The sequence below is a fragment of the Cydia amplana genome, chromosome 14 (assembly GCF_948474715.1).
Source record: "Cydia amplana chromosome 14, ilCydAmpl1.1, whole genome shotgun sequence".
Taxonomy (NCBI): domain Eukaryota; kingdom Metazoa; phylum Arthropoda; class Insecta; order Lepidoptera; family Tortricidae; genus Cydia; species Cydia amplana.
The window spans coordinates 11,066,732-11,556,735 of record NC_086082.1 but is presented as its reverse complement, the minus strand read 5'-3'; the positions used below and the strand labels follow the sequence as shown (position 1 = coordinate 11,556,735).

General features: G+C 36.5%; 3 protein-coding genes across 5 annotated transcripts; 2 read left to right on the top strand and 1 right to left on the bottom strand.

Moving 5' to 3' along the window:
- Window positions 1–24,038: 24,038 nt before the first annotated feature.
- On the top strand, window positions 24,039–405,302 carry LOC134654115 (serine-rich adhesin for platelets). 3 transcript variants are annotated; one of them, XM_063509544.1, is made up of 37 exons: window positions 24,039–24,359; window positions 328,577–328,617; window positions 358,736–358,852; window positions 359,487–359,617; window positions 367,222–367,311; window positions 368,070–368,234; window positions 373,838–373,942; window positions 375,917–375,982; window positions 377,029–377,158; window positions 377,693–377,870; window positions 378,344–378,456; window positions 378,537–378,673; window positions 378,749–379,378; window positions 379,461–379,655; window positions 379,902–380,045; window positions 380,351–380,515; window positions 380,594–380,677; window positions 380,770–380,920; window positions 381,004–381,532; window positions 381,620–381,921; window positions 382,004–382,216; window positions 382,323–382,413; window positions 382,509–383,063; window positions 383,146–383,272; window positions 383,401–383,624; window positions 383,933–384,144; window positions 385,476–385,655; window positions 386,068–386,191; window positions 387,010–387,147; window positions 387,344–387,487; window positions 392,687–392,839; window positions 394,633–394,709; window positions 395,015–395,191; window positions 396,719–396,904; window positions 397,470–397,656; window positions 404,540–404,675; window positions 405,184–405,302. In XM_063509544.1, the coding sequence occupies exons 1-37, from the start codon at window positions 24,338–24,340 to the stop codon at window positions 405,233–405,235; spliced, it is 6,471 nt and encodes a 2,156-aa protein (XP_063365614.1). In that variant the 5' UTR covers window positions 24,039–24,337; the 3' UTR covers window positions 405,236–405,302. The 3 variants fall into 3 exon arrangements, with proteins under 3 accessions (XP_063365614.1, XP_063365612.1, XP_063365613.1); XM_063509542.1 differs by lacking the exons at window positions 394,633–394,709; window positions 395,015–395,191; window positions 396,719–396,904; ... (1 more) ...; window positions 404,540–404,675; window positions 405,184–405,302 and having other exon boundaries at window positions 384,011–384,144; window positions 392,687–392,895; XM_063509543.1 differs by lacking the exons at window positions 379,902–380,045; window positions 394,633–394,709; window positions 395,015–395,191; ... (2 more) ...; window positions 404,540–404,675; window positions 405,184–405,302 and having other exon boundaries at window positions 392,687–392,895.
- LOC134653840 (uncharacterized) lies at window positions 145,918–148,385 on the bottom strand. Its single transcript, XM_063509203.1, has one exon. It carries the CDS (start codon window positions 148,381–148,383, stop codon window positions 147,064–147,066), a length of 1,320 nt encoding a protein of 439 aa, XP_063365273.1. The 5' UTR covers window positions 148,384–148,385; the 3' UTR covers window positions 145,918–147,063.
- Window positions 405,303–407,713: 2,411 nt separating the features above from the next.
- LOC134654107 (protein bowel) lies at window positions 407,714–440,265 on the top strand. Its single transcript, XM_063509534.1, has 3 exons — window positions 407,714–408,145; window positions 412,387–413,287; window positions 438,251–440,265. The coding sequence occupies exons 2-3, from the start codon at window positions 412,404–412,406 to the stop codon at window positions 439,539–439,541; spliced, it is 2,175 nt and encodes a 724-aa protein (XP_063365604.1). The 5' UTR covers window positions 407,714–408,145; window positions 412,387–412,403; the 3' UTR covers window positions 439,542–440,265.
- The last annotated feature ends 49,739 nt before the right edge of the window (window positions 440,266–490,004 follow it).

Sequence of the window (490,004 nt, the reverse complement as noted above, 5' to 3'; positions counted from 1 at the left end):
AAATCTTATTAATGGTTTTACTTTTTTCTGTGAAAATTAGAACGTTGCTTCTGTAAAATATTTCTATTTCTTGCACCATTTTTGAGAAAAGCACTATATATGACTCGGAAGGCTACTTCCTGGTTTCGGATTCAATTAAACGGACTCCCAAGGTCGTCCGTTTAAAACGAATCCTCAGCCTGCAAGTAGCTACTTCCGAAACTCGACAATAATGTACTATTATTTCGTTCATTTTAAATCCGCAAAAAAATTGAATCTAAAATAAATAGTTTGCACACGAGTGCAATGACTTGAATGACTATTACAAGTAGTATTTAATACAGGTTTATGTCAGTTTTTTACTGACAGCTATTTAAATTTAAGATGAGTTACGCTTACGAAATTGCCAAATTGGCAACATTGTGTGAAGAAGAAAAAAAATATGGATACATGCAGTAGTGTGTTGGTTGAAGGGTGAATTGTGGATGTGTGTGTATGCGCTTACGCATCTGTCGGGTCGAGAATCTAGAAGGGTGTTTGTAAAAAAACATCAATGATCTCGAATATTTGGGCCTTATTTCGGTAATATAATTATCCTTGCGACTAAAATTGAATACTTAACCAAAATGGTGAAAAATGTGACCGAAAAACTCAATTAAATATAAGTACCTAATTATTTCGTTACAAAATAACTAATGAGATAATGTGACCATTTTACTTACTATGAGTTTAGATCATCAATTCATGAGTCCACGAATATAAAAAACCTACTATTAAACATGATGTACAAAATCAATACCGGTACACATGTGAAACACACTTAACAAATACAATAAAAAACCCTATTTCTCATAAAACTACTTCTCAAACTAGGTTAGGTTTAATGAATAGGTACGAGCCTTACCTAAAGCTGTTAAAAAAATACATAAATACATTGTACTTAATTTAATAATATCGTTTCTTTTTGATCACCGTTGCGTTATGAAACTTATAAAGTTCAGATGGATTTGTATGTGGGCAAGTAAGAAGTTGACAAGCTTCGCTAAACAATTTCTACAACGACAATTGTACTTATTTAATCAGACCACCTAAACACGTAGGAACAGAAATGTTCACATAAGTACCTACCTAGCTATAGAAGGCTAGACACTTGCCAAGAGCAATCATTACCGGCACCTACCACATTGCACAAAATTCTTCCTACATCCCCACTCACATCAATCGAAAACCAACCGTACGTATCCGCGATACGGTTCATTTCACTTTCTTTGTTTTATAGGTAGGTTACTTATAGGTGTGGGGATGGTCTTTTATTTTCAAACAGGATATCCTGGCAGGCGTCCCTCGGTCGTTTCCGAGCATACGCTTCGTTAGGACGCGGTACTATAAAAAGCCCAGCACGTGTAACGGACAAGTGGGGTTGAAACGTAGGTAGACATATCTTAATGCCTAATCAGACCACGTAAAAGGGACGAATGTTTCAATTATTACGCTTTTCGCTTAGTTTATGTTGATTTTCATAATTATTTACCATTTTTTAATTGTTTCGAGTTCTGTTATCTGTAATTAATTAATTATCTACGTAAAAATCTACATGCATAGAGTTGGTGGTAAGGTAAGATTTTGATAGCACAGTCTGCGCAAGTGATATTTAAATGTCATAGCTTCATAGAAGTTCGACGTTTAAAATTACACTTGCATGGGCATTGTTGTATTGAGTAGGCGTTGTATAAATAAGGCGATACATTAGGCGTCTAACAGTGTTTGTCTATGCTTTTAAACGATCGTTAGAAGAAATTGAACATTCTCCAACGTGCTTCACCGACATATCGGACTAATGGAATCTGATATCAGTGGTCGAATAGTTGGCAACTAACAACCAAACTAGAACTAGGGCGAAATGACAAAAAAATCCGCTTTGTCCGTTTCAACTAGAATTCTTTGTTTGAATTTTATATTAAAGGAAAAAATGGAAAAAATTACGCTTCCGGCAGGAGGTTCTTTGTTTGAAGTTGACTAAAAATTTGAATGTCTAAAAAAGTAGACGAGCATGAAACAGCAATAAATACACTCATTCTAATATTACTTATACATACATACTGATTCAATACCTCTATTCCAGTTGCTCTGATATTTGGGTATATTGTTTTTTGAAGTGAAAACTGGCGTTGTGCACTTTTTGAGGTGGGGAAAAAAATGTTAAACTGGAGACAGCGTAAGACGATCACGTGACCGTAAGATTTAGATGGCCACTCATTTAGATGGCATTTAAATCAATAAAGAAAAACTCAATGACATTACATGAAAAACTGTTACATGTAATGACATTGATTTTTTCTTTATTGATTTAAATGCCATCTAGTGAGTTTCGCTCTAACTGGTATTATCATAACTCGAGTACTAACAGTGATGTGCTTAGGGGTTTCAAGTAATTAACGCTAACGCTAGATGGCGTCAACCTCAATTATACATAGTGCATTTTGCACTAGTCATTGAGTTTTCACTTCTGCCGGCACTCCCTGAGTGCAACCCGTTGTTTTTTTCACGTTACCAGCTTGATGAAATCAGTTGTCAATATAAGGCCGAAATTTAGTATACATTCTATCCCTGGTGATCAATTGATATCGCAATGTTGTGGTAGGTATATACCTTTTGGCTGATTTGATGATGGAGGTCGAAGGCTTTGAAGTATAAGTAAATGTAATGACGTTAAGCTCGTCAGAAACGATTAAGTAATGGTGATAGTAGTAGATGTCTGTCGTTATTCTACAGGTTGCACTTCGGGGAGTGTACTCAAGAGCTACACGAGCTTATTCCACCGTCCCCATTCTACCATCGGACTTTTAGACGCACGGCCGGTTTCCATCCATACTCGGTAAATATTCCACCAATTCGCACAAAGCGCTTTGCTTCCTCGTTTCTTATGCGCACTGCCAAGGAATGGAATTCCTTGTCGGCGTCTATATTTCCGAGCTCATATAACCCGGCAACCTTCAAATCAAGGGTGAAAAGGCACCTTCTGACTAAGTATTTAATAAAAATCGTAGATAAAAACTTGCCTACGAGTATATTATAGACTGGGATAACGCGAGGTAGAAGATTAACTCATTCCATTCTCTTATTAAGTTATTACCCTAAGGAACCAAAAAATCCTTTAGGACTAAAATTATAGGTATTTGAATTTTCAAAAATTTGCAATTTGCAACTTTTATCTTTTTGTGTTGATTTCATCGATTATTCAACTTTTGAACAGTTTTGACACATTTTGCATCAATTTTACCCATTTTTTCAACTTTTGAATCCATTCCCTATGGCAACACCAAATGTGCACTACGCACGCGCGACCGGCGTAAACGCATTTGAAGACGGCATCTTCAATTCTTTATTTAAAATCAACCAATGAGAGCAGTTTTGCGTTTCGGTTTTTTAAATAGCGGATTGTAAAAAACCGAAGTTGTGTTGTGTTGTGTTTTGTTTTAATTGCAAAATCTAGTGAACATGAGACTTCTATTATTATTATTCGTTATTTCAAAGGTGTGTAGCTGTAGCTATTAGTGACTTCGAGATTTCGTCTTTGTAAACAGTAGTTGGTCTGTGTCTGAAGGGAAGAGAAGAGACTGAAGTCCGTCTCTTCCCCTTTCCCTTTGACCTGGAACTCTTTGAAGATCAAGGAAACGCAACGATCAACAGAACGAAAGATCAACGAAATGCCTTGTCTTGTGGCAGTCAGTGCGAAATTTACGAGTATAAGTAAGTTTTGACCACGGAAGAAAGAATGAGCGGTTCTGACTTAACTCCCCACATGCCTCTGCTTCTTCTTCGGAGGCCGAATATTATCATATAGGTATGGAATTTGACACTTTTTGAGCCGTAGTTTCAAGACCGCTGCTGGTATCAGGAAGATCTGTACTATCCTACCAACGCCTATGAATAATTGCGGCGGCAGTGGTGGAACGGAAATACGAAATGGTGAATAAAGTCTCCGTGTGCCTGATGTGCCGTCCATAGATGGTAAATACTTATGTAAAATATAATTCAGTTTGTTTGATTGTGAATATTGTGATACGAGTAGGTAGGTAATTTATTTATTACAATTTATTATTTTTATTTAATAACTGGAACAGGTACAGGGATATTTAGCTGTGTCCACGGACCCGCTCGTGAGAGATTCTGCTGCTTTCTCCTCAATCTCCTCTCCTGAGTAGCGGATGGCGCCGATGGCGTGACAAAGATAGATGCCTAGGTAGGTATTAATATGTAACGTTTAACTATATAACGTTTTTCGATATCGCAGTACCTATAACACTTTCATCGAACACCTATTTACAGCGAAATCCCATCTAATCAAAGTTTCTACGGGTCTCGAGCCGAGAGTATACAAACAAAGAATTTGTACCCACTCAAGGCAAGGGTCTCCACAAAAAGGTAGCCCTAGGGAGGGACGCACTTGAGGCGCAATTATTAGCCCCGTAATGGGATTTCACTGCCACCTTATTCACAAATGCTTTTCCATTTTAATTTGGCCTCCGTATTCGTAAAAAAAATGTTGGATCGGGGATCCAATTTTAACTGAATGGTAACTTGGTAAGAGTTGGGAAACGGTCTTATTTGAGCTACCGAGTATTTTTTTAGGATCTTGAGAGCCCAGGTAAACAGTTAAACGATTTTTGGGTGCTGATAGGCAATGTGCCTTTTTATACTAGCATGTGGTAAATAAGTGCATGGCTCTCCTGTCAGCCGTCACCGTGTGTAGGTTATGGACGTTTGCGTCTGCAACACTATCACCAGTGAATTGCCGAGCTTTTATGCTGTTTTATAAGTATTAGGTACAGTCAGCTGCAGAGATAACTGACCCCCCTCACCTTGTATTTTGGGGGGGGGGGGTCAACTATCTCTGCAGCTAACTGTAGGTATCTACATTCATGTTTTTAAGTAATAATCATGGTATAATAATATACTCCGCCTGGTACTCTCTTCCGAGATTCGCGAATGACCTAACTGTCACTTGCCTACGTCATCATGCTGTTTACAGGTTCTCAAACTTTAAAATGTGGGAGAATTTTAACCAACGGTGAAAATTATTTTAACGCCATTCATTTTAAGTTATTCATGTAGAAACATAGTAAAATAAAACAAATCTATACTGCCCTTTTCACTCCTATTCTTACAGTTCCGAATAGAACAGCCAACCATTTTCGTATCAAAACATTAATTACCAAGCTTACGACGTGAAAAGTTTGGAAAACACTGCGACTGCTGACACTGAGCGAGAAGGAAATAACAATTAACACGCGTTCGACAAGGATGACGGTCAGGGACAAAATGGCGGATTGTCAAATGTGACAGCGCTATCCTGTGTTGCCAGTGGTGTAAACAGAATTAACCGAACGTCTGAAATTTCTTTCGTGAATCGGAAGATATTGCTAACGAATAATTAAAAATGACGTGTTATTGTAAAATTTAAGATAAAATACATATAAATGAAAATTATAAAATTATAAAGAAATATTTTAACTTATTAACCATAGATATAATGTACCCACGTAACATGTTATGTTGAAATAAAGTGGCAATGTTATTGTGACGTAGGCAAGTGACACTCTGGGAAGAGAAGACCATGTTTTATTAGACCATGGTAATAATAATATTTTTCTTAATGGTGCCTATATCTGTGCTTATATCCTCGCCATTTAATTTCTAACCATAATGCCGATAAATGCGGAAGGAAGAAATCGTAAAACGAATAACGACGGAAATTTGATTACTCCATTAAAGCGCTTTTTATTGATTGATTACTTAATATGCTTCTATAAATAAGCATTGTTACAAAGTAGTGATATGTCAATAAAAATTTTGATTAGCTAAAATAATCTAGTCGGACTTATATTTATTAGGGTTCCGTATTCTAGTTCTATGGAATAACCTCAGCGCGCGGCAGCAGATTGTCCACTGACCTGAAGGAACTTACATATATACACATGGATGCGTATATGGACTGCTCAATAGCATAGCATGTCCGGCCAGTGACAAAGTACACCGACAAAGTATACCTATAAGTATTAAATTAGTATTTTAACAGGATTGTATCGGTCGGTATTATACAATGTTATCTTCCTGTAAATTCTGACATAACCCTATAGTGGTTTGTTACTTAATGCAAACAGGGTGCCATTTCAGTCGTGATCAGTAATATGTTTTTCTAACTCCATAAACAACGAGCAATTTAATTCCCCTACTCTTACTAAAATCAGACAAGATTTTTTTCATTTTTTGTCATTTATTTTACTTTTATGAGTGGATTTAGGATATTACAACGGCTTATTGATATTTAAGTTAGTAAATTGAATCTCTTTGAATCGGAACTGTCATTGACATCAATTTTGTCATTTGTCCCAGTTAGAAATAAAATTTACTTAATTTTTTATTTGAAATATCTTACAAAGCTGTTTAAATACCACATTGCCACTTGTAAAAGTAAAATAAATGACAAAAAATAAACAAAAAAAAATCTTGTCTGATTTTAGTAAGAGTAGGGGCATTAAATTGTTCGTTGTTTATGGAATTAGAAAAACATATTACTGATCACGACTCAAATGGCACCCTGTATTTTTACAAACAAGAGTGCACCAAGCATCTCTGTCTCTAAATCCGTTTGAATACTTTGAATCCTCCGTGAGGCTCTGTGTTGAGAAAATCTGTAACCTTTTGCTTGTATGATGGAAGGCTTACTATAGTTCGTTTTTTTAGCATTAGAAATAAGGTAAACAATCTGATGTGTCTTTTAATTGAAAAACACATTTTAAAAATAAGTTACGGTAAATATGTAACAAATCTAATACGATCTTTTATAGTCTTCTGCTATCATAAGTAATAGTTATTGATTTTTAAAAAGTGTTTTTCAATTAAAAGACATGTCAAAATCGCTTACCTTCTTTCAAGTTCTTTCTAATGCTAAAAAAACGAACTAAAGCTTCTGCAATTTCTACATTATTCTTCCTATCCAAATCCAAGACAACATAGATTATTTACACGCAGCAGTTTACGGTATGCCATCCTTATTGTCACACGCTTATAGAGATATAATTTTCGTGCTGTCTTACATACTACGACCTGTGGGTTCTTGTCATTAGGTACTTACATGTTTAAAGTGTTATTCCGAGCTACAAGTATTTCCGCAAACGGCGAAAACATTATGTAATATGTTCCTCTAGAGTAAAAGTGGGATAGATGACTAAGGAGGATATATGCCTCAGTTTACAACTAGGAAAATTTTAAACAGAAATGTATTTTCAGAGTAAATATGTAATTGAGATCACAGGTCATAAGAACGCGCGTAAGTTTCGCGAGGCGCGCAATATTTCGCTTTAGGTACGCCCTCTAAGGCCAACTTGCACCATTCCACTAATTCGGGGTTAACCGGTTAAACCTGGAGTTACCATGGTTACCAGTACAATTTGACATTAGGTTAACGGTTTAACCGCTCAACCCCGGGTTAGTGCACCATGCAAGTTAAAAATGGGAATAACCTCGTACTTATTAACCGCGCCCGCGCTTACCCCCTGCCTTGTTGAAATTTGAAATTCTGTTGCATCTTACATTTAATTTTATGCAAGCTATTAACTTTGAAATTACTTTGCCCAGTTCAAAGCGTTTTAGATTATTCTAAGAAATTCTATTACAAAATATCAAGGGTTTATTGGAGCTTTCTTGTTAAAAGTGAGGTTTTTCACGCCGTCTACGTCTGTTTTCTCGATTATAACCATTTGAATAAAAAGCAATAGTAAGTGTTGAAAAGTTCCGGGAAAAGATATATCTATTTAGTTTATTTCAATGTTTTGCTCTCCTTTTTACGCACTCAACTTGGTATTGTTTAATTTATTCTTACCTTTAATCAAAGTTTAGTTTTACACAAAGCGTTTGACTTTGTCTGCCTCGCCGATTTCTTATAATTTTAAATTGAATTGAATTACATATTTTGTGCCTACCCAGCATCTTGCCAGACTTTTAACTATCGTCCTTTTAGTATAGTACGCAACAATATGTTTGCCATACGATTAAAAAAAAAAGTACGCAATTTGGGCCTCTCCTTGGAATTCCCGACCTTCGACAAAATTTGCTGAATAAAACACCAAATTCAAGATGGCCGGTCCAGGTAAAAACTCTTTGTAGTCCTATCATTGTATAGATCAGGCACTATTACACATTTTTATAGGTATCACGTCACATCGCCTTAAAATACCTATCGCATATTTTATCACTTATTTCTATGAATTAACATAACATAACACATTTAAAAAAACAGAGCTTGCTAAATATATGTAAACCTTTAAAAAATACGGGACACAAATATTGTCTCAAACAAAGCGAAGTCTCTATCATTACAATGTATGGATGGACCAGGGAACAATCTGATCAATACCTATTGAAAAATGTACCTATGTAATGTATGACATTCAAACTTCTACCATATATTATGTATATGTATACATATATCATCTACCTATGAAACATAAAATTTCAGACTTTAATGTGAATCTAGGACCACAAGCTTTGTAAGCAGCACTATAACCAAAATGGTGCCTGCAGCTTCTAGTCATTCATGTCACGAAATGACATAAAACATGTCAAATACGGTCCTAGAATTCCTAGATGTCATGTCGCAATCGTGATGTGGGATGTCGGATTCCAGGTGATCGCTTAAAGTGTCATTCAATAGAACTTGCTAACTATGTAAACAAACCGCCATACTAAAATAGACACTAAATGTCAATTTACTAGTAACTTTTGTTTACATAGTTAGCAAGTTCTATTGATTGACACTTTACATACCCACCGTGCGAAATATTCGCATTACGCGTTTGAATATAATTTGCATAGAACTGAAGCTGAGAATTTGGTATTGTGCAATCCATATGGAGTTTGGTATTTGGGATTCACGCGGGACAGTTTAAAAATAAATCCATCATCATCATCGTCCTCACGTTATTCTGACAAGTTTTCATGGCTCTATTTGGGGACACAGTAGTCCGCTTAGCAACCTTATTTCAAGAATTGGCACAGGCACTAGTATTTAGGACAGCGACCTGCAATATGACCTTTTAACTCAGAGGGGAAACTACACCTTATTGGTATTCGTCCGGTTTTCTCGCGGTGTCTTCCTTCACTGAAAAGCGAAAGCGATTGGTCATATCAGTGATATTCAGTACATAATTTATGTCCCAAGGATAAATAAATAAATTGCACGCTTTGGAAATTATTACCCCAGTGCACCTTTAAGTCATTGCTTTTTGTTCAGCTAACAAACATTTTATAGACGCATTTTAACTCACATTTATAGACGGGTCTAACGCGAAATTTATTCACATAGGTATACCTTTATTTACCGACGTTTCGACACAGGTTTCACTGGTCATGGTCGCGGCTAGTTTATAGACGCTTTTATTCCCACAGGAATCTTCTAGAGCGTAAAACTAGCGTTATTCATACATACGAGTACCTATATATGTACAATGTACATACAGGGTGCCCAGTAATTAATGGATAACCTTCTAACCACCGACAGGGCACCTTAGGCTGGTCCAGAAAATGCACTTCTAGGTCTAGTAAAAGTTTCGTGGTTTTCGAGATAATCGCACTTTTCTAAATTTGAAGTATAGAATAGAATAGAATAAAGATCATTTATTTCAGCAATAGGTTACAGATATACTGCTAGCTATTAAAAAAGACAGAAAAAATCGATTATCTCGAAAACCACGAAACTTGGTGGTTAGATCTGGTTATCCATTAATTATTGGGCACCCTGTATATGCCTAATTGGCATTAACATTAGTACAATTTTTATGACCTTGTGTAGTTCATTTACCTATTTAGTCGGACGACTCGGACGTTTGTTTCATTTTAATGAATAATGATACATATTATTTAATAGCGGTTTTAGAAAGAACTTAAGCGACGTTTAAATTCGGGCCTCATCCACTTTGCTTGGCCACTTTTTCTTTAGTAGGTTAGTAAATATATACACGAAACAAAAAATATATAATAATATTATTGCTCCAATAAGTAAAATGCATTAAAGGATTTTTTCTGAAATGTACAATTCTATGGTAGGTAACAATATGCGGTATTATCGCTAAAAAGTGATGTCATGGAGACAAGACATATTAGAACTTATAACTAGTTAAAGCCTGTGCGGAAAGAGAAGAGTCGTGGAATGTATGGGGCCCAATACATTCCACGACTCTTCTCTTTCCGCACAGGTTCTAGTAAAAAGTTTGATATTTTTAACAGCTATCACGATATCACGAGCTTTTTATAATTTTAAACGAATATTTGGCCTTGTTGGAAAAATCTTGGACTTACCTATTCTCATACCTTAACTACTCCAAAACGAAAATCGGGGACGGACTAAGCTAACTCTGCATGGTATATTTTCCAGTGACAAAGTGTGGCAATATCATCATTAATGTTTGTCCATGAAAATAATGACGTTTAAATATAAGGACACTTCCCTTTGTTCTGTTCAAGTCGGTGCAGAGATAGATTAGACGGGCTGTATCTTTAAAACTTAAAAAAGCGCTGGTGGCCTAGCGGTAAGAGCGTGCGTCTTTCAATCCGGAGGTCGCGGGTTCGAACCTCGGCTCGTACCAATGAGTTTTCCGGAACTTCTGTACGAAATCTCATTTGATATTTACTTTAGCTTTTCGGTGAAGGAAAACATCGTGAGGAAACCGGACTAATCCCAATAAGATCTAGTTTATGGCTCCTCTACACGATGGGCCAGCGCCGGCTACTCCAAGGGACGCATTTATGCGTTAGAGGGAGCAAGTGATATTGCTATCTCATTCTACCGCATGGCTGCGTCCCTTGGAGTAGCCGGCGCTGGCCCATCGTGTGGAGGAGCCATTACCCTCTGGGTTGGAAGGTCAGATGGCAGTCGCTTTCGTAAAAACTAGTGCCTACGCCAATTCTTGGGATTAGTTGCCAAGCGGACCCCAGGCTCCCATGAGTCGTGGCAAAAGCCGGGACAACGCGAGGAAGATGATGATGATGTATATTTAAAACTTAGAGAGCACTATTACGCTCAGAACAACACGACGAACAAAAGACAATCTGATTGGCGTACCAAATCTTTGTTGCAACTTTTTGCGGCGATACCCTTCAACAATAACACTATATTTATGGCGTTGCGTTGTCTCTGCTTGAGTTGTGTGGTCGGGTGGAAGAAGTATTTTCTTAGGTATAATATGTGTGCTTGTATGATAAAATCGTATCATGCAATAATTTTCTACGCTGAGTTCAAATGGAAGACGCGCTCGCGTTTATATAGGTACCTATAGATGGTCAACCAAATCTTGTCAGTAAAAAAAGGCGCGAAATTCAAATTTTCTATGGGACTATATCCCTTCGCGCCTACATTTTTTAAATTTGCCGCCTTTTTCTACTGACAAGATTTGGTTGACCCAGTATACATCCATAAGTTGTCCTAATCAATGCATAAATGCATGGTACATATGTAGTAGAAACGGCTTTTATATCAGTGTTAAGTATAACCACCATATCTGCCTTGTAAATCTCATTTAAATAAATACCTTATTCTTATACGAGTCTTCATCAGCAGGGTTCAGCAGATACTATTTTTTTTAAAGATTTGATAAATACACTATATTTTACGTAATTTATTGTGCGATTAAAATAATGAACTCAAAAAATACACAGTATATCACACAGTTTAAATAGTAACTCAAAAAGTGGTACTTTACGTTACGTTTACGTAAACGAACTTTCCGAACGCTAAGTGGCCACGTAAAGTAGCACTTTTTGAGCAACTTATTAGAATGTACTACATATATCTTTATTGTCGTAAACTCACCTATGTTATCTATCTATCTAATACCTTTAAACGAGCAATTCTTGTTTATTTATATATTTATTTATTTATATATATATATATATATATGTATTTCGGGGATCTCGGAAACGGCTCTAACGATTTCGATGAAATTTACTATATGGGGGTTTTCGGGGGCGAGAAATCGATCTAGCTAGGTCTTATCTCTGGGAAAACGTGCATTTTCGAGTTTTTATATGTTTTCCAAGCGAAGCTCGGTCACCCAGATATTTGAAATAATATGAAAACATGCGCTGCAAATATTTATGATACTCAAAGGGTCGTGAAAATTTTACAATGCATTATCTTCCGACCTATTTAAAACTTTAGCCAAGCAGCATCGTTAAGCACATCCTCTGCGTGTTCAAAGTTGAAAACTCGTTGAATTTAATAGCTTATGGTATTGAGAAGAAAGTATACAATTGAAGCTCTCTGTTGAATTAAAATCATAACACCTAATATACTTATAAACTTATTTGTAGGTGATGACAAGTTCTTTATAGAAAATCGAAATCAAATAAATGGGTCAAATATGGCAGGGGACGGCAAACTTTTGAAAGGAACGGAACCGAAGTAGAAATAGCCAGTTTTAGGAATCTCAGAGCCGCAAATGTTGTTTTTGGTTGCTTGAAGAGCCGCAATCGTAAGTACAGTCGGTGCCCCAACTTAAGTACCCAAGTTGCCATACAAGTTGATAGAAAAGTGGATACTTATGTTAGGGAACCGACTGTACCTGGAACAAGCCGTAAGGGGGATGCGGGCCGTGACCTCTGAAATATGGGAATTGGAAAATATTATTTTTATAATAATTATACGACCTTTCTTTCTTCCAACACATTGCTAAGTTGTACCACCTAATACATCATTGTGTCATTTTAGACATTTGGCTAAAGTGCTAATTGTACCTGTCTGTAGTTACTAATTAGTTTTCAAATTAAGGTCGAGAGTCTAGTCTAGACGACCAAGTAAAACCCATTTGCAAGAGCTTACTTTTAAATGTAGAGAAACTAACAAACTGCTAATTGAGACAAGTAGTTTCAATTACGTTTCGATGTTGTTCCAAGATAAATAGTTTTTCATTTAATTTATCGCTTAGTCAATGCGAGTCAATCACATATAAGGTAAACGTAGTAAGACATACTAATGCCCAATAGATGGTACCCTGGTGTCACCTCTATTGACAATGACTAATGTTTCAAGGTGACATGTACTGGGACCGTGTCGAGCACCAGTACATTTACCTTACTACAAAATAAAACCGAATCCCTGAAAATAACCTATATTCGAACTTCGTACTTGGTTAGTACTCTAAACTAGTAGCGCCTGCATAAAAACTGCATCAACGTTTTCGCTGTTCAATTGCAGCACAATGTTCTTAAGGCGCAAGTGAATTTCATACCTGTCAGGGGCGTTCGTTCACCACTGCCATAGAGAAAAAATACGTAGAGTGCTCACTCCATACATCAGCTTTGGTACCAAAAAGACTATTATTTTCATTAGTCGACATCTAGCATCGAGTAGCGGAATTATCAGTACTGCTACTTGACAATAGATGTTGTACCGACCCAAAAGTCTAATGCTCAACAATTTTCAGCTAATATTATAACCGGATTAGCCGGAACTCTATTTTCAACTTCTTCTGCTTTAATATTAGTTGTAACTTGTTGTTCAATACAATTTTCGCGACTCGCGACTAACTAACATCTAGTATCAAGTAGCGGTATTGACAATTCCGCTATTCGATGCTAGATGTCGACTACCAAAATAATAGTCTTTTTAGTACCAAAAAAGATGTATGGACTGAGCACTCTATTCTTACTATATTTGTCTATGCCACTGCGTAACATTATTAGATTCTCCCACCATGCCTCGTGGAGACAATTCCTCAAATTGGTATCACTTCGAGAAACCTAACGAGTGTGAGGTTTCTTTAGTGAGGCTTCGGCTTCATGTTTTGAATACAAACTAGCCAGCCAAAATCAATACGGTAGCTTCCCCACAAATCACGTAAGGTTTTCGGGTAAATGGAAACTGACTTAGGAGTGAATGGAAATGTGAAAGAGACGTTATTTGAACGACTTATATAGAGTTATTGCCAATCTGTTCATTTTGCTTAAAGATAATATGAACTATGGTACGTCTACGTAATAACATTGACATAATTACCTGTATAATATTCGTCCTCAAGTTTGAAATCGGTTCACTTATCATACCTAACTATAGTGCCACCTGCATAAAATAGAGATATAACGTCACGGGACTCATTAGCTTATACGAGGGGCGACTGAAAAGTTCGCGGCCTTAGAAAAAAATGAAAGAGAGTATTAAAGTAAACTATGTTAATTGTTAATCGTTAATAATCGTTAGTCATTACTAACGATTACTTAACTGCAATATTTAAACTGACAAAGAGGCGGGGAAAAAAGAGTAGTTTAAAAAAAGTAGTTTATTTCTTATTTCGTGTTATTCTGCTTTCGTCACTCGTTCTTTATTCGTCTTGTCCGTTTTTCCACATTATATATCTTCTTTGGTGAATGTACAATAAGCTATTAGTCACTTGTCTCTCTTTATGTAACATCTATTCTATGGTATGCAAATAAAGATCTCTAGCTCTATAAATGTCTTATACAATATATTTTTCGTCACGGTCTTCCTTGGTCTCATTCGTTTTTTGCCTTCCTAATTTTTTGTATGTTCGGTGTGTGTTGTTCGTTGTATATAATATAATAGTCTTTTTGGTACGAAAATTGATGTATGGAGTGAGCACTCTATTCTTACAATATTTTTCTATGGATATATGTATGTACTTAGGCCTTTTAGATTCCTACGTACAACAAGATGAACAGGAAAAATATCTCTAATGTACCTAGTTATCCATTTCGTATCCGGTACCTATTGTTACTTATTAAAATGAAATAAAATGTAGGTACCAAAGGTTTCCATTGTGAAGTACATTACAAATTTATACCCCATTCTACCCAGTATGTAGGTTTATTTAATTAAGCCAGAACATTATTAACTATGTAACGATATACGGGGAGGATAATAGGAAGACAAAGCACGCGTCTGCTCCAAGGGCCTTGTGCAGATTGGAGGGAATAATTGAAGCTGAATAATGGATATAATAGATTCCTGGGAAACTACTACACTGCCTTTGAGAACATTTTCAAAGATGCGTTTTCTTATTATGAACTATGTAGCCGAGATTAAGACACGGTTTATTATACTTATTTAAGGCTCACATATATACTTAGTAAATAAAAATAAATAAATAAATCGTTTATTCAGATGAAATAAACCCTAACATACATATTTTTTTTCTGCCAAACTGCAGGACAGTTTGTTGGCAGAGGAACTCCCTTAAAACATATATGGGTAAACTTAGCTAATTGCCTAATTAATTGTTAACAGTAGTAAGTTTTAGTTAATAATTTTTGAAACAAGTTTCATAGCATTGCTGTACTTTTCTTTAGACAGCCATCTGCTGTATGATGGTGCCTTATAAATTACAACGTTCCTAAGGCCAGCTTAAGTTCTCCTTCAATCTCAACCAGATTATCAATACGAAGTTTGAAGCATCTGAATGAGAAAAATTGTAGGAATGCGTTTTGTACTGTGTCATGGGGCATCAGCTCACATGCTCATATTGAATTATCGTGATGATTATTGACTTTGATATGAGTGGACAAAACGAGATAAATTATTTTAAAACGCTTTCTCACTTCAAAGTTATAAACAGTGATATTAGCTCAGCACAGCCTGAATAGTTAATGTTACTAACATGAATGCGACTTTGTAGCACAAAGTCGGAAAGTTACGTGGATGAACTTAAAAGACAGGACTACATGAGGCCGCCTGACTGGGGGCTTCTTGAGTTTAATCTAGTCTCAGCGTTTCAGCAAAGTCTTTAGGAAAATATTTAAGAGTATAAAGTTGGTCAAGATACTGGAGTAGTTATTTCTTAAAAGCAGCCATGGCTCTCGAGCAGTTTTTGTCGAGATTGAATGGACATCTTACAAATCCATAGAATGTGCTGACTATTTGTGTACAATTGTGTAGGTACATTAAATGTGTGAAAAATACCTTTTCATAAGATCCGCTCTCTCTCTGGGACATTTCACAGAATTTGGTGAACCTGATGTCATCATAATACATAGATGTGGCTGACAGCAGTTATACCACTATCATTTTATTTATATCGAAAACATTTTTCTGAAACTTAGGTCCACCGAGCTGCAAATGTATAAAGTTGTATAGTTTCAGGCGACACAAACACAATACTCTTTGTATTAGGTACTTTGTTGTGAAATAGTTGAAAACACGACTGTGCGAATGACATAAACTAACTTTAGCTAACGAGCGCTGTCGGTAATAGCAAAGTTATACGTTGTTCTTGCAAAACACGTATACTGCGTGAAATACGTATACCTAATATGAAACAATAGCGTAGGCAACTTGATAACTTATTGCAATGTGTTGTTAATACTTTTACTAATTACCTTGCTCAGTAAACTGTTATTTGTAGGCGTGTGTTTAAATGAGATTACCTCATTATTATGTTATAAAATAAATCGTGTACGTTTTATAAAATGGCAAAAAAAGGAGATTGTAACAAATAGCCATTCTAACCCCTCCATTTACCGCAGCCTTTTTTGCATTTTGCAAAGTCAGCAGTTTTAATTGAAGCAGACATCTTTTGAGCCAAACTATGAATATATCATGGCCGTGGGTAGACCAGCGTTGGGACGAGTCACGTTTTTTGCACTCGTACTCTCGAGTCAAGTTCGCGTCTTGTTTTGACTTGGAGCCAGCTGGTATCTTAGAGAACTTTGTAACAAAACTGACTTTAGGTTTAAAGAACTTTATTTCTCAAAGAAATTTACATTTCGCTTAATGAGAAAAATTACATAAAATACAAGTATTTATCTTAAATTACAAGAGCATCAAAAGAGCAGTTTACATTAGTAGGTACTCACTATTTTATCTATAAAATAAAAACTAATATTAAATACATATTATAACTATGTATTAACTATTAACTAATAGTAACTAAGGTAATCATTCCTATAATGATATTTAAGTGGGTATTTTGCAAAACGTAAAAGTTAACTTAAAATATTTAGATGACCACTGTTGCTAATCACGTTGGTGTAAATGTTATGGTGTGTTAATTTCAACCTTATAAACTAAGCGTTAAAATTTACAATCCTAAAAAAAATGCAGTTGACTGCATGAGCTTATCGCCCATTCCTTGTTGTCAAGTCGCAAACTCCCAGGGCCGGACTTAGATATTAGAAATTACGTGTTGATGCAATTTCCGTTTGTATAAACTAAAGCTTTTGCATTCTTTAATACATTTTGGCAGTTTGTTATAGAGTTGTGCCCCTTCGAAACTTATATTCTTTTTACCGCTTTTAGTTCGTGCTGATTTAATACAGAGATCGTTAGCATTACGTAACGGCCTGTTTCCTTGTTCAGATTTAGTTTTAAATGTTATTTCAGAGTGAATATTTTTATCTATTATTTTCCTTATTAGTATGCACGTATTATTATAGTAAAGCTGGTTTATATTCATTATCTTAGTTTCCGAATAGATTATGGAACTAGAAGTCAAACGATCATAGTTAAAGAGTGTTTTTATTAGTTTATTTTGTGTTATTTGCAATTGTTTAAGAGCCGTTTTGCTTGCACTTCCCCATATTTCTATCAGGTAGTTCAAATGAGATTTAACCAGCGAGTTATATATGTTAGGGCGAATTTGCTTAGAATGTTAACGGCTGAACAAAAGAAAATACGATGTGAGATTTCGAAGTCTAATCTTGACAAATATCAAACTGATCCCGAAACATTTTTGCGTCGGTTTGTAACCATGGACGAGTCTTGGATCCACCATTTCGATCCTGAGACCAAACAGCAATCCATGACCTGGAAGCGAGCGTCTTCCCCTACACCGAAGAAATTCAAGGTCGCAAGCTCCGCTGGTAAGGTCATGGCTTCAGTGTTTTGGGATGCTGAGGGAGTCATAATGATCGAATACCTGGAAAAGGGAACCACTATTACGGGCTCCTACTACGCTGACCAAATACACAGATTGAGAGAGGCAATCAAAGAAAAGCGGCGGGGTAAACTTCGAGCTGGGATCCTGTTTCACCAGGACAACGCACCGCCCCACAAGGCCGGCGTTGCGATGGCTGCCATCCGTGATTCAGGGTTCGAATTGCTGGAACACCCCCCATATTCGCCAGGCCTAGCCCCCAGCGACTTTTATCTCTTTCGACGGCTGAAGGAAGATCTTAGAGGCAGGAGGACTTTCGTAACCATATCTTTAACGTAACCACATGTTTTTATGCACTGGAAATTAAAATTGGTATTCGAAGAGAAATGTTAGAAGCGCTTTAGTACTAGCAGTCGAGAAATGTTGTCTATGAACTTATAATTACACCTACTATTCTGTATCTGTAAGTATGTATAAGTGTTAGACCAGCTACTCTTTTAGTTTTTAATGGACAAAGCTGTAATAATTGTTAAAGTCAGCTGTAGCAAGGTATTAAGTTACTTAAGGGAGAGGACGAAGTTCTTATTACACATTGCCAGAAGGATATTAACTATTTGTCTGTACAGATTTCACCTTATCCCGATCTTGAGCTTATCGTATCCCTGGATAAAATAGCGGGTCCTGATCCGCAATCCTCGGTGATATTGTGACATGCAAGTGACATTCTCCCAACGACCCAGCCCAACAAATTCGACGTGTACAGTTTTAAGATCCATTCACTAAAATATCTCCGTTTGTCCATGTCCATTTGTTATACTGACTTCCCGATGTTAAGGCCCATTCATAACCCCTTCCCATTAAAATATAAATATACAATGATCCCGATGTGAAAAGGAACCACGCTCAAGTTGAAACTAAAACTCAGATTTTCCGCCGCAGACGTTCGAGTAACATGCCAGCCGAGAGTCGGCTCTCGGGTCGTTCTTTGTTTAAAAGGGACAGAAAAGGGGTTCATCTCGCATTCCGGTCGCTTGTGATCCTTGATATAGGTATTTTGAAATTAAAACGTGACCGACGTACTTTATAATATATTATAAAGAGTCCCTGCCCTCGATGATTTTTCTACGTGGACGTCGTTAAACTGCGCTCCTTAGTACTGCTCTACAAACTTGCTAAGGACCTTAATTTTACCCCTTTTACGGAATAAAAAGTTATCCTATGTTATTCCAGATTATAAACTTCCTTCATTAAAATCTATATAGGTACATTAGGTAAGTACCTACTTGTAATTTACAGGTTAAAACTACTCCCGAGTGATTAGGGAACTAAAGTTTACCTATCCTTAGGTTGAATTTATTTTGTTTCAAGAAGATGGCTGGTATGCCTAGCCTACTACTTATACCTACTTTTGAAATGTAAATCTCACTTTTCGTTTTTCTCTTAGCAATTTTGTTCAGATTCCGACGTACTCGGATTTCTTAAAACAATTTTATAGCGCATAATTTGGTTTATTTGCCTATAAATATCGAATGAAGACGTGCCTTTCAAAATATTAAATGAGAGTCACTTTCAAAACACCTTGATTTAATAAACAGGTTACAGGGCGTACACTTAGTACTTACTTGTTTAATAAAATATCAACAAAAGTAGCATAATATACCTGAAATAGCTTACTTATCAAAATAAATGATTATGTAGGTTCCAATTTAGTGGCACCAATGGCCGACAGAAACCAATTACCGAGACTTTTATTTTTTATCTAAGAAAATAAGGGTAGGATACCGATTTCATAATATGACAATTACAGTATGCAGGCTGCACATCGGTCATTGGTGCCACTACGTTACGCATGTTGATTTTTTTTTGTTGGCTATATTTTTTTATGTCTATCCGGAAACTTCGTCAAAGCAATACAAAAGCTAGGAATAGAGTAGGTAAACAGTCGTACATTTCGTATATGTATGTATATTTAACAGAAAACTCTTAAACCGCATGAAAAAAGCATTAAAAAGGAATTTTTACCTAACTGCATGGTTTGTTTCATTGGGTCCTGTCCTGGCGGGATGACGTAGTCTCCGGTTCACGCGTAGTGTAAATTTGGAAAGGCACTGAAAAGGCAGTCATGTGAGAGCCGTGGGTGACAGCGGATGTGCTGACCCCTGCTGCAGCAGCTGGTGACGTAGAGAGCCTTATACTTGTATCCCTTGCCCAGGTCTCTCTAATTACACTAGGGGAAGGGTTATAATTTAGCAGTCCATATACAGGCGACTTCAAAGATACGTTTACTTTATGCGCCTTATTACAAAGGAGTAAGGTGCAAAATGTGTATATATTGTTGACGTTGGCTGTACATAAGTAAGTGTAAGGGTATATAGCGTCAAAACTAAAAAAGGTGAATGAGTCAAAAGATACAACTGGTCACAGCCACATTTAAAACAGACTTGAAAGAGCAGGATTTAAATAAACCCGGTTTAGAGTTTTTCAAACGTTTTGCTTGCTAAAATGTTATTTAAATACAAGGGAGAGGAACTTTATATCCAAACACAGCTCGGAAACCAGTCCTTTAAAATATGTGATGTAAGTAAACTAAAAGGCACGGCGCGGTAAATGTTTGCCTGCTTGTTTACTCGTTTAGAGTTCACAGAAACGCGCACTCAGTTCTTCATATACAGCTGCACTTTCAGACTTCAGAAAATGTTTCCTGCAAATTTTATGTATCAAAAATACTCTACAGCTGTATTTTTAGTATAACCGAAAAACTACTTAAGTTACACTTAAGACTATTCGCAACTTTTGGCCTCATTACTCGCTTTGAAGACGTAAAGCGGAAACCACGGGATCCTAATTAATATAATATTCAAGAGTTCCAAAGTAATTTTGAACTCGCTCAGTGACCGAGGGAAAAAGCCTCAAGAAGTTAGGGCCTTTATTTACTTCGTGAAGGTACATTTTATTCAGAGAAAAAAAAACAAAAGACTGTCAATCTCAATATTAGGATCCGTTATCTTTATTGTTAAACGAAATCTCAGCAGTGCTTTCTTTTTTTAGGTGGTTTTACCTCGGGTTATGCTGTATTCTCACAGCGTTATGCCTCTTCGATAAAACATTCTTGGAGAGAATTAGATTTGCTCGATGTTGAGATTGGTAGCGATGCGATTTATTGTAAATAATGTGGATGTAAATGAAATAGGTATTAAAACTCCATTATTTTTTGGTCCCTGATTCACAGCTTCAAAAATACGCTGCGTTCAAGGGTTCTTTCACAAGTCAATAAAAACATTTAAAGTGTTAATATATTAATATTAATAGCCTAGTTTGTAGTGACCCTGCCTACCAAGCTGGAGATCCCGGATTCGAATCCTGGTAAGGACATTTCCTTGTGTGTTTAGAATGGACATTTGTTCCTGCGTTCAGGATATTTCTATGTATTTAGTATTTATCTATATATAATATCATCGTTCAGTACCCACAACACAAGTCTTATTGAGCTTACGTTGGGACTACGTGCCATGATTGCCCCATAACATTTATTTATTTTGCCATATTAAAACAACACCATGGAACGCGACTTTGTAAGGAGGAACAGTCTTAACTAATCACTTGTCTCTGATTTCATTATAATGTTTATGCAGGGTGTTGAATGTGAGGCATCACAAGTCATTAATTAACGTTTTATCCCAATTTTATGTCGTAATTATGAAGGCTCTTGTTTGACCAATTAATTCTTATAAATACAATGTTAAATATTTATCATTTTCAGCCTCGGCTGGTTATCCCCTTGTTTGGGCTTAAAAATATACGACTAAATATTGTTTTTACAAATGGAACATTATTTTATAAAATTAATTTATGACGAACAGAACACGGAAGAGAACAATCTCACATCTGAGGATGCCGAAGACTGGGCAAAGTGAAGAAGACTGAGCAGGAAAGCGGACCCTGGCGCTAGGCCGGGAAACGCTAGGTTGAAGAAGAAGAATTTAAGGATTGGCCACTTTGACGCACAATTTTTTACTACGTATAGCTAATCTAATCTACACAGCTATACTTAGGTATATACGTTGCGACAAGTTTCGGTGTGTCTAATCTTTTAGTGGTCCTTTAGTTGCATATAGGAAGCAATGCCTATTTGTATGTGTGCAGCAGTAACACAGTCGCAGTTTCCATCAGAATGTCACCTTTATAAGTGCGAGCGATTTTCAGATTAAATTCTTTCTTAAGCTATTTTGTGCCTACCAGAATAATAATAATTTTCATTTCTTATTCGCAATATCACCAGCGGTAGCGATTCTTAACGGCGTGATTTAAAATTAATTAATTAAAGAAAGTTTGCTCGTTAAGGCCATAGTCTAATTGAAACAAATCTATATTTTAATTGTTTGCTTACTTTCGTTTCGTTTTTAAAGAGAAGAACAGAGTTTCGTATATATTAAACGTTTACAAAAGGGTCTGATCTACTCTGTGATCCAGCATAACAGAAATTTTAACAAATCAGCAAAGGGGGCGTTTTAGACAAACTTTGAACAACGGAATGCTAAATTATTCTTTCTTTAACTTGTAAAATGTTAACCACTCGCACACGTAGGTACGTTATTATATGAGTAAGAGCGCGACACAATGAGATTGAAATGAAATAAGTATAATAATTTACATTTCTGAAGCCCCCAGGGGCCCTTAGTGGATTGGTATTGAATTTTCATTTCTCAGCAAGATCCCAGGAGAGACTGATTTAAAGTAAAAATAGCAATAAAAGTGGAAGCCTTTACAGAATACTTCAGAATAAACGAGAAAAAGAGAAACCAGACGAGTTCGAATCTTTTGACGTGAATGCGAGATCTAAATAGATTGGATAGATTTCACAATGTGCAAAAATATAGGTTCAACTCTTTCCGAAAACTCATAAATACATAGTAATATATAAGAAATAATCATGATTAAATGACAGATATTTATCTGTCTGGTGTCAGATAAAGAAATTGATTCATGATTATTAAAATTGGTATCATTGTAACTCTCTGGATACTAGTCGATACCTACCTCAGGTTTTGGTATTGAATCATCTTTTCCCAACTCATCCCCAAGAGAATCAGACTAAGAGTAAAGAATCGTAACAAACGTGTTACACTTCATATAAATCTTCGTTTCATTGCCGATGAGAATAAAAACTAGGCCAAATGCGATTCGTCGCACGTCGCCGATTGAAACCAAAGTGAATAGGAAATTGTGTTGTGCAATTAGGCGCTGCATCCAACTGCAGTGAGCTCATCACACAGCAACCAATCACCACAATATCGGGGGACATTAAAATTTTCATGAAAATATTGCATTGATCGCGGTTATTTCAAATATGCTATTCCAGAAAATCTTGTATATTTTTACTACATGACGTAATCCCCCCCTCTACAGTGCGCTTGAGGGGAATAGTTTCCCTTCTTGGGACTAATTACAATAATTAGTTGCATAGCGGCTTCCAGATTCCCAACAGTTGTATTGTACTATCATAAGATCACTGCTAAGCAGTCGTCTTATGATCCTACGTATACTACACAACACAACACACACAGAGACTACTCAGACTTCAGCGCTATAACTCTATTGAAGTTTATGTTTATATCGTTAACTTATTTTACTGTTAATTAACGAATTAATTGACAGATTGACGTGCTGGAATAGAAAAATATAATAAAAGGGTTTCATAACCGTCTACTACTACCGTCTACACATCTACGGTGCGACTACCGTCAACTATTTAGATGTGGATGTAGGGACAATATGTAACCTAAGTACCTCAATATATAACTATATCAAAAGCCTCTGTGGTATAACAGTAAAGGTTATTATAGCCGTTGCTGTGGCAATTACGGCTTGACACTTGCAAGCTCGATTTATGTAACTATGACGGCTATTAGTAATTTTGCTAGGCTTGACAACAAACAAATGAATACTAAATTTTACCACACACTCTGCGGTCCCTGAAGCCCGCTTGGCCCGATTTTCTGAATCCACCGTTTAACCTACTTCGTGCTGCGAGTCCGTTGGTGACACATGCAAACAATCTCGTTACGTAATTCCAATTAGGTAACTAACTAAAAAATAACCTTTCATGCTATATACAGATGCGTTTGAAACTAAGCCTATCGTACCTGATCACGAAGTAATGTGGTGTGTCCCAAAAAAATTTGCACACGATTACGCAATTAATTTGCTATTTTTGTTTTCGTTCGAGAAAGAGACCGAGAGCAGATAGCCCGGGACCGTAACCATGGCGACCGGGAGCGCTGGCGGCGCGCGCCGCCTCCGACGGCAGACGTAAGTGACCCACGTCGCGGTCGCACGTTTCGCCGCGCCGTCCCGTTTCCCCGAAACGAAACCGTGATGGTGCAAAACAACTGACAACTAACCTCAATCAGTGATCGAAGTGCTGTGAGTGTTGTGCGTGCAATGCGGGTGTATGTGTGACAAGTTGAAGCTGCGAGATGCCGTACGAGCCGAGATCAGGTGAGCTTTTCAGCAAGTTCTGACGCTTTTCATTGCACAGATGTGACGCTTTTGTGTGATATGCAGGGGAGGCTTACTTATCTGAATTTTATGAAGTCTGCGCTTGTATTGCGGGGGTCATTACTTGACGCTCGTAAAACCTTACCCGCTCTTATTGTGAACCCTATCACTACGAGCATTAGGTGCATAATAGTCGTTTATAACCTCTCCTGATGTTATTTTGCAGCTGATCGTTGACGTCCGTACTATTTTTCCCGAGAATACTCGTTGTTTGTAACAGCCAATCCATCAGTTCTAGATAGGTATAGCAGAAAGTGGGTGCTTATTAGAACTTTCCGCCCACGTCTCTTTGGAGATTGTGTAACTTTCCTTTTTCGATATAATTACTTTGGCTCAATAGCGCTCCACAACTGAAGTTTTTTCTTTGTTATGAAAGTAATTTGTCGATTGTGTTTATTCATGGGAGCCACAGAAGAAGTTTTCAATCAGCGGTTCTTAATTAGCTATACAGTTGTATAATAAAAATATACATACATACATATTATTGCCGTAGGTCAGTGCGCCTGACAGCTGTCATCTATGACTAGGGTTAGGTACCAGATGAAAATTTGGAAGTTCCTGACAAAATTCCTGACTTGCGAAATTTTATCCTGCCGCTCATATCGGCGGGCGACAGGGGGGGTCTAGCCGTAAGCGATATCTGTGTATGCTTGATAAGTAAATTTGAATAATGTACCTGTCACACACTGTTAATTCACTAAAATTCCTGACATTTTCGTATTCCGGCCGCATTCCTGACAAACGGCCAAAATTCCTGACATGTCAGGAAAATTCCTGACGTCTGGTAACCCTATCTATGACCATAGTAGATGAAGATGTGCAGAGATAACTGACCCTTTGCATAGACTCTTGTTTGCATGAGGGGGGCAGTTAGGGAGGATTTTAGAGGTTAGGCTTTTAACATCTAGGTAGGTATGTATTAGGGCTCCTCTACACGATGGGCCAGCGCCGGCCACTCCAAGGGACGCAGCCATGCGGTAGAATGAGATAGCAATATCACTTGCTCCCTCTAACGCATAAATACGTCCCTTGGAGTGGCCGGCGCTGGCCCATCGTGTAGAGGAGCCATTATATTTATTGATATGAGGACCATTTGGTGCTTATATCAATATATACATATGCGTATATATTTATTTATACAGTACTTAAATCAATATTTCTCAGGGGCCGATGAAGCGACATCTCCCCATCAATTTATACATAAATAGGGTCACTGCAGAGTCAAAAGGTCGGTCAAATCGGGAATTCAAACTTATCAGAGGTCATCTTAAGGGGAAACGTGAGCGTTCGGACTATTGAAAAACTTTTGCTGTGCCGGATAGAAATGTTTTCCTCTTCGAAATTAACAGCTTTCTAGCCTAGTCAGTGTTCAGTAGTGACCCTGCCTATGAAGCTGGAGTTTCTGTGTTCGAATCCCGTTAAGGACATTTATTTGTGTGTTTATCACAAATATTTGCTATCTTCGTATATCGCCTAGTAGACACTTAATCGAAAATGGCTCCAAAGAAATAAGGCGTCCGAAACGCCCTTGATATACACCCTGGAATGCTCTATCCACGTAGATCTAGAATATCAGCCTAAAACAGCGCAATTCATCACCGCTGAATCGACACTCATACATTTTGTATGAGAAGGAATTGAATAGGAGGCCTTTCGTTCTTATTACCGCTTTCATTGTCTGCGTGTTGCTCTTGAGAAAGTAACGCCTTAGATATAGGTTCAAGTAAGTTAAGTGTAATATGTAAACTAGTTTTAGTTCTAATTACTCGGCTACCTATTATACTACTTTCTACTGGAAAATCATCACGCAATTTCCTTTCCAATCGCCTAAGATTAGTGGCAGAACTATATATACTTACATTCCGACCAAGTCATAGTTTGTGAAAACCACGAAAACGCCCCTCACTCTTTTTCCTCCTCGGTTATACGTGGGTCATACTGAAAGTTCCTGGATTCTGATATCTGAGAAAACTTATTTTTTCTAAGTGGCCAGTCCAGGAATTTTCAGTATGACCTAAGTAGTACCTACCTACAAATACTGTGCAAAATTTTAGTTGCGTAGTAATTCTGCCTGCACACATTAATTAGCGCACATAGCTAAACTGATCTAATTTGCGCAAAGGAGCATCATTTTGACATCACTTTCCGTTCCCGTTTAAAAAATCGAGTGTGACGCACTGTTACTGATGTTAAAATGGGATTACATTAATATCGATTTGTCATGCTTCAATCCTTATGACAGTCGCTTCTATTTTAAACACATTTTGATAAATAGAGTAGAGTTAAACTCCCACAAGTATCTTTATGTCGAAAATACGCACTTACGCAGTACGTATCCTTTTTCCACGAGTACAGGGAAACTGAATATAGCTATTAATCTTTTGTGTGTTTGAAATGCCTATAGTTGTGGACAAGGAAGGAAAACCAAGGAAAAGATAAATTGATCTTGTAAGATAAGATGATACGTAAACCGGAGTACGTTGTGAGTGGGTTCGCCATATATCCAATTTCGTTATGTCTCGATGATATTGTCGACGTATTGCGCCAATTTGTCAAATTTTGCTATTTGCAGTGAAATTGGGAAATAATAATATGTGATGATCGGAAATATAAGTACAGCCGAATTGTTTTGTGCAGCAAATACATAGAAATAATGTAGACTGGATGTCTGAACGCAACGACACTTTCTCATCAGTTCATCACTGTTGCTGATAGCGTCATAGGTAAGCTTTTCCATATTATTAAATTGTACAACGGGACTTAATCGCGTATCTAACTGCCGTATTCGAACTTCAAGATATTCACAAGAGATGACATGTACTAGATACGTTATAATTTAGATTTCAACTAGTTCTCTTTTGCAGCGCAATTCGGGCAACCAGTGTCACTTTTACGATAGATCGTATTAGATATCTATTAGATGTGAATTAGATCTCTAAGTAATATCTTGTGGAAATCATTCAAAAGTATCTGCAGAATCGCGGAAATGCCAAATTTGACAGGTTAGATCTTAAACATATCGTTATCGTATCTTGGCGATGTCTAAAAGATATCTAATAGATGTCTATTACAAAATCCGAATCGGGCCCTGAGTTAAAAATAGGTATCTAAGTTTAATAATATGTAAAAATCGTGAAAGTTTAAATCAGTGTTAAGCTTTTCCATTAAATTCGAATGTCGCTCCTTCGCCGTCGCAGTGTTGGTGTGTAGCTTGAAACTCTCGTAGCGCTACACCGTAGACCGTAGCCTGATATAATAGAACAGAAATTTAGTCGCATAATAGCCGTATAATTCTTTGCTAGCTTTTACTTTACAATTTTTAGCGAAAGACAACTATAGTCAGGCGTGTCTCACTCCGCGATTTCGTCGCTTTGCTACAGGTAGCTAAAAGTACGTCCGTTCGGCCCCAATTTTGGGGAAAGCCATAAGCGTAATAAGCGGCCATATCTGTGCTGATCGTAACAGACGCGTTTTGTTAGAGAGTGTCTTCTGTACTTAGTACTATTATTTATTCTGTGCTATAGTATAATACTGTAACTATTTTGTCCTCATTCAAATTCGCAAGTAAAAAAAAGCAATGTGCATATGACTTTGCTGAATTTGTATTTACTATTTAGTTGCTTATTGTAGTATTCAGGTATGATACGATGTTCTATCGCCATTAAACTAAATGCTTCTTTGCAATTTTTTTTACTAAAAATAAACAAAGCACGTCCGTAATAAATCGAATAAAAACAGCAGCCAGAGGAGAGCGAGCGCTTAATTTTTCTGACAGTTGGACAGTAATTTGTTTGTAGTTTTCACCTTTGTTGGCTAGTTGTAAAAATTTGAAAACTGACGGTTCGAACGAGCACAAATTAAATAGTCCGAGCACGAGCTCCATGCATTTTTAAAGCCAAGGAAATGGATCGATATGGGGGGCAACCGAAACTGCCCTGCAATTCTTTGGAAGATGCATGTCTAATAGTTACATACGAGGGATCGAGACCAGTGGAGACAAATTATGGCTCCTCTATACACGATGGGCCAGCGCCGGCCACTCCAAGGGACGCAGCCATGCGGTAGAATGAGATAGCAATATCACTTGTTCCCTCTAACGCATAAATGCGTCCCTTGGAGTGGCCGGCGCTGGCCCATCGTGTAGAGGAGCCATTACAGGAACTGCAAAACCAAATGGCCACGATCGTCAGTAAAGAGGGTACCAACAAAGAGGAAGAATGCTTACATGTAGTACCTAATTGATTAACTCTTACACTGACCTGCAGGCTGATCTATAATAATGGATGGTTTTTTAGTGTTACTTATGTACACCATACGATTTGAAGAGATAAACACGTTATTCTCACGCTCTTACGTAGACGACTACTGCCATCATATCCGTACTGGTGTTGTTATCAGCAATACAGATAGGTATCCATAGGAATTCCAATAGAAACGGGTGAAGATCCGAGAATTTATTTTTAATAAGCAAGTTTCTCAAACGAGGAGCGCACATTGTGCTCGCCTTAGCGACAATACAGACGAATGAGTTCCAGTCGATTCACAATAAAGGCTCAGTTCTTGAAGACTCTTTCCTTGGATATTACTAAACTTTAACGAACTCATCGCTTCCATTGAACCAATCCTTTAGCCGCCCAGAGACCTATAAAAAGGTCTCCTGTTCCATTCTAATTTGAACTTTGTGTTGACAAAATAAAATTTCATTTTGCTTGGCAAGGTTTGACGTATGGACGGCTAGAGGATGTACTTTACTTACAAACGTAATCTGAATTTTACAAGCTCAAGTAATTCAATTTTGAACGCTTTCTAGGCAATCAAATAAGAATTTAGATCTCAAACGAAAAGGTCTTAATTAGTTTAGTCAACATCAATAGTAGAGGATGAAACAGCGATTTAAAGGTATCTGCGATCCTGGAATTATTTTCCAAATAGAGCTGATGAGTAGAAGTACCGGTGAGACATATATAATATACAGGGTGATTTAGGAGACGTGAGCAGGACTAACACTGCGCATTTCGTAAACTATAAGCAACTGTTTCGTATCAGTATTAGTGAGATTAACGTTATAATTTTCCAGTTGTGTTGAAAATGAGACCCTACAGTTAGAATATTAAACTACCGATATTCTGTGTCAAATTGAATGTCATCACTGCCAATGACGGTCTGGTTACTTTTGAAAACTCGTATCTCACTCAAGTTTGACAGTTTATTTTGTTCTCTTAAAGAGGTTTTATGTTTATTAATTAGGTCTTGTAGGGTGTGCATGATTGTAGAGAATGAAATTTGCCCTCACCAAAAAGTTAAAAAATAGGAAAGTGTGGTTGTTTCACCTAAATACGACGGTGATCGATCAATTATCGGTTACTACTCAGTACACTCGTGCAGGATTAGTCCTGCTCACGTCTCATGAATCACCCTGTATATAAAGGAGAGAAAAAACAGTCGGCAACAATAGTGTATCATAAAAAATATTTTTCATTGTAACTTGTAAAAACTTTTGTTTAATTTCACCTGTACAGAAACAGCGTTTACAATTTGGTGTATCTTTCGAATTTAAACGGTATTGAGTATTTTTGGCGTAATATTGACATTAAATAACAATGGGAGTTAGTAAGCGTTGGGAATAACAGGCCTGGGATCATTTCAATAGGAAACTTTAAGGAAACTCTTACATTATCAACACGCCAATCCCACGAATTCGCCATTGTTGGCCTGAAACTTTTCTTCCTTACAAATATTTTCGGGCTATGGGCTATTTAAGCCAAGTTCACGTTCCACGTTCCTTTGTAGAGATCTGATTTTTAAATAGCAGACATGCCATGCTTGAATGAAAATGGAAAGTCACTATAAAATAAGACGTTCTAAAAGTCTATGGTCTTACCGGTGTGAAGTTATCGGCCAAAGTTATCGGCGAACGATAACCCGACCAAATTAAGAAGTCGTCATTTTCAACGTTTTTTTTCGTCGTGAAGAAGAGCTTAAGTACATTATTTTCAGGTAAATTGAATATCATCAATTATATTAGTAACATTTAATCATAAATTGTACTATCTAGGTGAAAAACATGCATCGTGACGGGTCGCAGAATTTTGTGCTTATCAAACAAAGAAAATTCTACGTTCTAGTCAATAAAACACTTCAAGTCTAATATTTGCAAAAACTATTGATAAAAGCTTCCATTTTTCTGTTAAAAAAACTTACTTTCTTTGATTATCAAAGTTTTAACGATGGATAATAATCAACGCCCTAAAGATTCTAGACATATTTACATTTATCAATTTGACCAACTTCCGAGCAGAAGACCACTATCTAACTGACATAATCAGATACTGAATATCAGAATCTTTCATAAAACGCCTTCAGAACTCACTTAGCGAGCTAACTGAAGCTGCAATAGCTGAAATAAAGTAAGCGGCGGCATGATTTTGTAAACTCATTTAAATACAAGAAAATTATATAACTTGCATAAACTGAAAATGAACATCGAGAGCATTTATATTAAGCTTTCAGAATCCTTGAATCTACGTGTTCCTCGTTTTTTTTTAACGATAATTGATGGCCGAGTCAGTGCCTGTAATATTGTAAATGCACATCACTAATTTTGACCCACTTCTAGATGAAAGACCACTTTAATTTTAACATCATCCGAAACTGTACACCAAGATCTTTCATTAAACGCCTTCCAAAGCCAGTTACTGAGCTAACTGTAGCTGCATCAGGTGAAATAAAGTTAGCGGCGGATCGATTTCCTTTGTAAATTCAGAAAAAGAAAAATAACTGAATCTTACAAGATTTGTGTAAATAAATCAAGAGCCTTTTCATAAAGCTTTCGAAATCTATTAACCCACGTGTTCTAAGATTTTTGTAAAAATAATTTTTGGGCAAGTCCGTGGCCAAAATATTCAAAATGCGCATCATTAATTTTGACCCACTTCGAGATGAAAGACCACTTTAATTTTGACATCAGCCGAAACTGTACACCAAGATCTTCTATAAAACGCTTTCCAAACCCACTTAGCGAGCTAACTGTAGCTGCATCAGCTGAAATAAAGTTATCGGCGGAAATATTTCCTTTAAAAATTCAGATGATTTGGGTACATAAATCAAGAGCTTTTTCATAAAGCTATCAAAATCTATTAACCTAGGTGTTCTCTGATTTATTTAAATTATTGATGACCGAATACGTGGCAAAAATATTCAAAATGCACATCACTAATTTTGACCCACTTCTAGATGAAAGACCAATTTCATTTTGACATCATCCGAAATTGTACACCAAGATCTTTCATTAAACGCCTTTCAAAGCCAGTTACTGAGCTAACTGTAGCTGCATCAGGTGAAATAAAGTTAGCGGCGGATCGATTTCCTTTGTAAATTCAGAAAAAGAAAAATAACTGAATCTTACATGATTTGTGTACATTAATCAAGAGCCTTAAGCTTTCAAAATCTATTAACCCAGGTGTTCTAAGATTTTTGTAAAAATAATTTTTGGGCAAGTCCGTGGCCAAAATACTCAAAATGCGCATCATTAAATTTGACCCACTTCTAGATGAAAGACCACTTTAATTTTGACGTCAGCCGAAACTGTACACCAAGAACTTCTATAAAACGCTTTCCAAACCCACTTAGCGAACTAACTGTAGCTGCATCAGCTGAAATAAAGTTATCGGCGGAAAGATTTCCTTTATAAATTCAGATGATTTGGGAACATAAATCAAGAGCTTTTTCATAAAGCTTTCAGAATCTGTTAACCTAGGTGTTCTCTGATTTATTTAAATTATTGATGACCGAATACGTGGCAAAAATATTCAAAATGCACATCATTAATTTTGACCCACTTCTAGATGAAAGACCACTTTAATTTTGACATCAGCCGAAACTGTACACCAAGATCTTCTATAAAACGCTTTCCAAACCCACTTAGCGAGCTAACTGTAGCTGCATCAGCTGAAATAAAGTTATCGGCGGAAAGATTTCCTTTATAAATTCAGATGATTTGGGAACATAAATCAAGAGCTTTTTCATAAAGCTTTCAAAATCTATTAACCTAGGTGTTCTCTGATTTATTTAAATTATTGATGACCGAATACGTGGAAAAAATATTCAAAATGCACATCACTAATTTTGACCCACTTCTAGATGAAAGACCAATTTCATTTTGACATCATCCGAAATTGTACACCAAGATCTTTCATTAAACGCCTTCCAAAGCCAGTTACTGAGCTAACTGTAGCTGCATCAGGTGAAATAATGTTAGCGGCGGATCGATTTCCTTTGTAAATTCAGAAAAAGAAAAATAACTGAATCTTACATGATTTGTGTACATTAATCAAGAGCCTTTTCATAAAGCTTTCAAAATCTATTAACCCAAGTGTTCTAAGATTTTTGTAAAAATAATTATTGGGCAAGTCCGTGGCCAAAATACTCAAAATGCGCATCATTAATTTTGACCCACTTCTAGATGAAAGACCACTTTAATTTTGACGTCAGCCGAAACTGTACACCAAGAACTTCTATAAAACGCTTTCCAAACCCACGTAGCGAGCTAACTGTAGCTGCATCAGCTGAAATAAAGTTATCGGCGGAAAGATTTCCTTTATAAATTCAGATGATTTGGGAACATAAATCAAGAGCTTTTTCATAAAGCTTTCAGAATCTGTTAACCTAGGTGTTCTTTGATTTATTTAAATTATTGATGACCGAATACGCGGCAAAAATATTCAAAATGCACATCACTAATTTTGACCCACTTCTAGATGAAAGACCAATTTCATTTTGACATCATCCGAAATTGTACACCAAGATCTTTCATTAAACGCCTTCCAAACCCAGTTACTGAGCTAACTGTAGCTGCATCAGGTGAAATAAAGTTAGCGGCGGATCGATTTCCTTTGTAAATTCAGAAATAGAAAAATAACTGAATCTTACATGATTTGTGTAAATAAATCAAGAGCCTTTTCATAAAGCTTTCAAAATCTATTAACCCAGGTGTTCTAAGATTTTTGTAAAAATAATTTTTGGGCAAGTCCGTGGCCAAAATATTCAAAATGCGCATTATTAATTTTGACCCACTTCGAGATGAAAGACCACATTAATTTTGACATCAGCCGAAACTGTACACCAAGATCTTCTATAAAACGCTTTCTAAACCCACTTAGCGAGCTAACTGTAGCTGCATCAGCTGAAATAAAGTTATCGGCGGAAATATTTCCTTTATAAATTCAGATGATTTGGGTACATAAATCAAGAGCTTTTTCATAAAGCTTTCAGAATCTGTTAACCTAGGAGTTCTCTGATTTATTTAAATTATTGATGACCGAATACGTGGCAAGAATATTCAAAATGCACATCATTAATTTTGACCCACTTCTAGATGAAAGACCACTTTAATTTTGACATCAGCTGAAACTGTACACCAAGATCTTCTATAAAACGCTTTCCAAACCCACTTAGCGAGCTAACTGTAGCTGCATCAGCTGATATTAAGTTATCGGCGGACAGATTTCCTTTATAAATTCAGATGATTTGGGAACATAAATCAAGAGCTTTTTCATAAAGCTTTCAAAATCTATTAACCTAGGTGTTCTCTGATTTATTTAAATTATTGATGACCGAATACGTGGCAAATATATTCAAAATGCACATCACTAATTTTGACCCACTTCTAGATGAAAGACCAATTTCATTTTGACATCATCCGAAATTGTACACCAAGATCTTTCATTAAACGCCTTCCAAACCCAGTTACTGAGCTAACTGTAGCTGCATCAGGTGAAATAAAGTTAGCGGCGGATCGATTTCCTTTGTAAATTCAGAAAAAGAAAAATAACTGAATCTTACATGATTTGTGTATATTAATCAAGAGCCTTTTCATAAAGCTTTCAAAATCTATTAACCCAGGTGTTCTAAGATTTTTGTAAAAATAATTTTTGGGCAAGTCCGTGGCCAAAATATTCAAAATGCGCATCATTAATTTTGACCTACTTCTAGATGAAAGACCACTTTAATTTTGACATCAGCCGAAACTGTACACCAAGAACTTCTATAAAACGCTTTCCAAACCCACTTAGCGAGCTAACTGTAGCTGCATCAGCTGAAATAAAGTTATCGGCGGAAATATTTCCTTTATAAATTCAGATGATTTGGGAACATAAATCAAGAGCTTTTTCATAAAGCTTTCAGAATCTGTTAACCTAGGTGTTCTCTGATTTATTTAAATTATTGATGACCGAATACGTGGCAAGAATATTCAAAATGCACATCATTAATTTTGACCCACTTCTAGATGAAAGACCACTTTAATTTTGACATCAGCTGAAACTGTACACCAAGATCTTCTATAAAACGCTTTCCAAACCCACTTAGCGAGCTAACTGTAGCTGCATCAGCTGATATTAAGTTATCGGCGGAAAGATTTCCTTTATAAATTCAGATGATTTGGGAACATAAATCAAGAGTTTTTTCATAAAGCTTTCAAAATCTATTAACCTAGGTGTTCTCTGATTTATTTAAATTATTGATGACCGAATACGTGGAAAAAATATTCAAAATGCACATCACTAATTTTGACTCACTTCTAGATGAAACACCAATTTCATTTTGACATCATCCGAAATTGTACACCAAGATCTTTCATTAAACGCCTTCCAAAGCCAGTTACTGAGCTAACTGTAGCTGCATCAGGTGAAATAATGTTAGCGGCGGATCGATTTCCTTTGTAAATTCAGAAAAAGAAAAATAACTGAATCTTACATGATTTGTGTACATTAATCAAGAGCCTTTTCATAAAGCTTTCAAAATCTATTAACCCAAGTGTTCTAAGATTTTTGTAAAAATAATTTTTGGGCAAGTCCGTGGCCAAAATACTCAAAATGCGCATCATTAATTTTGACCCACTTCTAGATGAAAGACCACTTTAATTTTGACGTCAGCCGAAACTGTACACCAAGAACTTCTATAAAACGCTTTCCAAACCCACGTAGCGAGCTAACTGTAGCTGCATCAGCTGAAATAAAGTTATCGGCGGAAAGATTTCCTTTATAAATTCAGATGATTTGGGAACATAAATCAAGAGCTTTTTCATAAAGCTTTCAGAATCTGTTAACCTAGGTGTTCTCTGATTTATTTAAATTATTGATGACCGAATACGTGGCAAAAATATTCAAAATGCACATCACTAATTTTGACCCACTTCTAGATGAAAGACCAATTTCATTTTGACATCATCCGAAATTGTACACTAAGATCTTTCATTAAACGCCTTCCAAACCCAGTTACTGAGCTAACTGTAGCTGCATCAGGTGAAATAAAGTTAGCGGCGGTTTTCCTTTGTAAATTCAGAAAAAGAAAAATAAATGAATCTTACAAGATTTGTGTAAATAAATCAAGAGCCTTTTCATAAAGCTTTCAAAATCTATTAACCCAGGTGTTCTAAGATTTTTGTAAAAATAATTTTTGGGCAAGTCCGTGGCCAAAATATTCAAAATGCGCATTATTAATTTTGACCCACTTCGAGATGAAAGACCACATTAATTTTGACATCAGCCGAAACTGTACACCAAGATCTTCTATAAAACGCTTTCTAAACCCACTTAGCGAGCTAACTGTAGCTGCATCAGCTGAAATAAAGTTATCGGCGGAAATATTTCTTTTATAAATTCAGATGATTTGGGTACATAAATCAAGAGCTTTTTCATAAAGCTTTCAGAATCTGTTAACCTAGGAGTTCTCTGATTTATTTAAATTATTGATGACCGAATACGTTGCAAAAATATTCAAAATGCACATCATTAATTTTGACCCACTTCTAGATGAAAGACCACTTTAATTTTGACATCAGCCGAAACTGTACAACAAGATCTTCTATAAAACGCTTTCCAAACCCACTTAGCGAGCTAACTGTAGCTGCATCAGCTGAAATAAAGTTAACGGCGGAAAGATTTCCTTTATAAATTCAGATGATTTGGGAACATAAATCAAGAGCTTTTTCATAAAGCTTTCAGAATCTGTTAACCTAGGTGTTCTCTGATTTATTTAAATTATTGATGACCGAATACGTGGCAAAAATATTCAAAACGCAGATCATCAATTTTGACCCACTTCTAGATGAAAGACCACTTTAATTTTGACATCAGCCGAAACTGTACACCAAGATCTTCTATAAAACGCTTTCCAAACCCACTTAGCGAGCTAACTGTAGCTGCATCAGCTGATATTAAGTTATCGGCGGACAGATTTCCTTTATAAATTCAGATGATTTGGGTACATAAATCAAAAGCTTTTCCATAAAGCTTTCAAAATCTATTAACCTAGGTGTTCTCTGATTTATTTAAATTATTGATGACCGAATACGTGGCAAAAATATTCAAAATGCACATCACTAATTTTCACCCACTTCTAGATGAAAGACCAATTTCATTTTGACATCATCCGAAACTGTACACCAAGATCTTTCATTAAACGCCTTCCAAAGCCAGTTACTGAGCTAACTGTAGCTGCATCAGGTGAAATAAAGTTAGCGGCGGATCGATTTCCTTTGTAAATTCAGAAAAAGAAAAATAACTGAATCATAGAAGATTTGTGTAAATAAATCAAGAGCCTTTTCATAAAGCTTTCAAAATCTATTAACCCAGGTGTTCTAAGATTTTTGTAAAAATAATATTTGGGCAAGTCCGTGGCCAAAATATTCAAGATGCGCATTATTAATTTTGACCCACTTGGAGATGAAAGACCACTTTAATTTTTACATCAGCCGAAACTGTACACCAAGAACTTCTATAAAACGCTTTCCAAACCCACTTAGCGAGCTAACTGTAGCTGCATCAGCTGAAATAAAGTTATCGGCGGAAAGATTTCCTTTATAAATTCAGATGATTTGGGAACATAAATCAAGAGCTTTTTCATAAAGCTTTCAGAATCCATTAACCTAGGTATTTTCTGATTTATTTAAATTATTGATGATCGAATACGTGGCAAAAATATTCAAAATGCACATCACTAATTTTGACCCACTTCTAGATGAAAGACCAATTTCATTTTGACATCATCCGAAACTGTACACCAAGATCTTTCATTAAACGCCTTCCAAAGCCAGTTACTGAGCTAACTGTAGCTGCATCAGGTGAAATAAAGTTAGCGGCGGATCGATTTCCTTTGTAAATTCAGAAAAAGAAAAATAACTGAATCATAGAAGATTTGTGTAAATAAATCAAGAGCCTTTTCATAAAGCTTTCGAAATCTATTAACCCACGTGTTCTAAGATTTTTGTAAAAATAATTTTTGGGCAAGTCCGTGGCCAAAATATTCAAAATGCGCATCATTAATTTTGACCCACTTCGAGATGAAAGACCACTTTAATTTTGACATCAGCCGAAACTGTACACCAAGATCTTCTATAAAACGCTTTCCAAACCCGCTTAGCGAGCTAACTGTAGCTGCATCAGCTGATATTAAGTTATCGGCGGACAGATTTCCTTTATAAATTCAGATGATTTGGGAACATAAATCAAGAGCTTTTTCATAAAGCTTTCAAAATCTATTAACCTAGGTGTTCTCTGATTTATTTAAATTATTGATGACCGAATACGTGGCAAAAATATTCAAAATGCACATCACTAATTTTGACCCACTTCTAGATGAAAGACCAATTTCATTTTGACATCATCCGAAATTGTACACCAAGATCTTTCATTAAACGCCTTCCAAACCCAGTTACTGAGCTAACTGTAGCTGCATCAGGTGAAATAAAGTTAGCGGCGGATCGATTTCCTTTGTAAATTCAGAAATAGAAAAATAACTGAATCTTACATGATTTGTGTACATTAATCAAGAGCATTTTCATAAAGCTTTCAAAATCTATTAACCCAGGTGTTCTAAGGTTTTTTGTAAAAATAATTTTTGGGCAAGTCCGTAGCCAAAATATTCAAAACGCGCATCATTAATTTTGACCCACTTCTAGATGAAAGACCAATTTCGTTTTGACATCATCCGAAATTGTACACCAAGATCTTTCATTAAACGCCTTCCAAACCCAGTTACTGAGCTAACTATAGCTGCATCAGGTGAAATAAAGTTAGCGGCGGATCGATTTCCTTTGTAAATTCAGAAATAGAAAAATAACTGAATCTTACATGATTTGTGTACATTAATCAAGAGCCTTTTCATAAAGCTTTCAAAATCTATTAACCCAGGTGTTCTAAGGTTTTTGTATAAATAATTTTTGGGCAAGTCCGTAGCCAAAATATTCAAAACGCGCATCATTAATTTTGACCCACTTCTAGATGAAGGTCTTTCATCTAGAAGTGGGTCAAAATTAGTGATGTGCATTTTGAATATATTTGCCACGTATTCGATCATCAATAATTTAAATAAATGAGAGAACACCTAGGTTAATAGATTTTGAAAGCTTTATGAAAAAGCTCTTGATTTATGTTCCCAAATCATCTGAATTTATAAAGGAAATCTTTCCGCCGATAGCATAATATCAGCTGATGCAGCTACAGTTAGCTCGCTAAGTGGGTTTGGAAAGCGTTTTATAGGAGATCTTGGTGTACAGTTTCGGCTGACGTCAAAATTAAAGTGGTCTTTCATCTAGAAGTGGGTCAAAATTAATGATGTGCATTTTGAATATTTTTGCCACATATTCGGTCATCAATAATTTAAATAAATCAGAGAACACCTAGGTTAATGGATTCTGAAAGCTTTATGAAAAAGCTCTTGATTTATGTTCCCAAATCATCTGAATTTATAAAGGAAATCTTTCCGCCGATAACTTTATTTCAGCGGATGCAGCTACAGTTAGCTCGCTAAGTGGGTTTGGAAAGCGTTTTATAGAAGTTCTTGGTGTACAGTTTCGGCTGATGTCAAAATTAAAGTGGTCTTTCATCTCGAAGTGGGTCAAAATTAATAATGCTCATTTTGAATATTTTGGCCACGGACTTGCCCAAAAATTATTTTTTCAAAAATCTTAGAACACCTGGGTTAATAGATTTTGAAAGCTTTATGAAAAGGCTCTTGATTTATTTACACAAATCTTGTAAGATTCAGTTATTTTTCTTTTTCTGAATTTACAAAGGAAAACCGCCGCTAACATTATTTCACCTGATGCAGCTACAGTTAGCTCAGTAACTGGGTTTGGAAGGCGTTTAATGAAAGATCTTGGGGTACAATTTCGGATGATGTCAAAATGAAATTGGTCTTACATCTAGAAGTGGGTCAAAATTAGTGATGTGCATTTTGAATATTTTTGACACGTATTCGGTCATCAATAATTTAAATAAATGAGAGAACACCTAGGTTAATAGATTTTAAAAGCTTTATGAAAAAGCTCTTGATTTATGTTCCCAAATCATCTGAATTTATAAAGGAAATCTTTCCGCCGATAACTTTATTTCAGCTGATGCAGCTACAGTTAGCTCGCTAAGTGGGTTTGGAAAGCGTTTTATAGAAGTTCTTGGTGTACAGTTTCGGATGATGTCAAAATTAAAGTGGTCTTTCATCTCGAAGTGGGTCAAAATTAATAATGCGCATTTTGAATATTGTGGCCACGGACTTGCCTAAAAATTATTTTTACAAAAATCTTAGAACACCTGGGTTAATAGATTTTGAAAGCTTTATGAAAAGGCTCTTGATTTATTTACACAAATCTTGTACGATTCAGTTATTTTTCTTTTTCTGAATTTACAAAGTAAATCGATCCGCCGATAACTTTATTTCACCTGATGCAGCTACAGTTAGCTCCGTAACTGGGTTTGGAAGGCGTTTAATGAAAGATCTTGGTGTACAATTTCGGATGATGTCAAAATGAAATTGGTCTTTCATCTAGAAGTGGGTCAAAATTAGTGATGTGCATTTTGAATATATTTGCCACGTATTCGGTCATCAATAATTTAAATAAATCAGAGAACACCTAGGTTAATAGATTTTGAAAGCTTTATGAAAAAGCTCTTGATTTATGTTCCCAAATCATCTGAATTTATAAAGGAAATCTGTCCGCCGATAACTTAATATCAGCTGATGCAGCTACAGTTAGCTCGCTAAGTGGGTTTGGAAAGCGTTTTATAGAAGATCTTGGTGTACAGTTTCGGCTGATGTCAAAATTAAAGTGGTCTTTCATCTAGAAGTGGGTCAAAATTGATGATCTGCGTTTTGAATATTTTTGCCACGTATTCGGTCATCAATAATTTAAATAAATCAGAGAACACCTAGGTTAACAGATTCTGAAAGCTTAATGAAAAAGCTCTTGATTTATGTTCCCAAATCATCTGAATTTATAAAGGAAATCTGTCCGCCGATAACTTAATATCAGCTGATGCAGCTACAGTTAGCTCGCTAAGTGGGTTTGGAAAGCGATTTGTGAAAGATTTTGGTGTACAGTTTCGGATGATGTCAAAATTAAAGTGGTCTTTCATCTAGAAGTGGGTCAAAATTAATGATGTGCATTTTGAATATTTTTGCCACATATTCGGTCATCAATGATGTAAATAAATCAGAGAACACCTAGGTTAATGGATTCTGAAAGCTTTATGAAAAAGCTCTTGATTTATGTTCCCAAAATTAATCATCTGAATTTATAAAGGAAATCTTTCCGCCGATAACTTTATTTCAGCTGATGCAGCTACAGTTAGCTCGCTAAGTGGGTTTGGAAAGCGTTTTATAGAAGTTCTTGGTGTACAGTTTCGGCTGATGTCAAAATTAAAGTGGTCTTTCATCTCGAAGTGGGTCAAAATTAATGATGCGCATTTTGAATATTTTGGCCACGGACTTGCCCAAAAATTATTTTTACAAAAATCTTAGAACACCTGGGTTAATAGATTTTGAAAGCTTTATGAAAAGGCTCTTGATTAATGTACACAAATCATGTAAGATTCAGTTATTTTTCTTTTTCTGAATTTACAAAGGAAATCGATCCGCCGCTAACTTTATTTCACCTGATGCAGCTACAGTTAGCTCAGTAACTGGGTTTGGAAGGCGTTTAATGAATGATCTTGGTGTACAATTTCGGATGATGTCAAAATGAAATTGGTCTTTCATCTAGAAGTGGGTCAAAATTAGTGATGTGCATTTTGAATATTTTTGCCACGTATTCGGTCATCAATAATTTAAATAAATCAGAGAACACCTAGGTTAATAGATTTTGAAAGCTTTATGAAAAAGCTCTTGGTTTATGTTCCCAAATCATCTGAATTTATAAAGGAAATATTTCCGCCGATAACTTTATTTCAGCTGATGCAGCTACAGTTAGCTCGCTAAGTGGGTTTGGAAAGCGTTTTATAGAAGTTCTTGGTGTACAGTTTCGGCTGATGTCAAAATTAAAGTGGTCTTTCATCTCGAAGTGGGTCAAAATTAATGATGCGCATTTTGAATATTTTGGCCACGGCCTTGCCCAAAAATTATTTTTACAAAAATCTTAGAACACCTGGGTTAATAGATTTTGAAAGCTTTATGAAAAGGCTCTTGATTAATGTACACAAATCATGTAAGATTCAGTTATTTTTCTTTTTCTGAATTTATAAAGGAAATCGATCCGCCGCTAACATTATTTCACCTGATGCAGCTACAGTTAGCTCAGTAACTGGGTTTGGAAGGCGTTTAATGAAAGATCTTGGTGTACAATTTCGGATGATGTCAAAATGAAATTGGTCTTTCATCTAGAAGTGGGTCAAAATTAGTGATGTGCATTTTGAATATTTTTGCCACGTATTCGGTCATTAATAATTTAAATAAATCAGAGAACACCTAGGTTAATAGATTTTGAAAGCTTTATGAAAAAGCTCTTGATTTATGTTCCCAAATCATCTGAATTTATAAAGGAAATATTTCCGCCGATAACTTTATTTCAGCTGATGCAGCTACAGTTAGCTCGCTAAGTGGGTTTGGAAAGCGTTTTATAGAAGATCTTGGTGTACAGTTTCGGCTGATGTCAAAATTAAAGTGGTCTTTCATCTCGAAGTGGGTCAAAATTAATGATGCGCATTTTGAATATTTTGGCCACGGACTTGCCCAAAAATTATTTTTACAAAAATCTTAGAACACGTGGGTTAATAGATTTCGAAAGCTTTATGAAAAGGCCCTTGATTTATTTACACAAATCTTGTAAGATTCAGTTATTTTTCTTTTTCTGAATTTACAAAGGAAATCGATCCGCCGCTAACTTTATTTCACCTGATGCAGCTACAGTTAGCTCAGTAACTGGCTTTGGAAGGCGTTTAATGAAAGATCTTGGTGTACAATTTCGGAAGATGTCAAAATTAAAGTGGTCTTTCATCTAGAAGTGGGTCAAAATTAATGATGTGCATTTTGAATATTTTTGCCACATATTCGGTCATCAATGATGTAAATAAATCAGAGAACACCTAGGTTAATGGATTCTGAAAGCTTTATGAAAAAGCTCTTGATTTATGTTCCCAAAATTAATCATCTGAATTTATAAAGGAAATCTTTCCGCCGATAACTTTATTTCAGCTGATGCAGCTACAGTTAGCTCGCTAAGTGGGTTTGGAAAGCGTTTTATAGAAGTTCTTGGTGTACAGTTTCGGCTGATGTCAAAATTAAAGTGGTCTTTCATCTCGAAGTGGGTCAAAATTAATGATGCGCATTTTGAATATTTTGGCCACGGACTTGCCCAAAAATTATTTTTACAAAAATCTTAGAACACCTGGGTTAATAGATTTTGAAAGCTTTATGAAAAGGCTCTTGATTAATGTACACAAATCATGTAAGATTCAGTTATTTTTCTTTTTCTGAATTTACAAAGGAAATCGATCCGCCGCTAACTTTATTTCACCTGATGCAGCTACAGTTAGCTCAGTAACTGGGTTTGGAAGGCGTTTAATGAATGATCTTGGTGTACAATTTCGGATGATGTCAAAATGAAATTGGTCTTTCATCTAGAAGTGGGTCAAAATTAGTGATGTGCATTTTGAATATTTTTGCCACGTATTCGGTCATCAATAATTTAAATAAATCAGAGAACACCTAGGTTAATAGATTTTGAAAGCTTTATGAAAAAGCTCTTGGTTTATGTTCCCAAATCATCTGAATTTATAAAGGAAATATTTCCGCCGATAACTTTATTTCAGCTGATGCAGCTACAGTTAGCTCGCTAAGTGGGTTTGGAAAGCGTTTTATAGAAGTTCTTGGTGTACAGTTTCGGCTGATGTCAAAATTAAAGTGGTCTTTCATCTCGAAGTGGGTCAAAATTAATGATGCGCATTTTGAATATTTTGGCCACGGCCTTGCCCAAAAATTATTTTTACAAAAATCTTAGAACACCTGGGTTAATAGATTTTGAAAGCTTTATGAAAAGGCTCTTGATTAATGTACACAAATCATGTAAGATTCAGTTATTTTTCTTTTTCTGAATTTATAAAGGAAATCGATCCGCCGCTAACATTATTTCACCTGATGCAGCTACAGTTAGCTCAGTAACTGGGTTTGGAAGGCGTTTAATGAAAGATCTTGGTGTACAATTTCGGATGATGTCAAAATGAAATTGGTCTTTCATCTAGAAGTGGGTCAAAATTAGTGATGTGCATTTTGAATATTTTTGCCACGTATTCGGTCATTAATAATTTAAATAAATCAGAGAACACCTAGGTTAATAGATTTTGAAAGCTTTATGAAAAAGCTCTTGATTTATGTTCCCAAATCATCTGAATTTATAAAGGAAATATTTCCGCCGATAACTTTATTTCAGCTGATGCAGCTACAGTTAGCTCGCTAAGTGGGTTTGGAAAGCGTTTTATAGAAGATCTTGGTGTACAGTTTCGGCTGATGTCAAAATTAAAGTGGTCTTTCATCTCGAAGTGGGTCAAAATTAATGATGCGCATTTTGAATATTTTGGCCACGGACTTGCCCAAAAATTATTTTTACAAAAATCTTAGAACACGTGGGTTAATAGATTTCGAAAGCTTTATGAAAAGGCCCTTGATTTATTTACACAAATCTTGTAAGATTCAGTTATTTTTCTTTTTCTGAATTTACAAAGGAAATCGATCCGCCGCTAACTTTATTTCACCTGATGCAGCTACAGTTAGCTCAGTTACTGGCTTTGGAAGGCGTTTAATGAAAGATCTTGGTGTACAATTTCGGAAGATGTCAAAATGAAATTGGTCTTTCATCTAGAAGTGGGTCAAAATTAGTGATGTGCATTTTGAATATTTTTGCCACGTATTCGGTCATCAATAATTTAAATAAATCAGAGAACACCTAGGTTAATAGATTTTGAAAGCTTTATGAAAAAGCTCTTGATTTATGTACCCAAATCATCTGAATTTATAAAGGAAATATTTCCGCCGATAACTTTATTTCAGCTGATGCAGCTACAGTTAGCTCGCTAAGTGGGTTTGGAAAGCGTTTTATAGAAGATATTGGTGTACAGTTTAGGCTGATGTCAAAATTAAAGTGGTCTTTCATCTAGAAGTGGGTCAAAATTAATGATGTGCATTATGAATATTTTTGCCACGTATTCGGTCATCAATAATTTAAATAAATCAGAGAACACCTAGGTTAACAGATTCTGAAAGCTTTATGAAAAAGCTCTTGATTTATGTTCCCAAATCATCTGAATTTATAAAGGAAATCTTTCCGCCGATAACTTTATTTCAGCTGATGCAGCTACAGTTAGCTCGCTAAGTGGGTTTGGAAAGCGTTTTATAGAAGATCTTGGTGTACAGTTTCGGCTGATGTCAAAATTAAAGTGGTCTTTCATCTAGAAGTGGGTCAAAATTAATGATCTGCGTTTTGAATATTTTTGCCACGTATTCGGTCATCAATAATTTAAATAAATCAGAGAACACCTAGGTTAACAGATTCTGAAAGCTTTATGAAAAAGCTCTTGATTTATGTTCCCAAATCATCTGAATTTATAAAGGAAATCTTTCCGCCGATAACTTTATTTCAGCTGATACAGCTACAGTTAGCTCGATAAGTGGGTTTGGAAAGCGTTTTATAGAAGTTCTTGGTGTACAGTTTCGGCTGATGTCAAAATTAAAGTGGTCTTTCATCTAGAAGTGGGTCAAAATTAATGATGCGCATTTTGAATATTATTGCCACGGACTTGCCCAAAAATTATTTTTACAAAAATCTTAGAACACCTGGGTTAATAGATTTTGAAAGCTTTATGAAAAGGCTCTTTATTAATGTACACAAATCATGTAAGATTCAGTTATTTTTCTTTTTCTGAATTAACAAAGGAAATCGATCCGCCGCTAACTTTATTTCACCTGATGCAGCTACAGTTAGCTCAGTAACTGGGTTTGGAAGGCGTTTAATGAAAGATCTTGGTGTACAATTTCGGATAATGTCAAAATGAAATTGGTCTTTCATCTAGAAGTGGGTCAAAATTAGTGATGTGCATTTTGAATATTTTTGCCACGTATTCGGTCATCAATAATTTAAATAAATCAGAGAACACCTAGATTAATAGATTTTGAAAGCATTATGAAAAAGCTCTTGATTTATGTTCTCAAATCATCTGAATTTATAAAGGAAATCTTTCCGCCGATAACTTTATTTCAGCTGATGCAGCTACAGTTAGCTAGCTAAGTGGGTTTGGAAAGCGTTTTATAGAAGATCTTGGTGTACAGTTTCGGCTGATGTCAAAATTAAAGTGGTCTTTCATCTAGAAGTGGGTCAAAATTAATGATCTGCGTTTTGAATATTTTTGCCACGTATTCGGTTATCAATAATTTAAATAAATCAGAGAACACCTAGGTTAACAGATTCTGAAAGCTTTATGAAAAAGCTCTTGATTTATGTTCCCAAATCATCTGAATTTATAAAGGAAATCTTTCCGCCGATAACTTTATTTCAGCTGATGCAGCTACAGTTAGCTCGCTAAATGGGTTTGGAAAGCGTTTTATAGAAGTTCTTGGTGTACAGTTTCGGCTGATGTCAAAATTAAAGTGGTCTTTCATCTCGAAGTGGGTCAAAATTAATGATGCGCATTTTAAATATTTTGGCCACGGACTTGCCCAAAAATTATTTTTACAAAAATCTTGGAACACCTGGGTTAATAGATTTTGAAAGCTTTATGAAAAGGCTCTTGATTAATGTACACAAATCATGTAAGATTCAGTTATTTTTCTTTTACTGAATTTACAAAGGAAATCGATCCGCCGCTAACTTTATTTCACCTGATGCAGCTACAGTTAGCTCAGTAACTGGCTTTGGAAGGCGTTTAATGAAAGATCTTGGTGTACAATTTCGGATGATGTCAAAATAAAATTGGTCTTTCATCTAGAAGTGGGTCAAAATTAGTGATGTGCATTTTGAATATTTTTGCCACGTATTCGGTCATCAATAATTTAAATAAATCAGAGAACACCTAGATTAATAGATTTTGAAAGCTTTATGAAAAAGCTCTTGATTTATGTTCTCAAATCATCTGAATTTATAAAGGAAATCTTTCCGCCGATAACTTTATTTCAGCTGATGCAGCTACAGTTAGCTCGCTAAGTGGGTTTGGAAAGCGTTTTATAGAAGATCTTTGTGTACAGTTTCGGCTGATGTCAAAATTAAAGTGGTCTTTCATCTAGAAGTGGGTCAAAATTAATTATCTGCGTTTTGAATATTTTTGCCACGTATTCGGTCATCAATAATTTAAATAAATCAGAGAACACCTAGGTTAACAGATTCTGAAAGCTTTATGAAAAAGCTCTTGATTTATGTTCCCAAATCATCTGAATTTATAAAGGAAATCTTTCCGCCGATAACTTTATTTCAGCTGATACAGCTACAGTTAGCTCGATAAGTGGGTTTGGAAAGCGTTTTATAGAAGTTCTTGGTGTACAGTTTCGGCTGATGTCAAAATTAAAGTGGTCTTTCATCTAGAAGTGGGTCAAAATTAATGATGCGCATTTTGAATATTTTGGCCACGGACTTGCCCAAAAACTATTTTTACAAAAATCTTAGAACACCTGGGTTAATAGATTTTGAAAGCTTTATGAAAAGGCTCTTGATTAATGTACACAAATCATGTAAGATTCAGTTATTTTTCTTTTTCTGAATTTACAAAGGAAATCGATCCGCCGCTAACTTTATTTCACCTGATGCAGCTACAGTTAGCTCAGTAACTGGGTTTGGAAGGCGTTTAATGAAAGATCTTGGTGTACAATTTCGGATGATGTCAAAATGAAATTGGTCTTTCATCTAGAAGTGGGTCAAAATTAGTGATGTGCATTTTGAATATTTTAGCCACGTATTCGGTCATCAATAATTTAAATAAATCAGAGAACACCTACGTTAATAGATTTTGAAAGCTTTATGAAAAAGCTCTTGATTTATGTACCCAAATCATCTGAATTTATAAAGGAAATCTTTCCGCCGATAACTTTATTTCAGCTGATGCAGCTACAGTTAGCTCGCTAAGTGGGTTTGGAAAGCGTTTTATAGAAGATCTTGGTGTACAGTTTCGGCTGATGTCAAAATTAAAGTGGTCTTTCATCTAGAAGTGGGTCTAAATTAATGATGTGCATTTTGAATATTTTTGCCACGTATTCGGTCATCAATAATTTAAATAAATGAGAGAACACCTAGGTTAATAGATTTTGAAAGCTTTATGAAAAAGCTCTTGATTTATGTTCCCAAATCATCTGAATTTATAAAGGAAATCTTTCCGCCGATAACTTTATTTCAGCTGATGCAGCTACAGTTAGCTCGCTAAGTGGGTTTGGACAGCGTTTTATAGAAGATCTTGGTGTACAGTTTCGGCTGATGTCAAAATTAAAGTGGTCTTCCATCTAGAAGTGGGTCAAAATTAATGATCTGCGTTTTGAATATTTTTGCCACGTATTCGGTCATCAATAATTTAAATAAATCAGAGAACACCTAGGTTAACAGATTCTGAAAGCTTTATGAAAAAGCTCTTGATTTATGTTCCCAAATCATCTGAATTTATAAAGGAAATCTTTCCGCCGATAACTTTATTTCAGCTGATGCAGCTACAGTTAGCTCGCTAAGTGGGTTTGGAAAGCGTTTTATAGAAGTTCTTGGTGTACAGTTTCGGCTGATGTCAAAATTAAAGTGGTCTTTCATCTCGAAGTGGGTCAAAATTAATGATGCGCATTTTGAATATTTTGGCCACGGACTTGCCCAAAAATTATTTTTACAAAAATCTTAGAACACCTGGGTTAATAGATTTTGAAAGCTTTATGAAAAGGCTCTTGATTAATGTACACAAATCATGTAAGATTCAGTTATTTTTCTTTTTCTGAATTTATAAAGGAAATCGATCCGCCGCTAACATTATTTCACCTGATGCAGCTACAGTTAGCTCAGTAACTGGGTTTGGAAGGCGTTTAATGAAAGATCTTGGTGTACAATTTCGGATGATGTCAAAATGAAATTGGTCTTTCATCTAGAAGTGGGTCAAAATTAGTGATGTGCATTTTGAATATTTTTGCCACGTATTCGGTCATCAATAATTTAAATAAATCAGAGAACACCTAGGTTAATAGATTTTGAAAGCTTTATGAAAAAGCTCTTGATTTATGTTCCCAAATCATCTGAATTTATAAAGGAAATATTTCCGCCGATAACTTTATTTCAGCTGATGCAGCTACAGTTAGCTCGCTAAGTGGGTTTGGAAAGCGTTTTATAGAAGATCTTGGTGTACAGTTTCGGCTGATGTCAAAATTAAAGTGGTCTTTCATCTCGAAGTGGGTCAAAATTAATGATGCGCATTTTGAATATTTTGGCCACGGACTTGCCCAAAAATTATTTTTACAAAAATCTTAGAACACGTGGGTTAATAGATTTCGAAAGCTTTATGAAAAGGCCCTTGATTTATTTACACAAATCTTGTAAGATTCAGTTATTTTTCTTTTTCTGAATTTACAAAGGAAATCGATCCGCCGCTAACTTTATTTCACCTGATGCAGCTACAGTTAGCTCAGTAACTGGCTTTGGAAGGCGTTTAATGAAAGATCTTGGTGTACAATTTCGGAAGATGTCAAAATGAAATTGGTCTTTCATCTAGAAGTGGGTCAAAATTAGTGATGTGCATTTTGAATATTTTTGCCACGTATTCGGTCATCAATAATTTAAATAAATCAGAGAACACCTAGGTTAATAGATTTTGAAAGCTTTATGAAAAAGCTCTTGATTTATGTACCCAAATCATCTGAATTTATAAAGGAAATATTTCCGCCGATAACTTTATTTCAGCTGATGCAGCTACAGTTAGCTCGCTAAGTGGGTTTGGAAAGCGTTTTATAGAAGATATTGGTGTACAGTTTCGGCTGATGTCAAAATTAAAGTGGTCTTTCATCTAGAAGTGGGTCAAAATTAATGATGTGCATTTTGAATATTTTTGCCACGTATTCGGTCATCAATAATTTAAATAAATCAGAGAACACCTAGGTTAACAGATTCTGAAAGCTTTATGAAAAAGCTCTTGATTTATGTTCCCAAATCATCTGAATTTATAAAGGAAATCTTTCCGCCGATAACTTTATTTCAGCTGATGCAGCTACAGTTAGCTCGCTACGTGGGTTTGGAAAGCATTTTATAGAAGTTCTTGGTGTACAGTTTCGGCTGACGTCAAAATTAAAGTGGTCTTTCATCTAGAAGTGGGTCAAAATTAATGATGCGCATTTTGAGTATTTTGGCCACGGACTTGCCCAAAAATTATTTTTACAAAAATCTTAGAACACTTGGGTTAATAGATTTTGAAAGCTTTATGAAAAGGCTCTTGATTAATGTACACAAATCATGTAAGATTCAGTTATTTTTCTTTTTCTGAATTTACAAAGGAAATCGATCCGCCGCTAACATTATTTCACCTGATGCAGCTACAGTTAGCTCAGTAACTGGCTTTGGAAGGCGTTTAATGAAAGATCTTGGTGTACAATTTCGGATAATGTCAAAATGAAATTGGTCTTTCATCTAGAAGTGGGTCAAAATTAGTGATGTGCATTTTGAATATTTTTTCCACGTATTCGGTCATCAATAATTTAAATAAATCAGAGAACACCTAGGTTAATAGATTTTGAAAGCTTTATGAAAAAGCTCTTGATTTATGTTCCCAAATCATCTGAATATATAAAGGAAATCTTTCCGCCGATAACTTTATTTCAGCTGATGCAGCTACAGTTAGCTCGCTAAGTGGGTTTGGAAAGCTTTTTATAGAAGATCTTGGTGTACAGTTTCGGCTGATGTCAAAATTAAAGTGGTCTTTCATCTAGAAGTGGGTCAAAATTAATGATGTGCATTTTGAATATTTTTGCAACGTATTCGGTCATCAATAATTTAAATAAATCAGAGAACACCTAGGTTAACAGATTCTGAAAGCTTTATGAAAAAGCTCTTGATTTATGTTCCCAAATCATCTGAATTTATAAAGGAAATCTTTCCGCCGTTAACTTTATTTCAGCTGATGCAGCTACAGTTAGCTCGCTAAGTGGGTTTGGAAAGCGTTTTATAGAAGATCTTGGTGTACAGTTTCGGCTGATGTCAAAATTAAAGTGGTCTTTCATCTAGAAGTGGGTCAAAATTAATGATGTGCATTTTGAATATTTTTGCAACGTATTCGGTCATCAATAATTTAAATAAATCAGAGAACTCCTAGGTTAACAGATTCTGAAAGCTTTATGAAAAAGCTCTTGATTTATGTACCCAAATCATCTGAATTTATAAAGGAAATATTTCCGCCGATAACTTTATTTCAGCTGATGCAGCTACAGTTAGCTCGCTAAGTGGGTTTAGAAAGCGTTTTATAGAAGATCTTGGTGTACAGTTTCGGCTGATGTCAAAATTAATGTGGTCTTTCATCTCGAAGTGGGTCAAAATTAATAATGCGCATTTTGAATATTTTGGCCACGGACTTGCCCAAAAATTATTTTTACAAAAATCTTAGAACACCTGGGTTAATAGATTTTGAAAGCTTTATGAAAAGGCTCTTGATTTATTTACACAAATCTTGTAAGATTCAGTTATTTTTCTTTTTCTGAATTTACAAAGGAAAACCGCCGCTAACTTTATTTCACCTGATGCAGCTACAGTTAGCTCAGTAACTGGGTTTGGAAGGCGTTTAATGAAAGATCTTGGTGTACAATTTCGGATGATGTCAAAATGAAATTGGTCTTTCATCTAGAAGTGGGTCAAAATTAGTGATGTGCATTTTGAATATATTTGCCACGTATTCGGTCATCAATAATTTAAATAAATCAGAGAACACCTAGGTTAATAGATTTTGAAAGCTTTATGAAAAAGCTCTTGATTTATGTTCCCAAATCATCTGAATTTATAAAGGAAATCTGTCCGCCGATAACTTAATATCAGCTGATGCAGCTACAGTTAGCTCGCTAAGTGGGTTTGGAAAGCGTTTTATAGAAGATCTTGGTGTACAGTTTCAGCTGATGTCAAAATTAAAGTGGTCTTTCATCTAGAAGTGGGTCAAAATTAATGATGTGCATTTTGAATATTCTTGCCACGTATTCGGTCATCAATAATTTAAATAAATCAGAGAACTCCTAGGTTAACAGATTCTGAAAGCTTTATGAAAAAGCTCTTGATTTATGTACCCAAATCATCTGAATTTATAAAGGAAATATTTCCGCCGATAACTTTATTTCAGCTGATGCAGCTACAGTTAGCTCGCTAAGTGGGTTTAGAAAGCGTTTTATAGAAGATCTTGGTGTACAGTTTCGGCTGATGTCAAAATTAATGTGGTCTTTCATCTCGAAGTGGGTCAAAATTAATAATGCGCATTTTGAATATTTTGGCCACGGACTTGCCCAAAAATTATTTTTACAAAAATCTTAGAACACCTGGGTTAATAGATTTTGAAAGCTTTATGAAAAGGCTCTTGATTTATTTACACAAATCATGTAAGATTCAGTTATTTTTCTATTTCTGAATTTACAAAGGAAATCGATCCGCCGCTAACTTTATTTCACCTGATGCAGCTACAGTTAGCTCAGTAACTGGGTTTGGAAGGCGTTTAATGAAAGATCTTGGTGTACAATTTCGGATGATGTCAAAATGAAATTGGTCTTTCATCTAGAAGTGGGTCAAAATTAGTGATGTGCATTTTGAATATTTTTGCCGCGTATTCGGTCATCAATAATTTAAATAAATCAGAGAACACCTAGGTTAACAGATTCTGAAAGCTTTATGAAAAAGCTCTTGATTTATGTTCCCAAATCATCTGAATTTATAAAGGAAATCTTTCCGCCGATAACTTTATTTCAGCTGATGCAGCTACAGTTAGCTCGCTACGTGGGTTTGGAAAGCGTTTTATAGAAGTTCTTGGTGTACAGTTTCGGCTGACGTCAAAATTAAAGTGGTCTTTCATCTAGAAGTGGGTCAAAATTAATGATGCGCATTTTGAGTATTTTGGCCACGGACTTGCCCAAAAATTATTTTTACAAAAATCTTAGAACACTTGGGTTAATAGATTTTGAAAGCTTTATGAAAAGGCTCTTGATTAATGTACACAAATCATGTAAGATTCAGTTATTTTTCTATTTCTGAATTTACAAAGGAAATCGATCCGCCGCTAACTTTATTTCACCTGATGCAGCTACAGTTAGCTCAGTAACTGGGTTTGGAAGGCGTTTAATGAAAGATCTTGGTGTACAATTTCGGATGATGTCAAAATGAAATTGGTCTTTCATCTAGAAGTGGGTCAAAATTAGTGATGTGCATTTTGAATATTTTTGCCACGTATTCGGTCATCAATAATTTAAATAAATCAGAGAACACCTAGGTTAATAGATTTTGAAAGCTTTATGAAAAAGCTCTTGATTTATGTTCCCAAAAATCTTAGAACACCTGGGTTAATAGATTTTGAAAGCTTTATGAAAAGGCTCTTGATTTATTTACACAAATCTTGTAAGATTCAGTTATTTTTCTTTTTCTGAATTTACAAAGGAAAACCGCCGCTAACTTTATTTCACCTGATGCAGCTACAGTTAGCTCAGTAACTGGGTTTGGAAGGCGTTTAATGAAAGATCTTGGTGTACAATTTCGGATGATGTCAAAATGAAATTGGTCTTTCATCTAGAAGTGGGTCAAAAATAGTGATGTGCATTTTGAATATTTTTGCCACGTATTCGGTCATCAATAATTTAAATAAATCAGAGAATACCTAGGTTATTAGATTTTAAAAGCTTTATGAAAAAGCTCTTGATTTATGTTCCCAAATCATCTGAATTTATAAAGGAAATATTTCCGCCGATAACTTTATTTCAGCTGATGCAGCTACAGTTAGCTCGCTAAGTGGGTTTGGAAAGCGTTTTATAGAAGATCTTGGTGTACAGTTTCGGCTGATGTCAAAATTAAAGTGGTCTTTCATCTAGAAGTGGGTCATTTTGAATATTTTGGCCACGGACTTGCCCAAAAATTATTTTTACAAAAATCTTAGAACACGTGGGTTAATAGATTTCGAAAGCTTTATGAAAAGGCTCTTGATTTATTTACACAAATATTGTAAGATTCAGTTATTTTTCTATTTCTGAATTTACAAAGGAAATCGATCCGCCGCTAACTTTATTTCACCTGATGCAGCTACAGTTAGCTCAGTAACTGGGTTTGGAAGGCGTTTAATGAAAGATCTTGGTGTACAATTTCGGATGATGTCAAAATGAAATTGGTCTTTCATCTAGAAGTGGGTCAAAATTAGTGATGTGCATTTTGAATATTTTTGCCACGTATTCGGTCATCAATAATTTAAATAAATCAGAGAACACCTAGGTTAATAGATTTTGAAAGCTTTATGAAAAAGCTCTTGATTTATGTTCCCAAATCATCTGAATTTATAAAGGAAATCTGTCCGCCGATAACTTAATATCAGCTGATGCAGCTACAGTTAGCTCGCTAAGCGGGTTTGGAAAGCGTTTTATAGAAGATCTTGGTGTACAGTTTCGGCTGATGTCAAAATTAAAGTGGTCTTTCATCTCGAAGTGGGTCAAAATTAATGATGCGCATTTTGAATATTTTGGCCACGGACTTGCCCAAAAATTATTTTTACAAAAATCTTAGAACACGTGGGTTAATAGATTTCGAAAGCTTTATGAAAAGGCTCTTGATTTATTTACACAAATCTTCTATGATTCAGTTATTTTTCTTTTTCTGAATTTACAAAGGAAATCGATCCGCCGCTAACTTTATTTCACCTGATGCAGCTACAGTTAGCTCAGTAACTGGCTTTGGAAGGCGTTTAATGAAAGATCTTGGTGTACAGTTTCGGATGATGTCAAAATGAAATTGGTCTTTCATCTAGAAGTGGGTCAAAATTAGTGATGTGCATTTTGAATATTTTTGCCACGTATTCGATCATCAATAATTTAAATAAATCAGAAAATACCTAGGTTAATGGATTCTGAAAGCTTTATGAAAAAGCTCTTGATTTATGTTCCCAAATCATCTGAATTTATAAAGGAAATCTTTCCGCCGATAACTTTATTTCAGCTGATGCAGCTACAGTTAGCTCGCTAAGTGGGTTTGGAAAGCGTTTTATAGAAGTTCTTGGTGTACAGTTTCGGCTGATGTAAAAATTAAAGTGGTCTTTCATCTCCAAGTGGGTCAAAATTAATAATGCGCATCTTGAATATTTTGGCCACGGACTTGCCCAAATATTATTTTTACAAAAATCTTAGAACACCTGGGTTAATAGATTTTGAAAGCTTTATGAAAAGGCTCTTGATTTATTTACACAAATCTTCTATGATTCAGTTATTTTTCTTTTTCTGAATTTACAAAGGAAATCGATCCGCCGCTAACTTTATTTCACCTGATGCAGCTACAGTTAGCTCAGTAACTGGCTTTGGAAGGCGTTTAATGAAAGATCTTGGTGTACAGTTTCGGATGATGTCAAAATGAAATTGGTCTTTCATCTAGAAGTGGGTGAAAATTAGTGATGTGCATTTTGAATATTTTTGCCACGTATTCGGTCATCAATAATTTAAATAAATCAGAGAACACCTAGGTTAATAGATTTTGAAAGCTTTATGGAAAAGCTTTTGATTTATGTACCCAAATCATCTGAATTTATAAAGGAAATATTTCCGCCGATAACATTATTTCAGCTGATGCAGCTACAGTTAGCTCGCTAAGTGGGTTTGGAAAGCGTTTTATAGAAGATCCTGGTGTACAGATTCGGCTGATGTCAAAATTAAAGTGGTATTTCATCTAGAAGTGGGTCAAAATTAATGATGTGCATTTTGAATATTCTTGCCACGTATTCGGTCATCAATAATTTAAATAAATCAGAGAACACCTAGGTTAACAGATTCTGAAAGCTTTATGAAAAAGCTCTTGATTTATGTTCCCAAATCATCTGAATTTATAAAGGAAATATTTCCGCCGATAACATTATTTCAGCTGATGCAGCTACAGTTAGCTCGGTAAGTGGGTTTGGAAAGCGTTTTATAGAAGTTCTTGGTGTACAGTTTCGGCTCATGTCAAAATTAAAGTGGTCTTTCATCTAGAAGTAGGTCAAAATTAATGATGCGCATTTTGAATATTTTGGCCACGGACTTGCCCAAAAATTATTTTTACAAAAATCTTAGAACACGTGGGTTAATAGATTTTGAAAGCTTTATGAAAAGGCTCTTGATTAATGTACACAAATTATGTAAGATTCAGTTATTTTTCTTTTTCTGAATTTACAAAGGAAATCGATCCGCCGCTAACTTTATTTCACCTGATGCAGCTACAGTTAGCTCAGTAACTGGGTTTGGAAGGCGTTTTGTGAAAGATTTTGGTGTACAGTTTCGGATGATGTCAAAATTAAAGTGGTCTTTCATCTAGAAGTGGGTCAAAATTAATGATGTGCATTTTGAATATTTTTGCCACATATTCGGTCATCAATAATTTAAATAAATCAGACATTACCTAGGTTAATAGATTCTGAAAGCTTTATGAAAAAGCTCTTGATTTATGTTCCCAAATCATCTGAATTTATAAAGGAAATATTTCCGCCGATAACTTTATTTCAGCTGATGCAGCTACAGTTAGCTCGCTAAGTGGGTTTGGAAAGCGTTTTATAGAAGATCTTGGTGTACAGTTTCGGCTGATGTGAAAATTAAAGTGGTCTTTCAACTAGAAGTGGGTCAAAATTAATGATCTGCCTTTTGAATATTTTTGCCACGTATTCGGTCATCAATAATTTAAATAAATCAGAGAACACCTAGGTTAACAGATTCTGAAAGCTTTATGAAAAAGCTCTTGATTTATGTTCCCAAATCATCTGAATTTATAAAGGAAATCTTTCCGCCGATAACTTTTTTTCAGCTGATACAGCTACAGTTAGCTCGATAAGTGGGTTTGGAAAGCGTTTTATATAAGTTCTTGGTGTACAGTTTCGGCTGATGTCAAAATTAAAGTGGTCTTTCATCTAGAAGTGGGTCAAAATTAATGATGCGCATTTTGAATATTTTGGCCACGGACTTGCCCAAAAATTATTTTTACAAAAATCTTAGAACACCTGGGTTAATAGATTTTGAAAGCTTTATGAAAAGGCTCTTGATTAATGCACACAAATCATGTAAGATTCAGTTATTTTTCTTTTTCTGAATTTACAAAGGAAATCGATCCGCCGCTAACTTTATTTCACCTGATGCAGCTACAGTTAGCTCAGTAACTGGGTTTGGAAGGCGTTTAATGAAAGATCTTTGTGTACAATTTTGGATGATGTCAAAATGAAATTGGTCTTTCATCTAGAAGTGGGTCAAAATTAGTGATGTGCATTTTAAATATTTTTGCCACGTATTCGGTCATCAATAATTTAAATAAATCAGAGAACACCTAGGTTAATAGATTTTGAAAGCTTTATGAAAAAGCTCTTGATTTATGTTCCCAAATCATCTGAATTTATAAAGGAAATCTTTCCGCCGATAACTTTATTTCAGCTGATGCAGCTACAGTTAGCTCGCTAAGTGGGTTTGGAAAGCGTTTTATAGAAGATCTTGGTGTACAGTTTCGGCTGATGTAAAAATTAAAGTGGTCTTTCATCTCGAAGTGGGTCAAAATTAATAATGCGCATTTTGAATATTTTGGCCACGGACTTGCCCAAATATTATTTTTACAAAAATCTTAGAACACCTGGGTTAATAGATTTTGAAAGCTTTATGAAAAGGCTCTTGATTTATTTACACAAATCTTCTAAGATTCAGTTATTTTTCTTTTTCTGAATTTACAAAGGAAAACCGCCGCTAACTTTATTTCACCTGATGCAGCTACAGTTAGCTCAGTAACTGGGTTTGGAAGGCGTTTAATGAAAGATCTTGGTGTACAATTTCGGATGATGTCAAAATGAAATTGGTCTTACATCTAGAAGTGGGTCAAAATTAGTGATGTGCATTTTGAATATTTTTGCCACGTATTCGGTCATCAATAATTTAAATAAATCAGAGAACACCTAGGTTAATAGATTTTGAAAGCTTTATGAAAAAGCTCTTGATTTATGTTCCCAAATCATCTGAATTTATAAAGGAAATCTTTCCGCCGATAACTTTATTTCAGCTGATGCAGCTACAGTTAGCTCGCTAAGTGGGTTTGGAAAGCGTTTTATAGAAGATCTTGGTGTACAGTTTCGGCTGATGTGAAAATTAAAGTGGTCTTTCAACTAGAAGTGGGTCAAAATTAATGATCTGCGTTTTGAATATTTTTGCCACGTATTCGGTCATCAATAATTTAAATAAATCAGAGAACACCTAGGTTAACAGATTCTGAAAGCTTTATGAAAAAGCTCTTGATTTATGTTCCCAAATCATCTGAATTTATAAAGGAAATCTTTCCGCCGATAACTTTTTTTCAGCTGATACAGCTACAGTTAGCTCGATAAGTGGGTTTGGAAAGCGTTTTATATAAGTTCTTGGTGTACAGTTTCGGCTGATGTCAAAATTAAAGTGGTCTTTCATCTAGAAGTGGGTCAAAATTAATGATGCGCATTTTGAATATTTTGGCCACGGACTTGCCCAAAAATTATTTTTACAAAAATCTTAGAACACCTGGGTTAATAGATTTTGAAAGCTTTATGAAAAGGCTCTTGATTAATGTACACAAATCATGTAAGATTCAGTTATTTTTCTTTTTCTGAATTTACAAAGGAAATCGATCCGCCGCTAACTTTATTTCACCTGATGCAGCTACAGTTAGTTCAGTAACTGGGTTTGGAAGGCGTTTCATGAAAGATCTTGGTGTACAATTTCGGATGATGTCAAAATGAAATTGGTCTTTCATCTAGAAGTGGGTCAAAATTAGTGATGTGCATTTTAAATATTTTTGCCACGTATTCGGTCATCAATAATTTAAATAAATCAGAGAACACCTAGGTTAATAGATTTTGAAAGCTTTATGAAAAAGCTCTTGATTTATGTTCCCAAATCATCTGAATTTATAAAGGAAATATTTCCGCCGATAACTTTATTTCAGCTGATGCAGCTACAGTTAGCTCGCTAAGTGGGTTTGGAAAGCGTTTTATAGAAGATCTTGGTGTACAGTTTCGGCTGATGTCAAAATTAAAGTGGTCTTTCATCTCGAAGTGGGTCAAAATTAATGATGCGCATTTTGAATATTTTGGCCACGGACTTGCCCAAAAGTTATTTTTACAAAAATCTTAGAACACGTGGGTTAATAGATTTCGAAAGCTTTATGAAAAGGCTCTTGATTTATTTACACAAATCTTGTAAGATTCAGTTATTTTTCTTTTTCTGAATTTACAAAGGAAATCGATCCGCCGCTAACTTTATTTCACCTGGTGCAGCTACAGTTAGCTCAGTAACTGGCTTTGGAAGGCGTTTAATGAAAGATCTTGGTGTACAGTTTCGGATGATGTCAAAATGAAATTGGTCTTACATCTAGAAGTGGGTCAAAATTAGTGATGTGCATTTTGAATATTTTTGCCACGTATTCGGTCATCAATAATTTAAATAAATCAGAGAACACCTAGGTTAATAGATTTTGAAAGCTTTATGGAAAAGCTTTTGATTTATGTACCCAAATCATCTGAATTTATAAAGGAAATATTTCCGCCGATAACATTATTTCAGCTGATGCAGCTACAGTTAGCTCGCTAAGTGGGTTTGGAAAGCGTTTTATAGAAGATCCTGGTGTACAGATTCGGCTGATGTCAAAATTAAAGTGGTCTTTCATCTAGAAGTGGGTCAAAATTAATGATGTGCATTTTGAATATTCTTGCCACGTATTCGGTCATCAATAATTTAAATAAATCAGAGAACACCTAGGTTAACAGATTCTGAAAGCTTTATGAATGTTAGGGTCCTACTGGGACGTAGAAATAAATCGCGGACTGTATCAAAATAGGCTGGTTTATTCCGCCTTAATTACAAGAAGAAATCCCGGCCAAACAATTATAAAATTAAATTCGGTATTCGTCCGTTGCCGGTGAAGTAGGTAAAGCCAAGTGAGTGTGCCGCGCGTCGCTCGCGGCTTGCCGCGATGACGTCGCGTGCTGCCCGCCGCCCGCGCGTCTCCTCCCGTGCGTATATCCAGTACTTAACATGCTGCCCGGGTTGAAGTATGTGGAGGAAGACTTCAAAAATCTGGAAGGGGACAGATGTTATTAAACGCTCTCCTAATGGTTCCTCTCCTCGTCCTTATTTCCGCAACCCTACTGATTCCGTCGTTGCCTGGGTACAACTGGATTACGCGCCCTAAGGACCACACTAAGGGTGGAAGTGCTCGATCTTTTATTAAGACCAGCGATCCGAGCTTGAGTTCTTTGTTTGAGGATTGCCACTTCAGCCTCTGTTGCAGCAGGCCGACGTACTCAACCGAGAATCGGGTCCAGAAGTGCTGCCGGATGTGCTGGATTCGTTTGAATCGTTCCAGACGATTGATGTTCACATCAGACACTTGTGGCTGAGGTATAGACATAAGTGAGCGGCCAATTAAAAAGTGAGAAGGAGTTAGAGCTGAAAAATCGGAGGGATCAGTGGAGAATGGTGTGAGGGGACGACTGTTTAACGCTGCTTCTATTTCAGTGAGGCAAGTCGCCATTTCCTCATAAGTGAAGTGAGTAGTTTGTAGCAGTCGCTTAAGATGATGCTTTGTGGAGCGAACGGCCGCTTCCGCCAGACCGTTGAAGTGAGGAGTATATGCCGGTACAAATTTAAATTCGATGCCCTCCTGCGCTACCTGACCTTCAAGATCTGACTCCATAAGGAGCTGTGCCAATTCATTACAAGCGCCAACGAAATTAGTCCCATTGTCACTTGTAATGGTCAATGGTAACCCACGACGAGAGACAAAACGCTTTAAAGCGGCAATGTACGCCTCACTAGAGAGAGCCGTGACGAGTTCGATGTGACAGGCTTTGGTCGAGTTGCAGATAAAGATTGCCAAGAAGGATTTTATAAGCTTGCATCCTCTACCTTTTCGATCTGCTATCAACACTGGCCCCGCGTAGTCGACACAACAATGTAGAAAAGGGAACTCTAAATCAGTTCGTGATGCAGGTAACTGGCCCATGATGGGTTGAACTGTGTCATGTTTGAAGCGTAAACAACGTACACATTTGTTTACGGTGTTTTTTGCAAGATTTGTGCCACCTAATGGCCAATAAGCTTGTTTGATAGTTCCTAGAAGGAGTCGAGGTGGCGCATGTAAATGTTTGATATGAAAATGTCTAAATAGGATTTTCGTTAAATGATGTTTGCTACATAGAAGAATTGGGTGCTTAGTGTTGTAGCAATAAGGAGAATTATCAAGCCTACCACCGACTCGCATGATATCATTTGTATCTAAGAAAGGCGTTAATGAAATTAAACGGTTTTTGTTAGGTAGTGCCTTACCGGCTTTCAAAACAGCATATTCCTCAGGGAACATTTTCAACTGTGCCTTTTGAGTTATTAAATTTAACGAATCTTGAAGTTCTTGGACTGAAAGATGACCAGTTAATTTGTTGTTCTGATTTTTACAATTATGAATAAATCTTAGTAAATACGCTGTTATGTTTTGTAGATTAGTTAACCTTGATTTGTTCTCGATTAATTTAGAAATGCAATCAGTACTACGATCATTGACAAGCGCCAAAGAACATGTAATCAACTCAGGTAGATCGTGCTTCACGTGAGTGTTAGGCATTTTTGGCCATTGAGATTCTGCTTCCAACAGAAATGTTGGACCTGACCACCACAAGGATGAACCGCTGATTTGGTCAGCCTTCACCCCACGAGAAACAAGATCCGCCGGATTGTCCTTCGACGGTACGTAGCTCCACGTGTGACCTTCAGTGCTTTCTTGGATTTCGTGAACCCTATTACGAACAAAGCTTTTAAGATTGGTTGGTGGTGTACTAAGCCACCCCAGAACAATGGTGGAGTCACACCAGAATCTACGTTCATTGAAATGGAGAGTCAATGAGCTTACCACTTTGTTACACAGCCTTGCAGCCATCAAAGCCCCACACAATTCAAGTCGAGGTATTGTGGTTGGCTTAATTGGGACTATTTTGCTCTTTGATGTCAAAAGATGCACTTGTACCTGACCTGACCTATCAATTGAACGAATATATAGACAGGCACCGTACGCACGCTCTGAAGCGTCTGAAAAGACATGAATTTCATGGCTCACTGAGTTATCAGCAATTACCCAGCGAGGTACCATCAAATAGTTAAGAAGAGGCAAAGTGTTAACAAACGATAACCACATTTCCTTGATTTCCTGCGAGACCTCTTGATCCCATGAGCTCTTTTCAATCCAAAGCCTCTGCATCACAATTTTTGCCTCGACAATGCAAGGGTTAACTAGGCCTAATGGGTCGAATATTTGGCTGATGACTGATAAAATATGACGTTTTGTGACTTCTTCATTAAGTTGAATGTTGATAGAATATGACATAATATCAGAGTCACAAATCCAGTTTAAACCTAAAGTTTTTGAAGAACTATTATTGTCAGTATTTGAAATGTCCAAAATATTATTCGCCTCTGAACTAGGCGAGATTTGTTCAAGTATGTACTTGTTATTTGACTGAAATTTTCTTAAATTGAATTGCGCTGATTTTAAAGTAGATATGACACCCTTGCACAGCCTAATTGTATCTTCAATGGTCGATGAGCCGCTTAAATAATCATCAACATAGAAATCCCGCTGAATCGATTCTTTAACATCGCTATCGATGGCACTAGATGCCAATGAAACCAAACACTTCGTTGCTAGGTACGGCGCCGAAGCTTGCCCAAAGCTGACGGTATTAAGAGTGTAGGTTTTTAAGGGCTGTGAGGAATCATATCTCCAAATTATTTGTTGAAGAGAGCGTTGAGAAGGGTTAAGATCAATCGCCCTATACATTTTCTCGACATCACCAGTTACGATATACTTGTGCTGTCGGAAACGAAGCAAAATGGAGTAAAGGTCCTCCTGGACAGTTGGTCCGACCATTTGAATCTGGTTAAGAGACACGCCGGTGCTTGAAGGTGCTGACGCGTCAAAAACTGTACGCAGCTTTGTGGTTTGGCTCGATTCGCGAAGCACACCATGATGAGGAAGGTAATAATTGACCTTGGATTGAAGACAGCCAGCTGAAGACTCTTTGTTCTCAGTCATATGACCTAAACGCTCGTATTCCCGCATGAAGTCGATATATCTTTCCCTAAAAATCGGCTCTCGAGTAAACTTACGCTCTAAGGACAGAAAGCGGCACTTTGCCCTTTGAAACGAGTCGCCTAAGACAGCAGGATCTTCCTTTAGCGGCATCGTGACGATAAACCGGCCATCCTCGCTGCGAGTAGTAGTGCGGTAGAAATTTTCCTCACAGGCGCGTTCCTCTGGTGACAAAGAGTGCTTGGCTGCAACCGTGTCTAACTCCCAAAAACGACTTAAGTCTGGGTTGGGCTCCGCATGCGCAAAATTACAGATTGGAGCAGAAGACGGTGACTTAAGATGGGCGAGATCCCTGACCACCAGCCAACCCAGCTTTGTTTCAAACAACTTCGGTAAGTTTTTACCTAATTCAATGGAATTGTGACCTAAGACGGACCAAAATACATCGGCCCCTACTAAAATGTCTATTGCTGACGGTACGTTAAATGAAGGGTCAGCCAAAAAGATTCCTTTTGGAAGAGAAATATGGTCTATATTAAAGTGAGCAGCCGGAACTGGTTCTGTAATTTCTTTTAAAACGTAAAAGTTCAAGGTAAAGCTGTAATCCTCATAACACGACATTACATTAAGGCTGCAAGACTGTGTAAGCTGTGATCTCTTTTTATCGACACCTGTCAACGTGGAGACCACACTACGCCGCGACAAACCCAGCTTACCGCAGAGTGATTCTGTTACGAAGTGGCAGGAACTTCCGTTGTCCAGAAGCAGCCGGGCCGTATGCACGTTGCCCGCGCCGTCGCGCACCTTCACGATCGCTGTGGACATCAAAGCATGCGGCGCAGTAGTACATTGCGGTACATCGTGGCTTGATTCCGCGAAGTGACAAACAGGGGAAGCCGTGGGCTCAGAATGAGCCACGGGCTCATGCAAGTGTAACAGCGTGTTATGCCTTTGTTTGCAATATTTACATGGCACAAGGTTGCAACTTTTTTCTAAGTGCCCAGGCCGTAAACAATTAAGACAGACCTTTGATTCTTTAGCCTTTTGAATACGACTTTCTATAGGAAGGGCTCTGAATGTTTCACAGTTAAAGAGAAAATGAGTTTGATTGCATACCGGACATGTAAATAGTTTTTTATGTTGTTTGTTGAATGTTTTGTTTGTGTTTTTTCTGTTAAATGAACTATTATTGTTATTAGTATCTATACATAGGTTGGTAGTATTTTTATTTTCAGTTTTGTAATTTTTACCTTTACTTTCTTGCAAAGTCTCCAGCAAGTCTGCTCTGTTGCTAAGGAAAGTAATAAATACTTCTAAAGATGGAGGATCAGTGAGTTTATTCCTATGCTCCTCCCAAGCCCTATGCGTCACACTATCCAATTTTTCCGACATCATATGAATAATTAACGTGTCCCAATGTTGAGTTGGTTCATCTAAAGTAGAAAGTGCACGCAGGTTTTTGTTAGTAACGTCTATAAGACGTCTAATTGACGCACAAGATTCGTTGCTCATTTGCTCAACGTTAAAAAGTTCCTTGACGTGATTATTCACAAGCAACCTTTTATTATCGTACCTACTGCACAATAATTTCCACGCAGACGTGTAATTCTCAGATCTAAAATCTAAGTTATCTATGACAAGTAAGGCACTACCTTTCAAAGACGCGCGAAGATAATGTAACTTATTAATATTATCCATATCTTGTCTGGAATGTATCAATGAGATAAATGTATCCCTAAACTCAAGCCAGTGCTGATAGTGACCTTGAAAAGTAGGCAAATCTATTTTTGGCAACCTAACATAATTAGATTTATGACCACCTGCCTGAGCATCCTCGAAACTCGCCACGGATCCCTCACGCGCAGTGTCCAAGGTCGCGGAGTGCAGCGGACGCGCGCCGAGCAGGTTGCGCGCCCCTGCCACCAGCTCGTGGTACTTCGTTTCAAATTCCTCGCGTTCTGAATCCGCGGTTTCCGAAAGCATCTCGATCTCGTCCTGTAATTTGTCGAAGGCGGCGTATAAGGCATCGAATTTATTAAATCTGCTTTCTAAATCTAAAAGTTGTACTATGCTAGGCTTTGTTATAGTGCCAAATTCGACTAAATAATTACTAAAAATTGTCATTTTGCCTTTTATACAACTACGTTTCCTAACAAGTTGTTTAAGGGTCTCTGCGGCCGTCATGGTAACAGAATAAGCGATAAACTGATGTTCTAATGACCCAGATTAAATAAATATTTATGCGTATGAAGTTAAGATATAGCGTAAGCAACGTTATTGCAATGCTAATTAAGGAAAAAAGAAATGCAAGCAACCGTACTGAGCTAGTTGCCACCCGGCGATAAGAAGCGAGCGAACTGCGTTGTAAGTAAATTCCTGTTAGTCGGGTGCTATGTGACTTGTAATTGCAATTTAGCAAATTAAAGATTATAAACACAAGAAATGACAGCAAAATAAGAATGCGGCTCAATTGCAAACTACACTTATGATGAAATACGAAAACACTCACTAAAACTGCTTGCAATTTAATATTTTAAATTTAATTTATATGGAAAAGGAAGGTTTTTATAAGGGAAAAATATGGAACGAACTCACGTATGTCTATAAACGTCCACCAGTGACTCGTGATAAAATATGTTAACTTCCTTTGTTCTCCAGATGACTCGCACTTTCGATGGGTCCAAAGTCCGTTGCAATGCAAATTTCCGAATAGCTTCTTTTTCTCTGGCGTGCGCGGTTGCTAGGCGGAGTACCCGTTAAGACGAAGATCATGAAGAGTCTTCACCAGGTATCTTCTACAGCTGAAGACCACGTCTGAAGCGCCCGGAGATTTTTGAAGTCGATTGACCGTTATCTTCGCGAATTAAGACGGTGAGAATCCTAAAGGACCAATGTTAGGGTCCTACTGGGACGTAGAAATAAATCGCGGACTGTATCAAAATAGGCTGGTTTATTCCGCCTTAATTACAAGAAGAAATCCCGGCCAAACAATTATAAAATTAAATTCGGTATTCGTCCGTTGCCGGTGAAGTAGGTAAAGCCAAGTGAGTGTGCCGCGCGTCGCTCGCGGCTTGCCGCGATGACGTCGCGTGCTGCCCGCCGCCCGCGCGTCTCCTCCCGTGCGTATATCCAGTACTTAACAATGAAAAAGCTCTTGATTTATGTTCCCAAATCATCTGAATTTATAAAGGAAATATTTCCGCCGATAACTTTATTTCAGCTGATGCAGCTACAGTTAGCTCGCTAAGTGGGTTTGGAAAGCGTTTTATAGAAGTTCTTGGTGTACAGTCACCAGCAAAAATATATGACTGTGGGCAGCCGTGCAAAAATATCTGATGCTCCATTGGAGGCATAAGTATATGACGACACTACCTCGGTCAAAATATGTGATGCTTTGTGGCCGGCAAAAACATCGTTACTCTGTATCCGCATAAATATCGGATCGGATCGCTTAAAAATATTTGATTACTCATAAAAATCAAAATTATGTGATTACTCTCATCTGGCATAAATATATCTCCAATGTGAATGCAAATACATCGGATGGCAGACGGACCGCCTATATATCTGACACGAAATTATGAAATATACAAAAACGAACCATACCTGGATAGCATAGAGCCTTACATTGTTTGAAGTGATTTGACAATTCACGAAAAGAGTGCAGACTTGTCATTGCATATGTCTGTCTCACATATTTCATTTGCAATTTTAAATTGTGACATAATTCAGGTAGACTTTTAATAGACAATGTGTAATAAACCTCCTTCTTACATAAAAAAGAATGATGAAGAGGTCAACCCGTGAGACTGACAAGGACAAACAATAATAGCGCTTTCGCTGCTACTCCTATTGAAAGATACATAAGACTATCCCGTTTTGTCATTTCCCCCACCCCTCATGCCAGATCCAGTTATATACTAGATTCATGATTGCAATACGTTACAATTCAAAATTATATCCAGTTTATTCCGTCAAATCGATGATAGAATATAATGTGAGACAGACATATACAATGACAAGTCGGCACTCTTTTCGTGAATTGTCAAATCACTTTATACAATTTACGGCTCTATACCAAACATGTATGGTTCGTTTTTAAAGGTCGATAACATATTTGTGATTTTCCAACGTGTCAGATAAATAGGCGGTCTGTCGTCCATCCGATGTATTTGCTTTTACAGTGGAGAGATATTTATTCCAGATGAGAGTAATCACATAATTTTGAATTTTCTGAGTAATCAAATATTTTTAAGCGACCCGATCCGATATTTATGCGGATATGGACTAACGATATTTTTGCTGGTCACAAAGGATCACATATTTTTACCGAGGTAGTGTCGTCATATACTTATGCCTCCAATGGAGCATCAGATATTTTTGCACGGCTGCCCATAGTCATTTATTTATGCTGGTGACTGTACAGTTTCGGCTGACGTCAAAATTAAAGTGGTCTTTCATCTAGAAGTGGGTCAAAATTAATGATGCGCATTTTGAGTATTTTGGCCACGGACTTGCCCAAAAATTATTTTTACAAAAATCCTAGAACACCTGGGTTAATAGATTTTGAAAGCTTTATGAAAAGGCTCTTGATTAATGTACACAAATCATGTAAGATTCAGTTATTTTTCTTTTTCTGAATTTACAAAGGAAATCGATCCGCCGCTAACTTTATTTCACCTGATGCAGCTACAGTTAGCTCAGTAACTGGCTTTGGAAGGCGTTTAATGAAAGATCTTGGTGTACAATTTCGGATGATGTCAAAATGAAATTGGTCTTTCATCTAGAAGTGGGTCAAAATTAGTGATGTGCATTTTGAATATATTTGCCACGTATTCGGTCATCAATAATTTAAATAAATCAGAGAACACCTAGGTTAATAGATTTTGAAAGCTTTATGAAAAAGCTCTTGATTTATGTTCCCAAATCATCTGAATTTATAAAGGAAATCTGTCCGCCGATAACTTAATATCAGCTGATGCAGCTACAGTTAGCTCGCTAAGTGGGTTTGGAAAGCGTTTTATAGAAGATCTTGGTGTACAGTTTCGGCTGATGTCAAAATTAAAGTGGTCTTTCATCTAGAATTGGGTCAAAATTAATGATGTGCATTTTGAATATTCTTGCCACGTATTCGGTCATCAATAATTTAAATAAATCAGAGAACACCTAGGTTAACAGATTCTGAAAGCTTTATGAAAAAGCTCTTGATTTATGTTCCCAAATCATCTGAATTTATAAAGGAAATATTTCCGCCGATAACTTTATTTCAGCTGATGCAGCTACAGTTAGCTCGCTAAGTGGGTTTGGAAAGCGTTTTATAGAAGTTCTTGGTGTACAGTTTCGGCTCATGTCAAAATTAAAGTGGTCTTTCATCTAGAAGTAGGTCAAAATTAATGATGCGCATTTTGAATATTTTGGCCACGGACTTGCCCAAAAATTATTTTTACAAAAATCTTAGAACACGTGGGTTAATAGATTTTGAAAGCTTTATGAAAAGGCTCTTGATTAATGTACACAAATCATGTAAGATTCAGTTATTTTTCTTTTTCTGAATTTACAAAGGAAATCGATCCGCCGCTAACTTTCTTTCACCTGATGCAGCTACAGTTAGCTCAGTAACTGGGTTTGGAAGGCGTTTTGTGAAAGATTTTGGTATACAGTTTCGGATGATGTCAAAATTAAAGTGGTCTTTCATCTAGAAGTGGGTCAAAATTAATGATGTGCATTTTGAATATTTTTGCCACATATTCGGTCATCAATAATTTAAATAAATCAGACATTACCTAGGTTAATGGATTCTGAAAGCTTTATGAAAAAGCTCTTGATTTATGTTCCCAAATCATCTGAATTTATAAAGGAAATATTTCCGCCGATAACTTTATTTCAGGTTATGCAGCTACAGTTAGCTCGCTAAGTGGGTTTGGAAAGCGTTTTATAGAAGTTCTTGGTGTACAGTTTCGGCTGATGTAAAAATTAAAGTGGTCTTTCATCTCGAAGTGGGTCAAAATTAATAATGCGCATTTTGAATATTTTGGCCACGGACTTGCCCAAAAATTATTTTTACAAAAATCTTAGAACACCTGGGTTAATAGATTTTGAAAGCTTTATGAAAAGGCTCTTGATTTATTTACACAAATCTTCTAAGATTCAGTTATTTTTCTTTTTCTGAATTTACAAAGGAAAACCGCCGCTAACTTTATTTCACATGATGCAGCTACAGTTAGCTCAGTAACTGGGTTTGGAAGGCGTTTAATGAAAGATCTTGGTGTACAATTTCGGATGATGTCAAAATGAAATTGGTCTTACATCTAGAAGTGGGTCAAAATTAGTGATGTGCATTTTGAATATTTTTGCCACGTATTCGGTCATCAATAATTTAAATAAATCAGAGAACACCTAGGTTAATAGATTTTGAAAGCTTTATGAAAAAGCTCTTGATTTATGTTCCCAAATCATCTGAATTTATAAAGGAAATCTTTCCGCCGATAACATTATTTCAGCTGATGCAGCTACAGTTAGCTCGCTAAGTGGGTTTGGAAAGCGTTTTATAGAAGATCTTGGTGTACAGTTTCGGCTGATGTCAAAATTAAAGTGGTCTTTCATCTAGAAGTGGGTCAAAATTAATGATGTGCATTTTGAATATTTTTGCCACGTATTCGGTCATCAATAATTTAAATAAATCAGAGAACACCTAAGTTAACAGATTCTGAAAGCTTTATGAAAAAGCTCTTGATTTATGTTCCCAAATCATCTGAATTTATAAAGGAAATCTTTCCGCCGATAACTTTATTTCAGCTGATGCAGCTACAGTTAGCACGCTAAGTGGGTTTGGAAAGCGTTTTATAGAAGTTCTTGGTGTACAGTTTCGGCTGACGTCAAAATTAAAGTGGTCTTTCATCTAGAAGTGGGTCAAAATTAATGATGCGCATTTTGAGTATTTTGGCCACGGACTTGCCCAAAAATTATTTTTACAAAAATCTTAGAACACCTGGGTTAATAGATTTTGAAAGCTTTATGAAAAGGATCTTGATTAATGTACACAAATCATGTAAGATTCAGTTATTTTTCTTTTTCTGAATTTACAAAGGAAATCGATCCGCCGCTAACTTTATTTCACCTGATGCAGCTACAGTTAGCTCAGTAACTGGCTTTGGAAGGCGTTTAATGAAAGATCTTGGTGTACAATTTCGGATGATGTCAAAATGAAATTGGTCTTTCATCTAGAAGTGGGTCAAAATTAGTGATGTGCATTTTGAATATATTTGCCACGTATTCGGTCATCAATAATTTAAATAAATCAGAGAACACCTAGGTTAATAGATTTTGAAAGCTTTATGAAAAAGCTCTTGATTTATGTTCCCAAATCATCTGAATTTATAAAGGAAATCTGTCCGTCGATAACTTAATATCAGCTGATGCAGCTACAGTTAGCTCGCTAAGTGGGTTTGGAAAGCGTTTTATAGAAGATCTTGGTGTACAGTTTCGGCTGATGTCAAAATTAAAGTGGTCTTTCTTCTAGAAGTGGGTCAAAATTAATGATGTGCATTTTGAATATTCTTGCCACGTATTCGGTCATCAATAATTTAAATAAATCAGAGAACACCTAGGTTAACAGATTCTGAAAGCTTTATGAAAAAGCTCTTGATTTATGTTCCCAAATCATCTGAATTTATAAAGGAAATATTTCCGCCGATAACTTTATTTCAGCTGATGCAGCTACAGTTAACTCGCTAAGTGGGTTTGGAAAGCGTTTTATAGAAGTTCTTGGTGTACAGTTTCGGCTGATGTCAAAATTAAAGTGGTCTTTCATCTAGAAGTGGGTCAAAATTAATGATGCGCATTTTGAATATTTTGGCCACGGACTTGCCCAAAAATTATTTTTACAAAAATCTTAGAACACGTGCGTTAATAGATTTTGAAAGCTTTATGAAAAGGCTCTTGATTAATGTACACAAATCATGTAAGATTCAGTTATTTTTCTTTTTCTGAATTTACAAAGGAAATCGATCCGCCGCTAACTTTATTTCACCTGATGCAGCTAGCTACAGTTAGCTCAGTAACCGGGTTTGGAAGGCGTTTTGTGAAAGATTTTGGTGTACAGTTTCGGATGATGTCAAAATTAAAGTGGTCTTTCATCTAGAATTGGGTCAAAATTAATGATGTGCATTTTGAATATTTTTGCCACATATTCGGTCATCAATAATTTAAATAAATCAGAGAACACCTAGGTTAATGGATTCTGAAAGCTTTATGAAAAAGCTCTTGATTTATGTTCCCAAATCATCTGAATTTATAAAGGAAATCTTTCCGCCGATAACTTTATTTCAGCTGATGCAGCTACAGTTAGCTCGCTAAGTGGGTTTGGAAAGCGTTTTATAGAAGATCTTGGTGTACAGTTTCGGCTGATGTCAAAATTAAAGTTATCTTTCATCTAGAAGTGGGTCAAAATTAATGATGTGCATTTTGAATATTTTTGCCACGTATTCGGTCATCAATAATTTAAATAAATCAGAGAACACCTAAGTTAACAGATTCTGAAAGCTTTATGAAAAAGCTCTTGATTTATGTTCCCAAATCATCTGAATTTATAAAGGAAATCTTTCCGCCGATAACTTTATTTCAGCTGATGCAGCTACAGTTAGCTCGCTAAGTGGGTTTGGAAAGCGTTTTATAGAAGTTCTTGGTGTACAGTTTCGGCTGACGTCAAAATTAAAGTGGTCTTTCATCTAGAAGTGGGTCAAAATTAATGATGCGCATTTTGAGTATTTTGGCCACGGACTTGCCCAAAAATTATTTTTACAAAAATCTTAGAACACCTGGGTTAATAGATTTTGAAAGCTTTATGAAAAGGATCTTGATTAATGTACACAAATCATGTAAGATTCAGTTATTTTTCTTTTTCTGAATTTACAAAGGAAATCGATCCGCCGCTAACTTTATTTCACCTGATGCAGCTACAGTTAGCTCAGTAACTGGCTTTGGAAGGCGTTTAATGAAAGATCTTGGTGTACAATTTCGGATGATGTCAAAATGAAATTGGTCTTTCATCTAGAAGTGGGTCAAAATTAGTGATGTGCATTTTGAATATATTTGCCACGTATTCGGTCATCAATAATTTAAATAAATCAGAGAACACCTAGGTTAATAGATTTTGAAAGCTTTATGAAAAAGCTCTTGATTTATGTTCCCAAATCATCTGAATTTATAAAGGAAATCTGTCCGCCGATAACTTAATATCAGCTGATGCAGCTACAGTTAGCTCGCTAAGTGGGTTTGGAAAGCGTTTTATAGAAGATCTTGGTGTACAGTTTCGGCTGATGTCAAAATTAAAGTGGTCTTTCATCTAGAAGTGGGTCAAAATTAATGATGTGCATTTTGAATATTCTTGCCACGTATTCGGTCATCAATAATTTAAATAAATCAGAGAACACCTAGGTTAACAGATTCTGAAAGCTTTATGAAAAAGCTCTTGATTTATGTTCCCAAATCATCTGAATTTATAAAGGAAATATTTCCGCCGATAACTTTATTTCAGCTGATGCAGCTACAGTTAGCTCGCTAAGTGGGTTTGGAAAGCGTTTTATAGAAGTTCTTGGTGTACAGTTTCGGCTGATGTCAATATTAAAGTGGTCTTTCATCTAGAAGTGGGTCAAAATTAATGATGCGCATTTTGAATATTTTGGCCACGGACTTGCCCAAAAATTATTTTTACAAAAATCTTAGAACACGTGCGTTAATAGATTTTGAAAGCTTTATGAAAAGGCTCTTGATTAATGTACACAAATCATGTAAGATTCAGTTATTTTTCTTTTTCTGAATTTACAAAGGAAATCGATCCGCCGCTAACTTTATTTCACCTGATGCAGCTAGCTACAGTTAGCTCAATAACCGGCTTTGGAAGGCGTTTTGTGAAAGATTTTGGTGTACAGTTTCGGATGATGTCAAAATTAAAGTGGTCTTTCATCTAGAATTGGGTCAAAATTAATGATGTGCATTTTGAATATTTTTGCCACATATTCGGTCATCAATAATTTAAATAAATCAGAGAACACCTAGGTTAATGGATTCTGAAAGCTTTATGAAAAAGCTCTTGATTTATGTTCCCAAATCATCTGAATTTATAAAGGAAATCTTTCCGCCGATAACTTTATTTCAGCTGATGCAGCTACAGTTAGCTCGCTAAGTGGGTTTGGAAAGCGTTTTATAGAAGTTCTTGGTGTACAGTTTCGGCTGATGTCAAAATTAAAGTGGTCTTTCATCTCGAAGTGGGTCAAAATTAATAATGCACATTTTGAATATTTTGGCCACGGACTTGCCCAAAAATTATTTTTACAAAAATCTTAGAACACCTGGGTTAATAGATTTTGAAAGCTTTATGAAAAGGCTCTTGATTTATTTACACAAATCTTGTACGATTCAGTTATTTTTCTTTTTCTGAATTTACAAAGGAAATCGATCCGCCGCTAACTTTATTTCACCTGATGCAGCTACAGTTAGCTCAGTAACTGGGTTTGGAAGGCGTTTAATGAAAGATCTTGGTGTACAATTTCGGATGATGTCAAAATGAAATTGGTCTTTCATCTAGAAGTGGGTCAAAATTAGTGATGTGCATTTTGAATATTTTTGCCACGTATTCGGTCATCAATAATTTAAATAAATCAGAGAACACCTAGATTAATAGATTTTGAAAGCTTTATGAAAAAGCTCTTGATTTATATTCCCAAATCATCTGAATTTATAAAGGAAATCTTTCCGCCGATAACTTTATTTCAGCTGATGCAGCTACAGTTAGCTCGCTAAGTGGGTTTGGAAAGCGTTTTATAGAAGATCTTGGTGTACAGTTTCGGCTGATGTCAAAATTAAAGTGGTCTTTCATCTAGAAGTGGGTCAAAATTAATGATCTGCGTTTTGAATATTTTTGCCACATATTCGGTCATCAATAATTTAAATAAATCAGAGAACACCTAGGTTAACAGATTCTGAAATCTTTTTGAAAAAGCTCTTGATTTATGTTCCCAAATCATCTGAATTTATAAAGGAAATCTTTCCGCCGATAACTTTATTTCAGCTGATACAGCTACAGTTAGCTCGCTAAGTGGGTTTGGAAAGCGTTTTATAGAATTTCTTGGTGTACAGTTTCGGCTGATGTCAAAATTAAAGTGGTCTTTCATCAAGAAGTGGGTCAAAATTAATGATGCGCATTTTGAATATTTTGGCCACGGACTTGCCCAAAAATTATTTTTACAAAAATCTTAGAACACCTGGGTTAATAGATTTTGAAAGCTTTATGAAAATGCTCTTGATTAATGTACACAAATCATGTAAGATTCAGTTATTTTTCTTTTCTGAATTTACAAAGGAAATCGATCCGCCGCTAAATTTATTTCACCTGATGCAGCTACAGTTAGCTCAGTAACTGGGTTTGGAAGGCCTTTAATGAAAGATCTTGGTGTACAATTTCGGTTGATGTCAAAATGAAATTGGTCTTTCATCTAGAAGTGGGTCAAAATTAGTGATGTGCATTTTGAATATTTTTGCCACGTATTCGGTCATCAATAATTTAAATAAATCAGAGAACACCTAGGTTAATAGATTTTGATAGCTTTATGAAAAAGCTCTTGATTTATGTACCCAAATCATCTGAATTTATAAAGGAAATATTTCCGCCGATAACTTTATTTCAGCTGATGCAGCTACAGTTAGCTCGCTAAGTGGGTTTGGAAAGCGTTTTATAGAAGATCTTGGTGTACAGTTTCGGCTGATGTCAAAATTAAAGTGGTCTTTCATCTCGAAGTGGGTCAAAATTAATGATGCGCATTTTGAATATTTTGGCCACGGACTTGCCCAAAAATTATTTTTACAAAAATCTTAGAACACGTGGGTTAATAGATTTCGAAAGCTTTATGAAAAGGCTCTTGATTTATTTACACAAATCTTGTAAGATTCAGTTATTTTTCTTTTTCTGAATTTACAAAGGAAATCGATCCGCCGCTAACTTTATTTCACCTGATGCAGCTACAGTTAGCTTAGTAACTGGGTTTGGAAGGAGTTTTGTGAAAGATTTTGGTGTACAGTTTCGGATGATGTCAAAATGAAATTGGGCTTTCATCTAGAAGTGGGTCAAAATTAGTGATGTGCATTTTGAATATTTTTGCCACGTATTCGGTCATCAATAATTTAAATAAATCAGAGAACACCTAGGTTAATAGATTTTGAAAGCTTTATGAAAAAGCTCTTGATTTATGTACCCAAATCATCTGAATTTATAAAGGAAATATTTCCGCCGATAACTTTATTTCAGCTGATGCAGCTACAGTTAGCTCGCTAAGTGGGTTTGGAAAGCGTTTTATAGAAGATCTTGGTGTGCAGTTTCGACTGATGTCAAAATTAAAGTGGTCTTTCATCTCGAAGTGGGTCAAAATTAATGATGCGCATTTTGAATATTTTGGCCACGGACTTGCCCAAAAATTATTTTTACAAAAATCTTAGAACACGTGGGTTAATAGATTTCGAAAGCTTTATGAAAAGGCTCTTGATTTATTTACACAAATCTTGTAAGATTCAGTTATTTTTCTTTTTCTGAATTTACAAAGGAAATCGATCCGCCGCTAACTTTATTTCACCTGATGCAGCTACAGTTAGCTCAGTAACTGGCTTTGGAAGGCGTTTAATGAAAGATCTTGGTGTACAATTTCGGATGATGTCAAAATGAAATTGGGCTTTCATCTAGAGGTGGGTCAAAATTAGTGATGTGCATTTTGAATATTTTTGCCACGTATTCGGTCATCAATAATTTAAATAAATCAGAGAACACCTAGGTTAATAGATTTTGAAAGCTTTATGAAAAAGCTCTTGATTTATGTACCCAAATCATCTGAATTTATAAAGTAAATATTTCCGCCGATAACTTTATTTCAGCTGATGCAGCTACAGTTAGCTCACTAAGTGGGTTTAGAAATCGTTTTATAGAAGATCTTGGTGTACAGTTTCGGCTGATGTCAAAATTAAAGTGGTCTTTCATCTAGAAGTGGGTCAAAATTAATGATGTGCATTTTGAATATTTTTGCCACGTATTCGGTCATCAATAATTTAAATAAATCAGAGAACACCTAGGTTAACAGATTCTGAAAGCTTTATGAAAAAGCTCTTGATTTATGTTCCCGCATCATCTGAATTTATAAAGGAAATCTTTCCGCCGATAACTTTATTTCAGCTGATGCAGCTACAGTTAGCTCGCTAAGTGGGTTTGGAAAGCGTTTTATAGAAGTTCTTGGTGTACAGTTTCGGCTGATGTCAAAATTAAAGTGGTCTTTCATCTAGAAGTGGGTCAAAATTAATGATGCGCATTTTGAATATTTTGGCCACGGACTTGCCCAAAAATTATTTTTACAAAAATCTTAGAACACGTGCGTTAATAGATTTTGAAAGCTTTATGAAAAGGCTCTTGATTAATGTACACAAATCATGTAAGATTCAGTTATTTTTCTTTTTCTGAATTTACAAAGGAAATCGATCCGCCGCTAACTTTATTTCACCTGATGCAGCTAGCTACAGTTAGCTCAATAACCGGCTTTGGAAGGCGTTTTGTGAAAGATTTTGGTGTACAGTTTCGGATGATGTCAAAATTAAAGTGGTCTTTCATCTAGAATTGGGTCAAAATTAATGATGTGCATTTTGAATATTTTTGCCACATATTCGGTCATCAATAATTTAAATAAATCAGAGAACACCTAGGTTAATGGATTCTGAAAGCTTTATGAAAAAGCTCTTGATTTATGTTCCCAAATCATCTGAATTTATAAAGGAAATCTTTCCGCCGATAACTGTATTTCAGCTGATGCAGCTACAGTTAGCTCGCTAAGTGGGTTTGGAAAGCGTTTTATAGAAGTTCTTGGTGTACAGTTTCGGCTGATGTCAAAATTAAAGTGGTCTTTCATCTCGAAGTGGGTCAAAATTAATAATGCACATTTTGAATATTTTGGCCACGGACTTGCCCAAAAATTATTTTTACAAAAATCTTAGAACACCTGGGTTAATAGATTTTGAAAGCTTTATGAAAAGGCTCTTGATTTATTTACACAAATCTTGTACGATTCAGTTATTTTTCTTTTTCTGAATTTACAAAGGAAATCGATCCGCCGCTAACTTTATTTCACCTGATGCAGCTACAGTTAGCTCAGTAACTGGGTTTGGAAGGCGTTTAATGAAAGATCTTGGTGTACAATTTCGGATGATGTCAAAATGAAATTGGTCTTTCATCTAGAAGTGGGTCAAAATTAGTGATGTGCATTTTGAATATTTTTGCCACGTATTCGGTCATCAATAATTTAAATAAATCAGAGAACACCTAGATTAATAGATTTTGAAAGCTTTATGAAAAAGCTCTTGATTTATATTCCCAAATCATCTGAATTTATAAAGGAAATCTTTCCGCCGATAACTTTATTTCAGCTGATGCAGCTACAGTTAGCTCGCTAAGTGGGTTTGGAAAGCGTTTTATAGAAGATCTTGGTGTACAGTTTCGGCTGATGTCAAAATTAAAGTGGTCTTTCATCTAGAAGTGGGTCAAAATTAATGATCTGCGTTTTGAATATTTTTGCCACATATTCGGTCATCAATAATTTAAATAAATCAGAGAACACCTAGGTTAACAGATTCTGAAATCTTTTTGAAAAAGCTCTTGATTTATGTTCCCAAATCATCTGAATTTATAAAGGAAATCTTTCCGCCGATAACTTTATTTCAGCTGATACAGCTACAGTTAGCTCGCTAAGTGGGTTTGGAAAGCGTTTTATAGAATTTCTTGGTGTACAGTTTCGGCTGATGTCAAAATTAAAGTGGTCTTTCATCAAGAAGTGGGTCAAAATTAATGATGCGCATTTTGAATATTTTGGCCACGGACTTGCCCAAAAATTATTTTTACAAAAATCTTAGAACACCTGGGTTAATAGATTTTGAAAGCTTTATGAAAATGCTCTTGATTAATGTACACAAATCATGTAAGATTCAGTTATTTTTCTTTTCTGAATTTACAAAGGAAATCGATCCGCCGCTAAATTTATTTCACCTGATGCAGCTACAGTTAGCTCAGTAACTGGGTTTGGAAGGCCTTTAATGAAAGATCTTGGTGTACAATTTCGGATGATGTCAAAATGAAATTGGTCTTTCATCTAGAAGTGGGTCAAAATTAGTGATGTGCATTTTGAATATTTTTGCCACGTATTCGGTCATCAATAATTTAAATAAATCAGAGAACACCTAGGTTAATAGATTTTGATAGCTTTATGAAAAAGCTCTTGATTTATGTACCCAAATCATCTGAATTTATAAAGGAAATATTTCCGCCGATAACTTTATTTCAGCTGATGCAGCTACAGTTAGCTCGCTAAGTGGGTTTGGAAAGCGTTTTATAGAAGATCTTGGTGTACAGTTTCGGCTGATGTCAAAATTAAAGTGGTCTTTCATCTCGAAGTGGGTCAAAATTAATGATGCGCATTTTGAATATTTTGGCCACGGACTTGCCCAAAAATTATTTTTACAAAAATCTTAGAACACGTGGGTTAATAGATTTCGAAAGCTTTATGAAAAGGCTCTTGATTTATTTACACAAATGTTGTAAGATTCAGTTATTTTTCTTTTTCTGAATTTACAAAGGAAATCGATCCGCCGCTAACTTTATTTCACCTGATGCAGCTACAGTTAGCTTAGTAACTGGGTTTGGAAGGAGTTTTGTGAAAGATTTTGGTGTACAGTTTCGGATGATGTCAAAATGAAATTGGGCTTTCATCTAGAAGTGGGTCAAAATTAGTGATGTGCATTTTGAATATTTTTGCCACGTATTCGGTCATCAATAATTTAAATAAATCAGAGAACACCTAGGTTAATAGATTTTGAAAGCTTTATGAAAAAGCTCTTGATTTATGTACCCAAATCATCTGAATTTATAAAGGAAATATTTCCGCCGATAACTTTATTTCAGCTGATGCAGCTACAGTTAGCTCGCTAAGTGGGTTTGGAAAGCGTTTTATAGAAGATCTTGGTGTGCAGTTTCGGCTGATGTCAAAATTAAAGTGGTCTTTCATCTCGAAGTGGGTCAAAATTAATGATGCGCATTTTGAATATTTTGGCCACGGACTTGCCCAAAAATTATTTTTACAAAAATCTTAGAACACGTGGGTTAATAGATTTCGAAAGCTTTATGAAAAGGCTCTTGATTTATTTACACAAATCTTGTAAGATTCAGTTATTTTTCTTTTTCTGAATTTACAAAGGAAATCGATCCGCCGCTAACTTTATTTCACCTGATGCAGCTACAGTTAGCTCAGTAACTGGCTTTGGAAGGCGTTTAATGAAAGATCTTGGTGTACAATTTCGGATGATGTCAAAATGAAATTGGGCTTTCATCTAGAGGTGGGTCAAAATTAGTGATGTGCATTTTGAATATTTTTGCCACGTATTCGGTCATCAATAATTTAAATAAATCAGAGAACACCTAGGTTAATAGATTTTGAAAGCTTTATGAAAAAGCTCTTGATTTATGTACCCAAATCATCTGAATTTATAAAGTAAATATTTCCGCCGATAACTTTATTTCAGCTGATGCAGCTACAGTTAGCTCACTAAGTGGGTTTAGAAATCGTTTTATAGAAGATCTTGGTGTACAGTTTCGGCTGATGTCAAAATTAAAGTGGTCTTTCATCTAGAAGTGGGTCAAAATTAATGATGTGCATTTTGAATATTTTTGCCACGTATTCGGTCATCAATAATTTAAATAAATCAGAGAACACCTAGGTTAACAGATTCTGAAAGCTTTATGAAAAAGCTCTTGATTTATGTTCCCGCATCATCTGAATTTATAAAGGAAATCTTTCCGCCGATAACTTTATTTCAGCTGATGCAGCTACAGTTAGCTCGCTAAGTGGGTTTGGAAAGCGTTTTATAGAAGATCCTGGTGTACAGTTTCGGCTGATGTCAAAATTAAAGTGGTCTTTCATCTAGAAGTGGGTCAAAATTAATGATGCGCATTTTGAATGTTTTGGCCACGGACTTGCCCAAAAATTATTTTTACAAAAATCTTAGAACACGTGGGTTAATAGATTTCGAAAGCTTTATGAAAAGGCTCTTGATTTATTTACACAAATCTTGTAAGATTCAGTTATTTTTCTTTTTCTGAATTTACAAAAGAAATCGATCCGCCGCTAACTTTATTTCAGCTGATGCAGCTACAGTTAGCTCAGTAACTGGGTTTGGAAGGCGTTTTATGAAAGATCTTGGTGTACAGTTTCGGATGATGTTAAAATTAAAGTGGTCTTTCATCTAGAAGTGGGTCAAAATTAGTGATGTGCATTTACAATATTACAGGCACCGACTCGGCCATCAATTATCGTTAAAAAAAAACTAAGAACACGTAGATTCAAGGATTCTGAAAGCTTAATATAAATGCTCTCGATGTCCATTTTCAGTTTATGCAAGTTATATAATTTTCTTGTATTTAAATGAGTTTACAAAATCATGCCGCCGCTTACTTTATTTCAGCTATTGCAGCTTCAGTTAGCTCGCTAAGTGAGTTCTAAAGGCGTTTTATGAAAGATTCTGATATTCAGTATCTGATTATGTCAGTTAGACAGTGGTCTTCTGCTCGGAAGTTGGTCAAATTGATAAATGTAAATATGTCTAGAATCTTTAGGGCGTTGATTATTATCCATCGTTAAAACTTTGATAATCAAAGAAAGTAAGTTTTTTTAACAGAAAAATGGAAGCTTTTATCAATAGTTTTTGCAAATATTAGACTTGAAGTGTTTTATTGACTAGAACGTAGAATTTTCTTTGTTTGATAAGCACAAAATTCTGCGACCCGTCACGATGCATGTTTTTCACCTAGATAGTACAATTTATGATTAAATGTTACTAATATAATTGATGATATTCAATTTACCTGAAAGTAATGTACTTAAGCTCTTCTTCACGACAAAAAAAAACGTTGAAAATGACGACTTCTTAATTTGGTCGGGTTATCGTTCGCCGATAACTTTGGCCGATAACTTCACACCGGTAATGATTGATCGTGAATTTGTGGTCCCTTTCAATATGTTTTCGTTAGTCATCCATTTTATTATACGTCCCCACATTACTTTGGCATGTTTTCTTAGTAAATGGCATGTCTATGTTTGTATGATAGATGTGGAAATCCAATAATTTTAGAACTTCTCTAAAAGACCGCTTGTCATAAACTCTGTTTGATATCTTGTATCTGTCGGCACGAGGCATCAATCTTTGTTTTACATTTGTATCTGGATAACGTTGCGATGATTTTCATAGAATTTCTACTTTAGCATCCCTCAATTAACAAAACTATTATTGCCTACTTGTTTAATTCACAAGAAGTACATAATTTTTCACGAAACTTCATTGAGATTAATGTAAACCTTACACCGTTAACGTTATGCGGCGGTTGCGGTGAACGTTAGACTCTGCTGCTAGGGCAGTAAATTTTAGAGGGACGGGGATGGGCCACTGCCACAGGCTACTCAAGATGTACCTACATAACATACCTATGTGTAAATGTAAGAGCCAGTTGCAGCAATCACAATTGACGGACTGATCAACGGCAATCAGCAGGTAACTATGAAATTATCCATACTTACCTACAATAAAAATTAGCAAACGTTTTAACGGTGACAGGCGCTTTTGTGCAACCGAACCTAATATGTATGTACATAAACATTTAGTCTTCTACAACAACAATAGTTTTTGTTCTTCTTTTTTTTTTTACTCTAAAACCATAAAAAAAAACAAAAAAAATAATTTATACGAGTATATTTGTCCACGTTACGCTATTAGTAATTAACAGGTTTTAGAAAATTTTTCCTCTTTTACTGCATTTTCGTTGCACTACCAAAGAAAATGAGACGACTTCTGCTCTTAGCATTATTTTAATATACTCGTACAGAATTCAATGAGCGATAAATTGTTTCCGATCAAGGCTTTATCGCGTAAAATGATAATTACTTTTTGCACCCCGTTTATTTCTTTTTACGCCCACAAAGCGGTCCAATTTATATTCCTGAATAAAAATTACAATAAACAAAGCAGCCACCCCGCCTACAAATAGCCTTACATTATTGTGGTATCTCCAAGTAAAATGCTTTTACCTTTTTGCAAAATTGTGTATATACCTTCTTTACTTTTCATTTTGGGAAGCTTATGCTTTGTATTTAAGAGCGCTTTTGGAATAGGTACCTAGCCATTATATCGACATTTAAAACCTGTTTGTACACGTATGGGCCCGATTCGGATTTTGAACTAGACATCTAATAGATATCTATTAGACATCACCAACATACGACAACGATATTTTTAAGATCTCGCCTGTCAAATTAGCCTGTACATTTCCGCGATTCTGGAGATATAATAGTCTTGAACGATTTTCACAATGTCTAAAACGTCTCGTTATGTATTTTTAGATCTCAAAACGATTTTGAAACGATCTTAATACGATAATTTAACATAAAAGTGACATTGGTTGCCCGAATTGAGCTGCAAAAGATATCTAGTCGAAATCTAAACTACCAGGTATCCGGTACATATCGTATCGTTCTCTTCTCTAGAACGGATCTTGTTTTTCGAATACCGCGGTGTATTAAGCGCGTGAATAAGCCGGTATAAGAGCGAATAATACCTGTCACCTGTTTGAGTAGACCAGAATAATCATGTGTAGGTACCTACAGGTACCTTATAATGTTGGGACCGCATAAGCGCATATGTATATCGAAACGCCTAAGCGCAGAAAACCGCATAAGCGCAGAAAATATTTGTACTTTGAAATTTCGTCACGGTTTTCGAACTACTGAGTTTGTGTTTTTGCAGCTAGATAACATTTTAAAGGTAACGTGAAACACAACTATCTAAACGGTCCGACAGCCAGGGCGACAGTTTTGGCCGCGTACGTGATATGTGTAGATAACTCCATGCCACCCTTGGGACCAATTCATACCCACCGACTAGGACTAATAATATTTGCTACTGACAGCGTTATTCAGCCGTTATTCACAGCTCATGGCTTTGCCACTAATAGTGAAATGTGGCTTATAGGCGAACTATACAATAAAATATAAACATAAATATATACCTACTATCAAGTTTTGTTGAACAGTAGCAAGGCTAGCAAGTCAGCCGATTTTGTAGTATTGGGGGCATGCGATTTGCGAAGCAAGTGTGATAATAAATATTTACTGAAGACGGCGCTACGCCAAGTTTTTGAAGTGAAAACTTCTTTAGCGGCGCTGGGCACTTTTTGAGGTGGGGAAAAAATGATAAACTCGAGACAGCGTAAGGCGATCACGTGACCGTAGGGTTTAGATGGTCACTCATTTAGATGGCATTTAAATCAATAAAGAAAAACTCAATGACATAATTCAATAAAGCTACATCTTGATGAAATCGCTAATAAAAGTGAACTCTAGTACTGGTGAATAAAACTCAAAATATCATGACCAAATATATTTAGATGCGAGGTCTGCAAGGTAACTTTACAATTTCTATTCGAATTTTAAACAATTACTTAAACAAGCTCACTGACCAGCAATTTCGGAACTAAAGTTTTTCAATAGAAAGGAGGATGGGTCAATTATACATAGTGCTGTAGACATTTTGGACTAGTCATTGAGTTTTAACTTCTGTCGGCACTCCCGGAGTGCAACCGTTGTTGCTTGTTTTAATAGAAAAAGAAGCGCAGGAAGCTTCGGCCCGGCCCCGGCCCGGTCTAGCGGGAGTCATCCTTAAATCATGCCACGAAACCGCTAATATTCTACATATATATATCTTCACCTTTAATATAAATATCGATTTGCAATTACTGGGTCCTGAGTGGTGCGACTAGCCTGTATTTTATGCCACGTCTATCAAAGGCAAATTGCTCTGAAGCGTAGCTTGGCTCGAAGGTTATCGAAACTTTCTGAAATGCATTTTCAGCCCGACGGCAACTGCAAGACGCCTAGGGACCAATTCTGATTATTAAAATTTGTTCTGGTTTTAATACGACCATCGACATGGTTGGCTACTTTAATTGAAATTTGCATGCACCAATCAGCGTGAGTAATCTTTAACTTTTATGTCGTAAAAAATCGTCTTTCGGAAAGATTGGGCTAATATTGCCATAGAACACGCGTGGAAGAAAGAGAGGGAGGCTGTTGCACTCAAACAAGTGGGACACAACACAACAGGCTAACAAATAAAATAAATAATCCATGCCTAATAACTGTTGATGACTGTAGTACAGTGCTCGTTCTAAATATTCTTTGTTTTCCAGTGTTAAGTATATCAATTCCGTTAAAAACGTAACCAAGTAAAAAATACGTTCAAATTTGAGAACCTCTCGAGCGCAAACTGAATTCGTCATTTCCTAAAGTGTCCCTATTTCTCATGCAAGTCCTCAGAGGAATGTCGAAGGGAAGCATAAAAGAATCGTTTTAAAGCTACCAGCACCAGGCATTGCATTATTTATTTCATTTTACTTTATTTTGTCTCCTCGAGCGTAGAGCGACATCTGGCGACGTTTAATTTAAAATGGCGCTAAGGATTTTATTTTTTCCTTTCAATTCTTCGGTTATGACGCTTTACCACAAAGAGTAATGGAATCTACGGATGAAAATCTATTGTTGAAGAACCGGTTGATCTTATACTGATAATGTTAAAAAAAAACAACGGGTTGCACTCAGGGAGTGCCGGCAGAAGTGAAACCTCAATGACATTGTAACAGTTTTTCGATCAGGTCACATGTCCGTCTTACGAATTTTCAATCTGTCGAATCTGTCGGTCACGTGACCTGTCGCGAGTTTGACATTTTTCCCCATCACAAAAAGTGCACAGCGGCGCTAAAGAAGTTTTCACTTCCACAAACCAAAGAAGCAGCCATGTACACTCGAACACAATTCTTCATCAGTTGAGCATTCAAGAACATTGTTGAAGTAATGAGCCAGCCAATACATTTTTTAAATTTCTTTTAGTTGGCAATGTCAGCCGAGGGTAAAGTAGGTAACCAAAAAAACAGCTCTTAACTGAAATGTTTAATTAACACGGACGTTGGCTGCAACGGTTTACAAATTTAATTCGGGTGCCCGTTTTACGTAATGAAGTTCTGAAAGTTTCGATCCTGACTTACAGAAAGTTACGAGAATGTCGAAATGAAAGGAGAAAATATTTTTGACGTCGACCTTACAAGATTGAAAACGAAATAATTACGTTTGTAACGTCCGGTTGTTAAACAAACGAAAAAGTTTTAGGACTTTGAAGACATTATTATCAATTAGGTACCTGTAGGAGGGTATTCTTAGGTGATTTGGTTCACTGGGAGAAACGGATAAAAGCAGCATCGGAGCATACCAGCTTTTAAGACTGCGGGTAGTTAGGGCTAGCCAAGTAGCGACCTGTATTCGTTATGTTTTCCCCACATGACCTGACAGTGACACAATGGCTAATTACTCGGGTATCAGGTTTGCCTCTGGTATAAAAAAGCCTTAATGATTGTGTGAATATTTGACCTTTCCGCACGCCCCCAGCCTTATCATTTTATAATAATATGACCGCAACGCAAATTCGAACACAAGCAAATGGTTCAAATGGACTCAAAGTCAAACTATATTAAATTTAAATGCTTAGGTATATAATCAAACACACTTCAAGGGCCTACAAACTCAAAACAAAGACTGAATCAAAATTAAACTATATTTCAATGGCAACCTAAATCCAAGCATAATTGTATTAGCAGAGTCTACTTGCTATGCCAGCCCGTTCCAGTAACTTAACCTACAAACACTTGCCAAGACGGTAACAAGTATTTGCTTTGGCCAAGGAAAAGTTCACTGTTAAGTCGTATTCAGAGGATGGTTGATCGCCAGGTGGCAACCAAGAATTTTTTTCCAGTTTCCAATGAGAGTGTCAACGCTGTTTACTCGTTAAACAATATATGAACAGTTCTGATGTAGATCTAACAGGGTTCAGCTGTGTTATTAGGTGTGGCAAAATGCATTTGACGAACAAATTAAATTATTTATACTGGATTATAAATAAGAAATTTTTCCCATTACGTTCAGTTTTATAACCATATATGATTTTACCTTTCCTTTCCTCCTCGGCGCTCAATAGTATATATGGTTCTGGTTAAGAAGAAATACAGAAAGAGCTGTATTGCTACATTAATATTCGTCGAAAACCGATTATACCAAGTCTGTTATGCGTAAAGCATTTCGAACAAATAAATTTATACCAATGCTGCAATGAGAGCTAGGGAACCCAATAGGGAAGTTACTGTAAGAGAATAATCTTGCAACAGAACAACCCTTAGCATGAACTAAATTAACGTTAGAACCCACGTTGGCTTGTGAGCACGGAGGGATCGCGTACTCGACCTTTCTGAAATCGTTCCTGCACGTTCAGCAGTCCAGCTTCAGTACAGTTTCAGTTTTAACCGACGAGCTTCGAAACAAGTAAGAATATCGAAGTGAAAATTTACGTTCGCTTTAACACATTGACAAAATTAGGGTGATTGATATACTGCCACTATTTGTTATAGCGCATTTTTAGGTAGGTACTTATGACGTTCGTCGTATTGAATTAACAAATGTATGCTTTTAGTTTGGTGTAATCGCACAAATCTAATAGCCCTCTTAAACATCTGCCTGTCTCAAGTTGCTGCGGTACCACTTAACGCATGGTAAGTATTAGGTTAATCTACGTCTCCGAAAACCAGGTCACTGAATTCAATGCAAGATTCCTAACTCGCCAAACTCCCATTATTGTAAAAGCCACACTCCACCTTCGCTAGGTGTGAAGCGTATTATGAAAGTTTTCTTAATTATCCGACTACGACGGAGGAAGTAATGTTTTCACCATTTCCCTGCGGCTGAGTTTGCCATAACAATGTTAGTTTGAGTATTATCCTGTACGGTTTTAAAAGGTCTTATGTCTTTTGAAGCCTGAACGTAGTTGAGTCGATTTTGCGCGGTATGGCATACTTGTACCTGGACTATTATTTCCATTGCCTACATAGCGTATCGCAGTTCTACCAGTATACGCGTGACGTGGAAACCCAATTACGCGGAGTTCTTGCGGTTCCTCAAAAGGAACAATCATGTATGGGAATTTTCTTTTCATTACCGTGTAGGTTCTACAGCACTTCAAAGAATGCTTCAAATTACACAACTATATAGGCTGCACACTTTTTTGGCGCTGTTACAGTAAATAGGATTCTGCTTAAACATAAATCCCACAGCAAAAAGTAAAACAGAATGACATTCTATTTCCTTGTAATCTATTTTCCAAAATACATTACACTTCTTATTACATTGGACTGGTTGAGATAACGTAACCATACCACGATCACCTAGGGAAGAAACGGTTAAGAATGAAACTATTTTTGAGTACATATTATAGTGTTTTCAGTCACGGCTGCAGTTTTCCTTATGGGTTCAGCTAACTTTAATATCAAAACAAATCAGGAAAATAGTGCAACGGGTCCAGCACCATAGCGCAATAGCAACACAACACAAACAATGTGACAGCTGACCATCAAATTCCGTTATGTGCGTTAGGATACTTAGGATACCAGGGGGGGGCAGTGGGTCTATACGAGTGTCATCTGTCTGAGCTAGGCCTCAAGGTCACATTTAGACTGGTACACTAAAGGCGAGTACTCTTTAAGTCATGGAAAGATAGTTCTGTATCGAGGTCGTAAAGGTTAAAGGAAGTCGTTTCGGACCTGATTGTGGCGGTTGCTACAAAGTTGTATCTCTGTGTTGTATTCGCCATGTGCTTCCAACTACTATTTAAACGAATAGCAACATTCTTCACTGACTATTTGGACCTTATGTATGTTATTGTTTGTTATGGATATAATAATAATAAATATAAATATAATATATCATTTATTGTCAGGCAACTAAGGCCCATAGATACATACCTTACAAACTAACATACATACAATAATAATAACCTTACAAGCTAAAAATTATTTCGGCGACACTGAGGTTTTCTGCTGTGTCGCATGTTCAGGTGTAGGATTTGGTAGATTCCCACGGAACCGCCGAAATACCACACCCTTCGGCCAGAAGTCCGCGCTCGAGATGGTTTCCAGCAGCGGCCGCGGCACGCGCACCACGAACGAGGTGAAGTGCACGTAATGGCGCGATCGCAGCTGGAACACTTTCAGCTCGTACCGGATCTTCTTGCGAACATATTCCACCACATCGTCAACCGTGGCGGAAACGTGCAGGCGCGATACATATAGCGCCGTATTCGGCGTGGCAACTCTTAGGCCAGAAGCAATATCTAGCTCCGCAGTGCCACACTGGCTCTTGCGAGGCGCCTTGCGCAGCTTCCTCTCCTTCGACGCCTGTGTGAATCCTTTTTCGGCGCGGGGTGGCTTCTCATCACGAGAAACACGTTCAGGCACCCTCGAAGGTGCTTTTCTTCGTTTTGCAGCAGCAGCGTAATCGAGACCAGGAGTCGCTGATACACCAACTGGAGCAGATGACGGCACGACGAGACGCGGCGTGCGGGGTGCGGGGGGCGGGCCGGCGGCGGGTACTGACGTCGTATCGCTCGTTGCTGACCCAGCATTGCACACATTTGTACGCGCATCACTACACGAGCCTAAGTCAGTGGCCTCGTGTGACCTACATACCGAAACAGTGTCACGGAGTGTCACCACCTTGGCACGAAGTTCACAAATGGTGTTATTTGCGACTTCTAACTTAGACTGCACCTCTTCCAGACTCGTCTTCAGGAATGTTATGTCCTTCAGCAGCCTGGTGACGTCGACATGATCGAAGGTAACCGGCGGTAACCGGTCTAGCCGCTTCGCAACGAAGGCAGGCACGTCGTCTGGATCGGTCTCCTTAAACACTTTAATAATGTCCTGGAGACTCTTCACACCCCCATCCCTCCGACGGGATGGCATCTGGTCAGTTTTGCCGAGCGTCTGGAAAAGCAGCGCCTTGCCACTGCAAATGTCGTCTTCACTGAAACTTGATTTGCAGATCTGCCTGATGCTGACTTCGTCCATGGTGACTATGGCATTCTGTACGAACGCCAGTAACTCATTCGCTATGAGTTGTTGCGAACCCATTACGAAAAAATCCGGGGCAGCGACCTAAGTCGCGCCGATCGCGAATACCTAAATTATATTATTCGATATTGTGCAGTAATGCGCGTCCGATTCCAAGCGCGCAAAACACTGCACTATATTAAAACACATTTTGTACACGGACTCGAGTCCGTGTAGATACGTTTGTCTATAGGTTTCTGTAACTAAGGTATACTCATAGCAACGTTAAGGTACCGTTCAGGTTCAGACTACACGAGCATTATTGCAACAGCATTGCCGTGCGACATTACCGCCGATTGCATCACTGCCGCAAATGTCAAAATCAATATTCCTGCCCGGATTTTGTTATATGCGGTAGTAATATCGTGCTGCATTGCTGCTGCAAAAATGCTCGTATCGTCTGAATCCGAACGGTACCTTTACCCATAAGATACTTACTTATTCTCATATAAGATACTTATCTATTCCATTCTGTATTCTCTGTTATATTTTTTGTTTATTTAAATGACAAAGGTCACATAATATTTACTAGAAATAAATTGATTATTTAAGAAGATTATGTACATTCAATATATTACTTGCGAGAAAGGCCAGACAGTAAATAAAACTGTTGTAACGAACAAAATATATCGGGTAAAAAATAAACCATAATATGTTCTTGTAATCTATCTCGCCTATGTAGTTTAGTGTTTAATATTTTGTTATTTATTTATCAAAGCTGACTCACGTATAGTTTAAGAATATTTTATACATGCTACAATTATAAATAGTAGGTGATTTCAGAGCAGCTAAAATGAAACTTTCAAACTTTCTCTGTATAAGTAAACGAGTTAATAATTTTCATAAAAAAAGTGGACTTAAACGCACGGGTTACTTTGGAACGAAAATAGGCTTACACAAGATGTACCTATATGATTTAATATAGCGATAAAATGTTAATTAAATTGTTTTAAATACACTTCAGAAATTAAAGCTTCCACCCACAAAAACAAATTTCTACAAACTGAGCTTGTCAATACCTAGCTTTATAATTAAATTGTAAATTTGTTCAGAGAATTATAAAGTTTAGTAATGTTTATAAACAGTTTGAATTTAAACTAGTACAAGAGTCTTTCAGGGTAAATTTAGATTTAACTTAATAATTTAGACTTCACACGCCAATTGTTATTTACGCTCTAAAAAACATTTGGCATTTATTTACTCGTATAAACTAACGTTTCATTCATTTTGTTTTCGTAGAAATGCTATATGAAAAGAAACGATTAGAAGTCGTTACGTTAGTGTTAGAAGTGTTAGAAGTCGTGTCGATTACGTTCATTTTATAAAAAAGGTCTATATTTATTTTTAAACCTTAAAATTCTAGGAAGAAAAAGAAATATTCTGCAAAACGTAAACTTAGAAATAATGCATGTCTAAAGCGAATCCTGCATTATATACAATACTTGTACATAATACCAGTAACACTGATATTAATGATCCCCAGGCTACGAGTTCTTAAATACTCGTGAAACAAAACAAAATGGAGATTATTCCAAAACGCTGCTATAAGACTAATAAGTCCAACAATTGTATAAATGCGCACAAAACGTGACGTACGAGATTATGCGAGTAGGCCAAATAAGACTGTATGTTGTATTGTTATTCCCAAATCTGAGCGCATCGCCTTCCACAAAGCCAGTATATGAGTAAAATGCCGAATTAACGCGTCACGAAACTGTAAGAAGTTTGTAACAAAACTGATAACGGGCACTTACATACTTTATTATAACGAAACTGCCGCCTTAAACTTCATGTGGTTTCTATTTTAGTGAGAAGTATTATCATCGGCATGTAAAGTACCTGTCACACATCTTTTTAAGAAAATACACAGTACACACTCCCTTTGCCTAAGTATATTCCGTCAAAATTTTGTAATAAGTTTACAAAAAGCGATATGTCCACAAATCTAAAACAATCAAGAATGTCGTAGGTGCTTTAGACCGCAAACTAGAGATATATCTGTGGTTGTTGCAGACTACAATATATGTCTGCGTGGAATATCATCATTAATGAGCAAGTTGCGTATTTTCCTAAGACTGTTACAATTAACATATTTAGTCACAAAAGTGGCTAAGCTCAATATAAAATGTATTTGAATAAGAAATATAAAATGGTATATAAAAATCAGATTAGTAAAAACATGCTGAATTGTATTCAATTTAATATTCACGGGGGTTTTCTTTACTTAAAAAGCCTTTTGATTAACTGAATGTCACGTTCATAAAATATTTATGTAACCTCCTATTCGAAATTACCAATCCCTCTTTCACATTTTATTATCTTTCGCTTTGAAACTCAAGTTATCGTCACAATGTTTGCGTGGGTACAGCAAAAATTATTCGGACGTTACAGAAAAATCTTTTCATTTCATATCATTTTTAGGAAAATAAACCTACGCAAGTTACGCAAAAATTTCAGCCACATACGGCGTAAACATTTTTTACGATTTTGCGGTTTTTTGCTTCTCAATGACGCGGGGGAAAGTTAGTCGATGCCATAATATAAGAAAAATAAGGTGGGTGATTCCATTATGAAGAATACGAAGGGTACAATCGGTTTAAATATCGGATATTAAATATCTTTACGAGGGTAGTAGGAGCTTATTTAGGAAGTAAACATCGTTCATAATAACAATTAAAGTTATATTAGTACTGAAATCTACTCCGAGATGAGGTTACCGATATGCGTATCGCTTTGAAAGGAAATAGAAGTTTGAAATGTATGGCCATTAGAACGAGGATTGGAGTAAAATTTACATATGAAAATGAAAAGCTACGATCAGTATGCTTACGGGATTAATTGTGGTAATGAATTTAATGTTTTAGTAGGGAAGTTTTTATGACCGGTTATCGACAAAAATAATCATAGCGATCCGTTTGTAAATAATTTGATATTGCTACTAACCGGTGGTTACATTTTCTTTACTGTATGACAGGGGTCACCAAATGGAGGACCGCGGTCCGAATCCGGACCGCCAACCTATATTATTTTTTACTTATTTAATAAAATGAAGTTAATTGGTGACCCCTGGTGTATGACATCTTTTTCAGTTTATAAAGGATACATTACTTTAGACGAATTTATGGAAGTCACCATGTTGTAAAATGGTCGAACTCCTGTAAAAATATCGTAATTAACATGGAAAATGAAATCGGTTTTACCTATAATTTGTAAATATAATAAATTATATCTTGGGTACAATGCCTATGACTTTACGCGTATATATGTACCTATAGTTAACTTATACGATAAACGGAAAAACTTTCTTATCAAATTACGGCTGTCATACATATTTCAGTTTAACCCCTCTAGAACCAGAAGCCACCATAGCCGTAAAATACACACACAATTCTAGCCCTAAGGGGTCGTATTTTTCATAGGGGGTTAATAAAAATGGAGTGCTTACGGTCGACATGGGATGTTGACTGTCTGTTTACTATTTCAGTCATATGAGACACACTTTTGTATGGAAATAAAATGTGTATTACACAGAAAACACATATGCGTAGGTAAAGTGAAATTTTAAGACGTAACGTAATGTCGGTGTAAGTTAGGAAGTAAATTTTGACAGTTATGAATTGACCCTTATATTAGACCTACCGTTTAACTGATAGCCTTATTAGTTTTATTGTCACATTTATAAGTGTAATTCATAACTGTCAACATTTACTTCTGAACTTATTGACAGTGATTTTTGCCTTTTTCCTTTTTGTGGATTTATTCATGGAAAAAGTTACGCTTCCGTTTGTTAAGTTGGAAAAATTGTAGTTACTTACATCCTTTAAGTAGATTTAGGTACCTATATTATTTAAAAAGCGTTAGAACCAATGCCATTACAATGTTAAAATAACCATATTATTTTTGTTTTTATTAAAATATAGGTAGGTACAGTAAGTATAAAATATTAAAAATCATAGTAAATTAAATAAGCCAAGTAATGTCAATTTTTTTATATTTTCTTCTGTACACTTCCGAAGACTCTGTTTAAATCACATCTTTGATATCATCGTGTTCTTGTAAGTATAAAAGATGATTCACGGTAGATCGGGCCGTGCCCAGGCAGAGGCGTGCGACATGTCATTTTCCATGACGGCTGATCAGTGATCACGTGGTGCTCTCCATGGAAAACGTAGCGCCGGAAGCTCCGGCCCGGCCCCGGCCCGGTTTAGCGTGAGTCGTCCTTAATTTATATTCAACGAAACTGATAACGGTAAATTTCAGCGGTGTAACCTGTTTCACAACTCACAATGATTCCCTAACACGACGCACACCGTTTTGTGCCTTATTTCGCGAATCAGGCACTATTACGTAATTGCTGGCTGGCTGTGTGTATAGGGATGTGACATGTCGCACGAGTACCGGTGAGGAACCGGTACGTTGAGGGGTGCAAGTGGCACTTGAGCGGGGTGCTTATTAATACTGTCTTCTCGAGCACACTATGTGGAGCGCAACGGGAGATAAAAATTGCGAATAAAAATGTAAACGCATATCATCATCGGGCGTTTTTAAATTTTAAATTTAAAGTTATGGGTTGTTGTAAGCCTTATGGGATATTACATGATTCACTACACGTCTACACGTCCCGGAATCCAATCTAGCCTGTTTATGGGATATTGTGTGTCGACGCCTATTAGTTGCCATTAGATTTAGATGCTTGCTTCACGCCCCATTTGTTGGTTTATTCCTCCGGACCCCCAAAAATCAACTGCAGAATTAAATTACACAATAACTTCTGCCACTAATTATGATATAGCTGCGGTATTATAGGTAAACCGGTATGGGTACGGTTCGGAATCCAATTTTATTTATGGAATATTGTGTCGTCTCTATAACGTTCGGTACAAAACCAACTACGGTGTCGAAATGTAAATTCTGGTACAGATTCACTAATATGGTACAAACAAGCCGGTACTCTGTGCAGCCGCGTCCCGGAATCCAATCTAGCCTGTTTATGGGATATTGTGTGTCGACGCCTCGATGCCATTAGATGCTCGCTTCACGACCCATTTGTTGGTTTATTCCTCCGGGCCCCCGGGTTTTGCCCCTACTTGTCAGTGTCGGAGCGTTTAGCTAATAGCTTCTATTTATAGGCTTATTTGCTTATATCTGCTGGGATTCATAAAACTGATGCTTGTGCGTGTGTGTGTGTGTGTGTGTGTGTGTGTGTGTGTGGGTGCGTGCGTGCGTGCGTGCGTGCGTGCTTCCGTGCGTGCGTGCGTTATGTTATTTACTACCTACCGTGTGATATAAATAACTGTTTGTAGTTACTAACTTATATATTATTATTTTACTTGTCGCAAAAACTATTTAGGCGATTAAAGCTTAGGATGAACAAATCAGAAATTGATGCAGCGTAAAAATTAGTGGAAAAGGGAATAAACCAGTCGTGGTCAACGCTTGGCCACTACTATCTTCGCGTTAAATAAATTGGAACCCACGTACACAACAAATAAAACGGCGGATTTCGTACGCAAACAGAATATTGTGTTCAATCAAGAGAATAATCGTAAATATATAGTTTTCCCCGGAATTTAGCTATAAAAGGCAGAGCATAAAATCAAAATTTGATCCTGGTGCCTCGTTTAGTGCAACATACTTACTACCTTGCTAGGTCAGCACACGGTTATTATTTACGCTTATACCATTATAATCGTTAGAGCATAGCATAGAGCAGCGGTCGGCAACCTGCGGCCCGTGAACCTGTCACTTGCGGCCCATGAGCCTCCCTGGCTATTTTGTATGTAATATTGACAAAGTCATAAAGTGCGGCCCGCGTCAACTTCGTTAACTATTTATGTGGCCCTTGGCTGCTAAAAGGTTGCCGACCGCTGGCATAGAGCATAACTGCATCGCAACATAAGGGCGAATAGTCTTAACTTAAGATCCCTTTTTACAGACATATTATAGTGAGACGCGGCTCGCGGCACCCACTTAAAACGCGCTACACAATGTAGGGTACGACACGACGTAACACTTTAATCCGAATTCCTCAAATACCTGTCTTTTATGTCACTTTACGTTACGTGACGTTAAATGATGTTAAATAAGATTTATCTTTTGACACTTTCCTTAATATAGTCAGTTTATTTTGTAAGTAGAACAGAATTTAATACCTATACCTCCATTATGATAAGTTTAATATATTCCGCGGGACATAAATTTTCCATGTGTCTAAATGACTATTCATTGACCGTACATTTTTAAGGCATTCATTAACTAATTATTTTATAAGTGTATGAATGAACTATTGATAACATGAAACAATATTTACATAAAACCTAAAAATAACAACTAAAACTAAATATAAAATATCTCTCCAAAGCTGCCCGCTTCTGGAATGGAACCTAGAATGCTGGCGGCGTTGCCCCTTTGAACCGCCAGACTTAAACTTTGAGCCAAGAAGGAGCCCGCCCTGTGGTCGCCCGAGACACCTATTAGTCTGACCGACACTTCCTTTATTAACTGTTTGGTGTCGGTCATTATTAAAATATGTACGGAAAACATATTGAGAGACTACAGCGATCCTCTTGGTTCGATGTGTAAGTGTAAGATGTGGATGATGAAATTTCTATTTTCGATGTTTGTGGTAAGCCTTCTGTGCTCACGAACATATGCGTTTTATAACATAGGTAAATACGAGGTTATTTTAAGCCTTGAGGGGCCCACTGATTACCAGTCCACCGGACGATATCGGCCTGTCAGTTGGTCGGAACTGTCACCTTTTGCGTTTAACTGACAGGCCGATATCGTCCGGCGGACTGGTAATCAGTGGGCCCCTTTAGTCAAATTTTCCGCGGTGTGTATATAGCTCGCAGTAACTTTTACTATAACTAAGACCAACCCCCGAAATCGCAAGAAAATGTTGACTCATCCATCTCATCATCTAAACCTATCAGCCAAAATTTATGAAACAGCCAATCCTTTGTCGCTATTTTAGAGTTGGTTCCATAGTAAAACTTGCTCAGTATGACCATAGAGAAATAAAGACAAGAGTGCTCACTCCATACATCAGTTCAGACTATTAATTTCAGTGTCTACATCTAGCATCGAGTAGCGGAACTATCAGTACTGCTACTTGACAATAGATGTAGCATCGACCGGAAAGTCTTATCTCAACAGCATAAGACTTTCCGGTTGGTGCTACATCTATTGTCAAGTAGCAGTACTGATAGTTCCGCTACTCGATGCTAGATGCTAATAGTCTTTTTGGTACTAAAACTGATGTATGGAGTGAGCACTCTATGTATTTTTTTCTCTATGGTATGACCTATATGTTCATTCACCTTGCAAAATATGCTCAAGGGTTAAAAAACTGCCTTTATTCTGTTCACATAAAGCGTTACAACGTATCATATATATACGTTGTTGTTTGATAAAATTTAATGTTCGCGTACAACACCGTTTTCGCTTCAACGAACATGGCACGCATATTTTCGGGTACCTTTTTGATTAGTGATTAACTTGGTGATTTATACCTGTGTACCTACACGTGATAATTTTTGGAACAAATAAAAAACCACCGGTATTGGTATTTTTAACGTAATGCATGCTATTAAGTACTAGTCTAGAAATCATAAGGATCAAAGAATATGGACCATATTTTTACACAACAACCTATGTATTAATTAAGATAACTGCCGTGGTTAAAAATGCTAATGGTTTCAATGGAACCTGAGAAAACACCTTAGTCAAAGTACCAATCCAGTATGTGTGTATTATACTCGTTTTAGCAAGAGCCTGAACGAAATCTCTAGAAGTCTAGATCTTTCTAGAGAGCTCTGAAGTTTCCCCGTAGCTTGAGAGCGCTCAAGTGCTCCTCTATTCGGGTTTACGGAGGCGACTTTCTAAGATACGATCGAACCATTGAACCGCGCCAAAATTATATTCATAACGGTATTTTACATTTTTCTGACACGTGAGGTAATCTTGTCGGGTCTTGGAAATTTGAATGAAATTACATTTGTATATGAGTAATCTAAACAGAATTCGGACCTTATTTACATAAATATTTATGGGATCCAAACGTTATATCGTTTTCGTCCCTAGTGCATGTGGGGTTCGCTTTTTTACTCCTTTATTAAAAATACCTTATGGACTAACATAGATAAGTAGGTATACATTTTACAAACTTTCGCGTTTTGAACACATATTAACTCACATTTATATAGACGGATCTTACCTAAGTACGCGATTTTTAGGGTTCCGTAGCCAAATGGCAAAAAACGGAACCCTTATAGATTCGTCATGTCTGTCTGTCCGTCTGTCTGTCCGTCTGTCTGTCCGTCCGTATGTCACAGCCACTTTTCTCCGAAACTATAAGAACTATACTGTTGAAACTTGGTAAGTAGATGTATTCTGTGAACCGCATTAAGATTTTCACACAAAAATAGAAAAAAAACAATAAATTTTTGGGGTTCCCCTGACTAGTTAAACTAGATAAACTGAATAGTTTGCGCGAGAGACACTTCCAAAGTGGTAAAATGTGTGTCCCCCCCCCCGTAACTTCTAAAATAAGAGAATGATAAAAGTAAAAAAAATATATGATGTACATTATCATGTAAACTTCCACAGAAAATTGGTTTGAACGAGATCTAGTAAGTAGTTTTTTTTTTATACGTCATAAATCGCCTAAATACGGAACCCTTCATGGGCGAGTCCGACTCGCACTTGGCCGCTTTTTTATTGATAATTCAAGTCCATCAAGTTCGCAACACCCGCAGTTAGAAAATACCGAGAAAATAATAATAGAACCATTGTTCTATTTTTATTTTCTCGGATTTAAGATTCATTAATCTTGTCGTTTTCGTCCCTTGTCTATCATCCAATCTAGGAAAAAGTTTCGTATACCTATAAACTTGTCTGGGGATTGAACTAGCACTTATTTACTAACAAAAGCCCCAAGCTCAGAAATGATGAATTTTGATTAATTAACCGTCTTGTTGTGTTCTATGGAGTTCTACCCGTTTTAGTAATAGTACAAACATGGGGCGTAAGTTAAATATTGCAAACGAGAGTAAGTTAAATCGCGACGGCTTGCCGGAGCGATTTATAGACTCGAGTTTGCAATATTATTACGCCCCGAGTTACACGCAATGTTTTTCAACACACTTGCGATACAAAAATGAAGTATAAAGACAAAAAACTGTTAATTATGGTACTAGAAACTTCATCACTCCCTTAGGGAAAACGCTTTTTCTATTACTCCCGCTAAGCCTGCGCGCAATTCCACATTTACTCAGCGAGTGTGATGAAAAAATAATAACGATATCACAGGCTAGACACAAAATGTTGCTCCACCATTCATGAGAGCCATTGACTAAAAATCATCAATTTTCAATGAATTTTGCGGCTGTTATGGGTGGGGCAGAATAGTGGGTACAGGGGTGGGCGGGTGATGTACAGGTGACGTTCGGATGGCAATTGCAGCAGCAATACTGTTGCGACATTACTGCAGCGGCCGGAACGCGAGCGCTTTGTCTGTCACTTTCCTAAAAAACGTGACGGATTGAATGTCATAATCGCGGAAATAAAATGCAGCGAAGGTCACCAATTTTATCAAGAAAATTGAAAAATATAGCGGCGTTTTCAAGATTGCAGCAGTAATGCAGCTGCAGTTGTCAGCTGAGTATTATATTGTTAATATTATGTGCGGTTTCATAACATTATTAATCAAATAATTATTCTATTAATAATAATACAATTGCGGCTGTGAAAACTTTCCCCCTCATATTACATTGCCTGTATTTTCCCCTCTAAGGCCTCTTTGATGTATTGTTGACTGCCAAATGTTTAATTACTTAATTACTGAAACGGGAAAACATTTGCGCCATCTATTTGCATGTTAATATAGACTGATTATAAACCTTGTATCACATTATGAGGATGCTACGTATGAAAAGTGAACTTTATGCTGTATGAAATAGGATTGCTACTATAATTGTTCTGCTGTGTAAATAACGAAGTTATTATGATCAGCCAGCCTATTATGGATAGCTTTATCCATCTTTAACCACGTGATAAAATAACTGTCACTGTTTAACACCGTGGGAAAGAAAGTGACGGACACCGTTTTATCACGCTGTCACGTAGACAAGAACGACCATCATATCCGTACAGGCGTGAGAGAGTTGAGCGTGTTAGATTTGTGGCTTATGTAGTGCAAGTGTGTGGTTTTCAGATATTCTGATAAGGAACAAATTATAGAGATTTTAAAATACGTGTAGTTGCCATTGCAATTAGAATACCTACTTACATAACTGACATTTTTTTTTTGTTTCGTTATAATAAATGGGGGGAAAAAGGCAAATGGAAGTTAAGATCACAACCGGCGTAAACGCGTCAGTTGAGGTAAATGCGTCTTTTAAAAATGTCTTCTAAACGGAACATGTTACAACTATTGCAAACCTCTATGTTCCAAGTATATGGTTACCGAACTTTTAATGTAGACTGCTATAATAGTTATAATATGTTGCGTTTCGAAGATATCTTCAATAGATGTATTTATCACAACGAACGCATTTAAACCGGTTGACCTTACTCGTACATATATCTCAGGCAAGTGAGTAAGTATTATTTTTTGTGAATCGAGAAAAGCAGGCAGCTGGTAATCTCTCTCTATCACTCTTCCATATTAGTACGATTGGCATGTTGGCTAGGCACCCTGTAATGAATATGGATCTGTGTAAGATTAGGACGCGGAAAATTGCCTGCCTACCTCCACCGATAAACAGCTGCCAGACGCCTGGATCCAGTCATAAGGGTAATATTAAACTGTCTAATTTCGATGTTCACGAAATAATGAACCATTTTCCGTAGCTAGCTTTCCGCCTATCAAATTAAAATAACCTGCCAACTTGAGTACAATAGTCCCGAATTCTCATATTATTATAACTCTTTTGTCCTTTTCCTAAAATATTTTGTCGGGTCTTTTGTTTTCTTACTCCAACTTACACAAGGAGCTACTGAAAAACATTGTTTGCCAGCTTTACAAGGTTTGCTGGGCTTAGTGTAAGCTTTAGGCGAATTATGTCCTGTACCAGTATATGATCTATAGAGAAAATACCGACATTTTATGACTAACGGTCGAATAAAATTACACGGATCACAATACTACAGAACATTGTAGTGAATAAAAATAAAATACAAATGTTCGTTAATACTTGTAGTATTTTAAGTGGTTAATAATAATAATGAATAATTACATCTTTTATTACTGTTTCCTACATTGTTCCGTCTAAGTGGCATGCTCTTTGGACTTGTTTCTTCGAAACTAGCCAGCCAGGAGGCGGGATATCTTGATCAACCTACAGCTGAGAAGGTATACTACAGTTTTACATAAGTGTCATACTCTGGTATATGTTATTTTGTCGGAAATGCGACACTCATTCTTTGCAGGTTGTGTAGTATGTTTTTAGTATGAGAAACCGTGTAGCATCGCTACAACATAGTCGTATAATAGGTAATCTGTAAATATTAGGATGACAGATTTTGTTAGGATGACAGGTTTTGTGTTACTTTACAAAAAATATTTTAAATACCTACCTAAATGTTTTGGAGAACGACACAGTAGACAGTTCTGTCTACATTTTAAGTTGAAACAACAGCTGAAGGGAAAATACTAATATATAAACGATTTTTGCTACATTACTTTTGGTTACAATATTTAGAATTATTGTATGGCGTTATAAATGTCAGCTCATTAATCGCTATAAAGGATAAAGGTCCCCTCGTAAATTACAGGCCACTCCAGCAATCGTACGGAAAATGCGCAGGCAGTACCAAGGAAAACGCATTTGCTCAACAATTATAACCTGTATTACATTGAAATAACGTCTACCAACAATTGGTGAAGGATTTTGTATGTAAGCTACATTGTATTGACCGCAAAACCTAATGTAACTTGAACAAGTAGGTATACAAGTGTCAAGGGTTTGAGCTCAAATTAATTTCCGTTCCATGTTTCCGTTTGTCGTTGTACGTGTTATGGGTATCCTCCACGAGTTAAAGTGATACGATTATGTTAATTTGCGGTCAGGTGTAAGCACAAGTCTGTTTGCTAGTGTTTCAAAGCCGCTGTTATCTGATCATCCAAGAAAGAAGGAATTTCTTACATCTTTGAAACGGGGTTCCGCTGCACGACTTTCGGTTTAGCCGCAACCTTAACAAACTTAGTACTCCTGCATAGTATGTAATTCTTTTGTTATCTGCACTCAAATTCAGGAGCTCTTTCAATCCTAAAGAGAGAAAAGTGTCTCAAAATTTCTATACGTTTTTCGTTTGTTACATTCCGTTACAGTTACAGTCTATGAAAAATCTTGGGGCATTTTTCTCTCTTGTTTGGTTTGAAAGAACTCGTGACCCTGAGTAAGTCGTATAAATAAAATAAAATATCTTAAATCATACAAAAGTTTTGTTTATTTCCATTATTTACCTTTCAAAACACGTTTCTTTGAAACAAAACACTCATTATTCCAATCTCAAGAGCGCAAACTCACTCTCTCTCAAACTTCTTATTTATTTTCATACAACACACACATGCCAAGAACGAGAAACGGTTGATTCAAACAAAATTACGCTCCTAATTGGAAACATGGGCCGAGTTTCCAAAACATTATTCGTGTGACTAATTTGTCGTCTGCGATAGCGGCGTGGGCAATTTGATTATTTCATAAAAGCAGGCGTCGGGGAAGGGTGTACAACTGTACATACTGTACATATAGATGTACGTTCTACACACCTAGTTATACAGAAAGGGCGCAAATAACCTAACCAACTCTAGATTGTAATTTTTCTCGTCTTTTTCCTAAAATTAAGAGCATCGAGGAAACACACACACATAACCACAATTTAGAATAGTTAGATCACTGCGATGGTCCTTTTATACCGGAATCCTGAAAAAACTAATTGGTGACGCCGGAGACGGATCTGTTAAAAATGTTAAAAATTAGGCTGTGTGGGTTCGATGGCTACATAAGAACGTAAAAGTAGAACTTAATGCATTTACAATGTGTAGAAGGGTGATATGCGGGAACTAATGCCCGGGGATCAGTGACATTCATTCCCATGCATTCTCGTAGCTGCATTCGCTGTGCGTATTGTCGCTTGGCTGAAATATAGAACTCTACATAGTCCGTAGCAGTAACGCTACACGGTAGTCGTAAACCGTAGAGCTTAAATAGCTTCGTAGCGAGTAACGTAGTTTAATCATGGGAGTTGAAATCATTCTGGGGACATCCAGAGCCCGATTCAGGTATTGTTTAAACAGTACTATCTGCTTGGCTTGATCCTTCTCACTAATGACAAAGTCAGCTACTACGGTGCATAAAAGAAACAAACGCCTGTTGTTCAACATATTAGGGTTTGAGCCGCAAAAAATAATTCGGAAAATAACAACTATATATATTTATATATATATATATACCTACTCAAGCTTTACTTCTCAAAACGATTTAATTCAATGTCTAATTTATACCTATAACCTTACTAAGTGGGTAGTTAATGTGGAGCAGCACCGCTCCGATCCCATGCATATTCATTAACAAAATGTATTATTAAGACGGAAAGTCGCTTCAGCAAACTTGCATTTAACGCCTAAAAGTGAACAGATTTGGTACTGGTGTAAAATTTCATTATAACTTTGGTAAGTCGAAATTAAAACATTTACCTATGCGTAAATAATGAAACTGAGACTTCGCCACCTGTTTTTTCGTTTGCACAATTAATTATAAAATCACGTTTGTGTCCAAGGAAAAACTGATAATATCAATTTACCTACTTAATAAATTATAATATGTTAACATTCTTATTCAGAGCAGGGATGTTGCGAATATCCGCATCCGCATCCGCAACCGCGGAAATTCCGCATTATTTTCAACATCCGCATAAAATCGATGCGGATTTAATGCGGATGCGGATGTGGAACAGGTCAGTACAGGAACGTCTTAGCATCGGCGTAAGTGCTAGACTGCTAGGTAATTTAGTCATTAACCAAAAACCTATTAGAAATGAGCAGTCAAGCGTGAGTGGAACTTAATGTACTTAACGCACTTGGCCGGTTTTTTGAAATAAAAATTAATAAAATATAATATTTGACGTTTTTTATGGTATTCTCTTGACATCCGCATCCGCGGATGTGAGCCTTTAAAAATCCGCATCCGCATCCGCATCCGCGGATGTCAAAAAATCGGCATCCGCAACATCACTGATTCAGAGTTCCGAAGAAAACTAATTCTTTGATTTCAACATATGATATTTTTCTACTAAATACCTAATGGCCTCAATCCTTTTCTTCTTCTTCTACCAAGCATTATCTCGGCCTTTGCCAGGGCCTGTCTTTCTCCACTTTGTGAGATCCTGCCCTAGTAGCACGGTCGCATTTTTATCGTTTATCACCATCCCTGTCACGTTCTAACAAGTATGTAAGTGCGAAAGTGACGGGCATAGTGATAGTCGATAAAAATGGAACCGTACTGAGCCCGCTGGGCGTCCTCTCGTGTGAGCCCTCAATCCTTTTATTGCACTTAAATAGCTTATTATTTTTTTCGTTACGTTAATATATTTTTGGCTTTATATGTAACTAGCTTCTGCCCGTTACTTCGTCGTGGGTGGAATGATGAAGACGATTGATAAAAACTATGCTATGTCCTTCCCGTGCCTGAATACCAAATTTCATCTAAATCAGTTCAGCGGTTTAAGCGTGAAGAGGTAATAGATAGAGTTACTTTCGCATTTATAATATTAACATATAGTATTTTGTCATCCGAGATTTCATCATCCGTTGACACTATCATAAGCATATTAAAATTAAGATTTTTTATGTTTTACGAATTATTGAATTCTAACCTTCGAACAAAGGTTAGGTGCACGTCCAATTTTCATTTTGGAATTGACCTCCAGGTGAATAATTATAGCGACGTCCAATTTACGCGTCACGAGGTGTTCATAATTTACCGTGCATTGTGGACCGTGACGCGCATTGTATGCGTGAATTGATGTGTTACATGGCAATTCATTTATGTCACTGTATTTGAATAACGTTTATGTTGCTATGCAGATGATTAAACACTTGTGGTATAGAAAAGGATATTGAGGAATGTTACGTAGTGGGAAAGGGTTTGGAAGCGAGCAGGCGCATGAAATTAATGCAAAAACTCTTTTTTTTTACCACAGCAACGCGTGGAAAATACTGTTAAACAATACGAATGAAATCGAAACGAACGTTATAAAATTGTTTCAATTAAAAGTCAATTCCACCACTCAGCATGAAGAAACAACTCAAAATTTGTATCAAATTGCTTTGCTACTTATAAAGAGAGCCTTTGGCGTGGTGAATAAGTATTTTAATGACCTACTTATAATATAAAAATATTGGTAATAAAACTGAATTCCCAGTTGGGTTGATTGTTGCAATCAAGTCAATATTAACATTCTCATCGTTACGATGAGCTTACTTACATATATAGTTAACATGTGATGACCAAAAACCATACGCTCCCAAACAGCCCAATCTTCCCATCTATCAATCTCCTCAAACAAAGATGCAACTAAAGATAACAAGATGAGGCAAAGAATTTCCGCTGCTATATCCATCAGTAAAACCAATATAAGTTAAACCTCAAGACCTGTAGTAACTGTGCTTAGTTGAAGACCAAGCTTAATACAGGTTGGCATGGTGAGCGATTATACGTAGATAACCTCACTGACCCGAGAATCATCGGGGTACTATTATTTATATCCATTGTATTGCTGATTTAGGCGTTTTTGGGTATTTACCTTTCTATAGTTTACGAAGACTATTATCCTTTAGCAATGATAATCCCTACTAATATTATAAATGCGAAACTCTTTTGTCTGTTATTTCTTCATGGTTAAACCGGTGAACTGATTTAGATGATAGGTACGGAGATGGTTTCAGTCCCAGGGAAGGACCTAGGGTAGTTTTTATCAGCTATTAGATATCTAAACGATATGGATCGGATATGTCAGTGTCAAACAAATGTCAAAGTGACGTTTTTTCAAACAAAAGCTCACTTTTGATACTTGTTTGACACTGACATATCCGATCCATATCGTTTAAATATCTAATATTTGACGTACTTATCTTAAAGTTCGAATACGGCTGTAAGTCGCAAGCAAAAGATATTGAAGGGGCCCACTGATTAACAGTCCGCCGGACGGTATCGGCCTGTCAGTTAGAACAAAAATTTGACAGTTCCGAACAACTGACAGGCCGATATCGTCCGTCGGACTGTTAATCAGTGGGCCCCTTAACAGGTATCCCAACATGTACCTACCGCCACCGCTTTTTTTGAACTCTATTTGTTTAGTAGGTATAAAACAAATTTGATTAACGTAATGCGAGTATATATGTACAGCGTTTTTTATGCGTAAAATACTCTCTGTGAACCCACTTTACGGTGTTGTTCTTAACGAATGACAAATGAATGCAATAAAAATACGCCCCCAAAGCCGACTAAGTGCAGTAGGGTTGCCCCTTTTATCTTTATTTACTCCGAGTTGAACAAAACAAACATTGTATCCGAGCACACGGCTTTTTCACGTTTTTTTTTTAAAACAATCGATGAACGGTCTATGTCCTGAATGTTTTTGTTACTGAATTTTGGACAGATTCTATTGTGTGTGGATTATTGAACTTCTTTAGCGGCGCCGTACACTTTTTGTGATGGGGAAAAAGTGTTAAACTCGCGAGAGCGTAAGACGTAATACGTAAGATAATAATAACTCTGTGTTGTAATAACTCTGTCGAGTTCTCTATAATGAGCGCCAAGAATTAAATGGTTATTAGCACCCTGTCACATTTCTTTAATTATCAGACTGCCGTTTGATGAAGTTTGTTTGCACACAAGATTATGTCTTAGCATTTAATTTTAGTTTACCACAAGAGATCCTTGGGGGCCCAGCAGTGGTTAACAAACTTTTTGATATCGAGTCCCTCTAGAAAATGTACCTAAGGGGGCTATTCATAAATTACGTCATTTCAGATTAGGGGGGGGGGGGGTCTGGACATCGGATGATGTTAGCATGACGTAGGAGGAAACGGGGTCATTCGAAGCATGATTTGTGGATGATTTTAGGGGGGGGGGGGGGGTCAAAAATCGTTAAAAATAGATGACGTAATTTATGGACAGCCCCAAGCGGGTACAAAAATGCGTTTTATGTCTTATTTGTTTAAAGCATAAGTTATTCTCAGAAAGATAATTAGGAATTTAGCCGATTTCGTACCTAAGTGTATCATCTTATGATCTTCTTAAATACATAGTTACGAAATAGGTACTACTTCACAAATTCCTTTCTCTTTTTTACACAACTAGCTCATTCCACCTTTTCATATAAAGCATAAGTACCTAAACAAATGTGGCAAAATATGATACAACATTTTTTACAATAAATATAGGAGGTCTCACAATTTCCCGGACAAATGACAGCCCTACCGCGGTATTCGGAAAACAAGATCCGTTCTAGAAAAGAGAACGATACGATATGTACTAGATACCTAGTTTAGATTTCAACTAAATATCTTTTGCTTCGGGCAACCAATGTCACTTTTACGTTAAATTATCGTATTAAGATCGTATCAAAATAGTTCTGATATCTAAAAATAGAATAGAATATAATTTATTCGTAAGCACAGACACAGAACACATAACGAAACGTTTTAGACATTGTGGAAATTGTACAAGAGTATCTCCAGGATCGCGAAAATGTAAAATTTGACCAGGCTAGATCTTAACAATATCGTTGTCGTATCTTGGTGATGTCTAACAGATATCAAATAGATGTCTAGTTCAAAATCCGAATCGGGCCCCTAGAAAAGGCTTACCCGGTAGTTTGTTCTAGGCGGGAGACATGATAAATTATAAGCCGTGACGACATCGTTTATACCAAGTAAGTTCTACCCTTTCGTAAAAAGGCTAATTTGATTTATTTATTTGTGGGAAACATTTCCTTTTGTTTTGGACGGGAAATATAAGGTAGTAAGGAAAAACAAAGTTAATTAAAAGGACTTCCTACTTGGATGTATTGTACCTAATAATGTATCTACATTATTACTGTGGAACTGTATTAGACAATGTGAACTCTGCCTACACCGTAATATTTCGCTCGACTTGATTTGACCTTTCTTCTTAGTAAACATATTACATACCTATAAAACTTGTGTTTTATGCGTGAAAGTTCCAAGAAATAACAATTACTTACAAAAGTAAAATATGTAGTTACACATCTATCTTGAATACCTATATGTAATTGTAGGTTTCTGAATTACTGCATTCTCTAGCCGCCTAGAGGCCTATAAATCGCCTACTATAGTTTTTTTTTTTTTTAGCATTAGAAAGAACTTGCAGAAGGTAAGCGATCTTGACATGTCTTTTAATTGAAAAACGCTTTTTATAAATCAAATACTATTACTTATGAAAGCAGAAGAATATAAATGATCGTATTAGATTCATAATTGTTACATACTCGTATTTGCCGTAACTTATTTTTAAAATGTGTTTTTCAATTAAAAGACACATCAAGATTGTTTACCTTATTTCTAATGCTAAAAAACCGGCCAAGTGCGAGTCGGACTCGCGCTCCAAGGGTTCCGTACATTACACAATTTTTAACAATGTATTTTTTCATGTGAAACGTGAGTGAAATGTATATAAAAAACCCGTAGGGGTAGCATCAAAAACTAAGTAATTAAGTCCGACTCACGCTTGACTGCACATTTCTAATAGGTTTTCCTGTCATCGATAGGTAAAGAACTATTTTGTGTTTTTTTCAATATTTTTAGCACAATAGTTTCGGAGATAAATTTTCCATGTGTCTAAATGACTTCATTGACCAGTCAAGTTACCATGTAGATTCAGGGTCAACAAGCAAAAAACGCGAGCGCAGCGAGCGCGAAATTTTTTGTTCCCTAGTGAGGCGAGCTTTCATGCGAGGTCGAAGCCGTGCTTCAGGATAAGCTCAGCTAGAGCATAGACGCCAACCAATGTCCATTGTATTAAAAAGCGAGACCGCAGGCCGAGTTTGGCGCAGCGAGGTCAAAGGCTAAGCTGAAGAAGAGGAGATTTCGAAGACAAACCAAAAATTTAGGTAAAAAGTGAGGCTGAAGGTCGAGTTCAGAAATCTCCACATTACTTAATAAGCCCGAAGCGTATTTATAACCAGCGCGGTGAGCTTTCGTGCGAGGCAAATGCCAAGCTTCTGAAACAAATGTTTATATTTGTTAAAAATTAAGCGACGCCGAAGGTCGAGCTGTAAGAAAGCAGCGCTCTAACACGAACCAATCGTCAAATGTACTCAACAATAATATGTGTCATATGTACAAGAGTTACTCGGAGGGCCGAAGTTCCATTGATGAGGTTTTAGGCCCACGGGAGCCTGAAATTCGAGCTCTACATTACAGACTTTAAAAGCTACAAAATAACATAATTTACATAACCATCTAATGATTGTGTGTCTGAGAAACTGATATTGGACATTAAATACATAGCTAAAAGTAGGTACCATAAAACATTTTTTTTTTAATTTGGCCATATGAAACGTAGAAATGTAGGTATATTATTATTTACCAAGTCCAGCCCCCTACTAAATCAGTAGCAGTATGATTTTTAAACCGGGACAATTTTCTTATCGGCCGGGACGCCGTGACACCATGCTTCAAACCGGGACATGTCCCGGCGTACCGGGACGTATGGCAACCCTAGGTTAGGTTCATCTTCATACCATACACTACATACTCGTATCTGGGGGCACGGCAGTGCCCCCGCCAAGACAAGCAAAGCGAAGCGCAAGGGCACTACCTACCTTTTCTCGAAACGCTTCGTCGTTTTTTTGTCCTAACTATTCATCCTAAAATTACCAAAAAAAAAATTGAGTTACTCACAATGAGCTCTTTCTTTGATATGTAAGAAGATATAGTTTGAAAAACTTTATTTTTTAAGTTTGCCATTTACCCCCCAAAAGTGGCTCCCATGTTTAAAATTCATTTGTTTGCGTTACATGTCCGTCTTTGAGTCACAAACTTGCATATGTGTACCAATTTTCACCTTAATTGGTAAAAAAAACCCGTAGGGGTAGGGTCAAAGACTAAGTAATTAAATTCGACTCACGCTTGACTGCACATTTCTAATAGGTTTTCCTGTCATCTATAGGTAAAGAACTATTTTGTGTATTTTTTTTTTAATTTTAGACCCAGTAGTTTCGGAGATAAGGGGGGGGGGGGGAATGGTCATTTTTTGCCTATTTTTTTGAATAACCGCTAAACTATTTATCCTAAAATTATAAAAAAATACATTTGAGATTCTTACAATGAGCTCTTTCATTTGATATGTAACACGATATAGTTAGAAAAACTTTATTTTTTAATTTTCTCATTTACCCCCCAAAAATCGCCTCCATATTTAAAATTCATTTAGTTACGTTACACGTCCATCTTTGGGTCACAAACTTACATATATGTACCAATTTTCAACTTAATTGGTCCAGTAGTTTCGGAGAAAATAGGCTGTGACAGACGGACGGACGGACAGACAGACAGACAGACGAGTGATCCTATTAGGGTTCCGTTTTTTCCTTTTGAGGTACGGAACCCTAAAAAACGAACTATAGGTGTAAGTACGGCCAATATTAAGATTAATTTTATTGTATTATTGACAAATAATATGGGCTTACTCGTATGTCTGAAAAAATGGTCTCCCTTTCCATTCTATTTTGTTTGCATGTTTATTTTGACACATGGAAATTGCATTTGTCCTGGCAAGTCTTGGTGTTTGGGCGATCAGGCGGTCTAGCATGAGTTGCCTTCTCGCGCGCGACTCCGTACTTGAAGTCGCGCAAGATGTACATGGACTCGCGCGCGAGAACGCAACTCATGTTAGACCGCCAGAGGCTATTTACAAAAGAATCAATACCTGACATGCCTAATTCTTTGTAAAATGAGCCCAAAATTTCTAGATTTCACTTGAGAATGCCCTTTAGACCAGTGGTTCCTAACCTTTTCAGTCCGGTCACCCCTATGACTAACTAAGGGAACCTGATTTTACCCCTCCTCCCAATGGTAATAAAAAACAAAACTTGTACGTTTGTTGTAATGTTATATTAGGTTAGCTTATTACCCCCGTAAATACCAGTTTTATCCCCATGGGGGTAATTACCCCCAGGTTAGGAACCACTGCTTTAGACACTTGAAATAATTTAAACATTTTATGTAAAATAAAATGCTATATTGACTTACTGATAACTTCATGAAGTTGTCCTTAGAGACCAAAATGCTCTTAACGTATTTATAATCAGAAAAAGTTAGTTTATAAAGTGTCATAGCCGTCAGTGAACTTAGTTATCAGCAATAATGAAGGCATTTCTATCCTGTCCAGTGTAATGGCATGCCAGGACTTGAAGTTTCTGACAGATGGACAAGCGAGGTGCGACGAGGGTCGGATTACTGAAAGTGGTTATCCTGGATATTATTCATAATCATCAGTTTTAGTTTAAAATATTCGCTATAGAGAAACTATAAACACAAAACAAACATCTTCCTCGCGTTGTCCCGACATTTCGCCACGGCTCATGGGAGCCTGGGGTCCGCTTGGCAAGTAATCCCAGGAACAAACAAAAGCAATAAATAAATGAATTATTATGAATTATGGAAATGGGATAAGGATGTGTTAGTTCACTAGTTTCTAAACATATTAACCTAACTATACAGTTGTATTATTCATTGAGCCCTTTGTTGCTTAAATTAACAACAAACGTCACAATGGCTGCGATTACATAGGTAATCCTACATGTAACTTTAGAAAAGTGTTAGGTACACTTATATATGTCGGAGGCAGATCGTAAAATTGGCCATATCGAGATATTCCTAGGCATACCATAAAACGCCGCCATTTCATGATCTGACTAGCGACTACCAGCCATATCGTTCAAACACCAACGTTTGACGATTTGCCTAGCGACGTTTAGGCATATCAAATAAGTAGGGTGTGATATTCCTAGGCATATCATGAAATGCCGGCATTTCATGATCTGGCTAGCGCGACCATCAGCCATATCGTGCAAACTCAAGGGGTGATATTCCTAGGCAGATCATGAAACGCCGGCATTTCATGATCTGCCTAGCGACCACCAGCCATATCGTGCAAACCTCAATGGGTGATATTCCTAGGCAGATCATGAAACGCCGGCATTTCATGATCTGCCTAGCGACGACCAGCCATATCGTGCAAACCTCAAGAAGTGATATTCCTAGGCAGATCATGATACGCCGGCATTTCATGATCTGCCTAGCGACGACCAGCCATATCGTGCAAACCTCAAGGGGTGATATTCCTAGGCAGATCATGAAACGCCGGCATTTCATGATCTGCCTAGCGATGACCAGCCATATCGTGCAAACCTCAAGGGGTGATATTCCTAGGCAGATCATGAAACGCCGGCATTTCATGATCTGCCTAGCGACCACCAGCCATGTCGTGCAAACCTCAAGGGGTGATATTCCTAGGCAGATCATGAAACGTCGGCATTTCATGATCTGCCTAGCGACCACCATATCCAGCCATATCGAGCAAACCTCAAGGCTCAAAAGGAACGTAATCTGGCAACACTGGACTCGGACGCAGCGCCATATAGAATGCAGCGCCACCAGTTGCAAAAAATGAAAATATTTTAGGATGCGATCGGTATGAATGAAGCTAGGAATTCGACCGATCGATCTGCCGAATCTTTTATAAGACAGATCGTGGTATGCCTGAGTTAATTTTAGTCAGATCATGAAATGGCGGCGTTTCATGATATGCCTAGGAATATCTCATCAATTATTTTACGATGCGCCCGGTATGAAGCTAGGAATATCAACGAATACAATGGTCTGACCGATCTGCCGCCTCTTTTATAAGGCAGATCGTGATACGCCTGGGTTAATCTTAGTCAGATCATGAAATGGCGGCGTTTCATGATATGCCTAGGAATATCTCGATATGGTCGATTTTACGATCTGCCGCCGACATATATATTAGAACCCGTAATCCCGTAAAACAACACATCCTCATAATATGAGTTTACGAAATAAGAACTTGATGGATTCAAGCTAAAAGTTCTAATGTTTGTCATTTTTAGGGTTCCGTACCCAAAGGGTAAAAACGGGACCCTATTACTAACACTCCGCTGTCCGTCCGTCCGTCCGTCCGTCCGTCCGTCCGTCCGTCCGTCCGTCCGTCCGTCCGTCCGTCCGTCCGTCCGTCCGTCCGTCCGTCCGTCTGTCACCAGGCTGTATCTCACGAACCGTGATAGCTAGACAGTTGAAATTTTCACAGATGATGTATTTCTGTTGCCGCTATAACAACAAATACTAAAAACAAAATAAAATAAAGATTTAAGTGGGGCTCCTATACAACAAACGTGATTTTTGACCAAAGTTAAGCAACATCGGGCGGGGTCAGTACTTGGATGGGTGACCGTTTTTAGGGTTCCGTACCCAAAGGGTAAAAACGGGACCCTATTACTAAGACTCCGCTGTCCGTCCGTCCGTCTGTCACCAGGCTGTATCTCACGAACCGTGATAGCTAGACAGTTGAAATTTTCACAAATGATGTATTTCTGTTGTCGCTATAACAACAAATACTAAAAACAGAATAAAATAAAGATTTAAGTGGGGCTCCCATACAACAAACGTGATTTTTGACCGAAGTTAAGCAACGTCGGGCGGGGTCAGTATTTGGATGGGTGACCGTTTTTTTGCTTGTTTTGCTCTATTTTTTGTTGATGGTGCGGAACCCTCCGTGCGCGAGTCCGACTCGCACTTGGCCGGTTTTTATTCTAACACCCTTATTGATCTGTATTAGATTGGAAGGTGTCAAGCCAAACAGTCAGAATAAACTGTGTCCCATCTGCTAAATGACGGCATTTTGATGCAAGAACCTGTGTTATGGCCAGAGATCGGCGGGGGTGAGCTATTGTCCTTATAATATGACGTGAGACATGTCAAATAAGGTAAATAGCTCACCCCCGCCGATCTCTGGTTATGGCTTTTAGGGATTCGATTACAAAGTAATCAGGTGAGCTTTCACCAAACAAGGTAAGGCCGAACAAAAGACGCCTACCGGCGCATCTATCACCACGTGATCGATTGGCAATTAGTGCCCGTCGCGTTGCCATGGCAACCGGTTCGCAGGTCGTTAGGCATTTAACAGGCATTTAGCGGAACACGTTACTACGTTCATCGTTCAATCGGGTAAAATAACTCGTCAGATCTGAAATCGCCCTTTTAGTCAATCCAGTTTGTAAAATGTATATTTAAAATAGTCACTAATTAGTAATAATTTAATTTAATTATTCGTATACCTATTGTAAAATGACATGTAAAATACTAAATTTTATGAATAAATATCTGAATCTGAATCTGAGTCGTATGGCAACACTGACCAATTAAGCATATACCTATCACCAGACCACCAAAGTGCACTAAACGTAGGTAATAAGTAATCGTTATTACGTTTGCTGAAATTGTAGGTGGCAACGTCATTGCGTAGGTACATTCGTCGAAACACGAGTGAGTGTCCTAATTTTACTCTTGATCTATGAAAAAAGTTGCTTTTATTATAATACAGCCAAGGTTTTAAACTGTCTGTTAATTTGTGGAGATTTGCATATTTAGACCCATTAAACACAATTCCATGTTATTGAAAAACGAAGTTTATGGAACTACTTTGGTATTTTTAGGGTTCCGTAGCCAAATGGCAAAAAACGGAACCCTTATAGATTCGTCATGTCTGTCCGTCTGTCCGTCTGTCCGTCTGTCTGTCCGTCCGTATGTCACAGCCACTTTTCTCCAAAACTATAAGAACTATACTGTTGAAACTTGGTAAGTAGATGTATTCTGTGAACCGCATTAAGATTTTTACACAAAAATAGAAAAAAAACAATAAATTTTTGGGGTTCCCCATACTTCGACCTGAAACTCAAAAAAATTTTTTTCATCAAACCCATACGTGTGGGGTACCTATGGATAGGTCTTCAAAAATGATATTGAGGTTTCTAATATCATTTTTTTCTAAACTGAATAGTTTGCGCGAGAGACACTTCCAAAGTGGTAAAATGTGTGTCCCCCCCCCCCCTGTAACTTCTAAAATAAGAGAATGATAAAACTAAAAAAAATATATGATGTACATTACCCTGTAAACTTCCACCGAAAATTGGTTTGAACGAGATCTAGTAAGTAGTTTTTTTTATACGTCATAAATCGCCTAAATACGGAACCCTTCATGGGCGAGTCCGACTCGCACTTGGCCGCTTTTTTAAAGAACACTTCAATGTGAAGACTGTGAGGTACTAATTATGGCGGCTTTATTGCTTCCAAAATTGCGATAGGTACCGTAATTTTGCAGTGCAATGTATCTTCGCTAGAAAGAGGCTGATAATAAAAATAATGATGGATCGAGACCGTAGCTCATCAGTAAACCAATAAGTCGTCAAACGCAGGCTGGTAAAGAGATGGATGGGTATAAATATTCAAGAAGGTATCTGCCATAATTCAGATCGACGGCTTTATATGATAGCTCATAAAATCCAAGTCTAAGGTAAAAGGGATTACCTAAGTCTCCTTGTTCTATAAAAGCGTTTAACCCCTACGTATTCAAAGGCATGCCGAGGCAACTAAGTAGCTTGCCAACTTTTTAAATCTGTGATGATGAAAACCGTTAGCTTGAGGCTCGTTAAACTTGGCCAATTTGCAGCGAACTGCATATTGAGGGGATTGTTCTAAAACGTGTTAAGTTTTGATGAGAGATATGTTATCAGTTTAATGTCGGAGCAGAACTAGCAGAAGAGCAGTCAAAAGCAATTTCATAGTAGGTCGATTAACCAGTAATGGCTTCATCTTGTGGTTGAACCAAAAAGTGATTATACCTATGTATTTTAAATCTAAAATAATAATGGCTAAATCTGAGAATAAACAAAAGCTTTTACTTAGGTACAACATATATTATGGAAGTAAGAATGTAGGCGAAAGCAATGTGACCTAAAACTAGGAACACAAAAATTGAAAATTTTCGTATAGAATTTCTTCCTCCAATATTTTGCTTTGACAAATTTTACGAGCAGCACAGGTCACCGCGCAAGTGCACGAGCAAAATAAAAATCACATTGTTTTTCAGAAAAATCCTTACAGCAAGGCCGGTGGAATTAATGACGTCATAATTTCCGTGTCGGCGATCACCCCAGCGGGCGGGGCGTGAATAATCGTCATCGTTACATGACGTCATCCACCTTTTTAAAAACCTGATCCATTGTCCTTAATGGGAAAAAAAAGGTTAATACGCGTATAATTATGTGGTTAAATATGTTTTAGATCTAAGTGGCGGAAGAGAGGTTGAAAGGGAGCGATAAGTCCATTGATGTATTTAAAAGCTTGGACCGAGGATTGTGCCCGTGGCGTAGCCCCATAGGAACGGGGATGTATTGTTTCATGCCCCTTTCTAATTGACTCGTGGTATCAAATGTGTGTCAAATTGTTAACGTATTTATAGATATATTTTAAATATTACACTTTATTGTTAACATACCGTTAAGTATCTAGCGGATAAACAACAATAAAATAAATAATGTTTTTTTAATTTGAAAATTTAGCAATACCATGTCAATCAAACCCCGAGAAAAGTTCCTAATTCTAAGTTAAATGCTGATATGAGTTTGCAAGTCCTGCAGTCGAGTCGATTCGTTCGTTTTTTTAGGGTTCCGTACCCAAAGGGTAAAAACGGGACCCTATTACTAAGACTCCGCTGTCCGTCCGTCCGTCCGTCCGTCCGTCTGTCACCAGGCTGTATCTCACGAACCGTGATAGCTAGACAGTTGAAATTTTCACAGATGATGTATTTCTGCTGCCGCTATAACAACAAATACTAAAAACAGAATAAAATAAAGATTTAAGTGGTGAAATGGATTATGTATTATGTGGTTGTGTATATTTATTTAAACACGTATTTATCTTGGTTTCTTATTTATTAATAACGAATACATGTTTTATGCAAAATCTAAAATAGAAAAGTCACATTCTTTTTAATGTCTAAACGGAGAAGGTTTTAATACCGAACATTCTCGGCCCTTTTAACACAAAATGAACTAAAATATCTAGCTATTCTAGCTAATTAATAGGTAACAAAATAATTTTGTTTATTGGCCTAATGAAAACACCTTTCTGGGTTGTAACTTGGACTGACCGTACTAAATTATCAGATGTGTTTTTATTAATAGATATTATTTTACCCAGCGGCCAACAAGCAGGTGGAGTAGCTTCGTCTTTCAATAAAACAATTTGTCCAATATCTAAATTGGTCCTTCTCTGCAGCCACTTGTTTCTTGGTTGCAGCTCACTTAAATAATTATTATAAAACTGTACCCAAAACTTTTGTTTTATTTGAGTAATTTTTTGAAACATATTTAATCTATTTTCTGCTTTATCAACAATACTAGGCTCAGGAATATCTGAAATTGGAGAACCAATCAAGAAGTGAGCCGGTGTTAGGCAAACAATATTGTCATTATCAGGAATGTCAAAAACTGAGCACAAAGGCCTTGAGTTCAGAATACCTTCAATCTGAACAAGAACTGTGTAAAAAAATTCATAAGTCAATCTGACATTACCTAAATATCTTTTTAATAAACTTTTAACAGACTTAATTCCAGCCTCGTAAATTCCACCCATGTGGCTGGCGAGAGGAATTGTGAATTTCCACTCTATGGAACTGACATTACAATAGTCTATAACTTGACTATATGAAGTATCATTTTTAAATAACTGATACAATTCATGAAGCTCGTTATTTGCTCCTTTAAAATTTGTAGCATTATCCGAGTACAAATGCGTACAGTAACCTCTTCGACTAATAAATCGTTTTAAGGCGCAAATAAAGGCTTGTGTAGACAATTCAGTAACTAGCTTCTAGACATTCTGACTTTTCAACGAGTCTTGAATTTATCGTCATGGAAAAAATAACCCTTCCACTACCGCATGTACACATAAACACAAGTACATGGAACATACCTGCAAAAATTAACAAATTGCTTGCAGACCCTACATTTTACGAACCTGACGAGATAGACCTTCTTATAGGAGCTGAATATTTCTATTCGTTGTTGCTGAATAATAAGATTAGCCTTGGACCCAACAAACCTTTACTGATCGAAACCGTCTTTGGATGGGTCGTTGGAGGTCCTCTCAAAGAATGTATATCGGGCACACATAAGACACATAGCGCTCATATCGCTTTACATATTGTTGACTCGCCTACGACTGATGATTTATTAGTTAGGTTTTGGCAGCAGGAAGAGGTAAGTCCTAAGGTCGTGTTTACACCAGAGCAAAAATATTGCGAACAGTTATTTCTTGACACAACAGTGCAAGCTGAGACTGGACATTTCGTAGTCGAAATGCCTATACAAAACGAAAAGGTTCAAGATTTAGGTAATTCGTTTCAAAAAGCCTATCGATGTTTATTAAGTCTTGAGTCTAAGTTTCAAAAAGACCCCACGCTCTACACATTATACAAAGCGTTCATTTATGAATATATTGAGCTAGGTCATGCTGAGTATATTGATGATTTTCAACACACACAACTGCCACAGTGCTTTTTGCCACATTTAGGTATTTTAAGGCCAGAAAGTCGCTCTACAAAATTAAGGACGGTTTTCAACGCGAGTAGCAAGACGTCATCGGGCTTGTCTCTCAATGACATAATGTTAGACGGACCGAACATATACAACGATGTACTTGACATAATACTCCGATTTCGAATGTACAAATATGCGTTCATTTGCGACATAGTCAAAATGTTTAGGACTATCTTGGTCAAAGAAGAGCAAAGGCCGCTACAAAGAATTTTATGGCGAGATTCGAAGTCAGACCCTTTAAAATGCATTCAGTTAAAGACTGTAACATACGGTACAAAATGCGCGCCTTATCTAGCATGCCGGACTCTGCGCATGTTGGCTGGACAACATAAAGAAGAATATCCAGAAGCCGCCGACATAATCGAGTCTGAATGTTACATGGACGACTTCCTATCTGGAGCGGACACTCTTGACCAGGCGCAACGAGTTTGTAGTCAACTCATAGAAGTTTTACAGAAGGGAAACTTCGTTCTACACAAATGGACTACAAACGACCCGCAAATACTTACAAATGCTATTCCTACAAATGATGACACTGACACATATGATTTTACCCCTAGCGCAGCTGTCAAGACGTTGGGAGTGAAGTGGTTACCACAAAGCGACGCGCTTACTACAGCTATTCCAGAGCTACAACAGTTCAAGCTTACTAAACGGAATATACTGTCTGCAATAGCAAAAATATATGATCCTATTGGCATACTAGCGCCAACGGTTTATTTATATTTATTTATCTATATTATGTTGCCCTTGGCAAAGAGTACATATGTCATTACAATCATCAGATGTAGATACGTGTACGAGCTTGGGGGTTGATTTGGATTGAGGTAACTTGTCAGATTTATTATCATTCATAAGCTCGAATGCTGTTGCACGCAGCTTAAGGAAATCTAAAAGCTCTTTTATTGTAGGAATAGATGTCTCTTTCCTTGTCAACTCCCATGCCGCCCTCAGAGAATTGTCTAACTTCTGAGTAATTATATAAACTAAAAGTACATCCCATTGCTGCACTGGCAGGTTTAAAGCACTTAGAGAATCTAGACTCTGTTGTAATACATTTAAGAACTCTTTTATGTTAGATCTGTTAAGTATAGGAAAACTCATAAAGCTTTTTAAGTGAAAGTTTACAATAATAGTTTGGTTTTCATACCTGTTTTCTAGTATACTCATAGCTTTACTGAAATTTCCGTCGAGAATAAGAAGGGAGTTAACCAAACCCGCAGCTTCGCCCTTCAAGCAGCTCTTCAGATACTGCATGCGTTGCAGCTCCGGCACGTTTCCTCCGTCCATGGCACACTGGAACAGGTTTTTAAACGCAGGCCACTCGCGTATGTCACCGCTGTATGTCGGAAGCTCTAATTTTGGGAGTTTGTACACAGGTTGACTTTTTGCCTTGACGTCCTCTTCTTTTTTCTCCAACAATTTGTTAATGAGCGCTCTAGTATGGTAATATCTGGACTCCATGATCGATCGTTCCTCGTCGGCTTTCTTCTCGTCTTGTTCTAAGAGCTCAATTGCCTGCTGAACTTGATCGAACTTCTCCATCTGTGTAGATAAGTCGGCACATCGCAACTTTATCTCCTCTATGTTCAAACTGTCTTTGTCGGATGAATCCAATCCAGTAACGTAGTTTACGATTCTGGTCACCTTACCTTTTATTATACTTCTTGTACTTTTTAACGTTTTATATTCTTCCGTGTCCGTCATTATGTGTGTAACTGTTGTTACGTATTTCGGCACGAAATATTCTTATGTATGCACTGTCGGCTCATGTAGGACCAAAAATGAAATGGATTATGTATTATGTGGTTGTGTATATTTATTTAAACACGTATTTATCTTGGTTTCTTATTTATTAATAACGAATACATGTTTTATGCAAAATATAAAATAGAAAAGTCACATTCTTTTTAATGTCTAAACGGAGAAGGTTTTAATACCGAACAAGTGGGGCTCCCCTACAACAAACGTGATTTTTGACCGAAGTTAAGCAACGTCGGGCGGGGTCAGTACTTGGATGGGTGACCGTTTTTTTGCTTGTTTTGTTCTATTTTTTGTTGATGGTGCGGAACCCTCCGTGCGCGAGTCCGACTCGCACTTGGCCGGTTTTTTTATTATTAATGAAATGGTTTAGTATAACATTCTGCAAATTCACTTTCCCATATTTCCCAAGTTAATTTACAATTTCACCGTGCGGGAACCAATCAGATAGCGTTAAATATGTTTTGCGTTTGAGTGCTCTTCCCACATCTGATTCAGTTCACCTTCAATGGTTAATTCCATTCCGTGTATGATTGCTCATTCGTGCTGAAATTGTATGGAATATATTATTTGCATTTCAGTGACTGTCTAGCTTCCAGTTCAGCCGCCCGTGTCTTCATTCAGTTGTTGTAAAAACTTTCAGAAAACATTTCTACGACACAACCAAAGCTTTGTAGGTACTGTAGTACTTATAAGCTTTGTAATATGGATTGATTCGCTTAAATTGAAATGCAATACTTATTTGATTGTTTCAAATAAACACAGCACATATTTGATTGTTTCAAATAAGTATTTGTATCTAGCAAGTAGCAATTTCTTTTCAGGCAAATTTTACGGTCGTGTTTAGGCCGCACTTTAATGTAGTACATGCAGAGATTAGCTTATAAGGCACTAAAACTAGGTTGTTTATTACCATTTTTACTACCCGATTTGTAAATACTTAAGGAGCGACCCGTCCCAGCTTCGTACGGGTAGTACCCCTAAACCTTCCTCAAGAATCACTTTATTGATAGGTGAAAACCGCATGAAAATACGGCCAGTAATCTTTGAGTTTATCTCGAGTATACAGACAGAGAGACGCAGCGGGGGATTTTGTTTTATAAGTTGGATTAAAAAAAGTAAAAACCTAAACCCAAATCTAATTACCTAATTTCAAGTTTTAACTTTTCTAAATATAGCTATTGTTAAGCTATATATTATATCAACGCGCGATGTTTATTAATATAAATAAAAAGAAATATTCACTTGCAATAATATCTTGCTTTTCATAGGAAAATATGTGATCTATAATTAAGCATGACCGACTTTGCAGAATTATAAGAGTATGCATATTAAATCTAGTATAACATTTAATATCTTAGCGTAGGTATTGATAAGAAAATTAGATTTGGATGTCAACTCCAGTTAAAATAACATAGTTACACCATTTATTCATTAAAATCAAAGCAATTTTGTTCTTCTTTAGTCTATTAATCTTTCTTTTTTTCTCGCCGTTGAGGATAAAAGAATTTCATTCGTTTAATTGGGGATTTGGTAAAGCGTTTGAATTGTGGAGTTAAATCAGTCAGTGAAATAAAAAGTTAATTCTTCATTATCCTAAAACGCTTTAGCGGCAATTTAAAGAAAACCTAGGTTGGTTATTCTAAATATATAAAAGAGGAACTTTTCCTTTCTTCTTTTTCTTCGTTTATTGCATTAATAACTATATTTATCAAATTTTTAAAACCTGTTTAGCGCATATTTTCAACAGGAAAGAAAAATAATTCATTTACATACAAAATATATATCATTTGTCATACAAAAAATGTCACTTTCCGTGTAAAACGACACTGATTCATGGAAAAGTCAATCATAAAAAGTCAAATAAAAGCGACATCTGTCCAATATCCAGCCAAAATAAATTTAAATATCCTTACCTGCCTTGACGCAGAGTCAATACGTTTGCTGGACCGAATATCAAGTTTAACTGTGACAATCTCGTATAATTCCCTAGTGTTAAGAGGCAATTTCATCCTTATTTCGTGTGGAGTAAAGTACTTTCTTGTTCAAGCCCATTTTACGATACGCGAGTGGTAAGTTGCTTGCCGGTTTAAGCTTTTGAAACCGGCAGTGTGCTTCGTTCGCGTCGCCTACGGATGCAGATTCCAATTGGATTTCTGGCCCGTGGATGCGGAAGTTTTAAAACTATGGGAAAAAATACTGCGGCAAAATAAAATTTATTCTTGAATTTGAAAATGAAACACATGCTAACAGCACGGCTAATACTAGGTACTTTTTTAATTGACTTCAGTTAAGTATAAACCGTGAATCATGACTTAGAAGTTAGATTATTATGTTTATTCTTGATTCTTAACAAAATTCCTGCCTATCTTAAGGTAGCTCTAAAACCCTTTAATAATATTTTATATGACAAGAAATGTTTTTGAAATGTTCTCAATAAAACAATAGCCGTTTAGGTATTGGAAAGTGCTAAAAGTTTATTGTTTGCGACGCCTTAGAAAAAACTAATCTTGTTAACGAAACTACGAAACACGTTTTTACGTCGTATCAAAATTCTCGTTTTATCTTTCTTCGCAGGCCTTTCCTGGTTTTACGAGTCCCTTGATTATATAGACCTGAATTTAATGAGAGTAGGTATGCTTACTTTAATTTAGGTTACCCGGGGAAATAAAATCTTTTGTGAAGGTCTGTAATTTAAAATTGCTGGCGTAGCGGATGCTACTGTTTTAATAGGATTAACGGAGTCCACAGTATAACTTGTAGACACAGTAAGTATAAGATGATATTATTTAAGTTTTATTTCAAAAGATTTTTAATTAAGTAGTATTAGAGATAATATCTCATATTACATTACATATTATGTGTGACTGGTAAATAATGCCTAAATGCATTAAGTCGGCTTTTGTTTTTACCGGCTTGTTACGAGCAATAACGTGTTAAAAAAATGGGTATGAATGATAGTTAACATTAGTTTTCCTATATGGATGGGTTAAATTACTATCTCAGTAACAACTTATTTTTCCAGACACTACAACTTTTCATAAAGGCATGGTAAATACTGCAATTGACAAATCATAAAATAAAACGATATTTTAGTGTCAGTATCAAAATACTTTCCAAAAACATATTCTACCTTGTTACACGCTTATACGTAAACAAACCGGAAATTTGAATAAACACTTACTGGTTTCGGTGAGCGAATTACAGGAATTCCGGGGATATCCGAATATTCAAATATCTGTATGACCTAGATTGAATTCTAGGCTATATTTGTACCGATATATACGGACGTAGCGTGTCACGTTTAGGATCTAAACTACTTTCTAGAAGAGAGAAATGAGTAATCTAGATTCGTGCAAAAGAAAATTTAATCAATCTAAAAAAAACTAAATGGCCAAGTGGGTCGTATAGGTTTGGTTTTATAAATCCACACAATATCCTCTCTACTCTGCGGTTAGGTACTCTCGCCTGGGTGTGCGCGGGCGCTGAAACTGTGGCCGACTGTACTCAGGGCCGCCCGGTGCTCGAGACGGGGTGGTCTTCCGACTGGCGAGAGTGGCGTTGGTGTAGGTGTGGCTGCGGCGGTGGATCCTCCACGCCAAGTTAACAGCCCGAACTTTGGACCCTGGAACGCGTCATCCACACGCATGAGAATACAGTCCGGCTACGTAATTTGTGAGCATCCCCGGCAAGCGGCAGGAAAATAAAGCACCTAAAATGTAGCAGTGATGCCGTGGATGTTCACAATCAGAGTCGGAGATTACAAATTGTAAATATGATGCAATATGTTATATTTTCAAAATGAGGGTGGAAATAATTTCTGATGCAATATCGTAACAGCAGCATGATCAAGCAAAATCATTATACCTAAAGTATTTAATTGTGAAATGGTTTGATGAAGCAAAGTAAAAGCCCTAAAATTATCTTAATATCTAATTAGCAAGTAAAATCTACATTTGCGTTAATAAGATTACCACTTACCCAATTTGGGGTTTACTTTCACTCGCGATACATATTTAACGTATTACGACGTTAGTGTAAAACACATTCGAGGAACGTAAGGGACGACAACGTAAAATATATCGGTTACATTTTTATAAATTGATGTACGTATCAGAGACCGATGATCTATGTGACGTGCGTTCTATCTTGAATGAAGATCGGGAATGGTCGACGGGCGATCCGCTAATGCAACTGACCATAAGACAAACAAAAGAACTTGTTTCCGTGAGCTCTAAAATGTTGCATTCAATCGATCGGGGCGCTAAGACGGCGTCGATGAATACTTGTTGCATTTTTTTATGTTTTAATATAGTTTTAATTGTAAATATTAGCTAATTGTATAACGTTACAAGCGTTAATATTAGGACAACGGACTGGCGTAACAACAGCTATTTGCTGGACTTGACGCTTGTAGTTCTACCCAATGGAACATTTCTGTTGCATCCAGCAAGCTGTACCCGCACCTTTTTCATTACTTATATAGTCAAATTGTTGCACAATGTTTAGATAAATACTTACCTACTTACTCTTTATACCTAAGTTGGACTTACCTACCTAATGTTATAACTAACAACAGCTGTAAAACAGTAATGAAATAAATGCATTTGTATTTTACATCTATTGGACTACAGTCACTTAAATGGAAACGTGCAGGCTGTATACAGATTTTCTAAGCACTTGACTACAAAAGTACAACAAACTTGAATAACACTATCACTTAAGACGATCGTTGGGTGGACGATATTCGGAAGATTGCGGGTCACTTCTGGATGAGATTGGATCAGGACCGGGATAAGTGGCGTACTCGAAGAGAGGCCTATGCCTGTGCCTATGCTCAGCAGTGGGCGATAAAAGCCTGACATGATGATGATGATGATGATCAGTGATCAGTGGTCACTTATGCCGAATCCCGCTGCCAAACAATATTGTTAATAAATAGCAGATACCTTACTTGGAGTGACACCATGTCATTGTAGTGATACTGTCTTGGAAGATGCTGCTTATTGAGATTTTTCATTACACAAACGTGTCTGATAACAGTGATAACAATCTCTAAAAAGTAACACTTATATTAAAACTCACAGTTATCGGCGTACCTATTTTTATGTCCAGTCGCCATCAGATATATTGGAGCGGCCAAAGTTTTTACAAATCTCTGAACATAATATATTCTACCGCCTTGACAATAGACGCGTGCTCAGATATTTGTGAGCACCTTGGCCGCTCCGATATATCTGATGGCGACTGTACCATGATGTGAACATGTTGAGATCTGAAAGTAACCGAATTAAATGGTTGCAATGACGTTAACTAATCACCTCACCACAAAGGTGCCTAGGTAAGATACTAACTTGAACATGCCTTAGAAACAACAACGTCTGCGTCGGCACTCCAGGACCCAATTGTTCAGCTCTAATTCAAGTACACAAGGTTTAAGCTCTAGTTGAAGTACACAAGGTTTAAGCTGAGCTATTTCTACAGAAATACCTCAACTGTGGCGCCGTCAGTTTCTAGTTAGACCATTTCCTCCACATTGTTTGATCTTCCATTGTTTGTATTTCATGTGTAGCAACATTTATCTTTGTAGCAATACATTAATCGCTTTATTTGTTGTTCACAGGTATGACTAATGCTGCTCTTCAGTTTCGTAAGAATGTGTTAAAGACCAGTGAACGCATATAAACCATGGAAGTATTCTGTCCGCTCAATTATGACCCAACGTAAAGTATTCGATTGTAGGCGGTGCTTACAGACTGTTCGATTGGCAACTTCAGTTCGGCCGAGATGACAGTCAGTGACGGATGGCTAAATTGGTTTATAAAAACTACGTTTTTTTGTAATTAAAAATATCTTCATGTGTCGTGAAGTGGTGCAGAAGTTGTTTTAGTTCATATCAAGGACAGTGGAATCACTTTTCACTTGTAGTAAACAGATAACTTCAGTAAAATTTGGAATAAACATTACGACATACGACTTTCATAACAACATACGACTTTTTAAATTGCGAGGATAATAGGGATGGTTTTATGCCAAATGAAGTAGACTATTTTATTAACTTATGTTTGGTTTAGGCATTTTCTATATACAGTAGAATCCGCTTATAATAACATACGTACTCAGTGGCGGATTTCCCATAAGGCACAGTAGGCTCGAGCCTAGGGCGGCGAGATATTAGGGGCGGCAAATTGTGACAAAAAATTCGCTGATTATAACAAGAAATAATTCAAAATTAGGCAACGAATTCTCAAAAAAAGGTACCCATAGAGGGAAATGCTTGGAAGTCTTGGAACACAATTTTGGACTTCGTAACTTTGTTTGAACTAGTTAGGAGGTGAACATATCAAAAGTCCCCGGCCGTAGCCTTTGCTGAGCCGGGGGAAAAGGGGGGTTTGAAGGTCCCATTTTTCGGTTTTTCGCTTATATCTCGGAAACTATGCGTTCTAACGACAAACATGATCATTATACAAAATGAAACCTGATTAAATTTGCTACAAGTTTTACTCATGCAGTCAAGTTTTTCTATATCTTGAGGGCCCTCTACACTTGTGCGCGAATCGCGTCGCGAAGCCCCGAACGCGAGTGTGGCGTCGATTTCGCAGTGGCTCTTGAAATATTGCATTAAATTTTCTTCAATAATATTGACGAGGAAAAAGGAACCCGAAAATTTTTAACAGTTTATTACTGATCATATTAAATGACTAAAATGTCCTTTCAACTTCTCTGGAATTCGCTGGAGGCCAAAATAAGCAAAAAAAATGTTATATGAGTGTTTATAGGTGAATTTTGGCAAAAAAAAAGATTTTCTTATGTTTCTTTTTAGATTTTTTGAATGTTTTTGTACATAAAAACTAGTGTTATTGGTAAAACTGTCACTTAAAATGAATAAGTATTTGCTTTTTTTTGTAAACCCTATGCAAAATTACAGAGAGCGGATTTCTCAAAAACTAAACAAAATACCTATCGAAAAACTCGACTGACTCGACTGTATAAAACTTGTAGCAAATTTAATTAGCTTTGATTTTGTATAATGAATTTGTCACAAGGACGCATAGTTACTGAGATATAATAAGCAAAAACCCAAAAAATGGGACCTTCAACCAAACCCTCCTCCCCCTCTCAAGGGGACATTTGATATGTTCACCTCCTAACGAGAAAGGGGCGGCTACAAGGCCTGGAGCCTAGGGCGGCAAAGACTGCAAATCCGCCACTGTACGTACTTCATCAATTTATCTGATGGTTGCACCCTGAACTGAACTACTGCTTTGGAAATACGAGTTTGCTTACTTATTACTTTTGCAGCGAGGCGGGAAACGTATAGTAGCGGCCTTAGTGCACGCTGCTCAAGTCACTTGTGAGCCCGACGCCACGCTGCACGCCCCGCCCAACGCTCCGCTTCGAGCGTCCACTCAGGCCTTACTGACGAAGAGACCACCTTCTTAATACAAAGTTTTGGTTCTACATTTTAGGCCGCACTTTTTCTATCCCCTCCAAAGAGAGCCGAGCAATTTTATTGTGCCATATCAACCCCATCATCCCATTTCCCGATTGCCGATATTGAGCGGATAAATGATCGTTTATGGGAGGCCTGAAGTACACTGCTGAAATGGAGAACACATTTAATCGTCGTAGCCATACCTATGCACATACACTACGGTATTTGTAAGTGCGTAAGCCGTAAGCTACACTGGAAGACGAATCGAATTTATACATTTATCTCATTTTGAATTGCTTTTTGCTCACGTGTGTTGATGAGAGCGGGATGCATTGCGAGTTACATACGTATTAAAGAGCAAACCGTTATTTCTCTTAATTGTTCAGATAAATATAATTAAGACAGCTAGTGCTCTATTCCATAGGCAGGTACTAAAACATAAATCAGGTAAGTTTAACTTGGTTTTAACGACGAGAATATGTCTAAAACATAAACTAGGTAAGTTAAACTTGGTTTTAACGACGAGAATATGTAAACACTTACGTACGTACTTACACCGGGTTGCTGATTTAAATGGTAATTTGTGCATAGGACGGGTTGATTTCAGACTGTAACATATTCCACTTTCAATGTTTAGGTTTCCGCGTTGTTGTATAGGTGTTTTGGATTTGTATCTATTTGTAAATTCAAATTCGTATCGGGATGTTTCAATGATTTTGATTTTAGTAACTATCGAAAAAGTGATCGTCATTATTGAATTTAAACGTATTTTTCTCTCTCTCCAGAATTTCACTTCAAAAAGCCAAAACATCAAATTCGATTAGATTGTTGAGCTTGCGAGTGTTTAAATTGTGTGGTTTTGCTTTATTTATATTTTGGGAGTAACCAAGTTATCGTAAATGATTTATTACATATCCTTACTGCTCAAAATCTTAAAAAAAAATTAAATTCCTTAACCTGCCTAAATATGTAGGTAATTATAAAATTTAAGTGCTTTATATTTTCAATTTAAGAATTAAAGAAGAACTGATAGTAAGTAGTAACTATACCGTGAACCACGAATTTACTGTATCGCTTGCGGTATCTCTTTGTCTTGGCTATATAGCTCATACACAATTACACACTGTTTACTCAATCTGGTGGCTACACTAACATTTACATTGGTTAGTGGCCACTGATTCTAGTAGATGCGTCCGTATAATGAGTCTTGATAGTCATTTGGCAACCAATACAGTGACGTTCAGATGGCAACTGCCTTAGTTAAACTGTCAGATAACGCTACGATTGTGTAGTAAATAATAAACCAGTCTGATGTTACTCAACAAAGCCCACGAAGTCTATCGGCATCCGTTAAACATTTACGCCCTATATTCCATCGTTACGTTAAGCATCAAATATTTTTTATCTGTGGCAAAGAAAAGCATTAAAACAGCCGCTCAGATATGAGAAGTCATTTCACGTGATATACAGCCGCCATAAAGAGAACATTCGCAATGAGAAGTCCAGTGATATACACATTATGCGGCATATTAGGCCTAGGGGATAAAAATCTTCTTGAGTGGGCCAATTTTCTTTAATGCTGCCGAAACGATATCAGACGTTTTTCGTGTTTTCAACTTTACATACTGATGGTTTCACAATTTCCATAAAAATAACACGTATATTTTTATATCTATCAATAAGGACTAATACTTACCTATTTAGTACTACATCTTACCGTCTAAACAATCTATCATACCGAGTACCTGTCTCCTCGATCCGAGTAGGTACAACTGCTAAACAGGTCGTTTTTCATGGTTTATTTCATCAGGTTTATCATTTGTAGTCAAAAAGATTGTTTTCTTGTCTAAATATTTGGACATGGCAAAGTGAGTATTATACCATGCAAGAACACTCGAGTTATAAAATCTTATGAGTCAATATAGTCAAAATATGATGTATCGGCTAAGTAAAAAGGTTTTCTCTGGAAAAGCCTCTAGCCTAGCCAGCCAAGCTTTTGTTCGGAAATAGTAAGATAACGGGGAAAAGGCGGTACACTCGGCTTGCCGTCACGGCTCGTTAGGGAGCATACATCGAAACATTACTTTGTCTTATTACATCGGCAACTTTTGTGTAATGACAGTCTTATATGGCGTTATTCATAAACGCCTGCCAAGTCTAACAAGCTAATGATAATCCTTTGTTCTAACATTTGTTTGTAAGATCGGGCCAAAATTTAACAAAAGTTTGCTAAGCTTTTTGAATAAAGGGGTTAGTCTTTTTACAAAGGAGCAGATATAATCCCGATGAAACGAGCACTGTGGCTTTTGCATACGACGGGTAAACTACTTATGATATTTATTTAGTTTATGCTTTGCAATTGCAACGTTTTAAGAAACACTTCTACAAATTTCTATTTCTGTAGTGTTTCATAATTTTATCCAGACTCGACAAAGTAATACAAAGTTTGTAAAGTTTTACTCTTATTACCGGCCGCAATAGTTTTACGAGCCACGTATCCCACAATAAAAGAGAAAGAAACAAAACACTACAATTTGTCTTGTTTACAAATTGAAAGGGATTAACACTTGGACTTTGTAGTAACTTTTATGCCCAAGTTTAGCTGAGTACAAGGGTTGTGTTTCCTAAGTTGGGAAGTCTTTAAGGATTTGATGAAATTCTCTTGGGTCGACCCACCTACTTAGCAGCGACAGAACAAGATGTGTTAAAATGAAGAAATTAAAAATATATTAGCGTGTGAACATTTTATTAGTTTATAATTTAAAGAAATAAATTTAAATTTATTATTTAACTAAGGCCCTTACAAACTACAAAACATACATACAATAATAAAAATCTTATAAGATAAAAAATATTTTTCTCAAAAATGGACGGCAAAGTCGACGTTGCCGGTTAAAAAATAGGACGCGAAGTGCGTAGTTTATGGTCATTCAAAAAATAAAAAAGTTAAAAACATTGCAGTCTCGATTTTGGGACTGCAATGTTGCATACAAATTCCGTTATTTAACGAGTTCCAAACTTTTTAAAAGTTGAAATGGCCATATCAAATGAAGGCATAGGTCCATTAAACAGCCAAACAGATGACCAGTACTTATTATTATAATGTTGGTACCGCGACTATTTAGGTGTGTCAAATAGGTTGGCGTATTTTCAGCAGACAAATACACTTCTATTTTTTAATGCAAAGCAAATTTTTTTAATGGTTTTACTTTTTTCTGTGAAATTAGAACGTTGCTTCTGTAAAACATTTCTATTTCTTGCACCATTTTTGACTCGGTTGGAAGGCTACTTGCGAACCTTGACAATAATGTACTATAGACACCTGTCCTGTAAATTAGTAAGAACTCACTTCAAAGATAAATTCATGTTTAGGTACCTATTTTTTTATTCATATTTCATCAAGAGATTAGGGAGTATAAAATATTGAATTACGGTAATAAATATCGAGGCGAAAATTGCAATATGCAAATTTAAGTATAGCACAATATATAAAGCGGTTACTTAGTAAGTATTGATTATCAAAGCGTGACAAAATAAGTGCTTCCGATCTCTTCCAATCTTTAGGGACGGCCCAAGACTTTAGGCCAGTTTTATTTCGTCCACTTTACGACTGAAGTTACTCAGTATACGTTCTTTGCAAACATTTTGTTTTTGTTTATAGTTTATTCGTGATACCCCTGGATGCTTGGAAGAATAAGTTTTGCTAAGTTGCAATTGCTTTTATCTCAATCTCCGTTACTGGTTTTTGTAAGTACCTGCTCTAGTTTTGGGACAAACTTGGCTATTATACGAGTACCTCCAGCTAGGAGCTTATACGTTAATTGCTGCGGGCTTACCAGTCCATGTTGTTCAAGTTGATTGTTTACTTTTGGTGTTACGCTCTATTGGATATGCGACAGCAAAACAAACACAGACGCAAATTAAAATACCTAATAATTAAGGTGAGGCAGTTAGTTATTTGAAGCGTGATTTTAGCACGTCGATCAAAATTATAATTCAACTATAGAGATTAGGCTACAATCCATCTAGCAATGTCGAGAAATTTTTGAGACTTCACTTCATTGTATCCAAACTAATCTTATAATGCCAGAACCAAATGCTTTCATACTTCGGACACCTCTCACGTCGCTCTCCGGATAGCCTGGAAAAAGTAATAATGACGGGCAAAGTTGAAGGCGCGAGACCTCGGGCCCCTCCGCCTACTAGATTTGGACTCAATGGAGCGCAGAGCCAGGAGGATGTTTGGTGACAAGAAGCTAACGGGTAAGCTTCAGTCTTTGGCCCATCGGCGGAAAGTCGCCAGTCTGTCGGTATTCTACAGGTTGCACTTCGGGGAGTGTGCTCAAGAGCTACACGAGCTTCCATCGTCCCCATTCTACCGTCGGACTTTTAGATGCACGGCCGGTTTCCATCTTTACTTGGTAGATATTCCACCAATTCGCACGAAGCGCTTTGCTTCCTCTTTTCTTATGTGCACTGCCAAGGAATGGAATTCCTTGCCGGCGTCTATATTTCCGAGCTCATATAACCCGGCAACCTTTAAATCAAGGGTGAACAGGCACTTTCTGGGCAGGCTCGCTCCATCGTAGGCCACGACTTCGCCTCGGCTAGTCTGTGGCCATGAGTAAGCCTATTTATAATTTTTAAAAAAGGTGGTGTTCTCCAAATCACGGCACCTATCCAATTAAAACTGCACGAGGCCATGCGCTTGGCGGGGAACAGAACCCCATGGAGGAACCTGGTCTTCAACAGAAGGACATGAATCATGTCCTCACATGATGTCACGATCCTCAGTATTGAGGGACCGACTGAAGAAGAATCTTGTAAATGCAAAAGTAACTGTCTGTCTGTTACCTCTTCACGCTTAAACCGCTGAACAGATTTAGGTGAAATTCGGTATGGAGATAGTTTAGGCCCGAGGAAGGACATAGGATAGTTTTTATCAATTACATCATCATCATCATTCCAAGCAAACGCAGTCACGGGCAGAAGCCAGTTTCTTTTATATTAATTAAGTACGTACACAAGTTCAGAATTATGTAAGGTCCCACAGACCTCACCAGTATTCAATTTGGTTTGTGTAAATCCTGTTTACGTGTTTTGCCGACTTGATTGAAATAAAACGATGCGGTAAACATCGAGGTTAATTCGGGACGTGAGCTGACTTTAAGTCTCGTAGTGTTGATTAGGCCGTATATTCTCATTTCTCATTGATTGCGCGAGCTCGGGCGAATCTAGGCCTATTAGAACTTTAAATAGTGAGTATATACCTAGGGCAGTAAAGAAAGAAATCTCTCAGCTTCGCCTCGGCAGAGAATAACATGTGATCTGAGGCTCTGAGGTCTGGTCGACGGAGCCGGAAAGCGGTAACTTGTTTAGCGCGAAAGTTTACGCTTTCAGGTCGGACCAATAATACGTGCGACCGAAACACAGAAGAGTTTTTTCAACTTGAAAAGCCTGTTTGTTTTTTATACGTAATTATGTCAAAATTAAATATTTATTTAATTATGAAAGAAAATGTTTTTACTGTTTCTTCTCGTAACCTAGACCTATAGTTTCCATTTTTGTTAAACATATTGAAGCACGAAAAAGTAAAGTAAGTAAAGTTGTATATTTACATCCATTTGTCAGTTCAACCTTCTGGCGCGTATTTTACCAACTTGGCAATTGACACATGACATGACAATTTCTTGTACATTTCTGGGTCGATAAGTACCCATAGTACATACATAGCGTCAAAGTTTACTTGTTGGATGGCAATGCACACCCAGTTGCAAACGTGCATGACTATATAGTTTTTAGTTGCCTATTGTTCTTATCTAGAACCTACAATTCCTCACAAAGTATCAAAAAGCGTGAAACTCGAAATTCCGTTTTAACAACCCGATCTTTTACCGTCGCAGCACTTTGAGGAAAAACAATATCCGCATTTTAACCGAAATTAAGAAATGAGAAAATAGGTTGTCTCTTATAATGGTTTTTTTCCTGCTGTTTTAATTAAAATATCCCTCATTCCTAGAGGGTTATGTGAACTATGTTTTGTTTTTTATAAATATCCTAAAAATACTGATTTGTTTATCATTGCCCATTATATCACTTCTCACACAATAAAATTGATCTTTTCTCTTTTCGTGTTCTGGATTCTTACATTCATTTTCATATAAGTTCATATCTCATGTGCCTGTGATTGTGATGCGAACGTCATCAATATGCACACGCCTTCCTACTTTATGCATTATCCTACTTGAAGACGAGTGCCAGAATGAGACCGACAGTGAGAGGACCAGACAAATGTCACTGTTAAGTTTCGGGCAAATATTTATAAAAATTAGAACCAGTTGAACCAACCTCAACTAGCGGACTGAGTAACGGTCAGCAGTGAACTATGATGTTTACCATAGAAATGTACTCGTGTACCTATTTAGTTTAGTAATCAATCAATATATTTAGTTTAGTAGTTTGGTTTAGTGTAATCGGCCCTTAGTCGCAATAGAGCAATAATGTATGTATGTATGTATATACTTTATTGCACATGGAAACAAAAACAAGAGAAATAGTTACAGAGTAAATTAAATACAACAAAGGCGAACTTATCCCTGTATGGGATTTCTTCCAGTAATAATAGTATGGTGTTTAGGGAATGCAAATCGGTTATTTTCGGTTATTTTTTGTATGGAAATAATCGGTTATTAACCGAAACCGCGGTTATTTCCATACAAAAAATAACCGATTTGCATTCCCTAATGGTGTTACTGTTTTTGCTATGACGTCTGTGCCTTTGGCCCTTTGTTAACGTGGCATTTGCATGCATTATTCTCGACTTGAATATTACTCACACATTTGGGCGCGTACCTAATTTATGTTTAATTAAAAATAAATTAATACCAGGTGTCTTTTTCTCGGCTTTTGAATTTTTACAAATATTATAGAATTTATAGAACTTCTTATATGTTGATTGGAACTACGGACTGGCTTACCGGTGAACTAAAATAGTCCCACTTAAATTGCAAATTCGGAAATCAGTATATCCTTGTGCCAGTTTAGTATCTACCTATGGTGTTATATTTATTCGCAAAATATATATTCCTGACGTTCTCAGGACATATCAGTTTGTGGTTTCGTCAATTTTGTATCATTTTGATATCTGTGTTACTTACACACATTACATAAGTAAATTAATATAGCATAAAGAAATATCATTATTGAATAGGTACCTAGTGTAGAAAAAGATTATTGATAGTAACAAAAATGTGCGGCTATTTAATTATAATCATACTTTAACTAGTTATAGAGTCCAATTGAGACGAAATGGCTTAGGTTAGTCTCTAAAAGAAGCACCTTAACAAAGTTTTCTTAATTAAGCAATCTTAATCTAGACTGAGATAGATCTGTAGTGCTGAGCTCCGCCTGAGATAAGTTAATGAACTTTGCCTTGACACTGTAGTGCATTTTACTTGTGTAGTACTTAAAAACCCGGTGAGAATATTGTGATATTTATTTTTATTACTGGCATACAGAAAAGTTCATTATTAAGGCACACAAATATTAGAAAATAAAACAATAGTGAGTACCTACTTATAGATTTTTTTACACTAATAATACGATTTCTATTTAGGTAATAACAAAAGGAAAATTTGGGATATGGGATCAACCAAAAAAATATGCGGGGCTTATAAATAAAGTTTTATAGTAAGTATTTCTGCTCACTCAAGAAATAAAATTACATTTGATATAAAATGTATATCAAATTGCAAAGAGCTCTTATCTTAAATATTTTGCCTCTACTTCATCCACATATTCTTTCAAGTAGTAAATCACTAACATCGCATTTTCCCAAATTCCTAGTATCAGCCGTATCTTCAGCCTCTGTTGACGACATGAGGGGCTTAGCAAAATCCCGGACAGGATTACTGGCTGTGCCCGGGCACAGGTGAGTTTCGATGGTGAACTAATAATAGAGTATAATTCTAATACTATGCTATATTATACTATACTATACTACTATAATAATACTATAATACTATAATACTATACTATACTATACTATACTATACTATACTATAGTATATTATACTTCGAAAAACTTTGACCCATAGGTACCTTTGACTACTTTGAGTCAGTAAATACCGCTATAGTCATTATATTCTTATGGTTTGTGTTGCTCTCGGAGTTTTAAGATAAAACTTGGTTTTGCAAGTCAACCTCAACTATATGCACGTAGGAGTTGATATAACTAACTTCATAATTCTCCAGCCCTAGTAGCACGGTCGCATTTTTATTTTTTGTCACCATGCCTGTCACGTTCTAACAAGTATGTAAGTGCGAAAGTGACGGGCATAGTGATAGTCCATAAAAATGGAACCGTGCTGAGCCGAGATGCGTAGACAAGATGCCAATCGTTCACGCTCCGTCCCGTAGCATAGTTATCTCTGTCCATCACTCTTTCATATTATATAGTACGACAGAGACAGGGTAGGTGTCGCCGTCGATAGATACGTCTGGGTGGACATCATCATCATTCATCATCATGGTTACACAAGCATTTAATAATTAAATATATTAAAAACGGGTCACTCACGTATTTTAAGTCGAAAAACGCTCGACATGTTTCACTTCGTACCGAGAAGTGTCATCAGGAGCTTGCGTTTACGGTGACGGAGCGGCGCAGACCCGTTTTTAATATATTTACTATGTCTTTGTCTCACGGAAGTTTTGTTATTAAAACATTTAATAATTTATAATATTATTGTGTAATTTATGTCTAAAGGCGAGCTAGTGAGCTAACACAGACAATCTAACCTCTAGACATAGCATAGTCGCGCTACCCCCTCTGCCACACATACGGTAGCGTTACTCCATCTTTGAGTCAATCCCGTGCCGTGATTGGTCCGTGTCTTTGAACGGACCAATCACGGCACGGGATTCGCTCACCTCGTCCCCCCGCACCCCCGTATTTTTGGCAGCATCAGTTTCATGAAATAATTGGCCTAAGCTCAGTCTAGAGGTTGGATTGTCAGTGGCTAAAACCTACCTACCATACCTGCTATTGTCTACCTGTCCTGGGTCAAAAGCATTCGGGAATACTAGTGACTTTCTGTGGACAGAAATTACAAAAGTTAACGATTTGGATACATATTTCTAAGCCATTATCATAAAAAAATTAACACGAAGAGAACTTTAATATGCCTGTATGGATAAAGTACGAAAGTCAGGCTTTAAATCCGTTTATTTTATGATGTCCACAGGAAAGACGCATAACCTAAATGCATACCTACTTAAAAAAGTTTTTGACCGACTTACTCGTATGCCTTAAACCTTTCTATGTATGTACTTTCACTTTCGTGCAAAATATTTTCTTAAAAGTTCAAGCGTACAACTTTTTCTATAAAAAGCACAATGGAAAAAGCTGTCAAAAGGCTACTCGTAGCGAACGTTGCGAACAACAATTCCATTCACAGCATTATATTAGGTAGCCAGCGTCCTTTGGCTGGACAGTTGACCCAATTCTACGCTCGCACCGCACCGGATACTCCATCCGTTCAGCTTACGCCCAAAACGACGTATGTGCACTTGTTTGTTGAATCAGAAACGTCCTTTTGAAATCACAAGAACTGAGTAGAAGAATCAATTAGCATTTTTGACCCTATCCTTCACAAAATAGAGTTTGAATTTGCTGTAAATATTTTTCAAAAATATGGGACACGATGTTTAAGAAAAATATGAACGCCAATCAAGTCTTAACCCAGTCCCGTTTGGGTTAAAGTCCAATTTACTTTATGGTTAGCCCATGGAAAATGATTTTCAGGATGAGTGGGTGGCTGATGTAGCCATGAATGCTTCGTAAATGGCAATAAAGGTTCTAATATGACAGACTCAACTATATTTAGAATAAGTTAAGTTCATTTTATGTAATTATGTGGGAAGGCATTAAGATAGGTAGGTAGGTATATGCGCATTAAGGTGTACGTACCCAACCCTTCATTGAAAAAAGCGGCCAAGTGCGAGTCGGACTCGCCCATGAAGGGTTCCGTATTTAGGCGATTTAAGACGTATAAAAAAAAAACTACTTACTAGATCTCGTTCAAACCAATTTTCGGTGGAAGTTTACATGGCAATGTACATCATATATTTTTTTTAGTTTTATCATTCTCTTATTTTAGAAGTTACAGGGGGGGGGGGGACACACATTTTACCACTTTGGAAGTGTCTCTCGCGCAAACTATTCAGTTTAGAAAAAAATGATATTAGAAACCTCAATATCATTTTTGAAGACCTATCCATAGGTACCCCACACGTATGGGTTTGATGAAAAAAATTTTTTTGAGTTTCAGGTCGAAGTATGGGGAACCCCAAAAATTTATTGTTTTTTTTCTATTTTTGTGTAAAAATCTTAATGCGGTTCACAGAATACATCTACTTACCAAGTTTCAACAGTATAGTTCTTATAGTTTCGGAGAAAAGTGGCTGTGACATACGGACGGACAGACAGACGGACAGACGGACAGACGGACAGACAGACAGACAGACAGACATGACGAATCTATAAGGGTTCCGTTTTTTGCCATTTGGCTACGGAACCCTAAAAACTAGTGCCAAAGGATACATAAGTATATGTTACTTTCACACTGAATTAATAAAAGCACAGACAAACCGCAACTTTCCTTTAGTTAACCCTCCAACGCTTAGTAATGATAGGCACTGTAAGCCTATTGAACTCGTGTACTGTTATCACGTTTTCTTTCTAGAGAACACAGTCCAATGGAGTTCCAAATTGCGTTCCAACAAAAATAAACTAACTTTAGCTTGGATAGACGTGTCCGTAACTGTGGTAATTCAGTTTGGATTTCGATTGGCGCATTTCGGTGGGTTTGACGGGGGAAGGGTTAATTTCTAGATTGTTGTACAGTATTAAAGCTTTTATGGAATTTATCAATATTATTATATTGATAAATCACACACACACACACACACACCAAATAAAAAAGAGTGCCACTTTTTGATATATCCTCAATTAAACTATACCTTCAGTTGAGAAACAACAAGATTGATATACATACAAACTTCACTTTCCTCATGGGTAATAAATAACTTATTAGTCTTATTAAGAATAATTTAATTTATTTTACTAACATAGTATTTAAGTTTTAGCGTAAGATTTATTTGTTTTGTAACTAACACGATATGGATGCTTTATCTGAAATAAAAAGAATAGAATTGAATTGAATTACCCATACCCAAGGAATAACAGTATGTAATATATTCCACTCAATCAAACTTATTTACTATAATATATGTAAGTTCCAGCTACGTTTCGTTGATAATATATGGTGTCGGCTCGTATAAATAGGCACCTTAGAGAAAATGCCTTTTATATTGCTAAATGAAGCACATGTATTGGCACATTTACTGCCAACGTTTTCTTAGCGTTTTCTACGAACAGGTTCCCGCACTTAATGTGTTAAGATCAATTTTTGTATGGAATAATATATAACTTGTTGAATAAAGGTACCTTGTACTATCAAAGTACGTAAGTTCAAGCAATCTACATTAAGATAGGCTTTGTTTGTTTGCAAATAACTAATTAATAATTAAAGTACGCTTGTTCCAAAAATGTACACATCTAGACACTGTCTGAATAAATTTAATCTCGCTTTTGATCGCTTTGACGTGACGTAACATGTCTAAAGATAAGATAAAACGTAAGATCAAGGCTTAGTGCTTAATGAGATTTCTGACAGTTGGTGCCGCAGTCGAAATTGGACTGATGCTTGTGTGAGCCACTAAAATCAGCCACTACTTAATCCTCATTTCCTGTTGTACTTCCACGCGATTGTCCTAACTATATTATGTTATTTGCTAAAAATTGAAAATCCCTAAACCTTTCCCCTGAATTTGTGTCATTTTGAATCTTAGAAGGCGCGCAGTCTTGTGCTTTTATTGTCGCAAAGCTCTTAGTAAATATAAAAGGCGTCAGAAGATAATGACACTTCGGCACTCATCGAATACCCAGTATCATAAAGTAGAATTCATTTGTAAGGATGAACTCCAGATCCTTGTAATGGGTGTCGAAATCCCCTGTAGTCAAATTTGAAGAGATCCTCCCAGTACTACCAGTGAAGGCTACGGCTAAGCTATGCTTAAGCTTGCTTAATGGTGCAGTTGAAGACGTAATGTTCTCTTGGAATTAACTTAACGGAGACAAGACTGTAAAAGTTTTGTTTTCCTTTAACTCGATACGCGTTTTAGAGTCTTTTGGTGTCTCGCGACTTTAATACCGGTCCAAGACAAACGTTTGGGCGTATAGGTTCGGTATTCTAAGCGGAGATGAAAACTACTCAAGAGGAAGCGAGAATGTCGTATTCGCACGAGACTTTTGTACCATAATACCGCAGATTGCATCCACCTTGGAGTTCTTAATAACCATGTAATATATAATGGTAAGTAAGATAATTAGTAAGCACTCCCCCAATATAATTTCAAAAATTGAGTTAGTTAGATTAAAATAATAGTTTATGGTGTGCTATCAGGATGTACATACTTTTTTGGTGAAAGCTGGATTCTAGGTAGGTTCGTCGATTTCATTTTCGAAACCTAAATAGATTCTGTGATTAAAATTAGTGGGAAGCTTAGAAACAGTCAAAATCCTTGAAACAAAACATTCAACGCAAATAATGAATTCCTTTGCGTTGTTTTTCTAAGCGTCCCTTGAGTTTATGAAAATCGTCCTTTGTGAGGCAATGTCTACTGTGAATTTTGAGATAAAAAGAAACGAAGTGAGGAAATTATTGTCGTCTGTTTATATTGAGGATTTTGAGTTCCTTTTAAGATGGTTTTTTATTCGTAAAGAAACGTTTTTTCGTATATTCGTTTATGTTAATCTTGTAATGTGTAGATGTAGACGATTCTTCGAAAAGTAAGAAGTTAAATTATTTGATTCAAAATTGTTTTCGTTGTATTTTTTTGAAATCGTTACAGGCTGAGCATAGTGTGAAGATTGTATGTACTTACTGCTTCTCTTGAAATGCTATTTATTTTATTGAAATACAATTTTTTTTACTTTTTTTTCTAAGTGTAGCAAAAGCAAAAAATAATGGAATACTTTAAAACCTCAAATCACGGTTGACTTTTAAATATGTAAATTATAAAGAAGTATAATTTATAGTACTTTATCACAGAAGGTTACACCTGCTTCCAGCCAAAAACACGAAATTCTTATTAATTTTGAAATAACGGAAGATTCCAATTTTACGCAATTAGGTATTTAATTGTACCTATTAAGGGTTGATATCTGACATTCAGGTACAAGCTACATAGAGAACTAGACATTTAATCAATATCAATAATAAAACAACAACGAAATTCAGAAGATTCTTTAGGTAGGTACTTAAATCAAATACTCGCTCAGAAATCTAGGTTACATTCGAGTTCTCGTTCATTTGTATCTGACATTTGCTAGATTGACAAGCCTTTCAGAAAATATCAAAGGCAACCGGTTTCGATTGATTCTATTCTAGTAGGTACTTCGGTGTTTAGAAAATGTTTTTTTTTTTCACGGCTTAAAAGGTATTTACAGCTTTTATTGACGGCAAAATATGTTTGATTTATTTTACGAAGTGCGCTTCATTATCATGACAAAATGTTGTTTTGGATTTTACTCATGTAAAATATTATCTACTGCTAAATAAATATATAAAATGGCACTCAACTTTTTTATTTATTTGATCCCAAATAAAAGCGTAACAACTCTGTCCCTGAGCCAAAAAAAGACAACGAGAATAATTTTGATTCAAATACTGCATCATCGCTTTTAATCACCAAAATTTCAGTATGACAAAAACGTACCTTATAAGATACGTCGTTGCGTATAAGCTGCATCAGGATTTGGTGAGATAATAGTAGAAACAAAGTTTAATTACGGTCTAGCTCTTGATGTATTTAATGCTCCCACGCAGTCTGTCGTGCTTTACGTGCATTAGGACAATGAAACGCCATTACTGCCGCACACGTGCCGGACTCGTAATGCATACATTAGTGGGATGCCTAACGACTCCATCACTTCCATGCGTGTGGCAATTGGCAATACACATGCTTGCACATTCAGCAGGTAATGTATTTTGTAATAGATAGAAGTAGATTGATATGAGACGTAAGGCAGCTGACATGATGTTTCTAGGTTAGGACCTAATATTTTATTTGTACTTTAATGCCGATTATTTGTCAACTGACACGACCACTTCTTTAAAACTATCCTGGAGGTGTGGATAGGACGCAAGTGGGGCAGAGGAAACCCCAGACGCAGCTTTTTAGACCAAGTGAAAGAATAATTAGGGGTCGTGTATCAAAAAGTCAAAGAGTTGGCGCAAGATAGGGATTGCTGGAAGATACTCCACCAACAAGAGAATAACTCTTAAGTTAATGATGATGATGATGACTTATCAACTCGGTAAGGTCTAGTCAAGGAACTTGATTTCTGTGCCACTTCGTACCTTGTCACAGTAACAATCAATGCGAAAGCAGCTTGGATATACTCAGATAGATTACCTTCTGGCTTACATACGTTGTGTACATATATCAAATATATATTTGTTACCCTAGTGTCCATCCTGGTTGTATGCTTCAGAGCCCACGGTCACACTTAACATTGTATTCAGAATCTTTTTTTGCAAGACAAATGGTACCCATGTCATTCCTTGCAAAGTCCATGTCACCTTTTTAGGATTTTCCACTTTTATCGGGCCCAGGCGAAGGTGGCAAACATATTATATAACAGTTATATAATATGTTTGCCACCTTCGCCTGGGCCCGATAAAACTCAAAATTTACCCTGAAATTAAGCATAAATAAACTTATGATAGTAATTTACTATCATAAGTTTATTTATGCTTAATTTCAGGATCAATTTTGAGCGGATTCCACTGTAGTAGATATGTAGATTTCGGCGTTACGAAAAGACAGCCAGACACGAATGAGATTTTCCTTCACAACGAATGAAGAAATCTTTTCTATTTCACACGCTAGACCGGATCTAAAACGTTTTCTTTCAAAACTCTGATAAAGGTATTAGGTAACCCTTGAAGTTTTGCTTCAACAAGTTCTCTTAACCCTCGATACGTATAATGCAGCCTTTTGAACAACCACTATCTTTTGCAAATAGATTTTTCCGACCTAGTAAACATTTAAACGAGTTGAAATGAAGTTAGGTTATTTATGCACGAACTTTGCTTTATAACCCTTTCAAACCAAACCTTTGCCTTTTTATCGCGAAGTTTGTAAGTTTGTAATGATTTGTTTAGTAGTCCAACTTTTACAATTTAAGTTATTAATGTCAATCAAATTTATCGAGCCTTTACGCAGAATAAGCTTTTTCTATTGTATTTACCTCTACTTCACTAGCTATTAGGTATTTCATAATATTTTCTCTACAATATTGAACGGAGCAATATCTTAACATTCTTAACAGCCACCCTGACTTCTTTGCACATTTACACTCAGAAGATAAATGCATTGTATCCATCTAGCTTTTCTTTTCATACCATAGGATTTTTTTAAACAATAAACGCAAAAGCAACGAAAATGTAAGTAAATTTGATTATCGTCGTGAGCCGTGGCACTGCAATTTGAATATTTCCATGATATTACTTGCTTCCGTTTTGATTTTTTGCGTAAAAAGCAGAATGGACAGTTTATCTGGCAGATATATTAATTAGGTTAGGTTGTAGAAGGAGTTGATAAAGTTAGCTACAGATTTCTCCGAAAATGTGTATATATTTTGGCCTTATTTCAATAGAATACAACATGTACCTACATAATGTTTGAACTGTCGTCCGATGAGTGCGCGGGTGGGTAGCCGTTTATGATGATGATCATGATTAAATTTCCGTCCCGCATCGCTTTGGGATTTGAGACATTACTTTCCTCATTCGGATGAAAACATAACAATGATCCTTTCTCCTGGTTTTGCAGTCCATCGATCTTCTATGTAAAGGTTTTGTTGTGCGGAGGTACAAAAAGGTTTGACATGAAAAACTCCGTGATATTATAAAAGCTGAATACAGTGAGTAAAATCGTGACGATTTAGCACAATAAGCAATTTATACAATAGATTAATTTCTACTATAGTTCGTTTGTTTTTAGCATTAGAAAAAAGGTAAACAATCTTGATGTGTCTTTTAATTGAAAAACATGTTTTATAATGACTTATTTATAAAACATGTTTTTCAATTAAAAGACACATCAAGATTGTTTACCTTTTTTCTAATGCTAAAAACAAACGAACTATAGTAGAAATTAATGGGTCAATTTCTGAACACGATTTTTTTTCTGTCCGTGATGAAAATCGGGGGTTAGCATCAGATAATACTTACCATTTTTTTTTTACATAAAGAAGCCACACTTTCACACCGGGTTCCATATGAATTCACTGATTAATTGGTTTTTAGAGTACACTTAAAAATACCTAAAGGCTCAAATTACTACTCCCGTGCCCTGTCCGGAATCTACTAATATGTAACAATTATGAATCTAATACGATCATTTATATTCTTCTGCTTTCATAAGTATAAGTTACTGATTTTTAATAAGCGTTTTTCAATTAAAAGACATATCAAGATCGCTTATTTTCTTTCTAATGCAAAAAAAACGAACTATAATGACTTTTGAGAATAGAAATCGCCTAATGTCGTTTTTCTCAAGGTTTTTGAACTATTTTTAGGGTTCCGTACCCAAAGGGTAAAAACGGGACCCGATTACTAAGACTCCGCTGTCCGTCCGTTCGTCCGTTCGTCCGTCCGTCCGTCCGTCCGTCTGTCACCAGGCTGTATCTCACGAACCGTGATAGCTAGACAGTTGAAATTTTCACAGATGATGTATTTCTGTTGCCGCTATAACAACAAATACTAAAAACAGAATAATTTATTAAATGTGTTTGAAACCATTGCAATTTAGAAATATTATCACGACTTGAATAACAACTTGTCTCCCTTATAAAGCAAATTATTGCTCTGAATGAAATTATAAACTAAATTACAACCGAAAACTGTTATCGACAGTTATCGCAGCATCACCTTTGTTAAACATTGGTTATAAACACACCTGACCCAGGCCACATAAATAAATAAAAATAAATAAATAATAAAAAAATAAAATAAAATAAATAAAATAAATTTATTTCAGACAATTAAACAGTCCATATTTTTACATTTTTAAATTAAATAAAATTAATATTAAATTAAATTAAAATTAAAATTAAATTAAAATTACAATTAAATTAAAGATTAAAATTTAAAATTTAACAAACAACAGAATTAAAATATACCTCACTTTATATTATTATTTACATGTATTAGCATGCAGTGGTTCATGTAAGGGCAATCAAACCTGCTGGAGATCATGCTCAAGATGATGTTGGGGCTAGCACGCACTCTGCAGAGCAAGGACGCGCACCGCCTGCGCAGAGTGGTGAAGAAGCACGCGGTGCGCGCCTCCGCGAACATGCCCGATGCACTGCAGCGACGCGGCAACCTCAACATCACCCTGAACGCATCGTTATACTGGACGCGTAGGGCGCTGAGAGCTTTGCGCGTGTGATGAGCCCATAGAGTGCACGTATACAATGAGGTACAGTAAGCTCGGAAAAGAGTCACTTTTACCTCTCTCGTGCACCGCGCAAATCTACGAGCCAACATATTCGCCCTGACTGCCAGCGCCCTACGCTCTCTCTCGATGTCAGCGTCATCCATCAAGTTGTCCGTGAGCAGGTGACCTAGGTATTTAAATTGCCTTACATGACTAAGTTCGATCCCGTTCAACCTAATTGGGGGCACATTTTCTGGTAAACGAGTCCCAGACCTGAAAACCATTACTTCACTCTTTTTAGAGTTATATATCAGACCGTGACTAGATGCATAGTCTTCACATATTTGAAGCAGTCTCCTTAACCCGCAAACCGACGCGCTCAGCAGCGCCATGTCGTCCGCGTAGCTCAGGTTATTAACACACACGCCATCTATGTGGCAGCCGACATGTTGGCTGCTGAGCGTGACGATCAGCTCGTTCACATATACATTGAACAGCTTCGGTGAAGTCAACCCACCCTGTCTGACCCCACACTGTAACCTGTAAGGCTCAGAGAGCTTATCGGCCCATCGAACATTATTTATTTGGTTATTATACCAATATTTGAAAATATTTATTACTCCGACCGGCACGTTAGACTCTCCCAGCTTTTTCCACAGCAGATCATAACTTACTAAGTCAAAAGCCTTAGATAAGTCGAGAAAACAGGCGTAAACAGGTGTTTTCCGTGTGGTATAGTACTTAACGACATGCTTAAGGCTCAGTATGGCAGACTCAGTAGACAATCCCGGCTTGAAACCAAACTGATTGTCATGGACTGTCAGATATTTATCCAACTGAACATTAAGCAAGCCGTCAAGAACCTTAGCCAGAATAGTCGCCAAGGAAATAGGCCTATAGTTACTTTTATCCGATATATCCCCCACTTTACTCTTTACTATAGGCACTACAATAGTTCTCATTAATTCCATAGGCAAATATGAGTGGCGGAGACATAGCGAATAAAACATTGCAAGCACTCTGGGCAAGTGCGGCCCGGCGTAACGAAGATGCTCCACACTGAGGCCATCATGACCGGGTGACTTTCCTCTAGACATCTGTTTGAGCACTTGTGCCACATCTTTAGCCGAAATCTCGAGAACTGGGACGTCAGATTTAATCTCAGTGTCAAGCATCGACTTGGACGGTCCGAGTGGTGACTTTACTGCAAAATGATTTTTAAACAAAGTGGCTATTTCCAAAGGGTCGGTCACACCATTAATGCTCACAGGTAAGCCAGGCGCAGGGTTTAATTTATTAGTCGTTTTCCAGAAACTCCTAAAATCATTCTTTGAGTGATGTAATGCAAGTTTGTCCATTTTAATTTGATCCTGGTGGTTTTGACACCACCTTAATCTTGACTTAAATATTCTACGGCTTGCACACATCGCCTCATATAAACGACCCGTCGAAGGTTTTCCGGATTCATCCCACACCTTAAAGTCTAGTCTAGCCTGCCTGTGAGCCTCACCTACGTGCCTATTCCAGCCAATGACACACTTCACCTTTTTTCCTTTGGGACCACTACCACGGTAACTTAGCAAAGCAGCCCGTCTGAGAGCAGTCAAGATACTCAAATATAAACGACAAATAACACTTTTGTGCCCATCATTCATACAAAAATCAGACCGACAACAATCACTCATTTCATGTGGATAGTCAATTGATTTTAATAAATCATTGCAAAGCATTGTGTACTTGCTAATCTGATGCGCATTTCTGTGCCCCCATTTAACCTTAAGATTATTACAATCAAATATATTGGGATAATTTTTCTGTCTAATAACACCTAAGTTAATTCGTAAACATAACGGAAAATGATCGGACCAAACTGTGTTATAGTCAACATACACATTCATAACAGACTTCAATGCAGTTTCAGTCACCAAACAATGGTCTAGCCACCGTCTAGATCCATGAGCATCGCTTATGAAGGTGTATGTTTCCGACGACAAGCCCAAAATATCTGTATCCGCTATAGTCCACTCGCGCTCACTACAGAAATCCGACAACTCAGTAAAAAATAAACCGCTAGGATGTGCATTCAAATCCCCGAGTATATAAACAGACTCACAGTTAGCATTATCCACTATAGCACTCACCGCACCGAGACAATCCGTGAACTCCGCTAAGTTGCTATGCTTTTCTGTAGGCATATATACACTTACAACCAGTATCTGGCGCTTTTCGATAACTATTTTAATCGCACAAACACGTGGGTTGTCACAGCTTAACACAGCCACATCACGAAATACGCTTTTTCGCCACAGAAGGGCAACGCCACCATAGGGCCTGCCACGTAACATGCCTGCGGTAGTGTCAACTGCCGAAGTTCCCGTAGTTCCAAACTCGTCATCAATACTACTTAAATACGAGACTTCTCCCGGCAGCAACCAAGTTTCTTGAAGAGCAACCAGATCGGAGGACCTGCATATTTCCCTAATACTCTCAAGAGAGCGCTTCACATTCTTGCAGTTATAACTGACAAACTGATTTGAAGTAATATTCATTAACGTAATATATTTGTATGTATAGTTCCGGATCCAGGGATTGTACTCGTAACTTCCCTGGGCTTATTATTCACAAAGCGTCTAAATATGATACCTTCGGGCCACAGCTTATCCTCTAAAAACAACGACAACTTGTGCTGTGGTACAAAAAATTTATACGCATCGTAGTCATTATGTTTTTTAATGGCAATTTTATGAAGTCTGACGACTTCATGCGTTTTGTCCCGAATATAGTTGGCAATGTCGTCCTCTGCCGTGTCCTTATGCACGTTGGTAATAAGAATCGGTACTTTCATCACAGCAGCTTTGAAATTAGAATTCGACTCGCACGCTACGCCTCGTTTGCCTATCAGCCGTTTTTGCATTATAGTCTTACGGCTCTCAACTTTCTTCCACTCATTCGGGTTCGGATCAGGACTTTTTTGTACACCTGCACTTGATACAGCAGTCTTAACTACCTCCGATACCAATTTAGTTTTAGTATTCAAAAGAGTGCATTCGCTGTTCTTATTGCTGTTACTACCAGGTAAACACACTCCAGCGGTCAGCTGTTTAGTTATCTCGTACGATGACGTCATCGCGGGTTCATGTTCAACCGTCGCTGCAACTACGCGTATGCTATCGCGGCGCTTAGGTGTACCCTCTTTGACGCACGGTGAATTGCAATTTTTATTCGGTGACAATATCTGACTTTGCACCAGACTATCATTATGTGTTTCACGAGCTGAGCTATTACTAAGCAGACATGAGGGCTGCGGGGGACTATTAGTGCTAACATCAAAATGAGTAAACCCGGTTGGACCGCTATCGAGATAAGCGCCGCGCCGTGTGTTTACATTGCAGAACGTGTCCATAATAGAGGGTGTACACCTTAAATTATTGAGCTCATGTCTTATCTCCTGTACTTGTTCGGCTGTTGCAAACCTAGATCGCATGTCAGCAACCTCAGCTTGGACTTTCAGTAGGTCTTTCAATAACTTTGAAACGTCGATGTGATCGTAGCTTAGAGGCGGTAACTTGTCCAGATCTCGGGCAACAAATATAGGCATAGCCTCAGGGTCCGTATTTTTAAACACATTTATAATGTCCTCCATATCACGTTGTTCCTTGCGATGGCCTTTTCTTATAATTTTGCGTTTATTAATAGGCAGGGATTCAAACAATAACGATTTCGACGTCTTGATTTCCATTGACGAAAACGATGACTTGCATATTCGCACTAGAGTATCCTCCGTTGAGACACTGAGTTTATTTTGAATATAAGCTAATAATTCATCTATCACGATATTACACGTATAGCACTTCAAAGTGGACATCATTTTAGCGGCCACTAACGTAGTGCAGCGGTAAGTGCACACACCCGTCACACCCGAATGCGCACGAGCGACTGGATAAATAACATACTAAATAACATACAAGCCATCAATATTGTCAGCTTAAAGTGGGCAGCCGTCGATATATTAGGCCCTTCCAGGGGTATTTTAGCTGTTGCACCTTGGGCCTCCGTTAAGGGGACCACATCCCTGTTCATACTAAATACATCAAAACAGGCTGTGGCGTAATATGGTATTCAGCTGAAACAATAGTGGATAGATTTAGAACAGTAGAAATTTAAAGCTGAATATTTAAGATAGCAAAACAGTCTATGTTAAGTATCTAAATGAGAGAATACAATATTTTATAAGCAGACAACACCCAGAAATTAAAAAAAAAATATTTAAACAACAATCCTGGTAAATTTCATGATTATTTTTACATAAATAAAGAAGTTAATGTCCATCAAGTATTTACGAGTATACTATCAAACTTGAAAGTAAACCCTGAAATCGTTGAACTTAAGACCTCGTTTTGCTGTGTTAATGTGACAGTCCATTTCCAACCGCAGCTGCACTACTGTTCATTTTCCTATGGAAATTGACAATAACAGCGACGCGTTCAGTACCAGTAGTGCAGCTGCGGTCAGAAATGGAATGTTACCCTTAGTTTAACTGATTTATATGAAAGCTGGTGCCGGTTGCTCTTACACTTTCCGAGTCTAATAAAAGAAAAGCCACGCCTTCCAGCTCACTGCCACCCATAATCAGAGTAAGGTAAGTCTCAGTACTTTTCTGTTCACTCAGCACCGCGTCATCCGTTGCCTTGATGACAAGGTTCCACCGCGCTTCTGGCTTTGCTGGCGGATACCGAAGAGTCAGCTCGCCATTAGTAGTAGTAGTAGTAGTAGTAGTAGTAGTAGTAGAGCCATTTATTCCAATAAATATTACATTTAGTTTACAAAACATGCAATTTATATTTTATTTTATATTAATAGATTTAGTATTAATAGTATTTTCATAATTTATGCAGTTTAAATTTATACAGTTATAAAGATAAGTACTGAATTTCGATTTAAATTATTGTTCCATGCATTATAATAATTTAATTTCGCCATTACTTCTATGCAAATCAAACAAACCATTTCCACCGTGATCATCTTGTAGGTGACCAGTGCGTTCGTTCCCGAATCCAGATCACGTGCGATCACGTTCATGATGAATAATCCCCTACGGGCACTCCTTCCTAGCCGCACTTTCCGAGTCTAAGAAAATAAAACAGAAAAACAAAAGTTAGAAGTTTTGAAGGAAAGGATAATAGTAAAAGCATTACGTTCCTATGAAGCGATATGTTTGATTGATTAAACAACACTATCAGTAGTTCACACACACTGGTCAGTATATTCGTTTCGTTTTGGTAGCGTTTCTAATCAGGCTGCTGTATTTAAACGAGCTGTCGCGGGCCCTTCCCCACGTGCCTGGAATCACGTGATTCAGTTTCAACATTACTTCTCGAGTTCGAGGGGGAGTTAGAGCGACGGTCTTTTGCGGTGTCTGTGCTTGACCTAGTTGTTGCAACTTATGGGTTGCCTTTTGGTGACGTCATGGTAAGATTATATTATTATAAAAAATAAATATTTTCAAACAATAAAACTGCTTTCAATACAAAGTGTTCAGTGCAAATGTGCACATAAAAACAGCTACCGTAAAAGTATAAAACTTTGCCTATTAACCTAACTTCGCCCACCTTTCTTCAGAAATTGTATCTGTAACTACTTTTAAGTTATTTCGCTTTTACTGAACTGTGACGCGCCGGGCAAAGTTATGTTAAAGGGCATAGTTTTTACTTTTACGGTATCTAATATTTTGTTACGGCAAAATATGCGTTTCTCCATTCTAGAAAAGGGTCGCCTTAATTGCACCTTTCTCGGGCACGTTATGAATTTACATAGAATATGCTTTCAGGAGATTGTTAATAATCCCGTTCAAATTTCGCCCGACACCTCGTGTAATTAGGAATTAATTAGTCTGTTGCCTAATCACCATAATGGAGGACGCTTTCCAGTTCCAATCGGCGGAGTGTTAATATAGGGCAAGGGGCGAGAAAGAGGAATATTTGCTTTATTTTCTTTATCGGATATTGGTTCTTTTGGCGTAGTGAAATCAAAGGGTCACACGAATATGAAAACAAAATAACACATAGGTACCTATATTAGGTACTCAAATATATATTTTTTCTGGTTCTGATGAAATTAGTAGGTAAATGCTTGTAATAATTTTCATATTGTGCTTGTGCTCAAAACGTAGATTTTTCGCAGAAACTCGCAATTGAAAGCCGCCTAACTTTAAGTAATTTACACAGAAATCATACAGAGTAAAAAAAAGAAATATGTTTTATAGGCTGCACTTACTTGGCGTATTTTATTTATGAAAAATGTGCATTTTTAGAACCAGTCGAAGTATTACTCCATGTTACATACGTATCTATCTGTGCTTTGTCCATTTAATAATTCAACTCCAACAGATATGCTAAATGGCCGATTTATAATTATGTCGTACTTTTTCGTTAGGTTTCGATAAAATTTGATGAATGTGTGAATGTGAAGTGATCCTTATTCTGTACAATATAAGCATTATTTCTCTATGTTACGAAAACGTTTGGTATGTTCGTACCTTAAAGGAAAACTACATACATTTTTTAGAGACAAGTTTTGATTTCGTATTTATTCCGCCCAGGACAAGCTCTTCAAATCAGCCAAATACTATCCAAATGTAACAAAATAGTTTAAAAGTTATAAAAGAAAGCAAGCGAACATGAAATGCAGAATCGCAAAAACGCATACTCGTATAACAAACACATTGTTTTCAAAACTAGTGAAGACTAAACTGAAATACGTAAACAGCCGTCATACTCACGTTTTACGGTCTAAGGATCAAGCAATGTATAAATAGGCTCTGACATCTATTATCGTCTAATAAAATAAAAGGCACAATATTCTACACTGAGCCGCCTTGTGTGTTATTCTATTCGCTTACCGAGCAATGAATAGAAAAATACTAGGGGCCTGTTTCTCAAAAGCTTGTAATTTGTAGTACCTACAAGCGGATGTCACTTTTTGACAGCTTTTGTTAGAAAGAGATTTCCACTTGTAATACAAGTTACAAGCTTTTGAGAAACGGGCCCCAAATTGCAAATTTCGGGACTAGGGGCCCGATTCGGATTTTGAAATAGACATCTATAAGATATCTTTTAGACATCACCAATATACGATAACGATATGTTTAAGATCATACCTGTCAAATTTGACATTTGCGCGATTCTGGAGATACTCTTGAACGATTTCCACAAGATATGGCTTAGAGATCCAATTCACATCTATTAGATATCTAATTCTATCTAACGTAAAAGTGACATTGGTTGCCCGAATTGCGCTGCAAAAGAGAACTAGTTGAAATCTAAACTATAACGTATCTAGAATAGATCTAGTACGTGTCGTCTCTTTTGAATATTTTGAAGTTCGAATACGGCAGTTAGTGGCTTCAAATGTTGGCAAATTCAGCGACTAATAAAATTGTTCAGCTCCTAATAAAGTTTCAGAATTATTTACACTGCTTGAGCGGTGGTCCACTGATGCATGGTTTAAGTAGATCTAGTATTTAATTATTTATATGAACGATTTAGAATCCTCATCTTTAAAATTCACCTCAGGTTTTAGACTTTATTGGTGATTAAATGGAAGCTAGACTATTAAGAGTTCTTCTAGTACGCTTCAATCGCATCATTGCAGCGCATCTTGCCGTATATTGGCATGATACATTATGAATAATAGCCAGCATCAAATACCTAGGAAATGACATCCAAAGTCGCAAAATATATCAGAAGACATCCTTATTCCAATGATAATAATGGTTTGTTACGATATATTTGGTTACTTGGGTTACTATATATTTAATGCTGACTGTACCTCCGAGATGTATTGCGGTGATTTCAAAATGCGACTAGATTAAGATCAAATTCAAAGTTGCTCAACTCGGTCTTGCTCGCGCAAGCATCGGGAACACACGTCCTGAACTATGGAGACGTCGACCCACGTGCTAACGAAAGGTCAAGGGCAGGCGTATTTCTGAACGCATTGTCAAAGGTCGCCAGATGTAAAAGAGCAATTTGCGCGATTGCGACGACATGTGACCCGTACATGTGGGGGTTCACGTGAAAGAGGCCCTGCAAGTTAGAGCAAGTTAGATTGTGAATTTACAAGTAAACACTTTGTGTTTCGGGTAGGATACGTCTGCTGCTGCTGGTTACTGTGACTTTCTAACGAAAACGGCCAAAAATTTATGCGAGTGTTTTTCAGATACCAGATACCCCTATTATATAATAAAACCACTTTTGTGTATTTCAAGGAATCCAATAAGTTGAAAATGTAGATTTGGACATTTATAGCGTGCGGTGGCAATGTTGTGGTGCAAACGTTTTGTCGAATTTTCTGTTTATTTATTTAAATTTGTCTCATAACACCACACTTCACGATACATAGTCGACTTCATGAAACTTAAACTCCTTGGAGCTGGCTAACAGAGGAAATGACACACCCAATTGGTTACTTTCATCCGGCACGGACTTTATTTCTGTGACCTACTTAGCTACATTTTACATAACTCGAACCACCTCGAGCTTGAAACCAGTGTTAACCTCCTGAGACCCAGAACCATTTGTTTTGTTTTTATATTTGGAATCCTTAGTTACTCAATGAAAGTTCAAAATATTTTTTGGAATATGTTCAAAAATTTGTATGCGGGGTCTTAGGAGGTTAAATTCATAATCATATTTCAACGGGGACATGCATTGCGCATTAACCAAGTTTTGTTTATGTCGTAAATTCATTATAATTTATAAAATTTAGAAATTCTTCATAGTATTGGAATCTTATTTGTTCTTCGTCTGTTATAGACGAGCAATATTATACTTACCTTTTATAGGTACACTTTAGTGTACGCAGAAGCGTCATCACAATCGATATATCGCTACAATAATTGGTCCCTTGCCGCGTTTTCACAATGCTGAAATTTGCAAATAACAAACATTACAATGTTAACACATCTCTGGTCATTATAGCACACGCCAAAACGAACAAAGAACGTAACGTAGAGGAGTAGGCAATTTTATGAAAAAAGAGGTCTTGCGACTCTCTCTTAATTTGTTAACTGTCTTTAATAATTTCGTTTTCCAAGATGAACTACTAGTTTTACACCAAATAAAAACTTGTAATGAGATGCTAATAAAGGCTCATTCCTAAACTTTCTTGTTACGCCATGGGCCGCGCTGCTACTCGTAACTTGTTTTATAATTGAAATTCCTAATATTTGTTTGAATAAATTTGGCCGTTATTAAGTAGACAGACATTTTAAGCTACTACCTTCAGTTGTTCGAATCTACATATGGTCAAAGAGTATAGATTTTATAGAAAGTTACTATCATGGCGTTAATTTCAGTATTTACAAATTAACACATATCAGTGAAAGAATAAGGATCAAAGTCAAATGGCGTTCTAACAGTTTTAATCTTTTGTCAAAAGAGGGCGGTGAATTTACTGTGGCTACATAATTTACCATGACAGTAACTCTCTATAAAATCTATACTCATTGATATGGTTAAGGCAGGTAACTTTATTTGTCTAATATAAACAAACGTGTTAAGCCAGAGCACTGATCAATTTACTGTCATTGTATCATCATCATCGTAATTTTAACGGCTCTTGACGTTGGAGTAATCGCCATTCCGTTTTTCTCTCTGCCACTGTTTTGAGCTCCTTATACATTGATTTTATAACCCGTGTTTCACAAATAAAACATAACTTACTTTCTTTGTACTTTTTCTTTTTTTTATCTTTACTAAAGAGCTTTATCGCTTAGCGATTATGTCGCTCCATATAATCAACATACAATCACCCTGATTTACGATTACTAAGGCCTTTCTTTGTACTTATTAAGCAGATATTCAAAACTCTGCACTTAAGAGCAGCGCGAATCCTTCTCCTACAAATTCTCTGTAACACAAACAAATTCAGGAGGAATGTAGGCTGACAAATTACTTAACCCTCCCCGTAAGAAAAACAGTCGTCAAACGTTAAAAGGCAATCGAGTTTTTTACAGCCTGGGAAGGCGGATTAGAACGGTTTTTCTTTGACGTGGATTTAATTATTGTTCGTAGAAATATGTAATGTTTTTTTATAGCTCGAGGTAAAGTAAACGTATGGTGCTCGACGCGGTCCCAGTACATGTCATCTTGAAACTTAAGTCATTGTCAATAGAGGTGATAGCAGGGTGTCATCTATTGGGCATTAGCATGTCGAACTGTGCCTTACTGTGAACTAGAACTAGACTCGCATCATTCGCAGACGTTTCTGCTTGTTAAATATTAAAATTAGAACTAGACTGTTTTCATGGTCTGTTTTCATGCACTTTTTGACCTGACATTTCAATATTGTTCTTACTGTAGTCAATTTGTGTAAGATTGTCCCATATTAATCATTCATTATTTATATACATGTATTTATTTCAAAAATCATAAACTCACTTATGTGTATCCAAGTATTGTGTAAAAGTTTAATGGAAATATGTCCAAAGCAATTAGCCTCCCGATCGCCGCGATCAAACGAGTTACTGCATGAATGGGGTTTAGATTTAAATGCAAAAGCCAATTCAGAACAACGGTAAGAACAGTTTCACGGGTCAAATATTCGGCAACCGGGAAAGCTCCAGCAAATCGTGCCACTAAAAACGTCCATGCTCTCATTCTACAGCTTTCAGATTCCGAAATGTAAACTCTATTTTATATATTTTAAGGCTGATTTCTCTTTTGGAATACGAGGTTGGCGAAATAAGTTAAAATGTCACTGGTCCAAAAGCTGCAAGCGCGGTTAAGTGCGCCGCCATTGAAGCGTAAATATAAATTCGACCGAGCGTAACTTTCGTATGTACATAGATAGAAGTACTACAATGTTCTTAGACATAGTGATGTTAGCCATAAAGCAAAATGTTCCTATAACACCGGAATTTCATGGAAACTTAGACTTATAGGAGAGCATAAAATCTGTGTAAGATGTCCCCTGTTATAAAAAAAAAAAAATCCCACAAATACGTTTTGAGCAACAGAGTTGAGCGTGGAACAAAGTTTCTGTAGGTATAGGTAAACAGTTTCGATTCTTATCTTGTTCGAAAACAGTCATTATATTATCATTAACATTTCGACAAGCCTCAATACACTCACCTTAAGGGGACGGTATATGACGTTTTCGATTTAGACCTCACTTTGTGCAATCAATTTCTTCAATGAATGATTAATAACTGCATTAAATTATACGTAAATCTGTTCACGAAGAAGCCGTGTACCGGCTCTTCACGCCATATTTTTTTTTATTTCCTGTAATTCTCTACAAATCGACACTAAAAGTGTCCAAAAATCAAAATATGGAGTTCCGTTTGAGCAAGACGCATTACAGTTTTGTCTTTGACAGTAATTGAGTTGTTGTGGGATTTTGAAGGCTAGATAACTAAACTACCAGATTATTATCTACTTATATTTTTACTCACAAATACAACACAGAAATTCAATCCCCAATGTAAACTTTCGTATAATTTCCATACATTGACGACATCACTCAAAACTCTTCTTCGAGTCAGATGGCCGTTGGCCTTGCATCGAAGCAGACGTGTACATCGTCATAGCTCGTTTTTGACATTAATAAAGACATTTCATCATATACGCATACGAAAATGTATACCAGTAGATAAATTGTATTTCATAAAATAGGGTAAATAAATATAATCACGTCGAGCTCCAGTCAAATTTTAAATGTGAGTTGTTGTTATTTACGGGTCGTAACGGTCGAAAACAGCAGTAAATTATCCTAAAACAATACGATTACAATCGAATTTAAGTAACTTGTTCCTTCAAAACCCGCTTAAAATTAAAAAAGTTTAAAGACTCGTTTTACTGATTGGGATTGATTTTCATTATGCTGGTATCAATTTTGCGTCATTATAAAAATGTATATGACTTGTGTACGTCAATGACTTTTGATGTCAATTAATTGTAATCTTGTATTTATGTTAGAGAATATTATATGTTCATTTAAATATTACTCATCTATTAATACGAAGCGTAATTCGTTTAATACCTAAAGACTTGCAGTGTCTACACCTACTTTGTTGACGTTCGTTCCGTCTATGTATGCGATTACGTAACGTGCTGTTCTGATAATCTTCAAGAATCAAGATAATTAATAACGGCAAGATCAGCATAGTACCAGCGAGTTTTGCGGATTTGGAGACCGAGATGAAGCTTACAGGCCAATATCGCTGCGGCCTGGCCTGCTTATTGTTATGTGTATAAATCGAATGTTATATTAATTTACTATAAAAAACAATGTTTTATTTCAATGACATTCTGTGCGTAGAGGTATGTATGTTCCGGTGATTATAAGAATTATGTCCACACAATAATCGTGCAAAGCAGAGACTGCATTATTTCTTTACGGTATAAGCGGTAAGGAAAAACTCATTGGTATCCTGGCTCGTACCAATGAGTTTTTCGGAACTTATGTACGAAATATCATTTGATATTTACCACTAGCTTTTCGGTGAAGGAGGAAACATCGTGAGGAAACCTGCATACTCGTAGTGCATACATTTGCGAAGAAATTCAAAGCTGTGTGTGAAGTCCCCAATCCGCATTGGGCTAGCGTTGAGATTATTGTCTATACAGGGTGGTCCAAACCGTGACGTCCAAAAATCGTGGGCTATCATAATGTACCCCATATGTATGTTAGCCGATTTTTCGTACTTTTCAAGTTATGATTTTTTAAGCTTTTAACTTTTCCTATGTAGGTAATATTCTCCGACCGTCCTTAGTCTGGGACCGGTCTGAAAACCAGCGCCGGGCACCTAGGCCCGGCACACGCTGAGACTGGAACCCTTTGCCTAATACAAAGATCTTCTCACTTTTGTTTTGTATATGATAACAACTGTTTTATTTTATTATGTAAGTAATTCTAACTCTATTTTATGTTCATGTATGTGGCAATAAACAATTCTTATTCTTATTCTATTCTTATTCCTATGAAATTCCGGGGTTCCCATACAGAGTGGCTGAAAAATAACTGCATTCCGATGCCAGGGAGGTGTTGGGATTATACTGAGCAACTTTTATTATGGGACCAACCCCGAAATCGCGAAAAAAAAATTGGCTTTTTATACATTTTGGCTAGTCCATTTTCTATGGAAGGGTAATTTTTTTTCGCGGTTTCGGGGTTGGCCCCATTGTAAAAGTTGCTCAGTATAATCCCAAAACCTCCCTGGCAACGGAAATGCAGTTATTTTTTAGCCACTCTGTATGGCAACCCCGGAATTTCATATGAAAAGTTAAAAGTAAAAAAAAATCATAACTCGATAACTACGAAAAATCGGCTAACATACATGGGGTATATTCTGATAGCCCACGACGTGAGGAATCTAAAAAAAAATTTTTGTACGTCAAGTACTGAATTATTATTATTATTATTTATAGGCGGTACGGTACCGTTATTATTTATCAATACCGCTTCGTTTTGAAGGTACTATACCTGTTGAAATATAAAGTACGGTACCGGTATAAAATTGCAGCAGGTACAACAATTTTTTATAGGTGTACAGTCAGCTGCAGAGAAAAGGTACCACCCCTGCATACAATCTTCTATGCAGGGGTGACCTGCAGCTGACTGTACCTAAACCATCACTGACCGAGCGTAGGCGAAGGTCTCCGTTTCAGCTTGGGCAAAAATACTTTCGTTTGTTCGAATGTTCTCCTTTGCATATCACATTTCTCAAATATCTCGAGAAAATTTGTAAGCAGGTTCGGTAGTTGGATATAATTACTCGGTTTCTTTTTTTTTATAAGTTCTAATAGGCAGAGATTGTCATAAAGGACTTAAGCGACAGTAGGGTCTGTGGTACTTAAGACCATTGTGATTATTCGTAGTGTCCGACCGAAGATTCGGTTTCGGTTTCGGTTTCGGCCAGTTTCGGCCATAAAATCATGTTTCGGCCGTAGTTTTGGTTTCGGCCAAAAAACGGCCGAATCTTTCGGCCTGGCCGAAACATACGAAATAGTACTTCGTATTATGAAACTAAACTATGTGACAAAGACCAAAAGTTGGGGAGCAAGTAGGACAACAATATTTATATATACAGAAATTTGTGTTTCGGTCGGACACTAATTATTAGGTACTTACTGATTACGCTGCGCCGCGTGGAACGTGAGGTGCGTTGGGGTAAGTACATACAAATCATTCAAGAAAAAAATCCCTTTTAAGATCACTCGTGTGTCTGCCCCTAATAGACTAATTCCATTGAAATTTGGTACACATTTTTCACATATGACAAAGAGTCGGTGATCCAAAGATGAACTAGTAACGTAAATAAATAAACTTTTAACTTTGCGGCCATTTTTTTGTATCGTGTGATATATCAGATATTAAATTGTAAGATATTTACTAATAATAAGCATTGGTCACGTAAATTATTTTTAGTCTTTTTTTGCAAGTATGAATGATATAGAACATTATTTCAATTATTTTTAAAATTAAGCCTATCCAAAGGCGACTTGGAAGATGTGTCATGGGGATCTATATTCGTTGGGTGAAAAACAAGTTTTTTTGTCTAATTATCGTTTAAAACACAATCGATCGGCAATAACGCGGGCACATAAAACAAAAAACTTCTTTTTTCACTCATAAAACTCCTTAAACCTAATAAGAGCTAAACAAAAACAAGTGCGAGTCGGACTCGCATTCTAAGGGTTCCGTATATTAAGTCCGTCTCACGCTTGACTGCACATTTCTTATAGATTTTCCTGACATATATAGGTAAAGAACTACTTTGTGTATTTTTTTCAAAATTTTAGATCCAGTTGTTTCGGAGAAAGTGGGCGGAGAATGATCATTTTTTGCCTATTTTCATGAATAACTGCTGAACTATTAATCCTAAAATTATAAAAAAAATATATCTTTGAGATTCTTACAATGAGCTCTTTTATTTGATATGTATCACTATATAGTTTAAAAAACATATATTTTAATTTTTTCATTTACCCCCCCCCCCAAAAATGGCTACCGTATTTCAAATTCTCTAAAATACATTTTATTTACGTTACACGTCCATCTTTGGGTCACAAATTTACATTTGTGTGCCAAATTTACATATGTGTGCCAAATTTCAACTGAATTGGTCCAGTAGTTTCGGAGAAAATAGACTGTGACAGACGGACGGACAGACAGACAGACGCACGAAGAATTATATGTATATGCACTTATCCCAACGCACCTCTCGTTCTACGCTGCGCGGGGTTCATTGCCGCTCCTACCGCCGTAAGTTTAAGTACAACTACATCATCAAGGCTACGATCGAAGATAATCAGTTCAGCACTGAAATAATAGCGGTGGAATGCCAGTATAATATTTAATTATTTATTTTAATTTTATAAATTTAATAGCAAAATAAATAGCGAATATACGATACTCGTACAAGTAAATCTGTAAAGATCTTAGGGGTACATCAGCCGACATATATTATTAAATTTTATTTTGTCGGCCTTAATTACATTTCCACCCTGCCGAAACTTTATTTATTTAAATTTTTAATTGAATTGATTTTTCGCCTTATGAATAACCGTATAGAGTAGTAAATAACATTTTACATCTGACTTAATGACATCTGGGTTTATTCGGTTTTACTTTACAAAACGCGTATCTCGACAAAGCCATAATATGCAGAAAATAGTTAACAATCAAATGAATTAAATTAGAATTTAAATACGTCACGTGTGACATGAACAGACAAGGAGAGCAAAATTTAATGTATTGTTTCTCTTTCTTCTTTCAATGGAACGTTTTTACAGTTTCTGTTCCTCAAAAGAGGTCAGTGGTTAACACTAAACTCAAAACGCTATCTTAAAAAAACTTGATGGGTCAATGACCTGTCCCAGTAAAGTGAGGTAGTGTGCGTGAAGTGCGCTTGTGTGTGAAATGGGGTAAATTGACAGAATCTGAAAATTTACCCACCTCTACCGTCACCTTAACCGTTTTCATCCAACGCGCACATGCCCGGCAACCTTCATTCGGCCTCCCAAACTCTTTTGTCGTACGTTTTACTATTCGATAAATTTCGCGATCATCCGTTTTATAAAGCAATATGCCTTGCCAGCTCCTTATCTCATATTGTCTTCTTAAATACTCATACTTGTTTTCTTTTACAAAGTTATTCCTTGAACTTCAAGGTTGCTGATGTAGAAGTGAAAATCCATATTCGCTCAGATATTACTGATAGAAACTGCACAATAAACCAGAGAGCAGAAGCGTTCTTATGTAACGAACCATTCACTGAAACCTGGAACGCTTATTCTTTTTAACCCCTGTGCTAGGCTTCCGTCATAGCGTATAAATAAAAAACAGGAAATCAACAAATACAATAAAGCTGGCTATCGTTACCGTTAAATTGCGATGAAATTTTTTATCCCAAGATCTAAGATATCATACTTACAAATATTACAATTTTGCAACAAATACCTCTTTTACCTATACAATATAATTCCTTTTTAGGGTTCCGTAGCCAAATGGCAAAAAACGGAACCCTTATGGATTCGTCATGTCTGTCTGTCCGTCTGTCCGTCTGTATGTCACAGCCACTTTTTTTCCGAAACTATAAGAACTATACTGTTTAAACTTGGTAAGTAGATGTATTCTGTGAACCGCATTAAGATTTTCACACAAAACTAGAAAAAAAAAACAATACGTTTTGGGGGTTTACCATACTTAGAACTGAAACTCAAAAAAAAAAATATTCATCAAACCCATACGTGTGGGGTATCTATGGATAGGTCTTCAAAAATAATATTGAGTTTTCTAATGTAATTTTTTTCTAAACTGAATAGTTTGCGCGAGAGACACTTCTAAAGTGGTAAAATGTGTCCCCCCCCCACTGGAACTTCTAAAATAAGAGAATGATAAAACTAAAAAAAATATATGAAATACATTACCATGCAAACTTCCACCGATAATTGGTTTGAATTGAACGAGATCTAGTAAGTAGTTTTTTTTAATACGTCATAAATCCCCTAAATACGGAACCCTTCATGAGCGAGTCCGACTCGCACTTGGCCGCTTTTTTTATTATTTCGCCCTAGGAGCATAAAGTTAGTTTTACGATTTATTTTTATTTATTTATTTGTGAAATGTTTACATGACCTTACAGACAGATCCAATGCGCCATGAAACTTAACATTAACATATACCAAGCAGGTACATATAACTATTACAAATAACAATCAGGTACAAACAAACGATAACCTTACTGTTAAATAAACGAGCGCTGTGTGAACGCCGCACCGCCGTATTTACTATTTTGCTACCACCATGTGCTTTACATCAAAGGTAATGATAGAATGCGATAACACGGAGTCGGACACCCGTGAAGCTTCGCTTCGCTAATGGACTGTCTACCTATTTATCTTCAATGATTTAGTGAAAATAGGTTTCAAGTCCAGACTTGTAGACTTTGTTTTGAGATTGCGTTGAAGTTGTTTTGTCAATGTTTGTCCCTAAATAGATAGTTTTTCATTACTTATACTAATGGAACAATTTTTTTATTGTTTTTAAACTTTAAACATAAGCAGAGAAGAGAATAATAAGGAGAAATGTGTTGAGCGCTGTTAATGATGATTACTTTAAGAGCTTTCAAGACATTAAATTGTTAAATGACTTAATAAAAAACTGTAAAATAAATTTAATAATTTGTTAAAGTAAGTACAGGTACCTTTAGCTTTATATACTAGTTTAGGAGCCTATAAATATACAGTAAGGTAGAAGCTTCGTTTGTGGATTTTACTACTCAGAGTCATAAAATAAAATAAATTTGACTGCCAATTATACGAGCGCTGTATTCAGCCGTATTTGCCACAGTTCTGCTAGGTGCTTGAAAGGAACGCGGTTATCACACTGATCCGTACGTACACCGATCCGGTGTATGAGTGAGACAGCGCTATGCACGTATATAGCGATGTCTTGCTTACACACCGGTGCGGATGTCAAAACCGCCTAATGAGTAATTATGTGAAGCCGGACGCACCCGCAAAGCTTTGCTGCTTTATGGACTGTCTGTATACTTCTCTCCATTTAATTTTAGTGACGGGGCGTCATACAAATCGGAAGGCAGGCCCGAGTTCATGGCATATTTTTTAGGGTTCCATAGAAAAAACGAAGCCCTTATACATAGGATCACTTTGTCTTCCATCCGTCTATCTGTCTGTCAGTCAAGACCCTTTATCTCGGGAGCGCGTGGAGGTATCGTTTAAAATTTAAAACCTTATACTCGGGTCTACGGTCCCTTGAAGATGTGAAAAAATCAAGCTTCTAAGGTAGTGTAAAAAAATGATACGCCCTCCATATCTCCACCATTATTTGCTTCCAAATGTATAAGGTATTCGCTGACTCCACTTCAGATCAAGGCGAAAATTTTTCCAAGTTTTGAACCCCATTAAAACTTAGTATAATTAAAAGCACAGTGTTCATAAATTACAAAATATTTCTAAAGATAGTTACGACCATGACCCCAAATCATACCCAAGCTCAATCTAACGTAAAACAGCCAACTCAAGCGTAAATTTACGCAAAAAATAACGCTAAATGGACAATGACGGCCATGTAAATGACGTCCACGCAAGCGTGAATTCACGCCACCTCTCGCCCTCGGGTGCTTACATATAATGTAAACAAAAACCGGACAAGTGCGAGTCGGACCGTGATAGCTAGACAGTTGAAATTTTCACAGATGATGTATTTCTGATGCCGCTATAACAACAAATACTAAAAATTCCTCCCATACAACAAACGTGATTTTTGACCGAAGTTAAGCAATGTCGGACGGGGTCAGTACTTGGATAGGTGACCGTTTTTTTGCTTGTTTTGCTCTATTTTTGTTGATGGTGCGGAACTCTCCGTGCGCGAGTCCGACTCGCACTTGGCCGGTTTTTAGAATTTGTTGTTATAGCGGCAACAGAAATACATCATCTGTAAAAATGTCAACTGTCTATCACGGTTCATGAGATACAGCCTGGTGACAGTGAAGTCTTAGTAATAGGGTCCCGTTTTTACCCTTTGGGTACGGAACCCTAAAAACAACGCTGTTGTAAAATTAACAATGCTTTTAATTATCGTGAATAAGTAACTATCGACCTGATGGAATAAACTTTTCCATTTCAGGATACCTAATTCGAATTACTTATTTCGGTAGGTACTTATATCTCATTTACATATTGTTGAGAATGTTGAGGCTGGCTTTGGTATAAGCAAACTTTTTAAGTTGTCTGTTCTTGAAATGTTGTCTTATGTTTGACTAAAATATTCATGCTTCCCAACTAGGGAACAAAAAAAATATTTATAGGAAATATTATTTGATTTGTTTGGTAAAAGGCGCCTAGCCTTTCAAAGATAGCATACACCAGAGAATTTAGGACGGGTACCGCCGTGGCCGGGGTGGTCTAGTGGTCAGGACCTCAGGGACGTTAGCCACGTAAGCTGAAGACGCGGGTTCGATTCCCGCCTCAGCCACCGGTAGACTTGGTCACTTTTTCTTTACGTAGTGTATGATGTCTATTTCAGTTTATAAAATATTTTACTACTATAATAGGTACATAGGTAATAAGTTAATAACAGAACAAATAAACTAAAAATTAAAATTAAAACTAAACTATAAGTTTCACTTTAGGTTCAGAGCTACGATGGAACACATGACATAAACCTACTCGTACATAATAATGCTAAAATCGTAATATTTCCTGTGGGCGCGTACAAGGGCACAGGAAATGCCTCGCATTTCTTTTTCTGTGTGATATGGCAATTGGCATGAAAAATATCCTCTTCTTAAGTCTGTAGGTTAATATGCTTGACATCTGAGGTCAGTCTGTGTACCTATGTTTATATAAAATATCTAAACATTAGGTACATGTATGTTTTGAATGTGTTAAACTTTAACTTTAATTTATCTTCATTTTACGTACAGTGTTGCTTAGTTTTTTTCAACTCTAGGTCGTATTTTTAATTAATACAAAAAAGTTTACGTGCAGTTGACTCCGATTAATGTCAACATTGTCTTCTTATATCCCTAGGGACGAAACCAGAGCCGGCTAGAAATGGGTTAGAACGGGTAACGCTATTCGCTTATTTTATCTTTATTTTATAGGACATGTTGACGGTATGTGTAGTTATTGAGACTATTTTCCACTAACTTAACTTAAAACAGCACTTAACTTTTATTCCCAGATGTCATTAAACAATATGCCATAAATATTATAAAATAATCCATTCAAATATCGAATACTTACACAGTCAAACTTTTCATAACTAATTTATCTAAAATCAATCCATGTTCACAAATCATCGCCTATGAGTTACAAGCCTAATTAAATTATCAAAACAATTACAAATACTGAACTAATACCCCAGGTATGGTTCAATTTGCCCCACAGCGTCTCCGTGCTATAAACTTAGTACAAACACTATCGGCAGCGTGTGTACTATATTGTTTGTTACTCAAATAGCTCCGATGACATAGCTGACACGGTCCGCCGCTGCGAATATTGATTTGTGCAAAATAATGTGTGCTTCACCAATTTCACAAAGTGATCCTGCCGTATTATGACACTTTATGCTTTTAACTCTGAAGCTATTAGCTATGAAGCTGAAGCAAAGTAGTTAATTAAAGAAAATTTACATTGTTGTTACATTACCTATATTAGAATAATACGAATAGAGAGTTCTTGATTCTTTAGGATGCAACACTGCATATACTTTTGTAAAAAAATAAACTGATGGTTTGGTTTCTGATATTCTGATACGTTGCCTATCGGCCCGATTCGAACTTTAAGATAGGTACGTCAATATTAATACGGTTTGATACGATATGGATTAGATATGTCAGTGTCAAAAGTGACGTTTCTTCAAACAAAAACGCCTGTATGTAGGTTCAGTGTGAATATAAACTTTTATATGGTCCAATATGTGCACATGAACAGTCAACGTTACCTGCCACCCTGGAATACTTTTCCAAATAGAGTTTACCTTTAACAGTTCGCGTTCTAAAGTAGGTTTCTGTATGTGTAGTTGTGTACCTACAATCTAATTGTTCTACCCATAGAAACATATTTCATTTTGTTAAGCTATTACAGTAAACTTTTGACGCATATTCTGATCCACTACTTCTGATATGTACATATCACTCTATTGCTAATTTTTAAGTAGGTCAATGATACAAAAGATAGCCTTTAGCTGATTTATATCTGAAATTAAATAAAAACCTAAATTAGTCATAACGCGACTGCCGAACGGGCTAGAACTCTACGAGAATAAATGAGGATAGAACTTCACAATGTGATTGCTGGATGGTTTTAAGTTAAGTTTTTCTTAACTTAGACGTGGAAAAATGGAACTTGGTGAATACAATTATTTTTCCCTAGCATAGGGCCCTCGCTTGTCAGGCAGAGAAGCGCAGAGAAACATTTAAAATGGCATTTGGAAGTTTAAAATTATTTCGTAAATGTTAAATGTTAATGCGTGTTTCTTGTTGTTTAGTTAGAATTGAGCTTGCTTAATGTATCTTGTATCTCGTGATCAAATACGACCATTAATCTTGTACTAGTCTAAACAGCTTAGAAACGTAAAAATTGAATGATTACCATCGCCAGCATGTTTACTACCTATAATAGGTACATGTTTATCGTGTAAAGATATTTATAGGTGTGTTGTAAAACCACCCAACTATTTATTTAAAGCCAATAATCTCCCAAGTATTGTCCAAAACTAACTGCAATATTATAGTATTTTATGCAACCGTTGTTTAAGAGAGGTCAAAAAAGGCGAGTGGCGTGAGTAACAATCCTTAAATTGTTACTCACGCCACTCGACACCGAAAATTGTTAATAAAGACGCCACCGAGTATTTTGTGACTCAGTTAAACAACGTTGCATACAATACTTTTTCTACGACCAAGCACTTACTTTGAAATAAAATTGTAAATTTAACAAATATTTTTCATTCAAGAAGTAGCAAATAATCCGGTACGGGCGGGAAAAGAATGAATGAAATAAAAAAATAAAAAAAGCGGCCAAGTGCGAGTCGGACTCGCCCATGAAGGGTTCCGTATTTAGGCGATTTATGACGTATAAAAAAAACTACTACTAGATCTCGTTCAAACCAATTTTCGGTGGAAGTTTACATGGTAATGTACATCATATATTTTTTTTAGTTTTATCATTCTCTTATTTTAGAAGTTACAGGGGGGGGGACACACATTTTACCACTTTGGAAGTGTCCCTCGCGCAAACTATTCAGTTTAGAAAAAAATTATATTAGAAACCTCAATATCATTTTTGAAGACCTATCCATAGATACCCCACACGTATGGGTTTGATGAAAAAAAATTTTTTGAGTTTCAGTTCGAAGTATGGGGAACCCCAAAAATTTATTGTTTTTTTTCTATTTTTGTGTGAAAATCTTAATGCGGTTCACAGAATACATCTACTTACCAAGTTTCAACAGTATAGTTCTTATAGTTTCGGAGAAAAGTGGCTGTGACATACGGACGGACAGACAGACGGACAGACAGACAGACAGACAGACAGACATGACGAATCTATAAGGGTTCCGTTTTTTGCCATTTGGCTACGGAACCCTAACAAGTCTATGGTTCACTCATCTGTCAGAGATGACAGTTAAAATTAGGTTGGCAACAATGTATTTCATACAATATTTTTTAAGTGGTGATTACACGAAGTATCGTAAAAGTGCCAAAAAGATACTGCGTGTATGCACGAATACTTTTTTGGGGAATAGACTAAACACTTGTTTTGACAACTATATAAAAGTACGGGAGTAGAAAAAAATGTGAAGTAAATTTTCAGCTATTGGAAAACATTCTAGGTCTCTACCTACAAATGGTTTAACACTGATTTAAACTTTCACGATTTTTACACATTATTAAATTATACAACGGGACTTAATCGCGTATCTAAGTTTTAAGATTTACCTCCGACGTTTCGAGGACGGCGTTGTCCCCGTGGTCTCGGAGAAGACTGGCTTAAGTTGACATCAGCATCGTCTAACCGCGCGAGTTTTTCGAACTACCCGCACTTGGTCTTGTTTATCCGCTTGAACGTTTTGCGCACTAGGGATGTCACTCTGTCGACACACAACACTAACGATATTCGATTTATCGACTGTCGATATTCGTTTACGCTTACATTTACTAATGACTGGATTCCATGTGGATGAGATCTTGAAACCCTCGTCCCGATTGATATTACTATGTTTTTTGATTTCAATGGCTTCCCGTACTTTCCTGCTGTAGAAATGACGATCCGTGGACAGGATTTTAGGGTTATGCAGCTCAATCCAGTGGTTTGGTCCTGACTCCAGTAAATGCTCAGCCACGGCTCATCCACATGGAATCCAGTCATTAGTAAATGTAAGCGTAAACGAATATCGACAGTCGATAAATCGAATATCGTTAGTGTTGTGTGTCGACAGAGTGACATCCCTAGTGCGCAAAACGTTCAAGCGGATAAACAAGACCAAGTGCGGGTAGTTCGAAAAACTCGCGCGGTTAGACGATGCTGATGTCAACTTAAGCCAGTCTTCTCCGAGACCACGGGGACAACGCCGTCCTCGAAACGTCGGAGGTAAATCTTAAAACTTAGATACGCGATTAAGTCCCGTTGTATAATTTAATAATACAAATGGTTTTATAGAATTTTAATCGACACTATTTTCCAAGATTTCATATTTAAAGGAAAAATAAAAGGTCCTTACTAATATTTATAATATAATATGACAATTTGATCACCAATTAAATTTCATCCTGTAGTTAAAGTCGTGCTTGCGTTTAGTCTGTTCGGAAAAAGTGAAGAGTCGTGGAATGTATTGGGCCCCATACATTCCACGACTCTTCTCTCTCCGCACAGACTCTAAAAGTAATATTAAACAATGCAGTATGCCACATTACATATCTACGGATCGCTCACTGCTGACTATCCATGGATTTTTGCAGTGTTGGAATGCTTCGAATTGAAAAGGACTACGGGATTTTACACGGCTCTTGGTGCATTTTTCCAATATTGCTGAGTTAACTGACGTTGCGTTTTCAGATGTCGTTATACCTATGAAATTCATAGTGTCTTTGTAATATAAAAAGTATGGTAAATGTCTTGTATAATTTTAGACGTCAATTATTCGCACTTACATTTGGCAGATAATTGATGAGCTATAACAGGGTGTTTAGTATTTCCCATTATATATATATGAAGATTACGAAGTTGAACGTTACCTTTAATATCGAGGAGAATCCTAATGTACCTATAATATAATAAAATAGGCCGAAAAAAAAATTTAAAATATTTTTGTTAAATTATAAGATTATAACTTTTATAATATACAAATATTTTTTAGGTAATGAATACCAATGAAATATAATTTCAATATCAAAATCCTCCCCTCCTTTCTACACTCGACTTTTTTGTCAAAATGTTCAACCTCTCTTTATAAAAAGCATCTAAGGGTAACATTCCATTTCTGACCGCAGCTGCACTACTGGTACTGAACGCGTCGCTGTTACTGTCAATTTCCATAGTAAAATGAACAGTAGTGCAGCTGCGGTTGGAAATGGACCGTCACCTTAAGCCGTCCCGTCGTCTCTTAAGGGGCCCACTGATTAACAGACCGCCGGACGGTATCGGCCTGTCAGTTGTTCGGAACTGTCAACTTTTTGTTCTAACTGACAGGCCGATACCGTCCGGCGGACTGTTAATCAGTGGGCCCCTTTACCTGCCTGCCTGGTAGCCGTCTTGCCACTCATCATTATCTGAATTTGTTTTTTCCGGATCTGAAACAAAGCTAAATCTAAAGTGATATCTCTTGTGATTATTTCAAGTCGTCACGACGTTAAACTCCACTTAGTGCAGTGAATATACGGCGTGAAAGCATCTTCAGACGTGTCCGTATACGACTAGTTTATAGTCTAGGTAGTCTAGACTCGAGAAGAAAGGCATTGCATTAAAGTTTTGACGATGCTCCGGCGATAACTTTAGCGCTGGTTTTATTAAGATCTCTAATGGTATATCTATTTACACCAGTATGTATGTAAATTACTTTTTAGTGTCTTCTTCAAACGTATATACCTCAAATTTAATAGCACATCAATTACGCGTGATTTAAAATTACATGCGTCTCTATTGCGATTATGCGATCAATAGTTCTAGAAAAAAAATGGTTAAACTGTGTTTTTTTTTTTATATGTATGTACCTATGTATACGTCACAACTGTTGTGCTGACAAGTCGATTAGGCCCTTTAAATGTAAAAGTCGTATCGAATTACGATAGGATTAGTTATTCAATAGCTCATACATATTACATATACAAGAAGTACAATTGAATTTGTAAAAACCGTACCGTAAATAATTGCAACGGAAAGAAAATTCCTACTATTTGAGAATTCATAGAACTGTTATCTGTTATGCTACCAATTTCAAAACTTGCAGCTTTTCTTTGAGTCCACGGAAGCTTTTAAACTGTTGAATTGGAAGATTCACTTGCAGAGTTATCAGCTTGAAATAAGTATTTTGACTGGAAATTTTGCTTTTATGGGACTACCTAATGCAACATATTAATTCTGTGAAATATTATTTTGAGATAGCAATTCTTTTATATCATTTTATTTTACCACGGATTATTTGAACGTGCTGTTGTATTACTTACATATACAGGGTGCTTCCTGTAACAGGAGCAATAAATTAAACTAAAGGCTGTACTCCTCAAACTGACCAACATTTGTTCAGCAACTTTTAAAAATTATGAATTCTTTAGACTTCCTGTTTTTCATACAAAATAAATATTGCCTTCAATGTACGCTGACATCAGTGTGTTTGACGTTGCTCGTCACGCTTTAAACATAATAAAATTTGCAATACATTGCGTCTTAGAATAAACTTTAAAGTGTAATAAAAATCAAAACATGAGTTATTTTCAAAAGTTGCTGAACAAATGTTGGTCAGTTTGAGGAGTAAAGCCTACAGTTTAATTTATTGCTCTTGTTACAGGAAGTACCCTGTATTATGATTAACGTAAATATAAAATAAAACTACTTGGTGGCATATTATATAATAATAGTACCTAATTTGTTCTGAATACCTACCTTTTAGCACTCGCAACGTTTTAATATCGTTTTGGTACACGAATGCGATCGAGAATAGTCCCCTTATTATTATTCAGTGATTAAGGCTGGCACTTGGTGATAGCAATTACGTATAATAATTCTCTTGCTAATTAATACTGACTTGTGAAGGAGCTTAACTCCTTTACACTTGACATTTGAGATGCAATTTAGGAATATTATATTATAGCTAACGTCACCCATGTGCCGCATGGCGCACCAAAGTTATGAAGCTACAACACTATTACACGATACGACATTATGACGTGGCTCGATGCGATGGCGTGATTGTCGTGTATGATTAAAAATCACAACACTGATGTCTCATTGGAGTCATTAGACTTTAGTCATTTTGCTGTTACTAAGAAGTAGCTTAATAAAAAGAGGCCACATTATCTTTAATTAAAGTATAGTGATACGAGAAACAGGTATTTTATTTTATTTTTATTTTATTTGTATATGTAAGTTTTGCCCAAAAACCGTATTAATTAGTTTTATTATTAAATTGTATCACTAATCCTTCTAACTTTTCTTCCTCTGGCCTGAAAGTTTACAGTAGGTACAGTCGCCATCAGATATATCGGGGCGGCCAAGTCGAAAGTATTCACAATATCTGAACACGCACTCTAACGCCGTGACAATAAAGGCGTGTTCAGATATTTGTGAGCACTTTAGCCGCTCCGATATATCTGATGGCGACTGTACCTACCGATTGGCTTACTTGTGTCACATTATGCCGACTCCATTATTAGCAGTACAATAATATATCTTATACTGACAAACACTGTACAACTAAATGTGATCGACAATGTTCTCAGGATCTTCCGTCGGGGAGCACTTCAGACCGATGAATATTCCATTGAGTGGAGGGTCACGTGGAGTGCCGATGTGATTCAGGATCAACATGACATGATGCCGTAAAATGAAATATACGCGGTTCTACGTGACAGAGACGTGCTCGTAGTTTTAACGTAGCAATTGTGAACGATATACGTTAATAGGGAAGTGTTACTAAACAGTCAAATCAGATAGATTGTTTGGTTAACCAATTTGCCATTAAAAAGGAGCTAAATTAAAAAAAAATACATAGGAGCTAGACCCTTCATCTCTATTTTGCGCTGCCTATTTCTACTGACAAGTTGATTTGCCAAATTTTTTGAAGTAAGTAAGTAAATACACTAAGTACCTATTGATGATAACGCATCTTGTAATGTTACGATAATAATGGAGACTGCAAACACATTTGTTCCCATTTCCTTGTGTTACTTAGGTATGGTACTTTATTGTTAGTATTGTTTAAAGCTTTTTAGAACAAATATGATAGCAAGTATAAGTTTAGATCACAATACACATCGTTTTATATCCTATGTATTAGCTTACATCAATGTTTTTTTTAAACTATATTATAATATATTTATAAACTATATTGAAAGATTAAACCTCGTATCCTCAACAAGATACTCAATAAATATCTGGGTACAAGTCCAGGATTTTTATGAAATTTTCTATTCTTAACTGACGATGTTCCATCGATATTTAGGTACTTAATCTAAACTAGACTGGATATCAGGATTTCACGAAAAGCGCTTTTATAACGACTTTACAACTTCACATCTTCGAAACACTGTATTGCACAACTATTTTGAAGAACAGGAGGTGAATGAAATGAAATATTGCCCTTGTTGACTAGGGTATAAGCAATGTAATATAAGCATTATGACATTCTTCATGGAACGTTCAAGAACAAACAAGAACAGTTTTCAAGTAACTTTGTAAAAGTTGACAACGTCTTAACTGCTATGGGAGATATTCCATGCTTTAAAATGTACATATTTAATTTTTCATGTATTTTGTTACAGGTAAAGCACTACGAGTTTTGTTAGAGGATAAGGTAACATTATTTGTTTTATAAAACGAAGACAAAATAAAGCTGCACATGCACTTATGTACATACTGAGAACATAGGTAAATCATTAAAAGTAAAATATTTAAGTGTTTCTTTATATACCTATAGATTCTTTACAGGTGGGCGTTTTTTTTTGTTGTCCCCTACACTTTTTTTTCAAATTTGGGATTTTTTATGTTATTTCTACTCAGAATCACGAGCTCTTTCTATCCTAATAGGAGAAAAAAAGTGTCCTAAGGTTTTTATTTTCATTTTTCACCATTTTTCATAGACTTTGTATGGCGGTCGCGAATTGGAAAGATCGAAAAATGTATGGAAATTTTGGAACACTTTTTTTTCTCCTATTAGGATAGAAAGAGTTCGTGATTCTTAGTAGAAATAACATAAAAATCCCAAATTTGAAAAAAAGTGTAGGGGATAACAAAAAAAACGCCAGGTATGTCTTTTTATAGATAAAAGTTATCTAGCTCGTGTACATAAACATTTCCTAATAATAATCTAATACATTTTATTAATCACCTAGTAGTAGGTATACTTGATTTTTGTCATTCACCTTATCCAGTACCACGGAGGCCAATTCTGACTTAATGATTTGTTATGGCATAATGTAGGTGCGTTATGTAACATTCCGACCTCTAAATAATACTGAAGACGAACGGGCTTCTAAAAACATCATTCCGGGAGTAATAGTGATTGATGTGAATGATTTTAACATGATGGATTCTGTAATTATAGTAAAACTATTTCGGATAGGTTCCCATTTATGGTGTATGAGATATAAATTTAAATAACAGACCAACTGTAAAGCAACTTCTACTTGCGGAAAAATAAAAGTTTAGTGTAATTAAGCTTTAGCTACTTTCTTTACAACTCTACTTTTACGTTGACGTTGTTGAAGTATTACATGTACCTATTTATTTATTTATTTAATCTAACAAGCAGCCTCTTTAGCAATTATATGTCAATAATTAATTTATATTAAACAAAATAAAAGTATTGCTACTTCATAAATTGGTAAAAATAAAATTAGTACACTTGAGTCTCAACTCTCCATTCCACAATATCTTCAGCACAAAGTGTTTTAATTAATGAAGCCTTCAATGAAGCGAAGACAAAGATGGTTGACTATCGATCCCTGTCTGTCACGTAGCCTCTAGCTGCATGCTTCGGTCAGATGGCGGCTGACCTACATTCTTTCACGGTTTAGGGTTCAGGCGGCCTAGCCAAGGTGACAATCGCTTGCGCTTCGCTATCGAATCGCTTTGTCTCTCTATCACTCTTCCATATTAGTGTGACAGTGACATTTGCGTTTCGTTCGCTACGCTACGGAGCGTTAGCGATTGGCATGTTGTCTACGGGGCCAGAGGGGCTACCGCGAAAACCGAAATTCGCAAATTGCGGGGATTTCTCTTTTACTTTAATAAAGCAGTAATTAGAGTGACAGATACAAAATGCCCGCAATTTGCGGGAGTCTTTCTCTTTTACTCCAATGAAGCCGTAATTAGAGTGACAGAGAAAAATGCCCGCAATTTGCGAATTTTCGCGGTATAGCCCTGGTGTGTTGCGCGGAAAATCAAACTAAGCGAGTTCATGTATACCGATTAGAGATACTTTTAAAGATATTTTGTATACTTTAACAATTTCCACGCTGTTCGTCTGAAAGTTATATTCAAGACCCTTATAATGTTTGGTTAATATGATACGTTCCCGCACCCAAAACCCCGGTATGCGTATGAGACGGTTTCTGATTGCATTTCGTGAGGACCAAACAACGTGCGCCGCTAAAGGGGCCCACTGATTAACAGTCCGCCGGACGGTATCGGCCTGTCAGTTGTTCGGAGCTGTCAACTTTTTGTTCTTACTGACAGGCCGATACCGTCCGGGAGACTGTTAATCAGTGGGCACCTTAACGCGAAATTAGTGCTCACGGTCAAAGTCGTATTAAAACAAGATAAAAACCATATCGACTCGTTAAATCCCGAATAAACCTTTTCATTCCAATCTAGTAAATGCGGGCCTTGTCGGGTCTCTTGATAATTATTTTGGTATAATTGAATAAGTTTTAATAAGTTAGAATACGAATTACTAGAACATTATTCCAGTGTTTCTACTTGGTTTAGTACCTAATCAATTATAAAGTATTAAGAGAACATTTGTTTATTGAACAAAACAAACAAAATACTAACAAACTTAAAACGGAAATATAAATTACTTAAGTTAGTATTTAAGAGATTTAGAAAGTAATAAATTACCTAGTACCTAAACCTTATCTACCTATGATTGGTCTGATTTTTATTACTACATATATTAAATGGTGATATATTTTTGAACCTAAACCTCTCGCGTCGAATGCCTATATATTTTAGTAAATAACCTTTTAGTTTTCTAACAAAAATAAAACTCTATTCTATATCAGATCCCGGAAACGCCAATCCACTGCCAACGGTAATTTGATAAAAGCGGGGTTTCCCGATCGAATGCTAGTCTATCTGGAAACTAGAATCGGATTAGCGAATACTGATGAAAAACTTGACTAATGAAATTGAATAGCTTACTGATGAAACTTGAATATCTGAATTCAATAGAAAAAAAACTGTTTTAATATTTTTACTTTCAAATGTTTTAAATTGATATATTCGCTTAATACTGAAATACTAAGCTATATAAAGGAAAATATTTAAATATCATTATTTTTAATTGACTTAATCAAAATTACGTAATAGTTTTTTTCTACTCCCGTACTTTTATTTTTCATTTAAAGGTTCGTGCACACATCTTTAAAGCCCTATCTTAAAGTTGTCAAGACAAGTCTTTAGTCTATTCCCTAAAAAAGCATTTGTGCATACACGCAGTATCTTTTTGGCTCTTTTACGATACTTCGTGTAATGGCCACTTAAAAATACATTGTTGCCAACCTTATAGTCGTAACATACTGTCGCACCGAATATGAATACTATTGTGCCTGTCGAATGAAAACTTAACTTTTGTGTTAAAAAACAGTGTGTCTTTCATGTTAAAATGGATGAAGACAAAAACTTAGTGTCTACGCCTGAAGAAATATCAGTAATAGCACAAGAATCACTAAAAACAGGTAGATACCGTAGGTAGAAGTCCACTAGATGACATGAAAATATTTGTTAAATTTACAATTTTATTACAAAGTAAGTGTTTGGTCGTAGAAAAAGTATTGTATGCAACGTTGTTTAACTGAGTCAAAAATACTCGTGGCGTCTTTATTAACAATTTTCGGCTTCGCCTCAAATTGTTACTCACGCCACTCGCCTTTTATGACCCCTCTTAAACAACGGTTGCATAAAATACTATTATGCAACCGTTGTCAGAGGTCAAAAAAGGCGAGTGGCGTGAGTAACAATTTGAGACGAAGCCGAATCTCTAATTTGTTGTTCGCGCAATTGAATAAACACTTTGTCCCAAACTTTTGTTTTGCATTATCATGATGAGTTACTCCCCGTCCCCGAGTTACTTTGTCATTCTGGTGGTGAAAAATGTTGCGAAACTTTTTTTTGCAGAAAATTAATGCTACTCCAGATTTGGTTATAGGTATGTGAAAAATTATTTCATTCGCCTTCTTGTTTAAAAGTAATTTTTCATAATAAAGGAAATATACTGCTGTTTAAAAGTTGGAAGTTTCCTGCTTACTTTAGGTAATAACGTTATTTTTGAACGTTAACCCTATGCGAATTTCAAGGAATAATTTGAAAATAAGATGTAGGTAAGTACGTTATAATGTCGATGATCAAATTCATCAATATCTATATTTCATTTTTCATTAATTGTTGTTGACATAAGCAATGTTAAATGAAGTTAGTTAAACCATGATTCCAAATGAAAGTATCTACAGAAAAAGCTATTTCTATAAAGTATCTTAATTTCAACACAAAATAGACAGCGTCAAATTATTCTGGCATTTGGCAAGTCAGGTACAAACCGCAAATTAAGACCGGCCTGTTGATATCCACAGCCCGAATGGGAGTCCACAATTTGTCCTCCCTATTAACGGATAGGGCACGTCCCCGATGAAAAGTTTAAGAGCCAACAGGAGTGGTCATTTCTCCATACAAACGTACTCGACTGTTTCCTCCGTGCGTTTTGAAGCTAGAGCAATGATTTTTTCAATACAGATTAATATTGTCAATATCTGTGTCGAACCGTTTTGTTTTTTTGATATTTTTGTTTTTTAAGGCGCTAGAGCCCTTCAAAAATGGCCAAAATGGCCTAATTGACTATGCCGCAATGAGAGGCGTGGTATTCAAAACTGATATCAATTAGCCAAAAAAGCAAAACGGTCCGACACAGATAATTTCATAATCATTTAGATTTTCAATTTGGTTACTATTGGTTAAGTTTTGGAGGAGGAAACAGTCGAGTACGAAACCTCGATTTTTGAGATTTTTACGCAGGATTTTCCGCCTTGTCCATATCGCACTAGTTTTAGGAGCCGCTTCCGTTAGCGAGACGGGTAAATTTACCTAAAATATTTAAATCTCAGCTCCTGTTTCGTCTTAACGTGGAAATATTGGTACACTTTGGTCTGCGATATCCTTTAGAGTTGTAGCAATCAATGTTTGTGTTAAATTTTAAGCAATGTGCCATTGTTAACAGACTACTTATTTCCTCTTTAAGTTACCATACCACTTTTATTTAGATTACAGTCGACAAGATATACCTAATACCGGCCTTCATTTAAGGTTTTTTCGTTGCCGGATTTTTCGTTTATACATTTTTACGCCATTACATTTTTACATTACATTTTTACGCCAAAAAATTAAATACTCAATTATATAACACTTACATAATTAATCAAGTTAACACGAAGTTTATGAAGGGAAAACTGAGATTAATGAGAAGTGTATGGGTTATAATCTAAACTATAATTCGATATAAATCGCATTACTTACTCTATTCCAAAAGTCTAGCGTCGGCCACGCCACAAAATTAAATTTTCCTTTTCGACCCTCATCATTAAAAGTTACGACACTTACGGCCATGTCTATGGCACAGATAAATAATAACCAGAAAATTCAATCCAAATATCCAAAATTAATCACATCAAAATGTATGACAAGCTTAAACTTGTTAGGTTTGTTTGTTTGTTATATGTTTTCATGTATACAATAGGCAGGATATTGTAAACGTGAAAGTCCTATCAATTTTTAACAGTTTTAGTAGATTAAAAAGAAATTCCCATGAATATGAAATGTCACAGTCCAATATAGTTAAAAGGGGGATTACTAACAATGCGGAATATAGGATACAGTGCAAAATGTTTTTCATACAATATTTAGCATGCACAGTATTGTGTGATTTGTGTGTAGGTGTAGTTAAGCCAGAAATACAAATATTGGCACCAGTCTCGGAATACTATCACGAAAAATATAACATCGCGTATGTTGGATTTTGCACCGATTCTTGAAATTTAATCATTACCTGTTATTAAAGCTCTGCTGTAACAATTGTTGATTGTTTAAATTAGAAATATATTTGCAAAATAATACCAAGTAATTTTGAAACGATAATCAGTTAGGCTTTGACCGCTTTAGTGGATGTAAAGGAATTTAGTGGGTACATATCTGATTAAAAAAGGGTAATTGTAAAGAAAATTACTATAGGTACTTAGAAAGATAGAATTTTGCCATTAGTCGTAAAGTTGTGAAGTAAGAAAATAAATAGAGTTCATTTAAAGAACAAACTATTCAAAACGATTAAATTGTTCAGCAAACAAGTTAACAAAACATGAAACAAACATTTCGAACACCTAAGGCAAACAACATTAACTGACAACGCCATTTAATAATAAAACTAAATAAACTACAAAAACATATAGTAATTGCTACTTTTAAATAGTATTTTATTCTGCATCTGAATCACATTTTGTAGCGAAAATAATACCGTCGTTAACTTGAGTCTAAAGAGAAGGAGAGCAAAAAACGAGACGAGCTTTTATCTCAAATCGCTTCAAACATTTTAATTGAAACAAGCCCGCCATCTTGTTGCATTTCACAGATTGTACTTTTGTCTGTCTTATTCAACAATCTTATTTTAATAACTGAAGTCGACGTCGAAGATAGTAAATATTTGGGCGTTTTTTTTTGTTGTCCCCTACCCTTTTTTTTAAATTTGGGATTTTTTTTATGTTATTTCTACTCAGAATCACGAGCTCTTTCTATCCTAATAGGAGAAAAAAGTGTCCTAAGATTTTTATTTCCATTACGTCACCATTTTTCATAGACTTTGTATGGCGGTCGCGGAATGGAAAGAACGAAAAATTTATGGAAATTTTGGGACACTTTTTTTTTCTTATTAGGATAGAAAGAGCTCGTGATTCTGAGTAGAAATAACATAAAAAATCCCAAATTTGAAAAAAAAGTGTAGGGGACAACAAAAAAAAACGCCCATTTGCATTTTTGTGAGCATTATCGCATAGCATAGCATTATCGTCACATCAGCTGAAAAGTTTATCTGCTTTACAAAATGGTACTCCAAGGATCTCCACAATAAACGGTCTTAAATTATACATTCACCCTTCCTTGAAATGATATATGCTATAGGGCATAATTCACTAGGTGAATGATTCACTAAAAGGCACTATTGAAAAAATTTACTTGTATTAAATATGTATAGTAACAAATTATACCGTGTCGTTTGTCCAGGGATTAGTTTGTATGCACAAATATATAAACAAGCAGTCTTGTTGAAAATGTCTTTACTGTCGACGTTCTGTCACGGGCTACAAATGAGTTAAAAGCTTACTGATAGTCGCATCACATCGCCCCATGTAAAGTTTGCCTGCTCGAGGTTGTGTCGCGGTTACGTTGACGGCATTGACGCTAATAGGCAGTCCCGGTCGGCCCGACATAGGTCACGCGATTGTCAGTCCGTGTACTGTCGTTATAGCTTCCCGTAGTATTCTTTAATTACCTAGTACCCTATAATAGATCTCAGGCTCATGTTACATCGCGAGGCGGCGCGCTCGCATTTACGTATGTTGATTATTTTATATTTAGTTACATTATTTTGTGTTGTATTTAATACTTATACTGCCCTCCTAAGGTAAAAGGCCGTATTTTCATATAGTGTTCTTTGAAAATACGGCCTTTTACCTTAGGAGGGCAGTATAAGTATCTCAAGTTCCCAAGTAAAACAATTATGAAAAATGACATAGGTACAAACGAACTTGGTGAAACTAATAAAAAGGACCAATTCAATTCGCGCAAAAAGGCCTTTTTTATTAACTAAATAAATTAGGAATTGCCATAAAGTCAATAGCTCTGTCTGATTACATTATTTACTTGACGATTCTTCTTCTTACTTTATGCAGTATTCAAATGTTTTTATCAAAGAGTGCTCTACGCACACCAACACAGGAATTACGAGCACTTCGTTCTAACGATACTCGTAATAGGCTTAAGTCACAGATTACAGGAACAGCCAATTTACGGGTAAAGCTTGTACGAGTAGATCAAGTACTGATACAGACGGAGCATAATGAGAATATTTCGCTAGTTTCGCTATTAAATATGTGCATATAATTCTTCTACTTCTACTAACAGAGATTACGAAGTTCTTTATAGAGCGTGTTTTTTTAACTCTACGAACTAAAAACTACGGAGGCAACAGTTATATAAAAATGATATAAAATACAAAGTACCTAACCTCGAGCGCATTAAGAACTAAAACTGTCATAATCATAATTTCATAATGCATAACAAAATAGTTTTAACGAAGTTTATTTTAATATAAACAGGTATTTTATTGTTGATAGGACACAATAAAATGGTGGTTGTTAAAATGCGTAAATACGGAGTAATAAAGTAAAATTACTTAAATTGCTTAGGTACCTATATATAATTTTTATTTAAAGTTAAAAAAATATACCACCATCTTTAGTTTTTGACTACTTCTTAGTTGAAAAAGACTAGTCACGCAGTTTCGAGTGGTCTATCTGTTTAATGTTTCTGTATCGGAGGCTAAGTTAAGTCGTCAACTTAATTAGGACAATAATTCTTGATCCGACGTTCTCTGGCGGACATTAATATCAGCGGATATCCGGAGATCCCGAGATTCCCGAGTGACCTGGTTACCCTTGACCTGGTGGGATAGGGGCGGCTTGTCGCGTATAGCTGTATATGAATTAGTCATTTTCACACTTAGGGGGAGTCCGGGAGACTTGCGTGGTGGAAATCTTGAAGCCAGTTCGCGAAACATTGAAATTTAAATGTAATTTTATCAGTAATCATTGTAAGTTTTGTGTAAAAGTTGTGCAACTTAGTGTTAAAATCAACTTAACCTCCCAAGGCCCAGGCGTACAAACGAAATATCGAAAAGGGTGTAGCAGGATAGCCTTTGAAAAATTTCCCCCAGCGCTTTTGGTTCGAAACTATAACCAAACGATGCCTTTTAAGAAGATAATACTTTGCACAAAATTTCAACCCCCTCCGACCCCCTGGGGGTCCACAATATCCGATAAACCCCAAAACTATTTTATTTTTTTCCTCCAAATTTATGAGACGGACGGTTCCCCAATTTTGCTCAAATATTATTGGAACTAAAGGCCATTGTTGGAAAAAATTACAGCTCTCTATCTCATTCGGTTATAAAAAAAAATTAAAAAAAAATTGTAACACCCTGTATAATGACTTCCAGTCTTGGCACAATAACCATATTTTTTTTAAATATGTACTAACGTCTTATCTACGTCATATCCAAAATTCATCCTCTTAGCAAGGGTGGAACACTGTGAAATAAATGTAAATGTACCATTTAGTACCTACTTTTACTATGCAACACAGGCGGCATTATGAGTTAAGTATTAGGTACCTAATGTACCTATGTGTAAAAAACAACTACCGGCCAGCCGAGATGCCCCTCGTGTTGGATTTCAGAACGCAATGGTGGTGTTATATAAATATGAATGAAACTATTGGTAATACGAGTAAGTGTTACAGTTTATTTTTTCATTTGACATAACATACCCTCCAGTTTGTAGTGATATACAAGGTGTAATAAAAATTGTGGGGATCCATTTAAGGACACAATCAGTATCGTGTACTGATTAGTAAAAAGTCGAAAAAGTATAATATTTTACGCGAACATTTTTTGGCCACGCAATGGTGGTGTTATATAAATATGAATGAAACTATTGGTATTTATACGAGTAAGTGTTACAGTTTATTTTTTCATTTGACGTAACATACCCTCCAGTTTGTAGTGATATACAAGGTGTAATAAAAATTGTGGGGATCCATTTAAGGACATAATCAGTATCGTGTACTGATTAGTAAAAAGTCGAAAAAATATAATATTTTACGCGAACATTTTTTGGCCTTTGTATGGAGAGTTGGCTGACTTGGGTCTTAGACGGCCTGCCCCTTAGAAAAAAAATCCTGTCAAAAAATATTTCTTCCACGCCATTATTAACGATGCTCCGATATAAATACAATGCCGCGCGATGCTGTGCGGCGTAAGCGCCATCGACAATAAGATCTCTTTTCATAGATAACGTCACATTTATGTATACCGTCACATTTATGTATAATGTGTATTTATTCGAGAAAGTGTTTCTGGTTTTTTTTTCCAATACATACAAACATAACTTCCGGCGTGTAATCATATACAAGGCGGAACCAAAATGGTGGGGATCCGTTTAAGGGCATATTCGGAGGAAAAAGTTGAAGAAATATTTTTTTGACAGGATTTTTTTTTCTAAGGGGCAGGCCGTCTAAGACCCAAGTCAGCCAACTCTCCATACAAAGGCCAAAAAATGTTCGCGTAAAATATTATATTTTTTCGACTTTTTACTAATCAGTACACGATACTGATTATGTCCTTAAATGGATCCCCACAATTTTTATTACACCTTGTATATCACTACAAACTGGAGGGTATGTTATGTCAAATGAAAAAATAAACTGTAACACTTACTCGTATAAATACCAATAGTTTCATTCATATTTATATAACACCACCATTGCGTTCTGAAATCCAACACGAGGGGCATCTTGGCTGACCGGTAGTTGTTTTTTACACATAGGTACATTAGGTACCTAATACTTAACTCATAATGCCGCCTGTGTTACATAGTAAAAGTGTACTAAATGGTACATTTATATTTATTTCACAGTGTTGCACCCTTGCTAAGCGGATGAATTTTGGATATGACGTAGATAAGACGTTAGTACATATTTTAAAAAAATATGGTTATTGTCCCAAGACTGGAAGTCATTATACAGGGTGTTACAATTTTTTTTTTATAACCGAATGAGATAGAGAGCTGTAATTTTTTCCAACAATGGCCTTTAGTTCCAATAATATTTGAGCAAAATTGGGGATCCGTCCGTCTCATAGATTTGGAGGAAAAAAATAAAATAGTTTTGGGGTTTATCGGGTATTGTGGACCCCCAGGGGGTCGGAGGGGGTTGAAACTTTGTGCAAAGTATTCTTCTTAAAAGGCATCGTTTGGTTATAGTTTCGAACCAAAAGCGCTGGGGGCAATTTTTCAAAGGCTATCCTGCTGCTTTGCCACTGAAATTTGAACCTAAGTTGTAGGAAATAGAGTAGATTTTGCGTTGTTTGAAAATTGAACTGAATAGGTACTATATGTAGGACCAGGGATCGGATACCGGTATTTTTTGTATGGGAACGGAAACGGTATTTTTTCGTTCTTTGCTAATTACTTCATTTCTAATTGGGCAATCTAATAATACGAAGTCGTAACCTAAAAACACAACTGAGTCCTACATTTCGAGTATAAAATTATTCGAAAAATATGGTTATTTCTAAGTTTTTGCAAAAAACCGGTTCCGATCCCTGTGTAGGACCTTTGGCCTTAGGAGGTTAAAACCTCCTCGTCCTCCTCTATGGACAAAAATGTAAAATTCACTCTTACGTTCGTTTAAAATTGACAACAAAAACATTCCTATTTATAGTTACTGTAAGTGAAACTCAAGTTTCCAACTAAAAAGTTTCCACTTACTCACTGTTAAAAAGCGGTACCGAACCCAATGTTGAGCGCGGAAATTGATTTTGTAAAAAGGCAAAATAAGGCAAAAAAGGGCTTGATATTGGATACACCAAACTTTACTGATATAAAATTTGTTTATGCGCATAATTGTAGCTGCATGTTTAATAGTAATTAATACAAAAATATTACTTTTGTAATCCGCGAAAACGTGCTAGTCAATCAATGCTAACCCTTTATACTTACTTGCGTATGTTTTGCGTATTTAGTGTTATGTGAACTAGATACTAAGTAGGTACAATGAATAGGAATGAAATTACTTTTTATTATACTAATGTAATGATATTACTATTGAAACTGTAGTGATAAAGAGGTTTCGGAATGTCAAACGAAGTGTCTGATCCGCAGTTTGAAAATATGAAAGTACACACACATAAAATCTTTAGATATATGGTCAATCGGGATAAATGCAACTATTAGGGTTATTGCGTCATTTCTCATCATCTATATACATATAATAAAGCTGAAGAGGGTCGAAAGTCTGTACATGGAAGATATTCGAAAAAAAGTTGGTTGGGGATACTTAGAATCTATAACAGAACACGTTCCAACAGTTTTTAGAATTTTTGTCTGTTTATCTGTTTGTCTGTTTATCTGTTTATTTGACCGCGCATCACGTGAAAACGGCCGAACGGATTTTGATGCAAACTTTACTAATCTGTCAAGAAAATCCCTGGCCCTATTTTAGGCTAGAAAAATTCAACCCCTAAAAGGGGGGGTGGCCACTACACTCAATTAAGTTATGTTTGCACCTGAATCTTATGGCGCTAACATAAGAAAGTGGTGCAAACTTTTTTTTGTGTATGTACTTTGTAAAAAAAAACAAAATTTTTCTTAGTCAATGTCAAACGTCTTTGCAAATACCTATTAAATCACATTTATAGACGGGTTTATCGCGGGTCTATTGACAATAATTAACATTATGTGAAGTGGGTGGTTTGAAAATATGATGTCTACCCCAAACTTTTTCATACACTTTTAGTCGGGTAGTTGCACAAATCTCTGTTTTGACATTTTGTTGGGACATCAGTTAGCCGCGACCACGACCAGTGAAACCTGTGTCGAAACGTCGGTAAATAAAGATAATAAAATAAATTTCGCGTTAGACCCGTCTATAAATGTGAGTTAATATGTGATACTGGAGAGAGTCGTACGTCTATACTTATCTACACATGCGCGGATATTGGCGGAAATCGAAAGTGAACAGGCAGTATATACCTAAATCCATTAACACTGTCTTGGATGAATGCAACGTCACAACAGACCCTCTGGAGTTCCTAAACTCATTGAGTGCTTCAGGACTCCCATCAGCACACACATTAACCTACATTAATACTATTGTTCTGTGTTTAAGCACTGACAGCCTGGACGCTTCGGGCCTTCCGCCCTACGCGGAGCTCGGCCTTCGGCCTTCGCACTTAGACACATACTATTGTTCTGTGATTAAGCACTGACATCCAGACGCACTGACTTTCGCGTTAGATATCAACGCCAAAATTCAACCATTGCGGCTGTGTCCCTGACATAGCCTCTCTCAATTTTTTCTATCAAAAAAATTCGCGCTCGCTACGCTCGCGTTCTTCACTTTTAAGGTTAAGCCTACTTTGATAAAAGTGGCATTCTGAGCACCCTTCCGAGCGACTACTACTACGACTTAAGCATTGACATCCTGGACGCTTCGGGCCTACGACCCTACATGAAGCTCGGCCTTCGGCCTTCGAAATTAGGCACTTATACTATTGTTCTGTGTTTATATAAGCACTGACATCCTGGACGCTTCGGGCCTACGACCCTACATGAAGCTCGGCCTTCGGCTTTCGCAATTAGACACTGATACCATTGTTCTGTGATTAAGCACTGACATCCTGGACGCTTCGGGCCTTCGGCCCTACATGGAGCTCGGCCTTCGGCTTTCGCATTAGATATCCACACCAAAATTTCACGTAAACCACTGCGGCTATATCCCTGACATAGCCTCTCAAATTTTTTTTCTATCAAAAAAAATTCGCTCTCGCTACGCTCGCGTTTTTAATACGATTTTAAAGTTTAAGCCTAATAATTTGATGGCTTGTAATGACTTTTAAGGTTAAGCCTACTTTGATAAAGGTGGCATTCTGGGCACCCTACCGAGCGACTACTACTACGACTTAAGCACTGACATCCTGGACGCTTCGGGCCTTCGGCCCTACGCGGAGCTCGGCCTTCGGCCTTCGCATTTAGACACTGATACCATTGTTCTGTGATTAAGCACTGACATCCTGGACGCTTCAGGCCTTCGACCCTACACGAAGCTCGGCCTTCGGCTTTCGCATTATTTAGATATCCACACCGTTTCACGTAAACCATTGCGACAGTGTCCCTGACATAGCATCGCTCAATTTTTTTTTCTATCAAAAAAATTTCGCGCTCGCTACGCTCGCATTTTTAATACGATTTTAAGGGTTAAGCCCTACTTTAATAAAGATGGCATTCTGGGCACCCTACCAAGCGACTACGACTTACGCCAATTTATTTTTATTTAAATTAAAAACTTATAATTAAACATTTTTTTACACTGTTAAAAGTAATCCCCGGTACATACATATATGTAGATATTTAGTTGTGCATACATAAACATAACTGTAAATAAAGTGTAAATACTCGGCCTCAAGTTTTTGATATCTATAATATTCTCCTTTCGAGAATCTTACTTCTAACTAATATAATATTAGACCTAAATTCGAAAGTTTGTTAGGAAGTATGGATTTCTATGTGTATAATTCTTAATTTTTCATGCTCAGAATGATTTGACTGGAGGACAGAATTGGATGATATTTGCCATGGACATGATTTGGATAGGTACAGTCAAGAACGTAAAAATACAAAAGTAATACTGTATTGTCCGTTATACACCTACTACTCTGTGTCGTTTAAATCACGTCTAATATTGGAATAAAGGCGAAAAAAACTATTGGTTTTGGAGTGTAGTTTTGTTTAGTGGTACCTACGTAATTGTAAAACATTTTATCTGGACTTCAGTCCGCTAATCGTATCCATCTGTCACTTTACTTCAAGTTCCGCCTCCAGGGGAGAGAAAGAGAAATTTGGGATGAATTAGCTTACTGACACAGACCGAATTCCACGCGGGCGGAGCCGCGGGCACAGCTAGTAATGCATAAGTTTTGTGCATTATATACAGGTACTGGATAAACACATTGCTAATTTATTTGCTCTTTATTATATAAAATTGTGCACTTAATTTTTTCCTTATCGGTGATCCAATTATACATATTGTTCTTTTAATAAAATAGGTTGAGGTTTGATTACAAAAGCTCCACTTAAACCGTGAAAGTTTAAACTTTTGTATTCTCCCTTACAAAATCTCTCCACAATACGAAACTTTCTATGAAAAGAGGAAACGTTTCACAAAAACTCCTAATGATCAGCATTATGAATAACAGATAAATATTCAAAATTGGCTTGTATATTTGCATTTTTTGTAGCTCCGGGTTGACGTTTATTATTTTTTGTGAGCAACGTTTGCGTACTTAAAATATCATCTTAGAAATAATCCTAGTCTTACAAGAAAGACTGAAACCGGATTATAATTTTTCCAGTTGAAATGATACCGGTGCTTATGCCGACCTATTTTAATTAAACATCGGAAAAATGAACACGTAATTAATTTGCATCTCTAGGGAGGAAAAGTCTTGTTAGAAGAAAACACCGTGTCATTAGTAGCAGCTACTAATTACATCTGTTTATTTTTTCTTAATTGTTTTTATGTGCGAATTTTAATTATTTTCTTATACTGCTCTTCGGTTTATTACATTGGTTTATTTTACAACAAAACTTTGGCTTGCATGACTAACTAACGGCCATATTCGAACTTTAAGATACGTCAAATACTAGAGATTAAAACGATATGGAATGGATATGTCAGTGTCAAACAAGTGTCAAAAGTAACGTTTCTTCAGACAAACGCGTTACTTTTGACACTTGTTTGACACTGACATATCTAATCCATATCGTTTCAATCTCTAGTATTTGACGTATCTTAAAGTTCGAATATGGCCGTAACTTACTTTTTATACAAACTTGCATTTCGTTTGTACAGTTCAGTTACCTATTGTTGTGTAATATTAATTATAGTAGTAGTAGTAAACTCTTTATTGTACAAAAATACATATTAAAAATAACAAAAACTTAGTAAGAACTACAAAGGCGAACTTATCCCTTCTTCGCCTGTTTATCTATTTTACTTTTCACGATTATTCCGTGTTTACACTGACATGCAGTTTTAAACTTTTGAACGTCAGTCATGGTTCGTGTAGTAGGTATATCTTACAGAACTCCCTTAGACCTCATGTCTAACATAACAAACACCTGCAAAACTTACAAAAAATAAACGCCTAGGGAATGACTTGCAGTAAAAATCAAAACGGGTGCATTGCACCCCAGGGAGTGTCACAAAGTTGCTCAGTTGAGTGCGTCCGTGGCGTCCATTAATGTGGTGTGGGAAAGTTGCTGCAATTTCATTTGTCCACTACACTCTAGGGGGCTACGGAAGGTACACGATTTAGAAAAAGTTTAGTGTCAGTAACTCCCTAATTAGAAATAAGTTTAATCGAATCTAATTTTACTTAATTTTCAATTACAAACTTTTATGTTTAACTGAAAATGTTTTCTTACATTAAATAATAAGGTAAACTTTTAAAATTAAAACGGTTTCATGATTTCAGATTGGGGTAAAATAAAGTAAAAATATACCATAATACGGCATTACAATGGTTTGATCATGAAAGCCAAAATTGACCGTGGGAAATCGCCACTCTATATGTATTTGTGTACTATATTTTGCAAATGAATATAGCATTTTAATGTACCCATCAGTCGATAATTAATCCGTTGACAGTCGTTAAAATTTTGAATTGCTTCCGCCAATGCAGGCATAATGATTGTATTGTTTTTAACGTGAAACTTACCTATTATTAATATCGACGTACCTTTCAATTATACATTAATAACATGGATTAATCCAACGTACAGGGTAATATTTGATCATCTTTTCGTGGATTTAATTTTTAACTACAAAGTTTAAAAACGATAAACGTTGATTTTAAAACACATTTCACGTTTCGTTTGCAAAACAAACCACAAACTAGAAAATACGTTTCCAATATCTTGGCGAGATAAAAACGAATAGAGTCGATAAAGTAGAGTATCCACACTAGCCCACCCGACACTGCAGTGATAACGGCAGTATTACATTTTACTGTAGAAATAGGTACATTGTCGCCCTTGTGGTGCAAAATGTGGTTCGGAGTTAGGTTAAATTAGGTTAAGTCACTGTAGTTTGATTAAATAATTAATAAATCAATTCAATGGTTTGCATTCTTTAAAACTAACTTAAATTCAATATAATGTATAGTTAAGTATAACAGAAAACAGATGGTACATAGGTAGTGATTTTGAACCAAGGTGAGGTTTTGGAACCAAGTTCTGTCGACACAACTTAATCGAGAAAAGGATGGTACGGCCGTGCCTCTTTGTTTTGCTCGACTTGGCGGGGGCACAGCCGTGCCCCCAGATGTAGCTTGTCTAACTAGTTTGAAACCTCAACTAATGACAATACTGAATTAATTGTTACACAAATTTCAAAGTGTTCGATCGATAGAATTTGAAAACACTAATCTCTGGGCTTGATTATGATCAACATCGCTTGATATAAAAATATAGTGTACTTAGTAGGTACCTAACCTTTTTCACCCACACCGCCAATATCTTTCTTAATATTTCACACATTTTATAAAAGGAATCCGATATAACGAGGTAATTCCCGTAAGACTGGCGAAATCCAATTGCGGAATAGAATTACTTTTAAAATGGGATTCTGGATGATATATGTGGCGTGGTTATTGCTGGGTGTTGATAACAGATGGCGCGTTCCAATGCCCGCCAGTTTCAGTCCACTACGACCCGTAAAAAAAATGTTTTCTACTTGGAGCGGCATTCCGACTTTAAAACTCCCACCTTAATTTGTTGTTGATTTGACATTATAGTAGGGGAGCCCAAGAGGGGATTTTTGTGTGTACTCGATCGCGTCAGATTAAGATATGAGTGATATCTTGCTACCCCGTGTAGTCTACCTTTACCCCTTTTAGCCATCTATGTAGCCCTTGGTTGGTGAACGGTTGGTGGGGGGTTCAACAAATTGTTAAACAGATTGTGGATTTGGTCATATTAGTCCAAATTAACGCTATAATTGTACTATTACTAAATCTGATACCTAAGTATTTGCACGCATTTCCTTAATCTGACGGTTACAATGTAAAAATTAGGCGTCAAACTTGTGTTCGTCAGATTAAGAAAATGCCTACAAATAAGTGTTACCTATATTAAGCTATAGAAAAAATATAGCATTAACGTGGACAAAAACGACCAAACCCACAAACTGCTTAACGATTTTTTAACCCTCCACCAACCTCCCGAAATTAAAAAAAATTGTAGACGCTTTCCGGCTCGTTGGAAAAAAAAAACTTTATATAACTTTTTTTTTTCTTATCGTCTAATATCTATTTCGATTCCAATAGGTCGGTACGACGCTCGAGTAAGTACTCATTTAGCATCGTCGGCTCCCGAACTATTACTCGCATCATTAATTTACATAATGGCCAATTAGAACGTTAATTCATCTGACATCAAAACGATATTTGAATCATATTGGAATCATATCAGTTAGCTGTCATTCGCGCGGGCGTCTCTCTCGCAATATACATGTACGGACGAGTCAAAGCGAAATGAACGCGCGAACGACAGCTAACTGATATGATTCCCGCATGATTCAAATGTCGTTTTGATAAGATGTGAACGTTCGAATTGGCCAGTGAGATGAAATAAAAACATAAGGTCAGAATCGGAATATTAAGATGAAGACTTTAAAAGTTTGTTTTTGCGCCATTAAATTATTTTTCAATTTTACTCTATTACAGAACAATTTATATAAAGCCACCCATCAGGCGGGTAATTCCTGGAAAGGAAATACAGGCGCGTTTTCTCGGGAATAACAAATCTCCCATTAGACGATGGTATTAAGGCTTTACTTGTATTTTAAAGCTGTTTTTTACTTTTAGATTATTGAGTCTAAAGCTCTACGCGCGCGTGTTGGATTAAGATAATACTTTCGAGTAAATTGTTATATTTGTTCAACCGCTTAAATTTCTTACCGCAATTCTAAATATAATCGTTCGCTAATCAATGCCTTCATTACAAAATAAATAGCTGAACATCAAGTCTTCCGTAGCCGTAATGTATCAGGCTTTCTTTATAACCTCATAGTCGTATGTTATTGATAAGGTGTACACATAAAATGCACTTAGGCGAATGAAAACGAAACCATTTTTAAAATTGGAACACAATGAAGAGAAAAAAAGAAAGCTATACTTGGTCAACCAGATCTTGACAGTAGAAAAAGGCGGCAAATTTGAAAAATGTAGGCGCGAAGGCATATCGTCCCATAGAAAATTTTAATTTCGCGCCTTTTTTTACTGACAAGATTTGATTGACCAGCTATATAATGTTTCACGATTGTCAGTCTTTCTTGTACGTTTTTTGGTTCGTGGTTGTCACTACCGTATCTTTGTACTATCCTACGGGTAATGTTTCAGTTACTACCTTTAAACCCATTCAGCGCTTATCACGACACGCAGCCATATATTCGAACTTTAAGATACGTCAAATATAAGATATTGAAACGATATTGATCGGATATGTCAGTGTCAAACAAGTGTCACAAGTGACGTTCCTTCAAACAAATGCGTCACTTTTGACACTTGTTTGACACTGACATATCCGATCCATATCGTTTCAATATCTTATATTTGACATATCTTAAAGTTCGAATGAAGGTTGATGGAGGCGATGGCTGAGATACGCGTCGTACTCGTGAACGGGTGCCACGGGCGTAGCCAGGTTTTAGTATCGGGGGGGTTCAAGAAAATAAAAGCGGCCAAGTGCGAGTCGGACTCGCCCATGAAGGGTTCCGTATTTAGGGGATTTATGACGTATTAAAAAAAACTACTTACTAGATCTCGTTCAAACCAATTTTCGATGGAAGTTTGCATGGTAATGCTGTACATCATATATTTTTTTGAGTTTTATCATTCTTTTATTTTAGAGGGGGGGGGGACACATTTTACCACTTTGGAAGTGTCTCTCGCGCAAACTATTCAGTTTAGAAAAAAAAATATATTAGTAACTTCAATATCATTTTGAAGATCTATATACCCCACACGTATGGGTTTGATGAAAAAAAAATTTGAGTTTCAGTTCTAAGTATGGGGAACCCCCAAAATTTATTGTTTTTAGGGTTCCGTAGCCAAATGGCAAAAAACGGAACCCTTATGGATTCGTCATGTCTGTCTGTCTGTCTGTCCGTCTGTCCGTCCGTATGTCACAGCCACTTTTTTCCGAAACTATAAGAACTATACTGTTGAAACTTGGTAAGGAGATGTATTCTGTGAACCGCATTAAGATTTTTACACAAAAATAGAAAAAAAAACAATAAATTTTGGGGGTTCCCCATACTTACAACTGAAACTCAAAAAAATTTTTTTTCATCAAACCCATACGTGTGGGATATCTATGGATAACTCTTCAAAAATGATATTGAGGTTTCTAATATCATTTTATTCTAAACTGAATAGTTTGCGCGAGAGACACTTCGAATCCAAAGTGGTAAAATGTGTCCCCCCCCCCCCCCCCTGTAACTTCTAACATAAGAGAATGATAAAACTAAAAAAATATATGATGTACATTACCATGCAAACTTCCACCGAAAATTGGTTTGAACGAGATCTAGTAAGTAGTTTTTTTTAATACGTCATAAATCCCCTAAATACGGAACCCTTTATGGGCGAATGGGCTTTTTGTGTGAAAATCTTAATGCTGTTCACAGAATAGAATACATCTACTTACCAAGTTTCAACAATATAGTTCTTATAGTTTCGGAAAAAAGTGGCTGTGACATATGGACGGACAGACGGACAGACGGACAGACAGACAGATAGACAGACATGACGAATCCATAAGGGTTACGTTTTTTGCCATTTGGCTACGGAACCCTAAAAACGACTAAAAGTACATAAAATAACCCTTGTACAAGAAAAATATTAGCAATGTGAAAAGTACATACAGAAAAAAAATCCTCGAAGGAATTGGGGGAGTCCTTTTTCGAGTAGTGGGACAGTATAAACTATAAGCTAAATAAAAAAAGCGGCCAAGTGCGAGTCGGACTCGCCCATGAAGGGTTCCGTATTTAGGCGATTTATGACGTATAAAAAAAAAACTACTTACTAGATCTCGTTCAAACCAATTTTCGGTGGAAGTTTACATGGTAATGTACATCATATATTTTTTTTAGTTTTATCATTCTCTTATTTTAGAAGTTACAGGGGGGGGGGACACACATTTTACCACTTTGGAAGTGTCTCTCGCGCAAACTATTCAGTTTAGAAAAAAATGATATTAGAAACCTCAATATCATTTTTGAAGACCTATCCATAGATACCCCACACGTATGGGTTTGATGAAAAAAAAATTTTTGAGTTTCAGTTCGAAGTATGGGGAACCCCAAAAATTTATTGTTTTTTTTCTATTTTTGTGTGAAAATCTTAATGCGGTTCACAGAATACATCTACTTACCAAGTTTCAACAGTATAGTTCTTATAGTTTCGGAGAAAAGTGGCTGTGACATACGGACGGACAGACGGACAGACGGACAGACGGACAGACGGACAGACAGACAGACATGACGAATCTATAAGGGTTCCGTTTTTTGCCATTTGGCTACGGAACCCTAAAAACACATTTAACTGATTTGCAAGACCGATGTGATCCCATAAGTGTACCGCGAACAAAGTTTGTGCGGTACACTAAAAATAACGTTCTGTTATATATCGCAGAAACACAGAATATTACAAAATTAATCTTCTGTTTTTCTTTTTAAATATATCCACTACTTCATTCGCATCAATTTCGATCCGATAATCGACGATGACGGAGAAATCCAAAATCCAAACCACCGTATACTAGGTAATAGTTAGTAATCATTGAAATATGCCGCACGCGTTCTTATTTTAATTCTATGAATGTTAATATTCTGAAGTTTTCGGGGGGGGTTTGAACCCCCAAAACCCTCCCCCTGGCTACGCCCGTGACGGGTGCTGTTTGTGGAGACGGGTCTGTTTAAGCTAACACGAATATATTTAGTAACTCTATTTTTTAATTTAATTGCAGTGAGACGCCTTATTCGGTTCTCGTATTGTTTTTTTTTCTCGTAATGTGTTAATCATACAGGATTGTGACTCTTGGAGACCCTATACATCTCTAAGGATAATTTGATAAACTATGTTATTTTTTAGTTCTGACACTTAGAGACATTTACACCTCTAAATACGTTTAGATTTTTTTTCCATGTATCTGTTTTGTTTTTATTTTAATATTATTATTATAGTTTTTTTATGTAATTCGACATTAAGAGACCTTATACATCTCTAAGTAATTGTATTACGTTAGTTTGATTTGGTGGTTGTAGATGTATTTAATAATTGTTGATGTAAAAATTATTTTGCTTGTATGTAAATTCAATGTTGACGTGTAAAAGTGCCCTTGTGGCCTATTTGCTGAATAAATGTTGAAGTTGAAGTTGAAGAATATGGCTGACGTTGTCGTTTTGCCTCTTCGAAGAATTTCCTCTACATACCGGGAAACCAATGTTATCGGCTACGACCGTAGCTCAGAGGTAAATGTGTTAAACCTGCCTAATCTCTGAGCTATGAAACAGTGTAGATACTTAGCTACATTTTAGAAGGCCCGGAATATCATGCATATTAAAGTATGCGCCAAGCTCTGGACTTCCTCAAGCGGCAAGTTTTGCAAGCATGTTTTTGAATAGTTTTCGTAGTAATTTACTAAGGAAGTTTATGTATGTAAATTTATATTATTACATTATGATGCTTCCTAGCATTGTATGAGGTTAAACATAAACCAAACCATGAATGAATAAATACCTAGTCACATTTTTGGAGGTACTAATATACTTACCTAAGTAATTAATGTATTGAATATTTTTATCGGAGCACATTTTTATAAATATTTATTTTACTCGTACATTGAAATTTGCAATTATATTTATTAGGTTTAAATTTCAATAGGTATATTTAAAATATTGAAATTAACAGTTTATTTTCATTTAAATTCCTTTTCATCAGGACTGTTCGTCTTTATTACGAGTACATACCTGTTCCAAGAATATACATTGCAAATTTAATTGTAGAAACAAAGCCCACTGTGGCTGGCCAACATTCCTAATTGTAAAGGCGCGGACGAACGTCCTTAAAGAACCAGTCTATCGTGATCTCAAAGTCCGTAAAGCCTTGTTCACACTCTACTCGTTATCGTTTAACATGAGTCTGCCATAGTTCATTCAACAGCGTAGGTAATTTTCCTTTTTAACAAGCTTTTATTAGGTCGACCTGTATGTAACTATGTAATGGAATCTAAGGTAACTAATTTAACCATCTTCCAAGGATCGAAGCGTCATGAAAATTGGCAGCTGTATGTAGTTCTGATGACAATACAATAATATGGTACTGTCTGTGATGAAACAACGCAACCTAATTGTGTTAGGGGTTTTTAGAATTGTCTCGATGAGTATTAGTTGTCTGTCGTAAGAAAAGTACAGTCAGCGATAAAAGCTTGTACCAAAAATTAAATTTTTGCCAAAAACTTATTATATAATACTAGCTTTTGCCGACGACTTCGTCTGCGTGGATTTAGTAATTTGGGTAGCTTATTTTTTATCCAATCTGCTTTTTATCGATTCCCCATACAAATTTCCACCCCCTTTTCACCCCCTTAAAGGATGATTTCTGTGATAAAAACTACCCTATGTCCTTCCCCGGGACTGAAACTCTCTCCATACCAAATTTCAACTAAATCGGTTCAGCGGTTTAAGCATGAAGCGGTAACAGACAGACAGACAGACACACTTTCGCATTTATAATATTAGCATGGATTTAAATTAGCTTTTAGCGCTTATTGGAGTTCGTTTAATCAATGCTTTTAAGAACAACTACGTACATACAAACGTAACTACGTAGATTAACGTAATAGTTCAATGCACTATTTGGTATGTGCGTAGTGGTGGTAGGGGAAATACAAGCTACGCCAATGTACGTGGTAAAATTATGAACTTTCGTGGGGCGATATCTTCATACTATTTGGCAGCGCCAACTGTCAAATTAGATACGAGTATAATATGTCCCACAGCCACTAGGGCGGGGTCACAGTCATGCACGGAGCGAATATATGTTTTTAGGGTTCCGTACCTCAGAAGGAAAAAACGGAACCCTAATAGGATCACTCGTGTGTCTGTCCATCCGTCTGTCACAGCCTATTTTCCCCGAAACTACTGGACCAATTAGGTTGAAAGGCAAACATATGTAAGTTTGTGACCCAAAGATGGACGTATAATGTAAATAAATGAATTTTAAATATGGAGGCCATTTTTGTGGGGTAAATGAGAAAATTAAAAAATAAAGTTTTTCAAACTATATAGTGTTACATGTCAAATGAAAGAGCCCATTGTAAGAATCTCAAATATATATTTTTTATCATTTTAGGATAAATAGTTTACCAGATATTCAAGAAAATAGGCAAAAAATTACCATTCCCCCTTATCTCCGAAACTACTGGGTCTAAAATTTTGAAAAAAATACACATAATAGTTCTTTACCTATCTAGATGACAGGAAAACCTATTAGAAATTTGCAGTCAAGCGTGAGTCGGAATTAATCTACTCGACTCGCACTTGGCCGGTTTTTTTTTTTAGATAATTTTGATAGGTACTCCGAACACTATTATTACGAGTATTATGAGGTTCTTTTCTCGAAATCCGACTCGGCACAATTTAATCTTTACAGTGCGTCACGCTCGGTAACCGAGGGGAATAGCAATTGACAGCACATACATGTAAAAGTCAGTTCTAACGTTACGGACATACGGTTTGTGCCTTTAGGGCATTACCGGTACACTGACCGCTACAAAATGACAGGCTACTCGTAGTACCTGCGGGCAAATTGGACGGCCACAAACCTTTATAAGTACATACTTGCCTTTCAACCCTGCGTTTATCGCATATAACAACCGGTAGGGGCTACGGCGAAAACCGATTTTCGCAAATTGCGTAATTAGAACGACAGAGAATAATGCCTACAATTTGCAAAATTCGGTTTTCGCGGTAGCCCCTCCGTGCACTTTAGATGCGTGATTTTGGTTGAAAACTGAAAGTAAGATTAATCATCTTGCATTATATTGAACGGTTTTGTAAAAGCTAGGGTAATCGCTGAATAACTCCACATTACATGATGTAAGTAAGTGAAAGTGAACACTTTATTGTACGAAACAAGGATAGATAACAGGCGATATATTTACATTTGGAAAAACACAGGCGAACTTATTTCAGCTAACAGCAGCGATAAAAACGCGAACAATAGGTGAGAGCAAGCTTCTTAGACATATCTGAAATCTATGGCTTAGGGGAGGTAGGGGACCATTGGGCAGTCGGGAGCCATGGGCACCCCCTTGTATTTAAATCATCCTGAGTTCCTGAGCCTCTTACTGCTTTATTTTACATATTTTCAATATTTTGACTACATCGATATCAAACAATCTTACAATGTTCTTAATGGACGCTTGAAATTCCAGGGGTTTGCTGAGGCTTTACAAGCCTGTTCAAACTTTCTGCAAAAACCGAATAGAATATTCTCTGGGGAATATCTCGCCGAAGTAATTATTATATCTAAAAACACATTAGCAAATATAAAAATTAATAGGGTGACCATGTCTACCCGCTAAAGTCATATCCATTGTGATTGAAGTCCTTTGTCCTGTCCTGAGGCACCGTTGATCATTTTGTCCCGGCGGTACCATTTCCACGGACGAGGGTGTCCATAAATCCGAGGACAAGAGACTCGAGTCTCAACTCAATCTCAATAACTTTCAAGAGAGGTCCCTAATCTCTCAAAGTTTACAAATAAGTAATGGAGAATTTTTTGTTTTGTTTTGCGACCAGTTTTCATATTATTGTTGTTATCATTCTAAAAAAGTTTACGATGCTTTTAGTAGAATTAAAATTATTATCGTCATAGGTGTACCTATACACTCATATAGATGTGTTTAGTATATTAATTCACACAATTAATATTCCTATAATAAAGTTGTAAAAACCTAAAAAAATATAGTAATCTTCTTAAGAAAGATTTTTGCGTATTATATTATGAGAAGTTGTTCTTTCATACACGTCTCATTATATTCAGACAGACATGATACTTCTATCTTCGTCTACCGCTGATTTTATTTCATTATTCAAAGAAGATTCTGAAGCTATTCATGCCAAAAAGTACGGTAAGCAAGAGATGTAAAATAACCATAATATTTAATTTTGTATTAAGCAGAAACGTCTGCGAACGATGTTATTAAGCTTCGAAATAAATTAAAAGTGGAATAAGTTTTTGGCAAAAATTCAATTTTTGGTACAAGCTTTTATCGCTGACTGTACTTTTCTTACGACAGACAACTAATACTCATCGAGACAATTCTAAAAACCCCTAACACAATTAGGTTGCGTTCTTTCATCACAGAGTTCCTATGGCCACCTCCTTCTCCATTATCAGATCAGTTCGACAGTACCATATTATTGTATTGTCATCAGAACTACATACAGCTGCCAATTTTCATGACGCTACGATCCTTGGAAGACGGTTAAATTAGTTACCTTAGATTCCTTTACATAGTTAGTTACATACAGGTCGATCTAATAAAAGCTTGTTAAAAATTGTGAATTTTTCCACTTTTAATTTATTTCGAAACCATAATATTTATTAAGAACACAACAAAACGTGAGTCAGGGTATAGTTGTAGTGTCGGAGTGTTATAACTATCGGCGTTATTCATTATTATAACTATGCTACAAGCCTCAATTAGCTATTTATTCGTTGTTTTTAATCTGTTATTTTGACTTACATACGTACATATTTGTATAAATAGCATAAAATACGAAATAACCAAACGAATATGGTATGAGAAAAATAAAAGCCAAATGTGTAGGTCAGAGGTGTATCATTTTAAAATTTACAGTCAAATTTACAGAAAAACCGGCGTGACAGCAAGTCGATTTTATGTTCAAGTGAAGATTTAAAACAACTTTCTTCTAGTCTGTTGTACACCCTGCCGCAGAATTGCATGACCACTTTACGAATGAATGTCAAAAAGTGTCCACGCAATTTTGCAGTTCCCTGCGCCGTACATAGTGCTGTTCTTGTCTACGATTCAATAAAATGCATCAATTCATGAAAGTTAGACAAGGAAACAGCATTTACCTGCGGTCGCATTTGTATTGGATTCTCGTCATTAGAGCTTTTCCTGTCCCTTTTCCCGAGGGCGTACCCTTCAAAATGGTAAAACAAAAACGATACGACTAGACGGCATAATAAATGCAAACAAAGAAGTCGCTTGCCCGCAAATAAAAAAATGCAACAATTCAAAATAGGATTTGTACAAATTTGAACCTAGCTAACTAGAGTCAAGGTTCAAATTGGCTCGTATTCTTATTTGAACTTATATTCTTCAGTATAAAAACCCTATTTACTGTCACATTAGTATTCCGTACCTTTGCAGACTCATGAGTATGAAGCTCATAAAAGTAATGGGGAGTTTAAGCTTATGAAAAATGTGCTGACGCTACTTTTTTGTGTGGCTTGATGAATATTCACATGCCTTATTCCATTCAAACTTGGAGTATAACCTAGTTGCTGCTTGAGATCAACCCGAATGACGTTGCTAGTGATGCGTTCTGAATATGTCTGTCTCACTCTTATGAGTCGTAAATTCACCGTAAACCTTCACCATGAAATGATACTTCGTACAACATTAAATGACGAAAAGCTTACAACTTAATACAGCCTTCAACCACACTGTATTTGACCATGATACAATCTTAGCAATTGCCTCAGTTAAACAGTAAACCGATATCGATACTATGACAGTAAAATGGTCGGAAATGTACTTTCTGCAAATATAGTACAACAACAGCCACTTTATTCAATATACTCCTACTAAGAGTTCATAATTGACTGCAAAATGCAAGATGCTAAACGAGACTGAAACTGATGACAAGATCGAATTCTCAACAGATCTGGCCTAGTTATCTCACAGAAAATTCGTTACAATGACCCCTGCAGGTCGAAAAACGCATTTCAGTTTTTATCACACGCAGCATTGTTCACGGCCCGGCGCGGCGTTGTCACCGTCATCGTCCGTCAGTCGCACGGAGACCGCGGCTACGAACGCTCCTCCCATGGAACGCCGTGGCTATTCAAACCGGTAACGGATTTTGACTTTGAAAACTAGTTGGGTAACGGATTTAGTGAAAGGTAATTGTGAGGTTATTAAAAATTAAGTTAAGTTTGGAGGTCATCACCTCCAAACTTAACTTGTTAACGTGTTTGTAAATAAATAATGTGTTCTCGTAGTTGTGGATGTTCATATAAACTTCGTAAAATTTTAAGAATATAGGTTATCTGTGTAAGTGGTGAATTTATGTAATTAAAATAAATTGTAAAAAGTACTTAAATAAAAATAAAGCCAGAAATCAATGTTAATAAAAATTAAAGTATACATTTTTGAAAAATAAGATAACCCAAATTATATATAAAAATATGTTGTTTGAAAAACAAAAATAGTGTAACAGACAATACTTACACGTGTCTTAAACATATAGTAGTATTGTGTACATAACATAATTAAGTGAAAGATAACAATGCTTAGTGGATAATCAAACAAAATACGTCTCAATTACGCTGTTGTTTCGCGAAGCTACAGTTGGCAAACAGACATCAAAGGTAAGCCTTCCCATTATTGTAGCGTACGAGACCCTTTATGTTTAATTGTTTATTCTTGACGCTACCTTAGGAGCAAAATGTACGCATCATCGTAGACTCACAAAGTAAAGGATACTTAATTGGCCATAGATAAAAATGCACCGTTACAGATTATACATTTTGTCACACGGAGACCAATTTAAATTTATTCCGTACTCCGTACACGATAACATTCGGGCCAAGCGTGATGTTGTCAATTTTTTTAGTGTATAACATACTTCCATTTTAATATGATTTGATTTTTATTATTTACCTGCTAATTTTAAAAGTAATAAAAACAGTCTATGCATATTTTAAGCGCCAATGCGTATTTAACCATTTGCAAATACAAAGTACTTGAATAATGAAAAATAAACCGTAGACTCGAACTTCCATTCAATTAATTTAAAGCTTTAAGCAAAGATATTGATTGAGGATTACTTTACAAGCTCTTCAAATGCGATTCAACCGATTAAGTTGAGCCGTTTAGGATATTGCTGACCTTTTTGTAGAGATATTTTAGGAAACTCGACTCCATTATTTTTTGTCTTTTCTACAGCAATTTTTGTCTTAAGTATTCAATTTTAAATCTTCATTGCTTGCTATCACTTTCACAAGCTAAGCCTTGCTGCTCTTTTGCTTATTGGTAAGAATTAGGGGCCGTAGTTTGGAAACCCTGCTACCATCGCCCACACTCTTAACTGTCCATCGGTGGACTTAATGCCTTTTGTAATAAGGCCCACCGATGGACAGGTAAGAGTGTTGCTGTTTGTACTTAGGTCATACTGAAAATTCCTGGACTGGCCACTTAGAAAAAATAAGTTTTCTCATATATCAGAATCCAGAAACTTTCAGTATGACCCACGTACATGTGATTCGTGACGCAAAAGAATGTAAAAGTGGACTACTGACATAATTATTTATAAACCATCCCGGTATCAGATAACTACAATTGTATAGACAATATCTGGAATTTGACTGGCGTCAGCCACATGTAACTTTTTAATGGCACAAATTGCGGCTTTTGAAACTGATGATTTTTACGTGTTCCCACGTGAACCTAGCCAGCATAACAAATCTCAGAATAGTAGCATCCCCAGGTGATATTTTTTTAATTCTAGATGGTTTTTGTTTAATAATTATTTCTACTTTAAGCAATTTAAAATATGTTATAACAGTTGTGAATGGTTCACGGTTAGTTTCACTAAAGCGGGAGCTCGAAAACAATACAAAAGGTATAAACAATACAATAAAATAAATTTAAAAGTGGAAAAATTACTGTCTTGGGTGAGACTTGAACTCACGGCCTCTGGATCGATACTCCAGCGCTTTTCCACTTTTAAATTTATTATAAGTATGCTTAATAGCATCGGTAGCAGACGTTTCTGCTAATTAAAAATTTAATTAACACAAAAAGTAATCACGGTTCATATCTCGGTCGATATAAGTCTAGTTAAAATATGAAAAGAAATGCTAAGTATTTAGGCTCTATTATTTGTTATATTTTTTTACGGCAGTTGGTGTTTCTTGAAGCTTGCCCCGGTTTGTACTAAATTAACAATGTTCCAAGCCTTAAAAAAAATTGCCCCCGTTGTATCAGTTTATTTTTAGCGTTCTATCAAATTTCAGTTCATTACGAAAAGTAACAATGGTTGTATAAAATTTTATGCGGAACACAAAAAAGGCTCTCTCATAATAATCGTATATTTTGATAGCCCACTCGCAAAAGCTTTTTGGTTAAATTATGCTTCCGGTCTTGGTGGAATTCAAATATCATATTTATTTCTATGACTTGCCAAAGTAATTTGTATCAACGCTTTAATCAAATATTGCGATCAAGAGCCAATCAAATAGGTTTCATTTTTATTACATTTACATTTTAGTCGGCTGAAAATAAGGATGTAACATTACAAAATATAAGATTTATTTTAAATTGCGCTACGCTACATTATAGATGCATTTACCTACCTAATATTTCCATTGCGACTAAACGTATTACGATGAAATGAAATTTAAAAGTTAACACTAACTGACACAAAAATACAGCGGTACCCTCTAATAATAAGTACCCTTAAATAAGAATGTAGTAGTATTACTTTTTCTTTTGATATTTAAGTTAATGTTTATTAAACCCATTAATGAGTACAAATAAACAACTATCTTTAAATGGTATAATCACAAATCAACGAATATTTTACCCTAATTTACCTTGCAAAGTTTTTGTCACTTACTAAAAGTATGTACCATTCAAACAAATTATTATCATAAGTAACACGTCGCATACGTAACCCACATGGGCTTAATTTCCATTAATCTAGTTTACATGAATGAAAGTACTCAGAATGTGGGCCCTAAACACAACAATAGTTAACAAGGCCCTCACTGAACTCCCAACTCGGGTCAGTTTCGTAATCTGTGAAACCTTACATTCCGTGATTAGGGTTGCGCCAACTCTGGTTCCGGTTTCGGTGTTACGTTTGGGATTAACTCATTCTTCCGATTCTGTAGTTTAGTTCATATAAAGCGTACCAACTAATATATAAGCACCGAGTTTTTGCACATGGAGCATAAAGATTAAGGAGGAAGGAGGAGGAGGAGGATTTATTCTCTGACGGAAAGCAACATATATACATGTCGTTGCGTTCAGTATAGGTTAATGATTAATCTTTATAAGATTATAATATTTAACTTTCGCGTTTTATATTTATAGACGGGTCTATCGCGAAATTTATTTAATTACCTTTATTTACCAACCTTTCGACTCAGGTTTCACTGGTCGTGGTAGCGGCTAACTGATGTCCCAGCAAAATGTCATAACAGAGATTTGTGCAAGAGGCGATCTTTATAAGATTTTTCCGACCGCCGAATACCTATTAATTTATTATATATGTAATTACAGGTTTCTGTACCACGTGTCCATATGTGCACTTGTAAAATTGCATGAGATTTAATAATTTTTAGTCGGGAATTCAGCCAAATTTGCTTGCCAAAATTGAGTTTACAGCTAATTTGCGACGCGTCACGGGTGATGGATGGAACTATTACATTATATTGAATGACTTCTCTATTGTCGACAGGTTATTAAATATTAAATCGCATCAATCTTTACACATCGTTCCTTTCATGATCCGAAAAAATTGAGGACTATGAGTACCTATTTAAATTCCTAAATTGCACAATAGGGTGGAGCGTCGTTGTATGGGAAAAAATAAAAATTTGATTATCAATTTGGAACCGGTACAAAAAGTTGCAGTTTGTCATGTAGATTATAGTGATTATATCAAGTTTCAAAATAAACACTACTTTTAGCCCTCTACCCAGCCGCTAAAGAAATTAATAAAGGTAAATTTTCATCAATTATTTAAATATACTATTTGACTAATATGTGTACATTTTATTGAAATTATATAATACTTAATAAGCATTTAATAAGTTATTACCAAAATTTTTGTGCCTTTTTCAATATTTATGAAATAATAAAATTTCAAACTTTCATATTAAACAGCAATTTCTTGCAAAACAAGGAAAATGCTACAGTGTAAAAAAATTATTGAGTTATTTTTTTTAGACGTTCTTGTGCCAAAGTAACGGTGTTATTGATTACGAAAAGTATAATTTTACTGCAAAAAATGGGTTACTTATATGTTTAAATGAGCGTCAAATATTGCCCTTCGGCGTCGCTTACGCCCTTTTTGGGTCATGTTCACACGTATGTTAGGCATATATTTACTTTTACTAGTAGTATTATCTTATCTTATCACGTTCAAAATAGTTTTCACGGTTCTGTAATAAGTTGTAAACTGCAATTTGTGCACAATATCTGGGTTAAAGGGCTTTTTCCATAAAACCTCTATTTACGTGGTTTTACCATGTCATAAAAATATACGTTATAAACAAAAATAAGTATAGGAATCGAGTATATCTGTAACAAAAAGATGTTATTTAATGAATAAAACTTGTTATAAAAAAATAAGCATAAATTAAATTTATTAAAAATATACAAATATTGCTATATATAATCGAATAGTAGAGGGCTAAAAGTATATACCAATATTTTTTTTATTATTTTTCCCTTAAACAATAAAAAATTAGACATCCTTTTAGAGGGGTTCCATTGCTATATTCAAGAATTTTGGATTTCGCTCCACCCTATTGCACAAGTGCCTCTGTCGAAAGCGTCAGAAACAATAACAATGTTTGCTACATAGGTATTTTATGATAATTTGAGCTTCAGAATCATTTGATTATTTTACCTACCAAATAACGATATATAATACAATACAGATCCTCTTTATTGCACAACCTCAATAAAACAGTATATAAAAATATATCAGTATAACTTAAATATTTTTTCGGTTTCGATTTCAACTTAAGGTCTCGGTTTATCCCAGCACTATAGTAAATAGCTTCCCTAAACTTTTTCAATTATAAAACGATGTGTCGTACTTTGATAGCAAATGAAGTTAAACTTTAGAAAAATATCCTGATAAAGCAAAGAGTACACTTAAGAAAGCACTGATTAACATGAATTAATGTAAGTTATAAACTAGTATTAACATACTAACTGTAACAAAACAATATAAGTTTACATATAATTAAGGCTAAGCTTAGTTTAAATTATCTCCAAATATAGAGATTGTAACTGAGATTGTACAACTAACCTGTTGTTTGAAAATAAACAGATTAATTTTTTTTTTTTTTAAAGGAGTTGTCTACTCGTATTATCGTCTGAATCAGATAATTCATAATTAAAATGCGACTAAAAAATGTTAATTAAACTTTTCGACGTTAAGCAAGTTCGTTAATTGTGTACGGTTAACATTTTAAGGATCAATTTAATATTTTATTTTGTATTGGTCCCAATTAGCTTTTTGTGAATGTTAAAGTGAGTTAATTACTTTAACATGCTGAAAATTCGCGAATTCACTATGAAGCATTGTCATATGTAAATTATAATATGTAAATGAAACATAACACCACGCTGTGGGGACATTGTAACCAATGCGAGAATACAAGGCGAGTGTTTCCTAGAAAATATGGTAAAGGCTATTTGGCCTATTTGAAATTCAGTTCAGATTATTGTGCAAAACTTCAATATAAAATTGAGATTTTTACACACATTTTTTAACTCCGCATAATGTTTTAAATACTTATATATTATCTTGTGATTTAATTTGAAGCAATTTACATTGAAAGTATGGTCATAAATACAAAAGAGTATTGAAAAAAAAAGTAACAAATTCTTTATAACTGAAAATAATGCCCGTATTACCTATCTTGTTACGTGGTATTTGATACTGTTATGGCTCATCTGCAAAATGGTAAAAATAATACACGTTTGTTGTCTATTGCCAATGCGTGAATACTCTAAAAAAAACTCAAATTTCCCTATTTTTATTAATGTGCTATATACCTATGTAGGTAGCTTGTAAAATCCTAACTGATACCAGATGAACTAAGTATATTTCCAAAACATAATTTACTCTAACTCAAAACTAGTTAACCGAGGGACGAAACTAATGAACATAAATCAGACCTAAATATGTTTGCAATATCAATACAGGGTGCCATTTGAGCCGTGATACTCGTGATCAGTAATATGTTTTTCTAACTCCATAAACAACGAGCAATTTAATGCCCCTACTCTTACTAAAATCAGACAAGATTTTTTTTTTGTTTATTTTTTGTCATTTATTTTACTTTTATAAGTGGATTTAGGATATTACAACGGCTTATTAAGATATTTAAATTAGTAAATTGAATCACCTCTTTCAATCGGAACTGTTATTGACATCAATTTTGTCATTTGTCCCAGTAAGAAATAAAATGTACTTACTTAATTTTTCACTTAAAATATCTTACAAAGCTGTTTAAATACCACATTGCCACTTGTAGAAATAAAATAAATGACAAAAATTAACAAAAAAAAAAAAATCTTGTCTGATTTTAGTAAGAGTAGGGGCATTAAATTGCTCGTTGTTTATGGAGTTAGAAAAACATATTACTGATCACGACTCAAATGGCACCCTGTATATTAACATGTGACGCTCTCGTATCAAAATTTCTATCGGAAATCAAATATTTGTTTTCCATCGGTATCTGCTAATTAAAGCCATTGGTACTAGGAGGCAATAAACCACAAACTTGGAAATGGGGTTGGGAGCCGTATCAAGCGAAGCGGATATAATTGCCATCTTTGTTGCACTTGATGCGAAAATTTCATCGCAAACACATCTGACACGGTAATGTATTGATAAGTAGGTATTGCATTTGAAAATATAGACGAGTTAGCCTAGTATTTCCTAATAAAAAAAATCCCTTATGAAGCATAATCTAATTGAATTGCTTTCACTTGATATTACGATTTTATTAAAACGAATTCTAATTTTTCTTCCTTACATAAAGTTATTAGAAATATGTCAGTCAATTAAAAAAAAAAAACATTTTGCACATGAACTCACTAGGCGTTAGTATATATAACCACCGCTGCGTATAAATAGCAGTAAGATTACATATTAAGTAAATACGCATAAAACAAAACTTAAAGAGCATTAAATAGCGCCATCTTTATTTCTACAACAATAATGAGTCATACGGTTGTAAGGACGAACGACAACTATATTTATTTATTTATTTATCTTTATTAAACCAAGATATTGCCAGTTATTTGTTCTCGCAATAGTCTTCATTAAACAATTATTGGAAGCAGAAAGCAATGGCACCTACATAATAAAAGCAGGGTTGAAATACGTAATTAAATCGCGCCCTGACCCCAATTGATTAAAATGTTAGAATTTCACTTTGCCGCAAGACATTGGTTTTGGAGAGCATTCGAACTGATTAATTGATCAGTCCTTATGAGAAATTAATGGCTTTTGTGAGGGCATTGGTGTGAAATGAATGGTCACACTGCAAACAGGACTTTCGGGGAGTGAATATTATTAAGTACCTATTACGAGATATAAACGATACGATCCGATCCGATCCGATGATTGTACGGTCAAGGAATATTATTTTTACCACCACCAACCATTACCATTTAGTAGGTAGGTACTTATAGCGGCTTTCATATTGATCATGATCACTGATGTCACTATGACAAGGTACGACATGATACAGAAAATTTTTTTTAGTGTTTATAGTATAAAGTACAAATATTTTGTGTTTAAAATTAAATAATAAAATCATTTTAATTTTTTATTTGAGCTAATAATAAAACGAAGAAAAGATCAGCAAAAGATATACAAATATAGTAATTGGCGCTATTTTATATGGTTGTAAATGTTTAACTCACGTAACTTCAGTAAAACTCACCTGTACGTACTTAAAAGACGTGAAAACTGTTTCTATTGTAACTATTGTGACAAAATGCAACAATGTTGCAATTACAGTCTCAAAAGTTCTTGTTATTTCGCGTGACCTATTTAGGATACACATGTACTAAAAGCAACAAAAGTTCAGTAGCGAACCTTCTACATGAACACATGAAAATGTTTTTATTTGTATAGTGAAATGAAGCACCCAAAGTAAGGGTGTCAAGTTTCGGTGGTTCCGCGGCCGGCTCCCTGACACTGCGGGGCAGTGTTGGCCGAAACGTTAATGCAATTGAAAATGTTGGCCATTAACCATTATAAATTGAACCGTAAACTGTAATCGTCCGTTACGGTTTAAGGTTCAATTTATGATAGTTAATGGCCAACATTTTCAATTGCATTAACGTTTCGGCCAACACTGCTGCGGGGTTGCGTAATGCATCGCAATCATAATGTGATTTTTAGGGTTCCGTACCCAAAGGGTAAAAACGGGACCCTATTACTAAGACTCCGCTGTCCGTCCGTCCGTCCGTCCGTCCGTCCGTCCGTCCGTCCGTCCGTCCGCCCGTCCGTCTGTCACCAGGCTGTATCTCACGAACCGTGATAGCTAGACAGTTGACATTTTCACAGATGATGTATTTCTGTTGCCGCTATAACAACAAATACTAAAAACAGAATAAAATAAAGATTTAAGTGGGGCTCCCATACAACAAACGTGATTTTTGACCGAAGTTAAGCAACGTCGGGCGGGGTTAGGATGGATGGGTGACCGTTTTTTTGCTTGTTTTGCTCTATTTTTTGTTGATGGTGCGGAACCCTCCGTGCGCGAGTCCGACTCGCACTTGGCCGGTTTTTTTAGTGTTTATTTTTTATTTTTTTATAATAATATAATAATGTATGCTAGTTTTAAGGTATTTATGTATGGGCCACTAGTTGCTTGAAATAAAAAAAATCATTTCATTTCATTGAACGTTAAAAAAACTCCCTGATTTTTCTTTCTAACTTCGTCCTATTTAGGAAACATTGCACTCTAAAACTCAAGTGCCCCGAATTTTTACCAGACACAAATGACTTTGGCACGCAGATTTTACATACACACGATGAAATCTTTTTTTTTTAACAGAGATTAATTCAGATAGTGTAACATTAGCCAAAAACCTAAATTCATACGAATTCCTTCTATTTAGGATAAAAAGTCTGTAAAAGTCCAGTGCCCCATTTCCTACGGCACCGCTTACTTTTTTAACACGTTCACTCTTCCAACTGTTAACTGTCAACCTTATCTAGGGCACTGGACAGTGAACGTGTTATTTAGACTATACATCACATGAAAGCAGACTGAGTAACTTTAGCCGAAAATTCCCTGATTCGCCTTTCATACGAACCCCTATTCAGGATATGCACTGTAAATCATGCGGCACATGTTCGTCCTATTTGTGAACTTTCCGCGCCTAGTGCCTGTTCACAAAACTAATTTGCCATTCCGTTACTGAGGCCGCAACATGCATTCATCTGTAGTCCAAATAGTCCATATAGAATTGTGCATTCTAACTTAAAATTTGCAAAATTGCCACATTTTTTTTCCAAAACATACTTTCGCACAGTCTAAACATCTCACGAAAATGCTTGCAGAAAGGAATCATCAAAGCAGATGGAGTTAAATACTTTAGCCTAAAACTCACTGATTTTTAAGGATAATAAATATGTGTCTTGTCAAACAGTCCCACTTTGGCGCTTGCCATAAATAAGGACGCTTTGACAGGTTATTCGTATAAAGATACAAGCAAATCCCGTCCACATGGTAATGATAATGATGCCAAGCAAATTCGTCTCCTTGCTACCAGGGGCCCGTTTCTCAAAAGCTTGTAACTTGTAACAAGCGGATGTCACTTTTTGACAGCCTTTGTTAGAAAGGGACTTCCACTTGTATTACAAAGTTACAAGCTTTTGAGAAACGGGCCCCAGGCACACCTTCTTGTACAAAGTCTGGACACCACACCAAAAATATTTTATTTTTTTAAGTGAATCATCAAAGTAGATTCGTTTCTCGTAAGTATTTAGGATGCATTGCATTATAAAAGCAAGCGCCACATGTCCGTTTAGCTTTTGAGAAACGGGCCCCAGGCACACCTTCTTGTACAAAGTCTGGACACCACACCAAAAATATTTTATTAGGGTTCCGTAGCCAAATGGCAAAAAACGGAACCCTTATAGATTCGTCATGTCTGTCTGTCTGTCCGTCTGTCCGTCTGTCTGTCCGTCCGTATGTCACAGCCACTTTTCTCCGAAACTATAAGAAGTATACTGTTGAAACTTGGTAAGTAGATGTATTCTGTGAACCGCATTAAGATTTTCACACAAAAATAGAAAAAAAACAAAAAATTTTTGGGGTTCCCCATACTTCGAACTGAAACTCAAAAATTTTTTTTTCATCAAACCCTTACGTGTGGGGTATCTATGGATAGGTCTTCAAAAATGATATTGAGGTTTCTAATATCATTTTTTTCTAAACTGAATAGTTTGCGCGAGAGACACTTCCAAAGTGGTAAAATGTGTGTCCCCCCCCCTGTAACTTCTAAAATAAGAGAATGATAATACTAAAAAAAAATATATGATGTACATTACCATGTAAACTTCCACCAAAAATTGGTTTGAACGAGATCTAGTAAGTAGTTTTTTTTATGCGTCATAAATCGCCTAAATACGGAACCCTTCATGGGCGAGTCCGACTCGCACTTGGCCGCTTTTTTTTTTAAGTGAATCATCAAAGTAGATTCGTTTCTCGTAAGTATTTAGGATGCATTGCATTATAAAAGCAAGCGCCACATGTCCGTTTTATTTGTGGAGTTTCCGCGCCTGACGCTTGCTCACAAAAGTAATTTGTCATTCTGTTACTGAGGCCGCACCATGCATTCAACACTAGTCCAAATAACGATGGTCTTCTCGGGGCAGAGGTGTAGGGTTGGAGCCGGTCTACCTAGCTTTATTTGACGTTCATAAGCGCATTGTAATTATGCCTACTTGAATAAACTATCTTTTATCTTTTATCTTTTTTATCTTTTTAACACATAAAAGAATTGTGCATCAGATCATATTGCATTGAGCATATATCCCTAACAAAGCTTCCAAATGCTTCATGGTCATCACTAGTATCACTAACACGAATCACTACCTTACAGGTAATCCTTTATTTCTTGACCTTAGGTAATGTAGGTAGGTACTATACAAGTTAGTTAGTAGTCGTTTTTGTTTTAAAACAACGACTCACTAAGTTCCACATTTTTAAGAGGTATCGATTTCAAATCATTTAAGGAACCAATTTGTACTGTTCAATCTCTTTACGGATCTGTATAATCCTACAGTGCCTTCCTGAGAGATGCTTATCCCCAAGCTAATTTCCTCTTTTGGCGGCCTTGTCAGATAAAATTTAATCAATCAATACTTACGACGATTCATCGTAATTATATTATATTTATTACAATGAATCGGCCTAAGAAGAATTTTTTTTTGTTAAGAGAGCTGAGTTCCGCGAACCAATCCGAAAGATACCTACATTTGATACAATCCGCCGTTATTCCGTTAATCCTTAGTGACGTAGATTACAGCTTTAATAGAGTTTTTTTATTGCCTGTCACCTCATTTTTTTAACTCTCTCTAATATCTAATCGTATCTCCAGAACCGTGGCTCCTAGGACTAAAGTTCCAAGGACGGAAAGGAAGGAAATGATACCACCAACACCACAAAAAAATTTGCCAAACACCCTGTATAGTGTTTGTAGAATATGTAATTATACAACACCTATTGCAACACCGGCTCGGCAATGCCCTCGTAAGCTCATTTAACTTCACTTCCACTGGCGTAACCGTACAGCCTCCGGCCATAGTACCATAGACAGTGACAGTTCTTATTCACGGCTTTGCCGCCAACACAAAGACACACGAGACGGCGTATGTATGCTATTTAAGCCACTCGCATAACCGCATACACTACATCCCTCCCTTGAAGTTAAATTAGATAAATAACAACAAGTATTTTGTGACCAAATCAATATATTCTACTATACTAGAATCAGTCTCCAAGTTAACCATTAACAGTACATGTTATATTACTTTAACAAGACTTTAACCAGCATTATATTTTTTATAAAGTAAGAATGTAATTAACAATAACAAACTACAAATAAATGAAATCATGGCACAGTAAATCACAGCTCATTATTACTATCACCGTGCTCGTCATCAGTTCCTTCTTGCTGTTCTTTCCTCTGAACAGCTTCCCACTGTCCTTCTACTCGCTTCAGGTGAACTACATTTCTCCTCAGTACTTGCCCTGTTACGTCATTCTTCACTGAGATATCACCTCTATTAGAACTCTGCACGGTATGTGGTGTTGGATTGTAGTTGGAGCTCAGCTTATTGCCTTTGTCCATATTCTTGACATAAACTTTATCTCCTTCAGTTATACTAGCCTCAGTAGCACCTCTTCTTTTGTCTGCATATTCCTTCCCTTTTTCTTTCTGTATCTTATCACGCTCTCGCACCTCCAGGTCAACATTTGTGCTTTCCATTCTATCAATTGATGGAATTTTGTCTCTACTCTGCCGTCTAAAGAATAGTTCTGATGGTGACTTGCCTGTGGATGAATGAGGCGTACTGTTATACATTAATAGGTACTCCATCAAACTTTCTTTAATGTCCTTTTTCTCCAAATGACTGATCTTGAGGCGTTTCATTATGTCACGATTCTGTCTTTCGACCTCACCGTTCATTTGGGGCCAATACGGTACTGTTTTGTGAACGATGATATTGCACTCTTCGCAAAACGATCGAAACTCTTCACTCACAAACTGCCGGCCGTTGTCTACGGTTATTGAGACAGGGTAACCTAGCCTGCTAAAAATTTCTTTAAGCAGCTTTATAATTTGACAACTGGTTACTATCTTGCTGATTTTTACTTCTTTATAGCGGCTATAATAGTCTACAACAACTAGCAGGTAGTCATTATTGGGTAAAGGTCCTAGAAGATCCATCGCGACATCAACCCACGGAGCTAACGGAAGTTCGCGTCTCTTCAGGGGCATTGGAGGATTTGGCAGTCCTACTAGGGTGCAACTCTTGCAGGACTTGACCAAATTTTCTGTATCCTTGTCTATTCTTGGCCACCATACCTTTGACCTGAGCCTACCCTTCATCGCGACAATCCCAGGGTGGCCTTCGTGTGCCGCGTCCAGTACTCCCTTCCTCAATTTCTGGGGTATCACAATTCGGTTTCCTCGAAGTAAAATATCACCATAGAAACATAGTTCATTTTCAAATATTTTATAACCTTTGACGGCTTCATTCCATTCTTTCTCATAGATTCCCTTTTTAACGTCTTTTACTTCTTCATCATTCACAGAAGCTTCAATAATAACAGACATCGAGGTCGCATGTGGTCTTGCTCCCTCCACAATTTGGTGAATGTGTTCGTCTCCTTTAGATTTTGTATCTATCAATTTGCATAGGCGAGATAGCGGATCAGCGATATTTACCTTTCCTGGCCTGTAGGTTACGTTATAATCATATGATTGGAGTCTCAGCACCCAACGTTCAATGCGCGCACAAGGCTTTGATTTTGGTCCAAACAATATTTCCAATGGTTTGTGATCCGTAATGAGATCAAACTTCTTGCCGAAAAGGAAAATATTAAAATGTTCTACAGACCAAACTAGTGCAAGAGCCTCTTTCTCGGTTTGACTGTACTTTCTTTCGCAGTCTGTCAGTGTCCTGTTCCCGTAGGCAATTATTCGCGGGCCATTTGTATCAGTTTGTATTAAAATAGCTCCAAGGCCAACAGGGCTCGCGTCTGCAATAACTTGGGTTTTGTCATTAATATCGTAATATCCCAGCGACTGTATTTTGCTTAATGCCTCTTTCAGCTCTGTAAATGCCCTGTCTTGCTCATTTGTCCAATATGGTTTGAGGTTAGCCTTTTTTCCCAGTTTTTTCCTTAACAACTCTTTTAAAGGTTCTGTTCTGGTGGCTAAATTAGGTAACCACTTGTTTACATAATTCACAAGTCCCAAAAAGCTCTGTAGTTCTTCTATTGTTGCCGGAAGCCTGAAGTTAGAAATGCTCTCCATATACTTTGGCAATGGTTTCACTCCATTTGCTGACAGTTCGTGTCCTAAGAAATGGACGTTTCTTACCTTGTATATGCACTTCTGTTCATTGAGTAGTATGTCATTCTCCTTGAGCACTTTTAACACCATTGCCAATCGCATCTCATGTTGTTCTTCGTCATCTCCAAAAACTAAGATGTCATCAATGAAGTTTAACACTCCGTCACATTTAACTAAGAGTTTTTCCAGAACTTTTTGAAATATCTCCGGAGCACAAGAAATTCCAAACATGAGTCTTTTATACTGATATAGCCCTTTAGCCGTTATAAAGGTGGTTATGTGTCTACAATCCGGGTGTAATTCCAGCTGGTGGAAAGCGTCCTTGATATCAAGCTTGCTAAAATATTTAGCTTTCCCAATTTCTGGTAATAGTTTATCCATACATGGTAAAGGATGATTTTCCCTTAAAATAGCAGTATTGGCACGTCTCATATCCACACACAGCCGCAAATCTCCATTTTCTTTCATAATGGGCACCATTGGAGACACCCATCGTGAAGGTCCATTAACTTCTTCAATGATGTCTCGTGCAAGCAAGTCTTGGATCTTGTTCTCAACTTTTTGTTCTATAGGCAATGGTATTCTCCGGTATGGCTGTGATACTGGTTGGATATTTTTGTCAATAGGAATTTCTACCAGTACATCCTTGAGCTTAGGAAACGGTTGTGACATGACATCTTCATCAATTTTATTTACATCTACACCAATTTTCAAAACACCCAGACGTGTTGCCGTTTCTCTGCCCAACAAGTCTTGCGTGCCTCCCGCAATAACATAAACTGTTGCGCATTCTTCACGGCCATTTGCCTCAATTGTAGTTTCAAATGATCCTTTAACATTGAGTGGAGTGTGACTCCCATATGCCATAAGACATCTGGTCGGGTTGGGTGTTTGGTTGATTGCTATAGCTCCTAAACTTTTCAAAGTTTCCCAAGTTTCTCCTGTAATAAGGTTGGGTCTGCAACCAGAATCAACCAGCAATTTAGTTTTGATTCCACCCAAGGTGCATTCAATTATGGCATCGTTGTCAATATTAAAAACATAATCCACTTCAACTCTTGTTTTTTTGTTTCCTTTTGTGTTTTTATTTGGGTGATTATCCAATTTCCTTTTCATGCCACTTGTTCTGCAGTATTCACGGAAATGTCCTATCTTGCCACATACAAAACAGGTTTTACTTAATGCAGGACATTCTTTATCTGTTTGATGATTCTTCCCACAGCGCCCACACGATTTTATATTATTTTTTCTCTGTGTTTCTTCCTTCTTAGTTCTGTAAGTACCATCCTTCTTATTTCTATTGTAAATGGCATTAACTTCTTGGTTTTCTTGCTTATTATCTAGGCTTCCTTGTTTTTTATCCTCATATATTTCTAATTGGTCATTGACCACTTCTAATGTATTCGCCTCCGTCACTATCTTTTCTAGAGTTATGCTGTCACCTATTGTGAGAATTTTCTTGCGTAGTTCAGCTGAATTACACTTTTCAGTGATCTGGTCAATCAAGTGGTCATCTTTTTTATCAAAACTGCATTTTTCAGCTTGTTTCCGAAGTCTCACTAAAAAACTTTCAAACTTTTCTTTATCCTCCTGTTTGATCAGTCTGAACAAGTGACGCTCAAAAACCCGATTAGTCCTGGGAACAAAGTATTCGTCAAGTTTTTTTATTGCTGTGTCGAAAACATCTACACCCGCTGCAGCTTGAACTTCTGCACCAGGTAAGTTGTAGAAAATATCTTGCAGGCTTGTTCCCCCGAAGTGCAGTAATGTAGCTCGTTTCTTCACGTCTGTTTTGACATCAGCCGCGTCAATATATATGTACAATGACCTCTTCCATCTCTCCCATTTACTGCCGATGGAACTTCTATCACCATCCAAGTCTAACCCCTCCAGGGTCAGCGATGGTTGTTGAATCATAGTAGTAACGTAATCCAGGCAACCTTTTTCTCGTCGCCACTTATAGTGTTTGTAGAATATGTAATTATACAACACCTATTGCAACACCGGCTCGGCAATGCCCTCGTAAGCTCATTTAACTTCACTTCCACTGGCGTAACCGTACAGCCTCCGGCCATAGTACCATAGACAGTGACAGTTCTTATTCACGGCTTTGCCGCCAACACAAAGACACACGAGACGGCGTATGTATGCTATTTAAGCCACTCGCATAACCGCATACACTACACCCTGTATAACCTCTATATTTCTACACGCTTACTTAATGTTATGAATACATTAAAAATGAATTTATTCATGAAGTGCTCATGCAATTTTGCGGCTGAGTGTAAGAGTACATGTACTCGAGTATCATCTACAACTACATCATCGTTATGTGGCTTAAGACCAACTTAAACCAAAAGTTGCAAAGCTCCAAAATATGAAGCGTCCGTTTTGCCGCATTTTAGTTTCGAAATTTCCCGGCGCAATTTGCTCGAGCCCCATGCCGGGGGAATCCGTGAAATTACGCTAAAAACCTGAACATTCTGTAATAAAGATAAATTGTGGTAAGTGCTGGAACACCCGTCCAGGCGGATTCTACTTGGTAGCTGGTTTAGCGATAGGCGTACATAGTTATAGTTGTTTGTTATTGGCATGAAGAACAACTATTTACAATTTATTTTGCTACGTAAAGATAAATTTACTTATTTTAACGATTTTTTTTTCTATTATTGTTTTTACCTTTTGAAATATTTTGAATACATCAAACTAGTTTATATGTTGCTGGATTCGTTAATCTATGCGTCCAAATTTAAAACGGCCGTTTTTATTTTGAGGTTATAGATTGACGAATCCAGCAACATAGAAACTAGTTTGATGTATTCAAAAAGTACTTTAATACAAGATACAGTACATAGCGGCCCCCTAAATATCTTTCTTTAAATTGAAATAATCACGAATATCTGGGAGACAAATAAAAACTCGAATATGCGCGTTTTCCCAGAGATAAAACCTAGCTAGATCGATTTTTCACCCCCAAAAACCCCCATATAGCAAATATCATCGAAATCGTTAGAGCCGTTCCCGAGATCCCCGAAATATATATACATATAAATAAATATATAAATAAATAAGTATGCAAGAATTGCTCGTTTAAAGGTATTAGATAGATAGATTATGTAGCAGTGGCGCTAGTGTGCACGTTGATGGGCTCTTAAGCGACATTTGATTTATTCCTCCGAGGCGACATTGGATGAAACCGTTCACTGGCAGAGTAGTCGAGTAGTTGGTAACGGGGATGTTTTGTCTAGCTTGTTTCTCCTCAACGTGAATGATGAAATCGCTTTCATTATAATCAAAACGCCAAGTCATTCTATCATCAACAATTAAACATGTCTTTATATAAATGTTGATGCACCAGATACAAAACTGATAAGAATTTCTTAAGTACCTACCTGTAAGATATTTCATTATTCGTTTTTAACACAGAAACAAGTCTAGCTAGAAGACTTGCCACAGCATTGTCAAAAAATAACGAACCAGATGAAGCAACTAGAAAATAGGCTAAATCACTCTCTGACCACAATTGCGACGGAAATAATCTTTTTACAAATCGTGGGCCACAGTGGGTGGGCCACAAGGGGAACGCCCAGTCCGCGTCCAAAGATGTTATTCCATTCCTTTACCGAGCACGAACATGTCAATGGTTCAGAGCTCTCTATCACTAGAAGCTTCTGTAGATCTCGAGGTCCCATTACAGTGGTTCACGTGAGAACTCGCTACTTCTGACCATGGGCGTCAAATGAGAATATACTCCGGAAAAACCTGCGAAATCACTTCGCGAAAAGCGGAGGTCCGCTTGAACACTCCACGGTCATTAATACCTGCTGATGCTAGGGAAAATGTTCCCAGATTTAGCTTTTTTGGGTAACCATGTATGAATTAAATTAAGTATGATGTGATGTGATTTTCTGGCCCCGTGATGATAATACAAATAATAATACATTCACAACAGTGAGTTTTATCAACTAAATACAGCTTGGCAAAAAAGAGTAGAAATTAAAAAGTGGCAACACTGTAGCGTCGTCCCTTTCAAACCAATTTATATAAGAAAACGGGACGACACTAGACTCTTTTTTGCCAAGCTGTACCTACTTGAGCCGGTCACGCCCGGCCGGTTTGGTACGGTAAAGTCTAAGGACGTTTTACACAAAGTGAGGCATTTTCTTTCGATAACATTTTAGTGTCTTTGAATTGACTTTTTTTTAGTTTTTGATGGTCTGAGTTTTACCCCTACAGTATAACTTGCAGTTTTTTAGAAAATTGAACAAATTCGTGTTCTTCGGGTTCTTGGTCTCCTCCTGGCCATTTTATGGACATTCCGACTCGCTTCAGGATGTCCATGCCTATTATGATGTCCGTTGCTGCCGGTAGCACTCTCAGCCAATGTTTTATCGTTACTTCATTGATCTTGAGGTCAACAAGGTAGGTTATTGTGGGCTCGGGTGCGGGTTCCATTCGCTAGAATTATTTCTCTTGTTTTTACCTTGTCTTGGTACGCGAAGTGTTTGCATTCGTTGTACACCTGTTGGTTAATGTAAGAGTTGGTCGAGCCTGTGTCTATGACGCCTCGGTATGGTTTTCCCATTATCTGTATATCTACATACAGGCGATTGTCATTCGGTTGTGGGCTGTTTGCTGCTCCCAGTTTTTCGTAACCTTTCCAGGTTGTTTTCCTACAGCAGGCCCTGCTGAGCACCCCCAGCTTTCCACACTGGCTGCAAAATATCTGGCGTCTGCCTCTGCATTCGTCTGCATTGTGGCCTGGCTTCCCACAGGACCAGCAACTGGTTTTGGAATCATATCTCGGATGCACTGTTTGGCTCGTACTGTCTCGCTGTTCGGGTTTCGGTCTCTGGTCGCTGTGTCGTCTGTTGGTCCTACCTTCGGTCGTGTGTTCCGGTTTTTCCTCATCTCTCCACTTTCCATATTCGGTAGTTTGCCGCCACGTTTCTGGTGATGACATGGTGTCGTCCGTAGATGTTGTTATATTTTCATACTCCTTTCCTAGCTTTAATAGTGCCGGTAGGGTCTTGTAGTCTTGTTTTTTGATGTATAGTTTGTAGTTACGTAGCATATTCTCATGGATGCGGTGTAATTTTTCTGATTCGTCAAGGTTCCCGTACCTGCGTACTAGCGTCTGTATGTCTGTGACATAGTCGGTGAATTTTTCTCGGACCCTCTGTTTTCTTGCTATGATCCTGGCCATTAAGTCTTCTTCGTAGTTGATTGGGTAGTAATACTGTTTAAATACCTTTAGGAATTGATCCCAATTGTTCCAGGTTTCCGAGTTGTTCCTGTACCATAATAGTGCTCTGCCTTGCAGGATGCGTGGTAAGGCGGGCAGTATGTCTTCCTTCTCGACGTTACTGGCGTTAATGAGTTCCTCCAGTCTCTCTATGAATTCAACGGCGTCGTCTGTGGTCCTAAATGACAGGTTCCACTCTTTTAGTAACTGAGTTATTACCTTGGCTTTGTCTTCTGCCATGTTTTCTTCTTTCAGGATGTCTGCTAGGCCTTTTCGTATCTCCTCCACTGTTAGACCCTCGGTCGGGATGTCTCGCTTCGTAGCTTCTTGTATTAGTTGGGGCTTCTTTAGACGGTATATCCAACTTGTAGGCATTTGCTGTACCTACCGGTATGGTTGCCAGGTACCTGACGTCGTTACCTATATTCTGGTGCCTTCTGGGCTTCTGGTGCCTGCATATACAGGCCAGTTGTAATGTTCGGACGGGTAGCTATACGGGCGGGTAGCTGAACGGGCGGTTCGCTGAACGGGCGGTTCGCTGAACGGGCGGGTGGGGCGCAATATCTCCCCTGAAATAAACTTGTTAAAGGCACATTTAAGGGCCCTACGGTACAAAAATTTATTTATTTATTTATTCCTGTCCCTCTCGAGCACCGGTTCCTTCCAGGATACCGTTTAGACTCCTACGTGAGTTATTTCGTTGGGCGCCAGATGTGATGGGGTCACGTTCGCCGGGGCGGGCGTGGCCTCATACAACTCCCCAGTTCCAGACAGGAACCAGGGTTTCCTAGTTAGCTCAGAGGAGAGAGGGTACAGGGCAGCTAATAGAAACACAGATGCAAAATGCTAATCGACGGGCTTTTATGCCGGTTTATTGAATCTAAACTATTTAGGGCTTAAGTCTAGGTATCCTAGGCTCAGACGGCGCGGGGTGACTCTGTTAGTCACTACGGTACGCGATCCCTACGCTACACGCGATTTGGGATACTCGGGATCCCCAAAGGGTAAGGGGGATGAAGACGGATAGGTATACAGGACGATCCTGGATCTAGGGTGCCTACGCGGAAACCCTAGGCCGGCACAACCGAGACGCAGGACCGGGATAGGCGGGAAGCGGATCGGGTGCCTACGCGGAAACCCCAGGCCGGCACAACCGAAACGCGGGAACGGGATAGGGGGGAAGCAAAGGAACGGGTGCCTACGCGGTAACCCCAGGCCGGCACAACCGTGGGAGAGCCGTGCTCACAGCAGAAGGCGGCGAGGACGACTGCCGACAGTGCCGACGGGCGGACGCGCGCTCGCGCTTTTATAGTGGCTCGCGGGGTGCGGTGCGCGGCGCGGCGGGGGGCCGATCGTCGTGGGTGGTCTGCGCGGCGGTGAAGCGCGATGGCTCGGTGCGTCGCGCGGCGATGAAGCGGGATGTTGTGTGCGCGCTGTTACAGCGCCATCACAAAAAAATCCCTGTTTATGGTTGTATTGCAGCGCTGAATGGCGTAGCGAGTGAAAATAGCGTCTATTTGCACTTATTCAGCGGATTTTGCATCGTAATGATACTTGATGAACTGTCTTCGTTGGCTTCGCTCCAATAACAGGCTGGATGCAGATGTAAACCCCATTTATCTGGATCTCGCAAGTATCTTTCCGTTAATTTCTTTGGCTGAAAATATTCTAAAAATTTCCATAACTTATTTTTTTATTTAAATATTTCCTAGTTTGAATGCAAATCTGCTTCGCCTGCTTTTGCTCTTTAACTTGCATGTTTTGGTATCTGACTGTTTTTTTTAACATACCTACTCTGTGGCCTGTGTAGCATTCTGAAAATTAAACGAAAGTATATCAACATATATCACTTTGTGTTTGACTTGATAGTTGCCTACTTCCACCGTTAAGTATGGCCGTTGTGGTATGGCCGTTTTTATACTACTGAAACTTTGTTTCAAACAAACAAGACACTTGTCTTATTTTCTCCTTTTCTGGGTAACTCTCGAAACGCACAAGGCAATCGTATTCGTATCTTCATGATATTAACTAGTTGTCTTCAAAAGAGTCTAGTTACGCTTTACACACGCACGAAATTTAGCAAGCCATTCACTAGATGCATCTTAATAACACCACGGCTTTATTGAACACAAGTATATGAATTCTAGATAAACATTCATTCAATCTATGCCGGAGCATCACTCAAGTTTACTATTAACCTTCTTGGGTCATTCTATTTACGGACCACAATGACAAGTAGGTACGTTAGGTAGTTACGAAATATAAAAGTTTAGTATTAGACTGAAGTTTAATTACAGTCTAACCCAACTCTCTTTAGATTTAAAATCTTACTAGACTTATCTTATATTTTATCTTCGTGTCAATAATCGTCCGACCGAGCGTTTATAGTAGTTTATGCAACAGTGATATAATAAGGGTTCTTAAAATTCAAGGGTCGAAGTTACAAAACGAGACGTAGTCGAGTTTTGTAAAAAAAGACCCGAGAATTTTAAGAACCAATTATGAGCTGTTGCATACATTACTTTTTCTATGACAGCTGCAGCAAAAAAAAAAAAAAAAAACCCTTGAATTTTAAGAACCAAATATGAGCTGTTGCATACATTACTTTTTCTATGACAGCTGCAGCAAAAAAAAAAAAAAAAAAAACCCTTGAATTTTAAGAACCAATTATGAGCTGTTGCATACATTACTTTTTCTATGACAGCTGCAGCAAAAAGAGTTATTATTAAAAAAAAAGAGTTATTATTAAAAAAAAAGAGTTATTATTTAAAAAAAATTGAGTTATTATTTAAAAAAAAAAAGAGTTATTATTGTAAATGAAAACATACCTCTTTCAATCAAGATGATCGGAACTTGTATCTTTAAAAAAAATAAAGCAGTTGTATTATACTCATAAGATGACTGCTAGCAGTCATCTTATGAGCCTATAGACAAAGCATTCAAATGACATTGCTTTAGATATCACTGTCAGTCATTTAATTGACACATTTAAGTGCTGGAGTAGAAAAAATGACTATGAATCTAGTCTCTAGCGTTATACGTTTTTATTCTTCTAGGGTAATTCCGGGGTAGATGGCCATAAGGGGGAGATTGTCCATCCAAATATTTTATGGTTCTGATGGCTAGATGTCGCTAGTTCTTGTTTAGTACGCTTCACGTCATGCTTGGGAGCAAAGATATGGCCAAAATTTTGGGGGAAAAACTTGTAAAAGTACGTAAAATCCTTGTTGATTGTTTTGACTAGTGCAAATATTTTTTAGAGGGATCGTATTTTACATGGTGGTGATGCTAGTGTCTTATTCTAATGGTGTTATTTGCTTTTGGTGCAAAGTATACGGTTATAGTATTGTTCTAACCTAAATAAGAATGAACCTCGAGCTCAACTTGTTTTGATTTTAGGCGTGGTCTTCTCTTCCGGATGAAAAGGAGAGATGGCCAGTTCAAGTTGGGGTATTATGGCCATATGGCCGTGAAGGCAGATGTATCTATCACGAATTAGGTATTCCAAAGGTTATCAGATATCAGTGACAACGTCCCCCTATGCATGATAACGATTAAAAAAGGAAAATGGAGTTCATTTAGAAAGATAACTATTGCAGGTGTGGGAAAAAATATCACGTGCCTCTTCTCCTCCATAATTGCGTTGAGTGCGCCGTTTGCTGGTATTAGGTGGCCTAAACGGGGTCTTGAGAAGAAAAGGGACTTGGGGAATAAAAATGAAAAATAAATTATACTCAAATGAAGAGTTATGTTATGGCCATCTCTCCTGTAATGGTATGATCATCACTCCCGGATACCTCGGGAGAGATGGCCAACTGTAAATTTTTTTTGAAACATTTTTTCAAGCTGTTTGCAATAGAAATATATTTTTGTTTCTTTCATTTTTGAAAGTCAATTAATCAAAGTTTATGAAGAAGTAAATATTTATTTAATTACATGTAAACTTATTTCTTTATCGAGTCCTAAAAAAACTATGGCCAACTACCCCGGAATTACCCTATGTTTAGTTTAGAGTTATAATCATGATTACAACTGTAAGCTAACACTGTAATTCCAGCAAGTTTCTTTAACTTGTTTTGTGAGCCAAATAAAATAAAAACTAGATAATGATTAACGAAAACTAGAATGAACCTCGAACAGAAGCCCTACTTCGGACTCCCAAACTTATAGGCTCACTGTATTCCAACCACGCACAGTCCCTAGGAGCTCTATTCACGCGTAACTCGTGAATAGAGCTCAGGGACTGTGCGTAACTGTTATCGACGGTACTCTAGTTTATCGGGAATTCTGCGAAAGAAAAATTACTCTCATTAATTCTATTTGTTTTATGACAGGTGGTTTGCATGACACACGCGGGGATTAGTTTTCCTTTTTAGGACTGGCTTTCTGAGTGGCTTTCTTTTTGTTTATTTTATTATGCTTATTTTCTGTACAAAGACTGATAAAATAAATCTTGTAAAATATAAGTGCAATATGGATTGCGTACTTAAGTGTAGTGTAAGAAAGAATGTCTTACTACTGTGATAATTCTTCTAGTGAGATGTGTTTTTATGAATAGGTACGTTCTTTGTAATACGTATTTAAGCATCGGTGATTTATTCTTTACATAAGTTACAACTTACCTTTACCTTCTCAAGTTCTTACATCTTATTTTAAGTCACATATCATCGATTATATTACAAATATATGTAAAAAGTAGCTCTGTCCATGTGTCTGTTCGTCACCTTTTCCGACATGAATGTATTAAGACTAATAATCCATAATGGATAGATTCTATGTTCTTTCTTTCTTATTCCCATAAGCACCAAGATAGGAATTTGGTTGGACAGTGTGTTGATGCTTAAGATTTGACTTGGCACCGACTTCAAACGTATAAATTTTTGCTCATATAAAAATATAGTTCTAATATTTTCATTTATCGTTTACTACACACACATTTTCATTAAAAACAACGCCATATTGTTATTGAACAATATTTCAGCTTCTAGCAGTTTTCCTCGAAGCATGTCACAAGGAAATAGATTTTCTCTCCACTATAATCTGATTTTCTATCACACATTCTAGAGAATTGCCCACCAACTGTGACCAGCGGTGCGTTAAAAATGTATAGCTTTTTAAATTGATTACATTTTGTATGCGGCGCGTTGGTGCGATACCGCAAAACGACATCACTGCAAGGTTCTTGCACAGTAGAACAAGATACAGTAGACGAGCTTTTCGTATACTCAGAAGACTTCTATTATTGTCACGATATCAGCTGAAAGACTACTACCACACAGTCTCTAAATTTTATTGATCTTTACTAGCTCAGGTCGTGTGCGTCACTCGTGTATTTTTTTTGCGACACAGTGCCATTATACCAGCAGCCGAAACATTGCCGAACAAAGGTCCCCAACGTATTTAGGTAGTCTGGAAAAGATCTTCGGACCTACATTGTATACTTAACACATTCAGTGCCAGCGCTTGCTACGCGCTACGAGCGTAGCCGATAACATGGGAAAAACCGTATGTAGCGAAAAGCGACTACGGATTGTACACCCGCCGGGCGCGTTGCTGGCACTGAATGCGTTGTAAATTACATTAATATTAGGGCTTGCAAATATTCGAAACTTTCAGATATTCGAATATTCGACTTTTTCTGACGACGTATTCGAATATTCGAATAATTATTCGAATATTATAAAAAATAAGAAAAGGAACGAGAAATCGGTTTATTATCGTTTTATTCAAAAGCTTTTATCACATATTGCTAAAACTAAGGATATTTGGCAGAAATCCACTTAATTGACTAGATTTTATCATCCTACTATTTATAAGATGCCCACACTTATAAAAACAAGTAAAACGCCAAAATTAGACGTATTTAATATTTCTAGATAAAACTTATTATAAATGCGTCGTTACGTGAAATAATATAACTTTAACGATCCAAACACCTAGGTATGTAAGATATTTTTTTTAGTAGGTAATTATTTTCCGATTTAAATTAACTTGTAATCACTCAGAGGCCTGTAAAAAGGCCTTTAATTTCATTGTATTTTGAATCTTTATTGACTTTATTTGTTTTGGCAAGTTATTATTCCTAATGGTCGGCTAATTATATAATATTGGAATATTTAAGGGAAAAAGTTAGTTGAGTACTGGGTGGATTATTCGTCAGCTAAAGGTGCATGGGTAGATTACCAAGTTGGGCAGGTTTGGTATGATTACATTTGAGAATTGCGATAAGTGGCAAGGTTTAGACTTCAAAAATTCGCTTAACGTACGCTTGTACTGAATAAACAGAATGACCCTTTAACTTAAAACTTACGCACCGTAAAAATAACATACTTTTTGATTTCGTTTTCTTTTAAATTGAGTTAGGTTTCACTGTATTCACGAAGTCTATCGAGAGGAATATAGTAAAAATATTATTTCCTTCGTATTTGGGTACCTACCGTTCCTCATTCACTGTAAACACCCGTAAAACACACAGAAACTGTAACTACAGCGGATGACATAGATTTTTTTATAGTAATAAAAAATATTCGAATATTCGAAACCTGAGCGGCCGAATATTCGAATATGAAAACAGGTCGAATATTCGACAAATTCGAATATTCGAATATTCGAATTGCAAGCCCTAATTAATATACATAACCAATACAACAGCATTATCTTTCTAATTGTTTACCTTGCTAATTGAATTGTTAAATGGGCGTTTTTTTTTGTTGTCCCAAACACTTTTTTTTCTAATTTGGAATTTTTTATGTTATTTCTACTCAGAATCACGAGCTCTTTCTATCCTAATAGGAGAAAAAAAAGCGGCCAAGTGCTAGTCGGACTCGCCCATGAAGGGTTCCGTATTTAGGCGATTTATGACGTATTAAAAAAAAACTACTTGCTAGATCTCGTTCAAACCAATTTTCGGTGGAAGTTTACATGGTAATGTACATCATATATTTTTTTTAGTTTTATCATTCTCTTATTTTAGAAGTTAGGGGGGAAGTGTCTCTCGCGCAAACTATTCAGTTTAGAAAAAAATGATATTAGAAACCTCAATATCATTTTTGAAGACCTATCCAATACCCCACACGTATGGGTTTGATGAAAAAAAAAATTTTGAATTTCAGTTCGAAGTATGGGGAACCCCAAAAATTTATTGTTTTTTTCTATTTTTGTGTGAAAATCTTAATGCGGTTCACAGAATACATCTACTTACCAAGTTTCAACAGTATAGTTCTTATAGTTTCGGAGAAAAGTGGCTGTGACATACGGACGGACAGACAGACGGACAGACATGACGAATCTATAAGGGTTCCGTTTTTTGCCATTTGACTACGGAACCCTAAAAAGTGTCCTAAGGTTTTTATGTCCATTACGTCACCATTTTTCATAGACTTTATATAGCGGTCGCGGAATGGAAAGATCGAAAAATGTATGGAAATTTTGGGACACTTTTTTTCTCCTATTAGGATAGAAAGAGCTCGTGATTCTGAGTAGAAATAACATAAAAAAACACAATTTTGAAAACAAAAGTGTAGGGGACAACAAAAAAAAACGCCCAAATAACAACGCGCGGTTGTGTTTCGCTCTTTAGTGAAATTGAGTAACGAGCTTAAAAATGTTATTTTCAAACCAGTTAATTAAATAATCTTTCTCATCGTTTCAATTCCCGCGAGTGATTCAATTTTTTAATTTTCTCTTAGTGTTGAATTCTCAATTTAATTTGTTGCAGGTATGGAATTACGAGTTTTAACAAGAAAGCAGATATTATCGTAAGCGAAATAAACCTTAAATAAAAATGTGCACCACTGCATCATGTGGATATGTTTACCAGTAAAACTACACAAATGTAAATAATGTCTAATTGACAAACTGGTTTCATACATCGAATTTAAACTGTTGTGAGACATACTAACATTGAATAATTTTACGATAGACTAACTTGTTTTAAGTCACTCGCGCGACATGTTTCGGAGAGCCTAGGTCTCCTTTCTCAAGCACTAACAGTGCGAGCAGCGTTCAATTGAGTCTAAAGCGTAAAATTATTCAATGGTTTCATACAATTGATTTTCTACTTTTTCTGGTAATAATAATCATACAAACAATTTTACCAGCGTTGTAGGTACCCGTTTAGATAGGCGACCTGTTTATACACCGAATTTATCTTGCTAATTTTAAAGTAGAGAATCAAGTGAATCTTTAGAAACCTATCTATCACACCCACAGACAATCCAACCTCCAGACATAGCAAAGTCGCGCCACCCCCTCTGCCACACATACGGTAGCGTTACTCCATCTTCGAGTCAATCCCGTGCCGTGATTGGTCCGTGTCTTTGAACGGACCAATCACGGCACGGGATTCGCTCACCTCATCCCCCCGCACCCCCGTATTTTTGGCAGCATCGGTTTCATGAAAGAATTGGCCTAAGCTCAGTCTAGAGGTTGGATTGTCAGTGATCACACCCTAGCTATTGAAGCTCCTGTAGTTCTATTTTACTTTCTCTTTACGTCGGTCCCTTCTATACTTCGCATTATAAAAAAAACACTAAACATACATATATTGATGTGAAACGAGCAATAGCAAAGCTTAACGCAGATGGCGCTGCAATCGTTTAAAAACAAAATATGTCATAAGATATGCCAAATGCAAAGAACCATAAAGTCATTGGTTCGAAAAACGGCGATAAAACGTCGTCGTCTGCTGTAATATCCTCCTTTGTGGTTTCGCCGAAAAAATTATACCGTGACTGAGATTTATTTAACCTGACGAACTGACGAGGGATGGCTATTGTTCGAGTTTTGTTTGTCCGAGTGTGGCGATAAAACGAGTAATGTGATATTGATGGGTGAAGAAGTTGCGTATATATGTACATTAAGCAGCTCTGCGGAGCTAGGAATGCGTTCACTGTTATCGATTTCTTTATTTAGTAGTCTTATATCGACCGGGATATGAACCGTGATTATCTTTTGTATTGTTTTTGAGCTCCCGATATTTCGACGCAGTTGCATGCATCTTGTATCGGGAGCTCAAAAACAATACAAAAGGTAATCACGGTTCATATCCCGGTCGATATAAGTCTAGTGAAACTAACCGTGAATCATTCAAAACTGTTATTCTTCATTTAGGTTTTAAAAACTGTTCAAAAAGACCAGTAAATTATTTAATAACTTTGATTGAATTGTTGGATGATCAAGTTAAGTATAGTTTAGAACCTTTTCCTTTAAAACTCAGTTGCCTAGCTCATAGTAACAAATTGATTGTCACTTGCCACTTAAATTGGATCAATTGTTCAGACGTTATAGTAGAACATACGATAGAAACTTACCTCTAAAATTATAACTCATCCCGTAGGCGGAAAATTTCATGCACTGCCTAAAAGCAGAACCTAAGTATTAGTAAATTATAGACGTGTTTACACCACGGTTTCTAGACTAAATTAATTAAAGCTATTTGTCAATAAATCTTGTTACGCAAGCCTCATAAATTACTGTACGGATACATTCTTTTACTTATTATGGGACATTTAGTTATTACTAAAAACCATTAAAGTTCAAAAATTCTGTTTGTCTTTAATTTCTTTAAAAGGCAAAGTTCTTTATCGCGTTTCGCCGGCGAAGTATTTTCGAAATGAACAAAGTTTAGAAAGGGTTAATTTAGAAAAAAAACGTATATTTTCTACGATATTAATTTTTCATCATAAAAAAAGTTAGTCAGGTTGACGACTAATTAAATGGCGCGTCGTTATAATATTTATGAAAAGCTACTATTATGCAACCGTTGTTTAAGAGAGGTCAAAAAAGGCGAGTGGCGTGAGAATTTGAGAAACAATTCGAGGCGAAGCCGAAAATTGTTAATAAAGTCGCCACGAGCATTTTTTGACTCGGTTAAACAACGTTACATACAATACTTTTTCTACGACCAAGCACTTACTTTGTAATAAAATTGTAAAAACATGTTATTCGACAACCACAATAAGTAGTATTCATATTCAAGATTCACAATATTCAAGAAGTAGCAAAGAATGGAGGGTAAGGGCGGGAAAAGAATGAATGAAATAAAAAAAACATATGTCTATGGTTCACTTATTTGTCAGAGATGACATTCGCACCCATAAGCGAGAGCGAGAACAATATATCTCTTTCTCGCTCTCACTTATGAGTGCGACGAACCAAGGTCGCGTTGCGATAGTGTGTTATGACTATAAGGTTGGCAACAATGTATTTCATTTAATATTTTTTAAGTGGTCATTACACGAAGTATCGAAAAAGTGCCAAAAAGATACTGCGTGTATGCACAAATGATTTTTTGGGGAATAGACTAAAGACTTGCCTTGACAACTATAACGTAGGGTTTTAAAGGTGTCACGACACTACTAATGACAAATAAAAGTACGGGAGTAGAAAAATGTCTTTAACTTTGTTTCACTCCAGCGCAATTACCTTATCAGCGAGTTTGTCTAAGCATTTTAAATATTTAGCCCGGAAAATGACATTTTAACACGAAAAAAATATACAATTTCGTAGCTAAACACGATTAGAAAAAACATAACGTCGACATATTTTTCCTTTTTTCCTGCTGAATCCAAATAAAAACAATATGAAAAGTAAATCAAATTCCTACAACAAAAAAATCCGTTTATTAGATTGAAACAAATTTATTTTAGACGTTCTCGACTTTCATCTCAGTTGAGACGTCTTTTCCGTCAATTTATTTGAAATGAGGGAGCCATGCCAATTTGAATCTTTATGATATTTAATGACCCTCAAATTCTGAGATTTGACTTTGTAGTGGCAAAACTCGGGTATTGATTTAAGGTTGAAATTCTTTTTCTGAAACTAGGCAACAGAATGCTTAAAACAGATTTCGTTGATTCCTAATATATTTTACAGTTATGAAAATAGGAAACTTGTTATTAGAAAATTAATGCATTCTTACTTAACATAGCTTTTTGGGCAAACACGTGTACCTAAGTAAATAAATAAAATGTATATTAAATAAAACTACTGTATTAAAACAAAATAAATGTGACATAAAGCTAAGAGATTAATTAAAGCTAAGTAGCAAAACAATATATTTATATCATAAAACTATTATCATCCGTCTACAAGATCCGCCTGGGGCATAATATAGAACGCATAATGCTTGCCGCGTTACCTCTCTGTATCCGAGTGACACGCCGAGGCGTAGACTACTCGTGTCGCCAAGACCCTTGCATGCATGAAAGTCTTTGCAACTTTATAACCAGAAAGCCTTTTTATAACTCTTTTAAGCCTTTGATCGTATATTGTTTAAATGTTAAAAATTGATGTATGAAAACAATAGCAATACAACATTTATGTTGCAACTGAAATTCCTGTTGGGTTATTCCGCCCCCTAGCTTGAAACATTTAAACCAACATTTTACAACCGAACTGGTTTTATGACGTGATCAATTTGTAACTTTTCCCACCTTTACCTTTTCGGTAAAAACGCCAAAGAAATTAAGGATCGTATTACTCTTCGTAAAGTTTCGTCGTAAATCTTTGCAAGTTTCAGTCAAACAGGTTCTGAGACGTGCGTAAGTCAGGGAGCGTATTGAGAAACAGATAATTATTCAAGTTGCACATTTTATATACTTGTTTGCTCGCTTTAAAGCGTAAGAAGGTGATCCCAACGGGTACACTACATAATTCCGAAATATTTTATGCCGAATTTTAGAATATCGAATTTTATTATTCCGTTTTTTAAATGCTCGACCCATCAAAATTCCGACTGTCGTAATTACGAACGATGAAAATCACGAAAGTGTATATTTCCGAATAGCAAGAAAGACGATTTTTTTAAATTCCGAACCACATAATTCCGAATATAAAAATTCCGATAGTGATAAACACCGAATTTAACATTTACGATTTTTGAAATCACGAATTCCGAAATGCCATTATTCCGAAAATTTGAATTCCGATTCCACGTTACTCCTATTTTAAATATCCCCATTTTTTAAATTCCGAATTTATCGATTCGTGCTCCGCATCTGCTCCGGCGCTACGGGCAAAGCAGCTTCGCCCTTGCGTATCAAAGCGCAGGCACAATAAATGCTCGCCACCGCAGCTTCGGCTTGCTGGTTGCCTTCGGCGACTAACAGTTTGTTTTCGAGGGGTCGCAGTTCTAACCTAACCTAACCCACTTTTCTGGCAAAAGTTCGTTTTCTTGGGGTCGCAGTTCTAACCTAACCTAACCCACCTTTCAGGCAACAGTTTGTTTTCGTGGGGTCGCAGTTCTAACCTTTTTTTTTTTTTTTTTTTTTAACGATGTGGTAATGCTGTTACGCATACCCCCTGTCGGGGGTTATGTGGGACTCCCATCTCCCATTCCTTTCTCTTAGCGAGAAAAGGTGAGAGACGTCCTACCCACTAAACCCACATCGGCTTTACCCGCATTGCCGTATGGGGGACGCCATGGGATCGCTAACATTCCGCCATGACGCCCCCGACATCCCAGCTAGCTTAGGCTGGGTCAACCGCACCAGAACGAAGTTCTGGGACATTTTATCCGATGCGTTGAGGAACCATCACTCCTAGGTGCAAGGGGAACTTACACCCCAGAGTACGCCCCCAACCCATCGGCCCTACTGAGGGATCTGGCGCACATCAGCTGCGTACTGTGCTCGCCTCCTCCCTCTCCGTCTACGCCGAAGCGGATGCGCGTCGACGTCTTCCTCGCGCAATCTTTCCGCTGCCTCCTTTTGTGACATTATTGTTTCACAAAAGGAAGCTACTGCGTCCCAGGACCTCTCGTTGCGCAGCATTGCAGTAACAACGTTTCGCAGCGAGAGGTCCCCTCCAGTAATTCTTGCACTGTTTATTAGGTGCTGTCGCTCCATTGCCCAACTACTACAGACCTCTAAATTGTGTTGCGCTGTGTCGTCAGGATCTCCGCACTCATGGCAAGCCGGAGTTGGTTCCCGCTTAATATTATGCAGGTAATGACCGAAGCAACCATGCCCGGTCATTACCTGCGTGAGCCTATAAGTAAGGACTCCATGTTTCCTGTCTACCCACTTGTCTAATGATGGGAGGATTGCCCGTATGGTGCGGACTCCATACGGGGAATCCTCCAGTGAACTTTTCCACCTTTCCTTCAGGCGGTCTGTCGCAAGCCGCTGGGCCCGCTCTGCTTCCTCCGCATCCAGGCGCTCGCCACGCGCTCTAGCATCGGCCCTCACACGGTAGCGCTCTGCCAGCACCTGAGCGTCTAGCTCCCATGGTGGGGTGCCTGCTAAAATGCATGCCGCCGCATGTGACACCGTATTATATGCCCGTATAACTCGTACGGCCACCACTCTTTGCGGTCGATGGAGGAGGGCTTTATTATCTTGCGATAGCCGGTCTGCCCATATAGGTGCTCCATACAGCGCCATACTGCGGACAACGCCCGTATACAGGCGCCTACATAGGATACTTGGACCACCTATGTTAGGTAGTAGCCCGCTTAATGCCGATGCCGTTCCCACAATTCGAGGAGCCAGCTTTTTAAAATGCTCCTCAAAATTCCATTTGCGGTCCAGAACGAGGCCGAGATACTTTAAGTTCGCTTTGATCGCGGGGAAGCTGGGTCCCCCTGATCACCCAGTCGTAGCCGAGGTTCCATAACAGAGGTCCCAGCACTGACCCCTGTGGAACCCCGCAGAGCATCGCCCTCTGACGCTGACCCCCTTGGTCTTCATAGAGTATTACCCTGTCGCTCAGGTATTTTTTCAGGTAAGTTCGCCTTTGTACTGCCTATCCTGTGCCATAAATTTGTGTTTTGTGTTTGTACAATAAAGAGTTTATACATACATACATACATACATTTTCCAAGACTTTTCTCAGATAAGGGGGGACCTGATGGTAACGTAGCGCCTCCTTGATCACCGCGTAAGGTAGGGTTCCAAAGGCATTGGCGATGTCTAATGAAACTGCAACTGCGCCCTCTCTCTTTTCATTTGCTTGGTTGCAAAACTCTTTAAGGGAGCTCAGCGCATCCAAGGTGGAGCGTCCTTCGCGAAACCCATACTGCCTGTCACTGATGTTTGGTCCTGTCTCCCGTAAGTGCCGGGTAATACGGAGAGCTAGGATACGTTCAAAGGCCTTCCCTGTCTCATCCAGTAGCACTAGTGGGCGGTATCCAGATGGCGAATCAGCGGGTCGCCCGTCTTTCCTCAACAGGCACAACCTTCCTTCCTTCCAGCACCTTGGGAAGCGACCCTCCCTAAAGCAATCATCAAAGAGGTCTTTCAGTCGGCCACCAAGGTGCTTCATCGCCAGGGGTAGTATTTTGCCAGGAACTCCGTCTGGCCCCGGTGCTTTTTTGCAACCTCGAAGGCGGTCAATCACCCACTCCATCTCGGCATCTGTGACCAATGGGGTGACTAGGGGGCCCGCCGGCTCCTCGTCAGGGGCACTCATTATGGGAGGAGCAAAATCTAGGACATGAGGAAAGAGTCCTTCGACGATTCTGTTGAGGAGTTCCGGCTCAAGAGAGTTCATTGGGGGTGCAGACTTAATTTTATTTCTGACCATTTTATATGGGCGCCCCCACGGGTCCCGGTTCAGCGTATTTAGGAACTCCCTTTTTGCCTCGTCTTTGCGTTTAGCAATCGCCAGTGTGAGAGCCTCTTTCGCAACCTTTAAGGCAGCATGGAGTATCTCCTCTTCTTCTTCTGTATGTCGCCTTCTCCTGCAACGGCTGTATGCTCGGCGGGCTCTGTTACTAGCAGTACGCAGGGCCGCAATTTCCACGGACCACCAGTATACCTGCTTTTTGGCTGGTGTTCGTCTAACACGGGGCATAGCCGCATCGCATACCGCTGTTAGAGATGCCCGAAAACGCATCGCTCGCTCTTCAACTCCCAATTCAGCTGGTGGTGGAGCACCCCAGGCTTCCACCATAGCAGCCTCGTCTGCCATAGCACGGTCCATTTGGGTCAGCGACCATTGTACCTCCCCCTCAATAAACCCTTACTAAAACTTAAACCGACGCTAAAATTACCCCACTTACTGAAAATTAACCCCTGAAATTTGGCCACGTGATCGTCTAGTCTAGGGTTAGGACCCCCCTCGAAATGTACCGCAGGAACCTAGGTTCTTTAATGAATACTAGCTAAATTTTTGACTCTAGTTTTATTTAAATAATACCTAGGTTTAAATGAGCAGATATTTATTGAGATAAATGTAATTTATAACGATGCTAAGAAATAGATGAACCAATTTTAGTACGATTTCAGAAATTAAATGATTTTATGGTGTAATGTAAATGATATTACTAAAACTACTAGATTGACGAATAAGTAAAGCAGCATATATGAAAGTATAAATATGTATTAAGAGTTTAAAAATGTGGTTGGTAAAAGCCTGCTACAATCTATTAAGCCTCCGGGATAACATATGAGTAGCACTCCTGGGGTAAGCCCATTTACATCCTAGCATTTCAAGTTAATAATTAACTACCAGCTTCTTATACGAAATATGCTACCCAAATGCTCGATGCAGGACTGGGGGCTCCTAGTCCGAACAGCAAGGTTAGTTGCGGAACACCTACCCTACATTGTTAGCCAGACGGGCTATGACCACCACTTCGGAACATATGCGTAGCTAGATGACTATGAAGAGAAGTGATAAGTATTCATCAGTCATCAAATTTACTTATCTTTTTTTTTTATTTCAAAAACTAGGGATGCGAATCCCATTTCCATTCCCCAGAACTAAAATATAAACTGTATTTCTAGTCTTTTAGAAGTATAAACGAAGTACTAAGATTATTATGAAAATTATGAAAGGAAATATCAAGATAAGCATTATTTCTCTCAAAACACCCTTTGGATTACTCCTGCCTGCCAAAGGTTCCCTAAACAGTCTGTATTCGATGTTCCATCTTAGAATAAACTGTATTCCTAACAACTCAACTTGATATTTATAGAATTTGATTTGTAAATACCTTGGAAACCTGATTGGGATACTTAGTACTTCATCTTTACTCCAGAAGACCAAAGTTTTAATAAATAAAATTAGAATATGATTTTGATATAGCAAATACCCTTTTACCCAATTAAATTATAAGTTTAAGCAGTAGCACCTTACTTCATATAATTTCATAAGTAAGAAACCATATTTGAAGATTTTAGACGAGGATATATACCAAACAAATCGTTTTTAGACCCTAATTCCCTAATGATAGTGTGCGACTCTACCCTAATCCTACACCTAGGCCCTACTCTAGTATAATCAAAGCACAGTCCGTACTTACCATCGTCCTAGTGCTTTGGAATATACGCAAGTGTATCCCTATGTAAACTGTAACGTCCGGCGAGCGATTCCGGGATATGCAACCTGTAGGCTCGTGGACTTGATCCCCCTTCGCTACGCCCGCGGGCTAAGAGGTAGGAAGTAGATCGCCCTATTCCGTGTATATGATTGGCTCAATACTCTTAGTACACACCCGCATCAGTCACAAGCGAAACCCTGCCATGACCAAAACTGTGAGTATACAATATCAATCATGACAGAATCCCGCCCTGCAACCAGCAAAAACATGCACCAGAGCACCGAAATAGATAAATATATTTAAGCGGGGTCCTGGCCTCAATTACTGCCGACTTCAGTGGGCCCAGATTACTCCGGATGGCGCGCACGAGACGCCCCCACATCCATCTAACAGCTGGACTTTGAGACCAGGGAGATGCTCATCCCTTGTGCAAGTATAAAAGGGAAGCCAAGCTCTCTCACACTTGGAACTAAAGACTCCTGAACAGCTCACATTTAACACCGCAAGGGGTAAGCTGCCCAGCCGGACAAACAGTCAGTCCAAACAATGATCTGGCTTTAATAAAATAGTAAAAATCCCCATAGCAAAACACTAAAATAACTAAATTCAATGTTACTTAAAAATACTCTTCACAACACTAACTAAACAGAAGTGAAATTCCCTGAAACACCATTATCCATGCTTAACATTACGAAAATCGCTTTCCGTAAGATCAAACAAAGATATAATTCCAAGCCCTTGCTATGCAACGATATTGTCCCTGCATAACGTGATAAGCACTTGGAACAACACAGTGTAGGAAACTTCACAATAAAACCACACACAAGAGAGCAAAGAATCTCCACCATAGTCTAAATTCAGCGTTACGACGATATTGTCCCCGTAAAACCAAACATAGACACTCTCACCAAGTTTAAATTCACCAGGATAGATCCAGGCAAAATCAAACATAGTAAGAGTAGTAGTGAAACTTTACCCACCGATATTATGTACGCCCAAAGCCAGAGACACCGTTAGCCCGAAGATTAGAAAAAGAATAACCCATAATCAATGCCCGCTCCGGCTTATATGCTGTTGAAATGGCGACAAGCGTCATCCAGTTTAGAGAAGAAAGATCATAAGTTCCGGTTTGTTTACTATTAGGAAAAGGCATATGTTCTACATATTAATGCCCACAATCCTTTAATGCTGACAAAGTTATTTCTCCAGCAAGCAATAATAAAACTAGCGACATGGAGCTTCTAACAGAAAAGACCTAAATCCCGATTTGTTTACCAAGCCCCTATGCTCCTTGTAATAATGCTCATAATCTCCCAACGCCAATAAAGTTATTTCTGAACAATAAAGTGGCGACAGAACCCAAAAGAAAAAGGTATCAATTCCTATTTTGTTTACTTAAGCCTTATGTCCTACATATTAGGGCTCAAAATCTAATAACTAAAATAAAATGCTGATCAAGTTATTTTTAATCCGTAGTTACGCACACGCACAAATAAAACAAGCAAAAGAACGTTTGAGTTATCATTTTTCCCTTTATGAATCCAAATATTACGTCCATATTGGAGTATTTTGCATTTATTTTCAACATAATGTATTAAACATAAAAATAAGTTAATAATTTAATTATTGTAACTGTTTAACTACCCCACGCTTTTGCTCGAATATTGCGGTTTAAAACGATACCTAGATGGCTTCTTGCAAATACATCTGTCAAAAGTGTCAATGTCAACAAACAAATATGTTGTTTATTTTCTCAATCAGATTCTTGTTGTTATTTTGTCTTTCTAATAAGCTATTTAGTAATTAATTTAACCGTGGATACCTGTGATAAGGACTAGACCGTAAAACCAAGTGATTTAAGCTTCCATTGACTAGAATATTCAACAGAATCACGAGGAAAATACGCGATTACCTAGGAACTGCCTGGAGAGCTTTCTTTTACCGCTGAAAATGTAAGTTATGTTGATAAATGAGCTTAATACCGTATTATAGGCATACCGCTAGTTACACCATCTTGGGAACGTTCTCCCCCTTCTGCTGTGTCCTCCAGGTATAGCGGCTCCCGGTACACGTGAGACCTTCATCCTAATATACAAATGGTCTGAGAGAGTCTCAGTGTCTTCCAGGACACGCCAATCTGCTACACGCGCAGCAATTCCAGGAGTCGCAAACGATACGTCAACCTAACCTAACCCACTTTTCTGGCAACAGTTCGTTTTCTTGGGGGTTGCAGTTCTAACCTAACCTAACCCACTTTTCAGACAACAGTTCGTTTTCTTGGGGGACGCAGTTTTAACCTAACCTAACCCACTTTTCTGGCAACAGTTCGTTTTCGTGAGGTCGCAGTTCTAACCTAACCTAACCCACTTTTCTGGCAACAGTTCGTTTTCTTGGGGGTCGCAGTTCTAACCTAACCTAACCCACCTTTCAGGCAACAGTTTGTTTTCGTGGGGTCGCAGTTCTAACCTAACCCACTTTTCTGGCAACAGTTTGTTTTCGTGGGGTTGCAGTTCTAAACTAACCTAACCCACTTTTCTGGCAACAGTTTTTTTGTTGGGCGGTACGGGCATCTACGGAGCATCTGCTCCGGCGCTACGGGCATAGCAGCCTCTTCGCCCTTGCGTAGCAAAGCGCAGGCACTAATGCTCGCCTCCGCAGCTTCGCCTTCGGCGACCAGCCTCAGCCGCTTCGGCTCACATTGTGCTCTGCGCTTTGCTACGGCAGGCGAGGGCTGCGTCCCCTCTGCGCCTCCGGCTTTTTACATACACTCTAGGGGTAGGACAGACAAGACCACGTGGATAGTGGAGTGCTCCGATTCGGATTTTGGTTAGTTAGACTTAAAAAAGTGCGTTTAAGTCTTATTTTGAAATCACGAATTTCATTATTCCGAGTTTACAAAAGATCGAATTTCTGAATACCGAATTACTTTATTTCCGATCGGTCAATGATTTTTCGGAATAGACAAATTCGGAAAAAATATTTTCGGATTTTTTCTAAATCGGAACTTAAAGCTTTCGTCCATATGAAAATCGGATTTTAAGTATTCGGAAATAACACAGTCGTGATTTTCTTCTTTCGTGGTTTTCAAAGTCGTAATTTCGATATTTCGGACATATAAAAAATCGGGATTATGAAAATCGAGGTTATGAAAGTCGGAAAAACATATTTCGGAATATTTGGGTGTTCCCGATCCCAACTTTATAATCGTGTTATGAAACGATTATGTATATGATCCGTCAGCTGTCAACATTTATCAGTGACCAAAGATGTCACTATTGACACCTTACAGATCTTTATTGATCAGATCATCCGGTTATCCGTTTATAATAAGAAATAACTGGTTTTGCTATAGGTCTATTGCGAACGCTAGGTATTAAATGTCTTTTTTTAAACAATTATTGTAAGGAATGTTTGTAGCTTACAGACACAACTCTAGGGTGTCTAGTCGTTCAAAGAGACTCGTAAAATTATCATATTTTCAAATAATATTTAACATTTCTGAATACAGCCCAGGGTATATAATAAACTTGTGAAGTCAGTGACCAGACAAGGGACTCATTAATGTTGCAAAAGACAATAAATCATTTGCGATATCGTTAGAAAATTAAAACGACAACCAACAAATATTGTTGGAATTATACTATTTGCGCTTGTATTTAAATTATCTATTGTTTACAAGCTATTTGCTTTGAAGTCGGGTTTTGTCTGAAATATATTTTTTAGGCTATTGATAAGCAAATATCAAGGATTGTGTTGGATATCAATTAGATCAAATATTTGACTTTTTGATTTTGAGTACCTAATACAGACGCATCAATAGAACAAGGTTTCAAAATTAGTAATTAAACTTTGTTTTTTTTTGCGTTCCTCCAAATTTGTCCGTGAGAGTATTTGCTTTTCCGTTTTCTTCATTAGCCGACACTTTTTTAAAGACACATACATTTTCTGCTCAAAGAGATTTTCTATTGAAGAAGCTTTTTAAAATCGTAAGCCTCTTATATCTCCGGGGCATGTGGCTGTATACTCTTATTTTGTAGCAGCTTTATTAATGGAGGTGGAGAAATTATATACAGAATCAATTTCCGTTTAGGAAATCGTTCTGACTTCCTTTGGATGAACTTAACACGACGGTGGTTTAAGCTCTGAATTTACGAAAGTAGAAGTACAGTTTACATCAAAATTGTTATGTTTGTAGTGGAAAACGGTTCTTTTTTAATTAAGTTAAATTTTTACTAACAGACACAACTTTGGGAAAAACAAATTATTGTATTAAATATTTTCACTTACTCTTTTTTGGAGGGCTTCGTCACTTTTTCTTTAATATATGACATATATTTCAGTTTATAATTTTACTAATAGAGTTAGATATTAATTTTTGGAAGCCACAGTCTCGAGCAGATGCTGAAGCAAAGCTTTAATTATTTTTAAATATTTTTTTAATAGTCTGGCGTCAGTGTTATTTATATACCTATTTTTTTTGTTGTAATGAAAAATGCATTTATTTAGCAAGCAGTTTTATAGTGGTGTAAAATCGCGTCGAAACGTTCGAAACGCATTTCATGTCGCTATGCAAATACCTTAAATCTTTTGAGCTGCCTGAATGCAAATTGGCGGTTTCCGTATGTTGCATAATTCGTAGCAATAATGTTTTTTTTTTATGTGGGTTTTATGATTCGTGTATATAAATCAGATTTATTTGGCCAAAAACCACTTTTAACACGTTAATATAAAATACGGGGATTACGTTATAGCTATTCAATATGAAAAATAAATACCACCATGGGAAGTGCAGCATATTTAGCCCCAGTGAATATTCTCGATTCAACGTGCCTGTCATAAATAAGGTGTTTATAATATTAAAATGATATATCGTCGGCGAGGGTATGCGTGCCTGCAGAGGACGATAAAATTGCATGGTTAAATTCAGAAGGCAAACACGATATTTAATCTAAATGCATATTAGTAAACCCATTATTGATGCTACCCATCAGGGTAACATGTAAAAAGTGATTATTACATGCAGTAATTTCAGAGCTTTAGTTTGTTTTTATTAAAAAAAAAAGCAACAACGGTTGCACTCCGGCAGTGCCGATAGAAGTGAAAACTCACCTCACTATGTTACCGACGCCCGGTAACACGATACATACGTTTAGCGGAGGTATTCTATTTATTTATTATATATTATTATCATTCTCAAATAAAATCACACTTTTTCATTGACATGTTTATTTACATACTGCCATGACAACGTCAAATTATTTGAACATAGGTAGGTAAAGAGTCTTGAAAAGGAGTCCGCAACATAAATGTCAAATAACATTGAGTTTTTAGGGTTCCGTAGCCAAATGGCAAAAAACGGAACCCTTATAGATTCGTCATGTCTGTCTGTCTGTCTGTCCGTCTGTCCGTCTGTCCGTCTGTCTGTCCGTCCGTATGTCACAGCCACTTTTCTCCGGAACTATAAGAACTATACTGTTGAAACTTGGTAAGTAGATGTATTCTGTGAACCGCATTAAGATTTTCACACAAAAATAGAAAAAAAACAATAAATTTTTGGGGTTCCCCATACTTTGAACTGAAACTCAAAAATTTTTTTTTCATCAAACCCATACGTGTGGGGTATCTATGGATAGGTCTTCAAAAATGATATTGAGGTTTCTAATATCATTTTTTTCTAAACTGAATAGTTTGCGCGAGAGACACTTCCAAAGTGGTAAAATGTGTGTCCCCCCCCCTGTAACTTCTAAAATAAGAGAATGATAAAACTAAAAAAAATATATGATGTACATTACCATGTAAACTTCTACCGAAAATTGGTTTGAACGAGATCTAGTAAGTAGTTTTTTTTTTATACGTCATAAATCGCCTAAATACGGAACCCTTCATGGGCGAGTCCGACTCGCACTTGGCCGCTTTTGTTCTTTATTGATTTAAATGCCATCTAAACGGTCACGTGATCGCCTTACGCCCCTTACGGTCACGTGATCGCCTTACAGTGTCTCGAGTTTATAATTTTTTCCCCACCTCAAAAAGTGCCCAGCGCCGCTAAAGAAGTTTTCACTTCAAAAACTGAGATACGATTGTAATTGGAGATGTAGGTATCAAAGGTTTTAAGGTTTTTGAAGCTTAATTGATTATTGAACAAAGAAATATTATAATTCGAATAGTTAGTAAAATATCATGCCCATTCACATTAACAGTAACAATGCTATTTCACTTACATTTCATCTGATATTGATACTGTTATGTACATGATATGTTCATTAAATACAAACTAAACGAGGCGTGTGAGTGAGTTGAGTTTCACAAAATTAGAATATAAACAACACACTAAATATACAAAATTGTATAATATTTTAAAATTAAGGGTTTTAGGCACTTTGAAGCAAGTTTGAGGTTTATTCCTTGTTTTTCTACACCATATTAGATAGGTACTGAATTTTCTTCTAAAGTGTCATTCAATAGAACTTGCTAACTATGTAAACAAAAGTTACTAGTAATTTGACATTAGTGTCAATTTTAGTATGGCGGTTTGTTTACATAGTTAGCAAGTTCTATTGAATTACACTATAGGTACTCCTAACATCTGATAAATTAAGCGTTATTGACATTTCTAATGTGTTTACTGAACGCCGGCAAAATACATTGCCTCACAATTTGCCGTTGCCATTTATCTATCGGAAATCTTCAATTGAATTGAATTGAATTGAATTGAATTGAATTGAATTATCATTTATTCACAAGAACATATGGTACATGGGATGTTACAATAAAGATACTGAACCTTAATACATTCGGCCGTTAGGCATGTGAAAATTAGAGTGTTACAATAAAGATACTGAACCTTAATACATTCGGCCGTTAGGCATGTGAAAATTAGAGTTATTTTAACCTAGTTAACTACTTATTCTAGTGCATGCATATTATTACTTATTTAAATATGTAATAAAAATAATTATAATGTTATATAGTCAAAAATTATAGAACAGGAAGAGAGTTAATACAAAATAAATGTCCATCTTATATGTCGTTATATTACATTATTAATTTATTATTTTAAATCGGATTACATTAAAAAATATCATTGAAAAAATTTTCTATTTTATAATATGTTTTTCCAATTAGCTCTGCCTTTAATTTTCTTTTAAATAGATTTAGATGTAACTCTTTTAACTCTTCTGGTAAATGATTATATACTTTAGAGGCCATACCCAGTATGCCGTTTCGCAAAAACGCAGTTTTGCCAGCTACTGGGTTAATTTTGTACTTGAAACGCCTGTTCCTAGAGTTCTCTGACACTAATGGGAACAAATCGGGGTTTGATTTAACAAAAACTGACACTTCATAAATATAAAGACCGGCCAATGACATTATATTAAGATCTTTAAAATAAGGTCTACAGCTTTCAGTTCGTTTTATACCACAGATGGCGCGAACACAATTTTTTTGAGCACCAAAAACTAGTTTTTTTGTTTGTAGAGTTGCCCAAGAAAACTACACCATAACGAAGAATTGATCCAACATATCCATGATAGGCTAGTAACACAGTTTTTCGATCCGAAATTTTAGAGATTCTTTTAAGGTCAAATACAAAGCTATTTACTCGTTTACATAACGTTAAGGTATGTGTTTTCCAGTTTATATGTTTGTTTATGTCAATGCCTAAAAATTTAGTTACGTCTGTGTGTTCTACGTTATGATCATTATATTTTACGTCAAGATTTAATGGTTTTGATTTTGATTGATGGAATTGCATAATTTTTGTTTTATCAATGTTTATTTTTAGTTTGTTCGTTTCAAGCCAGTTGATGATAGTCTTAAGTGTATTGTTTATGTCAGATTCATATGTAGTCGGGTCGTTTGATTTAATTAAAACTGTATTGTCATCTGCGAATAATATCATGGGATGTTGAACGTGTGTTGGCAAGTCGTTTATATAAACTAGAAAAAGCAACGGGCCTAGGATGCTCCCTTATGGAACCCCACGAATCAAAGGTCTTAATTTAGAATAGTAAGCAGTTTCTTCTTTTGTCTCAGGACATAGCCTTTTTATTTCAGTACACTGCATTCTATTACTTAAATATGAATTTAGTAAGTCTAGGGCGTTACCTCGGATTCCGTACCGTTTTAACTTTTTCAGCAAACGACGAAATCGAATGCTTTCGATAGATCCATATATATCGCACAAATGGGTACCCCTTTGTCGACATAATGAGTGGCAGTTTTTATCAATTCGTAGATGGCTGTGGTCGTTGATTTGTTTTTTCGAAATCCATTTTGTTGTTCTACAAGTATTTGTTCTCGTTCTAGAAAATTATAAATCCGTTCATAAATGATTTTTTCAGCTATTTTAGAGAAGATGGATAATAAAGCTATAGGTCTATAATTTTCCAGTTGTTCTCTGTCATTTTTTTTTTGCAATGGTCAAGCTATTTTTCCGCCAGTGATGGATTTCAACATCGATGCCCTTGAGGCTTCTTGCACCCTTATTTTTCTATAACCCTATTTTTTTGGCTCGATAGTAAGGGGTTCACTGATTAACAGTCCGCCGTACGATATCGGCCTGTCAGTTTGGTTAGAACAAAAAGTTCAGTTCCGAACAACTCCTGTAAGCACTGGTCGAACCTGCGTCGCCCCTTAGCATTGTATGAAATTTAGTTTTTTAACTAACATAGTTTTTAATACCGGCAGGGACAAAGTGTACTTGCGAACTAACCTTTTATGGACGTTTGAGTGGTCCGAAATAAATGTTTTTTAAATTTTTTATTGTTAATGTATCTTTGAAAAGTATGACTGTAAGTCTACTATTTAGGTACGTTTAATGTTTTAAGTAAACGATACTTACCTAATGGTGAAAAGGCAAGGGCTTCCGCTAGCTGGCGCAGGTGCATGGAGCGTCGAGCGGGTGCCATTGTTAGGTAAATCCATCGCACGCGTCCGCGTCAGTTAGCGTTGCCAGGTACTAGACGACGATTTATATGTAAATACTAATACACATAGGAAACCTCCATAACTCAGGAACAAATACCTATAGTAAATAAACTTTAAAATATTATCTGACGAATATATGCGTCATCAGGTACCAATTATGTTAAGAGATTAAACGGTGACAGCCTTTTTCGGTGATTTCACTTTGCGCAGTTTTAAGTAGGTATGGGTATGTAAAAACATAATCAAATGAAAAATTATGTAGTCGAATTCCCATACCATTACAAATAACTGACTACTTTGCTCGACCCTTCTCAGTAACGGACCATACAAAATGCTTTTGCCCCATTCGTTGCAAAATGAGCGTCCAAAATATGTCGTGAAAACGTTGGAAATTACCAGGCGGGCCTATAATAAAATTGCAATAATCATAGCTTAAAGCCCGCTGTTGTCCGCTCGGCATGTTTGAGCGCGGTCGCAGCTGCGTGGGCCGTGAGGGAAGCGCCTCATACGTGCCTGGGTACGTGACACGGAATTATTTAAAAGACACGGACGGAAATTGGCAATACTGAGACAGTTTTCGTAAGCAGTGGGAACCAATTACGGTCGCTTTCATGGTTTTATGTAGTTGAGCTGTATTAACTATGCAGAACGTCACTTTTAGCCTAAAGCAATTGAACTTTTCAGTACATCAAACATTATTACATTACATATTTATTCTTTTCTACGTACGTAATTCGCACACTCAGTGAGCTTTAGTGTTGCCCGACGCTTCTAAATTTTGACACATTTCATTTCAGTATTGTGTCAGAAAGTGTCATGAGAGAAAAACATTGCTACTTAGAAAGTATTATAAAATTCTCGTTGAACATATTTATTTTCTCTAGAAACATCTCTGAATTGTTGGCTTATCCGAAACAAGGAAATACGTCTTTTTATCTGAGTTAGCAGTCAGGAAAAGTAATGTCAGGGAAACGTACCCACGTTTCGGCCTTTGACACGTGGGCTAATTTTATGGACCAGGATAAAGGTCCAGTAAGTATGCGTCAGGCGTTTGTTACAAAAACCGGCCAAGTGCGAGTCGGACTCGCGCACGGAGGGTTCCGCACCATCAACAAAAAATAGAGCAAAACAAGCAAAAAAACAAGCAAACAAACGGTCACCCATCCAAGTACTGACCCCGCCCGACGTTGCTTAACTTCGGTCAAAAATCACGTTTGTTGTATGGGAGCCCCACTTAAATCTTTATTTTATTCTGTTTTTTGTTGTTATAGCGGCAACAGAAATACATCATCTGTGAAAATTTCAACAGTCTAGCTATCACGGTTCGTGAGATACAGCCTGGTGACAGACGGACGGACGGACGGACGGACGGACGGACGGACAGCGGAGTCTTAGTAATAGGGTCCCGTTTTTACCCTTTGGGTACGGAACCCTAAAAATGATCTTAATGTGTGTTGGTTTGCATGTTTATAGGATGCCCACATTAAAACAAAACATGATAGTTTGATATGCATAATAAGCTGGCTTAATATATGTATTTGTCATTACATAGTATAAAACAAAGTCGCTTCCCGCTGTCTGTCTGTCTGTCTGTATGTATGCTTAGAGCTTTAAAACTACGCAACGGATTTTGATGCGGTTTTTTCAATAGATATCTATTATTTGTTAACCCGTGCGAAGCCGGGGCGGGTCGCTAGTTAATAATAAAGGGCGATTTTGGAATAATATCTGACCATACTCTGAGCTGTATAATTTACGTCACTTAGGTTTTTGACGTTTTAAAACCCTAACACATTACCGCACCGCACCAAGGTCAAGGTGCGCCGCACCCGTAAGTGAGAGCGAGAAAGAGATATCGCGCTCTCACTTATGGGCTTTTAGGCATGTTTTTGAGTGAAATTACGTAACTAGACGACAACGTAAACCTTAAAAAAAGTTGCGTTGCGTAGAAACGTTTGTCAAAACGTTAACGTGTCCCAGGTTAGATCAATTGTTGCTACAAGTAGTACGGTATTCCCAGTGCAATATCTAGTTTGACCTTAACTTGCGAGACCTTTTTAGGGTTCCGTACCCAAAGGGTAAAAACGGGACCCTATTACTAAGACTCCGCTGTCCGTCCGTCCGTCCGTCTGTCACCAGGCTGTATCTCACGAACCGTGATAGCTAGACAGTTGAAATTTTCACAGATGATGTATTTCTGTTACCGCTATAACAACAAATACTAAAAACAGAATAAAATAAAGATTTAAGTGGGGCTCCCATACAACAAACGTGATTTTTGACCGAAGTTAAGCAACGTCGGGCGGGGTCAGTACTTGGATGGGTGACCGTTTTTTTGCTGTTTTTTTTTTTGCTTTTTTTGCTCTATTTTTTGTTGATGGTGCGGAACCCTCCGTGCGCGAGTCCGACTCGCACTTGGCCGGTTTTTCATAGGCATTCACACGAAGGCCGGCCCCAGGGGTGTTGTCAGCGACGTAAGTGATGATTTTGTTTACAAAAACGAGATCCATAATAAGATAGATGGCGGTGGATTAGTTGTCGAATAAATTGGATGGCTAGAGCAAATATTGCCTCAAAACAATTGAATGCGGCAAGCGGGAATATTTGTTTTGTTGTCCGAGTTTATGAAGATTTAAAACGAACGGATTTATTGTAATTTTGACGCTGTGGTGGATAGTTGTTGTTATAATTTTTATTGGTCATGTTTGGCAATCTGTGGAGATCAGTTCAAACTGTATTGAAAAAAAAATGTATTGTTTTTTATTGTGACTAATATTTTGGTTCGGAATTTAAAACATACAAATAAAATAAAACGGGTGGTATAGAATTCCTGTCGCATATATTTTTTGCCTCTTTGTATACGTGCTTAATATCTATTTAGATATTCTTTGAACAGTAGATATAAAGGTTCGCGACATAGTGACAAGCCATATATGGGGCATTATCTATGAAAAGGGACCTTATTGTCGATGGCGCTTACGCTGCACAGCGTCGCGCGGCATTGTATTTATATCGGAGGATCGTTAATAATGGCGTAACCGCTATCGACAATAAGATCCCTTTTCATAGATAACGTCACATATGTACACACAACAACACGTCGGCGTTGTGCCTATAGACATGCTACTGTCAGCACCATTTTCAATTTTTTTAATTACTATCTTCATACAATTTTTAATTGATTATTTCACCATTCTCCTCACCTCACCTCACCTCGCTAAATTGCGACACCTATAGGGAATAGGTAAGTACAAGATGAAGTATTCATTAAAGGTACACAAACGTTCCCATGTTTAACAGTTACCTAAGTAAAGGTTTATAAGCCTTAAAGGTTGGGCGGGATAGTGATCGTGCTCTGACAGGACAAACGATTCTATTTCAGATACTTGGGACGTCTTCCATTAAAACGATGTCGGGTGATGTCGGTTGCTTTTAATGGTCCACTCAAAGATGCCAGATAACAAAGATTTCTTGTCAACAAAAAATGTCAAGTACAGCCGGCCTTGCCAAGGTGACAATCGCTATCGCTTCGACAACAAAACGCTTTGTCTCTCTATCATTCTTCTATGTTAGTGCGACAGTGACAGTTGCGTTTCGATCGCTACGGAGCTGAAGCGATTGGCATCTTGGCTACGCGGCCAGTTGGGATTACAGAACAATTATTTTGCAATAAGTACCTAAGTATTTTTTAATAAAATATCATGACCAGCGGGCTCAGCACGGATCCATTTTTATCCACTATCACTAAGCCCGTCACTTTCGCACTTACATACTTGTTAGAACGTGACAGGCATGGTGATAAATGATAAAAATGCGACCGTGCTACTAGGGCTGCCTCGACAAGTCTCCCGGCCTCTAACCTCTAATTTACTTAAATGAAAACAGAAAATTCTATTTTATCTTACCGTCTTTCTATGAACTGGTTTCTTTGAACTAGGATCTGGCTAAAAAAATCGGGCTTAAAATTCGTAAGCACTCCATTTTGTTCTTCTAAAATACAAAAGCAAAATAATAAGTCAAATAACCGTTATTATACAAATTAAAAGATTAACATAACTCTTCTGTCTTAAGTCTAAAGCCAATTAGTTTTCTTTGAATAATAGAGCTGACTAAATCGTTTATGTGTAAGTGATTACACAACGAAATCTTCGACGTGAATAATTTCTCAAAGCTAGGTGAACAAACTGGATGCTCCGGTCGTCTAGAGGTTACGCTATTGGCGTTATGATATTGTAGAGAAAAAGCTATACGATTGTGGCTCAACATGAAAATATACCCAATACAGAAACAAAAATATACCCAATACAGAACTCAAGTCTAAGTGAATGTTATTGATAATGTAGCACTTACCATCCTCGCAATATTAATCTTCAAGACTGTATCAGGGGACAGATACGTTCAATTCATATGGGTGGCCAACTTTTTAGGGTTCCGTAGCCAAATGGCAAAAAACGGAAGCCTTATAGATTCGTCATGTCTGTCTGTCTGTCCGTCTGTCCGTCTGTCCGTCTGTCCGTCTGTCCGTCCGTATGTCACAGCCACTTTTCTCCGAAACTATAAGAACTATACTGTTGAAACTTGGTAAGTAGATGTATTCTGTGAACCGCATTAAGATTTTCACACAAAAATAGAAAAAAAACAATAAATTTTTGGGGTTCCCCATACTTCGAACTGAAACTCAAAAATTTTTTTTTCATCAAACCCATACGTGTGGGGTAGGTGAGGGTGGGGAGGGTCGATCCCTAGGGGACACTTGGTAAACTTCATTTTTTATTAAACCAAACGAAATACATTTTTTTACGCTAGTAACACTCATTCATTCGTTCCTAACTTCACGTTCTGTCATGGCGCTGTATCGAAGAAGTCAGTGGTTTAAAAATGGCGGACGGTAAAAGATTTTCTGCGTATTATATTACATTTTCGGTAAGCTTTACGTGGATTTATTTTATAGCATGGGATGGAAATGATGTTAGTGAGTGTGCTTATTTTATTTGTTGTTTATTGAAGTGATGATTAACTTGGATTACATTGAAATACGCGAACACAAGTTTCGAGTACGGCACGTTTTATAATCTTGCTATGTTTGGGGAGACTTAGTCTTTTTCTCCAGGGGAGATATGATTCCGGGATCATGTCACCCCCACATGGATCAAGTACACCTTGTAATCAATCTACTTACAAAATGATTCATAGAGCTATCATAAATATTTTCTTTTCTTTTGGAAATCATGCCGCGAAAGTACGACCAGAGAAACACTGATTAAAATTTTCAAGGTTGACTCATTATTGTTTATTAATTGTATAATTTAGTTTTCAATTATACCTCCGACGTTTCGAAAACGGAATTGTCCCCGTGGTCTCAGAAAAGTTGACATCGACATTTTACGAACTACCCGCACTTGGTCTTGTTTATCAACTTAAACGTTTTACACACTAGGGATGTTCCGGGGTCGACAAACAACACTCATAACTATATTTGGTTTTTCAACCGAACGATATTTGTTTTAACGGATGAGATGCAATTTCAATGGCCCTCCGAACTTTTATACTATAGAACCGACGACGGTCCGTAGAAAGGATTTTAGGATTATGCAGCTCAAGCACCGTCCTCAAAACGTGCGTGGTAAATTTATAAACTTTTAGTAAATAATAACGACCAGAGAAGGGTAAAAAACCAGTAGAAAATAAAAATATGCTGTATCTGAAGCTAAAAATACATTAAAAAGAACTTTAAAAGCTTTAGCTTGCTTGTTACAAGAATTTTTTTGTTTATAACTTTAATTTCTGACTTTTTTTTTACTTTTGTTGGTACAAAAATTGATTCCAAATTTTATGTTGTTGTATGGAAAATACAATTACATTGTATTTTAAAATCATAAGATTATGGATTATTATGTGTTTCATACCTTAAAATATTAATTTCCTGTAGGTAAAGTTAATAAATTAATGTAGATACAACCCTCGAAGTATGGCATTTCCGCTTAAAATCTTTTTACCAAGTGTCCCCAAATATGGAAGACTTGATCCCATCGGACTAACACATCTGATAACCGGAAATACAACCTCAAAGTATGGAAGATACAATATATATATGTTTGCTGTGTGTTTTCCAAATTCTAGATGCATTACTAATAGCGATCCGAGTTATATAGTAAATGAGAATCTGGTATGGGGAGACATGGTAAAAATCTGTTTACCATGTGTCCCAAGAACCAGGGACACTTGATCCCCCTAGGATCAAGGCTCCCAATTAGGGGTAAACAAGTCTCCCTAATATAGGGGACACATGGTAAAAGTCTACAGTATGGGTTTTCATTAAATAATGGTCTAATTTATTGCACAAATCTGTTCTAATTCAAACTATTGATGAACAGATAAATTCTGAATCGTATGGTCTATAAAGTTTTTCAAAACAGCCAATAGTTAAGAAAATTTTTGCTAAAAATAAAAGGGGTGATCAACCCTCCCCAGTTTCCCCTATCTATGGATAGGTCTTCAAAAATGATATTGAGGTTTCTAATATCATTTTTTTTTAAACTGAATAGTTTGCGCGAGAGACACTTCCAAAGTGGTAAAATGTGTGTCCCCCCCCTGTAACTTCTAAAATAAGAGAATGATAAAACTAAAAAAAAATATATGATGTACATTACCATGTAAACTTCCACCGAAAATTGGTTTGAACGAGATCTAGTAAGTAGTTTTTTTTTAATACGTCATAAATCGCCTAAATACGGAACCCTTCATGGGCGAGTCCGACTCGCACTTGGCCGCTTTTTTTACACCTTTATTTTTACAACTTTTTTTTGCCGCCATTTTATTTTGGCGGTAAATATGACAGTTATTGCATGAAAATTAGTTTGTGTAGATACGGCAAATTTATTATGGAGCGTTTTACGACGGAACAATGTGTTTTAATCATTAAAAACAATAGAAACATTAAAAATAACGTTTCCCGGTCGATTAATTTCGAGAAACGGTGACATTGACTGGCCCCCAAGATCGCCTGATTTAACAGCTCCTGACTTTTTTCTGTGGGGCTATCTAAAGGGACGTGTCTATGCTAATAGGCCAACGAACCTTCAGCAATTAAAACAAAATATTCGAAACACTGTCGCTGAGATAACGCCAGAAATGTGTGAAAAAGTGATGAAAAACGCGATGAAAAGGGTTCGCATCTGCCATGCTGCTAGAGGTGGACATTTGTCTGACATTATTTTCCATGTGTAATTGCTGACCCTACATATTATATTTAACAAGGAATACTCAATATTTTTTATGTTTTATAGAATAAAATTTCAAAAATAAAGTGTATACCTCTTATTTGGCCACCCCGTAGGTACGAGTAAGTAAAACGAATACGAAAAAGTTGTGTCGCAACACTGTGCGTAATAAAAATTTCATGTGATCAATAATATCAACTTCAGCATGAAAATAAGAATCTACTACTTATTGCTCACTACCAGTAGCTAGTGCCTACATAAGTTGGCATAAATAAGTATAATATTGGCGAAATTGGCAAATAAGACTAGTTGCCGCTGCAGCTACAGCAAATTAGTAGCCTTGTATTCCGAAATTGTAGATGTGAAACCTGTACCGTCCATGATCAGATAATTCGATTAGGATATATGTAATTGTAAAAGACGTTAAAAAGCTGTGCACTCTATTAAACTTGTATAAATTGTGTTAACCTTCAATTTCCGATATAAATGCTGTAATTACCAGACGTATAAATTTGTTCATGAAATACAAGACTCGGAAAGGTCATTTGTCCCCCACAAATCACGACGCTTCGCCATGTATTGGCGGTAAATTGGTTCTAACACGAACGTATAGGTAGCTTGGACGCAGCCGATTTACGATCTATTATGTTTTGGCCCAGCCATATTGATCCAGGTATTGGAACGGGCTTTTCTTAGGTGCTGATAGGTATAGGTATGTAGATAGAATAAATTTAAAAGTGGAAAAATTACTGTCTTGGGTGAGACTTGAACTCACGGCCTCTGGATAGATATTCCAGCGCTCTGCCATCTGAGCCACCAAGACCTCATCCACAGCCAGCAAATCTTTCCACCATATTATGGGTCTAGGGGACCCTAGCGACATCTACCGTAAGAGCGTTACACTTCTTAAACGGCTACCGGAGTTCCAATTCATATTGGAAATTCACCAGTTACGATGTGCTACCCATACTAAAGGTGACAGTCGCACTACTGTTCATTTTACTATGGAAATTGACAGTAACAGCGACGCGTTCAGTACCAGTAGTGCAGCTGCGGTCAGAAATGGAATGTTACCCTAATTTAATTTTTTACAAGCGGAAACGGCTGCGACCGATGCTATTAAATTTAGAATAAATTTAAAAGTGGAAAAATTACTGTCTTGGTTGAGACTTGAACGCATCGCTTAATAGCATCGGTCGCAGACGTTGCCGCTTGTAAAAAATTAAATTAGGTCTACATAGGTCGTAATAATTACAGATAGAATAGACATCAAGCGGGTATTGGTATAAACCTTATTGTTATTTTCCTTACTCTTCATTTCCACATAAAACATAAATATTATTAGCTAGCACTGTAGATAGTTTCCCGCCAAATTAATATTATATGAAGGTAGTAAGCGAACCTGAGTCGTGAAGTCAACCCGCAATAATTTAATGGTCGAGCCGAGGGATTAAAATTTTAGTGCCGGTCTCAGGCGTTAGTGTCCCATATAATTTTCAATTTACAAAAGGGATCTGATCGCATATCCGTTTATCCGGCTAAGTCACATAATTAATGAGGTTTCAACTTATTAAAAAATCTTTTAGTACAGGGGTATATTTGATTTTAATTTTTTTATACATGTTACATATAGGCACAGTCACCATCAGATATATCGGAGCGGCCAAGGTGCTCACAAATATCTGAGCACGCCTCTATTGCCAGGGCGTTCAGATATTGTGAACACCTTGGCCGCTCCGATATATCTGATGGCGACTGTACGCGTGCAGAATTCAAAACAGTAAACTGACAGTCGTATGCCTATAGGTATTATAACTACAAATAAGTATTATACTTGTACGACTTTAAATTAGGTAATTTTATTTACTTGACTCCGTGCCCTTTCAATCATATTTCTACATAAGTATTTCTGAATCAAGAAGATGTACCATATCTTTACGGTTTCAAAATCTGTATCAGTGGGGTGCTAAGAAGCCGTTTTCCTCATAAAGTTGTTAGCAACCGAAGCAAAACTTATGCTTGCACAATTTGCACATACTATTTTGTCTCCCGCATTCCCGGCAGTCAATATTTTTCCTTACACGATGTTTCGTTTTTTAACAGTACGAAAATACGCCCGCGAAATCCCGCTATGCCGATGTAAGAATAAAAGATGAATGTTTACTTTTATCCGTTCGTAATATATTTTACAACAGTGTTATTGAAATGCGGAAACATTCTCTAGCAATAATCGTCTCAATAGATCAAATGATACCCAAATGATACCATATTAAATGTTATTTAATATTGGATAACAGGCTGATGCTAAAACTATAACAATAAAATTATAAACGAAAACCCATATTTTCTATGTCTGCCCCAGGGTATAATGGAAGCCGATAAAAGGATTGATCTACAATTTTAATCTTGCATCCCTATCGAAAGGTCACAGATGTAATAATAGACGTGTATCGCACAGTATACATATACAGGGTGGCCAAATAAGACGTATACACTTAATTTTTGAAATCTAATACCTTTAAACGAGCAATTCTTGTTTATTTATTTATTTATTTATATATATATATATATATATATATATATATATATATATATATATATATATATTTCAGGGACCTCGGAAACGGCTTTAACGATTTCGATGAAATTTGGGGTTTTCGGGGGCGAAAAATCGATCTAGCTAGGTCTTATCTCTGGGAAAACGCGCATTTCCGAGTTATTATAAGTTTTCCGAGCGAAGCTCAGTCACCCAGATATTTTTATTCTATAAAACATAAAAAATATTAAGTATTCCTTGTTAAATATAATATGTAGGGTCAGCAATTACACATGGAAAATAATGTCAGACAAATGTCCACCTCTAGCAGCATGGCAGATGCGAACCCTTTTCATCGCGTTTTTCATCACTTTTTCACACATTTCTGGCGTTATCTCAGCGACAGTGTTTCGAGTATTTTGTTTTAATTGCTGAAGGTTCGTTGGCCTATTAGCATAGACACGTCCCTTTAGATAGCCCCACAGAAAAAAGTCAGGAGCTGTTAAATCAGGCGATCTTGGGGGCCAGTCAATGTCACCGTTTCTCGAAATTAATCGACCGGGAAACGTTATTTTTAATGTTTCTATTGTTTTTAATGATTAAAACACGTTGTTCCGTCGTAAAACGCTCCATAATAAATTTGCCGTATCTACACAAACTAATTTTCATGCAATAACTGTCATATTTACCGCCAATATAAAATGGCGGCAAAAAAAAGTTGTATACCTCTAAGTTGGCCACCCTGTATTTTAAGTTTAACAGAGCAGTAAACCGAGTTTATTGGGTGGAAAAGTTAGCATTTCTACATTTTTCGAGGAGCAATAACTAGATGCTTATTGTCTTTGAATGCAAACGTTTGAACGACAACGCTTTAATATGGAATGTGTTATTGTCTTGTTAGATTTATTCTTGTTTTGTCTCGTAAAAAAGAGTTTTATTTTACATTGGTCAGTGATAGCTCGTCGCCTTTTGTAAGTGACACTTTTTTGCAATTCGAATGTGAAATAAATGATAGAAAGTTGAAGTGAAATAATTTCAATAAATAAATCGCTAAATCGAATGCCTCGTAATAACTTCGGTTTGTTGTCAACTAGGAGGAATGTTCATTACATCTCTTTCCTCGATATGTCAAACGAAAGCGACGCAAGTCAATAACAAAACGACGCGATGAAAGCGATCAGCACGAAAATAAGTACATATAAAATCTAAGATTAAAATCTAAATTATGGATTCATTTCAATCAGAAATCCACATTACTCTAAATAACAGACACTTAGCTGTAAAGAGCGTAAAGTTTTTCGTATCTTGTTCGAGCTTATACATAAATTAATGTATACGCTATTCGACGGCAAAAGTCATCTCCCACTAGATGCTATATTCCTACTTAATATTATAAATGCAAAAGTAAATCGTGTCTGTCTGTTACTTCTTCACGCTTAAATGAGTGAACTGATTTAGATGAAATTTGCTATGGAAATAGTTTGAGGCCCGGAAAAGGACATTTTGGATAGTTTTTATCAATCATCATCATCATAGTGACACACAGACAAAGTTTTAACTACGTAAGTACTTAATAAATTTCCAGCAAAAAAAAATACGGGTTTTATGAGTAGCGAACAAGACAACTCACGTGATGCGTTCTACCAATCGCGATTGTGACCATATTTTTAAATTAACATATCATTACCGCATATGTTGTGCGTTTTACGAGTATTTCAGGGCACCAAAATTATCTTAATACGCTCCTGTATGAAATAAAGACCCTAATTGTACCTACCTATTAAGGTTTTCTAAAATTTCCTTTCAGTTCCATGATGCATCTAACCATCTTTTTTATCATTATCTAATACCTTAAACGAGCAATTCTTTTATATTTATTTATTTATATTTATACTCGTATATTTCGGGGATCTCGGGAACGGCTCTAACGATTTCGATGAAATTTACTATACAGGGGTTTTCGGAGGCGGGGTCTCTGGGAAAACGCGCATTATTGAGTTTTTATCGAACTACGACGACTGGTCTGGCCTAGTGGGTAGTGACCCTGCCTGTTAAGCCGCGGTTCTGGGTTCGAATCCTGGTAAGGGCATTTATTTGTGTGATTAACACAGATATTTGTTCCTGAGTCTTGGGTGTTTTCTATGTATTTATGTATTTGTATATTATATATATCGTTGTCTGAGTACCCACAAAACAAGCCTTCTTGAGCTTACTGTGGGACTTAGTCAATCTGTGTAAGAAAGTCCTATAATATTTATTTATTTATTTATTTATTTATTTATTTATTTATTTATTTATTTATTTATTTATTTATTTATTTATTTATTTATTTATTTATTTATTTATTTATTTATTTATTTATTTATTTATTTATTTATTTATTTATTTATTTATTTATTTATTTATTTATTTATTTATTTATTTATTTATTTATTTATTTATTTATTTATTTATTTATTTATTTATTTATTTATTTATTTATTTATTTATTTATTTATTTATTTATTTATTTATTTATTTATTTATTTATTTATTTATTTATTTATTTATTTATTTATTTATTTATTTATTTATTTATTTATTTATTTATTTATTTATTTATTTATTTATTTATTTATTTATTTATTTATTTATTTATTTATTTATTTATTTATTTATTTATTTATTTATTTATTTATTTATTTATTTATTTATTTATTTATTTATTTATTTATTTATTTATTTATTTATTTATTTATTTATTTATTTATTTATTTATTTATTTATTTATTTATTTATTTATTTATTTATTTATTTATTTATTTATTTATTTATTTATTTATTTATTTATTTATTTATTTATTTATTTATTTATTTATTTATTTATTTATTTATTTATTTATTTATTTATTTATTTATTTATTTATTTATTTATTTATTTATTTATTTATTTATTTATTTATTTATTTATTTATTTATTTATTTATTTATTTATTTATTTATTTATTTATTTATTTATTTATTTATTTATTTATTTATTTATTTATTTATTTATTTATTTATTTATTTATTTATTTATTTATTTATTTATTTATTTATTTATTTATTTATTTATTTATTTATTTATTTATTTATTTATTTATTTATTTATTTATTTATTTATTTATTTATTTATTTATTTATTTATTTATTTATTTATTTATTTATTTATTTATTTATTTATTTATTTATTTATTTATTTATTTATTTATTTATTTATTTATTTATTTATTTATTTATTTATTTACATATTTATTTATTTATTTATTTATTTATTTATTTATTTATTTATTTATTTATTTATTTACTTAAATCTAATTTACTTAAATGAAAACAGAAAATTCTATTTTATCTTACCGTCTTTCTATGAACTGGTTTCTTTGAACTAGGATCTGGCTAAAAAATGAATGAATGAATGAAATAAATTTATTCCAGAAATATTCCATATGTGATTAAAATATCTAAAATATTTAAAACTAATTACATAATAAATTATAATAATTATGATTAAATTAAATTAAGACGTACACAAACACAACAATTAATTACTAAGGAAATCGGGCTTAAAATTCGTAAGCACTCCATTTTGTTCTTCTAAAATACAAAAGCAAAATAATAAGTCAAATAACCGTTATTATACAAATTAAAAGATTAACATAACTCTTCTGTCTTAAGTCTAAAGCCAATTAGTTTTCTTTGAATAATAGAGCTGACTAAATCGTTTATGTGTAAGTGATTACACAACGAAATCTTCGACGTGAATAATTTCTCAAAGCTAGGTGAACAAACTGGATGCTCCGGTCGTCTAGAGGTTACGCTATTGGCGTTATGATATTGTAGAGAAAAAGCTATACGATTGTGGCTCAACATGAAAATATACCCAATACAGAAACAAAAATATACCCAATACAGAACTCAAGTCTAAGTGAATGTTATTGATAATGTAGCACTTACCATCCTCGCAATATTAATCTTCAAGACTGTATCAGGGGACAGATACGTTCAATTCATATGGGTGGCCAACTTTTTTTACACCTTTATTTTTACAACTTTTTTTTGCCGCCATTTTATTTTGGCGGTAAATATGACAGTTATTGCATGAAAATTTGTTTGTGTAGATACGGCAAATTTATTATGGAGCGTTTTACGACGGAACAATGTGTTTTAATCATTAAAAACAATAGAAACATTAAAAATAACGTTTCCCGGTCGATTAATTTCGAGAAACGGTGACATTGACTGGCCCCCAAGATCGCCTGATTTAACAGCTCCTGACTTTTTTCTGTGGGGCTATCTAAAGAGACGTGTCTATGCTAATAGGCCAACGAACCTTCAGCAATTAAAACTAAATATTCGAAACACTGTCGCTGAGATAACGCCAGAAATGTGTGAAAAAGTGATGAAAAACGCGATGAAAAGGGTTCGCATCTGCCATGCTGCTAGAGGTGGACATTTGTCTGACATTATTTTCCATGTGTAATTGCTGACCCTACATATTATATTTAACAAGGAATACTCAATATTTTTTATGTTTTATAGAATAAAATTTCAAAAATAAAGTGTATACCTCTTATTTGGCCACCCCGTAGGTACGAGTAAGTAAAACGAATACGAAAAAGTTGTGTCGCAACACTGTGCGTAATAAAAATTTCATGTGATCAATAATATCAACTTCAGCATGAAAATAAGAATCTACTACTTATTGCTCACTACCAGTAGCTAGTGCCTACATAAGTTGGCATAAATAAGTATAATATTGGCGAAATTGGCAAATAAGACTAGTTGCCGCTGCAGCTACAGCAAATTAGTAGCCGTGTATTCCGAAATTGTAGATGTGAAACCTGTACCGTCCATGATCAGATAATTCGATTAGGATATATGTAATTGTAAAAGACGTTAAAAAGCTGTGCACTCTATTAAACTTGTATAAATTGTGTTAACCTTCAATTTCCGATATAAATGCTGTAATTACCAGACGTATAAATTTGTTCATGAAATACAAGACTCGGAAAGGTCATTTGTCCCCCACAAATCACGACGCTTCGCCATGTATTGGCGGTAAATTGGTTCTAACACGAACGTATAGGTAGCTTGGACGCAGCCGATTTACGATCTATTATGTTTTGGCCCAGCCATATTGATCCAGGTATTGGAACGGGCTTTTATTAGGTGCTGATAGGTATAGGTATGTAGATAGAATAAATTTAAAAGTGGAAAAATTACTGTCTTGGGTGAGACTTGAACTCACGGCCTCTGGATAGATATTCCAGCGCTCTGCCATCTGAGCCACCAAGACCTCATCCACAGCCAGCAAATCTTTCCACCATATTATGGGTCTAGGGGACCCTAGCGACATCTACCGTAAGAGCGTTACACTTCTTAAACGGCTACCGGAGTTCCAATTCATATTGGAAATTCACCAGTTACGATGTGCTACCCATACTAAAGGTGACAGTCCATTTCCAACTGCAGCCGCACTACTGTTCATTTTACTATGGAAATTGACAGTAACAGCGACGCGTTCAGTACCAGTAGTGCAGCTGCGGTCAGAAATGGAATGTTACCCTAATTTAATTTTTTACAAGCGGAAACGGCTGCGACCGATGCTATTAAACTTAGAATAAATTTAAAAGTGGAAAAATTACTGTCTTGGTTGAGACTTGAACGCATCGCTTAATAGCATCGGTCGCAGACGTTGCCGCTTGTAAAAAATTAAATTAGGTCTACATAGGTCGTAATAATTACAGATAGAATAGACATCAAGCGGGTATTGGCATAAACCTTATTGTTATTTTCCTTACTCTTCATTTCCACATAAAACATAAATATTATTAGCTAGCACTGTAGATAGTTTCCCGCCAAATTAATATTATATGAAGGTAGTAAGCGAACCTGAGTCGTGAAGTCAACCCGCAATAATTTAATGGTCGAGCCGAGGGATTAAAATTTTAGTGCCGGTCTCAGGCGTTAGTGTCCCATATAATTTTCAATTTACAAAAGGGATCTGATCGCATATCCGTTTATCCGGCTAAGTCACATAATTAATGAGGTTTCAACTTATTAAAAAATCTTTTAGTACTTACAGGGGTATATTTGATTTTAATTTTTTTATACATGTTACATATAGGCACAGTCACCATCAGATATATCGGAGCGGCCAAGGTGCTCACAAATATCTGAGCACGCCTCTATTGCCAGGGCGTTCAGATATTGTGAACACCTTGGCCGCTGCGATATATCTGATGGCGACTGTACGCGTGCAGAATTCAAAACAGTAAACTGACAGTCGTATGCCTATAGGTATTATAACTACAAATAAGTATTATACTTGTACGACTTTAAATTAGGTAATTTTATTTACTTGACTCCGTGCCCTTTCAATCATATTTCTACATAAGTATTTCTACATTTCTTCAACAAAGGCCCTTACTCGATGTCCATTCGAATATATAACCAGGTCCCCCAGTACATAAAAAATGAAAATAAATATGATAACTTTGTAAATAAGCTCAAGACTTACCTTTTAACCGAATGCCCATACACTCTGCAAGAGTTTATGGACAATTAATTAGTTTAATTTCCCTTATATACCTATATATAATATTATTATGTTGCCACGCCCTTGTAGGGTCCATGCTGTACCTAATCTAAGTTAACACCTGTAATACCATGGATTGCGATTAAATGATTATGATTATGATTATTATGAATCAAGAAGATGTACCATATCTTTACGGTTTCAAAATCTGTATCAGTGGGGTGCTAAGAAGCCGTTTTCCTCATAAAGTTGTTAGCAACCGAAGCAAAACTTATGCTTGCACATACTATTTTGTCTCCCGCATTCCCAGCAGTCAATATTTTTCCTTACACGATGTTTCGTTTTTTAACAGTACGAAAATACGCCCGCGAAATCCCGCTATGCCGATGTAAGAATAAAAGATGAATGTTTACTTTTATCCGTTCGTAATATATTTTACAACAGTGTTATTGAAATGCGGAAACATTCTCTAGCAATAATCGTCTCAATAGATCAAATGATACCCAAATGATACCATATTAAATGTTATTTAATATTGGATAACAGGCTGATGCTAAAACTATAACAATAAAATTATAAACGAAAACCCATATTTTCTATGTCTGCCCCAGGGTATAATGGAAGCCGATAAAAGGGTTGATCTGCAATTTTAATCTTGCATCCCTATCGAAAGGTCACAGATGTAATAATAGACGTGTATCGCACAGTATACATACACAGGGTGGCCAAATAAGACGTATACACTTTATTTTTGAAATCTAATACCTTTAAACGAGCAATTCTTGTTTATTTATTTATTTATTTATTTATATATATATATATATTTCGGGGATCTCGGAAACGGCTCTAACGATTTCGATGAAATTTTGGGTTTTCGGGGGCGAAAAATCGATCTAGCTAGGTCTTATCTCTGGGAAAACGCGCATTTCCGAGTTATTATATGTTTTCCGAGCGAAGCTCGGTCACCCAGATATTTTTATTCTATAAAACATAAAAAATATTAAGTATTCCTTGTTAAATATAATATGTAGGGTCAGCAATTACACATGGAAAATAATGTCAGACAAATGTCCACCTCTAGCAGCATGGCACATGCGAACCCTTTTCATCGCGTTTTTCATCACTTTTTCACACATTTCTGGCGTTATCTCAGCGACAGTGTTTCGAGTATTTTGTTTTAATTGCTGAAGGTTCGTTGGCCTATTAGCATAGACACGTCCCTTTAGATAGCCCCACAGAAAAAAAGCGGCCAAGTGCGAGTCGGACTCGCCCATGAAGGGTTCCGTATTTAGGCGATTTATGACGTATAAAAAAAAAACTACTTACTAGATCTCGTTCAAACCAATTTTCGGTGGAAGTTTACATGGTAATGTATATCATATATTTTTTTTAGTTTTATCATTCTCTTATTTTAGAAGTTACAGGGGGGGGGGACACACATTTTACCACTTTGGAAGTGTCTCTCGCGCAAACTATTCAGTTTAGAAAAAAATGATATTAGAAACCTCAATATCATTTTTGAAGACCTATCCATAGATACCCCACACGTATGGGTTTGATGAAAAAAAAATTTTTGAGTTTCAGTTCGAAGTATGGGGAACCCCAAAAATTTATTGTTTTTTTTCTATTTTTGTGTGAAAATCTTAATGCGGTTCACAGAATACATCTACTTACCAAGTTTCAATAGTATAGTTCTTATAGTTTCGGAGAAAAGTGGCTGTGACATACGGACGGACAGACAGACGGACAGACAGACAGACAGACATGACGAATCTATAAGGGTTCCGTTTTTTGCCATTTGGCTACGGAACCCTAAAAATCAGGAGCTGTTAAATCAGGCGATCTTGGGGGCCAGTCAATGTCACCGTTTCTCGAAATTAATCGACCGGGAAACGTTATTTTTAATGTTTCTATTGTTTTTAATGATTAAAACACGTTGTTCCGTCGTAAAACGCTCCATAATAAATTTGCCGTATCTACACAAACTAATTTTCATGCAATAACTGTCATATTTACCGCCAATATAAAATGGCGGCAAAAAAAAGTTGTATACCTCTAAGTTGGCCACCCTGTATTTTAAGTTTAACAGAGCAGTAAACCGAGTTTATTGGGTGGAAAAGTTAGCATTTCTACATTTTTCGAGGAGCAATAACTAGATGCTTATTGTCTTTGAATGCAAACGTTTGAACGACAACGCTTCAATATGGAATGTGTTATTGTCTTGTTAGATTTATTCTTGTTTTGTCTCGTAAAAAAAGAGTTTTATTTTACATTGGTCAGTGATAGCTCGTCGCCTTTTGTAAGTGACACTTTTTTGCAATTAGAATGTGAAATAAATGATAGAAAGTTGAAATGAAATAATTTCAATAAATAAATCGCTAAATCGAATGCCTCGTAATAACTTCGGTTTGTTGTCAACTAGGAGGAATGTTAATTACATCTCTTTCCTCGATATGTCAAACGAAAGCGACGCAAGTCAATAACAAAACGACGCGATGAAAGCGATCAGCACGAAAATAAGTACATATAAAATCTAAGATTAAAATCTAAATTATGGATTCATTTCAATCAGAAATCCACATTACTCTAAATAACAGACACTTAGCTGTAAAGAGCATTACGCGTAAAGTTTTTCGTATCTTGTTCGAGCTTATACATAAATTCATGTATACGCTATTCGGCGGCAAAAGTCATCTCCCACTAGATGCTACATCCCTACTTAAGATTATAAATGCAAAAGTAAATCGTGTCTGTCTGTTACTTCTTCACGCTTAAATGAGTGAACTGATTTAGATGAAATTTGTTATGGAAATAGTTTGAGGCCCGGAAAAGGACATTTTGGATAGTTTTTATCAATCATCATCATCATTTTGACACACAGACAAAGTTTTAACTAGGTAAGTACTTAATAAATTTCCAGCAAAAAAAATTACGGGTTTTATGAGTAGCACGGAAGAAAGAAAGAGCGCGCCGCGCTATGAGTAGCGAACAAGACTACTCACGTGATGCGTTCTACCAATCGCTATTGTGACCATATTTTTAAATTAACATATCATTACCGCATATGTTGTGCGTTTTACGAGTATTTCAGGGCACCAAAATTATCTTAATACGCTCCTGTATGAAATAAAGACCCTAATTGTACCTACCTATTAAGGTTTTCTAAAATTTCCTTTCAGTTCCATGATGCATCTAACCATCTTTTTTATCATTATCTAATACCTTAAACGAGCAATTCTTTTATATTTATTTATTTATATTTATACTCGTATATTTCGGGGATCTCGGGAACGGCTCTAACGATTTCGATGAAATTTACTATACGGGGGTTTTCGGGGGCGGGGTCTCTGGGAAAACCCGCATTATTGAGTTTTTATCGAACTACGACGACTGGTCTGGCCTAGTGGGTAGTGACCCTGCCTGTTAAGCCGCGGTTTTGGGTTCGAATCCTGGTAAGGGCATTTATTTGTGTGATTAACACAGATATTTGTTCCTGAGTCTTGGGTGTTTTCTATGTATTTATGTATTTGTATATTATATATATCGTTGTCTGAGTACCCACAAAACAAGCCTTCTTGAGCTTACTGTGGGACTTAGTCAATCTGTGTAAGAAAGTCCTATAATATTTATTTATTTATTTATTTATATGTTTTCCGATCAAAGCTCGGTCTCCCAGATATTTTACCATTATATGCACCATCTAGCGGTAACTCACGACCAGTGTTCGGCTATCAACATCGTAAGGCGGCACGGTTGACATTCACGAGTCGCCCGGGAGCCGTTTTCTTATCAACTTCCCGTCCAATGACTGTATGCGAAAATGACGTGTTTTACACGAGAAAGGATATGAACGTGTGCTGTGAAGCACACAAGAGATACACGATAATACATATAACAAAACAGCTAAATTTTGTCGAGAATAACATAGTACTTACTTTTCATGTTAAATGTACCGCCTATTACTTGTATCTTGGCCCAGTTTTATTCTTTGCTTAATAAATACACATTGACTATACCTACACATTGAAAATAAGTTATTTCACACCAGGTACGAAATAAGTAGAAAATGATTGGAAAGAGTCGATTGCAGTCATTGACACATTTTTTGTAAATAAACCCTAAAGCGCCTCAATTCATAAAAACTCTTTGACTGGCTATCGTTTCGAACTTTCGTTAAAAAAGCATATTAAGCAACATCCTATTCTTAAGGCAAAGTGCTAAGAAAAAAAAGACTTATTCTTCGATTAACTGATTGTCAAATGATTCGAATTTTCATTCCTAACCGTGGAAAATAAAAACTTGGAAAGTAAAAGTCCCTAGGAACGAAACGTGTCACTTTCAACCCGCTTCATATATAAACAATGAGACACTTTCAAGGCATGCGAAATGAAAAACACTTATTATTCACTTCTATATTTCGTCTTAACATACATTCTACCCTGTAATCTGAATTTAATTTTCTGTGTATTTTTAACTGTATGGAGCACAATAAAGGATATTATCCTTTATTCATTTGATTTCTTAGATTAGGTTATTTATAATATTTATGAATATAAAAGTAAAATATAAAAACACTTACAAAACAATAAAAAATACATATAAACACATTATAAAAAACCTAACCTAGGATGCCGCCGGCAGCGGGGCAGGGCCCAAGCTACCGGTGGTCAGGGCCGCAGAGAGAGGAACCGGCGGACTATCCGCGCCGTGTCCAAGATCACCGGCCACCGCCTTCTGCATCTAGCCCTTGATCCAACAACCTAGCGAGAGTCTCTCAAGATGTTGGTCGAGACTCTTCGCTATTAGACCGTTCGCTGAAACAACTATCGGGACAATGATCGTCGAATCAACATCCCACATGGCGGTTATCTCGTGAGCCAAGTCTAGGTACTTACTGGACTTGTCCTTCTCGGCTTTCACGAGATTCTCATCATGAGGGATGGTGATGTCAACGAGTATGGCCCGGTGTTGCGCTCGATCTATTATCACAATGTCAGGCTTATTGAATACAATAGTCCTGTCAGTGATGATAGATCGATCCCAATAGAGCGTGGCACGACCATTCTCGAGAACTGGCGCAGGTGAATACTTGTACTTCGCGGTCCACAAGGCCGTATAGAAGAGCAAGCTGCTGGTGAATAATCCTGGCTACGAGATTATGTCTGTGCAAGTACTCGCCGTTAGCAAGATGAGAGCAACCGGAAATGATATGCCTGAGTGACTCTCCGGGACGGCGGCATGCCGACAAATGTCGACCGTACCGTCCTTCAGGATATATTTCCGATAGTTGTTCGTCATCATTACTTCGTCCGCAATTGCACAGGCAAAACCCTCGGTTTCTCCGAAGAGGTCCCCGAATCGTAACCAGTTCACCGACGCGAGTCCACATCCGGGTCCCGTGAGGGCCTTGTAGAACCGCCCGTGTAGCACAAACAAAGTATAGAACAATACAAAACAATTATAACAACGAGTGTTAATTATTGATTAAACGAACTTACCATAAGTACTTCCTATTAAGAGAAAGTCATCTAAATAGACAGAGGACAGGTAACCACATGCTCTGAGCAATTTGGTGACTGGTTTCATTATTTTTGTAAACACAAAGGGAGCGGTACTAAGGCCAAACGGTAAAACATTAAATTCAAACAGCTTTGCATTGAACTCGAATCGAAGATATTTTCGTGAATTATCATGTATACGTATCAAAAAATATGCATCTTTTAGGTCTAGAGTACTCATTAAACATTTCTCAGAAACTAGTTTTAAAGCAGTTCTTAAATCTTCGAGTTTGAAGTGTTCTGTATCAATGAATTTATTAAAGTTTTTAAGATTAAGTATAAATCTGTGTTTACCGTTTGGCTTTGGAATTAAAAAAAATGTTGACAAATATTGTCCATTGCAAGGTTCACATTCAGAAATAGCGCCAGATTTTAACAAATCTGCAATTGATTCTGAAATCTGAAGCTTTTCATTAATTGAGAAAGTTTTTCCTTTAGGAGCATGAACCTGCTCCACGGGACGATGTGTAATTATCTCATATCCCGCTATCCATGATAAAATAACCGGATCCGAGGTCAATAATGACCATTGATAGTAGAAATGCGATAGTCTGCCAGTGTGACTCACCGGTGTTCCATCTAGCGGCGGCTCGAGTACCTGTGGCGCGACGCTCGATATGATGTGCGTGAGCTGCTCGCGTGCTGATTCCTGGAAGAAGCAGGCTCCCTGCTCCTCTGGCTCCCCTGATGCCTGCGATTCAGAGGAGGAGCCTTCCAGTTTAAATTATTTCTTTTAGGTTGGGCTCCTGTGTATTGTTGCGGTGTGTAAGGCTTGTTTTTAGGACCAGAAACTCTATTAGAAGACGTCGGTAATTTTAGATCGGCTCCCGATTTCGAAATAGACTTTGCAGTTTTTAAGGTTTCGGCAAGTTCGGAACCGAATAGCATTTTAACTATATTAGTTTTTTGCATTTGTTCCTTCATGTCTTTTTTCAGATTATATAGGATAAAGTTTCTTCGTGTAACCGAGTCTTGGTTTTGATTATCAGAGAGCAAACGACAGGCATCCATTAATAGTCTTATAGTTGGCGCATCTTTGTCTTCTTTGGACATTAAACTACTGAGAGCCTCGGCAATACACGATATTGCTCGTCCTAGTTGTTTTTGTTTCAGTTGAATACCTTTGTCTCGCTTCATCACCGCGTCTGAGACCGCAGCTTTTATTTCTGGATTGAGTTCTGGAGCGTCAATCCCTGTCGCATAGCTCTTTACGAACTTCCTTGGCTAAGCCATTAGTCGCAATGTGCTGTAGTCGTTTCGCTAGATCGTTTTGAATTTCTTTTCCATATTGTTGTATTAATGACGGATCCTCACCCAGTATTTCTAAAAGAGTACTGTCTAGAATCACGTCTCCTGTCTCCTCAGATGATTCTACAGGTTGCGATGCCGGTACGTTCCCTGTATCCAATAAAGGAGCATCTTGCACGGCAGGTATTGCTTGCTGCACAGTAGGTGCCTGTTGTGGTGTCGGCGGCAGGTCTGATGTTGGTAGTGGACCGGGAGGGTTGGCGGGTTTTGGCGGCGTAAATATCCAACTTCGTTTAGTATTGTAGGAATATGCTGAAAAAGATACTCGTATTAAATGTTAAAGGACTGACCTTCCATGTCCTCATCATGTCGGTGTCGTTTAATATTCTTCTCTAACTTTTTTATCTTGTGAAGCAAATAATCGTAGTCACGATCTTTATGCTTTCTCTTACCCATTTTAGGATATTATAGGTAAGCAATACAATTTATTTATAGCTGGAAAAAACTGCATTGTGTTTATTTCTAATCTAGAAGACGAAGCAAAGAGGATAATTAATTAGCACACTCGCAATATCAAGTTTGTTTTCCTAAATCCTTTGTAACTGCAATATTACATACCATTTACGTAATTTCTTAGTGAATACAATATATATGAAGTGTTCGCTCAGTCTAAATGAAGCTAAATGTCACATCGACGACGCTCATTTCTCAAGATTGTGAAATAGGTACCTACGTAAGTATATGTCGATACAAGTAACCATTATAGGCTTGTAGATAACTTTACTGGAAAATAGACAATTCTAAATTAAACTTGAAACTTGGCGTTGGCGAGTGGCCAGCTAAGAAGATTCATGCAAGTTAGAGAATTTTAAACTATACAAGTATAGAGTAGCAATAAGTTATTTTCTGTTAATAAGATTTATTTGTTGATTATAAACTACGTGTGCTTGTAGATGATAGTAGTTCTACATACAATCTGTTTTTGAAGTGAAAACTTCTTTAGCGGCACTGGGCACTTTTTGAGGTGGGGAAAAAATGATTAACTCGAGACAGCGTAAGGCGAACACGTGACCGTAAGGGGCGTAAGGCGATCACGTGACCGTAAGTGGTGTAAGGCGATCACGTGACCGTAAGCCCCGTAAGGTAGCCACTCATAATTTAAATGGTATTTAAATCAATAAAGAAAAACTCAATGTTATTTGACATTTATGTTGCGGACTCCTTTTCAAGACTCTTTATCTAGGTATGTTCAAATAATTTGACGTTGTCATGGCAGTATGTAAATAAACATGTCAATGAAAAAGTGTGATTTTATTTGAGAATGATAATAATATATAATAAATAAATAGAATACCTCCGCTAAACGTATGTATCGTGTTACCGGGCGTCGGTAACATAGTGAGGTGAGTTTTCACTTCTATCGGCACTCCCGGAGTGCAACCGTTGTTGCTTGTTTTACTTATCTATCCAGCAGATCGGTTATCAGAAATATAAGTTTTTTTTGTAAACACATTTGTGTCAGTATACCTACACAACAAATTATTTGACAACTTTTGTTTTGTTTATCGAAATGTCTTAGGTATATAAACTTAAGGTGATTTTAATGCTATCGGTGTGCCACATAAATTCTAGTACTGTTCCCAGGATTTACGGAAAATTTCACACTGAACGTCCAACTAGTCTAACACCAAATTTCACCCTAACTTGTTACACCCAATTTCCAATAAACGACTTTCATCAAACTAAATAAACTCGCCTATTTGCATATTCCCTGTCAAAGTCTGCGCTTAAACCTAGTTTAACAGGATTTAATTAAAATCGTCACGTCATGTGACGTCACATAGTAATAGCTTGTGTGACGGGCTTTAGGTTTGATGTCGGGCCATTCTGCCCCGCGTGTAATTAAGCGCATACGATTATAGGCTTTAAGACTCCGTATACGATATTTTGTCCATTTTTGTTGATGTTTGAAAACAAGGAAAAATACTGATTTTTAGTTTTTATGCATAAGCATATCATGCATGTAAAATGGGCTTCCTATCCGAAAGTTTCCGATTTATAACAAATTGTATTAGGTACTGAATAAAATTCTTTATTCTCCTCCAAAAAAAGTTCTGTAAGAATTGCGCTTGTGGGAAATATAATGAAAAAAAAAAATGAAATAATAAGTCTTCAATCTTTCAAAACCGCAAACGGAGCCGTTTTATTATTATTTTTATTAACTTTTTCCGTTACCTAACCGTAAAACCTCTTAGTATTGGAGAACAAGGGCCTTAACTGGCTAGTATTATCATCAATTAAGGCATATCGTGGAACGTAATACTGAGATTTGTGCCCATATTACGGACAAAAACCAAAAATTTTGCTCATTCAGTGATATAAAAGTTCATGACGTCCATGAGAGAACAGTCTACCAAATTAAATGTTTTACCATGAAAAATCAAAGTATACTTAAGTATATTAAATCTGGTTTCCACTTGATTCACCTTTTTTTCTATTTCAGTTGACAACAGAAGAATATTATTTTTCCGATTTCCTGCCGACCTTTTTAGATAGCTTAATAACGTTCGTTAAGAACTATAGAAGGTCCCGAATTTAGACGAAATTTCTCTAGGAAAGCGCCGATCAAAATGGGAGCAGAAAGTCCTTACATCATCCAATAAAATCAATAGCTCTCGACAGCAAAAACTGGATACTTTTTTCCACCAATCGTGTTTACTTTCAATATTGATATTACCTAACTCACTGCCAGCGCATAATGAACTGTCTGTCATTGATATACAATTTAATTTCGATCGAAGATGGCCGTTGTTTAACGACTCAAGCGAACAATGTCAGGCTCCTATCATGGCGCAGTTGAAACGAGCAATAACAAGGAGTGATATTATTGGAAAACTATTAGTTATGATCATAACTGTGTAAGCTATATTGAACCATTTTTTTTTTGTTATGCTATGCCTGTGTCTATTACAGGGATGAAACATTCATATGAATGTAAAGCGTGGTAGTGTGATTTGGGTTCTGGATGCTTGATATCTTGATCGTGTATACAGGGTCATTTTTGGACCGTTAGCCATATTGTGCGAGGTGATTAGGTACATAGGTCATACTGAACAACTTTTTCTATGGGACCAACCCCGAAATCCCAAAAAAAAGTGGTCTTCCCAAAGAACACGTCGACATCCACTCGACCAAACGAGTATGAAACGGCAAAAAAAGTTTTTGTGATTTCGGAGTTGGTCCCATAGAAAAAGTTGTTCAGTATGGCCTACTTAATCACCTCGCACAATATGGCTAACGGGCCAAAAATTACCCTGTATAGCGTTTTTATTTTAGTAGGTATGACGTATAATTACACACTGGAAAAGAGAAGCTACACTATATAAACCAAGTCGTAGAATCTTAATGCAAATATATTTTTATTCAACCACATGCCGTACCTGTATAATATATATGTTAGGTACCGTAAAAACAGTTTTAAGTGAAAACGCGTTTTCACTGAGGCGATGCGGAAAACTAGTTTCAACTAAGGAAAACGCGTTGTCACTAAAAACGGGTATTTATGTAAGGTAGCATAAATATATAATATACTTGTATACTCGTAAAGTCAATTAATCATATTTTCCTGGGGATAACAGTTGCGTTTAAATCGTCTACCGTGTCATACGTCCCTCTTTCACTTAAATAGATTAGAATTTGACAGCCACGATTACAGAAGATAAAAGCGCGATCATCATAGAATATCGAGTTGATTAAAAAAAGGTTTGCCTCACACGGAACCTTCTACATTACCCACCCCAATTAAAAGAAATAGACGAGCTTACTCCGTGGAGTGCTTAGCCATAAGGCTTAAGAAATTGCTCTATCCTAATCGTAGGGGCGATCTCCCGCTGATGCATATCGGAATTTATCTTCGACGGTTCATTAACTGTAACAAACTGTAAGAAATAAGCGTGCCATTATGTATAAAAATGATCTTAAAACGGGACGGAGCTCAGTCAACGATTTACCGTAAGTACTTAGGTATTCTTTTTTTAATTCCAAGTTTAAACAGGAGTTATGCGGGGTGTGGCAGAACTCTTAAATCTACTTGATTTCCAACAATACCTACGATGAAATATCTTCAACATGGTACAGCAACGATTAAAGAGCCACAAAACATTGGAACAGTAATCTGGTGCGGTAACTCATTAAAAGTAACTTACTCCCAATGTCCCAAGCGTAATGTTTTACTCTGTAAAGTTTTGAAAGCAAAAATGATAAAGCGATCTTTGTATGATTTATTCTCGAAAGTTCGCAACACTAAGTAGTTTCCGATAACCGCTGACGCTAGGTCTCAGCTTCATGTGCTGGCTAGGTATGTCATTCCTAATGCTTGCAGGTCGTAAACGATCGTTTTATCGTTGGGTCCTTAGATCACTCAACCACCAAGAATAAAGGATCTTAAGGCGAAGTTACAGGGTCGGATTAATCCCGATTGAGCGTAAAACAGGATTGAAAAACACACTTTACGAGAACTCCAAAAAAATCTTTCGGATATTAAAAACGCTATGTAATCTCTGTTATCGCAGTTATTGGATCGACATTTTTTGAACCATTCCAGCATTCCACAGTTACATATCACAAGATTTGTTTAAAGACATATTAACTAATGTAATCAACACAAAAATGGTCGAATCCTCAAGTGGGACTCACCAAAGGTCTTATTACACTAAAACTCCTAAAACTCTGCTCGTATAATTACACTAGCTACCGATGAGATTACATAGCCTGGCTAGAGTAGCTTTATTGTGTAACTTGGCAGTAATAGCACTTAACGAGAAGCCTACTCAGTAAATTGGATACCGTGTGGCTAGGTAGGACTAACAGACAAGCTTTCTTAGTGTTGGGAAATGAACTAGGTACTTGCGATTGATTTGCAAATAACATAGATCGATTTGTCATGAGAAACAAATTAAGGGCTATAATCGCGAAAATCGAAGTTCGCAAATTGTGGGCATCTGTCTCTGTCTCTCTAATTACCCCTTCATTGGAGTAAAAGAGAAAGATCCCCGCAATTTGCGAATTTCAGTTTTCACGGGTTACCCTCAGGTGGGGCAACTAAGCGTTAACACGTGTCAAATATCAAATATCTTTTTTTGCATAAAATATGGTACAAAAGGACTTAGTAACTAAGAAGCACATGCATACTTCACCAGCAACTGGCATGCAAAAACACAAATACGAGCTATGCTACATCTATTAATAATGCTAATAAATCTAGTATTATACATGTCACTTCTTATGGTTATAACGCTAAATACAAATGTCATACTTAATCTAATTCCAATCAATAATAATTCTCTTATCAGTGTTTAGATTTATGTATAGTGACGGAGGTTGTAGAAAGCTCCATTTATAAATTCTTTTTAAATTTAATTGATTCATTTAGGCTTCACTTTGCGAAATTATATGGTATCACTTTAAAACTATTTCTTGGCTACAATGAAAAAAGTGGTTATTAGCCTATTAGCTAAGATACATTCTTTATTACCTATATTTTGGAAAGAAAAAGATATAGGTATTATATCAGTAAATTGTAGCCGTAATGACTAGGTACCTTAGAGATACTTTTTTTTATTTTTGTAGGTACCTAAAGGTTCTAACTTTTCTTACCGACAGGTAATGCTATAATTGAAGATAGATCAACTTTGAGCTTCGTTTTTAGAAACTGACTGTTTTTGTGAATAACTATTAAGAAACCCAATTAATGATTAATCGACTTATGGAAAGTTAACGGTCCGTTGACAGTTTATTTTTAATTAACTTAAAAATTCTTTATCCGTTAGTGGAAAAGTTAATATCGCGTAGTAAAATTTTATTAGCTCTTTGGCAGATTTTTATCACTACGCCCAAGGCTCGGAACCGGTTTTTTCTTCATACAAAAAATACCGGCAAGGCAAGCTTAAGAGCCAACAGGAGTGGTCATTTCTCCATACAAACGTACTCGGACTGTTTCCTCCGTGGGTTTTGAGGGTTTTTTCAACACAGATTAATATTGTCAATATCTGTGTCGGACCGTTTTGCTTTTTTTTATATTTTTGTTTTTTAAGGCGCTAGAGTCCTTCAAAAATGGCCAAAATGGCCTAATTGACTATGCCGCAATGAGAGGCGTGCTATTCAAAACTGACATCAATTAGCCAAAAAAGCAAAACGGTCCGACACAGATAATGTCATAATCATTTAGATTTCCAAATTTGGTTACGATTGGTTAAGTTTTGGAGGAGGAAACAGTCGAGTACGAAACCTCGATTTTTGAGATTTTTACGCAGGATTTTTCGCCTTGTCCTTATCGCATTAGTTTTAGGAGCCGCTTCCGTTAGCGAGACGGGTATATTTACCTAAAATATTTAAATCTTAGCTCCTGTTGGCTCTTAAGAGCCGGGCCTTCTTTGTCACAGGCACCTTATACCTTGGCTGTTATAGAATAAATGGGTGTAGAATACAACTCAGTTGTGGTTCTCGAATCGTTGCAATTTAAATTGCTTGTAAAATTGCACAAACTTTTCATAATGCGGTGTCTGTGTAGTCTGTGGATCTGTGGTACCCAGCGAGCTGAAGATGGCACTCTCCCTCAGAATATTTATTGTGGGTCAAGTGCCGACACTGCCGACAAGCCGATCGCAATTGCGTTTGAACTTACACAATAAGAGCCCCAATTTGATTTATACTCTTGTTTACATAGACTTATTCGATTTCAACTGTGTACATTTATCTTACCAATAAAATTTTAAACTCGACTTAACCGTATAGATCATAAAGCTCACATTTCATTTAAAGTTTGAATTGTAGAAACAACTTATTTGTTGTTTACAATTTCGGCTGCCAGAGATAGAAAGATAAACGAGCAAGTACCCTTTTGAAATTGAATTGATAATGTTTTGTTACAAATCTTTAAGATAATTTAGTCGCAACTGAACATCAAAGCTTTGTTCCTGAAATAAGTTTAGGTAATATAAAAATATATGAACTGTCATTAGAATAAGACTACAGAAACGTAAAGATTATATAGACAGACAGAAATGTATAGTTTTTTACTACCGTTCCTATTATAAGTCTACGCCGTAGCACATAGTAGCCAGTCGTAGCATACTATTTTTGCCTCTCAGGTTTCTAATATATGACTTCAATTGCCAGGAAATAGAGATTTGCCGGCCGAGTGTGACAAAAAAAGATGAAAGGAGGACGGCAATATAAATCAGTAAATAGTATAAAAGAGATCTCTAATTCGTGTTTTAAGTTCTCGGATTTAGTCTATTTTGCGCATTATTAATATTTTAACAAGCCACAAAAGATCTAATTTCTATTCGTCGTCGTTATAAAAAGAAAACTAATTCTCAGTAAGTATACTTGACGCCAAAATTGATCGAAATCCAATCTGAAGTAATGAATCTCCCCGTGGATTATTAACTTTTTTTGTGTCCTTTCCTTTGTTAATGATTCATCTTTTATCAAAGGCAAATTTTTCATATTCATATTTTGATTAACATGCTTTAAATCTCTGCTGCAATAAGGAAAAATATTCTGATTTATGATTAGGTACTTCTCTCAATTCTGTCCAAATTCTTAAGTTCAATGCGACTTGAACATTTGCCTTGTTGAAAAATGTTCCACACAGGGCCTCATTTCTGGTACAATCTAGAAAATTAAACTGGACTACAAAGTAATGGCACAGCGAATGCTGAAGACGCTGGTTCGATTCCAGCCTCGGGCGCTAGAGGCCTCTGTCTTTATTTCTTTCGGATATGACATCCACTTCACTCTTCAGTTTTAGTTTAGCTTAAAGGGTTGTTGGCGTTGAGGGGTTAATATCGCGACTTTCTCCAGCGCAATGTAACTAACTTTTACCATTTACATACTTCCACTCGAACTTTCACAAGTCTCTCATATACGCAGGTAGAGCTTTTGTAACTTTAACACTTTCGTACAGCTCAACGTGCTAACGCTACGCTAATATGACTAAACTCACGTTAGTGCACAGTAAGAGTTCTTTGAAATGTAGGGTTGGAAATGATAATTATCAATGATAATTATCGCGATAATTATCTTAATTTTTATGCCTGGTAATTATCGATTTGATAATAACCTAAAATTTAAAAGCTAAAATATAAAAAAAACGCCCCAATCATTATTTTGTACTATTAAAGAATATCCTTACCTGGGATAATTATTCGATATTTATCGCGATAATTATCAAAGACTATAATTATCTGGATAATTTCGAACCCTGTTGAAATGTAGGTAAATTACAACGGCATTTAACGCCTCGAGTAATTAGTTAAGTTTTCTTTATTCGTTTCAAAATCGTCATGTTGTAATAAAAGTCCGGCATAATGTTAAACTTTTTTTTATAGCATGATCTGTCAGGTTCTAAAACGGATTGCTGATATTTTCAATCAAATCAATATCAAATTTAAGTTCCAATAGACCTAAAGCAGGGCTCGGAACCGGTATTGAAATACCTGTTAATATCGTTCCAAAACCACCAAAAACCAGTTAAGTGATGGAACGCGAACTAAAAAATTAGGTCTCCTAACCGGTAAGAAGAGGGAACGGAATTTTATGGTTCGCAAGGAACGATAGGTATAATACCGGTTACTCAATACTCATGGCTTTCGGAGACTCGGTTAAATTCGTTGTCATACGTGAAAGAGATATCAATACTTACTCGTTCTATCTCGCTTCGATATTTTCAATCATCATCTTCCTCGCGTTGTCCCGGCATTTTGCCACGGCTCATGGGAGCCTGGGGTCCGCTTGGCAACTAATCCCAGTAATTGGCGTGGGCGCTAGTTTTTACGAAAGCGACTGCCATCTGACCTTTCAACCCAGAGGGTAAACTAGGCCCGTATTGGGATTAGTCCGGTTTCCTCACGATGTTTTCCTTCACCGAAAAGCGACTGGTAAATATCAAATGATATTTCGTACATAAGTTCCGAAAAACTCATTGGTACGAGCCGGGGTTCGAACCCGCGACCTCCGGATTGAAAGTCGCACGCTCTTACCGCTAGGCCACCAGCGCTTATTTTCAATGTAACCGGTTAATTTCGTTCCACGAAAACGGAAGGCGAACGAATTTGGCATAAATCAGCATCTCAATAGAACAGTTCTTTAACCGGTAACCGCAAACGGAAACGAAATCTTTTTCGTTCCCGGGTGAATGAACGAAACCGGTTTGAAAAATAAAACGGTTTCCGAGCCCTGACCTAAAGATCGTACACGGGTTCCATATATTGTCGAGCTACGGAGGCGGAAGTTAGCGAGCAGCATTGAGCGCGGGGGTTTCAGAGGCAAGCGGGGATCCACTACAATCCAGAGAGTAGTCAAATACACTTTGAGGGCCGTATTCATTCACTCAGCAGCAGCTGGATTAGGGTATCAGTTGTTTATTTTCCCCGTTTTGCAGCTGGCCACTGCAGTCGAAATGGCTTGCGTTTTCTTTTAACTTTTAAATAAACAAACTTTCGGAATTTAGTTGGTTATTTGTCTGGCTCGTAACTCCACTTTCCGTAATTTGTGTCAGTTGTTGAAAAAATGTTTTAACCGCTTGTGTTTTGTTTTCAGAGTACAAGTAGCAAACTGTTTGACTTTGTGCATCAGTAGGTTTTCCAGAATATGTTCTTTTAATTGTTATTATTTCAGGGTTAATTAGTTAATATGATTTCTAATAATTTATTAATTGTTACCAATTGTATTTATTTATTATTGTTTAAAATTCAATGAATGTTTGTTATATTTGATTGTACACTTGACTTGTCAAAAGTGCTTATTTTTAAGCCTACTTGAATAAATAATTTTTGAGTTTGAGTTTGAATATTCAGGCGTGATAAGTCCATATCGATTTTTTTCTTTTCGATTTTCTGTCGTCTAGCCCCTTGGCCACTGGCACCATTCCACTAACCCGGGATTAACCGGTTAAACCTGGCGTTACTAAGGTTACCAGTACAATTTGACAATGAGTTAACGATTTAACCGCTTAATCCCGGATTAGTGGGATAGTGCAAATTACTCTTAATGTCGCTATGTCGGACTACTCGGACGTTGTTGCCCATAAATAAATGTAGGCTATATACTATGTGGTTTATATTCGTTAATTTAGTAGATTATTAACCTTTTATAAATGTTATATATTGATTCACTTAACCGTACAAACAATGGGCCCGATTTGGATTTTGTAATAGACATCTATAAGATATATTTTAGACATCGCCAAGATACGATAAAGATCTAACCTGTCAAATTTGACATATCCGCGATTCTGGAGATACTCTTGAACGATTTCCACAAGATATTACTTAGAGATCTTCACATCTAATAGATATCTAACACGATCTATCGTAAAAGTGACATTGGTTGCCCGAATTGCGCTGCAAAAGAGAACTAGTTGAAATCTAAAGTTTAGATTTCAACTAGTTCTATATAGTTTAGATTCTAAACTATAACGTATCTAGAATGGATCTAGTACGTGTCGTCTCTTGTGAATATCTTGAAGTTCGAATACGGCAGTATAGCTCTTCCAAAATGTTTCTCCTGCTCGCGCTTATCAACCACGAAATAAGAAACGAAACTTGCACCAAATGCTCTGTTACGACGCCACACAATCTAGCCAGTATTCTTTCCTTACAGAAGCGAGACCTAATTGTGTTTCCGACCTCACTGTGTACACATTTTGCTGTGCAAACTGTGCAGTGGACCTGATTGCAAGCCAACAGGCAACTGATTTGCACTCATTCGCATTTGTGGTTGAACTTAGTTATGTGTTGTGTGGTATGTTCACAGAACAAGTTAGAATGGCGATGCGAGCAGGGTACGTGTCGCCGCCGGTTTTGAGCAAATGCTCGCATGCTACTCGCCCGCGCTGACCGAAAAACGAAGTAAACATGCCTTTTTGCGCCACAATAACCTTCAGATTAAGAAGCCAGACATCAAATCTGTCTAAAGGAGGCGTATCCATTCACCACGCACACAAGTTTTTACTACCGTTGCGCGAGTGTTAGTAAATGTGGAGAGGAACGAGCGGCGACACCGGTTCCGATACTAACTGCGCGCGATAGCCATTCTAACCTCTTTAATATATTCTGTGGGTATTATGTTAGTGTTGTTTTGTTCTTATCAGGATCATGTCTATAAGAAAGTTTTTAAACTAAAATTCTGACGCTTACGCGTATAGGCATTTAACAAAACTGACTTGAAACTTTCTATATCATACTTGGGTCCAAATAATCTGTCCAATGATACAAAAAAAAAAGTAATAGACAGCATTACTATGCGACATGAAATAGTGTCAGTATGATATCTGACAAAGACACTTCTTACGGCGAGATGATTCTGGTGCAAATAGGTACTAAGAAGTTTACAAAATCTGTAAATCGGAATCAGAAACCATCCTATCATATCATGTCTCTTTTTGGTACCATTTTGTCATAAAGGTGACAAACTAATAAGCATCTTAGGTGTTTAACTGTTTATGCACCATGTTTCGTCATTTCAAGTAAAAGTAGTTCGCAATTCACGTTCTGCAACGAACAATCACCTACATGACCGGGTTAAGTCTGAATAATATGCATGTACACTCGCCGAGGCGATGATAAAAAGCCACCTGTGTAAAAAGCCCACGTAGACTACGAAAAGAAAAGTAAATTTTGGTTTGTGCTAGTAACAACAGTAAACTCTATTCCTCATTTTGATGCCGTCTTTTTAGGGTTCCGTACCAAAAAGGTACAAACGACTCTGTCCGTCCGTATGTCTGTCACATTGTTAAATATCTCGAGAACTACTTAAGCTATCGATTTGAAATTTGGAATAGTTATGAACAACGCTAAGCCAGACAGAAGTGTATTTTTTTAAATTATTTTTCGCGCTTGACCTTTTTTTTTCTGCGTCCAAATTTATAATTGATAATCCAAACTACCTACTAGAGAAAAATACTAAAGAGATTGGTTGACTGGAAGAGAATGCCTTACGGCATTAAGTCCAATTTACGATTTGTGCAATTTACGATTAAAATAAATAAAAATACATTTTAAGCTAGGGAAAACTGTGACTTCTGTTACATCCTACATAATATATTCTTGTTTAATCCAGTTTGCGTCATATGTATAAAAATGTATATTACATAATTTAGAACATTGATATTTAAAATGGATAAACCAATAAAACAAGCAACAACGGTTGCACTCCGGGAGTGCCGATAGAAGTGAATACTCACCTCACTATGTTACCGACGCCCGGTAACACGATACATACGTTTAGCGGAGGTATTCTATTTATTTATTATATATTATTCTTCTTCTTCTCTCCTTGCCTTTATCCCTATTTATTATATATTATTATCATTCTCAAATAAGATCACACTTTTTCATTGACATGTTTATTTACATACTGCCATGACAACGTCAAATTATGTGAACATAGGTAAAGAGTCTTGAAAAGGAGTCCGCAACATAAATGTCAAATAACATTGAGTTCTGCTTTAAATGCCATTTAAATTATGAGTGACCACCTTACGGAGCTTACGGTCACGTGATCGCCTTACGCCCCTTACGGTCACGTGATCGCCTTACGCTGTCTCGAGTTTATCATTTTTTCCCCACCTCAAAAAGTGTCCAGCGCCGCTAAAGAAGTTTTCACTTCAAAAAACTTATCATAGTAAATAATTTATTCAATTAGGACACAAATGATAAAAGCTTAAACTAGGTTTTGGTCTACTGAATGTAACTAGTAGATTAGAATTAGTTAGGGTTACTTAGGCCTGTCTAATTGACTGATTAACTCAATTCAAGCCTAAAATCCTCGCATTCATGGCCCCGTGAGCGAGTCTCTTAGTAATGTAAGTCTAATAATGATTATTTGCTGAAACGCTTGTGTTAGAATAGAATTAAATGTGACAATGTAAGTTAAAGACAGTAAAGTAGTCACATTATTGTATTGAGACCGAAGTATCTAAATACAAAATAGTATTTATAATATTAAGACAGCACAGTTGGCGACTAACCTCCTTATTCATAAAAGCTTACAACAATTAATTAATTTATGTTGTATCCCTTCCAAAATGACAAATTAAGACAAATGGTTGTTCGCTAGTTAATAACGTCATTAAATATTTGGGGAAATATAGAATAAATAGGTACTTCTAAACCAAGAGACTTGAGTTTACGTAGAAGTACCTACCTATTTATTACAAGAGTAAAAACTATAGGTACTATAGGTACCCAGGGATGTAACGGATGTGGTTTTATCGGAACCGAAAACGAAAACAGATGTTTTCAGTTTAGTTTATCGGAATCGGAAACGGAAGCGGAACCAGAAACGGAACCGAAAACTGAATCGGAACCAGAATCGAACCTGAGTGATAGATAAGTAGGTGGACGAGATGTTATAGTCCGTGGTGGTAACAACAAAAAAGTGCGATTTACGGGAAATGATGATGATGGAATTTGCTTTTGCAGTTACTCCTTTCGACTCACATATTAATTTAGGAAGGGGAGCCAACCGAATTTCTGATACAAAATTGACTTAAGGGGGGGGGGGGGGGGCGCGCAAAATTATATTATATTTTCTTGTAACTCAAAGATGAAATTAAGAATTCAATTGGCTCCCCGTAACCTAAGTCAATCTGTGAGTCAAAAGGAGCAACTCTGCAAAAGGAAATTCCATCATCATCATTTGCCGTATAATTAAGTGAACACCACGGACTATAAGGGTAGGTCTATTAAAAACAAAATTCCAAATCGAACTTTGAAACTGATTTTGATTTCATTGTTCGTTTTTAGGGTTCCGTACCCAAAGGGTAAAAAACGGGACCCTATTACTAAAGACTTCGCTGTCCGTCCGTCTGTCACCAGGCTGTATCTCATGAACCGCGATAGCTAGACAGTTGAAATTTTCACAAATGATGTATCTCTGTTATAGAAGCGCTGGTGGCCTAGCGGTAAGAGCGTGCGACTTGCAATCCGGAGGGTTCGAACCCCGGCTCGTACCAATGAGTTTTTCGGAACTTATGTACGAAATATCATTTGATATTTATCAGTCGCTTTTCGGTGAAGGAAAACATCGTGAGGAAACCGGACTAATCCCTAAACGGGCCTAGTTTACCCTCTGGGTTGGAAGGTCAGATGGCAGTCGCTTTCGTAAAAACTAGTGGCCACGCCAATTACTGGGATTAGTTGCCAAGCGGACCCCAGGCTCCCATGAGCCGTGGCAAAATGCCGGGACAACGCGAGGAAGATGATGATGTATCTCTGTTGCCGCTATAACAACAAATACTAAAAATAAAATAAAATAAATATTTAAGGGGGCTCCCATACAACAAACACGATTTTTTTGCTCTATTTTTTGTTGATGGTGCGGAATCCTTCGTGCGCGAGTCCGACTCGCACTTGGCCGGTTTTTTTACTCACTAACATTCACCACACACAGTAGCCTGTACTGTCCGTAGGTACACATTACGCAACACAACACATACGAATAGGTAGTTTTAATTTCAATAGGTAACACGAATAATACTAAACAATAAATTAGTGCAGCACGTGGCAACCGGGGCGATGAGCGAATGACTGGTATAAACCTGTTTGTTTTTGATGGACGTTGCTCATGTCCCGCTGCCGCGCTAAGCATTGACATCCGATATACTTCCGTTTCAAAAGTAACGGAACCGGAACAGAAACGGATGTGTAATACCAAACGGAAGTTCCGACTTAACGGAAACGGAAACGGAAACGGAGCTCCGTAACATCCCTGATGTACACAATATACGAGTAAGGATTATGTATTAAACAGTCGTTATGTTTAACAATATGTATCACTTGCTGTGTAATGGTAATAAATATTATGTACTATTACTAACACATAAGCGTCTTGATTAATTCAACAGTTATCTTTACCAAATACAGATTTAGGTTAAACGAACCAGTTATATTAAATTTGAATAAACAATTGAATAATTTTACGGTTTAGACTCACTTGTTTTAAGTCACTCGCGCGACATGTTAACCGTAAAATTATTCAATGTTAGCATGTCTCACAACAGTTTAAATTCGATTGAATAAACAAGTTTAGAATATAAAATAAGTTCCACAATAATGTGATAACTATTACGCTTGTCAGGTATGACGCTACGGCATACTACGTCAGGCCTCCGTGCTACGTCATCCCTTCACGTCAGGCTACGTCACACCACGTCATCGCCAGCATACGTAGTTAGTTGATGCACCGTAGCATTTAGTGATTGTGAAATCGATACACCGAATATCATTGTGATTAATAAAAGGACCTTGTTACTCCTAAATCGTTTAGGTTGGACACCTAGTTAAGAATTTAATGTAATTTGCACCAAATATATCTTATTCTGTAGTACAGACCTCTTATCAATTTACCTCCTCCGCTGCTGCCACTCCCTACATATATAATTGGCGCAGTCGTTGAGTTGAGTCGGTCTAGTCGCGAATAGATCACCGTGATCTCGTTCCGGCATCGATCAACAAAAGGACCCTGGCAGACAGACGAGGCGATCAAGAGGTATAAACAGCGGAATATAGAGTCAGCGCACACAACGGAATCGGCGATGAAATTGGCTTGGTTCCTACTGTGGACTTGGATCAACCTGGCCCTAGCTCAGGAGATCCAACTTGAAAGCATTGACAATGGACCTGGACTTTTACCTTTCAAACTGGGACAGACGAAAGTAGTTTCCCACTACCATACCTTCCTACAATACATCAACCTTGACGACATACAGAGAAACCTTGACTTGATCCTGACACAACTGACTGAAACTACTAACTCTTTGAACAATAGTACTTTTAATCTTTTCAAGTATCAAATTAAATACCACACACACAGCTCAATACTTTTTCTAATAAAAGAGTAAAGAGAGGCCTTATTGACCCCTTAGGTTCACTGATTAAAAGTGTCAGTGGGAACCTAGACTATACTGACGCAATAAAATACGATAATGCTATAAAAATACTACAACATAATGACGAAACCTTGTCTAAAAAGTTCAATCAGCATATTAGCCTAGTTAAAAAATGGATTGTCGAACAAAACCAAACCTTGTCGACATTAGTCATAAATCAACGAAAGTTAAATAAAGCATTGTTAGTATTGAATAACAATACCTTGACGAATAACGATAAGCTAATTCATTACGCACATCTTAATCAGCTTTTTAACATCATAGCGGATAACGCTAATGATTTGTATTCAGAGATGTTACGCATAGAAAACATCTTAGCGTATAGTAAAGTAAGTAACGTGCACCATTCTATTTTAAGTATTACCTCAATAAGAGACATAATTGGAAATTTGCACAAAATATACGACAGCAAACAAATTCTTAGTTTAGACATAAGGGATTATTATACTTGTATTAGGATAGGTTCATATTTTTCAGGAAATAAATTAGTAGTTGTTTTAAGAGTATCTATTATCTATGAAAGCACCTTTGAGCTATATAAGTTATGTCCTTTACCTAATAAGTACCAAGAAATCCTAATTCCCCCTTATCCGTTAATTGCAACCAATACTCTAGAACATGTGTACATGGAGGCAGAATGCCCGAAGTCCGGCGATTGGTACATCTGCGAGAAGAAACTGAGTCATCAGATACACACGGATCAAGATTGCATACATAAACTCATACATACACAGGAGGTAGATGAAACGTGTAAATCCACGCCTATCTCACTGTCCAAGGAAGCTCTATTGCAGCTAGATGATCAACACTATGCCATCAGTTTCCCAAAACCGACAAAAGTACAACTAAACTGTCAGCAAGAACAGTATGTTATGCTAACAGGAAGCTACGTCGCTACTATACCCCAGCATTGCTCCATGAAGACACAACAATTCACGATAATTAATAACAAAATAAAGTTCGAGGTCAACCCTTAAAGATTATGTACATACCTCAGACACCACGTCGTAGTAACATTGGAGAAGATCGGACCAGCGTACTGAAAATGAACTCTATTAACTTAGGCAACCTCGAGAAAATTGAACAACAACTGGAGATGGAAAAGCCCGTGAAAATTGACCGAATTCAAACAACAAATTTTTATCATACATCGATACCATTCTACGTACTTACACTATCCGGTGCAAGCGCACTCGTATTCATTATATACCGCAGACATAAGGTCGCCGTCGCCGCCGCAAAAACTAAGATAACGCAAGGAACTCAAACCGAAGAGCAAAACGTCGCAACATTTTCTGTAGACTCAGGAAATAGTTGCTCAGCTTAGGGGGAAGGTGTCAGGTATGACGCTACGGCATACTACGTCAGGCCTCCGTGCTACGTCATCCCTTCACGTCAGGCTACGTCACACCACGTCATCGCCAGCATACGTAGTTAGTTGATGCACCGTTGCATTTAGTGATTGTGAAATCGATACACCGAATATCATTGTGATTAATAAAAGGACCTTGCCGCCTTGACTCGCGGCCAATTGTTACTCCTAAATCGTTTAGGTTGGACACCTAGTTAAGAATTTAATGTAATTTGCACCAAATATATCTTATTCTGTAGTACAGACCTCTTATCAATTTACCTCCTCCGCTGCTGCCACTACCTACATATATAATTCGCTTAAATAATTGTTATGAACATTATGATAAATTTTAAACGGTCAGTGCACTCAAATGTATATGAACTACGTGACCAGAATGCACTATTCTAAATTAATGCACTATTCTAACTGTGAATCGCGTGGCAAAATTATAATTTTGTGCTTGGCCACAGAACATATATTTAACACTTCTTATTGAGACATAAAACCAATATATGTATATTTTATAGCACTTTATGACATTTAGAAGTTTTAGAACCCAACTTAGTAGCTAAGGTACAAGTTGAGTAGAAAGGTACTATGCCTCAACTTTGAATGTAGAGAAATATTTAAGAGAGTTTTTTTTTAAGTATTGTGTTATTTTTTAAGTACTAGTGGCAATATTCTTAATTTTATAATCTACATAAATAATTACGTAGATAAATACTCTTGCAACTTACAACAACGTGCGATCAATTTTATTTAAAGTTATATTTTTTATTTTATTTTTTTATTTTATTTATTAGGCACACAAAACAGATAACATTTGTTACATGAAATAATTATTTTCAGTACAGGTTATAGTTGGGAATGCCATCCAAAGCATGTATGCACATCATGAAAACATATCGGAGCGAAAACTACAACTATGCTAAGGCTATACAGCTAACTAACTTAATTACACAGTAAAGCAATTTTTGACACAAAACATAATAATTCACATCAAGAAAAGAGTGAAAATAAAGCAAAGAACTTTAGTATAAACATACATTATAGAAAATTAAAAGTGATTAACGAAACTTAACCTAAAGGTGTTCAATGGCAAAGAACTTCCATAACCTGCTTCCGAAAGATTGCAAAATTCGAGTTGAATATATCAATATGGCTAATATGCTTAGATACTAGGTCGTTGTACAGACGGCACATTCTTACAATGGGGTTAAAAATGAAGTATTATTTCTATATACTTGAAGAGCAAACGTCTTTGGGGCACGGGACCTGAACCGGGGGGTATTAAATGTAACGAGGGACAGTATATTCGGGGATACAATTTTGGAGTGGAGAAATAGCATGTCATGAAGAAGATATTCCTTAATATATAAACCATTATATATTTTTCCAAATTATATTTCATGATGTCACATTTCTTTTTCATTTAAGCATTGTCAATATTGTCATTTCAACTTAAGTGAACGCTTCCAGTAAGACTACGACATTTTGCCGTTACAGCATCGTAAACCGTTATTTTCTCATTTCTTCCAAACCTAGCTGTTTCTTTTAAGGTCTATTAAAAAATTATGCTAGCGACGTCTCATCCAATTTATTCTTCAATGAAAATATCATAACGTTAGCGATGAAAAAACGATCTTCGTACACGTTTCGTTCGTGATAGTGCTTTAAGAGTAATTTATTGTGAGCGTAATCTCGTTTGCTTGTACATATTAACTTTTATTTATTTTATATGTATACGTGAAATGGGATTCTCACTTAGGGAATTTAACTCAGTTACCTCACCTGGGTTTGCATCGTAACATGGTACGGTGCAGCCAAATGGATGTGGGAAAACTGTAATTAGATAGACGGGCAAAGTACCCAGTGCCTCTTTTAATTTTATGCAGTTTTCAGTAGTGAAAGTTCAACGGGGCGTGGTAAGCACTTAAGAGCATTATTCTATGTACTGAAAATATAGAAACTAGGCTTGTATTGTTGCTCAACAAACTATGAAATTAAAATACTGTTTTGCACTAAGTACACATGTTTGTTTCTGTAACGAAACTTAACGTTAATTACGAGTATAATCTAAATATGAGGTTTACACAAACTTGTAAGAATCGAACTCTATTATATCAATCAAATCACTTGATTGACAAGTCACCTCACCGCTTCGGTAAATATCAGTGAACTGGTAAATATGTATTCTTAGCATAAGACTACATTTTTAGGGTCCCGTACCCAAAGGGTAAAAACGGGACCCTATTACTAAGACTCCGCTGTCCGTCCGTCCATCCGTCCGTCCGTCCGTCCGTCTGTCACCAGGCTGTATCTCACGAACCGTGATAGCTAGACAGTTGAAATTTTCACAGATGATGTATTTCTGTTGCCGCTATAACAACAAATACTAAAAACAGAATAAAATCAAGATTTAAGTGGGGCTCCCATACAACAAACGTGATTTTTGACCGAAGTTAAGCAACGTCGAGCGGGGTCAGTACTTAGATGGGTGACCGTTTTTTGCTTCTTTTGCTCTATTTTTTGTTGATGGTGCGGAACCCTCCGTGCGCGAGTCCGACTCGCCTTGGCCGGTTTTTTTTTTGTTTAGTATCAGTCTAACAGTTTTTGCGCGGGGACGTAGTATCAAAAGTACTTACTTGCAAAACTATGCATATTTAGGAAATACTCACTATTTCTATAAAAAACCGGCCAAGTGCGAGTCGGACTCGCGCACGGAGGGTTCCGCACCATCAACAAAAAATAGAGCAAAACAAGCAAAAAAAAAACAAGCAAAAAAACGGTCACCCATCCAGTACTGACCCCGCCCGACGTTGCTTGACTTCGGTCAAAAATCACGTTTGTTGTATGGGAGCCCCACTTAAATCTTTATTTTATTCTGTTTTTAGTATTTGTTGTTATAGCGGTAACAGAAATACATCATCTGTGAAAATTTCAACTGTCTAGCTATCACGGTTCGTGAGATACAACCTGGTGACGGACGGACGGACGGACGGACAGACGGACAGCGGAGTCTTAGTAATAGGGTCCCGTTTTTACCCTTTGGGTACGGAACCCTAAAAAAACATGCAAACAAAGCACAGGTCGTCAATATTTGCTCCTTCCATATTTGTGATGAGATCCATGCTGGTCCCCGGACCCTTAGTAAAAAATATTTGCTTTTTGCATACAAATTCTTGTCCCAAGAGATGAAACATGCCAGTTACCCTTTGTCTGTCAGACTTTGGAAAAATTCAGACGCAAATTGAAATAAAAGGTTTGAATTATTAAACTGGCTACGACTTTAGTAGACATTTTAGCGATATGGAGCTATTTATATGCAAGAAGAAATAAACTTTATTTGTAGTTGCTCATATATTATTAAAATTTGGAAGCATTTTTATACGGCTTGAAATATCGTACGCAGATGAAGTTGTATACATTTATGGCGTTAAATGGCTGCTAACTAAATCAGCTGATGATCGTCGTTTGTCCCTATCAGTCGTTATGCCATAGAGAGGGACAAACGATGAATATCACCTGATTAACTTAGCCGTTTATGAATAACGCTGTTAATCTTCTCTTGCGAAGGTAACTTCACGTATAGTATAATCTAGTTGTAAACATCAAATGGCATCGGTACCTATACTTTAATGTGTTATTTTTCATTATTTATTGTGTAAATTATATATATGTCACCGTAAAATTGTAAACACTCGTCATATTATAATCTCGCTAGTTACATTAGGTATATACTGACTGGGAGATTATAATCTAACCTAACCTAACCTACGTTAGATTATAAACTAACGGGTTCACAATCTTACGGTGTCATATATACCACTCAAGCACTCATACAATTGGTATTTATCTGCATCTCGCTTATTTTCTATACTAATAAAAGAGACACTACACTACATTTTGGAGCATATCATTGAGCCGACCTAACACTGGCCACCGGAACAATGACGTCTGGTCATAAAGGCGCATCCCCACTGCCCCCGCGGTACAATGTCACGACCAATAATTGATTTAGTACAGTTTTGGCACAGCGCCACTCCGGCTCTCTTGAGGGTGTTATGCGACGGCACGTACAGCTGCTGAGCTCTGTTGTTTAGAGCTGCCGTGGTCAAAAATATGTACAGAATGTATGCCTTATAACAATGGAGTAAGGTGCAAACGTGCAATTATCTTTAACATCAATAGTAGTCAGCACAATATTACAGGATGTCGAAAATGGCCTGAATCGCTTCGAGAAAAGGATAGTACGGCCACGGCCGTGCCTCTTTGTTTTGCTGGCACTGCCGTGCCCCCAGATTAACGTGAATAGCCTACTAGGTAAAATATTATGCTGTATTTACAAAATTGTAAGCAGTAAAAGATCTTAAGGTACCATGACAACATCTGTTATTTAATTACTAAATTAATTTTTCTGGCCTTTTTTATTCAGAATAAAGATGATAATATTGCCATAATTTTTAGTTATTACTCTCGTCGTATCTTTTCATTCATTATTTAGATATTAAGACGAAATTATGACCGAGTAGTCCTTATTATCTAGTCCTATTATGTACTTATTGTTTCTAAAATTCATGTAAAGTTACAAAGTATATTTTATAAGTTATTACGTAATTCCTTGCCACAGACCCCCGTCTTTCCACTTATTTGCTCTGAACATTTCTTGGATTGCATTTTATTTAACAAACTTTATTTTCCGCACGTTCCGTCCAACGGAATTGTAAAAATGTTTATTTAAAGTTTATATACCTTCATGTGTTGAACTAAACTTTACACCAGCTCTGTCGAAACTTTGCTTTTAAAGCTACAAAATATACTTATCTAATTGTATGACGTAAGAAGTGCAATTAGTTTTAACTCACAGTCTAAACAAACATTTTATACAGCATTTTTAAACATTTACAAGAAATAAGTGTTTTAAAAGAAATATGTGTTTGTGAAAACCAACGCATCTATTTTCGACAAACTAAAATACGCTATTAGGATCGATGGAATACAAATAATGGACTGGATTTCTTTTATTTATTTATGTTTCCTGTCACCAGTTAGCGACAGAATGCAATAAAATGAAATGATATATCTGTGTTAGACTGTTTGATCTGTTGTACAATGAAAATTGGCACGGTCTGCGTTTAACAATACAACTTTATGTATTAACTTATCGCAACCTACAATAATAAATAACTTAAATAACATATTTAGAATAATATTGGAACGTACGACGCTGTTTCTGTGTGTATATTTTTAAGTTTTAATAGTTTCTGCGAATTTTATATCTGTAACTTACTCGTATTCGATCCGAACACCCGAATCGGTTATTCCTTCAGTCTTCAGATTCTGCGATACTATAATAATCTTAAACTATAATAGTCGAAACAAGCTAACTCGGCACCAACTGTATATTGATGTTACAAAGTGTAGAAAAGCCATAATAAACGTCATATTTTCACATACATTTTCCGTTTTTGATGACACTCCAACACTTTGCCTGCACAGAGTTAATAGCTTGGTTCGTCTCTAGTGGTATTATAGCACCATAGTAATGATGAATTTTTTTGCAGGTACTCGTCGTATTTTTTTATTGGAACCATCTAAAGAAGAGCAAAGTAAGGTATACAATTGAAATGATCCTGATACAAATAAATAATCTGGCACTGTGCTTTCTAATAAAAAATAAAAATCTTTCGAAGTTTTTAGCAACAATATAGCACCAATAACATTTTAGTCCGGTGCCGCGGTGTAAATAAAGCATACGTTTTCGTCCCACTTAAGTATTTAGGAAAATTACTGCTAATAATGGATAAATTCTCTATACCATGGCAACTTCGACTTCTCAGTGGAGCATACTGTCAACATAGTCATATTGTACGGTTACTGTGACAATATTAGTTTACTAGAATAAGCGCTGGTGGCCTAGCGGTAAGAGCGTGCGACTTGCAATCCGGAGGTCGTGGGTTCGAACCTCGGTTCGTACCAATGAGTTATTCGGAACTTATGTACGATATATAATTTGATATTTACCAGTCGCTTTTCGGTGAAGGAAAACATCGTGAGGAAACCGGACTAATCCCAATACGGGCCTAGTTTACCCTCTGGGTTGGAAGGTCAGATGGCAGTCGCTTTCGTAAAAACTAGTGCCCACGCCAATTACTGGGATTAGTTGCCAAGCGGACCCCAGGCTCCCATGAGCCGTGGCAAAATGCCGGGACAACGCGAGGAAGAAGAAGATTAGTTTACCTACTAGTATATTCTAGTTACTTATATTTATTATCCAGTCCAATGCAATAACGCTGCAAATGAAACTATTTACACATCCTTTCGTGCTCAGTAATACAGATATGAACTTATTTTCTCTTCTAAGATTACTTTACCCTGTCCAAAGTGGTTCAACGTCCTCTATATGCTTTTACTAAGGCAGCAAATAGAACTAGCCACGATTGCTGCACTACGGGCGTCTGTTGAAGAGACTAGCAAAGGATACTCAACACTGAGCCTTAGGCTACAAGTCGTGGAGGCACGACGCATGAACATATGAATGCGGTGTGGTGCGGTGCGGTGCAGGCCCAAGCCTGTTACACAGTAACGTTACCTTCAACTCAGTTCAGCTACATTGAAATCACATATTGCGTCGAAATATCAGGAGCTAGAAAACAATACAAAAGGTAACCACGGTCCATATCCCGGTCAATATAAGTCTAGTGAAACTAACCGTGAATCATTCAAAACTGTTATATTGAAATGTTTTCCTAAGTAGAGAAGCTTTAGTAAAATCAAAAACTAAAGCATACATGACATAGGTAGTTGTTTTCCTTTTAAATCTAAATTAGGTATAAAGAGGCAAACTGAATATTAAAAGCTACATTACGAATGATTTGTGGGTGGCATCTACCTATGTAGTTATTGTACGAAGGCCAACGAGCCTTGTCCTTTGCCACGATTGATACTTTTGATACTGATTTCTAAATAGATAAAAATGACAGATCCTACCGAACAAGTATAGTTAATCTAGACAATGATTTCAATGTAACTAGAAAGAAAACCTCTCAAGCTAACAATCGATTATAGTGTAGATTAGGCTAAGTCTGTCCGTAAACATTGTAAATTTTTATTTATAATAAACAGTTTTTTTTTTTTTTTTTAGACAGCCTGTAGTTGAATGTTAATGAACTGATATCAATGTTTTAGCAGTCAAGGTTGTTCTATGACCGGGTTAGCTTTGTCGGCCTTAAATAGAAGTTAGATCAAAATAATTTTCTATGACAAATTAGATAGCGGATATCATCCTTGGTATGTTTCGGACGAAGCCTGCGTTGCGGATTTCTTACATATATAACTAGAGTTTTTTCTTGAATACACTATCTAATGAGAAATGATCTTCCGATGTTTACATTTGTTAGGTTCATTAGTAATTGGAATGTCCGCTTTACTAATTATTTAAAACGGATATTTCAATTGCCTGTTGTCTGCTTCTATCTTTAATTAGTTGTTGTTGAGTTGAAGCGTGTCAATAAAGATCATTCTATGTTATGTATCTAATTTATTGAATCAGGCATTACTTTGCGGAAATTCATTATATTAAAACGATAATATTGCTTTTCTATTATATCTTGCGTGCAACTAATCCCCTCTTCCACCGCAATCCCACCAAGTGTGCTATGTATCATGTACTTTTTGTATTGCTGTTGATGCCCCAAATAAATAAAATAAAAATAAAGTATACAAAACTTGATACGTTTTTCACTACGAGGAATCATTACATCAAGTGGGCTAAGATGGTCGGTTTTTTATCATATGTCATCATGCCTGGCACGTTCGAACAAGTACCTATGCACGTGCGAAAGTGACGCATGACATGACAAGTGATAAAAATGCGACCGTGATACCACCGCAGGAGACGCTGGAAATGTCGAATGGTCTAATGTCTGGCAACTGCACGTTATTTTCTAATAAAGGACAAAGGTAGCACATCCAATCCAAAAAGTACACTTTGTTCAAATATACATCCTGGGTAATAAGTCCGCTATTGGAGCGCGAGTAACACTGTCTTTGAAGTAGAAAGCTCCGTCTGCAAAGGAAAAACTGAAAGAAAAGCTGAAAACGCCGCCAAAAGGCGTGCTACTTCCCAACTTACTACAAAGTTTCTAAGACCTTGATTACTTGAGACTACGCCGTAAAGTTTATATATACATATTACTAATCGAAAACGTGCCTTCTTTTGTTCCAATTTTTCTTTAGATAAAATTTTTCCTTAAGGAGAATTTCATTATAAGCTTTATGAGTTTTATGACGCTCATAAATTCACATTAGAGTTTTATATAGGTAGGTCATTATAACACATTAATTCTAATATGTCCATGCCTTTGCATTGTAATAGCTCAGTTTGTTATTCTGGCGAGGTGCAACTTCATCGAATACATTTTGGAACTCACACCATTTGCAGGAAGTCCAAGTTTTGGGTTACGACACCGCCAAAACGTCCTAGTTTTGAAGTTAACTAAGTTTTGACTAATACAGATTTTATAGTATTTGGATTTAGTTCAAGCTTAGAGCATAACCGATAGCTTACCTACCAAGGCTAGTTGAGATTAGTTTGGAAGCAGATGTGAGTTCGGCCCCTCCATGCATAGCAGCCGTAACAGGCAACATCATCAACGCAAAGAAACCGACGTTAACCTTTTGGACGCCAATGACCGATATATACGCACCGTACGTTCAACGCCAAAGACCGATTAATCGGTCACAGACCACAGAGCAACATCGACCTACGTGCATATACATAAAGTTCAACTTCAGTTTTGACACTTCAATGATGTGGCGTCTGAGTGACAGCTTTTGTGTTTGACACGGCGTGGAAAAGGTTAAACGCCGCAAAAATACCGCTGCTGCAATTGTCACCCGATTTTCACCTTACTTCGTGCTTTTCGATGTCACGTGACGTGATATCAATATGGAAATAATTCGGATTTGCACAACGGAAAGGACCATGGGCAACTTTGTATGGAGCCTGGACCCAACGCCAACAGAAATGAGAGTAAGGTAATAGATAGGTATTTCTATGTACTTCATTTTTTCTATGGGCACCAATCGGAATTCCATTGCAGAACTGAGATATTGGTATTTTAGCCAAAATCACGTCACCCTTATTACCTAGGCAATAAAGTCCAAGTAAGTAAATTAATTGCTGCAGGGTAGATGTTCGCGCACCGCCGGGCGAGCACACCGAATGATTTGCCGCGCTCGCCCGGCGGTGGACTCTATTGCCTAGGTAATAAGGGTGACGACAATTTGACTAAAATACCAAATTCTCAGTTCTGCAATGGAATTCCGCTTGGTGCCCATAGAACGAAATGAAGTACAGAAAAATACCTATCTAATGACCTAACTCTCAACTCTGTTGGTTTTGGGGCAATTTTGACGCGTAGTCCAAATTAGCACTTGCGCTTTCGTATATATTAGTAACGGGGTGCTGTAATCGCGAGGGTTCTTATGTATTTGATTTAGTACATAGAATATTTTGTGTTTCCTAAAAACTCTTGAAAGTAAAACAATTAACGCACAATAGCTTTCCTAACCCTTAACGTCCTTAATAATACACGTGGCATGTACATATTTGCATTTTACATAAACACAAAAGGCTCCCGGCATTTACAAATTATACAACAATTGTGCGAGAATGGAAAGCCAAGTTAAATTGAATTTTGAAATATGTAGGTACTCATGAATTTGGCTCACTGCTAACCAGTCTGCTAACTTAATCATACATAGAAGAACCGCTAGTATTAAAATAAAAAAAAGGAGCGGACGGTATAACCGTAGGTCTGTGCTAGAAATTGTAGGTGCAGTCTGGGACAAGTACAAAATACAGTGTTTGTTAAGACTCGAGTCCATTCGAGTCTTCTAGACTCTTAGCTTTTAAGACTCTTATAATTAATATTTAAAACCTTTGCGTTTTGAACACATATTACCTCACATTTATAGACGGGTATAACGCGAAATTTATTCAATTACCTTTATATACCGACGTTTCGACACAGGTTTCACTGGTCATAATTAAGTCTTATAATTAAGTCAAAACTGGAGTTCTTTTCGAGTTGTTAAAGATACGAGCCTTTTTTGGAGACTTAACAAGACTTCTCTTTTATTGCAATAGGTACATTTTATAATGGATTGTTATCGTGAAAAAATTCATGGGTTAGGTGCACTAATCATACAATATCCTATCCTATCCTAGCCTATCTTCCAGAGATGTACAAAATGGTTTTAAAAAAGCATTTAAATACAAAATGCAAAATACTTTTCAGATTTACTATTTCAAATGCAAAATACCAAATAGTTTTGCGTTTTGTATTTCAAATGCTAAATGCAAAATAGGTATTTTCAAAATACTTTTTCTAAATAAAATACCTTTTGACCAAATCTCGGATATTTTTATTTATTTTGGGTATTTATCATGAGAAATAGACATTTTGGTCATAATAACCAATTTAGACTCTCGCGCGAGCCACGAGACGAGCCGCGAGCCGCGCCACGAGACATCCAAGTACTGTCCCCGCCCGACGTTGTATGGGAGCCCCACTTAAATCTTTATTTTATTCTGTTTTTAGTATTTGTTGTTATAGCGGCAACAGAAATACATCATCTGTGAAAATTTCAACTGTCAACTGACAGACGGACGGACGGACGGACGGACAGCGGAGTCTTAGTAATAGGGTCCCGTTTTTACCCTTTGGGTACGGAACCCTAAAAAGGGCGCGCATGGCTAGCAGGCGCCTCTATCGATCAAATTCGGCAATACAAGCGTCATTCGTTCATTTCATTTTGTTTGACTGGTAATGTTGGCTAAACTTAATCGCAAAGTATTTTGCATTTTGAAATGAATATTAAAAATGCAAAATACATCTCGAAAAGTATTTCAAATAAAATAGAAAATGTTTTTTTACTAAAAGGCATTTAAATGCAAAATACAAAATAGGTATTTTGCATTTTGTATTTGCATTTTAAATAGAAGTATTTCAAATAAATCGCATCTCTGCTATCTTCTATAAAAAAAATATATGGATAAATAAAAGATAGTACCTATCTGTACGCGGTACGCGTATTTTACCATCTTGATAATTGAGGCTTTGTTCAGATATTTGTGAACACCTTGGCCGCTCCAATATATATCTGGTAGCAACTGTACGCTCTACATTTAGTTTATTTCCAGCGACGACCAATTGATAACGTAGAACTCCGCGTATTCACAAACATTTCTTATACCGACAAAACCAGCCCCTTATGTAAATATATCCCAAATATTCCTCGATATTATGATCCCGTTTCACCAACAATGGACCCATGACCTGGCCCGTCATTCCCGATGACTGATACAACGAATGTGAACTAGCCACAGATCACTTGCCAATTAGATGGCGCATGTAAGGCGTTTTGGTATGGAAGCGCCAGTGCGTCATGCAATACAAACTTACGCTGACGCTCGTAGGCAATTGAAACTATCCTTTTGGGCGGCTTGTTAAGTTGTTGCACATTTTTGCCTTGATTTTGTTCTGTTAGTGTACGTATTATTTGTAAGTATAGAACTTCACTTGCATTTTGTCCAAGTACGTTTTATTTAATACTTTTTTCTTCGTCTTCATAGTTATCTGAATGTTTTAGTTATTACTCGTAATATAGGATCTACTACATAAGTTAATAAAAAGGAGCAGCATGATTAATTTCCTTCAGCTGTTAATTATGGGTTTTATTACATAGTAAAACTTCCGGACGTGTGCCTACAAAGTATTTTTTATCTAGGTTGGAAAGCACGGAATCGGTTTCACGGCCTCTTAAAGTAGGAATAACAATGGATTATTTTAGTATAAAATACACAACTATATGCAGTTAAATACTGCAACTTGTAGTGAAGTGTGCTACCCGCGTTGTATCCTCCGTCTATTAGAGGTAAGTAATCTGTGGGACTAGCAAATGGAATTCAAGATGATTGATGGTCGAGTACAAAACCTACAGTTCGCAATTGAATGTGATAATACACTTTTATCGTTTAACCCTTTTGTGGGTCAGTCATTGATCAAGTGCGAGCAAAATTGTATTACCTAACACAGGCAACAGGAACTTTTGCATATACTCGTAGATAATATACTTAAAATAGGTCAAAAGTTCTAGCTGAATATAAGGCAAGTAATATTTTGCTACTAGTGGATTTTTATGATTTGATTTAAGTATAAAATAAATTAGTTTTGCCACTTATCCAACATTACTACCTAATTAAACAGTTTTAACATGATAGACGTATTAATTTAGTTTAAAAACGTATCAGTTATTATTTGCAGGATTAAACGAACTTATCAAAGAAGTTGGTTCAATCTGTCCACTGCTACTTATTTTTATTATTTATTTATTTATTTATTTAGAACACAAACAGTCACATAATGCAAATGGATTTATAGTACAATGTAGTGTACTTAACATACTTAAGAAACAGACCTGGAGGTTCATTAATCAGTAAATAATGTTAACATACATAATAACCGTAGAAAGAAAAAGAAATTTGAAATTATGAACCATACCTATTTAAATTATATTTACCAGTCTTCAAAACAAACAGTATTGTGTGAAGTTATATAGAGGGTACGTACGTAGAAGATTGGAAAATAGGTTTAACATCAATTTCTAATTTAGTGTTATCGGATAAGACAAGTAGTCATCAATTTGTTTCACTGTTTGGAAGGTAGGACAATCAGAAAGTTACGTGTATACATTTTGTTACCTATTTAAAACAATTTTAAATATCAAAAAATATAAATATCAATTTTATTAAATATCATGTAAGATTCAGTAGAAATTGTTGTCAGTGTCAAATTATAAAAATATTATACTGGTATGCGTATTCGTAAACTTTATACCACTATATGCAAGGTGGGCTTTAAGTATGTTTTAGACTTTATGTTACTTTATTATGTCACTGCCTAATATCAACACAAACAATCTATGGCGTCAATAACGGAGAAAAATTGCCAATAATGATAGCCTTCCAATATCCTGTAATTAAACCTATGTAAAATATTAACGGCCAGCACACTCGCTCTTAATAGGGTCGTAAAGTCGCTTATTAATGTTTGTTCCTGTGTTCATAGATATACATACCTAAAACGGCAAAGCATTGGCAAACAAAAACTAAAGTTTAAGAAGTTTGATGCCTTTACACGAACAAGAAGATACCTAAAACGGAAATTTATGAGTGATATTTGTATTATGTTCTATCTGCCTATATAATATATGGGTCAATTTCACCAAACGAGCATTTTTGTCTAATTCCCATGGAATTTTGAAATACCAACATTACACAAAAAAAAATATGCTGATAATTTGATAAAAAATATAATAAACATTAATTTTCTTATGGGGTAAAAATATTCATAAAACTATAAAAGTTATTTCAATTTAAAATTTTGGTCAGGGCACGGAAATTAGTGTGTCCATGGGAATTAGATTTTACTAGCACGGAAATTAGAACATTGCACAGGAATTGTTTTCTTAGCTTATTTTGGTAGTTAAAACTATTATTTATGTATATTTTAATCTACAATAATATACTTCAACCATACTGAAGCGGCATCGAACATATTTATCTACTTTAATTTTAGTTTCGGACGACAAATCTACGAAAGTATGATACACTAAAAACTACGTATTTGACTAATAGTTTCCTTGATTTTAATGGCAACTAATCTCTCTTTCTTAGTAAAATATATATATTTCAAAACAATACTTTGAGTAGTTGCGTAAACATGTCCGCCTTACATACAAAACTATTCATTAAAAAGTGTCATTATGTATCTGCATGTAGATAGGTATAAGGTGTATGATCTGCTTTATGGCCGTATAGGAAATGATACTAAGAAATAAATAGGGGCACAGAGAGAAGAAGTTATTGTGTAAGTTAATCTGAAGAAATCGAATATGCTGCCTTCATAAATTCATAACACAAACAATTGTTTAACCACATATGAGGTAAGGTGGGGTAAGACTATCACAGACAGACAGACATGACGAATCCATAAGGGTTCCGTTTTTTGCCATTTGGCTACGGAACCCTAATAAGGTATCTAATAGTATTACGGTTTTAATACCCCCCTGGCATTGTCTAAAATAACCGACTTGGTTTCACATTACATCTCAAAACTTTTTTTGTAGTAGAAGAACTGCGTTGCGAGACTTGCATCTTTTTACATGTAATGTTTTTGATAGGATCCCATCTCTTTTTGTAGGCTGTCCTTCTTTTCAGGTAATCATACCCATACCATACTGATACTATGTATACACATATCATAACTATATAAATCTTTATTCATACTCACATCGTACATCGTAGTGTACCTTTACTTTCCCTACTAATTGTAAGAACTAAAAGGTAAATTTGTTATCGCATACATTTCTATAGGATTACAAACTTATTTATGCAGTTATTAGATCTTTAGAACGTGACTAATATTGCAGTATTATTAGATTTTTATTGGCTTAAAAAGCTTAAACCTAATTACGTTTCAAATTTGGAACTTGTGGGTATGCTAGAAGTACCTTAGAATAATGATGATCGTGAGTGATTGTGTCAGTGACAAAACTAAGGGATTTTAAAGTGCATTAATTCTTAGATTACATGTTCAAATTAAATGTTATTTTGACCGTGCCACTTGCCAACAAAACATTGCAAATGTGATTCATTTTGTTTCATGTAACCTTAGGTACAGGTATTATAATATGTAATAATTCCAGAAATAGTTTTATGTTTATATAATATTTTAATGTTATAATATGATCAATGAATAAGGTAAGGTGGGGCAAGACTAACAGTACAAGGATTCCATACAAGTGATAGTCTTACCCCGGTGTCGTCTTACCCCACCTTACCTTACGTATTAAAATTGCCCGGGTTATTCGGGTCGATCCTGTATGTAAGTACTATAGTACTTATACTAAAAAACTATTCACAGATTTTTGTGCATTCTTTAAGATTTCCTTAAATGTAAAATAGAAAGATATACGTCGTATTATTATTACATATAATATATATTCAATGCCAATATATATAAGTAATAATAATATGACGTAAACATTGCCAATTAACTTACAGTGCCCCCAATAAAAGATTTGTTGACAATATATGTAATACTTTCTAATTCCCGTGCCACTTAATCAGCTGTTTTAGGTAAATTTGTTATGGGAATTAGGGCACGGAAATTAGAATTCGTAATAAAAAAAATCGCCAAAAATTTAAATCGTGTTTGACCAAACTGTTATGTTATCGCTTACATAAAGATACATAAAGGGCTCCTAAATATGACAATTGCTATTGAAAAGCTATGTGGAAAATAAAATTTATAAGGGGCATCGAAATTAGAAAAAAATTGTCGCCCACCCGGATTCCGAAATACTTACGCGATTTGCTCGAACACGCCGCGGCTTGACTTACATCCGCTTGCTTTGAGAGACAGCCGAATACTGCCAGTACAGGTGAGGCGGGATACGAGGCGGTTCAAATACAAACGTCGGCTGTCAGAGCCCTTTGAGTTTTGCCGACGAAATTTTACTCGCGCGCTCGGACAAAATTTAAACATCGATCACGAGTTATTTACCACAATGAAGTTAATAGTATATGTGCTCAGTGATAGTAAATATCATCTAGTTTAAGTATTTGACACTAAATTAGTGATACTAATGTAGAATTTTTCGTAGGATTTTTCATTATGCTCAAAAGTAGATTCCGGACAGGGCACGGGAGTAGTAATTTGAGCCTTTAGGTATTTTTATGTGTACTCTAAAAACCAACTAATCAGTGAATTCATATGGAACTCGGTGTGAAAGTGTGACTTCTTTATGTAAAAAAAAATTGGTAAGTATTGTCTGATGCTAACCCGCGATTTTCATCACGGACAGAAAAAAAATCGTGTTCAGAAATTGACCCATATCTACTTATACAGATCCTAACTAATAAATGTATGGTATTTATTGCAGTCTCTTAATAAGTACGTTAGCAGAGTAAGTAGGTAGTAGAACAGATGGCATACAAACTCTCTCCAGCAAACTTTATGTTTAACTCAAATGTTTTCGTGCTCGTTAATTAAATATATTCTCGAATGTCTAACTGACAAGAAACGCAGAAAACATCCCTGACTTCCCTGGTACAGCACATTTTAATGAACTTCAATATGTATGTGATACTTTGGCACCTCAAACATGACCGGACTTATTTAAAAATATTACCAGATAATTGAAATAGTAGTTTCTTACGACTATATTTCGGAACAATGAAAACATCAATTTCTTCAAAAAATAAGGGACACGAATAAAATATTAGGGTTTTAATAACATTAACAACACTAAAAAAAACCTTAATAATATGACAGTTCCCAGCAGATGGCATTCAAATAGTGAAATAATTTATTTTGTAAAAATCTTGAAGAATTTTACTTACTTATTTAACATGTTGGCATTCCCATCTTAACACCATACAAAATCCTTATTTTATGTCTCAGTAAATATCTTGCTTATCAAAGCGATAATACAAATATAGAACTTGGAGATTACCTGCCATCAGTGGCGGGAAAGATAAATTTTATATGAATTTGGCCTGGAAACCTCATTCATTATTACCGTTGGCTCGAGATGTTTTTGCGGAGCCAAGCACCTACAAAACCATGCAGAAATGTTTTCCTCGAATGAAATTAAGACTGATTTAATTAATGAAACGAGTCTGAATTTGGAACGTAGAATTTTACAAAGTAAAGGTTTTACTAAGATTTGTAATACTGTCTTATCTTGACTTCATTAACCTTTGTACATATTTCCGATTTCAAATTCATATAATTTTCGCACGCGAAGTGCTAGGGAGACGCGGGGGAGTGTTTTAGTTTCGTGTGTTGCGGATTGATAAGTAACAAAATGGATCGCTGACCAGCTGAGTATCGTGCACCTGGGCTATAACCGCAAAAATCGAAGTTGGCAATTTGCGGACATTTTTCTCTTTCACTCTAATTACGCTTTCGTTGGAGTAAAAGAGAAAGATTCCCGCAATTTGCGAATTTCGGTTTTCGCGGTAGCCCCTCTGCTTTGGAAGCGTATCTAACCAAGGGATTTTCAGTTAGTACCGCTAGGTGTAGGTATGTTTCACATTAATTTTGGGATTATGCGGAAAATGTTGGAGGATTGCGCATACATACACAGTGATTGTCTTTTTAGGGTTCCGTAGCCAAATGGCAAAAAACGGAACCCTTATAGATTCGTCATGTCTGTCCGTCTGTCTGTCCGTCTGTCTGTCCGTCCGTATGTCACAGCCACTTTTCTCCGAAATTATAAGAACTATATACTGTTGAAAATTGGTAAGTAGATGTATTCTGTGAACCGCTTTAAGATTTTCACACAAAAATAGAAAAAAAAATTTGGGGGTTCCCCATACTGAAACTCAAAAAAATTTTTTCTATCTATGGATAGGTCTTTAAAAATGATATTGAGGTTTCTAATATCATTTTTTTCTAAACTGAATAGTTTGCGCGAGAGACACTTCCAACTGGTAAAATGTGTGTCCCCTCCCCCCCCCCTGTAACTTCTAAAATAAGAGAATGATAAAACTAAAAAAAATATATGATGTACATTACCATGTAAACTTCCACCGAAAATTGGTTTGAACGAGATCTAGTAAGTAGTTTTTTTTAATACGTCATAAATCGCCTAAATACGGAACCCTTCATGGGCGAGTCCGACTCACACTTGGCCGCTTTTTTTAATTAAGAAATTAATGACCATCCACAAAATCAATTATGAGATATTTCATATTTAATTAAGCAGTTAAGCCGATTTTAATTATTGAGTCAAATGAGCGTACCGCAATCAATAAATAAGTACCTCATTGGTAAACGGCACTAATGATAGCTTATATTAAACATTACCTGGAAATTGTAAAGCTCTTGTTGAATTTTATGAACTAATTTGCATTTTATAACACAATTTAAATTTTCCCGGGAAACTAACGTGATGAACCTTTTATGGAGCGATGTGTGTAGAGCTTATTAAAATAGTTTGTTTTACTAACGATAAAAATAGGTACAGTCAAACCTGGATTAGATAGAATTGGATAAACGAGAAACCTCTATTAGCGAGAGTAATTATAAGGTCCCGTCATTTTTGCCCTAGATAACCTCTATTAGCGAGAGATACAAACCTCTTTAAGTGAGAGTATCTAGTCCCGTTCGAAGCTCTGTATCAGAGAGTTTCTCTCCCTTGGCCTCTTTAAAGGAGAATCCTGAGAGTGATTATTATCCGTTATTTTTGATACATTCTAATTTTCGTAGAACTAACGCGCACGTGTTGCATCATACCATTTTTTATTGTTTATTAAAAAGGGTTTGTCTCTTAGGTCATTGTTTTTGATCCTTTTGAAAAAAAAAACAAACAAATGTGCGACGTGAATCGATACTTTCGATCAAACTTGCTCAGTGCCTGCCTACGTAGGTATTTAATTGATTGTGTAGAATGGTTGAACACATTCCAGGAATGACTACCTAAATAAAAAATAAGTGTTAACGATAACAATTGCAATGCTTTCGAGAACGGCAAATCAAGAAAACAAAATTCACAGTAAATTTGGTTTCCATAAATATTAGCTGTATCTGTATCCAATAAGTACTAATTTTAGTAATAGAACAAATATATCACTGCGACTTATTTTTCAAACCTGCCTAAACGAGAAATCTCCGATCCCTTACCTCTAAGAGTGAGAAACTCGGGTTAGAGAAAACCTCAATGAGCCAGAAAAATATACTGGCCCCTTGAGCTCTCGCTTATACAGGTTTGACTGTAATATATTTAATGTGTGCTTTCAGACATTTTTCTATTCTTTAATTTTATAATGTCCAATTATGAAATTTCCAGATTAATTTTCTTCGGCATTTTAAATATGCAGATTAGTTAACTAAAATAAGTATTGGTAGACCAGAGTGCACGATAATTGTTTGCCACAGAGAGTTCAATACCTTAAAATATTTAATAATTAATGTGCATTAGCAAAAGTATTAGTTAACTTTCTGGATTCGCCAAAGAGACTGACTTTGACGCTGATGAAATCACGTGAATATCACATACATTCTCACAAAGTTTCCCACTTCAACCGGCATTGTGTTCGCGCTCCGCAATCTGTTGTCATCCTCTTAACTGCGACCCTCTACTTTCCTTTTTGCAGATCCCGGTTTAAAATTTCACCCTTTTTTGTCACTAACCATCGCAATTCCGCATATGGAACGCAAACTATGCTCCCAAAAATTGGTTTAGGCCAGCCAGTGACCGATTCCCTATCGGCTAGTCGCACCCCGTTCGCTCAATTTACAAACGAGGGATCATTTGATGCTTGTCTGGTCAATTTTGCGCCTCTTTATCAAGATTGTGACACTTTTTTACGAGTTTCAATCAAACTAAGCTTTTCAGAAATTTTAAAAAATGTCAAAGGTATTCTTTATGAAATTCTGCGTAAACTCTGGTAAAAGACTGGGTGTGGTTGTTATTTTTTTATTTTAAGTCATTTATTTGTATAATAGATACGGGATACGACGGTAGGGACGGGAGATAGATATGGGAAATAAATTAAACCAGATATAGAAACCTGCAACACAAAATGCCTGCCAAAGTGACGTTTTTGGCACCTCAAACTTAAAAGTCTCATTGGGAGTCTAAAAAGATTTTCTAGCGCAAAATGAAAGTCTGCCTGAGATTTATTATTACATCAGTAGGGCGCTGCTCATTTCCAGATTGCACAGCGGTATTGTTGAAAGCAATTAAGCTCAGAATGGCCGCTATTGAAAAGCAGGACTTCCATACTAATTGTTTCGAATGCTTCAGATGATGTCACAGATCCGTCCATATTTAATAATGGGATTTATTTCCGCATTTGTGGGCCGCTTTGTTTCATAATTATGAATTATGATTGTTTATTTAAAAAACCAAAAAACCCTTTTTTGCTTGTCACTGTCGTTTCTTTCAAGGAGAAGATGCCTTTGTTCATTTAATTTGATAACGATTGTATAATACTAATTAATATTTTTTTATAACCTTTAATACATACATACAATCGAAACAGCTACCTACAAGCCTCGACAAGCCAGTTTAGTACATTTTTCATGCTCACTTAGGTACACTTCTCAGATACACTTTTTTATACAGGGTGCTTCCTGTAACAGGAGCAATAAATGAAACTAAAGGCTGTATGTACTCCTCAAACTGACCAACATTTGTTCAGCAACTTTTAAAAATTATGAATCCTTTAGACTTCCTCTTTTTCATACAAAATAAATATTGCCTTCAATGTACGCTGACATCAGTGTGTTTGAAGTTGCTTGTCACGCTTTAAACATAACAAAATTTGCAATACATTGCGTCATAGAATAAATTTTAAAGTGTAATAAAAATCAAAACATGAGTTATTTTCAAAAGTTGCTGAACAAATGTTGTTCAGTTTGAGGAGCCTGCCTACAGCCTACAGTTTAATTTATTGCTCCTGTTACAGGAAGCATCCTGTATATAGTATGTAATGTAGAATTTATAGTATGTAGGTTTTCTGGTTTAAATTCGAAAAGAAAGTAATCAAATTAATCAATTACATAAACAAGGAAACAATATCTCTAGAAAATTATGTTTCTTCGAATGTTCACTATTTTATGACTTTAAGCGCTTAAACTTTCAAAACTGTGTCAAGGATCGAGCCGTGGAGTGTTAAAGTCGTGCCGATGGACGAGGTGCTAATTGGCCCAACTGAACCGAGGTTCAAGTTTTAGGGCAAACTGAGAAATGTCACGCCCTGATTCTTGAAAGAGAACGAGAGAACAATCCAAAATAAGTTGCCAATCGAAAAAAAAATAACAGAAGATCGTGCTTTCGTATATGAAAGTTGTTTTGTGAAGTTGCGAGTAAAATTATAAACTCTCAATTAGATACAATACGAAATACCTAAGAATGTTGAAACGCTAATGTTTAATTACAATCCTATTCGTTACTTTGATACCTAAAAGTACCTAATGCAAGCTTATAGAATTAATGTCATATTCTATAAGAAGAATGAAACTACACAATATTAAAGATAAAATAAAATTGTGCTTTATAGAACGACTGCGTTTAGAAACGTCCTAGCCTTATTGAATTAAACGTTATTTACTCGACACAGAGTGAAAATTTCCCACTCTCGCAAAGGCAGCTCGCGCGAATCCATCTCGTCCCATGGAGGTATCTCATCCGGAAGAGGAAGAAATTTGATAAAAAGGTGAAAATCCGTAATCATCACACCCTTCTTAAAATAATGCTTGCAATATATCATTTTGTAAGAATTCTTCTATTATTTCATCCGTCAAGTAAAACAAAGAGGGTACATTAAGATATTTATGGATTCATATTTAAGAAAATACTGTAGGTACGGAAATAATAAATATATTATTATAGCGTCACTCACGTTTAGGGTTTGCAATCCGGATACGAAATGTATGATCTGGATCCGGATCCGCGGATATTCCCATACATTCCGGATCCGCCGTGCAAACTCTACTCACGTTTAATGACGTTTTGTGAACGTTTTAATATAGGTATTTCATATGTCTGAGTCTCTCGAATAAATTCATCTACGGAGAATAATGTTAGAATTTCTCATGTTTTTTGTGTGGGGGTCGAAATTTAGCATTTCCAAAATGAAAGTTGTTTTATTTCCTGAGGAATTTTCTAGATTTTTGGAAACTTCCGCAACTTTAACATCTGTACAGTTTCCATCGTCAAAACGAAAAGAAGTATTTTTTTTAAACTGTCCGGATGTTACATTTTAAATCACACATTTTCTAAATTTAAAATGGAATCTTAAAGTTATCTTGTTTGTGAAGTGGCGTCATATAATACTTTTTGCTTTAATCCTCAGTCGGCGTTGACCGAAGCCTGCTCGAGCTGAATTATGGAGCTTAAGTCTCTGAAGAGATAGCAGATGCAAGAGAACAAATACAAAAGTGGATTTAAAATGGAATTATTTACTGTAACTAACGGATGTAAGAAATTAGAAATTTAATAACGATTTCCACTTCCGCGACAAGATAAATACTGTTGAGGCTGTATGTAGATGGCCATAATCTGATGTGTGCGTGCTTACCTGAGCGCTTACTAGCGAAGTGACGACGACGACGCGACACTAGCCCACACTGCATGCTTTTGCCACCATAAAACATGTTTCTCGTTTTTGTGTCTTAACCCAATAATAGTCAGATGTTCAATATACATAACTTTCATCTTCAGTAACCCTCGGAATTATATGAGTAATATTGGCTTCTCCATAAATATTTATAGGGGCACCATGTAAACCGTAGATTGAATCTGACGCGGCTCACACCCTTTATTCTAAGAGGTATTTCTTTGCCTTTAGAGGATTTTGGGATATTTTATCCCCGTCCAGGAACCGCACATTGATACTTTGTTTGAGTATTTGTACAGGGTTATGTACTTGGGCACAATTTATAATATTTGGGTCTAATATAATCTTCGCATTATGCAGTATTTGGAAAAGCTCAGTTGCGTTAGGTGGAACTTGCTTTTTTTGCTGTCTTGCTTCTACTCTGCTACGATATGATATTGTAGTGTGTGTACTATGCCTCACCCACACACGTACGTAGTGGTAGTATATAATAGCATGTACGCGTTATTTTAACAGAATATATTCGTATTTAGACACCAACAGTTGTATCATTGACGCCACACCTTACATGGCGATCCTGCCAGGATCTCCATGTGGTGTGGGACGTAAAGTCAAACACTATCTCTGGAGTATCAATTTATTCTGATCTAATATACTTATGCTAGGGTATATATATAGGCTACATGTGAGAGAGTGTGCGGTGCACACTACAATATAGTTATATTTTCCAAACCAAAAAATCTGTAAGTATGTTACTTGTTCATGAGAACAAGATGAGTTGTGTATGTTGTTTGTATGAACAAATAAACAATAGTCCGTTACATGTTTCAGAACAGAAAACAATATGTACAACGTAAAAAAATATGTGACTAAATATCACAAGCACGCTGACATCAAACTCAAACAACCGATCTAATCCTGTGAGGGTCAGATTTTGATGTAAGCGGGAATTTTGGCTCAAATTCAATTAAATTTTCAAATCAAATCTTTTGACAGTTTCCTATTACAACTCTTCAAAACTGACAGTTAGAATATTACATCTTAAATTTAATATAATCTTATACCTAGCCTTTGAAACATGTTGAGCGATGTCAACTAAAATTACGTAAGTGAACTGTTAAAAAAATAATAGTTTATTTATGTTATTGCAGAGCCATAATAAAGAAATGAAATACCTTGTTCATTGATTCATAGTTAACACATATGTAATTCATAGAAGTTTTAGTTACTCTTTATGTCTGTATATTGGTTTTTGTACCTATCCGAGAAGCCCAATCGATGATATATCGAATATTCACGTGTCTGTTGAGCCCCTATTGACTCACTTCGATCCAAACAGGGCCTTTTGTACAATTACTCCTTTCATTAATTCCCATTCCTAGTTTTGTGTAGGTCTACCCTATTGATAAGAGCTGTGTGTACGGGCCCACGCAAAGCTGTGCATATAGTTCATACATATACCTACATACATACATCAATAATAAAAATAATCAAAGATAATTTAGCAACTCCGCAAGATTATATTTCTACAAATTATTATAAAACTAAAACGAGACTAAACGCATTTTAGTTAATCATATTAATTTAAATAAATATTATTATTTCCACAAGACTGTACCTATTTAGGCCATTTAATTATATTTAATGTTACAATGTCTACCCACGTTTATATGTTGACTTAACAATATTAATTGGGTACGAAGTTCGAAACTAGTCACAATCTCTAAATTATTCAACTGTTAAAGTTTACTCTCCGTTTTGTGTTAGGTACTTTAAAAGCCACTGCAGCATTTCTGGAAATTTCCATCTATTTGTTAATATGTATTATTAATACTTTCAAGCATTTGTTCTACAACTCATTTAAAATTTAGTGTTATTTTGTACCTGTTGTTAGCTATGGTGTAGCTATTCGTGATTCGACTACTATTTAGAGCAAAATGAAAACGGAAATGTTTAGGTACTTATTATGCTTCGTGTATGAACGGTTTTCTTCTTCTATTGTTAAACAATTTTCAAGAATTTTCTACTGAGGAAAAATTGGATTGAAATAACTGAGAAAAGGGTTTTGAATAAATATTATAGTTCCCGAGTAAATTTACTTAACGCGTTACCTTAAAATAAAAACGGCATATTGTATTTTTATTAAGTCATTAGTATATACATAATTTAATTGCCATTTTATAATCATAGCCTTCCAATTTAAAGGTTTACTTTTCACAGGGTAAGGTTATTTTATTCGTAAATAAAATACCTTAAAAATAAAGTTTATATTTCATTTCAGCACAATGTTCAACTGCAGTGCAACAAACTTGGTAATTTTGATATACGAGTATGTTCACCTGTCGTAAGCAAGGTGTGCGAAATTTAAATAATACTTTTACTTGCGCTGGTGAGTCAACTTGCGTATTTAATTAGCGTTGATATAACCACGAATTTTAATGAAACGTAGTTTTCAGCGATATAAAAGGATTTTGAAAAACATTTTTATTTAGTCTTAACTATAAGAGCGTTGTTAATATTAAAAAAAATCGAGCGGAAAGGGTATAGCCGGGTAAGCATGGCCAAACTGCCCTTAGCGAAAAAAACAATTTCCTTTTACTGGATTATTAACCTATGTATATGTAGTGCTTTCACCAAATATTAAGCCTCAAATGCTTCAGATTTAAAAAAAAAATGCAAAAAAAGAAAAATCATTTTTATTTTATTACAGCCAAAGTAATAATCCGATTTCTTTGTAATTTGGGTATGTTGTATATACAATTAAGGTCGCTTTCTGAAAAAAATAATATTGAATTATCTCTTAAAATAATAGTAAAAAATTGAGATGAAAATTTTCAGAAAAATAAAAAAAATACGTGCGAGATAGCGACAGTTACCAAATTTACATATTTTATGTTGAATTTCATAATGTTTAACATATATTTTTTTCAAAAATTAAAATCGGGATTAACAGTGTGAAAAACTCGAATTTGTAACATCCCATAATACTCTCTCTTCATACAAGCAAAGCTAAGTAGTCATAAACGAATGAAGTATATTGTGAACGCAGTCTTTACGAATTTGAATTTAGAATGTGACGTATTTTATTCATCAAAGGAACAGACATTTTTCAATCGTTAACGCTCTGTATAAAATTCGTGCCTATTTTCCTGTTCCCGCGCTTTTCTTAGGTTTCCGTAGCCAAATGGCAAAAAACGGAACCCTTATAGATTCGTCATGTCTGTCTGTCTGTCCGTCTGTCCGTCTGTCTGTCCGTCCGTATGTCACAGCCACTTTTCTAGCCGAAACTATAAGAACTATACTGTTGAAACTTGGTAAGTAGATGTATTCTGTGAACCGCATTAAGATTTTCACACAAAAATAGAAAAAAAACAATAAATTTTTGGGGTTCCCCATACTTCGAACTGAAACTCAAAATTTTTTTTTTCATCAAACCCATACGTGTGGGGTATCTATGGATAGGTCTTCAAAAATGATATTGAGGTTTCTAATATCATTTTTTTCTAAACTGAATAGTTTGCGCGAGAGACACTTCCAAAGTGGTAAAATGTGTGTCCCCCCCCCTGTAACTTCTAAAATCAGAGAATGATAAAACTAAAAAAAATATATGATGTACATTACCATGTAAACTTCCACCGAAAATTGGTTTGAACGAGATCTAGTAAGTAGTTTTTTTTATACGTCATAAATCGCCTAAATACGGAACCTTTCATGGGCGAGTCCGACTCGCACTTGGCCGCTTTTTAAATCTCTGAGGGCCTACCGCGAACCACGTTCGACGTGTTGCCTCCCTGTCACACTTACGTACGAATTTACAAGTGCGACAGAGAGGCAACACGTCGAACGTGGTTCGCGGTAGGCCCTCAGAATGCCGTTCGCCCTAGCCGCATACAGCCACGAAGTTTAAGGTCCGCGCTCAGCGAAATAAGTCGCGTTCTAAATTCAAATTGCGTTGGGAATATAACTTTCTAGTATAACGTACAAGTTATTTTGTATGAAGAGAAGGTATTATGGGATGTTACAAATTCGAGTTTTTAACACTGTTAATCCCCATTTTAATTTTTGAAAAAAATATATGTTAAACATTATTAAATTATACATGAAATATGTAAATTTGATAACTGTCGCTATCTCGCATGTATTTTTTTTATTTTTCTGAAAATTTTCATCTAAATTTTTTACTATTATTTTAAGAGATAATTCAATATTAATTTTTTCAGAAAGCGACCTTAATTGTATATACAACATTGGGTATGTTGTATATACAACATACCCAAATTACAAAGAAATCGGATTAGTACTTTGGCTGTAATAAAATAAAAATGATTTTTCTTTTTTTGCATTTTTTTTTTACATCTGAAGCATTTGAGGCTTAAGATTTGGTGAAAGCACTACATATACATAGGTTAATAATCCAGTAAAAGGAAATTGTTTTTTTCGCTAAGGGCAGTTTGGCCATGCTTACCCGGCTATACCCTTTGTTGCGTACATAATCATCTCTTTTGACAAATGTGACATCGTATCAGAAAGTGCGACGTTTTGCATAAATATATGGGCTTATGTCTGAAATAAATTGATTGAATAAAAACAAAGATAGTTGCGTGCTAAATTATTTTACAAGGAAGTCGTATGATTTATCAATGAAATATATTGTAAAAAGTTTATTCACGCTGATTTTAGCTATACTTTTATTTATAGATTATTGGAGGTTGATGGTTAGAGTAGGTCGATGCGCTTTATGATTTTTATGGTTATTTATTAAAAAATTTTTGCCACTTTCCTTAATATCAGGGTACACGCACTTATAACAATAACACCATTCATTTACTCTGTAAATGTGTTTCTCGTGTTTATATTTCTATGTACAATAAAGAATAATAACTGGGAGACCTGCTCGGAAAACATGTAAAAACTCAAAAATGCGCGTTTTCCCAGCGATAAGACCTAGCTAAATCGATTTTTCGCCTAAGAAAACCCCCATATGGGAAATTTCATCGAAGCCGTTTCCGAGATCCCCGAATTATATACAAGAATTGCTCGTTTAAAGGTATAAGATATGTAGGTATGTAAATACAATGTTGTGTTTGAGAAACTGCAAGCTATTTCAACGAAGAAAGTGAAGCAACTTCAGACTTCATGAAAGTATCAACCAGGGATCGGATACCGGTATTTTTTGTATGGGAACGGAAACGGTATTTTTTCGTTCTTTGCTAATTACTTCATTTCTAATTGGGCAATCTAATAATATGAAGTCGTAACCTAAAAACACACTGAGTCCTACATTTCGAGTATAAAATAATTCGAAAAATATGGTTATTTCTAAGTTTTTGCAAAAAACCGGTTCCAATCCCTGTATCAACCATCGATCAAGAGCAATAATTTCCACTCATGTGAGGCATTTCAAGCACTTATTTCACACTCAACTTAAGGTTGTAAATTGCGTCGTGGCCTCTCTCCAGGCGGATATTGCCGCCGTTCCGGTCGATTAGGCCCTTAGACTAGGTATATGGGTGTCTTCGATGAGTGATGGTTTATTAATGAACGTTAGTTTCATCGGAAATGCGGGAATGGTTGAAATACTCGGTGATTGGAAAACTCAAATTGATATTTGAAAATGGATTTTAGGTTTTGATTTCTTTTCAAGTATATTTCTTATCTTTTAATTTAATCTGCATGACTAATGGTGACGGTGTATAAAATGACAGTTAAGACTTTTTTTCAGTTTAAAAACTTTAATAATGTAAAAAAGTAGAACGAAACAGATTACTTATTGGCTTTTTACCACCATACCCAATTTAATAATAACATGTTAACTTATCAAAACACGGCAATAATAAGCGAGTTAGTAGTTAACTTGAGCTACCACTTCATTAATATATCGTATTTGATCAATCACTCGAAAATCAATTAGTAGCAAATTGAGGAAACAAAGAGGCTACAATTGTGCTTTTGATCCAATTATTGTCAAAATGATGATGATAGCTTGTATCTTACGATTAAATTGCCATAGGTATTAATTAAATATGATTATTGCGTGTTCTGTACTTATCTCTGGGAAAACGCGCATTTCTGAGTTTTTATACGTTTTCCGAGCAAAGCTCGGTCTCCCAGATATTTGTATATAATTAAACACGTTTCACCTATAGGTACAGTTAAACTTACTGGGTTAATTAAAGTAATCAGAAGTACCTACGTATAAAGAAGAAGAAGATAAAGAAAAAATAAAAAAATAAAATAAAAATATGACATATATTACAGTTTTGAATTAAGACATGATTACCTACTTTTTAAGACACTCTACGAGTAAACATTTATGACTGTTTTTTATACCATCGCCCATACCACGTATGTAAAATAAGTTCCTTAGTATTCTGTCCCGAGCTCTTTTGAAATCCTGTCATTTTTTAGCCGTCCAGAGCCCGTACCATGAGTCACTGACAGTGTCAAAATTGACATAAACGCCATCGAGAACGTAATTTACTTTCTATTCATCTCGTTCGCACTAATATGCGAGTACGAGCGAGATGTATAGAAAGTAAATTACGTTCTCGATGGCGTTTATGTCAGTGCCAAACTGATACTGTCATCTGTAATGCCCCGAAAAACGAACATCATACGCGTAAACTAAAAGCCTGCAAGTACTGAAACTGCATGAATTTTCATGTTTTTACAGCCTTTTCCAATGGGTTGACGTTCCCAATGTTTCCACTTCCGGAATTCCGTCGTGCGACGGCCGAATCCGAAATTTTTAGGTGACAATAGCAGAGTGTCATCACACGTCGTGTCACGTCATGTCGTTTCACGCGAATGCAATGTGTGTTAATATTCACAGTTTGGAGCATTTGGTGAATGAAAATGGCTCGTATAGTCGTTTTACTATAATTTCCAAATGAAGCTATTATTTGAGGATAGACGGGCACTACGCATAATCCACCACTGATTGCTGATGAATATGGCGTCGGTAAATAAATAAAATAATATACCTAGGAAAATTTTAAAGAGGGCCCGTTTCTCAAAAGCTTGTAAGGAAGTCCCTTTACCCTTTGTATTACAAGTTACAAGCTTTTGAGAAACGGGCCCCTAGTCCCACGAGTAAATACTACTAGCTACTACTACGACCATATATATAATATATAAATACATATTTATATACAAATAAAACATCCATTACTCAGGAATAAATTTTCGTGATAAGCACAAATGCCGTTCAGCGTTCGATTCGCAGCCAGGACCTCCTTAGGCTTTTAGGCAGGGTCCCTACTCGTACCGCCTAGGCTATGACGCCGTTAATAAATGTTCAATGTTGTCCTAAAGATAACTTTACTGTCCAATCAAAATTTATCCAGTAAATACCTCAAACCTAGATGATTTAGTGAAAGTATTTTAACCTTATATCGAGAATCAAACTGTGACAGTTTTAACAAAATACCCAGGTGAATTCCAATTTCCTTCAATAAGGTTTCAATACTTAAACTGTAAACATGATTAAAATTTGAAACAACTTTCCTTTTAAAGGTGTCTCAAACAGACTATTATCCCGACATAACAATCAGGCCCCTATTTCACCACGGTGACACGTGCGAAAATTGTCGACATCACTGTTACTGACGTCACAGGCCTCCATAGACTACGGTAACCGCTTATCATCGGACGGGCGGTGTGCTTGTTTGCCACCAACATATGAATTTAAAGAAAACTCCATTATATCGCCAATAAATAAGTACCTACTTATTTTGCGAAGCTAATGACAATTGTCACAAGAAACACGATAAATGTCACGAAATTCCGACACAGAACTCATTTCGTGTCAAGAATTACCTACCGAAAGTTCTATTAAATCGTGTGACAATTGTCATCATCATCATCATAAACTTCGAATGAGAAATACCTGTTTTTTGCCGATATAATAAAGTTTTTTAAATAATACAATGATGGTGGCAAACAGGAATACGGCCCGCCCGATGGTAAGCGGTAACCGTAGCCCATGGATGCCTGTGACGTCAGCAACAGTGACATTTGTCAAATTGTCGCACCTGTCGCCGTGGTGAAATAGGGGCCAGGTGGAGGCAGAGCCTCGGGTGTAGGGCTTACAATTCGAATATTCGAATTTGTCGAATATTCGACCTGTTTTGATATTCGAATATTCGGCCGCTCAGGTTTCGAATATTCGAATATATTTTATTACTATAAAAAAATCTATGTCATCCGCTGTAGTTACAGTTTCTGTGTGTTTTACGGGTATTTACAGTAAATGAGGAAGAGTAGGTACCCAAATACGAAGGAAATAATATTTTTACTGTATTCCTCTCGATAGACTTCGTGAATACAGTGAAACCTAACTCAATTTAAAAGAAAACGAAATCAAAAAGTATGTTATTTTTACGGTGCGTAAGTTTTAAGTTAAAGGGTCATTCTGTTTATTCAGTATAAGCGTACGTTAAGCGAATTTTTGAAGTCTAAACCTTGCCACTTATCGCAATTCTCAAATTTAATCATACCAAACCTGCCCAACTTGGTAATCTAACCATGCACCTTTAGCTGACGAATAATCCACCCAGTACTCAACTAACTTTTTCCCTTAAATATTCCAATATTATATAATTAGCCGACCATTAGGAATAATAACTTGCCAAAACAAATAAAGTCAATAAAGATTCAAAATACAATGAAATTAAAGGCCTTTTTACAGGCCTCTGAGTGATTACAAGTTAATTTAAATCGGAAAATAATTAGGTACCTACTAAAAAAAAATATCTTACATTCCTAGGTGTTTGGATGGTTAAAGTTATATTATTTCACACAAAGACGCATTTATAATAAGTTTTATCTAGAAATATTAAATACGTCTAATTTTGGCGTTTTACTTGTTTTTAGAAATGTGGGCATCTTATAAATAGTAGGATGATAAAATCTAGTCAATTAAGTGGATTTTTGCCAAATATCCTTAGTTTTAGCAATATGTGAAAAAAGCTTTTGAATAAAACGATAATAAACCGATTTCTCGTTCCTTTTCTTATTTTTTATAATATTCGAATAATTATTCGAATATTCGAATACGTCGTCAGAAAAAGTCGAATATTCGAATATCTGAAAGTTTCGAATATTTGCAAGCCCTACTCGGGTGCCATTTCACAAAAGGTGTTTGTTTGCAATTTAAATGTTTACAGTGAAAAGTAAAAAGAGTCGTAAAAAAGGGCGTTAACATTTTCGCGGACCTTGATTTTATTCAAACATAAAATAAAACGAGGTGCTATTTGAATATTTGGCCGGCACGTAACTATTACCTACTGAAAGTACTACTTACGTGCAATAGGTATGTATTGTATAATGTAACCAAAAATTCATATAAAAACAAAAACAATCGTCATAATCGCTTATATGGACATTTTCAAGAAAAAGTGTTCGAAAAATATTGACAGTTTTATGATTTTCAGCTTTATGTTATACTTTTTTCTGAAAACTCCATATTCTCCGTTTATTTATAGTGTGGTTTAAGAATGTTTCTAGATTTAACTGAAACCAAACTCATATTAAGCGGAGTTTAATTCAGAATATCATGATGCAACTAGAAAGACAAAAGCGATACAGATCACGTCACACTCAAATGCGCAAACTCTTCATAATCCTCCACAATTCGGCTACTAATTCCCAATTAGTACGGAAACGCTATTCAGCTTGCTTGTCCCGTCCTTTAATATTAGGCTAAGCGCGAATGAGGCAATAGAGTAAGCTTATTATAGCAGCTATACCTAATAGACGTTGACGCTTTTGAAATGATATCGTTCTAAACACAGAAGGACGTATAGAATACGACTTTCTTAGGAAACGGGGTCATTGTGTATGTGCTGGGCAGATCTAGTTTCAACTACTTAATGTATTAGTATGGTGAGGTGTGCAATAAAGAGTATTGTATTGTATTGTAATGTATTGTATTGTATATCCGTCACCTTACCTCCCAACTTAGTGGAGCTATTAAGCCCCGTTAGGATTGTGAAAATTAAAAACTTTATGTCTTTTAAAACAGAAAAAAAATCTCTTAATTTTATTTCATTGCGTCTTTTAAATAATTAACTCAAGAATTTCCGTGCGGAATCCCTGTAACAGGCAAATATCCTGACATCAGTTGTCGTCAACCGTTGGCATCGATACGACGTCCGGATATTAGAAATCGTGACGTAATCGTACCAAATTAGATTACCTATGGGGAAATTAGCAATTCCATTCTAGTATTAGGTATATTAATTTGAATAGAGTATCATATTTAAAACCTTAAACCATCTAAGTATTATTGTTTTCGAATAATTTTGATATTTTCTCTGATATCGCATAATTCACAGATATAAAACTATCGATCGGTGTACCAACTAAAAACTTCACTTCAAAAAATATATCGAAGTATTAAATTTACTTAGGTAACTTGGTACGTGAGCAATTTTACTGGTTTCCAGATTTTTCAGCTATTTATTACAGTTGGCTTACATCAAAAATTATCATACCATAAGGTACATTATGTTCGAAAGCCTTGCATGGGTATATTTTTATGAGTACCTACGTCACAACTTTATACCATTTGCTGTGGAACTTATGAGGAATACGGAACAGGATAGGACACAGCACTTTAACGCTAAAAGCCAAGTTTCTTTCGGAATTTCTTGAGAAATCATCAGAAAGAAAACAAACAACCAAATGAAGGGTGATATTTATGGCCACTTTTTCTTTTGCTGGACAAATACTAAAAGATTCTCTTTTGTTACATTGCTTGGAATAAGTAAGTAGTGTAAGTAGGTACACAACACCGTTTATTTGAGTGGTTGAACCATATAGTATCGTTTTTAGGGTTCCGTACCCAAAGGGTAAAAACGGGACCCTATTACTAAGACTCCGCTGTCCGTCCGTCCGTCCGTCCGTCCGTCCGTCCGTCCGTCTGTCACCAGGCTGTATCTCACGAACCGTGATAGCTAGACAGTTGAAATTTTCACAGATGATGTATTTCTGTTGCCGCTATAACAACAAATACTAAAAACAGAATAAAATAAAGATTTAAGTGGGGCTCCCATACAACAAACGTGACTTTTGACCGAAGTTAAGCAACGTCGGGCGGGGTCAGTACTTGGATGGGTGACCGTTTTTTTGCTTGTTTTGCTCTATCTTTTGTTGATGGTGCGGAACCCTCCGTGCGCGAGTCCGACTCGCACTTGGCCGGTTTTAAGAATTAACTTATTTTTAAGGCTTTCTTAAGGTTCTTGTACAAAAAGATTTATGGGTACTACCCGTTTCTATATCCAACCAAGTACCTCTTGGGAACCCTTGGATACAACTCATTAGAAGTCAGACGGACTTTTAATTTGATAATTACTGCGTGTCGAACACTGCGCGGAGAGTCGGATTGTCCGGAACTAGTTAGCCGCCTCGTGCGACTATTTGTTCCAGGTGTCTCCAGAATAGATCTCAGGCCTCGGAGACGCGTTCTTTTAGCTGTGCCGGCTGCGCGAACTGTGTCGCGAAAGAACTCGCCACTGCCGCGCGCTCTCTCTCTCCTTAATGCGCTCTTGACGTCAGCACCGGAATGCGATCTGATTGCATGGCGATGGGCGGCCGTGAGAAACGAATGCTTGAGGTTCTGTGAGGTGATGGATGCTAGGCCTTCGAGTGTAACGTAATCGTTTGTTATCCGTGTGTAATGTAAATAGTATCAATTGTTATAATTATGTTGTTATGTGTAGTGTTAGTTTCACGACGTATTGGTTTATCTGTAATGTTGTGTAAACGTATTTATAAATAAAATAAAAAAATAAAATAAAAACGTAAATGTTCCAGTGCTTGACACTGCTCCAATGGCTGTCTTCTTCACTTTTAATTCCTAGTCATAGATGGGGCAAAATGGCTGCCATTGATAAAAATCCAAGAAATAACTCTTATTTGAATATTAAATAGAAAACAACAATCATTGTTCCACCGTGACTACTCGTAGCCATTGAAAACAAGCCTAAAAAGAGTGCGAGCGATCTTAAATTCAATCATAAAGATCCAAGCCTGAGCAAATATTTGTTAGGTAAACAACGGGGCCTCAAATAAAGTATTGAAAGCCAATTTCTTCGACAGCTCCAGTGCTAAGTCGGTTAATCTTGTTTATCGAGGAGTCTGTTACGCCGACTGCTGTCACTAATTTATCTTTAATTGACAATTTTGCGTCTGAATTTCGTTGAAGAGAATAATTTAAACGACAGTTTGAAATTCAGTTTTGTTTGTTTGGTAGATTTAAATAAACTGCGTATTTTCTAAGCTCCTCACATTTTTCCATTACTGTTGCCGCTTATGCTAAAGGCATAACACTTCATTTACTGTTTTTTTACTTAGACGTTTCAACAACCCATTTTCTCAATTGGCAAGGATTCGAATTGAAAGCTAAAATTATTACTAAGCTAAAAAGACCATTAATCAAGCGGCACGCAGATTATAATAACAGAAGACATGTCACTATTGACAACTAGCTGACAGATCATATATCAAAAACAAATCCAGATCAAATTCATAACGTTATTACAATCAAAATATGCCTCCAACACTGGTGTAACGAGTGGAGTAAATTCATTTCCGCAATTTAAGCAAGCTTAAGCAAGATGTAAGTAGTAACCTAGGCATATCATTTTACCCGTAAACCCCTAGTCATTAAAACTAATTGCACGAGTTAAACTTTGCAATTCCTAATAGCTTTTAAGTTTTTATAGGCTTCATGTGAACGTTGTGGGTCATAACATGGCTGCTAGGTGGTTAACTGGCTAAACACACTGAAACACACGACAATATAAAATTATCAAGATCATTTCATTAAGATGGAATGTATAAGCCCAGCTACGGGTTGTATTCTAAGAAATGCCACCTATTCTTTCAAAATTGGTTAAAAATGTAGCCTATGTCACAAACAAAAATATTGACTCCTCATTTACCATGATCGGTTTAGTAGTTTTGATTCGATGGTCGAACACACTGGTCAAATTTATAACCGAAGCACAATACGGCCTCCTAGCCTAGTCGGTTACCCTGCCTATGAAACAGGAGGTCCTGACTTCCAATCCTTGTAAGGGTATTTATTTGTGTTTGATACAAACCAGGGATGTTGCGAACATCCGCATCCGCATCCGCAACCGCGGAACATCCGCATTATTTTCAACATCCGCATCCGCATCCGCATCCGCATAAAATCGATGCGGAGCTTATGCGGATGCGGATGTCGAACAAGTCGGTACAGGAACGTCTTAGCGGCGGCGTAAGTGCTAGGTAATTTCGTCATTACCTATAACGAAATCGTCTAGATCCAGAAAAGTCGGCGAAGTTACTGTTTATTAAATATAACGCACCTATATTCTTGCTCAAATACTAAACGTTTGGTTTTTTTAAATAAAAAAATACTAAAAATGTAATATTTGACGTTTTCTAAGTACCTAATCCTGACATCCGCATCCGCATCCGCATCCGCGGATGTGAGCCTTTAAAAATCCGCATCCGCATCCGCATCCGCGGATGTCAAAAAATCTGCATCCGCAACATCCCTGATACAAACATTTGTTCCAAGTTATGGATGTTTCTTCTTAGTAGGGAGGGTAACTACCGACTAGGCTAGGAGGCCGTTCAGTCCTTTACTTTCCGTCTTTCGGCAATAATGTACTATTACCCTTACCCTTCTAGATCAAAATCCCAAACCTCAAATTAAAATCGCTCCTACTGATGGAAACACACAATTCTGCGGAATAGGCTTCTAAATCGGTGTAGAATTTAATGCAGACTTCAAATGCAGCCCGATTTAGTTTCTGTTTGGGTTAACAATCGACAAGTTCTAAGTGGATTTATGGTTCGACTCACTGTCGAATGACGTGTTGGGTGTTGGAAACAAATGGAGCTTCTAAGGTTTATATTAGTAGTTTAGTACTGACGGGTTAGGAGTTAAAGGTTTATGTGAATGTTCAAGTCTGGGGTATATTGGCAATCTGATTAATGTTTATTAAAACTGATACTCTTTAAGCTTTCTTTTAAAGTCTGATGTCTTATTACCCACTGGTCTGATGATGGAAACTGAAGGACTATAGGAACACTGTAATAAAACAATCCAAACTATTGACATCTCCACACTTTATCACGTCAAAGTCTGTGTAGATTTCACACCTCGCCCGCACTTATGCTGCTGAAAGTGAATGCCGGCATAGATAAAAATACACCGACAATACTAAAAACTATCCTCGATATCAACGACAAAGTCTTTATATCTATATGTCTGAGGGGCATCGGTTGACCCCTGTGATAAATAAGGTTTCGTTATCACTAGACTTGACTAGACATTTGGACTGCAGGGGCAGAGATCGGAAATGGGTCGCCTCGGCATCTCGGCAAATAGTTTGCGAGAAATATGTGAGTGCTGAGATGGGATAGGGGAGGGATGGCTCATGGAAATTATTGCCGTGCCGGACATTAATTTATATTAAATGGTTGACTTACATTCCAGATTAATCACGCGCACGGGCGCAATTAAATATAGTTATACGGGTTTCGTTCAGAACAAACATGGTGAAAATGTATGTAACATTCACAGTAGGATGTTCATATTTATTGTTAAGAGATAAGTGTGCAGAACATTTTGAACGCCTGGTCCGCTTAGCCACTTCTGCTGCTGACTGTAAATGTTGATTCTGTCCTGTTCCATATTTTCCTAAAAAAAATATTATTTAAATGTAGTCACTAGTCACTAAAATATTTATTCGAGGTTAATTTCAGTAAAAAATAATTATTAAATTAGCTCCGCAAAACTATTTTGGCTGTATTTACTTTTTAGGCATGGAAATACATAATATATGAAATAAACCCCGCGTATTTTTGTAAACCACATGCAAAGAAGGTTTTATTAGACAAAATCACATTTTTTTAAATTGGAGGACGTAACGCGAGAAGGGCCGGGCTTAAACTAGGCGGACCAACATTCTAGTCAAGATTTGGGTGCTAGCGCACTTTGAGAGATGTATTCCTCAGCACTTATTTACGTTACTGTGTAGGTATTCCAAAAAAAAAACGAGAAGTTCAACTAAACTTAACTTTGTTCTATCTTTCAATCGGTCCATGGTTTGTGGTCTATGAATATAATTTACCTTAAACCTGCGACCTGCTTTTGCGATTGATCTTAAATAAATTCTTTATTAAGAAATATTGTTTGTCTTGATAGAAGTAGGTAGGTACTTATGCCTGATATAATATTGAATCCATTTTTTGTACTGAACCTCCCAGTTAAACACCATATAATGTTTAAAGACAAGACAAGTTACCTTGTACAATACACGTATATAATCAAACGGAAGCACTTCCCTGAACATCTCAGCGATCTCACCACGCAATATCTTAAAGTAGGTACCAGGGATGTTGCGGATGCCGATTTTTTGATATCCGCGGATGCGGATTTTTAAAGGCTCACATCCGCGGATGCGTATGCGGATGTCAAGATAGGTACATCGTCAAATATTACATTTTAGTACTTAATTTTTATTTCAAAAAACCGGCCAAGTGCGAGTCGCACTCGCGTTCCAAGGGTTCCGTACATTAAGTCCCACTCACGCTTGACTGCTAATTTCTAATAGGTTTTTTGGCTAATGACTAAATTAAATTACCTAGCAGTCTATTAGCACATACGCCGATGCTAAGACGTTCCTGTACCGACCTGTTCCACATCCGCATCCGCATTAAATCCGCATCGATTTTATGCGGATGCGGATGTTGAAAATAATGCGGAAGTTCCGTGGTTGCGGATGCGGATGCGGATATTCGCAACATCCTTGGTAGGTACCTCCACACCCCCGGCCGGTGCAAGTCACGTACTGTGTACATTGAATTACAGGGATAAAACGCTCGCTGCTCACAGTAAATAGGTGGGGCTAGAGTTAGTTAGTATGAAGTATAGGTACCTGTGAACATATGAGCGATATTAAAACTTTCGTTTTACGAGACTGCGTCGCGACTGTCGTGAGTCGAATTATTTTTCGAATACTCACTTGTCCAGACATCCGAGGTTACGGTGAACCCGCCATGTTTAAAAAAACTGGCCAAGTGCGAGTCGGACTCGCGCACGGAGGGTTCCGCACCATCAACAAAAAATAGAGCAAAAAAATCGTGTTTGTTGTATGGGACCCCTTAAATATTTATTTTATTTTATTTTTAGTATTTGTTGTTATAGCGGCAACAGAGATACATCATGTGTGAAAATTTCAACTGTCTAGCTATCGCTGTTCATGAGATACAGCCTGGTGACAGACGGACGGACAGACGGACGGACGGAGGGACGGACGGACGGACGGACGGACAGCGAACTCTTAGTAATAGGGTCCCGTTTTTTACCCTTTGGGTACGGAACCCTAAAAATACGGGAGCCACATTTTCTGGTGTAGGAGAACGGACTGCTCCCTGCTTCTAGCCGCCTTAGAGCAACTTGCTCCATCCCAATAACCCGGGGTTAACCGGTTAAACCGTTAATTCAGTATCAAATCGTATTGGTAACCATGGTAACTCCATGTTTAACCGGTTAAACTCGGGTTAGTGGAATGTTGCAAGTGGGGTTATCTTAACCGTGAATTATATGCGGAGGCAATGCGTCTTGATTTTTGCTGCATTAATGCTGAGATCTCTAGAAACGTCTCGATGTTATAAGATTCAAATCTTTTGCAAAAAAATAACTCGAGACTAAAAACCGAGTCGACATCTAACGATTGGACTCGATTCTATCTGCAATAGGTGTACAGCTACCACTTCCCTATGTATGAAAGCTGACCTGTGTGACATGCTTGAAATACAATAGTGGATTAGGTTTTATTTTGCTACCATTGCAAACATAAATTGCTAATATTTTCCGATTTCCGCTATGTCGGTTAGGTACATTGAAATACATGGATAAACCGCGTCCATTGCTTCGGTGTTGTACTCAGATAGGTGAGTTGGTGGACCACTTCAATATGCCTGTAATTACCCGGGATTGCGGGTCACACGAAGGTAATACAATCATGGTTTATCTTCGATTTCTATGAACAAACTATAGGGACACTTCCCGTTTTTGAATGTTGTATTAAACTACTGGGCTATAGTATAAGTTTTCAGGTTATCGTGCAGCCATGTTTTTAAAAATAAAGATTTTTTTTATTCAAAATTTAGCTAGAATGTGTTTGTATCTTCCTTAAGCGAAAAAGTTGAACTTTTGCTTTAGAAGTTTAGATATTACACCTGCATTTGGAACGTGAATAAATAAAGTAAATGTTTACTTTTTTACACTTAAAAAGGTGCGGGTGATAAAGAAATAAGTTACTTATTTAGAGTGAGAGGTCTCACGAATTACTTGACTTTTAGTTAAATAAAATATCTGCATATAAATTGCCCTACATTAACACTGAATGCCGTAATCCTTTTACTAACAAAGAGCACAAACACCGAAACCCACTTTAGCGTTTCTTTTCACAAAACTAAAAGCAACTTAATGTAGGTTACATTCACTTAATTTCTTACTTAGCCTACCTTTTACGTTATTTACTTTAGTTAGGGGCTACATTAAAATGTGTATACAGTTACTTACAATATATTTGCGCATTAGTGGGTCCGTTATCCCATAATTCATGGAACAGAAATTCTCGTATATCTATTTCATAAATGTGAAAGCTTGTATCGAGTTTCACGGCGAAAAAACTAAATACGGAGCCACATATTGATTATGTACTGGATTCTGGTTTTTTACAAGCTTTTGTTTAGTTTCACATTTCTCTTAGTAGGCAGTTCCTAATCAAATCTTTTGAGTTTAATATACTATTTTTCGCTTTGGGATTGCGCTACAATTTTGTATCAGTGGCATTATGTGTTCACCAATTTGAACTGTCGCCTGCAATGGTTCCGGACCGATACGACAACCCTTCAATAAAAGAGCGTACTCCCATCTTAAAGGCTGGCAACGCACTTGCAACCCCTCTGGTTTTTCGTGTGTCCATGGGCGACGGTGACCGCTAACCATCAAGCGATTTGTCTGCACGTTTGCATATACATACATCTTTAAAAAATCTTTAGAATTTATACAATTTTTGGTTTTGTTTTCGACTCTTGCTCTGAGCCTGGCACTTCTTAAGGCTCTATATAGCAAAATAAAAAAAGTTTTACTCACGTTCTATAATGAATTAAAAAATAAAGCTGACGCTGGCGTTGACTTGCTAGAAACGAAACAAACGCGAGTACCCGTCAGCAGCTAAGCCCGTACAAATAATGAGCACACCGAATTTGTCGGTTGGCAGCCAACATGGCTTGTTCGTTGAGGCGCAAGACTTGTAGGCTTAATCCGAGCCGTGTTACCATTAGTTGCGTATGTGCGAGCGAGTCTTGCTCGCCAGTATAGTGTGACATCAACATCTGTACTATTTATAATGGAACAGTACACCGATGCAATTCTTATTGGTCGGTTTCAATCGCATCGGCAGCGGAAGCATGATTTATAGATGTCAAGACAGCAGCAGCATTCGACTAGCTGCTAAAATCTAAAGGATGATTTACACGTTCAATAGTAGCTATCTGAATGGAACTAACCGGCTACGCCGGTAGCCACGATGACTATCGGCAATTGTTAACGCAATTAGAAAATTATATCACTACGGATATGATGGTCGTTTTGTCTACCTGTCGTCATAATAATGAGAGTGTCCGTCTCTTTCAACCGTGTGGTGTTAAAGAGTGACACTTATTTTATCACCCAGGTATTGGAACTGCCATTTTGGCTATGCCTGGTTTGATTTCCGACGGCACCCGACAATAGCCAATTATGGGCCCGAGGTATTCATCCATTACGTCTACATTTTGACGTCGTTTTGATCGAAATACTAAAGAACCCGATTTGCTCAACCATGAAGAACACAAAAACGGGTTATATTTGTGTGATGTCTTGATAGCATTTAAGTACCTAAATTAATTCTCCTGAGATCCGCTAAGCTTATAGACATAACAGTCCTAGAATACTAAGTTTAGGTAATGCAGTATGCCGGAGGGCAGAAGGCAGTGTTCAGTGTGTTGACCGAATTCTCCCAAGACGCTCCCAAGACGAAACGTGTGTGCACTGACACTGAAATGGATTATGCTATATGCAGCCGCTGGACTTGCCTAGTATTTTGGGTTTTTTTGTAAAGCACATTGGTCAGCTCCATACCATCAACCACATTCTTGACGGTCGAATCCTGCTCCAGGTTAAAGAGAAAATAGAAAATTACTATTTATTATATCAACAACAGCACTACTGGGTGTTATTGTAGATAGGTAAATTGTGATTTTCTCGTATATTTCCTCGCAATATACGAGAATCGCAGAATTTAGTCGTAATTTATAGGTGTGCAACAACACAGTTCTGTGAATAATGTAAAAGTTGAAGTAATTCCACAGTTTTTGTGGTCACAAACAGTATATAGTATTGTGTATGTATATTGTATAAATGTATTTACAGTCTTCTGTATATTTACATTTCCTTTTAAATTATAAAAAAAAAACCTTTTATTCGGCTTTCTGACGAATACGACACTCTCAATTTACCTACATGAGGATGAATTTCACGCCTTCACAAATGTTATTTTATTAGCATTCGAACGTGTCAGGTGGAATCCTTAATCTGATTATTGTCGCCAGATAAATTCCGTGACTTATTTTTTGCAATAATATTGATGAAAACGTTTGTAAATAAAATATTTGTTGTTGCCACGAATGTCTGTCAACATACCTGTTGAATTTAATTCAATATCCTCAATTTTGTTAGAATATATTTAAAAATAATTAAATTCCTAACTGTCTCAGGACGCAGGTTTTTTTTAAATAATGAATATGATAAATTGAGTATGTTTGAATATTTATAGATCATTATTAGGTATTTTAAAGAGATTTGTTTGGCTACAAAATGAATTTTGGGAAACACCTTGTGTTTGGAATCCAAACACAAGGTGTTTCCCAAAATTCATTTTGTAGAATAGGATCCAAACTTTGGATCCTATTCTAAGCAATATACCTACCTATATTTATTTATATTTTGACACTAAGTTTATCGTCTGTAATTTTTAACAGTTTGCCTATTGTGTTCTTAGATTACTTAAATATGCTGAACAATATACTAGTTATGTGACTAATTCGAATATGCCACGTGTCCAGAGAAAGAAAACTCTTCTACATTTTCCAATTACAAAACAAATGACGCTCTGCTTCTGCTAGAAACAATTTTCTTTTCTATTTCTTTCACCACAACGTCCAATTTACCATGAGGTTTAATATAAATAGCGTGGCGTAGCAGAGGAAAGTGAAGCCAGTAGTGTATTTAATTTGCACAACCCCACTCGAACGAAACCGCATATGTAATTGGAACGCGAGAGAGTTGACAGCGTAATTTATTATACTGAACTTTAGTAAATATTCTCTACTGAAGTTGGTAACTGCTTAACGCTTCTTTACGTTTTAGTATCGTACGTACATTTTTTGAAGTGAATTCTTCTTTAGCGGCGCTGGGCACTTTTTGAGGTGGGGAAAAAATGATAAACTCGAGACAGCGTAAGGCGATCACGTGACCGTAAGGTTTAGATGGCCACTCATTTAGATGGCATTTAAATCAATAAAGAAAAACTCAATGACATTACATGAAAAAGGTTCTAATCTTGTACGGGCTGAAATACGAGTATCTCACAGTTAGGTACATTCTAATTTTATACCACTCAAATATAATTCAATAAAGCTACATCTTGATGAAATCGCTAATAAAAGTGAGCTCTAGTACTGGTGAATAAAATTCAAAATATCATGACCAAATATATTTAGATGCGAGGTCTGCAAGGTAACTTTACAATTTCTATTCGAATTTTAAACAATTAACGCTACAAATTTGAATTTCGAATTTTAAACAAGCTCACTGACCAGCAATTTCGGAACTAAAGTTTTTCAATAGAAAGGAGGATGGGTCAATTATACATAGTGCTGCAGACATTTTGGACTAGTCATTGAGTTTTCACTTCTGTCGGCACTCCCGGAGTGCAACCCGTTGTTTTTATTTGTTAGGTACTTGTTATGACTTTACAATAAATTTGAGGGATACTATTTTTTTTTCTATGCAGTCAAATATAGGGGGTAACTAAAGATGTCAGTAATAGCAGTAAGAACTTTCAATAATAATCATTTGTGATATAAACTTTCCATCAAAATAAAAGCACAGCGTTGAGTAAAAGAGGCTTTGCATAAATATATATATAGGCTATGATTGCCCCACAAAATCTTTTATATCACAAAAACTTCAAACGTCAATATTTACGAGGAATATACTAGTCAGTCTTTAAGCGGCTTAATATCGAAGAAAGAAAAAAGGAATTCATCAGCAAAATCTAAAGAGGTAATAAAATATTCCTTTGGATGTTGTTAATGTTAATCTGCCCTTTTCATTGCAGGTGGCGTCGTAGGCAGCCAGGGAGTGTCGGTCTCCACTCAGGTAAGCTTTTGTACCTATCTACATAGAAAGAAAGAAAGAAAGAAAGAAGAAAGAAAAAGCATTTATTAGCACAATGACAACCTTAAAAACGAACAAAAGAGAACACAAAATGAGAGGTTGCGCTAAATGGTCCTCACTCAGCTAGGTGTCACGGTATGAGCCATATGGCACACTCCGCGACGCTGATTTTCAGTAAGGCCCAGTGGATGGACTAGGTGGCACTCAGTAACATGGTGTCTCTGACGATGGGGATTTAAATCCAGGGCTTGATTTTACTCGCTAAACTGAGCTAGTTTTACTATGGGACCAACCCTAAAATAGGGGAAAAAATATGGCTTTTCTATAGAAAACGTCGACATCTGATCAGCCAAAATGTATGAAAAAGTAAAAACATTTTTCGGGATTTCGGGGTTGGTGCCATAGTATCAGGATTTTGAGTTAGTCGGTAAGCTTCTACTACCAGTACTACCTTTGTGATACGAGAAGCCGTACTGAACCACAAAACTATAGTGTAAAAGCTCCCAAATATGGTAATTCAAAATTTACACAAATATCTAAGGCAAAATATTTGTATAGATGAAAGACAAACTCGGACAAAGTATTGGTATGTAATGGCCTTATAGCGTCTATTGCAGACGATTTATGGTGTAAAACCGGAGATATATCCTATTACACCGCCTGGGACGGAATTAAGGAAACGCAGGGATGCCCAGCACCTGCATTACCCTCTCGGCTTCACTGTCTTATCCCACAGGAAAGGCGAGCCAATACGTGTGGAGAGACAGGTCGGCTGCAGAAATCTGCCGCTTATTTCAGGTTGGACCCTACTCGCGCTTTACGGACACTCCATTCCGGGTTTTATTTTAGAGTATCCTTCTCCTAGATGGATTGCAAACCAATGCTAAGAGGACCATCTCCCCTGTTCTTCTTCCCTTCTTCTTTTTCTTCTTCTCTTGGTATGTACTTAAGTAATTACAATACAATACAAATAATCTTTATTGCACACCTCGAATAAAAGAAAACGATACAAAAAGATAACAGAAATACAAGCAGAGGTTAACAACAGGCGGTTTTATTGCTAAAAGCGATCTTTTCCAGACAACCTTTGAACTTACGGACTTATTACGTATTGAACTTGTGGACCATATACTTAGTTATAGCAACTGGACTGTAGTTGGGTGGTTTTACGGTATGTACTTTTTTTTTTCGATATAAAACATAAATATTTATGAAATCTTGTTTCTTAATCAGACCTTATTTACTTACTTCTATAAAAAACAGTCACTTGGCTTTTATAAAAGAAATTTTTATACCGCTAATATAATACCGTAAAAATGAAACATAATTTTCACAATTGGTAGCAACTGTTTCATAACTATATTTTTAGAATGTCATCATAAAACAAAACTGCTATTAAATTTTACTGTAGATTTGCAAGATAAAGTAGTATACTGTTCCCAGTGTCGTTTAAGCACTTATTTGCCATTTCAACATTTTAGGAGATCATAAACTAACTTTAGATGTTATATTATTTCGAAAATAAAATGTTGGGCCTTTAAATAAAGCTAAACTGTATCAAGACTAGTTTTTGATACACACATACACATACAGTTGTTCATAATTATTACACTCGATATTACATATTATGCTGATATTAGAAAATTAATTAGATAATTAATTTTAACTCAGCTTCAGAAGGTATTTTATAAATAAATTCAATAACTTTATTTATATTCTAAACTGATTAGACTTTACTCTGTCAACAGAGACTTATTAATGGAAATTTCGAATAAACTCGCGTGGAGCTCCAAATATTAATATCAATTTATCCAACACGTGTAAACGATTTATTTTCCTTTACAAATATCTTATATAAAAACAAAATGACAGCGTTTCAGACACGTGTATTACTTTACAAGCAGGAGTAAAGAACACCTCTGATAAAAAAGGTAGGAGGACGCTGCACAATATTACAGATTCTTTACCTTCAATATCACTTTACGAATTCTAGAAACAAGAAAGTCAAATACTTGAATAATATGTTTCCTGGAGCAACCGACCAAATAATATCTTGAGCGGGGAAGCGAACAAAAATGATCATCTCCCTCGCGTTGTCCTGGGGTCCGCTTGGCAACTAATCCCAGTTATTGGCGTGGGCACTAGTTTTTACGAAATCGACTGCCATCTGACCTTCCAACCCAGAGGGTAAACTAGCGTATTGGGATGATTAGTCCGGTTTCCTCACGATGTTTTCCTTCACCGAAAAGCGACTGGTAAATATCAAACGATATTTCGTACATAAGTTCCGAAAAACTCATTGGTACGAGCCGGGGTTCGAACCCGTGACCTCCGGATGGCAAGTCGCACGCTCTTACCACTAGGCCACTAGCGCTCGTAATAATATAATTATGATTACACGCATCAAAAAACCGGCGATTTCTGAAGTTCTAATGTTGTCCCTTGATGGCGTGAGTTGCTGTAATTTAACTAATAAATAAGTATAGGTATATGGTATATGGACTATGGACAGACTTCGCTGGTTCGGGCACCTATTGAGAATGTGAGAGGACCGAGCTGCCAAGAGGGCGTACCTGGGAAGACCGACTGGTGGCCGCCCGGTAGGTCGGCCCAGATACCGCTGGGGAGACAGTGTGGAAGCGGATGTGCGTCAGCTTCAAGCCGATAATTGGCAGGAAACGGCGCAGGATCGGGAAAAATGGTGTGCTCTCGTTTCGGAGGCCAAGATCCTCTTTGGGTCGCTGAGCCGTAATAGTTAGTTAGTTAGTTATATGGACTATGGATTAACGTAAATTATGGATTGATAAGCGATTCGTCAATTAGAAAATAATAATTGGGATCAAATAAAGGTTAAATACTAACCAACTTGATTGATTAATTAACATTCAAGGTAATCTACTTTACCTCTTTATTTCACATAATTACAATAACATTTATTAAGACAATAGACAAAAGAGCGAAACCGAAATGAACCGAATCCTATTCCGGTGATGAGCCAGGCTAATTTACGACGCGATCTTCTTTTAATGAAATTCCTGCTACGTAAGGACCGTGGAAAGTGAAAACCCTTTGTTTCCAGTCTTCACCGTCTTCAGGTGTCTGCCCTTTGCGTGGGGAACAAGGTATAAAAGGCAGGTATGCTTTGTTCGGATGGCAACTGCACCTGCATTAGGTACTGTTGAGACATAATGCTGCGGCCTTGATGTGGGCGCTTGTCTATGAGTTTACTTGAAAAAATGAGTGACGGATCGAACGTCATAATCACGGCAGTAATGCGGTGGGGAATGTCACTCATTTATCAAAGAAATTGACAGATACAGCGGCGATACTGGTACTGCCACACTCTATCGCTTTCAAAGCTGGTCCCGTGTTAATTTGCACTGATTCTATTAAAGTAAATATAAGTTAATTACGAGTACCTATGCTATTTGCTTGCGAAATACAAATAATAATATTTTAATATTAGGTATATAAGTATATGACGAAAAATAATGAACTGTTTTCTCTAAACCACGTTTCGAAAAGGCCAGTCATAATTGTTAAATCTAACAAATTGTGGCCTTACTTTCATGCACTGACCATCCAGCCTCTAGACTCAACTTAGGCCAATTCTTTCATGAAACCGATGCTGCCAAAAATACAGGGGTGCGGGGGACGAGGTGAGCGAGTCCCGTGCCGTGATTGGTCCGTTCAAACACACGTGGGCGTCAGACAGAAATATCTGCCGGGCGCTAGTGATGTGACACGTTGAATAATAACATTGTCAATCACGGTCAATAATGTAATAACAGTAATAATATGCAAGCATGTTTTGAATGCTATGTTGATTCGTTCGTTCGAAAACATTAACCCATAACGTTGTGGTTTCGTTAGCAGGTGTATCTGCTTTATATAATTAATTTAAAAATAAACTATTGGTAAAAAGGCGTCTTATGAGATTTAGAGAAGCGCGAGACGAGACGAGATGCGGATGCGGATATTCGCAACATCCCTGCTTGGAAGCACTTCATTCACGCAGCTCGCCCTTCGGCCTCGCTTTAAATTACTGAGGGTTGCACGCTTGGGAGTCGGGGTGAAGGCTTCGGGCCTTCGGCTGGTCAGCCTTCGGCCTCCCAGCCTGATATTCGCCCTTCGGGTTCGCTTAACCTACTTGGAAATTTTTCCTTTGCCCGTGTCCGCCGCCATTTTGAGTGTTTTCAAAAAATAATTCACATACTAATCTTGGGCCCCCAAGCTCGCCGCATGCCAAATCTCAACGCGCTCAGACCAACTTGAAAAAAAAAGACGGCCATTTTCATAATCATAATCATAATTCTTTATTGCAACCATGGTATTACAAGGTGTTCTTATGTTAGTTAGTACATTTTGAAACTTTTTAAATGCAATTTGTGTTGTCTCGGGCTCTCTATGGCATTTGGTCGAGCACCCCCCACCTATCTCTCACCTTTGAAGCTTTTCATAAAAAATAAGTGGCCATTTTTACCGCCATATTGGTTTTATTAAAAAAAAAAACCATAGGAATACAGCTAGGTGACCCCGAGTTTTCGTGACCAAAATTTTAGCGCGCTGGGAGCATTTTGAAAAATGATCGCCATTTTGAATCCGCCATTTTGAAAAAATAATGGCGGCTTCAGAAACTGTCAGCGTCCCTCTATGACATTTGGTCGAGCATCTCCCACGTATCTGTCACCGTTTAGTGACCAAAAGTCGGATAATCCGGTCTACCGGATTATCGGATTTGGTCTACCAAAAGTCGGATTTTTCTGGAAGTCATCAAACCACCCCCTCTATACGACCGTATCAAAGTCAAATACCCCAGGAACCCCCTTCTGTTCTGGGAGAGCAATTATGTCAATTAATCAGTCGGGTTGCGGCTTTATATACAGGGTGGATTTTCTTTTTGGCTCAGTGAAGGCAGCTACCAGATCCCGTACTGCTACGAGAAAACGGTCTTAGGAGACCTTCCCTCGATTTCAAATTAGATCCCATTCCTATTGAGGATCAAAAGCTTGTATGGAAGCAAAAAAAAATTCCGGCTAGAAAAGCCACAAATCGAGGAAAACTTTTCCCATAATATTTGAATGAAAATGAAAACTTTTATTTTTCACATGCTACTTTTGTATGCCAATCGATTCCATTCCTATCCAGTATCAATAGTTTCCTAGGGGTCGACTTACGGTAATGTACTAAAAAGCCACAAATTAATAAAAACTTTTTCCATACATTTACTATGGAGAAAATGTGAAATTTTATTCACAATTTTCTACCTCGCCAATCATTCGTACAGCAATGTCTTCATACAGTATTATGGTTCTTAAATGTAACAGGACAGGACTGATTGGCCAGATAGAAAACTGTGAATTAAATTTCACGTTTTCTCCATAGTAAATGTATGGAGTTTTCTTCAATTTGTGGCTTTTTAGTACATTACCGTAAGTCGACCCCTAGGAAACTATTGGTACTGGATAGGAATGGAATCGATTGGCATACAAAAGTAGCATGTGAAAAAAAAAGTTTTCATTTTCATTCAAATATTATGGGAAAAGTTTTCCTCGATGTGTGGCTTTTCTAGCCGGAATTTTTTTTTTGCTTCCATACAAGCTTTTGATCCTCAATAGGAATGGGATCGATTGGCATAAAAAAAAAGTTTGTCAAAAATGACCTTTATCTCGTATCCTGTATGTTTTTTTCCAAAATCTGTAAATGCCAATCTTCATTAATTTAAAATCGAGGGAAGGTCTCTTAAGACCGTTTTCTCGTAGCAGTACGGGATCTGGTAGCTGCCCTCACTGAGCCAAAAAGAAAATCCACCCTGTATTCGCGGTATCCTACTATACCCACCCATTAAAAACATCCTGTATAATTCTATTAAGAGTTATTACATGGTTTAAATCAAATATTTATTTGTTATTATGTAAATGAAATGTTATTTAACATAATCTAACTAAATGAGGTTTAAATTATTTGGCCGAATGTTCAAGTAGGTATCATTGCCATGTTGGCAGTCGTACACAGAAAAAAAGCAAAACTTAAAAAGTTAAACCGGCGCCCACTATTCTCAACAAAAATGGAATCAAAATAATGCATTTTAAATTGCAACCGTGTGTTTTTGTATAAAATTGGTCTTGTGATTAATTTTTGCAATGTTTTTATAATCGCTAAAAGTAATACGAGTACCTATGTAGTGCTGAATTGACAATATCGTTTATGTTCAAGGGAAAATTGGTACCTGACCGTAAGTGTAATTCTCATATTATTTATTTGTTTTATAGTGAATTTTTCGCAAATACCTATGCGATTTGAATTGAATTACCTTGTCAATAGTAAACAATCACATTCTATGGATATGGACATCACTAGTTTGGGCTTAGGAATGTCACGTAATAAAAGACAAGAAAGGATGTATACGGATGCAGCGCGATAGAAAGAGACTTTCTTAAAAGACGTCATCGAGTTTCAAGCGCTGTCAAATTTGATGAGACGCTTAAATTAAAATATTTTTTTATCCAAATCTCTAAAAAATCGGCTTACCTGTGAAATGAAATGCCATTTTTTTGTACACCAGAGTTTTTAGTGTTCTTGCCACACAATTTGACACAACAATAATGCATTTTTGATAGCAAAAACTTCTTCGAGCTATCGAAGTTTCTAGACCGAGCCCGGTCCGCCGACTGAAGTAAGCGGTGTAGGCGTGGCTCGAAGATGGAGTAACGCTACCGTATGTGTGGCAGAGGGGGTAGCGCGACTATGCTATGTCTAGAGGCTGGATGGTCAGTGCTTCCATGACAAATGATAGGTTGTTATGGATCTACGAAACGCTGTTATTATGGATAGAGAAAAAACATTAAAATTCGCAGAACTAAAAGAAAAATTGATTGGTATGATTTGACAGGTATATATAAAACCGACCAAGTGCGAGTCGGACTCGCGCACGGAGGGTTCCGCACCATCAACAAAAAATAGAGCAAAACAAGCAAAAAAACGGTCACCCATCCAAGTACTGACCCCGCCCGACGTTGCTTAACTTCGGTCAAAAATCACGTTTGTTGTATGGGAGGCCCACTTAAATCTTTATTTTATTCTGTTTTTAGTATTTTTTGTTATAGCGGCAACAGAAATACATCATCTGTGAAAATTTCAACTGTCTAGCTATCACGGTTCGTGAGATACAGCCTGGTGACAGACGGACGGATGGACGGACGGACGGACGGACAGCGGAGTCTTAGTAATAGGTTCGTCGTTCGTTTTTACCCTTTGGGTACGGAACCCTAAAAACCAAAAATAAATGCAGAATCTACCATTATTTCAAATAGTTTTTTGAAAACCTTCCGACCGCGTTTTGCAACGCTTTATGTTTGTCACATGCACCAAACCAACTTCTTCAAGTTCTGCTCAGTCAGGCGTGCATTCATTTTCTCTCAGAAATAATTAGTACCCTCCGTTATTTTAATTACTCTGGCGTTTTATTTAAATTAAAACCCGAAGTTTATTATTAATGCTTACGCTTATAATGGGCGGAATTAAGATTTGAGATAAATTGATTTGATTAAGTATTATCTAAATGTTTTTGCGGAGAATTACAATGGACAAATAAGTAAATAAATTTTCACCACACCAACTCGGAAAGGCTAACTTTGCATTTCAAAAACTGATAGCAAAGTTGCATTTTATTCACATGTGAGGCAAAGTAATCAAATGCAAATTTTGAGTTGTTTTCTTATGTTTGCTGGTAGAATTGACTTTTAAATGATGATTTTGGACGATAAATATTTAACAAGAATTTGGATCAGGTCACGGACCAGGATCCCGATTCTGATTTAGCAACTTGTTACGGTTCTGATCTTGTTTTGATATGACCTTGAAGATCGCTCACGCTGAATGGTGCATGCGAAATGAAGTGAAATTAGTGCGTGAGATGCAGGTCAATCACCAAGACGATCGTTCAGTTCTTGTCAAAACCAGTTCAAAACCATGATAAATTATTAAATTATACCTAATCGACCTTATGGATACTATACTACGTTAAAATCCAATTGAAATTATTTGTCAGACAGGCCTTTTAGTATAAAGGTTATAATCTATATATATAAATGCAAGTGTCCTGACTGACTGACTGACTGACTGATTCATCAACGCAGAGCCGAAACTACAAAAGCTAGAAAGTTGAAATTTGTACACTAGGTTGAATTTATAAAGTGTACAAGAGATAAGAAGCGATTTTGAAAAATTCAACCCCTAAGGGGGTTAAAAAGGGGATGAAAAGTTGTATGGGGTGCAAGTTTTATTTTAAGCTAGGAATTTGAAACTTTGTAAAAATGTACTATATTAAAAAACAAGAAAACTAATTTCTGCGTTTTCGAAAATTCGTCCCCCAAGGTGGTGAAAAAAGGGTTGAAAGTTTGTATGGAGATCAAATATTTTTGTGAGTGTTGGACTTGAAACTTTGTATATAGGGATATTATTATAAGATGGGAAAAGTAATTTCAGCGTTTTTGAAAATTCATCCCCTAACAGGGTTAAAAAGGGGTTGAAAGTTTGAATCCATTACAAATGCTTTGAAACTTCTTAGAAAGGCATAATAGCCGATTACAAGAAAAGTAATTGCAACGTTTTTGGAAATTCAACCCCTAAGGGGGTTAAAAAGGGGATGAAAGTTCGTCTTGGGATGCAAATTTTATTTTAAGCTAGGAACTTGAAACTTTGCAAAAAGGTATTAAATTAAAATACAAGAAAAGTAATTTTTGCGTTTTTGAAAATTCACCCCCTAAGGTGGTGAAAAAGGGGTTTAAAATTTGTATGGATATCAAACATTTTTTCGAGCACGGGACTTGATTCTTTGTATTTGGGGATATTATTAGAAGACGGGAAAAGTAATTTCAGCGTTTTGTAAAATTCATCCCCTAACAGGGTTAAAAAGGGGTTGAGGTTTCGTATAGGGTTCAAATTTTATTTTAAGCTAGGAACTTGAAACTTGGTAAAAAAATATATTATTAAAATACAAGAAAACTAATTTCAGCGTTTTTGAAAATTCATCCCCTAAGGTGGTGAAAAAGAGGTTGAAAGTTTGTATGGATATCAAACATTTTTTCGAGCACAGGGCTTGAATCTTTGTATTTGGGGATATTATTAGAAGACAGGATAAATAATTTCAGCGTTTTGTAAAATTCATCCCCTAACAGGGTTAAAAAGGGGGGTGGAAAGAACGTATAGGGTTAAAATTTTATTTTAAGCTAGGAACTTGAAACTTTGCAAAAATATATTAAATTAAAATACAAGAAAACTAATTTCAGCGTTTTTGAAAATTCATCTCCTAAGGTGGTGAAAAAGGGTTGAAAGTTTGTATGGATATCAAACATTTTTTCGAGCGCGGGACTTGAATCTTTGTATTTGGGGATATTATTATAAGAACGGAAAAGTAATTTCAGCGTTTTGTAAAATTCATCCCCTAACAGGGTTAAAAAGGGGTTCAAAGTTAGTATGGGGTTCAAATTTTATTTTAAGCTAGGAACTTGAAACTTTTGCAAAAAGATATTAAATTAAAATACAAGAAAACTAATTTCAGCGTTTTTGAAAATTCATATCTCAAGATGGTAAAAAAGAGGTTGAAAATTTGTATGGAGATCAAACATTTTTGTGAGTGCGGGGCTTGAATTTTTGTACAGAGGCATATTATTCGAAAAAGAAAAGTAATTTCAGCGTTTTTAAAAATGAATCCCTTAAAAGGGTTAAAAAGGGGTTGAAAGTTTGTATGGGGTTCTAATTTTATTTTAAGTTAGGAACTCGAGACTTCGTAAAAAGGTATTTTATTAAAAGAGAAGAAAACTAATTTCAGCGTTTTTTAAAATTCATCCCTCAAGGTGGTGAAAAAGGATTAAAAGTTTGTATGGAGATCAAACATTTTTGTGAGTGCGGGGCTTTAATCTTTGTAAAATGGCATATTATTAAAATACGAGAAAAGTAAATTCAGCGTTTTTAAAATTCATCTCTTAAAGGGTCGAAAGGGGGTTCAAAGTTTGTAAAGGGTTCAAATTTTATTTAAAGCTACAAACTTGAAACTTCGTAAAAAGGTATTTTATCAAAAGAGAAGAAAACTAATTTCAGAGTTTTTGATAATTCATCCCCATGGTGGTGAAAAAGGGATTGAAAATTTGTATGGAGGTCAAACATTTATTTGAGTGCGGGACTTGAATCGTTGTATAAAGGCATATTAGTATTAGAATACAAGAAAAGTAATTTCAGCGTTTTTAAAAATTCATCTCCTAAAATGGTTAAAAAGGGGTTGAAAGTTTGTATAGGGTTCAAATTTTATTTACCTAAAGCTAGGAACTTCAAACTTCGTAAACAGGTAGTTAGGTAGTAGGTTTTATTAAACAGAGGACATGAAAATCTTCTAAGGGGGTTGAGAGGGATTATATCGAGAACAGTTTTATTCAGTTAGGGGCTTGAAACTTCGTAGGTTGTGAAAGAGTCTCATGCGTTGTATAATATTAATAATTAACAAATGATTAACCGTCCTACTGCGAACTTTTGCTGCATAATGTTCTAAGCTAATGTAGAATATCTAACGGCTAACGGCTACAAATATAATGACCACCAAAAAATACTTTGGTACCCTAAATAAAATAATCATGCTTACCAAAAAAAATTACTGAACACCAAAAAAATAAGGCCTAAAATTACAAAAGTACCACCGTTTTAATTACGACTGCACTTCAAATTGTATTCAAATACCAAATATATTGAACGATTACCTAAAATATTGAATGATCACCAAATCTTGAAGACCAAATTAATGCGATATTTTCACCTAATTAAACCACTATGATTAGGTACCAAAAAATGTATACATATTACCAAATAAAGTAAAATGATGCCAAAATTACTAGCCCCTGTCTGTCTGTCTGGCTGTCTTGGTCTTACAGAAAAGAAATGCTACTAGAAAAGTGGGTTAGGTTAGGTTTGAACTGCGACCCATACAGAAAAGAAATGCTACTAGAAAAGTGGGTTAGGTTAGGTTTGAACTGCGACCCTTACAGAAAAGAAATGCTACTAGAAAAGTGGGTTAGGTTAGGTTTGAACTGCGACCCTTACAGAAAAGAAATGATACTAGAAAAGTGAGTTAGGTTAGGTTTGAACTGCGACCCATACAGAAAAGAAATGATACTAGAAAAGTTGGTTAGGTTAGGTTTGAACTGCGACCCTAGCAGAAAAGAAATGCTACTAGAAAAGTGGGTTAGGTTAGGTTTGAACTGTTACCCTTACAGAAACGAAATGCTACTAGAAAAGTGGGTTAGGTTAGGTTGTTAGAACTACGACTGTTACAGAAATAAAATGCTACTAGAAAAAGGTGACGAAGTGGATTAATTAATTTATTAGGATAACGATAATATATATTAAATATTTGCACATTTTTAATTAAAATGTGGTTACAATTTTGGTGGCCATTTACTATTTTTGGGTTTAAAATGATTATTTCGGAGTCATTTGCTTTAATAGGATACCAAGATTTAAAAATTTGGTTATAATTTTACATTAAAATGGGGTTCTAATTTTGGTGGTCATTTAATATTTTTGGATTTACAATGATTATTTTGATGTCATTTTCTTTAATAAGATAGCAAGATGTAAAAATTTGGTTATCATTTCACATTAAAATGGGATTTGAAATTTGGTAATCATTTACTATTTTTGGGTTAATAATGATTAGTTTGGTGTCATTTCCTTTAATAGGATAGTAAAATGTAATAAAATTGGTAATCATTTCACATTAAAATGGAGTTATAATTTTAATGATCATTTATTATTTTAGGGTGGTAAAATAAATTTTTTTGGTATTAAATTTTACTAAATCTGGTGATAAGTTAAATAGCAGCCATATATAACCACCAATATACAAATCCACGCGTACGAAGTCGCGGGCAACAGCTAGTACATTACATATTACATTAATTAATTAAATGTCAAACGCAAATTAAAAGTGTCAATTTAATACGTGTCTTGTAAGAAACGAAACAGAGTCAATATCGGTGCACAGTTTGACAAAATAATGTTAAATAAATTATGTTATGTGGATCGAAAAGCAACGGATTATCAGTATCTATCATTTTAATTAAATCTTGTAGATATAATATACTATAATTCATGTATTTCGCCATTGGGTAAATTTAACACGCATAATAATTAATCCATGTTGTTCATATGTAAATAATAACAACCAAGCTATCGGATAAGGTACTGTTTTGTTTACACACTTGACACTACAAAAAAAAGGGTTTCCGGCTGAGAATCCTTATGAACCCTATTTTTATTTGATAAATTGATTTCACAGATAAGCACACATATGTGTACAACCACATCGGCAGCTATCTAAATCAGTCCATCATGCATGATAAAAACCATCTGTCCACATTTCATACACAGAACAACTTTTATTCCAATTGCTGCAAACCGGGCGTCCATAAAATTCTGAATGCAGAAAATAATTTATGTTCCCACTGAAATTCGCACATGCATTCCTTTTCATGAGAATGAAACGGGAGGCCGATTTTGTATTAATAATTTGATAAGCGTCTTGTTTTGATACGACCTTGAGTGTTCAGTCAGTCCATGATTTCTCATCTAACGCACAGTCGCACATCAACAAATGCGTGCGAGATGTCGAATCCAATCGGCGTAAGCTGCTAACGCTGAATGGTCCTAGAAAAATGCAAAGAGTCTTCTTGATTGCATTTTTCTAGGACCATTCAGCGATAACTGGCTTGAAATTATTGGTGCCGGGTGGTATTGGAGACGACGATTAAGATAACTCAAGGTCGTATTAAAACAAGTTGAAAACCATATCAAATTATTACAAGGTAATCGGCCTCCGTTACGAAAAACACTAACTGAATTTTGTTTAAAGTCTCTTTAAAGATTTCATAGCACGGTTTAGTGCCATTTTGCTTTCTGAAACATTTTATGGAACAACTCTGCTAACGACAATAAAATTATGTATGGTTCACAAACTGCACAGAAGTAGAGAGGTTTCATACTTACGTTAAGGTTAGATTCATGATCACGATCGCAGCTGCGTTGCTGTTGAAGCATTAACTAATTGAGTAGCGTTTTTTGTTGCATAACTGCTGCTATTAGAACGTCTTAATCGCGTAAAATTAGGTTTTAAATTTACCTTCGACGTTTCAAGGACGGCGTTGTCCCCGTGGTCTGGCGTAGTCTGAGGGCCTACTGCGAACCACGTTCGACGTGTTGCCTCTCTGTCGCACTTGTGAATTCGTACGTAAGTGTGACAGGGAGGCAACACGTCGAACGTGGTTCGCGGTAGGCCCTCTGGTGGCGTGGTGTGGCATGGTGGTAGTGGTGGCGGTGGTCGTGGTCGGGGGCGTGACTTATTTTGTCAAAGAGATGGACAGTAACGTAGCAATAGCAATGCTACAGCAATTATCGTCCGAATATCATCTTTACATTGACAATAATTAAACACAACACCTTAAATTTACAAAACATTCGTTATTAATTATTATTACAAACAAAATGTTATTTAATAATTATTAGTTGGTTTGTATCAATTACAAATAACTAATGATGCTAGCAACAGCAAATAATGTAACGACAACACTAGGGCTAAACATGAACAATTTATGAATGACATGAACGTATGGGTAATGTGAAACATTTTTTCGTCAACATTTCGACTTATAATCTTGTTTGACATCGGTTTACATGTTCAAAGGGGAACAAGAAACAAGAAGTTAAGGGTTTTAGCCCTGTGTCGAGGGGGAAACTCAATTCCTTTGCTTTGCGATTCTTAGAAATATGACAACGATGATAATTGTGAGGATAATATTGAAAATATATAAAGAATAAGAAATCAATAGGAAACGAAAGGAAATTGGAAGTCTTTAACGGAAAGATTGTGCCCTATTTCACCACGCCGACATTTGTCAGTGACATATGTCGAGTGACAATTGTCAAGTGACAGGTGACAAGTGACAACTTCGTAAACTGTTTTTGTATAGAAGTGCTTATAAACATGACAGGCATTTAGTTACAATTGTCCATCTTTCATTTAATGACAATGATTTGGTGAAACAAGAGTAGTTTTTATAAGTCGACATATTTGTCAATTTGTCGATAATTCTTGACATGAGATCGGAGCTGTGTCAGGCTTGGGTGACAATTGTAGTGTTTTCGTTGTTAGCAAACCCCGTTATCATTGTTGCAGTTAATTGAAAATAAACGTTAGCAAATCTGTGTACCCTAAATTCGCCTTTAGGGTACAAATAAAAATCGCTTTAAATTGCTTTTAAATTCTTCTTAACTAGCATTAAATCATAATTCCATTATAAATTGTAATTGTTGCCTATGAAGGCGTTTAGTAATTCAACATTTAGGATTTGGAATAAGTCTCAGTATAGTTTTCATAATTAAATAAAATTATAATGCGAAGTTGGGGACCAGTAGCGGAATTAGGTATGTTTAGGTAGGTATTGTTTTTTAATAATTTACTTGGGCGAAGTTGGGCACTAACAGTAAAGTTAGGGTTTTGGTTAGTTAGAAAATGAATCTCCGCGAAAACAATAGTGGTGATATTCTTATACAAGGGAATATATAAAGTACGAATAGATTCCTATTCTATTTGACGTCACTAACTTTGCATTTGCAGAAAAAATTACTTAAAACAAACAAAAAAATGTGACGTCCCACGGGTAAAGGTACCTTGTGGCGGTTGGCGCCTACGCTATTATTAACGCCGCTCCAATACAATTGCGGTGCTATGCGACGTAAGCGCCAAATGCCATAAGGTACCTTTTCCCGTGGAACGTCACAAATAATGCTTTGACGCCTTGTCAACAAATAATGTAGGTATACGCTGCATTAGATGGGGTCGGGACACAGATGGGATCTCAATCTATATCATGTTAGTGATGACAACACGGCACATCGAAAGCAATTAACGATCTCTTGTGAAGAATTGACAAATATGTCGACTAGTAAACATTACCCTTGTTTCACAAAATAATTGTCATTAAATTTAAGATGGACAATTGTACCAAACTACCTGTCATGTTTATATGAAGTTCTATACAAAACAATTCACGAAATTGTCATCTGTCACCTGTCACTTGACAATTGTCACTCGATATATGTCACTGACAAATGTCGGCGTGGTGAAACAAAGGTCTGTAATATTTTTGACAATTGTCGTACCTGTCAGTTTGGTGAAATAGGGGCGATGTATTGTGGAAAAAAAAAACTGTTTGACCGTGAACTGCTCGTTGAAATGAAAGATTTTCCTTCAATTCGAGCACGAATTCACGAAAGCTTTTGACAATTCGTACAAATATCGAGCAGGTAGGAGGAATTATAAATCGGAACTATTTGTGTTGAGCTGCTTTAAAAATACCAAATTGAACGATGTTGGATGATCTAAATTGTAAATACAAGTACCTACTATTGGATTTCACTAATACATTGATATCAATGACATTGTTACACACAGTATAATTTTACCTATTTTACATTAACTAAGGTACCAATATAAAATTCAACGAGTCTAAGGTAATGTAATTCTAATTTCTAACTTAGACGGCAGTGGCCTCACTTAGTGGAATTTTTAGTATTTAACTACCTATATCTAGCAAAATGCACATGAAATTATGTTACCGAGTGCCTTTTGGGAACTAACAGAACATTTTAGTTCAGTGAAAACATTTCCAGTGAACTAAAGCGCATCAGAGTCCGACTTCCGAAGTGGATAGTTGGCAAAAGCGCTCGCGTGAACTTGGCTAGTTGAGCAACTTTCAATTCCAAACCTACAGATGATAGTACTCCTTACTGTTTAGTGAAAATTTTACGTTTTGTTCAAATATAAAGAAAATGGAACTACAATTAAGGCGAAAACACACTTACCCCACGTACGCAACGTATGCAATGCTATAATATTATAAATATAAGATTATACTATTCGCTGAGGCGGAGCCGGGTAAAAGGGTAGTATAGAGGTTTAGAGTCAATAGACGAGTGTAGGTATAGTAATGCACAATTTATTCGATGGTTTGCCTATTTTATACATATGAAGTTATCGCTGATACAAGCAATACGCGTATATGTCGCAGTAAACCAAAGCGTTACTGCTAAACACTAAAAGTGGACATTTACCACATTACACCTCCCCCGAAAGTTCCTATCACCGCCGGGGTGGCAGAAGAAAAAATTTAACGCATGTTGCTTGCTTACAATTTTTTCTGAAATCAAAAATAAAAAAAAAATGTTAACAAATTTTATAAGTAGGTATAATGAAACAATCTTTATTTAGATTGGTCCTTATGTGTCGTCGTAAGTGTCGTATTACTATTAAGGGGAAAAAAAAATGTTTTGCTAATAAGAAAATATCATTACTTAAAATGTTGTTAAAATATTAATTAATTATCTTCGTCCTCAAAAATGTAAACCTGTATCTTTAAATCATCTGCTATCTAATCTTTCTCAAAAATATAAATCTTTAAAACATTTACTCTTCATCTTTAAATATTTATTCTTCAGCTTTAAAATATTTATTCTTCAACTTTAATTGTATATAGTTATGGTACCCTGTACTTAAACCTCGTATTAAGTTAAACTAATGCCGTATTAAGACGGAGTCATATACTCCTAACAAAATCAATGGGAATGGTTACCCAGGGCATGGTCACCCTATAATCAATACATCATGGGCTACGCTCCCGTGCGTACCCGAACTTCATAACTACACGTGGGATTGGCTACCCGAGGGCATGGTCACCCTAAAACATAATAATAGCGGCATATCAGGCCAGGCTGTACAGCTCTGCCTGTACCTAGAGACACAAATACATTAAGACAATAAGTCTCCTACAACTTTCACGGAGGATACTGTATATCACGCTATGATCAAGTACGAAGGACTAGTGCTCTAGCTATAAGGTCACATTTTATAAATAAATGTGCCTAAACTCCTTAAAACTTCTCAAACTTGTACCGTAATGTAAGCTTTCTATAAAATAAACTTTGTTATTTAACTATCTAAATTTAAAAAAAAAATGATGTAATAAATCAAACCTTCGCTGCATATCAGGTGATCAGTCCGACACGTAGCTAAAGTATCAATCATTACCTACTAAGAAACAATTAAATAATTTTATTGAATTGAGTTGTTAATTATTTAATCGATGGCGATGTATCAATATTAATTCTTACTCAGACCAACTAGTTAATGTGGTTAAAATTTTCTAAGTGTGAGTATCAAATTTCATTCACTTAATATTAAAACTTGCTATAAATCGACGAGTGGCACGCGACCTACTCGCGTTTTGCTGACTCGCGCACCTACTACTCGGCGCGTGTTGATGATTGCGAAATAATTAATTGAGGACTCGATTCGACACTTACAATTTATAATTTATGATCTCTATATCCAGCGATAACTTTTACTAAAAAAAAACTACTGTAGGTTTATTTTTAAGGCTTTACGCATTTAGTACCTTATACGCGGGGCCTACAGCTCGGTTTCTTCTGGTATCGGTGGACTTCGCGGGGGCCACACTCGTCCTCTGCTCTGCTGGGGAGGCTCTGGCGGCGTTATCCCGTGGAAAACTTGGAGGTGCCTGAGGTGGTACGTCTCGTTGAGCCTTCGCTGGGTGTCCTCGTGTAGAGGCCTTGGCGGTGCTAGATGCACCGTCCTCCTGTATGTTCGTCGGTGCTGGGTCGGGGCTGGGTGGGTGGGTCCTTGAGCATGTTGCGGCGTGACCCTCTGCGTGGGTCGAATGGTGGCCGTTGGTATTGTCCTTCCTGTTGACTTCGGCGCGGTTGGGAGGTTGACGGCGGGGCTTCGGTGTGGCGCTTCTTGGGTCGGGTTGCGCAGGGTCGGTGGCATCGGTTCTGGCGCCACTGGTCGTATTTGTTGTACGGGTGCTTCTGGGAACGGTGACCCTATCGTCATAGCTAGGTTTACGGTCTTCTCCACCGTTCGCTCTTGGCCGGTGACGGTGATCCGTAGGCTTTCGAAGACATGTAGCGGCCCCACTACGTGGATGTCTACTCCTTCCAGGGTGAATTTGATGGCGGTCTGGGTTGTGGCGTCCATCCTATTTTTTTTCTTGATCTTCTGACTCCTGCTTGTCCGCTTGTATATGATCTGACTGCGTTCCGTTTTTTCCTTGGTTGCTTTATGGCAGGGTCGCCATATAATATTATAAATATATTAGATTATACTATTCGCTGAGGCGGAGCCGGGTAAAAGGGTAGTATAGAGGTTTAGAGTCAATAGACGAGTGTAGGTATAGTAATGCACAATTTATTCGATGGTTTGCCTATTTTATACATATGAAGTTATCGCTGATACAAGCAATACGCGTATATGTCGCAGTAAACCAAAGCGTTACTGCTAAACACTAAAAGTGGACATTTACCACATTACAATGCATTGACATCTGAACCCTGAAATTTCTATGCTTAGAAACATACTTGTCATAAGCAACGCGACGTCTGACAAGTATAGTTCTAAGCATACAACTTTCAGGGTTCAGATTGTCATAATGCATTGCATACGTTGCGTACGTGGGATACGTGTGTTTTTTGCCTTTATCTGGCTTTGTCCCGGTTTTTTGCCACGGCTCAAAGAATCCTGGTGTTCGCTTGGCGACTAATCCTAAGAAATGGCATATGCACTTGTTTTTATAAAAATGACTGTCATCTGTCCTTTTAACCACAGGGGAATCTAGGCCTTATTAGAATTAGTCCAGTTTCCTCACTATGTTTTCCTTTACCGAAAAGTGGCTGGTAAATAATTAGATATATCAAATGATGAGGTTTGAACCCACGACCTCCGTTTTGAAAGTCGTACGCCCTTACCGCTCCGCTACCAAGCTAGTAACATTTTAACTACCAAGTACCAACGTCTAATAATGGAAAAGGAATAACAAAAATGTTTAAGTTAATCCCTTATAGGATACAACACTTCCCATTTCCAATATTTCTATAGTATTGCATTTGTTGGTTGCATGTATTGCATGTGCTAATACTCATAGTATTAGCTCGCTTGGGAACAGTAAATAGAACGTATTTAGATAAAATATTTGCGTTCTGTTCCGCTAGTGGACGTATACGCCTACATGCGCGTAACTCAAAACTGCTTCGATATATGAAAGTTTTTTAAACTACTTATATTATTCTTTCTACAGACAGACGATACTTGTAAGTACCAGATCCGTTTGCCTTTCAAAGTCGCCCCGAGCATTTGCACTTGAAACGTATTAGAATTTTAAAAAGCTATCAGTACGTTTCCACTCCGTTGATGAAACAGATAAGATCTCCATTTTATTCGCAAGCTGACGCGCCAGCGATCAAGCGAACAAATCTTGAAATTATGCAATCGAATAGGAAATTTCTGTTTCGATCGATGTAGTGGGTGTAGGTACTTTTATCGTATATCGCGTGTCATGCGTCAATCTCGCAACTGATAGAAAGTGACAGCGACGTTGAGAAACGATAAACGGTAGCGCTTTAAGAGATAATAATTATCTTATCTTATACCTTTAAAGGAGCAATTCTTGTACTTATATTTATTTATTTCGGGGATCTCGGAAACGGTTCTAACGATTTCGATGAAATTTGTTATATGGGTTTTTGGGTGCAAAATATCGATTTAGCTAGGTCTTATTTCTGTGAAAACGCGCATTCTTGAGTTTTTATATGATTTCCGAGCAAAACTCGGTCCCCAGATCTGGGGGCACGGAAGTGCCCCCGCCAAGACGAGCAAAGCGAAGCGCAAGGGCACTACCTACCTTTTCACGAAGCGCTTCGTCGTTTTTTTGAACCCTCTTAACTTGGGTTTGGATTATACCAGATAAACAAAACTCTCGGGATATGATGTCAATAAAAAATTTCAATTGCATAGCTCTTATAATTTGGATTTTATTAATGTCTAAAAAACCCCGATTTCGTCACTGACTCATTCACTCACTGTTGATCATCAAAACCTCTAGGGTACTTCCTGAAGTCCTAGGAAGCTGAAATTTGGTATGTGAGATAGTATTAGTCCACAAACAACAAAACAATTCAAAAACTTGAAATTTTTAGCCCCTAAGGGGGGTGAAAAGGGGGGTGGAATTTTGTATGGGAAATCGATAACCGCGAAACCGATTTCGTTGAAATTTGGTATGTAGATAGTTATTGTTATGGGGAAGGATATAAAATAGTTTCAATCCCAAAATCACCCCGTAAGGGTGAAAAGGGGTGGAAAAAGGCGTTAGGGGAAAAAGGGGGTTGTATTTTGTATGGGGAATCAGTAAAAAGCAGATTGTATATAAAAGATGCCCCCCAAGTACGTATTTCAGGATTTTTAATAGTAAATCACCCGCAACCCTTTAAATCAGAAGATTGTCATAAGCAACTTACAAAAAGATGTGAAATCCCACCAAAAACATTTTCATGTAAAATGTTGCCAAGACGAAACCATAAGGCTCGCACTGACAAAAAGTTATCAGATATCTTGTAGAGCCAAGCTTCTAACTCTACAGGCCCTACCTTCACAGACTCTACACCTTAGTCAAAATATGTGGCTTGGCCGTTTCATTATTACAAGAACTATTTTATAATAAAAAATAATGAATAGTGAATCCCACCAAAAACATTTTCATGTAAAATGTTGCCAAGACGAAACCATAAGGCTCGCACTGACAAAAAGTTATCAGATATCTTGTAGAGCCAAGCTTCTAACTCTAAAGGCCCTACCTTCACAGACTCTACGCCTTAGTCAAAATATGTGGCTTGACCGCTTCGTCACATGGGCGTAAGGTGAAATATGTATTCACTATTCATTTTTTTTTATTATAAAATAGTTCTTGTAATAATGAAACGGCCAAGCCACATATTTTGACTAAGGTGTAGAGTCTGTGAAGGTAGGGCCTGTAGAGTTAGAAGCTTGGCTCTACAAGATATCTGATAACTTTTTGTCAGTGCGAGCCTTATGGTTTCGTCTTGGCAACATTTTACATGAAAATGTTTTTGGTGGGATATTAATTTCTTAAATAAGTTCTTACTGATATAGTGAGGGTGTTAAGTGAAATGACCTTTTTTTGCTTGATTAAAGCATGAAACTTGGCACAGTTGTTCCTTATATCAAAATAAGCCGATTAAGATCGGTAGCCCGAGGGACCCCCCGCTTAAGCCCGAGAGGGGGGGGGGGTCAAGTAGCGCCCCGCCCGGCTTCATTCTAAAAATTCTAACAGGCCCCGTTTAGCTAATAGGTCATATTTGGTATCAATTTCGGATAAATAAATAACGTAGAATTCATTTCTGTTATAAAAAATTGCAATTTGTTGAAAAAAAATAATAAAAAAACACAAAAAATCTAATTTTTCAAGTGTAATTTTTGTTTTTTATTTATTGTCAAAATTAAACTGCTTGGTTTTTCTACATACAAAAAATATGTCAATAAAGCCTATTTAATGCAGATTTTAAAAACATAACTTTTACTTACCTTTATTAAAAGGAAATTGCATAAAAAAAACTTATATCGTCTCGCGCCGGTGAATATCTTTTTACCGACATAGGCATCGATATAGACAACATCCGAAGTGCACACTCTGGAGACCGATTAAATGTATTGTTTATTGTTGTAGATTCTATTATAAAGATCACAGACTTGTCATTTTCGCGCTCGCGCTTGACAGACAGCTGAAGTGTGCGAAAGGGAAGCCATCACGTATATGAACATCGCATGAGTGCGAAAGAGTCAGACTACAAATGAGAAAACGTGACCATTTTTGAGTTTGACGACGGCCGCGGACGGCCAAGAGCGTATCACCGTAATTTTCAATTTGAAAAATATACACAAATTCGGAAGAAAACTATTTGATAAAGTAATACAATGAAGATAGTGTCTTGTAGTGTACCGGATTTCAGTGTCACGGGGCCAAATAAACCTAGCAAATACTTATTTCAGAGGAATAATGATATTCCGAGCGAAATTTTCTTAACGATATTTTGTCAAATTAACAGCATAAAAAGTGTAAGAAGCCGGTTTATACAGTTGATTATAAGTTTTTCTTCCTTTGTGTGCTAATATTTTATCATATTACTCAATAATTTAAAATATTTTGTGTAAAAACATAAACTGTTACTTTACGCTAGGGCTTGACAAAATGTTCAGATGACAGTATCGATAACTTGTCGGTATATTAATAGCTATGTAATCATTTCTTCACAAGACATAATTAAGATATTAACCTTTATAACCGACTTCAAATAATAACGATTGTTATACCTTTTTGAAGGTGCAGATGTTTAGCAGTAAATTTAAACTTCACTTTCCAACACAGTAAGAGTTAGACCAGCCATTCTCAAAGTGTGTTCCGCGGAACCCTAGGGTTCCGCGACACCCCTGCAGGGGTTCCGCAAGAATTTAGAATAATAAAATAAGCATAATTATTGTGCTTATTAATAAAAAGATACACTTCTAAAAACTATTGTTATATTGTAGGGTTCCATCAAGTATTTCGCTTTCCAAAAGGGTTCCGTCAAAAAAAAGATTGAGAACCGCTGAGTTAGACTAAGATAAGGCTGTAACGATTTTGATAGCACACGCAGTGCATGTGTTATTTTATACATCATAATGTCGTAGAATTTTAACGTTTAAAATAACACATTTGAAAAAGTAGTCGATAAAGCAATCAAACACCGACAGATTATTAATATGTTGTAACATGACATCACTATTTTTGATCTCACATAGACAATTTACGCACACATTTGCATTTCATTTTTGGTCGCACTTTTGAAGATTGACAGTTGTTCTTGTCTATTCTAATTCTATGATAAAGATAGAAAAGCGTACAATTTTTTTTAATGTGTCGTTCAGTGAAAAAGGGACCTTAAAAAAATTATCACAGCCAGCCTCGTGTTTGTATAGAAGCATACTCGTATTTAGTTAGTACCAGTGTTGGCCGAAACGTTAATGCAGTTGAAAATGTTGGCCATTAACCATTATAAATTGAATTGTAAATTGTAATCGTCCGTTACTGTTTAAGGTTCAATTTATAATGGTTAATGGCCAACATTTTCAATTGCATTAACGTTTCGGCCAACACTGGTTAGTGCCAACCACTCCATGGACTCCATGGTACCTGTTCTCAATTAATAAGAAGTAAACTGTAAGTATTCTTTAATATACTTGCTTATTACATTATACCACACTTTAATTTTGCGTCTTGTGTATTAATACAGTTCCTTCCCCCGACACATGAATGGGTACATTTCGTCATTCACGTATATATGTCAGTTTCAACCATATTCTGGCCACAGCAGGGTTGTCAGAACAGTTTGGAAACAGTCGTCTGCTCCTTGCTTTCATTCCCAAGAAGACGGACTGAGCAAGTTTAAAGAGGAACTAAAGTCTGACCCCAAACATATAATCCTATCCGGATAAGGCTGCTTCTATTTCAGTAGTCGATTCATGTAAAGAATTATTTCGGGCATTTTTTAATTATTTAGCAACGGCTTTATCTGATATACTTACTTATACGGTGATACTTAATCACTTTACTTTGCTTTACAAGGTTATTTCACCTATCATCATATAAAGGTATAATAAAGTTTTGGCGAATGCTATTTATTTACTGCTATTGCTCCATCCTGTAGGAGCTTGAATCCTTGTATCGGCCAGGCTAAAAAGGGTCCATGCTTAGATCTCACTTTTATACACCTTATATTAAATGGGGAACCCGGGTTCAAATTCTAGAAGGCATTTATTTGTCTTTAGCGTGAATACTTGTTCCTGAATTACCTATGGATGTTTTGAGTGTATGTATCAAATATATATGATATATATCATGTAGTACCTACATCACAAGTCTTATTGAGCTTACAGTATTACAAGGTCGATCGAGAGAATGCTTGGAATACGAGTACGACTCCTGGTTTTTCAGGGCCCGATAGAAATAAATTAGAGTTTAATTTACCATGACGGTAAGCTTCACTTATAACCACTGATCTTTTAGTGAAACTCACTTCTTTACCACTAGGTAAATCATTTTGAGACACTGTGTTGACAAAACTTCGAAGAGTTAAAAGTCCTTATTTATGCCATCGCGAAATTGTGTAGAGAAACATGTCACAAGTAATGTTCCTCGTGAGATTCCGAATACTCCAAGAACCATGAAAAGTCCGATTCATTTAATATGATGGCCCTAGTTGCAGATGCTGTAAAACAGTCATTGCAAGGTATTGATACGCACAGTAGACACGAACGTAGTCATAGCAGCTAGACTAGATACATGCGTACGAATATTTCCCCAACTACAGGAATTGTGGGCTCACGTTGACACAGTGGAAAACACAATTATATCACATGACACACCATTGCATCCAGGTCAGGGAATTATATTTTAAGCTAATAAAATGATCTATTCTATAAGCTAAGTAAACTATCTTTTATTTACCCTAAAAGAGCGGAAGTCTTACCCCTGTTTCGAGCATTCAGTGGAAAGGGGAGAAAAAGTGAATTCGAAGCATGGAATCTGTTCAGAGTTCAACGAAACCACTACAAGGATTCAAGCTCTTACAAGATGGAGCAATAGCAGTGGTTAAAAGCATTCCCCTAAAATACTAAAATGTTATTATATGATCGGTAATAAGTGCAATATTGAAGAAGGCAAGTTATACCGGGATATTGAAATGAAGAGTTGTATAATGTTATACCTGTTCTATGAGATTAAGTCACTGCTAAATTATTTTATTATTAAATTCCATAATGTATACCTACTTCTAACAAAAGGGAGCCATATAAATGCCCTATTACGCGCAGTGTACCGAGGGGTTGATGTTTAGGTTCAGACGTTAGTTCGTCGTCAAACTTGCTCAGTCCGTCAGACTTCTTGGGAATGGAAGCAAGAAGCAGACGACGGGTTCCACACTGGTCTGACACCTGCTTTGGTCAGAATATGGTTGAAACTGACCAGAAGTAAATGCAAACCGGAATAAAAAACGCGATGCAACTACATGAATGATGAAATGTACGCATTTATGTGTCTGGGGAAGGAACTGTATTACGACACAAGACGCAAAATTAAAGTGTGGTAGGGTAATTCGCCAGTAACTGGCCACTTTTAGTAACTGGCCACCCAAAACCAAAAATTCATTTTAGGCTAGCCAGTGGCCAGTTATTGAAAGCTGGCCAGTTTTTGGAACCTTATACTAAAAAAAGTTTAGAGCGGCTAGTTATTAAAGCGGCCAGTTACTGGCAAATTATTCTATAATGTAATAAGTAAGTAGATTAAATAATACTTACAGTTTACTTCTTATTCATTGAGAACAGGGACCATGGAGTCCATGGAGTGGTTGAAATTAACAATGCTTCTATACAAAAGAGAGGCTCTATGATAAATTTTTCCAAGGTCCCTTTTTTCACTGAACGACACATTTTTTTTCTAATCAAATATTATGTACGGCTTTCTATCTTTAATATATGATCTACAATAATAAACAACACATTTAGTCGGTCTCCAGAGTGTGTACTTCGGATGTTGTCTATATCGATGCCTATGTCGGTAACAAGATATTCACCGGCGCGGGACGATATATGTTTTTTTAATGCAATTTCTTTTTCATAAAGGTAAGTAAAAGTTATGTTTTTAAAATCTGCATTAAATAGGCTTTATCGTCATATTTTTTGTATGTAGAAAAACCAAGCAGTTTAATTTTGACAATAAATAAAAAACAAAAATTACACTTGAAAAATTAGATTTTTTGTGTTTTTTTATTATTTTTTTCAACAAATTGCAATTTTTTATACCAGAAATGAATTCTAGGTTATTTATTTATCCGAAATTGATACCAAATATGACCTATTAGCTAAACGGGGCCTGTTAGAATTTTTAGAATGAAGCCGGGCGGGGCGCTACTTGACCCCCCCCCCCCTCTCGGGCTTAAGCGGGGGGTCCCTCGGGCTACCGATCTTAATCGGCTTATTTTGATATAAGGAACAAATGTGCCAAGTTTCATGCTTTAATCAAGCAAAAAAAGGTTCGACCTTTTTTTGTTACTTAAAACCTTAACTAATACTTTCGTTTGTTGGTGCGCTTGAACTTTGAAGAGTCTTTTTATGTCAAGAAGAGTTGTGAAATGCGTAGTATAAAATAAGAAAAAAAATTTTTCGTTAATAAACCGGAAATAAAACACCGGTAAAGAATCTATTATTCACTACGTAATTTTAGAGCCCGTAAATTTTCTTTTATTACAAATTACAAAAGATTAACGAGGCAGTCCAATAATTTGACCCTCTTGAGAGTCTTGAGCAACGAGGAAAATTGCACGATGTATTTTACCTGCTTTTTATAGGGGAGTGAATGTTATCACCATAGCATAAGAGCTAAAATTTAATAACGTGCATGTGGTGTTACCTTATGTAAAATGTAAACGTGGTTAACCGCTATAAACTAGGTAATGAGGGGAAAGGAGACTTTATTGCATATAAATTGCATAAAAATTTACGTAGCGTAAATTTTTGGAAGCTGCATTATTAGTTAGGTATATCTAACCATTTCAGTTCCAATTTTGTTCAGTACCCCTAGTGTAAATTTCATTCGATAGCGTGACGTGACGTACGCGTTTGTGTTAAGTGTCATTTTGTATGGGAACAAAACTATCATACCAACTACTTACTACAAAATACCATATAATTTATTACTTAATTAAATAAGTACATCTCCATAATAATATCTAGTTCCCACTTGGGACACATTCTTACCTGTTTTGCTATAATGAACCTCTCTAAATCTATTCAAACGCTTTCCAACTACGCTCATAAACCTGACTTTCACATTACCGTCAAAATAATAAAACTAAGCGAATTTGGAACACAATAAAATCCCTCCCAGTATTGCCTCTCGAAGTAGGTAAGGAGTAAGAAAGGACAAATGTTGGCAACTAGAGCAATAATTGCAAGCCGGAGAGTTCGGTCATTTCCATTTCAGATTGAGTTCTATTGGAAGGAACTTTACAAGTGAACCCAGTGCCTTGATTCCTCTGATGCCATAGTAGGAGCGGTGCAGTAAGGGACTTCGATTTTGATGCATGTTATTCTGAAGACAGTTATTCTTATATACTTGATCTTTTAAGATTCTTTAAAATCATGGCATTTTATAAATATGAGTCAGTATTGCAGATAAATTCATCACTATCAGGAATTAATAATAACGCCAAAAATAAATACTTATCTTATTTAAAACTGTTGATTGATTTATATAATCTACGATGCTTATTAATAAAGCAAACCAAGTCATTCTCAAGTTATTTTTCATTCAATTAGGGAATTACATTTTAAATATTGGCTTAAATCCCCGCTACGATAAAAACTTATGCTACGCCGTAGCACCCCTGCCAGACTATAAAAAAATTAAATCCGAATCAAATTTATGATTTTTTGTTACAATCAGAATACACCTCCTGGTAGCGTAACTCGCGAGATGATAAGAGGTTAGGGGCGACTTTCCTTACGCCCATTCTCCTAGGCGATCTAGGGTGATTTTACTGGCTATCAGTTGACTGTGATACACCCTAGCAGAAACTTGTTAGTGCTAGTAAAAGCTATTCAGACGTTTCATAAGATTCACTAAAGATTCTCTAGTGACTTTCAAATGGAATGCAATTCGTAAACCTGAAGTATTCTGTTTTAGAAAATTCAAGACAAGAGAATGTTGCATATAAGATATAAATACAATAATTATTCGTCAATTGTGAATAAAAGGGAATAGAAAAACATAAAAAGAATAAATTATAAAAGGAATTTAATCCTGAACAAAAACGTCGTTCCTTAGGTAAGTATGTTTGACACCTTCATTTATCCTGCGTTCCATAAAACTTCAACATAGCTGTTTGTAGCCGTAAACTACGATATTTGTATTATGAGGTTGAGGTTATTTATTGTAATATCTGTGGTTGATAAGTATACTTATCTACATTTTGCCGGAAGCAAATTTTTTTTTTCATTTCTCAGGTGACTACGACTAAAACTAATCGTTTATTTATCAAAAATGTAAAATTATAAAAAAACAGAAGATGTTTTGTTTTGTTTCATCTTATCTCCTGTCTATTTGTTGGCACAATTTGAAGTGGGTACTATTTAATTCCAAGGACCTCCTCAGCCTTATGTTCTCAATGTCATAACACACAACCAAAAGACAGGTTATGGCTAATATTTCTTTCTCCACGGAAGACCAGCGTCAAGATACCTGAAAGGTACTTGACATCAAGCTGAGGGGAGACCTTTTCAGTGACGTTTATTTTTATATTAATAAATAAAATTTTTTATATTAATGTGGCAATATTTACGTACAATAATAGCAAAGAGTTTGCAACTAAATCAGCAAACACAAAATATAGTCTGCGTAGCAATAAAAACGCGGGCCAGCTTGCCCCCGTGCCCCACAAGCTCGCGAAATCCAAACGGTCAGTCTACGTCCTCGGCCCTCTAATATACAGCAAGATACCGGACAGTATCAGGGATGCACCTTCCTCACATGTATTTAAAAGCAAACTTAAAAAATGGCTCCTACAGGCGCAATTTTATGATGTAAATGAATTATTAAACAATAAATAAATGTATGAAATATATGTACAAAATGTAATATCTAAATTAATGTTGATGTTATTTATACACTAATAACGATATGTTAGTTATAAGTGTTATAACTATATAATGCTTTAAATGTAAATTTATAAACCGACTTGTAACGATGTTACTAATAAATATTTTCTTTTCTTTTCTTTTCTAAAAGTGTTGTATTAGATTTAAGCAATATTAGGTACTGTAAGCGTCCTGAATTTATTTTTTTCTTTCTTTTGTCCTGACGATAAACTAAAATCGATTTGATATCAAATTGCAAATCTTCAATTATGAAGGCCATTCCATTTCTAAAAGTGCCTTTTGTGATGATACTACCTAGCTACATAGAAATCACAGGGCTTAAATGTTCCTCAACTTAAATGACTTTTCCTGATAGCGTCTTCAAGTATTTGTATTTGCATAAAACATTTGATCATTGAATTAATGTTTGTAGAGAGGGTAATAAAAAAAAGTGAAAGTAGCGATCAAGATTGAGAAATTGTTGATGTAATTTCAACAATACAGCCTATACTTTTCACAATATAGCCTAATTAAAGCGGCAGTTTTCTATAAGATGTGATTTTATAGATGAGTTTATTATGAGTTACTGTATCATAAAATAATGTTTCATTTGAGATATGGACCACCGTCAATGTTTAATTGAGTCGAACCAAACAAATGCTGCATGATATTTGCAAACAATGTGTAGCCATTAATGTCAAATATTTTCGAAAATATGACGTTTCTAATGAGTTATTAGAAATGAAACCTTCACTTTGTTTCTAACTACACATCTATGATCTTACTACTGAACTATCCAAAAAACAAAAGAACAGAATGATTGTGCCTGATTTTGTTTCGTATAGAATATTCAGCGGGCTGTTATCTTAAACGGTAGGTACTACATTATTTACATATTAAAGATTAATAAGATTTCGGCTCTGGAATGAATTATGTTAAATTAAAGTAAATAGTGGCGAATATTTCTCTTCGCTGTGGTGTATTTAATTCTACGGCGTCTGATTTGAATAAAAGCGTTTGTATAATTTACATTTAAAAGTCTTCTTGTTAGGTACTGAGTTAACAATATAAAATCGTCAGTTTTTGGCGTTAAACTTTTCACGCATTTAGAGCAATGAAAATATCTTCCCTTATATCTCACCTTTACAATAAGGTATTTGACTACTAGTCATTTCAGTTTCTTTTTCCGAACTGTCGAAACAATTTTGCTACTATGTAATTTATATGAAACACTAGCATCTGACGTCACAATCAAATTACCTACTCTTTATAGTTTTATACAGGTTTTAAAATAGATATTGTGTTTAAAAAATAACTGCTGTCTACGTTTCTCCATTAATCTTCTGGTCTGCATTAATAATCATTTATTTAATGCATGGTGTAAAATAATTTATGTTAAATACAGTCAAATACCCTATTGCTCAAGCGTCCTTATAGTAAAATATGTTGTTTGTTTGACAGGCGGACATAGCACATTTGGCCAAAGGCTACGAGTCGGAGGATGAGAACGCGGGCAGAAAGCGGCATAAGGCCAACGACGACCGGCCAGCCAGCAAGACCACCATGTACTCTAAGCAGGTAAATACCCTATTGTAACGCACCACCCACCGTCCACGGGGTGTCCATCCTTCAAACCTTGAACCTAATGGGGTTGGCAACTGTCAAAGGTTTGCATAGATGACGCCATCATAGCTTGCCCCTTATTCTATGAGATTTGGCTTAAAGGGCTGGTATCCAGGGCATTAAAAAAATTGACACAATTCTAGGGAATGACAGGGCAAGCTGTGCTGGCGCTATCTGCTTAAGATTTCGACTGGCTAACCCCATTGGTCGTGCACACCTTCAGGTTTCAAAGAAGTTTGTTTCCGTGAACGCTCTGCTTGTGGAATGAGCTGCCGAGGTTTTACCAAGAGACTAAGCTGTTAAGGTACTCAAAAAAGGAATAGGTTTCTAAAGTGTAGGCAACGCGCATTTTATTTGACATATATCTTCATAATTCATAATTCATTTCATAATTTCATCTTTTGGTGTTATAAATTTTTTTAAGCATACCTTAAAAGAAATAATCTGAAATCAATTCTTTTATAGCCTTTAACGTCGCAAGTATGTTATTGTCGCGTGTAGGGTTGAAACCCTGGGACCGTGGAGTAGAGTGTATAGGAGCTATCAAAGCGCCTTATAGATTTCGTTGTATCAATTATTCATTTTATAGGAGTTCCGGGAGCAGTACTGCATCAACAACAAGCAACTGGATCTGCTGGAACTGGAAAAATCCAAGAAGGACAGATTTCTTGGATGCCTCTCCCAGTACCACATCGAGAGCCCCTGTTCAAGAGCCAATCGGTAAGTTGATATTGCATTACTTTTTATATCCTCCTAAGGCCCAAGGTCCTAACTATAGTACCTATTCAGTTCGATGCACTTTAAACCATGTTCAATTGGAACAGAGTCGCTTTTGCTTTGTTTCGTTAAAATTTCAATCAACACAAAATCAAGTCTGTTTGCTACAATTTAGGTTCAAATTTTGGGTTGGCAAATTTGAAATGAAAATTAAATTGGCAAATTTTGGATGTTTCGTTTGTCGTTACAAAATTATCCTGGGCCTTAGGAGGATAAAATATGTTATGTTTAAATGGAACTAACTACATTATTTTATACCTACATAAATCAAACGCAATAAGGACCGGACCACCGCCCCTAACTTAAATTATTATGGCAACCCCAGAAATACCGGAATCAAACAATTAAATATGACTATAAATGGTCTAATGATAAATTCCAACCCAGAAACATTCCACCTTCACATAAATTTATATTAAAATATTATATTGTTTTTAATTACGTTGCAAATATGTAGGTATATAACAAATTAAGTGTATATTAAAATAATCAGCCAGATTTCAACATAATGAATTTCTAAAATATAATTTTAGCTGCTTAAAATAATAAAGGGCCTTGCAAATATTCCCCAAGAAAACTAATTATAAATGTATTTTCCTAACGTCATGCTTAAACAAGTTAAACACCAGTCAAATTAATATAGGATTCAAAATATACGTTCATACATATAGTCGCGGATGAAACAACGCTTCAAGAGTATGTGCCATCCGGGAATTCTTTTCCAAATATATCTCTACAGTTCGCGTCCTAAAGTATCTGTCACAGTATGATTATTCTACATACAGTTACATATCTTTTTGTTAGGCTATCAGATAATGGTTGTTTTGACGCGTAGTCGGATCCTTTATTTTTGACGCTGACTGTACAATAATTTCTAGGTCCATCGTGATCATTGATTATGACTCTATTCCGTTTTTAAATGTGTTATTTTTATCAATACAAAAATAACAAACATAGAGGTAAATCACCTTATCGTGCACCATCCGTATGATAGTTCCCGGGTACACTCTAACAAACTGAGCACCGTTTTCCTCAATAACGTTACACACAAACTGGCAAGGTAAAAGATTTATCACATAAACTTTTATGCTACTTTGCGAAAATGCTTTCGAAGTATACTTACTACTTGTCTAATCTCTTGAGCCGACGTTGATTAGCCAGTTTTATGAAAACTTTGGCAAACCGAAGCGGCAGTAACATGTATTTCATGGAAGCACTTTGAATGTTGTCGTATGCGTTGGAAATGCTTTGATTTTTAGGGTTCCGTACCCAAAGGGTAAAAACGGGACCCTATTACTAAGACTCCGCTGTCCGTCCGTCCGTCCGTCCGTCTGTCACCAGGCTGTATCTCACGAACCGTGATAGCTAGATAGTTGAAATTTTCACAAATGGTGTATTTCTGTTGCCGCTATAACAACAAATACTAAAAACAGAATAAAATAAAGATTTAAGTGGGGCTCCCATACAACAAACGTGATTTTTGACCGAAGTTAAGCAACGTCGGGCGGATCAGTACTTGGATGGGTGACCGTTTTTTTGCTTGTTTGCTCTATTTTTTGTTGATGGTGCGGAACCCTCCGTGCGCGAGTCCGACTCGCACTTGGCCGGTTTTTTTTGTGTAGGCTGCTCTGTATAATTTTTTAGCCAAGTATGTATTGTATAGCATAAATAAGTAATAAATAAAATAACTAGGTTTGAATCTTAAATTCTATCTGATCTGCATATTCTAAAGAGCATAACTGGGGTTCACTCGACCACCTACTCCCAAGATTTGTGGTAGTAATAATACCAAAGCATCTGTCATCTATAGGCACATTAAGCACGGTTAAGGGGTGTTATAAAAATAACTGAATTGTGAGTTTCGTACACTATTTTCTCCCTAGATTTTTAACACGAGATCAAAAAATACAACTATGATAGTACATAATCCGCGTAATCCTTAATAATTCAGACACATTAGGGCAGCCTAATGAAGAGAAAGGTCACGTTATTAATGATTTAAGCTGACCCTCCATTCTGAAAGGCCATTGTAGCACATAACAATCCTGCGGTGGAGGAATCTCTTAATGACAGACAGTCTCGCTATCGTAAGCCCTTTCATTGTGATGTGTCCATACAGAGTGCTTATCGGCGGGGTTTATTGGGAAGTAAGGGTTTTGATCGGCGATTTCATGGGCAGACATAGGAAGGACTTTGAATTGGTACTGATATCTGAAACAGTTTGTATTTCAGTTAGGTGTTAGGTATGGTAATCACCCACTATAGGGGTTGCACCAATAATAATAAGTAAACCACAAGTTCTGTAAAATATGTATTTACAGTCTTTAAACATTGGCGAGATTTTACCATAAACGATTCATTAATTTTGGTCAGTTTAAAAAGAAAAGGAGACACATACTGCATACTGTGCATAGGTAGGTACTGTGATTGGAGAAAGATATGGCGTATTTACAAGATACAGCTTACAGCAATCTGTATCTTAAAAGACGTCGTAAAAATAAAGGAGGAATAGGAAATAACGCGCGAGGCGGTAAAAATTGTTACAGTTACTTGAAGCATTAAAAAAAACTCTAATTCTCTTAAATGAACCAGCCGTTACTTTCCACAGAATTCATACTTTCTAACAAAAAGCACTTAATTGGATAGGTTCAATATTTAATTTTAATTTCACAAAAGATTAAAACTTTTGATCGAATTTATGGAAGCTTTGAATGCTTTCGGTGATGTTATAAGCTCTTTAAAGTAATATTGATCTAATTTTACCCGGAAGATGATACTACTTTGAAACAGAAAAGAACAAAAGAGAATGAAAATATTAAAGAACAATGTCGAATATTAAAGGCTGGTCTAAATATTTAAATATTAATTCTAACATAAATAAGTAATTTCACATGTTAGGTTGCATTCATTGTTCGTACTAGCGCATACAACGGGGGTGGATACAGTTAGTTTTAAAAGTCGGTCGACATTTAGTCTTCGTCGGATAATTTACTTTTATTCATACCAAAATACATCTCAAGTCACATTACAAATAATTTACAATAAATACCTATACACTAACTTATATACTAAAACTACAAATAAATACAGCACAAAACATCAATTATTATTATAATAAGATTAAAAAATCTAAAATAAACCACCCTGGATCGTACCTGGCTCAAAGGTCCCCATTATTCCTGCTGCGTTCCCCCGCTGAACTGCAATGGAAACCTGCTGAACCAGATACGACCTAGAGCGAGGATCGCAGCCCCTCTCGCGCAAACGACGCCCCAAACCCCTAAAGAAAGCGCGAGCCGCTGACCCCCAAGGCCCTGCCGTCTCGATAGCCACCGGCACAAAATCGTACGAGGATTCCAGCGCGGAAAACTTACTTTTTATAATCCATTCGCGATGGAATATCATTATTGCAATGCAATCACTTTTGAAAAAAATTGGCACTGCCGCACTTTACGTAAGATTAGGTAATTGAATTATAAGGAGTAAAACCAGAATATTGCTTGCCGGTAATAATGCTTTTAATAATCTTGTCATATCTATATCTATTTCTATCCCGCTTTCTGAGGCCGTCTTTGGCCTTTACACCTGTAGGTTTTACTTACGTAAGTAGGGACAAAGCTATTTGTTAGAATGAGATAACGATATTCATCTCTCATTCTGTGGTATAGCTGTGTCCCTACTTACGTAAGTAAAACTTACAAGTCTAAAGGCCGCCTTATTGAGGCGTGTAATAAAGACTATCTGTATTGTATGGCATTGAATACAATTTCGCAGCCATCTCTGAACCAGTAGGAAGTTTGTTACTTACACGGGTTTAACTATAGCCAACTTCGCCAACACTTAACCACTTCCCTCAACTAGTAGGTACTACATAGTTAGTTTTAGCTAATTTAGCGGAGTAACAATATACCCCAAAGCACGTTGTCTACTTTAATTACCAAACTTCTAATGAATCCATCCATAAAAAGTAAAAACCGTAAAACCACGTACCTGACTATAATCCAAAAGCTCCAGGTTATAGTTCAAATTGGACTCGAATATTTTCGTTTAGGTGGGACTGTTCTATGGTTATCTTTTTTTTAATAAAAGGAAGGAAAAACTCAGGAATAAAAAACAAATGGAACATTGGTATTGGTATTTATAAGTATTACACTTACGTCTTGAACTCGTGGAGCATAGTTGTAGTACTGGACTATAGTTGGGTCATTTAACGGAACAATGTTTGATAATTTCTAGCTAAAAAGACACTTTTGACAAAGGATTAACTAATCTCTTTAATTTTTGACGCTTGAAAGTTTAACTATCGTTGCGTATCCTATCCTATCTTTCAACGTTTCCCCATTTTCTATATTTATTATTTATATTCGACAAAATCTTCCTACTTACTTAATTTTTTATAGCCATTCACCTATTTATTATGAGGTGGCTAGGTGTCTCTTCATCATTGGCCTTAGCGGCTAATGCAGACGATTTGTGGTGTAAAACCGGAGAAATATCCTATTACACCGCCCGGGACGAAATTAAGGAAACGCAGGGATGCCCAGCACCTGCATTACCCTCTCGGCTTCACTGTCTTATCCCACAGGAAAGGCGAGCCAATATGTGTGGAGACAGGTCGGCTGCAGGAATCTGCCGCTTATTTCAGGTTGGACCCTACTCGCGCCTCACGGAAACTCCATTCCGGGTTTTATTTTGGAGTATCCTTCTCCTAGATGGATTGCAAACCAATGCTAAGAGGACGACCATCTCCCCTGTAACGAAATACCTTCTTGCTTCGTTTGTGGACTTAGTCGCCTGGTACGACACCCTTATCCTATGTGAGGGTTGGCGCTATTCTAAAGCCGGCCACCACACGGCTTAGGTGTCTCTCAAATGTGTAATTAAAAAGGTAAATCGGCGGCAAGTGTATCTGAATTTCACTGAAAATGGAAGAACTAGTAATTGTTTTAAAACTTTAGAGGGTTGTTAAAATAAATGGTTGTTGTCGGAAAAAACGTTTCAAACATTTTCAACTGCGAGATCAATTGGTATCAGAAATCTGATATCAATCTAATCTGATATAAAGCTAAATTGTATAAGCGTACCGGTGCTTCTCTTATTCAGCACAAAGGATCCGCATAAAACTCCGAGGTCGGCCCTCGGAGTAATTTACGATTGTTTTCATTAGAACCGAATTAGACAATTCCCGACTTTTGCCATGGATCCGGTTCTTAACTAAATAGATTCCCGAAATAAATGGAGACCTCTTAGAAAGGTAAAGGTAACAAATTGTGCATTTTATTATACTTTGCACCCTTGTAATCGTACTACGTCTTAAGTGGGGTGAACGGACGGTACTTGAATTTTATTTGAGCATTTGCTTGAGTTCCTTTTGACCTACCCAATGGCTATATATGAGAACTGTACATGTACGCAATAGGACTCCGGAGACCAAGAAGGTGCCCTAATGATTGCCTTAAGAAGTATGTATAACTCACGTTGAATGTGTTGGGATAAGTATAAAGATAAGGGATTAAATATTTACAAGGGTGTAGAAAGTATGGCCGTTATCTATGTTAGCAATATTGTATAAGAAAATTTAGCAAATATTTATTTTTAAAGATGATAATAATCTTCTCGGAACATTTTTAGCGGTGTGCAGTTACTGTTTTAAAAGTTTCTGAAACCAGAGGCCGTGGGTTCAAATATCACATTATTTTAAGGGTATATAAGAAATATGCATAATTTAATATTCAGCATTTGCACTTCGTAAATAACTAAAACAGACCGACCGACTTATCCTAATAAGTCCTAGGTTTTGAAGATCAAGCAGCATTCGTTTTTAGGGTTCCGTAGCCAAATGGCAAAAAACGGAACCCTTATAGATTCGTCATGTCTGTCTGTCTGTCCGTCTGTCTGTCCGTCCGTATGTCACAGCCACTTTTCTCCGAAACTATAAGAACTATACTGTTGAAACTTGGTAAGTAGATGTATTCTGTGAACCGCATTAAGATTTTCACACAAAAATAGAAAAAAAAACAATAAATTTTTGGGGTTCCCCATACTTCGAACAGAAACTCAAAAATTTTTTTTTCATCAAACCCATACGTGTGGGGTATCTATGGATAGGTCTTCAAAAATGATATTGAGGTTTCTAATATCATTTTTTTCTAAACTGAATAGTTTGCGCGAGAGACACTTCCAAAGTGGTAAAATGTGTGTCCCCCCCCCCCCCCGTAACTTCTAAAATAAGAGAATGATAAAACTAAAAAAAATATATGATGTACATTACCATGTAAATTTCCACCGAAAATTGGTTTGAACGAGATCTAGTAAGTAGTTTTTTTTTTATACGTCATAAATCGCCTAAATACGGAACCCTTCATGGGCGAGTCCGACTCGCACTTGGCCGCTTTTTAAGTCTTGGGATTACGAATTACGATATGCAATTAGACCCCGAGCTTCTTTTCAAAGTATCCGGGATTAAGCATATTGATACCTATCCAAATATTTCTAAATATGTATAAATTCTAAATAAGAAATAACAACGTTACCGGCTTCAAATAGACTCACAAAATGCATTGACAATATCGACATACCTAATGTCTATAAATATCTAAAACAAGACATAGAAGAACATTTATATTACCAAAAGCTGAAGTTCAACTTCAGCGGAACTCGATTGGAAATTGATGTCTCAAATTTCTACCGTGTAATGTCTTAATATCCCATCTAAAATCACTTCCACAGATATGCCGCTCCCCGACTCGTTGGCCCCAAGTTTTAACTAAGTAACATCAACTCTTGAGACCCCAAACACTTTACCGTGAAGCCCCTTAACGGTACTTACATGACGTTAATAATTTATAATGGTCGGTATGTTCAAGGTTAGTTGTGTAACTTTGTAATCAAATTATAAAGTCTAAACATGAAACCATACATACGTGGCTTAGATAATTGATAATTGTTGTTCATTTTTACTATTGCGTTAGAAAGAGACAAATTATCACAGAGGTTTGATAAGTTTTGTAACAAGTGAAGGAACCCCCTATTACTAACCAGTAATAGTTGCCGCGATTTTGAGTTTCATAATTTCAATCTTTGTTAGGAAGCTATATATAGGTAGCATGGCCTACGTAACAATTATGGGGCTAATATTGTCCACGTCTACATAATGAACCACTTGGACTTGATATTCCATTATGCAATGTCCAATTATCCTAATGCACTATTAATCCACATTGTCCTGCAACTACTACTAACTACTAACCTAACGGTGCGATTGTTAAATTAATAGGTATCTATAAACTTAAATAGATATCATACAGTAAAGAAAAAGTGACCAAGTCCACCGGTGGCTGAGGCAGGAATCGAACCCGCTACTTCAGCTTACGCGGCTAACGTCCTTACCACTAGACCACCCGGCCTATCTTTGAAAGGCTAGGCGCCTTTGACTAAATTTAGGGGCGATATAGGGGATACGTAGCTATCTAGTTATATTGTATCACTGTTAATAAGTCAATATTTTTTTATATTTGTAAAAAAATATTGTTTATGTTTTGTTACAGAGCATCATTTCTATCCGTATGTGTCCGTCGTCGAGTGCCCTCGGATGAGAATCTCAACACCGACTATGCACCCATACAGAGGTATCCCAGGTAAGAATAAAGACACGCCATGGAGTGTGAATCCAGAAGTGTCGTCACCAAACCTATGAACTTAGGACCTAAATGCAGAAAACGCTGCTTTACCACCAGATTTTGCAGAACAAAATATTCGAACGATGAGAAAAAATTAAACTATAATTTCTATTTGTTTTATATCAGTAATTTTCTATCACAAATTGTAATTCTACTCTTAAAGGTGCTTGTAGCAGCTGTATAGCGTACGCATTATTTGGTACGCTTGTTAAGAATACAAATGGTGAAAAAGCAGCTTTTTCTGGCATGGTTCTAAATAATAATTGAAGCTGTGCTACTGATCTACACATATTTGTGCTGGGCCCTCGATAAAATTAATATTACTACCGTGCATCTTTTTGAATAATCAGAATATATATAGTAAAACCCTCCCTTTTGCTTGTCTGTCTGTAACTGGACCACCTCACGTTAGCAGAATATGTAAAGTAAGCACAAAAATTAGATGTGATAGATGTCGTAATTTACATGTCAAGAGGCCAAAGTAGCTCAAAATCTCTGCATGAGTACCCTGTCGCTAGCAACTTTAGTCCTTCTGTTTCTAAAAATTGTCGAAAAATGTTTCTGCAGTGCTTACCCCGAATGGCCAAGAGAATGCTACAAAAAAGTAGGTTACGTTTTAATTTCCGATCAAAACTTTAGTGTTGCGATAAGGTTTTATGTACGCGCCCAATAATAGTAACCTCCAGTTCCAATATCGTGGCAAATATTTGTTGAAGGTTCGGCCAACCCTCCCCCGCACCACCGGAGCTTTGTGCCCACGACGCCGACCTGGAGTGCTCGTACTTTCGCCGCCGCCCAAGATCAGTGTGCAGCCAACCTGACCCCAAACGGTACACGTGGATGCCTGAGGATGAAGACTTCACCCGGATGGAGTGGCCACAGTGAGTTTAATTCAGAATATGTTCCATAAGTCAGGCTTGAAAGTGTTTGAGCAAAACTATAGAGTGGTGTAAAATTTGAGCATTCATACTCTCTTATCGAAAGGACGAGCGTACTCGGAGGCTAACATACTCATTGATATCCGTCATAAACTCAATTTTATTTTTATAGAAAGGGCATATAGAAGCTACCTTCACATCATCTTCCTCGCGTTGTCCCGGCATTTTTGCCACGGCTCATGGGAGCCTGGGGTCCGCTTGGCAACTAATCCCAGTAATTGGCGTGGGCACTAGTTTTACGAAAGCGACTGCCATCTGACCTTCCAACCCAGAGGGTAAACTATAGGCCCGTGTTGGGATTAGTCCGGTTTCCTCACGATGTTTTCCTTCACCGAAAAGCGACTGGTAAATATCAAATGATATTTCGTACATAAGTTCCGAAAAACTCATTGGTACGAGCCGGGGTTCGAACCCGCGACCTCCGGATTGCAAGTCGCATGCTATTACCGCTAGGCCACCAGCGCTAGGTATACAGAAGCTACCTTCACGATAAACAAAATTTCCATCTGATTAAGTTAAGTAGAGAAAATTTAGTAAAGATCTTAGTTATGGATTATGACACATATTTACCTAATTTGTCCACCGAAGACTTTCCGGGGACTCATAATATTCCTCTTTGAAAGAATTATTTTGAAGAAATAATATTCATTTCTCAAAACATTGACTTCTCATTTCCGTGAAAGTTAACAAACGGCCTAAAATCTTTTGAGCTGAAACAATCCTTGGTCTTTCATTTCCAGGCAAATATAAATAACTGTGAAGTGCTTCTGCGTCACCTTGAGAATTTGCGTAACTGGGGTATAAAGAAACGTTCGTTAACTTGACAAACTCGCGCACTCGGTGCTCGCATAATTTTCTCGTAGGCCTTTGCGTTTGTTGAAAAAACCTTTAGACATTTATCGCCGTTTTTTTAAAGTTTCCCTGATGGGCTTACCAACGAAGTTTGAAAGTATTTTTAGTATATGATGAATGTGTTTTTTTCGCCAGATTAGCAAAAAGTCTTAATAATATTCGTTTGATTCTTATAATTGTATATTTAAAATACATCACGATAAGCATCGATTTCATGGACTGTACCCTCTAGTAGTACAAAACTGCTTTTATGATGTTCCATACGAAATGTGTGTCCATACGAAATTTTAATTTTGCTCTTTAGACTTATAACTGCTCTTTTTAAAGTGTCAAATGTTTTACAATTATCACTAGTGTTTATATTATAATTTAGTTTCTGAGTCAACACGCTAACCGAATAAAAACTAAGTGCTAAACTAATTTATAACTAGAAAGTGTCGACCACCGCATTCCACGCTGTGGGGTCGGTCGACCGCGGTGTGACCTAGAATCTTCGTCCTACATCCGACCTAACTTAACGCTTCAGCTGACTATATATCTCACCCTACACGCCCTACAATGTAGTCTGAGGTTATATTTTAGCGAATAAGGCGTGCACGATCGTGTTTAATATCTGCACAGCCAGTTTAGCAGCCAATTCAGATAAACATGCGTACGCTTATCGTGCGTAATAAAAGGCACGCTTTTCTATGTGGTAAAAGTATTAAAATGTGGATATGAGTTCCGGTTATACCTACGTCATATTAAATTTTAAGTGTACGTTGGTATTGAGTTTGCCGTAATGCAAGCTTCATTATGATTGTTTGGCCTAAAGGCTATTTAAAAATAAGATTGGTCATTTGAGATCTTCTTTACATGGTGCGGTTTAGGTGTTTGTTGTTTTTAGTTCTTGACACGTGCTGGTGCTATACCTATTAACTTGAGTAGATTATTTTCAGTATTACCATAGCTAGACCGCCTCCGTCTCATCTCTTCTTATAAAGATGCGAGAGTATCGCTAAAATTCCTTGTCGGCGCTGTAAACGCCCAGCGCTGTTAGCGACTAAACGCTAAAAACTCTATTGTAGACTTTCAGCCATATTCGAACTTTAAGATACGTCAAATACTAGAGATTGAAACGATATGGATTGGATATGTCAGTGTCAAACAAGTGTCAAAAGTGACGCGTTTGTTTGAAGAAACGTCACTTTTGACACTTGTTGACACTGACATATCCATTCCATACCGTTCCAATCTCTAGTATTTGACGTATCTTAAAGTTCGAATATGGCCGTTTGACACTTGAGTTAAATAGCACTTGTCTTAACCAGTTTCTGTGTACAAGTATATCTAACTGTACATCACCCGTGAAATATGGTTATCTAGCGGTGCGGGAATCTGCATAGTTTGGAAGTTGTCCTCATCGGAAGTTGCTTAATTGTCCTTTCTGGGCACATATAAATTAACCCATTCCGGAAAGTTTCGGGTGAAATCTAAATAAACATTTTACCACGCCTAGAGTAATTACGTACAACGATTTCTAAAAAACTTACTGCCGTATTCGAACTTCAAGATATTAACAAAAGACGACACTTACGAGATCAATTCTAGATACGTTATAGTTTAGATTTCAACTAGTTCTCTTTTGCAGCTCAATTCGGGCAACCAATGTCATTTTTACGATACATCGTGTTAGATATCTATTAGATGTGAATTAAATCTCTAAGTAATATCTTGTGGAAATCGTTCAAGAATATCTCCAGAATTGCGGAAATGTCAAATTTGACAGGTTAGATCTTAAACATATCGTTATCGTATCTTGGCGATGTCTAAATGATATCTAATAGATGTCTATTACAAAATCCGAATCGGGCCCATAGTTGTTTCTGTTTCTCTCTATCTCTCCATGTTCAATCAGATTATTTAGATGGCAAAACCATTAGGTACCTTTTTCGTACGGACAATTTGCATTTGCTTAAAAGCATAGCAACTTATAAAACTACAACTATAATGAGTGTATAAATGAAAACATCGCCCTTGAACCACTAGCGCTTACGATTAAATTTTATGTAACTACACTAATATGGATAGATAAGAATAGATTATGTATTTTATATATTTCTTTACCTATTTTAATGTACTACTCCTTAAAAAGATAATAATGGAAATCAGTACCTTATTTAGGTTTATTACGACTTTTTTAAGTGCTCAAAATGCTACAGCTAATAACAACTAAAGTATCATTAAATCTATCTAGGGATCGGCTTATAAAATATACCTTATTCATATGTATCTAAGTTTCACTTTTGATCAAAGGCTTACAACTTGTTCTGACTTTATGAAAACTCTACTTATTAGCTACGAGTACGCTAAAAGTTTCCTTTAGTAGTCAACAGGGGCATATCGACGAGTAACTCTCATCATTTGTTGCTAAAAGTCTGCCTTCATTTAATTTAAACTTAAAGTTTATGCAACAAAAGCACTCTTGGAATTAAAATTTCAATTTAAACTTAAAGTTTATGCAACAAAAGCACTCTTGGAATTAAAATTTCAATTGACATCCTCACCTTTGAAAGTTAATTACTTTTTAGGGTTCCGTAGCCAAATGGCAAAAAACGGAACCCTTATGGATTCGTCATGTCTGTCTGTCTGTCTGTCCGTGTACGTCACACCCACTTTTTTCCGAAACTATAAGAACTACACTGTTGAAACTTGGTAAGTAGATGTATTCTGTGAACCGCATTAAGATTTTCACACAAAAATAGAAAAAAAAACAATAAATTTTGGGGGTTCCCCATACTTAGAACTGAAACTCAAAAATTTTTTTTTCATGAAACCCATACGTGTGGGGTATCTCTCAATAACATAAACAAAGACAAATAGAGGTAACAACAGGCGGTCTTATCGCTTAAGAGCGATCTCTTCCAGACAACCTTTGGGTATCGGAGATAAAAGAATTAGAATATATGATATTGAGGTTTCTAATATCATTTTTTTCTAAACTGAATAGTTTGCGCGAGAAACACTTCCAAAGTGGTAAAATGTGTCCCCCCCCCCCTGTAACTTCTAAAATAAGAGAATGATAAAACTAAAAACAATATATTATGATTTACATTACCATGCAAACTTCCACCGAAAATTGGTTTGAACGAGATCTAGTAAGTAGTTTTTTTTTAATACGTCATAAATCCCCTAATTACGGAACCCTTCATGGGCGAGTCCGACTCGCACTTGGCCGCTTTTTGACATTTTAATACACTCATTTTCCTTTCCTTTTCGCGACTGCTCCATTAACCATTCTACTTTGTTTTAAGAGAAAAACACGCTTACTGGCGAAAAAGGGATACATAGTATACTTACCACTAATTGCAAAAAAAAACTGCAAACACTGTAGGGTGTCTACTTTAAAATTGATGAAATTACATAAAATTGTAGATAGCGGTTATGATTGAGACAAGTCAACATTTTCGAAAAGTGTTGGTTCAAGTCATGAAACACGTAGAATAGATGAAAGTGACTCCGTGCCGTTCAGTTTTGAGATGCTCAGTTCGCTTCACTCCCCAGTTTTCCCAGCCCAACTTCCCAGTTTTCTCTTCAGTCATCTGCCTAATATGCTTAAAAGGGGTCCCGATTATACACCTAACCAGCCTCCTATTGGAATCCTCAAAGAAAGTGAAAGCATAACGGTACATACAAAAATAATCTAAGTGAAGAAAAAAATTCATGTCATTAATTATACCTTTGGCTGAGAGCGACGCAAATAACTTCACAGGTGCGAATGGTGTCCAGTAAATTCCCTACAGTCCTCATAACCTTGGGTCGGCCCTCTCGTAAATAACTTTTTTACTGCAGTTTCACCACAAAGTAAATTTAGGGGGCAATAGAATTAATTAAATGTTGTCATAAAGTTTTAACTCACGAGTGTATAAAGCGTACGATTTCAGATAAAGTAATTTAACCGGTATCTGAGTATTTTTGTCAAGCTTAGGTACTCATTTTGAGCTAGAATTTTCAGTGCAATTTATTCTAGTACGGAGTTTATCTGAAGGCTGAACAGCTTTTGGCGGTCTTCCAAATTGAGCAATATTTTCACAGGACTCTTATCAGGCCAGTGCCAGTGCTTTAATTTTTTTAACTTTAATTAAAAATATATATAAAATAGAAAATACTTAACCTTTGTTCTGTAAACCATTTCTCCATATTGTGTAAAGTCACATCATGCACCGATTTTGTGTTTTCCAATCTCTCTACCAATGAGTTTCTCAGATTTTAAATGGGTTAAAGCAGCGGTCGGCAACCCGCGACCCGCCTGGCTATTTTGTATGTAATATTGACAAACGACAATGTCTGATAAAGTCATAAATATTAACAAAGTGCGGCCCGCGTCAACTTCGTTAACTACTATGTGGCCCTTGGCTGCTAAAAGCGAACCGCTGGGTTAAAGTATCATTTGATGGTATTTACCAGTTGCTCTTCGGAAAAGGAAACCAATCTTGAAAAAACTTGCATACCTACAACCTGCAAAATGAAATGCTGGTGCTTTGAGGAAATTTCAATTAGAACGTGAAATTGGTAGTCCCCACGCTATAGGACTTAAGGACCCTCCCTCATGTGATAGGCAGTGCCCCACTATGGGATGTATTATATAGGCTATCAATGACTTTGTATTTGCTTTAAGAGGCAGTGTTTTAAATACAAATATTTAAACATTTCAGATCGGTAATAGAAGATAACGCGGGTTGGCCGCAAAACTACAATGTGGACCAAATCGCGTCAGTCACCAGAGGGGGCTCGTTGCCGAGGCCGCCTTCAATAATACCGTAAGTACCATTGTAAGTCTAAAACATTTAAGGAGCTACTTCAAATACCATAATATTATATAGATATACGCTCCTGGTCAGTTTCGACCACGGCGACAGTTTCAACTCCACTGCTGAATACGTTCATGGGCCCGTATGACTCGCGTAGGCGATCTTATTAGCAAAGACCCGTGCACATAACGGGCAGGTAAGGACACCATTGCTATAGTTATACTAATAGCCGCTGGTGGTCGGGCTTTCAGCTCATCCCGTCTGATATCTAGTTCCATAAATCAAGGGATTCAAAGTCATCTTTTGTAATATAATATACTCGATAAACAACAGTTCATTCATTTAGTTGCATACACAAATATATAGATAAGTAAATACTTACTATTTACTTAATAGGTTATTAGCAACAACAAACATAATAGGCACCTTTCAAAATGTTTGAAGGAAAAAGGAAATTTTTCATAATCTATCAGTTATGAAGTTGATATTTTATTGACTGATAGTTCCATAAAACTGGGCTATAACCGCGAAAATCGAAGTTCGCAAATTGCAAGCATCTTGCTGTCATTGTGCCTTCACTGGGGTAAAAGAGATCTCCGCAATTTTCGATATTCGGTTTTCGCGGTAGACCCTCTGTTTGTCCTGTGAATTTGAACTAAAATCAACAGTTAAGTATTTGTTGTTTAAAACAGTGACACCCTCATTATAAAGTTATGTACCTTGCAAACACGTGTGCTTACATATGAATATTACAAGTTTTATGTCACATGTTGTGTCGTCTAGGACATAACACAACCTCTGCTGCCAAAGTCACTCATGGCCACTGACAAGTCAACCTCTAGACTGAGCTTAGGCCAATTCTTTCATGAAACCGATGCTGCCAAAAATACGGGGGTGCGGGGGGACGAGGTGAGCGAATCCCGTGCCGTGATTGGTCCGTTCAAAGACACGGACCAATCACGGCACGGGATTGTCTCGAAGATGGAGTAACGCTACCGTATGTGTGGCAGAGGGGGTAGCGTGACTATGCTATGTCTAGAGGTTGGGTTGTCTGTGCTCATGGCAGACACATCCCCAACTAAAGGTCACGACTCATCATGTTAAACAAACGATAAAAAACAAATTCAGGCACAATTTATTGATGTTTACTTTATTTTTTGTGTTCTAGCACTTCTAGCCAAAAAATAAATTGCCTACCTACACAAAAGAATAACAAACGTATTCAAAAAGTGGTCCAATTAGGCTTCAATTCGTAATATTTTCCCGAGCTAAGAACAATAGAACCCTTTTAACCTTTTTCCATTTAAATATACATTTGGGTAATCCTTGTCTTTCTAACATCTCTGTTAAGCTCTTTAAAGATAAGACAGCTAAAATCATAAGGTTGAGATTTTCTCCGATGAATATATTGGGATTTTTTTGATCGCTCTTGTTATATTGCGACTATTTCAGAACTCTGCACTTTGCTGAGTTAATGCACAATTTTACGCAAGAGCTAAAAGCAATTATCTACAGCAAGTTTTCATAAAAAAATAAACAAGGGTTTGGAGAACTGGTGAAGTGATGAATTAGAGGATTGAATTTCGTTTATTGAAAAGTCTTGTTGTGGAATATTGCGTTTAGAACTGAACGATTATGATAGAGTCTGTGCGGAAAGAGAAATCGTGAAATGTATGGGACCCAATACATTCTACGACTCTTCTCTTTCCGCACAGACTCTAAATATAAACTGTGAATAAATGCTGTTTACACCTGATTTTTTAAAAATAAAATCACAAGTATTAACACACAAGAACAGACGTTTATTCACAGTTTATATTTAGAGTCTGTGCGGAAAGAGAAAAGTCGTAGAATGTATACACATAAATAAAGTTGACTGCTTGCAACCCAGCTACTTCATGAAACGTTTCAGTGAATTCGATTACGTTCGAAGAAAGGAAACTTCTCCTGTAAAATTACAAAGATGTTTGTTTTTAATTTCAGCTGTCCCGCCCACACTCCGATACCCCCACCGCCTCCGCCGCCACCTCTCACAATACCCCCTCACAGGTAATATCCCCATATTGTATCGCAAGTGAGCGTTCACCTTAAGTATACCTACCTCCCAGTTCAGATGTGACCTTCAAGTTCGGAACGTCTTCACGTAATAGGAGATCATATTTATACTGGTTGAAGCCAAAGCTCACGTGCGCATGGTGACCGATAGGCATTATCGTTACCATACCGCCGGCATATAATGAATTTTCTATCGAAGGTATACAACAACAACAAGTTGCACGTTGCACAAACACATACACACACCTTATGTGGTTCAGCAAGAATCACGGCGCTAAAATATCGAGCTATTTAGACAATTAATATGATGTTTTGCGAATAAGACTATTAAGCAGGGTATACCTAATATGTATACCTAAGTGGTTAGTTAAATGTTAAACGAACTAAGGATAAAAAATATAACGACAATAATAAATTTCTTGAATGAAGATGGTCATTTTGATTCTTCATAATTAAAATAAGTTCTTGATAAAACTGAGGTAAATCGTGCATAGTTTTTTGTAAGTACCTACTAGCAGCGGTCGCAGAGTTTGTTATAAATTAGAATAGAATAGAATAGAACATATTTATTTGCTTGAATACGTAACAATCAGATCTTATACTAAAATAGTTAGACACAGTATTCAGTCGACACTACATCAACATGCAAAATATTTACAAAATTGTACATTAAGGTACTAAATCACTAATTTATGACATGCAATCATTAAAACAAAATAATAATAAAACAATGTCATTGAAAATAATTACTACGTTTTAACCCCTTCCAGATCTTAATCTTGCAGATCAGAAATTTTCCATCTCACTTATACCATGATAGTCCGTAATTTACCCCACATAAAAATACGGCCGATTACATTCAGAAGTAGTTTAAATAGAGAATTTGCTAAACCAAACGTAAGCAATCAAAAGAATTTGCTGAGCGTTCACTCCCGTTGTATCCCTTCGTAACCCGCAAGCTGAGTACCGTATTCTTCGGCGAAGGGTTTTCCTAAGCACTAGGCTTGGAAACACAAGTAAAAACAAACGTACATTTCCAGGGCTAAGCACGTATCGTTCGCTCGCTCGCACACGCTGACCACATTCGACGACTCCGTCATGCCGGCCGCTGTCAGCAGCAATAGGTTTAGAAGAGACTGCGAGCGGCTTATCGACGGACGCATTATTAAGGTAAGCCTGCCATGTCTTCAAAAACTAGGACAAAAGTGGGAGACCATTTAAAAACGCTTCGCCATACGTCCCCATATTCCTCTGCCGTCCTGATTATATAGTAGGTAAACAGCTTAACGCTACGAGTTCTACCCTTGATCCCGAATTCGTATCTCGGAAAGTTTGCTAGACTCCACTTGGAATTTATAAATGTAACATCAAAGCAGTAGGCCTCCATATGAGTCACTAATGAGTTGCTTAAGAGTTAAAAGGGCCAGCCAGCCAGGTTGTAAACAGCTCCTAACAGCTCTTTCCTAGCGTTTACCTCTGTTACATGCTGTTATTGTTCAGAGGCTAGGATCACTGTCAAAGCCTGTTACAATTGTATTCATTATAAATGTTAACAACGTTACTTTGAACTGCGCTGAACTATTTTGAAGCAAGTCACGATTATGTATCGCCATCATGCAAATAAAAATCATCCTCAAATGAGAACCAACGTAACTAAAGTACTTTTGTTAGCAACATTTTCAAATTACTATCATTATTTTTCAGCCTGAACCAAAGCCGTACTCCACACTGCCAATCATGTTCCAACCGTTCACGCCGTACCCACAATATGTCACGCAACCGCCGGCGCCGATGCACTACACTCCAATCACGCCGATGCAGCAACACGCGCCCACAGTGCCCATACAAACGCAGACAGAACAGCCGAAAGTCGTCGTGCTTGGTAAAGTTTATAGGACAAGTAAGGGTTTTAGTGGAATTTGTGCATGCTGACAATTTAATTGACAGCTTCTGGCACTTTCTGAATTCTAGGTGTTTCGCTGGTAGAACACCTCACTTGTTCATATTTTATCAATTGCATCTTTATCGCAAAGAAAAGAAAATGAAGATGCAAATAATATTTTGCTTAAATACGACCTTGTACTCGGCCTTACCCAGTGAAGATTGGGTATATTTGATGCACTTCCGGTTGCTTCTTATTTTAATCATTCCCTTCATAAGGTTAGACTTAGATAGGTACTTAAGTAAGATGTAATGCGAAAAAATAACATAAACATTTTTTACATTCGAAAATGCACCACAGCGTAAAGACCATTATTACAATTACATATGAGGTTACACCTGTATCGTTTTAGTTAAGATTATTATGTAGGTAATAATCAATGAATTGATGGTAATTTTGTTTATATTCTTTAGATTCAATAAAGAAAGGGGTCATGAGGACACAAGCGACGCAGACTGAAGTGTGTTTGGGAAGAAAACCACTGCCACCGAATTACTTGTCGCTTAGTCCTAGGACCATTAAAAGGGTAAACAAAATGGCATTTACAATAAAATAGTAGATAATATTTAAGAAAAATATGTGATTTAAACCACTGCTTGATTTTAGGTTAAGATGGTAGCTGCAGGAGTACAAACGAATGGAATCACTGTTGGTCCTCGGAGGTTAACGAAATCGTTTTCTGAAGTTGGTGGGGACCGTTTGGCTGGAGATGCTCAAAATGATATCACAGCGTCTGTGGAGAGGTAATACTTGACTTAACCGATAATTCATTAAAACTCCATCAAAGAGTTATTTAAAAAATATTTGTTCTATTTTAGTTTCATTGGCATTGATCATGAAAAACTTCATCGAACGCAGTCAGAGGAACCACCAAGATCACCTCGATCACCCACTTCAATGATTCCACCATCACCACACATACAAAGGGGCGATTCTGAAGACACCACTTCTTCTCCCATGAAATCAGTTGCATCGTCACAAATAGACAAATCTTCCGAACTAAGCGCCCTGCAACGGCAAGCTCAAGAATATTTTCAGCAAAATTTCCAATTCATCCATGAAAGTGATAGGGACGACACGATAGACGATGACATAGAAACTATAGAGAAAAGTATGGCGCTAAATAGAAGAAACTTAGAATACCTTCAGCAAGAAATTGCTAAGCAAGCTATAGGAGAGAGATCATTAAGATCAATTTTATCTAAAAGCACAAGCGATACTTCTCAAAAAACAAGCTCTCATCCGTTTTCAAAAACTTCTACATTCCAATCTGAACCTTCTACCGAAACGTCCGTTACGACGACTGATGATAGTGAGAAAAATGAAAAAGAAATAATTATAGATTTTGAACCGAGGCCAGATGATGAAGCAATACCATTTACAACTCTTCGTAGAAATAGACGTCTTCTCCAGAAAACTCTATCTGAGGGTGAAATTTTATTAGATGTGTAAGTATCGTACGGTTAAATTAATAAAGCTTAGCAAACAATAACATTTTATATGAAGTTATAATTACTATTTTTTGTTCAGACGTAAAACTGAAATATACACCAATGGAGATGGTGTCAAGGATGCACCTCTTATTATGTCTACCAGTCAGGAAAATATGACTCGAGAAGACCGTGAACGAGAGGCGCTTTACCTGCAATATATTGGTGAAAATTATGTTCAAACGCCAATAAAAGATGAAGGTATCTTCGGATTTGAACCAGACGGATCTTTCAGGTAAATATAAAAAAAATGCTAAAGTCTTGTTGATAGATAGGCCTTTAGAGCTAAAGCACTTAGACACTTTCCATGCACATAACAGTATCCTTAGACCTACACTGTAACAAATATTGCTTTGCTAATAAAATTACTAAAATCCATACATTGCAATTTCTTCAACTTCTGCTAGTTCTTATAGATATTTTGTTTGAAGTCGGTATGTTGTGCTTTCATTCATACGAATGCATTTTATTTTCTTCATAGTTCTTCGGACGGAAATGCACCATACGAAGATTTTCATGAAAAATACATTAGTTACAAGCATGATTCTTTTAGAATTCGAAGCGTAAGTTTTGAAGAGCAAATTGAAACTGTTGATGTAAAAAAGGATGAAATTACTGCAACCAGGTATGCACACATGCTAGCAATGAGGCAGTAGATTGATGCCTATTTATATTTCTCCTTGATTTAATTTAAGATTTATTACTCATATTCACGAGCAACCTTTGATATCTCAAACCTACCTCTCATGATACCGACCTCCAAGAGCCCTATTGATAAAACTACGTATACAAGTGAAAGATCAGTATAGTATAATCATTAAATATTTTCAAAGTAAACTGAGTATCCAAGTATATTCAATGTTGTATGCTGAGTTGACATCCTTAATCACCAAATCAAATGGTTGGCAACTTTACTATTAAAAATTTCAGCACCGCTAAATCAAGTCCGGGTTCTCCAGAGCCGGTGAGCCTCAATGTTGACATCGACCATAAAACAAAAAGATCAGTTGTTTCTAAAACTGCTACCACTCTCACTCCTTTGGACAAGATATCGCCATGTGCATCAAATGAGTCGTTGACTGTTGATCCCAGCAGGTAAACTAGAACTCAAGTGAACTAAAATACTGCTTTCATTCATTAATCGTGCAACCACTAAAATATTCTTTGTTTAAGGGATCATTCTGACGGCATGTGGAATGAGTCTCAAACAACTGTTTTACAAGTTGATTCGGGAACCGAAAATGGAACTGTTATAAGGTAGGTCGCGTAATGGTTTGTTCTCCATAAATGACACCCATTAATACGATAGGTACCTACATGAATACTTCTCAACCTTTATATTATTACAGTTCCTCGGACCTAAGCTCATTAGCAGCATCACCAGGGGCTTTAGCGTTACTAACTCCTACATCTAGAAGAAAACAGTTATTACTGTTACAACACCAGCAAAGGTCATCATTAGATACCGATGTATTAGACGAAGAGTTTGATGCGTCGCAGGTAAAGTTAATAACAAAATAATATATTTGTGCAGTGAACTATTTTTATTAATAAAATGATAATTTATTTAAACCAATTTTCAGAGCCAATCTCCAACATCACCAAGAAATAAATTAGATACGTCCAGTTCAAGTTCCCAAGCCAGAATTTCACTTTCACCGCCAGCCGTAGTTCCTAATGTCACATTACCAATAACAAAACAACCTTTGATATCAAAGACTATTTCATCAATCGCACCTTCAAAAGCTAATCATACGCCGGCTATTGCAATCACTCATCCTAGTTTAGACTTAGCGGATGTTCCATTTAAAAGAACTCCAAGTTTTATTAATAAGAAGAGAGAAAGAGCACTGAGCCCGTCAAGGAGAAGAGATTTACAGACTAAAGCTAAACCAACAGAACACAAACCAAATGTACCACCATTAATAACAGAGGCGCCGTCAGAAACAGCGACGCTTTCAAAAGCCGGTAGTAGTGAAACTAATTTAGCAAGAACTGACTCTGGAAAAACTAATACTACTGATGTTTCTGAAAGCACCACAACTACTGAAGACTATGTTACTGCTAATTCTGATAGTTCTAAGAAAAGTACTAGTAAAAACCAAAATCAATGTAAGTACTCATAAAATAAAACTAACAACTTTCGTGAGGTTTTTAATCACTTTTGAAAGTCAATATTTAAAGAAACTTATGTTTTAGATCCTGAAAATAACAAGACTCAGGAAGGTTCATCTTTTGAAAGTGCGTCCAGTTTATATTCAACCACTCGTAACGATAACGCCACAGAAGACTTAGTTGTGCCAAGTTTTTCTCCACCTTTAGAAATCAATGATGATTTCATAGTACCTAATCTAACCTCCCCTCCTTTACCGTTACCTGAAAGATTGCCAAAGAGGACGGTAGAAAAAATTGAGGTTAAAGCAGATATAACTCCAAGAACTGAACTTATTAGGAGAGATAAGACTGATAAACATAAATCTAGTGACGAAGTCCCTAAACCTGTAAGTTATTAAAATAAACAAAATTTGAAATATAATGTATTTACCTAAAATCAAGCTGACATACACTATGTTATTATTTTAGAGTACGACACGTGACGCAGTTAGCGGTAAAAGTAGTTCTAGTGGAAGTTATAGTTTAGGTGGTTCAAATCCTAACATGACCGAAGATGTGGGAGACAAAACAACAACAAATAAAACAAAAAGGCTGCCAGATAAAATAGAGCCTCCACATAAAACAAAAGAGGAAAAAGTAATAAGTCCTATGAGTAATGTTCAACGAGCACCTAAAATGATGGTAAGTACCTAAAGGTACATCATTTGGGCGGTAGGTTAATTGCTTGATCTAGTAAGTGTTATTTATTATGAATGTTTTGAATATAACGCCCTGGTTTATGTTTCAGGGATCGCTGTCTGATGACGAAAGAAGTGCGCACTATTCATCATCTGGCTATTACGAAAGCCCTGTTGATGATGATGATGACGGGGGACTAAGTATGATTGTACAATATAGTGAGAAATATATACCTGTGCATTGATATAATTTTACTTAAGTACCTACATATTTGTTTTTTTATTTTCGTTTTCAGCGTATAAACATTCTCAAAAATATAGATCCTCGCAAAGACAAAAAACTTGGTTACTGGAAGAAAAACGGAGGAAAAAGAAGGCTTTTACTTTGGAGTTCTCTAAATCTTATGATGATTCAGTTTCAACGTCTCAGGATGATTGGGGCAAGAAGCCGACAGACCCTGATAGTATAAGCCAGCGGTCTGAACGAAGTGCATTAAAAGGGGCGAATTTAAAATCTCCAGAAGAGAAACCAACAGAAGTTAGAAAAAAGAAAACTCATTTTGCAGATAAAACAAAAAGCATACAATCGTCACCTAGAGAAGCAGTAGATGTCGAAAAAGCAATCAAAGAAAAGATGAAAAAAGATAAAGAGTCTGAACCCAAACGATTGGAAAGAGAGCGGTACGTGAAAAGGACAAAGCTAAAAGCCAAGAGTCCTACTCAGAGTAAGCCGGCGGATGGAAATCATAGACCACAAATTTACGACAGGAGGGATAGTGTGGGACCAAATATGAAATTACATTTAAATATCCCTACCTCAGATGACTCTAGTGAACAATATCGAAAAGATGGTATGTACGTAATATGGGGATATATTTTCAATTAATTTAAGACTAATATATACTGGTTTCCTCTCTATCAATCATATTTCAGGGCCAAGTAACGGGAATATTTCTCCGAGAAAACATAGACGTTTACGGGATAGTCCAAGAAGGAAAACAACTCAAAAAACAAATTTAGTTAGCTCTCCAACGTCAGCAAACGCTCATACAAGTTACAGGTAATTGTTAGTTTATCATGATACTTAATGCATAACTTTAGGAAAACTGTGGTCGGGTTTGCTTTTCTCATTTTTAATACAACATACAACATAACATCTATTAACAGTTTTTTTTACATTTTTTATAGTTGCCGTCCAAGAAGAAAAAGTGCTTCTAATGAAAGTATATCGCTTCCTGGAAGCCTACCTAGAAGAAAACAGTCCATTCCTATTGCCACTGGTCTCAGTTCATTAGAAGCAGAAGACATTGAAACGACTAAGGTTCTTACCAGTGCTGGGTCTAGATTGACTCCATTACGCTACGTCAAAAGTCCGACGTCATCACCGCGGCATCATCGCAAGCAGGACAAAGGTAAAGTTTGCGTTGCTTAACTCCATGACAATGATGACAATTTGTTCCCTCGAAACTTTTATCTAATATGAATTGGCACAGTATTATTTTTCCTAAGGGCTTTTTAGTACGACACAGACGTTCAGCGTGGTGTTGATAACCGCAAAGGATAGTAAAAATAGTACATAGGTAATAATAACGCCACCAAACGAATCAACCGTGTCGTACTAAGCGCGGTAAAACCTTTATGAAACCAAGCCCGTATTTACCCCTTGAACCTTACTTTCAAAATTCAAAACAACTCCGCGATTCAATAAGGTTTTCTTTAGAAGGGAAATTCGCTAAAGCAGCATCTGCAGAATCCCTGCGCTCGGTGTCTCCTGGGTCAGACTCTGTGTTTTATTCAGAGCAAACGGAGCACAGTTTCGCTGGTGCCGATGGGGAGGCCAAAGCGCATTGTTTACACTGCGGGAAGGAGGTTCACATTGTGACTGCGGCCCATGAGCATGACAGTTTGGCTTCAAGGACTTCGCATACAGACGTGAGTTACTTCAGAAAAAATGGTCTTTGGCTTGTTTGAAGGAAGAGTCCCATACAGTCAGCATCAGGTAGATAGTGACGTCCAAAGTGTCCAAATATATCAGAATATGGATATTTTAATGATGAAAAAAGTAGTCATTTGATGCTGACTATACTATTTAGTAAGATTTTAAGCGGTAGATTATATAATAACCCCTTCGTAACGTATGTTTAAACTTACCTCTATTTGTCGCGTAAAAATTTAGAGTTCATAATTGCATGGGTGATGGATGCTAATATGTAAGGGCTTATTATTAACCGGGCAACTAAAATATTAAACAGGAACTTTCATTGGGCATATAATAATATAATTTGGCTGTGCATTAATATTTTAGCGCCAAAAAAAATATTTTAGCCTCAAATATAAGCATCATATAAATATTCATATTATTAATGAAACTGGCAGCAAAATCAAGCCACCTAAAAAATTATAGGGAACTTAAAGTGATAGGTTGGCATCTAAAATAATAAATTGGCAACTGATATTGTAAAGCGATCATAAAATTTAGTTGTCATCTAGTTGTTCACACCTAAGTTATCAACTAATCATAACTGAGCATATCGTTTCAGCTAGGTAGTATTTTAACACCAAAGCAGTTAAATTTAATGAATATTGGTCACTTTTTTCTGATTCTGATTCTGATTCTGAAAACATCTCAAATTAATTTACTAATACGCAATGGTCAGTATACTTATAGTCGAAATTTATAATCATGAAACGCCTAAAGGCCATTAAACCATTAGATCTTTAAATTTTTAATTACTAATTTCAATAGTTACCACTGTGTTCTGCCAGAGTCAACAGATAGGTGCGACGACGAGCGAAGCGAGGAGGCGCGTGTTAGGGTGACCGTGTAATGACCAAACAAAATATTTTAAAAGAACTTCATTTTTTAATTAATAGATAGCCGTTTTCTTTTTATAATGTGCTTCATAAATGGTCTCCAATGTATTAATTCAGTTGCCAAATAAATACTTGGTAGGTACCTGCATAAAAATAATCAAAAGCTTTAACGGCATTAAAATACAACTCATATTGATATATTTTAAGGCTCCGTTTTTGTTGCCAAACTATTAATTTTAGTAGCCATTTCTATTTTTTTAAACTACCCAAATTCGATTAATTAGTTGACCGGTTAAATACGTGCCATATGTAAGTAGTTAATTTGAAAAAAAAAATCTATTAAGTTATTATTACAGGATGTGATATATATTCCTTTTGGTACTAACATGATTTTAAACCAGTATTATGTAGTAGGTACACCGAAAATAGTAAGCATTCATATATTACAGGAATCATACGCAGATGCGACACCAGACATAGTCCCCGCGCCTGCTGGTTTTGCCGACTCCCCAAACTGTATGTCTTCAAAAAAAGGAAATGGTGCTAGATTATATAAAAAGCTAGAAAAGAGATATCGATCTGAAGACAAATCACGGCAACATAGGCATAGACAAGATGTTAGAGCAAAGGTAATGTTTTTTTAATGATTTCTATATATGGCTGTGTATGGTGGTTGGTGATGTGGTTTTAGCGGGTGTAGTTTTTTTCTAAGTTTTAATTTTTTTACTATGTTCCTGAGTAAGTACGTATTTACAAGTATTATCGTAGAGGTTCATGTTGCCGCTGCTGAAGCGAGAGCTTTAAATACATACTCACATAAAACGTCCAAGTCGTGTGCAGTACCTATTGTCAAGCTTATTAATTTACGCTGAAATATATGGCCCGGAAGAGAACCATATATTTCAGCTGCTAAAACTGCTCAATGTAATATTCGCCAACTATGTACCTAACGTCTACTAGTCAGGTATTTTATACCAGATTTAGTTTGTAGGGTGTTTGTGGTGGTGCTACACTATTTTTCACATTTCCAAACTTTTGTAGTCTGAAGAAAGGGGTAAAGAAGAGTATGCAGCCAGTGAAAAACCCCAGGACACACGTATCGCGAGATCTGCTGGAAATAGTTTGGATAAACTTGCTGGCTCCAGCGGAAGTGTCGATCCTGACGGTAAATCAAATTTCCGGTTGATAACAAAAATTGATTAGCAAATCTGTCACTTAACCGCATTCGTTGCCGGGACAACCAAATATACTGATTTTATATCTATCAATCCGTCTATTGAATATGTACTTACTGAGTATTAACGAGTTCTTGTTGTAAATAGGTATTGCTATAGAATTTGTTATGGTTTTCTAATGAGAAATCGTGCTTTAGGTACAATAATTATTTTCGTGTAAAAGCTATTTCTACATTTAAATCCGGTTTAGGTATAAAACCCTTTATGACCTTATGAAAAGATTTTGCTATTGTTATTCCAATAGGCGCATGTTTTTTTGTTCTTTTAGTCTTATCATTGATTAAAATACACAGACGTTGACATAACCACATAATAACTAATAGTACTACCGTACAGAAAATTCACTCCTTCACAGAAGTCAGATTTAGGTATAAAATTACACCTATATCGCCGCCTGCAAGCAAAATTGAAACTTATAACCGCGCACGAACCGTGAATCTCCTTTGCGCGCCGCAGTTTTATGACCGAGCTGTGAGTGTCGGCACGGGGTTATCACTTGACCAGTTTTTATACCTATACCCACTGATTTATTATTTTTAAGATAAATATGTAGGAATTACAAACGTTGATTATGTAAACATACATTTTTTATCCGGAGATAGTATGTCTGATTCTCACGGAAGTAAGTTTCGAAACTTACTTCCGTGAGAATCAGAATTACTTACTTATGGGCGCGCCGGCCAAATGTACCTAAACTGCGGAGTGACACCCCCCTGACATAACTCCTGTTAATTTTCCTTTTCTACAGAACACGAAGAGTGTTCTGTAAGTTCGGAGGGAGCGGACGGGAGTCGCAATGAGAGAGGCGTCTACGCAGCTCCATGGTGGTGCGGCAACTGGATATTGCTATCTGAATGTGACGACAGTTGGACGAGGATACCGCCAGGTTTGTACCAAGAGAAAACCTCGGCATACCTCATTCCACAGCCAGAGCGTTCACGGAAGAAAATTCCAAGGTTAGGATGAACACCCTGCCGACAGCTGCTCCAGATTTGTAATAGCTCTCTGAACAACTCTCTAACTAAATTAGATTTGTGTTGAAAATAATGTTAATTAAACAAGACTGTTTCCAATTATTACAGACCTAATAGACACCGACATGAGTTCCGAAGACCCCACGGAGTCAGAAACGGAGTTCAACAAGCGTTACGTGGCCCTGACGCATCGGCTGGTCCATCGGAGGGCGTGTATCGAGCTCAATCGGCGGCAGTCTGATAACACGTTTGGTAAGTGAAAAAATTCTTAGCTATCATGGCAACATTGAAAAGAGGAAGAGGCGCATCTACTGGTCAACTGACAAAACAGGGAATCTAGCCGCGATGACAAATCATACAATGACAAACGCCAAACGCAAAGAATAATGTATCGGGACGACCGATCTGATGCTACGAAAAGTTTGTAACTATTTCCCTGCCTGAAATAAAAGCTTTTATTTCAATACTTACGTTACTTTAGTTTCGATTGGTGTTTTCTATCAACGATTGTGATCTTAGCTAGGCCTTCTGATCAAATTGTGGTCACACAGAGAGAACAGTCAAGCATCCAGCGTGTCAAGCGTTACTTTCACACGTACATACATACTTGTTAGAACGTGACAGGCATAGTGACGATAAAGAGGAATGGTCCCTCTTTATGCAATAAAATACTAACAGCCATATTCGAACTTTAGGATACGTCAAATATTAGATATCTATTAGACATCACATTTTATTGTTTGACACTGACAATTCTTGGTTATTTCTAATAGATATCTAGTTCAAAATCCGAATCGGGCCCTAATAATAAATCATCATCATATTCCTTGCGTTGTCCCGGCATTTGCCACGGCTCATGGGAGCCTGGGGTCCGCTTGACAACTAATCCCAGGAATTAGCGTAGGCGCAAGTTTTTACGAAAGCGACTGCCATCTGATCTTCCAACCCAGAGAGTAAACTAGGCCTTATTGGGATTAGTCCGGTTTCCTCACGATGTTTTCCTTCACCGAAAAGCGACTGGTAAATATCAACTGATATTTCGTACATAAGTTTCGAAAAACTCATTGGTACGAGCCGGGGTTTGAACCCGCGACCTCCGGATTGCAAGTCGCACGCTCTTACCGCTAGGCCACCAGCGCTTTTATAATAATAAGTATGGGCCCTAATAATAAGTATGAAGACAAAATATGTGTTCTAATCCGACCGGAATAAAAATAATCGCTAGCAGTGTTAAAAAGCTTATGTATGACTCAAGGTGCAACGACATAAAAATACGTGCATCTGCCAAGTCACAATATAACAATAACATAACCTGACCTGACATAATGTAACGTGCAAACTACCTAGTTATTTTCTTTCTTTTTGATATATATCTACATACATAGCGAATCATCATTTAGGTATTCTTCATATTCAACCAGATCGACTAATTAGGCTCTGGCTTAGTTATCTTAATATGTCTAATAATTTTGATACAAATTTACTTAATGCCAGTTGCACCATACGCACTTGACAGACTGATCAACGTCGAACCGCGCCGCGGCGCTTTACTATGAATAATTTCCATACAATAAAAATTAGCGAACTCTTTAACGATGACAAACAGTGGTGCAACCGACCCTTTAAATCTGTACCTAGTAGGTAATTTAATACCTCTGCTGATGAATTTTAGATTTTTTACTGATGATTTAAACTATGAGACATCTGTCGTAATAATAGTGCGATGTAAGTAATTTTTTTTTTTCAATTAAGCCGTTATCTTTACGTAAACTTTTCAATTTCCTGTTTCCTCTACTAACGAGCACATAACCCGCCGTTGCGTCACCGAGTTAACCACTCGGCTAAGTGACGTACACGCCTATTTCTAGTGCACTAACTCGTTTTAAATAGCGTCACCTATTATTTTGAGATTGGCTGAATTCTTTCGTTTATCACGACTATTGGCACGGAAATCATCTACGCTCGGTTGTGTAATTCCGTGTTATCGGTTAATTATTTCCGTGTCGCCGGTAATAAAACTGAATTATGTAGATATAGGTATACCTTTTTAAACGGCAATCAAACTTAACGAAGATTAACTTTGACAATTTTGGTTAACTTTATGAGTTTAAAATAGTCCGTTAAAATATCAGAACTCACTAATTCTTATACACGAAATAACTAGATAGGTACACACACTAAAGCAAAAATTCAAGTCGTGTTAAAATGTTTGTGAGCAACTCTTTTGCTTTGATATATCTGATCTGAGTGTACCCATGCCATGTTAGAAGCAATATAGATGAACTTTGATGATTGCAATGTAGAATACGTAGACATATGTTTTCCGAACTTTTAAATTAATAGTATCTTGAGGAATGTTTAAAAAAATACAATGTAATTTGTTTAAATTGCTGGCTATTACGCTATCTCATTTGTTTTACAACTTGGATGTACCTTGGCCTGACCTATCATTCGGTAACTGAAAGCGAAAGCCGATTCATTTGTAACACTCGTAACCGGCCGGCGGGACTGAAGCGGACTATATTTAATTCTCAAAACACTACGGACGTCAGCCCTCAGTTGTTAGAGACACGCGACTACGGACTGATGTACGTTAAACGTGAATAATTTTGGACGTATTGATTCAGAACGACAATGTACTGTAAGAAAATGACGTAATTTGTAGCGCATGTGCGTTTGTTAACATCAAGATTGAAGTTCAAGAGTGAATTAGGAAAATTAACAAAATGGGGCTATATTGTAAGTAGAAATTCAAATATAATTTAGATTGAAAAGTTTATAAAAGTGAAAACAATATTGATGATATTCTTTTTTGATAGTGTCAGAAGTATTAATGAATCCGAAGGGGAGTTTGAGAAGCAAGCTGGAAGAGATATTTAAACTCATGCTCACGCTGTGGTGTCGACAGTGTGAAGCCAATAAGCTAGTCGCCGCTGAACCATGTGGTAAAATCGATTTTGATTATTAAAATTTCACATCTTACTAACTAAATTACCTAACTTATAAAATTCAGGTTATTATGGGGTGATATCTATTAAAGAGAATCCTAGTTTCAATTTGTTCCTGAACTATATCCGTGTATTGTCAGATTTAAGGTATTATATGAATTCTTGATTCGAGTGATACCTATCTCTAAATTGTGGCTTTATTAAACCCTTAATGCATACGTACTAATTTTACGTTCCGTGAAAGTGAAAACCGAAACAAGAATCAAACGAGCCCCAGTCCAGAAAACGAGTATATTTCAAATCTGGATAAATAACGAATTCATGAGGACTACCAAAGATTAATTGATTGTATTAGACACGTATGTCAAACATAAGACTATCTTGTGCTTAGAATTTTACAGTTATAGTTGATGCCGTTAAGCGCTAATATCCATTAGCGCTTAACGGCTCCTGGCAATGTGCGGCAACTTGGGTTGTATCAAAGTTGACGTTTCACAGTTCACTTTACACTACATATATGGCGCGGTAGAGCGCCATCTTTTTTAGCTGTCAAACCCAGAGCTAGATTTTTCCTTAGACTTTGAAGGAATCTTTGCTATAAGTAGTTAAAAACTTAATGCATACTAATTTTACTTTCCGTGATAGAACCAACACAACAATTCGACAACCAGGACGAACGAGGATACTACAAATTACGAACAAATATATAATGGATACTTGTGTACCACTAACTCCGCCTGATTATTTCCGTAAAATCTTTTATAGACCAAAGAAAAGGACGACCCTTTCCGAAATAAACATGTCAATTATAAACAAGACAGTATCAACCTCTGATAAGGGTATTCAGCTACACATCGGCAAGAATGTGTGAAAGCTTTATCCTTTTAACAATTACTAAATACTCGTACTGTTCATATAAATAATAATTTACTTCTCTTACAATAAAAAAATACGAGCCTATTAGGTACCTACTTGAATAAGTTAACCGTCATCAATAACAATTATAATTCGTTTAAACTTATATCAATCAATACCTTGAGAAGTGATTGAAAGTGTTAATCTTGGTGTCAATATTAATTTAAGTTATAAGACCTTTTTCCAATTTGTACCAATATCTATAAAAAAATCAATGGACACTCTTAAAAATGGGTTCCTTTAAAAATTACGATTTAAATTTAACGTCAATTAGGTCTTTCCAAGTGAAACCTTTGTTATACCCTCTGGTCTGAATGGCCAATAACTTATACATTTAAAAACCTCGCGAGCTATTTCAGTTAAATATTTGGTATATTAGGTATATTTCCTTCAATTTTAAAGATAAATATAAAGTACCTACCTTATTTGTATTTAAATAAATTTATCAATAATATACTAATTAATTGTGTACTGGTAATAGTTAGTGAAAGTTTAGTGTGATAGGTATGTTTATGTTACTGCTCATCAAAATCATCGATTGGATCGTTAAAAAGTTGAACTTAACAAATTACGTCTAACCCGCATAACAAATAGTATGAATGAAACAAGGAGGCATGATTGACAATTTGGTGTTTTGCCAAATCATTTAGCACAAAGTATTGTACACAAATATTTGGACTGGTGTATCCGCGCGAAGTGCGGGTGAAAACTATGTCATGGCCACCTCTCTTGAAGTTTATTGCCGTCTATATGTAACCGTACTATTTAGATAATCGAATAAATAATAGGTCAGTTGTTCAAGTCATGTCCTTGATTTAGATCCTAAATATAGTAGACGAAATGGAAGTCTGCAAATTTTAATTTTGTCTGCAACTCTTGAATATGGAATGAAATGCTTCAATGTTGCTATAATTTTTGATAGCCAATAAGTTATTTACGATGCTTTGAACGTTAAATTTATATGAAGGCGATATGAATTATAAACGCGGTTATTACAATTTAATGCAGCTGAAGTTCAAAGCCCTAGAAAACGATTAAGAACGTCTTGTGGGTTTGCAATCAGAAAGAAACCTTTACTATAATTTATGAGGGTACATAAACGTAAATTTTACGTCCTCGTTACACTTTAGTTACACGTGTTTCGAATGGCATTTTATCTTTGCAAATATTTTACAAGGGCACGTCGCTGGAATTCAGATTGTAACTATTTATAATAGGTAGCTATTTTCTTCTGAAATTTTGTTGCCTTAGATCCGTTCATTCTTGTTTAAGTTTCTCAACATATTCACCTGATAGTTTTAATACACTCAATTCGAACAAGAATCGTTAACGTTTGGCCTATTCTATACTTAAATAGAACGTCAAAACGTGATTTAAATTTTATTACACTACTTTAAAATCATACCTAATCAAGATTTGTTTTGAGCCAACGTTATAAACGTTCTGTTACACGACCCGACAACACTTGACAGAATCTTGTGGCGCAACATAATTAGGAGAGCCGATCCCACTTAGTGGGAAGGAGCAAGGAAGAAGAATAATAATAAGTTATAAACGTTCTGTAAAACACCTATTATTCACATTACAGAAAGCGACAAAACAGTCGTCGTCCGCCGTGGCAATGAGGAGTTCGGCTTTCGGATCCACGGGAGCAAGCCAGTCGTCGTGTCAGCGATCGAACCCGACACGCCCGCCGAGACCTCCGGCCTCGAGGTCGGCGATATCGTCATAGCTGTAAATGGTGAGTCCAGCCATTAATGTGTTTGGGTTGTATACCTACACAGGAAAAAGCCAGTCATGTCAGCGGTCGAACCCGACACGCCCGCCCAGACCTCCGGCCTCGAGGTCGGCGATATCGTCATAGCTGTAAATGGTGAGTATCAACCAGCTGTCAGTGTGTTAGGGCTTAATAACCACGGGAGCAAGCCAGTCGTCGTGTCAGCGATCGAACCCGACACGCCCGCCGAGACCTCCGGCCTCGAGGTCGGCGATATCGTCATAGCTGTAAATGGTGATTATCAACCAGCTTTCAGTGTGTTGGGGTTTAATAACCACGGGAGAAAGCCAGTCGTGTCAGCGATCGAACCTGACACGCCCACCTGGACCTGCGGCCTCGAGGTCGGCGATATCGTCATAGCTGTAAATGGTGAGTCCAGCCATTAATGAGTTTGATTTGTATAGTGTGTTGGGGCTTAATAACCACGGGAGAAAGCCAGCCGTGTCAGCGGTGGAACCCGACACGCCCGCCGAGACCTCGGACCTCGAGGTCGGCGATATCGTCATAGCTGTAAATGGTGAGTCCAGCCATTAATGAGTTTGATTTATATAGGTACCTACACGGGAAAAAGCCAGTCGTGTCAGCGGTCGAACCCGACACGCCCGCCCAGACCTCCGGCCTCGAGGTCGGCGATATCGTCATAGCTGTAAATGGTGAGTATCAACCAGCTGTCAGTGTGTTAGGGCTTAATAACCACGGGAGCAAGCCAGTCGTCGTGTCAGCGATCGAACCCGACACGCCTGCCGAGACCTCCGGCCTCGAGGTCGGCGATATCGTCATAGCTGTAAATGGTGATTATCAACCAGCTTTCAGTGTGTTGGGGTTTAATAACCACGGGAGAAAGCCAGTCGTGTCAGCGATCAAACCTGACACGCCCACCTGGACCTGCGGCCTCGAGGTCGGCGATATCGTCATAGCTGTAAATGGTGAGTCCAGCCATTAATGAGTTTGATTTGTATAGTGTGTTGGGGCTTAATAACCACGGGAGAAAGCCAGCCGTATCAGTGGTGGAACCCGACACGCCCGCAGAGACCTCGGGCCTCGAGGTCGGCGATATCGTCATAGCTGTCAATGGTGAGTATCAATCAGCTTTCAGTATGTTGGGGTTTAATAACTACGAGAGAAAGCCAGTCGTGTCAGCGGTCGAACCCGACACGCCCGCCCAGACCTCCGGCCTCGAGGTCGGCGATATCGTGATAGCTGTCAATGGTGAGTATCAATCAGCTTTCAGTATGTTGGGGTTTAATAACTACGAGAGAAAGCCAGTCGTGTCAGCGGTCGAACGCGACACGCTCGCCAAGACCTCCGGCCTCGACGTCGGCGATATCCTCATAGCTGGTAACGCGATGAGTATCAACCAGCTGTCAGTGGGGTTTAACAACCACGGGAGAACGTCACTTGTCGTATCAGGGACCAAACCCGACAGGCCCGCCGAGACCTCTTGCCTCGAGGTCGGCGATATCGTCAAAGTTGTTATTAACCCGAATGTTGCTGAGTATCTTTTAAAAACTATCTATCTACCAGCCGTCATGACCTTATGCTTTTGTCAATCACTGGAGCAAGCCAATCGTGTCTTTGATCGAATTCGCACGCTCTCCGACCTCGATGTCCCACAAAATTAACATTGAAGCTAGATACAGAGCCTAGTTTATGGTCATGTACTTCCTCGTATATTGCTTTTAGCATACATGTAGAATACACCCACCTACCTCTTGTAAATATCTTTAAGAACTAACTGCTAATTATCTTTTTTTCAGGTATCAATGTATTAGACAAAACACATTCAGAAGTAGTAAAAATAGCGCACTCCGGTTCAGAAATACTTGAATTAGAGGTAAGAAAATATTTGTATTTAATATGGTCGCTCAAAACCTATCTTGTTCAAATAATATTTATTTATTTATTTAAACTTTATTGCACAAAATATATACAAAAATGTACAAATGGCGGACTTAATGCCAAATGGCATTCTCTACCAACTCTACTAATACATAGAATGCACGGAGCATTTTTCTTATAATCTTTAATATCAAATAAATGGTATAATATTTAACATTCCTATCGCAATAATAATTTGTTCTGCCAGTTGATATTATGACAGATAAACTTATTTAATTTCCATCGCTTCTCACTTTCCAGGTAGCACGAACATGTGAAGTGGTAGCTTCTTTAGCCCACGAAAGCGGCCCAGCAGCCCTTTATTCAGGCTATTTATGGCGAGCCGCCCCCCTGAGGCCGCACCACCCGCCGCGGTGGACCAGACGGTGGTTCGTCCTGAAGAGGGACAACTGCCTGTATTATTATAAGACGGATTCGGTAAGAATCTAAATAATGATCATGGATTTCAGGAGCGCGGTCCTAGGTACATTTTGACTCTGAGATAACACCACTACTTTGATTCAGTCAAAGACACCACTAGATGGCGCTGTACTTTTATATATCTGCCTAACATGTTTATAAGTTATAATTATTTTATTTGGAGCTACAACAACAAATTAAAAAAAAAAATCTTTATTGCCACACCTTACAAAACAAACAGGAAAAAAAAAACTAGAAATACAGAATAAACTTAAACTTATCAACTAAACTTAACATAATACTATATAACTTAAATCTATGATGAGGCAAAGGGTCCCAATCTCAGCATGTGCAGTGCCATAGGGCTCCGCGCTGATTTTCAGACTGGTCCCGGGAGGAATTGGGATCGGTCGGTCGCTCAAATCTACTTTTATCGCCATTTATACCTAACGAAACGTAACTTTGGACTTGCCTCATCGCTGTCAGATGTAGTCACATATTATTCTATCATCGTTCTATAACCTTTCAAGTGGCATATGTCATATTTAAGTTGCTGGAATTTCGATTTTATTTCAATTAATCGAATTTCAGATTTAAATGACTTAAATTGTCCGGAAGCCAGTTCCTGCCACTTGAAGAGTTAATTATGCTCGCAATACATACTTGGGATACAATATAGACATCAATTATATTCAAATAATATTTAAATACTTATTATAGAATTATTTATAGATTTTTTGTATTTTTACTTATATTTCACTATATTTAAATTATATTATATATTAAAATTATATTCAAATTTATTATGGTATCTCGACTCTAACGTCAATCTAGCAACTTAATGTTACTTATGCAACGAATAATAAAATGTATGCTATGAAGACAACTTTAAGCAGGTATGCTTACTAATTGTAAGCTGATTTTATCCTTGACTAGTAAACGGTCACATTAATCTTAGGATACATTTAAAAGTGGAAAAATTACTGTCCTGGGTGAGACTTGAACTCACGGCCTCTGGATCGATACTCCAGCGTTCTGCCATCTGAGCCGCCAAGACCTCATCCATAGCCAGCAAATCTTTCCACCATATGGGTCAAGGGGACCCGAGCGACATCTACCGTCACACCGTACCGGACCGTCGTACGGTACCGTCGTGCCGTATTATTATTTTTATACACATTTTGCTTCCATTAGGTTCAATTACTTACAGATATATTATAGAGCAAAACTAGCACCAGTGTATGTTCATTTTCCTATCTCGATGGTTGCATATATTGTCTAACTCTAATTATGTATATTTTACAAGGAATCAATGGAATTTCATTACAATGAACACGGTTTCACCGAGTACAACAAATGCAATAAAAGTATAAAAAGGCATAGCTAAAATCTACAATCATCGTCTACAATAATGTTAAGGCGGCGATATATGAAAATGTAGCTATTAATTTTCTTCTCTTTCCTAGAACTACGAACTTATCTTATTTAATCCACTTGTTACAAATGAATCCAACCTTTCCTTCATTTTGTCTTATAATTTTCCAGAGTATTCACCCCGTCGGAGCGCTCATGCTAGTAAACTACCAACTGACGGAAGAGGACGCGGGCAGACCGCACGGCTTCCGACTGCAGCGCGGCGGCGGCAACCGCTTGCAACTAGCTGCTGACAGTGCCGAGGCTGCCGCTAGATGGCGCGCTGTTTTGGCACATGCTATTGATACTAGTAATCAGGTAAGACAATAGAAAGGCACTGTAAGATATAGTTTAAATTAAGCTTAATGATCAATAAAGAGTAAGCGGTAAAATGTTTACTGTCTCTTGACGCTCAGCGACTCCATTTTGCGTGGAGCTTTTAGGAAAAGCTTCGGTTAGTCTCCGGTCTGACGACACGTTGAGCTACGTTTGTAGATATTACAAACCAGTGTCGCGAGATGGCGTGGTTTTATGTAGGTTAAAAATGGTTACTATACTTTTTATAGCATTTAGGCGCATAAAATTTATCAAGCTAAACTAAATTATGAAGTGTTAGTGGAGTTTAGAATCTTCAATACAGCACACGCACTTTTTTACAATGACAATCAAAATCAAAGAATTTGGCATTTAATATTGTTGCAATAATGTTTAAAAAACAAAATTAGCTCCCTTATAAATAACCGTCAGATGTAATGTCCCTAAGGTTTGACATGGTTATTGGTTAGCATATTTTGTCATGCAGTTTAAATTGAGTAGGCATTACCGATTAGGTATTGCTATTAAATAAGGCCAATAGGTACATATTGTAATATTTGTTCCTCAGCGTGACGGTTGGCTCGAAGTAACGATGAGGAGCATGAAGCTACCTCCATCCTCAATACCCCGTCCGGACTGCTTCGGCTACCTGATGAAGCTGGGCTCTAAGTGGAAGTCGTGGGCCAAACGCTACTGCGTACTGAAGGACGCCTGCCTTTATTTCTATAGCGAGGGCAACAGTAAAAATGCATTTGGTAAGTATTTTTTTGCGTTTTAGCTCAGGGTTTCTAAAAAGTGTGTCTGCGAACCGAAAAATTGTGTACAAATATTGTGAACACTTTTTTCAAACTCTTTGGAAACGTTCCTTTGCGTTAACGGGGAATATGGTGAGACGTGGGTGAGACAATAATAACTTTAGGGCTTTTTTCACAGAAAAATGTACAGTCAAAAACTTGAATTTGTTTAAGAAATAACTAAATCCTAGCGACTGATCGTAGCATATAAAAATTTAAGTAAAACATGCCCTTTCTTTCACGCATGTTTAATTACTTAATTTAATATCCTTGTATCGGAATGTCTACAACGCCAAACATTCAGCACTTTAATGTTTCGAAATTATGCGACCTCAGCCTTTGTTTTTTTTTGGAAAATGGCTACAGGTAAAATTCGTAATTAAATGTCTGTTAAATTCTTTAAGGCGAAATTGTATAGAGGTTTCTTTTGGCTCAGAATGACATATTTGCTATCCCAAGTCTTCGGAATGCCGATAACGCAAAAGATTCTACGCTAGTCTCGCTGAGTTTTACGATTGCTTAGCAAACAAAGGTGAGTCGAACGCTTTCAAAAACCAGTGTCATTTTGAGACGTGTACTTAGACCTAAGTACCTTATCAAAAAAATAAAACATTGGGGAAGCTATTTGCTTATAAAGGTAAGAAAAACATTTGGAAAGAACTCTTTTTCCAAGCTTAAACATAAAACAAAGTCCATAAATTGTACCTTCTCAAATAATTTACGCCATAATAACATCCAAATTACATGCAAAATAAAAACATGTACCGTATTTATAATATATGTATTTATTATTTCAAAAAATATGAAATTTCTACGTATGTACTTACCTATATAATAAGGCTTTGACATTTGCATTTAGAAGGTATAAATAAATAAAGAAAGAGTCATACTGGCGTATTCGAACTTCAAGATATTCACAAGAGACGACACGTACTAGATCCGTTACGGTAGTACGTTATAGTTTAGATTTCAACTAGTTGTCTTTTGCAGCGCAATTCGGGCAACCAATGTCACTTTTACGATAGATCGTGTGAGATATCTATTAGATGTGAATTAGATCTCTAAGTAACATCTTGTGGAAATCGTTCAAGAGTATCTCCAGAATAGCGGAAATGTCAAATTTGACAGGTTAGATCTTAAACATATCGTTATCGTATCTTGGCGATGTCTAAAAGATATCTATTACAAAATCCGAATCGGGCCCATAGTGGCAGTTCCCTGTAATAATCAAGTGATGCCTAAAAATATGTAGTTATACGCAATTGGTAAACACTGACTTATGCTGGATCATCAAAGCGTTCGACTCGAGAAGCTATGGGAATAGCGCCGCTTTGTAACACGCGACCGCCTGGGCCCAGCCTCTGGCGATGGTAATCAGAGCCCAGTCCTCATTAATACGCAAACTGCAATAAGAACAAGTTTTACAATCGATAAAAGATTTGACTGTCGTTTTGAGAACAGCCTGTAGGTAACACTTATTTATCATAATGATAGGGTCCTAAGTATACTTAAAAATCAAGTTCTAAAACGTGTATCTATGCTTTATTAAGTTGAAAGCCACAATTTTGTAGAGCTAAATGTAAAAAAAAGTTTGTAGGTAGAGTCGGTGCCTTAACATTAGTATCCACATTTTTATACAGCTTGAATGGCAACGTGGGTATATAACTACCCTAACTAACTACTTAACTAACTTGGGGCACTTACTGCCTCACCATGAACCACGCTTTTCATATCGTATTTGACTCATTTTACTATATACTTAATTACTAAAACGTCTACCAAAATATTTTTTATTGTTCTGTTTTTTATATCGAGTGGTTTCATAAGATTTAACAATGAACCCAATTTACTTTAGTGTACCCAAGTGTACCCTATGTATCGACCTACAATAGTAGTTTGTGTTACAAGGGATCAAAATGATATATTTCCGTCAAAGTACATTGAATCCTGAATGAACCGATGGATTCTATCTTAGAAACCTCTTATATTAAGCAGATTAATGTTTTAATTAATATTTAAGGGCTTAGGAAAATGCAAAATGAAACCATCGGATGTAAGACAAAGACAAGAAGAAGTTTTATTTTTTTTAAATAAAGATGTGACACATACATGTCAAAACTGTGTTGCTAGTTTGCGTTTAACTATCTATTCTAACATCCTCCCTTTAAGCGCAAACCCATGGCACTGGAACATTTTTGAATTTTCACTTGTGAAGTGGATTTGGTCAGGACATCAGCCACCATATCCTCGGTTCCAAGGTAGATGACTTCTATTTCCTTTTTAGCTACTTTCTCTCGAACAAAGTGGTATCTGATGTCTATATGTTTGCTGCGGGCACAATAGGATTCTGTACCTGCAAATTTAATGGCGCTTTGATTATCACAATATATAACAGTCGATGATGTTCCAACATCATAATGTAATTCAGACTCCAAGTGTCGGAGCCACATCGCTTCTTGTATGGCAGCAGCAAGCGACATAAATTCTGCTTCCATGGTTGAAAGCGCAATGGTGTTTTGACGTTTAGAACGCCATGATATTGCTGCACCCTGAAACAAAAAAGTGTAGCCGGAGCAAGATCTTCGGCTGTTAATGTCTGAAGCCCAGTCAGAGTCACAGTAGCCAGACGTTCTTTTTTCTTCAGTATTTTGGCTATATATTAATTTCATTTCCTTAGTACCTTTAATATATCGCAGCACTCTTTTCAAAGCAAGCCAGTGCTGCTGTTCTGGCTTGTTATTAAAGCTACTTAATTTGTTTACTATAAAACATATATCCGGCCTGGTCCCTTGGGATAAATACAACAGGCTTCCAATTGCTTCTTGGTAAGGTATGTTTGTAAGTATATTTTTTTCATCTTCTGTGCTGATCAATTTAATGCTAGGGTCACATGGTGAATGCACCGGATTACAATCTGTCATCTTGAATCTTTGCAGAATTTTCTCTATGTAAGCGGTCTGATCAATATAAATTTCACTTCTAGACGAATTTTGTTCAATTCTCCAACCGACAAAATGATGTATGTAACCAAGCTCCTTCATGTCGAATTTGCTTTTTAATTGTTTTTTTATTTCTTGACCCATGTGTTCATTGTTATAAAATATCAATATGTCATCAACATAAATGAGTACAATTAGAATATTTCCTTCAAATGTTTTGTGAAATATGCAAGGGTCCACTGATGAACTTTTCAGTCCCAATTCCTTTAACACAGATGTAAGCTTCAAGTTCCACTGTCGACTCGCCTGCTTCAGGCCATAAATTGATTTATTCAACTTGCATACTTCTTCTCCATGTTCATAAGACGGTGGTTGGTACATGTATATTTCTGTATCTATATCCCCTTGTAAGAAGGCCGTAACCGCATCCATTTGTTCAATGAATAAATTGTACTTGACTGCCAATGCTAATAAATATCTGATTGAAGTATGACGAACAACCGGAGCAAATATTTCATTATATTCCATTCCTTTTCTCTGAATGAAACCTTTAATGACCAGTCTTGCTTTGTATCGTACAATCTCGCCCTTGGCATCAGTCTTTATTTTATAGACCCATTTACACGGAATGGCTCTCTTGCCTTCTGGTAAGGGTACTAACGTCCATGTATTATTTTGCAGGAGTGACTCATATTCATTACTCATGGCATTTTTCCATTCTTTTGCGTTTGGACCTGAAAGAGCTTCCTTCAGTGTTTCTGGCTCTTTTGCAAAAAAAGCTACTGCTTGGTTTGAACCACTCGTGCTTTCTTGACATAAGTAGGTGACAGGCTTATTATTTCTTGGCCTTAGCGTCATTTTACGAGATAATTCATCACTTAGTGTTTCATCTGGTAAGTACTCCTCATCGGCATTATCAGTAAAGTAAGTATCCTCATCTTCAGATAATTCTTTTTTAAGGCTCCCATTTAGAGTCGTATCGGCTGAATTTTGAGGCTCAGATGTGTCAGAAGGTTCACTAGAAGTATCAACTGTTTGAAACAAGTCTTCGGTCTCCTCTTCCTGCAGTTCTGATAATGGTACAATAACGCTATTATTTTGAACTTTGTGCTCAAGAAAAACAGCATCCCTGCTTTTGTATATTCTTCTCTGCTTTAAATCATAAAATCTGTATCCCTTGGTGTATTCACAGTATCCAACAAATAACATTTCGACCGCCTTGGGGTCCCATTTTTGTCTTTTTTCTTTAGGCACATGAACCATGGCTTGACAACCAAATATTCTTAAATTATCAATATTAGGCTTCTTACCAGACCACATTTCATATGGTGTTTTGTAGTCCAGAGCTTTGGTTGGTGACCGATTAATTATGTAAGCAGCCGTGGATACTGCCTCGGCCCAAAATGCTTTTTCTAACCTGGAATTCAGAATCAAACATTTAGCTTTTTGCACCAGATTTTGGTGCATCCTCTCGGCCATCCCATTCTGTTCACTGCAGTAAGGATTAGTTGTTTGATGTTGTATGCCGAATTTATTCAAAAATAATTTAAATTCCTTATTAACATATTCTGTTCCATTGTCAGAACGGATCATTTTTATTCTTTTTCCAGTCTCATTTTCCACTAGATTCTTAAAATCCTTAAAGCTCTGTAAAGTTTCAGACTTGTTTTTCATAAAATAAACATAAACTTTCCTACTATAATCGTCAATAAAATTGACATAATATTTGGAACCTCCTATAGAGCTAGTTTCCATCGGTCCACAAACATCTGTATGAATTAGTTGCAAAGGTTCAGTAGCCCTGGTTCCAATATTTTTAAATGGTTGTCGTTTCATCTTACCTGCCATACAGGTTGTACAGACTTGGCTGCCTTTCTTTGATAATTTAACACCCTCTGTACAATCAACTATTTTCTGTAAGTCTGTGAAGTTCAGATGAGCCATTCGAAGATGCCAAATATTTATATCTTGTTCTTCAACGGTTGATAAAAATGCCGGAGCTACAGAAATTTCTTTTAAAAGATACATGTTATTGCACTTATAAGCTGTCATGATCAGTCTTTTATTTTGATAGACTCTACAGACATTTTTTTCAAATTGAAGCACACAGCCATTATTTGTCATCTCACTCACAGAAAGTAAGTTAGTAGCCAGAGTAGGTACATATAACACATTTCTAACCTGAATTGTCTGAGGTTTGCCTTCGGAGTCTTTTATTTGTAAGTTCACGTTACCACATCCTTCCACTTTTAAAGTCTCCTTATCTGCCACCTTAATGCTACTTACTGTTGACGAAGTAACATTGTACATCCAGTTTCTGTCCCTACACATGTGGTAAGCACAGCCGGAATCGATATACCAGCGGTTCTCATCCAAATTGTCTGCAACAGAAAAAGCGGCAAAATAACCATTATTTTGGGTATTTGTTTTATTTTTCTTCTGGAAGTGACAGTTACTGCTAAAATGGCCGTACTTATTGCAATTATAGCATCTCGGCCCCTTCTTTTGTTGATTTCCATGTGAACTTTTCTGAGACTTAGGTATATTTTTAGTTTTATTATGGTTTACATATAACGCTGCAGAATCTGAAGTTTTCACCTCCTGGAGCAGCTTTGTTTTTACAAAATCAGCTGTAATGGACACACCTGAGCTCTCAATAGCCATAATCATCGGTTTGTAGACATCAGGAAGGCCAGCGAGCAGCAAAGTACCAAGCCACTCATCTTCGACTACAAATTTAATATTTCTAAGCTTATGAGCTGTTGTCATTACTTTATTTACATACTCTTCAATACCAGAGCTGTCCTCCAACTTGGCTGATATCAGATCTCTTAATAAACCTACTTTTCTACTGAGCCCGGAGTCGTCAAACACTTGTCCTAATTTAGTCCATACCTGTTTCGCCGTGGTCGCCTCCTGTACATGGACGTAGTTAATTGGATCAATCAGAAGTATTATCTTCGACTTTGCTTTAGTATCCTTCTTGACGTTTGCCACATAACCGGCACTTGGTTCGATAGTGTCCCACAAGTCTTCATGTTCCAAGTAATTTTGGACCGCAAATTTCCATGTCGGGTAATTTTCCCTGCCAATTAACTTCTCAATTGTGCCCATTGATATTTGCGCAGCCATGATTTAATGATAATTTAGGCTGAAATTGCTGAAAAGATAAAAACTTGCCACACAGCGCGTGGGCACTTTGAGGTTAAGTTAACTTGTTTGACAACTGAGCCGCGAAACTTATCGGTAAAACACTAATTTTAATTATTTGAGGTAAAAATAGCCCATAACCTCTTAGAAACCTCTTATATTAAGCAGATTAATGTTTTAATTAATATTTAAGGGCTTAGGAAAATGCAAAATGAAACCATCGGATGTAAGACAAAGACAAGAAGAAGTTTTATTTTTTTTAAATAAAGATGTGACACATACATGTCAAAACTGTGTTGCTAGTTTGCGTTTAACTATCTATTCTAACATCCTCCCTTTAAGCGCAAACCCATGGCACTGGTTTCATTTTGCATTTTCCTAAGCCCTTAAATATTAATTAAAACATTAATCTGCTTAATATAAGAGGTTTCTAAGATTCTATAATATTATAATAGAATCCTGAGCGTAATGAGGGATTCAAGAGTTTACGCCCAAGACGAAATAATTTTGATACCGTGTGACACATACTGCTTTTCACATCAACTATGAAGAAAATAAAAAAATCAAATAAAAAAAAGAATGTGCAAATTTTTTTTAAAGTAGTGTGCTAGAACAGAAAAGTGCTCCTAGCAGGGAGGAACAAGCTCTTTTCTGAATAGGAGGTGTGAAAAATGTTTTTCACATCACATTCACACTAGTTTTTAAATCGCCTTAAAATCTTGATAAAGGTAACTAATAAACATTTTTTTTTTCAGGTATGGCATGTCTCCACGGGTACAGAGTTCAGACCTGCGCGCCAGGAGGCAAGAAATACGCCTTCGAAGTCATGCCTACCGAGCCCAAGCAGCGACACTTCTATTTCCACACAGAGTCAGAAATGGATAGGAAACGGTTAGTTTAAAATGCTTTTATAGTGTAAGAGATTAGATTTCAGTGTTGTGTTAAAGATAAGACGTTAAGTGGATCGTAAAAATTTGGGCGTGGAGATGACGATAGTCGTAAAATTAACTCGATCTCTAGTCTATAGCATTATGCTAGAGTTGGACCAAGCCAACTCTATCAAATCATATTCTACAGGAAATTTTTCACAATTTTAAGACCAAGACTACCTACTGAATGTAGACCCAGATACACTCTAAAATAGGTAGTAGTCACTACCTATATTTTTTCGGCATATTAAAGGCATATTTTTTTTATTTCCCTGCTATTAATTAAAAACAAATCCGATGACTAAGTAGGTACCCATCGTGCAATTTGATTTGTCATGTTTTGTTTTTGAACATGCCTATATGTATCCAAATTTTTAAAATAAATATTGAATGGTGTATAATTTCTGATTTTATTAAGTGTTTCTGTGTTTTACATACAGTAATTAAAAATACCGGTATTTCTATTGCAGATGGATGGCGGCTCTGGAATATTCTATAGACCGATGGATGAAGGCTGGTTGACGACAATGTCTCGCTTTAGAGGACTCCTACATATTCTTTATATTCTAGACACAATTATAATTATTTTTAATCATTTTTATTTTTTTATTAATTTTCACCTTAATTCCCGATACCTTTTTTTTCATAATTATTTAAAACTTGCACGTGCGGTTACCATTTTCAGATCTTAATATTAAATCAAAATTCGTTTTAAAATTTTGGAATCCTACTAAAGAGATAATTGAACTACTTATATTATAAATCGTAAAAAATCTACCTACAACTTTAACTGGACATTTTGTCCTACCTGGATAATCCTCGATTTAAAGCTACCTTTTGCAATTAACCACTGATTAGAAGATTTAGAAGTCCCCTTATATTTGGACTTGGAAATAAAACTTTACGACAAATATTTAAAAACTTTGTAAAAATATTAGCATAATCATTGTTATTTAATAACAAATTCATCGAACATTATTATTAATTCAGCAAAAAGAGCTTTAAATTTACGAGTATTGAATTTTGGAAAATTGGAGGCCAAATCGAACCTTTACAAAATCATGTTTTAAAATGAAAATGTATTTACAACAAGATAGCAGTGTATAACGGCATACAAAACGGAACGGTATGAATTGTCATTTTTACGTACGTACCTAATAACATTTGACTAAAATAACATTCCGAATGCAAAATCTGTGTAATGAAAAGCAATGATGCGTATGGTATGCATATGTGTGCACTTATAATTGCATTGGTGTGATATGTGAAAAGTAAAGAAAATATAAAGTAAACAATTGAATTAATTTAAGACGGTTTCAAAATGAAGCTCGTGAATTGAATTGTTGAAATTATAAGTAGCAACATATATGTATTAATTACAGAATTAGTCTAAATGAAAGAAAAGAGCTAAATTTATTGTAAATACCGCTTCTAGAAGGCTTATAAAAAAAAATTTAACCGTATTCTCAAAAATGATGCTATTATTGTTAAGAATGAATGTGTGGACACAGGCTGATATGCAAAATTGGTGTATTTGAATGAATGAAGTATCGAAGTCACGAAGTGATGACTTTAAATAATGTTAAAATTTATAATAGAGATTTAGAGAAGTTTTCGGTGCGGGTAATTAATTTAGATGGAAATATTTCTAACGAACCCATTCACTGTGTATTGTGTACTGTAGAAGAATTTTATTAGGAGACAGAAATACAATATTCCTAATAATATAGATGTGCCAAAGTCTGTTAATTAAGAAATATTAAATCATTGACTTTACGAAGCACAATCGATGTAACTTTATGAAGTAATGTATCTGTAACCCCTTGTATTAAGATCTTTATTAAATTCGTGATTGTTATCAGTGTTGTGATTTTTGTATTAACGTATAAATTTCTTAATTTAATTTTCATTTGTACAAATTGTAAGTACCGTAACGTTTAGTGGGTTACAGAATATGCGTAATAGGTACATCACATTATGATTATAAAAACGTATGTTAAGAATCACACGTATTCAATATCACTATAATATTTCCCCATTAGAACGTGGTCCATACTAGGTGACTTAAATCGTGCATTAATCTGATAAATAATAGAGAATTTAAATCCATGACGATGATATATGTACATAAATAATCACGTTAAAGCTCAAATATGTTAAAATAATAAATAAAAGACTTGAATATTAACAGTATTCGGTTAAATAGAGTAGCCTTATATTAGTGAGTGTTTAGCGCATAAGCAAATTGGAAATCCTGATTAATAATCGCAAAAAATATTTAAGCACATTATAAAATATAGTTTTAATGTTTATTTGTAATTCATAGAACTATCGAAACGTTTAAGATAAAAATAGAATTATAATGTGTTCAGTAAGTAATTAAAAAGGGAAATATGAGAAAAGGGAATAATATCAATACCTATTTACCTATTTGATTGAATCGTCGTCTTATAAAAAGTATAAATTATTTAGGAAAAGTTTGTGCCAGATTATTATTATTAAGGAAGTTGCCAATATAAATTTTATTTATTTGATAATATAGGTTTTGCCATATTGTAGTAACCACAGAAATTTAATATTGTTAACAATTTAAGCCCCATATTTCATTAATAGATTGGGAATCAGAAAGGGACATGTTTGTGTAATAGGTGATTTTTTAAATATTTATGTGACTATATCGATAGATTTCGTTGTAATAAAGGAGAAAAATATAAAAAAGCCTTTTATTTATTTTCCTCTTACTGTGTATAAAATGAAACTGTTGAGGACGCTAAAAATCAATTAGCAAGGACGAACGATATTCGTGAACGAACCGGGCGGCGTTAATTTACGTGACTTATAAGCTACTAACACGAAAAATAAACAATCCAGAGATATCCCTTTTTTATCGCTCCAAAAGTAAAACAGTGACAGAAGGCAGAAGGCTTCGATCTGGTGGCGCGGGCGGCGGGGGTGCGCGGGGCGACGCTACGGGAGCGCTACTGCCTCCGACGCAGGCGCGGTAGTACGCTCTTGACTCCCACCAGTCGCGCGCCAACGACGCACGCGCAGCCTCTACGCATGCCACGCCACAGATAAACACTAAGTGAAACGCCACCAAATTCCATAAAACGGATTACAGTGAACCGAACATAAGTGAAGTGATACGTGACATTATGTGACAAGTGATAAATATATTCAGTAACTTTTTCACTCACCGTGCCTATTAACTGTTTTATGACCTGTGCAGTGCGGCTATTGTTATGTTCGCATCTACTAATCTCCTATTCACCTGTTGAAGCCACTGCGGTTGGACTGTGAAATGTGACAAAAAATTGCAATGAGCCTCTATTGTGGGTCTGCGGACCTTGCGTTTGGAAACATTGTGGGCAACTACCTGACTACCGGAGGGTTGGACATCTGACGATCGATCGGCCAACCCGTCGACGCCTTGTGAGTTCTGTTAAGTTTTTTTTTATTTATGGGGTAATTTAATACAACGGATGTGGAATAAATTGGGTAGGCAGGGTGCACTTGATTATCGCTACCTGTTTTATAGTCAAGTCATGTGTGTGACTAGGGGTGTTATTGTTTATACAGCAGACGCCGTAGAAAATAAAACAATTCTGAGAATGAGTTCTGCGGCTTACCCATTGTTCTTGTGCTTTACACCGTTGTCTTTAATGATTATTTAAATGCTTCCTGCCACTGTGTTTCGCAGTAATTATCTAGGTGTAAGATTGTCTCGGTTCAGTTGTCAAGGCTGAGAATTTATGATAATAATCCTACTGTGATATGCTTTTTGCTGTAGGTAGAGATAACAATCCCATTAAAGTCTTTATTGTAAAGAAGCGTTGCGGTTTTAAGTCAACAAAGCCTCCTTATTCTTCAAAGCATGGTTCATCATAGCGGGACAGTTATACAGCTTTCTCACTTCTGTTCATCTCTTTATTGTTTGGTCAGTCTACGATTGCTCTAGCTCTGGGGTATTTTTATATCCCCTTTAATGTTTGTCAAGCAAATCTACATATTTAGCAGCGAGGCGTTTACCAACACCCTCGCCGTTTCGTAAAGCCTTCTGGTTGGTATGTTAACCCACTTCCTTTGAAATACAACATTGAGCAACTCCAATACCACTGATGTGATGTATACTCTTATCAGATTAAGTAATATAATCCAAACATTATCCCTAATGCTTTTAAAGAACAGTTGAAAAGCTATCAAAGCTGTTGTTAGTCACAATGTCAAAATAATCGACGATAATGGTCCGTTATCGCAGTACAAAAGCAACCGCTAAAACGTTACGAACGTACCTACCAGTAACACGGTAGAAGCATCAGGTTATTTAATTGCTGAACAAATAGTAGTTAATCTTCACCATCAACTGATAAGATTGGTAATCTACTAGAATCACACATATCTCGAGTGATATTTATCGTCGAACAAAACCTTGCGGTGATGGCTTTTAATTCTGCGCTGTAAAATGCCGTCAATAAACTTAATTGTTTGTAGATAAATGAGTTATCTAACCAAACTTAATTGTGTCCTCAAAGTTTGGATATAAATATATAATGGTTTACGTGACTCAAAAGGTTGGAAAAGTTTTTGACTACAATTATTTCTTCAGTACAAATTTTAAGTTTGTAGGTAACTATAAGTAAACGAATAATAAATAGTTTTGTAATTTAGATAGAGGCTCAGGCTCAAGGCTTTCCATTGGAAGATTTTCATTATTTATAGGCATGTTCTTTATTACAAATGAAGTACAATTCAAATATGTATACACAATTGCTTGCAAGTTCTCATTAATTAGTATACAGAGGATCAATTGCTGATGCAACTACATCAATAATTGTAACTGGAGCTTTTGCCACCTACATACTAATTATGTGACGATAATTAATGTCATCTGCTTGCATAATAACAGGATCACAATGTTATATTCAGTGAGAAATGACGATACCCTATCATAAATCACAGTTCCTGCTTAAAAATGTTAATTGAACTACATAGGTATGTATGCGCAACTTCATAAAATACATAGAGGTACTACATTTAGTAACGGACGAAGCCAGGTTTTTAAATTAATGTAAACCGTCTCTGAACAGGTTCCCAAGAAACCTCATTGCTATCAGTGTTTACTGCCGCCGTTTGGCTTTAAACTCTCCAGCCTGATTACGAAAACCTTCGTTTAAAAGTTTTATTGAAATGACAGTTACATCCGACGCCATTTGGTAGGTACTTACTGCAGTGTCTGAATACATATTCATATCTTTAAAATCCTCGAGCCAAAGTCGAAATAAAAGTATTTCACCGCTTTGGAGCGAGTAAGATGGTAGAAACTCGATCAGCCGTAACCTTAGTGCAAGCGAGAAAGAATAATGAACGCCAGATGGTCGAGTGAAAGGGATGGAAAATCAGAAGGCTTTTACGGTAGAACGGGCAACGCGTAGTGAAATGTGGACCTGGCACGCCGTCGTTTTCGATCTCGCTTGAATAAATTGATTCTAAGATTAATCTTTCCAAGCTGTAGGTGACTGACATGTACAAAAAGTTTTGACTGTAATAGTTCAACATGAAGTAGACACCAAAGATAATACATATATGTATTTTAAATAAAATGAGAACAGGCAACTGTATGTGAGGATGAGGATCATGAATGCTTACTTTGTTTCTTTTGCGACTTCCGTAAAAGACTCGTTTGCATTAAAATATATAATTATCACAGTAGGATTACCAGTCATTAAAACTCAGCAAGACATAAAATCTCACACGAGTCGCAGGGACCGGAAATCTTATGAAAACATGCGCGCTATACAACCACGGCAGTAAAGCGAAGCGTCAGTTTTATTGTCCCTGGCCCGTGATACTAATTTCAGTTGGTAATAGACGGACAAATCGTAAATCTGGTGATAGCCCTCTATTCAGAGATTTCATTTCGTTGTAGAGATGTTGTGTCAGCTTATACAAATACTAAATAACGGAGAAAGATAGATTTAACGGGTTTGAGTCTGTTTTGAAGACAACAAATATATCAGAGAATTAAAAAAAATACACGTCAAAAGAAAAAAAGCGGCCAAGTGCGAGTCGGACTCGCCCATGAAGGGTTCCGTATTTAGGCGATTTATGACGTATTAAAAAAAAACTACTTACTAGATCTCGTTCAAACCAATTTTCGGTGGAAGTTTACATGGTAATGTACATCATATATTTTTTTTAGTTTTATCATTCTCTTATTTTAGAAGTTACAGGGGGGGGGACACACATTTTACCACTTTGGAAGTGTCTCTCGCGCAAACTATTCAGTTTAGAAAAAAATGATATTAGAAACCTCAATATCATTTTTGAAGACCTATCCATAGATACCCCACACGTATGGGTTTGATGAAAAAAAATTTTTTGAGTTTCAGTTCGAAGTATGGGGAACCCCAAAAATGTATTGTTTTTTTTCTATTTTTGTCTGAAAATCTTAATGCGGTTCACAGAATACATCTACTTACCAAGTTTCAACAGTATAGTTCTTATAGTTTCGGAGAAAAGTGGCTGTGACATACGGACGGACAGACAGACGGACAGACGGACAGACAGACAGACAGACATGACGAATCTATAAGGGTTCCGTTTTTTGCCATTTGGCTACGGAACCCTAAAAACAGATGATTATTTATTAGCATGCCTATCCTATCCAGTAGAGTATCCTGTTTTGGTTTAAAATGATACGTTTTGTAAAATTTTGACAATTTTTTGACAATTTTACCAAGCATTATATGCGTGTAATTGGTATCCAAGAATTATAAATCCAGATTTGACTGGCTCTTTTATAATCTTGCCTAAAAACGTTTGGTTTTATACTTAATGAATAACTGTGATCATACTTTATTCATGAATGAATCGACATCAATACTGGTATTCAAATATAAATTAGATCATCATTTATATGTCTAATAAGTGGTCTAATATCACCAGAAGCTAAGAATTGATCGGAATCGAAACTGATGAATGATGCATTAGGCAATAATTAATAGATTACTTTTCTAGAATTCTCTCAAAATTATCGGTTGACCACATTAAGGAATTCTTTCTTGAATTTGTACAATGTACACTAATTAACTGCAAAGGTGCTAGTTGTTTTGTGTGGACGGAATAGAAAAGTTACAGAGAAATACCCCATCTCTTCTAAGTCCGGTTGACGCCGACGCTGCGTAAAGCGTCACATTATTTCTATACACATGTAGCTATCATTCCTTACCTTTGGCGTTGTTGTACGCAGCGACAGTGTCAACGGGAGACCAAGAACTCTTGGGAATCAATTACTCTGCATGAAATTGTTACCCACTCGGTCGGCACTTTGAAAAATGTACGAAGACCACGTGAGAAATAATGAATATTTTATGGTAATAGATACTTGGAAACAATGTAGAGCTACTTAATTAAGCATGTTTCTCGATCCATAAATCTTAATGGTCAACACCAGCTTTTAACTGGTGGGGGATTATGAACATGCAACCGGTCGGATTGGGATCGTTTATCAAACTTACGATCAAGTGAAAGCCAATATAGATAAGAATCGGTCGGAAAACACAAGTGAGGTGACCTACGTGAACTATGAACAGATAAATAAACACATTCGTATCTCAGATCACGAAGCTACAAAGTAACATCCAAAATAATGTTTTTTTTTTTTCTATTTGCAGATTAAGTTTACGTCGTGATGTCGGAAAATGGAAGCACGGTTGTATCTCGGGCGTCAACACCGCGCCCTGTCACAGACACACCTGTTACGGCCCCATTACGCTCGAGGCATGACCAGTTCTTGGCAAGTTCAGCTGAAAGAGCGCCCCAACGGCCGTCTTCTAGCGGGAGAAATCCTAGCGGAAGCTTTGACTCCCCACCATTGCCCTATCATCGACAGATGACTGCAGGCTCACTGCTTTCATCAAACCATCGTGAATCATCGGCCTTTGTCCCAGTTGTCCCAACCAGAGCCATGCATCCAATGATGTATCCGAATGAAATGCATCCAGCCTTAATACCCTCAGAGATTATTGAACGAGAAAGAATGTTAGATCGGGACAGAACTGAACCAGCCAAAGGCTCTCCCGATAGAGTTTCGGGCAATTTTCCAAAAAGGAATTCCTTTGATCTGATGGCTATGATGGTTGAGAAGCGGAAAGAAGTTGCTCTTAGAGAAGCTGCTGCAGCAATGCTCATACCACACCACCGTGCGTCATCTATCGAAGGAATTATGACAGATGGTTCTTCACAACCGCCTATATACGGCCCGCCTGGTGCTTTCCTTGGGGCTCCCGGGCCATCTCCAACTGCCACCAATAGTTTCACATTTCCCGGGGCGGGTTTGTTTCCACCCGGGGCTGGACCGCACCAAATGCATCCTCACTTAGATAGACGGCTTTTAAGAGCTCCAGGAAGAGCATCTAGACCGAAGAAGCAATTTATATGTAAATTCTGCAACCGACAGTTTACAAAGTCCTATAATCTGCTGATACACGAACGGACGCATACAGACGAGCGGCCCTACTCCTGCGATATTTGCGGCAAGGCTTTCCGTCGGCAAGACCACTTACGAGACCACAGGTAAGACATGCACTTACACATCATTAAATTTGTCTGTTAGGTGAAGCATATATATAAGACGACTTACAGGCACCATGCTTTTCTGCTTCAATATCAATTCAGTATGAAAACTCAACCGCTCATGGTTTCTAAGGGAACATGAGCTGTAGAATTCAATGATGGAGTAAGTATGCACTAAAAATGATATTTACTTCGCGTAGAACTTTAAAAGTATGATATCGCCAATGCAAATGTGTGTTTGCCGCGATGCTTTTTATACCTAATGCGGAGCCTATATCAGGTAGTCAACGCATGCACTGTATAATAACTGGTAATTACGGCCGCTGTATCCGCTTCTTGCACATTTTAATTTTCTGCCGCGCTGATTATAGTTATACGTTTAAAATTCTAATTTATATGCACGTAACGCAGCCGGTGTAACCCGAGTTGCAGATGTTAAGCCGAGTGTGCATCCGCCCCGCTACTTGGAAACGAAATATTTATAAAGTTACCCGATTGTTGTAGTTGGCTACTAGGAAGTCCGTCTTGATTAATTATGATGGTTACCTTTATGTTAAATTTAGATGCGGCTATGCGGAGTTCAAAGGATTAGTTACCATTTTTATTTACGTTTCGGATGCTAGAATTTATTTTGCACTTAGCTTTCTTGAGTATGAATTGTAGTAGTTTTTGGATGAACTACATTAAGCAACATATTGCGTCGCGTTATGTTGTTGTTTTAGACACAAAGAAATGAAAGGATTTAAATTTTATTGCTGTTATTTAAGTAAACCAGCACAAAGATTATCCTTAATTACTTCGATAACGCTGTAAAGTCCCTTTTAACACTTTTACGTCAATTTACTTAGAACTCGGTATCAGGCTGTAAAACAATAATATCAGTGATAAAGATCTTTGGTATAGTTTTTTGATGGAATTCCTCGTCAATCTTATCGCGTCAATCAAGTTCGTCGATCTCTAGATACTGCTATGATACAGTCAAATAACCATTAGTAGTTAAAGGAGCTTTATATGAATTGACAGAAGTAATTTAATTTGAGCAACGAATAAATGTACCTATTGTTAATCGGCCTTCGTATTTTCCCAAAAAACAGACTTATACAAATCCACAGAAACAGCTACAAATTCGTCAAAGTATCGGAGAATCTATGACTCATGATTTACATTTTAAATATTGTTTGTTCAATAAGATATCGAGTTGGTTAAATTGTAAATACGGCGTGTCTATACAAATCCTATAACGAAAAGGTAAAGCCAGAAAATTAGAAAAATTAGAAAGAAACTTGGGACGGAATATATGGCCATTGATCGAGTTTTTACCTTTTATCTCAATTATGTACCTACTTTGAAAATATACTTTTGTTTAAAAATTTGCTCGTCAGATCCCTCGGCTATATCACTAGCTATTTTATACTAAAATTATACTGCTATGATATGCAGGGTAACGATGGCCCTTCAACTAAAAATAAATGACAATTAAGACTTTTTTGGTAATTTGTTTCTACTGAACCAAATAACCTTTTGGATTTCATTGGAGTCTGCCCTTGCAAATGTAGTCTAGTTTCCGTGTGTTTTTTTCATGACATTTGCCCTTGATTAACGCGTGTAAAAAGGCAATATAAGAACTACAATTTTGCGTTAGCCTCCTCTTAAACAAAATTCTCAACAACAGAGCATGGCATTACGGATGTAATGATTTTTGATGGAACCAAATGCCTGACTGAGATTTCGTCTCACATTAACTCGTGTTTTTTCCTTTTGGTAATTAGTTTAGATACTGATGACTCATCCGATTCTATTGGTCGGCTCGGCAATGTAAGAAGATTGGTAGAGTCCGCAGTAACAATCGGTGCGATAGACAATTTAGGGACGATTGGATAAAAAAAAGTATCTTATATAGACTATACAGAAATTTCTGTCGCAATCCTATTTAATTATTAATGTTTATTTCTACTGTTTAAAACTGATTTTTAAAGATCTTTATTAACCATCATATACTAAGTAGGAACCTAACTGATAACATCTTGTTATTTGGAATAAAGTAATAACTAAATTGCGCAAATGTTACAAAATAAATTGAAAAAAGTTCATTGTTCTCTCTACTGTTTCGGTTAAAGTATTTAAGGCATAATGTCATTTTTAATTTGAATTGTTTTTACATTAATCTTTGTTTGAACTTAAGTTCCGCGGTTTTTATTTAGTGTTACGTTAACATTCCAACTTACCTTGATTACCTATGCTGACGTTACCGGCTTTATACCTTCAAATTCAAAGGCAATTTAATACTTCTCGCTCTCGCTCTGCCTTATCATTTCAGAGTTGTCGGTCAGGTATTGAATTGTAGTTACAAAATGCTTTTAAGATTTTAGACACAGTTCGATCTTAAAAGCTGCCTAAACTGTATTTTTAAATTGATGAACCGGTTTAGTTCTAAAAAGTTATCTACAAAATATTAATTTTGTCTTTTTTTTATTATATCCCAAACAACAGGATGTACAGTAACAATTTGTTGAAAATTTGATAAAATATTGAGTGCCTCTGTGTCTGTATCCAGTTTTAAAATGATGGACGTTGTCTTTCTACAATAAATGGAGGTTAAAACAATTAAATATTTGTCCTCAGCAACAAAAATGGAGAGGAATGTGAGATCATCACAGCTCCGCCGTAATTATCCGTGGTTACGTTTTTTGTCGCGAGCACATAAAGATTGCCGTATAATCGAGATGCACCGCACAAGACCTGCATAATACCAGGCTATTATATCCCGCCATAATTAATACCCGAAACCACAACGCCTTTAACGCGAAGGTCCACGATATGAGGACAAGAAACACCACGGTTAATTATACTCGCAAAAATCCATCACTCTCGCAAAAACATGCCACGATATCCCATGCGAAAATTTCTCGACGTACAAGAATTGAACTTCGTCGATAAATTTTCATGAATATTTAATGAACAACAACCTACCTTACGTAAATAAGAAACGTAACGACCGCGGCTTATTCGCCATCGATCGAAAAAAGTTTCGGATCTGACTTTTCGACCACTTAATTTTTCGATAAAAAGTGAGCAAATAATGAGCCGATCACTTCGAAGATGCGGCTATCGGCATTAATATTCAAAAGGACTGGTTAGCGTAATTACATTTAGTTTCTAAAGTGTAGTTATTCCGAAATCAAGATTGCCTGTATGGTTAAACGTTGGAGTATATTATTACTCAGATGTGTAGGTAATAAGTGTTCGAGGTTTCTACGAATTCACCGGTTTACTTACGGGTTATACGTGAAACTAGCTCTTGTTGCGCATGTACTCGTTTCGTTTAACTTACCTACCAGTTAGCTACGTGCTTTAACCTCAACTTAATATTAAAACCTTCATGAAACTTTTGTAGAGAACCTTTAGCGCCTGCTATAAACAAACTTCTAAAAGGGCGCTGATATAAAGCAGCGTCTTAGAGGCTGTTGATAAATAAGCATGCAATTAAAAATACTCCTCGATATTATAAAACAATCATTAATTTACTCTGGACAGAGTCGCTTGCCAAGCAAGTCCTTATAAAAATATTTTCGCATTGAACATAATTTTATCTCGGCGCTCATATGCAATTATGATTCGCCCGAGACCACCACATAATAGGGCTTGGGCAGACCTCCACTCGCTCGCTCAGATAGCTCAAGGGGCCTCGGCAAAAAGGGATATCAAATTAATACTGAATCCATAATAAATCAAATCGGGCAGGTGGACTCGGTCGCAGGAACAACACTTTAGCCTACGGATAAGTTTGAAATTATCACGCAAATACCAATTTAATCGTAACACCAAGCATCCTCGGGCGCCGTTTTCACTAAAATATTTACAAATTGGTGGCAAGAATCTGCAATATGCGGATTTGTCGGGTCCATTTCGATCGATCCGAGTTTTGTCACGCGATCTCTGAATTTTTATCATAATGGTATCCAATCGTTATAACAATAAAACTGCATCAACGACACAGTTAAGACCCAATTTTCATATATTAAACCGGGTTTCGAAACTAAATTCACTCTTTTATTATAGTTATTTTAGGATCTTAAGTATTTAACGTTGACTTTGCCTGAAGCACGAGATCTATAAGATATAGAAACGTGCTTTTCTGTGAAGCTTCAATAATTTTACTAATTTAAATGCAGGTTGTCTAAGTGTATGTAGATCTACGTATATGAGTTAGAAATAATCGTGACTTAAGATGTTGAATAATTAGCTACAAACGCGCGGACCGCTCGTCGATTTCACAGTTTCTTATTGGCTTTTGAAAGTTCTTTCTGGCCATGCTCGGTCTTGCGCAATTTGTTACATACTTTATTTAAGTTTGTGTTGTATACATTTTTTTCCTGCGTTTCTAATATCATATAAAATCGTAATTTAATTATACGGAAACGATAAAAAAAGTATGGGAAGTGTAAAAGAAAATGACCTCAATAAATAATATTTATCTTCTGAGAATTAACCAAAAATAGGTTTTATAATAGCAGCTGCCTCCATAACAAAGAGTATAATAGTAGATGCAATGCCTGCCATATTTTATCGAATCGATACAGACAAGCATTATTACTATCTAAATTATACTCAACACGCTTGCGTGTTAGGTTGCAAAACAGTTTTTGTCGCTGCATCGAACCAATTAAGTTTAGGATTCGCGTGATTCAGGTTCTTAAGTTTTTTATACCATTATTTATTGTTGTTTAAGACTTTTTTGCATTTAATATTTTTTGATCATCCATCATTTATCTTTATAATTTTGTTAACCTTATGAATCCATTTACACATTATAAAGTTATTGTTGATGTAAGCCACCAAAACTATGTATTTTAAAACTCGTGAAAATTATTTGACGGGTTGGTCGAATATATTGAGCTTATAACTCTGTGTACAGTACACCATAGTATTATTTATGAACAGAGGTCATCTACCACATAAATTCCCAGCACGAAATGGTAGCTGTTGAGAACGAGGTTTTTTGCGCTAATCCCACGAGGAATTTATAATCCGCCTCGGCGGTATATTCTTGCAAGTTATTACTTAAATCAAAATATTATATAGGTTTGGTATACCAAAGTGTGAATAAAACTTGTTTCATCAAAGCATATTGAGTTTTCAAACAAATTCAATAGAGTTTCGCATGACCGGCGTTACGAATTTGTAGACGTTCTTTTAAATGTTATTAATGAGTTCTTCGTGGTATGTGGTCCATGTTCAAACAATAGGAATAGTGTTCAACATTATGTCGAAATCAAGAACGGGAGGTAAAAGCCTCAAATAACCAGCCAGCCGAATTTAGTCTTTCTTTCATTTCACTTAGCGGTCAAAATGACTAAGCTGGTATATTATCTTCGTTCCTACCGCGTGGGTTGACAAGACGTATGCTTATCGTCGATTTGGCATTTCTCTGCTACTTAATCCAGTTTAAAAAAGCCGTTAAGGTTGTAGTAGCTATATCATTACATTAGTGCTTTTGTAGAATTCCGAAGCAAATTTCCTTTAACCTATTAAGCTTTTCTTGAACTTTAATCCTTAACGTAATATTGTTGTCTTTATCTCTCACATCTCCTTGTGTTCCATCTTTGTTACCAAATTTCTTTTTTCGTTTACATTATTTTGATTATTTTGTCCTTACTCCACGAGTGTATTACGTACTCCGTTCATTCTTAAATTCAACACCGGGCACTTATTTCTTGCTCAAGAGTTCTTAACTCAAAATATTTCCGAGTGCTTTCGAGGAGTCTTAGAGCAAACAGTGACCGGTCGGTTGAACAAACAAACGTGACGGCGTGTATACCGGTAATATACCTAAGGCCTCTAACCAGCCCACACTGCTTGACGACGCTTTGTTGACTCTGCGACCCTCCGATATTTGCATGTGAATATTGTAATTAATAGTAAACGTTACATGTGAAACTATTTCGTAACAGTGCTTCGAGAAATGTTATCCGTTAGATGAAAAGTTAATAATTTAAGCATAATAAATTGCTAGCTCTTATAACTTTTCACATCATTTTTATGATTACATCTATATTTAAAGGACCAAGAATGCGGTCTCACTACAAAATGCTTTTTAGGGTTCCGTAGCCAAATGGCAAAAAACGGAACCCTTATAGATTCGTCATGTCTGTCTGTCTGTCTGTCCGTCTGTCTGTCCGTCCGTATGTCACAGCCACTTTTCTCCGAAACTATAAGAACTATACTGTTGAAACTTGGTAAGTAGATGTATTCTGTGAACCGCATTAAGATTTTCACACAAAAATAGAAAAAAAACAATAAATTTTTGGGGTTCCCCATACTTCGAACTGAAACTCAAAATTTTTTTTTTCATCAAACCCATACGTGTGGGGTATCTATGGATAGGTCTTCAAAAATGATATTGAGGTTTCTAATATCATTTTTTTCTAAACTGAATAGTTTGCGCGAGAGACACTTCCAAAGTGGTAAAATGTGTGTCCCCCCCCCCGTAACTTCTAAAATAAGAGAATGATAAAACTAAAAAAAATATATGATGTACATTACCATGTAAACTTCCACCGAAAATTGGTTTGAACGAGATCTAGTAAGTAGTTTTTTTTTATACGTCATAAATCGCCTAAATACGGAACCCTTCATGGGCGAGTCCGACTCGCACTTGGCCGCTTTTTTACATTAGGATGCGTGTCTGTAATGCCGCATTCTTTACATACATTTATTTTAAGTAATATTGCCGAAGGGATATGATTAAGTAATAGAACTATAATAGTTAGCGTTGTCATGATTGTTATCTTCAAAACAACAACATTTCTCACAGATACATTTTATATTCTATTTTAGAAGGAATCCTATCTTTTGACCCGTGACGTGTAACATTAGTAGACGTTGAATTTGAAACGAAATGGCTGTTTGACTGTCCCCAAAAACAAGTTTTGAAATTATTCCTAAGCCTTAGATACCATTGTTATTTATGAACTTACGGAAGAAAGAGGTTGAGGCGACTTTCTGTACGATCATTTATCATACGACGACGTCTACCTCAGATAAAATCCATAGCAGCACACACACTGACGCAGCACATATTTGTACACAAGCCACACAAGTAAGGTTAAATAACCTGAGGTTTTTTTTCCGTATACGTAGAAAAAACCAGTGTGTTAAGACCTATGCATTTTTTTAAATGAACGTAGGAATTGTATTAGTTATAGCTTTGTCAGAGTCAGTATATTAATTTCTCAGAAAGATTGCATTTAGATATATGTAAATAACTTTTGATAGCCACGTCAGGTAGGTACCTCAACAATATAAAAAATAACAAATACTCGATGGTATCTTAAAAGTAAGTACCAAGATAGGTAACCACGGGGCTTAAAAGCCATACTGCTGTTCAACCGGTTGTCCTTGATGGCTTGAACCCTTGACTCGCGTAACCATGGCTTTCCTTCATGCAGCTATTTAAATTGCGATTACAAAGCATTTATTCAAGACATGGCCGTGAGAAATGTAATTTAAAATTCAAACATTTCAAACATTTACGTAAGTAAAGCCTTTTGACAAAAATAATTTCATCAGAGACAGCTTTTGTTAAATGAAAGGTAGCAGTTTCATAAAGTCAGAAAAAATCTACTCACCGGTTATTTCTTCTTAATCCCGTTAACAAAGTGGTCTTTCGGTTGATTTAACTCGAAAAAAGACGCCTCACAGTATAGTGAAGCCAGTTTCAAAAGGAAATAATCACGTTATTTATTACCTCTGCCTGAGCTGGGACCAACCATCTTTAATCTGTTCTAAGCGCGTAGATCGATTTTATGAGAGATTAAAAGCATTGATCGACTAAGAAGTTTTTCGGAAAGCAATAAACATGTATTAGTCGAGACAGGATTGGAACTAGATTCGAGCTTAATGAGACCAATTACTATGCTCTGAGTTAACGTCTAGTGGCTTTAAAGTCCTTTTTCTCACAATCTAAAAGCATAATATTAAAATGAGACTGTTAAATGTTTTAATTACACAATTAAAATACTAAATTTTTAATTCCACCAATGAGTTATTAACACTAATAACTCATTGGTGGATAATAAAGTTAGGCATTTTTTTTTGTAAAACACGTTATTTGAGGCTGAGAATCGAAATAGATCAGTTACATTACAGCAATCTTCAATTCTAAATAGATATTTAACCACTGTGGTTTGTACTCATGTACTTCTTTGAAACATGAGTATTGAAGATGGTTTAATTTTGGTTTCTGCATTGGAATGTGTACCTAGATCATAAAAACTCACTTGCTGTTACCAACTAGTGGTTACTCTGTCGGTAATATTTTTTTTTATATGAGAGCAAGCTTGTTATGACTTAACCACATCAAGTGTTGAATACCAAACGCCGATTACAGACGATTAGGACCAATTACATTCAGTACTAAAACCAAATTTACGACTAAACCAAAATTAACACTCTTCCCATTTGGCCTAATTGCAGCTCTACGTATCGTAAATCTTAAATCGTTGAATATAAGAAAATTGTAGGAAGGATCTGAACTCTAATTGGATTTGTACATAGCTCGAATCTATCAATATACTTTGATTAATGGTATCGAGAGACCACAGCGTAATTACAAGCTGAGACCGTCATGAATCAACTGCCAGAGTTATAAATCTGATAAGTAGAACTTGTTTCAAGCAAGTTGAAGTATCACTTCCTAAGCTACTTCAATCGATTCGTCTCTTTCCTTTTTTAAAGCATTTACTTTTATGACACAGGTGTGTTTTCTCATTTTAATCTTATCAATTTTTATGTGTACTGGACTTGGTCTCGAATCTTGTGACCGTGTCATTTTAACTAAAGTAATGATATTGTGTTTTAAATTGTATCTTGAAAATCATTCTAAAAGTCGTGTTTGGAAGTAAAATTGTATGGATCTTATATACCTACCTCATATTTGCGGTTACCCTATTTACTGAATACTTTGCCCGCAGACATAGTAAAAGAACCCAAAAAAGTAGATTAAAACTATTTACTGAATACTTTGCCCTGATTAAAAAAGAGTTTTAAAATGTATCTCTTGAATACACTATAGGGGAATGTGTTGCCCTATAGAGTATTCATGACATTACCTAGTATTATAACTCCCAATGTAAGCCTATTACTTATAACATAAATTTATTTAAGTATAGAATAATGCGACTCCACAGTCAAACAAATGTAGCTTTGTGGAGCTTTGTCCTTAACAAAAAAGTTGTAACTTTTGTGTAATATAATAACTAAAATAATAAATAAATATCGCATCTCCAAAATATCCACAAGTCGTTGTGGAGATTTTTGAGAAGGGCTTTTATCCAGCAGTGGACACTTTTGGGCTGACATTAGGCGACTGAATCTTTGATTTACTTAGCTGAAATTAAAAAAAAATAGGGTAAAGGCACCAGTAGTCAGCCTTATAACGACTTTTTAGGGTTCCGTAGCCAAATGGCAAAAAACGGAACCCTTATAGATTCGTCATGTCTGTCTGTCTGTCTGTCCGTCTGTCCGTCTGTCCGTCTGTCTGTCCGTCCGTATGTCACAGCCACTTTTCTCCGAAACTATAAGAACTATACTGTTGAAACTTGGTAAGTAGATGTATTCTGTGAACCGCATTAAGATTTTCACACAAAAATAGAAAAAAAACAATACATTTTTGGGGTTCCCCATACTTCGAACTGAAACTCAAAATTTTTTTTTTAATCAAACCCATACGTGCGGGGTATCTATGGATAGGTCTTCAAAAATGATATTGAGGTTTCTAATATCATTTTTTTCTAAACTGAATAGTTTGCGCGAGAGACACTTCCAAAGTGGTAAAATGTGTGTCCCCCCCCCCGTAACTTCTAAAATAACAGAATGATAAAACTAAAAAAAATATATGATGTACATTACCATGTAAACTTCCACCGAAAATTGGTTTGAACGAGATCTAGTAAGTAGTTTTTTTTTATACGTCATAAATCGCCTAAATACGGAACCCTTCATGGGCGAGTCCGACTCGCACTTGGCCGCTTTTTTAAGTTTGAACGTTCGGCATTTCTACAGGATTAGTCGGATAATTAAACAAATGACATGGTTAGATCAATTGTTTATCATAGTTTTAAAACAAAATATTTAAAAAAATAACAATCCTCTTTATAATACATCTAATTAAGTTTAAACAAAAAGTGGCACTTTTCTCCAGTAGTCAGCCTCCAAAATCCAGTAAGCAGCCTCTGTGTACCCAGCACTCAGCCTATATAAACTATTCATAATAATTAGATCAAAATCACTAATATTTATATCAAAATCAACGATATTATAATATTTATTTTTTCTTTATAATTTTTGTCATTGTTATTGTAGTTAGTTGTAGTTTTTAATTTTAGTTTATAATTTTTTGCATATACATATCAAAATCAACGAGTTATAATATCTATTTTTTATTTATAATTTTAGTTATTGTTATTGTAGTTAGTTGTAGTTTTTAATTTTAGTTAATATTTTTTTGCTTATATGTATTACTTGTTTAAATATTTAATAAATACAAAAATTCTTATAGGTACATACAATTCTTATGACACGAAATTTGTTGGCCATAGGTACTTAACTAACACTATTCTTGAAAACTAAGAATCGTAATATTTATTTTCTAATAATTAATCCATCAAAAATTTACTTGGTTAATCCTAATATATAATTATGTTCCTAGTAGGTATCCGGTAAAAAATAATTAAACGAGACTATTCAGATCTAATTATCATTTTATCATTAATAAACAAAGTCATATTATTATACCGACCAGGAAAAAGCAAAATGATAGATATAATAAATAATAATAAAAATTCTTTATTTCAGACTTTTGTCCATAAGTACCTATTACATACTACACAAAACTTACAGCTATGTTAGTAACACAAAAACACTTAATAAAATAATATAAATACTTACAGCTATGTTAGTAACACAAAACACATAATAAAGTAATATAAACATTAAACTACAGACCTTACATATACTTATAAATATTACATCTGGACTCTAAATGAATAGAGTTCCAGTGTTTGATCATTTTACTGGCCGGAGCAGACATAACAGCGACCAGGAGACCGTTCGAACTGCCGCACATTCTACGCATAAGAGAGGCAACTCTTTTACACACAATCGCACTAAAGCCGTCCGTGTGTGCCTCCGCAAACATTGCTGATGCGCTACAGAAGCGCGGCAGTCCCAACAACATCCTCAATCCGTTGTTATATTGTACTCGTAGGGCATTGACAGTCTTCTTCGTGTATTTGGTCCACAGGCTACACGTGTAAAAGGTCTGACAATATGCTCTGAACAGAGTCACTTTGACATTCCTCTCACAGCGTGCAAACCTGCGTGCCAGCATGTATAGATATGTATAGTTAACGTCAAAAACATGTATACACTTGAACATTATTTCAATGAGATAGGGTTTAAAAATGTGGACTTATTTTTGGCGGCGACGTACCAAGCAAGGTCAATGGCTGAGTACTGGATCAGCGAAACCCAGTGGTCAGCCGCATTAAAACGTTATTTCAAATGCGGCTGACTACTGGGTTTTACTTTAAATTGACTAGAGCATGCCTAACTAAATTTGAAAATGTAAATTTAACGGTCCTAACGGTCGCATTGGCTCGAAAATAATAAAATAAACGAATAACCCAAAGGTCAGCCGCGGGGGGCTGAGCACTGGATTCTTTGGAAAAAAGTGTTATCCAGTGGCCAGCCCCCTCAATTTATAAGTGAAATATTGATATTTTCATTCAAATATAATGCAATTTAATAGATAAACTAATAAATAAACCAATCATTAACAAAAACAATAACTTTTAACATTAAAACATAGTTTTTCTTGCCTGTTAAGAGAACACCACGTGCAGTAAAAAATATGGCGGACATGACACTATTGCACTCGTCGACAAACAGCACCTGTATGAACGAGTATATTTCTTCCCCCCGTTCCCTCACCACACCTGTCGTGTGACGTATTAACCAATAAGGAATCAAAGCTCCTATTTGAGTACTCGTGATTTGTTTAAACGAATATACCAGATATTTATGACCAATAAACGACTCAAAAGGCTGACTACTGGTACCTGGCTGGCCACTGGTGCTGTTACCCTACCATAAGGATAAATGTAAGTAGGTATTGTTAAAGTGGTCTTAGTAAAGCACCTGCGGAACAGCGAAGTCAAATACGCAGCACGATAAATGTTTGCGTCCGTCAGAGGTGAAATTGAGTGTGAAGCGGCAGCGGCCTGCCGTCGCTCCCAATACGTCGCTTGGGCTGCGCCGGCGCAATAACCGGCTGCTAGCGTGCTGTGGTACGATATAGGGACCCGAGTCTTTGAACAGCCTCTGAGGAACTGTACGCTTGCTAATTTGCTAAAACTTCGTGGTTGTTTGTTTCTCAAAATTGAACCCGTTATACAGACGAGAAGTTCACAGCTACAGAACAAGCCTTTATCATAATCGACATTATATGACGACTTGACTAGCTTTTAGTATTATTAAACTTTCATAATCTATCTTTATAAAAGCGGCCAAGTGCGAGTCGGACTCGCACATGAAGGGTTCCGTATTTGGGGGATTTATGACGTATTAAAAAAAACTACTTACTAGATCTTGTTCAAACCAATTTTCAGTGGAAGTTTGCATGGTAATGTACATCATATATTTTTTAGGGTTCCGTACCCAAAGGGTAAAAACGGGACCCTATTACTAAGACTCCGCTGTCCGTTCGTCCGTCCGTCCGTCCGTCCGTCCGTCCGTCCGTCCGTCCGTCCGTCCGTCCGTCTGTCACCAGGCTGTATCTCACGAACCGTGATAGTTAGACAATTGAAATTTTCACAGATGATGTATTTCTGTTGCCGCTATAACAACAAATACTAAACACAGAATAAAATAAAGATTTAAGTGGAGCTCCCATACAACAAACGTGATTTTTGACCGAAGTTAAGCAACGTCGGGAGGGGTCAGTATTTGGATGGGTGACCGTTTTTTTGCTTGTTATGCTCTATTTTTTGTTGATGGTGCGGAACCCTCCATGCGCGAGTCCGACTCGCACTTGGCCGGTTTTTTAGTTTTATCATTCTTTTATTTTAGAAGTTACAGGGGGGGGGGGACACACATTTTACCACTTTGGAAGTGTCTCTCGCGCAAACTATTCAGTTTCGAAAAAAATGATATTAGAAACCTCAATATCATTTTTGAAGACCTATCCATAGATACCCCAGACGTATGGGTTAGAAGAAAAAAAAAATTTTGAGTTTCAGTTCTAAGTATGGGGAACCCCAAAAAAAATTTTTTTTTTCTATTTTTGTGTGAATATCTTAATGCGGTTCACAGAATATTTACCTTACCAAGTTTCAACAGTATAGTTCTTATAGTTTTGGAAAAAAGTGGCTGTGACATACGGACGGACAGACGGACAGACGGACAGACGGATAGACAGACAGACAGACAGACAGACATGACGAATCTATAAGGGTTCCGTTTTTTGCCATTTGGCTACGGAACCCTAAAAACTATCCATTGTTGAAAAAACTTTAGCATATTTTCATGCGTAGAAAATCATTTTTCCACCATATGACACCTACTAAGTACTGCAGTAAAAAATGTGATGGATGACGACAATAATATTGTGGTTTTATAAATTGGCTACTATATTTAATTGGCACTTCTAAATATGAAGAAGCAAAACACTCAGACGCCAATCATTTACTTACTTAGAATTAAATCCAGATACGCACTTTTTATACGTACTTACATGATTAATCAGTGTCTATACTTAGTGATCTAATCTAAAGTACGAGTTCTGCTGATATCTGACATAACATTTCGTCTTAGTGGTTTATATATAAATGACGGTAGTGCCTTGCTTAGTTGCCTGGTGGGCAAGCAGGCATTTTAGTAGGTACGTTTTGGGTAACTTTTTTTAAAAGAGAATTTTTGATGATTTCAGAACTGGTGTCTAGAATCGTTTAGGAATCATTTATCACAATATTTCTCTTTTTTGAGTCTTGCGTTGAAGTTTAGTAGTGGCAGCAAAATATCAAAACGAGAGCTCTCCAATCGCACGGTAACTTACCACACCGCGTCCGGCCCAACCTCTTTGCCTCGCTCCATTAGTATTTTCCATTTATTTTTTGTCCTCGTACCTGTCCAGCGTCGGGGATTTAGTTTTTATATCGCCGCGCGACGAATACAGAATTTCTTTGGTAACAGAAAATAAATGATGTAACGTGAAACTACACAACCCTATAATGCGGACTTTATTATTTTTCGATTAACTTTTTTCTCACTCTTTGTATCAATAATGGTACGCAGAAGTATGCCGTTATTGGTTATTATGCTAATGGACGCACAAGGTCCACTCTTCCGTGAATACACGTTATTTCGTCAAGATCGTTTACGGCCGTTTTCAATATTATTGAAAATTCAAAAACCCATTTTGATTAAGTAACAGATCTAACAGTATATATTACGTTTAAAAGTATTGAACTCGTTTTGTTTGGAAAGCCTTACAAACTACATACACATACGTTTGAACGTTTTGAAAGCAGTGTAACAAAAATTCCGTTCCCAAGGTATTTAAAAGTAGCCTATTGACTATAGTCAGCTAAACAAATCTTTATTAGAAGAAATTTAATAGTCATTAAGTCAAGTTGATAATATTTCAAACTGTAGTGATTGGATACTGCACATTCATTAAAGCGAAAGGCTCGTTTGTAAGTAGCATGTGGCACGTTGAAGACCGAGCGTCTAGCAAAGGCCGTGTATTCTTGAATGCGAGCGCGTCAAGTATCAAAGTGACCAGTGAAATATAACCCTGTTATCCATAAGAACTATTCGCAAATGGATAGTGTTTTTATACTGGTTGCCCCAGCAACGTCTCTCAAATCTGTTCAATAAACCATTGGAATGACTCCCCAGTAATGAGTCATTGTACTAAAGTGAATACTGATTGAAAGCCACACACCCACGTAGAATCTATTAACATACGAATATACTATCAAAGTAATGACTCCTCTGGTCACACACCAAGATACGCTGATATATGATAATAATTTAAAATAATTGCATACTGTTTAAGCCATCAGAATAGCAGTTATTATAAAAAATAATGACTGTGATGTACGTATATATAGTACATATTTCAACTGTTTTGAATACATTGCAGTAGGTACAGTCGCCATCAGATATATCAGAGCGGCCAAGGTGCTCACAAATATCTGAACACGCCTCTATTATTGTCAAGGCGTTAGAGAGCGTGTTCAGATTTTGTGAACACCTTGGCCGTTTCGATATATCTGATGGCGACTGTACCTACAATAAATTCATATTATAACGTAGAAGACACATACACATAATTCTGTAGACATGTAGTCTAGGAACCAACGAGTAGGTACGCTAGTTACATACGAGTTTACAGGTAAATAACTATGACTGTATACCTATGTATAAGCACAGAGAGTTTACAGGTATATTTCATATAGACTGTCGATATCCCATAGTAATTTTGAATACTTATTAAGTAGTAATTCTGACAAATTGATTTGCTTTGAGACCATATTACCTAACTATCTTCTAAATGATCATTAATTTCAGAAGTAACCAGTATTGTTAGATAGTACCTACAATTAATTGGCAACCGTCGGATAGTAAAAGTACCTATGCCTATTTACCTACCTATACCACACTGTTGTTACAATATTTATTTTTGCGACATATTTTTAGAAGTTCTCTAAAACAACACGAACGTATGAATTATTGCCTAGTTTAGAATGACGATTTATCAGAAAAGAACAACATATATTTTAATGGAATAAGAACACAAAAGCTTACAAAGTATAATTGAAAAAAGCCACATAACATTCATACAAAAAAATCTGGCTCTGTTTATTGACGTCTCATTTGTTAAACCGGAGGTGCAAAAAATGCCTTATAATTAGAATACTAATGTAGCCGAGTGGTTGCTAAAACATTCATGTGAACCTGCCTGATTAGCATAATGTCATATACTACTTGATGTGTTTAGCTACCGATGTCAATACTGGTTCTGCTTATGGACAGTACGGTAAAATAATATGACTTTTGTAATTTGTAATGCTTTTGAAGCCTTAAGAGGAGGTGCGAGCTAGCGGTGAATCCATACAAATGAAAATCAATTTCGTGGTTCCGTTTTAGAACTTTTCATCCTCCAAAATTGAACTAATAAAATAAATTTTCTGTATTTAGAAAATTTGAAAGTTTTGTTTGTCAGTTATTAGGTGCTTGCGTTTTGTTTTATTAGTATTATGTATTTATATAATATAATGGTACTTAAAAAAACGCTGCAATTACAAATTCTACAACTTATAGTCTTCTTAAAGTTCCTGAAGTTTGCAGTAGAGATCTGTGCAACAATCGTTATCGCGTCATTTACGACAATGGGTTAGCAAGTATTCAAGAATATGATAATCAAGGTCTATTACGGTTTAACGTATTTCGCATTACTATTATCACATCTTAAGCATTGTAACTGCGCATTAACATGAACAAGTATTAAATAACAGTATTTATTCAGTTCTTATTAAAAAAAGTACACGTAAAAAGTACCTTATTCAAACTGGAGCACGCTCAGAGGACAGGTTTCTCAAGATGTTCGTTAACAAGCTCTAACAAATCTGCTATTCTCATGTTAATTAGTTGAAAGTCAAGCGGAGCGTTGGCGTTCTACTACTGACGCTGAGATATTAGTAGCATAACAATAAATCGACTTAAAGGAAACCAGCTTAGTTGGATGTGGAGATAAAACGTGCGTGGGGGCAAGCGACAGCCCCGAGACGCACGGTTGTTTAAGCTCTGCCTTTATGTACTCAAAGCCGGAGGAAGGACATATCTCCTGTGAAAAATCTTTAGGCAATTAATATTCAAGAAATCCAAGCTTTTGAGCATCATACTTATCTTTCAAATCTTCATGAAGATATTATTCAAGCAACTAGACGCACTTGTCAGCTTGTAACTTAATCTAACGTTATGCAAAGCTTTCTAACATAACTTTCAAAGTCAATGTAAAATCATCGGTTTCTAAACGATCAATAAAAAAATGTGTTTTTGAAACATACGGTAGAACAGTGGTTCTCAATAAGAAAATCAGTCACTTCATTATACAAATTGCATGATTATGATAATGCAAGCTATTTATAAGCGGTTTTGATTTACTTACAAGTCTGTTTGCCGCTTGTGACCATTTCTGAGAATAAATTTATGCATTAAATTCCGCTACCGTTTTGCATTAGTGTGGGTTTTGCAAAATTCAATTTAAACTTGCTCAGTTATTACCATAATGCACCTGCATAAGCATTAAGACACATTTCTGCATATTAAATTAATGTTGATTATTTAGGCTCAATTAAAAGTGTCGACGCATATGAAAATTACCTATACCTACCTACCTGTAATTGATTTGACAATTCTTTATTCCGTTGTGGCATAAATTATTAAAGTATTTTAGAGTAAGACCAGGCAAACTCTGCATGGCATTGACAATGACAAAGTGTGGCAATGTCCTTATAATTGTCAACTTTCTATGAATATATAACACTCCCTCACTTTGGACTTCAAATCGGTGCAGCTTAGACGGCCTCTACCAATTTCCGTGGGCTAAAACAATTCTAACGCGCATTCTGACGGTTTAGTAAAACTTAATGTAAACATCGTTAAAAAAATAATTAAAATTACAAATTAGAAGGCCAATACGATTAATCTAGTCGATAGGAGGCTTAGAGATGTGGAGAGAGATGAGCTAGAGGGGGGGAGGCGGGAGGGGGGATCGGGCACTGACCCACGCCGCGGCATTCCAGCGTGCGGTGGACTTGCTCTCTTTACTTTTAAACTGAAAACTTATATGTAATTGCCTTTATTAGAAACGGGTGAAATATATAAATTTTGTAAACGTATAAATTGGAGTAAGTATATTTAAAATTCACTTAATGATTTGATGAAATTTATATACATAAAGGGAAGTACACAATAATAATATACTGTATTAGGCTACATAGATTTAGTAAATTGAGTTTTTTTACGATTATCCGATAAGTAATGAGATAGAGTAGGCATTTTCTTTGTAAAATTTAGGATTTCGTTTTTCTTGGCTCATTATGGATTTCTCACTCATTCAAGGGTAAATAAAAATAACTACTACTACTTCATACATATATTTACTATTATATTCATTCAGGAAACAGCATATCCGAAATATGGTTAAGTATATTTCTATACTAAAACGAAGAGGTTTAAATAGCGTTTTTGAAACTCAAGTGACATAAAAACTAAAGGACACTACTAACTATACTATCAAAAGTATCGTCCATTTGGTTGACTGACGCTATCTGGCCACTCTGACCAAGTAGGCAATGGAAAAAATCTTTTGAGAGAAATTGATTCGCTCCGTGGCACTCCGGTTGTATAGAGTTGAAACTCATTTAGAACTGTTTCAAAAACAAAATCATCGAATATCTGTAGTATACTTGAAAATCTCTAAGACACTTAGCTGTTTTGCTTATTTCGTATAGGTAAGCTTAATAACATAAAGAGCAGAAACTTCTGCTTAATACGAGAATATCTGAAAATAAATGACAAAGATGCTGGAGCAAAATTAACTCGTTTTAAAATACCGACATACCTTTAACAAATTTATTTATGTTACTTCCTCAAAATTACCTTATTACTCATTAGTCTATTTAAGCAAATGATAACTCAAATGTCTTATTCGTAACTCTACATTTTGTTACCGGACTCTTGATCGTTCGATAGGCAATCTCCAACGCACGAATGGACAGGAAAAAAAGCTTCGAAAAAATACCTCTCAGAGATTTTAGTGTCAGTTCAGCTACGTTGGGGTCTAGCAATTCGATGTTAGTGCTTCAACTTTCTAACGTGGATTTTGATAGGTAGCTAAAAATGTTTACTCTAAAACTATGAATATCCGATGTTAAAGTAAATAAATGAACTTCATAACGAATAGTTGAGTCAAACGTGATTGATATTTTTTCCTGACTTCTTATAAACGGTGTTGTCACAACTCGCACGGTGTTTGTAAAACGAAACGAGGACGTCTGCTGGAACCTGTTCTTGATTCTGTTACCTCAATGGATATTGCTTTGGCAAAAAATATCCACGAATTCTTCAATGTACGAGTTAGCATTACGAGTATCGTTTATAAGGTTTGGTATTCGTTTAATATCACTTTGTTTATCCTGTTTGCTTTAAGTAGATCATTTCTTTCCTTTACGACTTTTTTATCTGTGTTAAAAAAGTAAAAAGCATTCCCAATTTCACAAGTGACTTCACCAAAGTTTTTTCCATCGGCGCCAGGCCAGCTCATGTTACTACGGGCATTACTCGCCCGGCAAGTAATGGAAAATATTTTTTAATGTACACCATTAGCACCGGGCCTTGGTCCTCTCTGTAATTTCAAGCCTTTTTTTAATCTCCATTGCCCTGATGGGATTCTGAGCGACTGTCCAACTTGATCTTATCTCGACGTATAATAAGAAGAGACAGACGTTACTTATATTTTATTTAATGTCAGAATTGATCGAACTGGTGCGATAACGCAGTTGGAACGAAGATTTGTTTGTGTCATTAATTACGTTTAATATTTTTGGTCATTTCTAATCCCTGTTTTTTACATCGTTTTTTTTTATTGCGACGTGAATTAATTCCGTTCTTTATAAGCAATCTACTTTGGTCAAAGGTTTTTAGGTTGCTGTTTGGATAGTGAGAATCGTATGAAGGTGCCGGTTTGTTAAGAACTTTTTCGTAGTAACGTGGTAATTGCCTTGTTAATTTGATTTTGAAAGCGGCCTCTTTGATGTCTATGTGTAGATGTTTGACGGCCGACCCCGAATGTATCTCTTGGTCCACTAGCTCAATAAAAATTACTAAGTATTTTAATTAATTCAAGACTATCAAAGTTCACCTGGGCAGTGTAAAATGAGAAAATGGAGAAAACTGAGAATGAAGATGTATTTTCAAACCTAAAATTGATTTTGAATTTTACTAATTTACATATGGTAACATTAATTATGATCAAATATCGAAATATTTACTTCTTATTTAATTCAGATAATAGTGAAATACATATATTTTGTCACTAAGTTAACCGTATAGTGATTTTCAAAATTACCTCTTTTATCTATATACTTCTTTTTCAACCTATTTTGCACCTATTTTATCAAATATTGTTATACCTATACCTACATAACTCCGCTTTCCTACATGACATAACATCAAGAACTTCAAATTAACTGCTAGACGTTTCACGGAAACAAACTATACTGCCACGGGAAAGAAGAAGTGTTATAAATGTATTAATACATGAAGATGAAATGTCTTTATTGCGTTCTTCTCCTAAGCGTCAGTTCCGTGCCTTTTACCTTTTTGTTTAAAGAGTCCGAGTAATGATATATTGTTTACGTGGCGCATTCTTCAGATGGCTGACGGGATGAGGAATCTGAAAAGTCATTATCATTAAATTTGAGCCACGGTGACGTCTGTCATTAAGTTTTTTTAACAGGACCTCATTTAAGGAAGGATAGTTAAAGTTGTTTACCCTTTGAAATTCATTAAAATCATTATTAATTATCTGTTATGTTTTTTGTTTAATTTTAATTTTCTTCTTCTATAATCACAATTAGTTCAGACAGTTACTTCCTAGTGCATTAAAGAACCTAGGTTTCTAACGCTTAGGTAACCTTTACCTTCGAATCTTTAACTGTATTAATTGGAGTTATCAATTCCAATTACTTGAACAATATAAGATATCCTTTATACTTTAAGGCACTTATTTTGCTTCTACAGTGCGAAGCTCCGTGTTATCTTCGCTTTACAAATGAAAGTTTTCTTCGACATCACCTCTTCACTTATAAATAACTTTTAACCCGTAGCCTAGTAACTTAATACAAGTTTCATTGTAATAATAATCGCAGACTGGCCACAAAATGATTTTAACGTAATTCGATTCGGCTGAACACTTGTAGAACGGCACCATTTTAAATGGATCCCTTAAACTGTTCAATGTTCCAATTAAGTGAGGTCTTTCAAGTGGTGAGGCTCTCGCGCATGCGTATAGTCTTGCCTTGAGTCTGGGATCTCGGGTTACTCGGATCACGTTCAAGGTGCGTTTGCGCCGGACAGCCAATGTTTTAAAATGTTCGACATTTGGAAATTTCAGCCAGACCTTTAGAGTGGCATCGAGATTTCGAAAGAAAATGAAATACCGGTAGTTCCCTACTATAAAGTACCTAAAACAAATTTACTGAAAAGAGTTTTTACTGAAAAGTCACGAAAACTGATGGATACAATTGGTTGTTAGGTTAGACTTACCTTGGACTTAATTAACAACTTTTTCTACATGTAAATCTCCATACAACATAATTATGTACCTATGTATTAAGTTCTTCGCAGAGAGGGGTTGAATTTCTACCTCATATTATTCACATAAATTCGTAAATTATGAACTATCGATGTATAAAGGATAATCCAATAACTATTAATCCTTTTGAGATACGCCAGAACCCTTCTCAATAGTTTCAAGATACATTTTAAAGATCTGTAGAACTTGTTTCGCGGCTAACTCCACCTTTCTCAGACATTTAATTAAGGCATTTAATTTATGGTACGAATCTTAATATGTACATACAAATAGTCTAAAAAATATCGACAATGTAATAACAAAAAAACTTTGTTCTTTCGTGCTTTTTGTTTAGAGTAGTTTTGATATAGCGATAGTGTTTGCGTGAGAATTATAATATTTAACGATATTAGTAAATACGTACGCATCAAAATCAACTTTGGCTTGATTAATACAAATACAAATACAAATAATTTATTGAGAAAAGTATAGTACAGTGGTTGCTCTTAAAGACTAATAATTTATAAAGACAAGTGATTTACAAATGCCTGAACTAGGATTCCCTGTGTTTCAGGCAGCAAAGGACAATATTAATTATTTATTACTTATTCACTTAATTATAAACTATAGGTATGGTACACAATATAAGTATTATTACCTAAACAAAAAGTGGATTCTTAAGTTCCATTAAATATCAGAGTACAGTAGGTAATCATTTTACGACTATTAGTAAGTTCTGTGTATCATCGTACGTCATCTTTTGAAGGGCGTTGCTATTAAGACGTGTCTTATTGGTGTTAAGTAAAATTGCTTGCTGGACATTTTTGGTCAGGTAGGGGAAGTCCGGGCATAGTGAACACCTTTACCTTTGACTTGACATATCAGAAAAATTTAACGAGGAAGAAATGAAAAAAGTATCAATAATAAGTCTTTATTTAATAATCTTTTAATTTAAAACAACACTAGCCTCTAATGTTTAATAGTTGCTGCAATTTTGAACAAAACGTAAAAAAAGATATTTTATTCGCTTTGCCCAGGGTGCCGGGCAAAGTGAAACAGCCCCCCGGGCAAAGCAAATAGTACTCATAAAATCTTAGTGAACTTAATAACTAAGTGAAAATTAATCAACATAAGATCATTTCAATAATATTAATTAGAAAAAGCTGTCACAAGTAACTTTTGATATATTTTCACTGATTTCATAAGCATAAGTCTTCACGGCATTTTTGAAGACATTTTAACACAGCGAATCCACGTTCTGATAGCCATTTCCATGACGTCTGTTAGCCAGGAGCCATTATAGATCTTTTTTTGATATTTATATACCATCTGTAATAAAATATTATCATAAAAAAAAATTACCTAATAAATTCAAAGTGAACACGCTATCCGCTTTGCCCGATCCACTTTGCCCGTTCAGTCAGTTAAAGAAATTAAGAATTAAAAAAAAATAACCGTTGGATTGTTTTAAAAGAAATGCGTTGTAAAAGGAAGATACTTTAATAAGCAATAGAAGCATCTTGAATTAAAATTCGAGATAATTACTGTGACAAAATAACATACAATGTACTTACCTTTCAAAATCGAATATTTTGCACTAAAAACACATTTTGACTCGTCACCGACGACGCTCACAGCGACCGCTCCCTGTGACGCTTGCCGCTCATAGAGCGAAGGATCCTGAACATCATATAGGCGCGTGGTGCGACAAAGTCGAATAGTTTAGGATTGGAAGCCCGAAATCGCTTTTCCTGGGGTGTTCGCTTTACCCGGACTTCCCCTACAGCATACTATTTTCTGCATCAGCAGAATTATAAACGGGGCCAAAGTCAATATTGCGTAAATCATCTCCAAGTTTGTTTATATTTAAACAGCGGCTAACATGATGTTTGCAGGTTTCCATATCGCATGCTTTAGACTCTGATACAGAGAAACTATCTAAGTCAGAAAATATGCTATTGTTCATAGGTAGTTAAACAAATGAAAGTGAATGAAGTGCTATAGAAATATGTGAAAAGTTAGCGCTCCTAGGCGCCTTCATAATCTATAGAGTTTAAATACCTTTTTTCGGCCGTTTTTCTAGCTGGGCAGTCGGCTTCGCCTGTTTGGTGGTTGCATGGTTTCTTCTAGTACGAGCATGTTGCACAATTTGGTGCTTCGTCCTTTTTTGTGCATTCCTTAAATGAGTGACCCGCTTCGCCGCAGTGGCCGCAGATGTGAGTCTCCATTTTGCAGGTCTTCGCTGCATGATTGTAAAGCTGACATTTGAAACAGCGCGTCACCAAGGTGAAATCCCTAACAGGACACGATGACCAATTCACAAAAACTCTGTCGTTCGTAATTAAGGCCTTGCGTATCGCTCCAGAAACTTCAATTATATAATTACAGGTCTCGGCGTCCTTTTTTCCGGATTTGTGACTGAGCTTAGTGGAAGCCATAAATTTTTCGAGCGACCAATCTTGTAATTTATCGGCTAAGTTTTGATGGAATATGCACTTGAGGACTTCAGGTTCCTGCATGTCCGCGGGAACTCCAATGACTACAATTCTGGGCTTGCGTTTTTGTGGCTCGTCAACGGTGAGTCCAGAGGTCATAAGCTGCGCCGATTGCTTGAGTTTTATTACGTCTTCTTTTGAGTCAGTGCTTATCACTACACCGCCGTTTTTGATCTTGCGCAACCCTCTCACGTGCAGCTTCATTTCTTCGGGCCGGATAATCTTTTGAACGAGAGATTTTGTCTCCTCACTCGATTTCAACTTGTCAACCGGATAGATTGCGACTGAGCTAATGTTAGACGGTTGAACGTACCTCGTTCCATTTTTCTTCAGGGCGTCGGCAAACGATGCAGGTCCCGGTTTAGTTCTTGGATGCGTTGTACGAGGTCCATTTTTTCCTGATGCGCTTGGCGAGACTGATATGCTTGGACTGCGTGGCTTTTTAGGGATTGGTATTCAATAGCCATTTGTGAGGCTAAGTGGCTCACGTTGCGACACAAGTTGTTAATTCTGATCTTCTGGTCAGTGTTAAGTTTACCTTCTGCAGATGTAGAGCATACGTCGTGGAGGTTCAGTTCGATCTTTTTCAGCCAGGTCTGGATGTCACTCGTGGGGAATACCTTCGGGGGCTCTTCTTCCTGCGGCATGTTTGCTGGTGCGGGCCCGGGCGGGCCGGGCTGCGGCGTGGGCGTTGAGGGCGGGCTGCGGCGTGTTAGTCCACTCCGATTAAATGGACTATTCTCCGACATTTTTCGCTTACACTTGTTTACTACACTTATACATTATACTGTAGCCGTAGGTCGGGGTAGATGACTAATGACCCAGATAATGCACGATTGGAAATGCAGACAATCACGAAATTATGCACGTGAATTTATTATTTTAATAAACACGTCCGATCTCATTGACGGCTCTTGAGATATATGATATATAATATTGCAAATGTGTTGACAGCCTTTGGAGCATTGGCAAAATTTTCGTAATTTATCCTTAATAGAGCAAATAAAACAATCATTACTAACTTTATTTTTTGTATTGTTGCAGGTACATTCATTCTAAGGAGAAGCCGTTCAAATGCACGGAATGTGGAAAAGGCTTCTGCCAATCGAGGACCCTGGCGGTCCACAAGATCCTCCATATGGAGGAGTCGCCCCACAAATGCCCCGTCTGCAGCCGAAGTTTCAACCAGCGATCTAACCTTAAAACCCATTTGCTAACACACACCGACCACAAACCGTACGAGTGCAACTCATGTGGAAAGGTATTCAGAAGAAATTGTGACTTGCGGAGACATGCTCTTACTCATGCCGTGGGCGATGTACCACCTGGTGATGTTTTGGATGTAGGCGAAGAAGATATCGGAAGACCTGGGTCACCCATAGAACCAGGATTTGAAGATGACGATGGTGAGTTATCCTCTCCAGACCATTCTCCTGTAAGACGAGCACGATCTTCATCCATCGAGAGCATCGGAAGAGAACAAAGCATCGAACGGCCGCGACCATTATCACCATCTGCAGTCGAACAGACCCACTGTCACCACAATGAGCCACGAGACCGCGCAAGTCCTTATACTATGCGCCCACATCATCCAGAAAGACATCGCGGCCTATCTTCAGAGTTGTATGAAAAACGGCGTTATACATCTGATGAAATTATAGAAAAGGAAATGCGCTACACTGATATGTCCGACCCACCTATTCGTCATCCACAGTTACAAATAAGAAGAGACCTACATCAAGTTGCTCCGCCTGATCCATCAAAGATGGGACAAGTACCTAACATGCCAATAGATCCAGGGCCATCTGCTATGTATCTCAGTCCATTTAGAAAAAGAAGCCACCCGCCGGATATTGGTGAAAATGTCAGAACATGCGCACCGGTGTACAGGAGTCGTTCACCAGAACCGACAAACTTAACAATGCCTCGTCAATCACTTGTGACTGCTGAGGTAGGAGTGGGCATTCCTCCTACAATAATGGGAATGCCATCGTATCATAAATTTGGTTTACCAATGCCTCCGCCTCATCCTCAAATTGCATACGGGGGCGTGCCACATACCGTGCTTGGACCACAGCAAACGGTCGCACAAGATCTAATTGTAAAACATGCCCCTCCGAAAGATTCGTTGCCGGGCACGTCGACAAGTGTAACTAATTGCAAAGATTTGTTGCAGCCTAATGCAAAAGATACTGAAGATTCGAGTTCGAGCTCCATTACTAATGGGATAAAAAATATAGTAGGCATTCAGCCAAACACTAATCCCAAGCCGGGGACAAGCCAGTCCAGTGGACCCAAGAAAGGATTCAGCATAGAAGATATTATGAGACGTTGAAGAGTGATAATAAATGATAAGTTGGTGCATTTTACAAATATTCATGTATTTACTTATAAGTGGAGTATTAGATTAATGAAAAGTATTATTAGTTAAAGTATTGATTTCACATCATGTACTATCCTAGAGGTATGTTTGTATGTATTTGCAATGTGGATTTGGTTTTCGTAAAGATCTCATAAGGTTTGTTTGTGCAGTGTTTTGTTTACCTCGAAAATTTTAAAAATTAGTTTATCAAAATTATAATAATAAATAATATTGTGGTTTTACTCTATTTGTTATTGTTGGATATCTGGATATTATAAGGAGAACAGAACAGTTTATATGTCTCAACTTGGTTTGAACCCATCAATGCTGATTGTAACATTATTTAAGGTTTAGTTTTCATTCGCAATCCTATTTATAAGTTAGTTATTCCCTAGTTATGTATAATGTTATTTATTGTTTAGGGTATTCCTTTAGTGGTAAATAAGAAATAAGTGTATTCTTAAGGATATCTTGTTAAATTAAAAGTTGATAGTGATTCAGCATAATGTTTAGCATAGCAATATGAAATTTATTACTGTAAATACCTTTTTTTTTTTTCAATACTTAGGGTATCTACTATATTTTAGGTAGGGTATATATTACATAAAGTTTAGCTTTTATTGAGGTTATCTTTCAATATCTTATCAAATAAATTACGCAAACATTGTGATGTCAAAATAATAAATATGTCGATATTCACTTACTTTTAATTTTTAAAGAAAAAATGTCCAAATTCTGTCATCAGCCCAGTGTAAAAATTTACAATTTAGTTTTAGAATATTTTGCTCAGATATGTTTAGTAAACTTTTGTTTACGGTTTATATATGTAACGTACAATCATATTTTTAAAAATAAATTATGATGAAAAATAATTGTCTTTTCATTGAAACCAATCTACATAAACTTCAAACCAGCAGGTGTATGATGATTGATGATGGATGGCGTTATTCACGTGGCGAAATAAACGTCACTTTTTAATTAAATTACGAAATATTGAAGAGGCAGACAATATCATGTAGACAAGTGCGTCCAGCATATACAGTAGGTATACCATGTCATGGATATAGAAAATATCAGAGATTATCATGTTTATAGACGACAGATTGGTTACTATCGTGAACCTTTTAGAATTGTTGAACTGTTTTCAATACAACTGAGAGCCAGAAATGATTGTCGTTTTCAGTTTTCAACAATCTTTGAGTTTCATCCCTTGTTATAAATGCAAAAGTAGTTCATCACACTTAAACCGCTGAACCAATTTAGAACGATATTTGGTATGGAGATAATTTGAGGCCCAGAGAGGCATATTAATCGTCATCACCGTCATCATCATCCCAAGCTCACAAATTCACGGGCAGATTTATACTAGAGTAAAGAATAAGTCCAGTTAAAAAAAGTATTAAATGCAGTCAAACTATAGTAATCCGCTTTCAAGTGCTAATTTACAGCAGGTGAATTAATTCGATCTAGTGCTCATTTGAATAAGCGGAGCCGTGGGCAGATCGAAGCCCATTTCAGTAGAAGCAAATTATGAACTCAACATGAAGTACCAGATCTGTAAAGCAATGGGTGGTCTAATATAAGACTCTTTGGTGACTATAAAGATTTCGAAGTCTTGAAACTTTTTTTGGTAGGTACTGTGGAGATTTTGACGTTGAAGGCTTAATCTTTGACAGGGTTCGATGAGGATATTTAAATATAATAAAAAAAAACTGGAGTGCCTGCGATAATGTATCGAGTTTTTTGTGAATCAAAAGTTAACTCACGTTAAAAGTAATAGGTAATGGAATAATAAAGGCCTTTTAAAATGAAGCTATAATTTTCGAAATTTAATGAATACATGAGCTTGTTTTTACTAACATGTCGATGGCAAACAAGCATACGGCCCGCTTGATGGTAAGCAGTCACCGTAGCCTATGGACGCCTGCAACTCCAGAGGTGTTACAAGCGCGTTGCCGGGCCTGATATTTGAAGCTTCGAGTACCTACTCATGAGGAAGCCCCTATATATGTCTGTATTTTATGCTATTACTGAACCAGTAGGCTAGGTAGGTACATGTCCCGTCCTTCTATCCGATAAGGTGAGACTAGGGTCACTATATACCTACTGTTACTAGGGTCCATTGCCAGTAGGTAGGTAAGCAATAAAATCTACCTATGTACAAATACTTATATGGAATCTTAACTCAGAAGCCGTGCCTGTCTACCTAAAACAATTGAATGGGCAATATATATGGCAACTCCTAAAGCCACTACTAAAATGTTTCCGCACGTATAAGGCAAATCCCATACCCGTACCTACTGCAAAAGAACAACTTCCTTTATAAGCAAAAAGGTGTTTCTTTTATGATCACCATTTTACGACACGGCGCGCGAACCTCTCACACGCGTCTTTGAATGGGTGGTGCATGTTATAAACGGGTGAGTAGCGATTTAATAAGCTGAAGCGGAATTGTGTGGGTAACAAAAACAAACGACCCGAGAAAATCATAAAACTGACATTTTAGAGATTCTTAGTAGGCATAAACAAGGGACTTGCAATAATATCAACGAGCGCTGGTAGCCTAGCGGTAATAGGGTGCCACTTTTAATCCGGGGGTTGCGGGTTCTATCCCCAGCTCGTACCAATGAATTTTTCGGAACTTATGTAGGCTATATAATTTGATATTTACCAGTCCAGAGAAGTACCAGAGAAAACCGGACTTATCACAATAAGGCCTAGTTTCCCCTCTGGGTTGAAAGGTCAGATAGTAGTCATTTTCGTAAAAACTAGTGCTTAGTTTAATTCTTGGAATTACATTTTTAGGGAGGAAGATGATAGGCGTAAGAAATCCGCGTGCTTCCCATGACAACAGCAGGGACAGCGTCGGAGGTGTGTTCCTTACATTTCATCAAATTATTGAAAGGGGCCTCTCTGGCTTTAGCCCCGCGCATGACTCCGAAATGTCCAAAACATTTTTGCCGTGTACGGGAAAGACATGAAAATTAGCATGAAATTCGAAAACGCTCCTGCTTTTAACTTACGCCATCCGCCCAGAGGCCATTCCGACTGCTACTTGGGTGTTTATGCAAAGCGTTCGCCGCCAAATGAGAAATAATAAAAATAATTTTACGAGTGAATGTCGTTTCGATATTTCAATCCGGTCGAATCGAGGTGAAAGCACTAAAAACGGAGCGGTGGCAATCAATTATCGATCTCATTCGTGCAGTGTGAATAATCAGCGATGTGCGGTCCGAATGGATTAAGCTCGAATAGACACGAAAAAGTAGCAGAGAACCATTTGGCAGCCGAAAAGTATGCTCTACTACCAGCAACACGTAACTCTTGTAACTCACCATTGATCGATCTTATGTCTTCGCAATAAGGTTTAAGAATTGTCATTTAACAGCGATGGTACGGCACGAACGGCTACCAAGTGCACGTTCTTGCGTTATTTTTTAGTTGGCTGTTGGCTGTCGTTTTTCTTTTGGCTACTTTTTACGGCAGTAATGCCAGTACGATTGTTATTTCTTATTATTCTACAGAATATATTATGTAGGTTGATACTTATGTGAAACTAATAACCGTAAAACCACCCAAATATAGTCCAATAGCTCCCAACTATACTTACCTAAATATGGTCCAAAATTATCTTCGTTTTGGTGAGACTAGACTAGACTGCAGTATTTATTTGGCTAAATATTTATAAGTACAAATGGAAGAAAAATCTCGAAGAAACCAATTAAACATTGGCAGTCACGGGCGTAGCACGGTCGCATTTTTATCACCTGTCACCATGTCTCTCACGTTCTAACAAGTATGTAAGTGTGAAAGTGACTGAAGTCTGGTCTTGAAGTTGTGGACCACACTACTGGTGGTTCATTTTACGGAACTGAGAATGGTTTTGACTTGACATGAAACGGGTAGACGAGGAAGTTCGATTGCCTACTCGTACTACAAGAAGGAACGGCTGTCTAGTTTTAAGGGGCCCACTGATTACCAGTCCGCCGGACGATATCGGCCTGTCAGTTGTTCGGAACTGTCAACTTTTTGTTCTAACTGACAGGCCGATATACAGGACTGTTAATCAGTGGGCCCCTTTAAATTTGAGTTCGATTTCGATCGTCATTCCGTTCTCATTTAAGGACGTTTGTGTGTAGGGTTGTAGGGTTGTTTTCAAAAAAAAAAATCTGAAAAACAGTTTACAGTGTCGGTCCGACTCGAAATAGCCGTTTCTTTGCGTGTACATAATTTATATTCCACATGTATATGTATTCCTAACACAATGTATGATTCCAGTGTAACTCAACCGCACGCCGTGTCACCAACTCGCCCGCTCAAAGGTTTCCGAATAATCGTAAATCTGCCACGTGCTCAGACTCTACAACAACAGTTACAAAATAACCACACACTTTACAACTTTATCGCTCTAACTGTGTCTACCATCCGTCAAGCAACTACGTGTAGAGTTAAATGCGACAAAGTCCTAAAGCGAATAGAAACTTCGAGGATGACTCGCTCGCGATTCAGTTTTGGCTGGGAAACCCTGTATAGGTAATCAAAACCAACATTGTACGTGGTGTGGAAACATAGAGGTATGGTAAACATATGAAGCATAGCGTAGATTACTTGATACAGGACAGATATGCCAAGTCAAATAAGAGAGACCTGCTCACACTAACGTCTTTGAGCGTCTAATCAGCGCAAGAAGCGCAGCGCAAGATTTGCATTCGCACGTCGCATAGCGTTATCTCGCTAAAACTTCGGAGCGAAGTGTGAATCGGACGCAGTGTGCTATGCCCCTCTTTTACTAGAACTGTAAGTAATGAAGTGCATACATATTAGTGGGTAGGTACAACAGGACAGCAGCTGCTGAACCTACGATATAGGATCAGACATATGCGCGTTAAGGTGCAGTGCAGTTAGAATGTTTCAAATCTTTAAGAGTAGCGTATGTTTATATCTTATCTTATACCTTTAAACGAGCAATTCTTGTATATTTATTTATTTATTTATATGTATATATATATATTGAGGATCTCTGAAACGGCTCTAACGGTTTCGATGAAATTTGCTATAATATCGAGGGCGAAAAGTCGATCTAGCTTGGTCTTACCTCTGGGGAAACGCGGATATTTGAGATTTTTTCGTATGTTTTCCGAGCAAAGCTCGGTCGCCCGGATATTATTATGTAATCTGTGATACCGGTGAGAAGGACCAACGGCAAAAAAGGGATCAGAACTGCTCGGGGCTTTTTGTAATTCGTTTTTGAGTTATGATGGGAATGTAAGAAAGGATGAGTTGAGTTTTTTCGTAATGATTGCTTTTAAAAAAGTAACTATGTACCAATTTGCTTAGGTATGCGTTAACAATTTATATTATATAGTACCTGGGTACTTATTACATAAAAATATTAAAATGTATTGTGTAGTTTATACGGCCAGAGTACTAATACTAAATATGTAGTACTAAACTAAGTACCACTAATGACATTTTAATCATTATTAAATGGAATAGCAGAGTTGCATTTGATTATACAAAAATTATATTTAAAAAGAAAACAAATTCAACTCTAATTTCCATGTAATATGTTTACCTTGTCTAACGCCTAATTACTACTACTTAGTACCTACTGCTGCTTGCGAATGAGATATCAACAGTAATACCAGTTTGTTAGTTAATACAAGTCTTTGTTCATAAATATGTATACCTATACCTTAGTACAATCATTCATCTACTCCCTAAGATCATTAAATTTACGACCTGATAGTTGGCAGTAGTGTGTCAATAGAACTCTGAGGTTGATGTTGCGTAGAAAGCTTTATGGGCGATTGTGCACTACAATTAATTTTACTGTCCGGCAGTCCGAGTTTTCATGGTCCGATATGGCATGAAAAAAAACGGATGATTGGCTTGTGCACTTGTCCGTCTTTTTACTCGCAGGTGCGGCGCAGTGTCATGAAAAAAAGCGGCCAAGTGCGAGTCGGACTCGCCCATGAAGGGTTCCGTATTTAGGCGATTTAAGACGTATAAAAAAAAACTACTTACTAGATCTCGTTCAAACCAATTTTCGGTGGAAGTTTACATGGTAATGTACATCATATATTTTTTTTAGTTTTATCATTCTCTTATTTTAGAAGTTACAGGGGGGGGGACACACATTTTACCACTTTGGAAGTGTCTCTCGCGCAAACTATTCAGTTTAGAAAAAAATGATATTAGAAACCTCAATATCATTTTTGAAGACCTATCCATAGATACTCCACACGTATGGGTTTGATGAAAAAAAATTTTTTGAGTTTCAGTTCGAAGTATGGGGAACCCCAAAAAATTATTGTTTTTTTTCTATTTTTGTGTGACAATCTTAATGCGGTTCACAGAATACATCTACTTACCAAGTTTCAACAGTATAGTTCTTATAGTTTCGGAGAAAAGTGGCTGTGACATACGGACGGACAGACAGACGGACAGACGGACAGACGGACAGACGGACAGACAGACAGACATGACGAATCTATAAGGGTTCCGTTTTTTGCCATTTGGCTACGGAACCCTAAAAACGGATGATTGGCTTTTGCACTTGTCCGTCTTTTTACTAAAAGAGAGGCCCGCCCCCGCTCGGCCAAGTCATGATTAATACTATAGGTAATTCCAGACGCAGTGCACAAGCATAAACACGTTTTTCATGGCTGTCATCTCGGACCGGAAAAAAACTGTCCGGAATGGGCAAAAGTAAAATGTCGGACGGTAAAATTACGTCTAGTGCACAAGCACATATACATTTCATGGCGTGCCATATCGGACCATAAAAACTCGGACTGCCGGACAGTAAAATTCATTGTAGTGCACAATCGCCCTATGGCTGTGTGATTCAGATGGGTACAGTGGGCCAAGAAAGTGGTCTACCACCCTACGGTTGAGGTTCGTTTGAACGCCATGAGACAACAAGGTCGACACACGTACGTCAACTGTACGTCATTGTCAACCTAAGCGATCGTTAGATCTCGCAGAAACTTTTGTCAAAACTGGTAGACCACTTTCTTGGCCCACTGTACATGAATCAATTCAACGCCCTGTGCATACTTTGACTGTGTGGTTTGCTGGGACAGTTACAAAAAAAATTGTGTGGGGATTTTGTTTGATATTTTAAATATGCCTTTTAAATACGCCTTTTTTGTCGGAGTGCAAGAAGGGAGATATTGAGCTGTATCCACGCGCGTCAGTTGATGTCTTTGGCGGTCAAGGGATTAAAAGGTTAATTTTACAAACACATTTTGTACTCAACCTATTTTCTTTCTATAACAATTACTTATTAGCTGCGAAATCTTTAATCTTAAGGTATGTGCAGTGAGTTTAATCTGATGACTTTCTATGATATATATCGAATCTTTTCACCATGGGCGACTTAAAATACAGATGCAGGGCAATCCTCTTTTACTCCTAGAAACATTTCTTTGCTCAAAAACAACAGTCTCCAAGAGAAGTGATTAGTCTAACTGGGAAATCTGCTCTTTATCCGTAATGTTCCAGGTTAAATTCCCCCAACATCTGTACTACATCTTAGACAAAATCACAATTATTAGAGGGCCAATCATACTCATGTGGGGATATAGTCGTAAAACTTTATCGACGTTTTCCTAGAAACTTAGACGGGCTGGTACTGTGCCACTGAGCCGGCGCGAAAGGTAGTAAGTCGCTTTTTATAATTTTACTTACGAGCGCACCTAACCTGTTTTAGTAAGTACCTGAACCAAGACTTACATAAAATAAAAGGTTCTTATTATGAAGGCATACACACTAGAGGGAGGCCTTTTAGTGCTTTTAATGAATTAAGGTGCGCCTGCGCAATTAATATTATAATTATAACCAAGGCTCGGAAAAACGCCCGTCATTTTGAAAACGTAACCCTGTTCCGTACAACATAGACTTCATTATACCAATGTCAACGTTTAAATGTGCCCCGATGGCGACCGTAGACTGAACTGAATGAATTTTTTTGATTCCTAAATGGGTCCTTAATTATGGCATTTGTTGTGTTTTAAAAATGACGTCCATTTTTCCGAGCCTTATATAAGTTACCTATAACATTAACTTTAGATAACTTTTTATTGCAATGAAAAACGCGATACAAAAATTAACAATCTGCCTTTGACATCGCACATACACCCGTGGCCGTATAGGTAGGTACCTAATAGTTACTGGGCTACAAGTGTTGGTTATACGAGATTTAGCCTTGAGTATAAAATGCAGTATCAGATTTTCCAAATCAAAAATGTTATTTGTAGAACGTTAAATATTGTTTTCAACGTAACCAACTCGCGTCGCTTGCAAAACTGGAAACAAGACATTTTGTAACGTATCAAGATCAAATTCGACGATAAACAAAACTCCATTTTTTACCAACCGGGTTAAATAAGGCGTTAGTATTCTTGTAAAGCGTGACAAATGCTTTATAAATATGAAATAGGATATGTTTTTCACATATGAGTCATTGGCTGGTAGCGCATCATATTTTACGGACAAAGAACGGAGATATTACATTGTCAAATAAATCTGATAACTTATGTTGGTATTTAAACAACAATGGCAAGTTAAATGTGCGTTTGTGTTATCCTACAGTTGATCAATAAATTACAATAATTATTAAGGTAGGTGCGTAGATATTATAAATGGTGCGGTTTTTCTAGTGAATGTGTCAGTTTTTTTTATTGGGGTGAACTACGAGTATAAGCACTGGTAAATAGCCTAGCGGTAAGAGCGTGCGACTTGCAATCCGGAGGCCGCGGGTTCAAACCGCGGCTCGTACATACCAATGAGTTTTTAGGAACTTATGTAGGTACGAAATATCATTTGACATTTACCAGTCGCTTTTCGGTGAAGGAAAACATCGTGAGGAAACCGGACTAATCCCAATAAGGCCTAGTTTACCCTCTGGGTTGGAAGGTCAGATGGCAGTCGCTTTCGTAAAAACTATAGTGCCTACGCCAATTCCTGGGATTAGTTGCCAAGCGGACCCCAGGCTCCCATGAGCCGTGGCCAAAATTGCGACAACGCGAGGAAGAAGAAGAAGAACTACGAGTATGCAACAGTTTTGATTTATATTACTTGTTAATTTATATTACTTGTTGTTCTTAGTTACAGCACTTAGATGGAAGCGTTTTCATAAAGCTTATTTTATTTGAAATTGCGATGGAATCTAGATAACTTTAGATGGATGTTAAGCATGGTGTTGGTGGGGCATTATTAGTTCTGTATCTACGTTAAATTAGTATGTGTGTCTGTGGTTTGATAAATCATGGCATAGAATAGGGGCTGTTCTTAAGGTGCGTTCGTAACTTATACCATAGAGAAAAAATACATAGATTGCTCACTCCATACATCAGTTTTGATACCAAAAAGACTTAATTTTCCTTTTCCAATAGATATAGCACCGACCTTTCCGGTCGGTGCTACATCTATTGTCAAGTAGCAGTACTGATAGTTCTGCTACTCGATGCTAGATGTAGACACTGAAATTAATAGTCTTTTTGGTATCAAAACTCATACATCAGTGAGCACTCTTGTCTTACTATATTTCTCTATGCTTATACAAACTTTAAGGTTATCCGATGCGGGAAAACATTATAGGATTTTCTAATAAATTATTTAAATGTAAAGCTAATGAGGTAAGTTTGAACAAATACTCATGGTCTCGATTCCAGCTAAGCTAACGTTGCTTACGTTATGTGCTGCGTAAATACTGCACTTGACTACGAACACAACCGGTTCTTAAGCCATGCGAGGTGGTTCACATGAGCCATAATATTACTTACTACCTCATCTCATCACTGCCTACCGTGCCAAACATTTCCTGACTCTGCTTGTCAATTATGGCTGGGGGAACTAATGACTCTAGTCAAACCAAAGCAGAAAGAACGTTCTTTTCTCTCAAACTTATGTTAAACTACCATTTGTATATGTTACATAGAGTCAAAAAGCTAACTGTCAGAGGATTTTTTTCTATAACGTATTTCTGTAGGTACATTATATTAATTGCTACATTAAAGTGGCATCTTGTAGATTATTTCCTTCACCGGAAACATGCTAGTCTGGACGGAAGTGCGATGCAAGCCTCTGGGCTCTGTTTAATGAAAACCGTTTTGCTCTATTTGTAGTTTTATGTAGCCAATACAGCATTTGACTCTGAGAACACTTGCCAAAGTGCTCTAAAGCAACTAATTATTTATTTTACGAGTTTATAGCTACTAGCGGTTGTGTAAACGTCCAATCAGTTACATAATGCGTTTTGTAGACGTAATGGCCAAGCCTTATATGGTACCTTATCCTACTTTTCTTGAAAAAAGTGGTATGAGCATAAAACCAAATACGTAGTTACGTCATTTTTCTTTTCGACGCCTCAAAGCTCTCATGAAGGTTTAAATCGTAGTAAAATGTTATGAAGTCTGTTGCTTCTTGTGCTGTTTTAGAGATGAAACATGCGGTCTCAGCTGCAGCTAGACTGCAGTATAGACTAAATCGGACATTCTATCGCCCCGTATCAGATCTGAGCCGAATTGCTCTGTGGCGACCGGCTCGGATAAACTGTGCATGTATAGCTTGACAACTGTAAGTATAGACTTGGGAAAATTAGTTATACATTTTGAGTATGTTTTCTCTCTGTATTCACTCCACACACTCTACTCTAGCCAAAGTAGCGATTTTCATTTTATCCTTCGGTGGCAAGTGTTAGAACAGATCACTTCTTTTCTTATGAGTTAATTCCTTATTTTTATGTGGATTTTTAGTTTAGTTGTTGCAGAAATCTATCAGGGAGAAATAGCGGAGAATGATTAACACGACACGAACGTGAAAATTTACGTAGCCTGATGCAATTATTCACGTTCACAATTACAATTACAGGTGGCAAATAAGATATCTATTCTATTAGCCTAAAACAAAACAAAATTTAAGGCCATGTATTTGTCGACTCATATTCTAATAATTCGACAAGACTTAAAGGAAATTATAACAATATTAGCTGCTATCGAAGATGATTTCGTAGCTCAGTAATCGTAGGCCTTTGTATTTCATACAAAGCTGTATTTACCTAACTAAGCATTGAGACTGAATCGCAAGTGCATAGCTGTAAATATGTAACCTTGGAGTCGCGAGTAACGCATCTTTTCCCAGTGACTAAGAAAATGTGATTAAAAAAACATAATTTTGTATTATGTTCATAGTTGCAGTAATCGGAGGGCTGGTAGGTAGGTACGCATTAGCCGCGGTACCGGCCAGTGGATCGCAGGCGGTTACATACCGCATTGCAACTGGTAGGGTTGCCAAACTACTCGATACTATTTTAATTATTAAGTAATTTGGAACGTACCAATGTAGTTAAAACGTAATCTATGGTGTTGCCGACCTACCAATACTACGTCTTGTCCCATCTTCTATTCACAAATGAATCTCATCCGATTCCTTGGTTTAAATCCCCTAGATTTGTTCAGATATAGGTACGAAGAAGATAAATAAGTTGGGTACAAACAGTACGGGTACCTTGCTAACCTTATTCTGAAGTTGAGCTCACTACGTTTGAACGAACAAATTGTCCAAGTCGTACAAGATAATGAACCTACCGTGCGAAAATTCTCTTCTACATTTTTATCTCAACGTAGCTCATAAACCGATAAGCGCATCTATTTACTACATAAATTCTTCATAGCATTATAACTTCTAACACTTAGGTAATATTTGGTCATAAATTCGTAAAATAAGTGTTAACAGTGGTGTTAACCCTAGCGCCTTGGACTGGATACACCAAGCCGACTAATTAAAACGGTCCAGGGACCCTTTTATCGCGAGATACGGTTACGTCGCGGTGACACGCGAACCTTCGCTCGGCGGACTTCGGCAATTTTCCGATTGCAGATAAAACACTAAAGGGAGCAATAACCAAAATCCGAACGTAGAATGCAAAATTAAATAGCCTAAGGTAATTTAGTACAGATGTAGTGCATAATTGTTTTACTTCGTATTTGCCCGGAAACGTTCATATTTGTCATGCTAGGTACTTCAATCAACTTCAGCACTTTTTGTACCGAGACTTGACTGAAATAGCAAGACACGTTCGTACGTTTCCGTAAAAATACGAAGGAAAATAATTATGCACATATCTGTATATAATTATGTATTATATTTTGGTGAACAAATATAAGTAGGTAACATTAAGTATGATTTAATCTACTAAAACACAACTAAATAAAACTAAAGTAAATCTAATTAAATATACCTACCTATCTAAAATAGCACTAAAGTAAAAAAAGCGGCCAAGTGCGAGTCGGACTCGCCCATGAAGGGTTCCGTATTTAGGGGATTTATGACGTATTAATAAAAACTACTTACTAGATCTCGTTCAACACTTATTTTCGGTTGAAGTTTGCATGGTAATGTACATCATATTTTTTTTTTAGTTTTATCATTCTCTTATTTTAGAAGTTACAGGGGGGGTTACACATTTTACCACTTTGCAAGTGTCGCTCGCGCAAACTATTCAGTTTAGAAAAAAAAGATTAGAAACCTTAATATCATTTTTGAAGACCTATCCATAGATACCCCACACGTATGGGTTTGATGAAAAAAATTTTTTTGAGTTTCAGTTCTAAGTAGGGGTACCCCCAAAATTTATTGTTTTTCTTCTATTTTTGTGTGAAAATCTTAATGCGGTTCACAGAATACATAAATACAGAATTACCAAGTTTCAACAGTATAGTCCTCATAGTTTCGGAAAAAACGTGGCTGTGACATACGGACGGACAGACAGACAGACAGACAGACATGACGAATCCATAAGGGTTCCGTTTTTTGCCATTTGGCTACGGAACCCTAAAAAGGAAGGCAGCAGTGGAAGTATTTCGGTTGATTGCTGATATAGTAACAGGCATTTTGTAACTAGGTATGTTACTTACTGGGTACTCCACCGCCTTAGAACCTTACATTATAGACAAGCTGTATCCTACAAAATAAAGAATGTTGAAGTTTTGAATGTGAATTTTGAACTCACTGATTGTAACTAGAGATGCCACGAATATTCGGCAACTATTCGGTATTCAGCCTATTCGGCCACTTAGCCGAATATTCGGTATTCGGCCGAATACCGAATATCTGTTGCACCTACTTAAAAAGAAAAATTGCACAATAAAAATAACCAAAAACTATGTAGGTGTATTTAGAATGTGTTCTTGGAAAGTTGTTAAATACGAAGATCCTTTTTTGAGCATTTATTGATTAAAAAACATTTTATTTTTATCATGAGTCTGTTTTGTTTGACTCTATTCATTAATGCTGTTCAACAAAAATATATCTTAGCTAACGTCATCTAACGTTGAGCTTTGTTAGCAATCAGTTTTCATAATTGTGACTCAAAATGTTCGCATGTCATGCCGAATATTCGGTCGCCGAATATTCGGTATTCGGCCGAGAGAGGGGCCGAATATTCGGTATTCGGGGCATCTCTAATTGTAACCTTAACTAACTTCAAGCGTTGTGTGTTTACGTTATCTAGACGGTATATTACCTATATAAAAGTAGAGATTACAACTTTTTATTCACTATAGGTAATGTTAGGGAATAGTTAAGTTTCCCAACTAACGCAAAATGAGCCGACAGAGAGCTTTAATTGCATGGTTCTTCATTGCTTTTGAAATTTTAATAAAGTTTTATGATTCCTTCAGAATGCACCCAGCACTGCGTTTGCATAGTGCAGTTGCTGGGAATTGGTCACTTCTCCTAAAAACCGGCTAAGTGCGAGTCGGACTCGCGCACGGAGGGTTCCGCACCATCAACAAAAAAAGAGCAGAACAAGCAAAAAAACGGTCACCCATCCAAGTACTGACCCCGCCCGACGTTGCTTAACTTCGGTCAAAAATCACGTTTGTTGTATGGGAGCCCCACTTTAATCTTTATTTTATTCTGTTTTTGGTATTTGTTATTATAGCGGCAACAGAAATACATCATCTGTGAAAATGATACAGCCTGGTGACAGACGGACGGACGGACAGCGGAGTTTTAGTAATAGGGTCCCGTTTTTACCCTTTGGGTACGGAACCCTAAAAATGAATTACATTCCGTGTTTTATTATTACAAATGTGTAGTATATGTAGGTACCTATTTAGAATTTACCTATTACTAAATCTTGAATAAACGGTACAAAGGTATAGGTACATTAAAATATAATAATGAGTCATTATTAATGACTCTCCGATGCTACTTAAAGATTTTCTTTATGGTATTTTATGGTCACGGTATTCAAGACATATTCTTCTAAAATAAAAATAAAACTTTTCAATAAATCAGACAAGGCAAGGTAGGTACAAAATACTGGACCTAAACGTCTTCCCTCTGTTTACATTGTTTCGTAACATTAACGACTAAGAGAGCGTTTTTTGAGTGTCGGAGTCTAGTCAGCGCTATAGAAAAATGGTGTCGCTCCGCAGCTGCGCCAACGTTGCGTCGAGCAGCAGTCATAGAGTTGCCTAGACGTTGACCCACGAGATATGTGAGTGTGGGATTCCCTCTAAGCGCCAAACTAAGCTTCAAGTTCCTTTTTTTCGTGCCGTAGCCATTTCTCAACAGCGCGAGTATAGTAAACTGCGATCTCGACCGGCGGGCGCTCGGGCGGGAACCAGTTTGGTTGCCTTTATAGTGCGGCCGCCTGCACTGCAGCTTGGCTAGGGAACCCACGCTTTTGAATGTTACCTTCTGATCTACAGCACTATAGTAGTGCTAAACTTAAGGTCTTCCCCACATTGAGCGTTTCATGATATATATGCCTAGGAATATTTTACGATCTGCCGCCGACATATATATATCTCAGGACTAGCCTTAAGGGCAATAAGAATGGAGCATGAATGGGGCCAGTACAGCGGTGTGAAAACGCTGCAGCCGCAACGCGATTGGTTGATGAGTTCGCAACACGCGCGCGCGACCGCGCGATTGGTCGCAACTAGTTGCGTTAGACTACACGATTGGCTCGAATTCGTGAGTGACACCGCTGCTCTAGTACCACTTTTAGTGCACGTAAGGCCAGTCCTGAGATATAAGTCAATGGAATAGACGTTCCATGTTTAATAAGTAATGTGAAGTAAGTGATTTGCAGACTCATTACTTAAGGGGCCCACTGATTACCAGTCCACCGGACGATATCGGCCTGTCAGTTAAAAGCAAAAGATGACAGTTCCGAACAACTGACAGGCTGATATCATCTGCCGGACTGGTAATCAGTGGACCCCTTTACTTTTTGCTAGGAGGTTCAATTTACTCTGTATCTTATAAAATATTTTTATTAAAATTCAACAGGAATAGCAGTCTTGTCAATGTAATTTATTTAAATGAGTTCACTATAATATCTAGGATGACGTCTGAAGAGTGAGTGACCATGAGCGTAATAGATCTGTCAAGAACGCATTGGCCTAAAGTGAAGACCGAGCCATAAATCCTTTAATCCTTGTTTGCGCTAATTTTAATGAAAAGGTTTTTTTATTTGAAAAGTTAAAAAGACATTACCTAATGAAGTAAACTGTGGTAAGTTGATGGCTCCAGTACGATTTAGAATGTATGTTAAGGAATATTTTCCTCAATAATTTACCTAATTAAACAAAACTAGCCAGCCGCGAACCATGGCCACCCTAACCGGTCTTAGATACAAACGTATACGCATGAATTATTATAATGAACGGCAACAGCCTATTTTATTGAACTAGCTCTATGGTGTATCGCAGAGGCTTTCATTGCAAAACTAATTAAACGGAATTGCAAAAATCGATTTATTGGTTTAGGATATAAGGGAAATATTAATTGAGTTTGATAAGAATCATAAGGAGCTAGGAATTAAATTATCGAGGCAAATGTAATAGGTAGCGATAAAAGTTGTCAATAGTTTATTCGTTGTTTTTTTTTTTGGTATGTTGGTGTACGTACACTTACAGTAAAGAAAATGAGCTGCGAGCTGCGAAATTGCATGGAGAAATTATGAAAAAATGAAAATGAAAAATGAAAATGATTATGAATGAATTCATTGATAAATTCGCCACGCACTTTAATAAAACGGCTGATGGTACATGAAATTATAACTGCAGCAGCATAACATTGCTGTTAGAGTGTCAGAATGTTCAATCCGTAATTCAATTAAATCAAGGAAATTGACAGTGATCCTGCCAACTGCTCAAAAATAGGTTTTCGTGTCTGAAATGGCACGTTCTCGATCAAGTCAGTCAAACATTCGTGGCCGCAAACAAACCCGGGAACTCGAAGGGCTTGACGGCTTGACCTACGAGATCAGACGTGTAAAAAAAACCGGCCAAGTGCAAGTCAGACTCGCGCACGGAGGGTTCCGCACCATCAACAAAAAAAAACAAGCAAAGAACGGTCACCCATCCAAGTAGGTACTGACCACGCCCGACGTTGCTTAACTTCGGTCAAAAATCACGTTTGTTGTATGGGATCCCCACTTAAATCTTTATTTTATTCTGTTTTTAGTATTTGTTGTTATAGCGGCAACAGAAATACATCATCTGTGAAAATTTCAACTGTCTAGCTATCACGGTTCGTGAGATACAGCCTGGTGACAGACGGACGGACGGACGGACAGACGGACGGACGGACGGACGGACGGACAGCGGAGTCTTAGTAATAGGGTCCCGTTTTTACCCTTTGGGTACGGAACCCTAAAAATGCACTGAAATATTTTTTACACTGAATCTATGTAGATATTTTTTCTGAGTTCATTCACAGGGTTGATATTTTTGCAGCTGAGTGTACCCGCAGTCTATTTCAGAGTACTCGTAATACTTTACACTTTATTATTGTAAAACACAGTGTTACAATTTCGATATTAAATATAACCACAACCTAAAACTCTAATACTCTTCTTTTAATATCCTTTAACGTTTTCACTCTTTCTAGCTAGTTGTGTATTTGTGATGCTGTCTTTTTCTACAAACAATGCTACATTACCATAAAAAGAATATGCCAAGCTAAGGGATGGCTACTAGGAGGCTTTAATAAATATCGATACCATTGTATTTATCGATATTTGAATACAAAATTATCTTTTGTTACATACAGCTAAAAACTGTCAGTTATTAAGTGTTTTTACTGACATACTGGTATTTTGAAACACTGCTGTGTTGCACATAATATCCGCTAATAATTTGAGAGCTTATTTTGAGAAAGTTTAAAATTGCACCCTTCTATTTTACAACTTTATTGTCTGCAAAATAATTTAATGATTAGTAAAAACTCAAAACAATCATTTATTAATAAAATATTACAGCAACCTACTTAAAAATTAAATAATTTTTTGTTTGTTTGTTTGCGCGAAGTGTAAATTGTTTACGATTTACGCCACAAGATGGCAGGCCCTTCAAGGTACAAGAGAGTACACTGAAACTAGAGGGTACAGCACCTGCATATTGGCGTGAAGTGACATGACAATGCCAAGTTAAAGTTTTCAAATTAGGGCACAAGGTGGCAGACTCCAACGCGCACGGTCTTTATAAAGCTGAATAAGTAGATAAGACTGTTTATGTAAGCAATACATTATGAGAAATTGGAAGTTAATATTTCTTTATTTTCATTCTATCAAAACCATCGATAAAAACTGCACTATCGATAAGCTAGGCCGTGCTACTGCCACAAAAAACACTCGTATTTTATCGAGCACGGGTCAGGCTAAAAAACAAACGGGACAGTAAGTCACTCGGAGGTGGGTTATGGTTTTTTTGTCACAGCCGACGGCACGGTCAACGCATTGTGAATGCTGGGATGATAATGGCTCTCAAACTTTCAACTAAGCTTAATGTCTATTATCTGGTTTTAAGTGATTTTGTAGACTTGGTCGTACTGCTAAAGGTGACATTCGGATTGCAACCGCATTGCAGTACTGCTACCCTATCAATGTCACTATCGATTTCGTTGACGTCGTTGCTGCATTACTGCCGCGATTAGAACGTTCAATACGTTACTCTTTTTATCAAGGAAATTGACAGTGACATTGCCTGACGCAGGCATCAGTCAGCAGCGTAACGCTACTTAGCATAACGGCTATTCAACTTTTAAATAAATTTAAATAGATACTTTTATCTTATATATTCATTAGATATTGTGTAGATACATTAGAATAAGGTATAAAAGGAACCCTTATGGTGCGCCTCTGTCCATCCGTTTGTCTGTCACGATGCTAAATATCTCGAGAACTACTGAAGCTATCTATAAAAAATTTGGAACAGTTAATATGAACAACGCTAATTCAAACACATTGGAAACGTAATTATTTTATTTTATTTTTATTAATTATGGGAAATGCCCCACATAAAGAGGGGAAAAATTTCAAACTCTAGTTAGTAGGTCGAGTGGGATATCATTAGAAGCAGCTCAAAATGAACATTACAAAACTTTTTTTTTCATAGTGATAAAAATTTACTTTTGAAGGAAAGTGTGAAAAAGTACCATTCCCCAAATACCATTTAATTTGCAATTTAAGCCCCTTTGCGGGTGTTTATTATATGTACCTACTTGAAATATCTATGAGATTACACTAAAACACTTTCTTTCAAATAAAACAAAATTGTTGAAATGGGTTCACGTGATAAAAAATAATCCCTGAAACCCAACCAACATACATACAGGTCGCGTAAATTAGTTAGCCAATTTGCCGATAGATGGCGCTGTACACAATTACGCTTACGTAGGTACAATTATGCTTCTGGTCAAATGCTTTCGTGATTATAGTTAAGTAGATGAGAAAATTGAAAGTTTGTATGGAACCGGTAGTATGTGCTTTAATTCAAATTTCATCTCAGTTCAAACTTAAATATTTTAGTGCAAAAGGTTTGGGTACTACAGGCCAGTGGTATGGAGGGCGCATACTTAAACGTTTTGAAACCCTATACAGATAGATAAAGCCGAAATACTGGCATTTTGATCTTGAAATATTATTATGCTTTATGGCGTTCTATTCGTATGTTTTACTAATTCTTGTATTTATGTATGTTGATCATATTTTTTGTTGACTAAAGACAGATGAAGAGCTTAAAATCTTAAAACCCACTTTATTGTTTTCCAGTTAAGTACATGCAAAATAAGCTCGGCAACTTAATCTCAAGATTTAGCTGAGTTAGGTAAGTACTACGAATAAGAAAATCATCTGACCATAAGAGGAAGTAAATTTTTGGATTAATTATTTAAAAACAGTTACCTACAATATATACTTCACCAAAAAGCTGGCTGGCTGGCAAAAATCTAAATTATGTTTGGTATTGTCTAGGTGTAAGTGCAATAGTGTCATGGCGCCCACTTCAAAGTAAAGTTCGAATTGCGACATCATTGCAGCGCATCATTGCTCCCGACTCTATTGCTGCTGTAATTAAACGAAGATTTCAATGTGTGAAAAATTGAGCCCATGCAAAATGGTTTCCACGTTGAGAGCGGTCATGATTTTTAGATTCTCCACGAGTTCGGTTATAGCCAATAGGTGTGAACAAGTCAGTTTGGTTTTACACAAATAAACTTTTCCGTTTATGGTAATATCAATATCACTGGATACCTAATTTCATTCTTCTAAACTTAGAAATCGTCCCGCCAAAGAACCTCAAATTCCTTCGCGACCTCAAATAAATCCACGCGTCACCTCAATTTGATTCTGTACTGTAATGAGCAATTTCCTCTCATCAGTATTGGTTTCCCCAATACCCCATTATAGTAACGAAACATCACGTCTCCAGTAATTTCATACAATCGAGAAACAATACCAACGCCGGCGTGTGTCCTTTGTACAGCCCTTTCTTTTAAAAGAACGTTTATATTAGTCAAACCATTGAGAGTTACGTCTTTTTGGAAGGAAAGTCTGTGGTTTTAATGATTTGCGCGCGTGCTGTAGTCTTTTGTCTTTTCTTTGTAAATTGTAAGGTGTGGCTTATGATTCAATGAGGAAAACTATTGGACAGTGCATGGAGTACCTACCTATGGCAGTCGACCGATAATTATCGGTATGAAGACATATACTACATCGTCGGTGCGATTAAAAAAATCGCCATGTATTTTTTAGCTACTTTACAGGAGACAAAAAAAACTGTTTATTTTCCTGTTTGTAGTATATTTGTTGCACCTGTATTTTTTTTCTGGTAGATCAATGGTTTTTACATGATACTTATGCAGAAAATGAACAGTTTTTTTCGTACATTTTTACAATATAAATTATTTTAACCAGAATTTTGCTACATAGCGACTTAAATTTGGTTCACTTTAAATCGTCATGTGTAAAGTTTACACATAGCGATTTGTTGCCAAAGTAACGTAGCACGAGAAATGATACATAGCGGATTTTAGGGTCAATAAATCGCCATGTGCAACATTATCGTCATCACCCTCGACGGAAAACAAGGCATTTAATTTCGTTATGTGCAAAAAAAAGCTATTTTTTTGTACAAATTTTGTTAGTTATTTTCAAAACTAATATAAAGTCTATTTTTTTATTCCGTAGACTGAAATGACCAGGGGTCGGACAAAAAGTGCGGATGACGTAAAAATGACGTAATCTTGCACACAGGATGATGTATTTAAACTTCCGTGTGACATGTAGTAACAAAGTAGTATTAATGAAGTAACAAAATAATCGTAAATAAATCCATGGAATTAATAATACAGGTGGTAGGGTGATGTAGTGAATAAAATAAATTTCATGAAACTTGCCACAATATTCGAGTAAAGATGACATTTTAGAGCGTTTTCTTATACATTAGTAAATATAAATTTTAGCTAAATATAATCGTGAAGATACAATAGCTAAACAATAACGAAGTCAATTTATTGTTCATCTGATTGACAATGTGTCAGTCAAAAACGTACTTACTCATTTCAAGTGGCGATATCGTTTAATAAAGAGGTTGATTAATGATAAGTGATAATTGTTTATGAAAATCAAAAATACTATTTGAAATCATCCTATAAGTTGTTTGACGTCATCCGCACTTTTTGTCCGACCCCTGGAAATGACATTTCATAGTATGAACATCACGTGTCATTTCATACTATGAAATGTCATTTTAGTCTACCGAATAAAAAAATAGACTTTAGATATAAAAAAAATATTGATATAGGTCGACGGGAAATTGAAAAAGGAATTAGAATATGCCAAAATAAAACAAACGTAAAAAACACATAGCGATTTTTTTATTCGCACCGACGACATGTCGCTACTGCAGTACGACCACGATTGATACGATGCAGTAATATGAATTATATTTTAAACCTACAGACTGTAGAAAAATTACCCAGTATAACTTGCTTTCATGATTATAGATGAATTCTATCAAAGCAATCCAAAGCCGAATTCTGCACTAATTCCTTAAGTTACTAAAAACAACTTGACGGCTCGGCCACGACATTACGCGACTGGCGACGGCGGCAGTGACAACTATAGGTGGGAACGAAAGTTCCGATCGCTGTATCTCGCTCCAACCTATGCTGGTTATCGCTACCGCCGTCGCAAGTCGCTCAATGTCGTGGCCGAGCCGTAATAGTTCTGCAATGCCCTATGGCTGCGGTATCCGCTTAAACAGGTGGACCGAGCGATTGTGATGCGCGTGTCGCTGCTGGGAATCACCGCAAACGGCCGAAGAAGAGTGGTATGTCGACGGTTCCGTGAAAATCTGCCGAATTCTACACCGGAAAAGGCGCCGCAACAGAGAACTGTTGCCAAAATAATTTTTATTTAGCTTTTAAGATTTTATTATTGTATTTATGTTAGTTTGAAAGGTATGTATCTATGAGCCACAGTTGCCTGATACTTATATGTATTTAATTTAGTTTCTTCGCTTGTAAAAATACCAAGACTGCTCGCAACCTTGAACCCCCACGTCATCCCTAAACTCTCACCCTCACTATCAATCTCATCTCTGCCATTGTGATTACAGGGCGCATGCGCGGCCCGCCCCCCGCTGCGCCACGCCTTCACCCCGGGGGTTGGGGTGAGCAGGTTGAAAGGTGCCGACGAGGGGTCGAAGTAGCTAGTACATGGGTCGGGGATAGCTTCTACGGGATCTGAGGGTTGCGTTGACATGCACTGTTATTTCTCTTCCACTTCGTTAGTAGGAAACCAGTGGAAGCATTAAGTCCACGTTGTGTGCCTTTAATAGTAGATTGTTAACCAAGGGTTGAAAGTCACCCAGTTCTGTCGAGGTAGTTTTCAATAGTCCGAGACGAAAATGGTGCCTTTAAAACCTTACACCTTAGGTAGGTATATCTTAAATACAGGGCAATTTTATCTCTCTTGGATGATTTTCTTCAAATATTACTTAGGTACTTCTGTCATATTGTGCCTCTATTTAAATAGGTATTTAAAACAGTTGCGTTATATACCTAGATTATGACGCTAAGTCTATTAATAAGCCGTTGAATGAATAGTACCCTTGAAATATTGAACTATTATAATTATTTCTTATATTCTTCAAGTTTTGAAATGATCAATGAGTTCAAGAAATGATTCATTGAACCAAGGATTAGTAAACATTTTTGAAGACTTCCACGCGGATAAAGTCGCTGACAGAGTCTAGTTGTAAATCCCAAGTAATTTTCCGTTGAGTTACGAAAATACATACATACGTTTTCGTAACTTTGAGGAATATTTTGTATTTAAGACATAGGTACTTACAGTAAAATTGCGTTTATATGTAAGTACCTAGTACAGAATTAGGGAACTCTATATATGTATCCATATCCACGTAATTTTATCGAATACTGACGAAAATAAACCTACTTACAACAAAATAAAAATCTGTCCCAATACCTAACAATATAAAAACATCACACTCTCACCAAGTTATCGCCGAATGTTCAGCAAAATAGGCATTATTAATAGCCTGGCCAAATTAACGTTATCGCACGTAGGCCGCCCGGTTTCCCACTCGTAACGAGCCGAGCCGCCCCCAGGCGAGTAAACATATAAACGTAATTGCCAAATCCGGCCAATGACGTACGTTCACGATGGTTGACGAGTGCGTGCGATGAGATTTTTGGAGGACCAGTATAATCATTAATAACTTTAGGAACCAATTTCCTAGGCCCTAGGTTGTGGCGGTGTGCATGGCCTAGGGGTTCAAGGCGTTAGCCCGGATTGCTAAAGACGCCGTTTCGAATCCGGCCTTCACCACTGGAGCTTCGTCACTTTATCTTTAATATATAACATCTATTTCAGTTTATACAGTATAATTATTAAAATATTGAAGTAAACAGACCAGTGCGTAATAGGATAGTCGAGTGACAAACCAAGCGAGAAAGGGCGGTGAAAATTAATCAAGACCGACTGTGGGTAAGTAAGTACTGTAAGTAGTTCGAAAATGCCCTCGCTGCCAGTGTAGCATGATGTAGCAGATTGGCCAGGAGCATATTTTTCGTTGCGGCAATAAGATATCCTACAGCTCTGCTGTAGCCCGCTAAGCGGCGAACTGTGAGTCACCATAAGTGAGAGCATTAAGTGTTCCCATCACTGCGTCTCACTTTCCAGCATGGTCATTTATCGCTCGCCGCTTGTCACTGCTTTGCATTTTCGTGGCAGAGTGTCCACTCATCTTATAGTAGGTATTCTCTATCCCAGGTTATCTAATAATGGATCAGTTGGTAACTTTAAGTACCCAATATCGTAACTTTAAGTATATAAGTATACTATCTGGAACTGGAGCCAAATACCAAATACCGGAACTGGAGCGCTCGAGCGAGCTATTTTGAAAGCGATCGGAATCACACTTAATATTGTGCCGCCAGTCACTGGCGGCCAGTGTAATTCAGTTATCGCCCTACAATATTGCTAGTTGCCACATATTACATATAATCATGTGTAGCCTGAAATGAATCAGTGTTAATGTGATCATCCAAATGGCAATTTTCTGTGAAATTTGCTGATAGATAATAATTAATAGAAAATAAGGAAAAACACATTTCATTATTATCATACTCGTAATATCTGCCGAAAGAGGTCTACGATAGATATAGGATTCCCCAAGGATCTCCACAACGAGTCGTCATCCAATTATTCACTGTGATCTCGTTTTTTGTATGTTTCTCCAGATTCCACTCAAGTATAATCATTTCAGAGTAACAACGGATCAAACGTGCGGGAAAACTGGCGCTATTAAGTAAATACTTAGATTATCTACTTAGATTACTTAGAAACACCATTCATTGGGACCATTTTGCACTTGATGGAAAGCGCCAAACCTCTGACTTTCGCAACATAGGCAAACATTCTAATGAAATTCAACCTTAATTGAATTCAAATCTATATAGATTACCAAAGCGCCTGCTAAATAACTAGTTGGTGAATGACATTCCATTACCCCATAAAGTAAGTATTAGATTCATTAAAATATTATAATCTTTGACAGAATGTCGTAAAATTAAATGAGAATATTATAATTTAGTATAATCCTTGTGAGACGCCTCGTTTTATGTCGGTCTTTATTAAAACCGGCGTCGTTTATGTTTTAGTAAATCTGAAAAGGATACATTTGTGTCAGAATTTGATAGCCAAAGATTTATCAACCTAATTTTACTGTCACGTTGTTATATAATTATGTAACCCATACCTAAGTAGGTATATATCTATAAGGTATCTATACTTATTAAAAAGTGACAATTTCTCCATGCCTGCGATTATTTTGTCATTGACAAATGTATATTTAGAACGGTCCGTTTTCTATGACGTAATGTTATTCCATAGAAAACGAAGTGTGTCCGACTTCTCGGCCCGGGCCCGGACCAGTCTAGCGTCACTATAGCGTGAGTCATCCTTTATTATGGTGTCCTTTAGTTCCCCAACACAGTATTTCGCACATACAATGTCAATTACTTGAATTATTCATAAATCAATCAATGAAAGCCAAAAGAATCATGACAGTGTCCTATTTGAATCTACCTAAGTTACCCCAAAACAATTGCGCACGCGCTCCATCCAACCCGTCCCGACTGGGAGCGGTGTTCGAATTTGAAAAATCTAATTTTGATTTGACAACCTCTCGTTGCAACCCGTTCTAATTTACATATAACATTGTGAGAATGATATCAAATCAACATACAATTTTTACAGTTGGAATGCAGCTTCAGCGGTGATTTGGCGGCAAAAGCTACTTAATCAGATTAATTACCAGGCCGTGTTGGCAAACGGCGTCAGATCAATGTGTGGACACACGCTTTATTGCGTCCAGAATCGATATGCCTATAATTTGTCCCCAAGTGTACGTGTCATTGTTAGGGTTTGGGGTGAAAGAGATTAACAGCTACACTACACTCAAACAAAAAGCTTGGGCAATACTTGGCAAAATTCATACCTAAAATAGGATCACCACCCCTTTATCATTAAATAAACGTTAGTAGGTACTTAACTATAACACTCATATTCTCACATACTCCTGACATAAAAATAATGATAAGAAACTCTATCAGCCCGAAAAAATACCATAGTTTCTATAAAACTATCAGAAACAAGAACAAATATTTTATACCGCCATCTATACTTGAAATCATAAACTACGAAGGGCTCCACCCGTTGATCGATCCTACACAGTTGCTAAGTTGCTAAGTTAGGATAGCTACCTGCTTAGTTACTAAAGTTACTCATAGATGGCATTTATATCAAAACTTATCGCCATAAATTACCTGAACTGCCAACTTGAATTGTTATTGATTTGTAAAAAAAATAAACGAAATGATGACAGTAAGATAATTAAAATATTTATTTAAGTTAAATTGGACGTGTTATTATATTAATTGTAACATTACAATAATTACTGATTATTGGTATTGATAACAGCGGCATCTGACGGTTATACAACAAACTAAATCAAACCCTCGCCTGTCTTCTGATATTTTCAATACAAATCAATAGTAGTTCCTCTGCGTACCACAGTGTAGCGCTGTAGTAAATATTCAAGATTCCTTTCGAACAACAAATCTTTTTTGGCTTTGTCGAAACATTGCAGCGTAGTATAATATAGGTAGGTACTGATTTTCAATCTACCGTGCATTTAACGGGCAAATTGTCAATTTAGTCCAAACCAGCAGAACGAAAAATTTGCATGCAGAAGCGCCACTTCAAAGGTAACTGTTGATAACTACTTTTCTTTCAAAGACATGCCCTTTCAATCAAAATTTTACCTTATGAAAAGGCAAAACGATATGAAATTGCTTGGAACATTTTCTACGGCGCTTTACTCTGAAATTTATTTAGGGTTAAAGGAAATGGAGACTTATTTGTCTGAGGATAAAGTATGAAATAAGTACAATGTTTACGGATTATTCACTGCTGAAATGTCGCAGATTAATTTATCTCGAAAGCGGGGCGGTTGTGGGGTTGTTTAATACGATTTTGTACCGGTGAATGAGTTTTGGTAGCTGCCAGCCATCTTTTGTTTTCAGCCTGGGAAATGGTGCTATATAATACATATATGTATAAATATAAGTAACGCGTTTTTTGTATGTACCTGTGTACAGGGTATGTGCAGAGATTTACTGTGACTAGTAGTAGGCTGATCAAACTTTCCTTTAACTTTTATGTTGCTGTTTAGCGGGGTTTTATACATTTTATAGTATACCTACCTTCGTAACTCGTTCTCAAATCTTTCAGTAGGTACTTTAGACTCAAATAAGAAAAACGGGACTCTTAACGGGGTTCTATTTTGAAGGCATTTTTTTCATTGGTGGGCTATTTTTTTTTAATTATGTAAAATCTCCGGTTAAAGTTTTAAAATCGTGTTATTGTAAATTATTCTTACAATATATTGATTTCCCTACAACTTTACTGAAACCCTGGCAAAATACAGAAAATTCTATGGTGCTAAAAAAAGGATCAGTCACTTAAAGCTTGCTCTGTTATTTTCACTTTCTGTTACCAAGATAGGATCGGGTCAAATTGATCCTATTATTCACAAAAAACAAACTGATTATAAATAAAAAAGTCGATTATTGGCTCTATGATCGTATGGAGAGAGGGCGTGACGTCACAGCGGGAGACAGATAAGTGATAACGTTAATTTGTAGTTGGCATCTGTTGGATTGAATTTTTGGATATAGTGGGAGTATCTAGTGTTTAATTGTAGAATTGTTGCGTCATCAAAAATTGGATATATTGTAACGGCTTTGGAGCATCGGGATCTGTATACAAATATATCTACTCACTTCTCAGCGGATCTTCGTCAACATAATTAGATTATTTTTGGGCCAACCTTTATGTAGTCTGAATTGTCTGTATGTAAGTACTTTATTTTCAGAATCCCTAGTGTAAATTTCATTACGATATACGATAGCGTAACGTACGTTCGCGTTTGCGTTATGTCTATTTTTGTATGGGATTTTGAACAGCGCAAAGCGGGACGTTTTTGAAACTCAATATCCCGTTCAAAATTACACTTAACTCTTTACCGCATACCTTTGTATGCGTTGTATTATGGCTTTCCATATATGCATACAAGGACATGATATTCAACTCTATTGACAGCTATTAAAGCTCATACATAAGTTCAACAAATATTTCATACATATTTCAACAAGTTAAACGCACATTCGTACGTCATGTTACGCTATCGAATGAAATGTACACTACGGGTACAGATAGTCATATTTCAGTAGGTATCACATCTCTGTACCAGTTAACATTGCGCTTAAATAAATATTTGTACGATATCGTTACATTTATCGGTTCAAGTAGTCGGTGTCGAAATTTGAATCGAAAGTAAACATCGTGATGCGACTATCACTTTCCCACACTCCGCTACTTCAGGTTTATTATGTGTGCCAAAAAAAGCTTAAGGGCACTTGTTACTTGAAACTTAGTTAAATCATTAGGAAATACAAACAGTCCCATTAGTAAATTTTTTGGGTTTATCAATCTTCTTGAGAGGGTAGCGTGGTTCTTATTTCTTTTAAATAAGTATGTACTTACAAAAATAAATTAGTATAATTTGACAAACTCAATAAGGCATGTTTATGGGTATTATACGACGATAATGTATAGATATACCTACATATGTAGTTAAATACCTAAATACATATATAGAAAACAAACGTTCTGTGATAAACTCACGAGAACACCTTGAGACTGACAATAATTATGGTTTTCAGGGAAAGCCTTGCAAATGTGCCTAGTTACTAATATTATATAGAACGAATTTCTATTTCTGATAACTATCTAACCTATCTGTGCAAGGGCCGATTCATACTTGGTTAAAATCAACCTGTCTCTAGACCACATCAGTAGATACCTACATATTACTCCTTGGATTGATAAGAAGCGTAGTCGGTATACCTACACTACCTACTATACCTATTTCAGTGGGACGAAAAGGCGCCAGTAGATTTTCGCACGACGAAATGGTAAACATAAGCCGGTGAATACTTATGATGATATTTACATAAACTTACGAATTATCTTGGGTAAACATTAAAGTGGTGAGAATTATTTTGGTTAATCGGAAGCGTGCATATATTTACGAAAAACCAGGAAACTTACGAGGCCAAACTATAAACATCCGAACAAAAATATTCTTATCAAAAAAATTCCATTATTTTTAATTCCTTGAAAACCAAGAATGTGACATCATATCGGCAAACTTTATCGTATCAGACTGTATGGTCAGCCGGTGACGGTGACACATTTCCGCGGATTATGTCCTACTATACTAAATCAATTCTTTGTATGCAATGAGGAAAAATCTATCTGGATTATATTCAATTCTCAGACACCTACTGTAGGTTCCGTATATTTACTAGCTTTTGCCCGCGACTTCGTCTGCGTGGAATTAGTTCCAGCAGTTAAAGTATAGCGCCTGGATAAATGTAATAGCAATAATTTTGAGAATAATGCTTTATTGCTTACACCAATTAACAGGCAATTATTTTTTTTCCCACTTCCACACCCTCTTTATGGATGACTTCCGACATAAAAACTATCCTATGTCCTTCCCCGGGACTTAAACTATCTCAATGCCAAATTTCAACTAAATCGTGCACCAGCGCCGGTGATACACCGCGAGACACAAAGTTTGTTATGCAGTTGTTGTTAAGTCCCCATACAAAATTTTACCCCTTTAAGAGATGATTTCTGGGATAAAAATTATCCTATGTCCTTCCTCGGGAGTCAAACAATCTGTATACCAATTTTCATCTAAATCGGTTCAGCGGTTTAAGCGTGAAGAGGTAACAGACAGATAGACAGACTTCCTTTTATAATATTAAATATGGAATATGGAATACATACATTTCATCTCTACAACCTTATTGTTTACAATCCAGCGTAGTTTTATTAGGTACGTATAAAGGTAACTTTCGGATACTTAGAGTCTGTGCGGAAAGAGAAGAATCGTGGAATGTATCGGGCCCCATACATTCCACGACTCTTCTCTTTCCGCACAGACTCTATAAAAGCAACCTTGCTGCTGCAGCGCGGCGTTTCTGCTGTAACGTGGACACAAAATGTCACTGTCAATTTCAGGGATAAATTGCGTTGATATCGTTGCGGCATTGCTGTCGCGATCAAAACGTTATATCACTCAATGCATTAAGGAAATTGACAGTGACATTGCTCATTTACCGCTGGTTTACTGGCAACGCTGCTGTAGCATAGAGAAATATAGTAAGACAAGAGTGCTCACTCCATACATCAGTTCAGACTATTAATTTCAGTGTCTACATCTAGCATCGAGTAGCGGAACTATCAGTACTGCTACTTGACAATAGATGTAGCACCGACCGGAAAGTCTTATCTCAACAGCATAAGACTTTCCGGTCGGTGCTACATCTATTGTCAAGTAGCAGTACTGATAGTTCCGCTACTCGATACTAGATGCTAATAGTCTTTTTGGTACTAAAGCTGATGTATGGAGTGAGCACTCTATGTATTTTTTTCTCTATGGCTGTAGGTAGTCATTCCGAATGTCACCACTTATTTATGTCACACTCATGGCAGTACTTACTATGTTTAAAGTACTGCTGAGGTCATTCTCAAAAAATATGTCTGCGGACCCATAGGTACAAAATGTATGAAAAGAGTCATGACATTTTGACGCAACCACAGACATAAGGCTAACTCACGTTAGAACGGACCGGGTCCGGGCCGGAGCTTCTGGCGCTTGCTTTTCTATGACAGATGACCGTGATCACGTGATGCTTTCCATAGAAAACGAAGCGCCGGAAGCGCCGGCCCGGACCCGGCCTGGTCTAACGTGAGTCATCCTATATTCTCCGAGAATTACCCATGAACTAATGTCAACTAAAGACTTTATCAATTTTCTCCGAAACGTAGTTGAAACCGGTCCTATTTTCGGATTGACATGCTCAATATGCTCATAATCGGGGCTTTAGGCTACAAGAAACCCTAAACCCGTTTGGTCATCAGTAGTCAGCCCGTCTACGATAAACTACTATGAAACACCGACAAAAACAATCTTATCTCTGAATCACAACAATTAGGAGCTGCGTTAGGTCATGGTGACGACTAATGATAAATTGTATCGGAAAATAAATACCTTACTGTTACTTGTGATGTCAAATCTAGATACATAATATATGAAGTCCTATAAAGTGTCAATTAGTCTATAAGTCAGAGGTAGGACTTTAAGAGACTGAATATTTCCAAGGGTACAGTCAGCATCGATAGTAAAGGATGAGACAACGCGCCAAATTTCCATTTATCGCTACAGTTCGCGTTCAAAATTAATATAAGTATCTGTCATAGTCTAATTTTTTACATAGTATGTGTCATCTTCTAATTTTTATACATATTATAAACATGTCTCTCTTTGATAAGCTGTTAGAGAATGAGTTAGGTAGATACTTTTGACGCGTAGCCTGATATTCGTACAACATTCCAGTAATATTTACATATTCTCAATTTTGAATTTAAACTCCTGGCTCATCTTCAACTTTCTCAAGTCCTACGTGTAGGTATTTTGTTTTATTTTCCTTGTCGGATATCACACACATCACCCGTATTCTATTTTTCTCGAAAACGTCATCGTCAATGACATCTATAAATTATCAATAGTGGGAATTTTATTCAATGATAACATGTACTATTTACTTAAATACCTATGTAGTAGTGTCTGATAAGTCACCCAAAATTAAACGATTTACTTATAACTATTGATTTAATCACCCAATCAAGTTATCTAATCCGTACTTAGAAAACGATTAATAAATATAGTTCATTTTTGAAATAAATTGTGTAGGTAATTATTATTAGTAGATAATAGTAATTAGATTGATTATTAGTGAACACCTTAACCTAGCAGCATCGTAGCTTGGTTATTATTAGTATTGACAGAAATATAGCCCTTACAAGAAATTAAAATCTTTCACACTTCTTACTATAGGTACTGCAGCCTATATTGTTAGTAATATTACTGCTGTCGATGATTATTAACCATGAGCATAACGAGTGATGCTGTAATACCTATTAATATAATAATAATAATTCAGCCTATATACGTCCCACTGCTGGGCACAGGCCTCCTCTCATGCGCGAGAGGGTTTGGGCTATAGTCTCCACGCTAGCCCAATGCGGATTGGGGACTTCACATACACCTTTTGAATTTCTTTGCAGATGTATGCAAGTTTCCTCACGATGTTTTCCTTCACCGAAAAGCTGTGGTAAATATCAAATGATATTTCGTACATAAGTTCCGAAAAACTCATTGGTACGAGCCAGGATTTGAACCCGCGACCTCCGGATTGAAAGTCGGACGTCATATCCACTCGGCCACCACCGCTTATTACTTGTCCAAAAATGATCGATAGGTACCTAGAATCCAGGGATTTGGTGAGATCAGGAAGGCATCTCATGCAAGCTGTCGTGGCGAAGGCGAAGCCACTTGACTGATAACGATTTGAGAGATAACACGGTTCCCATGGATGACCGCGGTAGCTCTACCGTAATACTATTTGAGCTTATGATAAGGAGCTAGATTAGCAAAATTCTCGACTGAAGATATGTACCATCGAATTTAAACTGTTGTGAGACATACAGCTATAGGTAAATAGGTATAGTAGGTAGTGTTTAGACATATGTATATATGTTTAAACTTTAGAGGTTGTGGTCGTGCAAACATATGTGTTGCTAGTATTTAGATTAATTTTGTGCATTTGTATTAAAATATCAACATTAAATACTATATGGTACTACAACTAGGAAACAAATAAAACTATTTAATTCGTCAGAACTTCATCAAGTAGGTACATATGCTGTACTCTTTGTCTTGGTAGCTTAAACGAGTGACTTCTTTTGTAATTTCTTGTTAACGTTAGCTTCTACATTATTAACAGTTAATAATGAATTTTAAATGTCAGTTTCAAGGACAATAGTCACGTGGCTACACTTACCCGTTATTATAGTTTATTGTTTAATGAAACAATGTAAGAATTTCGTAAAATTATAGAAAAATAGTCCGTAAGTCCACGCACTAAAAGTGTTCTTATATGAACTGTTCATTTGGTTCCGTGATAAACAATTACTTTAACAGTAAGAACGCGACAATTTGAGACAATGTCTTTGAGATGAGCTTTTTTGTTTTTTGCCGTTATTTTGGAGCAGAATACTAGGATTTTCAAGGACCAAGATAACTTCGATATGTATAAAATTGATGAATCTTTTTCCGTACAGACTCTAAGCAAATTCATTTTTTTAATGAAGCAAAAATAGATACAGACCACAGAAACATAAGATTGCACAACGAAAATACTTTGAGGGAAGAACAGTTTTGGTAGTTTATTATTAGGTAAGTTAATGAGTCCATAACATCAACAATAATAATACAGATTTTTCCCTGTTTAATATAAACTTTACTATGTTAAGTTGTATCACTGTTTGAGGTTGATATCCAAAGTCGTGTATTCTCAGGTCAGTTTGACCATGGCACAAGCCTCCACGCGCCGTAGTCATAAAGCAATTAGAAAAATAATAAATATAGGAATTCTCCACGGATCATAATGCAGGGACAATATTTTCGGAAGGTCGCTCTAATGGCAGTTCTTACTAAGAGTTTTTTGAAACGGTGTTTATGACGAAGCTTTTTTTGTATTTAGGTAGACGATTTTTATTTTTAAAATTGACGCAATGACTATCTACCTACTACATGAAGTACGGCAATAATAAGACGTAAGATATTATACGTATTTAAAGAAATTCAGATAAATCAGATCATTAATAATTACATGTTTTTTTTAAACAAAACGTATAGGTACTTTGAAGATCGCGCAGAAATAGGTAGGTACCCAAGTAGCATTTCAAGCTGTATAAAAGCTGTATATAAGTTTATTTGTATACTATAAGCTGTACACCTAGGCTGTACAAAGTCTGTATAAGCGCTTATTCAGCCCTTACAAGTTAAAAAACCGGCCAAGTGCGAGTCGGACTCGCGCACGGAGGGTTCCGCACCATCAACAAAAAATAGAGCAAAACAAGCAAAAAAAACGGTCACCCATCCAAGTACTGACCCCGCCCGACGTTGCTTAACTTCGGTCAAAAATCACGTTTGTTGTATGGGAGCCCCACTCAAATCTTTATTTTATTCTGTTTCTAGTATTTGTTGTTATAGCGGCAACAGAAAATTTCAACTGTCTAGCTATCACGGTTCGTGAGATACAGCCTGGTGACAGACGGACGGACGGACGGACGGACGGACAGCGGAGTCTTAGTAATAGGGTCCCGTTTTTACCCTTTGGGTACGGAACCCTAAAAAGGGCCCAAATTATACAGATTTTCGCGTTATTGGAGCTGTAGAGTAGCTGTATATAAGCTGTATAAATTGTATAATAGCTGTATTATAGCTGTAATTTGGTGTAAAGGAAACCTTAACACTACAGATAATATCTTATAAGTATGATTTAAGAATATAAGTTGTAAATAAGTTTTTAAAAAGAAATACAAGAGAATAAAAATAATTTAAGAAACTAAAATAGAAGACATTCATTCGTAATATTTGTAATGGCGACAAATGTTATAAGTGGATGATAAATAAGGGACTTTAAATATTAATAAAGGACCTTGGGAGCGGATATTATAATATAGGTACCTGAGTGCCGATTAATATTTATTGTGAACCTGTGTATATTTACCGGCAAAATATTCACGCGCCTGCGAAATAATCAAGAGAAATACAAGAAAAATAAAAAAAAAATGCTAAGATAGTGTTTGTTTTTAACGTTAGAATGTATTTTTTTTATTAAATATAATTTCTTTTGCCATAGTCATTATAGTCAATTTATTTTAAGCTGGTAATCTTAAAACGGCTTTAGTTTTTGCTAAATATTTGCAAGTATTTCTTTAATTACGTTTTTAAATACGTTTTTATTCATTGTAAAATGGCGACAATTTTTAAACTGCCTACAAGATAGTTGGAGAGCATTATAATCTTAGTAGCTTTACTATGTAATTAGTGGAGTAACTTTTATAGCTTTTGGATTCAAATCAGCTTTAAAATAGAATATTTTTAATCGTTTGGCTGTATTTTGGTTCTCCTTACATAAGGTATAATCCTTCAGTTTTATAATACACTCAGTCAGAACTCGTAAAACTATACTATACTTATATGAGTGTCAAATTACGCCACAAAATTGCTTTAATCGGCTCTGTCAGTAATACAGAAAAAAGCTGTACTATAGCTATCATTTATTCTTTTAGTTTTATAATACCCTTATAGGCAGAAGTTATACAACTACTATACTTATAGGAGAGTAAAATTACGCCATAAGAAATAGTTTTAAAACGGAGTTGACGGATACTTTTGTACAGCTACAAGTGCCAAGTGATACTACAATATAGCCAATATACAGCTTTTACGCTAAAATTAGCTTGTAGTGTCTCACAACTCTTAAAGTTTTAAAACGGAGTTGACAGATACTTTTGTACAGCTACAAGTGCCAAGTGATACTACAATACAGCCTGTATACAGCTTTAAGGATAGAATTAGCTTGTAGTGTCACACCTAAAGTTTTATAGTAGATTTTTTATATTCTGATAAAGCACCTCATGCTTACGCAGTATCCTTTATAATGCTTTTATACAGCTTGAGCTGTATAATAACTGTAAAATACCTTTTATACAGCTTAAATCTTTTCTGACACCCTTATACGTCCCTTAAATTACTCTAAGTTCTAAATTGGCTGGTATATTGATGTTGCTGACACTTATATGCTACTTGGGTAGGTAATAGTCATAGTTTTTCGCATATTTTTTTACCACGGTTAATACCGTTGGCTACTTATGTTTAAATATATAAAAAAAACAAAAATATATGTTTAGTTTCTTTAGACATTACATCATACCGTTTTTTATCCATTTTCATCTAGATTTTCATAAATACCGTTACTTCTACAAATCACACAAAACTAACAACAGAATGTTTGTACTTGCCTCGTTAGATACACCCAGAATAAATTTATCGTAACAATGCACCTGTTAATGCATTGTGTGTACACAAACAGAGCAAATTAGTACTGGGTAAAAATAGCAAACAATTCATTATATTATTGTGTCGGTTGACGATTCTTGGTAAAGTGTAGTCGGAGTTGCGTTTTTTAAACGTCGACCCGTGGCGAATTTTTTGGCACGCGGTACTTATGTATGATGGTGATAAAAAGTTGCCTGTGATGTTACAATCTAAGTACAACATTTTCAACATTTCTTGTTCGTTTTTTCTTTTGAATGGTCAGAATAATTAAGTACCTAAGTTTTGATACAGTAAAAAGTTCAGATATTAAAAGGTGCTAGGTATTTTTTCATGCTTTAAGTCATGATTAGTTTCACAAACGAAACTCCTTTACAAACATTTATCTATATACATACATGTTTTATGAACGAATCGAAGCTAACTGAGTGAGACACAGTTCATACAAGTATAACTTACTCGTTACTGTGCGAATGACAGTGTCGAACAGGTATATGTGATTGAAGAGTAGACAGTTAATTACATGAATCTTAAAGGAATTAGGTACAGATCCTAATTCAAAGAGCTGAACCCAAAGTTTTCCTTTGAGGTCCACAAGCCAGCGCCAACAACCAGCAGGGTGCAGCAAACAAAAAACCCCGACGATGTTAACACGCGTTAAATGCACGAAATCACTATTTGTATAATTCGGACAAACAGACAGACGGCCCGACATTAACGTGGGACATTAACGCGGACAATGTCAACAATGAGAAACAATAAGTCGCTCGTGTCCAAGTCTTTGTTTACGAAGGAAGATCATTAAAAATTATTGGACGTCAGTTTTTGGTCGGTACTGGGAATTGAATCTGTCGCGATGCGATTCGGATCGGACAGGTGACTTTTTGTTAAGCTAAAAAGTTAGGTATAATACGTAGCTTATTAATTTCAGAGACGATGGCTAAAATAAACGATTCCAGGGAATAATATGTGTATAATGTTTACATAATAAAGCCCCAAGTTAGCTGCACTAAATGTAACATTAAAGGCCTGTGCACACCGGCTGCGTGTGCGTGACGTGCACGTGCGCGTGTGCTAAAATGTTGGGGCCACACACGCACACGCCACGCAGGCGGTGTGCCGTCTCTCATAAGGATCTGTATACTACAACGCTGCACGCGCACGTGCACGTCACGCACACGCAAGCCGGTGTGCACAGGCCTTAATACAAAGGTTATTTAACCCTTGACACATTGATAATTAAAACCAGGTTAGGGAACCAAACCGAACCTCAGAAAGTAAACAGAAAAGAGGAAGGAAGGCTAAATAAACGTGGTACAAGTGAAGAACCTGAGGGCCATGGAATGCACGATCCGAGAGTGCAGAAGGTCTACCGCAAAATCCAAAAATTAAATTTCGTTATCTGCCTCTCTATCTCTCAAATATGCATGAATGATAGAGGCAGAAAATATAATATTTTCTATTTTCGCGGAAGGGCCTCAGGCTATTAACGCTGACGCCATCGCCAGCCGCAACGTGCACGCTCGAATTGTGAGTTTCGTGGGCGAGGAAAAAGTTTTATGAATGCTTGGGGTTGTTTTAGCGACCAAAACATAATTCAAGTATCATTGCAAATGCAATAAGTGACTAATACTTAGGTAGGTCGGAAATTGATGCAGCGACCTAATGGGTGCACCAATGTTCAAAGCGCTTTTTTGTAGCATTGGGTCCGATTATCCTTAAAATTCTCAAATCTATCCTGCGTACAAATCAGTTGGTGTCAGGAGACCTTTTATAATTTGTTTGTTCATACTGAAAGCTGCAGCTTTTGTACAGAATCAGGTGCAATTTCAAAAGGAGTAAAGCTGCTAATGATATATAACCAATAAATACCATACGATTCATTGGCCGAAAATTCGACCTACCGTTTTTATAGCCACCCCCTAATGTTTATCGTAAATCGATTCAACCAAAGTGTACCAGGATAACAAAAAATGTCCCTTTTGCGCAGTTGTTAACTCTTTGCTCTTTTTGTTAAATTTGTTTATATTGTTCAACGCCAAATTATAGGTCTACTGAAAAAAGTAGCTTCACATGATTGACGTTTTATTGTGACTCGTAAACTTAATTTATAGTCCAAATTCAAGGAAGCCAAAACCCTTTGGGCAGTTACAGACGTGCAACTTCACAGGAGCACTGGCAGAGTAGATATTTATATACAGTAATTTATCTACAAAATATTTAAAAGTCTGAGTAGTATGCAAAAAACAAATGCGAGACTCGCTACCAGCGGCACCGCTACCCTGGATTAAGTTGGATTAGTAGAGAGAAATGGTAAAATTTAAACATCGACGTAAATTTCTTAATGCTTGGAGAGATATGTTACTGTCTTTAGTGTTTATACTGGGATAGGCAGAAGACTAAATAATAATTTAACTCTTCAATTATGTCCGGTTGTATTTACCGCTTCTTTCTCTTTTACCCATAGCAAACTAAATTGGACTGAACTTGTGTGGTTTATTTTTGTAGATACCTCCAATATAGATAGCAAGGAAAGGAAAGCTTCGATCAAACTAACATGTACCTATTCAAGAAAAATTGCAGTTATTTCTTGACTTAACACTAGTATTAAACTTAACTTAATATTATAATATCCACATACTACTATTTACTGTAGATATATGTATAACATAGGTAATTAAACCTTTAAAGTACGTGCTAATTTACTTGTTCAATATGAACAAAATTGTGGGATTTTCTATCGATTTAGGCACGAAAACGCCTATAATTTATACTGCCATACAATCGAAGGTGACAGCGACACCGTATGTAATAAATGTTTTATTGTACCCGTAGATAACGGAAGCATGTGCATTCGATAAAGTGCTTCAATAAAAGTGCATTGTGCTAGGTGCAATGTGTGCGCAGTAAATGCACGCTAGAATACAACAGATGGTGTAAAGTAGCTATACATAGAGTAGATTGACATAGAGTAGTCCGTCTTCAAACAATGATAGGTTCATGTAAGCAACAAACAAGTGACGCTCTATAATGGCACCGTCGCAAGCCCAGATTACGTGAGATTTAGGAAGGAAGAGCTATCGTTGTGTCAGAGTTGAACATAGGACATGAAGATATCGGGAGATACTTTACTGTCATTATCTCTTATACTATGGCATCAAACAAGTTGGCGTTATAGAATTCTGTAGGTAGTAGAATACAGAACCCATTTAAGATTACCATGATTAGTTTTATTTTACAAGTTAAAGATGCACAAAGTGCGACTTCGATTATCAAGAACCATAACAAAGTTATTTTTTACAGTGCCTATGATATGACGAATCATGTTGCATTTTGTGTACGTTATACAAGTCAGTTGCGAGTATGACTAACAAGTCGATTTAAAGGATATAATCTAGGCATCCAATTACTTTTTTTTATTTCTTCATGTTTTACACAAATTGTATTTTGCTTCAACATTATTTTATCGATTGCCATTTGGACTAGTTTTAGGACAATGAACTCCAAGAGTATATAAAACCTAGTAAAGTACCTATATTTTTAGCGATATAATGTTATCTAACTTTGGCACAGACTGTACTCGCACAATATTAGGGAAAAAAAATGAAAAAATATTTACCCAATTTTATTGAGTATCGACAAAGCAATGACATTGACACGGTATACAAAATCACATTGACATGAATCAAATTACCCATGATTTTGCAGCTAATGGAGTTTCCATGTAGTACTCCTACCGATGACTGCTGTTGATATGATAAGATTTGAAAGTCACAACGTAAAGTAAACAATACCTACTTAAATCTACTCGAGTGCAAACGGCCTCCTTTGTATTAATTTATCGATATTAATACGCTATCAGTGCCACAGCTGTTATGATCGTAGAATTTTCTATTTCAATTTGACTATCTTCCGATATCTACTATTTGTATCTATCTACAATTACAGTGTACGATTTCCGATGGGCATACAAATTAAAAATTGTACGCTTTCGCTGATTAACCGCGGGCAGAAATTTCTTACAGTGACATCCAAAAGTATACACTTAGACTTACCTTATATAATTCATAAAAAGGTATAATAAATATTTATTTTTACCCTTAAATATTACCTACACATTTAAAATGTTCTGTAACACCAACGTATAAGAGTAGATTAGGTACTACTGTACTCATATTTCAGGAAACGTGTTTTTCGGAGTTTAAAATAATGCTAAATATGAATAAGAAACTACTTTCCTAAAATTAAAGTAGTTTCTGTACTTTAAGATTCAAAAGAAAATATGTAGGTACCTAAAAATATAGTTCTTAGCACAATCTGATTTTGATATACATACATTGTCAAACGGGAACTTTAGCAACTTTATTTTTTAACCTATGCCCATAAACTTTTCAAATTTATAGCTTTTTCGACGTCAAAGTGCTTCCCATCTTGAGCAACCCACTTCAAGTAGCACCATCATTACACCCGACTACTTAACATTCTACATGTGTCAAACGTCTCGCCATTATTTCGGTTATCTGCCAGACTCACTTATGAGGGAGATAGTATCCAATTCAAACAAAAAGTCGTAACAGATTAAGAAGAGAGTGTTCATACGTCCTTTCTAAATTGAGCTAAATATTATAGACGCGTTACATTATATTTTTGGAGTTGTGCTTAAAGACACTTATAATAATACTTAATCGTGATGCGGCCTAGGTATTCGAAATTAAACTTTAGTGAGACATATTTGAAACTGTTTAGACGACAACGGTTTCACTCACTTGAATTTTTAGTCCTTGGTATCTTCGTACGCTTTGATTCAAAACATGTCGATATTTCGTTTACGCAGCAACACAAAGTGAAAGTAGCGAAACTAACTAAATTACGCTAAATCGAACAGTATTTTTAATATGTATTTTATTATAACTTATCTATTCTTTTTCGTGTGTATTAATAATATAGGTACGTACACGAATGTGTAATAAACACTAGTTGCTAATGTTGCTATACTACCCAACAACAGAACAGTTGCAGCACTTGCAACAGAGGAGTTAGCTCTATTTTGCGCTTCAATTGTATTTTGCGCTTCATAATAATATCAGCAAGGCGCCTGAATGGCTGCAGAAAATGTTTTAGAATATCCACGGATGGCGCTATTTCGATAACCATAATATGCAAACATCTTGGTTTTTAGTTTTACCATTAACACCACTTCATCCCGCAGAGTCGATATATCACAATAAAAAGCGGCCAAGTGCGAGTCGGACTCGCCCATGAAGGGTTCCGTATTTAGGCGATTTATGACGTATTAAAAAAAAACTACTTGCTAGATCTTGTTCAAACCAATTTTCGGTGGAAGTTTACATGGTAATGTACATCATATATTTTTTTTAGTTTTATCATTCTCTTATTTTAGAAGTTAGGGGGGGGGGGGGGGGGACACACATTTTACCACTTTGGAAGTGTCTCTCGCGCAAACTATTCAGTTTAGAAAAAAATGATATTAGGAACCTCAATATCATTTTTGAAGACCTATCCATAGATACCCCACACGTATGGGTTTGATGAAAAAAAAAATTTTGAGTTTCAGTTCGAAGTATGGGGAACCCCAAAAATTAATTGTTTTTTTTCTATTTTTGTGTGAAAATCTTAATGCGGTTCACAGAATACATCTACTTACCAAGTTTCAACAGTATAGTTCTTATAGTTTCGGAGAAAAGTGGCTGTGACATACGGACGGACAGACAGACGGACAGACAGACGGACAGACAGACGGACAGACAGACATGACGAATCTATAAGGGTTCCGTTTTTTGCCATTTGGCTACGGAACCCTAAAAACCAGTGTAAGAGCGCTACCCGTTTGTGCAAGTTTCAGTAATGAACATGAACTCAAATTAAGCTGGTTGTTCTAAGTTTAAGAAATATTGACCTGGGGCTGCGTCAGTGCGATCCATTGGAGTATGGTTTTTACTAGATAAGGACGTGAAAATGTTCACAGAAAAGGTGTCTCTGCTGGAGTGAGTGTATTTTTAACACGTCACTTCAGCCAAGATTATTTTTTGTTAGATAACCGACATGATTATGGCAAAAGCACTCTTCACGTTCTGAGAATATTTTTAAGAGGTTTGTCTGTATTAATTTTTAGTATGTTTCAAGTAGGTAGCTATATTTCTAAAATTTTCTACTTACACAAACGTTTGTAATCCAGTTATCACGTGAAATATATAGGTACAAAACGTATCGTCCTAATTATCAGCCTACTAAGTGCAGTAGGTAAGACATACCGCTGCTGCGCACTGGACTCCTCTAAAACTTTTCGCTGACTCATAGGTACACATTAGCTCCGAATGATTTTTTTTACCTTTAGCAACTGGTACATAAATATCGAAAAACAAGTTTAGAAATATACAGATAAAAATAAAATTCAAGACATACCCCAAACTGAACTCCTAGTTGCTTATTGACAGCAAAATAGATACCAACCATTAGGTACAGTGGGCCAAGAAAGTGGTCTACCACCCTACGGTTGAGGTTCGTTTGAACGTCATGAGACAACAAGGTCGATTTACTTTAAACTCCGTTAGAAAAGTCAACCTTAGCGATCGTTAGAGCTCGCAGAAACTTTTGTCTAAACTGGTAGATCACTTTCTCGGCCCACTGGTACCTAACCGAATTCTCATGAAAACATGACAGACCCCGTGATAATAGTAATGAGTAACAGTAGAGTGGCATTCGGGGCTGATAAGGGAGCCAGATGCAGGCGATGATGGCCGATCCGCCCACTGATCCTGTGACACTGATATTGATGTAATCGATATTGCGTACTGGGCATGAATATGGACAATAAGCGTAGATGACTCCTGTGACACTTGAAAATATTAATCCTAAAGTTGGAAAATAAAGTCGTTCGCAGAGGGCAAAAAATTCTGTATCCTTTAGGACATTCTTTAGAATACAAAAAGGATAATCCATACCTACAAAATGTGTGCATTATTTATTAGATATACTGCCAAGTTAACGGTTAAAAAAATATGTAAATGGATATCGTTCGACATGTTTCGATACATTTATTTTACGTGATTGATCCGTAATGAATATAATTTGAGTTTCCTATGTACATATATATTTATTTACCTACTCTGTACCCACTCACTTGCCTTTTTCATATTTTAGCAACACCTTTTTTTTAGGGTTCTGTAGTCTATAATATTACATCTGGTACAGAGTTAGACTGAAAAACACGCGTCACTAAACACCCGTTACGCCGCTAATAGCAGCCGCATAACTGACAAATTTCACTTTTTGTGCCACCCCAATAATTTCACGTGCTATTTACACCGTGTAAGGATCATCCCTTCAAATTTGACATTTCGGTGAAATTTGGCGGTGTGATTTCACTACCGTGCGACAGTCACACGCGTCAAATTTCAACATGCCACATGTGGATGACTTTTTGTCATAATTTGCGTGTGGTTCTCGACGTTCTCGTGAATTTTATGTTTTTTTACTAACAGATTATGAGCTACTGTGATCCACTTAAAATAGTCTCGATAAGCATGTTTTAAATATATTTTTAAAAATTGTTCTCAGAAATGTCACTTATTTTTTATCGAAATTTTCAATTTATCTACCTATCATACGTAAACATCTTCGTGTTGGCAACTTGGCACAAGATTGTAATAGATGAGATGAGCGTATGCAGGATGTAAGCAGTTTTATAAATTAATAGATCAAATAAAAAAAACCTATTTCAAGTGAATATTTCAAGCCTCCCAAAGTGTAGGTATGTTTTAACAACGGTATATCACTTTCCGTTTTAATGCTTTGAAACGTTCTGTTTGTCCCACATGAATAGCATGAAGCCTAACACTGTTAGTTAACGCCTGATTTACCGACTCAACATACATTGTCCTGAGACGCCCCGCGTGGCTACAGTTACGAGACTATTCGACCAATAATTACTATGGTAAACGTCTTTCTATAGCTTATTGAATCGGTCAAAACACGAAGGCACGCTTATGCCTCGCGCCTTTGTCTAATTGCCACGGTGCATTCGACACCGCAGTATGTCCAAATTTCGGTTTCCATTTCTGAGAACAATATTCTGAGCATTTGTAACTTGTCACTTCAAGGTCCGTTATACAAGTTTGATCCTCGAGCGTCGACAGTTACCGTTTTTTTTGCGACATTTATGAGAACCAATAAATATTTCAAAACTGGAGCAATTTATAAGAGCAACTTCTATGGTAGTTCATAACTGTTACTTTCAACGAATAGGTTTTTTTCGTAAACGGTGGAAGTTTCTTTTGTTTGTGAGGGTAATAAAGTTTCGCTTTTAAATATTGCAACAATGAAAATACAGTAGAAATGAATAATTGTCTATGTGAACCTAGTTGATGATGATTCATAATTTCTATACGGGTACATACCTACTATAGTAACGGTCAAAGTGGTTATATAAATACATCGTATCACACCTTGTTGCCTTTGAGGTATAAGGATGTGTTCCGATATTTTGGCCACTTGATCTATTTGATGCTGACTGCAGCTACATAGATATGCGAAGATTTACCTACTTGTAGCGTTTAAGTTTTTTTTTAGAAGTTTCAGATAGGATTTTGTACATATATTTTGTTAGCTATTCACTTTAAATTGATATATGTATTATATAAATTATTACATTTGATAATCCATTTCTCAAACCTTAGAAATTCCTGAGTGAAAGTATTTCAACCCTTGTTTTCCCAAAAACTCCCACAAAATAGAGCGTTGCGAATGCGACAGTATTCATCCAAAATTTCACTTTTACATCCTAATTACCCCTTCTCCAACAATACTCCTTTCACGACCAGAAAATGTGAAATTTATGGTTACACTGTTTCGCGCAAGGGGTACAACTATTACGGAACAATGACGCACAAACCGTTGTTCTCAATAAATGCAACTAACTCCTTCCTTTTGTGCCACATAGCGGTCCTTCAGAACTATTGTTTTGACAATAATTTGACGAAACAGTTCGTTACGGTAAGTAAAAGGGTAAAATGTTCGCGCATAACAGTTATCCAACTAAAGGATGGTCCTGTCTTAAAGCAAAGAAATGTAAACCCTTTTAATAATAGAATAGGGTTCAATATTTGAATTGTCAAATTGTTTTTGACCTTGTGAATTTACAATTTTATTTATTTACAATTATTGTTAGGCAGTTACGCGATTTTTGTTAATTGCATTTTACTCCGTTGCAGCCTTTTCGCGAACCCTTTGGCTAATAAACCTTTGCTTAATCCCGTTAGTTTTCGGTACATTGGTTTTTTGTTTGCTAAAAAACATTGAGGTTTTAATGGTGGACAATTTGGCATTGCGAAAGGGTTTGCAGACAAGATGACATTAACAGTAATTGTTGAAGAACTTTTTTGAGAAAAAACCTTTTTCTGCAAAACAAAAACTTTGTCAAACTTCACGGGCATGCAGTGTTTTCAATTTCGCTGTACCATGAAAAATTCGCCTTTAATTTATTTTAAACACATTGTTTATTTCATGTCATTAATAATTATTTATGTTGCAATTCTGTTCTTATTTAGGTCTATTATATATCGTTCGCCTAGATTGAAACCGTATTAACTCAAATATTAATAAAGTAGTTAGGTGCCTCTGTTTCCTGATTCTACAGACGAACACGCCTTAGGCAGTAAAACTAATACACTAACACATAATCAGGTATCACTACCCGCCAAAATATCGCACTATTACTACCTATTGCTGATTGAAAAGAAGTTCATTCGACTTGCAACAGATTGGTTGATTTAAGACTAGATACTGCTTTGATAGTATTAATAATACCTAGTTACTTATTATAATTATACTTATTATTAATGAACTGTACTATTTTTTAAATTTTCTGTTGTTTTATTTTGTCATAGGCAATTTTCTTTAAATGAACACATAATGATATTGCGTTGCTTCAGTTTTGTTGTGCGACCGACAATTCTTCTTACTAACTACATACCTATATCAAAAATCAAGAAAATAAAATTTGATCACCTAATACAACCCACGCATATTAAATGTGATATTAAAATAAACATAAAACAACAACACTATTTGATTATCCGCCATTCTGTAAGTATGATAGAGTCTGCGGAAAGAGAAGAGAGTCGTGGAATGTATGGGACCCAATACAATCCACGACTCTTCTGTTTTCGAACAGACTCTAGCTAGTCATGAGTTCGCATCCAGCGCATCCTTGCTCGTAACAATCAAATTTCTGAAAACGTATTGCTATTGTTTGATAGGTAATTTACTTACTTGCTCCTTATTTTGCGCTAAAGTAAACGTACTACATATTATGTACGCGAATTCCTACTATCTCAGTAGGCTAGTAATACTAACACGTGAACAAAAAAGAATACGTAGGTATGTATTATAAAACTTTATTAACGCATGCACAATACGTTTTCGGCAAAGAGACAGATAAAGTTATACAGCAAGGAAAGGAGCGGGTTCAAACAACAGTTTATTAGACCTATCCTTTGTTTACAGTTCGTTTATATAACTGTCTCTGTTCCCAGGGTAAATGTAACGGCAATATCAATATAACAAAACAAACGGTAACATTTGTCGGCATTTTCAAAGGTTTAAATATTCTAACGGAAAGAAAGTAGCCGGTTATAAAAATGTTTTGAAAGTACCATAAAATGCTACCTTGGACCGTTTGCCTAACTGTACCGAAGCTGTATTTGAACATGTGCAAGAAATTAGGCCTGGACTGAAACAATAATAACGGTGTAAAACGACAGAATTTAACTCCTCTTCATTCTTCATTAACCTCTTAGGCCCACTTGCACCATTCTACTAACCCGGGGTTAACCGGTTAAACCGTTAACTCAGTGTCAAATTGTACTGGTAACCATAATAAGTCCAGGTTTAATCAGTTATCCCCGGGTTAGTGGGATGGTGTAAGTGGCGCTTAATCTGTGTATGATAAAGATCCTGACCGAATTTCTAGTCATATTTTTCCATCTTTTTTAAAACGAGTTCTTGTGTTCTATACTTATAGAACAAGCGAGGTTTCAATTTGAACCCACGATTTTCGACTACTACAAACATATGAAAGGTTAGTTGAGTGTGAAGTTGTTTTTGTAATTGAATTAATTATGAATGAAACAAACTCTTTAGGTCATGATATTTAGATATTAATATCAAGAAATTGCCAAATCTGTTCAGCTTTAGTCTGATAATTATGTTTATACATCTTGATTGAGCTACTTATTCTGATATCATTACGTAGACGTATTTTTATCCTGCTACTTTTGTATGTGTCTTATTCTATTCAGCACTAGTTTAACTATCATTGGGCCTCACTTAAAAATTGTTTTACCTAACACGTAGTTGCTGACGTTGCGAGCTTAAGGTTAATTTTCTTATAATCAAAAAATGGAATTAGATTGTCGAAACCGAAAAAAAAAAAACAAATAAATACGGGGCTGACAAAATTTTGACCTAGATTTTTAATTTGAAAAAGTTTAACGAGTTTCCGTTACTCTGTAATTTTCATATTTATTCTAGCGGGCCCAAAGAGAAAGCAATTTCAAAGCCAACAAAGCAATTACGGGCGCAGCTTTTTATCACAATTTCTCCGTCCCTAAAAACCTTTTGCGTAATAATGCCATTTCTCTCAACTTAGTAGGTATAGGTATACATTTGCCAGTGCAATAAATGTGAAAATGTTTTATGCAATGCAGCCTTTTGCAAAAACATCAATAAAAGTTAAATATTCGATGTTTTTGCATCTATCGCTGTTCGCCTAAAGAAATGCCGCTAATGTGTTGGAGCTACACAGCTTTTCAATTCGGAAGTTTACAATGCACCTCCACAGTAGGACTAAATTGCTTTATTGTAGGGAAAAATGGATGTTTACGATACGCCATTGTTCTTGCAACTTAGTCCATTTTATGTGACTTCTAAAGGTGCCGATGCGATAGGCACGCTCCATTGTCTTTTATGCTTCGTGTTTAGTTACGCAAAAAGGTTCAGAGTTATGCAAATTTTGTCTATGAGGATTAAGATCCTTTGAATGAGTTGTTAGTTGTTCATCCACTAATTCTCTGTCGAAGGAAAAAGTTTCCTGTTTGTAAAAATACCTCCCACGTTTTCGCAATTAAGTATTTCATTATGTTCCACTAAATATTGTCCTACAACTTAAAATGGGATTTTCATTTTTATTTACGTTTTGGATTTAGGTATGAATATGTATTGCATACTACATAATACATAAAATGAGGCAAATGTTATCTTTAGATAGAATCTTGCTCACCCTTACTAATATTGTCTCTATTGAGTTACTATACTTAGGGTATAATGTAACTAATTTGTTCTTCAAACAGGGGATCCTCAGTACACAAACATCATTCAGGCACTACTACCAAAACTGATCCGTTGCATTTTATAAAATACCAATTAAGTCTTATGCATTGGTAATATAGTTGATAATTGACTGTCTTTTAGTAATACATCTGCATGAAAGTAAAGTGATTTGAAGCTCCGGGATATTTATTTGACGCGAACCGAAGCTTGATGCCTTATTGTCACCGAAACGTATTACAAATTAGTGTTGAATCGTACCGTGATGTTGGCTTTATGTATCGGATTAATTTTTATGGTCATCTGTAGTGACCGTTTAAATATTATTATAACAAGAGGGAGTTAAAGTCTAGATGTTAAATGGAGTCACGATAAAACCAACGAAATAAATAAATATAATAGGACATCTTACACAAATCAACCTCAAGTCCCACAGTAAGGTCAATAAGGCTTGTGTTGTGGGTACTAGACGACGATATAAATATAATATTTTTTTAAATAAATTATTCGGATAACACCGTCAGAAAAATCAATACCTACATAACCCTGCGTAGTATGTTTATCAATAAAATAAATGATACCATTTCTTTGAAATCATGCCCTGAAATTGACATCCATGCTTATCATATTTTACAATTCTGCTTGTTTCTACCGTCAACTCAAATATATGTCATATACTTAGGTACAATGTATGTCACCACATTCGTGTGGATTCTTATGTGATTGTTCGTTCTGATTTCCACATCACTACACGTTCGGTAACGTTACCAATTGTACCCTCTAAATGCACGTAAGTATAGCAAAGTACCTTTCGATTGTCATTAAATTGAAAACGAAATCTGTATCAAATATGCAGCGTTTGTGGTGTAAGTACCGAAAGTTTTACACACAAATGGAAAGTAATATGATCTGTATTTACATACACTTAAAGTTCAATTTTATTTGCTTGATTTCGAGCATTCGTGTTAACTGAACGATTATCGATGTTATTGAATTTCTCGCAAAAAATGGATCGTTGTGTGGTCTACGTATGTGAGTAGCATGGATTATACTGGACTCAAAATTGCATGAAATTGCGTCACATTGTCGTGGTAATCCGAAGAGATGTGAATTTACGGATACACTGTGGGCCCGAATAACCCAAAAAACTTAACATAATACTGACAGTGTTGACATTTAACCAGTAGGTATTTGTTATAGATCTATTGATTACCATTTTAATTAAGTTAATTTCTGGAATAAAATAGATCAGTTTCATTTAGTAGTTTTTATGTAAACAGAGATCTTAGATATGGTAGTAAAAAATTTAAAAATATCTACTAAAAAATTATAAGTTACTAATCTAAAAGTCAGTTGCGTATAAATTCGATTGATTTAATTATGATGCGTTTGCGAAAGGTTATGTGACTATAAGTTACTTACAGAGTTTTTTACTCAAATTTATAGTTGGACACAAGTAAATAACTCGGTCGGCTCCACCTTGTATGGATGCTTCTTCCGTCATTTTAGAATAGGTGGCTCAGAATGGTTGTTGTGTTAACTGCGGCTGTGAAGTGACGAATGTATTGAAGAATAGTGTCGCTCTCACTTCTTAGGTTAATCGAGTGCGAAATAAAGCTTCGGTTTAAAAGGTACTTTATCGCTTTGAAAATGGTACGGCATTACATTGATCGTGTACTGAGATACCTACTCGATATTTCGTTTTGAATTGCCATTCTCAGATCCAAGCATACTCGTATGCTTGCACTAAGAAGTCTATTTTTGAAATTTGGAACACAGCGTAAATGGTCATTGAAAATAAAATAACCAGTAGTAGTAGGGTAGGGTTGGGTAGTTATCAAAAAATTCAAATGATAAGATAAAGCGTTTGAAAAAAAAGGTAGGTACCTACTTAGTAACCGTATTATTATTAAACCTACATGTACCTATGAAGACAATTTCCAACTGTTTTATTTATGTACCTCACACAATAAAAAGTACCTATCTACGATATCTTTTGAAATAACGCGGTTCTTAATTGAGGTACCTACCTTATCGGGAACGAACGAGAGCACGTGTTTCAAAAAGCATGGTTTACTTTTAGCATCAACAAATGTATCGTTAACGACCAGTTGCTTATCTCAGTGCCATGTTCCTTTTTTAGCACCAAGCTGTTAGGCGTGTGTTACACATATTTTTGACACACTGTACTTTCCAAAACTGCGCAAAATCTTCTTGGGTGGTCCTTAAGTGGCGTCATCGCGAAGCAACTTTGGTTTGTTTGTTTTATCCTCAAACAATAAATATTCTAAAATAAACTCAATCCTTTTGAAATAGAGCTTAATTTAATGTTCCATTTCATATTTTTGTTTTACGTGTGTAAGTAAATATTTGGTTTTGACTGTCTTTATGAATGAAAATGTCCAACCCTTGAATTTAGGAAAAAACAAAAGGCAGAATCTAAGATGCATCACATACAAGTATCGTTTACAACAGCTGGCTCTTGAAATTCCTCAGGATAATGAAAATTGTGCAAAACTCTATTTTTGTTGAACTCGATTAATACTTACTTACTTAATGCTAATTAAGCTTAAATCAGCAGTGGGCAACCGAAGGCTAAACTGATGATGAAGCTTAAATCTTATTATTAATATGTTTTTGAAAAGCTCTC

Coding starts and splice junctions, on each gene's coding strand:
- LOC134654115 (XM_063509544.1), top strand. CDS start 24,338: ATGCCGTACGAGCCGAGATCAG. Junction 379,656..379,901: donor GAACCAGACGGATCTTTCAG/GTAAATATAAAA, acceptor TTTTCTTCATAG/TTCTTCGGACGGAAATGCAC. Junction 387,488..392,686: donor GCAGTCTGATAACACGTTTG/GTAAGTGAAAAA, acceptor TTCACATTACAG/AAAGCGACAAAACAGTCGTC.
- LOC134653840 (XM_063509203.1), bottom strand. CDS start 148,383: ATGATGTCCACTTTGAAGTGCTATACGTGTAATATCGTGATAGATGAA.
- LOC134654107 (XM_063509534.1), top strand. CDS start 412,404: ATGTCGGAAAATGGAAGCACGGTTGTATCTCGGGCGTCAACACCGCGC. Junction 413,288..438,250: donor GACCACTTACGAGACCACAG/GTAAGACATGCA, acceptor GTATTGTTGCAG/GTACATTCATTCTAAGGAGA.